Raw genomic sequence first — 576,716 nt, 5'->3', positions numbered from 1 at the left:
AGTCATACCTTACTGAAAGGGAGACAGCTTCTGACTCCGAGGTCAACATTGACCACGATTGGTGAAGGTGACGAAGTGGCTGGCCCATCTTCAGCACTGACAGGCAGCAACCACCCACCACCACCAGCAGCATCTTCTGCCATACAGGAAGCAAATCCAGAGGATGAGGACGGGGACCACAGCAGCAGTCCAACCATGCCTCTTGATACTTCACCTCAGCCTTCAGCAATACCATGCCGTGGGCGGCGCAGAAGGGTGCTTTCCACCACTGGCACAAGGAGGCAAGTTGACAGAGGGGTGTTGGACTATTTGTCCAGGGCTGCCCATGACAATGTGGAGGAAGTGTACTCACACAGTCTGGCACGTTACTTGCGTCCCCTTCCGCGTTCAGTGGGACTGCGGGCCAGAGGTGCCATACAAATCCTCATCGATGCATGCACACCCCCAAACAAGCCAACACCTGTGTTTCTGTTTCTGGAAAGGTGGCAAATGTCATAAAGCAACCTTCTGCCACTGCAAGATATTCCAGAAGAGCAGGCAGGAACAGTCGCTGCAGCACCTTCACCACGTATGGCATCCCAGACACAGGCCACCCAAACCCAACATCAACCCCAACCTGGACACATGTATGAGTATACAGCACCTGCCCAATATGGCCACTTGAGCAGACCCACTGTCGGAGGCTGGTCCCAACATGTGTCTTGTCAACATGGCCATATTGGGGGGGTATGACCAATTGGGTCACTCTCTTACTCAGGAGTTAATGCAGCCATACCCTCCACTCCACTATTATGGTCAGCCACAGGATCGAGCCTTGGTCCAGAATCCTGCCTACCCATCTGCCATACCACAGGTTGACAATCAGATTGGGCAACCACCTAGGCCTAGTTCAGCACATGCTGGCTTACTGCCATCACCACCCCCAACCTACCAGAACCTGTAATGGTTTTTTTTTGGCTGTCCTGTAAGATTTTTTTTTGTGGTTTTAGTATTTGCATTGTCCTTTAATACTTTATTATTGGCACTGGTTAGTAGGCCTCAACTGCCATATGATGTTAATATGGTGTATTTATTTTACCAAAAAAATATGTTTTGAGTAAAAACATTTAAAACAATATGAGTGTGATGCGTTGTTAGGACGACATACATTATGTGATTTGTATCAAAGTCTATACATAGGTTTTGGCAAAAAAACACACACTTCAAACAGTAACATTACTATATTTAATTTCTAACAAAGGGAAAAAACACTACATAGAAACAGCATTGTCTTGCCAGGGAGTAGATCCCTTTGGTGAAATAAAATAATTGGTTAGTATATCACGCACTTGTGGCGCCCCTGAGGGTTCAGTTGCCACAGAGGTACTGCACCTCCTCCTGAGGTGTGGTACCCCACCATCCAGGTAAGGTGGAGACACCTGACCACACTCCAACACCTGCACCCCACACCACAAAGTAGTGTAGCAAAGCACCTTCGGCGGCTCCCTGCTTGGAGTGTAGCATAGCACCCCTTGGTGGCTCCCTGCTTGGAACACGAAACGTACTGGGAGGTGGGTGGAGTTTAGTTGACATAAAAGAGCGGGAAAAGTTGAGTCAGTCAGTCATTCAGTCAGTGAGTGAGGATGTAGAAGAACAGAGAGTGAGACAGAGAAGATCCCCAGGAGAGGGATGGAAGAAGGAAGTGCTGCAGCAGGCCACAGTGATCTGGGTCTGCTGGCACAGGAAAGAGACAGAGAAAGGAAGCTTGATTCTCCATTGGGAAGAAGGATTAGCATGGAACGTAAGGAGAATAAGAGAACAACGAACAGGGTTAGAGGAGAACCCTTTTCAAGTTCTAAGCGCAAGGCCGGGGTCCGGTCCCCGAGGTTGTATGGATACTAATGGTCCTGCAGCAGACACCGGAGGAATAGAAGTAGTGACCCCTTTATTCCCACACAAGACTTGGGGGCACAACAGCAACATAAGAGAGAGTCGGGACTTAGTAGCAAGGAGTCCCCGAAGCAGGCTACAGCTGTCTGCCGTACAAGTAGAGTTCATAGGAACATCTGACAGGAGGAACTCCAGTGTAACTCAGTACTAGGAGTACTTCATTCAAAGGCGCTATAAGAGGAAACGTTCAGAAAAGGCACATATGTTGGCGGAGTGTTGGAAAGGAGTACTTCATCTTGCCTGGAAGTTGGCTGAGCTCCTGACCCGGAGGACACGGCACGGATGCGGGCACCTGTACCTGCAAAAAACTGTATGTAAAGCTTTGGAACTACATGCCCTGGTGTTCTCCACTTATTCCTGCGCCAACCTGCCCAGCACTGCTACATCCCTTGCGCCTGACACTACACAATCTACGTGTCACTTCACGTACACTGCCCTGGGACTCCAGCCCTGACTATGGAGGTCTGTAACGTCACTGCTGCACCACACCATCTGTCCCAGAGGATCTGTCTGCAGCGTCGGCTTACATCTTCATTGCCGAACACCACAGGTGGTGTCACGAATCACTTATAAACTTTCATCACCATAAGCACACTGCAACAACTCCATTTACAATGGGCGCCCAGGGCCATGGGCCAGGTCCCAGCTGCCGTGACATCTCCCATTGAAGCTCATCGGGCCCGGTACCGAGTACCCCACAGCCCTGGGAGGGCAACCCACACTTTTAGCCCAGAGGGCTGACAACGTGGTTGAAGGACATGTGTAGTAAACAAGTCAGTATTTGCAGACTCCACTTCATCTGGAATATTGTGTCCAGTTTTGGGCACCACATTTTAAAAAAGACATCAACAAACTGGAGCAAGTTCAGAAAAGAGCGACCAGAATGGTGACCGGTCTGCAAACCCTGTCTTATGAGGAAAGGTTGCAGGATTTGGGAATGTTTAGTTTGCAAAAGAGAAGACTGAGAGGAGACTTAATTGCTGTCTACAAATATCTAAAGGGCTGTCACATTGTAGAAGGATCAACTTTATTCTCATTTGCACAAGGAAAGACTAGAAGCAATGGGATGAAACTGAATAGGAGGAGACACAGATTAGATATTAGAAAAAACTTTTTGACAGTTAGAGTGATCAATGAGTGGAACAGGCTGCCACGAGAAGTGGTGAGTTCTCCTTCAATGGAAGTCTTCAAACAGAGGCTGGACAGACATCTGACTGGGATGATTTAGCGAATCCTGCTTTGAGCAGGGGGTTGGACCAGATGGCCCAGGAGGTCCCTTCCAACTCTACGATTCTATGATTCTATGATTCTATGATCACCAGCATTGGATGGACAGTCAGGGTATCTGGGGAAGTTGTGAAGTATCACACATGCTTTTAACACCACATTCACATTGCCTTCACCAAGTTAAATGGTGTACTGCAGGACCCGCCATTTGGCACAGAGAATGCTGAAGGCACACTCCACCAGACGTTGGGCACGGGAAAGACGAAAATTAAAGATCCTGCGCCGTGGTCTAGGCCTCTCCGTGGATAGGGCCTCAAGAGGTTGCGTGATAACTGAAAGGCCTCATCTGCAACCATCACGTAAGGCACTGCTTCAACAGTAGCCCCTGGTAGATGACGTGGGGGTGGGAGGTCCAACTCATTATTGCGCAGCCGTCGACCCATAATGGAAGAATTGAAGACTCTGGAGTCTCCAGTTCTTCCATAGGCCTCAATATCTACAATTACAAACCTGTAGGTACTGTCGACCAGGGCAAACAGCACTACAGAAAAATACTGTTTATAATTATAATATTGGGACACTGAGTTCGGCGGCTTACGCACACTGATGTGCTTCCCATCCAGGGCTCCAATACAGTGTGGAAACTGGCACATGTCCTGAAATCCACGGGCTATACGCAACCAGTCTGCATTTTTGGGCTCAGGCATGACCACTTGATGGAGTCGGGACCAGATTTCTGAGCACGTAGACCGTACAATACCTTAGATGGCTGATTTTCCGATTAAAAATTCTATATGCAGTGCCGCATATGAAAGCCCAGTGGAAAGGAGGCTAAAAGTAAACAGAAAAAGAAAAAAAATTAGAAGCCATGCCACCAAATACCAGTTTAATCATTGCTCAAAGTTATAGTCTATAACAAATAAGCCATGCATTAACAACATTAAATTGCATGCAATGGCTTTGGTCTTTTTTTATACAAGCATAAATTGTAAATGTATAAATGTGGTTTTTGATACATACAAAAAAATGAGCAAAATAAGTAAGGTATAAGGCCATGAAATAAACTAGGCTGTTTTAAACATCATCAACATAGAGGTTTAATATATACCGTAACGTAAGGATAAGCCGCTCCTCTGCAGAAAGACATTTGCGCATCCTGGTGTCCTTAAAGGTGATCCCAGGGCGCACAATCTCCAGCAAAATATCAAATGTGGCAAGGCTCATCCGACAATATTGAAAGAACTGATGGCTACGCAGAGATGCATAGAGACGGTGAAAATGGCCTTTAGTGAGCCGTCGCCTCAAAAGCGGGTGGACCCACATTCATCTCCACATCCTCGGATCCACAATCACTGGGTATGGCTCCCCAAAACATCAGGACAAAACCCAGTTGTAAAGCACCTGCTCAGTTGTGTTAAAAGTAGGGGGTACTTCACACATAGCGAGATCATTAGCAAGATTGCTGAAACGTCACAGGTTTCGTGACGCAAGAGTGACCTCGCCAGCGATCTCGCTACATGTGACACATAGCTGCGACTGGGCCCCCGCTGCGATATCGCTGATCATGCTCGAATGTCCTAGGCCATTTTTTGATCGTTGGTGTCCCGCTGGCCAGCATGCATCGCTGTGTTTGACACCGTAACAACGACGAGAGACCTCGTTGATGACTCAGATCTCACACCTATCGAGGTCTGAGTCATCAGAATAGCTGCTGTGTGACAAGGCCCCAATGACCGTTGAGGTCATTATACGGATCGCCGTATCGTTACTGCATCGTTGAGTAGATCTGCCTATTTGACAGCTTACTAGTGACCATGTAGCGACGTACCAGCGATCCTTACCAGGTCATATCGTTGCCGGGATCGCTGGAGCGTCGCTATGTGTAATGGGACTCTTAGGCTGGGTTCACACGTAGCGGAAATTACCGTGAGAATTCCAGAATTCCATTCCGCGGGAAAATCGCATTTTAAATTCTCGTGATTTTCCCGCGGAAAAACTAGCATTTTGCAAGCGTAATTAGCTTGCAGAATTGCTAGCGCTTTCCAAGCGATCTGGAGCATCACTTGGAGAACTGATTGACAGGTTGGTCACACTCGTCAAACAGTGTTTGACGAGTGTGACCAACTTTTTACTATTGAGGCTGCCTATGCAGCATCAGTAGTAAAAGATAGGATGTAAAAAATAATAATAAAAAAAATATATTGTTATTCTCACCTTTCAACGTCCCGCGCAGGCTTCCCGCCTCTCTCCACGCTCCCGGTCCCAGTAATCCTTTGCGACAATTACCGCGATGACGTCCGTTCTCACGGGATCGCGACGTCTCGCGGTCATTCGCGATGACGTCACGCGAATGACCGCGAGACTTCGCGATCCCGTGAGAATGGATGTCATCACTCGCAAAGGCTTACTGGGACCGGGAGCGTGGAGAGAGGCGGGAGGCTGCGCGGGACGTCGGAAGGTGAGCATAACAATATTTTTTTACAGGGATATGGTACCCAAAGCCCGGAGGACAGTCTCCTCTCCTCCGGACAGTGGGTACCATCCACAAATGTTCTGCTTACTTTTCGCATGGTGTGCACAGCCACATGCGGAAAGTAAGCAGAACAATGCATTCCTATGGGTGCGGGATCGCCGCGAATCCACGAAATTAATGAGCATGCTGCGTTTCTTACCGCGAAGCGATTCCGCCGCAGTAAAAAACGCAGCATTAGCACAGCATTGCGGAATCCCATAGGAATGCATGGGATGCATATTTTTCGCAGCAAAATTGTATGGTTAAAACCGCCGCGGAAACGCGAAAAAACCGCCACGTGTGAACTCAGCCTTAGTCTGTCTGACTTGTTTGTCACAAAGCAGAAATAACACAACACTAGCATGGCCAGAAAATGCAAAGATTGGAGGCTGCCACCTGTTGTAGAGCCAATAATTAGGGTTCTTGGTAATGATTTAAATTACTTTCACGCCTAAAAAACGTTATGTCCATTTTGCAAGCCGACGAGATAATCTCGCCATACGGATGTCACACGGATGCTTAGATGCGAGGAAATCACATCCTCACATTGCACACAGATGACATACGGATCACTGTTCATGAAACATTTGTGTGATTCTTGTCCGTGAAAAACGGACCGATTTTTTTATACGTCATGTGTGACTCCGGCCTTATGTTCATTTTATGGGACTATTTTGCTATGCTTTTTCAGGCAGATTTCTTGTGGAATCTGCCTGAAAAATATGTTGTGCACACATACCGATATTCAGGTAAAAGAAAATAAAAAGCAAATGAATAGAAAAGTGGATTTACAATAAAAATTAATGTATGAATTTTTATAAACTGGACTTTGGTGAGGATCCGTTTAAAAAATCTTCTAAAAAACGTGTTAATACCCCTAGTTTGTGATGTGTGATGCTGGTTCAGCATGAATCTCCCCTGCTTTCTGCTAAAGATACTTTTTTCTCAGTCACCTGTAAGGCTAGTTTCACATTAGCGTTTTTTTGCGCAGCGCATCGGGCGCATAAAAAACGCAAAGAAAAACGCAAAACAAACGCGCGTTTTTTTAACGTCATGCGCACGCTGATGTGTAAAAAAAACGCAGCGTTGTTTGCGTTTTACATGCGTTTTTTGCATGCGTTGGCGTTTTTTATGCGCATGCGTTTTTAAGTGTGACGTTTTTTCCATTGTCTAGAGAACATTCTAGACTTGTTTAACTCAAAAACGCATGCGCAAAAAAACGCAAGCGTGCGCAAGACCATGCGCACGCATGCGTTCCCATAGGCTCCAATGTGGTGTTTTTGCGCATTCCGTGGGCAAGCGTGCGCATGCGTTTTTTTGACGAGACAGGGCGGAACCAAAAATGCAACATGTTGCGTCTGGCGCACCTGGCGCAAAAGACAAAAAAACGCATGCGCACGAAAACGCAAGTATGCGCTAGACCATGCGCACGTCATGTTAAGTATAGGTGCGCAGTGCGCATGCGCACGGGTGCGCACGATGCGCTGCGCACAAAAGCGCTAATGTGAAACCAGCCTTAAGCAGAGTGAAGTGTCATGCCAGAGAAATACAACTGAGATTCCACACACTGAAGTTATAAACAGTCAGTATAAGGCTATGTTCACATGTTCAGTAATGATCCATTAGAACAGATTGAGCATCAATCCATTTGCAAAAAGGACGCAACTTTTTAGTATGTTTTAAAAAAAACTGATCTCTGTTGGATCTGTTTATGGATAATGCATCCATCGCAGAGAAGAACAGGTGAGCGTTACCATGAGTCCTGGGTCATGGCAACAATAAGGGTATGTGCACACGCTGTGGATCCGCAGCAGATCCACAAGCCATGTGCAGTACCATGTTAGCCAATAGGATTTCAAAACCACAGTGTACATGCTGCAGATTTTTCCGCACGGATTTGCTGCGGTTTTAACCCCTTTCCTACATTAGATGTACTATTCCGTCCTTGTGACCTGGAACCTAAGTCCCAAGGACGGAATAGTACGTCTAAAGCGATCAGCTGCGCTCACGGGGGGAGTGCAGCTGATCGCGGCCGGGTGTCAGCTGATTATCACAGCTGACACCCGGCACAATGTGTCAGGGGCGGTCACGGACCGCCCCCGACACGTTAAACCCCTGGCACACCACAATCAAACCTGATCGCGGTGTACCGGGGGTTAAAGGGGGCTCCCTCAGTGCTTCCCTGCGACCCCCACAGCAGCGCGATGTACAGCGCCACTGCGGGGGTCGCCTTCCCTGCAGGTCCCCGGATCCAATATGGCAATGGGGCCCTTCGGGGGCCTGCAGGGAGCTGGCTTCCTCACTGCCCGCAGAGCGCAGGCATGAGGAAGCCTGCAGCAGTGCTTGTGACAGATCGCTGAACTGTCACAGCGATCTGTGATGTGACAGATCAGAGACATGGGACATTATAATAAAGTAAAAAAAAAAAATAGTGTAAAAATAATTTAAAAAAAATCGCTAAATAAATTGAAAAAATAAAATAAAATATTCCCTAATAAATTCATTTTTTGAAAATAAAAAAACAAAAAAACAATAAAAGTACACATATTTGGTATCGCCACGTCCGTAATGACCCACCCTATAAAACTGTCCCATTAGTTAACCCCTTTAGCGAACCCCTTAAAAAATAATAAAAAACGAAGCAAAAAATAATGATTTATTATCATACCGCCGAACAAAAAGTGCAATAACGCGCAATCAAAAAGACGCATATAAATATCCATGGTACCGCAGAAAATGTCATCTTGTCCCGCAAAAAATGAGCCACCACACAGCATCATCAGCAAAAAATAAAAAAGTTATAGCTCGCAGAATAAAGCGATGCAAAAATAATTATTTTTTATATAAAATTGTTTTCATTGCATAAAGCCGCCAAAACATAAAAAAAGACATAAATGAGGTATGCCTGTAACTGTACTGACCTGAAGAATAAAACCGCCTTATCAATTTTACCGCACGCAGAACGGTGTAAACACACCCCCCCGTTATCACCCCCTTAGTTAGGGAAAAATAATAAAATAAATTTTTTTTTATTTATTTCCATTTTCCCATTAGTGTTAGGGATAGGGTCAGAGCTAGGGTTAGGGCTAGGGTTAGGGTTGGAGTTAGAATTGCGGGGTTTCAACTGTTTTGGTACATCAGGGGCTTTCCAAACGCGGCATGGCGTCCGATCTCAATTCCAGCCAAAAAAGTTAAATGTCGCTGCTTCCCTTCTGAGCTCTGCCATGTGCCCAAATAGTGGTTTACCCCCATATATGGGGTATCAGCGTACTCAGGACAAATTTCACAATAACTTTTGGGGTCTTGTTACTCTTGGAAAATAAAAATTGGGGGTGAAAAGATCATTTTTGTGGAAAAAATATGATTTTTTTAATTGTACGGCTGTACGTTATAAACTTCTGTGAAGCCCTTGGTGGTTCAAAGTGCTCACCACATATCTAGATAAGTTCCTTGGGGGGGTCTAGTTTCCAAAATGGGGTCACTTGTGGGGGGGTTCCACTGTTTAGGTACATCAGGGGCTCTCCAAACGTGGCATGGCGTCCAATCTGAATTCCAGCCAATTTTGCAGTGAAAAAGTAAAACGGCGCTCCTTCCCTTCCGAGCTCTGCCATGCGCCCAAACAGTGGTTCCCCCCCACATATCAAGAATCAGCGTACTCAGGACAAATTGCACAATAACTTTTGCAGTCCAATTTCTCCTGATACCCTTGGTAAAATAAAAAAATTGAACCTGAAGTAATTTTTTTGTGAAAAAAAGTTAAATGTTCATTTTTTTTTAAACATTCAAAAAATTCCTGTGAAGCACCTAAAGGGTTAATAAACTTCTTGATTGTGGTTTTGAGCACCTTGAGGGGTGCAGTTTTTAGAATGGTGTCACTTTTGGGTATTTTCTATCATATAGATCCCTCAAAGTGGCTTCAAATGTGATGTGGTCCGTAAAAATAAAATGGTGTTGTAAAAATGAGAAATCGCTGGTCAACTTTTAACCCTTATAACTTCCTAACAAAAAAAAATGTTGGTTCCCATATTGTGCTGATGTAAAGTAAACATGTGGGAAATGTTATTTATTAAGTTTTTTGAGTGCCATATCTCTGTGATTTAAGGGCATAAAAATTCAAAGTTGGAAAATTGCGAAATTTTCTAAATTTTCGCCAAATTTCCATTTTTTTCACAAATAAGCGCAAGTTATATGAATGAAATTTTACCACTAACATGAAGTACAATATGTCACGAGAAAACAATGTCAGAATCACCAGGATCCATGGAAGCGTTCCAGAGTTATTACCTCATAAAGGCACAGTGGTCAGAATTGTGAAAATTGGCCCGGGTATTAACATGCAAACCACCCTTGGGAGTAAAGGGGTTAAATCCGCAGCATGTCAATTATTTCTGTGGATTCCGCAGCGGTTTGACACCTGTTCCATTGTCCAGGTGTCAAACCGCAGGGGAAAACCGCTGGCAAATCCGCATGTCACTCTACCTGTGGTTTTACCTGCAAATCCGCGCGGAAAAATCAGCAGGTGAATCCGCACTGTGTGCACTCACCCTAAAGTATCTTGAGAAAATTCATGTGTGAGGTTGCTTTTTATCCAAGAGAATGTACACCCTCACAATTCTGCCAAATACCCCTGTGATGAATATAAACTGGTTTCTAAATATCCCCAAGAGAAACCACTAATGATCCAGGAGGAATTTGGTATTGAACATTGCTTTTTTCCAGAATAATGGAACATCATGTCACAAGGTTAAAGTGATAAGTAAGTGCCTTAGTGAACATAACATTGACATTTTGGATCCATGGAGAGGAAACTCCCCAGATCTCAATCCCATTGAGAACCTGTTGTCAATGTTCAAAAAGCGGGCGGACAAACAAGAACACAGAAATTGTGATAAACTCCAAGCACTGATTAGGTAAGAATAGGTAGAAAAAGTAACACAAACAACCCAGAACTAATAAGCACACCAATTAATACAAGAGGATTAGTATAAATTGTATTATGTAAAAACCCCCTCAACTCTCCTGACATTGAAATAAATTACTGGAAAAATTGTGCGTGTAGAAAAAAATAATGTACATACAAACAAATGGGACATGGAAAACATAAAAAGAACAGTATCTGGTCATTGGCCAATGAGAAAACAAAACAATAACAAACATAATATTTTGCAAGAAGTAAGTAGCTGCATACAATGTTTTACATATTAGCCAACTTTAGTGTTTAAACAGCTAAAAGCTGAAATAGTCACCAAATATAACCATGCAAACTGTGGAGCAAGTTGTTATTATAGCGTTAGTGCTGTAAATATCTGAATCCGCATTCAAAGAGTTTAAAAAACCCTGGAAGTGATGAAAGGGTGTTTTGCAGAGAGGTGTTTCCATAATAATTACTGGCACCTAATGAAGACATAGATGGAAATGGACTCTCACATTGTTAGTCATTTCCAGATTTAGTCCCTTCATTGAAACTCTGTGCTTGTTGACTCAAAGTGTGAATATGGCTTTATAGAAAACACCCTTTCATCACTTCCAGGGTTGTTTAAACTCATTGAATGCTGATTTCAGCTATTTACAGCGCTCACTCTATAATAACAACTTGCTCCCTTTGCCGTCACAGTTTGCGTGATTGCCGTACATTTGATGTATAGTTAGCTAGCATTTAGCGGTTTAAACCCTAAAGTCGACTGTTTGTAAATTTCTATTGGCAGCTATTTACTACTTGCAAAACATTATATTTTTGCTACTGTTTCTTTTCTCATTGGCCATTGACCAGCTAATGTTTTTTTAATGTGTTTCATGTTCCATTTGTTTGCATGCACATATTATTTATACATGCACGATGTTTTCAGTAATACATTTAATGTTTGGAGAGTTGAGATTTGTTATATTATAAACTTTATACTAATTAATTGATCATTTATCCTCTTAAATCTATTGCTGTGTATATTAGTTCTCAACTAATATGTTTACTAGAAAAGCACCCAAATAATTCACTATTTTAGATAATTTGGAGTATTGAAATTTCCTTAGGTGTGGCCTAATATATATATATATATATATATATATATTTTATTTTTCCTTAGGTGAGAATGAGTTGCAATCAGTCAGGATTTGGCGCAGAAGCTGTTTTGCAGCATGCCTGTGCGAAATACATAAGTCTCGAGAAAAGAGTCCACACTGTGAGGCCAGAGTCCCATTAGCGCATGGCATCCGATGCGATATGGTAATGACTCTCGGCTTCTGCTCTGCTGTGAGCGGGATCCGAGTGTCAGTGCTCCACTCGCATCAGAGAATCGCAGCACATCTCCTCTGCTGCCGAATCGCACTGCACTCAGATAGACTTGCATGCGATCGGATTCTCGGGTGCAATCGCAGCATGCTGTGAATGTTTTCAAATGACAAACTCCCCATTGTACTCGTCCGAATGCATCGCAAGTGGGAATGAGCCCTGAGGCTACGTTCCTACGCTGAGCTTTTGATGTGTTTTGTCGCTGCGTGTTTATGCTGCAGGAAAAATGTAGCGTCTTACAGTTCTAGGAAAGTGGATGGGATTTATAGATATGTCATGCCCACTGTGCTTTTTAACGCTGTGTAAACTCAGCTGTGGTGCTCGTTTCACATCCGCAGCATGACAATTTCTCTTGCAGATATGCTGAGTTTTCTGTGTGGATATTTCCCATAGGCCACATGCACACATTCAGTATTTGGTGAATTTTTTACCCCAGTATTTGTAAGCCCAAACCAGGAGTGGAACGGTCAGAGGAAAAGTATAAGGGCTCATACTCACTTGCCCCGAAAATTTTGCCAGTATGGGGTCCTGAAATTCCTAGAGGCAGCCCTGAGTATATTTCTTTGAAATCACAAATCAATACATGTGTGAATGTATCTGCAATACACTCTAATATAGTCCAGACTCTATATTACAAAAATGTGCAAAGGTGAATATAAAATGCATTGAATATATCAGATACTGTATATTATAGTCACATTTGCACATTTTGGGTTTTGTTTTTAATCATGGGGTATTGATTTTGAATACATTTTATATGCATAGGTGTGCTCATTTCTACTGTATTGCTATACCTTTCCTTTCTTTAACTTTATGTCCAAACACAGACATGTCATGAGTGGGTGTCAGTTCCTCGAGTCTACCATGATGTGCTATGCCCGTTATGCATTTAAGTTGTCACTGCACTCAGAGGGCTGTGATTGGTCAGTCAATCTGACTGACCAATCACAGCAGAATCGTGCAGGAGTTGCTCAAATATCAACATCTCTCGCTGGATCAGAGCAGGAGCTCAGCACTGCTAATGGCTGAGCTTATGCAGTGAGAGCTTGGGCGGTGCTGGAACAGCTAGGGACAGTGCTAAGCACCACCCCTGGCTGACTAACCCTCCAGATGCTGCGATCGCGACATTGGGAGGTAGTGAAGACATGTAGGGACCAAAGACAGTGTCCCTGCAAATCTGATAGCTGTGATTGGATAGTAAATGTAACTATCCAATCACAGCAATGTATTCAATTAGTGGAAACAGCAGCACAGCTCTACTTTAGCACTCTGTATGTGGCTATGTTCACAAATTGTGTTTTATGCAAATTTTAAGCTGAGTTTTATGTACCAACAAAAGCTATGAGATTTCAGAAATCTCATGCACACAGATTGTTTTTTATTTGACTTACTGATTTGGAAAACTGCAGCATTTTTGCAAACTGCACCTCATCACTTCTTTCAGCGTTTTTTCACCGATAGAAAGCAATGAGTAAGTAAGTAAAAAAATGCGGGTATCAGGTTTTGCTGCGTTTTTGGTGTAAAAACTTTAAGGAAGTTACATTATGATTTTTTGGGGAGCACTAAACTAATCAGCATGCACAAGACACAGCAAAAACGCAGCAAATACACAGGAAAAAACGCAGCAAAACCTGCTTTAGGCTAGATGCTTTTTTACTGCCAAGAGAGCAGGTTTTGCCTGCAGAAAAAAATGCAGCAAAAACGCAACGTATGAACATAGCCATAAAGATCGGAGCTGTGCTGCTTTTAGAAAGTATAAAACAATAATCAACTACATCTTCCATTCCCAGTGTTACCCCTCTAACTAATACCCGGCACCTAACTGAAGCCATCAGATGACAGATTGATGGACAGACAAAATTATATATATATATATATATATATATATATATATATACTTTTTTCGTCTGTCTGTCCATCGATCTGTCATTTGATAGCTTAGTTAGGTGCCGGGTATTAGTTAGGGGGCAAGTAGTTTAGAAATAGTTAGGGTCCCGTTTCACATAGCAAAGCTCCAGCGATCCCGACAAAGATACGACCTGGTAAGGATCGCCGGAGCGTCGCTACATGGTCGCTAGTAAGCTGTCAAATAGGCAGATCTATTCAACGACGCAGCAACGATATGGCAATCCGTATAACGACCTCGGCGGTCGTTGGTACCTTGTCACACAGCAGCTATTCTGACGACTCACGCCTGCGTCTGAGTTCTGCGTCGCCAACGAGGTCGCTCGTCGGCGTCAAACAGTGATGCCCGCTGGCCAGCGGGACACCAACAATCAAAAAATAGCCTAGGACATTCGAGCATGATCAGCGATATCCAGCGGGGGGCGATCGCCACTATGTGTCACACGTAGCGAGATCACTGGTGAGGTCGCTGTTGTGTCACAAAACCTGTGACGTTTCAGCGATCTCGCTTACAATCTCATTATGTGAGACGGGGCCTTTAGTTAGGGCAAATGTTAGCATTAGGTACAGGGAATTAGCGATAGGTACAGGTATATACAGTGCCTTGCAAAAGTATTTAAAATAACCAATAAATTTCGTTCAACTTCACAATTGTGTCCCACTTGTTGCTGATTCTTCACCAAAAATTTACATTTGATAACTTTATGTTTGAAGCATGATACGTGGGTAAAGTTTGAAAAGTTCCAAGGGGCCAAATACTTTCCCAAGGCACTGTATACTGAAATGGCTGCACGTATGTATACTGTATACGGCAGATGAATCTTACGCCATAATCTGTTCAGATACAAATGTGGCACCCCCAGGAGTATGGTCGCCACAGAGGCATTACCTTCCTCCTAGGGAGTGTGATGTCATGCTTGGAAGCAATAAAGGATCTCTCTATCAGATAAATACAACACACAGCACAGTTCCCACTCCAGGCCAGCAGAGGGAGCTCTGAACCAAAACTGGGGGAAGAGCTTCTCTCTGGGGGCCAGGAGGGGGAAGTTTAGTTAGTTCGTGTGAGGAGGGCGAAGAGCTGGAGGATTGAGCAGAGTTCAGGCTCACTTCTAGCGTGGCGCATGGTTCAGGGGTCCGGTCCCCGAGGCTGTTTGTGAAACTGATGTTCCTGCAGCAGAAACCGGAGGAAAAGGAAGCTATAAATGCTCTGTTCCCACATAAGACTCGGAGGCACAACAGCAACGTGTGAGCTAGAAGAAGGAGGCTACAGCTGTCTGCCATGCGAGGGGGTTCTAAAAGAGAGCAAGCAAGAGGAACTTCAGTGTAACTCAGTACTGCATGTACCTCAGATAAGCGTTAGAAAGGAGACTACGCAACCGGACTGCATAGAGAGATTCCCGAGTTGCTTTCAGGCTGGCCAACTCCTGTTCCATCTGTAATCTGGATCCTGGACTGCACTTGCAAAGCAAAGTAAAGGTAGAGGAAACTGCACCCTGTTGTGTCATTGCCTTCTTCCTGCAACCCCTTCAGCACTGCTACATCTCTGTGCCCAACACTGCACCCTCTTCCTCAACACCTATTCTCACTGCCCTGGGACTACAGCTCTACCTGTGGGGAGCTATTACATCTTGCTGCCTTATACCATCTCTCCCAGAGGATCTGCCTGCAGCGTCGGCTTAACCCCTTCATTGCCGAGCACCACAGGTGGCATCACGTATCATCCACTTATAAACTTAAACCAGCCACGCCAAGGGCCACAGACCAGGTCACCCCTACTGTGACACTTCCCTCTGAGATACCAGCCCGGTACCGAGTACCCCACTGCCCTGGCGGGCGATCCATTTTGGCATCATGAACAGGATTTAAGAAGCCCGGTGTCCCCGGGTCCTGTGTGCCAGAGACTATGTTGTGTGCCTTGGACTTATTGTGCATTTGCCGCCATTGCCCGCTGCTTGGCACGCGCGGGAAGCCAAAGGAGCAGAGCCTGCAGGAGAGCGCGAAAAGTGTGGTGCTGCGCAGGAAGAGACCAGCGCGCAGGATGTGAGAAGCAGAGACCTGCAGTCCTGGCCTTCCCCCGATCATCCAGCCTGTGGAGCGGCAACCAGTAAGCCAGCGCAACCCAGGGCCTGGCCAATGTTAACTAGGGGGGAGGAGAATGTCTAAGGCAAGAGAAGATGCAGCGGTGAATGCCACCACACCCCCCACAGCGCCACAAGATGCAGGGGCCAGCACAGCTGCGGCCCCAATGGCACCGCAGAATCCAGCGGCCAGCGCCGCTTCCAGAGCGCAGCAGGAACAAGTGCCCATCACAGCAGTCCCCATAATGCCGCTGTCCATGCCCTATATACCGGGAGCCGCCTGGTTACCGCAGTACTCAGGGGAGTCACATACCCTGAGTGAATTTAAAGAGAGACTGTGCAGATTGTTTGAGGTTTTTCCAGAAGCCAGAAAGTGAACATCCATATTGGGCAGCTAACTGGTGCAGCGCAAAGGGAAGAAAAAGCCTGGCAGGACACAGATAAAGAGACTGTTAAAAAGATCCTGGCTAACCTAAGAAGCACCTTTGACACGCGCACTGCAGCTGAAATAAAAATGAGATTCTTTGGGTCTAAGCAGAGCGTGCAGGACAGTATATGGGACTATGCTCTTAACCTGTAGGAGGCGCTGCCATTGAAAATTGGTGCCGGGAGTGTGGACAATGTAACCTGCGCAGGAAGGACCGTAACAGCCAGCGAGCTCCTTTGCAGCCAATAATAACCAAACAACCACTTGAGTTGGTCGCCCTGGACCATGTGAAGCTGGTCCCAAGTTGTTCAGGCTACATTTATGCTCTTACCATCGTTGACCACTACTAGAGATTCCTGGTAGTCGTGCCTGTCAAGGATCAAACAGCCAGGACAGCAGCCAGAGCATTCCAACAGCACTTTTGTCGACCACACGGATATCCCGAGCGAGTGCTTACAGATCAAGGTCCAGCCTTTGAGGCGGAAGTGTTCCAGGAATTCTGTAACTTGTACGGTTGCAAGAAGATCAGGACAATACCGTGCCATCCACAGACCAATGGCATGTGTGAAAAGGTTAATCAGGTGGTGATCGATCTACTGAAGACCTTGCCTTTAGAAGAGAGGAATCTGTGGCCAGAGAAGTTGCCAGATCTGGTAGACCTCTACAATCACATTCCTGTGAATTCCACCAACTGCACTCCAGCCTACCTAATGAGAGCGAAGCCTGGCAAGCTGCCTATTGATTTGGATATGGGAGTCCTGACACCTGAGGTAACATCACCAGATGCTGACTGGGATATGGAGAGGCAGCAACAATACCAAAGAGTACAAAAGTGTGTAGAAAAGAGTCTAGCTCAGGCGAGACAAAAACAGGAGGACTACAATCAACATGCACCTGCAGTCCCCTTGTCACCAGGAGAACAAGTCCTAAAGAGGAAAAGGAGGATGCATAAACTGGATGACCAATGGGAAGCTGAACCCTACACCATCTTACCATCAAACTTTGACAACACTAAAGTGTGCCTGATCAGTAAGGATGGAAGAGAAACCTCATCAGCAGTATCGAGGGATCATCTGAAACTGTGCCCTGACCAGCTAAAGGAAAGGATGGGAGAACAAAACAACCTTCAACCCATAGAAGAGGAAGAAAAGGTCAGCACTGTACTCGGAGAATTTCCTGCAAACTGGACAAGAATGGATCAAGTCATCGTAGTTCCTGTCCTAATCTTTCCCCAGCCTACTGCAACTGAAGTAGCAGAGACTCAAGACAACTCTGAAAATCAGGAAGTTCAGGCAGCGGATGCCACACCAGCAGTGGAACCAGAGAATCCTCGCCCTGCCAGTGGTGAATCTGTCATGCCCACAGTGAGTCTAAGAGTTCGTAGACGGCTACTACCCAGTTTACCAATAGCAGTAACAGGCCCACTAAACCTAAATAGGCCATTAGAAGTACCCATGCTACGCAGATCTACCCATAGTACAAAAGGTGAGATCCCAGTTAGATATAGAGCGTAAAGTGCAAATAGAAAATGTAAACTGTACATGTAAATATGCAACTTTTCAAGTTTATGTGCCTACAGAGACTCTGTAAGAACTTTTGAACAATCTCAGTTTGTTTTGATGGACAATTGGGCCACAGGACTATGTGTGGTCAAAACTCTACTTGTACATAGTTTGCCAACTGCTCAAGAATGGACCATGGACATTGACGCATGGACTAATCGTCAAAAGGACTATTTTTGAGCTTTGGTTTTTGTAATTTTTCATTTTTGAAATCCTGTTACATTTACAGTTGTTCAATTGCTTAATATGTTTTGCATGTTTTCTCAGTCAGGGAGTACTAAATTGCACCAGGGGGGGATGTGGTGCCCCCAGGAGTATGGTCACCACAGTGGCATTACCTTCCTCCTAGGGAGTGTGATGTCATGCTTGGAAGCAATAAAGGATCTCTCTATCAGGTAAATACATCACAAAACAAGAGTCTCAAACACGGGACTAGCCAGATCTTCCTGCACGGAAGGACCCAGCCAAGGAGTGGCTCCTTTCGGAAACCACCATTACCACCATATTAAGTGGCCCTTTAAGTCAATATCCTGCTTTTACGAGTTTACAGATATGACAAGGGAAATACCAAAGCCAGGTATCCATCCACAGACAGCTGTTTCGGGATGTTGCCCCTCATCAGTGTGTGTAGACCAACATCACAAAACAATCACTTCTAGCGTGGCGCATGGCTCCGGGGTCCGGTCTCCGAGGCTGTTTGTGAAACTGATGTTCCTGCAGCAGAAACCGGAGGAATAGGAAGCTGTAAATGCTCTGTTCCCACATAAGACTCAGAGGCACAACAGCAACGTGTGAGCTAGAAGAAGGAGGCTACAGCTGTCTGCCACACGAGGGGGTTCTAAAAGAGAGCAAGCAAGAGGAACTTCAGTGTAACTCAGTACTGCATGTATCTCAGATAAGCGCTAGAAAGGGGACTACACAACCCAACTGCATAGAGAGATTCCCGAGTTGCTTCCATGCTGGCCAACTCCTATTCCATCTGTAATCTGGATCCTGGACTGCACTTGCAAAGTAAAGGTAAATGTCAAGAATATAAACGGATCCGTCTGAACACATTTTATAGCAGATCTCCCTGCATGTGGTTTTGGGTGGGGGCTGAAAGGTCTGTTTTTCAGACACACCCAGATACTCAGATATGCAGGATTTTGCACTCTGAGGAATTAAACAAAACCCATAAACCAAATAAATGTTACACAAAAAGTTTCGCACAAAAACAATTAAAAAATATATATATAAAAATATTCCAAACTTTTCACACTAAATTTTTTTTTTTTTTTTTTTTCCTTTTTCTAAAAACACTATAAATTATATTATGTGTAAAATTTCTTTAAAATGTTATTCTTTGCCTCTATATGAAGCACTTAATAAGGATACAAATAGAAATTTACAAATTTTTGAAAACAACTTAATCGGGATGAAGACCAAAAAGATCCGCAGAGATTTTTTTGATCTAAAAAACCGGGCAAAAAAACATCCAGAGAGACCACAGTTGGGGTGGAGAGGAAATAAAAACAATGAAGTTTCCACAAAAACAAAAACCCCTGGTCAGGTTAACTCATTAGCAACCGCATCAGGGGTGGATAATAATAGGTTTTTGAAAAAACAAAATTAATTAGTTAATGGTTTACGTACCTTTTACAATTCCAAGGCTAATTTTGCTCTCACGGAGGGTTCATTTAAACCCCGAAGAACCTTTACTGCTTCAGAAGCAGGGGTTATTCCAAAAACGATTATTAAAAATAGCACGAATAAAAGCAAAAATTGGGAACCAGCCAAGCAGAAAACTAGTGTCATATCTTCCACTCCGGGTGTGATTCCTTTACCGATACATAACAAAGGAACCTATGGGGCAGCTAGTGAGGAGACTAGTCTATATAATTCTGAGGGGGATTTATCCATTAGGGAGGAAGAGGAATCCAACAATTCACTCTTCTCCTTTTTTTCCCCCAATCCAGTAGAATCTAATACAAAACTACAGGAAACAATACGATCTCAGAATCATATATCTGAACTGTGTCCTAGTATTTTTACAATACATGACACCACTGAATCACCTAATCTTTACACCACAGTAGTGCAAGCACCATCTCCTCCAGCAAATTCCAATATATCTTTTTTAGAGATTGTACCAAGAACAACACTACCACCCACGGAGGTAATTTTACCCAGTCTGGAGACCGACTCGTTGGTAGCATCCCCAATACAGGTACAAAAGAAGAATCTGATTACAAGGTATTTTCCCCCAACACTGTTGTCAGCCTCAAAAAGAAAAGGAGGACCAGAGGTTCTAGAGGAGGGAGAAAAGAAAAAAACTATGGTGTTTCCAAAAGAGGGAGGGATATAAAAAAAGAATATTACTGAACAGAATACAGGAAATAGCACAATAAAATTATTCAATTTATCAAAATATCAACTTTCTAAGGCTGAAGAAGCAATTTTATCTAAAGGTCTGGGTTTCTGTCCTACACAGGGAGCCAGGCCTTTTGATTTATTTCTAGATCTAAATAAATATGTCCGCAAATTAACCCTTATTAGACACTTTGCTATTATGGATCGAACAGCAGGGTGCAAAGACAAGGATGAAGTAAAAGTGGATACCATACAACTCAGCAAAAATATACATAAAAATGTTTGTCCCAAATCCACTTTTAACCCCACCCACCATCGAGGTAGCCATTTGGATACTTTTTATGCTTTAGTATCCGAGGAATTTCGGGAATTAAATAAAACTGGGGGTAAAACTATACAAAAAGGGAAAACAGAAACTACAAGCTTAATAAGAAAAGGACCCTTTCAAAAAACTAACATTTCAAAGGAAGAGAAAGAAGCCTTAAACAAATTAAAGGACAATGATAAAATTGTAATTAGAGAGGCAGATAAAGGAGGGGGTATTGTCATTCAGGACCGAGAAGACTATTTGGAGGAAGCATACAGTATACTATCGGATGCAAAATACTACACAAAATTAGATGCTGATCCTTCCAAGAAACATATTGAAGAATACCATAAGTTGATAGACACTTACTTTAACCAAAACATTCTAAATAAAAGGGAAAAACGTTTCCTGACTAACAAAAATCCGAATACAGCCCTCTTTTATCACCTGCCCAAGGTGCATAAAAATCCTGTGAAACCTCCCGGAAGACCGATCATTTCGGGTATCGGATCATTAACCAGCCAGCTGTCGCATTATATCGACTTGTACTTACAGGATCTAGTCAGAAAATTACCTTCTTTTCTCCTAGACTCCAGTCAATTAATAAAAGAATGCGAAAATTTTGTTTGGGAAGAAAAGTACATGTTTATAACTTTAGATGTACATGCCCTTTACTCCAATATTGATCATATATTGGGAATTAATTCAGTTTCACATTACTTGAATGGGATAGCAGATATGCCAGAACAACAGAGACAATTTTTAATAAGGGGTTTAAAATTCATATTAGAACATAACCTTTTTACCTTCCAGGGGCAATTGTATATACAGCGGCTTGGCACCGCAATGGGGACTCGGGAAGCGCCAAGTTTCGCAAATCTTTTCATGGGGTGCTTCGAGTCCTCATCGCCCCTGTGTCAGCAACCTTACTGTAACAACATAATATATTATCGTCGTTTTATTGATGATTTAATTGTATTTTGGAAAGGCACTGAAGTTGAAGCTCAAGAATTTATTGTGGCATTAAACAGGAATGACTGGGGTATTACTTTTTCTGCAGAGGTTAATAAGGAAAAAATACATTTTCTTGATCTAGAAATATACCATAAAAATAAAAAAATCTGCATGAAAACATATTTCAAGAAAACTGACACAAATGGTTACCTCGATTATCGAAGTGCACACCATCAAAAATGGAAGCAAAACATTCCTTATAGCCAATTCCGCAGAATTAGGAGAAACAATACCAATAAGGAAGATTATGTGGAACAATCGAAAATTCTCATTGATAGGTTTACGGATAAGAAATATCCAAAACGATTAATCATGGCAGCATACAGAACTAATCTAGAAAGAACTCAGCAGGAGTGTTTATCTAGAGAGAACAATAAAAACAAGGAAGTGAAAGAGGCGATAACTAAAGGAGGAGGAGAAAAACCTGAGCAGAGAATTAATGTAAACAAAAATAGGAATAAGGAAAGAAAAAAAGATGGGTGGCAGTACAATTTTATTACCGCTTTTAATCGTAGTAATACAGAGATAAGAAATATTTTAAACAAATATTGGTACTTGTTGAAAAAGGATACTTTTTTGAAAAAACTTTTACCAGATAGACCCAATATTACCTTTCGTAGGGGCCAAACGGTGAAGGGTATAATTGCCCCTAGTAATCTCAGAATGACCAAAGATAAGGAATGGGAATGTATAAAGAAAAAAGAAAAAATTAGGATAAATGAAACTGATGCTTTCAAACTGGGTATCTATCGATGTGGTTCCCGAAAATGTTGTACCTGTGAAATTATCAGTCATATGGCTCAATACATTACGTCGTACAGTACGGGTGAAACCATAGCAATCACGCAAAAATTAACGTGTGATAGTGATTTTGTTATATATGCTATCACCTGTGCCTGTGGGCTGCAATATGTGGGTCGGACCACTCAGTCTTTACGATCCCGTATGAATGGCCACAGACACAATACTAAAAATGGTTTTTTAAAACAGAGTTTATCCCGGCACTTATCTTTGAAGCATAATAAAACATTCAATATTTCCGTGACTCCGCTGGAGCAAATACCTGAGAATTGTACTAATAGGATACAAAAGCTAAACCGGAAAGAATCATATTGGATCTTCCGTCTGGGTACATTATACCCGGATGGATTAAATGATGTTATAGAGGGCATATGATACTTTTATTAGGAAGAGTTTTAAGGAAGAGTATTAAATTTTGCTATAATGTACATGTTTGTAGGATTTTATATTTTTGTAACAAATCACACCTCAGTATGTTTATTAACATTTTAAAGAAATTTTACACATAATATTATTTATAGTGTTTTTAGAAAAAGGAAAAAAAAAATTTAGTGTGAAAAGTTTGGAATATTTTTATATATATATTTTTTAATTGTTTTTTTATGTGAAAATTTTTTTGTGTGAAACTTTTTGTGTAACATTTATTTGGTTTATGGGTTTTGTTTAATTCCTCAGAGTGCAAAATCCTGCATATCTGAGTATCTGGGTGTGTCTGAAAAACAGACCTTTCAGCTCCCACCCAAAACCACATGCAGGGAGATCTGCTATAAAATGTGTTCAGACGGATCCGTGTATATTCTTGACATTATACCTGAGGAAGACTCTTAGCAGTCGAAACCGGTTGTATTCTATTTTTAATCGAAAATAAAAATCATCCTTGAACCTAAATATCAAGTTTCATCATCATCCTTCAGGAGCGCATATTGCTGGGAAAAACATTCACCAAGTGTTATAACTAGTGTTGAGCATTCCGATACCGCAAGTATCGGGTATCGGCCGATACTTGCTGTATCGGAATTCCGATACCGACTTCCGATATTTTTTCAATATCGGAATTCGGCATCGGAATCGGAAGTTCAGTTGATTGACGGCCTGACATCATCATGATGCGCGGTGTGTGCGCATCATGATGCGCCGTCATTTCGGGCCTTCCGGGGGTCTCTGCCGGCCTGCCGGGGGGCTGTGCCGGCCTGCCGGGGGGCTGTGTGGACTGCCCGGGGTCTGTACCGACCTGCCGGGGGGCTGTGCCGGCCTGCCGGTGGTCTGTGCACCCTGTGGGGGTCTGTACCGGCCTGCCGGGGGGCTGTGCCGGCCTGCCGGGGGGCTGTGCTGATGTCCGGGGGTCTGTGCAAGCATCGTCCGATGGGACTACAAGTCCCATCGGGCGATGCCTGCTACCATGACAGTGATTGACACATTAGCCAATGATGGGACAGTAGTAGTCCCATCATCCGGCTAATGTGTTAAATGTTAAAAAAAAAAAAAAAAAATACTACATACATACTACATGCATGCTACATACATGCTACATGCATGCTACATACATACTACATACATACTACATACATACTACATACATGCTACATACATACTGCATGCTACATACATACTACATACATACTACATGCATGCTACATGCATACTACATATATACTACATACATACTACATACATGCTACATACATACTACATGCATGCTACATACATACTACATATATACTACATGCATGCTACATACATACTACATGCTACATACATACTACATATATACTACATACATACTACATACATGCTACATACATACTGCATGCTACATACATACTACATATATACTACATACATACTACATACATGCTACATACATACTGCATGCTACATACATACTACATACATACTACATACATACTACATGCATGCTACATACATACTACATGCATGCTACATACATACTACATGCATGCTACATGCATGCTACATACATACTACATGCTACATACATACCACATATATACTACATACATACAATACATTCATACAATACATACATAGACATACAGTACATATAACATAGAGTAACATACTTACCAATACTTGTCACATTGTTCCCCGAAGCCATTGTCTTTTCCGGGATAAATATTAACATAACAAACCACAAAAATACTCACCCACGATCCGAAGCAGTCCACGAGTGTGTCCCACGACGATCTTGGGTAGAGAACTGCAGCATCAGATGATGCTGCCGTTCTCTACGGGCTGCAGGAATCCAATGACGGAAGGTAGGTATCCTTCCGCACTGTATTCCTCCGCCACTTAAAAAAAAAAAGTCCCTAGTCTCACTTTATGCCATTGCTGTGTGGGAATTTCCCACACAGCAATGGCATAAAGTGAGACTAGGGACTTTTTTTTTTTAAGTGGCGGAGGAATACAGTGCGGAAGGATACCTACCTTCCGTCATTGGATTCCTGCAGCCCGTAGAGAACGGCAGCATCATCTGATGCTGCAGTTCTCTACCCAAGATCGTCGTGGGACACACTCGTGGACTGCTTCGGATCGTGGGTGAGTATTTTTGTGGTTTGTTATGTTAATATTTATCCCGGAAAAGACAATGGCTTCGGGGAACAATGTGACAAGTATTGGTAAGTATGTTACTCTATGTTATATGTACTGTATGTCTATGTATGTATTGTATGAATGTATTGTATGTATGTAGTATATATGTGGTATGTATGTAGCATGTAGTATGTATGTAGCATGCATGTAGCATGCATGTAGTATGTATGTAGTATGTATGTAGTATGTATGTAGTATGTATGTAGTATGTATGTAGCATGCAGTATGTATGTAGCATGTATGTAGTATGTATGTAGTATATATGTAGTATGTATGTAGCATGTAGTATGTATGTAGCATGCATGTAGTATGTATGTAGTATGTATGTAGTATGTATGTAGCATGCAGTATGTATGTAGTATGTATGTAGTATGTATGTAGCATGCATGTAGTATGTATGTAGTATGTATGTAGTATGTATGTAGTATGTATGTAGCATGCAGTATGTATGCAGTATGTATGTAGCATGTATGTAGCATGCATGTAGTATGTATGTAGTATGTATGTGGTATGTATGTAGCATGTAGTATGTATGTAGCATGCATGTAGTATATATGTGTTATGTATGTAGCATGTAGTATGTATGTAGCATGCATGTAGTATGTATGTAGTATATATGTGGTATGTATGTAGCATGCAGTATGTATGTAGCATGCATGTAGTATATATGTAGTATGTATGTTGCATGTAGTATTTATGTAGTATGAATGTAGCATGTATGTAGTATGTAGTATGAATGTAGCATGTATGTAGTATGCATGTTGTATGTATGTAGCATGTAATTTTTTTTTTTTTTTTTTTTTTTTTTTTACATTTAACACATTAGCCGGATGATGGGACTACTACTGTCCCATCATTGGCTAATGTGTCAATCACTGTCATGGTAGCAGGCATCGCCCGATGGGACTTGTAGTCCCATCGGACGATGCCTGCACAGACCCCCGGAGCCTGCACAGCCCCCCGGCAGGCCGGCACAGCCCCCCGGCAGGCCGGCACAGCCCCCCGGCAGGCCGGCACAGCCCCCCGGAGCCTGCACAGCCCCCCGGCAGGCTGGCACAGCCCCCCGGCAGGCCGGCACAGCCCCCCGGAGCCTGCACAGCCCCCCGGCAGGCCGGCACAGCCCCCCGGCTGGCCGGCACAGCCCCCCGGAGCCTGCACAGACCACCGGCAGGCCGGCACAGACCACCGGAGCCTGCACAGACCCCCTGGCAGGCCGGCACAGCCCCCCGAAAGGCCCGTACAGACCCCAGAGAGGCTGTACAAGGGCAGGAAAGGGTTTTTCTTATTCCGATACCGGAAGTCCCATAGACTTGAATGGGACTTCCGGTATCGGAATCGGCGATACCGATACTTTTTTTAAAGATCGGCCGATACCATCCGATACGATACTTTGAAGTATCGGACGGTATCGCTCAACTCTAGTTATAACCTATGAAAGCACTGTCCAGTGCTCTCAATAGTTCCCAGATCTTTGTAGCAAACTGAATGGAAAGAGGAATGGAGTGATCCAGGGATTGGATCTACATGCAGTATCTCAAGACACCAAATAGGTGAGTGTATTCACACTGAGCATATACCTTTGACAATTAACTACTACACTTAGAAGCTTGCACTTCCCATTTTTCTCCCTATAATCCCCTCTTATTTCAAAGTAAAGGTAAAGGAAACTGCACCCTGTTGTGTCATTGCCTTCTTCCTGCAACCGCTTCAGCACTGCTACATCTCTGTGCCTAACACTGCACCCTCTTCCTCAACACCTATTCTCACTGCCCTGGGACTACAGCTCTACCTGCGGGGAGATATTACATCTTGCTGCCTTATACCATCTGTCCCAGAGGATCTGCCTGCAGTTTCTTCTCTAAAGGATTTTTAAATGTAATGGGTGAGCAATTCATTACTGGCTACTGTACATCCTGATACTCCAAAAGTAGTAACTGGAGACCTCTTGATGTGGCAGATATTTTAAAATTTTTCGGTCTGCTTCTAAACATGGGTCTTATTAAAAAAAAACAAAAAAACATCAGATCTTATTAGTCAACTGATGTCCTGTACGACACCCCTATGTACTGGCCCGGGTAATGGCCCGGTGATGATTTGAGAGCATTCTGCAATTCCTACACTTCGGACAAAATGCAAATGTTCCCCTCCCAATGACCCCATCCATGACTGACTTTTCAAAGTCAGGTCCCTAATAAATTATTTTAGGGATACATTTTCCCAGACAAATAACCCCGGAAAAAATATTTGTGTGGACAAGACTCTGGTCCTTTTCAAGGGCAGGCTGCATTTCAAGCAGTACAATAGGTCCCAATTCAGACTGAAAATCTATAAATTGTGTGAAAGTGACTCTGGCTACACACAGAAAATCCTGGTGTATGAGGGGAAAGACACCCAGATTGTTCCTCCTGATTGTCCCCCACTCCCAGAAGATAGCTGAGAAAAATTATGTGAGACCTGGTGCATCCTCTTCTAGATAAGGGGTACAACTTGTACATAGATAATTATTATAAAACTGTACCCTGGTCAGGTGCCTGTCGGCCAAAAAAGTGTGGCCTCTAGAATCATATGCTGGAGTCAAAGAGCGTTGCCCAAGACTTTTGCCACCCAAAAATTACAGGCAGGTGAAATGAGTCTTTGTAATTTGGACACTCTGCTTGTCAAATTTCATAACAAAAATAGATGTCCTCTTGTTAATGTCAATCTATGCAGACAAAAGCAGACAAATTTTTGTACATGGGTCAAATTCTACTGTCTGGAAGCTTGAGTACAGGATTACAATAAATTTGTGGGCGGCGTGGACCTTGCAGACCAGATGCTGCAGCCCTACAACACTGTTCGCAAGTCTTGCGTATGGTATAAAGAACTTGCAGTACACTAAATCCAAGTGGCCCTATATAATTCCTTTGTACTGTATCAAAAAACTGTGCACCAAGAATCTTACCTTTGCTCCAAGAAAAAGTAATAAAACATTTGATATTTGGAAACCAAGGGAGGGTGGGGGGTGAATCATCTAGTGAGGCCAGCAGAATTGTCCCCGGCCTCCATTTCCTCTCACAAGTGCCAACTACAATCAAAAAAGGCCAAACCCAAAAGAGATGCAGGGTGTGTTACAAAGATGGAGTTAGGAGGGAAAGCAGTTACCAGTGTGACAAGTGTCCTGATAAACCTGACCTCTGCATTAGGCTGGAGTCACACTAGAAGTATAAAATATTGGTCCGTTTTTCACAGACGAGAATCGCACAAATGTTTCATGAACAGTGATCCGTATGTCATCCGTGTGCAATACGAGGATGCAATTTCCTCGCATCAAAGTATCCATGTGACATCCATATGGCATTCGTACGGCGAGATTTTCTCGCCGGCTTGCAAAATGGACATATAATGGGCCCATAGCCTCAAATATTTGTGAAAACATATATACAGTCATATATATATATGTCAGTAAGACACATATACATATATTTATATTTCATACAGAGGTAAATAGCAGAATAGGTGAAAAATCAATTGTCGGCTTCTGTAAAATCATTACAGAACCCGACAGGATATGAGACATGGTTTACATACAGTAAACCATTGCATATCCGTTATTTTTTCTATGTACCTCACTAATAATGTTAGTAGTGTATGTGGGTAAAATTTTGGACCTGTAGGTGTTAAATTAAAGGATTAATTCAAAGAAAAGCAACAGTCAAGTCCCACGCCGCAATCCATCTCAAGGGGCTAAATAGGTTACAACCGGGACAGGTGCTAATGCAACCAGCCCGGCTGTAAGCCATGCCTGCGCAGCTTCCCTGCCTGACCGGAGATTAACTGATTAGCGTGGGAAAGTTTCTGAAATTTTCCCACGCTGTCAGTTCACTGCGAGTCCCTCACTAATCATTATTAGTGAGGGACATATAAAAAAATAACGGATATACAATGGTTTACTGTATGTAAACCATGTCTCACATCCTGTCGGGTTCTGGAATGATTTTACAGATGCCGACAATTGATTCTTCACCTATTCTGCTATCTATATCTCTATGAAATATAAATATATATATATATATACTGTGTATATATATATATATATATATATATATATATATATGTGTGTGTGTGTCAATGATATATATACACTGCTCAAAAAAATAAAAGGAACACTCAAGTAACACATCCTAGATCTGAATGAATGAAATATTCTCATTTAATACTTTGTTATGTACAAAGTTGAATGTGCTAACAACAAAATCACACAAAAATCATCAATGGAAATCAAATTTATTACAAAATGGATGCATGGATTTGGAGTCAGACACGAAGTTAAAGTTGAGTGTAATGTCCTTAAAGCAAAATGATGCTCAGTATTGTGTATGGCCTCCACGTGCCTGTGTGACCTCCCTACAACACCTGGGCATGCTCCTGATGAGGCGGCGGATGGTCTCCTGGGGGATCTCCTCCCAGACCTGAACTAAAGCATCCGCCAACTCCTGGACAGTCTGTGGTGCAACGTGACATTGGTGGATAGAGCGAGACATGATGCCCTAGATGTGCTCAATCAGATTCAGGTCTGGGAAATGGGCGGGCCAGTCCATAGCTTCAATGCCTTCATCTTGCAGGAACTGCTGACACACACTCCAGCCACATGAGGTCTGGCATTGTCCTGCATTAGGAGGAACCCAGGGCCAACCGCACCAGCATATGGTCTCACAAGGGGTTGAGGATCTCATCTCGGAACCTAATGGCAGTCAGGCTACCTCTGGTGAGGACATGGAGGGCTGTGCGGCCCTCCAAAGGAATGCCGCCCCACACCATTACTGACCCACTGCCAAACCGGTCATGCTGAAGGATGTTGCAGGCAGCAGATCGCTTTCTACGGCACCTCCAGTCTCTGTCATGTCTGTCACATGTGCTCAGAGTGAACCTGCTTTCATCTGTGAAGAGCACAGGGCGCCAGTGGCGAATTTGCTAATCCTGGTGTTCTGCGGCAAATGCCAAGCATCCTGCATGGTGTTGGGCTGTGAGCACAACCCCCATCTGTTGTAGAGTCCGTCTCATTCTACCACGAGTATGAAAGCACAACCAACATTCAAAAGTGACCAAAACATCAGCCAGATAGCATTGGTACTGAGATGTGGTCTGTGTCCCCACCTGCAGAACCACTCCTTTATTGAGTGTGTCTTGATAATTCCCAATAATTTCCATCTGTTGTCTATTCCATTTGCACATCAGCATGTGAAATTGATTGTCAATCAGTGCTGCTTTCTAAGTGGACAGTTTGATTTCACAGAACTTTGATTTACTTGGAGTTAAATTCTGTTGTTTAAGTGTTCCCTTTATTTTTTTGAGCAGTGTATATGTAGGAGGAAGGGCCCCCGCCGCATGTCTGGGCCGGAACCAAGGGGACCATCACCAAGGTTCCTAAGGGATCTGTTTCCGGGGGACAGAATTAGGGGACGGACGGCAGAGACTTCCAGAATGGTTGGGGGAGGAGCTTATATAAACGGGACGGAGGACGCTAGCGGGAGTGAGTCAGCAGATCGGGAGAGGAGGAGCAGGAGACCTCGAGGGAGCCAGGGAGCGAGAGACTCCAGCAGCAACCAGAGAGGAGGACAGCGACAAAAGAGGTGAGGGAGAGACTCACTGTGGACCGCAGGGAGACGGCTCCAAGCCGACCGATGGAGCATCACCGCCTCATTCCAGCCCGCGGCTGCTGCCTGCCCGTTGTCGTCCGTGGCCGGTGCCGCTTCACCTCAGCCCGCGGCTGCGGCCTGTCCGCTGTCGCCCGCGGCCGTCGCCGCTTGACTCCAGCCCCCGGCTGCGACCTGCCCGTTGCCACCTGCAGCCGTTGCCGCTTCACTCCAGCCCGCGACTGCGGCCTGTCCGCTGCCGCCCGCGGCCGTTGCCGCTCCACTACAGCCAGCGACCTGGCCTGTCAGTTGCCCCCTGCAGCCGCCACCGCCCCGCTGCAGTCAGCGGTTGGGGCTCGCCAGTCGCCATCCGCAGGTCTCCAGCACAGCCGCAGGCTGCGCCAGTGGCCTACCAGCCGCCACTCAGTATCACTGCTGCCCGTCCCTGCCCAGGGGCTGTGGCCGCCATCCTCCCACTAACAGGCGGTATCCCGCTGCCTCCGCAGGGAGCCATTCCACCAAAGGACTCTCCTAGGGCCTGTTGTGCCCCCGCCTCGCCTGGGCGTAGGAACACCAGAAGCCTTCGCCAGATCCTCGGTGGCTGGGCTCAGCGGCTGCGACACCGAAGCACCGTTGGACAGCACACCGTCGGACGTCAGGACGGCTAAGGGACACATAGAAACTAAGGACCCGTAGTTGGCCATACCACGGCCCTATAGTGACCGGCCTTTGCCGGGTTAGTCGTGTTCGCATTATCCGTGTTTCTTTGTGTTTGGTCCCTGCGAGGACAAGTCTTATTACCTTATTTGGTTGCTCAGGATAGCCCTATCAGCATCTATATATATAAAAGTAACCACTATAAGTTAAATCCGTCTTGTGTCTCATCACTGCATCCCTCGTGCCTGCCGTACCTGCCATACCTACATACACATGTATTCTATCTATTCTAGTTTAACATGTCAGTGTGATTTTACAGTATAGCGCACTAAATTGCCGACTTTTCTAAAGGACACCGGTGCATATTTCTTGCAAGTCATACGCATGGTCCGTGTGTAATCCGTTTTTTTCTCGCACCCATAGACTTGCATTGGTGAGTCTCGGGCGTAATACTGTGCAAATCGCAGCATGCTGCGATTTCACCCACATGTATAATATGGGTGAGAAAAAAACGGATGATAGGAGCTGCCCCATAGGTTAACATTGGTCTGAGCGCTATGCGATTTTTTTCTCGTATAGCACTCATCCGTATTTCTCTCAAGTGTGACTCCAGCCTTAGGGAATGTTTCTGTCGCTACCATACATCCCAAAAATAACTGGATTTATTTTTTATCCTTGCCACCTGTTGCCATTTTCACTCTATTCACTTTTTATTTCTTCATCTCCCATTTATAAATTGGAATACAAAAAGAAAGCAAAATGAATAAGTTAATAAACACTATACCCCTAGATGAATGCTGTAATTTGATGAAAAAGCATACTATTATTCAGCGCCGGCTCCAGGTTTTCGTGGGCCCCCAGTGAAAGAGTCTCAGTGGGCCCCTTAAAAACATAGCATGATTCATGATGATGCACAGATATGAAATATAGATATAGTACAATGCCAAAGATTTTAATTACCGTTTTCAGCACATTTTTTGTGCTGAAAACGCCCCTCTCGGCTTATACACGAGTCATTGTCGGCGGCAAGGGGGGGGAGCAGAAGACAATATAATATACAACATGCAATATACTGGACCCCATATATTGCTCGATACAGTATATAATGCGCTCCTTTATAGTGCTCCATACATTATGTAATGGCCCCATATGTTGCTCCATGCAGTATATAATTGGCCCCATATAATGCTCCATACAGAATAATGGGCCCCATATAATGCGCCATACAGTATACAATGAACCCCATATAATGCTTCATACAATATAATTGCCCCATACAGAATAATCACCCCATATATTGTTTATTGCTCCATACAGTATATAATAGTCCCATATATTGCTCCAGGCAGTATATAATGGCCCCATATATTGCTTCATACAGTATATAATGGGGCCCCATATATTGCACCATACAGTATATAATGGGTCCCATATAGTGCTCCATACAGTATGTAATGCCCCCCTATATTGCTCCTTACAGTATATAATGGGCGTTATATATTTCTCTACACAGTATACAATAAGCCCCATATATTGATACATACAATATATAATGCCCCCATATGTTGCAACATGCAGTATACTGTATAATTGGCCCCAGATAATGCTTCATACAATATAATGGGCCCCATATATTGCTCCATCCAGTATAACGGATCCAATATATTGCTCCATAGAGTATATAATGGCCCCATATATTGCTCCATCTAATATATAAAGCTCAATGTGTGTGTGTATGTATGTGTGTATGTCCGGGATTGGCATCTGCACCATCGCAGCTCCAGCCACAAAATTTTGCACAGTCACACTTCTGTACCCCGAGAGCGTCATAGGCTATGTTGTGAGGCGAAATTTTAACCCCGTGCGTTCCAATTCACCAAACAATTTTGCCTATTATTCTTATCATTTCTATTGTGCTATCGTCCTTCTGTAATGCTGGAAATAACACAATTTATTACCGTGCCAACACAGACCACCCTCTGACACAGACTGCAGGGGGAGCCCAGTATCACACAGGATAGGATTAGATACACGGCTCAGCAGTCAGTATCACACAGGATAGGATTAGATACACAGCTCAGCAGTCAGTATCACACAGGAGAGGATTAGACACATGGCTCAGCAGACAGTATCACACAAAATAGGATTAGATACACGGCTCAGCAGTCAGTATCACACAGGATAGGATTAGATACACGGCTCAGCAGTCAATATCACACAGGATAGGATTAGATACACGGCTCAGCAGTCAGTATCACACAGGATAGGAATAGATACACGGCTCAGCAAACAGTATCACACAGGATAGGACTAGATACACGGCTCAGCAGACAGTATCGCACAGAATAGGATTAGAAATACTGGACTCTGAAAACTAGCAGCGTGGCTGTTTCAAGATGCAAGATAAGGAGGCACTTGAAGAAAAATGGGCTGCATGGTCGAGTAGCCAGAAGAAAGCTATTATTGCACAAATGACACAATGTATCTCGCCTACAGTACAATATGCAAAACAGCACAGAGACAAACCTCAACACTTCTGGAACAAGGTAATTTGGTGTGATTAGACCAAAAAATTGAACTTTTTGGCCACAACCATAAACATTAAATTTGGAGAGAGGTCAACAAGGCCTATGATGAAAGGAACACCATTCCTACTGTAAAGCACAGAGGTGGATCGCTGATGTTTTGGGGATGTGTGAGCTACAAAGGCACAGGAAACATGGTCAAAGTTGAAGGAAAGATGAATGCAGCACGTTATCAGCAAATACTGGAGGCAAATTTGCAATCATCAGTCCGAAAGCTGCGCATGGGACATACTTGGACATTCCAACATGACAACGATCCAAAACACAAGGCCAAGTCGACCTGTCATTGGCTGCAACAGAACAGAGTGAAGGTTGTGGAGTGGCCATCTCAGTCTCCTGACCTCAATATCATTGAGCCATTCTGGGCAGGTCTCAAGCACGCAGGTCATGCTAGACAGCCCAGGAATTACAGGAACTGGAGGTTTTTTGCCAAGAAGAATGGACAGCTTTACCATCTGAGAAAATAAAGAACCTCATCCACAACTACCACAAAAGACTTCAAGCTGTCATTGATGTTAGAGGGGGCCATACATGATATTAAGAAATGGATTATATAAACTTTTGATCAGGGTCATTTTGTTTTTTTGGGTTGTCATTATGATTTAAAAAGAGAAAATACAGTAGTTTGATAATAAATGGCTTGACCCAACCACTAACCATGAGTGGAGAGAAAGTTTTGATGTTATCATTCATATTCTCTGAAAAAAGGCCAAGAAAGCAAAAAATCTGCCAGAGTATGTAAACGTTTGACCACAACTGTATATATTCCTCATAACAGTATAATGGGCCCCATATATTGCTCCACACAGTATAATGGGCCCAATATATTGCTCCATATAGTATAATGGGCCCCATATAATGCTCCATGCAGTATATAATGGGCGCCATATTGTGATAATTAAAAGGGATAATTCAGGAGACTTTTTGCGTGGAACAAGACAACTACAGGACACAGTTTATAAGTGGTAAAGTCTTATATTATCACTCGGTAATTCAAACAGATGCAGAGAAAAACTCAAGTCCACAACACTTGGTGTAAATATTAAGTGCAGCTTAACAGTCTGTAGGAAACTTCAGAGAGAAATGCAATCAAGCAGAAAGTCTATGATGCACAGTTGTACTTGAGGATACTTGACACGAGTAAGTCCTTGTTTAGTCCATACACAGATAGATATACTTATAAGCTAGTTCAAATAATGTCTTCATCTCATCCAGGCAGACCTGAGTATGAATCTCAGGTATTTGCAGAGCAGCAAATGCTTACATGTCCAACAAATGCAGATGGAAGCAAATACAAGCAGCAAGATACAGGAAGAATACATACCTCCCAACTTTTGAAGAAGGGAAAGAGGGACAAAGACTGCGGCGTGAAAATTTTAGGCCACGCACCCAACCACACCCATTTCACACCCATGTCCACATCCAACTGCACCCATTTATCACTGCTGATGACACTGACTGGTACTGAGGGCACATCATTGGCTGGCATTATGGGAACAGTGGCTGGTACTGTGGGCACACTGACTGGTACTGAGGAAAAGAAAGAGAAAAAAACAGAGAGAAAAAGAAAGAAAGGAGAGTGAGAATGAAAGAGCAGAGAGAGAGAAGGAAGAAAGAACAGAGAGAGAGAAAGAAAGAAAGAGGGGAAATAAAGAACAGAGAGAACAGAGAGAGAAAGTAAGAAAGAACAAAGAGAGAGAAAGAAGAAAGAACAGAGAGAGAAAGAAAGGGGGGAAAGAAAGATCACAGAGAGAGAACAGACAGAAAGAAAAAACAGAGAAAGAAAGAACAGAGAGAGAAAGAAAGAGGGGACAGATTAAAAGGAGAGAGAAAGAAAGAACAGAGAGATAAAGAGGGGAAAGAAAGAACAGAGAGCGAAAGAAGGAACAAAGAGAGAAAGAAAGGGGAAAGAAAGAATAGAGAAAAAGAAAGAAAGAACAGGGAGAGAAAGAAAGAGGGGGCAGAAAAAAGAACAGAGAGAGAAAGAAAGAACACAGAGAGAGCAAGAAAGAGGGGAAAGAAAGAACAGAGAGAGAACAGATAGAAAGAACAGAGAAAGAAAGAACAGAGAGAGAAACAGGAAGAACAGAGAGAGAAAGAACGAGGGGAAAGAAAGAGAGCGAAAGAAAGAACAGAAAGAGAGAAAGAAAGGGGTAAGAAAGAACAGAGAGAAAGAAAGAGGGGAAAGAAAAAAAGGAAGAAGAGAGAGAGAAAGAAAGAACAGAGAGAGAGAAAGAGGGGAAAGAAAGAACAGAGAGAAATAAAGAGGGGACAGAAAAAAAGAACAGAGGGAGAGCAAAAGAAAGAAAGAGGGGAAGGGGAAAAAAAGAACAGAGAGAGAGAAAGAAAGAGAAAAAAGAAAGAACAGAGCGAGAAAGAGGGGAAGAAAGAAAGAACAGAGACAGAAAAAAGTAAAGAAATAAAGAAAGAGAAAGAACAGAGAGAGAGAAAGAAGTAAAGAAAGAAAGAGAAAGAGGGGAAAGAAAGAAAGAAAGAGAAAGAGGGGAAAGAAATGACAGAGAGCGAGAAAGAAAGAACAGAGAGAGAAAGAAAAAAAGAAAGATGAGAGGAAAAGAAAAAACAGAGAAAGAAACAGAGAAAGAAAGGACAGAGAAAGATTCTATAAAAATACTATAGGAGCCCGACTCCCATTGTAATGCCCACCTGAGCCCCCCGGTGCAGGCCATATCATAATCCGCTCACATGGCCGGCATCCCCAATTCCAAGGTGATCCTGCTGTCCGTGCTGTCGGAGGAGGACATGATGATGGATCTGAAGCATTCCCTGAAATGCCTCCATGGTTCCGTCATAATCTCCTCATGAAATTACCTAATTTCAGGTCAGCTTCCAGCACATCACTCAGTGGACCGTCATGTGCGAGTTTTAAAGTGCTCCTCAGGGCTCAGCCGTGTACTCCTATGCCTGTGGGAAAAGAAAGCTCCTGACCAGGACAGCGGGGCAGACTCTCAAAATCGGGACTGTCCCTCTGGATCCGGGACGGTTGGGAGGTATGAATACTCCCCACCATACACTTTGTACATGCACGGCTCCGCACACCTCATACACACACGGTTCCACTTTGTATGCCTCATACACACTTGGCTCCATTCCGTACATCCCGTACACACGGCTCCGCTCCGTACACTCCGTATACATACAGCTCCGCACACCCCATACACACATGACTCCGCTCCGCACACCTCGTACACACATGGCTCTGCTCCATACACCTCATACACACGGCTCCACTCCGTACACCTTATACACATGCAGCTCTGCTCCGTACACCTTGTACACAAACGCTCCGCTGCATACACCTTGTACACACACTGCTCCGCTCTGTACACCTCGTACACACATGGCTCCACTCCGTACACCTCGTACACACACGGCTCCACTCCATACACCTCGTACACACACGGCGCCGCTCCGTACACTTTGTACACACACAGTTCCGCTTCATACACCTCATACACACTCGGCTCCACTCCGTACACCTCATACACATGGCTCCGCTCCGTACACCTTATACACACGCAGCTCTGCTCTGTACACCTTGTACAAACACGGCTCCGTTCCGCACACCTTGTACACACACAGCTCCGCTCCATACACCTTGTACACACAAGGCTCTGCTCCGTACTCCTCGTACACACACGGCTCTGCTCCGTACACCTCGTACACACACGGCTCCGCTCCGTACACCTTGTACACACATGGCTCCGCTCCGTACACCTTGTACACACACAGCTCCGCTCCATACACCTTGTACACACGGTTCCGCTCCGTACACCTTGTACACATGCGGCTCCGCACACCTCCTACACACATGGCTCCGCTCTGTACACCTTATACACACGCGGCTCCACTCCGTACACTTCGTACACACACGGCTCCCCTCCGCATACCCCATACACACATGGCTCTGCTCCGTACACCTCGTACACACACAGCTCTGCTCTGCACACCTTGTACACACGCAGCTCTGCTCCCTACACGTTGTACACACAGGGCTCCGCTTCGTACACCTTGTACACACACAGCTCCACTCCGTACACCTCATACACACAAGGCTCTGCTACATTCACCCTGTAAACCCCTCCTGACCCCACACAGAAACTTCACCTCATCCAGCACCATGACAACCAGCACAGCAGAGTCCTGCATGCACGGAGGCCAATGATCATGTGACCCCTGACTCCTCCCCTTCTGTGACCTCATCACAGGTCCTGTGCACATAGAACAGCCCAGCCACATCATTGCAGGCTGTGAGGTGCTGTGGTGGCTCTCTGGGAGGGCGAGGATGGGGTCGGTGCATGGGGGGACGTGGCGGCTCAGTGCAGAGCAGAAAAAATAGAGTCCCGGGCGGGACGCGGGTGGGGGGCTCAAAAACGGGACTATCCCTCGAGAATCGAGACAGTTGGGAGCTATGGGAATTCTGGAAACCGGTGTATGCAGAAGAAACTCAGAGAGTGAAGTAGCAGGATATCCACACATGTTCACAGGAGCAGGTACAAAGCCAGGGAGTCACCGGGGTCAGGAGCTGAACACAGGGCAGAATACTCCAGCACGGACTAAAGGCTGGGATGGAGTTATAAAACAGGAAGACACACGGCAAATGGTAATCAAAAAATGTTCAGAGTCCTGACATTAATCCCTCCTTAAAAGTGGCCTCAGGACAATCCTGGACCAGGCTTCTCAAGGGAATCACTGATGAAAACGAGAACTCTTCTGTTGGGCATTGATATTTTCCATAGGTTCCCAAGAGTCTTCCTCAGTGGGATACCCCTGCCATCTTATCAGATATTGGAGCTGAATCAATAATTTCTTCCACCACAAATTGTTCTTGCCCATTAATCACCACAGTCTGGGGAGGTCGCACAACACGTCCATGGAAGGTGTTAGGAGATACAGACTTTAGTAAGGAAACATGGAAAACTGGGTGTACCTTCATAGTCCTAGGCAGCCTGTTAAGACCGCAGGCCTCACAATACCGTTCATCTTGAAAGGGCCGATGAATTTTTGTCAAAGTTTCTGTGAAGGAATGTTCAGTTTTATATGTTTAGTGGATAACCGCACAGAATCTCCTACCTTGAATATGGGTGCCGGTTTACGGAATCTATCAGCCGATCTCTTGTAACGTTCACGAGCTGTGGTCAAAAATTCCTTCAGAACCTCCAGATTTTGCCTCATCATAGTCAGCCTTTCCTCTACTGCTGGAACCAGAGCATAAATCAGAGACCTAAGTAAGAAACTCGGATGGTAACTCAGATTGGCAAAGTGTGAACTTAGTGGAGGCACTCTGAGATTTATTATATGAGAATTCAGCAAACGGGAGTAACTCTAACCAATCATCCTGGAGATGGCTGATGTAGCATCGTAGATACTGTTCCAAAATCTGGTTGGTATGCTCGGTTTGACCATTCGTCTGGGGGTGAAAAGCGGAAGAAAGACAGACCTTAATATTGAGTGCAGAACAAAACCCCTTCCAGAATCTTGAGATGAACTGCACTCCACAGTCAGAGATGATCTTATCCAGGACCCCATGCAGCCAAAAACATTCTGTATCACTAAGTTCACTATATCCTTGGCTGAGGGGAGGCCGGTTCATGGAGCAACATGAGCGGCCTTAGTCAAGCAATCAACCACCACTTGGATCTTGAACAGGTAATGGCTGCAGAAGACCCGTAGGTGATACACAAGGAGTCTTGTAACAAACACATACCTCGCAAGAAAGAACATAGTCCTTAGTATCTTTCAGGAAAGTTGGCCACCAGAAAAATTGGCTTAGGAAGTCTTGTGTCTTCTGTGACCAGCCAACTTGGAGTCATGGACCAATTTGAGGATTTGCAGACGAACGGCCTCGGAGATGTAGATACGTCGATCTCTAAGCCACATGCCGCTCCTAAGGACAAGATTGATATCAACAGGTGGATTGGCCAGAAATACATCACCGTTATAGGCCTCCTTGAACTCCTTCCACAAGTCCTGATCGTGGATATCTCCGATGAAGTTGGCATTAGATCGAATGGTCTTAGACGAGGCTCAAGGTATGGAATCCGCCGCATGAATTCGGGCTAACGCATCAGCCTTCCCATTGCGAGAGCCTGGACAGTATGAGATGACAAAATTAAATTGATTTAAAAATAAACTCCAACGATCCTGACGAGGAGAAAGACATCTAGCGAATCTAAGGAACTCCAACTTGCGATGATCAGTCAGCACTATGATCTGTTGGCTCCTTGCAGACGATGCTTCCATTCCTTGAAAGCTGCAATAATAGCCAGCAGTTCCTTGTCTCCCACATCGTAGTTCTTCTCTGCTGAGGTAAAGCCCCCGTCACACGCAGCGATCTTGCTAGCGAGATCGCTGCTGAGTCACAAGTTTTGTGAGGCAACAGCAATCTCACCAGCGAGATCGCTGTGTGTGACACTTACCAGCGACCGGCCCCCCTGCCAGGTATTGCTGATCGTCCTGGAATGGCCAGGACATTTTTTTGAACGATGGACTCCCGCTGGCCAGCACGCATCGCTGCGTGTAGCAGGCGGGAGACCAGCAATCAACAAGCTGGCACTGGTAGATAATGTAGACATTGGGTTTCTAAGTGCCGCGCGGCGCTTAGAAACCCTCTGTGTACCTTAGTTACCAGCGTGCTAGTGCAGGGAGCTGGTAACCAAGGTACACATCGGGTTTCTAAGTGCCGCGCGGCGCTTAGAAACCCGATGTGTACCTTGTGTCATGATCTGACAGATTTAAATTGCACTGGGTGAACTTTTTTTACTTTGGAAAGTTCCAAGGTGTCTTGACTGTCCCCGGTGGTGGTTAGTGGTATCGCACTTTAGGTTTTTGTGCACGTAATTATGGATCAGGTGTGACACCCTATAAAGGTGTGCTAGGGGTGTGCAATCATGGCCTGTGATAATGTCATGGTCACGTGTGTCTGGACGCAGATGTTTCCGTAAGGCGAACCCATAACACACGTGACCCTGGAAACACCGCCTCCAGTGGGGCGCATTTAAATAATAAAACATGCAGGTGGATACGCCGCCTCCACCTGGCGAATTTAGGTATTACACGTTATACAATAATTCTGGAAACCCCGCCTCCAGTAGGGCGAATTTAAATAATAAGGGGGAACCTGGGACACATTTACAATGGTGGGCCCTGCGATAGGGAATAGGGAAATGGAGACCACCTGAGCTCCCCTGAGCCAGTGTCCCTGCACTCCTAACATTCCCTATACAGGCTCCGCGCCTGTCGCCGCACGCGAACCTTAACCCCTTGCTCGCCCTGACCCTAAACCCTCACTAGGGAATGGGTCGGTGCGGAGACTAATCCCACCACTGCACTAATAACACACGAGGAAAGAGACAATACAGGGGGAACACCACTTAGCTTTGCTCTGTTGCGTGCGCTCCTAGCAACAGAGCCCACCACCTGCGTGCATCTTCTCCTCCACCTGGATCCATCACCATAACAGGATCCTTCACCTTAGTGCAGCCTTGGAGCAGAGTCCACCACCAGTTGCTGCTGCTTAGTAACAGAGTCCCCAAGATGAGTCCAGCTTCTGCCACGAAGTCGAGCATGCTTGAGTCCAGCTCAGCAGCCAAGTCCCACATGGTGAGTGCCACTCTCCATAGTCGCCACTCCACCAGTCCATGCAGACACTTCCCGCCGACACCATCACTGCGACCCCACCACGCCATGCCAGCCCTTCGTCCAGACACCATAGCTGAAACACGTCCCCCCTGGTTAAGCTGAGCAGGACTCCTCTCCAGCTCCATCCTTCTTCCACCAGGCTCTCAGGGGTGTGCAATCACTGCCTGTGAGATTGTGTTCACTCTGAGTTTGAGAGCCTGGTGGTCTCCATTTCCCTATTCCCTATCGCAGGGCCCACCATTGTAAATGTGTCCCAGGTTCCCCCTTATTATTTAAATTCGCCCTACTGGAGGCGGGGTTTCCAGAATTATTGTATAACGTGTAATACCTAAATTCGCCAGGTGGAGGCGGCGTATCCACCTGCACGTTTTATTATTTAAATGCGCCCCACTGGAGGCGGTGTTTCCAGGGTCATGTGTGTTATGGGTTCGCCTTACGAAACATCTGCGTCCAGACACACGTGACCATGACACCTTGGTTACCAGCACGCTGGTAACTAAGGTACACAGTGGGTAACTAAGCGACGTGCATCGCTTGTTACCCGCATGTCGCTGGTGCTGATCGCTGGTGAAGCTGCCTGCTTGGCAGCTCACCAGCGATCATGTAGCGACACACCAGCGATCCTGACAAGGTCATATCATTGTCGGGATCGCTGGTGCGTCGCTATGTGTGACGGGGCCCTAAGTCTACGGGAAAAGAAAGCACAAGGATGTAGCAGACCTTTTTCTTCAGTTCTTTGGGATAGAATAGCCCCCAAAGCATTATCAGAGTGTCATGGCACTGGATGGGATTTCTCTCACTGTCCACCTAGGGTTAATTTTGCATGGCCTCCCTTTGGTTTGGGGAGGCTTTTATTTACCCGCCCCTGTGCTGGACTCGTCGTCAGTGATACTTCCGTTCTCGGCTGAGCAGCTGACTCTATACCTGTGTATACTGCCTGTTCTTGTATGCTTGTACCATGTATGACCCGTCCTGATCCTCGTTTTGTATCTACGCTTAGACTCTATACCTTCTGTTTTATCTCTGGTTTTGACCTTGGCTAAAGCACCCTAACTATTCTCTCGTTTGCGCCCTTGGTGACTGCGTTACCCTCTATGGCTTCTGACCCTGGCTTGCATTATACCACGCTGTCCGTCTCCTTCTTTGGTTACCGTGTTTCCCTCTGTTCTGACCTCGGATTGCTTGACTCTTCTCTCAGCTCTGCTGGCTCCCATCGCCATTCTCGGGGGTACAGGGCTTTGCCCAGCCACTCCCCCGGTTATCACGTTTTGTAGGTCCTGTTAATCTGCGGCGGACTCACGGCCACACGTTACAACAGGAGTCCTCCGGCTTCCTCCGCACTTCCCCGGGCACACATTCTGACTCTGGTGCTGTGTCCATTACAAAGGGGTGTCCACCTCCACAATGAAAGACTGTGCTGGGTCCTGGTGAATCAGCAGCGATGCAGAGGTGAAACAGGTCTTAAGCCGATCAAAAGCTTCTTGAGCCTGTGATCACCATTTAAAGGGTTTTTCGTTCTTTGTCAGGAAGTAATGGGATGGACAATGTCAGAAAAATTTTGAATAAAACGTCTATAGAAAGTCGCAAAACCGATAAAACGTTGGACCTGTTTAACGTTCTTGGGTACCGGCCAGTCAAGGATAGCCTGAATCTTACCAGATTCCAAATTCAGCCCCTGGGGAGAGATGACATAACTTAAAACTGTATCTCAGAACGATGGAATTCGCACTTCTCCAGCTTGATATACAGATGGTTCTCTTTCAGACGTTTTAAAACAGCTTTGACATGTTCTTCATGTTCCTGTAGAGAGTTAGAAAAAATTAGAATATCATCCAAATAGATCACCACAAACTGGTCCAATAAATCTCTGAAGATGTCATTAGCAAGATGTTGAAACGTCACAGGGGCGTTACAAAGCACAAAGGGCATCACGAGATATTCAAAGTGACCATACTGGCATCAGAATGCTGTCTTCCATTCATCCCCAGAACGAATACGCACCAAATAATAAGCACCACGAAGATCCAGTTTAGAGAACACCTTAGCATGGTGGACTCTTTCCAATAATTTGGGAATCAAAGGCAAAGGCAAAGGATAACGATTCCGTATGGTTATCTTATTAAGCTCTCGATTGTCCACACAGGGTCTCAGGGTCCCATCCTTCTTTTTTACAAAAAATATAGGTACCCCTGCTGGTGAGGAAGGACATATGAAGCCTTTGGCCAGACTTTCATCAATATACTCCTTTAAGGCTTGAAGCTCAGGCGCCACTAAAGGGTATATGTTACCAAGAGGAATAGCTGCCCCAGGAAGCAGCTCAATTGGACAGTCATAATGCCTATGTGGAGGAAGCTGATCTGCTCTCTTCTTGTCACAGATGTCTGAGAACTCTTTATATGCTGAAGGTAAATACCTGTACAGGTGGTTCCATAGCGGTGGACTCACTGACAGCTTCAGTTAATGCTGAGTTGCTCCTTGTGGGGATGTAATCTCCTTGGTCTCCCAGTTGATAGTCGGGTTCTGAGAACACAACCAAGGGATGCCTAAAATCACAGGGAAAAGAGATGAAATTAGCAAGAAAGAGAGTTGCTCCTGATGATTCGGCTCCAACAAAATCTCAAGGGGTACGGTCTTCTGATCCACAGGCCCGGAGATTAAAGGTGACCCATCCACTGTTTCCATGGTAATCGGAGTGGCTCTTTGCTGAATTTTATTACCATGTTCCTTGGCAAATGCGATATCCATAAAATTGCCCCCTGCACCAGAGTCAATCATAGCTGCCCTGGAAATCCACTGTCTTGAAGACAGGATCTTACTAGGGAGAGAACAGTGAGAGTTCTTTTCCTTCAGCTCCTAGGGGGGTAAAGTCATAGAAAGTGAATGGAATACAGTGTTTAAAGGCAAGCTACATTCAGAGATCTCAGATTCATCATCACAGTTGTCATACTCCCTTACCGCTGCTAGCACCTTGCCGCTGGGACAGTTGATTAAAAAGTGGTCAGACTGGCCGCAGTAGAAACATAGACTTTCGCAAAGGCGATGCTCCCGGCGCTGATTATTCTCACGCCTCTGAACTGAATCAATTTGCACGGGTACCTCCTCTGCCTCCCGAGATGTTTTACCTGCAGGCTCTTTGGAAGGAAGGGAAAAGTAAGTGATACGGTTAAAGGCAGCCAACTTCTCCTGCCTACGCTCTCTCTCAGGCGAATGTCAATGTGCACACAATACTGTATAAATGTTTCTAGCTATTGTGGTGACTCAGAGCGAGCTTATTCATCCTTTACAATGCTAGACAGACCTCTCTTAAAAAAAAAAGGCAATTGTGCATAACTGTCCTAATTAGTATCTACTGCTAATCTCCTAAATTCAGTAGCAAACTCAAAAGCAGAGCGTTTACCCTGGCGTAAAGATAGTAAAGCAGATTCAGCGGTTGCGCGGAGATTAGGGTCATCAAACAGTAATGCCATAGCGGCCAAGAAATCGTCCATATTATTAAACCGTGGGTCACGAGACTCGATCATCGGATTCGCTCAGGCGAGCTCTTGTGAGGTCAGCAGCATTATTACACATACTTTGGATCTATCATTAGGGAAGTGGTCAGCATGCACATCAAAATAGAGCATACATTGATTCACAAAAAATTTGTCACAATCGCCATTAAATCTGAATGGGGGCAACTTAGGTGGGCTAGCTGGTGGCAGTTGCCCAGAGGGTAAAGTCGCTTGTGCCACTATTTGCATGCTTATGTCCTGAAAAGCCCATCCGTACTGGGCCGCCATTCAGGTGCTTAGGTCCTGCAAAAGTTATCTAAACACTTGTTCATTGCGTTCATCTTGTTGTTCACCTTTCTGCAGAGATCTAATTATGGCGAACACCTGCTCTAATTTGCTTTCTGCAGTCATTGTCCAGCAGTCTCCTCTTTTGGCTAGAGAATCCTGTAATAATTCCAAGGGATAACTCAGGAGACTTTTTGCGTGGAACAAGACAACTACAGGACACAGTTTATAAGTGGTAAAGTCTTATATTATCACATGGTGATTCAAACAGGCGCAGAGAAAAACTCAAGTCCACAACACTTGGTGTAAATATTAAATGCAGCTTAACAGTCTGTAGGAAACTTCAGAGAGAAATGCAATCAAGCAGAAAGTCTATGATACACAGTTGTAATTGAGGATACTTGACACAAGTAAGTCCTTGTTTAGTCGATATACAGATAGATATACTTATAAGCCAGTTCAAATAATGTCTTTAACTCATCCAGTGTTAGGGATGGCGGAACGCATTAATAAATAAATAATAATAAGTGCGTTCGCCGCCCGGGGTCCACCGTGCAGTAGGTGTTACACCGCTGCTAGATAGTGGCAGACGCACAATATGGTGGTATATCGCACATGGGTTGAACGTCACCCGGTATGCACAGAGCGTACTCTTTTATCTCCACAGAGACGCTTGGAGCATAAACGTAAGTACTGAGCCTGTTGGACTCACAGGTCTCAGAGAACTGCACGCACGGTATATGGTCACAAGAGCTGAACTGTGACCATATACCGCGAGGTGACTGACTCAGCCGCTATACAACAGTGCCCAGAGGAGGCGCACTGTCGGACACTAGTTAGGTGAAGATATGCACTGTGGCCTGTATCATGCCACTGACTGGCGCTGACTCAGATACTAAGTCCCTATCCACACACATAATATCAGAGGGAGGGGAGTCTTAATGAGTCATTCGCAGGCACATGCATCCGTCATCATTCACACAGGTAGCAAGTAGAGTCTATACTAGCGCATGGCCGAGCAGCCATGGGGGTCTTTTATAGCCGTGTGCTTCTGGGACCTTCCAGATCTCTGAGATGGACCAATCAGATCAGGAGAAGGACCTGAGCACGTGACTCCCGATCTCCACTGGGAGATCGTCTCGTGAGCATGCCCAGTAGTGCAGCGAGAGGACTTAGCCTCTGAAGTGGCTTGCTGCAGAGCAGGCTGCTCTACTATTGCTGGTCCAGAGGTAGCAGCAACAACCAGACCCAGAGAAATGGTCTGAGCAGGGAGTCTGGATCGCAGAGATTGCTATGCAGGTCCTGAGAAGTCGGAGGGGAATAGGTAACCGCTGGCTGCATGGCTCTGGATTCCTGCTGTGCAGCTGCAGGAATCTGACACCAAACATCCAGAGAGGCCTGGGTACAAATCTGAGGTATTTACAGAGCAGAAACAGCTTACATGTCCAACAAATGAAGATGGAATCAAACACAAGCAGCAAGGTACAGGAGGAATACTGGAAACCGGTGAATGCAGCAGAAACTCAGAGAGCAAAGTAGAAGGATCTCCACACAGGTTCACAGGAGCAGGTTCAAAGCCAGGGAGTCACTAGGGTCAGGAGCTGGACACAGGGCAGAATACTCTAGCACAGACTAAAGGCTGGGGTGGAGTTATTAAGCAGGACGACATGGGGCACATGAGACAAAAGACATGATCTTGAAAGAGCGCAGTAATGCGCAAAAGGTAATCAAAAAATGTTCAGAGTCCTGACACATATATTGCTCCATACAATATCTAATGAGTCCCATATATTGCACCATACAGTAGATAATGGGTCCCATATAATGCCCCATACAGTATATAATGGGCCAATATATTGCTCCGTATAGTACAGTATAATGGATCCATGGCCTCATATATTTGTGAAAACATATATACAGTCTATAGATATATATATATACTGCTCAAAGAAATAAAGGGAACACAAACAGCCTGTTGCAAATGGAATAGTGTTCCCTTTATTTTTTTGAGCAATATATATATATATATGTCAGTGAGACAAATATATATACATATTTATATTTCATACAGAAGTAGATAGCAGAATAGCCGATAATTGAATTGTCGACTTCTGTAAAATCATTACAAAATTCGACAGGATATGAGACATGGCTCACATACAGTAAACCATTGCATATCTGTTAGATTTATATAGTGTATGTCCCTCACTAATAATGTAAGTAGTGTGTGTGTGTGTGTGTGTAAAATTTTGGAGCTTTAGGTGTTAAATTAATGGATTAATTCACGGAAAAAACTTGCGTTGGCTCCTGCGCAATTTTATCCGCCAGAGAGGGCAAGCCAGTGACTGAGGGCAGAAATTAATAGCCTAGAGAGGGACCATTGTTTTTGCCCCCCACGGCTAAAAAAAAACCTGCCCCCAGCCACCCCATAGAGATGCGCCAATTCTGGCACTTATCCTCTCTCTTCCCATTGCCCTGAAGCGGGTGGCATATGGGATAATAAGGGGTTAATGTAAGGTGACATTAAGCCTGGTTAATAATGAAGAGGTGTCAATAAGACAACTGTCCATTATTAATCCGCTAGTCTGAAATGGTTAAAAAAAACACACACATTTAGAATAAAGACTTTTAATGAAATAAACATATATTTCCATCTTTATTTCACTCCCAATACAACTGAAGGCATCGTTCTCCTGTAAAAAAATCCAAAATAAAGAAGCAACAATATCCCATACCTGTCCGCCATATAGTCATGTCCCACGCTGCAATCCATCTCAAGGGGTTAAATAGTTTACAACTGGGAGCTGTCCTAATGCGACCGGCCCGGCTGTAAGCCACAGAGGAACGAAAGTAATGCTGCCTGCGCAGCCTCCCTGACCAGAGATGAACTCATTAGCATGGGAAAGTTCCTGAACATTTTCCCACTCTGTCAGTTCACCACGGGTCAGGCTGGGAATCAGCGCAGCCTAAGTGGCATCAGCTGTATATATATATATATATATATATATATATACACTCACTGGCCACTTTATTAGGTACACCTGTCCAACTGTGTGTTAAGACTTAATTTCTAATCAGCCAATCACATGGCGGCAACTCAGTGCATTTAGGCATGTAGACATGGTCAAGACAATCTCCTGCAGTTCAAACCGAGCATCAGTATGGGGAAGAAAGGTGATTTGAGTGCCTTTGAACGTGGCATGATTGTTGGTGCCAGAAGGGCTGGTCTGAGAATTTCAGAAACTGCTGATCTACTGGGATTTTCACGCACAACCATCTCTAGGGTTTACAGAGAATGGTCCGAAAAAGAAAAAAAATCCAGGGAGCGGCAGTTCTGTGGCCGGAAATGCCATGTTGATGCCAGAGGTCAGAGGAGAATGGGCAGACTGGTTCGAGCTGATAGAAAGGCAACAGTGACTCAAATTGCCACCCGTTACAACCAAGGTAGGCAGAAGAGCATCTCTGAATGCACAGTGCGTCGAACTTTGAGGCAGATGGGCTACAGCAGCAGAAGACCACACTGGGTACCACTCCTCTCAGCTAAGAACAGGAAACTGAGGCTACAATTTGCACAAGCTCATCGAAATTGGACAGTAGAAGATTGGAAAAACGTTGTCTGGTCTGATGAGTCTCGATTTCTGCTGCGACATTCGGATGGTAGGGTCAGAATTTGGCGTAAACAACATGAAAGCATGGATCCATCCTGCCTTGTATCAACGGTTCAGGCTGGTGGTGGTGGTGTCATGGTGTGGGGAATTTTTTCTGGGCACTCTTTGGGCCCCTTGGTACCAATTGAGCATCGTTGCAACGCCACAGCCTACCTGAGTATTGTTGCTGACCATGTCCATCCCTTTATGACCACAATGTACCCAACATCTGATGGCTACTTTCAGCAGGATAATGCGCCATGTCATAAAGCTCGAATCATCTCAGATTGGTTTCTTGAACATGACAATGAGTTCACTGTACTCAAATGGCCTCCTCAGTCACCAGATCTCAATCCAATAGAGCATCTTTGGGATGTGGTGGAACGGGAGATTCGCATCAGGGATGTGCAGCCGACAAATCTGCGCCAACTGTGTGATGCCATCATGTCAATATGGTCCAAAATCTCTGAGGAATGCTTCCAGCACCTTGTTGAATCTCTGCCACGAAGAATTGAGGCAGTTCTGAAGGCAAAAGGGGGTCCAACCCCTTACTAGCATGGTGTACCTAATAAAGTGGCCAGTGAGTGTATATACCTATACTATGTGTATACATGTATTCTATCTATTCTATTTTAACCTGTCAGTGTTATTTTACAGTATAGCGCACTGAATTGCCGGCTTTTCTAAAGGACACCGGTGCGCATTTCTCGCAAGTCACACTTGTGGTCCGTGTGTAATCCGTTTTTTTCTCGCACCCATAGACTTGCATTGGCGAGTCTTTTGCGTAATACGGTGCAAATCGTAGCATGCTGCGATTTCACCCACACATATAACATGGGTGAGAAAAAAACGGATGATGGGAGCAGCCCCATAGGTTAACATTGGTCTGAGTGCTATGCGATTTTTTTGCGCATAGCACTCGTCTGTATTTCTCTCTAGTGTGACTCCGGCCTTAAAGTGTATCTACAATAAAAATTTCAAAAGTCTCCATTCTTTGTAGGTGGGAAAACTTGAAAAATCTGTAGTGTATCAAAGACTAATTTACCCCATTGTATGAATTTATGACCTGAAAGGACACAGGGTGCACATCCCTTTTGGGAGTGATCGTTCAATCAAACTGTACTAATGTGGTTATATTTGAGCACAGGAAGAATAGCTGTATAAATGTTGGGGTTCATTTCCTCACCTCTCACTACTATGTGTTAGCTAACTATGTGTTATGAGTCCACTGAGGACTCTCAATTCTAAATATTCCTCATCAACCACTGAGGACTCTCAATTCTAAATATTCTTCATCAACCACTGAGGACTCTCAATTCTAAATATTCTTCATCAACCACTGAGGACTCTCAATTCTAAATATTCTTTCACTATGTGTTAAAACTTTGTCCTAAAACTGACACTTTTGTTAAAAAAAAGTAAATTTTACTTTTTCACGCTCATTTTTAACTAAATCCTTTAATAAAATGTGGGCTCAATAGACTCATTACACCCATAAATTAATTCTTAAGGGGTTGCAGTTGATAAAATGGGATAAATTACGAAGTTTCTGCTGTTTTGGCATTTCAAGAGCTCTATTTCAACCAAATTTGTGTTCCAAAATTCAAATAGTACGTCTTCCATTCTGCCGTTTGTCTAAACAGTGTTTTTTGACCACATGTGGGGTATCGCCTCGTTGAGAATAAAGTGGGTAACAAACTGAGTGGTTCATTTTATCATGTTACTTCTTGCAAAAGTGAAAAAAATTGGGGCTAAAACAACATTTTAGTGAAAAATTGAAATAAAAGATTTGTAAGATGTTGATGTGTGGAAAAAACAACTATAAGGAAAAACAGCTGCTTGAGAAAACAAAAATGGCTTCTGCAGGTTGCTGTTAACAAATGGAAATAAGTACAGCCTGTGAACACTGAGGCTACATTCCAACAGTATGTGTATTTTATTCATTGCATTTTTAGTCCATTTTTGCATCTTTTTAGTCTGTCATGTTTTAAATAAAGCTGCTTTTTTGTGATATTTCCTGGTATTTGGCTTTGACAAAGCTAAACTTCATATGCGGATTACATGCCTTTTTAGTGTATTTCTGCAGCGGAGACACACTAAGGGTATGTGCACACGCTGCGGATTCTGCTGCGTTGTACAGTACCTTTATTTCCTATGGGGAAAAAAATGCTGTGCACATGCTGCGGATTTTTCCACACGGATTTGCTGCGGGTTACAATCCGCATCATGTCAATTCTTTGTGCGGTTTCCGACCTTATCCTTATGAGGTGTGAAACCGCAGGGCAAAACCGCTGGCTCATCCGCAGGATTTACCTGCGGATTTTTCAACAAAATCCGCACAACCTAAAAACTACGTGGGCACATAGCCTAAAAGGTACACGAGTTTTTCACCTGCAGGTTTTTCTGCATCTAATGAAAAGTCTATGGGGAAAATCCGCACAGAAAACTCAACGTACCACAAGAGAAACCGACATGCACCGCAGGCCATATTACGCTGCGGAAAAAAAAAATCATGAAATCTCTATAAATTCCATCCACTTTGCTGGAACTGTAAGGCTATGTTCACACGTTGCGTTTTTGCAGCTTTTTTATGCAAATATTAAGCTGCGTTTAAGCTGCTTACAAAAAATCAGGTTTTGCTTAGTTTTTGGTGCCCTTTTTCCTGCATTTTTGTCAGGGTACATTTGTCTCCTGCGCATGCTGATAAAGTTTAGTCCATAAAAAGTAATCTGATTCTACTTCATCAGGTTTTGGCAGCAAAAAGTGATACCTTCATTTTATTTTTGCACCACTCACTGCTTTCAATGGGTTAAAAACGCTGCCAAAACGCTGAAAGGGACATGCTGCACTTTGCAAAAAAAACAAAGTATTTGAAGAAACAGGAAAAAAAAAGCAGTGTGCATAAGATTGCTGAAATCTCAGGCTTTACCATTACCCTGAAATGAAGCTGAAAATCTGCATAAAAACAAACACTGCAAACCACCTAGTGTGAACATCGCCCAAGACGCTGCGTTTTTATATCAGTGTGGGAACACTGCCTAAAGCCGGCACTACTCTAGTCCATGAAATGTCCAAACTGAGGAAGGGGACAAGCCTTGACCCCCAGCAGATAAGTAGCGCCCTCTGACAATACAAAGCACGATATGAACACAGCCTAAATTGCATTATCCTGAAAGACTTGTCCCCTTTGGCAGGATGGCTGCCATATATGAAGGAAGGCAGGTTTAGCCTCAGTAATGAACGCTCCTCTACTGCATTTTCTGTCAGAACTGTGACAAGTCATTTCGAAAGCTGACACGCGCGCAGCAGGAAAAAAAAAAGGCGGGCTTTCCAGCCCGGGGCTCCCTCATACGTCACACCACGTTACACATCAATCATTGATGAGCAATGTTAGCCTGTGTTTCCTTCGGTTGCTTAGTGACTCCGGGGGGGGCGTGGTTAACTCTTTAAAGGGCTCCCCGAGCTGCTGCGCTGGTCGCAGACTCATCTGAACTGAACGGTTTATATAGTGCTGCTAAATTTAGGCTCCACTGAAAGCTCAGCCTCCTCATCCTGAACAAGCTTCCTCCGCTCCTTGCAATTGGTTTGGTGCATGCCCCCCGTGCCTTTATTTAGAATCTAGGCCCCCTCTCAGTGCAAGGAAAGTTTAGGTTTCGCTACGGCACAGACGGACCTCTCTTCTGAGGGGTGGAACACTGTAACTTAGTTCAACTTTGATTTGATTTCTTTTTTTACGCCGGTGCTGGCAATCTGACCCGGATTTAAGGAACACAGAGATGGCTCTAGTGGAGACCATCCTCCCTTCTTTCTCCACGTTTGCAAACCCGAGAGAGAAGTGCTTCCAGGAAGTAAGTATGGGTGGGCGAGTAGACACACGTGTGGGCAGGTGAAGACAGGTGCGGTGCTCCTCAGATCTACATCAGTCATCCGATCTGGGGAGACCCGGCTCTAGATGGGACTCCTGGATCGGGGGGAATCTGCATGATCTGATCTGGGGACACCTGCATCTCTGGGGATCTGCATAGGTGATCTCTATGAATGATCCGATGTGTGGTGATCTGCATGAATGACCTGATCTGGGGATCTGCATAGGTGATCTCTATGAATGATCCGATGTATAGTGATCTGCATGAATGACCTGACCTGGGGACACCTGCATCTGTGGAGATCTGCATAGGTGATCTCTATGAATGATCCGATGTATAGTGATCTGCATGAATGACCTGATCTGGGGACACCTGCATCTGTGGAGATCTGCATAGGTGATCTCTATGAATGATCCGATGTATAGTGATCTGCATGAATGACCTGATCTGGGGACACCTGCATCTGTGGAGATCTGCATAGGTGATCTCTATGAATGATCCGATGTATAGTGATCTGCATGAATGACCTGATCTGGGGACACCTGCATCTGTGGAGATCTGCATAGGTGATCTCTATGAATGATCCGATGTATAGTGATCTGCATGAATGATCTGATCTGGGGACACCTGCATCTGTGAAGATCTGCATAGGTGGTCTCTACGAATGATCCGATGTGCAGTGATCTGCATGAATGATCTGGTCTGGGGAGTTGTGCATCAGTGATCTAATCTGTGGGGACCTGCATCTGTGGAGACCTACATACAGTAGGTGCTCTAATCTGGGGAGACCTGGCTTTAGATGGCATTCCTGGATCTGGGGGAAATCTGCATAAATGATCTGATCTGGGGACACCTGCATCTGTGGCGATCTGCATAGGTGCATATAAATGATCCGATTTGTGGTGGTCTGCATGAATGATCTGTTGTGCATCAGTGATCTAATCTGGGGGGACCTGCATCTGTGGAGACCTACATAGGTGCTCTGATCCTGGGAGACCTGGCTCTAAGATGGGACTCCTAGATCTGGAGAAGGGGTGCCTGAATCTGTGATCTGCATAAATGATCTGACCTGGGGATCTAAGTTTCACTCCAATCAGTTTTAACGTTGACAGTTTGTGGCTGCTTGACTTGTGCTGCAGGTGTATAACATTAAATCATGTGTAGCTAAACATTGTGTGATCACTGCACTCCTTCATGCACTGTTTAGCCTAACCAGATTTTGTTTCTTTTTCGCAGAAATGGAAGAGTGTTTATGAATCCAAGTCTTTACATACCATCCTTAATGTCCATGATGTGATGAACAACGCAGATCACTTTGATGCCAAGAAAGATGATGAAGATTTGCATGATGTCCTAGAGTTCGTGTTGTCCATGGGTGATGGCAAGAATGACCAGATCTGTGGAGATTATTCCCTGTCTACTGCTGAAGTGTGCTCTTATTACCAAACAACCCTTTCTGCAGGGGGCTACGACACAGATCACAGCCCACCACCTTACAGTTCATCTAGCCTTGTGACTGAGTTTATGCGACCTGCCATGGACACCTACTGTCAAGCAAACATAATTCCAGGGAGGGTTTTTGAGAGTCAAAGCTTTGATTTTCCAGACACCATTAAAACCGAACCACCAATGGACTCATATGGACCTATAATGGGCTTGGTACCTCAGTCCTGTCCCAAAATTAAGCAGGAAGGCAGTGCTGCTTGCATGATGGCATATGACCAGCCAAGATTGGCAAACTCTCCACAGATGGGAGGCAGTGACATACCACCACAGACCCCAGATGACTTGCTGATGAATAACTGTCCAACACAATTGATGTGCCATCCAGCAATGCCATACAGCCACGGTTATCATAATGCAGCAGTTTTCCATCATCCACCTTCCAACCAGTATCAAGGCGCTTCACAATTTGGCATGTTTGAGGACAATTTGCCTATGCAGTTGTCTGCTGCTGGAGGGGTCACAACTCCTCCATGTTCTCCTTTGGAAATTCTGGATTCCAAACCAAAGAGGGGACGAAGATCATGGCCCAGAAAGAGAACAGCTACACATACCTGCTCATATGCTGGCTGTGGAAAGACTTACACCAAAAGCTCTCATCTCAAGGCTCATCTAAGGACCCATACTGGTAGGTAGAAATTTCTATTGCCACTAATGTTGTTGTCCTGTCCTAGATTCACTAGGCCAAGGAGAATATTGATTGTTTTTTAAAGATAATGATTTCAAAATTAATGTAGTGTACTGGGGCTGTTTAGTTTGGGAATCCCATAGAAATCTTTACTAATCAGGCCAGATATGTATGTCCATTAATGTCTGATTAGCTGCTTGATTGATGGTTGGAGTAAGGAAACCAATCTTTCCTTTTTTTTTTTTCCCTCCAGGTGAAAAACCTTATCACTGCAACTGGGAAGGATGTGGATGGAAGTTTGCCAGATCTGATGAGCTTACACGCCACTTCCGGAAGCATACTGGTCATCGGCCCTTCCAGTGTCACCTGTGTGATCGTGCATTTTCCCGCTCAGACCACTTGGCCCTGCACATGAAGAGGCATATGTAACTTTTGGACTAAAGCAATTCAGTGTGGCACATGTACTGTTCCTGTGAACTGACTTGGGGCATACTACAGCTGGTACTGCACGGGTGCATAGACGTCCCTCTGGATCTCTAGCGGACCTTGCAAGGAAAAACTTGACTTCTTGACAATGAAGGCTGGACCTAGTATAACTTGAACTTGCACATTAACTGGAACACCTCCATAGATGGGGTTATTTAGACACATCTCTAGATAGAGCTGAAATAGTTGATTGTTAACCCTTTGCTGGCTTTAATAGCAGCAAACAGCATTTCACAGGGCATTGATTGTTAAACATGGAGAAAATGAGTGTAGTTATTGCATTGTGTGATGCAGTATAGCGCTATGTATTTGACATCTTCTGAATCTTTTTAATCCTTTTGATCCCAGGTCCAAGCACTACAGTATGCATTTCTGTCCTCATGGGATCGGATGTTAATCACTGTAATGTTTAGGGACCAGGGTAAGGTCTTTCAGAAGAAAATCACATTGGGAATTAACATACAATGCAGTGAATGTATCTTCTGACATTCCATAGTTTAACTTGATTGTAACTGCCTACTACAAGACAATGTTTGTATGAAACTGCCATATCTTGACTCTTCTTGACAGGATAAACACTCGCATATTCGATAGTGTTCTGTTAAAAATTCCTAATGCAATCCATATTTTTTTTTTCTTCCCATGGAAAATTTTATATAAAGATTATTTGCAATGTTACACTATAAAAAACTGCAGGGCTAGAGGTCCTGCCTGAAAAAATATCCTTTTTTTTATATAAAATATTTATGTAATTATGCAAACTTGTAAATACAGTTGTACAGTGTACATATGGTGACAAATGGCTTTTTGCTATTTTTTGTTTAAAATGTTGGAACAATTTTCCATTGGTGTGCATTTTTTTTTTTTTTTTTTTAAATAAAAGTTGGATAAAAAGAACCAGTTGTGTGTTTTTAAATCTGTGTGAATGGGGGCACGGGTGGGTGGTGTGACTTCATTAGCTAAAGGTTACGATTTCTAATACACTTTAACAATTTTTAACATTGTTCTTTTCTTTCAATAGGCTGTAAACTACAGATTTTACACAATAGGAATTGGCTGTCAATTCATGTTTCACTTACACTAAAGAGCGGAATCCCAAATGTGTGATTGGTGAAGTGTTACTACTTCTCAAATCTTCCTAATACCAATGTCTAAATCACGCCACCTGCTGCTTATGTTGGGGTACTGCATGCAGAGCAGATTATTCGTCATGCGTTTTTTTTTTTTTTTTTCATAACAAAGTACCTTTTTACTATAATTTTAATGAAATGACTCATTCAAAGCTACCAAGCTGAGTCACTAACACAATTACTTTTGGTTTTTCTAGAGCTGTGTTCCCCAACTCCGTTCCTCAAGAGCCACAAACAGGTCATGTTTTCAGGATTTCCTTAGTATTGCACAGGTGATAATTGCATCACCTGCACATGCAGGAATTCCACCACCTGTGAAATACTAAGGAAATCCTGAAAAGAAGACCTGTTGGTGGCTCTTGAGGACTGGAGTTGGGGGAACACTGTTCTAGAGCAATGTTTGATACACTGCCTATGCCAAACTGCATGGGTATGAAATCGATCACAATTCCTGAATTAACCTAAAGGTAAACTGTGGTGACAATATTTGTGGAAAAACCACTGACTATGCCATTTACTTTATTGTTAGGTCACATTCACACTGTCAGTATTTTACTGGAGTGCAGTCTTTATAAGCCAAAACCAAGAGTGGGTGAAAAATACACAAGTGGTGTAAGTGTTTCTACTTTTTCACCCACTCTTGGTTTTGGCTTACAAATACTGCAGTAGCAAAGTTTGTGGTGAGGGTTTGTGCCACATAACGCCCAATACATTCCCTGACCTGGATGTGTCCCATTAACACACCTGTTTTGTGTGTTTTTTGGATATAGCGTATATCCATTGGTTTATGGGCTTGTTTTACATATGTACTTTGTTTTTGCTAAATAGTTTCCAGTCCCACAGACGGACATTTTTTGTTCAGTTTATTGATCACACTTGCCCACTTTAAGTGAATTTGTCTGTTTTTTTCTTTTTCACCAAATTCCAAATGGTGCATAGTTCTTCAATTTTGTTTTCAAAGTGGAAAATTTACTTAAATTCTCATTTCTTTGAGTCCTCAGGCACCACACAAGGGTTAATGACCCTTCATCTGCATTGATTGAAGACATTTTGCCAATTATCCAAGCCCACCCCTTTACAAATATACTAACAAAGTGAGGGTGTGAGTGAGGTATGGTGTGTTACAGTGACTAAGAACATGGATGGGATGTTGTTGCCTGAGGATTCAAAGAAATTAAAATTTCTACTTCCTCATCACACACTAAAGGGACTTGGCAAGCAGTAAAAAAAAATAAAAAATCACATAACAAGCATGAGCATGCGGCTTACCTCTGCAACGGCCATCTTGGGCCACTCAGCAGGCCAGGCTTGCCTCTACAGCGATCATTTTGGATCATGGAGTGATGCAATGCTGCTATCCTGTCACATTCATGAACAACATTAGAACCAGGATGTAGTAGTGTCTAAGGGATAACTCCCGTTATACTGCCCACTTGGTGACATTATAGTGGCTGGGGGACTGAGCAAACTCTGTGTATGACCTCTGTAGTCAGGGTGCCGTCAGATGGCTGTATATACAGACGACAATTCCATTACAGTGCACGGACTGGCCGGTGGCTCTCCTGACCCGCACGTGATAGCTGCATAGAAATGCATGGTGTCATGCGCAGGTCAGGAGAGCTGCCAGCCAGTCTATGTACTGCAATGTCATTATCATCCATGTTATATGGCTGTCTGACTGCACTCTTAGGGACAGTAGAAACCCCGTATACAGAGGTCTAGTGTTCAATACGTCTCAGCCTCGCTTTGGTAGTGGGGTATGATTGGATAATTGGCTCAATTCTTATGAATTGCTAATTTATATCTGCTATTCAGACAGGCGAAGTATCATTAATCCTTTCATGCGCTGCATGTTAATGGTGCAAAGATTTACATAAAAGGCATATATAAAAACTCTCCAGGGGTGGAGACTGGAGTACATTTGTGTCAAATTTTGTGACTTTCTAAAACTTACAATTGATTATTTAGTTGAAAATATCTGGAAACCCCATTGACCATCCACAATGATGAACATAAGAAAATCAGGCAAATAAAAAGAAATCTAACAAAAAAAAACTTTTCCTAGCTCTTTCTAGCACAAAAAGTCAGAGTATTTTTGAAGATAAAAATTAAATATTTTATTTAATCAAAAATTAAAATGCATAATAAGACAGAGCAACTCACTAAGCAGGCATGTAACACGGGGTTAAATCATATTGGAATGGCTCAGATCACAGTATAGATATTAACTACTAACAAGTAATAATACCATTATATCAATGCCCTACAAAAAACACGCCATGTAAACTCATTTTGTGATCCAATACTGGCTGTTAAGCTGAGTGGGCTCCTTAGAAAGAAAATAGCTAAAGTGCTTCCAATGCAAGTTAGACTTAAACGTCTGTAAGTTATACTGTGCGCTGTACTTATATCTAGCCGTTTGTATTAAAAGTCCCCCTGGTCTGCCGCCTCAACGCGCGTTTCACCGCTTCTTCGTCAGCGAAGTGGCTCAGGTAGTGCAGCTCATCCAGGATGGCACATCAGTGCGAGCTGTGGCAAGAAGGTTTGCTGTGTCTGTCAGCATAGTGTCCAGAGGCTGGAGGCGCTACCAGGAGACTGGCCAGTACACTAGGAGATGTGGATGGGGCCGTAGGAGGGCAACAACCCAGCAGCAGAACCACTACCTCAGCCTTTGTGCAAGGAGGAACAGGAGGAGCACTGCTAGAGCCCTGCAAAATTACCTCCCGCAGGCCACAAATGTGCATTTGTCTGCACAAACGGTTAGAAATTGACTCCATGAGGATGGTCTGAGGGCCCAACGTCCACAGATGGGGGTTGTGCTCACAGCCCAACACCATGCAGGACGCTTGGCATTTGCACAGAACACCAGGATTGGCAAATTCGCCACTGGCACCCTGTGCTCTTCACACATGAAAGCAGGTTCACACTGAGCACATGTGACAGAGTCTGGAGATGCCATGGAGAGCGATCTTCTGCCTGCAACATCCTTCAGCATGACCGGTTTAGCAGTGGGTCAGTAATGGTGTGGGGTGGCATTTATTTACTATTTATTTCCATTTTCCCATTAGGGTTAGGGTTGGGGCGAAGCTTAGGGTTTGGGGCTAAAGTTAGGGCTAGCGTTGGGGATAAAGTTAGGGTTAGGGTTGGGATTAGTGTTGGGATTGGGGTAAGGATTAGGGTTAGGGTTGGGAATAGGGTTAGGGTTGGGATTAGGGTTAGGGGTGTGTTAGGGTTAGGGCTTGTTAGGCTGACTGAACGCACCAAATAATAAAATAATAATGAGGTGCGTTCGCAGCCTGGGATCCACCATGCAGAGATGGAATACTGCTGCTAAGTAATGGCAGACACTATATGGTGGTATAATAAGTGAACACACGTGGGTTATCATCACCCGGTGTGTACGAGGCGGACTCTGTTGCCTCACAGAACTACATCACCGCCAAATACAAATGCTGAAGCCTGTTAAGCTCACAGAGCTCAGCCATGTGAGCGCTGGAGTAAAACCACAGAACTCTGCCCCACGACACAGGGTTGGAGACCCTCTATACTCATCAGCACTCGGCGCCGCAGTACATGCGGTAGTTATGTGCCAAGCTGGATGGCACGATATGGCACTCAGAGAGGTGCTGTGAACTGGGAGCACTGTGGCACTAGACTCAGCCACTACAAGGTGCTGACACTAACTCTAAAAACCCTAAACCATACGTATCAAAGGGAGGGAAGTCTTAATGAGTCAGTCACCAGATACATGCATCCATCATCACTCACACACAACACCATAAGAGTCTATACTAGCGCATGGCCGTGCGGCCATGCAGCTCTTTTACAGCAGCGTCCTTCCGTGACCTTCCCAGTAGTGGACCAATCAGAGCAGGAATGGGACCTGCGCATGTGACCCCCAACCTCCAATGAGAGGTCGTCCCACAGGCATGCTCAGTAGGCAAAATACAGGACTTAGTCCCTGGAGCCAGTGGCGTAGGAAGGGGGGTGCGGGGGGGCGGGCCGCCCCAGACGGCACGTGTGTGGGGGCGGCGCAGCACGGCAGGAGCAGAAATTCCTCCTCTCTGTGCTGTGAGAGAGAAGCATGGAGGCGGCCGAGGCACAGTGACAGGAGAAGACTGTGTGTATAGCAGGAGATTTTGGCAGCGGCTAGCGCAGGTGGGTCACTCACCATTTGGGAGGAGGACGTTCTGCCTCTCCCCAGCCTCCCTCCATGCTCAGTCAGCTGCTGAGCTCTCCCTGCGGGCGGCTTCCTTCGTCAGTGTCACACAGTCACACACACACAGCAGGCAGCCGCAGGCAGCCTGTGTGAGTGTAACTTATACTGCAGCCAGGGGCAGAGGAAGCGGAGCGGAGCCTGCACATTACTGTCTGTGCTGCCTGGGAGCACTGTCGCAGGCAGTGTGTCAGAATGTCTGTGTGATTAATCATTAACATCCCTAACCAGTAACCGCCCAGGCTGGTACCGCCTCCCAAGCGCGGCCATTTTATTCCTTTCCAGACCCCGCATCCGAGCAGGCCATTCCCTGCCCGGGGGGGCGCCAAATTCAGGAACAGCCCCGGGCGGCAAAAGCTCTAGCTACGCCTCTGCCTGGAGCGTCTGTTTTTCTGCTGACTCAAGCAAGGTGTTACAGCGGAGCCTGAGGACGTCTTTGCTGAGCAGAAATCTCAGTGGCCGCAGAGGAACGGGAGACCGCAGAGGACATGGCTTGAGATTCCTCCTGTGCAGTGGGGGAAACTCGACGCTTAACAGGACTGGAGTTAGAATTGGGGGTTTTCATTGTTTAGGTACATCAGGGGCTCTCCAAATGCGACATGCGTCTGATCTCAATTCCAGCCAATTCTGCGTTGAAAAAGTCAAACAGTGCTCCTTCCCTTCCGAGCTCTGCCATGTGCCTAAACAGTGGTTTACCCCCACATATGGGGTATCAGTATACTCAGGACAAATTGCATAACAGCTTTTGAGGTCTAATTTCTCCTGTTACCCTTGGGAAAATAAAAAATTGGGGCGAAAAGATCATTTTTGTGAAAAAAATAAGATTTTTTATTTTTACGGCTTTGCATTATACACTTGGGGGCTCAAAGTGCTCACCACACATTTAGATAAGTTTCTTAGGCGTTCTCCTTTCCAAAATGGTGTCATTTGTGGGCTGTTTCCACTGTTTAGACACATCAGGGGCTCTCCAGACGCAACATGGTGTCCGATTTCAATTCCAGCCAATTTTGCATTGAAAAGTCAAACGGCGCTCCTTCCCTTCCGAGCTCTGCCATGCACCCAAACAGTGGTTTACCTGCATATATGGGGTATCAGTGTACTCAGAACAAATTGTATAACAACTTTTGGGGTCCAATTTCTCCTGTTACCCTTGGTAAAATAAATCAAATTGGATCTAAAGTAATTTTTTTGTGAAAAAAAGTTAAATGTTCATTTTTTTTTTTTTTAAATCATTCTAAAAATTCCTGTAAAGCACCTGAAGGGTTAATAAACTTCTTGAATGTAGTTTTGAGCACCTTCAGGGGTGCAGTTTTTAGAATGGTGTCACTTTTGGGTATTTTCTATCATATAGACCCCTCAAAGTGACTTCAAATGTGATGTGGTCCTTAAAAAAAAATGGTGTTGTAAAAATAAGAAATCACTGGTCAACTTTTAACCCTTATAACTTCCTAAAAAAAAATTGGTTCCAAAATTGTGCTGATTTAAAGTAGACATGTGGGAAATGTTATTTATTAACTATTTTGTGTAACATATTTCTCTGTTTTAACGGCATGAAAATTCAAAGTTGGAAAATTGCAAAATCTTCAAAATTTTCTGCTTTTTTCACAAATAAACTTAAGTCATATCAAATAAATTTTACCACTATCATGAAGTACAATATATCACGAGAAAACATTGTCAGAATCACCGGGATCCATGGAAGCGTTCCAGAGTTATTACCTCATAAAGGGACAGTGGGTCAGAATTGTAAAAATTGGCCTGGTCAATAACAGGCAAACCACGCTTGGGGGTAAAGGGGCTAAAGGGGTAGCACGCGCATATGCTAAATGCTCTCAGCTTGTTGCTGAAGGCATTTAGTATAATGTAGTGCACCTGCAAGTTTTCTCCCAGCCAATAGCTGGGAAGCGTCTTGTATAAAAGATTCCATCTCCCCTAGAGAGTCGCTAAGCAACATGTAAAGTTGTACCTCTAGTAAGCTGTAAGGTCCCCTGGACCCCGTGCAGACAGTTCTGTATTCATAGTCCCCTGTGTTTCGGAGTGACCAGTGCCTGAATATTGTCTCCTGGTCCCAGGGCAGCCTGAGCCTGAACCTTGTCCCCTGGTACCGGAGCGACCAGTGCCTGAACTTTGTTCCCCTGGTCCTGGAGCAGCCAGTGCCTGAACCTCATCCCCTGGTCCCTGAGCGGCCTGAACTTGAACCTTGTACCCTGGCCCTGGAGCGGCCTTTTCCTGAACCTTGTCCCCTGGTCCCGGAGCGACCATTGCTTGAACCTCGTACCCTTGTCCTGCAGTGGCCAGAGCCTGAACCTCGCTCCCTGGTCTTGGTGTGGTCAGTGCCTGAACCTCATTCCCTCAGAAAAAAATTGACATGGGGTCCCCCTATAAATTCAAACCAGCAAAGGCTAGGCAGATAGCTGCGGGCTGATATTAATAGCCTAGGAAGGGGCCATGTATATTGGCAAATCCCAAGGCTAAAAACATCAGCTCTCAGCCGCCCCAGAAATGGCGCCTCTTATAGATGCGCCAATTCTGGCACATAGCCTCACTCTTCCCACTTGCCCTGTAGCGTTGGCAAGTGGGGTTCGTATTTGTGGGGTTGATATCACCTTTGTATTGTCAGGTGACATCAAGCCCAAAGGTTAGTAATGGAGAGGCATCTATAAGACACCTATCCATTACTAACCACAGGAAACAACAAATAATTCCAGCGGATTCTTCCTACTCGACAATTAAAATCCATTTTATTGTATAATTTTTTTAAAAATATTCCATTTAGCAGAAATCCTTATTATACACAAGGGGATATCCCCTGTGTATAATAAGGATTTCTGCTAAATGGATTATTTTTTAAAAGATAATACAATAAAATGGATTTTAATTGCCGAGTAGGTAGAATCTGCTGGAATTATTTGTTGTTTCCTGTGGCTATTGCATCATAGGTGTGCCTCTTCCATTTCAACTCGGTGCAGCTTCCTAGCAGTAAGTGGATCTCCTAAAGACGACAAACTGGGTGAGCTGGCTATAACTTTTACTGTTTGGATATCCATTACATTACTAATCCTATAGTTATATGGTAAATAAACACACAGCCAGACTAAAGCCCTTTCTTTGAAATAATCACACAGACTCCTTTATTGAATCTAAATTAACCATACTTACTGAACACCTAATCCCCGATGCCCTCATCTCCTGCAAACAATCAAAAAAATTAACCAACATATAATAACCGAGTGTCCAACAGCGATCTCACAAGTAGAACAGTTACATCGGGAGAAGTGACTGCACTACCCAGCCTCCGGCGATACACTGACAGGAGATAATCACTGCCACAGTGTAACACTGCACTGCAGTGAGAGTTCACTGGAGTTCATCAGCTCTCAAGGCACTACCACAACTTTCTCATGCAGTGGTGCCGTGAGAGCACTGGAGTTGATCAGCTGATGTACTCCGGTGAACTCTAACGGCGGCTCAGTGATACAGTGTGGGAGCGATTACCTCCTGTCAGTGTATCGCTGGTGGTCGGGTGACATTGACGTGGGACACTCGGTATTAAATGGACTATGATGGACAGGGAGTATATGTTGGTTTATTATTTTTGATTGCTTGCAGGAGATGCGGGCGTCGGGGATTAGGTGTTCGGTGAGTATGTATATTGTATGTGATTATGTCAATGTTTTGATGTTTTTTTTTTTTTTTTACAATTGAACTCAGGCGCCAGATGGTGAGACTATTCTCCCATCATCAGCTCATGCTGTCTCTATGTATGTGACAGCAGACATAGCCGGATGGGAGTAGTAGTCCCATCAGACGACGCCTAAGTACAATCACTATGGGCTGTTTGTCGCATGGGTACACACACGCAGACACCTGCAGACAGACGCAGACACCCGCAGACAGACACACACACACTCGCAGACACAGACACGTACATTTTCACTGCTCACACACATATTCTCCGCCCACACACTCTTCCTCCTTTTGACATCATTTCCTTTGACAATGCCACAACATTTTGGCAGCAAATATGCAAACCTTTTTACACATGTGTTTTTGCTGCAGATTTGACTCACTCAATTGAAGTCAATGTGTCACAAATGCTGTAGAAACGCAAAAAGAATTGACATGCTGCAGAAAATAAAATGCTGCAAATACGGACGGAAATTTATGAATTATGTGCACAACACTTCAGGATTGTCATTGAATTACCTTGCTTTAGTATTCCATTGCATTTTTAGAGCATTTCCGTGCGTAAAAAAAACACTGCGAAAACGCATCAAAAACTCATCATGTGCACATAGCCTAAACGTGTACATAACATTGCAGGTTTCTCATTCACTTCGCTGGCATCAGGAGTGCTTCAGGTTTTGCTAGCAAATCTGCATGGCAAAACGCACCAAAACCGCACCAAATCTGCGACATGTGCACCCGCTTTCGATCGCGCCAGCGCTCTGAGTGAGCCCGCACGATCGTCACGCTGTATATCTACTTCAGATGTCGTGAAAGGGTTCTCTAGTGAAAATAAGTATTATGACCCATCCATGGATTTATCAATCTGTGGGAGTCAGATTTATCCTAACGTGGATAACAGTGCTTCTTTGGGTATAAAAAAAGCCCCTATTCTGCCGATTGGACCTCCAATTGCCCCTTACGTGTGATGTCATTTTTCTTTTTTTTTGTCACTACAATGTACTACTAATTATTTGAGCCTCTCTGGCACCAAGTGTGTTAATGTGCTGTAACCACATCATTTTACTATCTTCTAAAATAGCTCCTTTCGAGAGATGCATAGTAGCGCTGGTCACTGAAATGGAAGAACGCACCTCTCATTTCACTTTTATGAAGGTTCATATGTTCAGCAATAACAGAAGACAAAGTATTGCTAGATTCCAATGTACGATAGGTGAGCACTTTTGATGTCCAAGTATATCCTTATTTATTTTTAATATTTTCAAACTGGGGTAAAAAATAGCCAAATGTATGACTAGAGCCCTTTTTTTCATTTTCTATTTAAATTGCATTTTCTAGAATGCCTCCTTCAGATGTCAGTGATGCTTCTCATACCTAAAAGCACGGACTGCTACGCATCAGGGTTTGGTCATTTTTCACCATCAGCAATTTTTCACTGATGAAAAAAAAACAAACTTCAAAACTTCTCCAATTAATTGCAATGTTAATCATGGACAACACACTGGCTGATGCCGTTTGTGTGTGGTTTGTGAATTTCACTGACCCATAGACCTCTATGGACAATTTTGATCTGTGACGTTGATCAAAAATGGATGTCTCCGTCATTTTTTAAAGAAAACACAGACACCTCCTAAACTATAATGAGTACATGTTCTATCTGTGAAAAACATGAATAGAACACATAATGAGAAATGGGCTTGTGAATGAGGCCTAAGGGTATTTGCTCACAGAGTTCTTTTGAGTAGACGAAAAAAAAACCCCAACAAGTTTTCAAGTAGAAACCACTTCAGGAAATGCTTTTTTGGAAAAAGACGCAGTGTGAGCATACCCCAAGAACAAGTTTAGGCAGCTGTCATTTCACAGCCTGCATATAACTCGGAGAGCTGGGTCTCCTGACCGGAGCTTACAGCTTCATATGTGCCTATGAGGTTCCAAGGTCGAGTCAGGAGACCAACGGTTAGCTCAAGCACTGCGGCCCATACTCGAACCATAAAATACACTTGTCTGAACCTGGCAGAACAGTGAAACACAGAGTCTTTGAATGTGATTATCCATTTCAATTGCTTTTGATGCACACCTCATTGTTGTTTCACAGCAACTAAAGCCAAGCTGCCCGTTCCTTAAGGGTTTGTTCACAATTCAAGGACTTTAGATAAGGTTTTAGGGTATGTGCACACGTTGCGGCTTCGTGTGCAGATTCTTCTGCGCGGAATCCGCAGGTGAAAAAACCCGCATTTTTAGTGCGGATTTCCAGTGGATTTTGTGCAGATTTCACCTGCGTTTTTACACCTGCGGATTCCTATAATGGAATGGGTGTAAAAATGCTGCGGAATCCTCACAAAGTATTGACATGCTGCTGAAAATAAACCACTGCGTTTCTGCGCGGATTTTTCCGCAGCATGTGCACAGCGTTTTTTTTTTTCTCCATATGATAATATAGTACTGTACATCACTAGTGAATCTGCAGCGGATCCGCAGGGCCGAATCTGCAACGTTTGCACATACTCTAACAATCCAAAGCGAAGAGTGTCTTCATAAAAAGCAGAAGTTTGCATCTTTTCTTTACAGGTGTCTTCCACTTACAGTATGAGCTATTCCTGGCTTTGGCCTCAAAAGATGCAGTAAAAAACCTGAAGATGGAAACATCCTAACTCACATGTGATAACATGCAGATATTAAATAAAGATGAATTTGAACTATGCCAAATCTCTATACTTAGTGTTCTGCTTTTATTATTAACATTCTGCATGTTATAAATGCACTAAATCTCATCTGACATTACAGTTCTCTAGGACCTTTATTACACATGAAAATGAAAAGGTGGATTCGATATCTGGTCAGCAAATGTACTACAATTTCCAGGACCATACCGCCCCCTTGTGGTGCAGCCATTTCCCATTGTACAGGACAGTACTCATTCTGTGATGTATTGTTTTCTGCAGCTGATTTTGACAATATTTGCTATGCATTTTATCTTGTAAAATATTAAATAATCATCAATGTACAGAGTTTAATGTAATTTTGGGTGTCGTTTGTTAAAGTATGATCCTATAATTCCAGATATTTTCACTGGATCTGCAATTGCTACAGGTGCTTCTCACAAAATTAGAATGTCATCAAAAAGTTAATTTATTTCAGTTCTTCAATACAAAAAGTGAAACTCATATATTATAAAGAGTCATTACAAACAGAGTGATCTATTTCATGTGTTTATTTCTGTTAATGTTGATTATGGCTTACAGCCAATGAAAACTCAAATGTCATTATCTCAGTAAATTAAAATACTTTATAACACCAGCTTTTAAAAATTATTTTAAAATCCAAAATGTTGGCCTGGTGTAACGTATATTCAGTAAATGCACACAATACATGGTCGGGGCTCCTTTGGCATCAATTACTGCATCAATGTGGCGTGGCATGAAGGCGATCAGCCTGTGGCACTGCTGAGGTGTTATGGAAGCCCAGGTTGCTTTGATAGCAGCACTCAGATCATTTGCATTGTGGGATCTGGTGTCTCTCATCTTCCTCTTTACAATACACCATAGATTCTCTATAGATTCTGACCTTAAGGTCAGGTGAGTTTGCTGGCCAATCAAGCACAGTGATACTGTTGTTTTTAAACCAGGTATTGGTAGTTTTGGCAGTGTGCACAGGTGCCAAGTCCTGCTGGAGAATGAAATTTCAATCTACAAAAAGCTTGTCAGGAGAGGGAAACATGAAGTGCTCTAAAATTTCCTGTTAGGTGACTGCGCTGACTTTGGTCTTGATAAAACACGGTGGACCTACACCAGCAGTTGACATTTCTCCTGAAATCATCACTGATTGTGGAAAATTCACACTAGACCTCAAGAATCTAAAGGGGGTTTTACACATAGCGATATCGCTAGCAATATCGCTAAAGCGTCACCAATTTTGTGACGCAGCAGCGATATTGTTAGCGATCTCGCTACATGTGATACTTACCTCCGACCGGCTCCCCGCTGGCTATCGCTGATCGCGCAAGAACATCCTGGGCCGTTTCTTATCGGCGGCTTCCTGCTGGCGCCGACAAGCGACACGTGGACTCGGGCGGAGGACGTCATCATCGCTGCGTCTGACAGGTAAGTAACGACTGCTGCTGCGTCGCTGCATTGCTGCTGAGATCTTTCTGTGTGACACCTCACTAGCGACCATTTAGCGATGCACCAACGATCCTGACCGGGTCATATCGTGGTCGGGATCGCTGGTGCATTGCTAAATGTAACGGGGCCCTTAGATTGTCTGTCTCTTCACTCTCCCTGCAGACTCTGGGACCTTGATTTCCAAGGTCTAGTGTGAAGTATCCACAATCAGTGATGGTTTGGGGAGCCATGTCATCTGCTGGTGTAGGTCCACTGTGTTTTATCAAGACCAAAGTCAGTGCAGCCGTCTACCAGTAAATTTTAGAGCACTTCATGCTTCCCTCTGTTGAAAAGCTTTTTGGAGATGAAAATTTCATTCTCCAGCAGGACTTGGCACCTATCCACCCTGCCAGCAAACTCGCCTGACCTTGACCCCATAGAGAATCTACGGGGTATTGCAAAGAGGAGAATGAGAGACACCAGACCCAACAATACAGAGGAGCTGAAGGCTGTTATGAAAGCAACCTGGGCTTCCATAACACCTCAGCAGTGCCACAGGCCGATCGCCTCCATGCCACGCCGCCGTATTGATACAGTAATTGATGCAAAAGGAGCCCCGTCCAAGCATTGAGTGCATTTACTGAACATACATTTCAGTAGGCGACCATTTCAGATTTTAAAATCAGTTTTCAAGCTGATGTTATAAAGTATTCTAATTTACTGAGATAATGACTTTTGGGTTTTCATTGGTTGTAAGCCATAATCATCAACATTAACAGAAATAAACACTTGAAATAGATCACTATAATATGATCTGTATAATATATGAGTTTCACTTTTTTGTATTGAAGACCTGAAATTAATTCACTTTTTATGATATTCTAATTTTGTGAGAAACACCTGTATTTACTTTCATAAAACAACCACCTTAAAAAAATAAATTAGTTCCACTACAGCTGAGATGAAAAGGGTTATCCATTGATATTATACTTGAATTAAGAACGGTGCCATGATGTGTAGAAATTAACACCAATTCCAGGCCCTGACAGCTCCAATTCCAGCTTAGCTCTTTGTCAGTGCTGTGTGTGAAGGAATCTAGAGGACTGACTCAATTCAGTCGCTAAGGCATGCCCCTTCCCTGACTATTCATTAAACTTAAAAGAGAAGGTGCTGTGATTTTAATTTTTGTATTAATAATTATTGATTATATAATCAATTATTTTTAATACAAAATTAAATTAACTACTTTAATAGTTTTTTTTATTAGCTTTTATGTTTGCCACTGGGAGCTGCCATTTTGATTAGTGTGGGCGTGTCTGGCAAGACACTTGCACTCCTCACTTATGGCAGCTGTGGGCATAAGAGGCTGCAGTCGGACTGACCGAATCTCTTACATTGAGGTCGCTCCTCCAGCCTCTTAGCTGTGACCTGGGCACGCCCCTGGGAGGAGATCGCGGCCATTTTTTTGTAGCCCGCAGCATAAGCTGTGGGCTTTGTTTTCCCGAGCATCGCACAGACAGTTCTGTGCGTGTGATGACAGCAGCTGCCGGAGAAAAGCTACCGGGAAGCGAGAATCCAGGGTAAGTGTTTGCAGCAGAGAGCAGTGATCACAGCCTGTAATTAGTATTACAGTGTAAGAAGATGAGCCAAGACACAGTCAGCGGTTTTCGGTGCCCTCTAAGGCCAGGACTATCGGGACTGTCACCACTGTTGCCGGGGGAGGGTTCTTCTGGGAGGGGAGGACCTTCACGCTGGACAGCAGGGTCACGGGGAAAATAAGGACTGAGCACGGGAACGGGTCAGGCTTGATGAGAAAGCGACAGGAGAAGGTTGACTCCCTCTCTGCTGCTCCGATTGCTCACTCCACGCCATTCATCCCCCCAGCAAACTTACTCTAAAATTGACTGTGTCACGACTGAGCTATCTTCTGACCCTGCCTTTCTGGATAGCTCTTTCCCGCCTGCAGTTGCAGATAAGCTGACTTGCACCATTCTCAGAGACTACTCCAGAGGACCACCTACTGCCGCAGTCTGAGAGCGTGCCCACGGTTCTTATTCGGCGCCGTCCCTAAGGAATGTACACAAAGGATTGTTTCTACGTTCCAGCACACTCAAGCCAAGCGGAACCGGATACATCAGCACCATCGGGAGATAGTGCTTCTCGTTCCTCCGTAACAGAGCCAGAGACATTATCCACGATTTGCAATGCCGTCAGGACATTTTCCAGCCTTTCCCCTGCAAGAACTGCAAGCGATAAGTTACCTTGGTTTTTGTATATCTTTCTCTCGAGCTTTGTTTTTGTGTGCAATTCCTGTCGTTGCCGTTACTAGTCTTCCCTCCCTGCGTGGAGTATTCCTTGTTTAATTACCTGCTCAGTAAATCCTGTTAATCCCTTCTCTGCCTCCGGCTCTTCACTGCATCCAACGACCATCTCTCGTTTACAACAGTACAGGCTGCGATCATTGCTCACTGCTGACCTGTTCAGAGCACAGCATGGAGATCGTCACACTGCTGAGCCCTGAACAGGATGCAGCACTTTCTGGGAGAGTGAGGGGTTAAAACAGGGGTAGGGAGCATGCGGCCCATGGGTAGGTCCCTGGAGTCCGCAGTGTTCGGGTGGCAGCCGTATCTTGCCAGCTGCCGGTCCTTTAACCCCCAAGTGCATGGTATGCAGTGTTCATGAATGATGACGTCATTGGGGTGTTGGGGTGGGTGGGGTTAGCGCCAAATACGCTCCTGTCCCGAAAGAGCTGCTGCCAGACGGTCCAGAGCGATGCCGGCAGCTCTGTGCCTGTCTGCTGGTGATCTGTGCCCCCAGCTATTTGCCCCAATATGATCTCTGTGCCCCCCAACTATATGCACCCCTGTGATCTCTGTGCCTCCCAGCTATGTGCCCCCATGTGGTCTCTGTGCTCCCCCCCCGTGATCTCTGCTGCCCCAGCTATGTGCTCCCCTATGATCTCTGTGCCCCACAGCTGTGTGCCCCCATGTGGTCTCTGTGCCCCCCCCTGTTGTGTACCATGTGCTATTTGTGCTCCCATGTGATCTCTGTGTCCCCCCGGCAATCCCCCTTCCTCAGTGCTGTATATTCGCCCAGGGTTGTATGTGCCCCTCAAGTGATATGTATATTCCCCAGTCCTGGATTTACCCCAGAAGTGCTGTATGTACCCTGGGTACTGTATATCCCACCCCAGTGCTGTATATCCCCCCACCAGTGATGTATATAGCTCTCAGCGATGTATGTGACCCCACCACTGATGTATATTCCCTCCCTGTGACATATACAGCTCTGGCAAAAATTAAGAGGCCGCTTTCAAATGTTCTGTTTGATTTTTCTCTTGATAGGTATATTTTTGAGTAAAATGTAAATTATTCTTTTGGTCTACAAACTTCTGACAACATGTCTCCGAATTTCCAAGCAATAAATTTTGTATTTTTTTCTGACAAAGAAAAATGGTCAAAATAAAAAAATCCCAGTGCGTTCATACCTAAAATAATGCAAAGGAACAACTCGCCTGCCCTTTAGCACATTCTGTGCACTCTCTGCATATCCACCCCTCCTTTTTCCCCTCTCCCATGTATAACTCTGAGGCTCTATTGACATTTCTTACCCACACCAAACCATCCAAAACCACCATGCAGCACTCAAAACGTTCATACAAATCATCCCACCACCTGCTTTTTCTGTTTTTTCTCCTTTTAATAGTTGCAGGTGACATCTCCCCCAACCCTGGGCCTCCCTCCACCAGCATACGTTACTCTCCTCCAGCTGCATATAGCAACCCTGCTAATCTTATTAACATTCAGTGCATGCCTTCTCCTCTCACTTTCCAATGTGCTCTCTGGAATGCACGGTCTGTGTGTAACAAACTGACTTACATTCACGATCTTTTTCTCTCTAATTCCCTTAACCTTCTGGCTATTACAGAAACCTGGATCCAGCATTCAGACACCACCGCTGCTGCCGCTCTCTCGTTTGGTGGGCTGAAATTTTCACATACCCCCAGACCTGAGAACAGACAGGGTGGAGGTGTTGGTTTGCTCCTTTCATCACAATGTGCTTTCCAGGTCATCCCCCCCGGTTCCCTCACTTACATTTCCTTCCTTTGAAGTCCACGCGGTCAGACTCTTTAAGCCCTTCTCCGTACGAGTGGCGGTTGTTTATCGCCCTCCAGGCTCCTCCCGCCAGTTTCTAGACCACTTCACCACCTGGCTTACTCACTTTCTATCCTGTGACATCCCCACCCTCATCATGGGAGACTTTAACATCCCCATCAATGATCCGCTCTCCCAGTCTGCCTCTCATCTTCTTTCTCTAACTTCTTCATTCGGCCTCTCACAGTTTACTAATTCTCCTACACATGAGGACGGGAATACTCTGGACCTGGTTTTCTCCCGTCCCGGCTCGCTGCACGACTTTACTAACTCACCTCTCCCGCTCTCGGACCACAACCTTCTTTCCTTCTCTGTCAAGAATTGTCTCCTCACCCGGGACACCCCCACTTACCACACTTATCGGAATACACGTACCATTAATACCCAACAGCTTAGGGACAATCTCCACACATCTTTAGCCCCCATCTCCACCCTCTCCTGTCCAGACATGGCATTGTCACACTTCAATAATACACTGAAGAATGCCTTAGATGAAGCAGCACCTTCTATACGCAGAAAGACCCGACACAGACAACGGCAGCCCTGGCACACAACGCAAACACGCTTTCTTCAGCGCTGCTCGAGGTGTGCAGAGCGGCAGTAGAGAAAATCTCTCTTAGCAGAAGACTTCATCCACTATAAGTTCATGCTCAAAACCTATAACTCTGCCCTTCATCTGGCCAAACAATCCTACTTCACCACCCTCATCACCTCACTATCCAACAACCCAAGATGACTTTTTGAAACCTTAAACTCACACCTGAAACCTAAAGTACAGGCCCCCATCACCAACCTCAGCGGTGAGGATCTGGCCACTTATTTCCTAGAAAAAATCAACCACATCCATCAGGATATCTCAGCCCTATCTCCTCAGTGCCTGGATCCCCTTCCCTGCCGCACCTCAAGCTCACTAGACATCTTTGAGCCTGTTTCAGAAGAAGTTTCCAAGCTCCTCGCTTCTGCTCGGCCTACAACCTGCAACAGTGACCCTAGTCCTTCACAGCTCCTGCAGTCTCTCTCACCAGTGGTCACCACTCACCTGACTAAAATATTTAACCTCTCTCTTTCTTCAAGTATATTTCCCTCCTCATTTAAACATGCCATCATAACCCCTTTTCTTAAAAAGCCATCCCTGGACCAGAACTGCACTGCTAACTACAGACCTGTCTCTAACCTTCCCTTCATCTCTAAACTCCTGGAACGCCTGGTCCACTCCCGTCTAATCCGCTATCTCTCGGATAACTCTCTTCTCGACCCCTTACAATCTGGTTTCCGCTCTTTACACTCTACTGAAACTGCCCTCACTAAAGTCTCTAATGATTTAATAACAGCTAAATCGAAAGGTCATTGCTCCCTGCTGATTCTCCTGGATCTCTCTGCCGCATTTGACACTGTGGATCACCAGCTCCTCCTCACTATGCTCCGCTCTATAGGCCTCAAGGACACAGCCCTCTCCTGGTTCTCCTCCTACCTCTCTGACCGCTCCTTCACTGTATCTTTTTCCGGCTCCTCTTCCTCTTCTCGTCCCCTTACTATCGGGGTCCCGCAGGGCTCAGTCCTAGGCCCCCTCCTCTTCTCTTTATACACTGCCCCTATTGGACAAACAATCAGCAGATTTGGGTTCCAGTATCATCTCTATGCTGATGACACCCAATTATATACTTCTTCCCCTGACATCACCCCTACCCTAATTCAAAATACCAAGGATTGTCTGTCTGCTGTCTCTAGCATCATGTCCTCCCTCTATCTGAAACTAAATCTCTCTAAAACTGAACTTCTTGTGTTTCTCCCCTCTACTAACCTCACTCTACCTAACATCGAAATAACCCTGGAGGGTTCAACCATAACTCCCAAGCAGCATGCCCGCTGTCTTGGGGTCATATTCGACACTGAACTTTCCTTTACTCCGTACATCCGATCACTCAGTCGCTCTTGTCACCTGCATCTTAAAAACATCTCCAGAATCCGACCTTTTCTCACCTTTGAAACTGCTAAGACTCTTACTGTCGCTCTTATTCATTCTCGTCTGGACTACTGCAACTCTCTTCTGATCGGTCTCCCTCTTACCAAACTTTCTCCTCTCCAATCCATCTTGAATGCGGCAGCCAGGGTCATATTTCTGTCCAGCCGCTTCACCGATGCCTCCATCTTGTGCCAGTCATTACACTGGCTACCTATTCGCTACAGGGTCCAGTATAAACTCATCTCTCTCACCCACAAAGCTCTCCACTGTTCTGCACCGCCTTATATCTCCTCTCTCATCTCTGTCTATCGCCCTACACGTGCCCTCCGTTCTACAAATGACCTAAGACTAACATCCCCCATAATCCGAACCTCGCACCTCCGTCTCCAAGACTTCTCTCGTGCTGCTCCAGCTCTCTGGAATGCACTTCCCCAGACGATCAGACTGATACCTAGCCCTGACCTATTCAAGCACGCTTTGAAAACCCATCTCTTCAAACAAGCCTACCACATCAACTACTCAGCAAGCTAACTTTGCCCTGTTCCCTCCTTCCAAATATTATTCTGAATCTGCACCCTACTATTCATCTGTCTCCACACCCTTCATGCACATGATAACTGCACTTGATACTTGTCTATTGCACTTAAACACACGGGCTGATGACCGGATCATGCAGCTTTATATGAAAATCCCTATTATAATTGCCAGACCTGAATTAACAAGCATTTCTCACCTACTGTGTCCCCCCATTTCCTTGTAGATTGTAAGCTTGCGAGCAGGGACCTCACTCCTAATGTCACTGTTTGAATTGTCTTAACTTGTATTGAATTTATTGTCTGTACATGTCCCCGCTTAATTGTAAAGTGCTGCGGAATATGTTGGCGCTATATAAATAAAAATTATTATTATTATTATTATTATTATTATTAAAGGAAACAAGTTCATAATAAATTAGGAACAACAACACTAATGTTTTAACTCAGGAAGAGTTCTGAAATCAATATTTTGTGGAATAACCATGATTTTTAATCACAGCTTTCATGCATCTTGGCATGCTTTCCACCAGTCTTTCATACTGCTTCTGGCGCAAATATTTAAGTAGTTCTTCTTTGTTTGATGGCTTGTGACTATCCATCATTCTCTTCATTACATTCCAGAGGTTTTCAATGTGGTTCAGATCTGGACACTGGGCTGGCCATGACAGGGTTTTGATGTGGTGGTCTCTTAATTTTTGCCAGAGCTGTATACCCCCATTGCTGTCTGTGCTTCCTAGTGATGTATATAGTCCCTCAGTGATGTCTATTCCCCCTAGCCTCCCCAGTGATGAATATGTCCCAGCATCTCCTGTGATGTCTATGTCCCCCCAGCCCCTCCTGTAATTTTATGCCCCTTTTCTGGGGCGGATGACAGCTGATGTTTTTAGCCTGGGGGGGCAATATCCATGGCCTTTTCCTAGGCTGTTAATATCAGCACGCAGCTGTCTGTCTAGCCTTTGCTGGTCATTTTTTGGGGATCCCACATTTTAATAGCCAGTAAATGCTATCTATACAGCTGTGAGCTGATATTAATAGCCTGGGCAGCTCCATTGGTATTGCCCCCTTCCCAGGCTATAAACATCTGCCCCCAGTCGTCGGCTTTCCCTCTGCTGGTTATTAAAATTACGCAGAAGCACACGCAATTTTTTTCCATTTTTTTTCTTTAAAATTAACAGTTGCTGTCTGGTTACAGCCTATGTACGTTCGTTCTGTTAACGCTCCTACATAGGCTGGTGACAATGTGTGCATAGGTTTGTGTGTGTCTGTGTTTACTTATCGGCTTAGTAATGATGGTGTGTGAGCGTATGTGTGTGAGGGTGAGTGTCAGTGTGAGTGTCAGAGCGTGATTGTGAGCGACACATGAGTGTGAGCGACAGCATTTCAGTGTGAGCATTAGCAAGGGAGTGTGAGCGTTAGCGTGTGAGCATCAGCGTGAGTGTCAGCGTGTGTGTGAGCACACTTCCCATAGATCAGCACACTTATCTCCTGAAATACTGTGCTGCTGTCACCCTGCTCCCTCCCCATATATCTCCCTCTGTGACCCCCATAGACCAGCACACTGCTCTCCTGAAATACTCTGTGCTGCTGTCACCCTGCTCCTTCCCCAATATATCTCCCTCTGTGACCAGCGTGTGAGCATGATACAGCGAGCAGCACCAACTAACAGAATCATTGCTGCCTGCCATCCTCTGTGACCGTCTACTTGTTAGTATAACTTTGCCAACAAAATGGCTCCCCACTGTGTTCCTAAATGTCATCTTTTCCCTTAGCAAACACCCAGAAGGGGAGGAGAGGAGTGACATCATAGAGATTCAGACCATATTTACTGCAATGCAGTAATGTGAGCTAGTTGTACACTAGGTTTTTGTGTCAAATTTCAGTAGCTGCTTCCCCTAGTGTTTAACTCCTTAGTGACAGAGCCAAATTTTAAAAATCTGACCAGTGTCACTTTCTGTGGTAATAACTCTGGGATGCTTCAACAAATTCCAGTTATTTTGAGGTTGTTTTTTTTGGTGACACATTATACTTTATGATAATGGTAGATTTAGCTTGATATATTTTGTGCTTATTTATAAAAAAATATCAGAAATTTGACAAAAATGTAAAAAAAATAGCAATTTTCAAACTTTGAATGATTATCCCTTTAATTCAGATAGTCATACCATAGCAAAAAATTAATAACTAATAATTCACACATGTCTGCTCTACATCAGCACCATTTGTAAAATTGTACTTTATTTTGTTAGCATTTTAGGAGGTTTAAAAATGTAGCAGCAATTTTTCATTTTTTCAAGGAAATTTACAAAATTATTTTTTTTTAGGGACCTATCCAGGTTTAAAGTGACTTTAGGGGTCCTATATATTGGGAACCCCCCCAAAGTTATACCATTTTAAAAACAACACCTTGTGACATACTGAAAACTGCTATCAGACAGTTTAGTAACCCTTCAGGTGCTTTTCAGAAATTAATACAAAGTGGCATGATAGGAATGAAAAAGTTGATTTTCACCACCTAATTGTCACTGACTTTTGAACATGTTACTATAGCCAGGAGACGCTAAGGCCACTATTTGCTAGTGAATTGCCATGGCAAACATCAGGACCACACAATCATGATCTCAGTGTGCCAATAGGGATAAAGAGGGAGAAGCTATACTCTTTAAACATTTATATGAAGTAGTCAGTATTGGCAGCATCTAAGGGGTTAAACAGATATGGACGGTGACAACACTGATCGTGGCTGATGCAGCAAGTTGTCAGCTATAGTGTACAGCCAACAGCTGCTGGATTGTTACTTGTATGGGGATGCTAGTCTCTTATATCTCAGGTCAGGTAAAAGACGTATTGACGGTCATTTATGGGCTAAAAGTGGAAATAAACTTTTAAAAGTATTTTTCTAAATTATAAACTAATGATAATGTTTTTTAAGAAAATTTTAACATTAATTCTTTACATTTTTTCAATTGCTGAAAATAAAAATTTTTTGATGGCACCTTTCCTTTAACAGGGCTGGCTTAGCTATGGAAATGAACTAGTCAGCCAGCCAACTTCACACACAGCACTTTTCACGTCAGGTCCAATGCTGATATTTCGAGATTAGATAAAACTGGGGAAAGAAAGAGCGCAATAGGGTCTTATCTGGGTAACAGATGAAATAAATTCAAAGGAATCTACTCACCTTTTCCAAGCTAGATTAAAGCATGTAAGTCAATGTCAGCCTGCTGCACGCCCGAGGTTCACGTCCGTGACCACAGATAAAGATCCTTTTGGATAGAATATTTAGGCTTACTGTGCGCTGCTGAGACCAGGATAAAGTCACCACATGAGAAACTTTTTAACTCTTTATTCCCAACGCGTTTCAAAGTGGATAAACACTTCTTCTTCAGGGGATGACATAGAGTGAATAGATACAGCCTTCACTGATTAAATACATCCAACATTTGAATTTGTTAATTCAAATTCAAATGTTGGATGTATTTAATCAGTGAAGGCTGTATCTATTCACTCTATGTCATCCCCTGAAGAAGTGATTTTCCACTTTGAAACGCGTTGGGAATAAAGAGTTAAAAAGTTTCTCATGTGGTGACTTTATCCTGGTCTCAGCAGCGCACAGTAAGCCTAAATATTCTATCCAAAAGGATCGATATTTCGAGATTGGGACTCAACTTCCATTCAAATGCATCTACAGATACTTTTTTAATTTTGAGAAGTTCTTTAACCCCTTAACAACTGCCGAAATGCATACTGGAGTTTTATTCCCTCATCGCCGTTATAAAACAGCAATCAGGAATAACGTAATAGCGCCCCCCAGTGTTAAAATATCTGGAATTTTTCCTATTGGTTCCTGACTCTTGATCACTGTGATCGACCCCATCAAAGTGACCAAAAGCTCAATAATTGGCACTTGGGCTGTGCCTTGCTGTGCACCCCCCTTGATCATCTCTTAGATTAAATTATTTTATCATTTTTTATTTTTCTTTCATTTTTTGCTTAGGGGTAGGCTTTATTCAAAAGGATATGACATTCAATATGATGACCTAATGTTATCAAAGTCGGTGTAGCAAGTCCTCAGTTTACCCCTGGATACTCTGCTGTTTGGGCACCTTAGAGGCCCTGCAAATGGGACATGTCACCTGCAATCCGCCCTGCCGCTTGCCCAAACAGAACTTTTTGACTACATGTGGGACATCGCTGTGCTCATAAGAAAGTGAGTAATAAACTGTGGGGTCCACGTTTTGGTGTTACCTCACGCAAAAGTAAACAAATTGGTTTCTATAGCAACATTTCAGAAGTAAAGCTTATTTTTTTTTTCATTCCACTTTGCATTAATTCCTGTATAGCACTTGATGGGTTAAAAAAAATTCTGTACAGTAGTACTGAAGTATTTGAGGGAAGCGGTTTTTAAAACTATCACTTTTGGGGAGTTTCCAATATATAGGCCTCATATTTAAATATGAATAGGTCCCTAACAAAAAAACAAGTTTTGTAAATTTGTTTAACCCCTTTACTCCCAAGGGTGGTTTGCACGTTCATGACTGGGCCAATTTTTACAATTCTGACCACTGTCCCTTTATGAGGTCATAACTCTGGAACGCTTCCATGGATCCCGGTGATTCTGACATTGCTTTCTCGTGACATTGTACTTCATGTTAGTGGTAACATTTCATTGATATAACTTGCATTTTTGAAAAAAACAGAAATTTGGTGAAATTTTGAAAATTTTGCAATTCTCCAATTAATTTTTATGCCCTTAAATCACAGAGATATGGCACACAAAAACTTAATAAATAACATTTCACATATGTTTACTTTACATCAGCACAATTTTGGAACCAAAACTTTTTTTGTTAGGAAGTTATAAGGGTTAAAAGTTGACCAACGATTTCTCCTTTTTACAACACCATTTTATTTTTAGAGACCACATCACATTTGAACTCATTTTGAGGGGTCTATATGATAGAAAATACCCAAAAGTGACAACATTCTAAAAACTGCACCCCTTAAGGTGCTCAAAACCACATTCAAGAAGTTTATTAACCCTTCAGGTGCTTCACAGGAATTTTTTCAATGTTTAAAAAAAAAATGAACATTTAACTTTTTTTCACAAAAAAAAATACTTCAGGTCCAATTTTTTTTATTTAACCAAGGGTAACAGGAGAAATTGGACTGCAAAAGTTATTGTGCAATTTGTCATGAATATGCTGATACCTGATATGTGGGGGGGGGAACACTGTTTCGGTGCATGGCAGAGCTCAGAAGGGAACGAGTGCCGTTTGACTTTTTCAACGCAAAATTGGCTGGAATTGAGATCGGGCACCATGTCACGTTTGGAGAGCCCCTGATGTGCCTAAACAGTGGCAACCCCCCCACAAGTGACCCCATTTTGGAAACTAGACCCCCCCAAGGAACTTATCTAGATGTGTGGTGAGAACTTTGAACCCCCAAGGGCTTCACAGAAGTTTATAACGTACAGCCGTACAATTAAAAAATCATATTTTTTCCACAAAAATTATCTTTTCACCCCCAATTTTTATTTTTCCAACGGAAACAGGACCCCAAAAGTTATTGTGCAATTTGTCCTGAGTACGCTGATACCCCATATGTGGGGGTAAACCACTATTTGGGCGCATGGCAGAGCTCGGAAGGGAAGCAGCGCCATTTGACTTTTTTGGCTGGAATTGAGATCAAACGCCATGTTGCATTTGGAGAGCCCCTGATGTGCCCAAACAGTGGAATCCCCCAATTCTAACTCCAACCCTAACCCCAACACACCCCTAACCCTAATCTCAGCCCTAGACCTAACCCTAATGGGAAAATGGAAATAAATACTTTTTTTTATTTTATTATTTTTCCCTAACTAAGGGGGTGATAAAGGGGGGTTTGATTTCTATTTATGGTGGGCTTTTATGTTTGGCAGCTGTCAAACGCTAAAAGACGCTTTTTATTGAAGAAATAGTTTTTGCATCACCACATTTTGAGAGCTATAATTTTTCCATATTTTGAACCACAGAGTCAAGTGAGGTCTTATTTTTTGCGGGACGAGTTGACGTTTTTATTGGTACTATTTTTGGGCATGTGACTTTTTTGATTGCTTTTTATTCCGATTTTTGGGATGCAGCATTTCATGAATTTCTATTGGGAGGTGCGTTTACACCGTTCCGTGTGTGGTAAAATTGATAAAGGGGTTTTATTCTTCGAGTCAGTACAATTACAGCGATACCTCATTTATGTCTTTTTTTACGTTTTGTCGCTTTTATGCAACAAAAACAATTTTATATAAAAAATAATTTTTTTGCATCGCTTTATTCTGCGAGTTATAACTTTTTTATTTTTTCGATGATGATGCTGTATATTGGCTCGCTTTTTGCGCGACAAGATGACGTTTTCAGTGGTACCATGTTTATTCATATCCGTCTTTTTGATCGCGCGTTATTGCACTTTTTGTTTGGCAGTATGATAATAAAGCATTGTTTTTTGCTTTGTTTTTTTTTTAACCCCTTCACCCCCAAGGGTGGTTTGCACGTTCATGACCGGGCCAATTTTTACAATTCTGACCACTATACCTTTATGAGGTCATAACTCTGGAACGCTTCTATGGATCCCGGTGATTCTGACATTGTTTTCTCGTGACATATTGTACTTCATGATAGTGGTAAAATTTCATTCAAATAACTTGCGTTTATTTGTGAAAAAAACGGAAATTTGGAAAATATTTGGAAAATTTCGCAATTTTCCAACTTTGAATTTTTATGCCCTTAAATCACAGAGATACGGCACACAAAAAACTTGATAACTAACATTTCCCACATGTTTACTTTACATCAGCACAATTTTGGAACCAAAATTTTTTTTTGTTAGGAAGTTATAAGGGTTAAAAGTTGACCAGCGATTTCTCATTTTTACAACACCATTTTATTTTTAGGACCACATCACATTTGAAGCCACTTTGAGGGGTCTATATGATAGAAAATACCCAAAAGTGACACCATTCTAAAAACTGCACCCATTAAGGTGCTCAAAACCACATTCAAGAAGTTTATTAACCCTTTAGGTGCGTCACAGGAATTTTTTTGAATATTTAAAAAAAAAATGAACATCTAACTTTTTTTCACAAAAAAAATACTTCAGGTTCAATTTTTTTTATTTTACCAAGGGTAACAGGAGAAATTGGACTGCAAAAGTTATTGTGCAATTTGTCCTGAGTACGCTGATACCTGATTTGTGGGGGGAACGACTGTTTCGGCGCATGGCAGAGCTCAGAATGGAAGGAGCGCCGTTTGACTTTTTCAATGCAAAATTGGCTGGAATTCAGATCGGACGCCATGTCACATTTGGAGAGTCCCTGATGTACCTAAACAGTGGAAACCCCCTACAAGTGACCCCATTTTGGAAACTAGACCCCCCCAAGGAACTTATCTAGATATGTGGTGAGAACTTTGAACCCACAAGGGCTTTACAGAAGTTTATAACGTACAGCGGTACAATTAAAAAATCATATTTTTTCCACAAAAATGATCTTTTCACCCCAATTTTTATTTTCCCAAGGGTAACAGGACCCTAAAAGTTATTGTGCAATTTGTCCTGAGTACGCTGATACCCCACATGTGGGGGTAAACCACTATTTGGGCGCATGGCAGAGCTCGGAAGGGAAGCAGCGCCATTTGACATTTTTGGCTGGAATTGAGATCGGACACCATGTCGCGATTGGAAAACCCCTGATGTACCAAAACAGTGGAAACCCCCCACAAATGACACCATTTTGGAAACTAGACCCCCTAAGGAACTTATCTAGATGTGTGGTGAGAACCTTGAACCCCCAAGGGCTTCACAGAAGTTTATAACATAAAGCCGTACAATTAAAAAATCATATTTTTTCCACAAAAATGATCTTTTCACCCTCAATTCTTATTTTTCCAAGGGTAACAGCACCCTAAAAGTTATTGTGCAATTTGTCCTGAGTACGCTGATACCCCACATGTGGGGGTAAACCACTATTTGGGCGCATGGCAGAGCTCGGAAAGGAAGCAGCGCCATTTGACATTTTTGGCTGGAATTGAGATCGGACACCATGTCGCGATTGGAAAACCCCTGATGTACCTAAACAGTGGAAACCCCCCACAAATGACACCATTTTGGAAACTAGACCCCCTAAGGAACTTATCTAGATGTGTGGTGAGAACTTTGAACCCCCAAGGGCTTCACAGAAGTTTATAACATAAAGCCGTACAATTAAAAAATCATATTTTTTCCACAAAAATGATCTTTTCACCCTCAATTATTATTTTCCCAAGGGAAACAGCACCCTAAAGGTTATTGTGCAATTTGTCCTGAGTACGCTGATACCCCACAATTCTTATTTTTCCAAGGGTAACAGCACCCTAAAAGTTATTGTGCAATTTGTCCTGAGTACGCTGATACCCCACATGTGGGGGTAAACCACTATTTGGGCGCATGGCAGAGCTCGGAAGGGAAGCAGCGCCATTTGACGTTTTTGGCTGGAATTGAGATCGGACACCATGTCGCGATTGGAAAACCCCTGATGTACCTAAACAGTGGAATCCCCCAATTCTAACTCCAACCCTAACCCCAACACACCCCTAACCCTAATCTCAGCCCTAGACCTAACCCTAATGGGAAAATGGAAATAAATACTTTTTTTTATTTTATTATTTTTCCCTAACTAAGGGGGTGATAAAGGGGGGTTTGATTTCTATTTATGGTGGGCTTTTATGTTTGGCAGCTGTCAAACGCTAAAAGACGCTTTTTATTGAAGAAATAGTTTTTGCATCACCACATTTTGAGAGCTATAATTTTTCCATATTTTGAACCACAGAGTCAAGTGAGGTCTTATTTTTTGCGGGACGAGTTGACGTTTTTATTGGTACTATTTTTGGGCATGTGACTTTTTTGATTGCTTTTTATTCCGATTTTTGGGATGCAGCATTTCATGAATTTCTATTGGGAGGTGCGTTTACACCGTTCCGTGTGTGGTAAAATTGATAAAGGGGTTTTATTCTTCGAATCAGTACAATTACAGCGATACCTCATTTATGTCTTTTTTTACGTTTTGTCGCTTTTATGCAACAAAAACAATTTTATATAAAAAATAATTTTTTTGCATCGCTTTATTCTGCGAGTTATAACTTTTTTATTTTTTCGATGATGATGCTGTATGTTGGCTCGCTTTTTGCGCGACAAGATGACGTTTTCAGTGGTACCATGTTTATTCATATCCGTCTTTTTGATCACGCGTTATTGCACTTTTTGTTTGGCAGTATGATAATAAAGCATTGTTTTTTGCTTTGTGTTTTTTTTAACCCCTTCACCCCCAAGGGTGGTTTGCACGTTCATGACCGGGCCAATTTTTACAATTCTGACAACTATACCTTTATGAGGTCATAACTCTGGAATGCTTCTATGGATCCCGGTGATTCTGACATTGTTTTCTCGTGACATATTGTACTTCATGATAGTGGTAAAATTTCATTCAAATAACTTGCGTTTATTTGTGAAAAAAACGGAAATTTGGAAAAAATTTGGAAAATTTCGCAATTTTCCAACTTTGAATTTTTATGCCCTTAAATCACAGAGATACGGCACACAAAAAACTTGATAACTAACATTTCCCACATGTTTACTTTACATCAGCACAATTTTGGAACCAAAATTTTTTTTTGTTAGGAAGTTATAAGGGTTAAAAGTTGACCAGCGATTTCTCATTTTTACAACACCATTTTATTTTTAGGACCACATCACATTTGAAGCCACTTTGAGGGGTCTATATGATAGAAAATACCCAAAAGTGACACCATTCTAAAAACTGCACCCCTTAAGGTGCTCAAAACCATATTCAAGAAGTTTATTAACCCTTTAGGTGCGTCACAGGAATTTTTTTGAATATTTAAAAAAAAAATGAACATCTAACTTTTTTTCACAAAAAAAATACTTCAGGTTCAATTTTTTTTATTTTACCAAGGGTAACAGGAGAAATTGGACTGCAAAAGTTATTGTTCAATTTGTCCTGAGTACGCTGATACCTGATTTGTGGGGGGAACGACTGTTTCGGCGCATGGCAGAGCTCAGAATGGAAGGAGCGCCGTTTGACTTTTTCAATGCAAAATTGGCTGGAATTCAGATCGGACGCCATGTCACGTTTGGAGAGTCCCTGATGTACCTAAACAGTGGAAACCCCCTACAAGTGACCCCATTTTGGAAACTAGACCCCCCCAAGGAACTTATCTAGATATGTGGTGAGAACTTTGAACCCACAAGGGCTTTACAGAAGTTTATAACGTACAGCGGTACAATTAAAAAATCATATTTTTTCCACAAAAATGATCTTTTCACCCCAATTTTTATTTTCCCAAGGGTAACAGGACCCTAAAAGTTATTGTGCAATTTGTCCTGAGTATGCTGATACCCCACATGTGGGGGTAAACCACTATTTGGGCGCATGGCAGAGCTCGGAAGGGAAGCAGCGCCATTTGACGTTTTTGGCTGGAATTGAGATCGGACATCATGTCGTGATTGGAAAACCCCTGATGTACCAAGACAGTGGAAACCCCCCACAAATGACACCATTTTGGAAACTAGACCCCCTAAGGAACTTATCTAGATGTGTGGTGAGAACTTTGAACCCCCAAGGGCTTCACAGAAGTTTATAACATAAAGCCGTACAATTAAAAAATCATATTTTTTCCACAAAAATGATCTTTTCACCCTCAATTCTTATTTTTCCAAGGGTAACAGCACCCTAAAGGTTATTGTGCAATTTGTCCTGAGTACGCTGATACCCCACATGTGGGGGTAAACCACTATTTGGGGCATGGCAGAGCTCGGAAGGGAAGTAGCGCCATTTGACGTTTTTGGCTGGAATTGAGATTGGACACCATGTCGCGATTGGAAAACCCCTGATGTACCTAAACAGTGGAAACCCCCCACAAATGACACCATTTTGGAAACTAGACCCCCTAAGGAACTTATCTAGATGTGTGGTGAGAACTTTAAACCCCCAAGGGCTTCACAGAAGTTTATAACATAAAGCCGTACAATTAAAAAATCATATTTTTTCCACAAAAATGATCTTTTCACCCTCAATTCTTATTTTTCCAAGGGTAACAGCACCCTAAAAGTTATTGTGCAATTTGTCCTGAGTACGCTGATACCCCACATGTGGGGGTAAACCACTATTTGGGCGCATGGCAGAGCTCGGAAGGGAAGCAGCGCCATTTGACGTTTTTGGCTGGAATTGAGATCGGACACCATGTCGCGATTGGAAAACCCCTGATGTACCTAAACAGTGGAAACCCCCCACAAATGACACCATTTTGTAAACTAGACCCCCCAAGGAACTTATTTAGATGTGTGGTGAGCACTTTGAACCCCCCAGTGCTTCACAGAAGTTTATAACGCCCGGGCGTGAAAATAAAAAATTCGTATTTTTTCAACAAACATGATCTTTTAGTCACCATTTTTTTTATTTTCCCAAGGGTAACAGGAGAAATTGGCCCCCAAAAGCAGTTGTACAATTTGTCCTGAGTAAGCTGACACCCCATATGTGGGAGAAAACTACTGTATGGACACACGTCAGGGAACGGAAGGGAAGTAGTAACGTTTTGGAATGCAGACATTGATGGAATGGTCTGCGGGTGTCATGTTGCCTTTGGAGAGAGCCCCTAATGTACCTAAACAGTGGAAACCCCCCACAAATGACCCCATTTTGAAAACTAGACCCCCTAAGGAACTTATCTAGATGTGAGGTGAGCACTTTGAACCCCCAAGGGCTTCACAGAAGTTTATAATGCCAGGGCATGAAAATAAAAAAATCGTATTTTTTTCACAAACATGATCAATTAGTCCCCAATTTTTTTATTTTCCCAAGGGTAACAGGAGAAATTGGACCCCAAAAGTTGTTGTCCAATTTGTCCTGAGTACGCTGACACCCCATATGTGGGAGAAAACTACTGTATGGACACACGTCAGGGCTCGGAAGGGAAGTAGTGACGTTTTGGAATGCAGACTTTGATGGAATGGTCTGCGGGTGTCATGTTGCCTTTGGAGAGCCCCTAATATACCTAAACAGTGGAAACACCCACAAATGACCCCATTTTGGAAACGGGAACCCCTAAGGAACTTATCTAGATGTGTGGTGAGCACTTTGAACCCCCAAGGGCTTCACAGAAGTTTATAATGCCCGGGCATGAAAATAAAAAAATCGTATTTTTTCCACAAACATGATCAATTAGTCCCCAATTTTTTCATTTTCCCAAGGGTAACAGGAGAAATTGGACCGCAAAAGTTGATGTCCAATTTGTCATGAGTACGCTGACACCCCATATGTGGGAGAAAACTACTGTATGGACACACGTCGGGGCTCGGAAGGGAAGCAGTGACATTTTGGAATGCAGACTTTGATGGAATGGTCTGCGGGTGTCATGTGCGTTTGGAGAGCCCCTGATGTACCTAAACTATTGAAACTCCCAACAAGTGACCCCATTTTGGACACTAGACTCCCCCACGGAACTTATCTAGATGTGTGGTGAGCACTTTGAACCCCCAAGTGCTTCACAGAAGTTTATAACGCTTGGACGTGAAAATAAAAAAATCATTTTTTTCCACAAAAATGATATTTTTGCCCCCAATTTTTTATTTTCCTAAGGGTAACAGGAGAAATTGGACCCCAAAAATTGTTTTGCAATTTGTCCTGAGTAGGCTGATACCCTACATGTGGGGGTAAAACACTGTTTGGGCGCATGGCAGAGCTTGGAAGGGAAGGAGCACCATATGACTTTTTCAACTCAGAATTGGCTGGAATTGAGATCAGACGCAATGTTGCATTTGGAGAGCCCCTGATGTGCCCAAACAGTGGAAACCCCCAATTCTAACTCCAACCCGAACCCCAACACACCCCTAACCCTAATCTCAGCCCTAACCCTAGCCCTAACCCAAGCCCTAACCCTAACCCTAGCCCTAACGGAAAAATGGAAATAAATACATTTTTTTAATTTTATTATTTTTCCCTAACTAAGGGGGTGATAACGGGGGGTTTGATTTACTATTTATGGCGGTTTTTATTTTTGGCAGCTGTCGCACGCTAAAAGACGCTTTTTATTGTAAAAATAGTTTTTGCATCACCATATATTGAGAGCTATAATTTTTCCGTATTTTGACCCACCGAGTCATGTGAGGTCTTATTTTTTGCGGGACGAGTTGACGTTTTTATTGGTACCATTTTCGGGCACGTGACATTTTTTGATCGCTTTTTATTCAGATTTTTGGGACGCAGAATGAACAAAAACCAGCGTTTCATGAATTTCTTTTGGGGGAGTGCGTTTACACCGTTCCGCGTGCGGTAAAATTGATAAAGCGGTTTTATTCTTCGGGTCAGTACGGTTACAGCGATACCTCATTTAGGTCGTTTTTTTATGTTTTGTCGGTTTTATGCAATGAAAACTATTTTATATAAAAAATAATTATTTTTGCATCGCTTTATTCTGCGAGCTATAACTTATTTTTTCGCTGATGATGCTGTATTGTGGCTCGTTTTTTGCGGGACAAGATGACGTTTTCAGCGGTACCATGGATATTTATATGCGTCTTTTTGATCGCGCGTTATTACACTTTTTGTTTGGCGGTATGATAATAAATCATTATTTTTTGCTTCGTTTATTTTTATTTTTTAAGGGGTTCGCTAAAGGGGTTAGCTAATGGGACAGTTTTATAGGGCGGGTCGTTACGGACGCGGCGATACCTAATATGTCTACTTTTATTGTTTTGTTTTTTTTTTATTTTCAAAAAATGAATTTATTGGGGAATATTTTTTTTTTTTTACTAATTTATTTGGCGATTTTTTTAAAATTATTTTTACACTTTTTTTTAAAATTTTTTTTTACTTTATTACATAGTCCCAGGTGGGACATCACTGTCCTGTGACAGATCGCTGATCTGTCACATCACAGATCACTGTGACAGATCAGCAATCTGTCACAGGCATTGAAGAAGACTTCCTCTTGCCTGCGCTTTGCAGGCAGTGAGGAAGTCAGCTTCCTCCAGGCCCCCGAAGGCCCCCGTCGCCATCTTGGATTCGGGGGCCTGGAGGAAAGGAGCCCTCCGCAGCAGCGCTGCACATTGCGCTGCCGTGGGGGGTTCAGGGAAGCACGGAGGGAGCCCCCTCCCTGCCGATGCTTCCCTTTAACTCCCGGTACACCGCGATCATGTTTGATCGCAGTGTGCAAGGGGTTAACGTGTCGGGTGTCAGCTGTGATAATCAGCTGACACCCGGCCGCGATCAGCGGCGCTCACCACGTGGGCGCCGCTGATCGCGGTAGACGTACTATCCCGTCCATGGGCATAGGGGCCCGGGTCCCATGGACGGTCGTACGTCGGATGTCAGGAAGGGGTTAAAGGGGTTCAGCTGACACCCGGCCGCGATCAGCTGCGCTCCCCCCGTGAGCGCCGCTGATCGCGTGTGACGTAATATTCCATCCTTGGGACTTAGGTCCCAGGTCACATGGACGGAATATTACGTCCAATGTAGGAAAGGGGTTAAAAAAAAATTAGAACTTGCTACTAACCTTTAACCCTTCTAACATCCTAACAAAATAAAATGATGTTTGAAAAATGATACAGATGGAAAGTAGACATATGGGAAATGTTATTTTGTACAACATGACTAACTGGTTTAAACCCTTCTTGACCGGAGCTTTTTTTTGGTTTTGCGTTTTCATTTTTCGCTCCCCTTCTTCTCAGAGCAATAACTTTTTTATTTTTCTGTCAATAGAGCCGTGTGAGGGCTTGCACAGTTGTTTTAACATACTAGAAAACGGGAAAAAAATTCCAAGTGCGATGAAATTGCAAAAAAGTGCAATCCCATACTATTTTTTTGCCTGGATTTTTGTACTAGGTTCACTAAATGCTAAAACTGACCTGCCATTATGATTCTCCAGGTCATTACGAGTTCATAGACACCAAACATGTCGCCTCCCGAAGAAGCAGTGCGAAACGTGCGTTGGGGCAGAGAGACGTCCGGGGAATTCCATTCACCAGACCTCTGGTATGTTTTCATGTCCTTTCAAACATGTAAATACGAAATGTCCACTTGGATCATTGTGGTATCTTGGCTTTAGTATTTGTCTTTGGTAGCAGCATATCCTGTATATCTGTATGCCATTTTGGCACCTATTTACATTAGGGTAAAATGCAGGCTTACTATTAAATAACTTATTGGGGTTTAGTAGGGTATGTGAAAACAGGTACACATTAGGTCGGTATTAATTTCTAAGTGGTTTCCTATAGTTGTAAAGTCCGTCATTCATCATTCCTGTACCTTATTTTGTTTTTAAAATGTTTTCAATAAAGAATATTTTTATATCCTATGCCATTTAGTGGTAATCTGTTTTTTCACACTACGGTTTCCACAATAGTGATCAGCTATCTTTATGGCATAGTTTCCTCTCTCTCTCTCTCTCTATATATATATACTGTATATGAAGGATATTTGTATCGTGTGGGGCATTTTTTTGTGATTTAATTGTAAAGAAAACATGTGGAAAATGTAATTTATTAACTATTTTGTGTGACAAATCTCATTTAACCTCGTAAGGACTACGGGTATTTCCATTTTTGCGGTTCCATTTTTTTGCTCTTCTTCCCAGACCCATAACTTTGATATTTTTCAGTCAAAATGGCCATGTGAGAGCTTGTTTTTTTCCAGGATGAGCTGCACTTTTGAACAGCACCATTGTTTTTACCATATTGTGTACTGTAAACAGGAACCAAATTCAAAGTGCGGTGAAATTGCAAAACAAGTGCAATTCCACAATAGCTTTTTTTTTTAACCATGTTCACTAAATGCTTAAATTGACCTGCCAATATGATTCTCCAGGGCATTACTAGCTTGTAGATACAAAATATGTACCGTATTTTTTGGACGATAAGATGCACTGGATCATAAGATGCACCCCAAATTTTCAGAAGGGGGAAAAAAATTGATGCGTCAAATGGGGGGTCCGTCTTACTGTCCTGAATTCAGCTTACCCTGGGGGGGATCAGCAGCGCTGGTGGAGTGGAGTCACAGGGGGTGTTTGGTGGTCCGGTGATATTACTCAGACTGGTGCGGTAGGTTCGGTGGAGGTCTCAGTCTGCGCATGCGCCGCCTCCGGCAGCCATTTTCCCGGAGACCACAGCATTGAGGCAATGGAAGTGCGGGGGCTCCAAGCTTTCACAAAATTTCGCTGGTGCCACCACACTGCCGGACCTGCCGTGCCGGGATGGATCATCGCCCTGCAGCGTTGGACCACAGGAAGAATCACCCAACTCCTGCTGCCACCTCACTAATTGTAAGTACGGTATATTCCGACTAGAAGATGCACTCCTGTAGTCCCACAAATTTGTTTTTTTGGGGGGGAAGTGCGTATCATAGTCCGAAAAATACGATACATGTTCTGTTTAATTTAAGTAGTGAAAAAAAATTCAAAGTTTGTAAAAAAAACTTTCCATGACCCGTAGCGTCTCCATTTTTTGAGATCTGGGTCTGGGTGAGAGCTTATTTTTTACACACTGATCTGATGTTTTTGTTGATACCATTTTGGTGTATATACAATATTGATAGATTGGACGACTCTGAAAGGGGTGATGACAAAGGTGTATTTTTTACATTTTTTAATCCTGTATTTTTGCCCAGGAGCTGTGGTATGAACAGACCATGTTCCTGCACAGTAAGACACAGTTAGTACCCAACAGAGGCACATTTCTAAGAATATCTCAGCACAGGAACATTTGTTTTTAAACCCTTATTGTGGAACTTATTTTCATTCCAAAATCCAGAGAATAAAATGAATTTGGAAAACTGCTTTAAGGCAAACATGTCAATTTACAATATTTTCTTCAGCACTTAATCACTAGTTCACGTATGTTTGAGTAGCCCTATTGCAAGATAGATTATGATCGATATCGATAATTATATGCAAGGCTGTGTGCAGTATTTTCAGACTGCAGAGACCTGTGTGTCATAAGCAGTGCCATCCCGCCTCCCACCAATCCCGTAATAACAAAACACCGACAAGCATGGATGGGTTGAACAGGTCGGTCACAGTTTATTAATAAGCAGAGTGAGGCAAGTACAATTCGCAACAGACTCACAGCTGTAGGCCCGCGACCGCTGGGCACGTCGGCTGATGAGAGGTTACGAACCTTGCCCCCCTCTACACTACCGCTGTGACATAGTAACCAGATAACATGAATAATATATGTGCCCAACCAATTATGTAAAAATATATATACATTGTGTGGTTTTTTTTTTTTGTTTTTTTTTGTTGAAATTATAGATTTTAATACAAAACCACCGCATATCTTCTAATCTATAAGGGAGGGAGGGTGGGACCAAAGCTTCTAGGTATCAGCCGGGGAGGAAGGAGAGAGACCCCTACCCAGCATCTGAATTTAACCCCTGGGGGTATGGCCGGACGCCCCTTCCATTCACTTTCCATTGGTCCGTGGGGCGTCCTAATCACCTGGGGAGGGGGATTAGTGTGAGAGGAGGAGGCACTGCACAGAGTTTACTTATCATCAAATCCATGGGGGCTCTACAGTCAGAGGCACCATCCTTATTCAGTACGGTGCCTGCCAGACTGCAGAGACCTGTGTGTCGTAAGCAGTGCCATCCCGCCTCCCACCAATCCCGTAATAACAAAATACCGACAAGCATGGATGGGTTGAACTGGTCGGTCACAGTTTATTAATAAGCAGAGTGAGGCAAGTACAATTCGCAACAGACTCACAGCTGTAGGTCCGCGACCGCTGGGCACGTCGGCTGATGAGAGGTTACGAACCTTGCCCCCCTCTACACTACCGCCACGGAGGATCATGTGTATGACCTACACAGGACTCCGACCCCCACACAACATCATTAAGGCCTGTTCAACCCCGTCCTGCAAGTTTAATAAGAACATATATAGCCCGATATCTGTTAGATGAACGCCGTCCGGTCTCAGGAGGGGTGAGATGTTTTCTTCCAGATTGTGGTGGTGAACCACGATGCCGAAGTTCTCTTTGACAAACTTTGCCATTTTCGAGTTTATCTTTCTCCTTGACTTGTCAATGGCTTTAGGGTCTTTAGCTCCGTGCCAGACTGTTCGTGATATTATATCAGACCACACCACCACCATATCTGGTATAAGACAAACAGCCCGCTTTATGTCGGTTTTCATTGTCGTGAAGAGCTCTGCTCCTGTTGTCTTGCACAAATCATTTCCACCAGCATGTAACACCAATATCAGCGGCCCTTTAGCCGATTTAGAAATTTTAACCAACTCCGGGAAAATCTGCTCCCACTGGAGCCCTCGGATGCCTCTCCAGTTGACCTCTAGTTGTGGGAAGTAAAAATTCTTTCCACCGGGGCGTATCTCGGCTCTTTTGCACGCCCAATAAATAAAAGAATGTCCCAACACCCAAACAGCGGGCTTATAATCTCCTGTAAGAAACAAGATGTGTTATAGCAGGTCTGGTCTTATGTATCTTGCAAAGCATGCGGATTTCCAACGACCCAATCTCTGTACTTCAGCTTCAGCTGCACCGGCCCTAGCTGCTTCAGTGGCTGCTCCGATTCTAAAAGAATGTGTTCCGTATTCTTTGGGGTCTACACCGACAGCTTGTAGACATTTTTTAAAAATTGTGTGAAATTGATATTTAGTAAGTGGGGACCCGTCGGTGTGTGAGATGAAAAAAACGACTTTCGTGTCTTATAACCGCGTAGTGTCTTACTATTTTAACAGGGCATATGGGGCCTTCTAGAGCCTTGACCAGGACCCACGACCCTCTACCGGTGGGATCGCATTTGGATTTCCGCACTCTAATGCGCAGAGCGTCGCTGCATATTACGAGATCCTCATTAATTAACCCGCCTATTAGTGCTGTTTTAGAATGCGGCACCAGTTCACTAATCCGCAGCGCCCCGAAGAATGCGATTGCAAACGCTGTAGATATTAGGGCAGATTCGTATTGAGACTTGCACACCGTTTCAGATTTTGTTATAATATCGTGCAACAGACTTAAAGAAATGGGGCGACGACATTCCTGACTGGGTTGGAGCCTTCTCCAGCCTTTAACGGCTTGCTTTATGAAAAAATATTTAGTTACGTCGGCCCATCCAATTAGCTGAAAGAAAAAGGCTATTCCCGTTAAATTACGCTGCGCTAATGTACCCGACGCACCTCTACTCTTGAGCAGATTCAGGAGTTCTACCACCACGTCGCATCTCGCCCGAACACACGTATCAACTGGCCTCCCTTTTACTAGCGAGCACCACTCTTCCCATGCCTTACCATAAACCTGCCAGGTAGCCGGTGTCACTGAGGCTCGAATCAAGGGCATCAGTGATTGGCCACTGTGTCCCAGAGGGAGGGAGGACACAATAGGCCTGTTAGTTCTGCGCTGGGAAGGAAGAGTTTGAAGGCCTGCCAATCGGAAGACAACAGAGAGTTAACCATTTTATCATCCACAGTAGGCGTCACTCTGGCTCGGCACCAGATGTTGTGTCTAAGGCATAATAGTGCAAGGCGGCGCAACAGCGCAAGAATCGGTGGTGATGAGGAAGACATACTGTTCAAGCATTTGGCGGTTCCCGGATTTTTGATTAGAAATCTGAGATTTACATTTTTTAGTTTGTCACCCCATAGTTCGACAGATGTAACTATAGCAAATATCTCCCACAAGACGGGGTTGCAGCCCCAGTTGGCAGAGGTCCATATGTCCGGCCATCTGCTTTTGCACCATTGGTTGCGATAGATTGCAACAAAACCATTTGTGAGATCTCCGCCCACCAGTAGACCTAGGGCGCTGTTTAGCGTTTCCTGAGACATGACACATGTATGCCCATTGTAGTTTTCCAAGAATGCATTCCACACGGACAAATCCGCTCTCATTGACCGATTAATTCTGATTCTGTGGCCCGGCTGGGCGATGCCCTTTGTAGCTAATGATAACCTGCGTGAGAAAGCTCTGCCAACTGGCATTACCCGGCAAGCAAAGTTGAGTAAACCTAGTAAGGACTGCATCTGCTGGAGGGTGAATTTCTTTACCACGAGGAAACTTTTAACCATTTGGAGTGTTTTTTCGATTTTATCCGCCGGTAAACGAAAAATCATCTCGTTTGTGTCTATTTCAATACCAAGGAAAGGGAGAACATTACACGGACCGAGCGTTTTCTCCGGCGATAGTGGGACACCGAAAAGCCTAGAAATAAATTTAAACTTTTGAAGCAGAAAAGAACAGAGTTTAGATTCCTTGGGACCCACAAACAAAAAATCATCGAGGTAGTGGATTGTGGAATTGCTGCCTGTTTCGTGACGCATTACCCAGTCTAAGAAGGTGCTGAAAAGTTCGAAATAGTGACAGGAAATGGAGCAGCCCATGGGCAGGCACATGTCGAAATAAAAAAGCTGGTCCACCTTACAACCCAACAAATGAAAGCATTCGGGGTGCACGGGTAATAGACGGAAAGCTGACTCTATATCGGTCTTTGCCAACAGGGCACCAGGCCCCGCTGCTCGCACAAGCTCAATTGCTCTGTCGAACGACGCCTAAGTTACCGACGAGTCTTCGGGGGGAATTGCGTCGTTGACCGAATCGCCTTTAGGGTAAGATAGATGGTGAATTAGCCGATATTTACCGGGTTCTTTTTTGGGCACAATACCTAAGGGCGAAATCCTGAAATTTTTAAATGGTAATGATTGAAATGGGCCCGCCATCCTGCCGAGTTCGACCTCTTTCATGATTTTTTGTTGTAAGACCTCCGGGAACTCCCGAGCTGATTTTAGATTCTTAGCTGATGTTGGTGCTAGGTTAAATTTAAAGGGGATGAAAAAACCGGACCTAAAACCGTCAGATAATTGCTGAGCAGCTTCTTTATTGGGGTAAAGGCTTAGCCAGGGGCCCATGGCGGCTACGCTCACCGGGGTTTTGCCTCGTAGAATTTGCGTTTGCGAAGCGTGTACACCTTGATGCAGGGTGTCCCCACCGCAGGTTGCGCAATGATGTCTATATCTGCATGCCGCCTGAAAGCGACAGTTTCCTTCCTTGTATAACAAGCAGGCCCCTGGTCTCCGTACGACCACTGAGTTCTGGCCTGCGGCTGCTGACAAACTAGTGGCCGATGATGAAAAGGGGGGGTGTTTTTGTGTAAGCATTAATCGTAGCCAGACATCTGTGGCTTTTACTCCCCATCCTAGATCTGGTTGCAGGGCCAGCCGCCTGCGGAACTCCTCATCATAGCGCCTCCAAGCAACACCGCCATGAGACTTATAGGAGTTATATATTAAATCCTGGTATATAAATAACTCAGAGCAACGTTCTGGGTGTTTTTGACCCATAATACATCCTAGGACTGCGAAGGCCTGCAGCCAGTTGTTCATGGTATGCGCTATTTTACCTCTATTTCTATCGTATGACCATTCGCCAGTCCTCCTTTCCTTATCTACTGACTGCTGGTCTGCTGATAACAGAGACCATATGTCAACGTAATCATTATTCCAAATTTTTTCTTTTGTATCTTGGTCTGTGTGTGTACCTAGTGGACTAATTCCACAGAAAAAAGCATCTTTGTGTAAACTAGCTAATTGAGGTATATTCCTAGTAACGGTTTGACCTCCCGGCTGGTGTAAGTGGTCAACTAACGCCCTGATAGCAGATACCAGGCTGTTTTCCACAGCATCATGTGTATTATTAGATGCGTTGATTACGCCAAACTCACCGCTGTTCCTCGCTGATCGAGTGTCTCCAGGAGATGGAGGTACCCCGACTCCGGTGGTGGTGATGTCCTGCCCATGACTGGTGACCTTTGATGACTCTGCGCTCCCAAGACCCGTTGAATGTTGCTGGACTTCCATCTCAGAAACGGAACCTGAAATGGGTTGAAGTGATAGCTCTTCCCGGCTTGTGGGCAATGGTGGAGCATGTGGCAGCCGATGCATGCTGTCTGCCCGTGGTGGATATGATGGTGGAGCATGTGGCAGCCGATGACTGCTGTCTGCCCGTGGTGGGTATGACGGTGGAGCATGTGGCAGCCGATGACTGCTGTCTGCCCGTGGTGGATATGATGGTGGAGCATGTGGCAGCCGATGACTGCTGTCTGCCCGTGGTGGATATGATGGTGGAGCATGTGGCAGCTGATGACTGCTGTCTGCCTGTGGTGGATATGCTGTCGATGATAGCTGCGCACTGGTTCCGACCACGATCTGACCGGAGGTCCCAATTGGTGTTGAGGAGGCCCTCCGTCTGGCTGACTGGGATGGAGATCTCGTACGCCGTCTTCTGGATGCCCCCGACCGCCTGCTGCGACAACTCTCGGGTGCGTCGGACTGTTCAGAAGTAGAAGGTGACCGCCACCTGGATGACCGTGATCTGTGACGGCTTCTATTGGAGCTTCGCTTTTGACTGAAACGGGAACAGCGACAGACAGAGGGACAGCGAGAATGGTGATGGGAATCCCCTGAGGAGGGGGATAAAGACCTGTGGTGTATGGAATTTCGACTACCAAGGTTAGAGCTTATATGCTGACTTGGTGCATGCCTAAGGGTAGTTTCTGGTACCAGTTGAAGAGGAATATTCAGAGGGCTCTGGGCGATTGTTGTCTGTGTGGCGTTTAGCAGGGAGGATGGCGTAATATCCGCCAATAATGTGGGGTGTGCAGAACGGGATTGGCTCATTGGAGGGGTCGGCGGTGTATAGTGTGATGTGCTTGCTATACATGTTTCACCTTGTTGTTGGAGCAGAGCGCGCTGAACGGTCGGATTGGTCCGGACAGCGCGCTCGGCCGCAGCATTGTTTCTTCTGCATCCCACGTTGTCCCGCACAGGCGGCAGAGCTGCGCCCGCAGGGATGATGTTGCAGACCGGGTGTACCTGAGATGGCTGGCTATTGTAGTGGCTGCACGGCCTCCTCTGTAGAGGCTGCTCTACAGGACTTGCCATTGCTGCAGACATAGAGGAAGTAGAGATGGGACGCTGTTTGGGTGGATCTAGGGACCGGCTCAGATGCCTGGCCCTAAACAAAGGATTAGGGGTGGGACTGGAGATGGGCGGGCCTATGCGGTGACGCTGGGCTGAAGTGGGTGGAGCTACAGGCCGGCTATGACGCCCAGGTCCCAGCAAAAGTGAAGGGGTGGGTGTGTGAGTGGGAGGACGATTGTGGGAGGAAGTGGGCGGAGCCACTGTCTGATGCACCCGCCCAGGACCGAGCAGAGAAGAACTGGTGGGCGTAACGCTGGGGGAAGAAGTGGGCGGAGCCACTGTCCGACTCACTCCACTAGAAGAACACAGTAATGGCGTCCGGTTCTGCGGCCTACATGCGACGCCCCGGGCTGATACAAGTGGGGAAGAATCGTGGATCTGAGCAGCAGCCCGGGCGCGACGCCGAACAGCAGAAATCTCGCCCACATGCAGACGCTCAGGCTGGCGCTTAGTTCTGAATGAGCGTCTGCTGGAGCGCGGCCTCTGAGAGGAGGTGGTGGGAGCAGCGTGTGCCCGACTAACTTGAGATGGCAGGGGAGAGGACAGTATAAGAACTGGGTGGCAGGTGGACGGGCCAGGGGAGGACGGGACATGCAAGGAAAGAGGGGAAGCATTCGGAGGCAGAGCAGGCGTGGTGGGTAACTCAGGGGCGGCTTGTACAAAGGGCAGCGCCGGGGCCGACAAAGGAGCCGGAGGCGACGCAGTGGACGGGCCAGCAGAGGACGGCGCATGTGAGACTACAAGGGAGGCATGCAGAGGCAGGGCAGAAGGAGTGGGAGACACAGGGGCTGCGTGTGCTGCAGGCATCACCGGAGCAGGGGGAGACAAAGGACCCTGTGGCCTTGGAGTGGATTGAGCCTCGGGGGATAAAGGAGAGGCCAGCGGTGACGGGGGATTAAGAGAGGGCACAGGTGGGTGATAATCTAATTCAGATAAAAGGGCTAAAATACATGGATCACCCACCTGTGCTGCTCTCTGCCGCAGGGCCGCAATCACTGCCTCAGACATGGCTCCAGGGTCCTCAGGAAAACAAAAGCTTCTAGGTATCAGCCGGGGAGGAAAGAGAGAGACCCCCACCCAGCATCTGAATTTAACCCCTGGGGGTATGGCCGGACGCCCCTTCCATTCACTTTCCATTGGTCCGTGGGGCGTCCTAATCACCTGGGGAGGGGGATTAGTGTGAGAGGAGGAGGCACTGCACGGAGTTTACTTATCATCAAATCCATGGGGGCTCTACAGTCAGAGGCACCATCCTTATTCAGTACGGTGCCTGCCAGACTCTCTAGCGTGTGTCCCAAACAGAAAAAGTAGAAGCAAAGTATCTGTGACATTTAATAAGCATGCAGTGAAATATTAGGAAACATTTTTTTCCTGACCTGTATGGATAAGAAAAATAATATCAAACAGCAAAGAACTCAAAAAAAAGACCACCAGAGGGACAATTTCCAAAAAGTAATTTTTCATTTATTATATTAAAACAATAACATTTCTCTTATATTAAACAATAGACACACAACGGATTAATAGTTCATATATTATCCCTTCCTTTGCCCTAACAGCTATTTTGATTTCTAGTTTTCTGGTATAATTGGGGGTATTGTGAATAGGATGAGAGGGAGCATTTGACAAACTTGGCATGTGATGCTATAGATCATCGTGCAAGGGCATTTCTCAACCAAAGACATAAACGTGCAGTGATGCATAAAAGCCTGTGTAGAGAGAAGCACGACTTGCACATGGCTTACAAATGTCAATTACTAAACAGTGTTAAAAAAAAAAGCTAGAGTTTGGAAAGGGGAATACATGGGCTGAAGTAGCAGAGGGCTGCTGACCGATGACTACCCTGCCTGCAAAGAAGTTACCCAAGTACAAATTTTCTGCATGTTGCCATGAGTTTGCTTGAATGCGTTGCCTATCAAGTACATGTGCATTTGAAGTCATTATGAAGGCTGATAGGAGATCTCCACTTGAACTGTTAGTGCTAAGGTTATATTCTTCATATGTCAGCCTAATATAGTGATATGTTGTAATAGTTGCACGTAATAAAGTGCCTTAGTCTCTCCACTCCACTGATAAACACAATATGCACAGCTTGGTAAATCCAGCCATATGTCAACATGCGCTAGAAGAATGAAATCTAGAAATTATGAAATAAGTGCTTTGTTATTGCATTTGATTCAAATGCAAGGCAAGATCATATTCAGAAGGGATGTGCATATCACATTAAGGCTGTTTTTCTACCCATAATAACTCGTCCTACCCGAAAGTAGAGCGAAGATGTACTGTAGACTAAAAGAAAATACCCACAAAAGTTATATGTAGGTGTGAGGTTTGCATGTGACTTTTAAGCAAATATCTCTTGACCACAGCAATAAAACCACAAGAGGAATATAAGGGTACATATAAGGGTACCGGTTAACTGTTTGTTGAACAGTTAACGCTTAAAAATCTGCATAATTTTTTTCACAGCTTTTAAACAAGAGCTAAGAACAGGCGTATTAAAAGTCCAGCAACCAAAACCCTCAAAAAACAACCCTGGGTTTGAGTAATAACAAACATTGAAGCAAACGCGTTACAGTTGAATTACTGGTATGTATCTCACCTGGACATAGCATGTTTTCATGCCTCATTTTGTGAACACCTTTATTACCTGCTGTATTTTAGGGCTAGCGTACCCACATTACTAATGAGACAGTGTATAGTAAATTTGCACAGCAAGTTATTTAGAAAAACTTCTAAGTTGTCTGACAGATCACATTCGATAGTTTACTAGCTGGCAGCTTTCGGTATGTTCCCACGGTCAGTAAACGCTGTGGGAGCCATTACAGGACGGGAGAAGAGGACGTCATCGCATGAAGATGAGAGGCGCCGGACCGGACCGCAACACCCATCGGACCGGACCGCCCACCTCGGTGAGTATAATATAACGGTGTTTTTCTTCTCTTTCAGGTTACATCGGGGGCTTGTCTAAAGCATTACAGAATGCTGTAGATAAGCCCCCGATGTCTATGCCGGCAGCTGCAAGGCCGAAAAAAGGGTGACAGATTCCCTGTAATACGCATGTGACTAGGAAGATAATGTGGTTTTACCGCATCTAATGATAGTGAATGGATAATTCATGTTGCTACATAAATTGACATACTGCGGTCTGGAAAGATGCCGGTGAGCCGTGGGCATCGGTGCACGAATAGTGGGCATGGGATTTCTTGAAATCCCATCCACTATGCTGTAATAGCTGGATGCTGTAGGTTGGACACTGCGGAAGTACTCAGCATCCAACCTGCAGCGTTTACTGACCGTGGGAACATACCCCAATATATCTGCAAACAGGAAATCACTTTTTTTCTTCACAGAAGCCAACTTTCAATTAGCTTTATTTCAAGTGACAAAAAAAATGGATGCAATGAAAAAACGCATAAAAAATGCATGTAAAAAATGCATGAAAAACGCAGGTGACCTGGCAGTGACCTCAGATGCACATTTGGTGCAGATTTCACCTGCATCAAATCCTGAGCAAATACTGAATCATTCCTGATCATGTGCACATACCCTTAGGGTATGTTCCCACTGTCAGTAAACACTGCGGGCTAGACGCTGTGTACATCTGCAGCGTCCAACCTGCAGCGGCCAGATGTTACAGCATAGTGGATGTGATTTCATGAAATCCCATCTCCACTATGCGTACACAGACGTCTCCGGCTTCCCAGCGTAGATGCACTTGCGGTGCGTCTTTTCCGACCGCAGCATGTCTACTTATCTTACGGAGACGCTCAGTCTGTGCAAGATAAAGTCACTCGTCCAAGATAATGGACGTGGTGATTCCGCACGGTTCAATGAACACATATCACCTGCGTTCAAAAGCTGGCAGTGCTTTGGACGGAGTGGACATGTGCCGCGTCCAAAGCGCTGCCGGTTACTGACCGTGGGCACATACCCTTACATCTAAAACCAACACATCCCATAAAATATTAGTGGTGGCAATGCTTGTAACGGAATCCTGGGCTTAAAACTTAACTATGTCCTTATTTATTACAGGGAAAGAACATAATAAACTTTGCTTGGTCCCACAGAGTAGAAGCCAGTATTAAAATGTACAGGCAACATTTTAAAGAATTAAAAAAAAAAAATTAATTTAATAATACTCTTAAAAAGGTAGTGTCACGCCAATACCTTGTACCACGGCTTTTAAAGACAATTCTGCATCTATATCATCCATTTAAATGGAGTGATGCTGTATGGGATTGTGGAATCCTAAGAAAACACATGGATAATTGCAGATCAAGAGATTATGTCATGTTTCAACATCCTAAAACCACAGTGAAACAAAGCACCCAAATAAAATACAGAACATATAGTAATGAGAGAGTCCATAGGGCCAACATATTATAGTTATACCTTAGAGGAAATATAAAGAATAGGTTGCGTTTCTAAACCTTGCACCAGTGCAACACTTTTACTTTTATTTCTCATTGTTCAAATTTCTTAGCAGAAAAGCTGCCACTTTCACTGTACTCCTGAAATAGCTGCCCTTATGCCCTAAAGATTCCTAAAGTGACCCAAATTAATATCGGACCATTAAAATATAATATTCGACTTCCATGGTATGGTATTATGGATCTGTTGGTGGAAAGATGTTAAATGGAAAATTTAACAAACAAAAAAATGTAACAAATACATACTTTCACATACATCACAAATAAAATAAACAGACATAAATTGAGATGCATAAACAGTTTCCCAAGTGGAGATATTTCCAGAGAAATATTTCCATCAATAGACGGTGCATGAGTGATGTCACTGCTTCCCAGTGAATAGCTAGTTTACAAATTAAAGATGTTGATAAAGATGGTGGATTCAGCATTCAACTCCCTCTCTTGTTTTTTGTTTTCTGAGAGTAAAGTTGTAATATAGTTGGCATACTGTCACATTTACACAGGAAGTATGGATGCAGAAGGGTGTAGTTCTCAAGAGCTGGGCATTTCTGCTTTGCTGAGAGCAATAGCTAACTCCAGATCCTCTTGTTCCTGGCGCTTTAATCGGTCTAGTCTTTCCTTCTCTGCCCGTTGGCTTTCTCGTTTGGCCCATGCTAGCTGCTGCTCCTCGTTCCCAAACTGTGGGATATGAAAATGAAAAAAAATAAAAATAAAAAAATCAGCCATTCTGCCCTTCAACTCCTGAGCATATTACACAACAATAATAATAATCATCCGGAAAGCCTATTCTCCAACCTCTTAAAATTGAGACCATTTGTCACCATATCAGTCTCATGTTCAGAATTTGATATACTGCAATTTAAAGGATGATACCCAAATGCAAACAAAACATAAGGGCAATCTACACACATGGATAAAATATAAAAACTAATAAAACTAACAGGCCCTTTCATCAAGTACAATTTGATTATAAACTTCATGGTATGACAGAATGGTCTAGAACCAAGGGTGACATACCATTGGTGCAACCTAAGCAGCTGCACAGGGGCTCAAGAGGTAAGATAGCCTAGTTCTACCTCCAATCAGCTTTTGTGAAAGACACAACTACTGGACTGCAAAGGGCCCATATATTATTCTTGCACAGAGGCCCTTTTGTGTCTGTGTCTGTCAATGGTTAGAACTACATCCCATCAGAAAGGATTTTAATACTGGGAAGCAATTGTAGTTACAGCTATTCCTGGATATTCAGTACTCAGTGGCAGATTGCAGCAAAAATAAAAGTGTGAGTGATGATCTCCCTTATATGCGTCACATTTCCTAAACGTATACTGGAATTAATGTCTTGACCAAAAATTTCTCCAAGGGGTTAAATATATTTCAACAAAGAAAACACACCAGACTGAGAAAATGCTGCACACTGCATGAATAGGTAGATGTTTGATTTGTAACATGTTCCCATCTTAGTATAGACGGGTTGCAGAAAATTTTTGAAATCCCCAAAATATTGGTTAGTGGACAAAAGCATACACAGGCTATATAACTAGAGTGAATATAGAAAACCTGGCACTCCTTTAGTTAGATACAGAATTGTGTAGTTTATTGTGAAGGCAATCCACGTGTAATCATATGACATTTCCGTCTTTATATCGGACCTTCATCTAGAGTAGAACCGAAGGAAAGAAATCATGTAGAGCAGTACTCGGTAAACTGCAAATTTTCGATTTTGTGCAATCCGTTTCTGATAAAGATTTGATATTAGGAACGAAACGTCATATGATTACACGTAGATTGCTTCACAATAAAACAGAAATTTGCATCAAACTAAAAGAGTACCAAGCTCCCTAGAGAACTCTATTTTGGGACTGAACCCTATTTGTCACCCACATCAAAGGAGTGCTGCACATCTCTTACCTATGCGATTAGACCTGTCATGAGACTATCCTGTGACTGGTTGATCCTTTTCATTACCTAGGGAAACTGACAGGTGTATATATAAAAAATTACCTTCTGAACTGCTTATCTCAAGTCTTGTAAGTAGTGTTGAGCATTCCGATACCGCAAGTATCGGGTATCGGCCGATACTTGCTGTATCGGAATTCCGATACCGACTTCCGATATTTTTTCAATATCGGAATTCGGCATCGGAATCGGAAGTTCAAAGTTGATTGACAGACTGACGTCATCATGATGCGCGGTGTGTGCGCATCATGATGCGCCGTCATTTCGGGCCTTCCGGGGGTCTCTGCCGGCCTGCCGGGGGGCTGTGCCGGCCTGCCGGGGGGGCTGTGTGGACTGCCCGGGGTCTGTACCGGCCTGCCGGGGGGCTGTGCCGGCCTGCCGGTGGTCTGTGCACCCTGTGGGGGTCTGTGCCGGCCTGCCGGGGGGCTGTGCCGGCCTGCCGGGGGGCTGTGCAGGCTCCGGGGGGCTGTGCCGGCCTGCCGGGGGGCTGTGCCGGCCTGCCGGTGGTCTGTGCAGGCTCCGGGGGGCTGTGCCGGCCTGCCGGGGGGCTGTGCCGGCCTGCCGGTGGTCTGTGCAGGCTTCGGGGGTCTGTGCAGGCATCGTCCGATGGGACTACAAGTCCCATCGGGCGATGCCTGCTACCATGACAGTGATTGACACATTAGCCAATGATGGGACAGTAGTAGTCCCATCATCCGGCTAATGTGTTAAATGTTAAAAAAAAAATAAAAAAAAAAAAAAAATACTACATACATACTACATGCATGCTACATACATACTACATGCTACATACATACTACATATATACTACATACATACTACATACATGCTACATACATACTGCATGCTACATACATACTACATACATACTACATGCATGCTACATACATACTACATGCATGCTACATGCATACTACATGCATGCTACATGCATGCTACATACATACTACATGCATGCTACATGCATACTACATGCATGCTACATGCATGCTACATACATACTACATGCTACATACATACCACATACATACTACATACTACATATATACTACATGCATGCTACATACATACTACATGCATGCTACATACATACTACATGCATGCTACATACATACTACATGCTACATACATACCACATACATACTACATACATACTACATATATACTACATGCATGCTACATACATACTACATGCATGCTACATACATACTACATGCATGCTACATACATACTACATGCTACATACATACCACATACATACTACATACATACTACATACATACTACATACATACTACATATATACTACATGCATGCTACATACATACTACATGCTACATACATACCACATACATACTACATACATGCTACATACATACTACATATATACTACATGCATGCTACATACATACTACATACATACTACATGCATGCTACATACATACTACATGCATGCTACATACATACCACATACATACTACATACATACTACATATATACTACATGCATGCTACATACATACTACATGCTACATACATACCACATACATACTACATACATGCTACATACATACTACATATATACTACATGCATGCTACATACATACTACATGCATGCTACATACATACTGCATGCTACATACATACTACATACATACTACATGCTACATACATACCACATATATACTACATACATACAATACATTCATACAATACATACATAGACATACAGTACATATAACATAGAGTAACATACTTACCAATACTTGTCACATTGTTCCCCCAAGCCATTGTCTTTTCCGGAATAAATATTAACATAACAAACCACAAAAATACTCACCCACGATCCGAAGCAGTCCACGAGTGTGTCCCACGACGATCTTGGGTAGAGAACTGCAGCATCAGATGATGCTGCCGTTCTCTACGGGCTGCAGGAATCCAATGACGGAAGGTAGGTATCCTTCCGCACTGTATTCCTCCGCCACTTAAAAAAAAAAAAAGTCCCTAGTCTCACTTTATGCCATTGCTGCGTGGGAAATTCCCACACAGCAATGGCATAAAGTGAGACTAGGGACTTTTTTTTTTTAAGTGGCGGAGGAATACAGTGCGGAAGGATACCTACCTTCCGTCATTGGATTCCTGCAGCCCGTAGAGAACGGCAGCATCATCTGATGCTGCAGTTCTCTACCCAAGATCGTCGTGGGACACACTCGTGGACTGCTTCGGATCGTGGGTGAGTATTTTTGTGGTTTGTTATGTTAATATTTATTCCGGAAAAGACAATGGCTTCGGGGAACAATGTGACAAGTATTGGTAAGTATGTTACTCTATGTTATATGTACTGTATGTCTATGTATGTATTGTATGAATGTATTGTATGTATGTAGTATATATGTGGTATGTATGTAGTATGTATGTAGTATGTATGTAGCATGCAGTATGTATGTAGCATGCATGTAGTATATATGTAGTATGTATGTAGCATGTAGCATGCATGTAGTATGTATGTGGTATGTATGTAGCATGTAGTATGTATGTAGCATGCATGTAGTATGTATGTAGCATGCATGTAGTATATATGTAGTATGTATGTAGCATGTAGCATGCATGTAGTATGTATGTGGTATGTATGTAGCATGTAGTATGTATGTAGCATGCATGTAGTATATATGTAGTATGTATGTAGCATGTAGTATGTATGTAGCATGCATGTAGTATATATGTAGTATGTATGTAGCATGTAGTATGTATGTAGCATGCATGTAGTATATATGTAGTATGTATGTAGCATGTAGTATGTATGTAGCATGCATGTAGTATATATGTAGTATGTATGTAGCATGCAGTATGTATGTAGCATGCATGTAGTATATATGTAGTATGTATGTAGCATGCAGTATGTATGTGGCATGCATGTAGTATGTATGTAGTATGTATGTAGCATGTAGTATGTATGTAGCATGCATGTAGTATGTATGTAGTATGTAGCATGTAGTATGTATGTAGCATGCATGTAGTATATATGTAGTATGTATGTAGTATATATGTAGTATGTATGTTGCATGTAGTATTTATGTAGTATGAATGTAGCATGTATGTAGTATGTAGTATGAATGTAGCATGTATGTAGTATGTATGTTGTATGTATGTAGCATGTAATTTTTTTTTTTTTTACATTTAACACATTAGCCGGATGATGGGACTACTACTGTCCCATCATTGGCTAATGTGTCAATCACTGTCATGGTAGCAGGCATCGCCCGATGGGACTTGTAGTCCCATCGGACGATGCCTGCACAGACCCCCGAAGCCTGCACAGACCACCGGCAGGCCGGCACAGCCCCCCGGCAGGCCGGCACAGCCCCCCGGAGCCTGCACAGACCACCGGCAGGCCGGCACAGCCCCCCGGCAGGCCGGCACAGCCCCCCGGAGCCTGCACAGCCCCCCGGCAGGCCGGCACAGCCCCCCGGCAGGCCGGCACAGCCCACCGGAGCCTGCACAGACCACCGGCAGGCCGGCACAGCCCCCCGGCAGGCCGGCACAGACCACCGGAGCCTGCACAGACCCCCTGGCAGGCCGGCACAGCCCCCCGAAAGGCCCGTACAGACCCCAGAGAGGCTGTACAAGGGCAGGAAAGGGTTTTTCTTATTCCGATACCGGAAGTCCCATAGACTTGAATGGGACTTCCGGTATCGGAATCGGCGATACCGATACTTTTTTTAAAGATCGGCCGATACCATCCGATACGATACTTTGAAGTATCGGACAGTATCGCTCAACTCTACTTGTAAGGCCCTTATTCACAACACATACATGTTAGTTCTATGTTTTAGGTTGTAGTAACCAGTCTTTACAGTGACTTTAAGGACAAAAAGTTATAAATAATTCAGCTATTTTTACCTTATGTAGTTGTCCCTTTCTATCTGAAAATTCATGGTATACTTCTCTTCATTTAGGTCATGTGACCAAATGGCGATTCCCATGGGAATTACACGCCTTCATGTTCTCTTAAGGGGGGGTCACCATTTCAGAAACCCGAAGCGCTTGTATGATGCAATTGCATGGAATGTACCACACACTTTCTCCACAGGGAGGAAAGGAAACACGTATCACAGCTAATGATGAATATTACACAGCTAGTGTTGCAGTTATAATGGAGAGGGTCACAGATCACACTTCTCACTGTATACTGATAATCTATTGACTTACTTAGAATATAAAGGAGAAATTAAGCACACAGTTACCACAGCAGATAGACATGTTACTCGCTCTAGATACCAACAAGATGCTGTTGTCAAGAGACGGTGTGACTGCACTGGGGCCTGGAGGTGGAGGGGGCCCCTGCAGGATGGCTAACACTGAGGGCGATCTGGCCCGATGGGCCCCTGGCCAGAGTGCCCTCATGTGCGGTGGGCAAGGAGTGATCCCTGCAGCCCCATTGACTACAGGCGAAAATGGCAGCAGAGTGGATCTTCAGGAATCCATCCTGCTCGCGCTTCCTGTCTGATACAGCAGCGCAGCTGGATGACGTTAGCATTCAGCGCACGGCTGTGCCAGAGAGAAAGCTGCCGGAGACGAAGATGCTGCGGAGAGGTAGGTGGTGCTGTGTGTGTGTGGCTGCGGTGGAACGTGCAGAGAGGTGAGTGGTGTGTGTGTATGGAGAAGGCAGGGAACGTGCAGAGAGGTGAGTGGTGCTGTGTGTGTGGAGAGGGCAATGATGGGGTGGTGGGGGAGGAGGCAATGATGGTGATGGTGGGGGATGAAGCAATGATGGAGGTGGTGGAAAGGGCAATGATGGGGATGGTGGGGGAGAAGGCAATGAAGGAAGTGGTGGAAAGGGCAATGATGGTGGTAGTTGAAAAGACAAGATGGTGGTGGTGGAAAGGGCAATGTTGGGGGAGAAAGCAATGATGGTTGTGGTGGAAAGGGCAATGATGGAAAAAGTGGGGGAGAAAGCAATAAAAGAGGTGGTGGAAAGGGCAATGATGGGGTGGTGGGATAAAAGGCAAAGACATAGGTGGTGGAAAGGGCACTGATGGGGGTGGTGGGGGAGAAGGCAATAATTGAGGTGGTGGAAAGGGCAATGATGGGGGTGGTGGAGAAGGCAATGAGGGTGGAAAAGGCAATGAGGGTGGAAAGGGCAATGATGCAGGTGGTGAGGGAGAAGGCAATGATGGAGGTAGTGGAAAGGGCAATGATAGGGGTGATGAGGGAGATGGCAATGATGGAGGTGGTGGAAAGGGCAATGATGGGGGTTGTGGGGGAGGGCAATGATTGGGGTGGTGGAGAAGGCAATGATGGAGGGGGCAATAATGGGGATGGTGGAGAAGGCAATGATGGAGGTGGGGGAGAGGAATATGATGGGATGCAGAGGGAGGACAATGAGGGGTGTGGGGTATTTCGATGGGAGGAAGGGGGACTTATAATGGACTTACGAAAAAGGGGGAGGTGGAGGAAGATGTTAGGTGTAACATTAATTGGCTGGTGGAGGAGGGTGCTAAGCCCCTGATAGTGAACTCTACATCTCACAATTCAATGTGATGCTATCGGGGACTTAAAATTTATTGGGGAGAGGAGTCAATAAGGGGGCATAGGACACTTTATAATGAACTGAAAGGTGGGAGAAGACTGTCAGAAACTTGTAATGAATTGGGAGGTGGTGGAGGATGCTCAGTACCTGATAACATCGTCTTCCACTTCCAAATTCATTATGATGTTTTCAAGTACTTATAATGAATGATGGGGACAAAAGACAGGGACTAAGGCTATGTGCACAAGTTCAGGATTTGCAGGAGAAGATTATTCTGCATGTCATAATGTGCTGGCAGGAAGAAATGTGTGTAAAGTACATTTATTTTTTTCCACATTTTTGCCATGCTTTTGTTACGTATTTTCCCCCATTAGTATGGGTGAATTACACTGCAAGAATTGACATTATGCAGATTTTAATCTGCTGCAAATCTGCAAGGAAAAATAAGCAGCGTGTGCATGGGACTTCAGGGATCTCAATCACTTTGCGTATTGCTGTAAACCTTGCATATTTTCTGCGGGGACATAACCTTACATATAATTGGCGAGAGTCAGAGACTGAATAATTTATATTATTGGGCGGCAGTGAATATAGGTAAAGTGGGACACAGTGCTGCTTATCATATTATATTTTTAATGGTGCATGGCTAATAGTATATTAATGATGGGGTACATATCTGTATTCAGGGAGAGACATACATGTAAACAATGTATGTGACCTTGTTATTTTCAGGGCTGCGATGATCATCATGACAAGATGAGTTGTGGCTGGGAGATGTCAACAAGAAGGTCTGACCAGATGGAGGAGAAATAGGAGAAAGCGACTCTAATCAGAAGAGACGTCACCGGTAAGCGCCTGGATGTAGTTATTATTCTGTATCTGTTCTGTGTGATTTGGAGTGATAACGTTATCTGTAAAATCCCTTATTCTACATTCTCACATTGGTGTGAAATATCCGTGTGCTTCCAGGTTCTTTTATCGGATGGCACACGGATAGGTCCATTCACACATACATGAAAATTACGGAACTGAGAATGAGATCTGTGAGGGTCAGAGAATGTTCTCTTCTGGTCCGATTTTGAGGATCAGAATAGGACATGGTCAATGAGTCTGGAAAAGTGTGCAGAATACCAACACGGCACACAGATACAGGGATGTAGCCTTACTATGTATACCACAGTCCCTTAGTATATAGTACACTCACTTATTATGTATAGCACAGTCCCTTAGTATATAGTGTACTCACTTATTATGTATAGTACAGAACCTTAGTATATAGTGCACTCACTTATGTACTGCACTGTCCCTTAGTATATAGTGTACTCACTTATTATGTATAACACTGTCCTTAGTTAGTTTCTTCTTTTATTATGTATCACACCATCCCTTTTTTACGTACCATCCTCTCTAGTTATACATGGTGCCATCCCTTATTATACAGCTTCCTCTGCTGTTAAGTACAGTGCTGTCTCTTACATAAGTGTATTCTTGTTATTTTTGTTATTCACAGCCAGGGCCGGACTGGCAATCTGGCAATTCTGGCAAATGCCAGAAGGGCCTGTCCGGTTGTGGGCTGCCTTGTCTGCTAAATTGTTAACTGAATTGGTGTTCTCAAGATACCCATACTGTTAACAGTTGTGACGGAGCACAAAGTCCCTGACTCCGTCACTTACCCCAGCAGGCCACAGGTAGCATTGGAAATATTGGTCTTGTAGCAAATCTTTCTTTCCTCCATCCAGGGTAATATTAGTAATATATCCCATGTGGTGCTTGGGTGCTTGGAAACGGGTACAACATGGGCCTGTATGATTGCAAATGCCAGGGATGGATTTCAGGCTCAGTCCGTAGCTGTTCACAGCGCCCTCAAATATTGCATAGTCCCCTATCTTTTTGTATATAAAATGACTGCTCATGGAGCAGTCGGTGACCAGACGACCAGTCCATCAGCTCCTCCATTAGAAACGAAGTTTTCCCATGCTCCATCAGCCGTCATTGCATTATACATCTAACAAGACAGGACGGTCTATATAATCCGATATGTAAGGGACAGTGCTGTACACAAGAAGAGGGGGTACTGTGTAATAAGGGACTGTAATACACATAATGAAGCAGACTGCATAATATATATACATGTATTTGTGTGTGTGTATATATACTGTAAATATATATATACACATACATACACACACAGCGAGAGAGCTTGGTTTCCATAAAAGCGGGGGGGTTGGCAGACATATTTCTTGCCCAGGGACCCCAAGCTGTCAGTGTACGCCCCTGGCTGTGCTGATGCAACAGCAGAGCATAGAGGGGAAGGAAGAACAGTGAAATTCAATATTGAGTCTGAAGAAAAGAAAACAAGGATTTGAAATGCAGGAACTAAGTACATTATATTTAGGAAAAATGTAGACGGTCATAATCAAGCAGGAGGGGCAGAGAAGCAAAAAAAAAAAAATCTGGAGTGTGGCGGTTTTTTTAGTCATGAAAATAAACACTTTCTTTGACCGCATTATATCTAGAGTACATTAAAAAGTAGAACTTTTCCAACATCCTAGGGAAAGAATATGGTGAGACTTTCACATTAAAGTGCATCCAATATGGCAGGCTGATCCTGCATTCGAGATTTGTTATCGCCTCGACAGGACAACTGGTTCATGTGTAAACTGGTAATCCTATTATCACGATTTAAATTTTCATTTTTTAAACTGCATTGACACTTGCAATATCATGTACTGTAATACAATTTGCTAATACAGCAACTCAAGTAAGGAATGTGATGAAATCCAAATATCTGAGGTCTTGTAGCTTGCGTTTGTCTTGTCACCTGCCTTTCTCCTTTCTAAATGAGGACCAAAGGAAGACAAAATTTCAATTGTCTTCGGAGGAAATTGGGTTCAAGGTAGGAAACTGGGATCTTGAAGGAAACAGCTGCAAATACGCAGAGCAAAAAATAATGAATATTTTGGAATGTCTAAGATTTAACTGCTTACTTTCCACTAAAGATCATGTTTTTATTTCTATCAGCTAAAAAAATAGTAAACTCAGTTGTTGTTTTTCCCCTTCCTTTGCTCAAATGATACCTCTCTAACACTCCTCTGGCCATTTGTGAAATGCTGCAGTGATGTTTTAATGACTATAATGCAGGTCAACGCTGCTGCCAGTCAGTGGTTTCAGCAGCTTGTGCCATCTACATTAGCATCACCACTGAGCTCAGTGATTGGCTGCAGTGGTCACATGTACAGGTGCTGCGATGTTACTGCTGCAGTCTGTAACTAAAGACTTGAGCACTAGCGGAGAGACAGTGCTGGTCCTGAGTAGGGGGAATAACAGCAGAGTTTATTACTTTCATCCATCTGCAGCCAATAAAAATAAATGATTGCAAGAAAACCACTTTAACGAGTGATAATTACTGTACTGTCTTCTCAATTGAGAAATCTTTGTACTACTTTAATGAATAAGAAACAAAAGCATAACATGCTCAAACATCAAGTCGGAGCAAATCAATTTCTTACCTTGCATGTATTTCGGCTTTCAGAAGCGTTGCAAACACCATATGTGCTATGGAAAATTTGCCCCAGTAATTTTGTACATTTGGGGCAAAACTATAACTACCTCAATTTTATATATATATATATATATATATATATATATATATATATATATATATACACACATATATAGATTATTGTCAGGACTGTGCAGCTCTTCACCTCAGTGTGCATTCAATTCTGCATGCCATCATTTGAAAAGAAAAGTAGGGTCAATGTTCAGATGTCTGCTGGCTGAACTGTGCTACACTGCAGAGGACACTAAGAGCATTTGGCTTTAAATTGGCAAGACATGCCTAAGGCTGTGTGCCCATGTAAGCGTTTTTTTTCTCGCGTTTTTTTCCCGACAAAATGCTTAAAAAACACATACATTAAGCATCCCATTCTTATAATGCATTCCGCAATTTTTGTGCACATGATGCATGTTTTTCTGCAAAAAAAAAAAACGCATCGCGGAAAAAAAACGCAGCATGTTCATTCATTTTGCAGGAAAAAAACTCATTTCCAACTATAGTCTATGAGAATGTGGATGCTCCAGAAAAAAACGCAAAAAAAATGCATTTTTCCTGGGAAGGAGTCCGGTTTTTAGTCAGGAATGTTCTGCATACGTGGGCACACAGCCTAAATGTCCTACTTACAGTTTCTGACAGGTCTCTATATCGTATCAAAAATATGTGAACGTGCAATTGTTTAAACAACCTTTTTCTAAAATACCAACCAGGGAGCTGAAAAAAGGAATTCTGGTTCTGTGGATCACATATTTAGTGCTTCAGGAGGAGTTTAACGTGAAATACCATGTGATCAGGACCTTATTTCTTTTTAGCCCCATTTGGGACTTTTAGGGCATGTTTCATGAGTCTAATTGTTCCCATCAATATAATTAAAGTATTGCAAAGAAGTTCTTATTTAAAGAGGTCTGTCATAATGACCGGTTAAATAAGTCTTAATGCAACCACATCACAGCATTTAGTAAGGTGGAAAATGAGCCGCATTTTCATCACACAAGCTGTAATATGTACTACCTTACTTTTGAGCACATCTAAATATCGAGACTTTGGTTTTGCTCTTCCTTTTTAACAAATTAAATTTCTATTAAACGGTTTTCTGTCTGGAGTCTCTCTTAGGCTACACGAAACAGTAGAAACATTAAGCGACCCACAGAGGAATACACAAAAGGGAGGGGAATGCTGAAGACTTTATCCATTTATTGAAAAAACACACACAAATTCTTATTGTATACATAAATACAACATAGCAAAGCAGACATGCAAGAAACAGTGAGTCTGAGCAGCAAAAGATGCAAATTGCAAGGTGGTTAAAACTGCAACCCAGGAAAGAAATAGTATGATTTAGCATGTGATAAATAGTGGTCTGGACCCCCACTCACTTCTTAACCCCTGCCCGGTCTAGCAGTATAATTATTGCTGAGTTTCCCACCAGGATTGGCATGGCTTTTCTTCATACATATTATTAAAAGGGTAAATGCATTGCTAGAACAGGAACAGGCAAGTACATTGAACTAAAACATTCTGAGTCATATGAATGGCATTTTCCATACAAAATAATCATATATACGCTTATGCAGTAAAAATCCTTTATTCCAGTATAAATGGGACCTGACCAGTGTAAGATTTTCCAATATTACTTACAGGCAAGCAGACATCAGATACAAAAGAAAAACAATCTATGGCTAGAGAGTTATAAAGAAATGAAATAAGCATTATAAATGCACAAGCGCTGCTCAATCTTATAGTGCCAGTCATGCAAGTCTAAAGACTGTTGTATTTTAATGACATAAACTCACTATATTCATTAAAGCACATACCTATATGTATATAGGTATGTGTATGTGCGTGTGTATATGCAAAGGTATTCACTCCCTTGGCTTTTTACCTATTTTGTTATATTGAAACTCAGGTTGTAATGCTTCTCTAATCAGATTTGTGTCAGCACTAAATAGTCTAAGTTAGTGAAGTGAGAAAAATATAGGTATAAACTAAATTTATGGGATCAAATAACTAAAAATTGCCATGTGCATATGTATTCACCCCTGCTATCCTTTCCCTAAAAATCTCTGGTGGAAGCAAATACCTTCATAAGTCACACGGTTAGTGAAAGGGCGTCTGTGTGCAATCTCAGTGTCATATGGTTTGTCAGTATATATACACCACTACTGAAAGCTCACAGAGGCTGCAACACCATTAAACAAGAGGCACCCCTAACCATGAAGACCAAGGAGATCTCCAAACAAGTCAGGGACAAAGATGTTGAAGTACAAGTCAGGGTTAAGTCCTGAAAAAAAAAATCCCAATCGCTGATGATCCCCCAGAGCACCATCAAATCCATTATCAAACGGAGAGAGCATAGCAGCACAACAAACCTACAAAGAGAGGGCTGCTCACCAAAACTCTCAGCCCGGGCAAAGAGGGCATTAATCAGAGAGGCAGCACAGAGACCAAACATAAGCCTGAAGGAGCTTCAGAGTTCCCAAGCAGAGACTGTCCAAATGACCACAATAAGCCGTACACTCCATAGAGGTGGCCTTTATGGAAGAATGGGCAGAAAAAACCTTTACCTACACAAAATTGTAAGGTTTGTTTTGAGTTTGCCAAAAGACATGTGGGAGACTGCCAAATGTATGGAGGAAGAAGCTGTGGTCAGATGAACTTTTTGGACACCAAGGTAAACGCTGTCTGGCTCCAAACGAACACAGCTCATCATCCCCACAGTGAAACATGGTGATGGCAGCATTATGCTGGGGGGTTGATTTTCCGCAGCAGGGACAGAGAAAATGGTTTTAGCTGATGGGAAGATGGATGGTACGAAATACAGGGATAATGCTTGAGCAAAACCTGTTTCAGTTTGTCAGTGATCTGGGACTAGGAAGGAGGTTCACCTTGCAACAATACAGTGACCCAAAGTACAAGTATACTGCTAAATCAACACTAAAGTGGGGAATGTGTAAATGTTTTGCAGTGGCCAAGCCAAAGCCCAGACCTAAATCCAATTGAGAATCTATGGTCCGACTTGAAGATAGCTCTTCACCAGAGGAAACCATCTTACTTGAAGGAGGTGGAGCAGTTTTGCCTTGAGGAATGGCAAAAATCCAAGTGGCAAGATGTGGAAAGCTCAAAGAGACTTATCTAAAGTGGCTTGCAGCTGTAATTGACGCATAAGACGACTCTAGAACGTACTGACTTTAGGGGGGTGAATAGATACGCACACTGAAATGTTCAGTTATTTCGTACTATTTGTTGTGTGCTTCACAATAAAAAGAAAACTAATTGTTCACACTTGTAGTCATGTTCAAAAAATGCCAAGGGGGTGAGTACATATGTGTGTTGGTGGTATTTTTCAGACTATAAAATGCACTAGACCGTAAGACGCACACCAAATTTTTAGAAGAAAAACGGGAAAAATGAATGCGTTAAATGGGGTTTCCGTCTTACAGTCCAAATTCAGCTTACGGGGGAAGGGGGTGGAATTGGGTGCTCTGTGGTACAGGGGCTCCACCGATATCTTATGAAAGCTTAGAGCCCCCCGCACATTCATTGCTGCAATGCGGTGGCTTCCGGGAAAATGGCCGCCTGAAGCGACACATGTGCAGATTATCTTGTCACAAGCTCTCGTTGCCGACATCTCAATCTGCACATGCACCGCCTACAGCGGCCATTTTCCCAGAGGCCAGCACATTGCACCAATGGATGTGTGAGGGCTGCGGACTTTCACAAGATGTTGGGTGAGCCCTTGTACCATGGAGCACCGCCAAACCTGCCACACCAGCCTGGGATGAGAGTCAGATCATCACGCAGCAGTGTAGAACAACCAAACACCCCCTCTTCCCAGCCCAGGGCCGGCAGAATCGCCCAACTCCTGTTGTTGCCACAATCCTGGTAAGTACATTCCCACTATAAGATGCACCCTCATTTTCCCCTCAAATTTTTTGCGCCTTAAAGTCCGAAAAATATGGTATATGTATATATACACACACATATATATATATATATATATACACACACATATATATATATATGTATATAGCATTTCTGAAAAACAGCAGTTTACCCTATGTCAAAAGATATTTAGCATATGAAAAATTTAACAATTCAAGTTTGTTCCCTAAAGATGCAATGTATTATATATATATATATATATATATATATATATATATATATATATACACACACATACACACACACAAACTCACATACAATATACACCCATACATAAGCTCTTGAAGGCAAAAAAAAGGAAAAATAAAAAGGACAGAGGTAGAAAGTACACTTTCAAGCTAGTTTTAAGGACATGATTACCAGAGCATTAGAGCATTAATTAAAGTATGACCCTGCTGTCGAATTACCAGCGTCATGGGCTGTGTAGATAGCTGTACAATTAACCAGACATTACATACCCAGTGTGCACTCCCTTAGATAATGCATACAGTACACAGCTAAAGCAATGATCCACAGACTTTGTATGGGTCTTACATAGGATCATTGCACAATATGTAGGGATAAAAATGGAGTTCCAACCAGTACTGGCCTACTCTATACTGCTGCCTTTTTTTTTTTATTAAAGATAAGCCTACCCTACACGAGGCCCAATGATGAAAAACACACTAAAAGCAATAATGTAAACATAACACTTGTTGATCCAGAGACTTTACATAAAATGTATTCTTTTTCCAGACCATCAGTAACATCAATAAAACAGAACACATCAACACTAATACATTAGGTATAAATAAAAGCGGTTTGACAACAGGTTGATAATACAGAGCAAGCCATGTAAGAATTATTGGTTTAGCTTTTTACAGTTGCATCTTTCCCAATACAAAAGAGCGATGAGCAGCATTATACTGGGCTACAGATTAATTAATGGGAACCAAGGCTTCTTTATACGAGGGGAGAGGAGATTCAACTTACAGAGCCAAAGTTTGCAAACCCGGCAGATGTTCCCTTAGAATGCTTCCCTGGTTGTGAGGTAGCAAAAGGGTCTTTCCCACTGAATGGGTCCGTAAAAGCCTTTCTGCTTTGAAAAGGATCTCCTGGTTCTGTCCCAAATGGCTGAAAGGGATCACTGGACTTCTGAAAATGCGTTGAACTTAGATGAGTGACTGGAGTATTCTTACCTAGAGACAGAAAACAAATAAATACTCTCTTTCAATCGGATTAGATTTATTGTCCCTGCTGTTATTTATATTTACGTATACTAAGGCTACGTGCACACACTGCAGATTCGTCTGCGGATTCATATCTGCGGAACCGCAGGTAAAATGACCTGCGGATTGGCCTGCGGTTTTGCCCTACGGTTTGCCACCTGGACAATGGAATAGGTGGCAAACCGCAGCAGAATCCACAGAAACAATTGACATGCTGTGGAAAAAAACCCGCAGCTTTTCCGCAGGTAAAAATCCGCAGCATGTGCACAGCAGAATGTTAATCCCATAGGATAACATGCTACTGTACACTGTCTGCAGAACTGCTGCGGTCAAAACTGCAGCAGAACCGCAGCAAAAACCGCAGCGTGTGCACATGGCCTTAATATGATTTCACTTTATATAATATTGCATTGTACATCCCTAAATATTACAGAGTTTGGCCTACTTCTTTATTCTATTATTTTATTCAAAGGGATATTTTGGCCAAAGTGTTTGTGCAATATAATTGATTACCATTTAAAAACAGTTGTGTGAAAAAGTGTTTTCCCCCCTTCTTGATTTCCTATTCTTTTGCATGTTTCCGTCATACACAAATGTTTCAGATCACCAAATAAATTTAAATATTAAATAAACATAAAACAAAATGCAGTTTTTAAATGAAGGTCTTTATTATTAAGGGGAAAAGAAAACCAAACCTACAGGGCCCTGTGTGAAAAAGTGATTTCCCCTACACCTATTAACTGGTTGAGCCAACCTTAGCAGCAACAACTGAAACCAAGCGTTTGCAAAAACTGGCAAGGAGTCATTTACAATGCTCTGGAAGAATTTTGGCCCAAACATCTTTTTCAGAATTGTTGTAATTCAGCCACATTGGAGGGTTTCCGAGCATGAACTACCTTTTTAAGGTCATGCAACAGCATCTCAATCGAATTAAGGTCAGGACTTTGACTAGTCAACTCTAAAGTCCTAATTTTGTTTTTCTTAAGCCAGGGTGTATCGGACTGGGTGGTGGAACAACTGTGCGGTGACCCATGGAAAGACTGGAGGGGTGTGACTTGGTGCCTCACCAAGTTTGACCTCAGTTGCATGGCGACTGACGATACCGTGATCTGAGTAGAAATGAGGGAGGCGGGACCAGGTGCTACACCAGGACTGTCCTCGGGTAGATTGCAGCTAACCCCCAAGGGACAGGAGGCAGCAAAGGCCAGAGATGGTAGACTTGTCAAGCACAGGTGGAGACAGCTGATAGGCAGGCACGGCTGATAGACAGGTAAACAGGAATACGAGCACTGGAACCTGAGAACTAACAACAGTGTTAAGAACAAACTTACAACACTGCACAGGCACCTCCCACATGGTGGAGGTGCCTTAAATAATAAGTATTCCGCAGTCATTGGCTGGGGACACTTTAGGACGGCGTGCACTATCCCTTTAACAAGTAGGGAACCGCGCATGCACCCTAAGCACAGTGCCCAGGGATCTGTGAGCCATGCGCAAACCCCGGGCAGCTGCATGATTCCAGTGACATAGCAGGGACAGGAGGAGGAGGAGAGGGAGGTGTGGGACCGCAGCGGTGAGAGCGTTGGCGTGTCTGCCAGGGAAGTGGGTGCAGAGATGCCGGCATTACACAGAGGTGGACCTGCTGGTATGTTTTGGATCATTGTCCTACTCCATAATCCAAGTGCGTTTCAGCTTGTGGTCACGAACAAATGGCCGGATATTCTCCTTCAGGATTTTTTGATCGACAGCAGAATTCATAGTTCCATTTACCACAGTAAATCCCTCCAGGTCCTGAAGCAGCAAAACAGGCACAGACCATAACACTACCACCACCATATTTTACTGTTGGTGTGATGTTCCTTTTCTAAAACGCTGTGTTACTTCTATGACAGATGTAAGGGGACATACACCTTACAAAAAGTTCAACTTTTCTATTGCCAGTCCTCAGAGTATTCTCCCAAAATTCTTGGGGATCATCAAGATGTTTAATGGCAGAACTGAGACAAGTGTCTATCTTCTTATTGCTCATCAGTGGTTTTCGTGCTGGAACTCTGCCATGCAGGCCATTTTTGCCCAGTCTCTTTTTGATATGGTGGGGTCATGAAAACTGACCTTAACTTAGGGAAGTAAGGCCTGCAGTTCTTTGGATCTTGTTGTGGGATCTCTTGTAACCTACTGGATGAGTTGTCGCTTTTCTATGTTTTTGCCATTTGTGGATATTGGATCTCACTGTGGTTCACTGAGTCACAAAGCCAGAGAAATGGCTTTATAAGCTGTCATTACTTGGACAGTCCATGTCACATGCTCTATAGGTTTACTGATGTAGATGGCAGAAGATTAAATCATTCAGGCAGAGTATTGTACAGGATCAGACAGTTTGCAGAATAATAAGCTAGAATACACCCTATGACAGAGGTGGAGGTAGTATGCTGGCAGGAAACTAACTGAAAGAGACAGTATTGCATATAATAAACCAGGAGCATTGAACTATAGCAGGATGGTTCCAGTGGCAACTGGAGAGTAAATGGAACTTGGGGGGGTAGCCTTTGGAGAGCGATATGTGCAAAATGAGGCAGATATAAAAATGGATTATATTGAACACCACATTTATTCATGTGAGCGATTATAATAGGACGACATTTTGATTTTAGGAATAACCTTTTAACCCCTTCACGACCCTTGACGTACCCATGTGTCATGGTCAGATAGGGATTCCTGACCTCTGTCGTACGTGTACATCATGGTGATCGTGCAGGGTACAGGAGCTGTGCCCTCGTGATCGCTGCCAGGGAGTTCGGCTTCACAGCCAGAAGCGGTGCCATTTAACCCCCTAGATGCCAGGATTGATATAGATCACATTTTAAATCAGGGCTGTGGAGTCGGAGTCGTGGAGTCGGTGCTCATTTTGGTGGAGTCGGAGTTGGAGTCGGTATAAAATGGACCGACTCCTAAAATATATAATAAATTGGGTACAGTAGTTCAATGCAGAATATGCTGAATATTTTTTCATAGGAATTTGGGAAAGTTATGAAATGTCCTATAAATGACTGTTCTATTCCTGATCTAAGGCTACATTCACACACAGCGTTTTTCCCGCGTTTTTTGAGGATACGTTTTTGAGTTGCAAAAGCAGATCAGCTTTTTAAAAAACCGCATCACCTGAAAGGTTTTTGAGCTCATAGATAATGTTTTCAATAGCAAAAGCAGATTAGAAATCTGCTATATCTATATATCCATTTATCCATATCTGTCTATCCATATCATATCTGTACCAAAAAGAATGAAAGCCGGATAGCACACAGACTAACACTCCTTTTTTTAGCACCAGTCAGGTACACCTCATAGCTGCCCAAAAGGACGCCCAGGACAGGCATTGCTCCTCTTCAGTAACAACATCAACTGATAGTTGGAATAAATAGACTGCATTCATTACCACATCTTCTTAAGGTGCAGGCTTTATTTTCAAGCGTAGGGGTGTGAAGTATGAGGTTCTGCAGCAGCTGAGGTGTGCAGTATGAAATTCTGCGGAACAGTATGAGATTCTGACCCCCCCCCAGGTTTGATCCTGGCTACGCCCATAGTGTGAATGTAGCCTGAGGATCTAGGCTTTAACTTAGCCGAGATAAGTCATAGTGTGTGTGTGTGTGTATGTGTGTATATATATATATATATATATATATATATATATATATAAAGCTCAAAGTGTGTATGTATGTGTGTATGTATGTATGTGTGTGTGTGTGTGTATGTCCGGGATAGGCATCCGCCCGTCGCAGCTACAGCCACAAAATTTGGCACAGTCACACGTCTGGACCCCGAGAGCGTCCTAAGCTATGTTGTGAGGCGAAATTTTAACCCCGCACGTTCCAATTCACCAAACAATTTTGCCCCTATCTACATACTGGGGGGAAAAGTGTGTGCGCGTCAAACCCCGCCCCTCATTATGTCACAATGCCCCTATTTGCATACTGGGGAAGCAATGTGTGCGTGTCAAGTCCCGCCCCTCATTATGATGTCACAATGGTTGCCATGGCGACGCTGATGTCATCAAAGGTTGCAAGCCCCGCCGCCGCTCATTATGATGTCATAATGGTTGACTATGGATTGGAGGATGTGTGTGAGTATATGGGAACGGGACTATGGGATGGAGGATGTGTGATGGGTATATTTTTGCACTGGACTATGGGTTGGAGGATATGTATGACAGGTATATGGGCACGGGACTATGGGATGGCAGATATGTATATGGGCACGGGACTATGGGATGGAGGATGTGTGATGGGTATATGGGCATTGGACTATGGGATGGAGGATATGTTTGATGGGTATATGGGCACGGGACTATGGGATGGCGGATATGTATATGGTCATGGGACTATGGGATGGAGGATGTGTGATGGGTATATGGTCACTGGACTATAGGATGGAGGATATGTATGACGGGTATATGGGCACGGGACTATGGGATGGCGGATATGTATGATGGGTATATGGGCACAGGACTATGGGATGGAGGATATGTATGATGGGTATATGGGCATGGGACTATGGGATGGAGGATATGTATGATGGGTATATAGGCACAGGACTATGGGATGGAGGATATGTATGATGGGTATATGGGCATGGGACTATGAGATGAAGAATATCTATGATGGGTATATGGGCATGGGACTATGGGATGGAGGATATGTATGATGGGTATATGGGCATGGGACTATGGGATGGAGGATATGTATGATGGGTATATGGGCATGGGCCTACTGGATGGTGGATATGTATGATGGGTATATGGGCATGGGACTATGGGATGGAGGATAATTATAATTTGTTATAACTAACCACAGTTAGTTACTATGTCCGGGCAGCGCCGGGCTCTTCAGCTAGTATATATATATATATATATATATATATATATATAGACACATATATACACAGTACAGACCAAAAGTTTGGACACACCTTCTCAATCAAAGCATTTTCTTTATTTTCATGACTATGAAAATTGTAGATTCACTCTGAAGGCATCAAAACTATGAATTAACACATGTGGAATTATATAATTAACAAAAAAGTGTGAAACAACTGAAAATACTGTATGTCTTATATTCTAGGTTCTTCAAAGTAGCCACCTTTTGCTTTGATTTCTGCTTTGCACACTCTTGGCATTCTCTTGATGGAGCTTCAAGAGGTAGTCACCGGAAATGGCTTTCACTTCACAGGTGTGCCCTGTCAGGTTTAATAAGTGGGATTTCTTGCCTTATACATGAGGTTGGGACCATCAGTTGTGTTGTGCAGAAGTCTGGTGGATACACAGGTGATAGTCCTACTGAATAGACTGTTAGAATTTGTATTATGGCAAGAAAAAAGCAGCTGAGTAAAGAAAAACGAGTGGCCATCATTACTTTAAGAAATGAAGGTTAGTCAGTCCGAAAAATTGGGAAAACTTTGAAAGTGTCCCCAAGTGCATTGGCAAAAACCATCAAGCGCTACAAAGAAACTGGCTCACATGAGGACCGCCCCAGGAAAGGAAGACCAAGAGTCACCTCTGCTGCAGAGGATAAGTTCATCCTAGTCACCAGCCTCAGAAATCGCAGGTTAACAGCAGCTCAGAATAGAGACCAGGTCAATGCCACACAGAGTTCTAGCAGCAGACACATCTCTACAACAACTAAGACTAGAGGAGACTTTGTGCAGCAGGCCTTCATGGTAAAATAGCTGCTAGGAAACCACTGCTAAGGACAGGCCACAAGCAGAAGAGAATACAAGGAATGGACATTAGACCAGTGGAAATCTGTGCTTTGGTCTGATGAGTCCAAATTTGAGATCTTTGGTTCCAACCACCATGTCTTTGTGCGACGCAGAAAAGGTGAACGGATGGACTCTACATGCCTGGTACCCACTGTGAAGCATGGAGGAAGAGGTGTGATGGTGTGGGGGTGCTTTGCTGGTGACACTGTTGGGGATTTATTCAAAATTGAAGGCATACTGAACCAGCATGGCTACCACAGCATCTTGCAGCGGCATGCTATTCCATCCGGTTTGTGTTTAGTTGGACCATCATTTATTTTTTAACAGGACAATGGCCTCAAACACAACTCCAGGCTGTGTAAGGGCTATTTGACCAAGAAGGAGAGTGATGGGGTACTACGCCAGATGACCTGGCCTCCACAGTCACCAGACCTGAACCCAATCGAGATGGTTTGAGGTGAGCTGGACCGCAGAGTGAAGGCAAAAGGGCCAACAAGTGCTAAGCATCTCTGGGAACTCCTTCAAGACTGTTGGAAGACCATTTCTGGTGACTACCACTTGAAGCTCATCAACAGAATGCCAAGAGTGTGCAAAGCAGTAATCAAAGCAAAAGGTGACTACTTTGAAGAATCTAGAATATAAGACATATTTTCAGTTTTCACACTTTAATTATATAATTCCACATGTGTTAATTCATTGTTTTGATGCCTTCAGAATGAATCTACAATTTTCATAGTCATGAAAATAAAGAAAACTCTTTGAATGAGAAGGTGTGTCCAAACTTTGGTCTGTGCCGTATACATGTACATGTATACAGTGTATTACATATTTACAATTTATTACAGTTTTTTGTGTTCTAAAGTTGTATTCCAATAAATAGATATTATGTTCTATCTAAATATCTTGATTATTGGATCATAGAAATGATTAAATGTCTGATGTTCACATTGTACTACAATAAATTTTTCACTTAAAAATAAGCAATATATGTGGGAGTCGGAGTTGGAGTCTGTGTAAGGGAAATTGAGGAGTCGGAGTCGCAGGTTTGGCTTACCGACTCCACAGCCCTGTTTTAAATGCTGGGAGACACAGGGAGCGCTGCCTTTGTGACATGGAACCCTCAAATCATTCTAGCAAAATTTCATCTACAATATGGTGCTTATTTTATTCTGAGCTTTGTACTGTGCCTCATAAGTGGTTTTCGACCACATATGGGGCATTGGTGTACTCAGGAGAAATTCCACGACAAATTGTATGGTTTGTTTTCTCCTGTTACCCCTTTGGAAAATTAAAAATTTGGGGCCAAAGCAACATTATTTTGGAAAAAATGGCAATTTTCCATTGACTTGACCAAATCTTATATCATTCTGTAAATCGCCTGAAGAATAAAAATGCTCACTACACCCCTAGATGAATTCCCCAAGAGGACATTTCACCTACCAAGTGCCCCCAACTGTTCATAAAGACAACCCAAAAGAGACAACATGTATGACTCAAAAATGGCATAATGAGTCATCATTAGAACCAAAATTCTGCATCACTACAAGGTCCTTGTCAGTGTGGAGAATAAGAGCAGCTGGGTCAGGAGTTGAAGAAAGGGATGACTCATGTAGGGAAAAACAGACTACCGTTTTCTACATAGAGCTTAGAAGGTATTCAGCTAGACTGTTTTTAATCATGTGATGTCTTGTGATGCCATAGAACTAATGGAAAAAAGAAGAATTAACTGGGTAGAAAGGCAAAATGAGCACTTGTAAGTGCACAGTGCGATTATATGATGAATGTAATAAGTGCTAAATAATATGTGAAATATGATTGCAATTAAGGATATAAAAACTTTGATGGAGACTACATTGGATCACAACTGTTATAGGGAGTTCAAATAATGTATGTATATAGCTATACACATAGATGTAGATATATACATACTCCAATTTCCCACATATATATCTATTTTATACATACACATGTACAAGTGGCATCTCGCCTGGTGTTGGCTGGCTGAATGGTTTATTACCCCCACAGCTTTTATGAAAATCACACCTTCTGCAAAAATGCATCTGAATTCCCAGCACAGCTTAAATGAACCACAGCAATACGTTTGGAAACAAAAAGCATCTGCAGAAAACCACAGCTCTAGTCACATTGTTTTCTTTTTGACAGAATTCATAATTTTTGCTAAAAAGGCATGAGGATGCTTTTGTGACACTGCAAGTCCCTTGACAAGACCTAGTAGTTTAGCAATTGAATTAAAATGGGCTGTCCATATTGGGTCATTTTTTTTTTTGCTTAAGCTCATGCAGTGGCACTAAAAGTATTTTTGCATTCGGATTTCATTTAAAAATTTGCGGTTTTGCCTTTTATGGCCTCTGTATAACAGTCTAATCCTGGTTGCAGAATGAACTGAGAATCTGTCAGTCTGTCAACTATGAAAATTTGATAGGGAGTTTGTAACTCTCACTTGTCTTTTTCTGAGATCTTCGTAGCAAATTTATAATTACAGACCAGATCAAAGTTTCAAAATTCTATGTGCAGAGAAGCAAGGAGCCTGTAAATGATGCAAAAATTGTAACAAAATAAAATCGCAAAAGTGGTTTTTAGCCCTTTAATAAATGCATTTAAAGGGAACCTGTCACCCTCCCCCCCGGACGTTTTTACCTAAAAGAGCCACCTTCAGCAGCACTAAGGCTGCATTCTGTGAAGGTGGCTCTTCCGTTTCTGACCCCCAGTAACGCCGAAATATTAACTTTTATAAGTAGGTCCTCATACCTGTAATGCGTTCGATAGGTATGGTGTGTCCCCCTGAAGCAGATGCCTCCCCGCCGTCAATCATGTCTCTTTAGTGTCTGGGTCCCGCCTCCCATAGCCGTCCATCATGCCCCTGTGCTGTGGTCTGGGACCCACCTCCCATAACCGTCAATCATGCCCCTGTGCTGCCGTCTGGGCCCCGCCTCCCATAGCCGTCCATCATGCCCCTGTGCTACCGTCTGGGCCCCGCCTCCCACAGCTGTCAGTCATGCCCCTGTGCTGCCATTTGGGCCCCGCCTCCCATAGCCATTCATCATGCCCCTGTGCTACCGTCTGGGCCCCGCCTCCTATAGCCGTCCATCATGCCCCTGTGCTGCCGTCTGGGCCCCGCCTCCCACAGCCGTCCATAATGCCCCTGCTCTGCCATCTGTGCCCCACCTCCTTCTGTCTCCTATGCTGGGCCTGCTCTGTTAAAACAGTTCTCGGGCATGCGCAGTGCACATTGCCCGTGAACTGACATCAGGCGAGTTGTGGAGGTCCCAGATCCTGCCCCGCAGTGTGTGTGTTATCATGTATTCACACTGCGGGGCTGGGAATCTGGGGCCTCCACAACACACAGGCGTGATCGCTTGATGTCAGTTTCACAGAGCAGGGGCAATTTTGAGACAAATTTGGCACATCTTCTCAGTGTCATGCACCTGTTTGTGCCTCGCCAGAAATTATACTGGAGTAACTTTTCTGACGTAAAAAACATTGCCACCATTAATTAACTTGTAGGGCAGGTGTAGCCACACCCTGTCTCCTCCCACGCTCCACCCATTTTAGCAGAGCTGCCGAAACTGCTGTAAAGATGACAAAAAATGCTAATTTGTTGTGCAACTCTGTGTTGCACAAACATTTTGCGACTTTTTGACATTGATGAATTGGGCCAAAGGCTCATGTCCTGAAGGGGTTGAATAATTTTGAGATTACAGTAGTCATTAAAGTGTCATTATGTGTTGGACCTGGAGAAACCATTTGATTTGATATTAGAGGGACTGAGGTATTTAACTCCTTAGTGACCAAGCCAATTTTCACCTTAATGGCCAAGCCAATTTTTACCACTCTGACCACTGTCACTTTATCAGGTTATATAGCTCTGTAATGCTTCAGCGAATCCCACTGTTTCTGAGACTGTTTTTTTCGTGACATATTGTACTTCATTTTAGTGGTAAAAATTCTTCAATATGACTGGCGTTTATTTATGGAAAAAAAAATGGAAATTTGTCAAAAATTTTGAAAAGTTAGCAATTTTCAAACTTCTAATTTTTATCCCCTTAAATGAGAGAGTGATGTCACACAAAATAGTTAATAAGTAACATTTCCCACATGTCAACTTTACATCAGCACAATTTTGGAAATATAATTTTTTTGTTTGTTAGGATGTTATAAGGGTTAAAATTTGACCAGTGAGTTCTCATTTTTCCAGCAAAATTTACAAAACCCTTTTTTTAGGGACCACATCACATTTGAAGTAACTTTGAGGGGTCAATATCAAATAAAATACCCAAAAGTGACACCATTCTAAAAACTGCACACCTCAAGGTGCTCAAAACCACATTCAAAAGTTTATTAACCCTAATGATGCTTCATGAAAACTATAGCAATGTGGAAGGAAAATTTTTTTACCTACTTTAGAACCAAACTTTTTTTTTTTTTTTATTTCCACAAGAGTATCAGGAGAAAATGGACCCCAAAATTTGTTGTGCAATTTCTTCTAAGTACACCGATACCCCATACGTGGGGGAAATCCTCTGTTTGGGTGCATGGAGGGCTCAGAATGGAGGGAACACCGTTTGACTTTTTGAACGTAAACTTGGCTGGAATCGATGGTGGGCACCATGTCGCGTTTGGAGAGCCCCTGATGTGCTTAAACAGCAGAAACCCCCAATTCTAACGCCAACACAGCACTAACCCCAACACACTCCTAACCCTAATCTAAACCAGAAACCTAACCCCAACACAACACTAACCCTAATGCAACTCTAGCCCCAACACAACCATAACCCCAACACAACCAAAACCCCAACACAACCAAAACCTCAAGCCTAACCCCTACACAACCCTAACCCCAAGACATCCCCAACACTAACCCTAACGCAACCCTATCCACAGCTATAACCCCAACTGCAAAGAATGGAAAAAAAATATATATATTTTTTATTTTATCATTTTTATTTAACTAAGGTGGTGACAAAGGGGGTTTGATTTACTATTTTTTTATTTTGATCACTGTGATAGGGTCTATCACAGTGATCAAAATGAACCAATAGGAAAAATCTCCTATTGTTGCCGAGTACCATCAGCCAGATCTCGGCAGGCACGCTGCAAATGCGCATAGCGGAGGTACTGGGGGGATCCCATTTCTCTCTCCTCTGATATGCTAGATCATAACGGAGAGAGAAATGAATTGAAAATCAGACTTTTTTGTGATTACGTGACAAGGAACCGTAAAAACTGGCCCTGATCATGTTCTCCAGGGTTTCTGCTGGGGGAGCACTTCAGGAAAAAAAAAACCTGCAAACAAACATACCAACAAATAAAGTAACACTATGTAGCGCTATAGTATGCAAACATGAAATATATGAAATCTGAATTGCATTACTGCAATAGAAAATTTGAAAAATTGACAATAAATTGGCCAACTCATGTGTACCCGCCAGCTGCAGAGAACTACTTTATTTGTTGGTTATACATGGAGATGACTACTCTTAGTAAGCACCTGATTTCTGTTTGGAAGTGACAGTCAGTTTTTTTATATTTGCATACATAGGCTCTCTGACTGATCACTCCACCCCTCAGCTCAGGCATTTTTAATTACAGCATGATCCTACCTTTGCATATAAATGTAGGCTTTAGCCTAAGAGAGGATTCACATTAGGCAGGTTCCCAGCAAAGAGAATCGCTTTATCGTGGCTGCCGGGTACACATGAATTGACCAATTTATGCGCTAAGTATTCACAATTTTTCATATTTTCTGGAGCAGTAATGCAATTCAGATTTCATATACTTCATGTTTGCATGCTATATCATTACAGAGCGCTACTGTATTTGTTACTTATATATGGCGATGGCTACCCTAACTCTACTTGGAGATGTGCATAGGAAAGGAGAGCGTTTTGCAGGCTCCACACAGAACAAGTAGTTTTAGGGTATGTTTCCATGGGCAGAAACCGGCAGCGTTTTGGACACAGAACATGTCCACTCCATCTAAATCGCTGCCGACTTTTTTACGCCGGTGATTCCTCATGTGTTCATTGAATCATGTGGAATCACCGTGTCCTATGCATTGGACGGTGATATTTATCTTGCGGAGACTGAGTGTCCTCTTTTTGTGCTATTTCAGTGTTAGAATTTAGTGTTAGGACCCGTAAACGTGGGGACCTTTGGCACAGGTTATGGGCTCACGTATTTTGGCTAAAATATCAGATAATACCTCACATTTTTTATGTGTTTTTTTGCACAGGTCTGACAACCCTTGCCCTACTTTTCCATGTCATGGAATGTTTAATGATCTAGTGATCTTCAACCAAGAATATTGGTCCACCTGACCTAATAACCTTACTTTATTCTGTAAGTGATGAAGGTCTGATGTAAGACCGAAACGTTTTGCTTACTACTAGTGCGGACAATATTAAATTATCTGATTACTTAAGTTGAGTGCCGAGTCTCTTAATATATGTTAATGGTGTGGGAACCTACTCTGGCACCTACTAAAGCTGTGCACACGCTTATCTATTCATCTGCAAGATAAATAGATATGCTGCGGTCTAGAAAGACGCACCGCATGTGCATCTCCACAGAGAAGACGGAGGCGTAGTGGAGATGAGATTTCATGAAATTCCATCCACTATGCTGTAGCCACTGCGGGTTGAACGCTGCGGTTGTATGCAGCATCCAACCCGCAGTGATTACTGACTGTGGGAACATACTCTTAGCTTGTGCCCTTCCTCAGAGGAGTTGATATAGGGCATTCCACAGTGCTAGGTTACATTGTAATAAATGACTACATTATATGATTCATTATTCCCCTGGTAGCCTGTGTCAGCACATGTGGCATTACTGACGGCAGGAGACAGTGTCAGTCACCATATAGTAGGTGAAATGGGAGGAATCTTAGGCATATGCTCAGGATGTAAACAAGGATGGCTGCAAGGGGCTGAAGAGAATCTAGAAAATTTAAAATAAAGGTAAAAGTAAAGTTTGGGGAAGCATTGCAGGGATAGCCATATCCTATTTTTTCTGCCCAGAAAACCAGTTTACCGGTTATCATTATTCACAGCAGATGCAATTCGCTTTGCAGCAATCCTGTTTTTAAGATTTACTGCTTTCTGTATATCTCTTTACTGCTGTTTATTTTTCATAGTACATACTATGAAAGTATTGCACTTCGGACTGCCCTAAAATATAATGAACACAGCTAATCTGTCCCTAATGAGCCTTAAGCTGGAGTGACACATAGCGACTTACCAGCGATACAGACACCGATATCAAGGTGTCAGGATCGCTGGTAAGTCGCTATGTGATCGCTGGTGAGCTGTCACACAGACAGCTTCACCAGCGATCAGCACAGCGACGCCGAGCGCCCGGCATCGCTTGCCATCCCTGTAAAAAATAGAATTAAAATAAAAAATATTGTTATTCTCACCTTTCGACGTCCCGCGCAGCCATCCTACCTCTCTCCACACTCCGGTCCCAGTAATCCTTTGCGAGAATGACCACGAGACGTCACGGTCTCGCGGGAGCGCGAAGTCTCGCGGTCATTCGTGCAAAGGATCACTGGGACCGGAGTGTGGAGAGAGGAAGGCTGCGCGGGACGTCGGAAGATGAGAATAACAATATTTTTTATTTCAATTCTATTTTTTACAGCTGATCACTGGTCTCCCGCCTGTCACACGTAGCGATGTGTGCTGGCCAGCGGGAGACCAGCGACCAAAAAAAGTCCAGAGGTTTCTTACAGCGATCAGCGATACCGGCAGGGGGGGGCGGTCGCTGATCGCTGTCACACACAGTGATCTCGCTGGTGAGATCGCTGCTACGTCACAAAAGTTGCGACTCAGCAGCGATATCGCTATCGAGATTGCTGTGTGTGACTCCCGCTTTAGTAATCATTTAACAAATATCCTGTTTAAAGGCCTCTACAGTAAAGCGGGAGTCACACACCGCAATCTTGCTAGCGATATCGCTGCTGAGTCACAACTTTTGTGACGTAACAGCGATCTCACAGCGAGATCCCTGTGTGTGACAGCGATCAGCGACCGGCCCCCCGCCGGTATCGCTGATCGCTGTAAGAAACCTCTGGACATTTTTTTGGTCGCTGGTCTCCCGCTTGCCAGCACACATCGCTACGTGTGACAGGCGGGAGACCAGTGATCAGCTGTAAAAAATAGAATTAAAATAAAAAAATATTGTTATTCTCATCTTCCGACGTCCCGCGCAGCCTTCCTCTCTCCACGCTCCGGTCCCAGTGATCCTTTGCACGAATGACCGCAAGACTTCACGCTCCCGCGAGACCGTGACGTCTCGTGGTCATTCTCGCAAAGGATTACTGGGACCGGAGCGTGGAGAGAGGCAAGATGGCTGCGCGGGACGTCGGAAGGTGAGAACAACAATATTTTTTATTTTAATTCTATTTTTTACAGGGATGGCAAGCGATGCCGGGCGCTCGGCGTCGCTGTGCTGATCACTGGTGAAGCTGTCTGTGTGACAGCTCACCAGCGATCACATAGCGACTTACCAGCGATCCTGACACCTTGCTATCGGTATCGCTGGAAAGTCGCTATGTGTGACTCCAGCTTAAAGGGAGGCAATCACAGGTGAGCCCCTTGTCATTCTTCTCACTAGCCGACAAAGCTGTAACACCTAAAAATTATTAAAAAAATAACTACAAAGACTCCCTTTAAATTAAACATATTCCACTGCATTCATTTGGTAACATATAGGGCACATAAAATGTAGATTAATGCAGTTTTGTGTTAAAAAATGACCTTGTCACCACTAAATGTGCTACTGACTAAATAAGATCGCATTATCATATGTTCATCTGCTATTTGGCCAAAGATAAACCCCAGTGGGTGGTGACTGTGGCATATTGTTATTACCATCAGTTATGCATGACAGAAGAGAAAAAAAAACAAAAAAAAACGTGAGAACGGAACTTAAACACTTATTTTTAAGGGAGAGGTGTTAACCACTGAACCATCTTGATGGCACTCTGACACTCTGCTCTTGTGTTAGTAGGGCACTGACATAGGCCGCTGACTTGTTCACACGTATTCTTTGTTGCTCACATACTAAACTGACATAACACATTTTATTTTTAATTTCACCATTTTTACTTTGGGGTTCTTCACAAATTATTGTCATACCAGTTGATTTCTAAAGATTGCAATATTTTGTACAGAACACCTGGGATAACAACACATTAGGCTAGTTTCACACTATGGCCATGCACAGCATCCAGGTTAACAGCCTAGTAGTGTCACCCTTCTATTAGATCAGGCGGGCTGGCCCAGCGCCATCAAAATGCATGCCATGTGAACAGACATCGCAGTTTACAAGACCAAATGGGCCCAACTGCACCCTGAATAAAAAGTGCAAAAAACACATAAAAAATTAGAGGTATTAGCTGATATTTTGGCCACCTGTGCTCCCAACCAGCCTTAGCTATTATATAGCTACAATGAATTTGAAGTAACAAAATGATTAAGCTTTTAAAGGAAAAGGGAATGGGTCACATTTGCTATATTTTTATCAATCATAATATAAACAGTTAATTTAAAAATATATATAACTACGTAAACATTTATTTTTGAATTATTTTTTTTCTTCAGCCACTGGAAGCTGACATTTTTATTTACTGGCAAATAAGTGTCTGAGCACAACACTTACACACTGCAAATACGGCAGTCACACAGCATAGATAAGTAGGGCCAGTGTCCGTCCCCAGCTCCTGTGCTTGTGGCTTCCTTAGATGTGAACCGTGCATACCCAAGGCAGCCCAGTTTACAGTTACATCTTATTGTAGCTCAGCTCGTTCCACTTAAAAAAACAAAACGCTGCCTATTTTCCCAGAGTCAAAAACACAGCGTCTTAAAGTGCCAGCAAAGTGGATGGAATTTATAGAAATCTCACACCCACTGTGCTTCTTATTTACTCACTGTAAACTCACATGTGGAGCCCTTTTCTAATCCGCAGCATGTCAATTTCTCTTGCTGGTTACGCTGAGCATTCTGTGCAGATTTTCACACTGTCGCATTCCCTACACCCGGCTCTTGCTTAACACAAATGCCCTTGACAAAGACCAATTTCGGTTAAAGTGTTAGACCATATCTGTTTTGACTCCTTGCCAGATCAAACTAAATTACACTTTCAGCAAGCCCTTTAGTTTCTTATCCGTTTTCTGTGCTGCTGAGATTTCCACTATGATTAATTTTGGCCAAGGTCCTTTCCTCAAGCACACTATACTAAAGCCCCCGTTACACATAGCAAGATCGCTGGCAATATCGCTGTAACGTCACCGATTTTGTGACGCAGCAGTGATATTGCTAGTGATATTGCTATGTCTGATACTTACCTCCGACGGGCTCCCCCGCTGCTCATTGCTGGTTGCGCGAGAAGGTCCTGGATCATTTCTCGTCGGGCGCTTCCTGCTGGGCTTCCTGTGGAGAGACGAGCGTGGAGCCAGGCGCGAGGACGCAGGATTGCCGCGTCTGACAGGTAAGTAACGACCCCAGCGATGTCGCTGGTGAGATCTGCCTGTGTGGCAGATCACTAGCGACCACTTAGCGATGCACCAGTGATCCATATTGTTGTCGGGATCGCTGGTGCATCGCTAAGTGTAATGGTACCCTTAAAGACAGTGTTTCCGGTCTTTCTCCTTCTATCAATTGCTTCATTAGTTGCTTGTGATAAAATACATCAAATAAATGGCCCTGCTTGGGAATTTAATTTTTATATCAGATTTTCATTGTTTTTTATCATTTGCTGAAAAAAATCCTGAATGGCTGAGTTTGATCAATAGTATGATTAGTATGGACGCTATTATTGTATGGGGGAATAAATGGTGGACGTTATGGCTGCCACTGAGGAGGGTACATTATTATTGTATTTGGCACAGATACTGTATGGGCACACACAGGGAAATTTTACTTATTGTATGACAACCAAAGAGGACAGATGCATTACTACTGTATGGGGGCAACAGATGGTAAGGCACATACTTAATGCTGAAAGTCTTTATGCACAAACTCAAAGATACAAAACTGAATTGAATTCTCAAGAAAAGATGGTTCAAATATGTTAAAAAAATATATAACTAAGCCACAGAAGTTTTGGAATCCTGTCCTATGGTGAGATCAATTAAAACTGGGACTTTTTCCCATCACACATGACAGTATCCATGAGAAAGGATTCTACCTGTCACAGGGTAGAAAGCCTCCAACTCCCTATGACTGAGACGCCTGGAGCATATGGCTTTAACAGCTATGCATCATGGAACATTGTTAGGGTGTTCTAAAGTAACCCCGAGTGGGGACTGTGGTAAGTATATTGGCCCAGTTGGGCCCCAGGCTGGTAACACTGGCTTGAAGCAGTCTGAATATCTTGCCTCCAGCACTTTTTGCCCCACATTTGGTATTCGGCCTGCTGCCTCATGGCTTGAGGTTCTTTGGTTTGTCTTCTTCGGTGTCATGTTTGGATCTGTCAGGTCCCCCCGTACCATCAGCACTTGTTTCTACATATCTAAATTCCCTGCCTAACAGACCCTTTATTACATTACACACACACAAAAAGCTTTAGAAAAAGTGTTTCTAAATTCCAATTATGATCTGTAAATGAAGTCTTTGACTAGTCGTTGGGGCGCTGGTGTCCCCAGACTAGACTAGTCGGCCTACTTAACATGTTATCACGCCCCAGTGGGTGTGATAACATGACTTACAAGCACTGGCAATGACACCTGCACTAGTAAGTCATGTTATCAAGCCCACAGGGGCGGGATAACATGGAAAGTGGGACGACTAGTGTGGGGACACTAAAGCCCCTTCAACTAGTCAAAGGCTTCATTTACATATCACAAATGGACTTTAGAAACACTTTTTCTAAAGCTCTGTTTATGTGTGTAATGTAACAACATACTGTTAGGCAGGGAATTTAGATATGTAGAAACAAATGCTGGTGGTGTACTTGTAAAGCTTTGAAGGCAGATTCTTGGGTAGATGTGTATCAGGCCCATAGATCTTAATGGCTCATTTGCATATTAAGTAAAATAGGTATTATTGTGTAATAAGACATCAGATCGTCAATATCAAGGTATCATTTTATACAACTTTCTATGACCTACACGCCCATGTAAACAGCTTAGGAAGATTGATCCTACTGAAAGTTGCCCTTTAATCCCTTTATGACCTTGGACATATAGGTACGTCCAAGATCATCTCCCTGCATTTGATTCGGGCTCTGGTGCTAAGCCTGCATCTTTCCCTACACATGACAGCTGATATATAGAGCTGTCATGTGCCTTTAACAGCCACATTTGGATCTGCGATTTACCCATGAGTGTTAATATGTTAAATGCCATTGTTAATCTCTGACAGCGGCATTTAACTTGTTTGAGCCAGAAGCACATCACAAGACACACCCATCAGCACCCCTGTCACATTATTAAGGGGAGCTGATGGGTTGTCATAACAGACGGGGGTCTGCAGAAGACAACCCATCATCATCAACTCATCAACTTTTCATCTCCAATGTACGCCGTACTGAGGCTGGCATTCATAGGAGATCAATCATGATTTAGGCTCCTAAGGAGACTATTGGCGAAAGTAAAAAAAAAAATATTTTAAAAAATAGTTACAATGTAAAAAACAAAAGTTCAAATCACCCCCCTTTCACCACATTCAAAATAAAACAAAAATAAATTAGGTATGTGTTCAAAAACGTCCGATCAGAATATAAATTAATCAGATTGGCAAAGGGTGCAACGAAAAAAAAATCAAACTGCCAGAATTACGTTTTTTGTAGTCGCAGCAACATGGGAATAACAGGCGATCAAAACATCTCATGTACCCCAAAATAGTATCAATAAAAATGTCAGCTCGGCACCCAAAAAATAAGCCCTAACCCAAACCAAGACCATGAAAAATGGATTTTTTCTTCACCACTTAACCCCTTTACCCCCAAGGGTGGTTTGCATGCTCATGATCGGGCCAATTTTTACAATTTTGACCACTGTCGCTTTATGAGGTAATAACTCTGGAACGCTTCCATGGATCCTGGTGATTCTGACATTGTTTTTCTCGTGGCATATTGTACTTTATGTTAGTGGTTAAATTTTATTCATATAACTTGCTTTTATTTGTGAAAAAAGCTGAAACTTGGTGAAAATTTCGCAATTTTTCAATTTTGAATTTTTATGCCCTTAAATCACAAAGATATGGCACACACAAAACTTACCATAATAAGTAACATTTCCAACATGTTTACTTTACATCAGCATAATTTTAGAACCAAAATTTTTTTTTGCTAGGAACTTATAAGGGTTAAAAGTTGACCAGCGATTTCTCATTTTTACAACACCATTTGTTTTTAGGGACAACAACACATTTGAAGTCGCTTTGAGGGGTCTATATGATAGAAAATACCCCAAAGTGACACAATTCTAAAACCTGCACCCCTCAAGGTGCTCAAAACCACATTCAAAAAGTTTATTAATCCTTTAGGTGCTTCACAGGAATTTTTTGAATGTTTAAAAAAAAAAATCAACATTTAATTTTTTTTCACAAAAAAATTACTTCAGGTCCAATTTTTTTTTTTTAATTTTACCAAGGGTAACAGGAGAAATTGGACTGCAAAAGTTATTGTGCAATTTGTCCTGAGTACGCTGATACCTGATATGTGAGGGGGACCACTGTTTCGGCGCACGGCAGAGCTCGGAAGGGAACGAGCGCCGTTTGACTTTTTCAACGCAAAATTGGCTGGAATTGAAATCAGGCACCATGTCACGTTTGGAGAGCCCTTGATATGCCTAAACAGTGGAAACCCCCCACAAGTGACCCCATTTTAGAAACTAGACCCCAAGGAACTTATCTAGATGTGTAGTGAGCACTTTGAACCCTTAAGAGCTTCACAGAAGTTTATAACGTACAGCTGTACAATTAAAAAATCATTTCTTTCCCAAAAAAATGATCTTTTCATCCAAAAGTTATTGTGCAATTTGTCCTGAGTACGCTGATACCCCATATGTGGGGGTAAACCACTATTTGGGTGCATGGCAAAGCTCGGAAGGGAAGCATCGCCGTTTGACTTTTTTGGCTGGAATTGAGACCGGACGCCATGTTGCATTTGGAGAGCCCCTGATGTGCCCAAACAGTGGAAACCTTCGAAATGACACCATTTTGGAAACTAGACCTGCCAAGGGGGGAACCTATCTACATGTGTGGTGAGCACTTTGAACCCCCAAGTGCTTCACAGAAGTTTACAACTTATATTTTTTCCACAAACATGATATGTTAGTCCCCATTTTTTTTTATAATCCCAAGGGTAACAGGAGAAATTGGACCCCAAAAGTTGTTGTACAATTAGCCCTGAGTATGCTAATACCCCATATGAGAGAGAAAACTACTGTATGGGCCCACGTCGGGGCTAGGAAGGGAAGTAGTGACGTTTTGGAATGCAGACTTTGATGGAATGGTCTGCGGGTGTCATGTCGCATTTGGAGAGCCCCTGATGGGCCTAAACTGTGGAAACCCCCCACAAGTGACCGCATTTTGGAAACTAGACCCCCCCAAGGAACTTATCTAGATGTGTGGTGAGCACATTGAACCCCCAAGTGCTTCACAGAAATGTACAACATAGAGCCATAAAAATAATTATATTTTTTTTCCAAAAAATAATATTTTTGCCCCTAATTTTTTATTTTCCCAAGCACTTTGAACCCCCAAGGGCTTCACAGAAGTTTATAATGCCCGGGCGTGAAAATAAAAAAATCGTATTTTTTTCCACAAACATGATCATTTAGTCCCCAATTTTTTTATTTTCCCAAGGGTACCAGGAGAAAATGGGCCCCAAAAGTTGTTGTTCAATTTGTTCTGAGTACACCGGTACCCCATATGTGGGAGAAAACTACTGTATGGGCACATGTCGGGGCTCGAAAGGGAATTAGTGACGTTTTGGAATGCAGACTTTGATGGAATGGTCTGCGGGTGTCATGTTGTCTTTGGAGAGCCCCTGATGTACCTAAACAGTGGAAACCTCCCACAAATGACACCATTTTGGAAACTAGACCCCCTATGGAACTTATCTAGATGTGTGGTGAGCACTTTGAACCCCCAAGGTCGTCACAGAAGTTTATAATGCCCAAGCGTGAAAAAAAATCATATTTTTTCCACAAACATGATCATTTAATCCCCAATTTTTTTATTTTCCCAAGGGTAACAGGAGAAATTGAACCCCAAAAGTTGTTGTACAATTTGTCCTGAGTAGGTTGATACCCCATATGTGGGGGTAAACCACTGTTTGGGCGCATGGCAGAGCTTGGAAGGGAAGGAGCACTGTTTGACTTTTTCAATGCAGAATTGGCTGGAATTGAGATCAGACGGCATGTTGCATTTGGAGAGCCCCTGATGTGCCCAAACAGTGGAAATCCAACCAATTCTAACTCTAACCCTATCCCCAACACACCCTTAACCCTAGCCCTAACCCTAATGGGAAAATGGAAATAAATACTTTTCATTTTATTATTTTTCCCTAACTAAAGGGGTGATAACAGGGGGTTTGATTTACTATTTATGGCGGGTTTTTTATGTTTGGCAGCTGCAATACGCTAAAAGACGCTTTTTTTTTGTAAAAATAGTTTTTGCATCACCACATTTTGAGAGCTATAATTTTTCCATATTTTGACCCACAGAGTCATGTAAGGTCTTATTTTTTGCAGGACGAACTGAAGTTTTTATTGGTACCATTTTCGGGCACGTGACTTTTTTTGATAGCCTTTTACTCCGATTTTTGGGACGCAGAATGAACAAAAACCAGCATTTCATGAATTTCTTTTGAGGGGGGCGTTTACACCGTTCCGCATGTGGTAAAATTGATAAAGGGGTTTTATTCTTCGGGTCAGTATGATTACAGCAATACCTCATTTATATCATTTTTTTATGTTTTGGCACTTTTATACAATAAAAACAATTTTATATAATAATTATTTTTGCATCGCTTTATTCTGCGAGCTATAACTTTTTTATTTTTTCGCTGATGACGCTGTGTAGTGGCTCGTTTTTGCGGGACAAGATGACGTTTTCAGCGGTACTATGTTTATTCATATCCGTCTTTTTGCGCGTTATTGCACTTTTTGTTCGGCGGTATGATGATAAAGCATTGTTTTTTGTTTATTTGTTTTTTTTGTTTTTTTGAGGGAGTTCACTAGTGGGACAGTTTTATAGGGCGGGTCGTTACGGAAGCGGCGATACTAAATCTGTGTATTTTTATTGTTTTCATTATTTACAAAAAAAAAAAAAAAATATATATATATATATATATATATATATATATATTTTAGGGAATATATATATTTTTTTAAATTTATTTAGGGATTTTTTATAAATTATTTTTGCACTTTTTTTCTCACTTTATTATATTGTACCAATGTGGGACATTACTATAAAGTGTCAGATTGCTGATCTGACAGTTTGCACAGCACTCTGTCAGATCAGCGATCTGACAGGCGCAGCACAGGCTTTCTAAGTGCCTTCTCTGCAGGCCCCCGAGGCCATATTGGATCCGGGGACTTGCAGGGAGGAGACCCTCAGAGCAGCGCAGCACATCGTGCTGCTCTGAGGGACTCAGGGAAGCACGCAGGGAGCCCTCTCCCTGCGCGATTCTTCCCTAATCAAGCGGTACATTGCGATCATGTTTGATCGCAGTGCCAGGGGTTAATGTGCAGGGGGCGGTCCGTGACCACACCTGAAACATAGTGCCAGGTGTCAGCTGTGATAATCAGCTGACACCCGGTCGCAATCAGCGGCGCTCCCCCCCGGGGGCGCCGCTGATTACGTTGCCGTACTATCCCGTCCCCAGTCATACGGGCCCGGGTACCGTGGACGGGATAGTATGTCAGATGGCAGAAAGGGGTTAAATAAAAAAGAACCTATTAGCGATGAGAGAATGTGCTTGGATAAAGTCTAACAAACAGGCAATCCCCGCATGTGTTGAGGCTGTCTAACAGCTGCAAATCACACAGCCGCAGGGACAGAACATAATATACAAGCACAAGATACTCGGATAAAACCCAAGCATGCTCGGATAAGACCCAAGATCCTATACATATTTGAAGGGCTGTGGAATCAGAGTTGTGGAATCTGTGTTCATTTTGGTGGAGTCGAAATAAAATAGACCAACTCAGACTCCTAAAATATATAATAAATTGGGTGCAGTAGTACATTGAAGTATGTGATGTAAATGTCTCTAAGAATTTGGGAAATTTATGAAATATCCTGTAAATGTCTATACTGTTCCTGATCTAAGGATCTGGGCTTTTAGTTTAAATGAATCTGTTCTGCACTTTATGCACATTCTCAGTAGTGAGACAGTGCTGTGGAGTCCATGTCTGTATAAAATGGTCCTAAAGTATATAATAAATAGGGTACAGTAGTACACTGCAGTATGTGCTGTAAATGTTCTCATAATAATTTGGGAAAGTTATGAAATGTCCTACAAATATCTGTTCTGTTCCTGATCTAAGCTTTTAGGTGAGATGAATCTGTGCTGCACTTCATGTACAGGCTCAGTAGTGAGGCAGTGCTGTGGGGAAATTGAGAAGTAGCAGGTTAGGCTTACTGACTCCACAGCCATGCATGTTTGGTATCTACATACTAGTACAAAAATGGAGAATCATATTGGCATTTCAGTTTTAGCATTTAGTGAACATGGTAAATAAATAAAAAAAAAAATATTTGAGGAATTGCACATTTTTTTTTGCAATTGGATTTTTTTCCCTGTTTTCCAGTACACTATACACTCACTGGCCACTTTATTAGGTACACCTGTCCAACTGTGTGTTAAGACTTAATTTCTAATCAGCCAATCACATGGCGGCAACTCAGTGCATTTAGGCATGTAGACATGGTCAAGACAATCTCCTGCAGTTCAAACCGAGCATCAGTATGGGGAAGAAAGGTGATTTGAGTGCCTTTGAACGTGGCATGATAGTTGGTGCCAGAAGGGCTGGTCTGAGTATTTCAGAAACTGCTGATCTACTGGGATTTTCACGCACAACCACCTCTAGGGTTTACAGAGAATGGTCCGAAAAAGAAAAAAAATCCAGTGAGCGGCAGTTCTGTGGCCGGAAATGCCTTGTTGATGCCAGAGGTCAGAGGAGAATGGGCAGACTGGTTCGAGCTGATAGAAAGGCAACAGTGACTCAAATTGCCACCCGTTACAACCAAGGTAGGCAGAAGAGCATCTCTGAACGCACAGTGCGTCGAACTTTGAGGCAGATGGGCTACAGCAGCAGAAGACCACACCGGGTACCACTCCTCTCAGCTAAGAACAGGAAACTGAGGCTACAATTTGCACAAGCTCATCGAAATTGGACAGTAGAAGATTGGAAAAACGTTGCCTGGTCTGATGAGTCTCGATTTCTGCTGCGACATTCGGATGGTAGGGTCAGAATTTGGCGTAAACAACATGAAAGCATGGATCCATCCTGCCTTGTATCAACGGTTCAGGCTGGTGGTGGTGGTGTCATGGTGTGGGGAATTTTTTCTTGGCACTCTTTGGGCCCCTTGGTACCAATTGAGCATCGTTGCAACGCCACAGCCTACCTGAGTATTGTTGCTGACCATGTCCATCCCTTTATGACCACAATGTACCCAACATCTGATGGCTACTTTCAGCAGGATAATGCGCCATGTCATAAAGCTCGAATCATCTCAGATTGGTTTCTTGAACATGACAATGAGTTCACTGTACTCAAATGGCCTCCTCAGTCACCAGATCTCAATCCAATAGAGCATCTTTGGGATGTGGTGGAACGGGAGATTCGCATCAGGGATGTGCAGCCGACAAATCTGCGCCAACTGTGTGATGCCATCATGTCAATATGGTCCAAAATCTCTGAGGAATGCTTCCAGCACCTTGTTGAATCTCTGCCACGAAGAATTGAGGCAGTTCTGAAGGCAAAAGGGGGTCCAACCCGTTACTAGCATGGTGTACCTAATAAAGTGGCCAGTGAGTGTATATGGTAAAATCAATTGTGTCATTCAAAAGTACAACTCGTCCTGCAAAAAATCAAGCCCTTATAGGGCTATATTGACAGAAAAATAAAAAGTTATAGAAAGCAAAAAACGAAAACGCAAAAACGGAAAATTGCAAGGTGGTGAAGGGGTTAAGAAAGGGCTCCAGAACCCTGAAACATGTGGACCTTTGGACCTAATGAATATACAACGTATATACTCGTGTATAAGCCAGCACTTTTTTTTTGCGCTGAAACCCCCCCCCCCCCGGCTTATACACTAGTCAATTGTACCAGAAAGCCGGCGGGGCAGTGGGAACGACGGGTGACAGAGGCAGGGGCCGGCAGCTATGGCTCTAACTGTGCCCTGCTGCTAGAGAGAAATGAATATTAATTTCTCTTACAGCGCACACAGTGACAGCTGCAGCCGCCGGCTTCCAGAAGACATCATACTCACCCCTTCAGCGTGCCTTGCATCTCGTTGGTCCCAGCGCCCTCGCAGCATCTCGTTGGTGCCGGCTTCCGTCAGCATTTCCTGTGCTGAGCGCTCACGTGGCACCGCTCATTAAGGTAATGAATATGTACGCGTCTCCTCTCCCAAAGGCGTGGAGTGCATATTCATTACCTTAATAAGCGGTGCCACGTGATCGCTCAGCACAGGAAGAGCTACTGAAAGCTGGAACGAGGTGCTGCGAGGACACGCTGGAAGGTGAATAGGATGTTTGTTTGTTTTTTTTGGAATAGGAAGCATGCATACCAAGACAGGATGGGGGAGGGGTCATACATATGAGGACAGGAGGGGGGGAGCCACCCATACCAGGACAGGAGGGGGGGAGCCACCCATACCAGGACAGGATGGGGGAAGCCACGCATACCAGGACAGCGGCAGGGGCAGCCACACATACCAGGACAGCAACTGGAGGAGCCACACATACCAGGACAGGACGGGGGGAGCCATGCAAACAGGACATCCATTTTTTTTTGCCAAAACAGATCTCCTTTCCAGTACTGACTATAGACGGACCTGCTGATTACATCTTTGCTATTCTCTTCCTTGGTTAAAGGGGTATCCCCATCTCCAAGATCCAATCCCAATATGTAGTAGGTGTAATTATAATGATATTAGCAAATACTTTCAATTTCAATTGTACTATAGTTTTTTTGATTCACTATGTCACTTTGATCATGTGCAGGCATTGCAGGATCTTAGGTATCCATAGTTATATCCACTGACGAAGGGACAGATAGTGACTAGTGGTCATAACCATGGATGCCTAAGGTCCTGCAATGCCTGCTCATGAGGAAAGTGACTTAGCGAAGCAGAAAAAACTATACTACATTTCTAATTGGAAGTATTTGCTAATATTATTATTACACCTACTACAAATTGGGATAGGATCTTGGAGATGGGAATACCCCATTTAAGTCCAGGAACTCCTACTTCAATGTTTGGTTGCATACATTCCCCTACAGCAGTGTTGTGCCTATATTTAGCAAAATACACTAAGGTGAGCCTCCACTATGTACACCACCTCTTTAGTACTACTGTATATACTAGTGTATAAGCTGAGATTTTCAGCCCATTTTTTTGGGCTGAAAGTCAGTCCCCCCCCCCCAGCTTATACACGAGTCATATACCTGGCATATTCTATGGGGCAGCATATGGGGGCATATTCTATGGGGCAGCATATGGGGGCATAGTCTATGGGGCAGCATATGGGGGCATAATCTATGCAGCAGCATATGGGGGCATAATCTATGCAGCATATTATGGGGGCATATTCTATGGGGCAGCATATGGAGGCATAGTCTATGGGGCAGCATATGGGAGCCTATTCTATGGGGCAGCATATCGGGCATATTCTGTGCAGCATCATATGGGGGCATATTCTATGGAGAAGCATATGAAGGCATAGTCTATGGGGCAGCATATGGGGGCATATTCTATGGGGCAGCATATGGGGGCATATTCTATGGAGCAGCATATGAGGGCATAAACTATGGAGCATCTTATTGGGGCATAATCTATGGAGCATTTTATGGGGCCATAACCTTTATGGAGCAGCATATGGGGCATATTATTCTAGGGAGCATCTTATGGGGGCATTATTAACCTTTGTGCAGCATTATATGGGGTGTATTTTGTATGGAGCATCTTATGGGGCCCATCATGAACTGTATGGAGCATTATATGGGGCTCCTGATTCAATATGGATATTCAAAAACATTTAACCTACTGATGTCTCAATTAATTTTACTTTTATTGGTATCTATTTTTATTTTTGAAATTTACCAGTAGCTGCTGCATTTTCCACCCTAGGCTTATACACGAGTCAATAAGTTTTCCCAGTTCTGTGTGTCAAAATTAGGGGGGTCGGCTTATACACGAGTATATATGTTTTTTTTTTTTTTTTTCCTGATATATTAACACTAAGTGTCTATGTCTGGATTTTTCTTTTACACCACCTTGCTGCTAATTCTCTACACTATCCACACACGCTTACCCCAGAGATGACTTACATGTGTCTAATTTTTCACCAAGGGGTTAATTTTATTTTCTTCACCAATTTAGCCCCATTAATGAAGTGTTTACCCCCTTAACAACCGCCAATACGCCTTTTAACGGTGGCAGTTGAGTAATTATGCCTCAGCGACGCTTTTTAATGGCGCTGAGAATAAGTGTATAGCGCCCCCCAGAGTCAGAATTTCTCCGGGGTCTCAGCTACCGAGGGGTAGCTAAGACCCCAGAGAACATGATTCGGGTTGGTTTTTACCGATCGCAGAGTTGCGATTCTGTGATTCAATAAAGGTGATCGGCAAGGAACAAAAGTCTGATTTCCCATTTAATTTCTCTCTGCTCTGATGTGGTCACACATCAGAGGAGAGAGAAATGGGGCCCCCTATTTCCCCCCCGGTACCCGATACCTGCCGGCAGGCAGTAATGCGAAATTTGTCCTATTGGTTCATTTTGATCACTGTGATAGACCCTATCACAGAGATCAAAATAAAATAAAAAAAAAAACAGTAAATCAAACCCCCTTTTATCTCCCCCTTAGTTAGGTAAAAATAATAAAATTAAAAAAACTTTAAGTTACATATCGGTAACGGTATTTTTTGGAAGCCCGTGACAGCACCACGAGAGGGGATCTGCCCTTCAGGAACAGGAAACCTACAGATACAAAAAGGGCGGCACCTCTCCCACGCATCAGTTGGATTACAGAGCTTGAGAGGACCTCCAAGGTTAATGGCACATAATATATACAAAACCTGAACAATCTCACACACGTGGAAACTTATAAGCGGAAGAAGTGCGCACCCACACGTGAAGGGAGGGAACTAAGGGTGCTGTCATGGGCTTCCGAAAAATACATTTACCAGTAAGTAACTTAATGCTTTATTCGGACTCCCATGACAGCACCACGAGAGAATTACAGAGATGTAAACACTATCTTACGGAGGGACTACAGCCTGCAGCACCCTTAACCCGAAGGTGAGATCTGAGGAAGCACCCATATCAAGCCTATAATAATTAAAAAAAGGTGGAAGGGGATGACCACGTAGCCGCCTTACATTTCGGGTCAATGGAAACTACAGTTCTTTCTGCCCAAGAGGATGCCACAGCTCGAGTTGAATGCGCCCTTAGATTCTGTGGAGCCGGACCACCACCTGCTGTATAAACTAGAGAGATAGCCTCCCTAATCCATCTTGCTAACGTACACTTTGAAACTCTAAGACCCTTCCTAGAGCCCTGGAAGGATATAAATAAGGCATTGTCCTTTTTCCAGGGATTAGTGACAGAGAGAAACTCAAGCAGACATCTTCTAACGTCTAAAGTGCAAAGCTTTTCCTCCTTCTGGTTAGTAGGTAAAGGCCTCATCACACAGCGATATCGCCAGCGAGATCTTGTGACGCCACATCGATCTCGCCAGCGACATCGCTTTGTGTGACGGGGATCAGCGACCGGCCCCCCTGCCAGGTATCGCTGATCGCACTTGATCGTCCTGGGCCATTTTTTGATTGTTGGTCTCCCACTGGCCAGCACGCATCGCTGCGTGTGGCAGCGAGAGACCAGCGATCAGCGACGCTGGACACTGGTTTCCAATGTAAACAGCGGGTATCCAAGAGCCACGTGGCTCTTAGATACCCGCTGTTAACTTTGGAAACCAGCTTGCTAGCTGGAGGGGCTGTCTATGTGACAACTCACCAGCAATCAGCCTAACGACGTCCTAGCGATCCTATCCATGTCGGATCGTTGGTGGGATTGCTGGGACATCGTAATGTGTAACGGGGCCTTTAGGGAGGAAGGAGGGGAGAACTATCTCTTGTGACCAGTGGAAGTCTGAAGCAACCTTGAGCAAGTAAGCAGGGTCTGGCCTAAACACTACCCTGTCATCTAACATTTGCGTGTAAGGAGGAATTCTAGAGAGTGCCTGGATATCGCTTATTCTGTGTGCTGATGTAATAGCTACCAAAGAGACTACTTTGAGGGATAGGACCTTAATTGAGGAAGATACCATGGGTTCAAACGGAGCCTCCGTCATCGCAGTAAGGACCAAGTTCAAGTCCCATGGTACACACCTTACCTTGTGTAGGGGCCTAAACCTGCCAGCTGCTTTAATAAATCTGGAGATCCAGTAATTATTAGCAATATCACAGCTAAACAAGGCACCAAGGGCCGGAATCTGCACTTTCAGGGTACTAGTGGCAAGGCCTAATTCCAGACCCCTCTAAAGAAATTCCAGAATCTGCCTTATAGATACCCCCTGTTCGGCTTTAAGGTCAGAAGTGGCTGGGAATTGTCTCCAGGTTCTAGCATAGATTTTGGTTGTAATTAACTTCCTACTCTTTAGAAGGGTGGTTATTAAATTCGGGGAGAATCCTCAATCCCTCAATAATGCCTTTTCAAACTCCACGCTATCAGGTGGAACCCCGCTACTCATGAATGGTTGACTGGGCAATGGGAGAGGAGATCCAGAAGATCTGGAAGCACCCAGGGATCACAGAATGACATAGTCCTTAGCCATGAGAACCAAGCCCTTCTGGGCCAGAAGGGGGCAATTAGTATAATCCTTGCCCTGTCCTCTCTGATCTTTCTCACTACCAGAGCTAACAGGGATAACGGAGGGAATGCGTAGGCCAGGTTGAAGTCCCACTTCCTCAGGAAGGCGTCCACCATAAGAGGTTCTTCCCACGGGTTCAGAGAACAGAACTGTTTTACTTTTCTGTTTTTCCTGGTGGCAAAGAGGTCTATATCCGGTTGACACCACCAGCGGACAACCTGGTTGAAGATGGCTCCATTTAGAGACCATTCGCTATGCCTTAGTGTGTTGCGGCTTAGAAAGTCTGCTGTGGCATTGTCTTTTCCTCTTATGTGTAGCTCTGTCAAAGATAGAAAATTCCTTTCCGCTATCTGGAAAAGGTGCTCTCCTACTTCCATCAGGGCCTTGGATCGGGTCCCACCTTGGTGGTTGATGAGGCCACCACCACCTGGTTGTCCGAGAGAATTCTGACATGGTGACCCTGTAGGTACACAAGGAGTTTTTTAACTGCCAGTTCTACCGCCAATAGTTCCTTCAGGTTAGATTAGCTTTCTACCTGGGGATCCCATTGGCCCTAAACAACAATATCCACCATATGGGCCCCCCACCCCGAGGGACTGGCGTCCGTAGTTATTATACGGGATATGCAATTCTCCCAGGGAACTCCTGAGGCCAAGTTATCCATGCTAAGCCACCATCCTAGGGAACTTAAGGCTGATGGACCCAATGTCACTTTTCCCTGTAGGGTCCCCCCTAGGGTTCTATCACTAAGCAAAATATCTCTATGAAGGGCCCTCATGTGAAACTGAGCCCATCTAATGGCCGGGATACAGGATGTTACGGAACCCAATAGGGACATGGTCTGCCTGAGGGTCATGGAAGGCCTATTAAGGCTATGTGCCCACGTATGCAGAAATTTCCTGAGAAAAACCAGACTCCTTCCCAGGAAATCCACAATTTTTTATTCGCTTTTTTTTGCGTTTTTTTCCGGAGCATCCTAATACAATGAAATCCGCAGATTTTCTGCAAAATTAATGAACATGTTGCGTTTTTTCCGCAGAGTTTTTTTTTTTGGAGGAAAAAAAAACGCATCATGGGCACAAAAATTGCAGATTTCATTCTAATAATAGGATGCTTAATGTATGTGTTTTTTAAGCATTTTTGCAGCGTAAAAAAACAGCAAAAACTCAAAAAATCCTCAACATGTGCACACAGCCTTACTGCCCGCAAAACCAGGTGACGAAGGTGAATAATTTTGTCAGGTGGCAAACCACATTCCTGATTTTCTAAATCTAAAATGAGACCGAGGAATTGCTGAACCTTTCAGAGTTTATCAGCCAACCAAAGTGTTCTAGAATGGACTTAGAGCTTTCTACCTGCGAAAGACAATGATCAGCCAAACTGCCTATAATTAAGAAGTTTGTGAAAACTCGCAGAGCGACTGAAAGGCCAAAGTGGAGGGCTCTGAACTGGAAATGACTTCTAATGCCACCTATGGATATCGCCACTCTTAGGAAATGTTGATTATCTGCATGAATAGGCACATGATAATACGCGTCCTTTAAATCTAAAACCGCCATGAAACACTTTCGAAACATCGTTTTTATTGCTGAGCAAATTTAAATTTTAAAGGGGCGAGTAATCAGAAACTTATTGCGGGACTGAAGATTAATGATGGTTCTGTAAGAGTTATCCGGTTTCTGAGCCAAGAACAGGGCAGAGTAAAAACCTCTACCCTCTTTGGATTCCGGAACCTCCACCAGGACTTTTTTTATAGCACAGTTTGACGATCTCTGCCTCCAGGGCAGACTGTTCTATGTGAGAGGAGCGGTAGGGAGTTATCTTGAATTTATCACCCGGAACCAAAAAGAATTCAAGTTTTGGTCCTGAAGATATCATGCCCTGTACCCACACACTGTTGGTGATTCGTTGCCAAGCTGGATAAAAGGCCGACAGTCTATCCCCTACGGGCACCGCTAGTCATTGGGATGTTTTTTTGCGTTCCCCTGAAGGACGCCTAAACATGAAGCCTGTACCAATCTTCTTTTCATCCCACTTGGAATGGTCCCTTGTAGATCTTCCCTGACCAAACTTCCTCCTGCTGAAGGGACGTCGGTAAGAAGAGGATGATAGGTTTTGGGAATCTTTTTTTCTCGTCCCCCACCTTATACAGCAGCTCGTCCAACACCGAACCAAAAAGGTATTCCTCCTTACATGGAATAGCACAGAGCTTAGATGTTGCCTGGATATCCCCTGACCAGCGTTTTAACCACAGAGCCCTGTAGGCCGCATTGGAAAGACCCGCTGCTCTTGCCGCCATCCTGACCGAATCCACTGATGCATCCGACAGGAAAGCCGCAGCCCTTTGAACTACTGGAAGGGTTCCCAGAAACGTTTCCCCGAGGTGCTCCCCCCTTTAGCTGAGACTCGAGTTGGTCCAACCAGACCATTGTTGATCTGGCAGCGAAAGTGGATGCCACTGCTGGTCTCAGGGATCCGGCTGCCATATCCCAAGTCTCTTTAAGAAAGATGTCCGCCTTTCTATCAAGGGGATCTTTTAGGGTCCCCATGTCCTCAAGGGGTAGGGAAAATCTTTTTGATGCTTTGGTTACCGCTGCATCTAACATAGGGGCTTTATCCCAAGTGTTAACAGCCAGGTCATCAAAGAAGTATCTCCGCTTGAGGGTCGTAGGTAAGGAGCCCCTCTTTTCCGGCCTCTTTCACTCCCGGAGAATCAGACCTTGAATCTTTTCATTCAGGGGAATGGATCTACGTTTCCTTTGATCCAATCCCTTAAACATGACGTCCTGCATGGATAGTTCCGGCCTGGGCTCCACTATCTCAATTGTTCCTCTAACCACCTTTACAAGTTTATCCACGCGGTCTAAGGGCAGGCAGAAGCGACTCACGTCTTCCTCTGATGAAGAAGCTGAAAAGGATGAATCATAGGAATCCTCATTTCTCCTACAACCAGCTGACAAATCTGATTCCGGAAGGTCCTTCCGTCTAGAACTCTCTCGAGTCAGGAATTTTATGGACTCCTTCACTTCTGTCCTGATGATGTCCTTCAAACTCGTGGTGAAGTTGGGAGTCTCTTCTGCCACCTGAGGGGGGAAAGTAAGTGGCAATATAGTCTACCTAGAAGCTAATGCCGCTCCCCATCCCCCTTCCTGAGACCTCACCGTCTGCTGGATAAAGGGGGGCATAACTTTTTCGGACAAGAGTTCGGTAGGGGGCATCCACAGAGGGCGCATTCTCTGTGCTTTGCCTTAGCTGTGCAATTCTGCATCACTGAGTGAACATTCGAGGGGAACATTTGGCAGCCGATGCTACTGACTCCCGTCTGGAAGAGCTCCTGCGGCTGGATCAGTCACTCAACTGGTCACGACCTGTACCATCTCGGGTTTTCTGTCAGGCCCGAGGCTTCTGTGTAGCCTGCTGGCTTGCAGCCTCCTCCTGTTGCAGTAGCTGCTGTTGCTCACCTTCCATTGCAAAAAATGGTCCAGAAGCATGATCCTTCCTGCATGCCGGCCATATATACATCTCCCTAGTATCTGGGTCAGCATCCTCCCTGCAGGTGCCGAGGTCCCAGCATGGTGGAACCTGAAATCAGGGCTCCAGCCTCCACGGATGTCGGCTGCTATGTTCCCGGCGCCAGAAGACCCCGCTCATGCGCAGAAAGGGCACGACGGCGACCCGGAAGCACCCGCTGGTCCCGCCCCCCGATGAGGCAGAACGTGTCAGAGGCTGCTCCGGAACGTCCGGGAGAGAGCTGCCACGCGCCACTGCATCCAACACCGCCGGACCCCAAAAAAACGAACACGGAGCCCCTATACCTGCACCGCAGGAGCCGCAGAGACTTAGGGAGCATACTTACCTTGGCGCCGGCTACTTCCGGAGACGGCGATCCTCCTGACCCAGCTCCCAGCTGCTTGCTCAATGACGTGCCATCCATCGAGGACCACCGTGGTGCTTCCAGGAGCCCCGTACCGGTCGAGGTAGGAGACCCCCCCTACCTGAGCCGACCGTCCGGGCCTGGGATTCGATGTCCTGTAGGCATCTGTAGGAACCAGTCCCATCAGGAACAGGAAACCAACTGATGCATGGGAGAGGTGCTGCCCTTTTTATATCTGTAGGTTTCTTGTTCCTGAAGGGCGGATCCCCTCTCTCATGGTGCTGTCATGGGAGTCTGAAAAAAATGTATTTATTTCCATTATTCGATTGGGGTTAGGGTTGGGCTAAAGTTAGGGTTAGAGTTAGGGTTGAGGCTAAAGTTAGGGTTGGGCTAGGATTGTGATGAAGGCAAGAGTTAGGGGTGTGTTGGGGTTAGCGGTGGAGTTAAAATTGGGGAGTTCCACTGTTTAGGTACATCAGGGAGTCTTCAAACGCGACATGCTGTCACCATTGATTCCAGCCAATTTTGCGTTCAAAAAGTCAAACGGTGCTCCCTTCTGAGCCCTGCCATGCACCCAAACAGCGGCTTTCCCCAACATACGGTGTATTGGCATACTCAAGAGAAATTGATCAAATTTTGTGGTCCATTTTCTCCTGATACCCTTGAGAAAATAAAAAAAAATTGGTTCCAAAGTAAATTTTTTGTGAAAAAAAGTGAAATCTTCATTTTTTCCTTCCACATTGCTTTAGTTCTATTGAAGCACCTAAAGTGGTTAATAAACTTGAATGTGGATTTGTGCACCTTGTGTCACTTTTGGGTATTTTCTGTCATATTGAGCCCCAAACTCACTTCAAATGTGAGGTGGTCCCTAAAAGAAAATGGTTTTGTAAATTTTGTTGTAAAAATGAGATATCGATGTTCAACTTTTAACCCTTATAACGTCCTAACAAAAAAAATTATGTTTCCAAAATTTTGCTGATGTAAAGTTGACATGTGGGAAATGTTATTTATTGACTATTTTGTGTGACACCACTCTCTGATTTAAGGGTACATTTTCAACATTTTTGCAAATTTCCATTTTTTTCCATAAATAAACAAGTTATATCGAAGAAATTTTACCACTAACACGAAGAACAATATGTCACAAAAAACAATTTCAGAATCAGAGGGATACTTTGAAGCGTTCTAGAGCTATAACCTCATAAATTGACAATGGTCAGAAATGTAAAAATTGGCTTGGTCATTAAGTACCAAATTGGCTATGTCACTAAGGGGTTAAATTGTTCTTGTTTGATTTATTTATTGCAAACAGCAGTAAATTTGTGCACTTTTGAGTAAATTATAAATTTTGACTGCAACTAGTGATATGCGAACGTGCCCAGCCGGATAAGGTGTTACCAGAGCATGCTTGGGTGCTAACAGAGTGACTTCGGCATGCTTGAAAAATATGTCTGAGTCCCTGCTCCTGCTGCTGTTCGACAGCCGCAATACATGCAGGTATTGCCTAACAAACTGTGCATGCGTTGCGACTGTTTAACAACCTCAAGACATGCACGCGTGGGGACCCAAACATGTTTTTCGAGCACGCCAAAGTCACTCTGTTAGCAGCTGATCAAGCTTGGATAACTCCTTATCCGGGCACGTTCGCTCATCACTAATTGCAACTTTATATCATAGAATCCTAGAATGTTAGAGCTGGAAGAGACCTCTAGGGTCATCGTGTCCAGGGTCAGACTGGCGCACCAGAGAACCGGAGAATTCTTTTGTGGGCCCAGGTACTGACACTTGTTGGCATGCAGGGCCAGCAGCTGCCTAGGGCCCCCCGCTGCTCCAGGGGCCCCCAGCCAGTGGCATGTCGCTAATAGCGGCACACCACGAAGCTGCTATGGGGGCCCCCAATGCCAGCGGATCAGCAGCAGAAGCCGGCTGCTGCGGCTAAAACATGTCCCTACTACTAAAGAGAAATAAATATTGACTCTTCCCCAAGCCCCCATGGGCGTGGAGAGGATCTGAATATTCAATTCAATGTAATAGCGGGCAGTGTTAGCTGCAGGCTGCGGCTAACACTGCCCGCTATCAGTGCCGGCAGACCAGGGCCCCCAGCTCCCCCAGGGACCACCAGCCCATGCTGCCACTATGGAGCAGTAAGTTGGGGGGGGGGGGGCTGCCGCCAACCAGTGCGCGCTGCATTCAACTGTATTGGCATCCTCAGATGGCGATCCCTCTCCCATCATTCCCCTCAGCCTCTGACACAGCTGAGTAACTGCTGTGTACAGGGCAGACGGTAGCACAGCTCCTGACATCTGAGCAGAACTGGAGTCAGCATGGGAGCGAGGATGAGAGGTGAGTATTGTGTGTGTGTGTGTATATATATATATATATATATATATATATATATATATACACACACACAAACACACACATCAGTGTGTCCTGGTTGCATTATACCCTATGAGGGGGGCAGCATTATTCCTATGAGGGGCAGCATTATAACCCTATGAGGGGGGCAGCAATATATCCTCTGAGGTGGGCAGCATTATACCCTATGAGGGGCAGCATTATAACCTATGAGGGGGGTGCATTAAACCCTGTGAGAGGGCAGCATTATACCCTATAAGGAGCAGCATTATACCCAATGAGGGGCAGCATTATACCCTATGAGGGGGTGCATTATACCCTATAAGGGGAGAGCATTATATCATATGAGGGACAGCATTATACCCTATGAGGGGGCATCATTATACCATATGAGGGGGTGCATTATACCCTATAAGGGGCAGCATTAAACCCTATGAAGCGGGTGCATTATACCCTATGATGGAGCAGAGTTCTACCCTATGAGAAGCAGCATTATATGCTATGAGGTGCAGCATTATACCCTATAAGGGGGCATCATTATACCCTATGAGGGGTCTACATTATATTCTAAGGGGGAGAATTATACCCTATGAGGGGCAGCATTAAACCCTATGAGGGGGGTGCATTATATCCTATGATGGGGCAGAGTTATACCCTATGAGAAGCAGCATTATATGCTATGAGGTGCAGCATTATACCCTATGAGGGGGGTGCATTATACCCTATGAGGGGTCTACATTATATTCTAAGGGGGAGCTGCATTATACCGTATGAGAAGATGCATTATACCCTATGAGGGGATGCATTAAACCCTATGAGGGGGTGCATTATACTCTATGAGGAGCAGCATTATACCCTATGAGGGGTGCATTATACCTATGAGGGGATGCATTATACCCCATGAGGAGGAGCATTATACCCTATGAAGGGCAGCATCATACCCTATGAGGGGGTGCATTATACTCTATGAGGGGCAGCATTATACCCTATGAGGGGGTGCATTATACCCTATGAGGAGGAGCATTATACCCTATGAGGGGCAGCATTAAACCCTATGAGGGGGATGCATTATACCCTATGAGGGGTCTACATTATATACTAAGGTGGAGCTGCATTATACCCTATGAGGGGGTGCATTATATCCTATGAGGGGCAGCATTAAACCCTATGAGGGGGTTGCATTATACCCTATGATGGGGCAGAGTGATACCCTATGAGAAGCAGCATTATATGCACTGAGGTGCAGCATTATACCCTATAAGGGGAGAACATTATATCATATGAGGGGCAGCATTACACCCTATGAGGGGGTGCATTATACCCTATGAGGGGGCTACATTATATTCTAAGGGGGAGCTGCATTATACCCTATGAGGGGCAGCATTAAACCCAATGAGGGGGGTGCATTATACCCTATGATGGGGCAGAGTTATACCCTATGAGAAGCAGCATTATACCCTATGAGGGGGCATCATTATATCCTATGAGGGGGGTGCATTATACCCTATGAGGGGGTGCATTATACCCAATGAGGAGGAGCATTATACCCTATGAGGGGCAACATTAAACCCTATGAGGGGGGTGCATTATACCCTATGATGGGGCAGAGTTATACCAGATGAGAAGCAGCATTATACCCTATGAGGGGGCATCATTATACCCTATGAGGGGGGTACATTATACCCAATGAGGAGGAGCATTATACCTTATAACCTATGAGGGGCAACATTAAACCCTATGAGGGGGGTGCATTATACCCTATGATGGGGCAGAGTTATACCATATGAGAAGCAGCATTATACCCTATGAGGGGGCATCATTATACCCTATGAGGGGGGTGCATTATACCCAATGAGGAGCATTATACCTTATACCCTATGAGGGGCAACATGAAACCCTATGAGGGGGGTGCATTATACCCTATGATGGGGCAGAGTTATACCATATGAGTAGCAGCAGTATATGCTCCTAGCTGAAGAGCCCGGCGTTGCCCGGGCATAGTACCTAACTGTGGGTCCCGCTGTCTTCCTTTACATCCCCGCTCTCCACCCGCCGTCCCGTTCTGTCCCTCCGCAGCCGCACTCTACATCCATGTCCCGGTGTCCCTCCACAGCCCCGCTCTCTTCGTCCATAGCCCTGCTCTCCCGCTCTCTCCCTCCACAGCCCTGCTCTCCCCGTCCACAGCCCCGTTCTCTTCCTTCACAGCCCTGCTCTCCCCATCCACAGCCCCGCTCTCCCCCTTCACAGCCCTGCTCTCTCCGTCCACAGCCCCGTTCTCTTCCCTCACCGCCCTGCTCTCCCACTCTCTCCCTCTACAGCCCCGCTGTCTTCCTTCCTCCACAGCCCCGCTGTCCATGCACCACACGTGGTGACGCCGGGACCAGGAGAGAGAGAGGTGCGCAGCTTGTTCGTTCTGCCGGAGTGTGCGGAGCTGCAGCGCACGTGATTGGGCGGCCTGTGAGGGCGTGGCCTAGTGCCGAAGGCTGTAGTGGGCGGAGCTTGTCTGAGTGGGCAGAGCTATAGTGGAGCTGCAGCGCGTGTGATTGGGCGGCCTGCGGGAGGCGTGGCCTAGCGCTGTGGTAGGCCGCAGTAGAAGCCGGGGACTAAATTTAGGCTGAGAAGCTGCAGGGGAGAGGGGGGATAGTGCAGTTGGCGACGGGGAGCGCCGACTGAGCCGGGACAGGGCTGGGAGGGTGCCGGCACTATTCGGCCCCTGTCCTGAAGACTGTCTTCCTCACAGCCCCGCTCTCCATGCACTGTCCTGCTGTATCCGTCCTCAGCCCTGATCTCCAACCGCGTCCCAGTCTGCTGCTTCGTGATTGGTTGGTGTCCCACTCTGCTGCTTCGTGATTGGTTGGTGATACACACACACACATTCAGATTTATATATGGAGAAGACGAGGTGCAGCATTATACCCTATGAGGGGGTGCATTATACCCCATAAAGGGAGCATTACTGTATATCATATGAGGGGCAGCATTACACCCTATGAGGGGGCATCATTATACCCTATGAGGGGGTGCATTATACCCTATGAGGGGGCTACATTATATTCTAAGGGGGAGCTGCATTATACCCTATGAGGGGGCTACATTATATTCTAAGGGGGAGCTGCATTATACCCTATGAGAGGCAGCATTATAACCTATGAGGGGGCTACATTATACGCTATGGGGGGCTGCATTATACCCTATGAGGGGGCTGCATTATACCCTATGAGGGGGCTGCATTATACCCTATGAGGGGCTACATTATATTCTGTGGGAGGCTGCATTATACTGTATCAGGCTGGCTGCATTATACCCTATGAGGAGGCTGCATTATATTCTATGGGGGGGCTACATTATATTCTATTAGGGGGGCTACATTATATTATATAAAGGGGATGCATTATACAATATAAGGGCTACATTATATTCTATAGGGGACTATTTTATATTCTATGAGGGGGCTACATTATATTCTATAAGGGTGCTACATTATATTCTATGAGCAGGCTACATTATATTCTATAAGGGTGCTACATTATATTCTATGAGGAGGCTACATTATATTTTATGAGGGGGCTGCATTATACTATATGAGGGGGCTACAGTATATTCTATGAGGGGCTTCATTATATTCTATGAGGCTACATTATATTCTATGAGAGGACTACATTAAACTATATGAGAGGGCTGCATTATATTCTATGAGGGGCCTACATTAAACTATATGAGAGGGCTACATTATATTCTATGAGGGGACTACATTATACTATATGAGGGGGCTACATTATATTCTATGAGGAGGGCTACTCCAACTCCTGCTAAGTAATTAAGACATATAGTATCTTACATTATACCCGGATATTAGAATGTTAAATTGGTGGTCTTGTATTTATTTATATGTACAGTGGGTACGGAAAGTATTCAGAACCCCTTTACATTTTTCACTCTTTCACTGCAGTCATTTCATAAATTCAAATAAGTTCATTTTTTTCTAATTAAAGAACACTCTGCATCCTATCTTGACTGAAAAAAAATGTAGAAATTTTTATGGACATAAGTATTCAGACCCTTTGCTTAGACACTCATTGTTCTGTCTCCGACATTTAATTCATAATCCCTGATTATCTGCTTGTTAAATGTTTACAGTGTTTTCTGGCTCCATCTAGTGACCAGTCATAACCGCAGTATTATTGTGTGTTTTACTTTCACTTTGCTATTTCCCTCCGTTTGCAGTGCATTCTGGTAAGGTTGCAATGCATCCTGGTAGCCTTTTGCAAAGAATTATGGTTAGTTCAGCTCCCATTTTCCCTCCAGACCAAAATTTTACATCTGCCTGCATTCAGGAAGCATTTCATTTCTCTTCTCCCCTTGTGACAGCATCGCTGGTATGTATTTACATTTCCTGTATCCAATTTCTGTCTCATACTAGCCTGCTTAGTTAGCTCTCCCCTGGTTAGCTATTAGTGCAGATGTTGATTGACATTGTATTATGTATATATGAATCCCTGATGAACCCAGTATTGATTGTATGCATATGTTTTTGTTTGTAGTTTCACTGCGCCAATATACCATCAAGTTCAATAAAGCACAGATTCAACCTACAGTCTCCTTATTGGACCCCGGTATAGCGGTTTAGCTGCCTGTATAAGCTACATGAATTCTGCTTCATTTAGTGAGGACAGAACAGTGAAACAGCGGCTATCCAGCTAGTGGGAAGTCAGAGAAAGATGAGTCTTCCATCCTGCAGGGGACAGTAAAACAGCGACCATCCAGCTAGTGGAATTCAGGGAAAAGACAGCCCTTCATCCAGCTTGCAGGAACAGTCACCGGCTACACAGAGGCTAATACAGGTACAGCAATCTCTGCACAGCCAAGCATTCCCCCAAGACACCATGTCCCACACATCACACAGGACAAAATCTGTTACATCTGTCTCCTCAAAGACTATATCCATCAGCAGCGCGGTCGCCAATGCACGCGCAAATGCTGAAGCCGCCAAAATGCGAGCAAGCTATGCTGAAGAAGAGATGCAACTTAAATTACAGAAGGCACGCCTAGAAGACCAAGAGAGAAGATCACGCATAGAGAGAGAGGATCAAGAGAGAAGGTTACACTTGGAAAGAGATGAGCAAGAGAGAAAGACGCAGTTAGAAATGGCATGTGTGGATGCCGCCTTAGAGAGCCTAGCAGTAAAAAGAGAAGCTGCCGCAGCACTAGCTGAAGCAGAATCACTAGAAGCCGCGCACAACCCTGAGCTGCATAGCCGAAGCAGTAAGTCAAGTCTGAAGTTGCCACTGCAAGATTCGTCACAACGCACATCTCAGTATGTTAATGAACTTCCTTATCCAAACTATAACAAAGAACACGACACATCCAGTGAAGCGAGTGAGAGTCATCATGAGGCTCAGCTCCAAGAAAACATGGAGCAAAACAACTCTGCTGTTATGATTGGGTCACCGAGGAGGAAAACAAGACCAAGCTAAGTCACAGAAAAACCAGAGAGGTTGGTAACTACGCGGATTGCAGACCCCTGATCCTAACTACACAACAGTAGCTGTGGAGCGTAGCTATGATGATTCTAGACGCCTCGTCACAGCCGGAGGACTAAATAAGCCTAAAGCAAGAAAAAGGGAAATCTAAACTGCCCCAGAGCAGACCCCAAAGGAATAAACAGCCCCCACGCATGTATTGACGGTGAGACAAGATGAAAGCACAAACACAGGTAGGAAAATAGGCTGAGCAAACTATGGGGCCCACACTAACAAGAAAGGAAAGGAAAGGAAAAGATACTGTCTGCAATCACGCCAAAAAAACCTGCAAAAATGTCCAACACTTCTGATAGCAAAAAAAACCCTGATGTCACTAGACTTCTCCCACTATATCAGCACTCTGACATATTCTGAGAACAGAGCAAAAAGAGGCAAATCTAATATGGGACAAAAAGCAAACAACTGGCACATACAGTGACATAAGAATGGAAATTCAGCACAGCCCCAGCCGGGGCTGGCTGACCACACAAAAAACTGAATAGACCAAACCAAATCAAATGTGAACATTAGAAGAACACTTAGCTTGAGAAGGCAGGAACTGAACTGGAAACTAAGACCTCAGGAGGCAGGAAAAAATCACCAGCATGGGAATAGGGAGTCTGAGACTCCAGATGTCCAATCCTCATCCTCATTATCAGGTGGCAGGTCTCTGTTAATTAGATCAGCTTCATTACCTCCTGCCACCAGCAGAGGGAGCCCGGAAAGAGAACTCACAACTCCTCTGTCAGCACAACCAGCTCCCTCACCAGAAACCAGAGGCAGACCAGAAAATGAGTTCACAACACTTGCCCCTTGCCAGGTAGCCAACGTGAATTACCTTGCTGACACACCACATGGCAGACCGAAGTAATACGACAGTGGCTGGCGCCACCCTGAGGATACTAACAGGTATGAACGCACCTCACATCACTATCAGGGTGACCCATCACCAGTATACTCTGCTGACAACCGGTTCACAACAGAATTTGCTAAGTTCTTCACACGATGTGATCTGGTTGCCAAGGGACTCATGAAATTCACTGACCACGCTGAAGGTTACAGAGCTTGGAAAGCTTCCTTCCAAAATGTCACTAGAGACTTGGGGCTACAACACAGGGAAGAGATAGATCTCTTAGTCAAATACCTGGGAGAAGAGTCAGTCAAACACGCAGTAAGGATCAGAGACTTTAATATAAACCACCCTCAAATTGGTCTTAAACATCTGGAAGAGGCTGGATGAGTGTTACGGCTCAGCAGAGGTAATAGAGAGAGCCATGTTCAAAAGAATCAATGATTTTCCTAAAATATCTAACAAAGGTCTCCAGAAACTTAGAGAACTAAGTGACCTGCTAAAGGAAGTCCTAGTAGCCAAATGTGAAGGTGACCTACAAGGACTTGCATTCCTTGACACAGCCAAAGGTGTTAATCCTATAGTCCAAAAGTTGCCCTACACTCTACAGGAGAGGTGGCTCACACGTGGTTTCATGTACAAATACAAACACAGAGCTCCATTCCCTCCCTTCTCCCTTTTTGTAGACTTTATACACAAACAAGCGACAATCAGAAATGATCCCAGCTTTGATTTTGCAATGTCATATGCCAAGGGCCGGACTGGGACTAAAATTCAGCCCTGGCATTTGAAGTTACACAGGCCCACTAGTCACATGGTGACTATATAATATGTTTGTACACTTGTAGGTTACAATAAGTGAGAGGAGATTAACACGACTATATAACATGCAGTCAGAGCTGCGCCCAGTATTTCAGCTCAGTCCTATTTATTGCTTTAAGGTACAGTACTCCTCCCAAAGCTCTGTCCCCTTTTGTACGCATGGTGACAGAATTCCTGGCAGAACTGCTATCCATTGGGCAACCAGACCCCCTGGTCATAGCTGCCCCTATCATACCTCCCAACTTTTGAGGAAGGGAGAGGGACAAAGACTGCGGCGCACGCAGCTGCAAATTTTAGGCCACGCCCGGTCACACCCATTCCGCAACTAGTCACACCCATGTCCATGCCTAATTGCACCCATTTAGCACTGCTGATCACACTGACTTGTACGGAGGGCACAGTGGCTGGCATTATGGGCACACTGACTGGCAATAAGGAAGAGAGAAAATAGAGAGAGAGAGAGAAAAAAGAAAAAAGAGAAAGAAAGAAAGAGGGGAAGAAAGAAAGAAAGAAAGAAAGAAAAGAGACAGAGAAAGAACAGAGAGAAAGAAAGAGGGGAAAGAAAGAAAGAACAGAGAGAGACAGAGAAAGAATAGAGAGAGAAAGAAAGAAGTAAAGAAAGAACAGAGAGAAAGAAAGAGGAAAGAAAAAGAAAGAGGGGAAAGAAAGAACAGAGAGAGAGAAAGAAAAAAGAAAGATTAGAGAGAGAAAGAACAGAGAGAGAGAAAGAAAATGAGGGAAAGACAGAACAGAGAATGAGAAAGAAAGAACAGAGAAAGAAAAAGAGAGAAAGAAATAAAGAAAGATTCTATAAAGATACTATAGCAGCCTTGCTCCCATTGTAGTGCCCACCTGAGCCTCCCGATGCAGTACATATCATGATCCGCTCACATGGCCGGCATCCCTGATTCCAAGGCGATCCTGCTGTCTGCGCTGTCGGAGGACACGGTGATGGATCTGAAGCATTCCTGGTTCTGTTACAATCTCAAGAAATTATCTCATTTCTGGTCAGCTTCAAGCACATCACTTCAGGTGGAACGTCATGTGTGTGTTTTAAAATGCTCCTCCAGGCTCCGCCGTGTACTCCTGTGTCCGTGGGAAAAGCACGCTTTGTATGCTTTATACACACTTGGCTCCGCTCCGTACATCCCGCACACATGTCTACACGCCGCGCACACACGGCTCCGCTGCGTATACCCCATACACACTCGCGGCTCCGCTCCGTACACCTCGTACACGCGCGGCTCCGCTCCGTACACCTCGTACACACGCGGCTCCGCTCCGTACACCTCGTACACACGCGGCTCCGCTCCGTACACCTCGTACACACGCGGCTCCGCTCCGTACACCTCGTACACACGCGGCTCCGCTCCGTACACCTCGTACACACGCGGCTCCGCTCCGTACACCTCGTACACACGCGGCTCCGCTCCGTACACCTCGTACACACGCGGCTCCGCTCCGTACACCTCGTACACACGCGGCTCCGCTCCGTACACCTCGTACACACGCGGCTCCGCTCCGTACACCTCGTACACACGCGGCTCCGCTCCGTACACACGCGGCTCCGCTCCGTACACACGCGGCTCCGCTCCGTACACCTCGTACACACGCGGCTCCGCTCCGTACACCTCGTACACACGCGGCTCCGCTCCGTACACCTCGTACACGCGGCTCCGTTCCGTACACGCGGCTCTGTTCCGTACACCTCGTATACACACGGCTCCGCTCCGTACACCTCGTACACACACGGCTCCGCTCCGTACACCTCGTACACGCGGCTTCGTTCCGTACACCTCGTACACACACGGCTCCGCTCCGTACACCTCGTACACGCGGCTCCGTTCCGTACACCTCGTACACGCGGCTCCGTTCCGTACACCTCGTACACGCGGCTCCGTTCCGTACACCTCGTACACGCGGCTCCGCTCCGTACACCTCGTACACACGCGGCTCTGCTCCGTACACCTCGTACACACGCGGCTCCGCTCCGTACACGCGGCTCTGTTCCGTACACCTCGTACACACACGGCTCCGCTCCGTACACCTCGTACACACACGGCTCCGCTCCGTACACCTCGTACACACACGGCTCCGCTCCGTACACCTCGTACACACACGGCTCCGCTCCGTACACCTCGTACACACACGGCTCCGCTCCGTACACCTCGTACACACACGGCTCCGCTCCGTACACCTCGTACACGCGGCTCCGTTCCGTACACCTCGTACACGCGGCTCCGTTCCGTACACCTCGTACACGCGGCTCCGTTCCGTACACCTCGTACACGCGGCTCCGTTCCGTACACCTCGTACACGCGGCTCCGTTCCGTACACCTCGTACACGCGGCTCCGTTCCGTACACCTCATAACACACGGCTCCTCTCCGTACACCTCATAACACACGGCTCCTCTCCGTACACCTCGCACACACGCGGCTCCGCTCCGTACACCTCGCACACACGCGGCTCCGCTTCGTACACACGCGGCTCCGCTCCGTACACCTCGTACACACGCGGCTCCGCTCCGTACACCTCGTACACACGCGGCTCCGCTCCGTACACCTCGTACACACGCGGCTCCGCTCCGTACACCTCGTACACACGCGGCTCCGCTCCGTACACCTCGTACACACGCGGCTCCGCTCCGTACACCTCGTACACACGCGGCTCCGCTCCGTACACCTCGTACACACGCGGCTCCGCTCCGTACACCTCGTACACACGCGGCTCCGCTCCGTACACCTCGTACACACGCGGCTCCGCTCCGTACACCTCGTACACACGCGGCTCCGCTCCGTACACCCCATACACATACAGCTCTGCTACATCTACCCTGTAAACCCCTCCTGACTCCACACATACTTATCTCATCCAGCACCATGACAACAGCACCGCAGACACCAAGAGGCAAGGCTGAGCGCACAGGACCTGTGATGAGGTCACAGGAGGGGCGGAGTCAGGGGTCACATGATCAGGGGTCTGGACAAAGGCTCCTGATCATGTGACCCCTGACTCGTGACCTCATCACAGGTCCTGCGAACAGAGAAGGCAAGCGGACACTGTGAGTGGCTGCGGGGGGGGGGGTGTCTCATGCTACGGTGAGGATGGGGTGCGTGGTAGCTTATCTCCCTGCAGTGCGGGAGGAACTTGGAAACTATCACCGTCGTGCCGCAGAGGGCCGGCGGCAGGAGCAACAGTGGCCGCAGCAGCTGGCAAGCGGCCAGATGATCGGGCGCTGCCACCCGCGGCCCACATGACAGCAGCCCAGCGGGAAAATGCCCGGTTGGTTATATTGCCAATCTGGGCCTGCATATGCCGCACCGTCACCAGCTGCAAATCCACGCAGAAAATCTGTGGTAGTGTACAAGACTTATGTTTCTACTCCAAGTTCCAATTACAGGTCTGCTGGCCGCTCTGAATCAGAGACAAAGGTAGAAGAACTTGACAAGCAGTGCCCGCTCCATCAGAAGCCTCATCCTCTCCTGAAATGCAGAGCCTTCAAGGTAAAATCTATGCCAGATCGCAGAAGCTTCCTGAAAGAGAACAGTATCTGCTACAAGTGCTGCTCATCCACCACTCATCTCGCCAAGGATTGCAAGGTCAGTGTAAAATGCGCAAAATGTGGCACCATAGATCATAACACTGCTCTACACCCTGGCCCAGCTCCATGGAGTGCACAAAACACGCCAACTGACAGTGAGCACAGACCACATCTACCGAACAACAGAAATCAAGCATTAAAACGTTTCTCTTCTCTCAAACACAATCTGCAAAGGAAACCGGAGATGAAAGATCACTTTTTCTCCTTCATGTCAAAGATTTTTGAAAACTGCCATGCAGAGCTAGCTCCCACTCTCAAAAGACTCTGAAGAATGCTGGTTCCTACCCATGTTTGGAGTATACCACTCTAAGAAACCAGGCCAGATTAGAGTGGTGTTTGACTCCAGTGCTAAGTTTGATGATGTCTCCCTGAATGATGTTCTACTGACAGGACCAGACCTCAATAACAAGCTGCTGGGAATACTTATGCGTTTCCGTAAGGATTCCATTGCCTTCATCGCTGACATCCAACAAATGTTCCATTGTTTCCTTGTGAGAGAGACAGGAACTTCTTAAGATTCTTCTGGTACAGAGACAATGATCCTACTAAAGAGGCCACAGAGTATCGCATGAGAGTGCACATCTTTGGCAATAGTCATTCACCTGCAGTCACCATTTATGGACTCAAAAGGTCAGCTCATGAACGAGAAACAGAATACTGATCAGAAGTCAGACAAATCATAGAAAAGGACTTTTATGTTGATGGCTGTCTGAAAGCCATGCCTTCAAATGAGACTGTCATCAGTCTTCTCAGGAGAGCCCAAGAGATGCTTGCTTGCTCTAACCTCAGGCTTCACAAAATAAAAGAACTCATGAAAGCAATCCCTTCACAAGACTTGTGTAACGGTCTCAGAGACCTGGACCTGGGGTTAGACCCCACACCATTGCAAAGCAGCCTCGGGCTTCTCTGGAATCTACAGTCAGACACTTTCACCTTTCAGGTCAGCCAGGAAGAAAAGCTTTTCACACGCAGAGGTGTCCTGTCTACCATCAACAGTCTGTACGATCCCCTGGTTTTGCAGTTCCTGTTACTATACAAGGCAAAGCCTCACTAAGAGACTTAACTAAGGAGACATCTGACTGGGATGCACCTCTGCCACCTGATAAGAGAATCCAGTGGGAGGTGTGGAAGAACTCTTTAGCAGCCCTCTCCAACCTGAATGTTCCAAGACCATACACCCCTGTCCCGTCTACAGAAATACAAAGCCAAAGACTGTATGTATTTGCAGATGCTTCTGTGAAAGCAATTGCTGCTGTTGCCTATCTCAAAACTGTAGACTCCAAATGTCAGAGCCACACTGGATTCGTTATGGGGAAGGCCAAACTTGCTCCACAGCCAGAGCACACTATACCAAGGTTAGAGCTTTGTGCTGCAGCCCTAGCCATTCAGATAGCAGAGTTCATCACATCCGAGATAGATATCGACCTGACACAAGTCAAGTTCTACTCAGACAGCAAAGTAGTCCTTGGATACATCCACAATGAAACTAGACTATTCTATGTTTATGTCAGCAACAGAGTGCTACAAATTAGGAGATCAGTTCATCCAAAACAGTGGCATTTCATTCCCACGGACCAAAATCCTGCAGATCATGCAACTAGAGCAGTTGATGCAAGTCGACTATGGAGCACAACATGGCTCTCAGGACCAAAACAATTGTACACTGAGGAACGTTTTCCAGACACATTTGAACTAGAGAGAGAGGACTCAGATGCTGGAATCCGCCCTCAGGGGTCAACACTTCATACAATGACTCCAGCTACTCTTCTCACCCAGAAAACAGGACTATCCAGTGCCCCTCCAGGAGGATTCAACATTAAGGACCTCTACAAGCGCCAATGGAGACAGGTACAAAGTCTTGCAAACACATTCTGGGACAGGTGGAGCAAACAGTATTGGTCTACCTTGCAGCCACGGACGAAGTGGCAATCTACCAGACCTAATCTGAGGATTGGTGACCTCATCCTTGTGAAAGACTGTCAAGCCCATCGGAACCAGTGGCCACTTGATCTAGTGACCGCAACATTCCCGAGTATGGATGGCAACGTCCGCAAAGTCGAAATGAGGATGGCCAAAGGGAATGAACGTAAGACATTCTCCAGACCAGTAACTGAGCTGGTCCTATTGTTGTCTGCGGAGAAAAAGAATAGTGACATCCGTTTGATACCAGACGGGGAGTGTTCTGTCTCCGACATTTAATTCATAATCCCTGATTATCTGCTTGTTAAATGTTTACAGTGTTTTCTGGCTCCATCTAGTGACCAGTCATAACCGCAGCATTATTGTGTGTTTTACTTTCACTTTGCTATTTCCCTCCATTTGCAGTGCATTCCGGTAAGGTTGCAATGCATCCTGGTAGCCTTTTGCAAAGGATTATGGTTAGTTCAGCCCCCATTTTCCCTCCAGTCCACCCTTTTCCTTCTGCCTGCATTCAGGAAGCATCTCATTTCTCTTCTCCCTGTTGTGAGTTCATTTTCCCCTTCACCATTGAGGTCTGATGAACTCCCTCTTCTGGTGAAGGAAGGTAGTGAGGCTGATTACCAAGCATCTGGGCAGGATGATGATGACTGGGTGACGGGAATTGCTGACTGGATATAAGGCAGCCGACGCCCTTCTGCCTTGCTGGTGATCTCTCTGAGGGATTCTAGGAGACCAGTCTGATTCCTGCTCCTCAAAAGCTAAGTTTTCTGCTCTGCCTTTTGCATTTGTGTTTTGGTTTTGTTTTTCCTTGCTTTTCTGGATTTCTGCCATTCCCTGCTGGGGTGTGCTGAATTCCTTTTTGCTCTGTCTTCAGAAGATACCTGAGTGCTGATATAGTCTTTTTGATAGCTCTTGGCTCTTGTTTTGATAGGGTTTTGGCGGATTACAGACAGCAGCTTTTCTATCCTGTCCTATGTAGTTAGCTTGGGCCCCATCTTTTGCTCAGCCTATCTTTCTATCTGTGTGAGTGTTTTTTCATCTTGCTTCACCGTCATTATATGTTGGGGGCTGCCTATTGCTTTGGGGTCTGCTCTGGGGCAGTTTAGATTTCCCTTTCTGTCTTTAGGCCTATGTAGTTCTCCGGCTGTGATCGAGGGGTCTAGGGCACCGTAGGAACCCCCCACAGCTACTGCTAGTTGTTGTTGATAGGTTCAGGGGGTCTGTAATCCGATAGCTGCCAACTTCTCTGGTTTTCTGGACTTAGCTAGTATTTCTGTTTTTGCCTCCTACGGTGACTCATTCATAACATCTCCCCTTGTGACAACATCGCTGGTATGCATTTGTTTCCTGTATCCAATTCCTGTCTCATACTAGCCTGCTTAGTTAGCTGTCCCCTGGTTAGCTATTAGTGCAGATGTTGATTTACATTGTATTATGTATATATGAATCCCTGATGAACCCAATATTGATTGTACGCATATGTTTTTGTTTGTAGTTTCACCGCACCAATATACCATCACGTTCAATAAAGCACAGATTCAACTTACAGTCCCCTTATTGGACCCCGGTATAGCGGTTTAGCTGCCTGTATAAGCTACATGAATTTTGCTTCATTTAGTGAGGACAGAACACTCATATTTAAGTTACACGCTTTCCATGTCCGCTGTGTTCCTCCTTGAGATGGTTCTACTCCTCCACTGGAGTCCAGCTGTATTTAATTAAACTGATAGGACTTGACTTGGAAAGGCACACACCTGTCTATATAAGGACTCACAGCTCACAGTGCATGTCAGACCAAATGAGAATCAAGAGCTCAAAGGAACTGGCCAAGGAGCTTAGAGACAGAATTGTGGCAAGGCACAGATCTGGCCAAGGTTACAAAAGAATTTCTGCAGTACTCAAGGCTCCTAAGAGCACAGTGGCCTCCATAATCCTTAAGTGGAAGAAGTTTGGGACCACTAGAAGTCTTCCTAGAGCTGGGCGTCCAGCCAAACTGAGCAGTCGTGGGAGAAGAGCCTTGGTGAGAGAGGTAAAGAAGAACCCCAAGATCACTGTGGCTGAGCTCCACAGATGCAGTAGGGAGATGAGAGAAAGTTCCACAAAGTCAACTTTCACTGCAGCCCTCCATCAGTCGGGCCTTTATGGTAAAGTGGCCCGACGGAAGTCTCTCCTCAGTGCAAGACATATAAAAGCCCACATAGTTTGCTAAAAAAAAAAAAAAACAACAACACATGAAGGACTCCCAGACTATGACAAATAAGATTCTCTGGTCTGAAGAGACGAAGATAGAACTCTTTGGTGATAATTCTCAGCGGTATGTGTGAAGAAAACCGGGTACTGCTCATCACCTGCCCAATACAATCGCAACAGTGAAACATGATGGTGGCAACATCATGCTATGGAGGTGTTTTTCAGCTGCAGGGACAGGATGACTGGTTGCCATTGAAGGAAACATGAATGCGGACATGTACAGAGATAACCTGGATGAAAACATCTTCCAGAGTGCTCTGAACCTCAGACTTGGCCAAAGGTCCATCTTTCAACAAGACAATGACCCTAAGCACACAGCTCAAATAACTAAGGAGTGGCTTTTGAACAACTCTGTGACCATTCTTGACTGGCCCAGGCAGAGCCCTGACCTAAACCCAATTGAGCATCTCTGGAAAGACCTGAAAATGGCTGTCCACCAACGTTCACCATCCAACCTGACGGAACTGGAGAGGATCTGCAAGGAAGAATAGCAGAGGATACCCAAATCCAGGTGTGAAAAACTTGTTGCATCATTCCAAGACGACTCATGGCTGTACTAGCTCAAAAGGGTGCTTCTACTCAATACTGAGCAAAGGGTATGAATACTTATGACCTTGTGATATTTCAGTTTTTCTTTTTTAATAAATTTGCAAAAATTTCTACATTTCTGTTTTTTTCAGTCAAGATGGGGTGCAGAGTGTACATTAAAGGAATCTGTCACCCCTTTTTTCGAATATGAGCTGCTGGCACCGACATCAGGGGCTTATCTACAGCACTCTGTAATGCTGTAGATAACCACCCGATGTAACCTGAAAGATAAGAAAAAAAGAGTTAGATTATACTCACCCCGTTGTCCGGTCCAACGGGTGTTACCGTCCGGTGCCTCCCATCTTCATACGATGCCGTCTTCTTTCCTTCCTGTCGTGGCTCCGGCGTACTGCTCTGCCCTGTTGCAGGCAGAGCAACGTCCTGCAGTGCGCAGGCGCCAAGAGAGGTCCGGTGCCTGCGCACTGCAATATTTTCTGCTCTGCCCTCAACAGGGCAGAGCAATGCGCCTGTGTCGGAGCCACGACAGGAAGGAAAGAAGAGGACGGCATTGTATGAAGATGGGAGGCGCGGGACCGCAACACCCATCAGACCAAGACTAGACTGTTCCCCCCTGGTGAGTATAATATAACTCCTTTTTCTTCTCTTTCAGGTTACATCAGGTGCTTATCTACAGCATTACAGAATGCTGTAGATAAGCCCCTGATGGCGGTGCCAACAGCTGATATTCGAAAAAAGAGGTGACAGATTCCCTTTAATGAAAAAAAATGAACTTTTTTGAATTTACCAAATGGCTGCAATGAAATAAAGAGTGAAAAATTTAAAGGGGTCTAAATACTTTCCATACCCAATGTAGCTACATAGTGGGCCCCGAGAATGATTTTCTCTGGTGGGCCTTAGGTGCTCCAGTCTGATGCTGATCGGGTCCAACCCCCTGCTCAATGCAGGATTCACTAAATTATCTCAGGCAGATGTCAGTCAAGCCTCTGTTTGAGGACTTCCATTGAAAGAAAGCTCTAGTAGCAGCCTGTCCCACTGTAAAAAGAAATAAAATATAAAAATAGAGTTCTGATCTAAGATTTTGATGACAAATTAAACAGTACTGTACAGACCACTCTAGTGATCAAAAGAAAAAAAAAAAAAAAACACAAAAAGAGTATTATAAAATGTTGTTTTAATCTAGGGTTAAAAGTTTACCTGCTTTGTTAGCAATGGAGGGCAAGATAAAAAGGTCACAGGTTCGAGAATGAGGCTGCATCGTGTCAAGTTCATTAGTAATACAGTAAGTAATACGCATCTACATTTGCACTGCAGAAGACTATTACAGGAAAAAAAACATATTAGAAAAAAAATACAAAATGGGAAGTGGTCACGGGTGGGGCACTGCAAACTCCATCTGCAACCAAAGCAGGGAGACCACGAACATAGTAATCACAACCCACATGCAGGCTTCCGGAGAGCAAAGAAAAAAAAAAATCAGTTCGCTCTAATCAACAACTTTTACCTAGAAAAGAAGCAATCGTAGCTCTCACCAATTTTCAATAACACGATGTAATAAAACTATCACCATATCAAAACAGGGACATTTTCAAAAGTAAGAACAGAATCTAGCATTGAGCAAAATGATTAGAAGTTACAGGAATAAATTTCAGTTATTTAAAATAGAGTTTAAAGTCCTGCCAGCCCACAAAATACAAAAAGTGAATAAATTTGCCTAATTGTGCAGGAATTTGTTATCCCATAATCCTTCAGCTTCAAACAAAAATCGAGGCTGGATGACTCGTTGAAGAATCCAGGGTTGTAATAGTCTTGGATAATGCTATGAAGAAGAAAATCTGGTAGTGCCAATCTTAGGATCATTTAACCCCTTAGTGACAGAGCTAATCTGGTACTTAATGATCAAGCCAATTTTTACAATTCTGACCACTGTCACTTTATGAAGATGTAGCTCTGGAACTCTTCAACATATCCCGCTGATTCTGAGATTGTTTTTTTCGTGACATATTGTACTCCATGTTAGTGGTAAAATTTCTTTGATATAACTTGTGTTTATTTATAAAAAAAAAAATGGAAACTTGGCAATTTTGAAAATTTTACAAGTAAACTTAATTTTTGTACCCTTAAATCAGAGAGTCATATCACACAAAATAGTTAATAAATAACATTTCCCACATGTCAACTTTATATCAGCACAATTTTGGAATTTTTTTGTTTTTGTTAGGACCTTGTAAGGGTTAAAAGTTGACCAGCTATTTCTAATTTTCCCAACAAAATTTACAAAACCATTTTTTTTAGGGACCACCTCACATTTGAAGTGAGATTGAGTTTGGGGGCTCAATATAACAGAAAATACCCAAATACCCAAAAAGTGACTCCATTCTAAAAACTGCACCTCTCAAGTTGTGCAAAACCACATTCAAGAAGTTTATTAACCCTTCAGGTGCTTCACTAGAACTAAAGCAATGTGGAAGGAAAACATTAACATTTTACTTTTTCACAAAAAAATTACCTTGGAACCAATTTTTTTTATTTTCACAAGGGGATGAGTTGAAAATGGACCACAAAATATGTTGTGCAATTTCTCCTGAGTACGTTGATACTCTGTATGTGGGGTAAAATCACTGTTTAGGCGCATTGCAGGGCTCAGAAGGAAAGGAGCACCGTTTGACTTTTTCAATGCAAAATTGGCTGGAATCAATGTCATGCCGTGTTGCATTCGGAGACCCCCAGATGTACCTAAACAGTGGAACCCCCCCCAATTCTCACTCCACACCTAACCCTAATCCCAACCCTAACCACAACTCTAACCCTAACACACCCCTAACCCTAATCCCAATCCTATCCATAATCCCAACCCTAAACACAACCATAACCCTAACCCCAACCCTAGCTTTAGACCCAACCCTAACCTTAACCCTAGACCTAGCCCTACCCTAACCCAACCCCAGCTCTAGCCCAACCCTAACCCTAGCCCAACCCTAACGGAAAAATTAAAATACATTTTTTTATTTAATTATTTTTACCTAACTAAGGGGGTGATAAAGGAGGGATGTACTATCTTTTTTTATTTTGATTACTGTGATAGGGTTTATCACAGTGATTAAAATTAACCAATAGGAAAAAATTTCCTATAGTTGCCGGTCGGCAGATCTCAGCGGGTGCACTGCACAAGCACCCACCATTTTCTTCCCGGAAGATGCCGACGGCCAGGGACAAGACGGGGTGATGCAGGAGGGTCCAGGGACACCGGAGGGGGCTTGCGGGACCCCATTTCTCTCTTCTCTGATGTGCTAGATCATATCAGAGGAGAGAGAAATTAAATGAAAAATCTGACTTTTTTTCTTGTGGTCACCGTTATTCCATGAGTAACGGTGTTCGCAAGACTAGGGTTGGTATAAATCAACCTGAATTTATCTTCTCTGGAGTCTCACCTACCCCCGGGGGTCCTATAACCTTATTTCTCAGTGCTGTTAAATATCGGCGCTGAGGCATAAGTACTCTTAAACTGCCACCGTTAAAAGGTGTATCGGCGGTTGTTAAGGGGTTAAATAAAGTATATTTTTGTACACAGTATGGACACAATTTATAAGTGCAAAGCATACAGTTGGCCAGTGGGCTCAATGGTATTCTGACATGCCAGCATCTGCATGTGATAGTCCTTGTGGATTTCCTTTCAGTGGTCTAATCTTCTCACACAATCCAATAGCCATATTGGTAGCTTGAATGGCTTCCTATAACGTTTACTTGGGTGTGCTAAGGATGTGTTGGTTGGTAGAGGCGAAATGAGGTAGAAAACAAAGCAAATAATCAGGCTAAATAAAACAACATTAATTATAGGGGACCTGTCACTAATCTTCACGTCTAAAGATGAGCTATGCAATTTATGCTGCCCTAGTCCAGTGTTGAATCTGGTCAGCCATGGCAACTAAGTTTCAAGTGTAAGTCCAGCATTACAGATGCCCATGACGCTTATTAAGACCTGCAATGTCAAAATGTTACAGTGACAAGTAAGTGCCAAAGGCACCAAGGATACTGGGAGCAGAAGTGATAACCACCTGCCATGGAAGACCTGACACCAGACTAGGACAATACAAATCGAGTTGCTCATCTCTAGATTTTCATTTTAGTAAAAATTTTAAACATTTGCATTTCCCATGAAAAAACAATTCTATAACATCTTATCCCATGACTCTACACTGTGTGCACAATTATTAGGCAAGTGAATATATGACTATCATTTTTATGCAGATTTTCGAACTCCATGTTATATAAAAAATGACCCAATTTGTAAATCTAGTTTTTATAGTAAACATGTCAGTCAAAAACTATTGGTGTTATTTTTCTAATTAGTGATACCATTATCTATCTTATAAAAAAAATCTTGAAACTTTGCTGTTCTCACATTTACCATTTATCCTCACTGTATGCTGACAGTTCCTCTCATTATCACAGATAAACACCTCTATAATAAAGCTGGATGCATATAATATACACTGCTCCATTAGCAAACCATGATGAATACAGATGACCTCCTTCTCCCCCTTGTACCATAAGAATGAATCACCTACAAAGTATATATCTGAGAAAAAGTGTAACACATAGATGAGTCTTAGCCTAGGAATTGTGGTTTTAGGTGGAATATTAGTATACAACCCATACCAGGAGATACAGTAGGTCGTTGTCAAAAGTGCAGTTTTATTCTGGACCATAATTTAGTGATTTACTAATCATAATATTTGAGCAGTGTATGGAATGAATTTAGCATTTAGATATTAATGACTTTATCTGTCAAAGCATTCTCACCTACAACCACTATCGAAATTAAGTAAATCACTTGCCACCATGATCTGATCAAAATGAGTTCGAAAAACCAGTACACCAGCCAACACCAGTCTTCATTCACTAGCTTGTCAGTGTTAACGGTTGTCCTAACCGTAATTAGAGATACTAATTTGTCACCCTTTTCAAAGGTGACTCCGCACCTGTAGGTTTTGTGACAGCACGCTTAGCCACAGAAAAACAAGAAATCAAATAATTTTGTATTTTAACTGCTGTAACACGCCTTTTCCACTCTGTAACTGAACTTTCAGTTCTACTCATTCCTCTGCTTTTTGAGGGAAACCACAGATTACCTTCTATATTATATCTGCGAGAAGCAAAGTAAGCAGTTATCACTTGTCCATCTCATAAAGCAATAGGTACAGTATTAACCCCTTAAGCCCCAAGGGTGGTTTGCACGTTCATAACCGGGCCAATTTTTACAATTCTGACCACTGTCCCTTTATGAGGTAATAACTCTGAAACGCTTACATGGATCCCGGTGATTCTGACATTGTTTTCTCGTGACATATTGTACTTCGTGTTAGTGGTAAAATTTGATTCATATAACTTGCGTTTATTTGTGAAAAAAATGGAAATTTGCCGAAAATTTTGCAATTTTCCAAATTTGAATTTTTATGCCCAGAGATACGGCACACAAAAAACTTAATAAATAACATTTCTCACATGTTTACTTTACATCAGCACAATTTTGGAACCAACATATTTTTTTTGTTAGGAAGTTATAAGGGTTAAAAATTGACCAGCGATTTCTCATTTTTGCAACACCATTTTATTTTTACGGACCACATCACATTTGAAGCCACTTTGAGGGGTCTATATGATAGAAAATACCCAAAAGTGACACCATTCTAAAAACTGCACCCCTCAAGGTGCTCAAAACCACATTCAAGAAGTTTATTAACCCTTTAGGTGCGTCACAGGAATTTTTTGAATATTTAAAAAAAAAAAATGAACATTTAACTTTTTTTCACAAAAAAAATACTTCAGGTTCAATTTTTTTTTATTTTACCAAGGGTAACAGGAGAAAATGGACTGCAAAAGTTATTGTGCAATTTGTCCTGAGTACGCTGATACCTGATATGTGGGGGGGAACCACTGTTTCGGCGCATGGCAGACCTCAGAAGGGAAGGAGCGCCGTTTGACTTTTTCAATGCAAAATTGGCTGGAATTCAGATCGGACGCCATGTCGCGTTTGGAGAGCCCCTGATGTACCTAAACAGTGCAAACCCCCCACAAGTGACCCCATTTTGGAAACTAGACCCCCCCCAAGGAACTTATCTACATATGTTGTGAGAACTTTGAACCCACAAGGGCTTCACAGAAGTTTATAACGTACAGCGTTGCAATTAAAAAATCATATTTTTTCCACAAAAATGATCTTTTCACCCTCAATTCTTATTTTTCCAAGGGTAACAGGACCCTAAAAGTTATTGTGCAATTTGTCCTGAGTATGCTGATACCCCATATGTGGGTGTAAATGACTATTTGGGCGCATGGTAGAGCTCGGAAGGGAAGCAGCGCCATTTGACGTTTTTGGCTGGAATTGAGATCGGACACCATGTCGCGATTGGAAAACCCCTGATGTACCAAAACAGTGGAAACCCCCCACAAATGACACCATTTTGGAAACTAGACCCCTCAAGAACTTATCTAGATGTGTGGTGAGCACTTTGAACCCCCCAGTGCTTCACAGAAGTTTATAACGCCAGGGCGTGAAAATAAAAAAATAGTATTTTTTCCACAAACATGATCTTTTAGTCACCAATTTTTTTCTTTTCCCAAGGGTACCAGGAGAAATTGGACCCCAAAAGTTGTTGTCCAATTTGTCCTGAGTACGCTGATACCTCATATGTGGGAGAAAACTACTGTATGGGCACACGTCGGGGCTCGGAAGGGAAGTAGTGACGTTTTGGAATGCAGACTTTGATGGAATGGTCTGCGGGTGTCATGTTGCTTTTGGAGAGCCCCTGATGTACCTAAACAGTGGAAACCCCCCACAAATGACACCATTTTGGAAACTAGATCCCCTCAAGAACTTATCTAGATGTGTGGTGAGCACTTTGAACCCCCCAGTGCTTCACAGAAGTTTATAACGACCGGGCGTGAAAATAAAAATATCGTATTTTTTCAACAAACATCATCTTTTAGTCCCCATTTTTTTTATTTTCCCAAGGGTAACAGGAGAAATTGGACCCCAAAAGTTGTTGTCCAATTTGTCCTGAGTACGCTGACACCCCATATGTGGGAGAAAACTACTGTATGGGCACACGTCGGGGCTCGAAAGGGAAGTAGTGACGTTTTGGAATGCAGACTTTGATGGAATGGTCTGCAGGTGTCATGTTGCCTTTGGAGAGCCCCTAATGTATCTAAACAGTGGAAACCCCCCACAAATGACCCCATTTTGGAAACTAGACCCCCTAAGGAACTTATCTAGATGTGTGGTGAGCACTTTGAACCCCCAAGGGCTTCACAGAAGTTTATAATGCCCAGGCATGAAAATAAAAAAATCGTATTTTTTCCACAAACATGATCAATTAGTCTCCAATTTTTTTATTTTCCCAAGGGTAACAAGAGAAATTGGACCCCAAAAGTTGTTGTCCAATTTGTCCTGAGTACCCTGACACCTCATATGTGGGAGAAAACTACTGTATGGGCACACGTCGGGGCTCGGAAGGGAAGTAGTGACGTTTTGGAATGCAGACTTTGATGGATTGGTCTGCGGGTGTCATGTGCGTTTGGAGAGCCTCTGATGTACCTAAACTATTGAAACTCCCCACAAGTGACCCCATTTTGGAAACTAGACCCCCCCACGGAACTTATCTAGATGTGTGGTGACAACTTTGAACCCCCAAGTGCTTCACAGAAATTTATAATGTCTGGGCGTGAAAATAAAAAAATCATTTTTTTCCACAAAAATGATATTTTTGCCCCCAATTTTTTATTTTCCTAAGGGTAACAGGAGAAATTGGACCCCAAAAGTTGTTTTGCAATTTGTTCTGAGTATGCACATACCCTATATGTGGGGGTAAAACACTGTTTGGGCGCATGGCAGAGCTTGGAAGGGAAGGAGCACCATTTGACTTTTTCAACGCAGAATTGGCTGGAATTGAGATCAGACGCCATGTTGCATTTGGAGAGCCCCTGATGTGCCCAAACAGTGGAAACCCCCCAGTTATAACTCCAACCCTAACCCCAACACACCCCTAACCCTAATCTCAGCCCTAACCCTAGCCCTAACCCAAACCCTAAAATGGAAATAAACACCTTTTTTTATTTTATTATTTTTCCCTAACTAAGGGGGTGATAACGGGGGGTTTGATTTACTATTTATGGCGGTTTTTATGTTTGGCAGCTGTCACACGCTAAAAGACCCTTTTTATTGTAAAAATAGTTTTTGCATCACCACATATTGAGCGCTATAATTTTTCCGTATTTTGACCCACCGAGTCATGTGAGGTCTTATTCTTTGCGGGACGAGTTGACGTTTTTATTGGTACCATTTTCGGGCACGTGACATTTTTTGATCGCTTTTTATTCCGATTTTTGGGACACAGAATGAACAAAAACCAGCGTTTCATGAATTTCTTTTGGGGGGGGGTGCGCTTACACAGTTCCGCGTGCAGTAAAATTGATAAAGCGGTTTTATTCTTCGGGTCAGTACGGTTACAGCGATACCTCATTTAGGTCGTTTTTTTTATGTTTTGGCGCTTTATGCAATGAAAACTATTTTATATAAAAAATAATTATTTTTGCATCGCTTTATTCTGCGAGCTATAACTTTTTTATTTTTTTGTGGATGACGCTGTATGGCGGCTCGTTTTTTGCGGGACAAACTGACGTTTTCAGCAGTACCATGGATATTTATATGCGTGTTTTTGATCGCGCGTTATTGCACTTTTTGTTCGGTGGTATGATAAATCATTATTTTTTGCTTCGTTTTTTATTTTTATTTTTTAAGGGGTTCGCTAAAGGGGTTAACTAATGGGACAGTTTTATAGGGCGGGTCGTTACGGACGCGGCGATACCAAATATGTGTACTTTTATTGTGTTTTTTTATTTTCAAAAAATGAATTTATTGGGGAATATTTTTTTTTTTTTACTAATTTATTTAGCGATTTTTTTTAAATTATTTTTACACTGGTTTTTTTTTAAACTTTATTACATTGTCCCAGGTGGGACATCACTGTCCTGTAACAGATCGCTGATCTGTCACATCACAGATCAGCTATCTGTCACAGGCACTGCACAGGCTTTCCTCATGCCTGCGCTTTGCAGGCAGTGAGGAAGTCAGCTCCCTACAGGCCCCCGAAGGTCCCCGTCGCCATCTTGTATCCGGAGGCCTGTAGGGAAAGAGCCCCCCGCAGCAGCGCTGCACATTGCGCTGCCGTGGTGGGATCAGGGAAGCACGGAGGGAGCCCCCTCCCTGCCGATGCGTCCCTTTAACCCCCGGTACACCGCGATCGTGTTTGATCGCGGTGTACAAGGGGTTAAACGTGTCGGGGGCGGTCGGTGACTGCCCCTGACACATTGTGCCGGGTGTCAGCTGTGATAATCAGCTGACACCCGGCCGCGATTAGCGGCGCTCACCACGTGAGCGCCGCTGATCGCTATGACGTACTATCCCGTCCCTGGGAATTAAGTCCCAGGGCACATGGACGGGATAGTACGTCTAATGGCAGAAAGGGGTTAAAATAACCCTGCAACTAGCACACAATACGGTCCGCATTGTCGGCGCTTTGGGCGGAGCGGGGTTTCCGCCCCCTTCTGTACAAGCGGTGATTCCGGATGTGCTCATTGAATCGCCGCATCGTATACATAGAGTAGGCTATTTACCTTGCGGAGACTGAGCATCTCCGCAAGGTAAACAGACGTGCCGCATGTCTGGATACGGCCCTGCACGCATAGTGGAGACGGGATTTCATAAAATCCCCTCCACTATGCTGTAACATCCAGACGCTGCGGATTGAATACTGCAGCTGTAAGCAGCGTTCAACCCGCAGCTAATCCAGATGTAATCCGGCAAGTGAAAACATACTCTTAATATATCTGTGTTGCTCCTATCTCTGGAGCTTGTGTAAGGGGTACTTCACACATAGCGAGATCGTTAGCGAGATCGCTGAAACGTCACAGGTTTTGTGACGCAATAGCGACCTCGCCAGTGATCTCGCTACGTGTGACAGCAGCAACCGGGCCCCCGCTGCGATATCGCTGATCATGCTCTAATGTCCTAGGCCATTTTTTGATCGTTGGTGTCCCGCTGGCCAGCATGTATTGCTGTGTTTGACGCCATAACGACGAGCAACCTCATTGTTGACTCAGAACTCACGCCTATCGAGGTCTAAGTCGTCAGAATAGCTGCTGTGTGACAAGGTCCCAACGACCGCCGAGGTCGTTATACGGATCGCCATATCGTTGCTGCGTCGTGGAGTAGATCTGCCTGTTTGACAGCTTACTAGCAACCATGTAGCGACGTACCAGCGATCCTTACCAGGTCGTATCGTTGTCGGGATTGCTGGAATGTCGCTATGTGTAACAGGACCCTTACTTACACTGAGCAGAGCATGATTTGGGCTATCTGAGAGGACATTGGATACAGCAAGATAAGATTATTCTCAAATGCACTGTCGGGCTAAGGTGACAATGGTCCACCAATAAGTTACACTGTTCAACTACATGCAAATATTTAATTAAGATAATTCACAAATTCACCTATGCTTCTATATGAAAATAACCTGGGGAGTCTGTTAAACGAGATGCTGCCTTTTCTGTACATACTACAACCTGTGCATTCTCCCAACTACTGCTCATAATAAGGGTCAGGATCCCAGGGGGTTTCGCCTGCTCCCCTTTGGGTCAGTCGGAGGCTACTCAAAGGAACCTTCCTCAACATAATCAAAATAACTGTGAAGCTATGTGAGAAGAGATAAAAATTCTGTACCCATAACTATAGCTACTTCCTCAGGCAAATGACATTTATGGAATATCCATGTGATATGAAAACTAATTTGAGAGTCGGACAAGTGGGAGATTCAAGGCCAGCATAGTCTCCATGCAGTTGCTTGACTCCTTCTATAAGGCACATACAATTCAGCTTTACACTGCGTTCCCTTTCACGCGGCAGACTTTTTTCGTTTTTTACGTTTATTTTTTGCTCCCTGTCTTCCCAGAGCCATAACTTTTTTTCTTTTTCCATCAATATGGCCATGTGAGGGCTTGATTTTTGTGGGACAAATTGTACTTTTGAACACCACCATTGCTTTTACCATATCATCTACTGGAAAAAGGGAAAAAAAATTCCAAGTGCGGTGAAATTGCAAAAAAGTGCAATTCCACAACTGTTTGATTTTTTTTTTTTTTTTTTACCATGTTCTCCAAATACTAAAACTGACCTGCCATTATGATTGTCCAGGTCATTACGAGTTTGTAGATACCAAACATGTCTATGTTCTTTTTTATTTATATGGTGAAAAAAGTCCAAAGTTTGTTAAAAAAAAAAAAAATGTCATTTTTCGAGACCCGTAGCGTCTCCATTTTTATGATCTGGGGCTGGGTGAGGGCTTATTTCTTGCGAGCTGAGCTGACATTTTTTAATGATACCATTTTGGTGCGGACACAATCTTTTGATCGTCTGTTATTGCATTTTAATGCAACGTTGCGGCAAGCAAAAAACTTAATTCTGGCGTTGTTGACTTTTTTTTGCTACGTCATTTAACGATTGGATTAATTCTTTTTATATCTTGATAGATCGGGAGATGCTGCACGCAGTGATATCAAATATGTGTATCTTATATATTTTTTTAAATTGTTTTATTTTGAATGTGGTGAATAGGGGGTGATTTGACAAAGGGCGCTTGTCGTTCGAAATGCGTCAAAAGATGCCTGTACTCTTTTGTGAACACATAATTTTAACCTCTTCATGACTGGAGCTTCTTCTTTTCCAAAGCCAAAACTTTTTCATTTTTCCATCAATATGGCCATGTGAGGGCTTATTTGGTTTTACCATGTCGTGTACTTGAAAACAGGAAAAAAATTCCAAGTGCAGTGAAATTGCAAAAACAGTGCAATCCCACACTTTTTTTTTTTTGCTAGGTTCATTAAATGCTAAAATTGACCTACCTTTATGATTCTCCAGGTCATTATGAGTTCATAGACACCAAACATGTCTAGGTCCTCGTTTATCTAAGTGGTGAAAAAAAAATTCCAAACTTTACAAAAAAAATTGCGCAATTTTCTGAGACCCGAAGCATCTCCAATTTTCGTGTTCTCGGGTTGGGTGGGGGCTTATTTTTTGCGTGCCAAGCTGACGTTTTTAATTATACCACTTTTGTGCAGATACGTTCTTTTGATTTTAATGCAATGTCGCGGCGATCAAAAAAATGTAATTCTGGTGTTTTGATTTTTTTATCGCTATGCTTTTTAGTGATCAGGTTAATAGAAATTTTACTATTATGATAAAGTACAATATGAGAAAATAAAATCAGAATCACCGAGATCGGTTGAAGCATTCCACAGTAATTACCACATAAAGTGAAACTGGTCAAATCTAAAAAATTTGGCCTGGTCATAAAGGTTCAAATTGGCTCAGTCACTAAGGAGTTAAAACAGTCTCGTTTATGTATGAGTGCTGTGCAACCCTAGATGGTCCAGATGAATGGCGTATCGGATGGTTGGTGGGTGCCCACAATGTTCCAAAAATGCTGCAACGTCAACAAGAAAGGGCAGAGTCATGTTTTTGGCCAGAATCATGGCCAGAGATCTGCTATGCCCCCTTTAGGGTCCCTGAAAATGTGAAAATGTACTCGGAAAAGAATATGACTGACCACTTTCTTCCGTGGTACAAAAAGAAGACCAGTGACATCCATAGCAAAATCATCTTCATCCATGAAAATGCACCACCTGATACTGCAATGAATACCTCTGAGTCATTGGCTTCTATGGGCATAAAATTAGAGAAACTCATGGAGTGGCCACCATCCTCCCCTGAACTGATCCTTATTGAGAACCTTTGGAGTATTATCAAGCAAAGATCGAAAAGGCCAGCAAACAGTTCACATCAAAACAGCAGTTCTGGGAGGCAATTCTGACATCCTGCAACGAAATTCAAGAAGGAACTATCGAAAACCTCACAAGGTCAATGGATGCAAGAATTGTGAAGGCGATACCATAGAAGGGGTCCTATGTTAACATGTTGATTGACCCGTTAGGTGATGTGCACAAGTATAATATTTGGTGCGTTTTTTTTTACCTCAGCACTTTTTAAACCAAAACCAGGAGTGAATCAGTCAGAGGAAAAGTATAATAGAACCACGTCACCACTTCCGTATTTATCACCCACTCCATGTTTTGGCTTACAGATACTGAGGTAAAAAACTAACCAAGTACTCAAGGTGCGCACGTGGCCTTGAGATGTTTTGTTTTGAAAAAGCTTTTGATTTCAGTAAATGTGACCTCTTAATGCTGACAATTCAACAAATGACAATTTTCAATTCTTTACAACCTTTAACCCCTTAACCCCCGAGGGTGGTTTGCATGTTAATGGTCGGGCCACTTTTTACAATTCTGACCAATGTCCTTTTATGAGGTAATAACTCTGGAACGCTTCAATCGATGCCGGTGATTAGAGTGTTTTTTTGTGACATATTGTACTTCATGATAGTGGTAAAATTTCTTTGATATGACTTGCGCTCATGTCTCACGGTGGTAGCGGGGATCTCACCGCATAACCAACCTTGCTGAAGCTGACAGCTGAGGGTTGCAGCCCTCAGCTGTGAGTTTTGCCTGGCTGGTTATAGAAAATACAGGGGAACCCACGCTGTTTTTTAAATTTATTTATAGCGCAGGTGGCGGCTGATGAATATCCCCATCAGCCGCTCCTGCTGTCATTGTTATTAGCAGCAGCAGGTGTAAGCTGATGGGAGTAATAGTCCCATCAGCCACAGCCTGCTGTCTCTTTTATCACTTAAATATAACTCTCATCATTCTCCCCTGCTCACACTGATAGCCAGCAGAGCAGGGGAGAATGATAACCGTATTCAGCACACGGCGCTGGGGAACAGGGCTTACTGCAACGCTTCTTCTCTGGCGCTCATCCGTGTGGTACTGATGCAGCACACACATGCCACACCTGTGCCGCAAGTATTACACACATGGACACTGACATCTCCAGTACCGCATATATCAGGACGTGTGAATGAGGCCTTATAGCGGGTTTTTATGTTTGGATGCTGACACAAGCTAAAAGACGCTTTTTATTGCAAAAAAAATCGTTTTTGCATCACCACATTTTGAGAGCTATAATTCTTCCATATTTTGGCCCACAGAGTCATGTGAGGTCTTGTTTTTTGTGGGACGAGTTGATGTTTTTATTGGTACAATTTTCGCGCACATTACATTTTTTCATTGCTTTCTATTCCGATTTTTGGGAAGTAGAATCAACAAGAACCAGCAATTCATGAATTTCTTTTGGGGAGGTTTATGCCATTCTGTGTGTGGTAAAATAATTTTTTGCAGGCTGATCGCTTCTATGACATATAGATGAAGTAGCATTGCCATGCCATAGAAGCTGTCAGCTCTGCACTGACAGAGAGACTTGCTGATTATGCACGGTGCATGATCAGCAAGTTTCATAGTTCTGGTGACCCAGATGTCGTCTTGATGACTTCGGGTCACCATGACAACGATCGGGACCCCACGTCACGCCACGGAGTCCCCAATCCAAAGGCGGAGGGGCTGTCAGCCCTCTGCCGGCTTCCAAAATGCTGCAATCATATTCAATCTCAGCATTTTGGGCATTAAAGTGCCAGGAGGGGTCTGTGACCGCTCCTGGCATCTAGTGCCGAGTGTCAGCTGTCAGAATCAGCTGGCACCCAACGGTGATCGCCTGTACACCCCTCCATGGTCAAATTGGCCCAGCTCACATGGACGAATCATTACATCCCATGTCAGAAAGGAATTAAAATGTTCAGAAACTCTGTTGTACATAATAGTATGGAGCAATGCATTTTGCTAAAAAAAAAATTTTAGGGGAGACCTAGAACAGTCCTATAATGTTTAGGAGCAAGCAATAACACTTTATTTCTGAATGCACACTGCAACTGAGGGCGAGAAAAAATAGATAAAATAATAAAATTCATAAAGTCTTTTCTGATGCTGCGCTGTCCTCCATTCCCTATTTCCTCCTGCAATGATGACATCCCATCACTCTTGTCTCTAGCAAGTCACCGTTGTGACTAACACTGAAAAGGGAGATGGAAGTTAACAGTAATGCTAATAAGAATTCTTTTATTATTTTAAGACAAGTTAGCAGTTTTCCAAATTTTTGTAATTTGCTGGACAAACTTTTTAACTTAAGTTCAATAAGTAAAATCAGACCCAGAGCAGTAGTAATGCACATACATGCTTCAAAGGAAATGTATCTTTGTATCTGTGTGTTTTTTAACTAAATGAAAACAGATACTGATAAGTACTTACTGATTTTTTTTTCTATTTTCCACAAATAGAGTAGGTTAACAATTTTTGTTGCTGTGTAATATGAGAGTATATTGATACAATCAGTTTTCTCTTTTGCATATCTAGCAGTGCTTACCTCTGTATGATTCCACCCACATAACTGGCAACTTTCTGTGTACACTGTAAATTTAATTGGCAACTTTTTGTGTACACTGTAAATTTACAAAAACGGCTAATTAGTGGTGGGGGAATTGTATCACTGAGCAGATGACTAGGAGGCATCTTACTACTCTCGGATTATATGACAAGACCAGCTGACAGATTCCTTTCAACCTTACCGAATGATGTGATGTACAGTTGCGTGATATGCTGGTTCCCGGACAGCTGTGATATTTAGCCATCATCTGCCTCTAACAGCTGCAGGTGGACTGGAGCTCCACCTGCAGCTGTAAATGCCACTGCCCATCTTACATTGCCTTTACTACACACCGGCAGTGGGGGGTGCCATTCTATGAGCCCACTGGCACCTGTGTGATGCAACTCGCAGAGTAGGAGAGATCAACATGAGTCAGCTATTTTATAGCTGACACGCCTGCAGAAACGCCCACGATCGGTGCTAACTCCGATAACGGGCGTTTAACCCCTCTGATGCTGCTGTCAATAGTGACAGATACATCGATAGGCATAGCAGAGAGAGGGAGCTTCCTCTCTGCTTCCAATAGGCACAATAATGCATAAAACAAAAATGATAAGATAAAAATAAAGTTTTTATAAATCGCAAAAATATTTTAAATAAAATCACAAAAAAAGAACAGAAAAATAAAAAAATATTATACTAATAAATAAGTGTAAAAAAACTGCTATTTCATCATACCACAGAACAAAAAGGTGAAATAATACATTGTTCAAAAAGTTGAATATAAATAAAAATGGCATTGCTAAATATTACATGTTGTCCCGCATAAAACAAGCCACCATACAACTTTATCAAAGGAAAAATAAAAAGCTAAAGCTCTGAGAATAAAACTATGTAAAAACATTTTTTTTTATAGAAAATTGTTTTATTGTGTAAAAGCAGGAAACTATAAAAACAAGACATAAGTGTAGTATCGTTATAATCACACCGGCGCGAATAACAAAGCCAACTAATGACTTAAACTTCATGAGGAACGGCGTAAAAATAAATAAAACCAATCCATGACCTGCTGTTCATTTGTTTATTCTACTTCCAAAGACAGCAGTAATGCACGGCTCACATTTATCCTGCGCTATACGCTGAGAGCTTACACAGGGGTTTCTGCGTAAATCTCTAAATTCAGTCGGAACCACCAATAGAAGATTGCCTATAATGAGGCAGATGGGTACACTGTGGATACTGTGTGGCCTATGATCCAGCAGTGTCCGTTTTTTTAAGCATGCATAAAAGCACAGCCGCTACAGTTTTGTGCACCTCTGATAAGAAGGATAGTGCTGAAGTGATGCTAGATGGAGTCCAGAGTAACTCTGCTGCCTCATTATAGTGAGTGGCTCCCTCACGGGTTTCATCTGAATCATGTCATTCAGAGATTTAGATGGAAACCCCAATATAATCGAAGCGTAGAGCGCAGGATAAATGTGATCAAAACATTACGTAAAATTTTCCAGGTAAAAGATTCAACTCAATCCACAAAAAAACTCCCCACTCAAGTCAGTCATCTGCTAACGGAAATATTACTGGCAACAGAAAGGCTCTGGAAAGCACTATGGCTCCATGACCCCGAAAAGATAATCTGTAAATCCTACACTCCCAAATCCCTCTTCTCCTTTCTGAGCACCACAGTGTGCCTAAACCAGATTTAGTGTAGGGAAGGTGACCTGACGGATGGACAGACGTGTCAGAATAGAGAAAGGAAGGTTTGCACAGTTTAGACAGGTGTCAGTTACTACAGTGGGGAAACAGCTGAGAAAGTGTAGTGGACGTGCAGTACCTTGGGTTGACCATTAGAGGGCAGGGAGGAGTGTGAGCAAAGGACTTGACATCAGCTAAGGCCTGTTTCACACATCCGTTTTTTGGCATCCGCCTGCATCCGTCAAAGTGTGAAAAAACGGATCAGTTTCCGTTTTGCAGCAAACGGATACAAACAGATCCGTTTGTTTGACGGATCCACGTTAGCCACTAATGGAAGTCTATGGGACAAAAAACGGATCCTCAAAAAAAATGGAGGATCCGTTTTTTAACGGAAAACGACGGATTTAGACGGATTTTAAAAAACGGAAGTGTGATCCAGGCCTTAGGGCTTAGGAAACCGTTGGTCATGAGGGGCGGAGTTACAGGGAACCGGGAATGATATAAATTTGACAGGAGGGTTCCAGAAAGTTCCAGTCCCCAGAGGGAGCTCCAGTGACCGGAGGACTACGACAGTTTGTGCACTGTGAGGAAAACCGAACCAGGGGGACTGAGGAGAGAGAAAGTCAGGGGGGGTGGTCCTGACATCAGAGTACCCCAGCATAGATGAGGCACTGAGGTAAAGCATACCGTATAGAGAGAGGGAGACGACTGATCAGTAAAAGTGCTGTTGGTTTACGGGCCTAAGGCTGCCACAGTGACGGATCTGACAGAAGCGTCGAAGAGTGAAGAGGGGACGGTGCGTAAATGTACGTCCCCGGTGTAAAGTACGGTGTGCGGGAAGCGGCCCTGGAAACGGGGGCCGATAAGTGAAGTGAAGCAAAGTGAATTGAAGTGCGGTGTACTTCGGAGGCCGTCAGGTGGACGGCAAGAGAATAAACTTGGACCTTTTGTACCCGAAACTTGCCTCATCGTGTGTCTGTACGTTACTGCGCGGTATATCGAGGGACCACCCCCCCAGTCCGGCCTACCAGCCCTACATTAGCATTCACACGTTTGGCATTTCTATAGCGATGAGAGCCTGCTTAATTTAAGGGGGCTTGTCTCCAGAAACATAAGCTGGGGGCACAATGTACTGGGCCCTACAATTATGGGAATTGCAATGACAGATTTGCAATTTTCACTCAGCAACAAATACCGCTTGGTCTCTGGAAAACACTCATGGCGTCAAAATCGTCACTACACATGTAAATCCCCAGAGGAGTGTAATTTCCAAAAAGTGGTCCCTTGTAAAGGTATTCTGCTCTTTTTGCACATAGGGGCTCTGTATATCGAGTCTGCAAACTATTCTAAGAAAATCTGTGCTCCTAGAGTCAAATAACGGCCCTTCCCTCCAGAGTCTCACTGTGCGGCCAAACAGTACTGTAGAGCCACATATGGAGTATTGCCACATTCAGCAGAAATTGTGTAACACATTTTTCCATTTTTATTGAATTCCCCATGTGAAAATGTAAAATCTGGGACTGATCCAAACTTTTTGTGGAAATAATGTAATTACCGTATTTTACGCATTATAACACGCACTTTTTTCTCCCAAATTTGGGGGGGAAATGGGGGTACGTCTTATAATGCATATATACCTTACCAGTGCCGTTGCTGCAGGCTGGGATGAGGGGGTGTCTGGCAGTGCTGCACGTGACCGGCAGTGCGGCGCGTGACCGGCAGTGCTGCGCGTGACCACGGTGGTGCCCGGCACAGCTGTTGGGGTCTCTGGCTGTGGTGCCGAGGTGTCCAGCACTGCTGCCCGGGTCTTCAGTGCTGCGGGGGGCTTTGCCGACATTTCGTGAAACACCAGAGCCCCCCGCAGTTAATTGGTTTCCTGTGCAGTGGAGTCCAGGAAAAAGGCCGCCGGGGGCGACGCATATGCAGATGGAGATCTCGGGAGAGGAGATTTCAGAACCACCGCCAGGGACACTTTTGCGTATTTTCTGTCACATAGGCTCCTTAAGGTCACTCCAAATGGAATGTGGTCCCTAAAAAAGTGGTTTTGTAACTTTTGTTCGAAAAAAATGAGAAACTGCTGATATATTTTTAACCTAACAAAAAAAAATGTTTTAAAATGATGCTGATGTAGACAGGTGGGAAATGTTATTCATTAGCTATATTGTGTAACTATCTGCTGTAAGGGTATGAAAATTCAAAGTTTAAAAATTGAAAAATTTTCACAAAATTTCCAACAGTTTCACAAATAAACGCAAAAAAATATTGACCTAAATTTCCAACTACCATAAAAGTACAACAACTCACAAAAAATAAACTCAGAATCACTGGGATACATTGAAGCATACATTTAAAAGTTATAACATGAAAAAGTAACACTGGTCAGAATTGTAAAATGTGGCCTGGTCCTGAAGGTGAAAACAGGCTTTGAGGCGAAGGGGTTAAAAAGAAAAAGATGTTCAACATAAAATCTTGACAAGTTTTTTTTTTTTCTTTTCCTTCAATTAATTCTCACTTTATATAATACCAAAAGATATATTACTTTACGTTTATTTATCCTTGCTTTTTCCTTTTCAAGAACTGAATCACAACAGTGAAATCTTAACATGATTTCAAAATAGGCCACAGATGTTTATACTGTACATTTGATTTAAAGATTATTTACATGCGTTGTACTGTTTTAGTATATTTTATTCTCACTTCTGCTTTGTTGCTTATAAGATCTTTTGAAAAATGAACTCATTAAAATAACACTTGACAACTTATGCATCATGACACAAAATTACCTACCAACTAAACTGGAGGAGACTTCAAAAATTTCAATGAATTTTTAGAAAAAGTTCTGCCTAGCATTTTTAGCGCCATGTTTGTTTTTTACATTTTGTAACATCTGAAAATCATTTATTTTCTGGCATTTTTCAAGCTCTATTAATTCAGAAAAATTAGACCATATAAATACGGTAGATAGCTATTCACCCTTGTTTAGTATATAGGTAAATAAAGTGAAGTACAAAAAACAGAAAAAAACATGATTTTATTGAAACATAATTAAAAAAAAAAAAAAAAAGGAAAGGTGCTAGGACAAGAAGAAGAGGGAACTAATCCCACCTTTGTGCAACAACAGCAGCAGCAGTATGGTAGCTGAAAAACTCCTATATTCAGATTCAGCAAGAGAGACGTCTCTACATAACACCACCAACCACAAAGTGCTTAAAGGTCAAATGTACCAACACAAACTGAATAGACAGATCAGCAAAACAAAAGCCTGACAGGAATTAAGCAATCCAAATTAGATAATAGATCTGAAGCAATCCCTATTGCTGACACCCATAACGCTGTGACTATCATATGGAAGGGTGTGGGATGAACAATCTATATATTATAAAATAATGCGTTCAATACCTGTTTTGGCAATGCTGCGGTGTCGCACAAGGGGTGTCCCTCTGCTCCGACACGTGTTTCGCTTTCGCTTCTTTGGGAGGGTTGATTTGAACTTTTATATTTTTTAAAGTTTTTTATCTTTTTAATCTTTTCACCATATTTATTAGTCCCCTTAATGGATCTGAACCTGCAATTGTCTGATTAATTGTACCATCATTTCCATAGTATTGCTGCACGTAGTGAAAATCAGTCTTCTTTAACCCCTTCCAGACATGCGCTGTACATATACTGATTTGCGGGAGCTGTGTTCCCGCAAAGAGAAGTATATGTACGGCGCCACAATCGTGCGGCCTCACGCTGAGCGCCTCGGTGATCGGGTGCGGGTGTCAGCTCTATGTAACAGGGCAGAGAAAGTACGCCTGCGCCGGAGCCGCGGCACAAGTAAGAAGGAGGACGGCATCGTATGAAGATGGGAAGCGCCGGACCGGACCGCGACATACACTGCCCCCGCCCCCCGGGGTGAGTATAATCTAAGTTGTTTTTCTTATCTTTCAGGTTACATCGGGGGCTTAGCTACAGCAGTACAGAATGCTGTAGATAAGACCCTGATGGCGGTGCCGGCAGATGATCGGGCTAAAATGGGGTGACAGATTCCCTTTAATGACCAAGCCAATTTTAAAAATTCTGACCAATGTCACTTTATGTGGTTACAACTCTGGAACACTTCAATGGATCTCACTGATTCTGAGATTATTTAGTCGTGACATATTGTACTTCATGCTAGCGGTAAAATTTCTTCAATATGACTTGCGTTTATTTATGAAAAAAACAGAAATATTGCGAAAATTTTGAAATTTTCAAACTTTGAATTTTTATGCCCTTAAATCAGGGAGCTATGTCACACAAAATACTTAATAAATACCATTTTTCACGTCTACTTTACATCAGCACAATTCTGGAAACAAATTTTTTTTTTGTTAGGAAGTTATAAGGGTTAAAAGTTGACCAGTGATTTTTCACTTTTACAACAAAATTTACAAAACCATTTTTTTTAGGGACCACATCATATTTAAGGGGTGTACATGACAGAAAATACCCAAAAGTGACACCATTATAAAAACTGCACCCCTCAATGTGCTCAAAACCACATTCAAGAAGTTTATTAACCCTTTATGTGCTTCACAGGAAATGAAACAATATGGAAGGAAAAAATTAACATTTAACTTTTTTCACAAACATTTTACTTCAGAACCAATTTTTTTTTTATTTTCACAAGTGTAAAAAGAGAAAATGAACAACAAAAGTTGTGCAATTTCTCCTGAATACGCCAATACCCCGTGTGGGAGTAAACCACTGTTTGGGCACACGTCAGAGCTCAGAAGGGAAGGAGCGTCGTTTGACTTTTTCAATGCAGAACTTGCTGGAATTGAGATCGGACGCCATGTCGCATTTGGAGAGCCCCTGATGTGCCTAAACAGTGAAATCCCCCCACAAGTGACATTTTGGAAAATAGACCCCCCAAAAGGAACTTATCTAGATGTGTGGTGGCACTTCGAACCCCTAAGTGCTTCACAGAAGTTTATAACGTAGAGCCATGAAAGTAAAAAAATCATACTTTTTCCACAAAAATGATATTTTCGCCCCAAAATTTTTGTTTTCCCCAAGGGTAACAAGAAACAAGAGAAATTAGACCCTCAAAGTTGTTGTGCAATTTGTCCTGAGTATGCTGATACCACATATGTGGGGGTAAACCACTGTTTGTGTGCATGGCAGGGCTCAAAAGGGAGGGAGCACTTTTTGAACGCAAAAGTGGTTGGAATCAATGGTGGCGCCATGTCACGTTTGGAGACCTACTCATTTACCTAAACAGTGGAAACCCCCCAATTCTAATTCCAACCCAACCCCAACACACCCCTAACTAGAACCCTAAACCCAACCCTAACCCACCCCTATCCCTAATCCCAACCCTAACCGTAATCCCAACTGTTGTGAATTCTCTGGCTTGGAGTTCTGAGCCGAAGCTCCCTCTGGTGGTTGCTGAGAGTAGTGGAGCTGGTCAGGTGGATGGAAGTTCCCCACCTGACGACGATAATTGGAAAACTGGGATTACTGGCTGGGAGCATATAATTGAGCTGGCTGCTCTTGGAGGTTGCTGGTGATTCCCTCAGTGTGCATTTGGAGCTCTTTTGTCCCCTGCCTGATCTGCATGGTTCAGCTAAGTGATTCTTTTGCTAATCCTTTGCATCTAATCTGGATGTGTCTTTTTTTTGCTTTCTGTTTTGCTGCTAGGGTTCAGCATGCTCCCGGCTGGAGGCAGCGCTGGGCCCTGCTTCATATGTTGCAGCTTGTTCAGTTCCCTGTTATGTTAGTATCTTTTTGCTTTGCTGCCAGTTTATACCAGAGTGCTGGTCTAGCGGGGGTGAGATCGTGTGATCTCAGGTGTTTTTGTATATCAGTAGTGATGGACTTTTTCAGGGTTTTGTGCGTGATTACAGACAGTATGTTTTCTGTCCTGTCTAGACAGCTTGGGCCCCACCATTTGCTCAGTCTGTTCTCTGCCTGTGTTTGTGTCTCATCTTGTCTCGCCGACAATATATGTTTGGGGGCTGTCTATTCCTTTGGGAATCTGCTCCGGGGCAGTTTAGATTTCATCTTTCTGTCTTTAGGCTTAGTTAGTCCTCCGGCTCTGATGAAGAGTCTAGGGCATCATAGTAATGCTCCACGGCTACTGCTAGTTGTGTGGATAGGATCAGGGGTCTGAAATCCGCTTAGTTACCAACCTCTCTGGTCATCTGGTGGCTTAGCCTGTTCCTGCCATCTTCCTCGGTGACCCATTCATAACACCTAACCCTAGCCCTAACTTTAGCCCAACTCATTTTAGACCAACTCTAACCCTAATGTAAAAATGCAAATAAACATTTTTTTTTAATTTTATTATTTTTTTCATAACTAAGGGGATGATAAACGGTGGTTCTATTTACAATTTTTTATATTTTGATCACTGTGATGGGGTCTATAACAGTGATAAAAATGAACCAATAGGAAAAATTTCCTATTGTTGCCGGGTGGCGGCAAATCTCGGCGGGCGCACTGCGCATACGCCCACCATTTTCTCCCGGAAGATGATGCCGGTGGTCCGGGGGTCTTCATGGGGGGAATTCCTGGACATCAACTCTGGGGGGCGCTATACACTTAAACCTAAGCACTGTTAAAAAGCGGCGCTGTGGTTTAAGTACCCTTATCTGCTGCCGTTAAAAAGCGTATCGGCGGTTGTTAAGGGGTTAATCCAATAAACATTTATCTAAAACAAATAGATAAACAAAAAGAGTACACGTATTTGGTATCGCAGCATCCAGAACGAACTGCTTTATGAAACTGACCCACTAATTAACCAATTCAGTGAACACTGTAAAAAATCAAAAACGAGGCAAAAAGTGCAATAAAACGTGATCAAAAGGACAAATGTAAACAAAAATTGTACTGCTGAAAAAGTCACTATCTCTCACAAAACACAAGCTGCCATAAAGCTCGGTCAGAGAAAAATAAAAAAGTTATAGCTCTCACAATAAAGCGATGCAAAAAATATTTTTCTATAAAATAGTTTTTATTGTGTAAAAGCGCCCAAAAAAATTGATATAAATGTGGTATCGCTGTAATCATTTTGACCTGAAGAATAAAGCTGCCTTATCAATTTTGCCACATGTGGAACAGTATAAAAAAAAAATTACTGAATTGCTGGTTTTTGTTAATTCTACCTCCCAAAAATCGGAATAGAAAGCAAACAAAAAATGTCAAGTGTACAAAAAGGTACCAATAAAAACGTCAACTCGTTCCGCAAAAAACAAGTCATCACATGACTCTGTTGGCTGAAATATGCAGAAACTATAGCTATCTAAATATGGAGAGGCAAAAAACTATTTAGTCTTTTAGTGTATGACCGCAGCCAAACATAAAAACAAGATCTAAATCGGTTGTCGCTGTAAACGCCCCGACCCGAATAATAAAGTCATCTATTCACTTATACCGCACGAGGAACAGCGTAAAAAATAAATTCTTCACCTGCTGTTGATTTTTTTCATTCTGCCTCCCAAAGATCGTAGTAAGGCTTGGCGCACATTTATCTTGCGCTCTGCACTGATCGCTTACACTTGGGTTGCCATGTTAATCTCTGAAATACATGATTCAAACGAAACCCCTGGCGGAAGGCATGGAGGCACTGTGGATACCCACCTGTGATCCGGCGGTGTCAGTCTTTTTAGGCGAGTATAAAAGCGCGGTCTGCCAAAGTTTTATGCACTTCTGAAAAGAAGAACACCGCTGAAGAGAGGCCAGACAGAGTCCAGAGTAACTCTGCTGCCTGATTATAGTGAATGGATCCCTTGAGGGTTTCTTCTGTCACATCACTTGTAGATTTTAGGTGGAAACTCAAAGTAAGTGCTCAGCATAGAGTGCCAGCTAAATGTGATCCCAAATGTTAAGTAAAATATTTTTAACAAAAGATTCAACTCAATTCACAAAAAAACAAGTACCCACTTAGGTTCGTCATCTGTTAATAGAAATATAGGGGTGTTCCACGTTACTGGTAGCACAAAGGCTCTGGAAAAGCGAAATGGCCTTCACCCTTCTAAAGAAATTCAGTTAATTCTGCTCTCCCAAAGCTAAATGCCCCTTCTCTTCTGAGCCCCAGAGTGACTAATCCATATATAGTGCCCACATGTTTGGCATTTCTGTAGCGATGAGTGCCCACCTAATTTATAGTTGTGTGTCTCCAGAAGCATGAGCTGTGCACAACAGACTGGTCACATCAACATACTGGTCACTACAATGGCAGTTTGCAATTTTCACTCAGCAACATCCACTGCTGCTTGTTTCTGGAGAATACCCATTGAGCCAAAATTGTCACTACACCTGTAGATAAATTCCCAAAGGGGTATAATCTCCAAAATGGTGTCACTTTAGGGGAGATTTTGCTTTTCTAGCACTTAGGGACTCTCTGTATATGGAGTCCGCAAACTATTCAAGAAAAATCTGTGGCTCCAGGAGGCAAATAGCGCTCTGTCCCTCCAGAGTCTCGCTGTGCAGCTAAACAGCACTGTACAGCCACATCTAGGGTATTTCTACATTCCGCAGAAATTGTGCGACAAGTTGTGGTGCCATTTTTAACCATATTTCAGTAAAAAATTTCAAATTTGGGGATAACATACAATCTTGGTGGTAAAAATGCAAATTATTTTTTCTTCACTGCCCAGTGCTATAAAATTCTGTTGTGTCAAAATGATTACTGCACCCCTAGATGAATTCATTGAGAGGTTTAGTTTTTAAAATGGGGTTACTTATGGGGGGTTCTGCTGTTCTAGCACCTCAGGGGCTCTGCCAAAGTGACATGACACTCTCAAACTAACTAGTGCAGCAAAATCTGCACTGCAATATGGCGCTCCTTCCCTTAGTTTTCGACCACATATGGCGTATCGGTGAACTCAGGAGAAATTGCACAACAAATTTTGGGGTCCATTTTGTCCTGTTATCCTTGTGAAAACACAAAATTTGTGTGGATTCAAAGTGCTTAATACACATTTAGATAAAGTTCCCTCGTGGTCTAGTTTGCAGTTATTCACTAATTATTCCAGTAAATTTTACATTCAAAAAGTGAAATGGCGCGCCTTCCTTTCCAAGCCTTGCTGTGCACCCAAACAGTAGTTTTACTCCACATATTGGTACCTGCATACTCAGGAGAAACTGCACAACAAACTGCATGGTGCAAGCTCTCCTGTTACCCTTATGAAAATGCAAACTTTGGAGCTAAAAAAGATTTTTGTGGGAAAACTTTGATTTTTTTTTATTTTCACGACTCAACGTTATAAACCTCTGTGAATCAAAGTGATCAATACACATCTAGATAAGTTATCTGAGGGGTCTAGTTTCCAAAATTGTGTCACTTGTGGTGGATTTTCACTGTTTAGGCACATCAAAAGCTCTCCAAACACGACACGGCATCCGCTAATTATGCCAGCAAATTTTACATTCAAAAAGTGAAAAGGCGCTCCTTCCCTTCCGAGCTCTGCTGTGTGCACAAACAGTGGTTTTCCCCAACATATGGGGCATTGGTGTGCTCAGGAGAAATTGCACAACAAATTGTATAGTCAATTTTCTCCTGTTACCCTTGCAAAAGTTAAAAAAATATTAGGTCTAAAGGAAATTTTTTTGTGAAAAAAAGTTAAATGCTTATTTTTGTCTTTCACATTCCATTAATTCCTGTGAAACACCTGAATGGTGTCAGGACTCTCATGTCAGGACCCTGTCAGCGTCGGCAAACTGCCACGCAGAGCCGGGTGACTTCCCCACACTATGGGAGAACGCGGGGTCCAACACTGTAGTGATGGTTCAAGCAGACAGGACCTGCGGCACTGAAAATAGTAAGGAGTCCCAGGACCTACGATCATGTGACTGCAAGGGCGGGGCTTAGCGTCCTATAGCTGCAGATGATGTAATGTACCTGCTGCAGGGCAACTGTTGTAGAGGAGAGGAAAACGCAGGTGAGACAAGCGAGGGTCGTACACGGAGAGGGCGGCGCGGTACCAGAGGGACGAGCAGAGAATAGTCAAGTCACAGGCAGAGGGTCATACACAGAGAGGGTAGTGCAGTACAAGGGGGACTGGCAGAACTCGTAACAGGGACAGAACCGGATCAAAACCAAACAAGCAACAAGTTATCAGGCACAAGGCACACGTACGCACGAGGTCAACTAACTCAGCCGAGGGCAGGAGTATAACTGACACCGGACCTAGGTCAAGTGAGCATTAAATAGCCGCCCTCTGCCAGAGAGAGGCAGAAACAATTAACCCCTGTCTGACCAGGACGGGCCAAAGACAAACCCCATCCTGGATCATGACAGTACCCTCCTCTCAACGAGGGGCCACCGGACCCCCGGGTCTCTCAGGATACTTGGCGTGAAAGGCCCGGACCAACCGATCCGCATGAACCGATCGAACAGGAAGCCACGACCGGTCTTCAGGACCGTAGCCTTTCCAATGTACAAGATATTGAAGGGCATAACGGACCAATCTAGAGTCAACAATTTGTTCCACCTCGTACTCAGACTGCCCGTCTACCAAAACCGGTGGCGGGGAAGACGATGATCCCTCCCCACAGGACCCCACAGGTTTCAAAAGGGCCCTACGGAAAACACTGGGGATCCGCAGAGATGGCGGAAGACGCAACCGAAAAGCCACCGGGTTAACCGCTTCGATAATTTCATAGGGACCAAGAAATTTAGGACCAAGCTTCGCAGAGGGGACCTTGAGCCTTATATTCTTGGTAGATAACCATACCTTATCCCCAACCTGGAGCACCGGCCCCACGGACTGTTTTTTGTCTGCAAAAAACTTATATTTATCCTGGGCCTTCGTAATGTTACTCTGGACCTCCCGCCATACCTTCCCCAACCGCTGGATAGTCTCATCCGCCCCAGGACACGCAGAGTCCAAATGGGAAAACTCTCCAAAATGTGGATGAAACCCATAGTTGCAGAAAAAGGGAGATGTACCCGTAGACTGGTTAATGCGGTTGTTAAACGCAAACTCGGCCAAAGGTAACGCATTACACCAATCATCCTGTTGGGCTGAGGTTAAGCAACGCAGAATTTGCTCCAGAGACTGATTGGTCCGCTCAGTCTGCCCATTAGTCTCTGGATGGTAAGCGGATGAAAAGGACAGACCAATACCCAACCTCTTACAAAATGCCCTCCAAAATCTGGAAACAAATTGTACTCCCCTATCAGACACCACATTCAAGGGTACCCCATGCAACCGCACCACATGCTCAACAAACAATCTGGACAACGTTTCCGCATTAAGTAGAGCCGCTAGGGGTACAAAATGTGCCTGCTTAACTAAACCTGTCCACCGGACCTAGGTCAAGTGAGCATTAAATAGCCACCCTCTGCCAGAGAGAGGCAGAAACAATTAACCCCTGTCTGACCAGGACGGGCCAAAGACAAACCACATCCTGGAACATGACAAAGGGTTAATAAACTTCTTGAATGTGGTTTTAAGCACCCTGAGGGGTGCAGTTTTCATAATGGTGTCACTTTTGGGAATTTTCTGTCAGATAGTCACTTCTAAATTTTGGACAAATGAGAATCGTTGGTCAACTTTTAACCCTTATAACTTCCTAACAAAAAAAACATGTTTCAAAAATTGTGCTGATGTAAGAAATGCGGGACTCTCTGATTTAAGGACATTAAAAATATGTTTGAAAATTGCTAAATTTTTGCCAAATTTCCTTTTTTTTTCACAAATAAATGCAAAAGTCATATTGAAGAAATTTTACCACTCCCACAAAGTACAATATGTCCTGAAATTTTTTTTTTAGAATCACCAGAGAGATATATCATACAAAATAGTTTAATATATAAAATTTCGCACATGTCTACTCTACATGAGCACAATTTTTTAAACATAATTGTCTTTTGTTTGGAAGTTAGAAGAGTTAAAAGCTGACCAACAATTTCTCATTTTTCAAACAAAATTTACAAAACCAAGTGACATTGAGAGGCCTATATGAAAAAAACATACCCAAAAGTGACACCATTCTAAAAACTGCACCCCCTCAAGGTGCTCAAAACCACAATCAAGAACTTTATTAACCTCTCAGGTGCTTAACAGGAATGTTTGCAATGTGGAAGTAAAAAAATGAACAGTTAACTTTTTTCCACAAAAATTTTACTTTAGACCCAAATTTCTTCATTTTCCCAAGGGTAACAAAAGAAATCGGACCCCAAAATTTGTTGTGCAATTTCTCCTGAGAACGCCAATATCCCATATGTGGAGAAGTACTGTTTGGGCGCACTACAAGGCTTTGAAGAGAAGCACCATTTGACTTTTTGAATGCAAAATGTTGCATTTGGAGAGCCCTTGATGTGCCTAAACAGTGGAAATATTCCACAAATCGGTGCTATTTTTTAAACTAGATTTCTCAAGAAAGGTTTCTAGATATGTGGTGAGCACCTTGAACCCACATGTGCTTCACAAACGTTTATCTCTGAAAAATAATATCTATATATCTATAGATATATCTATATCTACAGTATATCTATATAGATACAGTATATCTATATATAAATATTTCACATTTTTCCCACAATAATGTTATTCAAGCCCCATTTCTTTGTTTTCACAAGCATAAAAGGAAAAAATTGCACCATAAAATTTGTTGTGCAATCTCTCCTGAGTACGCAGATGCCCCAAATGTGGGGGAACTACCTTGTGGGAGCACACCAGAGTTCAGAAAGGAAGTAGTGACGTTTTGAAACGCAGACATTCGCATTTGCAGAGCTCCTGATGTGCCTAGAGAGTTGAAGCCTCCACAAGTGACTCCAATTTGGAAACTAGACCCCTCAAAGAATTTATTTACATGTATGGTGACCACCTCGAATCCCCAGGTGCTTCACAGAATTTTACAACGCTGATCTGTAAAAATGAAAACTAAAGAAAAATTCCCCCACAAAACTGTTGTTTTAGCCCCAAATGTTTTCATTTTCAGAAAGATAGAAGAAAACGGACCCTCAATTTTTTTTCTGCAATTTCCACTGAGTACACCCCCCCAAATGTGGTCGAAAACTACTTCTGAGACACAGTGCAAAACTCAGAAGAGAAGAAGCGCCATACTGGCGTTGAGATTTTACTGGAATGATTCGAGTGTGCCATGTCATATTGGCAGAGCCCCTGAGGTGCCAGAACAGGAGAAATTCCCCACATATGACCTCATTTTACAAACTACACCACCCAGTGAATGTATCTAGAGATGCAGTGATCATATTTACACCACATGTGCCTCATAGAATTTTATACTATTGGGTGGTGAAGAAAAAATAATTAAATTTTTCCACTAAAATGTTGTTTTAGCCCCAAATTTTTAATTTTTTTTTTAAGGGCTATTAGGAAAAAATTGACTTCAGTTTGTTGTAAAAATTTCTCCTGATTATGCAATACCCTACAGGTAATAGGTAAATACTTTTCAGCCACAATGCAAAGCTCAAAAGGGAAGAAGCGCCATATTACAGTGCAGATTTTACTGTTATGGTTTGCGGGTGTCATGATCATCTAATAGAGTCCCTGAGGTGCCAAAACAGCATAAACCCTCATCAGTGACTCCATTTTACAAATTACATGTATTGCTGAATTAATCTAGGGGTGCAGTGATCATATTAACATCACAGGCGTGTAACAGAGTTTTCTCCCATTGGGCAGTGAAGAAAAAATAATTAAATTTTTACCACCAAAATTTTGTTTTACCCCAGATTTTACATTTTCACAAGTGGAAATGGGTAGAAATGGCACTAAAATTGTCCCCACAATTACCACAAATACCCCAGATGTGGCTGTACAGTGCTGCTTAGCCACATAGAGAGACTTTGGAGGGACGGAGCGCTATTTGCCTCCTGGAGCCACAGATTTTCCTAGAATAGTTTGCGGACTCCATAAACAGAGTCCCTAAGTGCTAGAAAATCAGAATCTCCCCTCAAGTTACCTCATTATGGAAATTATGCCCCTTTGGAAATGTATCTACAGGTGCAGTGATGATTTTGAATCCATGGGTGTTTTCCAGAAACAAGCAGGGATGGATGTTACTGAGTGAAAACTGCAAACTGCCATTGTAGTGACCATTACACTGTAGTGCTTAGCTCATGCTTCTGGAGACACGCACCAGAAAATTAGGCGGGCTCTCATAGCTACAGAAATGCCAAACATGTGGACGGTAAATGTGGATTAGTACACTGGGGTTCAGAAGGGAGGGGGTATTTGGATTTGGGAGCCCAGAATTTGCTGAATTTTTTTTTGGGGGGGTGACGAGCCATTTCGCTTTTCCAGAGCCTTTATACTACCAGCAATGTGGAAGCCCTCTATATTTCCATTGACAGATGACGGACCTGAATGGGGACTTTTATGTGGATTTTTTTTTTTTTACATAATATTTGGGATCACATTTATCCGGAGCTCTACTTTGAGCACTTACACTGGGGTTTCCATCTAAATCTCCGAGTTACAAGATTCAGACCAAACCCCTATGAATCCATTCACTATAATAATGAAGCAGCAGAGTTACTCTGCACTCCGTCTAGCCTCTGTTTACAGTTGTCCTTCTTTTCAGAAGTGCACCAAACTGTAGAGACGGCACATTTATGCATGTCTAAAAGATGGATACCGCCAGATCATAGGTCAGACAGCGTGCAAAATGCCTCCATTTGCCTCATAATAGGAAATCTTCCGCCAGGGGTTCTGTCAGAATCACGTAATTCAAAGATTAGCATGGAAACCTTGCGGTAAGCGCTCAGCACATTGTGCAGGATAAATGTGAGCTGACCCTTACTGCGATCTTTGGGAGGCAGAATGAAAACAAACAGCAGATGAACACTTTTTTATTTTTTACACCATTCCTTGTGCGGTATAAGTGATCAGATGACTTTATTCTTCCGATTTACAGTTTTTATACGTTTGACTGCTGTCATACACTAAAAGACACCTTTTTTGGAAAGCAGAATTAACAAACAGCAATTCAGGAGGTTTTTTTTATGCCATGCCACGTGTGGTAAAATTGATAAGGTAGCTTTATTCTTCGGATCAGTACGATTACAGCAATCCCACATTTATAGAATTTATTTTGTGTTTTGGTACTATTACACAATAAAAACTATTTTACCGAAAAAATTTTAAATTGCATCACTTTATTCTGAGAGCTATAACTTTTTTACTTTTTGGCTGATTGAGCAGCTTGTATTTTGTGGGACACGATGATGTTTTCAGCGATACCATTTTTATTTATATTCGTGTTTTTGACAGTGTTTTATTGCACTTCTTGTTCGATGGTATGATGATAAAGCATTTTTTACCTCGCTTTTTACCCCTTTTAGGTGTTTACTGAAGGGGTTAACTAGTGTGACATTTTCATATGGTGGGTCTTTCCGGATGCGGCAATACTAAATATTTTTTTTTTTTTTTTTTTTTTTTAGGGGTTTATTGTTCATAAAAATATTTATTTATGGGTCCAATATATCTATTTTTTTGTAATTTTTATTTATTTTGCACATTTTTTTTTTTTTTTTTTTTTACTTAGTTCCACTATGGGACTTCAACAGTCTGAACACAGCTATAAAGCACAGCAATGAGGGAGCTGTACCTTGTTCCAGAAGTTTTGAGGCATGTCTCTGCGCTGTTTTGCGTATTGTAGGAGAGATACTTTGTGGCATTTGCGCAGTAATAGCTTTCTTCTAGGCACTCGACCATGTAGCCCATTTTTCTTCAAGTGCCTCCTTATTGTTAATCCTGAAACAGCGACACTGCTAGTTTTCAGACAGTCCGGTAATTCAGCTGATGTTATTCGTGGGTTTTTCTTTGCATCCCGAACAATTTTCCTGGCAGTTGTGGACGAAATTTTTGTTGGTCTACCTGACTGTAGTTTTGTTTTTACAGAGCTGATTTTCATTTTCATTAACCAGTTAAGTGTGAGACCAATAAATGTTGTCATATCATAATGCCGAAAGGTTCCATGTGAAATATTGTTTCTTACCTTGTAGACAATTTTTTTTTAGCCCTCTTGACTCTTGGGCTTCAAAACTTAAGGACACACACTAAAATGAGGCTTTCCTTTCCAAAAAGGAAACAGATAGCTAACAGATCATTTTAAAAATACAGTACTTCCAAAAATAAATGTGATAGGTACACATAACTTTCCAAACTTACCACTTGGAGGCTTTGGCCGTGGAGGGACACTTCTTTTGGGGGGCAGGGCTGGCATATCAAGCTTGCTTTTAAATGGGTCCTCAGAAAATCCTGTGCTTGGAAAAGTGGCAGCAAAGGGATCTGGAGTTTGGTGCTAAAATTGGAGATGTTTCAGGAAAAAATATTAAAATCAAAGGCAAAATAGGTCAAACTTAATAAAACATTTCTTCATAAAACACAGGATTTTAATTTCAATTAGATATAATTTGGTAATCCAGCTCTGCTTACTTTTTTGAGCTAAATAAAGATATATGAAAAAAAAATTTGCCATGTAATTTCTTGGTTCAACATCTTTTACGTTCTGATGCAGCAGCATCAGGGTAATAGGAATAGGGCTTGATGTCACCAGCTTTTGCTGACAACAAGCCCTAGGTTTAGTAATGAAGAGGTGTCAGACAGACACACAGTCACCAGCCTATGTAGGAAAGTTAATAGAATGAACCTACATAGGCTGGAACCAAAATAGCAACTGTTAGTTTTTACAAAAAATAATAATTGTGTGGGCTCCCGCGTAACTTTCGTAACCAACGGATGAAAAGCCGACGGATGAGGACTAAAGTTAATATTTTGGGAAGGAGCCAAGATAAAGGTTCCCAGGCTATTAATATCAGCTCACAGCTGCTTGCTTAACCATTACTGGCTAGTTAAAAGAAAACTGATGTAGGGTCCCCGCTGTGCGGGATGATATTAATAACTTAGGAAGGGGCCATGGATTTTTGCCCCCTGCCAGAATAAAAACATCAGCTTTCAGCCACCCCAGAAATGGCACATCTATAAGATGGCACTTAGCATCCCTCTTCCCATTTGCCCTGGTGCAGTGGCAAGTGGGGTGGAAATTTTGGTGTGCTGATGTCACCTTTGTATTGTCAAGTGACATCAAGCCCAGAGGTTAGTAATGGAGAGGCATCTATAAGACACCCTCATTACTAACCCCATAGTGATATTATGAAAAAACACACAGAAGAAAGTCCTTTATTTGAAATATTGACACAGACTCCTTCATTGAATCTAAATAAAACCTTAGGCTATGTCCACAAGATGCAGAATTGTTGCATTTTCGCAGCATTTTTTCCCGCACAGAAATGCTCCAAAAACGCAACGAAATACTAAAGCAATGTTAGTCAATGACAATCCTAAAGTTTTGTGCACATGATCTGGAAATTTCCATCCTTATTTGCAGCGTTTTATTTTCCGCAGCATGTCAATTCTTTTTGCGGATCTGCAGCGTTTTTCACTCATTGACTTCCATTGAGTCAGTCAAATCAGTAGCAAAATCGTAGGTGTATAAAGGTTTGCGGATTTGCTGCCAAAAGCTTTGAGAAACTGTCAAAGGATATGACGTCAGAAGGCGGAAGTGTGTGTTGGTGGAGAATATGTGTGAGTGGAGAATGTGTGTGAGGGAAGAGTCTGTGTGAGCGGAGAATATGTCTGAGCGAAGAGTCTGTGTGAGCGGAGAATATGTGTGAGGGAAGAGTATGTGTGAGTGGAGAATATGTGCATATGTCTGCGGGTGTCTGTGTCTATGTCTGTCTGCGTGCGTGTATGTACCCATGCGACAAACAGCCCATAGCGATTGTACTTAGGCGTCTGATGGGACTACTACTCCCATCCAGCTACGTCTTTTGTCACAAAGACTGCATGAGCTGATGATGGGAGAACAGTCTCATAGATTGTAAGCTTGCGAGCAGGGCCCTCATTCCTCTTGGTACCTGTTTTGATCTATATGTTTAATGGTATGCTGTAATGTCTATTGTCTGTACAAGTCCCATCTATAATGTAAAGTGCTGTGAAATATGTTGGCGCTATAGAAATAAATTATTATCATCCAATGCCTGAGTTCAATTGTAAAAAAAATCAAAATATTGACAATCAAATACAAAATACATACTCACCGAACACCTAATCCCCGATGCCCGTGTCTCCTGCAATCAATCAAAAATAATAAAACATATACTTCCTGTCCACCGTAGTCCATTTAATATCAAGTGTCCCACGTCGATGTAACCTGGCCGCCGGAGGTACACTAACAGGAGGTAATGAGAGTTCATGAGAGTTCACCGGAGTACATCAGCTGATCAGCTCCAGTGCTCTCACTTAGGGCACCGCTGCGTGAGAAAGTTCTCACACAGCGGTAGCGCCGTGAGAGCACCTGAGCTGATGAATGCCGGTGAGCTTTCACCGCAGCGCTGTGATACACTGTGGGAGTGATGGCCTCCTGTCAGTGTATCGCCGGAGGTCGGAAACAGTGGTCACATCTCCCAATGTGACTGTTCTACACGTGAGATCGCCGTGTGACACTCAGTATTAAATGGACTACGTCGGACAGGATAGTGTTATACGTTGGTTTATTATTTTATTTTTGTTGCAGGAGACGAGGGCATCGGGGATTAGGTGTTCAGTAATTATGGTTAGTTTAGATTCAATAAAGGAGTCTGTGTGATTATTTCAAATAAAGGACTTTATTCAGGCTGTGTGTTTATTTACCATATACATAACTATAGGATTAGCAATTGATAGGTGTCTTATAGACGCCTCTCCATTACTAATCTGTAGACTTGATGTCACCTGACAATACAAAGGTGACATCAACCCCACAAATATGAACCCCACTTGCCACCACTATAGGGCAAGTGGGAAGAGCGAGACTAAGTGTCAGAATTGGTACATCTATAAAATGTGTTATTTCTGGGGTGGCTGAGAGCTGATATTTTTAGCCTGGGTGGTGCCAATATCCATGGCCCCTTTCCCAGGCTATTAATATCAGCCCGCAGCGGTCTGCCTAGCCTTTGCTAGTTCAAATTTATAGGGGGACCGCATGTCAATATTTTTCTGGGGTTCCCCTGTAAACTAGCAAGTAAAGGCTAAGCAAACATCTGTGAGCTGATATTAATAGCCTGGGAACTTTTATGGCTATTGGCTGCTTCACAGAAATATAACATCAGTCCTCAGCCGCCGACTTTCCCTCTGCTGGTTATGAAAATTATGTGGGAGCCCATGCAATTTTATTTTATTTTTGGAAAAACATACAGAAATATTTCAGATTTCTGACAGTTGCTGTTTTGCTACAGCATACGTAAGTTAATTATGTTAATGCTCCTACATAGGCTGGTGAGTGTGTGTGCTTGTGTGTCTTTAACTCTTTATGTACCGTTTTATTAATGAGGGTATCTGGCTGACACCTGTTCATTACTAAACCTAAGGGTACCGTTACACTTAGCGATGCACCAGCGATCCCGACAACGATATGGATCGCTGGTGCATCGCTAAGTGGTCGCTAGTGAGCTACCACACAGGCATCGCTGGGGTCAGGGGTCGCTACTTACCTGTCAGACGCGGCGATCCTGACGTCCTCCCGCCCGAGTCCACGCGTCGCTCGTCGGCGCGACAGGAAGCGCCCGACGAGAAATGATCCAGGACCTTCTCGCGCGACCAGCGATAATCAGCGGGGGAGCCGGTCGGAGGTAAGAATAACATGTAGCGATATCGCTAGCAATATCGCTGCTACGTCACAAAATCGGTGACTTTACAGCGATATTGCTAGCAATATCGCAGTGTGTAACGGGGGCTTAAGGCTTGGTAATATAAAATTATATAAAATTAAGAGACCACTGCAAAATTTTCAGTTTGTCTGATTTTTCTCTTTAAAGGTATATTTTTGAGTAAAATGTAAATTGCTCTTTTATTCTATAAACTACTGACGACAACATGTCTCCGAATTTCCAAGCACTAAATTTTGTATTTATTTTCAGAAAATGAGACATGGTCAAAATAACAAAAAAATGCAGTGCTTGCAGACCTCAAATAATGCTAAGAAAACAAGTTCATAATCATTTAGAAACAACACTAATGTTTTAACTCAGGAAGAGTTCAGAAATCAATATTTTTTGGAACAAACATGATTTTTAATCACAACTTTCATGCGTCTTGGCAAGCTTTCCACCAGTCTTTCACACTGTTTTTGGGTGACCTTAGGCCACAACTGGTGCAAAAAATTAAGCAGTTCTTCTTTGTTTGATGACTTTTGACTATCCATCTTCCTCTTGATTACATTCCAGAGGTTTTCAATGGGGTTCAGGTCTGGAGATTGGGCTGGCCATGACAGGGATTTGATGTGGTGGTCCTTCATCCACACATTGATTGACCTAGCTGTGTGGCAAGGGCATAGTCCTGCTGGAAATACCAGTCCTCAGAGTTGGGGAACATTGCCGGAGCAGAAGGAATCAACTGTTTTTCCAGGATAACCTTGTATGCGGCTTGTATGCGATTCATACGTCCTTCACAAAGATTAACCTGCCCAATTCCAGCCTTGCTGAAGCATCCCCAGATCATCACCAATCCTCCACCAAATTTCACAGTGGGTGCAAGACACTGTGGGGGCTTGTGACATTTGAATAAGATGACGGTCATCCCGGTCAGTAGAGAGTCGTTTTCGCCCTCTGCCAGTCTGTAACTTTGTTGTCCCAAAAGTCTGCTGCTTCACTTTGTTGTAATGGACTGTCTTAGAAATTTTAAGGATGGAGGCAACATGACGCTCACTGTATCCCTCTGATAGTAAAGCCAGAATTGAGTCCTTCTTTTCCTCACTCAAGACTTTTCTTTTCAGCACCTTTGACATGGTTAAAAGTTATTTTGACATTCCTATTACTTTTGGGATATTACTAGCACTTGTTTGCCATCCAGCTTGACCTATTGCAAGAGGATTGTGAACACCACAGCAGGGTTTTCTATACTTTTGTTCAATAAATAAGATTAGGTTCAGATGATCACCTAATCAGAAGCACATTAAGTAGAATGAGGTGTACTCTGGTTGGAATTCAACTGACACTGGAATGGAAAACTGTGCAGTGGTCTCTTAATTTTTTCCAGAGCTGTGTGTGTGCTTGTGTATCTACTAATTCTGCCTGTCTGTAACGGAAATCCCACGTCGCTGATTGGTCGCGACCGGGCGGGGGCGACCAATCAGCGACAGGCGCAGTCCGGCCGCGAATTGGCGCGGCAATCGAACGACACACACCACCGCTACCGTCGGGAGATCTGCGGCGCTAGCCGCTGATCTCCCGACGGTTAGCGCAGGTCATCTCCTGCCGCACGGAGGTCAGCGGCGACGCAGCCGGAAGATGACCGGCGCAGCGCTCAATGTGCAGATGGTACCCAGGGTCCAGAGGAGAAGAGACTCTCTTAGGGTATGTGCACACGCTGCGGATTCCGCTGCGTTTCCGCAGCGGTTTTGGCCGCTGCGGACCCGCAGCAGTTTTAGCTGCGGTGTACAGTACCATTAAATGAATGGCAAAAAAAAACCGCTGTGTAGACGTTGCGGAAAAATCCGCACGGATTTGCTGCGGTTTTGGAACCGCAGAAAGAATTGACATGTCAATTCTTTCTGCGGAAACCGCTGCGGGTTCCTATCTCCACCATTGTGGAGATGGTGAATCCGCAGGACCAAACCGCAGGCAAAACCGCAGATAATCCGCAGGTCTTTTGACCTGCGGTTTATATGCGGTTTTTGCAAAATCCGTGCGGATTAATCCGCAGCGGATTCCGCAGCGTCTGCACACACCCTAACAGGCCCTGGGAACCATAAACCTGTAAAAAATAGAAATAAAATAAAAAATACTGATATACTCACCTTCCTACAGCCCCTGGACTCTCTCCCTCCTCTCACCACGCGCCCGGCATCTTCCGGTCCCAGTAATGCTTTGCGCGAAAGACCGCTGATGACGTTGCGCTCTCGCGAGAGTGACATCATCTCCAGGCCTTCGCACTAAGCATTACTGGGACCGGAAGATGCCGAGAGCGTGGAGTGGAGATCGGGGGCCGTCGGAAGGTGAGTATGCGATAGCATCGGGCCTCCATCTAGCATACAGTTTATAGATATATATATATATATATATATACATATATATATATATATATATATATATATATATATATATATATATATATATATATATATATATATATATTCAAACAATGTAAAAAACATATAGCCAGCTCACCATAAAGGAGTTCCTCTTAATGCAATAGTCGGTGTTCACCTTATATTCTGCACGGATCCAGGCAGGGAGTGTGCCCCAACAAATAGGAATATAAGAGAATTAGGATCCAGCAAAAAGATGAAAGTTCACCAGAATTATAAAATCTTCTTCTTTATTTATCCATCAATTCATATAAAAAATAGATGAGGAACTCCAAACAATCGGTAACATTCCAGCAAGGGAATGTTACCAATTGTTTGGAGTTCCTCATCTAATTTTTATATGAATTGATGGATAAATAAAGAAGAAGATTTTATAATTCTGGTGAACTTTCATCTTTTTGCTGTTGGATCCTAATTCTCTTATATTCCTATATATATATATATATACATACATACATACACATACACACACTTACCGTATATTTGTTTTGTGTGTGTAAACATAATAAATTTGAACATGGTATGTAATGACCCCATGGTCTTCAATGGAGAATGAAAAAGAGGTTGAACAAGGAAATTACATCACAGTTCTTTTTTTTTAATAATATATTTATTTAGCTCTATAGATTTATAAAACTGAATGAAAAACAGCATGAATAATGCAACAAAAATATTCATAAAACACTCATAAAAACCACGTGTTTTTTCCACTGCATTTTTCTGCCAAGAGATGCAGAAACCTTGCAGAAATTTCTACAAGCAAATCTGCAAGGTGCGCACATAGGCTTAAGAAAACCTCCAATGTGCTTTTATTTTTGAAGCGGACTACTGGATGGTAGTGGGTCTGTCTGCTTCCATCCCAGCCAGGTATTCCATGTGGCCTAAAGGTACTGTCACACTTAGCGATGCACCAGCGATCTCGACCAGCGATATGACGCGGTCAGGATCGCTGGTGCATCGCTAAGTGGTCGCTAGTGAGCTGCCACACAGGCAGATCTCATCAGCGACATCATAGCGGTCGGGGGTCGCTACTTACCTGTCACATTAGGCGATCCTGACGTCCTCCGCCCGGCTCCACGCTCGTCTCTCCACAGGAAGCGCCGCAGGAAGCGGACGACGAGAAACAGTCCTGGACGTTCTCGCGCGATCAGCGATAACCAGCGAGGGAGCGGGTCGTAGGTAAGTATCACACACAGCGATATCGCTAGCAATATCACTATAACGTCACAAGTTATAGCGATATTGCTAGCGATATCGCTAAGTGTGAAGGCCACAGGTTCCTTGAAAAAACCCTGCAGCAGAGGGTTGGGTGAGTCAGTCTTGGTTTGCAACTTGGCAGAGCAGGAGGCTCTGCAAACCTTCAGCCTGTGTGAGGCAACACGGAGACAAGCTGTTATGCGAGGCTTAGGTCGAAGGAGGCTGACAAAACCCGGGCCCCTGCGGAGTCCCTCAAACTAGGGAAAACCCTGTCTGACCCTCAACCCAGGGTTTTTGCTAAAGGTGCAAATGCCTGAGCCTCCAGCCTCTCCTTATCTCCTGCTCAGCCCTAAGCTGAACCCTCCACCCTCCACCCAGTGAGTTGTCAAACCACCAAAACCCACACAGTAATGACAGACAGGGAGAACTCAAACCACACCGCGCCGCAACCACACAGGACAATACTATAATGTGAACAGGGCAAAACAAAGCACAAATATAGGAAGACGAAAAGGTAACAACGGATCATACGACACCAGCTATGAATTTCTCTCTCCAACACCTCCACTCCAGACCGGAACCACTTGGCACAAAACACAAGCTATAATCGGCGACGCCCACAGGCCAGCACGACTATTTAAAGACCGTGGGCGTGACCAAACATCCCACCTGACTTCCAGCTAGATTAACCCCAGATAACCTGAGTAAAATCAAGCCGGCGCCACTGAGGCTATAGTGGACGGAGATGGAACTACCGCTGCCTGCCGGACGCTGTGGTGTGAACAGCGTCCGACATGACAGTACCCCGTCTTCTACGAGGGACCCCAGGGCCCTCAAGACTCCTAGGACCCGGCTTGTCCGGATGACGGCAGTGAAAGGAACTGACCAGCCGATCCGCATGTATGTCTGAGGCTGGAACCCAAGACCTCTCCTCCGGACCATACCCCCGCCAGTGCACCAAATACTGAAGAGTACGGCGCAGTACTCGAGAGTCCACCACTTTGGAGACTTCAAACTCTAAATCGCCATCCACCATGACTGGAGGTGGCATCGGCGTCGTGTCCACAGAGCCTACCACCTTTTTCAATAAAGACCTGTGAAACACGTTGTGTATCTTGTATACCGCAGGAAGCTCCAACCGAAAAGCAACCGGGTTTATGATGGCAGCAATCTTAAAAGGGCCAATAAACCTTGGACCAAATTTCAATGATGGAATTTTGAGTTTTATGTTTTTAGTAGCTAACCACACCCAATCACCCACACACAGGTCCGGACCTGGCACGCGTCTAGAGTCAGCCACACGTTTGTATCTTGCACTCATGCTCAGCAATCGCTGTTTCACACTCCTCCAGACCGATGATAGTTGAACTCCTAACCGGTCCTCCTCTGGGACGCCCCCAGAGCCCCCCTGGTGCAAGGTACAAAATTGAGGATGGTGCCCATAAACACAAAAGAACGGAGACTCTCCCGATGATTCTTGGCGGTGATTATTTAATGCGAACTCGGCCAAGGGAAGGAACGTCGACCACTCCTCTTGGTTGTCAGACACAAAACATCGCAAATACTGCTCCAGATTTTGGTTCATGCGCTCAGTTTGACCATTTGACTGCGGATGAAACGCCGACGAATGAGACAACTTGATCCCCAATCGTGAGCAAAAAGCTTTCCAAAACTTCGCCACAAACTGGGTACCCCTATCAGACACTATGTCCGACGGAACTCCGTGCAGTCTGACCACCTCCTGCACAAAGACCTGAGCCAACGTCTTCGCGTTGGGCAAGGAAGGCAACGACACAAAATGCGCCATCTTCGAAAATCGATCAACCACCACCAGGATGACCGTGTTCCCCGCCGAGGCAGGCAAGTCTGTGATAAAGTCCATGGAGATTTCTGTCCATGGCCTACTAGGTATCCCCAGAGGCTGTAGAGTGCCAGCAGGACGGGTTCTGGGCGACTTGGCCCTGGCACACGTGATGCAAGCTGTCACATAGGAAACCACATCCTGCCGGATTTTTGGCCACCAGAAGCGGCGCGATACCAGTTCCAAGGTGCCCCTAACCCCTGGATGACCGGCCAGGACCGAGTCGTGGTGTTCCCCCAACACTTTAAGACGAAGATGAAGGGGTACGAACGACTTATTAGCGGGAAGTCCTGGTGGTACCTCCTCCTGGGCCTCGGCAATCTCCGCCTCTACCTCAGTCGTGAGAGCCGAAACCACTACACCTTCCTGGAGGATGGGTACCGGCTCTTCCCGAGGTTCTCCCCCCAGAAAACACCTGGACAAGGCATCCGCCTTGGTGTTTTTCGCCCCAGGACGGTAAGTCACCAGAAAGTTAAAACGTGTAAAAAACAATGCCCAGCGAGCCTGCCTGGGAGACAGACGCTTGGCCGACTCCAGATAGAGCAGGTTTTTATGGTCGGTGATGACTGTGACCTGGTGGGCCGCCCCCTCCAAGAAGTGTCGCCATTCCTCAAAAGCCAATTTGATGGCCAACAACTCCCTGTTGCCGATGTCGTAATTCCGTTCGGCCGGCGACAGCTTCTTGGAGAAGTAGGCGCATGGACGCAAATTGCTCAAGGACGAGCCCTGTGACAGTACTGCCCCCACTCCCACCTCAGACGCATCGACCTCCACCGTAAAAGGTTTAGATACGTCCGGTTGCACCAGAATGGGGGCTGAAGCAAAACGATTCTTCAGAAGCTCAAATGCACGCACCGCATCCTCAGACCAGATAGCGAGATTGGTACCTTTTTTCGTCATGTCCGTGAGCGGTTTGGCTATAGTAGAGAAATTCTTAATAAACTTCCTATAATAGTTGGCAAACCCAAGGAACCGCTGGAGAGCCTTTAGATTACCCAGGCCGTTCCCATCGCAGCACCGCTTGCACCTTCGCGGCATCCATTTTAAACCCTGCGGCGGACACAATATATCCCAAAAAAGGCAACTCTTGAACAAAAAACACGCATTTTTCAAGCTTAGCATAGAGCTTATTCTCACGGAGCAGCTGTAACACCTGCCTGACATGCTCTAAATGAGTGTCCTGGTCGCTCGAATAAATAAGGATATCATCCAGGTAAACAATCACAAATTTCCCCAGCACATGAGCAAATACATCATTTATGAAATGTTGGAACACAGCAGGCGCGGTTGTCAACCCAAATGGCATAACTAGGCTTTCAAAATGACCCTCAGGGGTATTGAATGCCGTCTTCCACTCATCCCCCTGACGGACCCTTATGAGGTTATATGCCCCCCTGAGGTCAAGTTTGGAAAACGACTTCGCACCAGCCACCTGGTTGAACAAATCAGGGATCAGAGGCATCGGGTAGGGATCACGGACCGTAATCTGGTTTAACTCCCGGAAATCCAGACACGGGCGTAACCCCCCATCTTTCTTCTTAATAAAGAAAAACCCCGCTGCTACAGGTGAGGATGAAGGCCGGATGTGCCCTTTACTTAAACTCTCTGCAATGTAGTCCTTAAGAGCTTGTCTCTCCGGACCAGAAATACTAAACATCCTCGCCTTTGGCAATTTAGCCCCGGGTTTTAACCTAATTTGACAGTCATAGGCTCGATGTGGAGGTAGTTCTGAGCAACCCCTCTCAGAGAATATGTCCGCAAAATCCAGCAATGCCTCCGGAAGGCTGGACTTCACGGCGGACACACATGTGGCCAAGCAATTTTCCTGGCAGAAACTGCTCCACTGGACTATGTCCTGGGTTCTCCAGTCAATCACCGGGTTGTGCTTAGACAACCATGGGAAACCCAGGACTATTTGTGCTGGGAGATTATTGAGTACCTTACATGTAACCCACTCAGAATGTAGGACCCCAATGTGGAGTTTAACCTCAGCTACAAACTCAGTAATCTCCCCCTGTGGGAGGGGAGCGGCATTAATGGTAACCACGCGAATAGGATGAGGGAGTTTTTCGATCTTGAAACCTGCCATGCGTGCAAACTCCTCATCCATGAGATTGGTGGCTGAACCGCTATCCACAAACACTGATATTGGTAGCTCTCTGCCCGCAATAATAACCCTGGCAGGGAGCATACATTGAGATACCATCATGGAGGATATGCATACGCTCAGTTGGGCCTCCTCCATACCCTCTGAGCTTACCAGTTTTCCGCCGGTGCGACTTTCTTTGGTAGCACAGGACAAGCATTTACATAATGATCTCTTTTACCACAGTAAAAACATGCTCCATGCTTCCTGAACCCAGGAACGCGACGCTGCACATGTGATACCCCAGCGATTTGCATAGGTTCCGTGGGCTCATCTGCAGCAACCACACTGGCACCCCTGCTTTCCCCCAGAGGCAGCGTCTCCTGCGCCCCTTGACGCAAACGGCGATCAATACGGATAACCAAACTCATGGCAGATTCTAACGATGCAGGAGTCTCATACATCAGGAGGGCCTGTTTAACTCTTTCTGAGACCCCATGAATAAACTGACTCCGCAGCGCTGGGTCGTTCCACTGTGTGTCTACTGCCCAACGGCGAAATTCTGAACAATAGTCTTCCGCCATACGTTCCCCCTGACGGAGGGCGCGGATCTTAGATTCTGCTAAAGTCAATCTGTCGGGGTCATCATAAATGAGCCCGAGTGCTGAAAAAACATTCTCAACCGAATGAAATGTAGCAGAGTCGGCTGGTAAGGAAAACGCCCATGCTTGGGGGTCCCCACTCAGTAATGATAACACCAGACCCACCCGCTGAGCCTCATTACCTGAGGAGACCGGGCGCATGCGAAAGTATAACTTGCAGGCCTCCCGAAAGATGACAAATTTGCTGCGTTCCCCAGAAAATCGTTCAGGCAGCGGAATCTTAGGCTCTGCACCTGCAGAAGCCGCTTGTACATTAGCTACAACCAGGCCCTGCTGCTGAACTGCCCCCTTCAACTCAGTGACCTGTAAGGACAGCGCCGCCAAATGGCGGTTTATGGAAGTCATGGAATCCATGGAAAAATGTTGGGCCGATTATAATGTTATGCGAGGCTTAGGTCGAAGGAGGCTGACAAAACCCGGGCCCCTGCGGAGTCCCTCAAACTAGGGAAAACCCTGTCTGACTCTCAACCCAGGGTTTTTGCTAAAGGTGCAAATGCCTGAGCCTCCAGCCTCTCCTTATCTCCTGCTCAGCCCTAAGCTGAACCCTCCACCCTCCACCCAGTGAGTTGTCAAACCACCAAAACCCACACAGTAATGACAGACAGGGAGAACTCAAACCACACCGCGCCGCAACCACACAGGACAATACTATAATGTGAACAGGGCAAAACAAAGCACAAATATAGGAAGACGAAAAGGTAACAACGGATCATACGACACCAGCTATGAATTTCTCTCTCCAACACCTCCACTCCAGACCGGAACCACTTGGCACAAAACACAAGCTATAATCGGCGACGCCCACAGGCCAGCACGACTATTTAAAGACCGTGGGCGTGACCAAACATCCCACCTGATTTCCAGCTAGATTAACCCCAGATAACCTGAGTAAAATCAAGCCGGCGCCACTGAGGCTATAGTGGACGGAGATGGAACTACCGCTGCCTGCTGGACGCTGTGGTGTGAACAGCGTCCGACATGACACAAGCGGAGCCAAAAGGCCTGGCACACCTTAGCGTACAAGGCGGTGCAGACACCCACGGCAACCGGCCTTGGTTACTGACTATCTTGTTTCCCGGCTGCGATCCGGAGGATACCCTTTTGTTTTCTATTTTGTGAGTACGTTGAACAGTAAAGAGACTTTGTTTTTGAACTTTCCTGTGGTCACTGCCTGTCTGTCACACTGCACCAACCCCATTTCACTACACCAGAAGTTTACATACACTATATAAAAAGACACATATGCATGCTTTTCTTAATATCTGACATGAAATCAGAATAAACCTTTCCCGTTTTATGCCAATTAGGATTACCATAATTATTAAAATTTGCCAAATTCCAGAATAACGAGAGAGATTGTTTAAGGCATTTTTATTATTTACTGCGAAGTCAAAAGTTTACATACACTAAGATTACTATGCCTTTAAACAATTCTGAACTGCCCATATGGTGATGTCATGTGTTTGGTAGCTTCTGTTTTTGGCAACATCTGAGTTAATTTGAGACACATCTGTGGATGTACTTTAAAGCAAACCTGAAACACACCGCTTCTTTGTGGAAAGTCTAAAGAAATCAGCCAAGATATCTGGAAGAGAATTGTGTACTTGGATGCAATTTCAAGATACCTGAAGGTGCCTTGTTCATCTGTACAAACAATTATACACAAGTACAAATAAGATGGGAAAGTCCAGCCATCATACCGCTCAGGAAGGGTTCTGTGTCCCAGAGATGAACGTGTTTTAGTCCAACATGTGCATATCAACCCAAGGACAAAAGCAAAAGACCTTGTGAAGATAAGGGCGGAAGCTGGTAAGATTATGTCAATATCCACAGTGAAAGGAGTACTGTATCAACATGGGCTGAAAAGCCACTCTGCCAGGAAGAAGCCAATATTCCAAAAAACACATAAAAAAGGCAGATTAATGTTTGCAATTGCACACAGGAACACAGACCTTAATTTTTGGAGACATGTTCTGTGGTCTGATGAAACTAAAATTGAACTTTTAGGGCAGGGGTGGGGAATCTTTTTTCTACCAAGGGCCATTTGGATATTTATACCATCCTTCGGGGGCCGTACAAACTCCACCCACAAAATACATCCTGACTCTGGCACTGCTGTCAGGATGTAATCTTTCTTTGCATGCCCTTCAGTGTTCATTGTGAACACTGCGTGTGTATGCTCGCAGAGCAAGAAGAAATTAATGAGTTTGTAGCAATCAAAATACAGCTCTGCCCAAGAATGCGGTCCCTGAGAATCTGCCCGGGGGGCTGATAAAAGGTCATCGAGGGCCATAAATGGCCCTGGGGCCTGAGGTTCCCCATCCCTGTTTTAAGGCATAATGACCATCGTTACGTTTGGAGGAAAAAGGTAGAAGATTGGAACACCATCCCAACTGTGAAACACGAGGGTGACAGCATTATGTTGTGGGGTTGTTTTGCTGCAGGAGGGACTGGTTCACTTCACAAAATAGATGGCATCATGAGAAAAGAAGTTTATGTGGCAATACTGAAGCAACATCTCAAGACATCAACCAGGAAGTTAAAGCTTGGGTGGAAATGGGTCTTACAGATGGATAATGACCCAAAACATACTGCCAAAATGGTAAAGTGGCTTAAGGATAACAAAGTCAATGTTTTGGAGTGGCCATCACAAAGTCCTGATCTCAATTCTATTGAAAATTTATGGGCAAAGCAGAAGATGCGAGCAAGAGGACTTACAAACCTGGATCAGTTACACCTGTTTTGTCAGAATTAATGGGTCCAAATTCCAACTAACTATTGTGAGAAGCTTCTGGAAGGATATCCCAAACGTTTGACCCAAGTCATTCAGTTTAAGGGCAATGGTACCAAATACTAAAGAAATGTATGCAAACTTTTGACTTTGCAGTAAGTAATAAAAATGCCTTAAAACATTCTCTCTCACTCAATATTCTGGCATTTGGCAAATATTAATACTTAGGGTAATACTAATTGACCTAAAACGGAAAGGTTTATTTTGATTTCATGTCAGATATTGAGAAAACCATGAATGTGTGTCTTTTTATATAGTTTTTGTAAACTTATTGTTTCAACAGTAGCTGAACATTAGATTTACTCAAATCTAACTTATTACGCTAATTTCACATGACTATGTACAGAAGAGACTCAGAGCATCTCCTATTTTGATCAGTTTTGCAAATCAGACCTGGCCATTTAACTGCTCATTAACTGCTGGCAGTATTCACTGCACTCAGCAGTCTTCGGCTTTTTCCGGCAGTGTTTGTGCGGTGAGGACATGTCACTGGATGGAAGAACGCGCCGCTGGACAGGTAACTATAATTAGAATGGCCCATATCTATAAAGTTCAAGTTCGGGGTCAAACGCAAGTTCGCATCATCTCCGGCCCCCGAACTTTACAAAAAACTCATCGTAACCCAAGGTCCTGAAATGCCTGCAGATGAGGAAAGACCTAACGAATCAGAAAAACTATACCACATTTCTAATATTTGCAAATATTACTATTATTACACCTACTACGTATTGGGATAGGATCTTGGAGCTGGGAATACCTCTTTTAGTCTTCCACCTGTGTTTCATTTGTTTTTTGAATTCAAAGATTCAATGGATAAAAAAGCCCAAGTGGAACAGAAGCAATACGGATGGAGAGGAAAAAAAAAACGGCTCGCTTCTCACAGACGTACAAATTTACAAGAATCTGTGGATGTCGTCTAAAGCTGCACAGAAAACGTCAAAGAAACAAATATACTATATGTAAAAAAAGTCTTGAGACACATCCTTGAGAGGAACAGAGGCCGCTATCTGCAGAGCGGATATAACTTCAACAGAAATTAGCTGTCTTCCAGGTGCAAAAATTAAAGATGTGTCTGACAGGATATCAGGACTCTTCAGACCTGCAGATGACTACCCATTCCTGCTAATACATGTGGGGACAAATGACACAGCAAGAAACGACCTGGAAACCATCTGCAGTGACTTTGAAAACTTAGGCAAGAAAGTGAAAGAACTGGGAGCGCAGGTGGTCTTCTCTTCCATCCTCCCAGTGGATGGCCATGGAACAAGGAGGTGGAATAAGATTCTGCAGGTGAACAACTGGCTACGTCGATGGTGCCGTCAGCAAGGATTTGGATTTCTGGATCACGGAGTGAATTACCTATACGATGGACTACTTGCTAGAGATGGGGTGCACCTTACGAAGACTGGAAAACATGTATTTGAAAGTCACCTTGCTACACTCATCAGGAGAGATTTACCCCCTTTCTGACATCAGACGTACTATCCCGTCCATGGGACCCGGGTCCCTATGCCCATGGACGGGATAGTACGTCTAGCGCGATCAGCGGCGCTCACGTGATGAGCGCCGCTGATCGCAGCCGGGTGTCAGCTGATTATCACAGCCGACACCCGGCATAATATGTCAGGGGCGGTCACGGACCACCCCCGACACGTTAACCCCTTGCACATCGCGATAAAACACGATCGCGGTGCACCGGGGGTTAAAGGGAAGCATGAGCAGGGAGGGGGCTCCCTCCGTGCTTCCCTGAGCCCCCCACAGCAGCGCAATGTGCAGTGCTGCTGCGGGGGTCTCCATCCCTGCAGGTCCCCGAATCCAAGATGGCGACGGGGACCTTCGGGGGCCAGCAGGGAGCTGGCTTCCTCAGTGCCTGGAAAGCGCAGGCACGAGGAAGCCAAGTGCAGTGCCTGTGACAGATCACTGATCTGTCACAGTGATCTGTGATGTGACAGATCAGCGATCTGTCACAGGACAGTGATGTCCCACCTGGGACAATGTAATAAGGTAAAAAAAAAAAAGTGTAAAAATAACAAAAAGTGCAATAACGCACGATCAAAAAGACGCATATAAATATCCATGGTACCGCTGAAAACGTCATCTTGTCTCGCAAAAAACTAGCCACCACACAGCATTAGCAGAGAAAAAATAAAAAAGCTATAGCTCGCAGAATAAAGCAAAAATAATTATTTTTTATATAAAATTGTTTTCATTGCATAAAAGCGCCAAAACATAAAAGACATAAATGAGGTATCGCTGTAACCGTACTAACCCGAAGAATAGAACTGCTTTGTCAATTTTACCGCAGGAAGAACGGTGTAAATGCACCCCCCAAAAGAAATTCATGAAACGCTGGTTTTTGTTCATTCTGCGTCCCAAAAATCGGAATAAAAAGCGATCAAAAAATGTCACGTGCCCGAAAAAACGTCAACTCGTCCCGCAAAAAATAAGACCGCACATGACTCGGTGGGTCAAAATAAGGAAAAATTATAGCTCTCAATATGTGGTGATGCAAAAACTATTTTTACAATAAAAAGCGTCTTTTAGCGTGTGACAGATGCCAAATATAAAAACCCACCATAAATAGTAGATCAAACCCCCGTTATCACCCCCTTAGTTAGGAAAAAATAATAAAATTAAAAGAAAATGTATTTATTTCCATTTTCCCATTAGGGATAGGGTTAGGGCTAGGGTTAGGGCTGAGATTAGGGTTAGGGGTGTGTTGGGGTTAGGGTTGGAGTTAGAATTGGGGGGTTTCCACTGTTTGGGCACATCAGGTGCTCTCCAAATGCAACATGGTGTCTGATCTCCATTCCAGCCAATTCTGCGTTGAAAAAGTCAAATGGTGCTCCTTCCGTTCCAAGCTCTGCCATGCGCCCAAACAGTGTTTTACCCCCACATATAGGGTATCATCCTACTCAGGACAAATTGCAAAACAACTTTTGGGGTCCAATTTCTCCTGTTACCCTTAGGAAAATAAAAAATTGGGGGCAAAAATATCATTTTTTGTGGAAAAAAATAATTTTATTATTTTCAAGCCCGGGCGTTATAAACCTCTGTGAAGCACTTGGGGGTTCAAAGTGCTCACCACACATCTAGATAAGTTACGTGGGGGGGTCTAGGGTCCAAAATGGGGTCACTTGTGGGGAGTTTTAATAGTTTAGGTGCATCAGGGGCTCTCCAAATGCACATGACAACCGCAGACCATTCTATCAAAGTCTGCATTCCAAAACGTCACTACTTCCCTTCCGAGCCCCGACGTGTGCCCATACAGTAGTTTTCTCCCACATATGAGGTATCAGCGTACTCATGACAATTTGGACAACAACTTTTGGGGTCCAATTTCTACCGTTACTATTGGGAAAATAAAAAAATTGGTGACTAAATGATCATGTTTGTGGAAAAAATACGATTTTTTTATTTTCACGCCCGGGCGTTATAAACTTCTGTGAAGCACTGGGGGGTTCAAAGTGCTCACCACACATCTAGATAAGTTTTTTAGGGGGTCTAGTTTCCAAAATGGGGTCACTTGTGGGAGGTTTCCACTGTTTAGGAACATCAGGGGCTCTCCAAAAGCAAAATAATCTTTATTTTTATAATCTTTATTTTTATATAGCGCTAACATATTCTGCAGCGCTTTACAGTTTGCACACATTACCATCACTGTCCCTGATGGGGCTCACAATCTAAATTCCCTATCAGTATGTCTTTAGAATGTGGAAGGAAACCGGAGTACCCGGAGGAAACCCACGCAAACACGGGGAGAACATACAAACTCCTTGCAGATGTTGTCCTTGGTGGGATTCAAACCCAGGACCCCAGTTAACCACTGAGCCACCGTGCCGCCCAACATGACACCCGCAGACCATTACATCAAAGTCTGCATTCCAAAACGTCACTACTTCCCTTCCGAGCCCCGACGTGTGCCCATACAGTAGTTTTCTCCCACATATGGGGTATCAGTGTACTCAGGACAAATTGGAAAATAACTTTTGGGGTCCAATTTCTCCTGTTACCCTTGGGAAAATAAAAAAATTGGTGACTAAAAGATCATGTTTGTGGAAAAAATACGATTTTTTTATTTTCACGCCCGGGAGTTATGAACTTCTGTGAAGCACTGGGGGGTTCAAAGTACTCACCACACATCTAGATAAAGATAAGTTCCTTGGGGAGTCTAGTTTCCAAAATGGTGTCATTTGTGGGGGGTTTCCACTGTTTTGGTACATCAGGGGCTTTCCAAACGCGACATGGTGTCCGATCTCAATTCCAGCCAAAAACGTGAAATGGCGCTGCTTCCCTTCCGAGCTCTACCACGCGCCCAAATAGTGGTTTACCCCCACATGTGGGGTATCATCGTACTCAGGACAAATTGCACAATAACTTTTAGGGTCCTGTAACTCTTGGAAAAATAAGAATTGAGGGTGAAAAGATCATTTTTGTGGAAAAAATATGATTTTTTAATTGTACCGCTGTACGTTATAAACTTCTGTGAAGCCCTTGTGGGTTCAAAGTTCTCACCACATAACTAGATAAGTTCCTTGTGGGGTCTAGTTTCCAAAATGGGGTCACTTGTGGGGGGTTTCTACTGTTTAGGTACATCAGGGGCTCTCCAAACGTGACATGGCGTCCGATCTGAATTTCAGCCTATTTTGCATTGAAAAAGTCAAACGGCGCTCCTTTCCTTCTGAGCTCTGCCATGCGCCGAAACAGTGGTTCCCCCCCACATATCAGGTATCAGCGTACTCAGGACAAATTGCACAATAACTTTTGCAGTCCAATTTCTCCTGTTACCCTTGGTAAAATAAAAAAAAATTGAACCTGAAATATTTTTTTTGTGAAAAAAAGTTAAATGTTCATTTTTATTTTAAATATTCAAAACATTCCTGTGACGCACCTGAAGGGTTAATAAACTTCTTGAATGTGGTTTTGAGCACCTTAAGGGGTGCAGTTTTTAGAATGGTGTCACTTTTAGGTATTTTCTATCAGATAGACCCCTCAAAGTGGCTTCAAATGTCATGTGGTCTGTAAAAATAAAATGGTGTTGCAAAAATGACAAATCGCTGGTCAACTTTTAACCCTTATAACTTCCTAACAAAAAAAATTTTGGTTCCAAAATTGTGCTGATGTAAAGTAAACATGTGGGAAATGTTACTTATTAAGTTTTTTGTGTGCCATATCTCTGTGATTTAAGGGCATAAAAATTCAAAGTTGGAAAATTGCAAAATTTTCGCCAAATTTCCGTTTTTTTTTTTCACAAATAAACGCAAGTTATTTGAATGAAATTTTACCACTAACATGAAGTACAATATGTCACGAGAAAACAATGTCAGAATCACCGGGATCAATGGAAACGTTTCAGAGTTATGACCTCATAAAGGGACAGTGGTCAGAATTGTAAAAATTGGCCCGGTCATGAATGTGCAAACCACCCTTGGGGGTGAAGGAGTTAAACTAGAACAATGTGGGAAGGGAAGCAAAAGGCCAGACAAAGCCATACACCTGACAAATGCTATTGAGAACTCTGCTATTAGAAATGGGAGGAAAGAACAAAGACAAAAAAAATCTAAATAATAAAAATATTGCAGAAAGAGAAACCAATCACAAACTAAAATGTTTCTATACTAATGCACAAAGCATGGGTAACAAACAAGGAGAATTGGAACTACTAACACAGGAAAAGAAATATGATGTCATTGGAATCACTGAAACTTGGTGGGACGATACACATGATTGGAATACAAGGCTAGAAGGATACAACTTATTTGCAAGAAACAGACTTGATAAACGAGGAGGAGGTGTCGCATTGTATGTTAGAAACGCATATATCTGCACAGAGATTGAAACTTCAGAGACTGGGAGTTCTGTGGAAACTGTTTGGGTAAGGATACAAGGACAGAACAATGGAAAGGACACTATTGTAGGCATTTACTACAGGCCGCCTGTGCAAGCTGAAGATATGGATGAACTCTTTATGCATCAAATGGCAAAGTTCTCCAAAAAATATTACATAGTTGTCATGGGAGATTTCAACTATCCAGACATTTGTTGGGAATCTCTCTAAGGCAAAACTAACAGGTCAAGGAAATTTTTATCCTCTCTTGCTGACAACTTTATCTTCCAAAAGGTAGGGGAGAAAACAAGGGGATCTGCTACCTTGGATCTAATCCTTATAAACAGGGAGGAAATGGTTGAGGAGGTAAAAGTGGCTGGGACCCTAGGAGGTAGCGACCATGCTATTTTAGAATTTTGGATAAACTAGAGGAGGGAGACCTGTAAAGACTCAGATGTCAAGGTTAGATTTCAGAAAGGCAAATTTTAAGGGATTCAGAAAGATAATTGGAGGGATCCAATGGCTGGATATCCTTAAGGACAAAAATGTCCAGGAAGGATGGGAAATCTTGAAAAATGAAATTCTCAAAGCACAATTGTTAACAATTCCGAAAAGAGGGAAGACTAGGAAGCATTTAAGGAAACCAGGATGGATGAACACAGAACTTAAGCACATGCTAAAAAGGAAGAAAGAAATGTTTATAAAAAGGAAAGAGGGAGGCATATCTAAAAAAGAATATAATGCTGTCTGCAGAACCTGCAGGGCACAAATCAGATTATCTAAAGCTGACAATGAATTGAGGCTTGCAAGACACGTCAAAAGCAATAATAAAGGATTTTGGGGATATGTCAAAAGTAAAAGAAAAGTCAAAGATGCTATAGGATTTTTACAGGATGAAAATGATGAAATGGTAAGACAGGATGTTGAGAAGGCGAACTTTTAAATTCCTATTTTGCATCTTTTTTCTCTCAGAAAGGAAATGTAACATCAACTGTTCTTCACTATCCTATTAAGGGAATAGAAGAATCCAGGATATCTATAAACAGAAAGATAGTGAGGAAACACTTAACTAACCTAAATGAATTCAAGTCTCCAGGTCCAGATGAATTACACCCCAGAGTACTGAAGGAGATAGCAGAAGAAATTTTTGAACACCTCTCCATAATCTTTGAAAATTCTTGGAGAACAGAAGTTCCAGAAGACTGCAGAAGAGCAAATGTTGTTCCTATCTTCAAAAAGGGGAAGAAGGTAGACCCAGGCAACTATAGGCCCGTGAGTCTGACTTCTATACCAGGAAAGATCTTTGAGCAAATTATTAAACAACATGTATGTGTCACGTGGACCCGTCCTGTGTGACACGACCCGTAGGCCGGTAACTCAGACAACAAGACAAGGCACGTGTAACTGAAACAGCAAAACACGGGGAAGGGGACAACAGTTACAATGGTGGGCCCTGCGATAGGGAAAGGGGACGTGGAGACCTCCTGCACTCCCCTGAGTCAGTGTCCCTCCACTCCTAACGATCCCTAGGCCGGTTCCGAACTGGTCACCAATCAGGATACCTGTCACCCTAGCACACCCTACACCTATCCCTTGCTAGGGAGCTGGGTGGTGCAGGCACTGGCCCCACCCCTGTACTAATACACACCAGGGAAAAATACAAACAGGGGAAACACAAAAAGACTTATCTTTCTCTGCTGCAGCACCAGGCAGCAGAGTGCATCACCGGATTAACTTTTCGCAGTGGCTCAACACCTCAGAGCCAGCTGCCCCCTTCACCATCTCACTCTGCTGCGGACACCGGGCAGCCAGAGTTCAACACCTGTTTCCGCAGTGGCTCCAACCTTCAAGCCAGCTGCTAACTTCACCAGGTGTCTGCAGAGGCTTCACCTCAGCCAGCTGCTTCATTCACCGTGGTTGGAATCCCAAAAAGACGCTATCACCAACCCTGCTCATATAGACCATGTGACCCTATATAGGAAAAGGGAATGGTCAAATGATCAGGGGCTAAAGGCTGCTATAATCCCAGTGACCACCGGGGGCAAAAGGCAAAGCAAAGAAAACATCAAGTGCAATGACCCCAACGGCCACCAGGGGCAAAATTAGAACTGAAATCACCACAGTGCAAGAAAAAAAAAGGTTACTAGTGCATTTTATCTGTCATAATCCAGCATGGATCATGACAGTACCCTCCCCGTAATGAGGGGCCTCTGGACCCTCAAGACCGCTCCACATCAGGGAACCACCTACAGCGGGGACGCCCAGGTCCAGAGTTCACCCCAGCAACTACCTGCACTTCAGGTTTATGACAAACGAGCACCGCTGGTATTGGCATTGTATGTTACGGAGGCACCACCCATCTCCAACGCGCCGATCTGGGGAATGAGAGGTGTATGGGCAAGTATGTGGGTAACTCCAACTGGTAAGTCTCCGGGCCCTGGATAGCCGACACCAGATACGGCCCAATCACCTGAGAATTCCAGATCCCCGCAACACACCTAAACTGGATGTTTTTGGTGGCCACCCATACAAGCTCGTTCACACACAGGTCCGGACCTGAACATTTATTGCCACACATTCGTTTGTCACAACACGGTGAACTCTCTCTGGAACTGACAACAGAGGCGTCCCCCAGTGTCACCACACTCACACCCCTGCAATTCACCAAGGGAAACACCAGCCTCCAACCCCTCCTACTACGAGGTCTGTGCCTCTCAGGGTTGGCTAATGGCGAGGGTTGAGCCTTGCCCTTACTCTCCTGAAGCACCTCAGCTACTACCACTGGAGAGGAAGGGGACGTTTGTAGAGAGACGGCAGAGACAGTAGCCCCTAGGCAGCAGCCCTCACACGACTGCTCCCAGCTGAGTACTTCCCTAGTCCACCAATCTAAGACCAGGTTGTGTCTTTTAGACCAAGGGTGGCCCACAACGATAGGTGCTAGATTTCCCTCCCAGATGTAGTATGGCTGAGACACATTCTGATGTCCGCTATGCAGCTCAATGTCTTCTACGACTTGGTTTAAACCCCTCCCGGCTCAGTGGGACACAGTTAATGGCCTGGACGCTTATGGGTTTGTCCAGCGTCTTACACCTCAGACTATGAGTGTGGGCAACCTGAGCATCCACCAGACTGACTACTGCTCCACTGTTCACAAGCACTGGTATGCCCTCAGGTACCTCGTCAACCATCACCTCTGTTGTCATAGTACCTTCTGAGGGCGAGGAGGAAATATACACTCCCAGGTCGTCTTGCTCCACATGACCAGGGGAACACGGCTTCTCTGACAGTACAGAAGTTTCAGCGTCAGTGCCAAGGACTAAATCATTAGTCTGCTCACTACAGGGACGTACCCCTTCACCTTGGGGAACACCAGGCAGCACCAAGGGGACACCGACTCCACCCACCTGCCTGGGTACGTCCGCCTGTATAAGCAAGTCCTGCTCCCCATCAGGGACTCCACGGCACATCCTCGCCAAAGCCGTATATGGACCCTCTAGTTGACGCAGAGGATAGGCCTCAGACCCATAATTCTGCTGCAGGTGCTGCTGAAACACATCATTCAGCTCCTCACTAACCTCAGTGAGGGCCAGCAGCAACTGCTCACCGGTCTGCACTTGGCCCATGGCTCAACAGAGAAAAATGTTAGGTTGGTGATAATGTCACGTGGACCCGTCCTGTGTGACACGACCCGTAGGCCGGTAACTCAGACAACAAGACAAGGCACGTGTATCTGAAACAGCAAAACACGGGGAAGGTGGAAGTTACAACAGTGGGCCCTGCGATAGGGAACGGGGACGTGGAGACCTCCTGCACTCCCGAGTCAGTGTCCCTCCACTCCTAACGATCCCTAGGCCGGTTCCGCACTGGGCACCAATCAAGATACCTGTCACCCTAGCACACCCTACACCTATCCCTTGCTAGGGAGCTGGGTGGTGCAGGCACTGGCCCCACCCCTGTACTAATACACACCAGGGAAAAATACAAACAGGGGAAACACAAAAAGACTTATCTTGCTCTGCTGCAGCACCAGGCAGCAGAGTGCATCACCGGATTAACTTTTCGCAGTGGCTCGAGACCTCAGAGCCAGCTGTCACCTTCACCATCTCACTCTGCTGTAGACACCGGGCAGCCAGAGTTCAACACCAGTTTCAGCAGTGGCTCCAACCTTCAAGCCAGCTGCTAACTTCACCAGGTTTCTGCAGTGGCTTCACACCTCAGCCAGCTGCTCCCTTCACCATGGTTGGAATCCCAAAAAGACGCTATCACCAACCCTGCTCATAGACCATGTGACTCTATATAGGAAAAGGAAATGGTCAAATGATCAGGGGCTAAGGCTGCTATAATCCCAGTGACCACCGGGGGCAAAAGGCAAAGCAAAGAAAACATCAAGTGCAATGACCCTAACGGCCACCAGGGGCAAAATTAGAACTGAAATCACCACAGTGCAAGAAAAAAAAAGGTTACTAGTGCATTTTATCTGTCATAATCCAGCATGGATCATTACAGTATGTCAGTACCTGGATAAGAATGAAGTGATGAAACAGAGTCAGCATAGGTTTGTAATTAATAAGTCATGTCAGACTAACTTAATTTCCTTCTATGACGGAATCACTGATTGGGTGGATCAGGGAAATGCTGTAGATATAGTATATCTTGACTTCAGCAAAGCATCTGACAAAGTATCTCACACAATCCTTGTTGAAAAAATGACTAGGTATGGAATGGACAAGGAAACTGTTAGGTGTATTCATAACTGGCTTAGTGATCGGACCCAAAGAGTGGTCATAAATGGCTGTACATCCAGTTGGAAGAATGTCTCAAGTGGAGTACCACAGGGCTCTGTCCTGGGCCCTGTATTGTTCAACATCTTTATCAACGATTTAGAGGAAGGAATTGATGGTAAACTGATTAAATTTGCTGATGACACAAAGCTTGGAGGGATAGCTAATACTAGAGAAGAGTGAGAGAGGATTCAAAAAGATATAAATAAACTGGAGCAGTGGGCAGCAACTAACAGAATGGTCTTTAACAGGGAAAAATGCAAAATAATACATCTGGGCAATAAAAATGAAAAAAGCATATACAGAATGGGAGGAATAGGGCTAAGCAACAGCACATGTGAAAAAGACTTGGGTATACTAATAGAGCACAGACTGAATACGAGTCAACAGTGTGATGCAGCAGCAAAAAAGGCAAATGCAATTCTAGGATGTATTAACAGAAGCATACAGTCTAGATCACGTGAAGTCATTATTGCCCTCTACTCCTCTTTGGTCAGACCTCATCTGAAATACTGTGTCCAGTTTTGGACACCACATTTTAAAAAAGACATCAACAAACTGGAGCAAGTTCAGAAAAGAGCGGCCAGAATGGTGACCGGTCTGCAAACCCTGTCTTATGAGGAAAGGTTGCAGGATTTGGGAATGTTTAGCTTGCAAAAGAGAAGACTGAGAGGAGACTTAATAGCTGTCTACAAATATCTCAAGGGCTGTCACATTGTAGAAGGATCATCTTTATTCTCATTTGCACAAGGAAAGACTAGAAGCAATGGGATGAAACTGAATGGGAGGAGACACAGATTAGATATTAGAAAAAACTTTTTGACAGAGTGATCAATGAGTGGAACAGGCTGCCACGAGAAGTGGTGAGTTCTCCTTCAATGAAAATCTTCAAACAGAGGCTGGACAGACATCTGTCTGGGATGATTTAGCGAATCTTGCTTGAGCAGGGGGCCCAGGAGGTCCTTTCCAACTCGACGATTCCATGATTCTCTTAAATCATTGAAATGCTTTCTCATTTAGTCCCATGGCAACATGTGTGTAATAACTCAGCCCCTACCCATGAAGTCTGTCTTACAGACATTTGTGAAAAAATGGGCTATTCTAAAGAACTGACTGAGTTAGAACATGGTGCTATACTAGGATACCTCTATTGTAAGGGTATGTGCACACGGTGAGGATTCTGCTGCGGATCCGCAGCGTTTCTGCAGCTGCGGGTCCGCAGCAGATTTAGGTGCGTTGTACAGTACCATTGTTTTCAATGGTAAACTGGATAACGCAGTGCACATGCTGCAGATTTTTCCGCGCGGTTTTGCTGCGGTTTACAATCCGCAGCATGTCGATTCTTTTGTGCAGAAACGCTGCGGTTTCACACCTCATCCATTATGAGGTGTAAAACCGCAGGCAAAATCGCAGGACTTTAGTCCTGCGGATTTATCTGCGGCTTTCACTACAAAATCCGCAGAGGCAAAAAACTCCGTGTGCACATAGCCTTACAAGTAAGCACACAAAATGTCTCCTCCAACATGTTCCATGACCAACAATGAACGGCGATATTGAGAACTGGGAGCATTTAGGAACCACTGTATCTCAGCCACAAAGTGGCAGACAAGAAGTTATAGGACGGGGTCACAGAGTGCTAAGGTGCACGGTGCATAAATGTCACCAACGCTCTGCTGAGTCAATAATTACAGAGCTCCAAGTATCCCTTCATATTAACATTAGAACAAATACTGTGCACCAGGAGCTCCATGACATGAATTTCCATGGCACAGCAGCTGCATTCAATCTTTAGATCACCAAGCACAATGGCAATGAGGTGTTGTAAAGCACGCCACTACTGTACTCTGGAGCAACAGAAATATGTTTTGTGGAGTGACAAATCACAATTCTCTATCTAGCAATCCATGGATGAGCCTGGGATTGGTGAATGCGAGGAGAACCTTCTGTGTGACAGATTGTGCCAAATGTGAAGTTTGCTGAAGGAAAGAAAATGTTATGGGGTTGTTCTTCAAGGGATGGGCTAAGCCCCTTAGTTTAAGTAAATGGAAATTTTAATTCTTCAGCATACCAAAGACATTTTGGAAAACCGTTTAATTCTAACATTGTGAGAACAGCTTGGGTAAGGCCCTTTTGTGCTCCAGCATTACTGTTTTCAAATGCACAAATCACGGTCTTTAAAGGTATGGTTGGGGAAGTTTGGTGTGGAAGAACTTGACTGGTCCACACAGAGCTCTGCTTTCAACCACATCAAACACTATTGGTATGAATTAAAATGGAGATTGTCTGCCAGGCTGTCTTGTACAAAATTTATGTCTGACCTCTCAAATGTCCTCCTGGATGAATGGGGAAGATAAAGCTCAGACAATTCCAAAATATTGTATAAAACCTCCCTAGAACTGTGGAAGCTAGAAAGAATCAATTTGATATTAATGCCTATAAATTTATAATGATGTATCATCAAAGCTCCTACTTTTGTCTATATAGTGTATACCTACTGAATTGTCATGAGACTTAGGCTTGTGTCACAATGCGTTATAGCAGTCCGTTTAACGGACTGCGTGACACCGCGGTATAACGCAGTCCATTAGCGCTGCCATTGACCCCTATTATGTGGAGCATCGCGACACATGCCGTAAAGTGGCACGTGTTCGCGATGTGCCGTCATTCACTGACGGAGCCTCGGACGTGGGCTGCAGCGTCTGAGGCTCCGTCACCGCTAGCGCTGATGAATCATCAGCGCTAGCGGTATAGCATAACGCATATAGCGTTATGCTATAGCGTTAACACAGCCCGTCAATGCTATACGACGCAGCCCGTCAACGCAACCAATCAGTGACAGGCACAGTCCGGCCGCGAATTGGCGCGGCATTCGAACGACGCACGCCACCGCTACAGTCGGGAGATCTGCGGCGCTAGCCGCTGATCTCCCGATGGTTGCCGCAGGTCATCTCCTGCCGCACGGAGGTCAGCGGCGACGCAGCCGGGAGATGACCGTCGCAGCGCTCAATGTGTGGATGGTACCCAGGGTTTGGTGGAGAGGAGACTCACCTCCAGGCCCTGGGTATCATAAACCTGTAAAAAATAGAATTAAAATAAAAAATAGTGATATACTCATCTTCCGACAGCCCCCGGACTCTTTCCCTCCTCTCACCACGCGCCCGGCATCTTCCGGTCCCAGTAATGCTTTATGCGAAAGACCGCTGATGAAGTCTCGCTCTCGTGAGTGACGTCATCTCCGGTCCTTCGCGCTAAGCATTACTGGGACCGGAAGATAGCGGGGGCCGTCGGAAGCTGAGAACAACCTTTTTTTAAATTTGTTTACATTCTTTTACTACTGATGCTGCATAGGCAGCATCAATAGTAAAAAGTTGATCACAATTGTCAAACACTATGCTTGACAAGTGTGACCAACCTGTCAATCACATTCCAAGCGATGCTTCAAATCGCTTGGAATGCGCTTGAATTCCGCACACAAAAATCATGTGAAAAACTCATGTTTTCCGTGGGAAAACGCATGCGAATTCGCATGCGTTTTTCCCGCGGAGGGAGTTGCAGAAATGCTACGGAAATTTCAGCAGCATTTCTGCAACGTGGGTACTTAGCCTCAGTGTGACACGCAGCAGCGACCAGGCCCCCGCTGTTAGATCGCCGATCGTGGTGGATCGTCCTGGACCATCTTTTGAACGTCAGTCTCCCGCTGGCCATATTGTAGAATACCCGATGCGTTAGAATCGCGACACCATCTAGTATATATATATATATATATATATATATATATATTATATATATAACCCAACGCTGACTTGCACTTCTCAACAACTTTGTCCCTGACTTGTTTGGACATCTCCTTTGTCTTCATGGTGTTGATTTATTAGTGGTGCCTCTTGTTTAACGGTGGCATTTAAGGGAACTTATTCCTCAGCACCACCTTTTAACAATGCTGAGAAGGTTAAAGCGCTCCCCAGCGTCAGAACATGATTCGGGTCAGTTTTTACCGTCCCCAGTGTTGCGATGACCGTTATTCTCCGAATAACGGCGACGCAAAAAAAAAGGCATATTTCCCATTCATTTTTCTCTCCTCTGATATGATCTAGCATACCAAAGGAAAGAAAAGGGGTACCCCGAGGACCCCCCACCCCCCGGTACCTCCGGTGTCCCTGTACTCTTCGCCTCTGTCCCCTGGCCATCTGCGTCTTCTTCCGGGGAGAAAATGGCGGACGTATGCGCAGTGCACCCGCCCAGATCTGCCGGCCGGCACTCGGCAACAATAGGAGGTTTTTCCTATCGGTTTATTTTGATCACTGTGATCAAAAAAAAAAAAAAAGTAAATCAAACCCCTCTTTGTCACCCCCTTAGTTAGGTAAAAACAATAAAATTAAGAAATGTATTTATTTCCATTTTTCCATTAGGGTTAGGGTTGTGTTGGGGTTAGGGTTGTGTTGGGGTTAGGGTTGTGTTGGGGTTAGGGTTGTGTTGGGGTTAGGGTTGTGCTGGGGTTAGGGTTGTGCTGGGGTTAGGGTTGTGCTGGGGTTAGGGTTGTGCTGGGGTTAGGGTTGTGTTGGGGTTAGGGTTGTGTTGGGGTTAGGGTTGTGTTGGGGTTAGGGTTGTGTTGGGGTTAGGGTTGTGTTGGGGTTAGGGTTGTGTTGGGGTTAGGGTTGTGTTGGGGTTAGGGTTGTGTTGGGGTTAGGGTTGTGTTGGGGTTAGGGTTGTGTTGGGGTTACGGCTGTGTTGGGGTTAGTGTTGTGTGGTGGGGGTTAGGGTTGTGGTGTGGAGGAATAGGGTTGTGTTGGGGTTAGGGTTGTGTTGGGGTTAGGGTTGTGTTGGGATTAGGGTTGTGCTGGGGTTAGGGTTGTGCTGGGGTTAGGGTTGTGCTGGGGTTAGGGTTGTGCTGGGGTTAGGGTTGTGCTGGGGTTAGGGTTGTGCTGGGGTTAGGGTTGTGCTGTGGTTAGGGTTGTGCTGGGGTTAGGGTTGTGCTGGGGTTAGGGTTGTGCTGGGGTTAGGGTTGTGCTGGGGTTAGGGTTGTGCTGGGGTTAGGGTTGTGCTGGGGTTAGGGTTGTGCTTGGGTTAGGGTTGTGTTGGGGTTAGGGTTGTGTTGGGGTTAGGGTTGTGTTGGGGTTAGGGCTGTGTTGGGGTTAGGGCTGTGTTGGGGTTAGTGTTGTGTGGTGGGGGTTAGGGTTGTGGTGTGGAGGAATAGGGTTGTGTTGGGGTTAGGGTTGTGTTGGGGTTAGGGTTGTGCTGGGGTTAGGGTTGTGTTGGGGTTAGGGTTGTGTTGGGGTTAGGGTTGTGTTGGGGTTAGGGTTGTGTTGGGGTTAGGGTTGTGTTGGGGTTAGGGTTGTGTTGGGGTTAGGGTTGTGTTGGGGTTAGGGTTGTGTTGGGGTTAGGGTTGTGTTGGGGTTAGGGTGGTGTTGTGGTTAGGGTTGTGTTGGGGTTAGGGTTGTGTTGGGGTTAGGGTTGTGTTGGGATTAGGGTTGTGTTGGGGTTAGGGTTGTGTTGGGGTTACGGCTGTGTTGGGGTTAGTGTTGTGTGGTGGGGGTTAGGGTTGTGGTGTGGAGGAATAGGGTTGTGTTGGGGTTAGGGTTGTGTTGGGGTTAGGGTTGTGTTGGGATTAGGGTTGTGCTGGGGTTAGGGTTGTGCTGGGGTTAGGGTTGTGCTGGGGTTAGGGTTGTGCTGGGGTTAGGGTTGTGCTGGGGTTAGGGTTGTGCTGGGGTTAGGGTTGTGCTGGGGTTAGGGTTGTGCTGTGGTTAGGGTTGTGCTGGGGTTAGGGTTGTGCTGGGGTTAGGGTTGTGCTGGGGTTAGGGTTGTGCTGGGGTTAGGGTTGTGCTGGGGTTAGGGTTGTGCTTGGGTTAGGGTTGTGTTGGGGTTAGGGTTGTGTTGGGGTTAGGGTTGTGTTGGGGTTAGGGCTGTGTTGGGGTTAGGGCTGTGTTGGGGTTAGTGTTGTGTGGTGGGGGTTAGGGTTGTGGTGTGGAGGAATAGGGTTGTGTTGGGGTTAGGGTTGTGTTGGGGTTAGGGTTGTGTTGGGGTTAGGGTTGTGTTGGGGTTAGGGTTGTGTTGGGGTTAGGGTTGTGTTGGGGTTAGGGTTGTGTTGGGGTTAGGGTTGTGTTGGGGTTAGGGTTGTGTTGGGGTTAGGGTTGTGTTGTGGTTAGGGTTGTGTTGGGGTTAGGGCTGTGTTGGGGTTAGGGCTGTGTTGGGGCTAGGGCTGTTTTGGGGTTAGGGCTGTTTTGGGGTTAGGGCTGTGTTGGGGTTGAAGTTAGAATTGGGGGGATTGCACTGTTTAGGTACATCAGGGGGTGTCCAAATGCGACATGGCATGACTAATTCCAGCCAATTTTGCGTTCAAAAAGTCAAACGATTCTCCCTCCCTTCTGAGTCCTGCCATGCGCCCAAACAGTGGCTTTCCCCCACATACGGGGTATCGCTGTACTCAAGAGAAATTGCACAACACATTTTGTTGTCTATTTTCTCTTGTTATCCTTGTAAAAGTAAAAAAGTTTGTGTCTAAAGTAAATTTTTTGTGAAAAAAGTAAAATGTTCATTTTTTCCTTCCACATTGCTTTAGTTCTCATAAATCACCTGAAGGGTTAATAAACTTCTTGAATGTGGTTTTGAGCATCTTGAGGGGTGCAGTTTTTAGAAAGGTGTCACTTTTGGGTATTTTCTGTTATATTGATCCCCAAACGCACTTAAAATGTGAGGTGGTCCCTAAAAAAATGGTTTTGCAAATTTTGTAAGAAAAATGAGAAATCGCTGGTCAACTTTTAACCCTTATAACGTCCTAACAAAAAAAATAGATTTCCAAAATTGTGCTGATGTAAAGTAGACATGTGGTAAATGTTATTTATTAACTATTTTGTGTGATATGACTCTCTGATTTAAGGGCACAAAAATCAAAAGTTTGAAAATAGCAAAATATTCAAAATTTTTGCCAAAATTCCTTTTTTTTTTCATAAATAAACGCAAGTCATATTGAAGAAATTTTACCACTAACATGAAGAACAATAGGTCATGAAAAAAACAATCTCAGAATCAGTGGGATCCGCTGAAGCATTCCAGAGCTACAGTGGCATGTACAAGTTTGGGCACCCCTGGTCAAAATGACTGTTATTGTGACCAGTTAAGCAAGTTGAAGATGGAATGATCTCTAAAAGGGCTAAAGTTAAAGATGACACATTTTCTCTGTATGTTAGGCCAAAAAAATTATATATTGTCATTTTAAAAATGACAATAAGGAAAATAGGCCAATGCAAAAGTTTGGGCACCCTGCATAGTTATTACCTAGTAGCACTCCCTTTTAAAAAATATCACAGCTTGTAAACGCTTTTAGTAGCCAGCCAAGAGTCTTTCAATTCTTGTTTGATGGATTTTCATCCATTCTTTCTTGGAAAATTCTTCCATTTCTGTGAGATTCCTGGGTCGTCTTGCATGCACTGCTATTTTGAGGGCTAGCCACAGATTTTCAATGATGATCGAATCGGGGGACTGTGAGGGCCATTGAAAAACCTTTAGCTATCGCCTTTTGAGGTAGTCTATTGTGGATTTTGATGTGTGTGATCATTATCCATTTGTAGAAGCCATCCTGTTTTCAAATTCAGCTTTTTTACACATGGTGTTATGTTTGCATCAAGAATTTGTTGAAATTTCATTGAATCCATTCTTCCCTCTACCTGTGAAATGTTCCCTGTGCCATTGTCTGCAACACAACTCCAAAGCATGATTGCTTAATGGTTGGAGAGATGTTCTTTTCCTGAAATTCTATGCAATTTTTTCTCTGCACATGCCTTTGATCATTGCGACCAAAGAGTTTTATTTTAACTTCAACGATTCACAGGACATGTTTCTAAAATGCATTGGGCTTGTTTAGATGTTCTTTTGCATACCTCTGATGCTGAATTTTATGGTGAGGGTGCAGGAGAGGTTTTCTTCTGATGACTCTTCCATGAAGGCCATATTTGATAAGGTGTCTCTGAACAGTAAAACCAATTACCACAACTCCAGAATCTGCTAAATCTTTCTGAAGGTCTTTTGCAGTCAAGTGGGGGTTCTGATATGCCTTTCTAGCAATCCTACAAGCAGCTCTCTCTGAAATTTTGCTTGGTCTTCCAGACCTTATCTTGACCTCCACTGTACCTGTAAACTGCTATTTCTGAATTACATATTGAACTGAGGAAAGGACAACTTGAAAATGCTTTGCTATCTTCTTATAGCCTTCTCCTGCTTTGTGGGCCTCCACCATTTTCATTTTCAGAGTGCTAGGCAGCTGCTTAAAAGAACCCACGGTGGCTATTTTTTCGCACAAGGTTAGAGGAGGCTATGTGTTTCTAAATCTGTGGAATCTGCAACAGCTGGCCTTTCCTAACATTGAGAGTGAACAAGCCATAGCCCTTACAGGCTAATTAAGGTCTGAAACCTTGGTCAAAGTTATCTGAGCACACAAATCTCCAAAGGTGCCCAAACTTTAGCATCGGACCATTTTTCTTTTTGTAATTTTTAAAATGTGAAAAAATTAATGTTTATTACTTTTTAGAATAAAATACAAAACAAATGTGTCATCTTTAACGTTAGGCCTTTTAGAGATCATTTTATCTTCAACTTGCTTAACTGTTCACAATAACAGTAATTTTGACCAGGGGTGCCTAAACTTTTGCATGCCAATGTATAACCTCATAAAGTGACAGAGGAAATTGGCTTGGTCATTAAGCACCAAATTGGCTCTGTCACTAAGGGGTTAACAGTGTTGCAACTTCTGTAGCTTTTCAGAAAAGGCGTGTATATAGTAATCGACCATGTGACACTTAGGGTATGCGCACACGTTGCGGATTTAGCTGCAGATTTTTCCATGCAGATTTTACTAAATCTGCAGGTAAAAGGACCTGCGTATTTAGTGCAGGTTTCCTGCGGATTTTCTGCAGCTTTTGTGCAGATTTCACCTGCGTTTTTACACATGAGGATTTCTATAATGGAAGAGGTGTAAAAACGCAGCGGAATCCGCACAAAGAATTGACATGCTGCGGAAAATAAACCGCAGCAAATCTGCGAGGAATTTTCCGCAGCATGTGCACAGCAGATTTGGTTTTCCATAGGGTTACATGGCACTGTACACCGCATGGAAAACTGCTGCGGATCAGCATGGCCTAATCCACAACGTGTGCACTTACCCTTAGATTGCACACAGGTAGGTTTCCTTTCACTAAGCATGTGACTTATGAAGGTGACTGTTTGTACCAAAATGTTTTAGGGGCTTCATAGCAAAAGAAGTGAATGCATATTTTTCTTGCCAATTCTCAGTCAGATGATCCCATAAATTTAATTTATGTCTATATTTCTCTCACTTCACCAACTTAAGACTATTTAGTGCTGATGCATCACACACAAATCGGAATACACAAATATTTAAAAACAGGTTCTAATGTCACAAAATAGGTAAGAAGCCAAGGGGGTGAATACTTTTGCATGCCACTGAAGACACAGTCCTCCTGTTCCTAATCAAAATCCAACAGCCGTTGATTAGTTGAAAGGTCAGAGGGTTTTGAAAAGAATGTTGTTTCCGCTAAGCACCTTCACTCTAGAAAGTTTAACAGGAATGAGTGGGAGGATGTAAATTATACATGTTCCCTTTGTCAAGGTATTCTTCTAAGAATAAACCTAAGAAAGAGCAGAAAGAATACCTTGCATTTAAAGAGAACACCATCACTAGATTCATGCTGCCCAAACTACAATCAGCATGATTGCAGATAGGTATGCTTTTGTTTTGAAACTTTCCAGCATTTTAAATAAAATATAGTTAGAAGATCTTATCGAGGACTATAATCAGAGATTAAACTAGTTTAGCGCTACTCCTGGCCAGCTTTTCTCAGTGGTGCTCAAGGTGATGGTCAGGCTTAATAGCGAGAGACCTATCAGTTAACTAGAGCAGTGAGGGGAGAAGCCTTCAGAGCAGTGTTTTGACAATTTATCACCGTTTTTCGCCAGTTTATTGTGCTGGTGTTGCAAATTGAAGACTGAGTAGGTAACTAAATTATAAATTTGATATTATACTTAAAGGTATTTGTCCACTACTAGGACAATCTCTTCCTAAACTAAATGTTAGGCCCCGATAAAATAAATAAACCTATACTCACTTCCTGTACCTGCTATGTTCCTGCGGTGTCGGCACTCGCGGTCTCAGGGCTGTGAAATGACCTGTGATATCCGGCACCCAATCAGTACTGGTGTCACTGTCCCCACTTCCTGGAAATGAGCATGAAGAGGAAGTCCAAGATCAGCTATAGCCCGGACTTCCTCTTCATTTTCAGTTTGACCAAAGGCGGAGACTGTGATGCTAGCGTTGACTGGGCATTGGGAATCATAGGTCATTTTACCACATCACAGTCATGAGATTGCGAGTTCCTACAGCGCGGGAAAGGAGCCAGCACTGGAGGCTATTATATGTTTACTTATTTTAGCGGAGATGATTATTTAGTTTAGTAGTGGACCACCCTTTAAAGCAGGACCTGTCACCTCTCCTGACATATTTGCTTTAGTAGGTAAGTGCTACAAAATCATGTCCCCAACACATTTGATAACAAAGATAAAGTGAAATGGGAATTTGTCAGCAAGTTTAACCCCCTTAAACCTTTTGTATGCCCATGTAGAACAATGAAAGATAAATACATGGGTACCTTTTTGTTTGTTGCCCATTGTGTTATTCTAGAAAAATTCATGATTTTGTCAATACATAAATAAGCTGTAAGGTGCTTTGTTCCACCCAGAGCACCTAATGAAAGTCTGCCTCCCCAGGTACTCTACATCCTTTGTGTCTGCCTACTTTTATTAATCGATTGCTGATGTCATGCAGGAAAATTTCAGACATAATCATATCGTACCAGTCCTCACACCTGTCCTGTAAGGTGGCCTTCTGTGGTCGCAGCTTTCAGTATGCTGTTGTGCATGCGCCCCCACAGCTCAAGGAAACATAAGGAGATGCAAAATTTTCCTGCCCTGCATCTGACATCAACTATCAATCAACATAGGGAGGCATGCATGCGTTAAGGATGTAAATTACATTGAACGGCAGTCTTTCATTAGGTGCTCTAGTAGGACAACGCATTTAATGCTCCAAACTTATCAAGTCATGGATTTCTTCAGAATAAGACAACAGACAGCAAATAGAAAGCTAAAATAGTTACATTTGCCGACATATTCCCTTTAAATGGTACATATTTAAAAGTGTTTAGCTCCATACAGGGTGGTGTATGGACCCACAGACTTACTATGGCACATATACACTGCTCTGTGGGAGCTGTGTAATGCAGAACAGTGTTTTGACCAATTACTGGGTGTCGGTAGAACCGCACTGATCACCAGCATGTAGCAGCTGGTACAAAATATAAATCTTATAGTTTATAAGCTTGCCAGCAAGGCCCTCACTTCTGTCACTGGTGAACTATGTGTTATGGCTCTGTCACACATCCTTATATTTCCGGTACTGCAAAAATGTGTCCGTGTGTTAAAAACAAGTGGCATACGTGTTCCGCATCAATATCACACATACCAAGGCCTGGAAAGCAGCAGTAGTGTTTGCGCGGTTCCCCGACGCTGGGTGTTGAAGACAGCTTACATAATTGTCCCTTGTGATTAACACTAGCAGGGGGCAATGTTGAGAGTTGTATTCAACTGATAACTGTGATAGCAGGTGGCAGCAGATGAATACTCCCCATCAGTCGCCTGCTCTTGCTGTTGTTATCAGTTGAATATAACTTCTCAACATTATCCCCTGCAAGCACTGATCGCTGTGCAAGCAGGAGACAGTGATTTGAGCGATCTTCAACACAGGCTTCAGGGAACAGCACGAACAGTACCTCTGATTCCTAGGCGCCATAACATGTCACACTGATGACACATGGGGGATGTGTGGGATGTTTTGCGGCCCGTGCTGCTGTTAAAAAACATGTCAGCGTATTTTGCCCACAGACACACTGACATGTGCACAGGTCCATTAACTTGAATGGGTCTGTGTGTGTAAGTGTTTCCGGTATGTGTGAAAACTGTCACCACACGTACCGGAAACAATGATGTCTGAAAGAGCCCTTATTCTGTAATGTCTTTATTGTCTGTGCATATACCCTACTTAATTGTAACGCGTTGCGCAATATGTTACGCTTAGTTATAATTATAATTAGTTTCCCAGCTTGTCCATTTTATGCTAACCTCTCCTTCACCCACCAAGACTGTTTTCACCTTCATGACCAGTCTAAATTTTAAAATTACTGCCTCAGGATATGTGCACACGTTGCGGAATTGCCGAGGAAATTTCTGCGGGAATTCCGCAACTCCCTGCCGCGGGAAATACGCTAAAATTCCACATGTGTAATTCCCGCGCATTTCCCATGATAAACTAGTGTTTTGAAAGCGTAATTAGCTTGCAGAATGCTAGCGTTTTCCAAAAGATCTGTAGAAATGCTTGGAAAACTAATTGACAGGTTTGGTCACACTCGTCAAACATAGTGTTTGACAAGTGTGACCAACTTTTTTACTATTGAGGCTGCCTATGCAGCATCAGTAGTAAAAAGATATAATGTTAAAAATAGTAAAAAAAAAAAAAAATGGTGATATTCTCACCTTCCGGCGTCCCGCGCAGCGTCCCCGGTCCTCGCGATGCTCCCGGCAAGTCTCGTTCCCAGCGATGCCTTGCGACAATGACCTTTGATGACGTAGCGGTCTCATGAGACTGGAACGGTATCGCGACTTCATCAAAGGTCATTGTCGCAAGGCATCACTGGGAACTGGAGTTAAAGGGAGCATCGCTGAGGCCTGGGGACGCTGCGCAGGACGCCGGAAGGTGAGAAGAACACCATTTTTATTTTAATTCTATTTTTTACAGGGATTTGGTACTCGGGGCTTGGAGGAGAATCCCTCTTCTTCAGACCTTGGGTACCATCCGCACATTTTCCGCTTACTTTGCGCATGGTAGCCATATCCACATGCGGAAAGTAAGCGGAACAATGCTTTCCTAAGTGTGCGTAATTCCCGCGATTCCGCACAAAGAATGAGCATGATGCGCATTTTTCCGCGATTCGATTTTGCTGCGGAAAAATATGCAGCATTAGAACAGCACGTGCAGAATGCCATAGGATTGCATGGGATGCTTTTTTTACGTTTTCGTGGCAAAATCGCGCGTTAAAAAACACAGCAAAAATGCACACAAAAAAAACGCTACGTGTGCACACAGCCTCAAAGTGACTGGTCAGAAATCTGGAACATTTCAACAGATCTCACTGATTCTGAGACTGTTTTCTCATGGCAGATGGCGCTTTATGGCAGCGGTAAAATTTGTTCGAAATGACTTGCGTTTATTTGTGAAAATTTCGTAAATTTGGGTAAAATTTTGAAAATTATGCAATTTTCAAACTTCTAATTCTTATGCTCTTAAAAAAGACAGTTATGTCACACAAGATAGTTAATAAATAACATTTACCACATGTCTATTTTACATTTGCATCATTTTTTATACATAATTTGGTTTTTGTTAACAAGTTAGATTTGAAAGTTGACCACTTTCCCAACAAAATTTACATAATCATATTTTTTTAGGGACCACATTACATTATAACTGACTTTGGAGGGCCTATATGACAGAAAACACCCATAAAGTGACACTATTTTAAAAACTGCACCCCTCAAAACCACACTCAAGAAGTTTAATAACCCTTCAAGTGCTTCACAGGAATTAATGGAATGTGGACCGAAAAAATGAACATTTAACTTTTTTTCACAAAAATTTTACTTTAGTCCCAAACTTATTATTTTCACAAGGGTAACAAGAGAAAATACACTGTGCAATTTCTCCAGAGTACACAGATACCCCATATGTTGATGAAAACTACTGTTTGGGGCGCATTGTCGGGTTCGTAAGTGAAGGAGCAAGGTTTGATTTTTTTAACGCAAAATTTACCGGAATCACTAGTGGATGCCATGTCGCATTTGGAAAGCCCCTGATGTGCCAGAACTGTGGAAACTCCCCTTAAGTAACCCCGTTTTGGAAACTAAACCCCTTAAGGAATTTATTAAGATGTGTGGTGAGCATTGAACTCCCAAGGTGCTTCACAAACGTTTAGAACATTAAACTGTGAAAACGGAAAAAAAAAAAAATGTTCCAGCGAAAATGTTGATTTTGTTCCAAATTTTTCATTTTAACAAGGGTATCAGAAGCAAAATGGACCATACAATTTGTTGTGCAATTTTTCACGCGTTTGCCAATACTCCATATGTGGGGGAAAACTACTACTGAGAAAAGGAGAGCCATATTATACTGCATATTTTACTGTTATGGTTTGCAAATGTCATGACTCACTGGGAGCGCCCTTGAGGTGCCAGAACAGCAGAACTTCCCCATAGGCTACCCCATTTTACAAGCTACACTTCTCAATGAATTCATCTAGGGGTGCAGTGATCATATTGACACCATGGGTGTGTCACAGAATTTTATACCATTGGGCAGTGAAAAAAAATAATTACATTTATGTTTTAACCCCAAAAAATAATTATTTTTCCATCGTTTTATTCTGAGAACTATAACTTCCCAACCTGGACGTATGGATATGTCTAAGGTTGTGAAGGGGTTAGAACACTGCTCCAGAGGTTTTTCTTTTATTACACCACTGAAATGGTGTGACTAATGTAAGCTCCCTGCTCCTAGTAATATACTTATCAGTCACAGTCTTCTTCCGTTATTGGCGTCACTCCAGTCGTCTTCTGCAAGTTATGACCTGCCGAATTGCACGGTGTTTGTTGGATGAGCGGAGTTCACTTCTCAACGTCTCTCATAGACTTGCATTGAGAGAAGGCGACCATTACCTCTGACTTCCGGTCAGTCAGAAAATTACAGTCACAAGATGGCAGATAGGGACAGGAGCAGAGGCACAAAGAGGTGAAGACGGCAGCTGGTAAGTATAATACTAGGGTCGGGGAACTTATACTAGTAGCATCACGCCATCGGGGAAACAAAAAAAAAACCTTGGAGTGGTGCTATAACAAACGTATTAGGAACATAATTCTCTGCCACTTACCGTATATACTTGTGTATAAGCCGACCCGAGTATAAGCCGACCCCCCTAATTTTGTTACAAAAAACTGGGAAACATGGATTTTTGTGAGTACTCACCGTAAAATCCTTTTCTCCAAGACGCTCATTGGGGGACACAGGTACTGTGGGGTGTATGCTACTGCCGTCTGGAGGCTGACACTAAGTGTACAAAAAAAGTTAGCTCTTCCTCCGCCGCATACACCCTTGCCCCGATTGCGGGCGGAAAACAGTTTAGAGCAACAACAGTAGGAGAACACAGAACAAATTAGCCTTACGCAGAATACCATATGTCTGAAAAAGGACCACCCTACTCTTAAAAAGGAATTATACTAATTAAATAAACAAGAGCCAACTGGCTCATAGGGTGGGTGCTGTGTCCCCCAATGAGCGTCTCGGAGAAAAGGATTTTATGGTGAGTACTCACAAAAATCCATCTTTCTCCTTCGTCTCATTGGGGGACACAGGTACTGTGCGACATCCTAAAGCAGTCCCTGGGTGGGAAGCCAACTCACCGATCTAAGCCGCATGCCCTCCTGTCTAAAGGTGCGCCACTGCTGCTTGGAGAATTTTTCTACCCAGGCTCGCATCTGACGAAGCCTGAGTATGCACATTGTAATGCTTAGAAAAAGTATGCAGGCTGGACCAGGTTGCCGCCTTGCATACCTGCTCTGCCGAAGCCTGGTGCCGAAGCGCCCAAGAGGCGCCCACTGCCCGAGTAGAGTGCGCACCTATCCCTGTTGGCATCGGTGTGCCTCTAATACGGTAAGCCTCTTGAATAGTTAGACGAATCCATCTGGCTATGGCCGACCTTGAGGCTGCGAGCCCCTTCCTGCGCCCTTCGGGGATCACAAACAGCGAGTCTGTCTGGCGAAAAGGTGCCATCCTCGACACATACCTCATGAGCGCTCTCACTAGGTCCAACGTGTGGAGCGCCATTTCCACTCTATGCACTGGCGCCTGACAAAATGAAGGCAGAACAATGTCCTCATTAATGTGGAAAGAGGACACGACCTTCAGCAGAAAGGGAGGAGCTGGTCTAAGGACTACCTTATCCTTGTAAAAAGTCAGGAACGGTGCTCTACAAGATAGGGCTGACAACTCCGAGACCCACCTAATGGAAGTTATGGCTACCAAGAATACGACCTTCCTGGAAAGATATGATAATGAAATTTCTTGCAACGGTTCAAATTGAGCCTCCTGCAGGACACTCAGGACCAGGTTAAGGTCCCAGGCGTCTATGGGTGCTCTAAAGAGGGGCACCAAATGAGAGATTCCCTGAACGAATGTGTTGACCTGCATATTAGTAGCGATCCTTCGCTGGAAGAGGACAGACAAGGCTGATATCTGCCTCCTAAGTGAACTCGGGGCCAATCCTGCGTCTAGGCCTGACTGAAGAAAAGCCAGGATGTTGGGAACCGAGAAGGACAGTGGCGCAACCCCGTGCTCTCGACATCAACGAAAGAAAACCTTCCAAGTGTTATGGTAAATTCTCGCCGAGGTAGGCTTCCGGGCGCTAACCATTGTAGCAACGACTTCACGCCCAAACTCCGCCTGGGTCAGAATCCAAGATTCAACGGCCATGCCATCAAACACAGGGCCCCTGAGTTCGGGTGGCAGATCGGCCCATAAGACAGCAAGTCTGGTCGTTCCGGCAGACGTCAAGGAACGTCTGCGAGGAGCTGCACGAGATTCGCGTACCATGCCCGCCGGGGCCAGTCTGGGGCCAGCAGAATTGCCGGAGCCCCCTCTGTCTTGATTTTTCTGATGACCCTCGGAAGTAGCGGTAGCTGGGGAAACAGGTATGGGAGCCGAAACTGGTTCCATGGTAGGACCAACGCATCCACTGCGATTGCTCGCGGGTCTTGAGACCAAGCGACAAACACTGCCACATTGGCATTTTCCCTGGAGGCCATCAGATCCACGTCCGGAGTCCCCCACCATTGGCAAATCTGCTGGAAGACCTCGGGGTGCAGGGACCATTCCCCGGCCACGACACCCTGCCGGCTTAGGAAATCTGCTGCCCAATTTTCCACGCCTGGTATGTGGACTGCTGAGATTACCGAGTGGTTCCCCTCGTTCCAGCGTAGCACATGCTCTATCTCACGCATGGTTGCCCTGCTGCGCGTGCCTCCCTGGTGATTCACATACGCCACCGTCGTGGCGTTGTCCGATTGAACCCGGACCGGACGCCCTGCTAGAAAGTACTGGAAATGTTGCAGTGCCAACCACACCGCTCGAATCTCCAACAAGTTGATCAGGAGGCGTACCTCCTGATGCGACCATTGCCCCTGAGCCGTGTGATGGCGGAAAACTGCTCCCCAACCAAGAAGACTCGCATCGGTTGTGATCACCAACCATTGATCTGGGGGAAAGGGCTTCCCCTGAAGAGAAGAGTCGCACGTCCAACACTGAAGTGACCGTCTGACTCAAGAGGACAACCTGCACTGATGATCGAGCGTGAATGGACTCTTGTCCCAAGATGTCAAGAGAGCATGCTGCAGGGGACGAAGATGAAATTGGGCAAACGGAATCGCTTCCATTGCCGCTACCATCCTCCCTAGAACCCTCATCCCGAAGCGAATGGTGTGAGGGCCTGGTTGTTGAAGATTCCAAACTCCCTGCCGGAGCGCTCGAACCTTGTCCTGAGGGAGAATTACCAACCCTCGGGAGGTGTCGAAAATCATACCTAGGAATGAAATCCTCTGAGCTGGGACAAGGGACGACTTCTTCCCTTTGACCAACCATCCTAGGCGAGATAGGGTATCCAGCGTAATGCTGACATTTTCCCCGCATGCCCGAAAGGACGGACCCTTCACTAAGAGGTTGTCTAAATACGGTAAAACCACTATGCCCCGAGAATGTAGAATGGCCATGACGACCGCCATTACCTTCGTGAACACTCTGGGGGCGGTGGCCAACCCGAAAGGCAGAGCCACAAATTGGAAATGCCGACCATCGATTGCAAAATGTAGGAATCTTTGATGCGGGGGAAAAATAGGGACGTGCAGGTAAGCATCCTGGACATCGATCGAGGCCAAGCACTCTCCCTGCTCCATGGTCGATATGACTGAACGGAGAGATTCCATTCGAAAGTACCTGATTCTGATGAACCTTTAGGTCCAAAACCGGCCTTACTGACCTGTCCCTCTTGGGGACCGCGAACAAGTTGGAATAAAAACCTTGAGTTCTTTCGCACTCTGGTACAGGGACAATGACCCCGCTGCGCTGCAGTACCTTGATGGCCCCTAGCAATGCCTCTGCCCGGTACTCTGCTTTGGGAAGCCGGGAAAGAAAAAGTCGTATTGGAGGATCTCTGACAAACTATTTTGTACCCCGACGACACCAATTCCGCCACCCAAGCGTCGCGTGCCACCGCGACCCAGAAGTGGCAGAACCTGAGTAGACATCTGCCCACTCTGCCGTCTTCGGGTACCGGATGCCCCGAGTCATTTCGCTGAGGGCCTCTGGGACCTGGCCCCCCTTGACCTGGGCGGGCGGCCTCGCATCCTGCCCAGCGGGTTGGCTCTAAACGTGACCTGATGCTCCTTGTCCTGGTTGTAGCGAGCTGGGGCGGAAGAACTGGCCGCTGCCATCCACCCGGGGCTGCGAAATGCTCGAAAGCGTGCCCGAGACTGACGAAATGGCAGTTTACTTTTCTGCTGTGGAAGACAGCTGCTTTTTCCCCCCGTAGCATCTGAGATCAGTTTGTCTAATTTTTCCCCAAATAGGCGGCTACCCTGATAAGGCAGGGAAGTCAAGGATTTCTTGGAAATTGAATCAGCCTGCCACAGCCTTAACCACAGGGCTCTCCTAATGGCGATTGCATTCGCCGCTGCTAGTGCTGCGCAATTAGCCGCATCCGAGGACGCATTGATTAAATAGTCACCTGCCATCGCGATCTGACCTGCTATCTCAGACACCTCCGTCGGCAGGTCTCTATCCTGTAGGACCTTATTTAAAGAATCTGACCATGACATCATGGCCTTGGCTACCCATGTTGCCGCAAATGAAGGAGAGAGTGCTGATCCTGATGCCTCATACACCGAGCGGGCTAAACTCTCTATGAGCCGATCCGTGGGATCTTTAATGGAAGAAACACTAGGCACCGACAACAAAGTTCTTGAGGCCAGGCGTGACACTGGGGGATCCACAACCAGAGATTCCGCCCATCCCTTACAGAGCTCTGGTGCAAATGGATATCTCGTTTCTAGCGTTTTTTGTCCCGAAAAGCGCTTGTCTGGACGTTCCCTGTGCCGCTGCACTATGTCCTCGAACTCTGGATGAGTGCTAAACACTCTATGCTGTCGTCTGGCCTTCTTAAAGGATACATTATGACCTGCGGTTAGGGAGACATCCTCCTCAATACCCAAAGTTTGATTGACAGCCTCAATGAGACTTGTCTACCGTCTCCCGACACCCCGGAGTATCCAGGTCCAAGGATTCCTTCACGTCATAACCTGAACTTTGCTCGCTCCCGGAAAATGGTGACGGTGAGCGAGACGCCGCACTCACGGATGCCGTAGCACCGGAGGGGCCCGGAGACGCAGTGTGGGTTCTCTTCCTATGCATCTGTCTAGAGAGAGTGCGGCCCCTGCAGGCCGGAGGCTCTTGTGAGGTGGATGAACCCTCCCAAACAGGCGAGCCGTCGTCTCTACCCCTATCCAGGGCCTGGAGGGTCTCAATCGCCTTCGTAAGCGAAACCATGGACCGAGAGAATGATAATACCCATTCCGGGGTATCCAGACCCCTGGGCTCTGTGGCAGGGGAGGGCACCTGGGCGCGTTCGGACTCACAGGCCTCACATAATTTATTAGTCTGCACTCGTGGGAACATAACCCCACAGGATACGCATGCGGCATAAAGGAACGCGCCCGTTTTTCCTTTCCCAGACATATTGCTGATTAGGCCAAATTTATGAAAGTTTGAGGGGAAAGGAGGAGGATAACCTTTTAATGCACGTAGTGTGGTTCCGGGACGGGGTCGTACTTACCCTGCTCCTGTGTGTCCCCCCGCGCTCCTGGGTCTGCCTCCAATGCGCTCCTTCACCTCTGGGTAGGCTGTGAATGCTCTCCAGATCGCGGCCTACCCTACACTGAAGCCGGGGCCTCAATTTTATCCGGCGCCCGCCCTAGTCACGGGGGATGGTGCCGGATATGATGTCATGCCGGGTGGCGGAACTTCCGCCCGTGCCCTAGGCCGAAGCCGCGGGCTAAATTAGACACCGTCCGCCCGCACGTGCGCTGGCGACCCCGCTACCCCGGCGATCCGGTCCTTCATGCCGCTCTCCTCCTCCGCTGGTGGTGCAGGTCTGCGGCCCTGCTGAGCCTCCTGCCGGACACAGCCACGGGCAGGTACCAGGAGGGAGGAGGGGAGGCGAAGAGGCGAGGAGGAGAGGAGGGAGAGAGGTGAGGGAGAGAGGCAGGGGGGGAGTAATGGCGCTTGCAGATCGCAGCCCTAGCCCCATTATACACAGTGGAAAACCCTCAGGGGACTTCATGGTGTGAACTCCAAAAAACGCTGCCCAGGGCCCTCCCCAGCTCCACACTTGCCACTGGTAGCAGCACCTGGGGTATTTCATTTTAGGACGGTGCAGGCACCCTAACTCCATCCGCCTAACAGGGGCGAGGAGAGGGACCATCTGCCGCCATGCAGCACCGCCATCTTGCGTTGGTGGAGCAGAGGGGGCCGCACAGACTAGTCTTGTGCCTCTGTGCAAGCCCATGGTTTCAATACCTAGGGGTGGACAGGGCTAAGTCTGGCATAATGTCCCACGTCGCGGGAAAGGATACGCGGAGGCGATACTCAACGCGTGCTCGCCCGTTAATGGTTTGGGGAGATCGGACCCTTTCAATAGGATCCGTCGCCCCTGTCTCCTCTTCATAGACTATGCCCCCATATGCTGATCCATAGACTATGCTCCCATATGCTGCTCCTTAGATTATGCCCCCATATGCTGCCCCATAGAATATGCCCCCATATACTCACCTCTCCTGCTCCGGACACGGCACCTGAGATATTCACCTGTCCGTGTCCATCGCAGCTCACCACTGTCTGCCGCTTCCTGTGTCAGTGACTGTTCATCCGGCAGAGGGCGCACCGCGCCCTCTGCTGCCTAAACGTCACTGACACAGGACGCAGCAGACAGCGGTGAGCAGCGATGGACACAGGACAGGTGAATATTGGATATATTTACCCCATTCCTGGCGCGGTCTCGGCAGCCCCGCTTCTCCCACGGTCTCCCTTCCTGCCTTCAGAGGTTACGTGGTACCGCTCATTAAACTCATGAATATGTGTATATTATCTCTGACACCCCCGCTCCCCCTCCCCCGCCGACCCCCAGGTATATGACTTGTGTGTAAGCCGAGAGAGGGACTTTCAGCCCAAAAAAATGGGCAGAAAATCTCGGCTTATACATGAGTATATACAGTACCTAGTAAAACAAACATGTCAATGGAGGTGACAGGTCCTATTTAACTATAATATCATATTTAGAAATCTTATCTGCTCAATCTTCAAATCGCAACAGCAGCACAATTAACTAGCCAAAAACAGTGAGAGATACCCAGTGATGTCTAGTTCTAACAAAACAATCTGCAATCTGTTTTGTACTTGCACTCGTTATAAATTCAGCAATAAGGAACTGAAGTTAGAACTTTAAAAAAAAAAAAAAAAACATTACCTGGAAAATTGTACTGTGTAAACATGTAATAATTGCAATGTGTTTTACATCACTGAAATAGTTTTTCATTTAAAAGCTTTCTGCAAAGATCAGAACTTGGGTGCAGCTTGAAAAGAAAATCTCAAGCAAAACTTCACAGAAATCGAGATCAAAACATGTCCTGTTTAGCTTATCTCTGCCATCAGCGGAGCAATACGTGTGTGGTTAACAGTGCCAATGATGGGAAAGTTCTCAGCAAGAATAATTGTACATTACTTCTGTTTTAGCACACCCTGTCTGGACATGACAGCTTCAACAACTTTTATCCTCTACAAAATGTTAAACATATGTTAATACAACTTTCCATGTTACAGTCTTGAGATCTTATGTGCTATGGACAGACTTCGGTTAGATACTAACTTGATTTTAACACTACAAAAAGCTTATGCTGTAATACTGCATTATAATGTTTTTCATCTGATAGTATTCCCTACATTCAGTGTCAACCTCCCAGTTGTGCATTGACAGGGCAGCATTGTCCCCAAATTCCCAATGGCAGCAGTAAACCTTAACCCCTCTACCCCCAAAGGTGGTTTGCACATTAATGACCGGGCCAATTTTTACACTTCTGACCACTGTCACTTAATGAGATAATAATTCTAGAACTCTTCAATGGATCCCGGTGATTCTGAGATTGTTTTTTTCATGACATATTGTACTTCATGATGGTAAAATTTCTTCGGCATGACTTCTAGGGGTGCAGTGATCATACTGACACATGTGCCTTCCAGAATTTTATACCATTGAGTGATGAAGAAAGAATAAATTACATTTTTACCACTAAAATATTGTTTTAGGGGGCGTGGCTTAGACATGGAGCTGTGAGGCCGCATCTCTTCTGAGCTCCGGCGTGCCTGAGGCCCCTGCAGCGATTAAATAGCTATCTTTAGCTCCATTCACCCGCCGATATGAAGGGCAAGGTCGGACTCCGCTCCCAGACGCCCAGGGAGCTCACTGCGGGCCCCGGGGGTGCCGGAATCACCAAATACATGTCGGCCTCTGGAAGCGCGGGAAGGAGGCGCCTCCACTATACAGCCGCACGTACATGGGCGCTCATCGCCTGGGATCACGGGCGCACAGAGGAATGTGGCTACAGCGGAGAAGGCACTAGATGGAGGACGGGTGACTGCTGCACCAGGGACTGGCCGTTCACCGCAGAAGCCGGCAGGAGGGAGCCAAGCACAGATCATGGGAGAGGTGAGAGCTGCACCCTGCCCCTCACCCCCCGGCCAGACCACACCACAGACTGAGTCGGCTGAGGACATATCTCCTCCTGTACTGCGTCCTTCCCAGATTCAGGACAGGAGCGGATCTTTCACTACTACTAGAGAGGCATGAGGGAGAGGCTTCTCCCTGCCTAGTGCCCCAGGACAGTGTCCCCGCCACTACTGCATCTCATGGCCCCCCTGCACAGGCTCCTTTTGGATCTGTGGGCTCTGATGACCCTATAATTGCCTCAGAGCTGAGAGCACAACTGAGTGCCATCCCCACCAAGGCTGATATGGAGGGCTATATACAGCGCCTGGAGGTGGTCTGCAGGGGTGAAATGGGGTCCCTTAAGGAGGACTTGTCCCATCTGACCACCAACGTCTCTATATTGGAGGCTAGGGTGGAATCGCTTTCCCCACAATTGCAGAGTCAGCAACAACTTCTGGACCTCCACTCGGAGTCTTTCAATGTGGTCCTAGTTATGTTGGAGGACTCTGAGAACAGGAATCGGATGAATAACATTAGGCTCCGTGGAATCCCTGAGTCCGTGGCCCCATGTGACCTCTCCTCGGCCCTCCATGGCATCTTCAATTCGCTCATGGGGAGATCATCTACTGAACACATTGAAATTGATAGAGCCGACCGCTCGCCAGGTCCCAGGAACCCCGATACATCTAAACAGAGATACGTCATTTGCAGGATTCACTACTTCCAAACTAAAGATGACATTACGCGTAAGGCGAGGGATCACAATGTTATAGACTTTAATGGATCCGATATTCTTCTCCTAGCTGATCTCTCACGCTTTACTCTGGCCAAACGGAGGGCTTTACGTCCCCTCTTGGAGGTGTTGCGGGAAAACAGGATCCCTTCCAGCTGGGGCTACCCATTTCAATTGCAAGTACACAGTGACAAGGGATTGATAACTTTGAGATCCCGGTTGGATCTTCAGAACTTCACTGCTGCACTCAGCTTACCCATGGTCACATTGGGTGACTGGCCTCGCCTCACTGCGTCTGATTTGTGGGGACTGCACCGCGATGAAGGACCTCCTGCTGGGTTTATGAGAAAGAGGAAACGGGGCTCCCGCCGTCGGCATAGCTCCGCCACCCAGGCTGACGACACCTGATCATCTATTCCAGACCATGTGTCCCATATTGCCTCTTTTCTTTATTTTGCTGCCTGCATTGTCCGTACGGGTTGCCGGACTTCCATGAGGAGCCTGATCGTAACTTTGCTTAAGTTTGACTGTTACAGGGCGACTGGAGTCATATGTCAAGTAGCGATGTCATTCCTATTTGACTCTATCTGGGACTCTTGAGTGGAACTCCCGGCAAAGTTTATTTTGCACTGTTTATGCATGTTTTCCTACTTCGATGGGCGCCCCATGAGATGTGCTTAACTGTTGTATTACTATATGATATCGCTAATACTATCTTAGGTTGACTAACGCTACTTTCTCTCCTAAATTTAGCTTTAGGTGATGCCCCTCCGGAGGCTCGTTCTGACTGTGTCCACCTTTGCAAATGTATCTGGAACATAACCCGTCTTGTTATGTTTGTTAATAATGTTTATGTTGACAGGTTTATGGACCTATAGGGTAGAGTTTGGATTTTCTCTTTTTCTTTTTTGCTGCGGGGGTTTGGCTGCTTGCTCTCGTTTTCTCTTTGGTTGGAACCGTCTTCCGGCTGAACTACTCTCTCTCTTTAGTGCTTTACTTTCTCTTTTTCTTTTTCTGTTTCTATCTTTTCCCGCTCTCCGCCCCCTCTACTCCTCTTTGACCCGATTGTACCTCCCGTAGGCCCGACAGTTAATATGGTATCCATACAACTCTGCTCACGTAATGTTAGGGGGTTTAATGTCCCCGAAAAGCGATCAAAGGTTTTATATGGTATGCATAAGCAACGGGTTGATATACTCTTGCTGCAGGAGACGCATTTCCGATCAGACAGAATCCCTATGCTTAACCATAAATATTACACACAGTGGTTCCATGGAAGTAATCCTGGCTCCAAGTCTAAAGGAGTCAGCATTGCATTGCATAAGTCTCTACAGGCTCAGGTGGTCGCCTCTAAGACAGATCCTGATGATCCTATGTGTTTTTGAAGCTTAAAATTGCCCATGATCTGATCACCATAGCTACCATTTATCTCCCCAATCAAGACCAGGTCCGGACGTGCAGAAAGTACATACGGGACCTTTCGGCCTTTGCGGAGGGCTATGTGATTATGGGAGGGGACTTCAATATGGTGCTGGACTGCGCTGTGGATTCTTCTTCGGGCAGGTCAGCGGTGCCCCCCTCGCAGCTGGAGAGCCTGCGTAGGGTCCTGACGGATTCAAGGTTGGTAGATGTCTGGAGGTTACTACACCCCACTGCCCGGGATTATACCTACTTTTCTACAGTACATAATTCCTATAGTAGACTGGATTATTTTTTGATTAGCCATGGGCTCCTGTCTTTTAACCCAAAATCCGACATCGACACGATGTTGTGGTCGGATCATGCTCCGGTTTTGCTCTCCCAGCGGCTACCGAGTCTCGCTCCAAGAGAATGGACCTGGTCTTTAAACCCTGGTCTCCTTGGAGATTTAACGTGTCGGGGGGCCGTGCGGACAGCAGTCTCGGACTTTCTAGATTTTCACAAACACGACCCCACGGCTATTCCGTTTCAATGGGAAGCTTTGAAAGGAGTCATACGAGGAGTTTTTATACAACAGGGGGCCCGACTGAAAAGAGAGAGGGAGACTAATATAGTGGGTTTGTTGTCTCGTGTCCAGGCTCTGGAGTTGGATCATAAACGGACTAGAGACGCCGGGGTGCTGACTGATCTTATTCGGGCACGATGTGAATTGAGTAACATGTTGGACCCGACACTAGCACGACAGAGGGATTGCTTCCACAAATTTCTGTACAAGTATTCTGACAAACCTGGGAGAGCCCTGGCGAGGTTTTTACATCCCCGTGTACCCACTACTTATATTCCTGCCATGAGGTCTGCTGCGGGTGAACTGGTCCATTTTCCTCGGGAGATTGTGGACTCATTCAGAGCATATTACGACTCTCTCTATAATTTAAGCAGCCCATTGTCTGATATGTCTCCTTCCGAGTTTCAGGCACGGGTGGACGATTACATTCGAGATACTGAGAACCCGCCCATGTCGGCGGAGGAGTCTGAGGCCATGGAGAACCCTCTTTCGGAACAGGAGATTTTAGGCACAATAAAATCCTTAGCTAATGGTAAATGCCCTGACCCGGACGGATTCTCTGCCGCCTTTTATAAGTTGTATGCGGATTCCCTGGTACCCTTTATGACCAAACTGTTTAATTCCATCTCAGCTAGCTGTCCCTTTGCCCCCCGAACGCTGATGGCTACAATCACTGTGATTCCTAAACCGTGGAAAGACCCCCTGTTATGTGCAAGCTATAGGCCCATATCCCTTATTAATGTGGATATGAAGGTGTTCGTGAAAGTGTTAGCTGGTAGACTGAACCCTGTTCTCCCTGGGTCCATCCATAGTGATCAAGCGGGCTTTGTACCACACAGGGAGGCCAGAGATAACATGGTGAAGACGTTGCTTCTGACTTCGTACATGCGCACGGGAAAGCATGCTTATTATCTATCGATGCTGAGAAGGCATTCGATCGCCTAGGCTGGCCCTTCCTACGTGCGTCCCTGAAGTAACTGGGAGTGGGTCCTAACATGCTGGAAAGGATTTTGGCTCTATACCATAAACCTGCGGCCCGTCTCAGAGTGAATGGCACCCTCTACTCACCCATTAACATAAGGAACGGGACCCAGCAGGGTTGCCCCCTCTCCCCCTTACTTTATATTCTTGCAATGGAACATCTGGCAGTGGCATTGCGGAAGACAGCTGATATCGAGGGTCTGCGGATTGGCCAACATGAGTTTAAGATATCCCTATATGCGAATGACTTACTGTTATACATTACCAACCCGATTGTGGCCTTTCCTGTACTTCTCCGAGAATTCCGTAGGTTCGGGGAGGTTTGAAATTTTAAAGTCAACTACTCCAAGACGGAGGCCCTTAGTGTCTCCTTACCTGACGATCTGGTTTCCCAGCTTCAGGTGTCCTTTTCTTTTAAGTGGAAGACTGCCGCCTTAAAATATTTATGAGTCTTAATACCTGCTGACATTAACGCAACATATGCTCTCAACTATGTCCCGCTCCTGCGGAGAACTATCTCAGACCTTAAACAATATAGCAGACCTCAAGTGTCTTGGTTTGGACGAGTGGGAGTGATCAAGATGGAAATTTTACCCCGATTTCTTTATCTTTTCCAGACTGCTCCAGTGCAGGTTCCGGACTGTTTTTTCAGACGCCTGCAATCGGCTATCAATAGCTTTATATGGGGAACTAGGAAACCGCGGACTCGGTTCTCGATATTAGTGAGACCCAAGACTAAAGGGGGGGTGGGCCTTCCTGATTTTAAACGTTATTATCAGGCGGTTCTGCTCTCTAGGATTGTTGACTGGAGGTTCGGGGATGCTCATAAACAGTGGGTGCTCTTGGAGAAACTTTTATCACCCTCTTCTCTGTACTGGCTGCCTTGGCTGGGGGGGGATCGGACGCCCACCTATGTCGAGTTTTGCACCACTCACACAGATTGTTCTGAGGTTTTGGGACAGATCCTATGTGAAATTACGCCTGACCCCCCGAATGAGCAGATTGAGTCCCCTTTTTGACAATCCGGCCTTTCCCCCAGCAATGAATAGATCTATGTATTTGTGCTGGTCACGACTTGACGAGGTGGGGCTGGGTCAGGTGAGGGATAGGCTTGTGAGGCTCTCTGACGTGCGGGGGCTGCGAGGCCCTGGTCATGCGGCGCCGCTGTCCTGGCTAGAGTTCCTGCAATTGCGGAGCTTCCTTCTCGGTGCACCATTGGGGGCACTGACGCCATTTGAGTCCATGATGCTCCCTACCGAAGGTCCCTCACTTGTGGTTTCGGTGCTCTATGGCCTGGTCTTGAATTCACTTCCCTCTACTTCATTTGGATTTATGGAGGCTTGGGAGAGGGACCTGGGGATCACCTTTTCTGAGGCGGATAGTTTAAAAATTTCACTCTTACACATAAGATGACAATGTCCTGTCAGGCACGGGAGAGGAATTATAAATTACTGACGCACTGGTATAGGTGTCCCACACTTCTCCATAGGATTAATCCGGAGACCCTGGACGCCTGCTGGAGATGTGGATCCGCCGCGGGCTCTATGCTTCATGTTTGGTGGTCCTGTGGTTCCCTACAACCCTTCTGGAGTTCAGTTTTTGATGCCTTTCATCTGATGACAGGGGTTCGCCATGAGCCCTCCCCCCAAATGGCCCTATTGTCCCTGATTCCCAGTTCGATAGCTTCCGTTACAAAAGGGATCCTAAGATTTTGTCTAATGGATGCCAGAGCGGTTATTCCTCGGCATTGGAGGTCCACTGAGGTCCCTCCACGGAGGAATGGATTGCTGAAGTGGAGAGACTACACCGTCTGGAGTCACTGGCGGCGGATGACAGTGACGCTACATATGAACAGGGACGCATCTGGTTCCTCTGGCAATCCTTTAAGGAGAGCACGGGGTTCCTGACTTGGCTACGTACATATTCATAATCTTCAATACGTGGGTATCTACACTGCTGGGTCTCTTCAAACCCCTCCTCCCCTCTCCCTCCTTACTTCCCTTTTCGTTATTTCTCCCCTCTTCCCCTTCCTTTATCTTCTATTTCTATAATTGTTTTTCGTATAGGTTAGTTACTCTATAGATAAGGCTCTTGTCCTGAAGCGATCATCGAGATAGTTAGCATGTATCCTGTATGTGCCAGTGTCTTTGCTAGGCTATATGCGTGCTGCTTTTACACAGATGTAATGTATAGCTCTGGACACTGGACAATGTAATGGTTCTTCCTACTGTTTCTTACTATTGAAATTCCAATAAATATATTTACTGAAAAAAAATATTGTTTTAGCACCAAGTTTTTAATTTTTCTAAGGGCTAATAGGAATTTTTTTTTACAACAAACTAAGGTCCATTTTTTCCTAAGTGCACCAATACCCTACATGTAATCAGGAAATATTTTTCAGGCACAGTGCAAAAGTCAGAAGGCAAGGATTTTACTGTTATGGTTTGCAGGTGCCATAACCCACTGGGAGAGCCCATGAGGTGCCAGAACAGCAGAACCCCCATAAGTGACCCCACATCTTACAAACTACACTTCTCAAATTCATCTAGGAGTGCAGTGATCATATTGACACCAGATGTACCTCACAGAATTTTATACCATGTTGCAGTGAAGAAAAAATACAGCGGGGAAAAAAAGTATTTAGTCAGCCACCAATTGAGCAAGTTCTCCCATTTAAAAAGATGAGAGGGGGCTGTAGTTGACATCATAGGCAGAACACAACTATGGCCTGTTTCACACATCAGTTTTTCACAATCAGTCAAGATCCGCCGTTTTGTGAAAAAAAACGGATCCGCCAATTTTCCTTGCGGATCCGTTTTTTTCCACACTGACTTTCATTATCGGCGGATTTTGACTGATGACTGTCCGTTGCATCCGTATTTCTGCGGATCCGTCAAAATTTTGGCGTTCGCAGAGATCACCGAACGGACCATGCAACGTTTTTTTGCAGTCCGGATCCGCATTTTTGCCTTTTAACCCTGAATCAAGTGTCGCTGCTGGTTGAAAATTCTCTCTCTCTCTCCTTACCCGCGATCTCCAGCCTCTCATCGCGCGATCTCCAGCCTCCCATCGCGCGATCTCCAGCCTCCCATCGCGCGATCTCCAGCCTCCCATCGTGCGATCTCCAGTCTCCCATCGCGCGATCTCCAGCCTCACATCGCGCGATCTCCAGCCTCACATCACGCGAGATGACCGGTATTAATTTAATTTTTTTTTTATTTTTTCCTGCCGCAGTTCCTTTAAATTTTTACCATCAGCGGATCCGTACATCCGCCGATCCGCTGTCCCCCGTTTCTGTCAGTCCGCCTGCGGATCCGTTTTCCACTATTTTGGCGGATTTAGACTGACAGAAAAAACTGAAGTGTGAAACAGGCCTATGAGAGTCAAAACGAGAAAACAACTCCAGAAAACCACCTTGTCTGATTTGGCAAGATTTATTTTCCAAATTATGGTGGAATATAAGTATTTGGTCACCTAAAAACATGCAAGATTTCTGGCTCTCACAGACCTGTAACATCTTCTTTAAGAGGCTCCTCTGTCCTCCACTCATAACCTGTAGTAATGGCACCTGTTTGAACTTGTTATCAGTATAAAAGACACCTGTCCACAACCTCAAACAGTCTGACTCCAAACTCCACTATGGTGAAGACAAAAAAGCTGTTGAAGGACACCAGAAACAAAATTTTAGCCCTGCACCAGGCTGGTTAGACTAATTGGCGACTAAATACTACTTGCCTCCAGGAACATATCAAAATGTCCAGGATATATAGATACCACCTCAAAGAATAATTGCCTGCTGCATAGCTGCATATAAAACGCTAGCCACCCTATTGAAAACAGCACAATCTAATATTCAATGCTAGAAATCACTGCTGAAAAAATGGTACCTAATGCCACAATGTGTGATCATCCACTTGCTGCATATGAAAACGCTAGCCACCTATATCTTATTCATTTGCTGCATATAAAAAACGCTAGCCACCTATAAGGCATTACAGTGTCCTGAACTTACATGTATTCAAGGTCCTGGTCTGGTCCCCCACAGCCACCCCGATAGCGCCGTTTCGCCTCACAGGCTTCCTCAAACAGGGGCATCAATGCACCAGGCAATTATTGGCACTTTTTTGCATGAGGCACTTTTTTCATTGCAATTTGCACAGAATTAAATTATTGCATTAAGAGCTTTATTTGATACCATTTATGGAGTAATTTTGATCATATGAGTCTTATGGTGCTCTCCTTTTGGATTTTTGATATGGTCTCTGGTTTTTGTCATGCTCACTGCATTTTTGTGTATATCCCTTGTTTATTTCATGTATTTAATGAGTAATAAATGTTGAATAATTTTAATCACTATACTTTTGCCTCTTCTTCGGCAATGAAATGATGGTGGGTATGGTTTATGAATTGCCTCCTGGAGCGCAGATGTTCCCAGAACAGTTTGCAGACTCCATACACAGAGCCCTCAATTGCTAGAAGAGCAGAATCCCCCCTCAAGTGACCCCATTTTGGGAAAACTATACCCCTTGCCGAATTTTTATGTACAGGTGTAGTAAAGATTTTGAGTCCTCGGATATTTTGCAGAAACAAGCAGCAATGAATGTAGCCAAGTGAAAATTGCAAACTGCCATTGTAGTGACCAGTACGTTGCAGTCAAGCCCGTGAGGAATGCACCCGTAAGTTAGGCAGGCTCTCATCGCTTTAGAAATGCCAAACGTGGTTTAGATACACCATGGGGCTCAGAAGGGAGGGGGCATTTGGATTTGGTAGCAGAGAATTTGCTGAATTTCTTTTGGCGGTTGAGGAGCCATTTTGCTTTTCCAGAGCTTTTGTGCTACAAGTAACGTGGAAGTCCCCTATAATTCTGTTTACAGATGACAGACCTGAGTGGGGACTTGCTTTTTTGTGGATTAAGTTGAAGCTTTTAATGGGAACATTTTACATAAAGTTTGGGGTCAATTTATCTGGCGCTCTACACTGAGCACTTATTTTGGGGTTTCCATCTAAATCTCTGAGTTACGCGATTCAGATAAAATCCCCAATGGATCCATTCACTATAATGAGGCAGCAAAGTTACTCTGGCCTCTGTTCAGCGGTATCCTTCTTTTCAGAACTACACAAAACTGTGGCCGACTATACTTTTATGCAATTCTAAATTAACATCATCAGATCAAAGGTCAGACACAGTACCGCCATCTCCCTCAATATAGGGAATCTTCCGCCAGAGGTCCCGTCTGAATCACTTATTTCAGAGATGTACACGGAAACCCCGATGCAAGCGCTCAGCGCAGAGCACAGGATAAATGTGTGCCAAGCCTTACTGTGGTCTTTCGGAGACAGAATGGAAAAAATCAACAGCAGGTGAAGAATTAGTTTTATTTATTTTTTACGCCATTCCTCGTGTGGTATAAGTTATTAGGCGACTGTATTCTTTGGGTTGGTGCAATAACAGCGATACCAGATTTATATAGGGTTTTATGTTTCTTGCAAAAAAAATAGTATTTGCGTCAACATATCTTGAGAGCTATAATTTTTTTCATATTTTGGCCCAAAGAGTCATGTGAGGGCATGTTTTTTGCGGGACAAGTTGACGTTTTTATTGGTACCACTGTCGGGCACATGACATTTTTTGATCGCTTTCTATTCCAATTTTTGGGATGTAGAATATACAAAAAACAGCAATTCAGGATTTTTTTTTGGGGGGGGGGGTGAGGTTATGCTGTTCCATGTATGGTAAAATTGATAAGGTAGTTTTATTGTTTGGGTCAGTATGATTACAGCGTTACCACATTTATTTTTTTCTATGTTTCGGCGCTTTTACACAACAACAACTATTTTAAAGAAAAAATGTTTGCATCCCTTTACACTGAGAGCTATAACTTTTTTATTTTTCTGCTGATGGAGCTGTATGGCGGCTTGTTTTTTATGTGACAAGATGACGTTTTCAGCAGTACTATATTTATATGTCTTTTTGATCACATTTTATTCCACTTTTTGTTCGGCGGTATGATGATAAAAGCATTGTTTTTTTGCCTTTTTACTTTTTTATGGTGTTCACTGAAGGAGTTAACTAGTGGGACAGTGTTCGAAGTCAGGTCGCTTACCAGAGTACACCTCATTCTACTTAATGTGCTTCTGATTAGGTGATCACCTGAACCAAAATCTTATTTAACAAAGGAAGATATAAAAAACCCTACTGTGGTGTTCACAATCCACATGCTGGATGGCAAAACAATGCTAGTAATATCACAAAAGTAATATGAATGAAAAAATAACTTTTAACCATGCCAAAGGAGTTGAAAAGAAAAGTCTTGAGTGAGGAAAACAAGGGCTCAATTCTGGCTTTACTAGCAGAGGGTTACAGTGAGCGTCATGTTGCCTCCATCCTTAAAATATCTAAGACGGTAGTCCATTACAACAAGGTCAAGCAGCAGACATTGGGGACAACAAAGCTACAGACTGGCAGAGGGGGCGAAAATGACACTCCACTGACCGGAATGAAGGTCATCTTATTCGAAAGGTTGACATCAAGTGATCTACAAAAGGGATGGCAAATGGCAGCTGGGGTGAAGTCTACAGCAAGAACAGTTCGTAACAGGCTCCTAAAGGCAGGGCTCAAGTCATGTAAAGCTAGAAAAAAGCCTTTCATCAATGAAAAGCAAAGGAGAGCCAGGCTGAAGTTTGCCAAATACCATAAGGATTGGACCATAGAGGACTGGAGTAAGGTAATCTTCTCTGATGAGTCTAATTTTCAGCTTTGCCCAACACCTGGTCGTCTAATGGTTAGACGGCGACCTGGAGAGGCGCACAAGCCACAGTGTCTTGAACCCACTGTGAAATTTGGTGGAGTATCGGTGATAATCAAGGGATGCTTCAGCAAGGCTTGAATTGGGTAGGTTAATCTTTGTGAAGGAAGTATGAATCAAGCCGCATACAATGTTATCCTGGAAAAACAGTTGATTCCTTCTGCCCAGGCAATGTTCTCCAACTCTGAGGACTGGTTTTTCCAGCAGGACAGTGTGCCACGCCACACAGCTAGGTCAATCAATGTGTGGATGAAGGACCACCACATCAAATCCCTGTCATGGCCAGCCCAGTCTCCAGACCTGAACCCCATTGAAAACTTCTGGAATGTAATCAAGGGGAAGATGGATAATCACAAGCCATCAAAGAAAGAACTGCTTACATTTTTGTACCAGGAGTGGCATACGGTCACCCAAAGGCAGTGTGAAAGACTGGTGGAAAGCATGCAAAGACGCATGAAAGCTGTGATTACAAATCATGGTTATTTCACAAAATATTGATTTCTGAACTCTTCCTGAGTTAAAACATTAGTATTGTTGCTTTTAAATGATTATGAACTTGGTTTCTTAGCATTATTTGAGGTCTGCAAGCACTGCATTTTTTGTTATTTCGACCATTTCTCATTTAGTGAAAATAAATACAAAACTTAGTGCTTGGAAATTCGAAGTCATGTTGTCAGTAGTTTATAGAATAAAAGAGCAATTTACATTTTACTCAAAAATATACATATATATATACACATACACTGCGTTCCAAATTATTATGCAAATTGGATTTAAGTGTCATAAAGATGTAATTTTTTGTTTTTCAAATAAACTCATAGATGGTATTGTGTATCAGGGCTCTTTGGATCACTGAAATCAATCTCAAATTCCTGTGATAATTAGTTTACCAGGTGAGCCCAATTAAAGGAAAACAACTTAAGAATGATGTTCCACATTATTAAGCAGGGCACAGGTTTCAAGGAATTAAGGAAAGAAAAAGGACCTCTCTGCTGCTGAAAAGCATCAAATAGTGCAATGCCTTGGTCAAGAGATGAAAGCATTAGATATTTCCCAAAAATTTAAACGTGATCATCGTACTGTTAAGAGATTTTTCGCTGATTCTGAGCACAGACATATTTGTGCTGATAAAGGCAGAATGAGGAAGGTTTCTGCCAGGCAAGTTCATCGAATTAAGAGAGTGGCTGCTAAAAAGCCATTACAAACCAGCAAACAGATATTTAAAGCTGCTGGTGCCTCTGGAGTCCCTCGAGCCTCAAGGTGTAGGATCCTTCAAAGGCTTGCTGTGGTGCATAAATCTACTATTCGGCCACCCCTAAAAAGTGTTCACAAGCAGAAATTTTAGCAGTGGGTCCAGACATACATGAAGACTATTTTTCATACAGTCTTGTTTACTGATGAGTGTCGAGCAACCCTGGATGGTCCAGATAGATGGTTGGTGGATGGCCACTATGTCCCAACAAGGCTGCGACTTCAGCAAGGAGGAGGAGGAGTCATGTTTTGGACCGGAATCATGGGGAAACAGCTGGTAGGGCTCTTTAAGGTTCCTGAAGGTGTGAAAATGACCTCTGCAAAGTACTGTATATAGAGTTTCTGACTGACAGCTGTCTTCCCTGGTATAAAAAGCAGAAATGTGCCTTCAGGAGCAAAATACTCTTCATGCATGACAATGTCCCATCTCATGCTGCAAAGAATACCTCTGAGTCATTGGCTGCTATAGGCATAAAAGGAGATAAACTCATGGTGTGGCCACCATCTTCCCCTGACCTCAACCCTGTAGAGAACCTTTGGAGTATCATCAAGCAAAAGATCTATGAGGGAGGCAGTTCACATCAAAACAGCAGCTCTGGGAGGCTATTCCGACTTCATGCAAAGAAATCCAAGCAGAAACTCTCCAAAACCTCCCAAGTTCAATGGATGCAAGAATTGTGAAGGTGATGTCACAGAAGGGTTCCTATGATAGCATGGAACTTGGCCTGTTAGGATGTTTTGGAGTTAAATAGCTTTTTTGTTCAGTGAATGTGACCTCCTAATGCTGCAAATTCCACAAATGAACATTTTCAGTTCTTTAAAACAGATCAAATGTTTAGAAATTCTACTGTGCCTAATAATTTGGAACAGTGCAATTTGAATTTTTATTCATTTTGGAGATTATACTGTTATCATTGGGAAGTTTCTTCAATAAAATTTGATGTATACTCTAACGGGTGATGACTTTTATTAGACTGACTGTCATTTGTACTGACTATTAAGGAAAATCATAGAAAAATATCATTTGCATAATAATTTGGAACACAGTGTACATACATACATATATATATATATATATATATATATATATATATATATATATATACACACACACACAGTACATACACATATATATATATATATATACACACTTTTTTATTATTATTACTTTTGTTCCACTATGAGACTAATCATTTTTTGCAGGCTGATGGCTTGTACAGCATGGGTATGCAGCAGCATCCTATGCTGTGCAAACAGTCAGCTCTACACTGACAGGGAAAGTTGCTGATTATGCATTGCGCATGATCAGCAACTTTCCTAGCTCTGGCCATGATGACATTGGGTCACCATGGCAACGATCGGGACCCCCCGTCATGCCACGGGGTCTCCGATCCAAAGGCAGAGGGGCTGTCGTCCCTCTGCCGGCTCACATTTGATCGCAGCATTTAGGGGGGGGTTAAAGTGACGGGAGCAATGTGTGACCACTCCTGGCATTTTGTGCTGGGTGTTAGCTGTCAGAATCAGCTGACACCCGGCGGCGATCGCACGCACACAGCCCGTATGCGAAGGCGATCGCGATGACGTAATAATCCGTCCCTGGTCAGATAGGCCCATGGCACAGGTACATATTATTACGACATATGTCAGAAAGGGGATAAAGATGCTTTCTCATCTGACACATTTTCAGACAATATAAATTTAAGAATGTCTGGCATCATTCTTTTAAATTTGTGGCGGTAGTTTATTAAAGCATATAGCTTCTCAAAGCAGGACAAGTTTCAGGTTTCCCAAGTCTTTGTCAACAGCCAGAACAGGCCAAAATGCATTCTGCTGTACATACAGCATTAATAATCAAGCCCTGTAAATTCAAAATAAAAGTGCTTGTAAATTTTGGATTCATACTAGTGAGCAGAGCACCACGCCCCGAGGATCAAAGGGCCGGCCATCAGGACTATGTATATTGTTTGACCTAGAAACCATTGCATGGCTCTAGACAGAGACCCTAATAATGTCAGCCACAAAATGTCTCTCATTAGACATGTCAGTCAAACAGTCAATGATTGCATAAAGACATAGCTCTCACAAGACAGCAGCATCTCTCAGCTTTGCCTGTGATGGTTGGCACCCAGACATATTGGCATCGCAGGCCACATATGCCCCCTGGTCACAGGTTGTGCACTTCCATCCAATAGCCTACCTGCATCATGGATGATCCCACGCACTGAATATCTGACAATGAACCCAGCTGATAACATTGACAGTTGGGCAGAATGAGACCATCAGAACGTACAGAAGAACTGAGTGAAGACCACATGGAAGCATGTTAAATACTATTTTATTGCTTATTAGTTTATAGGTATTTGGTAAGTGAAATTCTTCTGAAAGCACAGTACTCAAAATGGGTAAATAGTGTAAACCAGCTAAAGAAAAAAATATTACACATGCTATATATACACATGGTAGCTACAGCCCAGCCTATCTTGAGAATCAGAATTACTTACACAGTAGCCTAAAACTTACTCCTAATCTTGGCAAACCATGCACAATTTAAAATTTGCAACTAAATTTTGTTAATATCGGTAAGGCTGGTTTCACACTTGCGTTTTTTTGCGCAAAAAAGCATGCTTTTTTTTCCTATACTTTACATGGGTGCACATACACATGCGTTTGTATGCGCATGCGTTTTTTGTAGTGTGCGCTCGGGCGCACAAAATGCATCCTGTTGCATTTTTTTTGTGCGTCCGACTTGTCCCCAAAAAACGCATGCGCACGCAAGGCGCACAAAATTCACCCAAACACCCATTATAGTCTATGGGTGCGCTGACGTGCGCATGGTAATGCGCAAGTCAGCACAAAAAAACGCATGCGGCTTTTTTTTTAAAAAAAACCATGCGCAAAACCGCAAAAAACGCACACAAACGCATGATGCGTTTTTTATGTGCATTTGCACTGCGCACAGTGTGCAGCGCAAAAAACACAAGCGTGAAAGTAGCCTAACATTTGTCTTTTCAAACAAAATATGGCACAGTAAAGATGTAAATTGTGCAGAAACGGTGCACAAAACGAGTGTAAAACAATATTTAAACTGTCAAATTATTGCAAATGTACTAGATTTATTACAAAGCATTGTTCTAATTTATTAAAGCACCAGTAGGTAAGGAGCTGCGGACAGGATTTAAGACGTATAGCCCAGTGTAGTAAAATAAGATAATCGTTTATTTCGACCTGTTTTGAAGTACAAAATTACTTCTTCAGGAAAAAACATGTGTTTTTTTCCTGAAGAAGTAACTTTGTGCATCGAAATAAACCATCATCTTGTTTTACTACACTGGGCTATACGTCTTAAATCCTGTCGGCAGCGCGGAGACTTCTGATGGTCACTGGCTGACCCGTGGATCTGCTGCAGCTGATTTTACACTATGTTGTTTTTACAGATTAAACAGGTGAGTTTAATCTGAGCGTAAAGCTCACTATATTTCTTGAATAAGACCCTATTTGGTGCTGATCTCTCCTACAGCTTCCTTGGATAATTTATTAACCCCTTCACCCCCAAGGGTGGTTTGCACGTTCATGACTGGGCCAATTTTTACAATTCTGACCACTGTCCCTTTATGAGGTCATAACTCTGGAACGCTTCCATGAATCCCGGTGATTCCGACATTCTTTTCTCGTGACATATTGTACTTCATGTTAGTGGTAAAATTTCATTCAAATAACTTGCGTTTATTTGTGAAAAAAACGGAAATTTGGCGAAAATTTCAAAAATTTCGCAATTTTCCAACTTTGAATTTTTATGCCCTTAAATCACAGAGATATGGCACTCAAAAAACTTAATAAGTAACATTTCCCACATGTTTACTTTACATCAGCACAATTTTGGAACCAAAATTTTTTTTTTGTTAGGAAGTTATAAGGGTTAAAAGTTGACCAGCGATTTCTCATTTTTGCAACACCATTTTATTTTTACGGACCACATCACATTTGAAGCCACTTTGAGGGGTCTATATGATAGAAAATACCCAAAAGTGACACCATTCTAAAAACTGCACCCCTCAAGGTGCTCAAAACCACATTCAAGAAGTTTATTAACCCTTCAGGTGCTTCACAGGAATTTTTTGAATATTTAAAAAAAATGAACATTTAACTTTTTTTCACAAAAAAAAATACTTCAGGTTCAATTTTTTTTATTTTACCAAGGGTAACAGGAGAAATTGGACTGCAAAAGTTATTGTGCAGTTTGTCCTGAGTACGCTAATACCTGATATGTGGGGGGGAACCACTGTTTTGGCGCATGGCAGAGCTCAGAAGGGAAGGAGCGCCGTTTGACTTTTTCAATGCAAAATTGGCTGGAATTCAGATGGGACGCCATGTCACGTTTGGAGAGCCCCTGATGTACCTAAACAGTGGAAACCCCCACACAAGTGACCCCATTTTGGAAACTAGACCCCACAAGGAACTTATCTAGTTTTGTGGTGAGAACTTTGAACCAACAAGGGCTTCACAGAAGTTTATAACGTACAGCGGTACAATTAAAAAATCATATTTTTCCAATAAAAGGTTTTTTCACCCCCATTTTTTATTTTCCCAAGGGTAACAGGACCCTAAAAGTTATTGTGCAATTTGTCCTGAGTACGCAGATACCCCATATGTTGGTTTAAACGATTATTTTTTTGGCGCATGGTAGAGCTCAGAAGGGAAGCAGCGCCATTTGACTTCTTTGGCTGGAAATGAGATCGGACACCATGTCGCGATTGGAAAACCCCTGATGTACCAAAACAGTGTAAACCCCCCACAAATGACACCATTTTGGAAACTAGACCCCCCAAAGAACTTAACTAGATGTGTGGTGAGCACTTTGAACCCCCAAGGGCTTCACAGAAGTTTATAATGTACAGCCGTACAATTAAAAAATCATTATTTTCCACAAAAATGATTTTTTCACCCTCAATTATTATTTTTACAAGGGTAACAGGACACTAAAAGTTATTGTGCAAATTGTCCTGAGTACGCTGATATCCCCACATGGGGGTAAACCACTATTTGGGTGCATGGCAGAGCTCGGAAGGGAAGCAGCGCCATTTCACGTTTTTGGCTGGAATTGAGATCGGACATCGCGTTTGGAAAGCCCCTGATGTACCAAAAGAGTGAAAACCCCCCACAAATGACAACATTTTGGAAACTAGACCCCCCTAAGGAACTTATCTAGATGTGTGGTGAGCACTTTGAACTCCCAAGGGCTTCACAGAATTTTATAATGCCCGGGCATGAAAATAAAAAAATCGTATTTTTTCCACAAACATGATCATTTAGTCACCAATTTTTGTATTTTCCCAAGGGTATCAGGAGAAAATGGACCCCAAAAGTTGTTGTCCAATTTGTCCTGAGTACGCTGATACCTCATATGTGGGAGAAAACTACTGTATGGGCACACGTCGGGGCTCGGAAGGGAAGGAGTGACGTTTTGGAATGCAGACTTTGATGGAATGGTCTGCGGGTGTCATGTGCGTTTGGAGAGCCCCTGATGTACCGAAACTATTGAAACTCCCCACAAGTGACCCCATTTTGGAAACTAGACCCCCTAAGGAACTTATCTAGATGTGTGGTGAGCACTTTGAGCCCCCAAGTGCTTCACAGAAGTTTATAACGCCCGGGCATGAAAATAAAAAAATCATTTTTTTCCACAAAAATTATATTTTTGCCCCCAATTTTTTATTTTCCTATGGGTAACAGGAGAAATTGGACCCCAAAAGTTGTTTTGCAATTTGTCCTGAGTAGGCTGATACCCCATATGTGGGGGTAAAACACTGTTTGGGCGCATGGCAGAGCTTGGAAGGGAAGGAGCACCATTTGACTTTTTCAACGCAGAATTGGCCGGAATTGAGATCCGACGCCATGTTGCATTTGGAGAGCACCTGATGTGCCCAAACAGTGGAAACCCCCCAATTCTAACTCCAACCCTAACCCCAACACACCCCTAACCCTAATCTCATCCCTAACTCTAGCCCTAACCCTAGCCCTAATGGGAAAATGGAAATAAATACATTTTCTTTTAATTTTATTATTTTTCCCTAACTAAGGGGGTGATAACGGGGGGGTTTGATTTACTATTTATGGCGGTTTTTATGTTTGGCAGCTGTCACACGCTAAAAGACGCTTTTTATTGTAAAAATAGTTTTCGCATCACCACATATTGAGAGCTATAATTTTTCCATATTTTGACTCACCGAGTCATGTGAGGTCTTATTTTTTGCGGGACGAGTTGACGTTTTTATTGGTATCATTTTCGGGCACGTGACATCTTTTGATCGCTTTTTATTCCGATTTTTGGGACGCAGAATGAACAAAAACCAGCGTTTCATGAATTTCTTTTGGGGGGTGAGTTAACACCATTCCGCGTGCGGTGAAATTGATAAGACGGCTTTATTCTTCGGGTTGGTATGGTTACAGCGATACCTCATTTAGGTCGTTTTTTTATGTTTTGGCGCTTTTATGCAATGAAAACAATTTTATATAAAAAATAATTATTTTTGCATCGCTTTTTTCTGCGAGCTGTAACTTTTTTATTTTTTTGCTGATGATGCTGAATGGCGGCTCGTTTTTTGCGGGACGAGATCACGTTTTCAGCGGTACCATGGATATTTACATGCGTCTTTTTGATCGCGCGTTATTGCACTTTTTGTTCGGCGGTATGATAATAAATCATTTGTTGCTTCGTTTTTTATTTTTATTTTTTAAGAGGTTCGCTAAAGGGGTTAACTAATGGGACAGTTTTATAGGGCGGGTTGTTACGGACGCGGCGATACCAAATATGTGTACTTTTATTGTTTTTTTTGTTTTTTTATTTCCAAAAAATGAATTTAATAAGGGAATATTTGTTTTTTTTATTTAGCGATTTTTTTAAAATTATTTTTACACTTTTTTTTACCTTTATTACATTGTCCCAGGGGGGACATAACTGTCATGTGACAGATCGCTTATCTGTCACATCACAGATCACTGTGACAGATCAGCGTTCTGTCACATCACAGATCACTGTGACAGATCAGCGTTCTTTTTTTTTTTTACCTTATTACATTGTCCCAGGTGGGACATCACTGTCCTGTGACAGATCGCTGATCTGTCACATCACAGATCACTGTGACAGATCAGTGATCTGTCACAGGCACTGCACTTGGCTTCCTCGTGCCTGCGCTTTGCAGGCACTGAGAAAGCCAGCTCCCTGCAGGCCCCTGTCGCCATCTTGGATTCGGGGACCTGCAGGGATGGAGCCCCCCGCAGCAGCGCTGCACATTGCGCTGCTGTGGGGGGCTCAGGGAAGCACGGGGCCCCCTCCCTGCCGATGCTTCCCTTTAACCCCCGGTACACTGCGATCGTGTTTGATCGCGGTGTGCAAGGGGTTAACGTGTCGGGGGCGGTCCGTGACCGCCCCTGACACATTGTGCCGGGTGTCAGCTGTGATCACCACGTGAGCGCCGCTAATCGCGCTAGACGTACTATCCCGTCCATGGGCATAGGGGCACGGGTCCCATGGACGGGATAGTACGTCTGATGTCAGAAAGGGGTTAAAGCAGTTATCTGACTCCACTCACTTCCTCATTAAGAAGTAGTATCTACACTTATTTGCCAATCGTGCAAAAACCCCGGCATGGGTAGACGTGAGGTCTCCAATGAGAATGTGCGCAGTGTTGGACAACCCTGTCTGTTTTTTTTGGTAAAAAATATTATACAGGGTGGGCCATTTATTTGGATAAACCTAAATTAAATGGGAATGGATGATGATATCAACTTCCTGTTTGTGGCACATTAGTATATGGGAGGGGGAAAACTTTTCAAGATGGATGGTGACCATGGTTACCATTTTGAAGTCGGCCATTTTGGATTGCAACTTTATACGTGGCTCACCCAGGTGTATCCATATAAATGTCCCACCCTGTATTATTTATGTCTAAACTCCCACACGCTATAGAAATTGCAAAAAAAAAGTGCAATCCCACACTTGTTTTTTGCTTGGCTTTTTTGCTAGGTTCACTAAATGCTAAAACTGACCTGCCATTATGATTCTTCAGGTCATTACGAGTTCATAGACACCAAACATGTCTAGGTTCTTTTTTTATCTGTGGTGAAAAAAATTCCAAAGTTTGTTAAAAAAAAAAAAGAAAAATGCCATTTTCCGAGACCCGTAGCGTTTCCATTTTTCGTGATCTGGGGTTGGGTGGGGGCTTATTTTTTACATGCTGAGCTGGTATTTTTAATGATACCGATTTTAAGCAGATATGTTTTTTTGATCGCCCATTATTGCATTTTAATGCAATGTCACAGCGACCAAAAAAACGTAATTCTGGGTTTTTGATTTTTTTTCTCACTACGCCATTTAGCGATTGGGTTAATCCTTTTTTTTATTGATAGATCGGGTGACTCTGAAAGCGGCGATACCTAATATGTGTATGTGTGATTTTTTTTTTAAATTGTTTTATTTTGAATGGGGCGAAAGGGGGGGTGATTTGAACTTTTATTTTTTTTTTTCATATTTTTTAAAACTTTTTTTTTTTTTTTAACTTTGTCATGCTTCAATAGCCTATATGGGAGGCTAGAAGCATGCCATACTTGATTGCCTCTGCTATATATAGGCGATGAGCAGATCACCTATATGTAACAGAATTACTGCATTCCTATGATACAGGAAAGATATACAGTATATCTTTGTACCGTGTTAGCCAGTAGATAGAAAAATATTCAGAATTGAGTCCTCAGTGGTTGATACCTTTTAATGGCTAACTGAAAAGATGGTAACACATTGCAAGCTTTCGAGGCTACTCAGGTCTCTTCATCAGGCATTGACTAATACAACATCTGAAGAGTCACATATTTATACACAAGATAGCACAGAAATAACGCAATAGCTAAGACAAGTGATGTGAAGCAGAATTGTCATTATGGGAGAGGGATAAACATAAATATTGGAACAGTTCATAGATAAGGAGTGTGAAAGTTTTATTGCCCTCTGATTGGGGTCTGGTTCTGTGTTGTGACGACCCCAGAAGGTCTGAATAGCAAATTCCTTAATTGATGTAAAAGGACCACTGGATGGCACTCAAAGCAATGCGACATCAACAACCATAGAGGTTCTCCAGGAGACCTCTGGTTGTTATGCCAACGCATCGCTGGAAGCGCCGGTTAAATGAAGCTGTCAGCGTTTGACAGCGGCGTTTAACGGGTTAATAGGCGCAGGTGGATCGCGATTCCACCTGCGCCTATTGCGGGCACGTCAGCTATTCATCAAAGCAGGGGAGATGTCCAATGACGGACTGTGTCCATCACTGGACATTAAGGGGTAAATGTGCTCACACTGAAGTTTTTGTCTTATTTACTTGCAAAAACCAGGAGTGACTTCTATATCCAGAAAAAAAATGTCCCCCCCCCCTATTTTTTTATTTAAAAATATGGAATCTAAACTCCAATGTGTATATAATGTCAGCAAATAACCATAACTACTTAGAAGGAATCTCTCAGGCCCTTTATGATTCCATCTTTGAGAGTAATATAAGATAGCGACAGACAAGTTGATTTTGGCGATATGTCATTACATGTATTTGGGAAATCATTAAAAAAAAAACAAAAAACTAAATGTTTAACTTTGCAGCATGTGGTAAGATGCTTACTACGTGTCTACATATTGCTTTTACATGCTTTTTATGGCATCTCCTGGCGTTCTCTTTATCACGACACACAATGTCCGTCTCAAGTAAAGAGTACAGGGGAAAAGAAGCCGATTTCAGTAAACTGATTCTTATTCGCTGGCTGACACAATCACAGAAATCACGGTAGACACTATGCTCCTGAATATATGTGACCACCAGCACTGCACACCGTAGCAAAATCTAGATATACGATTTATTATGAAAAATCAACATGTTTTGTATGATGTAGCTTAGAAAAGTTAAAGTTATGCCAAATTGTGGGTCAATCACTTTTAATCATCGGGATGGAACCAAATGATTGACCCAATTGGTAGAGCCTTTTTATGCATTGAATGGGCTGCTGTAACGCAGTATGAACCTGGCCTAAGCAAAAATGGTGGCAACTAAGATCTATTGATTTTATGTAATGGCTGCAAGCCTTTCTGTGGTGCATGTTGAACCAGAAAAGAGGTGCAATTTCACAACCACCCTTTGTTATTCTACAGCTTTGCCAGAAGCACCTTTGATGTGCATGATAAAGGAACAAGAGACATTTCCTTTACACAGGAGTGTTTGCACAGTGTTTTTCACCCTTTTTTGACAGTGTTGTAATTAACAGACACAATTTTCATATGACTACAGACAATATGTACAGGCAACTAATTCAGGCATCTTTTTCCCCATGAGTACAGTCAATGTAAAGAAAGTTTTGGTATTCAGTAGAACAAAAACAGCAACAAAAATAGAAAGTTTAGCTCTATGCTTGGAAGTTCAGTTTAATTAAAATTATAAAGGTTGTTGACTAGTATCAATAAGAAAAAGTCAGTTCCAATTAGATGCAGGCGTTCATGCTGCCTGGGAGAAAATGCCCTTTATGCCTCAACATGTCACAGGTTTGCAACAGTAAATTCTATTAGTTATACATTTAATATGGGAGACCTAAGGTCTAACCGCAAAGATCTGGAATTTCCCCACTAATATATTTGACATGCACATTTAACACAATTTACAACTCACCATTGCTCCATCAAAGAATACTGAGAGATTTAAGTGCTGATGCCAAATAATTCTAAAAGCTCAATATGTAACCTTGCAAACAATGAAGCTTTTCTTTTTTGCATTTTTTTTAAAGTGCACTTAGTGCCTCCATGTAAACTACTGCTTACCTATAACAAGTGCTTATGCTGCCCTCTTGGCAGTTTGTGATAAATATTACAGTTATTAAGGGTATCTCATATCAACTATATATTCTTATAAGATCTTTAACATCCCTGACTGGACAAAAAGAGTTAAATATCATCTGCCACAGCATAGCTCAATGCAGTCATCACAGGGAGTAGGCAGAAAACTGTCAGAGTTTGAAGACGATTCAGTCCACAAGGGATATTTTATCTAGTTTGTTATTGCTCAAACCTATATTATAGATACAGTGATGTACAAAGATTAGCCTATGGAAAAAGAAATAAGCAGAAATTGCTCCAAGATGCACACTTGTATTTCTATCACTACAGCCCAAATCCATTTCATGCAACTAAAAGATAAAGCACTTGATAAAAAATATACTATACCATTGCTCATTTACGAGGGTGCACAGATCTTAAAAGTTTGGAAAATGCTAATTTATTATCATAAACAGAAAGGCTAAATAATTCTGTGAAAAACAAGTTTCAACTTTAGAGGCAAAACCACACTTGCCTTGTTTATTACACCTAACACTGGCAGCATTTGAAGTGGTGAGAGATACTAGAGAGCTTCAGGTTTCGGTAAGAGCTCATTGCAGGAGATTGGCATGCTAATTCTGACACCTAGTGGTGAACAAGGCCAAAAACTGATACAACAAAGGGGCCATGGCTATATGTTATTTATCCAACCACCTAAAATAAAAAAAAAGCTGTCATGAATGTCGAAGGAGATGACACACTTACCTTAGACATGTGGCTAAAATCTGCAAAACTTTCATTGCTGCTGAAAGCGCTACTTCCAAAAGGATCCAGTGTGCCAAAAGGGTCTGAAAGAAGCAGTAAAAGGAATTTAAACCACAATTTTAAAGAAAATGATATTTGAATCTGAGAAAAAAAACATAGGATTATATTATTGCCAGTGAATCAACTGGTTGTGCGTCACCTGAGGCCACGTTCACACATTCAGTATTTGGTCACTATTGTACCTCAGCATCTGTAAAGGGCCTGTCACAGTCACACTAAGTGATATAGCTAGTAATATCGCTATAACGTCACTGGCTTTTTGTGACGTAGCAGCGATATTGCTAGCGATATCGCTATGTGTGATACTTACCTCCGACCGGCTCCCCCGCTGGTTATCGCTGATCGCGCGAGAACGTCCTGGACCGTTTCTTGTCGGCGCCACAGGAAGCCCAGCAGGAAGCGGCCGACGAGAAACGGTCCGGGACGTTCTCGCGCGATCAGCGTGGAGCCGGGCGAGGAGGACGCCAGGATCGCCTCGTCTGACAGGTAAGTAGTGACCCCCGACCCCTGCGATGTCGCTGGTGAGATCTGCCTGTTTGGCAGCTCACTAGCAACCACTTAGCGATGCACCAGCGATCCTGACCGCGTCATATTGCTGGTCGGGATCGTTGGTGCATCGCTAAGTGTGACAGTACCTTAAGCCAAAACCAGGAGTTGGAAAAAAAATATGTAAGTGGTGACATGTTTCTATTATACTTTCCTCTGATTGTTCCACTCTTGGTTTTGGATTTCAAATCCTGATGGAAAATACTGACCAAATACTGAACGTGTGCACATGACCCAAGTCTTTGACATTAGGAAACATTCATACACTGTACATTAGTAGCAACCATCAGGGGATGGCGAGCAGGGCCTGCGCTATATTCAAACTAGACATTTTCTGACCATGGTGGGCGCTATAACTTTATTCCCGATCGCCATTTTAAACGGCAATGAGGGCTGGCGTTAGAGGCAAACTAGACATTTGCCGGGAAACAACTAATCCCTTATCGACCACCGACACACATTAAAACGGCGGCCATTAAGGGGCCTTATTCCCTTATTGCCATCTAAAACGGCAATCGGGAACAAAGTTATAGCGCCCACCATTGTCCGAAAATCTCTGGGGTTTGAGCTACTAGCTGAGACCATGGTGAATACGAGCAGGGCCGTTTTTTTCCGTTCTATGATCATGTGATTGCTGTTATTCACTGAATATCAGTGATCCCATAAAAAAATTTTAAAAAGTGTGCCCGTTACTATTCGGACATGATTTACATGTCAGAGGAGAGAGAAATGAAGTCCCCAAGCCACACCCCCCGGTACCTCTGCCATTCCCGAGCCCTCCGACTCCTCCTTCTGATAAAAAAAAAAAAAGATTGGCACAGGTGCAGTGAGCCCACTGAATCTGCCAGCCGGCACCCAGCAACAGCAGGGATTTTTCCTATTGGTTCATTTTGAACACTATCGCAGTGATCAAAAGCCAATAATTAGTATGTATTTCCCATGTCATCAGCTTAGTCAGATTATATTTTTTATTTTATAATTTGTGTTTCTTTCATTCTTTGCCATTAGGGTTGGGCTAGGGTTTGGGTTTTTTCAATAGTTGAAGGAAAAAAAAGTACCATATGACGACGAGTGTTGAGCGCAAGTGCTCATTACTTGAGTTTGCATCGATGTCGCTTTTGTACCTGCGATATTTGGTGCATACCAGAGAACCACGATGCAAACTGGAGTAGCAAGCACTTGCGGTTAACATTAATAAGGACATATTCAATATGACGACCTAATATGATCAAATTCTGTGTAGTACTTTTGAGTTAAAAACCCACACTATACCCCTGGATAAAATCCTTGAGGGGTGTAGTCTCCAAAATGGGGCCACTTTCACTATTTAGGCACATAGGAGACTCTCCAAACACGACATGGCATCCGCTATCGATTCCAGCTATTTGTGCTGCTTCCATTCCGAGCCCTGCCGTGTGTGCTCACATATGGGGTTTCAGCGCACTCAGGAGAAATTGAACAACAAATTTTGGGGTCCATTTTCTCCTGTTATCCTTGTGAAAGTAAAAAAAAATGGGTCTAAAGCAAAAGTTTTGTGAAAAATTCATTTTTTCCTTACACATTCCATTAATCCATGAGAAGCACCTGATGGGTTAATAAACTTACTGAATGTGGTTTTGAGCACCTTGAGGGGTGCAGTTTTTACAATGGTGTCACTTTTGGGTATTTCCTGTCATACAGACCACTCAAAGTCACATCAAATATGATGTGGTCCGTTAAAAAAACGGCTGTGTAAATTTTGTTGGAAAATTGAGAAGTCGCTGGTCAACTTTTACCCTTATAACTTACTAACAAACAAAACAATTAAGTTTCAAAAATTGTGCTGATGTGGGAAATATTATTTATTATTTTGTGTGATATAACTATCTGATTTAAGGGCATCAAAATTAAAAGTTTGAAAATAGAAACATTTTCAATTTTTTTTTTCAAATTTTCATAAATATACACAAATCATATTGACCAAAATTTACCACTAACATGAAGTAAAATATGTCACGACAAAATCTCCGAATCAGTGGGATAAGTTGAAGTGTTCTGGAGCTATAACTTCATAAAGTGACCAGTGGCCAGATTTCAAAAATTTGGCCTGGTCATTAAGGTCAAAATTAGCTCCGGCAATAAGTGGTAAATAATGTCGATCACGCTCGTTTAAAGGGAATCTGTCACCCCTTTTTTTGGAGTATGAGCTGCCGGCATTGACATCAGGGGCTTATCTACAGCATTCTGTAATGCTGTAGATAAGCCCTGATGTAACCTGAAAGATAAGAAAAAAGAGTTAGGGCCCCATCACACATAGCGACTCACCAGCGATCCCGACAACGATATCAACTTGTCAGGATCGCTGGTGAGTCGCTACATGATCGCTGGTGAGCTATCAAAGAGACAGCTTCACCAGCGATCAGCACCAGCGACACTGAGCGTGCGGCATCGCTGTGTACTTTAGTTACCAGCGCGCTGATGCAGGGAGCTGGTAACTAAGGTACACATCGGGTTTCTAAGGGGCGTGCGTCACTTAGAAACCCGATGTGTACCTTGGTTACCAGCTCCCTGCATCAGCGCGCTGGTAACTAAGGTACACATCGGGCTTCTAAGCACCGCTCAGTGCTTAGAAACCCTGCGTTTACCTTAGTTACCAGCACGCTGATTGCTGGTCTCCCGCCTGTCACACGCAGCGATGCGTGCTGGCCAGCGGGAGACCAGGGATCAAAAAAATGTCCTGGCTATTCCAGGATGATCAGCGATAACCGGCAGGGGGGCCGATCGCTGGTCAGTGTCACACACCGCGATCTCGCAGTTGAGATTGCTGTTGCGTCACAAAAGTTGTGACTCGGCAGCGATCTCGCTAGCGAGATCGCTATGTGTGACGGGGGCTTTAAATTATACTCACCTGAGGGGGCAGTCCGGTCCGATGGGTGTCGCAGTCCGGTGCCTCCCATCTTCATATGATACCGTCCTCTTCTTCCCTTCCTGTCGTAGCTTCAGCACAGACGCACTGCTCTGCCCTGTTGAGGGTAGAGCAGAGTCCTGCAGTGCGCAGGCATCGGGAGAGGTCTGGCGCCTGCGCATTGCAGTATTCTGCTCTGCCCTCAACAGGGTAGAGCATTGCGCCTGAGCCACGACAGGAAGGGAAGAAGAGGACGGCATCGTGTGAAGATGGGAGGCGCCGGACCGGACCGCGACACCCATCGGACCGGACCGCCCCCTCCGTTGAGTATAATCTCTTTTTTCTTATCTTTCAGGTTACATCGGGGGCTTATCTACAGCATTACAGAATGCTGTAGATAAGCTCCTGATGTCAATGCCGGCAGCTCACACTCCAAAAAAGGGTGACAGATTCCCTTTAACGGTCTGAACTCAGCGCATGTAAATATAACCAAAACGTTTTTGTGTGATGGTGCAATATGTTAGCATTTGGGACCCCACTTTTGCCCAAGATCCCATTTTGTTTAAAACCCCGACCCTGACATTAACGAGCGACTGTACACTGTAAAGATATTCAGCTGTGAGCACACATCCAGTCCGTGTGCCAAGATGACAGAAATTAAATTCACATGGCATTATACAAAACACAGACAAGGCGGTACAAATTTTTCTTTTATAGCTTTTTCCTCTGTGCATTTTAAATTTCTACTTTTGGCCTACAAACACTAACATGGAACTGAAGTATTAGGATATGCACACACAACATTTGTTTGTTGCTTTTTTTAAAGGGGCGAACGCACTGAGATTTTAAAGATGAATATGCTAAAAATTCCCTCTGCTTGCTGTCTTCTGCAACATATTCAAATGGTACAACTTCCCACCTCTGATTGCTGTCTCATCTGCTGCAATAGACTCTAATGGTAAAAATTCCCTCTGCTTGCTGTCTGCTATGTCATCTGCTGCTTTACCATCTAGAAACATATTTTAATGTGTCTGCTAATTCATTGTTATAAATCATTTGGTGCATTGTACTTAAAACTCACTGTTGCATTTCCATGACTGGGATCAGTGTAGATCTTATCTGGTGGAGGTGTTAAAATAGATGTTGCCAGGCTGAATGTCTTTGATCATCCAAAAAAAAAAAAAAAAAAACCCTGGTGTGCTGACCCCAGCTGCCAAGTTATCCTCAACCAGTTCCCACAATCCATCTCTTCTGACCCTGCAGTCTGGACTATAAATTTAGAACCATCCATAGGGGTGCACGCATCACAGAAGCAAAGCGTCACGAAGATAAGCGTCGGGATACAGCAGTTATTACATGGCAGTTAGTCTGGGCAGGAGTCAGGTAACCCACACTCTGCTGTCCCTTTTATCCATGTGCTTTATTCCTATCCTCCTATGTTCTATTGCAATCCACTTTCACCGACCAATCCCCCCTCCATCACAAGTCATATACATCAGCTCCTCTCTCTTTCCTTCTCCCATGTACAGCTCCCATGCACTTCTCACCTTCTTAAAAAACCTCAGCCCATCTTGCCCAAACACACTGCACAAAAAATCTTCATACAATTCCAAAAATTACTTGCTCTTTATCTTCCTGCTCCTACTGATTTCAGGGGACATCTCCCCCAACCCCGGTCCACCATCCCCCAACCTCAACCCCTACCCTACCTCACATCGAAACCTTAATAATCTTACTAATATTATTTGCACTCCTTCATCTCCTTCTTTCAATTGTGCCCTTTGGAATCCACGGTCTGTATGCAACAAGCTTCCTTTCCTACACAATTACTTTCTGAAAAACTCTCTGAATCTGTTGGCCCTCACGGAAACCTGGATTCAGGATTCTGACACTGTCTCTCCTGCTGCCATTTCCCATGGTGGCTTACAATTCTCCCATTCCCCGAGACCGACAAACAGACCTGGTGGTGGAGTCGGCATACTCCTGTCCCCACAATGCACTTTCCAGGTCATCCCCCCAGTTCCATCACTCTCATTCCCTTCTTTTGAAGTCCACACCATCAGGCTCTTTCGTCCCCTCTCCCTCAGAGTAGCGGTCATATACCGGCCCCCAGGCTCACCCACCCACTTCCTTGACCACTTTTCAGCCTGGCTGCCGCACTTCATGTCCTCAGAACCTCCAACCCTTATTCTGGGAGACTTCAACATCCCCATTAACGTCCCTACTTCCACATCTGCATCCCAGCTTCTATCACTAACCACTTCTCTAGGCCTCTCTCAGCTCTCAACCTCTGAAACACACAAAGACGGTAACACCCTGGACCTGGTTTTCGCCCGGCTCTGCTCAATCTCCTACCTAGATAACTCACCGCTTCCCCTCTCTGACCACAACATTCTCTCCTTTACACTCACAAATCCTCGCTCACCCCAGCACCCTCCTACCTACCATTCAGTCAGAAATCTACAAGCCATTAACCCTCATACACTTTCAGACTCCCTACACTCATCATTGTCCCCAATCTCTTCTTTGTCCTGTCCTGATCTGGCTGTACATCACTTCAATGACACTCTTAGAAGCACCCTTGACCAAGTAGCTCCCCTCACCCTCAGAACCTCCAAACACAGAGTGAAACAGCCCTGGCTCACATCGCAAACCCGATTTCTCCAGCAATGCTCTAGGTGTGCTGAAAGCTTATGGAGGAAAACACGCACACCAGAAGACTTCATACACTTCAAATTTATGTTAAGGACATATAACTCTGCCCTTCACCTCGCCAAACAGACCTACTTCACCACCCTGATCTCCTCACTATCCAACAACCCCAAGAAACTTTTTGACACCTTTCACTCCCTCCTCAGGCCAAAAGCACAAGCCCCTATCACAGACATTTGCGCTGATGACCTTGCCTCCCACTTTATAGAGAAAATAGACAATATCCGTCAGGAAATCCGCTCCCAATCACCAAATTCAGTGACTCCCATCCCTCCCTGCATTTCCCCTGGCTCACTCTCCACATTCGATCCCATCACAGAAGAAGAAGTCTCCAGGCTCCTCTCCTCTTCTCGTCCGACTACATGCACAACCGACCCCATTCCCTCACATCTCCTCCAGTCTCTCTCTCCAGTCGTCACAACTCACCTAACTACAATCTTTAATCTCTCCCTCTCCTCTGGCATCTTCCCCTCCTCCTTCAAACACTCTATCATTACTCCATTACTAAAGAAACCCACCCTCGACCCATCCTGCACAAACAACTACAGACCAGTCTCCAATCTCCCCTTCATCTCTAAACTCTTGGAGCGCCTGATATACTCCCGCCTTACCCGTTACCTCCTAGACCCTTCACAGTCCGGTTTCCGCCCCCTTCATTCGACAGAAACTGCACTCATCAAAGTGAACAATGACCTTCTGACAGCAAAACATAATGGTGACCACTCTCTGCTCATTCTTTTCGACCTTTCTGCAGCTTTCGACACTGTTGACCATCCTCTCTGGGCTCCAGTCACTAGGCATTAAGGACACTGCTCTTTCCTGGTTCTCCTCCTATCTTTCCGACCACTCCTTCAGTGTTCTGTTTTCTGGCTCCACTTCATCTCCTCTTCCTCTCGCTGTTGGGGTACCTCAGGGCTCAGTCCTTGGCCCCCTTCTCTTCTCTCTCTACACGGCCCCAATTGGACAGACCATCAGCAGATTTGGCTTTCAGTACCATCTTTATGCTGATGACACACAACTGTACACATCATCCCCTGACCTTACCTCCGCTGTACTACAGAACGCCACTGACTGTCTGTCTGCAGTCTCCAACATCATGTCTGCTCTCTATCTGAAACTCAACCTCTCCAAAACTGAACTTCTTCTGCTCCCACCACCTACCAACCTCCCTAAATCTGACATTTCCCTCTCTGTGGGTGGCACCATAATAACACCCCGACAGCAGGCGCGCTGTCTGGGTGTTATGTTTGACTCCGATCTCTCCTTCACCTCCCATATACAATCTCTTGCCCGCTCGTGCCGCTTACACCTAAAGAACATCTCTAGAATCCGCCCTTTTCTCACCATGGAAACAAAAACTCTCACTGTCGCCCTGATCCACTCCCGCCTGGACTACTGTAATGCTCTATTAATTGGCCTCCCTCTCACTCGACTCTCCCCTCTCCAGTCTATCCTTAATGCAGCAGCCAGGGTTGTCCATCTGGCTAATCGTTACTCAGACGCGTCCGCTCTTCGCCAGTCGTTACACTGGCTGCCAATTCATTACAGGGTACAATTCAAAGTACTTGTTCTCACCCACAAAGCTCTCCACAGTGCGGCACCCCCTTACATCTCCTCCCTCATTTCTGTCTATCGGCCTAACCGACCGCTGCGCTCTGCAAATGACTTTCGACTAACCTCTGCCCTAATCCGCACCTCCCACTCCCGACTCCAAGACTTCTCCCGTGCTGCGCCAATTCTCTGGAATGCTCTACCCCAAGATATTAGGACCATCCACAATTTGCATAGTTTTAGGCGCTCGCTCAAAACACATTTGTTCAGAGCGGCCTATCACATTCAGTAATCAAAGTCATGTTATGTTTGTGTGTGTGTGTGTGTGTAGCCCATTCACTATCTCCATCTAACCCCCACCCCCTGAAGTTGGCTGGACCATCATTGTAAATACATCATTGTAAATACAAACCTGTGCTTTGTATCTCCCCCACCTCATTGTAGATTGTAAGCTCCCATGAGCAGGGTCGTCTTATTTCGCTTTAATTATTGTATTGTTAACGTTGTTACTTATGACTGTTGTGTTTTAAACTGTTCAACTGTAAAGCGCTGCGGAATATGTTGGCGCTATATAAATAAAGATTATTATTATTTATTATTAAGAAACACCAGCATTATTTTTTTCCTTAAGCATCTTTTCTATGGATATTTTTGAGGGGAGACTCTCATGAGCAATATAAAATATTTCCGCCACCAGAGGGTTTTTTGAGTGTTTTTTACAGCACTTTTGTGGCGTCCTTTTAACAGGTCTTTTCTGGGTTTTTATTTTCATTCAAAAGCCAAGAAACCACCAGTGGGTTTTCAAACAAAGACACTGACAAAACTCTCAAAAAGTCTGTTGCTGGCCAAAAACACCTTCCCATTGACTTGTAAATACGAAGAATCTTCACAGGAAAAAATGCCTGTAGTAACAGGAGGTCACTTCTTTTCACCACTTGGAGTCTTTGAAAACCTAAAGCAGTTAAAAGAGAGTCAAAGGGTATGTGCACACGTTGCGGATCCGCTGCAGATTTCTAGTGATTTACAGTGCAATGTAAATCTATGGAAAAAGAAAAAAAACCGCTGTGCACATGCTGCGGAAAAATCTGAGCGGAAACGCAGCAGTTTATTTTCCGCAGCATGTCAATTCTTTTTGAGGATTCTGCAGCGTTTTTACATCCATTCCATTATAGGAATTCGGCGGTGTAAAAACACATGCCAAATCCGCACAAAATCCGCAGGAAAAACGCATGCAATTTGACCTGCAGATTCTGCCAAAAATAGCAGATTCCGCACGGAAAATTCCGCACACGAATCCGCAACGTGTGCACATACCCTAAAGCCTGTTCATTCTCTTCAGCATTTGTGAGCGCTTTCTTAGGCAGGTTTCAGAGAGGACCTAACTGAAAAAGACATGGTGTGCACATACAGTGCCTTGCAAAAGTATTCAGCCACCCTGGAACTTTTCAACCTTTTCCCACATATCTTGCTTCAAACATAAAGATATCAAATGTAAATTTTTGGCGAAGAAACAACAAAAAGTGGAACACAATTGTGAAGTTGAGCGAAATGTATTGGTTATTTTAAATTTTCGTGGAAATTCAAAAACTGAAAAGTGGGGCGTGCAATATTATTCAACCCCTTTACTTTCAGGGCAGCAAACTCACTCCAGAAGTTTATTGTAGATCTCTGAATGATCCAATATTGTCCTAAATGACTAATGATGATAAATATAATCCACCAGTGTGTAATCAAGTCTCCGTATGAATGCACCTGCTCTGTGATAGTCTCAGGGTTCTGTTTGATGCACAGAGAGCATCATGAAGACCAAGGAACACAATAGGCAGGTCCGTGAAACTGTTGTGGAGAAGTTTAAAGCTGGATTTGGATACAAAATGATTTCCAAAACTTTAAACATCCCAAGGAGCACTGTGCAAGCGATCATATTGAAATGGAAGGAGTATCATACCACTGTAAATCTAAATCTACCAAGACCCGGCCATCCCTCTAAACTTTCATCTCAAACAAGGAGAAGACAGATCAGAGATGCAGCCAAGAGGCCCATAATCACTCTGGATGAACTGACGATATCTACAGCTGAGGTGGGACTGTCTGTCCATAGGACAACAATCAGTCATACACTGCACAAATCTGGCCGTTATGGAAGAGTGGCAAGTAGAAAGCCAATTCTCAAAGATATCCATAAAAAGTGTAGTTTAAAGTTTGCAACAAGCCACCTGGGAGACACACCAAACATGTGGAAAAAGGTGCTCTGGTCAGATGAAACCAAAATTGAACTTTTTGGCAACAATGCCAAACGATACGTTTGACATAAAGGCAACACAGCTCATCACCCGGAACACACCATCCCCACTCTCAAACATGGTGGTGGCAGCATCATGGTTTGGCCTGCTTTTCTCCATCAGGGACAGAGAAGATGATTAAAATTGATGAGAAGATGGATGGAGCCAAATACAGGACCATTCTTGAAGGAAACCTGTTGGAGGTCTGCAAAAGACCTGAGACTGGGACGGAGATTTGTCTTCCAACAAGACAATGACCCCAAACATAAAGGAAAATCTACAATGGAATAGTTCACAAATAAACGTATCCAGGTGTTAGAATGGCCAAGTCAAAGTCCAAACCTGAATCTGTAACTTGCTGTAACTGGGGAACAACTTGATTCATTAGAATTTCAAGATACTTATCTCCTGTGACTGTTACATCAAAAAAAAAAAAAAATGGTCCAAAAACACCGAAACTTGAAATACCACTCCAAACATTGACACCAGGCTCATTTAGTTGTTGCTTAGTTTAGTTGTCGTTTAGTTGTTGTTGATGTTAAATGCATGTTCTCAATATACCAGTAAATACAATTATGTCTGTTAATATAGCCAGATAATTTGAAAGAAGCTTCATCACTCCACATAATGTTATCTAAAATTACTGGATTTTCTTCAATTTCGTTAAGCATAATCTCACTAAATTGTAACCGCCTGTCTGGATCATCCTCCAATAAACCATGAATTAGACGTGGACAAAAAGCTTTCCACCTAATAAATTTCAGGATTTGCATGATGGAAGCTCGTGAAATTCCCAATTCTAAAGAGACTCTTCTAGTGGACTTTTTAGGACTATGAACAAATGTTTCAGCAACAAGTTGTTTATTATTTTCTGTACAGGCCGTTTTGGGTCGGCCAGTTTTTGGAGCATTAAGGATTGAGCCAGTGGCATCGAATTTGTCACAAATGCGGTAAATGGTTTGGCTCTTTGGGGCTTGAGTACCAAATGTTTCAACCCAATTTGCTCTGTTTCAGCATTTTGAGATTTCCAATTCGCTTTTAAAATCCATTTTCTTTGATCTGTATTTAAATTATTTGCCATTATCGGTTATCTGAAAAGAAAACAGATTTGTGGGAGATTTATCTGTGAAAACCGGATCTGTGAAACTGACTCAGTTGCCCTTAGCAACCAATCAGATTCCACCTTTCATATTCCAAAGAGTTTGCGAATAATGAAAAGTGGAATCTGATTGGTTGCTATGGGTAACTGAGTCAGTTTCACTTTAAGCCATGTTTGAGAAATCTCCCCCTTCATAACCCTATTACACATACTGTCCACCTACTTTTGGACCACCATGTATGTATGTATGTATGTGTATATATATATACAGTGTCTACAAGTAGTATTCAACCCCCTGCAGATTTAGCAGGTTTGATAAGATGCAAATAAGTTAGAGCCTTCAAACTTCACACAAGAGCAGGATTTATTAACAGATGCATAAATCTTACAAACCAAAAAGTTATGTTGCTCAGTTAAATTTTAATAAATTTTAAACATAAAAGTGTGGGTCAATTATTATTCAACTCCTAGGTTTAATATTTTGTGGAATAACCCTTGTTCGCAATTACAGCTAATAATCGTCTTTTATAAGACCTGATCAGGCCGGCACAGGTCTCTGGAGTTATCTTGGCCCACTCCTCCATGCAGATCTTCTCCAAGTTATCTAGGTTCTTTGGGTGTCTCATGTGGACTTTAATCTTGAGCTCCTTCCACAAGTTTTCAATTGGGTTTAGGTCAGGAGACTGACTAGGCCACTCCAACACCTTGATTTTTTCCCTCTTGAACCAGGCCTTGGTTTTCTTGGCTGTGTGCTTTGGGTCGTTGTCTTGTTGGAAGATGAAATGACGACCCATCTTAAGATCCTTGATGGAGGAGCGGAGGTTCTTGGCCAAAATCTCCAGGTAGGCCGTGCTATCCATCTTCCCATGGATGCGGACCAGATGGCCAGGCCCCTTGGCTGAGAACCAGCCCCACAGCATGATGCTGCCACCACCATGCTTGACTGTAGGGATGGTATTCTTGGGGTCGTATGCAGTGCCATCCAGTCTCCAAACGTCACGTGTGTGGTTGGCACCAAAGATCTCGATCTTGGTCTCATCAGACCAGAGAACCTTGAACCAGTCTGTCTCAGAGTCCTCCAAGTGATCATGAGCAAACTGTAGACGAGCCTTGACATGACGCTTTGAAAGTAAAGGTACCTTACGGGCTCGTCTGGAACGGAGAGCATTGCGGTGGAGTACGTTACTTATGGTATTGACTGAAACCAATGTACCCACTGCCATGAGATCTTCCCGGAGCTCCTTCCTTGTTGTCCTTGGGTTAGCCTTGACTCTTCGGACAAGCCTGGCCTCGGCACGGGAGGAAACTTTCAAAGGCTGTCCAGGCCGTGGAAGGCTAACAGTAGTTCCATAAGCCTTCCACTTCCGGATGATGCTCCCAACAGTGGAGACAGGTAGGCCCAACTCCTTGGAAAGGGTTTTGTACCCCTTGCCAGCCTTGTGACCCTCCACGATCTTGTCTCTGATGGCCTTGGAATGCTCCTTTGTCTTTCCCATGTTGACCATGTATGAGTGCTGTTCACAAGTTTGGGGAGGGTCTTAAATAGTCAGAAAAGGCTGGAAAAAGAGATAATTGATCCAAACATGTGAAGCTCATTGTTCTTTGTGCCTGAAATACTTCTTAATACTTTAGGGGAACCAAACAGAATTCTAGTGGTTTGAGGGGTTGAATAATAAATGACCCTCTGAATAAACTTTTCACAATTGAAAAAAAAATTAAACAAAGAAATAACATTCTTTTTTGCTGCAGTGCATTTCACACTTCCAGGCTGATCTACAGTCCAAATGTCACAATGCCAAGTTAATTCCGAATGTGTAAACCTGCTAAATCTGCAGGGGGTTGAATACTACTTGTAGGCACTGTATATATATATATATATATATATATATATATATATATATACACACACACACACAGTACAGACCAAAAGTTTGGACACACCTTCTCATTCAAAGAGTTTTCTTTATTTTCATGACTATGAAAATTGTAGATTCACTCTGAAGGCATCAAAACTATGAATTAACACATGTGGAATTATATAACAAACAAGTGTGAAACAACTGAAAATATGTCTTAGTCTAGGTTCTTCAAAGTAGCCACCTTTTGCTTTGATTACTGCTTTGCACACTCTTGGCAAAACTAGGATTGGGTGCATTATATGACCAGGCGACAAAACTTTTGTCTTGCCAAAATCTGACCATTCTGTGTCCTTTAAATGATCAATATTTCTACATTAATGCCAATTTATTTTCTTAACCGAAACCACATTTCGGAGGGTTTCAGCTTTCAAAAGAATAATTTAGACAACCAATGGATGATTTTAACGTCAGGTTATAAGCTTTTATTTACATAACATGGATAAGCAACATAACTTCTGTCAGGGAGTGTAGTTATGTTCATTTTGCACAATTCTTTCTAGGATTTTATTTATATTTATGCTGAACTGTTTATTTTCCATGTATTTACTCTGGCACAATATATATTTATTTTTATATCTCCTGATTGTTTTCCTTTGCATACATTCTATATATGTGCCGTGATTTGCTTGCTCAAATTTGCTTCCTTAGAAAAGAGCAGTGTGTATACCAAGCAAGTAAGGGCCAAGTAATGTTACAAAATTGACAAGATTTATTGACATATTTATAGCATCATCTTTTTTGCAATAGCATTTTTTCACAAGATGTTTTGGTAATTTTTTTATAATTGTAATTTTTATTGAAAACTTTTTCATTTTTTTAACAAAAAAATTAAACATCAAAGAACTGTAATTGTATAATTCCAATGACAAAACATTAACAATGTCTTCTGAAATAATTGTGTCTTAGGCACTATAATAACCAAATTAATGTGATTTTTTTTTACCATGATTGTAAAAAAAACAAACAAACCTGAATGTTACCAACCTGTAAAAAAATGCTTAAAAAAAGACACAGTATGAAAAAGTTGGAACATTTTTGGTAACAATGCCTTCAGTCCTATATGAAGCATTTCTATTTTAACTCTTTAACGATATCCGCCATGCATATATGGCGTAAGTTAAGGCTATGTGCCCACGTAGCGTTTTATTCCGGACACTAAAAACCGGACTCCTTCCCAGAAATCACGCGTTTTTTTCCCCCGCAATTTCACCGCGATTTTACCTCGATTATGATCGCGATTTTGCTGCGATTTTCGCGTGCGATATTCAAGCACTTTCCAAGCTATTTGAAGCATCGCTTGGAAAGTGATAGACAGGTTGGTCACACTCGTCAAACATAGTGTTTGACAAGTGTGAGCAGCTTTTTACTATTGAGGCCGCCTATGCGGCCTCAATAGTAAAAGATAGAATGTTAAAATGCTAAAAAAAAAAATAAAAAAATTGAGGTATATTTACCTTCCGACGTCCCGTGCTGCCATCCCGGGCCTCAGCGTTCCCAGTAATGCCTTGCGAGACCTGTGATAACGTTGGTCTCGCGTTGCTATAGCGATCTCGCGAGACCGCTAGAGTCACGCGAGACTACGTCATTACAGGACCTTGCCGCAAGGCATTACTGGGAACACTGAGGCCCGGGATGGCAGCGCGGGACGTCGGAAGGTAAATATACCCCGATTTTTTATTTTTTATTCTTTTTTTTACAGGGGTATGGTACCCAGGGCCTGGAGGACAGTCTCCTTTCCTCCACACCGTGGGTACCATCCGCACATGAGACGCTTAACTTCCCGCATGGTGGGCATAGCCACATGCGGGAAGTAAGCGATTCTCATGCATTCCTATGGGTACGGAATCGCAGCAATTCTTTGCGATTCCGCACAAAAGAATGACCATGCTGCGATTTTTTCCGCGATGCGATTCCGCCATGGAAAAAAGCGCAGCATTAGCACAGCATGTGCGGAATGCCATAGGAATGCATGGGGGGCGTTCTGTACACGATTTCTAAACATTTTCGCACCGAAAATCGCTGCAAAAACGCTTAAAAATCGCTACGTGGGCACATAGCCTTAGAGTCGGTTTATGGAGAGGGCTCTCTAGTTATACCCGGCGGACAATGGCTCCACATGTGACTGTTAACCTGTTGAATGCCACTGTCAATCTCTGACAGCAGCATGTCATTCTGTGTCTATTGGCTGCCCCACTATGTCATGTCATATCAAAGGGTGCCTTCTCCTCTGCCGCAGGTGTTGGGCATTCCCCAATTGCAACAACACTCCTTATGGCACAATCACACAACACTGGTCCCAACAGATCCCAGTTATATTAAAGAGTAATAGTCCATTACAGGGGAAAACACTCCTCTACCTGGGACTACCACAGCTTAAGGATGGCTTGTTTCACCTGCATGGAGATCTCCTTTGACTGCATGTTTCCTTCACAGCAAAACCTTCCAAATGCAAGCACCTCACCTCAAATCAACTCCAGACCTTTTATCTGCTTATTTGAGAATGACATAACGAAGGGATTGCCCACACCTGTCCATGAAATAGCCTTGGAGTCAATTGTCCAATTACTTTTGGTCCCTTTAAAAACAGGGTGGCACATGTTAAGGAGCTGAAACTCCTAAACCCTTCATCCAATTTTAATGTGGGTACCATCAAATGAAAGCAGAAAGTCTGAACTTCAACTGCATCTGATTTGTTTTGTTTAAAATTCATTGTGGTAATTACTAGAACCAAAATTAGAAAAATGTTGCCTCTGTCCAAATATATTTGGACCTAACTGTATGCATGATAACATACCTGCATCCTTGGCTTACTTGCATTTACTTCTGCAGTTAATACCTACCAAAAATGAAATCTCAGCTCTAACAAACCAAGTAGTGGCAGAAAGCAAACAAGAATTTGCCCAATTTCAGTCTGATCTCTTCACGCTCACCAGCAGAGTAGATCTATTTTCCCAAACACAAAGGAATAATACCTCTGCTCTGCAATCTCTACAAGACACTGTGAGGTGTCATTCAACACAAGTTTACTTACTCCAATAAAATCTAGAAGATCTAGAGAACAGAAACAAGAGAAACAAACTCCTAATTTGCAGGCATCCAGAGACAATAACTAAATCCGATTTCTCCTTTGTTCTACCAACCATATTTCAAAGGTCTTCTTGGTCACCCACTAGGCTCACCAGTAGAAATTCAAAGAGCACACAAAGCTCTTCGCCCTCCTGACCCAGATGATCCCCGCCCCCAGAGAAGTATTTTGCCACGTCCACTTCTTTGGTATTAAGAAGTCTATCTTACATGCAGCATTTTGCAAAATCTTACATATAATAACAAGTCAATCCAGACTATGCTGGACCTCTACTGCTTTACCTTGGCACAAAAGTCTGCACTTCAACCTTTACTGACCAAACTGTGAAATAAAGGAATCGCTTTTCGCTGGGGTTTCCCTTTCTGTTTAATAGTTTGCAAAAGAACAAAATCACTTGTATTACGGTCTCCGAAGGACTTGCCCTTTTTTTTTGTCCGGCCTGGATATACCAAATGTCTCACCCCTCAACTGGCCGTTTTTGACTCTCAACCCATTGGGCCTCGAGAATCAGTTGGGGGTCTCCCCTACTCCCTTTATGCCTGCCAATCGTAAGGTTCTCCTTCCAAGAGATGGACGACAGGGAGGCAAAAGAAGATTCCACCCCAGATCACAAGCTCCTCATATGAAATTGTACTTTTCTAGTTTTCTCTTTAGAGGCTGTCCCTATTCTTTTGCTTTTTACTATTTTTGTCTGGTTTGTTCTCCTATTAATTCCCTTTCCTTCATTTTTTCCTTGACCATAGGAATCTAGTAGCTTGGCTACATTCCAGTTCAATTTCCTCTGAAGAATTCCTGTTGAAGTATAAATGGCAAATCTATAAATTGCTTCCTTTAATCTGACAAGACTCAATACCCCTGAAAAATGTAAGTAGATTCTCCAACACTTTGATCGCCGTAGGGTACACATTATTTGTTTTCAAGAAACACTCTTCAAATCAAATTACTCACCATTAAACACTATATAAATTAGCACTCTGCCCTCAATCCCTAAAGGGGTGGCAATTGCTATCCATAAGTCATTAAGACATCAAATTATTGTTTGCACTGTAGATATAGGGGCTAGATGGACTGTCATATATACAGTGGCTTGCAAACTAATCATATGCAAAATAGTTGCAAGTCAAATTTATTTAAGAGATAAGGGCCTGTCACACCAAGAGATATCGCTAGAAATATCGCTATAACTTGTGACGCTATAGCAATATTGCTAGCGATATCGCTATGTCTGATACTTACCTCCGACGGCTCCCCCGCTGGTTATCACTGATCGCGCGAGAACATCCTGGACTGTTTCTCGTCGTCGGCTTCCTGCGGCGCTTCCTGCTGTGACGACGAGCGAAGCGTGGAGCCGGGCGGGAGGACGCAGGATCGCCTGGTGTGACAGGTAAGTAGCGACCCCCGTCCCAAGCGATGTCGCTGGTGAGATCTGCCTGTGTGGCAGCTCCCTAGCGACCACTTAGCGATGTACCAGCGATCCTGACAGTGTCATATCGCTGGTCGGGATCGCTGGTACATCGCTAAGTGTGACAGTACCTATAGCCAAGATGATTGTCTATAAAATGATGGTAATCTCATGTTCAAAGCAGTAATAGATAGCGAGAAGTGGAGCCTGAAAGACAAAAGTTAAAAATATTGTTACCCTTTTGCTTGTCACTGTATGTATTCAACCATTTTCCCGTGAAGCCCCTAAAAATTTGTGGTGCAAGCAATTATCTTCATAAGTCACATGTTTAGCAAAAGGAAATCCACCTGTGAGCAACTTAAGTGTCACATGGTCTTCAGTATATACACACCTTTTCTGAAAGGCCACAGAGGCTGCAATACAGGCCAAACAAAACCATGAAGACCAAAGAGGTTTCCAAACAAATCATGGACAAAGTTGTTGAGAAGTACAAATCAGGGTCGGGTTATAAACAATATCCCAAGCTCTGATGAAGCAACGCGTGAAACGTGCGTTGGGAGTGTGGGGTGGCGGTGCCAGCACATTCAGCATGAACTCCGGTTAGTATCGCTTGTTCATTGTGATTTAAGGGCATACCTATATTTTATATCAGACTTTGCACTGTTCACTTTTTCTATTAGTTGCGCCTATTATGGGATTGAGATGCTCTACTAATCATATCCTTTGCGAACATTTCTGGGATAACAGAGTGGCAGAATTATTATGATTAATTAGATATATGCACTGCATCTTATACTGATTCTTGCTATACTTGATTTGCCTCTCTACATTCCCGGTATTTTGCCCTGCATGACTTAAAAGAATACAGGATTACCATATTTATTATGCTGTGTGTGCAGGCCTGTCCCCCTTGGTTTTATTTTTTTTTTTTATCATGTCTTATCTTGCTTTTGATTTTAAGTTTTGTGTCCTTATTTGGTGTCTATATTTAATAAAGCTTATTTATTGAGTGATATTTATTTGTGATCATTCTTCAAGTAGTTTTTGTTTAAAATTTTGTGATGTCTACCGTATATACTCGAGTATAAGTCGACCCGAGTATAAGTCGACCCCCCTAATTTTGCCACAAAAAACTGGGAAAACTTATTGACTCGTGTATAAGTCGAGGGTGCACAGTGAGTGGCCTCAGTTATCTGCATAGTATGTGGCCCCAGTTATGATGCACAGTGAGTGGCCCCAGTTATCTGCACAGTATGTGGCCCCAGTTATGATGCACAGTATGTGGCCCCAGTTATGATGCACAGTGAGTGGCCTCAGTTATGATGCACAGTATGTGGCCCCAGTTATGATGCACAGTGTGTGGCCCCACCATGTTGCTGCTGCCGCTGCCTCTCTTACAGAAAAACCCAAGAAACTGTATACTCCCCTCAGTCGCTGCCCCCTGCTCATCGGCGTTGCGCTCTGCAGTGACTGTGCAGGCAGAGAGCGATAGCGCTCTCTGACCTGAATGTCACTGCAGAGGACGCAAGACAGCAGAGCGCAGGGACAGGTGAATATGCCTCCCAACCCCCCCTTTATACTCACCGGGTCCTGGCGCTTGTCTCTGCAGCACCTCTGATTGTTCCATGTTGTCGGCGCTGCTCTCTTCCTGGTTCAGCGGTCACGTGGTACCCGCTCATTAAATATGCGCATATTTAATGAGCGGGTTCCATTTGACAGCTGAAGCAGGAAGAGAGCAGCGCCGACAACATGGAACAAGCAGTGGAGCTGCAGAGAAGGGTGAGTATGATCTGATACCCCAGCTTCCCCTCCCCCGCCGATCCCCCCCGGTATATGACTCGTGTATAAGTCGAGAGGGGGACTTTCAGCCCAAAAAAATGGGCTGAAAATCTCGACTTATACACGAGTATATACGGTACTTGAAATCTATATAATATTGCTATTTACTCGGGGTATTTATACTTTTTTGCTCTAAATTTTTTGGATTAAAATTTTGTCCTATTTCTCTGCTTCACAATAAAAATAAAAACAAATATTCAAAGTTTCAGGCATTTTCTTTACATGAACTAATGCAATCCCTCAGAGAAAAACAAACACGAAAAATGCCAAAAGCGCAAATACTTTTGCAAGCTGCTGATGCTGTCCATCAGTGGCCAATTAATCACAATTATTAATGTTTACAATGAAATGAATTTATTGGGGAATTTTTTTTTTTTTACTAGCGATTTTTTTAAAATTATTTTTACACTTTTTTTTTCTTTTTTTTTTTTTTTTTTTTAACTTTATTAGGTTGTCCCAGGGGGTCACATCACAGATCACTGTGACAGATCAGCAATCTGTCACAGGCATAGACGCAGACTTCTTCATGCCTGCGCTTTGCAGGCACTGAGGAAGTCAGCTCCCTACAGGCCCCCGAAGGTCCCCGTCGCCATCTTGGATCCGGGAACCTGTAGGGAAAGATACCCCCGCAGCAGCGCTGTACATTGCGCTGCTGTGGTGGGGCTCAGGGAAGCACGGAGGGAGCCCCCTCCCTGCCGATGCTTCCCTTTAACCCCGGTACACCGCAATCGTGTTTGATCGCGGTGTGCAAGGGGTTAACGTGTCGGGGGCGGTCCGTGACCACCCCTGGCACATTGTGCCGGGTGTCAGCTGTGATAATTAGCTGACACCCGGCCGCGATCAGCAGCGCTCACCATGTGGGAGCCGCTGATCGCTGTGACGTACTATCCCATCCCAGGGCACATGGACGGGATAGTACGTCACATGGGATTAAGGGGTTAATCTTTATTTTCAGTTTTGAGTTAACCCCTTCCTGACATCCGACGTACTATCCCGTCCACGGTACCCGGGCCCGTATGACCGTGGACGGGATAGTACGTCTACCGCGATCAGCGGCGCCCACGTGGTGAGCGCCGCTGATCGCGGCCGGGTGTCAGCTGATTGTCACAGCTGACACCCGGCACAATGTGTCAGGGGCGGTCACGGACCGCCCCCGACACGTTAACCCCTTGCACACCGCGATCAAACACGATCGCGGTGTACCGGGGGTTAAAGGGAAGCATCGGCAGGGAGGGGGCTCCCTCCGTGCTTCCCTGAGCCCCCCACGGCAGCGCAATGTGCAGCGCTGCTGCGGGGGGCTCCTTTCCTCCAGGCCCCCGAATCCAAGATGGCGACGGGGGCCTTCGGGGGCCTGAGGAAGCTGGCTTCCTCAGTGCCTGCAAAGCGCAGGCATGAGGAAGCCTTCTGCAGTGCCTGTGTCAGATCGCTGATCTGTCACAGTGATCTGTGATGTGACAGATCAGCGATCTGTCACAGGACAGTGATGTCCCACCTGGGACTATTTAATAAAGTAAAAACAAAAAAAAAAAAAGTGTAAAAATAATTTTAAAAAAAATCGCCAAATATATTAGAAAAAAAAAAAAATATTCCCCCAATAAATCCATTTTTTGGAAATAATAAAAAAAAAAACAATAACAGTACACATATTAGGTATCGCCGCGTCCGTAACGACCCGCCCTATAAAACTGTCCCATTAGTTAACCCCTTTAGCGAACCCCTTAAAAAATAAAAATAAAAAACGAAGCAAAAAATAATGATTTATTATCATACCGCCAAACAAAAAGTGTAATAACGCGCGATCAAAAAGACGCATATAAATATCCATGGTACCGCTGAAAACGTCATCTTGTCCCGCAAAAAAAGAGCCGCCAAACAGCATCATCAGCGAAAAAATAAAAAAGTTATAGCTCGCTGAATAAAGCGATGCAAAAATAATTATTTTTCATATAAAATAGTTTTCATTGCATAAAACCGACAAAAACATAAAAAAACAACCTAAATGAGGTATCGCTGTAACCGTACTGATGTGAAGAATAAAACCTCTTTATCAATTTTACCGCACGCGAAACGGTGTAAACGCACCCCCCCAAAAGAAATTCATGAAACGCTGGTTTTTGTTCATTCTGCGTCCCAAAAATCGGAATAAAAAGCGATCAAAAAATTCCACGTGCCCGAAAATGGTACCAATAAAAACGTCAACTCGTCCCGCAAAAAATAAGACCTCACATGACTCGGTGGGTCAAAATATGGAAAAATTATAGCTCTCAATATGTGGTGATGCAAAAACTATTTTTACAATAAAAAGCGTCTTTTAGCGTGCGACAGCTGCCAAACATAAAAACCGCCATAAATAGTAAATCAAACCCCCCGTTATCACCCCCTTAGTTAGGGAAAAATAATAAAATAAAAAAAATGTATTTATTTCCATTTTTCCGTTAGGGTTAGGGCTAGGGGTGTGTTGGGGTAGGGTTAGGGCTAGGGTTAGGGTTAGGGTTAGGGCTAGGGCTAGGGTTAGGGGCGTGTTGGGGTTCGGGTTGGAGTTAGAATTGGGGGTTTCCACTGTTTGGGCACATTCCAGCCAATTCTGAGTTGAAAAGTCAAATGGTGTTCCTTCCCTTCCAAGCTCTGCTATGCGCCCAAACAGTGTTTTACCCCCACATGTAGGGTATCAGCCTACTCAGGACAAATTGCAAAACAATTTTTGGGGTCCAATTTCTCCTGTTACCCTTAGGAAAATAAAAAATTGGGGGCAAAAATATCATTTTTGTGGAAAAAAATGATTTTTTTATTTTCACGTCCGAGTGTTATAAACTTCTGTGAAGCACTTGGGGGTTCAAAGTGCTCACCACACATCTAGATAAGTTCCGTGGGGGGTCTAGTGTCCAAAATGGGGTCACTTGTGGGGAGTTTCAATAGTTTAGGTACATCAGGGGCTCTCCAAACGCACATGACACCCGCAGACCATTCCATCAAAGTCTGCATTCCAAAACGTCACTGCTTCCCATCCGATCCCCGACGTGTGTCCATACAGTAGTTTTCTCCCACATATGGGGTGTCAGCGTACTCAGGACAAATTGGACAACAACTTTTGGGGGTCCAGTTTCTCCTGTTACCCTTGGGAAAATTAAAAAATTGGGGACTAATTGATCATGTTTGTGGAAAAAAATACGATTTTTTTATTTTCATGCCCGGGCATTATAAACTTCTGTGAAGCCCTTGGGGGTTCAAAGCGCTCACCACACATCTAGATAAGTTCCTTAGGGGGTCTAGTTTCCAAAATGGGGTCACTTGTGGGGGTTTCCACTGTTTAGGTACATTAGGGGCTCTCCAAAGACAACATGACACCCGCAGACCATTCCATCAAAGTCTGCATTCCAAAACGTCACTACTTCCCTTCCGAGCCCTGACGTGTGTCCATACAGTAGTTTTATCCCACATATGGGGTGTCAGCGTACTCAGGACAAATTGGACAACAACTTTTGGGGTTCAATTTCTCCTGTTACCCTTGGGAAAATAAAAAAATTGGGGACTAATTGATCATGTTTGTGGAAAAAATACGATTTTTTTATTTTCATGCCCTGGCATTATAAACTTCTGTGAAGCCCTTGGGGGTTCAAAGTGCTCACCACACATCTAGATAAGTTCCTTGGGGGGTCTAGTTTACAAAATGGTGTCATTTGTGGGGGGTTTCCACTGTTTAGGTACATTAGGGGCTCTCCAAAGGCAACATGACACCCGCAGACCATTCCATCAAAGTCTGCATTCCAAAACGTCACTACTTCCCTTCCGAGCCCCGACGTGTGCCCATACAGTAGTTTTCTCCCACGTATGGGGTATCAGCATACTCAGGACAAATTGGACAACAACTTTTGGGGTCCAATTTCTCCTGGTACCCTTGGGAAAATAAAAAAATGGTGACTAAAAGATCATGTTTGTGGAAAAAATACAAATTTTTTATTTTCACGCCCGGGGGTTGTAAACTTCTGTGAAGCACTGGGGGGGTCAAAGTGCTCACCACACATCTAGATAAGTTCCTTAGGGGGTCTAGTTTCCAAAATGGTGTCATTTGTGGGGGGTTTCCACTGTTTTGGTACATCAGGGGTTTTCCAAACGCGACATGATGTCCGATCTCAATTCCAGCCAAAAACGTCAAATGGCGCTGCTTCCCTTCCGAGCTCTGCCATGCGCCCAAATAGTGGTTTACCCCCACATGTGGGGTATCAGCGTACTCAGGACAAATTGCACAATAACTTTTAGGGTCCTGTTACCCTTGGGAAAATAAAAATTGGGGTGAAAAGATCATTTTTGTGGAAAAAATATGATTTTTTAATTGTACCGCTGTACGTTATAAACTTCTGTAAAGCCCTTGTGGGTTCAAAGTTCTCACCACATATCTAGATAAGTTCCTTGGGGGGTCTAGTTTCCAAAATGGGGTCACTTGTAGGGGGTTTCCACTGTTTAGGTACATCAGGGACTCTCCAAACGTGACATGGCGTCCAATCTGAATTCCAGCCAATTTTGCATTGAAAAAGTCAAACGGCGCTCCTTCCATTCTGAGCTCTGCCATGCGCCGAAACAGTCGTTCCCCCCCACATATCAGGTATCTGCGTACTCAGGACAAATTGCACAATAACTTTTGCAGTTCAATTTCTCCTGTTACCCTTGGTAAAATAAAAAAAATTGAACCTGAAGTATTTTTTTTATGAAAAAAAGTTAGATGTTCATTTTTTTTTAAATATTCAAAAAAATTCCTGTGACGCACCTAAAGGGTTAATAAACTTCTTGAATGTGGTTTTGAGCACCTTAAGGGGTGCAGTTTTTAGAATGGTGTCATTTTTGGGTATTTTCTATCATATAGACCCCTCAAAGTGGCTTCAAATGTGATGTGGTCCTAAAAATAAAATGGTGTTGTAAAAATGAGAAATCGCTGGTCAACTTTTAACCCTTATAACTTCCTAACAAAAAAAAATTTTGGTTCCAAAATTGTGCTGATGTAAAGTAAACATGTGGGAAATGTTAGTTATCAAGTTTTTTGTGTGCCGTATCTCTGTGATTTAAGGGCAAAAAAATTCAAAGTTGGAAAATTGCAAAATTTTCAAAATTTTCGCCAAATTTCCGTTTTTCTCACAAATAAACGCAAGTTATTTGAATGAAATTTTACCACTAACATGAAGTACAATATTTCACGAGAAAACAATGTCAGAATCACCGGGATCCATGGAAGCGTTCCAGAGTTATGACCTCATAAAGGTACAGTGGTCAGAATTGTAAAAATTGGCCCGGTCATGAACGTGCAAACCACCCTTGGGGGTGAAGGGGTTAAAGGGAAGGTGCCATCGAAAAAAAAATTTTTCAGCAATTGAAAAAATGTAAAGAATTAATGTTTACATTTTTTTAAAAAATATTATCATTTGTTTTTAATTTTGCAAAATATGAAAAATAATTTAAAAAATTTTGGCATTTCCACTTGTTAACACTAGGGTTAGCAGCTACTGAAATTTGGCACAAAAACCTAGTGTACAGCTAGCTCACATTCCTGTCCTGCAGTAATTATGGGCGGAATCTGCTGACATGGGTGTGATGTCACTCCTCTCCTCCCCTTCTGGGTGTTTGCTAAGGGAAAAGAGAGGATGACATCTAGGAACACAGTGAGCAGCCATTTTGATGGGGCCTGCAAAGTTACGGACTGTCTTTGCATGTAAAGTCTGGGTCAGAACAGGCCATCAACCAGAAGAAATGTTTCCTGGATTTCTGTGGAGCAGACAAGCAGACGGTCCATCCATGTGTATAAAACACAGCGCTCTATGTACAATCCCTGGCACCGAACAGGGTGAACCCCATAGACCAGCACACTGCTCTCCTGAAATACTCTGTGCTGCTGTCACCCTGCTCCTTCCACCATATATCAGGCCCCTGTCACCTCGCTTTTACACATCGCCAGGACAGGATCTGAGGAGAGGAATGGGGTCTTCGGTCACTGAGGACGGCAGCCAGGAAGGATTCTGGGAGCAGGGTGACAGCAGCACAGAGTATTTCAGGAGAGAAGTGTGCTGGTCTATGGTGGGCACAGAGGCAGATATATGGGGGGGGAGGGTGACAGCAGCATAGAGTATTTCAGGAGAGCAGTGTGCTGGTCTATGGGGGGCACAGAGGGAGATATATGGGGGAGGAGCAGGGTGACAGCACCACAGAGTATTTCAGGAGAGCAGTGTGCTGGTCTATGGGGGGCACAGAGGGAGATATATGGGGGAGGAGCAGGGTGACAGCAGCACAGAAATCCAGGAAAATTTCTGCTGATTGATGGCCTGTTCTGATCCAGAGTTTGCATGCAAAGACCCCATTCCCCTCCTCAGATCCTGTCCTGGCGATGTGTGAAAGCGAGGCGACAGGCACAGTTCGGGGTGACGCTGGGAAGCAGGCTGGGGGAAATGTAGCCATACAGTAACGATAAAAATGAGACCCCTCTCTTCAGCTGCCTCACCAGCCCTCCCCTGACTGCACCTAACTATTACCCCTGACCCGTGTGCAGGTGCTCAGCCAGAACCACCCTAGAATGGGTCCCCTTTTAGCAGATAATACTGCCATAGTGTTCTCACATAATACCGCCATATACTTCACACATAATACCGGCATATAGATCATACACAATACCACCATGTAGATCACACATATAAAACCAGCAGGGTGACAGCAGCAGAGTATTTCAGGAGAGCAGTATCTCACGGGATAGGATTAGATACACGGCTCAGCAGACTGTATCACACAAGAGAGGATTAGATACACAGCTCTGCAGACAGTATCACACGGGATAGGATTAGATACACAGCTCTTCAGTCAGTATCACACAAGAGAGCATTAGATACACAGCTCAGCAGACAGTATCACACGGGATAGGATTAGATACATGGCTCAGCAGACAGTATCACATGGGATAGGATTAGATACACAGCTCAGCAGACAGTATAACACGAGAGGATTAGAGACACGGCTCAGCAGACAGTATCACACAAGAGAGGATTAGATACACAGCTCAGCAGACAGTATCACACGGAATAGGATTATATACACGGCTCAGTAGACAGTATCACACGGGATAGGATTAGATACACGGCTCAGCAGACTATCACACAAGAGAGGATTAGATACACAGCTCTGCAGACAGTATCACACGGGATAGGATTAGATACACAGCTCTTCAGTCAGTATCACACAAGAGAGCATTAGATACACAGCTCAGCAGACAGTATCACACGGGATAGGATTAGATACATGGCTCAGCAGACAGTATCACATGGGATAGGATTAGATACACAGCTCAGCAGACAGTATCACACAAGAGAGGATTAGATACACGGCTCAGCAGACAGTATCACACAAGAGAGGATTAGATACACAGCTCAGCAGACAGTATCACACGGAATAGGATTATATACACGGCTCAGTAGACAGTATCACACGGGATAGGATTAGATACACGGCTCAGCAGACTATCACACAAGAGAGGATTAGATACACAGCTCTGCAGACAGTATCACATGGGATAAGATTAGATACACGGCTCAGCACAGTATCACACGGGATAGGATTAGATACACAGCTCATCAGTCAGTATCACACAAGATAGGATTAGATACACAGCTCAGCAGACAGTATCACACGAGATAGGATTAGATTCATGGCTCAGCAGTCAGAATCACACAGGAGAAGATTAGATACACGGCTCAGCTGTCAGTATCACACAGGATAGGATTAGATACACAGCTCAGCAGACAGTATCACACGGGATAGGATTAGATACACGGCTCAGCAGACTGTATCACACAGGATAGGATTAGATACACAGCTCAGCAGACAGTATCTCACAAGAGAGGATTAGATACACAGCTCAGCAGTCAGAATCACACAGGAGAAGATTAGATACACGGCTCAGCTGTCAGTATCACACAGGATAGGATTAGATACATGGATGAGCAGACTATCACAGAGGATAGGATTAGATACACGGCTCAGCAGACAGTATCACACAGGATAGGATTAGATACAAGGCTCAGCAGACAGTATCACACAGGATAGGATTAGATACACGGATCAGCAGACTGTATCACACAGGATAGGATTAGATACACGGATCAGCAGACTGTATCACACAGGATAGGATTAGATACACAGCTCAGCAGTCAGTATCACACAGGAGAGGATTAGATACACGGCTCAGCAGACAGTATCACACAGAATAGGATTAGATACACGGCTCAGCAGACAGTATCACACAGGATAGGATTAGATACACGGCTCAGCAGACAGTATCACACAGGATAGGATTAGATACACGGCTCAGAACACAGTATCACACAGGAGAGGATTAGATACACAGCTCAGCAGTCAGTATCACACAGGAGAGGATTAGATACACGGCTCAGTAGACAGTATCACACGGGATAGGATTAGATACACGGCTCAGCAGTCAGTATCACACAGGATAGGATTAGATACACGGCTCAGCAGTCAGTATCACACAGGATAGGATTAGATACACAGCTCAGCAGACAGTATCACACAAGAGAGGATTAGATACACAGCTCAGCAGTCAGAATCACACAGGATAGGATTAGGTACAAGGCTCAGCAGTCAGTATCACACAGGAGAGGATTAGATACACGGCTCAGCTGTCAGTATCACACAGGATAGGATTAGATACACGGATGAGCAGACTATCACAGAGGATAGGATTAGATACACGGATCAGCAGACAGTATCACACAGGATAGGATTAGATACAAGGATCAGCAGACAGTATCAAACAGAATAGGATTAGATACACTGCTCAGCAGTCAGTATCACACAGGATAGGATTAGATACACTACTCAGCAGACTGTATCACATAGGATAGGATTAGATACAAGGCTCAGCAGACTGTATCACACAGGATAGGATTAGATACACGGACCAGCAGACTGTATCACACAGGATAGGATTAGATACACGGCTCAGCAGTCAGTATCACACAGGAGAGGATTAGATACATGGCTCAGCAGACAGTATCACACAGAATAGGATTAGATACACGGCTCAGCAGACAGTATCACACAGGATAGGATTAGATACACGGATCAGCAGACAGTATCACACAGGATAGGATTAGATACACGGCTCAGAACACAGTATCACACAGGAGAGGATTAGATACACAGCTCAGCAGTCAGTATCACACAGGAGAGGATTAGACACACGGCTCAGCAGTCAGTATCACACAGGATAGGATTAGATACACGGATCAGCAGACTGTATCACACAGGATAGGATTAGATACACGGATCAGCAGACTGTATCACACAGGATAGGATTAGATACACAGCTCAGCAGTCAGTATCACACAGGAGAGGATTAGATACACGCTCAGCAGACAGTATCACACAGGAGAGGATTAGATGTCCAGAAGATTGCCAAGTGTTTTGAAACAGCAGGGAGCAGCTCCTCCTATGTTTTGCAAGAGCAGGGGCAGCAGCTGGTCGGGTGTTTTGGAAAGAGCAGCTCGGTCTCCAAGAGCTCCTCCTGGTTCCTCTCCTGCAGGTTGTATGTGCAGAGTGAACATCCAAGCCCTGTTATGCTGGAACAGTACAGCATCAGTGATAACAGGGCTTGCAATAGAGTGTAAATGGAGCTAAAAGGAAAGCACTGGGCTCTAATAAAATGGTGCCTGGCCACACCTACAGCTGTGAATTGAGCTGTCCACAGGGGCGTGCCCAGTTGACAGCTGATGCTGCTGCAATGATACAGCTAGGGTTGGGAGCCGACTCTTGTCTCTTTTGCCCAGGGACTGCCATAAATGAGCATGGAAAGTGTCGTTCAGCAGCCAGAAAGGTAAGATGGCAGCCCCCAGTGGCTGCATTACTACAGAAAAAAAAGCAAACCATACACACCACTGAGTCAAGCTTAGGGGACAATATCTCTTTATACTATTTTCTTTTTTTACATTAAATTATGAAAAAACACGGCACCTTCCCTTTAAGGATATGCTTGTGCTCCGGGGCGGCAAGTGGGCATAGGGGGCCTTCATGTGGTGCTCGGCTTAGGTATTCATGTGTAATGGCTTCTGACAGGTCACTGATCACTCAGTGACCTATCCACTAGTTTACATAATGAATATAATAAATATCTTGGGGGGGGGGAATCCCCTTCTGCAGGCAAGCGCTAGCACTGGCACCTGCGCTGCTGCCTGATCGCATATGTACTGTGTTTATAATTAATATCTGTGCTGTTCCCCTGATATTCCTAAAAAAAAAAAGTTGGAAAATGGTGCAGGCGGCGCAATCTTGCTAGAGAAAAAAAAAAATCCTCCTTCAAGATGGCACCTCCGGTGTATGCGCAGTAGCATTTCTCAGAGGAGGAGGAATTTTTTTTTTCTCTCTAGCAAGATGGCGCCACTAGCGCCTGCGCAGTAGCAGATATCGGAAAAATGAAAATAAAGATTAAACAGCAAACATAAGATTTCATCAACCCAGGTATCATTTTAATCACTATAACTGCACAATCATGTTAACAGGTTCCATTTAAGGAGGATGTTCATTAAACATGGAACACGGGAGGGATACAGCTCAAGTTATAAAAACAGCTCTCCAAAATGTCACTAAACTAGAGCTGATTCATAAACCAGCACTTTCCACTGCAACCCTTGGGAATCTCCTTAAAGTCAGACTGGAAGCCAAACCGTTATTAGATGTTTTTCACACAGACGTTTACTAAAGATTGGTCAAAGCAAATTCTATGAATATGGGAATAAGCAAGGTAGGATGCTAGCAAATGCCCTGAGGGCTAAAATAATCCCAAACCATATCCACCATATCCCTTGCATTAAAAATTCACAAGATACTATGGTTAACGCAACTCCGGAGATCGTTGATGTATTCTAGTCCTATTACTCAAATTTATACAATCTCCCCTAGACAACCTTAGGTACAGAGGATCCCTCAACCATACCCTCCCCTTTCAAAAAATTAAAGGATGAAGTAGTAAGGGACTTGATAGATCCATGCACGCCTCACAAACTCTTAAAAATAATCGGTGATCTTTCGGGAAACAAAAGCTTGGGTCCTGATGGCCTTACAACCAAATTTTACAAATCCTTCTCCGAACAGTTGACCCCATTTATGCTACTAGCTTTTAACTCAATCTCTGATTTGGCTTTATTTACCTATCTGTGCCACGTGGCCAGGCTTACCAAGGAGGGGCATAGCTAAGCAACTACCTGACGTTCACTAGAGTTCCTGATGGTGGAGTCAGGCTTGAGCTGCAGATAGCCGCCAAGTATCTCTCCTAGGCACTCCCCAGTACTGCAGCTGCTGACCCCAGGGGTCAGGTACGCAGACACGGACTGGACTCAGGCTCCGTTTAGACTACCCTTCGGCCTGGACTGATTCTGGCACGGAGTAACAGACAGGGTTGGATTCAGATACTGGTATAACAGTTCGGACAACTCTGAGTACTAGGAAAGATACACATTCAGACACACGGGTCGCAGAATCAGGTTCCGAATTCGGATACCAATGGATGCAGTTTTAGAACTCAGATCTAGCCACACACAGACCAGAGAAGCAGGATTGGGTGTGACCACACATGGATCAGGGAAGTGGGTATGGGCATTGGCCACAAACGAACCAGGAGTTTGGATAGAGGACCTGGCCACACAAGGACCAGGGCACTCAATAGTTCCAAACTAATGAATCAATGTTACTTAGGTATCTCCCTATTGGAGAGGGTACCTTTTATACAAGATGCCTCCCATCTATTGAAAGGGGGAATTTTAGCAGGTGTTTGTGATGCTTCTTTAAAAACAGGGCAGCGCGTGCAGTCAGGAAGTGCACAAATAGAGGCAGGAAGAAGGGAGCCACGACGGGGACCAAGCTGCACAGCCGGGGCGGTGAGTATGTTGACGTCCCAGCATGGAGGGGGAAGTGGAACCATGCATAAGCGCCAGCATTAGAGTTACACGCAAATGTTATAGTTCTTCCTAAACCAGAAAAATATCCTCATTGCTGTACTAGTTATCTCCCTCCTAAATGTTGATCTGAAAATATATGCAAAATTACTGGCAAATAAATTAAATCCCCACCTCTCGCATCTAATCCATCGAAACCAGGTAGGCTTTGTTCCAGGCATGGAAGCATGTGACAACACTCTTAAAACACTAGACATTATTAACTACGCACATACACAAAAAATTCCTCCTTATTATCCTGTCACTCAATGCCCAAAAAGGTCGTTGAAAGAATCTCAAAGCATTCACTCTCCCAAACCTTAACCAATATTGGCTTGGGCCAACATTTATATCTATGATAATTGCCCTCTACCAATCCCCCTCAGCCAGATTAAAAATAAATGTAACGTTTTCTAACCCTTTTACCATAAATAACAGCACTTTTAAAGGGTGTCCTTTATCCCCCTTGTTATTTATACTAATTATGGAACATCTTATGGAAGCCATTCGTACCAACTCTGACGTGTGGAATCAAAATTGCAGGATAGGAATACAAATGTTTTGCATTTTCTGATGATCTCTTGATCTGTATTACAAATCCACATATATCTCTCCCCTCCCTAATCTCTAAATTGTCGAGATCTGAAAAATGGTCTAACTTTAAAATAAATATTGACTAATCTGAACCACTAAATATCGCTCACACAAAACACAACAATTTGTGAATATCGTAAAATCTAATTTACCCTAAAAATAGCCCTCAAATAAATATATTAATTACTTTGGTACTCGCATTCCCTCTGACCTTTCCAAATTATTCCCACTCAACTTCCAGCCATTTTTATCCAGATTAGAGGAAGATCTAAGCACTTGTAATTGTAGAGAATTCTCCTGGTTCGGCAGTGTCAATATTCTTGAAATGACAGTTCTACTCAGGCTGCTATATCTGCTGCAAACTATTCCTGTGTAGACACTGCTCAAAACAAATAAAGGGAACTCTTAAACAACACAATGTAACTCCAAGCGAATCACACTTCTGTGAAGTCAACATGTCCAGTTATGAAGCAACACTGCTAGTAATCAATTTCTCCTGCTGTTGTGCAAATGGAGCAGACAATTACAAATGCTAGGCATTTATCAAGAAAACCCCTATAAAAGGAGTGGGTCTGCAGGGGGTGACCACAAACCATTTCTCTGTTCTCATCCATTCTGACTGTTATTTTTGTCACTTTTGAATCTTGCCATTGCTTTAACCCAAGAGGTATAGTAGCAGGAGTCGGTGTCTACAGTATAACATGCAGAAGTTGCTCAGCCAGTGCAGCTCATCCAGGATAGCACATCAATGCGAGCTGTGGAAAGCACAGTGTCCAGAGTAAGGAGCAGTTACCAGGACACAGGCCATAGGAGGACAACAACCCAGCATCAGGACCGCTACCTCCTTCTTTGTGCATGGAGGATCAGTGCCAGAGCCCTGCAAAATTACCTCCAACAGGCCACTAACATCCATGTGTCTGCTTAAACTGTCAGAAACAGATTCCATGAGTGTGGTATGAGGGACCACAACCTACACAAGTGGGTGTTGTGCTTACAGCCCAAGACTGTGCTGGGTGATAGGCATTTGCCAGAGAACACCAAGATTGGCAGATTCAACATTTGCACCCTGTGCTCTTCGTGGATGAGAGCAGGTTCACATTGAGCACGTGACAGACGTGACAGATTCTGGAGACGCCGTGGAGAATGTTCTGTGCCTGCAACATCCTCCGCTTTGGCTGTGGGTCAGTAATGGTGGGGGGAGGCATTTCTTTGGGGGGGGCCGCATAGTCCTCCATGTGCTAGACAGAGGTACCCTGTCCACCATTAGGTACCAAGATGAGATTCTGAGACCCATTGTGAGACCATATTCAGGTGTACTTGGCCCTGGGTTCCTTCTGATGTATGACATGCTAGGCCTCATGTGTCTGAGGTGTGCAGCAGTCCCTGCATAATGAAAGTAAAATCATTTATAAAAAGCAAAACATGTATAGTGGACTCAAGGGGGTTTCTTACCGGGCTGCTCAACTTCAGCATTTATTACTTGGTATGTGTTACTATGTTCCATCTACTTTGTGCAAAATTACCATATGTTGTGTAATGGAATATGTATCTTTGAAAAATCTGATAAAATTAATCAACTTATGTTCTCATCAGATTTTGTACTCTACCAGGGCTTATATTGCCCCTCTTTTATTATATATAAGTACAATTGGTATTTTACCATTTGTATAGGGCACATGTGTTTTTTAGCACACTTCTATTGGTTACTGTGGCTTAATGTAATCATGTAACCTCATATTTTGCACTTTAGGTGGATGTCAGCCCTGCTTTGCCTATGTTTTTTTAATGTTTATTCATATTTTAATACATATTTTTAATAAAGTTTGTTGTATTCTAAGCACTATAAACACCTTGTGTTTTTCCTCCTGTATCTATGATGAAGACATTGATGCCGTGGACTGGCCTGAATCCAATCGAGCACATCTGGGACATCATGTCTTGTTCCATCCACCAACGCCACGTTGCACTACAGACTGTCCAGGAGTTGACTGATGCTATAATCCAAGTCTGAGAGGAGACCCCTCAAGAGAACATCCGCCGCCTCATCAGGAGCATGCCCAGGCATTGTAGGGAGGTCATATACAGGCACATGGAGGTCATACACACTTATTGAGCATAATTTCCTTGTCTTGAGGCAATTCCACTGAAGTTGGATCGGCATTTAATTTGATTTTCCACTTTGATTTTGAGTATCATTCCAAATACAGATCTCCATGGGATATTAATTTTGATTTCTCTCGCGCATCACCCCTACTCTGGAACTCTCTACCACAACATATCAGACTCTCACCTACCATCGAAACCTTCAAAAAGAGCCTGAAGACCCACCTCTTCCGACAAGCCTATAACCTGCAGTAACCACCGATCGACCAAACCGCTGCACGACCAGCTCTACCCTCGCCTACTGTATTATCACCCATCCCTTGAAGATTGTGAGCCCTCGCGGGCAGGGTCCTCTCTCCTCCTGTACCAGTTACGACTTGTATTGTTTAAGATTATTGTACTTGTTTTTATGTATACCCCTCCTCACATGTAAAGCGCCATGGAATAAATGGCGCTATAACAATAAATAATAATAATAATAATAATAATTTAGACTGATTATTTTTATGTTTTATTGTTCTCAACACATTCCACTATGTAATGAATAAAGATTTGCAACTGAAATATTTCATTCAGTGATATCTAGGATGCGGTATTTTAGTGTTCCCTTTATTTTTTTGAGCAGTGTATATACCTTCCTCTTTCTCGTTCAAAAATCCTATGTAACTTTGCATGCTTTGTCTGATTGACAGGAGGAACATGGATTCGGGGTAACATATTGTCCAGTCCAAAAGAGGCAGAGGGTGTCAGTCTCCATGATTGTCCGTTGCTCCAATTCAAAATTTTGGGTTCGCCTTACAAAAGATATTTGCTCAGTATCCTTTACCACTTTGCCCAGGACCTGGTCCACTCTCTCTCCTAATATCCCCATATCATCAAGTATGTGGCAAACATTGAAAACATACATATACCAAGTGAAAAGAGTGGTTTGGATGATCCACAGGGACCACTAGCAACCATAATAAATAATTCAGGGTTTTCATCTGGTGCCTCCTCACATTCCTTCCTAAGCAGTTCCAAAAAAACCTCCTTGACTACATCATGTAGCGCCAGAAGGTATACTTCTACCTCTCTCCAACATATTAAATGGTAGCTCTTTATCCTCTTTTGAAAAGATGTGTATAACAACCCCCTCAAGCCCTTCACCTGCTATCTAAAACGTTTAGAAACTACACAAACATGGACCTGGAACTTCTCTCTCCTTTTTGCAAGGCTTGGGAGAATGAACTCCAACATTCTTTTACCAGGGTAAAGTGGGATAAATGCTTTTATGTGTCCCACAAATCCATAATTGCTACCAAGTCACAAGAAACATGCTACAAAATAGTTTCAAGATGGTATCGAATTCTTTCCACCTTGCACAAATGGTTTCCTGAAGATTCAGAACTATGTTGGTGTTGTGGGACTAGTGAGGGAATAATGACACCTATCTAGTGGTCATGCCTGGTTTTGGGAAAGGGTTCTTTTTAGGGATTGTCCAGTCAAAACCAGTAAGTCAGCAGTCACTCTGCACTGTGGGGATTCACCGGTTTCAGACCAAGGAATGGAGGGTATGTATAATATACATACCCCCCAGCCAGTGGGCACAGCCTTGACGCAATACTTTTTGGTATCAACTCCACTTGCCGGGTTTGAAGGAAGAAGAAGAATGAGACAACCCCAAGAACACCGTCACAACCATGAAGTATGGTGGTGGAAACATCATACATCAGGTGTGCTTTCCAGCAAATGGGACAGGTGACTGCATTGTATTGAACAGAGGATGGATGGGGTCGTGTATGAAAATATTTTCGCCAACAAACTACTTCAATCAGTAAGGGCACTGAAGATGGGTCGTGGCTGGGTCTTCCAGCATATGACAATGACCCAAAACACACAGATAGGGCAAATGAGTGGTTGCGTAAGACGCATTTCAAGGTGCTGGTATGGCCTAGCCAGTCTCCAGACCTGATCCCAGTAGAAAAACTTTAGGGAGCAGAAACTCAATGCTGCCAAGCGACAGCCTCGAAACCTGAAAGATCTGGAGAAGATTTGTATGGAGGAGTGGGCCAAAATCCCTGCAGCAGTGTGTGCAAATATGGCCAAGAACTACAGGAAAAGTCTGACCTCTGTAAATGCAAACAAAGGTTTCTGTACCAAATATTAAGTTCTGTTTTTCTATTGCATCAAATACTTATTTCATGCAATTAAACGAAAATCAACCACCATCTATACTCGAGTATAAGCCGACCTGAGTATAAGCTGACCCGCGTATAAGCCGAGGCACCTAATTATGCCACAGAAAACTGGGTAAGCTTATTGACTCGTTGTATAAGCTGGGTATGAATTGCCCCCTCATCCCTGTCCCGGTATTCATGGCTTTCCCCATCACTGTCCTGCCATGCGTGGCTTCCCTCATCGCTGTCCTGGTATGCGTGGCTTCCCCCGACGCTGTCCTGCTATGTGTGGCTCCCCTAATCGCTGTTCTGGTATGCGTGGCTCCCCCCGTCGCTGTCCTGGTATGCGTGGCTTCCCCATCCTGCTATGCGTGACTCCCCTCATAGCTGTCCTGCTATGCGTGGCTCCTCCCGTCCCATCGTTGTATGCATGGGTTTCCCTCGTCCAGTCGTTGTATGCATGGCTCCCCCGGTCCTGTCATTGTATGCATGGCTCCCCCAGTCCCATCCTGGTATGCATGCTTGCTATTACAAAAAAAACAAACATCCAACTCACCCTCCTTCAGCATGCCCTCGGATGCATCTCGCTGGTGCCGGCTTCCAGCAGCTATTCCTTGTAATATGAGACGTGGCACCGCTCATTAAGGTAATGAATATTCACTCCATGCCTAAGGGGGTGGAGACGCGTGCATATTCATTATCATAATGAGCGATGCCACATGATCACTCAGTACAAGAAGAGCTGCCAGCTCCGGGACCAACAGAGATGCAGCAACAGCGCGGAGAGGGGAGAGTATGATGTCTTCTGGAAGCCGGTGGCTGCAGCTGTCACTGTGCGGGCTATTTAGCAGCGTCACAGGCTTTAGCCACAGCTGTCAGCTCCTGACGCTGCTCCCCCTCTCCCGCTGGCTTTCTGGACAATGACTTGTGTATAAGCCAAGGGGGGTGGGGGGGGGGTGGAAAAAAAATGTGCTGAAAAATTCGGCTTATACACAAGTATATATGGTATGTAAAAATCACACAATGTGAATTTTCTACAAGATTGTAGTCAGCTCACCCTTCTGTGAAGTCTTCATTAGACAGCTGGCACTCAGCACGGTTCCATAAAGCAAACGTATTTGAAAAAAAAAAAAAAAAAAAACAGCGAGAAGGTCGCAGTCTAAAAGATAACCTTTAATCCATTAGGTTAAAGCATGAATGGCACAGGATAGCCAGGCATAGGAAAAAACACTTCAAAAACAGATGACGCATTTCAACTTAGCAAGATCCCAAGATCTTGATGAAGACTGCTAAGTCGAAACGTGTCATCTGTTTTTTAAGTGTTTTTTCCTATGCCCGGGCCATTCTGTGCCATTCATGTTTTAACCTAATGGATTAAAGGTTATCTTTTAGACTGCTACCTTCTCGCTGGGTTTTTTTTTTTCTTTTCTCTTCAAATGTGAATTTTCTGGATTTTTTTTTTAAGATTCTGTCTCTCACAGCTGAAGTGTACCTACTATAAAAATTACAGACGTCTCCATTATTTGTAGGTGGGAAAACTTGCAAAATAAGCAATGTATGAAAAACTTATTTTCCTCACTGTAGATATACACTTCAAGCACAATGCAGGAAAGCCCATTATAAGCCTCTTGGCTGCACTTAGTTGAATAAGAATACTGATAAATAATAGTTGGGCAGAATGCAAATAATGTAAATATGAGACAAAAAATAGCAAGGTCTGGTGACCAAGTAATTAGAAAGAAAAGATTCTTCTTGCAAGAGTATATTATATAGAAATACAAGAATGTACCCAGCTCAAAAAATAGGCAACTGGCTAGCAATAACAATCATGTGCAAAAAATATACTATCAATGCACAGCATCAATCCATAAAGCTGTCACCTTGCAGAGTTGTGCCACAGTAAAGAATGTAGAAAGGTCATGCTGGCAGGAAAATGGTGTGGAGGACGGGTAGAAAAAAAAAAACAGCAAAAAAGGAAATTAGCCGTGTTAGGAGAGTTAAAGTCTGCTCACCTGGTTCTTTCTTGGGCAGCGTTGAGGAGGAGAAAGGATCTCTGCTCTCAAAAGGATCGGACTGTTGTAGGAGAAAGATAAACCAACATTATATAAAATACAAACAATATATCTGGCCATACACACACAATTTGGCTAGGTTGCTCCAAGAGTTGATGTACATGGGGAAGACCAATTGTGTTGAAGCATACCGACAGATTCTGCAGAGTCATGTTTACATTTTTAAGGTGTATTGGTGGCAGGAGGTAATTAATATATGGCCAGTGTAATTTGCTTGTACACTTGTATGAATATCCCACTCACCGAAGCACCACAATAATGATAATTCTAGGATTAGGAGATATAATAACTATTGTGCAGGCACATCGTTCTCCACACCATGAATGGCCAACAACAAAATGGCCAAAATATACACTGCTCAAAAAAATAAAGGGAACACTTAAACAACACAATGTAACGCCAAGTAAGTCACACTTCAGAGAAATCAACCTGTCCAGTTATGGAGCAACACCAATTGTGAATCAGTTTCTCCTACTGTTGTGCAAATGGAGCAGACAATAGGTAGAAATGATAGGCAATTAGCAAGACAACCCCTATAAAGGAGTAGTTCTGCAAGGGTGACCACAGCCAATTTCTCTGTTCTCATCCTTTTTGGCTGTTTTGGTCACTTTGGATTTTGTCATTGCTCTCACCCACAGAAGTGCAGTAGAATGAGGCATGGAAAGAGCCGTAGGAGGGCAGCAACCCAGCATCAGGACCCTTACGGCGCTACCTCCTCCTTTTTGCAAGAAGGAACAGGAGGAGCAGTGCCAGAGCCCTGCAAAATGACCTCTAGCAGGCCACTAACATCCATCTGTCTGCGCAAACTGTCAGAAACAGATTTCATGAGGGTGGTATGAGGACTAGACGTCCACAAGTACGTGTTGAGCTTACAGCCCAACACTGTGCAAGGCGATCAGCATTTGTCTGAGAACACCAAGATTGGCAGATTTGACATTGGCACCCTGTGCTTTTCACAAATGAGAACACGCTCACACTGAGCAAGTGACAGACGTGAGAGCTGCCTGCAACATCCTCCATGACCGGTTTGGCAGTGGATCAGTAATGGTTTAGGGAGGCATTTCTACGGAGGGCCGCATAGCCCTCCATGCTCTAGCCAGAGGTACCCTGCTTGCCATTAGGTACCAAGATGAGATCCTCAGACCTATTGTGAGACCATATGCAGGTGCACTGCGTTTCTTCTGATGAATGATAATGCTAGGCCTCAAGTAGCTGAAGTGTGTCAGCAGTTCCTGCATGATGAAGGCATTGATGATATGGACTTGCCTGCACGTTCCCCAGATCTAAATCAAATCAAGAACATCCGAGACATCATGTTTCGTTAGAGGTATTTTTATCGAAGTTGAATCAGCCTGTAATTTGATTTTCCACTTTGATTTTGAGCATCATTCCAAATACAGACCTCCATGGGATATTAATTTTTACTTACATTGATCATTTCTATGTTTTATTGTTCTCAAGAATTCCACAATGTAATAAATAAAAAATTTGCAAATTGAATATTTTATTCAGCGATATCTAGGATGTGATATTTTAGTGTTACCTTCATTTTTTTTGAGCAGTGTATATAGTATATGCAATGATAAACTGGTGTCGGGAGAGTCATGTCTAATAATACATAAGCAACACCAGGCAGGGAATCTCCTGGAAAAGTGTGTCTTCAAACCTTTAAAATAAGATCTGGGGACTGAAGTGTTTAGCCAAGCAGACCATATTTTAGTAGATTTAATTGGGCATTTCCCTGTCATTTCATCCCTTCACTATCTTTGACTTACATGTGCGTTAAAGGTAGTGTCCCTGCCTTTAATGTGGGGGTCTGTTGATGACCCCTGTGATTGTCATTACGATATTCCTGTGAACAACGGGATATGTATAGCAAAAGCGTTCTTGATGTTTCCTAAGAGGAATTTTTTTTTTTTTTTAAATAAACTTTTTAAAAATATGGAGTGAAAAAACACCCCAAAAAGTTCAAACCACCCCAATCACCCCATTAAAATAAAATAATAATATAATAATAAAAAAAAAAATGAACATATATGCTATTACTGAGTTCAGAAATGTCCGATCTATAAAAATACAAAATAAATTCCCGTATATGGTCGTGCATAAGCCGAGATTTTCAGCCCCCCCCTCTCTCGGCTTACACACGAGTCATATACCTGGGAGTCGGCGGGGGAGGGGGAGCGGGGGTGTCACAGATCATACTTACCCCCCCCCCCCAGCGCAGTCTCTGCAGCCCCCCCGCATCTCCGCGGTCTCCCTTCCTGTCTTCAGCGGTCACGTGATACCGCTCATTACACTCATGAATATGCGCATATTCATGAGTTTAATGAGCAGTACCATGTGACCGCTGAAGACAGGAAGGGAGACCGTGGAGAAACGGGGCTGCAGAGACCACACCAGAAGGGGGTAAGTAGGGCGATATTCACCTGTCCCCCGGTCCATCGCTGCTCACTGTTCTCTGCTGCGTCCTGTGTCATTGACGTTTAGGCAGCAGAGAGCACGGTGACATGGTTAGTGCGCGCTGCGCCCTCTGCTGCCTGAACGTCACTGACAGACGAAGTGGCAGACAGCGGTGAGCAGCGATGGACTGGGTGAAAGGTGAATATCTCAGATGTCGGGTCCTGAGCAGGAGAGGTGAGTATGGCATTATTTTTTGCAGCAGCAGCATATGGGGGCATAATATATGGAGTATCTTATGGGGGCAGCATATGGAGGCATATTCTATGGAGAAGCATATGGGGGCATATTCTATGGGGCAGCATATGGGGGTATATTCTATGGAGCAGCATATGGGTATATTCTATGGAGCAGCATACGGGGGCATATTCTATGGAGCAGCATATGGGGGCATATTCTATGGGGCAGCATATGGGGGCATATTCTATGGAGCAGCATATGGGGGCATATTCTATGGGGCAGCATATGGGGGCATAGTCTATGGAGCAGCAAATGGGTCATATTCTATGGGATAGCATATGGGGGCACATTCTATGGGGCAGCATATGAGGGCATAATCTATGGAGCATCTTATTGGGGCAAAATCTATGGAGCATTTTATGGGGCATAATCGATGGAGCATCTTATGGGGGAATAATCTATGGAACATCTTATGGGGCCATAACCTTTATGGAGCATATAATTCTATGGAGCATCTTATGGGGACATTATTAACCTTTGTGCAGCATTATATGGGTGTATTTTGTATGGAGCATCTTATGGGGCCCATCATGAACTGTATGGAGCATTATATGGGGCTCCTGATTCAATATGGATATTCAAAAAACATTTAACCTACTGATGTCTCAATTAATTTTACTTTTATTGATATCAATTTTTATTTTTGAAATTTACCAGTAGCTGCTACATTTTCCACCCTAGGCTTATATGCGAGTCAATAATTTTCCCATTTTTTTGTGCCAAAATTGGGGGGGGGGGGGTTTTGGCTTATACACGGATCAGCTTATACACGAATATATACGGTAATTAGATCGGTAAATGGCACAATGAGAGAAAGAAAAAAAATTTAAAAAAAAACACCAAAATTACATTTTTTGGCTGCTGTAACATTGCAATAAAATGCAATAAGAGGCAAACAAAACATCATATCTACCCCAAAATTGTATAAGATATACAGCAGCTCAGCACGCAAAAAATAAGCCTTTACGCTAAGCCGTAGTTCCCGAAAAATAAAAAAAATTAAAAAAAATTATTTTTACAAAATTTCTGATTTTGTTTTCACCACCTAAATAAAAAAAAACAAATAAAACAAAAACTATATGTTTGATATCTGTGTTCTCATACTTGACCTGAAAAATCATAATGCCAGGTCAATTTTACCATATACTGAACATGATATATAAAAAAACAAAAAAACTATTGTGGAACTGCACTTTTTGCAATTTCGACACTTGTACACATAACATGACAAAATGAATGGTGTCATTCAAAAGTACAACTCATCGCACAAAATACAAGCCCTCATATGGCTGGAAAAAGCAAAAAAATTACGGCTGTAGGAAAATCGGCGGGTACTAAAGAGGTAATATGGAATGTGGGAATTCACTAATTTGAACAACTGAACTAGGATATGACATTCAGTGGATTATCTCCATGTAATATTCACTACTTTAGAGGCAGAAAATAAATACATTAAGCTGGTTGCCATGTCTCACCTTTAAAGGCAGTGTCATCGAATGGACATTATTCTTAGTGAAGGGGTCAGTAGAAAAAGGGTCACCTTTACTTGGCTTATGGAAAGGGTCATCTGAAGGAGGAGCATGAAATGGGTCGCTTTCTTTAAATGGATCATCACCAAATGGATCTGAAAAACATTTTAAGATACCAGTACCTTCACTTTCCACAATCTATTCGCCTTGTGTTGCTAGGAAAAGAACCTAAGAAGACGAACTGCACTCACTGCTCTTAAATGGGTCAGCGCCTTTAAATGGGTCAGAAGTGAAGGGATCCTCAGTTTGGAATGGATCAGAATAAATGTCCTGACTGTGGCTGCTATTGAACAGAAGAGCTTTGTTCTTGAATGGATCATCCTATGAAACAGATACATATTTCATGATTAGCATGAAGCGCAACAAAATATGTAAGGCATGTGAAAAAGCACAATGAGAATGATGGCTGTTTGTGAACAAATCATTCCAGCGTTTCCAGTTTTTCAAACTGCTTACAGGGACTGGAAACAAAACCAAGACAATCAACTATCAACCCCTAATAGTGCCCCAGACATAAAGTGAAAAATACAAGCGCGCGATCGCAGCGTTCGGGGGGGAGGCAGATGGTATGGGGCTCCCTCTGTCTTAGATCGGCGTCCCCGCGATGTAATCGTGGGGCCCGATCTCTGCCATGATGACCCAAGGGTTGTCATGACAACCTCCAGGTCATTCAGATATGGAAAGCTAAGACCATGCTCACAGCATGGTGTAAGCAGCTTTCTCCATAGGAGCATTGCAATGTATTATACCTGAAAGTGAAAGTCCCATAAAGGGGCAAGGTTAAAAAAAAAAAAAAAAAAATTAAATTTGTAAAAAAATATTAAAAATAAAAAAATTCCCTAAAAATTCCCCTAAAAATACAGATTTTTATGTAAAAAAATAAAACAAAAAAATACACGTTTTGTATCGCTGCGTCCGTAAAAATCCCATCTATAAAAGTGTCACCCTAGTTAACCCCTTCAGTGAACGCCGTAAAAAATAAAACACAATAAAGTAGCAAATTATACTTTTTCCAAGCGGTATCATCATACCGCTTGGAAAAAGTGCAATAACACGCGATCAAAAAGGCGGATATAAATAAACATGGCATCATCTTGTCCCGCAAAAAACAAGCTGCCATACAGCTCCATCAGCGGAAAAATGAAAAAGTTCTAGCTCGCAGAATAAAGTAATGCAAAAATAATAAAAGTGTTTTTGTGTAAAAAAAACCAAAACATAAAAAAAGATATAATTGAGGTATCGTTGAAATTGTAGTGACCCGAAGAATAAAGCTGCCATACTAATTTTACCACACGCGGAACGGAGAAGAAAAAAAACAAAAAACAATTCCTGAATTGCTAGTTATTGTTCATTCTGCCTCCACGAAATTCGGAATAGAAAGCGATCAAAAAAGTCCTGTGCCTGAAAATGGTACCAATAAAAACGTCAGCTCGACCCGCAAAAAACAAGCCCTCACATAACTCTGTTGGCCGAAATATGGAAAAATTATAGCTCTCAAAATACAGCGATGCAAAAATTTCTTACAAAAAAATTGTCCAAAAAAAACGTCTTTTAGTGTGTGACATGAAAAAAGGATATAAATCTGGTATCGCTGTAATCGCACCAACCCGAAGAATAAAGTCGTCTAATCACTAATACCGCACGAGGAACGGCATAAAAAATAAAACCAATTCTTCACCCTTTGTGGATTTGTGCATTCTGCCTCCCAAGGATAGCAGTAAGGCGATCACAGTGGTTTACCCCCACATATGGGGTATCAGCGTACTCAAGACAAATTTCACAACTTTGGGGGGTCTAATTTCTCCTGTTACCCTTGGGAAAACAAAAAATTTGGGGGCAAAAAGATCATTTTTGTGGAAAAAAAATATGATGTTTTTATTTTCACTGCTTTACGTTATAAACTTCTGTGAAGCACTTAGGGTTTTGAAAGTGCTCACCACACATCTAGATAAGCTCCTTGGGGGGTCTAGTTTCCAAAATGGTGTCACTTGTGAGGGGTTTTAACTGTTTAGGTACATTAGGGGCTCTGTAAACACAACATGACCCCCCCCCACAGACCATTCCATCAAAGTCTGCATTCCAAAACGGCGCTCCTTGCCTTTTGAGCTCTGCCATACGCCCAAACAGTGGTTCCACCCCACATATGGGGTATCAGCGTACTCAGGACAAATTGCACAACAACTTTTGGGGTCCTTTTACCCTTGGGAAAATAAAAATTTGGGATGAAAAGATCATTTTTGTGGAAAAAAATATGTTTTTTTAATTTTACGGCTCTACGTTATAAACTTCTGTGAAGCCCTTGAAGGTTCAGAGGTCTCACCACACATCTAGATAAGTTCCTTGGGGGGGTCAAGTTTCCAAAATGGGGTCATTTTTGGGGGGTTTCCACTGTTTAGGCACATCAGGGGCTCTCCAAACGTGACATGGCGTCCGATCTCAATTCCAGCTCAAAAAGTCAAATGGCGCTGCTTCCCTTCCAAGCTCTGCCATGCGCCCAAATAGTGGTTTACCCCCACATATGGGGTATCAGCGTACTCAGGACAAATTGCTCAATAACTTTTGGGGTCCTGTAACTCTTGGAAAAATAAGAAAATAAAAATTGGGGGTGAAAAAGTCATTTTTTTGGAAAAAAAATATGATTTTTTAATTTTATGGCTCTAAGTTATAAACTTCTTTGAAGCCCTTGGGGATTGAAAGTTCTCACCACACATTTAGATAAGGGTTCCTTTGGGGTCTAGTTTCCAAAATGGGGTCACTTATGGGGGGTTTCCACTGTTTAGGTACATCAGGGGCTCTCCAAACGCGACATGGCCTCCGCTCTCAATTCCAGCCAATTTGACATTCAAAATCTCAAATGATGCTCCTTCCCTTCTGAGCACTACCGTGCGCCTAAAGATTGATCTTCCTCCACAGATGGGGTATCGTTGTACTCAGGAGAAATTGCACAACAAATATTGTGGTTCATTTTCTCCTGAAACGCTTGACAAAATAAAAAAAATTGTGTCCAAAGAAAAATTTTTGGGGAAAAAAGTTAAATGTTCATTTTTTCCTTCCACATTGCTTCAATTCTTGTGAAGTACCTAAAGAGTTAATAAACTTCTTGAATGTGGTTTTGAACACCTTGAGGGGTGCAGTTTTTAGAATGGTGTCACTTTTGGGTATTTTCTGTCATATTGACCCCTCAAAGTGACTTCAAATATGAGGTGGTCCCTAAAAAAATGGTTTTGTAAATTTTGTTGGAAACATGAGAAATCACTGGTCAACTTTTAACCCTTAACTACCTAACAAAAAAAAATTTTAGTTCCAAAAATGTGTCCTGGTGTAACATGTGGGAAATGTTATTTATTAAGTATTTTTTGTGACATACCTCTCTAATTTAAGGGCACAAAAAATAAAAGTTTGAAAATTGCAAAATTTTCGTCATATTTCCATGTTTTCATAAATAAACGCAAGTCATATCTCGAAGAACTTTTACCGCTAACATGAAGTACAATATGTCACGAAAAAACTCTCAGAATCAGCAGGATCATGGAAGCATTCCAGAGTTATAAGCACATAAAGTGACAGTGGTCCGATTTTAAAATTAAGGCCTGGTCTTTAACCTACAAAATGGCTTGGTCATTAAAGGGGTTAAAGCAGTGGTTCCCAAACTCCAGTCCTCGCGGACCCCAACAGGTCATGTTTTCAGGATTTCCTTAGTATTTCACAGGTGATGGAAGTATCATCAAGGCATCAGGAATTCTCTCATATTTGTAACACTATGGAAATCCTGAAAACATGACCTGTTGGGGTCCGCGAGGACTGGAGTTTGGGAACCACTGGGTTAAAGGATACATAGTATAAATCTTTGGAATACATCTTTTTGCTTTGTACTGTGTACACCTCTAAAACTGCAGCATGTCACTTTCAGCATTTTTGCAGCGTTGTTTCACAAAGCAATGGGTAAGTTCAAAAACACATTTAGGCTAAGTGCAGACGTACTTTTTAGCCCTGCGGATTTTTCCTCACAGAATTGAAGAAATCCGCAGGTCAAATGACCTGCATTTTTCCTGCGGATTTCTTCCTGTTTTTTTGCGGTTTTTGTGCGGTTTTCCCCTGCAGATTTGGAGAATGGAGCAGGTGGAAAACCGCACAAAAGAAGTGACATGCTGCGGATTTTGTACCGCAGGAAAACCGCGGAGAAAAATCTGCAGCGTCTGCACAGCGTTTTTTTTTCTATTGATTAACATGCTACTGTACATCACAATGCGGATATGCAGTGTTTCTGCGTGGTAAAATCTGCATCGTGTGCACATGGCCTAAAAAAACACATATATTAGGTTTTGCTGCGTTCTTGGAGCAAAAACCTAAGGAATTGGCTACTAGATTTTTTGGATATACTAAACATGCACAAGAGACTACAAAAACACAGCCAAAAAAACACAGAAAAAAACGCAGCAAAACCTGCTTTTTTTAAGTTGCTTCTTTACTGCCAAGAGAGCAGGTTTTGCCTGCAGAAATAAAACGCGGAAAAAAAAAAAGGCAACATGTGAACACAGCCTAAAACAGTCACACGTTCAGTATTTGGTCAGTATTGTCAATTAGTATGTGTAAGCCGAAACCAGGAGAGGAACAATCAGAGAAGTATAATAGAAACACGTCACCACTTCTATATTTATCGCCTACTCCTGGTTTTGGCTTACAGATACTGAGGTAAAATACTGCCCAAATACTGAACGTGTGCATGTGGCCTAAAACTTAATTTAGGATACAAACGCTCTCCACCACCCACTTCACAAACTCTGCTGTAACATTATATCTTCCTTATTTTCAGTTCCTCTTCAGCTCGCTAGTGCCATTCTTGCGGTCTGTAATTGTGTACATTCTGATCTCTCGCTCTATGTCTATACTACAATTCCCAAGAGGTAGAGCAGTCTGGCATCTCTGCCAGAACGGTTGTATGTCCCATAGCTGCCACAATATACCGTATTTTTCGCTTTATAAGACGCACCCCAAATTTTGAGGAGAAAAATAGGAAAAAATGTTTTTTTAATAAAATGGTGGTGCTTCTTATAATCCAGGCGTCTTATTGCTTACCGGTCTGTCCCCGGGGTGCTGTCGCCCACTCTGTCCCCGGGGTGCTGTCGCCCACTCTGTACCTGGTGCTGCCGCCACCGCGCTGGGTCCTCCGGATGCTGCCGCCGCCGCACTGGGTCCATTTCAGCACTGAAATCTCATCTCCTGAGATTTCAATGCGAGATCTCCATCTGCGCTTGCGCGGCGGCCATTTTCCAGGAAGCAAGCCACCGCACAGGCATTGATGGAACGGCAGAGCCCCCCACGCAGCACGGGACAGAACCCGACGGTGGCGGCAGGCACCGGGGGACCCAGCGCGGCGGCGGCAGCACCCGGAGGGACCCAGCGCGGTGGCGGCAAGTATCGGACACCCGCAGCGGCAGCACAAAAAAAGTATGTTTGCATTGTAAGTCGCACCCCTATTTTACCCCCCAAATTTGGGGAAAAAAGTGCGTCTTACAAAGCGAAAAATACGGTAATTTCTGCCTTTTTTTTTTTTTTTTTTTTTAAATGTGAACAGTCCTGGTTGGGTGTCCATCTGCTGCATTGGGTGTAGTGGAAGACCTCTCTATTATACTATTTATACTGTGGTGAAATTGATGCCCTTTTGGTGGTGTCTGTCAGTAATTTTTGGAAATGTCAACAGTCCTGCTTGGGTGTCCATCTGCTGCATTGGGTGTAGTGGAAGACCTCTCTATTATACTATTTCTACTGTGTGAAATTGATGCCCTTTTGGTGGTGTCTGTCAGTAATTTTTGGAAATGTCAATAGTCCTGGTTGGATGTCCATCTGCTGGATTGGGTGTAGTGAAAGATCTGTCAGTCCCTAAGATACTATTTCTACTTTGGTGAAATTGACGCCACTTTGGTACCGTCTGCCCCTAATTATTTTACATTTGAAGACTCCTGGTTGGGTCTCCATCTCATGGGTTGCCTGTAGTGGAAGAGATGTCTCTCCCCATTATGTGTCTCTCGCTTTCCCCAAGCAGTGTCGGGTTAGAAGTTGCGAGTGAGGGACAAAGGCCGTCTCCCAGCACAGCAGAGTTCAGACACCCGGGACAGGAAGCTGCCTGCAGTTCTGTCTGTGGCCCACTCCTCCTCCTCATGACTGATCCTAAATGACTGCCCTGGGACCTGCACAAGTGAAGCAGCAGGACCTGGTAAGTATATATATTTATATGTGTAAACATGCAGTATACAGTGTGTTTGTCTGTATATAGTAAGTGTCTACATGTCATGTATACAGTATATAGTATGAATAGTGTGACATGGTCCCAGGCAATGTACGGGAGGGGAAATATGCATCACGAAGATTGCAATCTTCTGTGGTGTGAAAACCCAAATATTTCTCTCCAGCATGTAGTCTGCTGATGGGATAATCAGCCAAGACAGGGTTGGGCTTTTTTGTGAGTGGCTGGAAGAAATGGGTGGGATGACCACTCACCATATCTCCACCCCAAGGGTGTGGTGAGACAGATTATATTTCCAGCCACTGAGTTTTTTTCTCTGTCTGTGGATCTGGAAGCAGGAAAGTGCCAGAGAAGTGTTTATGTGCAACTGTGCTGGACTCTGTTGATTATACCCTGAAGCCTAAGGACTGTTCTATATCTTATCTTTTTTTTGTTTCACGGATTTGCCAGAAAGACCAGGTTTTTCTGTTGAACCCTGCACTGGTTTATACCGTGATTTAAATAAATCAGCAGAGGTAATGTCCCGTGTCTATGATCTGTGAGCAGCTAAGTCACATTACCACAGTATATATACAGCTCTGGCAAAAATTAAGAGACCACTGCAGAATTTTCAGTTTGTCTGATTTTTCTCTTTATAGGTATATTTTTGAGTAAAATGTAAATTGCTCTTTTATTCTAAAAGCTACTCACAACATATATTCCAATTTCCAAGCACTAAATTTTGTATTTATTTTCAGAAAATGAGAAATGGTCAAACTAAGAAAAAAATACAGTGCTTGCAGACCTCAAATAATGCTAAGAAAACAAGTTCATAATCATTTAGAAACAATAGTACTAATGTTTTAACTCAGGAAGAGTTCAGAAATTAAAAATCATGGTTATTCCACAAAATATTGGTCACAGCTTTCACGTGTCTTGGCATGCTTTCCACCAGTCTTCCACACTGCTTTTGGGTGACCTTATGCCACTCCAGGTACAAAATTTAAGCAGTTCTTCTTTTTTGATGGCTTGTGACTATCCATCTTCCTCTTGACTACATTCCAGAGGTTTTCAATGGGGTTCACGTCTGGAGATTGGGCTGGCCATGACAGGGATTTGATGTGGTGGTCCTTCATCCACACATTGATTGACCTAGCTGTGTCTCATGGCGCATTGTCCTAATGGAAAAACCAGTTCTCAGAGTTGGGGAACATTGCCTGAGCAGAAGGAATCACCTGTTTTTCCAGGATAACCTTGTGTGTGTGTGTGTGTGTATGTGTGCAATATATTGTGGATATGTATGTATGGATGTATTTTAAATCACACCTGAAACACACTGCCTCTTTGCGCAGCTTCATGGGAAAGTCAAAAGAAATCAGCCAAGCTATCAGGAAGAGAATTGTGGATTTGCACAAGTCTGACTCATCCTTGGGTACAATTTCAAGATACCTGAAGGTGCCTCGGTCATCTGTACAAACAATTATATGCAAGTACAAACAAGATGGGAATGTCCAGCAGAGCCCCTGAATGCACTGCAGAAGCGCAGTGTGAACAGGGCTTAATATACTATTGTAAGGAATAGTGCCGTCTACTATACTATTCCAAACTATTCCTGTACGCTAGCCAGACACAGACCAGAAGACACTTTTTTTTATAAATCTGTTGCATGTAAAGTCTTTCAGCATTTTTGCAATATTTTTTTCCGTATTCAAATGAATGGGAAACAAAATTGCAAGTGAAAAGGCTGCAAAAACGCATTACTTTACGTGCCAATACTCTGCCTTTTTATGCAGAACAATCCACAGCAAAAACAATGCATGTGAACCCCTGCTGGGGTTTTGTGAGAATGTAAAAATAATTAGCATGAAAAGATAAATCCAAGCCAGATGTGTGATCTCAGGTTGCAGATGAGTTGTCATGACAGCTGGGGGTGTGCAGAAGACCCTCGTGCCTGTCATTGTGAACCTCCTGTGAATGCTGTCTAGGATTCAAAGGAGATTGTGATTTTTCTCTATACATAGCACCAGCAATCGGATAATCGCAGCTTCAAGTCTCCTAAGGAGGCTATTGAAGTCAGTGAAAAGTGGGGAAAAAAAGATTTAAAAAATATGAGAAAAAAAAAAATAAAAAAGTTCAAATCACTCCCCCTTTTGCCCCACTGAAATTGAAACAATTAAAATAAAAAAATACACATATTTGGTATCGCTGCATCCTGGCTGGCCATCACAACAATGCAATAAAATGCAATAGGAAATCAAAACATTGTATCTATCCCAAAATGGTATTAATAAAAATGTCAGCTTAGGGCACAAAGAATAAGCCCTTACCCAGCCCCAGATCCCAAAAAATGAAAACGCTACAGGTCTCGGAAAATGGCAACATAAGCAAAAAAAAAAAAAAAAATATATATATATATATATATATATATATATATATATTTATTTATTTATTTATTTTTTAACAAATTTCAGAATTTTTTTTCACCACTTAAAAAAAAAACTGGAGAGTCATATTGACAGGTCAGCTGTAGCATATAGAAAATTATAACAAAATAATTGCAGAATTACACTTTCTTTGCAAATTCACCGCACTGGGATTTTTTCCCCGCTTTCCAGTACACTATATGATAAAATCAATGATGTCAGTGAAAAAAAAAAGTCCTCACATGGTCATATTGTCTCAAAAATAAAATAAGAAATTGCTCTGGGAAAAAGGTGAGCAAAAAACGAAAATGCACAAAATGAAAAATCCCAAGGTCATAAAGGGGTTAAAGCACAGACAGGATGTCTCTATATTCTGTGCCCTGAATGGACTATACCAGAAATCAAGGAGCTGGAAGTCACATGACCCCATGTGATCGCTGCGTAACAGCGCAATTTTAACCGGAAGTAGATTATGAAGGTTCTTCATTTCTCATAGGCATTATATTTTTTGTAATAATCTGTATGCCAGCTTTAAGCTGTTTGAAATGTAAAAGAAAAAAGGCAAGATTTGCGTAACCAGATTATCTCAAATGAGGATCTGTTAGCATCTAAAATAAATAGTCTATTACTGGGTTTAAAAACAGAAAAGAATGGGGGCGTGGCTTAGGTGCAGGTGATGTAGGTCACAAACGTGCGAGCTCCTGAGGTAACCCTCTAACTCGATGTATACCGCAACTTTTTTGCAAATTTTTTATTTCCATTTATATTTGATAATTGATTGCAGAAGTTTTTATGAACATTTTGAGACATTTCCCGTCTTAATCGGATATTCCTAGGATTAATTATCCTGTTTTGAAGATGACAGACTGTTAAAATGGCGTCTGTTATGAGCTCATTTTTTCCTTCATCTTTGATTTCCGATGAACTCCCTCTGCTGGTGAAAGGAGGTAGTGAAATTGATTTGGATGGGAAAAACCTGTCATCTGAACAGGTGGAGTATGATTGGACATCCGGAATCTCTGAGTGGATATAAGGCCGCCGACGCCCTGCTGGGTTGCTGGTGATCCTTTCTGCTCTGAGCTCTGGCCTCCAGTTTAGTCCTGTCTACTAAAGCTAAGTTTTTGCTCTGCTATTGTTCCATGAGATTTTGTCTGGTTTACTTAGTGTTTGTGTTCAGCCAGCCCTGGTTGGGACTGGCTGAACTCCATTTTTGTCTCTGATGAATTGATCTCTTTGCTCTGTTTTCAGAATATACTTGAGTGCTGATGTAGTGATTTTTAAGTCTAGTGACTTCAGGGCCTTTTCTATCAGACGTGTTGGACATTATTTTTGGCAGGGTTTTTGCGTGATTGCAGACAGTTGCTTTTCTTTCCTGTCCTATCTAGTTAGTGAGGGCCCCATCGTTTGCTCAGCCTGTCTTTCTGTCTGTGTTTGTGTTTTTATCTGTTTTCACCGTCAATACATGTTGGGGGCTGTCTATTGCTTTGGGGTCTACTCTGGGGCAGTTTAGATTTCCCCTTTCTTTCTTTAGGTTTATTTAGTTATCCCGCTGTGAACGAGGTGTCTAGGACTACAGTAGGAACACCCCACAGCTACTGTTAGTTGTTGTGAAAAGGATCAGGGGTCTGCAATCCGCTAGCTACCAACCTCTCCAGTTTTCTGGACTTAGGCCATGTGCACACGCTGCGGTTTTGCTGCGGTTCTGCTGCGGTTTTGGCCCTGCAGAACTGCAGCAGTTCCGCAGACATGGTACTTCACCATGTTAGCCTATGGGTTTTCAAAACCGCAGTGCTCACGCTGCGGTTTTTTACTTGCGGAAAAGCTGCGGTTTTTTTTCAGCAGCATGTCAATTATTTCTGCGGATTCTGCTGCGGTTTCACACCTTTAACATAGTAGAGGTGTGAAACCGCAAGGCAAAACCGCAGGCCAAACCGCAGCAAAACCGCAGGTCACTTTACCTGCGTTTCCGCGGGAAAAAACCCACAGGTGAATCCGCAGCGTGTGCACATACCCTTAGCTTGTATTTTTGTTTTTTCCTCCTCCGGTGACTCATTCTTAACAGGCGTCATCCAACGGCCGGTCCCTGTGAGAAACTGATTCTCTGAGGTAAAATAAACTCCATGAATACAGTTTTTCTTTTCAGAACTTTTTTTTATTATTAAATACATTTGTGTGACTTTCTGAAATCTTTAAGTCAATTTTTGCTATTTGCGTTTTTTTGTGATTACCTATTTTACCTTACAACTGTGAGGAAATTATATCTGTGTCAATAAACTGTACAGCTTTTCTGGGAGCATTTTCATTTTTATTTTTAAAATCCCTGTTAATGTGAGAGACCTTTCCATCTGTTTTTTTTTCTTGCTGCCTGGAATTTTCCTCTCACCTGAGGACATGACCGCATAGGACTTGCAGCTGGACGTTGTTGCCATAGCGACGCAGCTGCTACCTGCAAATAATGAGTTCATCCATTGCTTGGTTTTTTCCTTTGAACACCATCACAGACCCTCTTTGGTGTTGCCCCTTGCCAACCAGGGGGGTTTTCACCCTCTTCTGATGACACTAATACCGGGCACACCAGCTGTGAAGTTCCTGTTGCAGCCCGCAGCCCTCCAGCTTCATCTTTCCTCCTCCCAGTGACGTCACCGCTGACCGCGGCCATTCTGTGAGTGGTGTGGAGAAATACCGCTGAGCATCTACGTGGACCTTCCTGGGGGTTGCCCCTTGCTAGACGGGAGGTATTGCTGCTCCTTTGCCTTCGTTTGCACCGTGCACACCGGCGGTGAAGATCCTGATACGGCCCGCTGCCCACGTCATCTTCCCTCCCTCCGGTAACGTCACCGCTGATATCGGACATCTTGGGGGCGGTACAGACTTCACCGTGGTTCTTCATTGCAGTTGCCCTTAGCTGACCGGGGGGCTTTGGACCTCGTCTGGCTGCGCAAACACCGGGCACGTCATCGGTAAGGACTCTGTCATAGACTGATGAGTGCGCCGGCTCTCTGGCATCTTTCTTCCTCCCTCCAGGTGACGTCACCGCTGACTACGGCCATCTTGTGAGCGGTGCAGGAAAATACCACTTGTCTTCAGCTATACTGCTACTTTGTATTGCTTTGTTTGCCACATACTATCATTAAGAGAGTTGAGAGGGAATGTTTCTAATTGTCTCAAAGGTAACTGCTGGAGGGCATTGGGGGCTCTTTGCTTATTAATAGAAGAAAAGTTGTGCATATTATATTTCTTATTGCTTGCCTTCTCCTTGCATTTGGTTGATCCCTTTTTGGCTCATACAATAGGGCAGGGGGGAGTATAGGAGTTTGCTGTGCTGACTATAAATGGGGAATAACAAACAATAAAATAACAATTAATAATATAAATAATATATCTATAGAAGGCACAAAAGAGGAAGGTGAGCTGTTTGGATTTAAAGGAGTCTATACTTTTCACCACAAATTCTTACGGTTCTGTACCTTATTGTTTACTGATTCCTGGGACCGGGATTTGGTTTTCCATAGTCATTATTCTTGACTAAATTTAAGGTCCAAGTTCGGACATAGTGTATTTTGGAGAGACCCTTTTTACATACAGTATTTACAGCTCTCTACATAGAGAGTACCTAGTTCTGTCATTTTTGTTCTTCTCAGTTTTCTTAGAACAATATTTGACAGCATTTGTCATCTTAATTCAAAACTGCCTGGTACCAAATCTTCAGGCTCTTCTAAAATTCCAAAGCACAATGGGGACCTCAAGGGACTCGGCTGATTTAATGAGTTCGGTCAAGTCTCAGCATCCTATTGAGAGAGATCGCTCGTAGTCTTCTACCAAGACCCTGTCCCCTTCTTTGTTTACACATAAAGCTTGCTTGGTAGAGCTAAGTGGGGACCATCCTTCCTCATTCACTCATACAGAATCCATGGACCTCTCTTCCTCTTCAAAGAGTAAGGGTCACTCAGGTTGGGAAGGAACTCAGTCCTCCACTAACAATTCTTTGGAAAAGGACTTTAATAATTACTTCCCCAATCCCAATCAAAAAAATCCAGACCGAGGACTGAGGAACCAACTGTGTCTTTCCCGTCTTCTTGTGCCTGTCATGACGCAAATTCACTTCAGGCGTGTATGAATAGTCTCGTTGATAAAATTAGTACCAAGTTGTGTCTCGATACGGACAACCAGACAAAAAATTTTCAGGAGACTTTTGAAATTTTCACTTCTCGGTTGGACAACCATGAAGTCAGGATAGGAGAATTAGAAAAAACAAATGCATTGTCCCTGAAGGCACAGACTGACTCCAAGGCAGAGATACGAAGCTTAAGTTGGCAGATTTAGAAGATAGATCTCGTCGTAACAACATTAAAATCAGAGGTATAGCTAAGTATATTTCGCCCCTTAAGCTCCCCGATTTTATTAAAGGGATTTTTAGGAGGATGATCCCAAATCTTTCAGATACTGATCTCATTATAGATCGGATTCATCGTCTTCCTAAGCCTTCATCTGTCCCTAAAGACCTCCCTAGGGATGTTATAACGAAAATACACTTTTACCATGTTAAAGAGAGAATACAAAATTTGATCAAACTTAAAAGAGGATTCCCGGAACTCTATAAACATCTTAAATTGTTTGCTGACTTGTCTAAGGCGACCATAGAGGGTCGAAAACAATTTAAACCACTCACTTCCATTCTGAGAGAAAAGGACCTTCCTTATAAGTGGGGTTTCCCTCTAAAGCTCATTTTCAATTTCAGGGGTAAAACTACAATTTTTCTTAGACCTGAAGAAGGTCTCCTTCTTTTGAAATCCAACGGTGTTGTTTCTTCTGCTCATGCCTCTACTTCCACAGGTCCAGGTCATGTCACTTGAGTTCAAAATGTCGTTTCATAAATTGAATACCTGGGTTTATTATTCTATTAAGTATTAATATTGTATGATATTGTACTTCTGTTGTTCATTTGTTTATAGAGTTAGACATTTGTTATTGGTACTAAAGAGGGTCTCCTTAGTTTTGCGCTTCACGGACTTTACCCCGCTGCAAGTAGGAGAGCCATTTTATTGGTTTCCCTCTAGTGTTCTAGTGCTTTAAAGTTCAAAGTTTTCTTTGTATTACTATTTTTGGTAGTGGTCTATTTTTCTTGTTCATTTCCAGCCAATTATAGCCAGCTAATACCAATTTTTTCCTTTCTTTTTTTTTTCTTTCTAATGGTAATTAATTTGTTTACCTACAATGTGAGGGGTCTTAATAACCCACATAGACGCTTCTCCTTTCAGAGAGAAATTAATAAATCTGTTGCAGATGTGGTGTGCCTGCAAGAGACTAAATTTAAGCTGAATAATCACCATGCTTTTGCCCTGAAAAAATACCCACATAGTTTTGAAGCCTCCGGCCCCTCTAAAAAAGCAGGGGTTATGACCTTGATCAGAGATTCCTTGTCGTTTAAACTGTTGGAGGAGTTGGTTGATATAAATGGTCATTTTCATGTCCTTGTTTGCAAGCTAAATTTACACAATTGTAAATGTTTACGTTCTCAATAAGGGTCAGGTTACATTTTTAGATAAATTAATGAAAAAAATTGAATGACTTAGAAAAGGCATTCTTTTACTTCTAGGTGATTTCAATATGGTCCCCGATAATTTGCTTGATTCCTCTTGCACAAATAGATTTAAATTCCCCTCATTAAATAATTGGATCTTTAAGCACAAACTTTTGACATCTTTAGATGTTTACACTCTACTTCGGAGTACACATTTTTCTGATGCTCATTTGTCAGCTTCTCGAATTGATTTGACGTTGTCAGATGTTTTCTCCTTACCTAGATTTTCCTCCACATCTATAGGTAACAAATCTATTTCGGACCATGCCCCTGTAGTTGCCAAATTGATAGAAGGTCATTGTATAGTCAATCGCTGTGAAAATGTAATGCCTCTAATTTTCAAAACCCTAAATACCATGAAGAAATCTCCCGAACTCTTAACCTTTATTTTTCTGACAATGTGTATGACCCTTCAAAACCATTCCTCCAATGGAATGCACACAAGGCAGTTCTTTGTGGAACTCTGATTCAAATTTCCTCACGGATTAAAAATTTTAACAAACAAAAGATTAAGCCTTTGCAAGCCTTGATCAAGGAGAAGGAGACGTACTTGGCATTAGCCAATAGCCTTACCCCTTGTGCCAAAACTTTAGCTGACTTATCTTAGGAATGAATTGAGGGCCACGATTTTTTCATTTTATGACTCTGCGGTCAAACAGTCGAAATTCAATCACTATATGTCCCTTAACAAGCCCACTCGCTTTATGTTTAATAGGATTAAAAAGGCTAGAATATGTAATAGAATTGACAAGATTAATACTCCTAAGGGAATTTCTGACCCACCCGCAAGACATTGCTAATGAATTCACAAAATATTTTAATAAGTTTTATAACTTGCGCTCTGATCCCTTTCTGCCCGTTCCAGATGTGAAATCTATTCATGACTTAATGTCTTCTATCAATCTTCCAAAAATTGACTCCACAGATGCAGACTTTCTGGCTGCCCCTTTTACTGCGGATGAGATTAGTGGGACAATAAAACAATTGAAATCACATAAGGCCCCTGGGTCCTGATGGGTATAACAATAATTATTATAAGTCATTTAGTGAAATTCTAGTCCCCCATTTGACTCAAATTTTCAATGCCGCTGCGTCCGTTGGTTCTTTCCCTAGGGAGAATTTAGAGGCTACGATTATTCTTATTCCCAAGCCTAACACAAATCCTGACCAAATACTTAATTACCGACACATTTCCCTGATTAATACCGATCTCAAAATATATTTCAAAGCCTTAGCTAATCGACTTAACCTTATTTTACCCATACTGATTTCCACGGACCAGATTGGATTCATTTAAGATCGGCAATCCATTGAAGGTACCAGGAGGCTGCTAAATATTGTTAAATTAATTCCCAAAAACTCAACTCCACTTTAATTTCCTTAGATGCAGAAAAAGCTTTTGATTGTTTGAATTGAACTTTCCTCAAATGTTCCCTTCAAAAATTCGGTTTTGATTTGGATATTATGACTAAAATTATGACCCTATATTCCCACCCTCAGGCCAAGATTTTTATTAATAACCATTTTTCTTCTCCATTTAGTATTTCTAATGGTACCCGACAGGGTTGCCCTCTTTCCCCATTACTTTTTGTCCTTGCCATAGAACCCTTAGCTCAACTCATTCGAGATAATCCCTCCATAGAGAAAATTAGAACGGACTGTAAAGAATTTAAAATTAGTTTATATGCCAATGATATCCTCCTGTCCCTTACTAATCCTTATCGTTCTATTCAACATGTACAAACTCTTCTTTGTGAATTTTCATCTTTTTCATATTTTAAAATAAATGAATCCAAATCAAAAAATTTTCATTTTAACCTCACTGATTCTCAAATCCAAAGTATAAAGGATGTTTCTCCTTGGGGATGGGTGGAGAGGGACAGTGTGTATTTAGGCCTAAAATTTTCTAGAAACTTTAGTTCCCTGATTCCCAGAAATTTGGATTCCCTTATTGCTTCTATTTCTAAAGAACTTACATTTTATGTTGATAGTTATCTTGGTGGGGAAAATCCCTTATTGTAAAATCAATTATTCTTCCCAAGATCCTCTATGTCTTTAGGCCCCTTCCCTTACTTATCTCTACTTCCTATTTAACCAGTTTGCAGGCACCCCTCAATCTTTTTGTTTGGGGCAGCAAGAGAGCTCAAATAGCTTCTAATCAACTGTATAAACATAAATTACATGGTGGTATGGGCGCCTCCCCAATATATCGGCCTATTATTTTTCTAACTTAATTAAACAGTCTGTACTGGTGGTCTACTGATCATACGCATTCATGGTTGGAATTGGAATCATATTTTAATAGAAACTCTCCGCCTTGTAATATTATTCTGAATTTATTCAGGAATAAGTCTGATTCGGTATGACCATCCAATCTTTATGGATGTTCTTGGCAAAAACTCCTAAAAATTAAAAGTGGTTTCACCAAGTCGGAGCTCCTACTGAGACTTTCCCTTTCCTTTGTAGCCACTGTTTTCACATTTGATCTGGATTCAAACTGGGCTGATTGGGGAATCTCCAAAATACATTACATTTTTGATGGTAATAATTTTTTTCATTTGCTCACCTTAATGATAGATTCAGTATTCCCCCATCGGCTTTCATGCCATTTATTATTTTGAAAGATTTTTTGAGGCCATTGGTTCACGGCAACCCTCCACTCTCGGAACCTGCACTTAAGGGAATCTGTCACCCCTTTTTTGAGATATCATATAATGATATCATTCAATTGTGTGTCACATAAGGATTCTCTTAGTACTCTTGCTTCCCCCTGACCCCGCACCTTTCGTGCATAAATACCGTTTTTATATTGGTTCAGATGTATGTAAACTGCCGCTGTCCGGTCCGCTGGGCTGGGCTTATTCAAATCCTCGCCCCCTCCCTGTCCTGCTCTATGCATTTCTTCTTGTGTAGAGCAAGACGGGGGGGGAGCAGTTGAACAAGCCCCGCCCAGCGGACCGGACAGCGGCAAGTTTACATACATCTGAACCGATATAATAAAGGTATTTATGCATGAAAGGTGCGGGGTCAGGGGGAAGCAAAAGTACTAAGAGAATCCTTATGTGACACACAATTGAATGGTATCATTATATGATATCTCAAAAAAGGGGTGACAGATTCCCTTTAAAGGGGATCTGTCACCCCATTTTTCGCCTATCAGCTGGGGCCACCACCATCAGGGGCTTATCTACAGCATTCTGTAATCCTGTAGATAAGCCCCCGATGTAACTTGAAAGATAAGAAAAGCACGTTAGATTATACTCACTCGGGGCTTCGGTCCGATAGGTGTCGACGTCCCATCCGGCGCCTCCCATCTTCATACGATGATGTCCTCCTCCTTACTTCTCCCTTGGCTCCTGCGCAGGCATACTTTCTCTGCCCTATTGAGGGCACAGCAGAGTACTGCAGTCCGCAGGCGCCGGAGCGCTCTGACCTTTCCCGGCGCCTGCGCACTGCAGTAATTTACTCTGCCCTCAACAGGGCACAGAAAGTATGCCTGCGCAGGAGCCGAGGGAGAAGCAAGAAAGAGGACATCATCGTATGAAGATGGGAGGTGCCGGACTGGACCACGACACCCACCACACCTGACCCCGCCCCCCGGTGAGTATAATCTAACGTGTTTTTCTTATCTTTCAGGTTTCATTGGGGGCTTATCTACAGCATTACAGAATGCTGTAGATAAGCCCCTGATGGCGGTGGCCGCAGCGGATAGGCTGAAAATTAGGTGACAGATTCCCTTTAATATTCTATGTAACTTAGGCCATAGCATATTTTGGACCATTCAGTATGTATACCAGTGGTTTAATAAAAATTTTAAAATTTCTAAAATCCCCATACATGAGCAAATGGGAATCTAATTTGAATCTTTCTATAGATTTGGATAATTGGGAGCTGGCCATATCCTTAACTTTTTCTTCCACCATATCCATGGCTCTTCAGGAGTCTTATTTTAAAATCATTTCTCGATGGTATTACTCCCTGTCTCGGTTGGCATTTATAAAACCTTCCAATTCCCTCCTTTGCTGGAGAGATTGTGGGCAATGCGGCAGTCTTTTACTTTTGTTTTGGTTTTGCCCACGTATTAGACCTTTTTGAGATGAGATCTCTTCTCTCCTTGCAGTTCTATTAAGAGATTCAGATTTTTCTTTATCTCCCCAGTTGGCCCTTCTCTCTTTGAGTGCAGATCAATTGAATCCACCTTTAAGGAAAACTGTTTTGCATTTGCTCTTAGTTTCCAAAAATATTATTGCTCTATTTTGGAAATCTACTAAAGTGCCCTCCGCACAAGAAGTTATCGATAAATTGTCTCTTAATCATTCTTAAGAACGTAAATTAGCGTTTATAAATAATTGTTTTCCTGCATTTTCGAAAAAATGGTCTCACTGGCTGGAAATATTTCCGTAAGATTGTATTTTTAGTTTTGTTTTGTTGTTTTTGCTTCCATGCATTCTGACTGCTTCATGTCATTGCGTCCATGTTACACTTGTTATCACAATGTCTTGTTTCATCTTTTCTCCTTGAAAATGTTAATAAAATTATTTGGAAATAAAAACAGAAAAGAAAATGTGCACTACTGAAAATAGTAAACCAATGATGCAACCATTGTGCTAAAAAAACAAAGCGCCACCCAAAAAAAGGCAGATTAATACGTATAGCAAAATAGCCTTATTAGTTCAGCAAAAAAAATCATTTATAAACCTTTAAGGCACCACTCCTTGCATTGTTAACGTTCACCACCGGAGTGGTATGATGAATCCAAGTATGCTGTCCTAGTAATAGCTGCAATCTTCTGCTCTTCCCAGTGCTGCTCCGGTCCTGTGCTGATCAGAAGTAAGAGGTAACCTCGTTCGGGCTCTCATAGACTTACTTACACTGAACAGTAACTTATGGCTTTAGAGGCAAACGCTGTAGCAATCCGGCAAAGTTATAACCTACAGAAGAGGATCAAAGCAGCAAAGATAACAGAAGACCACCGCTACTACTATAATACTAGGGGCAGGGAACTCATATTTGTGACACCACTCCAGCTTTGAAACAAGAAAAAATGCTTGCATGGTGCTTTATAGCCACAGGGGGAACAAACAGGTCACATCAAAAATAAATCACTGACTACCTGTAATTATCTTGCTATGATATAGAAGATCAAAATAAACTGGGTGAGAACTATTAAAATATTGAAATACTAAACCACCTTTCCTTTTGCTTGTCACTCAATCATACGCTATTTTAACCAACATCCAAAAAAAATTACTCAAATATCAAACCCTACTGTGTGCAAAGATCTAAACATATAAAAAGTCCAAGCTGCAAAAACAAAGTTTACAGAAAAGTCTTTAAATCAGTAATATAAATGTGTCAATGCCACTGTATAGCCCCTCAGTCATAAAAAAAGTAACAGAAACATATCTTGCCAAACTTACACAGTAAAAAGCTATATTTGAATTGTGAAGTCTGATAAAGTATTGTGAATGTGTGCTGAACAGACTAGATCAAAACAATATTCAATTAATGTGACAACAGAGAAAGGATCATACATAGTGTAATGTCATTAGTGTAGCAATGCAATTATGAATAAAATGGAGATATAGACAACTCTATGCATACTGCAGACATTACATGGCCCCCCGATATTGGGCCTACAACAGACCAAAGAGAACAGAAACGGAGCCATTAGTCAATGGGAAAATCATTTAAAATGTTGGTTACCACAAACCAGTTCCATAGCTCCTGAACCAGTGCTGCTTCTTACCGCTGCTGTGGAAAGCTCCAACCTCTCTCTGGAGGAATAGGCCTCAACATCAGATAAGTTATTCATACTTCCTCCATGGTCTCCGTTTAGTGCATTGTTGTATTGCTCAATAGTTTTGTTCATTTCCTGCTGACTCTCCTGAAGCTGTGACAATTTACTTCGAGCCTGGAAAAGGAATTTAAAAACACATTTATTGACCAATACGTTGTAGAGAACACGCCATGAATGCCATTTGGTGCCCCCCAACATCAAGACCAAGAGATGCCATTGACCACTCAAACTAAGCAGCTTCTTTCTAAAGCAGTGAAGGTTGTGCCATCATTACCTAGGCATTGACATTAAAGGGAATCTGTCAGCAGGTTTTTGCTACAACATCTGAGAGCAGCATAATATAGGAAAACAGACATTGATCCCAGTAATGTAGTGAATGCTTTACTGGGTAAAGCAGTTGTGACACAATCAGTGCTTTTATATGTAGCAGAGCAGAGAACGCTAACTTCACTCACACCACAGCTTTCTGTATCATTGTATATGGACAGTGATTTCAAAGGAGGGAGTGGTCAGATCACTTGGCACAATTAGGAAGTCTGGGCAGTGATAATCTCCTGGTGATAAAACAATCATTGTATGGAAACAAAAGCAGACAGAACACAGTTTAACCCCTTTCTGTCTTGTGACCTACTATACCGTCCATGTGCCCTGGGACTTAATTCCCAGGGACGGGATAGTACGTCACAGCGATAAGCGGCGCCCACGTAGTGAGCGCCGCTGATAGCGGCCGGGTGTCAGCTGATTATCACAGCTGACACCCGGCACAATGTGTCAGGGGCGGTCACGGACCGCCCCCAACACGTTAACCCCTTGCACACCACGATCAAACACGATCACGGTGTACCGGGGGTTAAAGGGAAGCATCGGCAGGGAGTTGGCTCCCTCCGTGCTTCCCTGAGCCCCCCACAGCAGCGCAATGAACAATAAAAGTACACATATTTGGTATCGCCGCATCCGTAACGACCCGCCCTATAAAACTGTCCCACTAGTTAACCCCTTTAGCGAACCCCTTAAAAAATAAAAAAGCAAAAAATAATGATTTATTATCATACCGCTAAACAAAAAGTGCAATAACGCGCGATCAAAAAGACGCATATAAATATCCATGGTACCGCTGAAAACGTCATCTTGTCCCGCAAAAAAGAGAGCCGCCATACAGCATCATCAGCAAAAAAATAAAAAAGTTATAGCTCGCAGAATAAAGCGATGCAAAAATAATTATTTTTTATATAAAATTGTTTTCATTGCATGAAAGTACCAAAACATAAAAAAAGACCTAAATGAGGTATCGCTGTAACCATACCGACCCGAAGAATAAAAGGGCTTTATCAATTTTACCGCAGTCGGAACGGTGTAAACGCACTCCCCCAAAAGAAATTCATGAAACGCTGGTTTTTGTTCACTCTGCGTCCCAAAAATCGGAATAAAAAGCGATCAAAAGATGTCACGCGCCCGAAAATGATACCAATAAAAACGTCAACTCGTCCCGCAAAAATAAGACCTCACATGACTCGGTGGGTCAAAATATGGAAAAATAATAGCTCTCAATATGTGGTGATGCAAAAACTATTTTTACAATAAAAAGCGTCTTTTAGCGTGTGACAGCTGCCAAAAATAAAAACCCGCTATAAATAGTAAATCAAACCCCTCGTTATCACCCTTAGTTAGGGAAAAATAATAAAATTAAAAGAAAATGTATTTATTTCCATTTTCCCATTAGGGTTAGGGCTAGGGTTAGGGCTGAGATTAGGGTTAGGGGTGTGTTGGGGTTAGGGTTGGATTTAGAATTGGGGGTTTCCACTGTTTGGGCACATCAGGTGCTCTCCAAATGCAACATGGCGTCTGATCTCAATTCCAGCCAATTCTGCGTTGAAAAAGTCAAATTATGCTCCTTCCCTTCCAAGCTCTGCCATGCGCCCAAACAGTGTTTTACCCCCACATATGGGGTATCAGCCTACTCAGGACAAACTGCAAAACAACTTTTGGGGTCCAATTTCTACTGTTACCATTAGGAAAATAAAAAATTGGGGGCAAAAATATTTTTGTGGAAAAAAATGATTTTTTTATTTTCACGCCCGGGCGTTATAAACTTCTGTGAAGCACTTGGGGGTTCAAAGTGCTCAACACACATCTAAATAAGTTCCGTGGGGGGTCTAGTTTCCAAAATGGGGTCACTTGTGGGGAGTTTCAATAGTTTAGGTACATCAGAGGCTCTCCAAACGCACATGACACCCGCAGACCATTCCATCAAAGTCTGCATTCCAAAACGTCACTACTTCCCTTCCGAGCCCCGACGTGTGCCCATACATTAGTTTTCTCCCACATATGAGGTATCAGCGTACTCAGGACAAATTGGACAACAACTTTTGGGGTCCAATTTCTCCTGGTACCCTTGGGAAAATAAAAAAAATTGGGGACTAAATGATCATGTTTGTGGAAAAAATACGATTTTTTTATTTTCAAGCCCAGGCGTTATAAACTTCTGTGAAGCCCTTGGGGGTTCAAAGTGCTCACCACACATCTAGATAAGTTTCTTAGGGGGTCTAGATTCCAAAATGGTGTCATTTGTGGGGGGTTTCCACTGTTTAGGCACATTAGGGACTCTCCAAATGCAACATGACACCCGCAGAGCATTCCATCAAAGTCTGCATTCCAAAACGTCACTACTTCCCTTTCGATCCCCAACGTGTGCCCATACAGTAGTTTTCTCCCACATATGGGGTATCAGGACAAATTGGACAACAACTTTTGGGGCCCAATTTGTCCAGTTACCCTTGGGAAAATAAAAAAAATGGGGACTAAAAGATCACGTTTGTTGAAAAAATACGATTTTATTTTCACGCCCGGTCTTTATAAACTTCTGTGAAGCACTGGGGGGTTCAAAATGCTCACCACACATCTAGATAAGTTCCTTAGGGGGTCTAGTTTCCAAAATGGGGTCACTTGTGAGGGGTTTCCACTGTTTAGGTACATCAGAGGCTCTCCAAAAGCAACATGGCACCCGCAGACCATTCCATCAAAGTCTGCATTCCAAAACGTCAGTACTTCCCTTCCGAGCCCTGACGTGTGCCCGTACAGTAGTTTTCTCCCACATATGGGGTATCAGCATACTCAGGACAAATTGGACAACAACTTTTGGGGTCCAATTTCTCCTGGTACCCTTGGGAAAATAAAAAAAATTGGGGACTAAAAGATCATGTTTGTGGAAAAAATACGATTTTTTTATTTTCACGCCCGGGCGTTATAAACTTCTGTGAAGCATGGGGGGGGTTCATAGTGCTCACTACACATCTAGATAAGTTCCTTGGGGAGTCTAGTTTCCAAAATGGTGTCATTTGTTGGGGGTTTCCACTGTTTAGGTACATCAGGGGCTTTCAAACGCGACATGGTGTCCGATCTCAATTCCAGCCAAAAAAGTCAAATGGCGCTGCTTCCCTTCCAAGCTCTGCCATGCGCCCAAATAGTCGTTTACACCCACATATGGGGTATCAGCGTACTCAGGACAAATTGCACAATAAGTTTTAGGGTCCTGTTACCCTTGGAAAAATAAAAATTGGGGGTGAAAAGATCATTTTTGTGGAAAAAATATTTTTTTTTAATTGTACCGCTGTACGTTATAAACTTCTGTGAAGCCCTTGTGGGTTCAAAGTTCTCACCACATATCTAGATAAGTTCCTTGGGGGGGTCTAGTTTCTAAAATGGGGTCACTTGTGGGGGGTTTCCACTGTTTAGGTACATCAGAGGCTCTCCAAACGTGACATGGCGTCCGATATGAATTCCAGCCAATTTTGCATTAAAAAAGTCAAACGGCGCTCCTTCCCTTCTGAGCTCTGCCATGCGCCGAAACAGTGTTCCCCCCCCCCACATATGAGGTTTCAGCGTACTCAGGACAAACTGCACAATAACTTTTGCAGTCCAATTTCTCCTGTTACCCTTGGTAAAATAAAAAAAATTGAACCTGAAATATTTTTTTGTGAAAAAAAAATAAATGTTCATTTTTTTTTTTTTTTAAATATTCAAAAAATTCCTGTGACGCACCTAAAGGGTTAATAAACTTCTTGAATGTGGTTTTGTGCACCTTAAGGGGTGCAGTTTTTAGAATGGTGTCCGCAGTGGAGACACGTGTATCTACACTGGAGGATACTGTTTATGATGACCAGACAACAATATCTAGACTATCTAAAGAAAATCTGATTTTGAGAGATAAAATTGATGATCTGGAAAACAGATCCAGACGGAGCAATATCCGGATCATAGGAATCTCTGAAAAATTCCCCATAAAGGACTTAAGAAATCTGTGTGAAAATATGATCCCCGAGGCATTGGGGATCGAGGCGGGGAAGATAATAGAGCGAGTACACCGCATTGGTCCCCAAAAGAACTCGTCCGAAGTGGGTAACCAGATAAGACCTAGGCAAATCATTACCAAATACCTGAACTTTTCAGACAAAAATGATGTCATTCAGTCCTATAAAAGACTTAGACGACCCCTTGAAATTAGGGGGGAAAAGGTGCTCTTATTCGAAGACTTTTCTGCAGAAGTGACCAGGCAACGCAGAGCTTTCAGTGTGATCTGCACAGAATTACATAAAAACAATGTGCGATTCCAATTGAGATACCCGGCAACCCTCTACATCAGACATCAAGATGGCTCTTCACATTCATTTTACAATCCCAAAGAGGCAGAGAAATATCTCAAGACCCTGGGAGTCGACCACACAGAGGATGCAAGATCGCAGGGAAGCGCAAACAGTCCCAGAGATCATCTAAAGAGCTGGCCGACATACACTGAGGATAGAAGCCCGAATCTAGCATCGGATCTACCGAAGGCCCAGAGAACGTCCAAACAGTCCGGGAAGGTTTGAAGAGCGGTGTACGGGTTGCTACTGAGGACAGAATGGGGTCCTGATGTTTAGCTGTTTTTTCTTTTTTTTTTTTTTCTCTCTCTTTCTGGGGTCTGATCACCTCTCGGACTGCCTGAGGTATCTGTTTTTTATATGTCTGACTGTAACTGATTACGCAATAATGGGAGAGAGGAAAGGGGGGAGGGGAGCAAGGGAAGGAAAATGTGCGGGGAAGAAGTGAAGTCAAGAATGGTATGCCAATCTGGACAAGGGTCCTGGAGACGTTCTTCAGGTCCCTTAGGGGATAAGGGGGCAGGGAAAATGTTAATTTTGGTTCAATTGGTTTGCTGGGGGTATAACAGTAATTTTGATTTTTTTGATTTTCTTGTTAAGATACTTGCAAATGGCGCTCGTAGGCTATTAAGGCGACAGAAAACTGGCTCATATAGACAAAGCAGGATAGGCAGCTCCCATGTTCGTGCCCCTGTATTAGATGTCATTAGGACACCTATAGTTGGCCCACCTAAAAAAAACAAATATTTATGAGGATAGTTACTTGGAATGTAAAGGGCCTGAGGTCCCCACAGAAGAGGCTAATGATTCTTAGACATCTTAAACGTATTAAGCCAGATATAGCCCTATTACAAGAGACACATTTGGAGTTGTCGGACTTCATGAGGATGGAAAAATTGTGGGTGGGCAAAACGTATGGGTCTCCAGCTATTAGTAACAAGGCAGGAGTACTAATTTTAATAGATAAAAATTTCCAACACCAGATGGTGAACACTACAACGGATCATGAGAGGAGGCTACACTCGATCACCATAACGGCATCTGGTAACACATACAAAATAATGAACGTTTATGCCCCCAACGAAAACAACAAAAAATACTATCATTATCTAGAACAAGAAATATTGAAAGATCCCACACAGAATCTGATAATCGGGGGGGATTTTAACTCGGTGGTGAATATCTTAGAGGATAGAAAAAACGAATCACGGGGGACACCGGGACTGAGAGGCCAAGATAAAGTAATTCCCCCATTGCTAAAAAACACGGGCCTGACTGACACTTGGAGATATCTGCACCCACAGGATAGGGAGTTCACTTTCTATTCACCCGCCAGGGATGCGTGGTCGAGGATAGATCATTTCTTTGTCTCCCCGCCTATCCTTAACAAATTGCTGTCGGCTACAATACACGATCTGGTGATATCGGATCATGCGCCCGTGATAATAGAACTGGCAGATACGTTCCCTAGAGGAACAGATTATCTATGGAGATTTCCTAATTACTTATACGACAACGAGGATTTCGAATTAAAACTGAGGGAGTGGTGGGGAGAGATAAGAGAAGACAATAGGGCACGCTAACTCACCCCTACTATGGGAAACAATTAAAGTAGTCATGAGGGGAAAAATAATTTCATACACGTCCGCTTTAAAAAAAAAAAACACAGGAAAAGTACACAGCACTCACGAACAGGCTCAGACAGACTTATACCCTATTTCAAAGCCACCCCAACAAACTAAATAAAGATAACTGGTTAATGGAACAAAGAGAATTTAATACTTGGATGGCAAAGAGGGAACAATTATTTAAATCATCTAGCGAGGCCAAATTCCATAGATATGGAAATAAAGCAGGAAAACTGATGGCCTCTATGGTCAGGAATAGATTCTTTGCGCAAGGCCCTTTTCATTTAAAAGATCAAAATGGCAACATACAGAATAACCCAAAAGAAATAGCCAGTATTCTGGGAAAATATTATAAGAACCTTTATATGGATAAGGCGGATCGGGGAATACCGACGACTACATTACTCGACCGACCAGATATCCCGAAGTTATCAGATGAACAAAAACAATTCCTAAATACATCCATCACACAAGAAGAAATTAAACAGACAATTAGGAACTTGGGGAATGGGAAAGCCCCGGGCCCTGATGGCTATTCGGGAGAATTTTTTAAGATTTTACAGGACGAAGCATCCCCTGTTTTAGAAAAATTATTTAACGGGATACTAGAAGGGAAACCTATGACGAGGCCCAGCAAATTAGCATATATCAAAGTTCTACCAAAACCAGGAAAGGATCCCCTGTCGCCGGGATCATATCGTCCCATTTCCTTAATAAATGTAGATAACAAAATAATGTCTAAAATACTGGCCGATAGATTGGCGGGACATATTACCACACCTAATTTCAGAATCACAGGCGGGCTTTGTTAAGGGTAGGTCGGCAACGAGCAACATGCGAAAAGTCATGTTGGTTTTGGACAGGGTAAACCTCAATCCCACTCCAAGTGAAAAGCCAGCACTACTAACAATCGATGCCGAAAAAGCATTTGATAATGTCAGGTGGGAATGGCTTTTCAAGGTATTGGCAAGAATGGGTTTTGGCGGCTCCTTCCTGACTTACATCACAGAGATATATTCAAAGCCGGAGGCCCAGATCTACATTCCGGGTTTCCTCTCGGACAGATTCCCACTGTCCAAGGGAACAAGGCAGGGGTGTCCTTTGTCGCCTCTGCTATTCAATATAGCTCTGGAACCTTTGGTGAGAGAGCTGTCTGACCCGCAGCGGTTTCCTGGCATTCACATCGGTGGGGAGGCAGTGCGCGCTACTTTCTTTGCCGATGATATTTTGCTTTTCCTAAGGGATCCCTTTGTGCAGGTGGAATCGGCTATAGAAACGATCAATACATATGGGGACTATGCGGGTTTTAAAATTAACAAGATTAAATCCGAACTGCTTCCCCTGGGAAGGTGGGACGTGGCGATTAGACAGAAATTAAACAGAGCTCAATTGGGGGTGGGCATGGCGAAATATTATATTAAATATCTAGGCATTAAAATAGGGGGGGAGCCATCATCTATATACAAATTAAACTACCCTCCATTAATAGCAAATATAGTAAATGATCTAGTAAAGTGGAAGGACCTGCCATTAAATTTGACAGGGAGAAAACAGCTTATTAAAATGATGAGTACTTCGAAACTAATGTACCACCTTCAAACGATCCCACTCCTGCTGAAACACAATGATGTAAAATCCTTGAACTCTGCGTTCTCCAAATTTATTTGGAGAAACAAAAAACCACGCATAAGTCTCGGGAAGTTGATGACTCCAAAGATGGAAGGGGGCTTAAACTTATCGAGTGTTAGAAACTATAATATAGCGTGCCTGACAAGGTATTTTTTAAACTGGTTGCATGGAGAGAGTAAATATTCGGCCTATGCCATAGAGAGGGATTATGCCCAACCTTGGGATCTCAGGTCCTTGTTGCACGCAAGACTAAAGATGCTTCCAGCCAAAATCAAAAATTCTTTGATATTCCGGGATACTATTGCCACTTGGAAGACGGTGAGAAAAAAATACAAACTTCCGTTCCGAATTTCTAAATACCTCCCATTGTGGAATAACATAGAGTTTTTACCGGGAGTAGAGAATAAATTGTTTAAGGAATGGAGAGACAGGGGTATACAGGAGATAGCTCATCTGACTCATCCTACAGAGAATAGATGGCTAAAACAAAACGAAATAATAGAAAAATTTGATCTCCAAAAATTTCAAACGGTACAATTTGAACAGATTAGGTATCATATCATGTCCCACTTAATTGACACGCAGGCGGAGTTCACATGCAACGAGTTCGATAGAATGGTGGATGCAGCAAAAAACTTCTCGTCTATTTCAATGCTGTACAGCACGTTGAGAGGGGTGCTTTTAGATAGTCATCCAGATACCTTCTATAAAAAATGGGAATCGCAACTGGAGGACAGGGCTATTGGAGACAAAATAAGGAAGGGGTGGACTAAAGCTCGCCAGTCCCTTATTAATGAAAGCTGGAGAGAAACTCAATTCAAAATAATACATAGGGCAATATACGCCTTCCAATTTCCAAGGAGCACTGATAAGCCAGAAAGACTCACGAAATGTCCCAAATGTAATACCCCATATACTGACTTACTTCATGGCCTGCTGATTTGCAAGCAGGTGGCGGACATGTGGGGTGCAGTTAGAAAATATATAAAGAACATTTGGGATTGGGGCGATGAAATCCCGAGAGATTTGGTTTTATTTCACCACTGGGAAAGGTCCCCCGATGCTCATGTAGGGGGGGGGGGGCCCTGCAGGTCGTCCACATAATCATAATGCTCATGAAAAAACTACTATTAAAATACTGGCTACAGAAGGACATGCCCACCATAAAAGAACTCTCGGGACGTCTGAAGCATGTAATGCTAATGGAGAGGTTAGAGGCAGAGAAGAGGAAGTCTTGCGAAACATCTAGATTTTTTACAAAATGGAGGCATTATATTGTGGAGCACTGTAATAAGGAGGAAATACAACGCATAGTTGGTCCTTTCAGAGACACAACGTGGTACCACAGGGAATCCTTGGGGGGAACACTGGGAATATTAAGCCTGAATTGAAGCGAATGATTTCTGTGAGCCAAAGAAAGTCAAAGACGGAAGGTCTTAGGGTCTGTGAGCGAGTAGGTTTTTTTTTTTTTTCTTTTCTATAAAGCAAGGGAGGAAAAGGTTTTAGGGTTTTTGGGGGGCGGGAGAGATTGTTGGGAAGGCATAGGGGTAATAAGGTCAAGGTTGATCTAATATGTAATCATAGGGAGGAAGTGAGACGTTAATGATTATTAGACAGACTGCTACGAGGGGTACATGTTTACAATTATAGCTGAGAGGATGTGTTTCTCCAAATTATGCAATTATGTACCTTGACTTGTATCTGTGGTTTCTTTTTCTTTTTTGTTTGGTAACAAAAAATTTGTAATAAAAATAGAGTTTAGAAAAATAAAATGGTGTTGCAAAAATGAGAAATCTCTGGTGAACTTTTAACCCTTATAACTTCATAACAAAAAAAAAATTTGGTTCCAAAATTGTGCTGATGTAAAGTAAACATGTGGGAAATGTTATTTATTAAGTATTTTGTGTGCCGTATCTCTGTGATTTAGGGGCAAAAAAATTCAAAGTTGGAAAATTGCAAAATTTTACGAATTTTCGCCAAATTTCCGTTTTTTTCACAAATAAATGCAAGTTATTGGAATGAAATTATACCACTAACATGAAGTATAATATGTCACAAGAAAACAGTGTCAGAATCACCAAGATCCATGGAAGCATTTCAGAGTTATTACCTCATAAAGGGACAGTGGTCAGAATTGTAAAAATTGGCCCAGTCATGAACGTGCAAACCACCCTTGGGGGTTAAGGGGTTAATAAGTGACATCCCTGAAATCTGTGTGTAAGCCACTACCTAATGCTGCCCTCGGATTACATAGCAAAAACCTGCTGACAGATTCCCTTTAATGAAGCCCCACATTGCCAGCACTATTCGAGTCACTGTGCGGCCAGCACTGTGTGGATGTCTGAATGCTACTAAGGCAAAAGACAATGTAGGAAAAATGAATACTTTCAAAAGGAATCTGTTGAGTTTGTGTCAACATTTTCCGACAACTATAACATCTTTGTTTTTTCGTCAATTTAGCTGGTTGAGAGCTTGGGGTTTGTTTGTTTTGTTTTTACAGACATGCTGATGGGTTTTATCTACACTATTTTTGGCTACATACGACATTTTGATCTGTCTTTATTGGATTTTTTGCGCAGGACTGGTGACCAAAAAGACATTTCTGGAATTTTGATTATTTTTCTCGTTACAGCATTTACTGAACAGTCACAGCACATACATGGAGAGCCTGTGTGTTGGGCTCTCCATGCTTGTGCTGTGACTGTGACACAGCCGCGACACATGCAGCTGTGGCGCCGATCAGCTGGCGCTAACCCTATATCCGGGTTCCCACTGTAGCTTATTCGGTAAGCGCTATAGCTTGATGAACAAGCAGGGACCCGAACAAATTCTCTCAACTCTAGTCATAACTCTGAAACGCTTCAGCGGATCCCAGAGACTTTGAGAATGTTTTCTTGTGACATATTGTTCTTCATGATAGTGTTAAAAGTTCTTCGATAGGACTTCCATTTAATAAATAACATTTACCACATGTCTACATCAGAACAATTTTTTTTTCTTTTTTTTTTTATGTTAGGAAGTTATTAGGGTTAAAAGTTGGCATGCGATTTCTCATTTTTTTTCAACAAGATTTATAAAAAAAAAAAAAAAAAATTTTTAGGGACCATATTACATTAGAATGACTTTGGGGGGTCAATATCACAGAAAATACCCAAAAGTGATACCATTCTAAAACTGCACCCCTCAAGGTTCTCAAAATCACATTCAAGAAGTTTATTAACCCTTCAGGTGCTTCACAGGAGTTTGTAAAATATGCAAGGAAAAAATGAACATTTAACTTTTTCACAAAAATTTTATTTTACACCCAAATTATTTTTATCTTCATAAGGGTAACAGGAAAAAATGGAAAACAAAATTTGTTATGCAATTTCTTCTGAACATGTCAATAACATGTAAGGGAAATCACTGTTTGGGCGTATGGGAGGGCTCGAAAGGGAAGGAGCGCCATTTGACGTTTTGAATGCAAAATTTGCAGAAATAATTAGCAGAAGCCATGTTGCGTTTTGAGAGCCCCTAATGTGCCTAAACAGTGGAAACCCTCCATACATGACACCATTTTGCAAACAAGACCCCTCAGGGAACTTATATAGATGGGGTTCAAGGTGCTCAACACAGAAGTGTTTCACAGAACTTTATAGCATTGTGACTTGAAAATAAAAAAAACATCAAATTTTTCCCACAAAAATGTTTTTAGCCCCAAATTTTGCACTTAAAGGGAATCTGACACCTGTTTTGGCCGATATAAGATACGGCCACCGCCTTTCAGGGCTTATCTACAGCATTCTATAGATAAGCCCCCGGTCCGACCTGAAAGATAAGAAAAATAACTTTTATTATACTTACCCGAGAGGCAGTCGGGTCCAATGGGTGTCGCAGGTGCGGCGCCTCCATCTTCTTGCGACATCGCCCTCCTGCTTGCTTCATCACTCCTCGGCATCACGCTCCTGTGCTGGCGTACTTATCTGCCCTGTTGAGGGCAGAGCAAAGTACTGCAGTGCGCAGGCACTGGGCCTCTCCAGCACCTGCGCATAGCAGTACTTTGCTCTGACCTCAACAGGGCAGATAAGTACGCCTGTGCATTAGCGCGATGCCGGGGAGCGATGAAGCAACAGGAGGGCAGCGTCACAAGAAGATGGGAGGCACCGGACCCAAACCTGCGACACCCATCGGACCGGAACTAAGCCCCCCCCCCTCCCCCCGGTGAGTAAAACAAAACTTATTTTTCTTATCTTTCAGGTCGGACCGGAGGCTTAACTACAGCATTATAGAATGTTGTAGATAAGCCCTGAAAGGCAGTGGCCATATCTTAAAGCAACCAAAACAGGTGACAGGTTCCCTTCAAGAGAAGACATTGCACAATACAATTTATTGTGGTATTTCTCCCAAGTATGCCAATACCCAATATATGGAGAAAAACTAATGTTTGGACACACAGCAGGGCTTGGAAGGGAAGGAGAACCATTTGACTTTGGAAGCAAAATTTGCTGGAATAATTAGCGGACGTCATGCAGCGTTTGGAGAGCCCATGATGTGCCTTAACAGTGGAAACCCCCCATAATACTAGACCTGTCAAGGAATCTATCTAGAAGGGTCATGAGCACCTTGAACCCACAGGTGTTTCACAGAATTTTACAGCGCTGATCTTTGGAAATGAAAATAAAATATTTTTCACCCCAAAATGTTGTTTTAGCTCCACATTTTTTCATTTCCACAAGGATAGCATGAGAAAATGGACCCTCAAATGTGTCCAATTTATCCAGAGTATACAGATGTCCCATATATGGTCGAAAAATACTTTTAAGGTACAGTGCACAGCTCAGAAGGGAAGAAGCACCATACTGGAGTTCAGATTTTGTTAGTCTGGTCTGAGGGTGCCATATCACATTGGCAGAGCCACCAAGGTGCCAATACAGCAGAACCCCAATAAGTAACCCCATTTTACAAACTATACCTCTCAATGAATTAATCTACGGGTGCAGTGATCATATTGACACCACAGGTGGGTCACAGAATTTTATGCCATTTGGCTGTGAAGAAAAAAATAATTAAATTTTTACCACCAAAATGTTGTCTTTGCCCCAGATTTTATATTTTCACACTGGGAAATGGATAAAAATGGCTCCAAAATCTATCCCACACTTTCTGCTGAACGTGGAAACACTCCATATATGTGACTGTACAGTACCGCTTAACTATATGGAGAGACTCGGGTGGGATGAAGCGCTATTTGTCTCTTGGAATGCAGATTTTCCTATAATAGATTGTGGACTCCATGTAAAGAGCCCCTAAGTGCCAGAAGAGCAGAATTCCTCTCCAAACGACCCCATTTTGGAAATTATACCCCTTTGGGAATTTACCTACAGGTGTAGTAACGATTTTGACTACATGGATGTTTTTCAGAAACAAGCAGCAGTAGATGTTGCAGAGTTGGAAACTGCCATTGTAGTGACCTATGAGTTGTAATGACCAGTACATTATGACCAGTTCTTGCTTCTGAAGACATGCACCCGTAAATTAGGCAGGATGTCATCGCTACAGAAATGTCAAACATGTGGACGCTAAATGTGGTTTATACACACTGGAGCTCAGAAGGGAGGGGAGACTTCGATTTGAAAGAGCAGAATTTGCTGGTTTTCTTTGGTGTGCGAGAAGCCATTTTGCTTTTCCAAAACCTTTGTACTATCAGTAATGTGAAAGACAGATGACGGACCTGAGTAGGAACTTGCTTTTTTTGTGTATTGAGTTGAAGCTTTTTTGGGGAACATTTTGCGTACAATATCTATCCTGCTCTCTACGCTGAGCACTTACTTTGGGGTTTCCATCTAAAGGTACTGTCAAACTTAGCGATGCACCAGCGATCCCGGCCAGCGATATGACAAGGTCAGGATCGCTAATCAGCTGCCAAACAGGCAGATCTCACCAGTGACATAGCAGTGGTCGGGGTCGTTACTTACCCGTCAGACGAGGCGATCCCGACGTCCTCCCGCCCGCGTCCACGCGTCGCTCGTCGGCACCACAGGAAGCCAAGCAGGAAGCTGACGACGAGAAACGGTCCAGGATGTTCTCACGCGAACAGCGATAATCAGCGGGGGAGCGGGTCAGAGGTAAGTATCACACACAGCGATATCGCTGCTACGTCACAAAAAACCAGTGACGTTATAGCGATATTGCTAGCGATATCGCTTAGTGTGACAGGCCCTTAAGGCTATGTGTACACGCTGCGGTTTTGGCTGCAGCGGATCTGCCGCAGTTCTGCAGACAGTGTACAGTAGCATGTAAATCTATATAATTTACAATCTACTCTGCACACGCTGCAGATTTTTAACTGCAGAAAAGCTGCGCTTTTGAATCCGCAGAAAGAAATGACATGTCACTTCTTTTCTGCGGATTCTGTTGCGGTTCACCATCTCCTCCATTGTAGAGGTGATAAACCGCAGGGCAAAACAGCAGGCCAATCCGCAGGTCATTTTACCAGCGGTTCCGCAGATAAAAATCCGCAGACCAATCCGCAGCGTGTGCACTTAGCCTTAATCTCTGAGTGAAGAGATTCAGATGAAACCCCCGGAGGATTCCTTCACTATAATGAGGCAGTAGAGTTAAGCCCCCGTTAGACACTGCGATATCGCTAGCAATATCGCTGTAAAGTCACCGATTTTGTGACGTTACAGCGATATTACTAGCGATATCGCTGCATGTGATACTTACCTACAACCCGCTCCCCCGCTGGTTATCGCTGATCGCGCGAGAAGCTGCTGGACCATTCCTCGTCGGTCACTTCCTGCGGCGCTTCCTGCTGTGACGACGAGCGACGCGTGGAGACGGGCGGGAGGACGCAGGATCGCCGCGTCTGACAGGTAAGTAGCGATCCCCGTCCCCTGCGATGTCGCTGGTGAGATCTGCCTGAGTGGCAGCTCACTAGCGACCACCCAACGATTCACCAGCGATCCTGACCGCATCATATCGCTGGTCGGGATCGCTGGTGAGTCGCTAGGTGTAACGGTACCCTTAGGGTACCGTTACACCTAGCGATGCACCAGCGATCCCAACAAAGATATGGATCACTGGTGCATTGCTAAGTGGTCGCTAGTGAGCTGCCACACAGGCAGATCTCACCAGCGACATCGCTGGGGTCGGGGGTCGCTACTTACCTGTCAGACGCGGCGATCCTGACGTCCTGCCGCCTGCGTCCACGTGTCGCTCGTCGGCGCCACAGGAAGCGCCTGACGAGAAAAGATCCAGGACCTTCTCGCGAGATCAGCGATAATCAGCGGGGGAGCCGGTCGGAGGTAAGTATCACATGTAGCAATATCGCTAGCAATATTGCTGCTACGTCACAAAATCGGTGACTTTACAGCGATATTGCTAGCGATATCGCAGTGTCTAACGGGGGCTTAACTCTGGACTTCATCTGATCTTTGTTCACCAATGTCCTCCTTTACAGAAGTGCACAAAACTGTGGCCAACGGCACTTTTATGATTAAAGAATATTTTTTTTTGTGGGAGGAATGCAATTCCGCATGTGATAAAATTGATAAGGCGCCCTCGTCAAAGGACAAGGCAAAATGGGTGTTGGGCACACGCAGTGAGCATCTGGGTCAGTATGACTCACAGTCCTCTTCTCCTTTTCATTACTCCTCTTACAGTCATATGTTAAAGTTTGGGCACCCCTATTAATGTTAACCTTTTTTCTTTATAACAATTTTGGTTTTTGCAACAGCTATTTCAGTTTCATATATCTAATAACTGATGAACTCAGTTATATTTCTGGATTCAAATGAGGTTTATTGTACTAACAGAAAATGTGCAATCTGCATTTAAACAAAATTTGACCAGTGCAAAAGTATGGGCACCCTTATTTTCTTGATTTGAACACTCCTAACTACTTTTTACTGACTTCCTGAAGCACTAAACTGGTTTTGTAACCTCATTAAGCTTTGAACTTCATAGCCAGGTGTATCAAATCATGAGAAAAGGTATTTAAGGTGGCCACTTGCAAGTATTTCTCCTATTTGATTCTCCTATGAAGAGTGGCATCATGGGCTCCTCAAAACAACTCTCAAATGATCTGAAAACAAAGATTATTCAACATAGCTTTTCAGGGGAAGAATACAAAAAGTTGCCTCAGAGATTTAACCTGTCAGTTTCCACTGTGAGGAACATAGTAAGGAAATGGAAGAACACAGGTACAGTTCTTGTTAAGCCCAGAAGTGGCAGGCCAAGAAAAATATCAGAAAGGCAGAGAAGAATGGTGAGAACAGTCAAGGACAATCCACAGACCACCTCCAAAGACCTGCAGCATCATCTTGCTGCAGATGGTGTCACTGTGCATCGGTCAACAATACAGCGCACTTTGCACAAGGAGAAGCTGTATGGGAGAGTGATGCGAAAGAAGCCGTTTCTGCAAGCACGCCACAAACAGAGTCGCCTGAGGTATGCAAAAGCACATTTGGACAAGCCAGTTACATTTTGGAAGAAGGTCCTGTGGACTGATGAAACAAAGATTGAGTTGTTTGGTCATACAAAAAGGCGTTATGCATGGTGGCTAAAAAACACAGCATTCCAAGAAAAACACTTGCTACCCACAGTAAAATTTGGTGGAGGTTCCATCATGCTTTTGGGGCTGTGTGGCCAATGCCGGCACCGGGAATGTTGTTAAAGTTGAGGGTCGCATGGATTCAACTCAGTATCAGCAGATTCTTGACAATAATGTGCAAGAATCAGTGACGAAGTTGAAGTTACGCAGGGGATGGATATTTCAGCAAGACAATGATCCAAAACACCGCTCCAAATCTATTCAGGCATTCATGCAGAGGAACAATTACAATGTTCTGGAATGGCCATCCCAGTCCCCAGACCTGAATATCATTGAACATATGTGGGATAATTTGAAGCGGGCTGTCCATGCTCAGCGACCATCAAACTTAACTGAACTGGAATTGTTTTGTAAACAGGAATGGTCACAAATACCTTCATCCAGGATCCAGGAACTCATTAATAGCTACAGGAAGCGACTAGAGGCTGTTATTTTTGCAAAAGGAGGATCTACGAAATATTAATGTCACTTTTGTTGAGGTGCCCATACTTTTGCACCTGTCAAATTTTGTTTAAATGCAGATTGCACATTTTCTGTTAGTACAATAAACCTCATTTGAATCCAGAAATATAACTGAGTCCATCAGTTATTAGATATATGAAACTGAAATAGCTGTTGCAAAAACCAAAATTGTTATAAAGAAAAAAGGTTAACATTAATAGGGGTGCCCAAACTTTAACATATGACTGTATGTATCAATGATCAAACGCCCTTTACATGTACTATTGGTTATTTGCAATAGGTAGAAACGTGTCACTTTAAATACAATCTTATATTTTTTCTTTATCATGTTTACCTACCCATGCTTTGATCACTAACCTCCATATATCTGATATTTTGTAAGCACTTAGCACTTTATAATTATTACTATGATTTTTATATTAAATTTGTATTTGATAGGTTTTTTCCTTGATTATGATACTGTAATTATTTTGGATAAGCTGACTCATTGAGTGTTATTTTAGATCAGCTTATGTGAGTCTGGACTGTACCACCACAGGTTTTATCAAGTGATATAAACATTCTCTTTTTTATTTTACTCACCTGTTGCTGGACAATACGATATTATATATTTTTTCACATTTACTATTTTTGACCCAACTCCTGTGCATTTTTTATCCATATTTTTATGTTTTGTCTTTTAAAATAATAATCTTTCTTTTTAAATAGCGCTAACATATTCTACAGCGCTTTACAGTTTGCACAGAATATTTTTGGGGGGTTGCCATTCCTTTTTTTTCCAGCCTTTTATTCATGATGTAAAGATTAGAGATATCATTAATAAAACTTGAATTCTTTATATTATATATGTTGTGTGTGATATTATAGGTTTTCATTCATATTTATTTTTATGTTTTGCTGCTTTTACACAATAAAAACTATTTTATAGAAAAAATAATCATCGCTTTACTCTGAGAGCTGTAACTTTATTTTTCTGCTGATGGAGCTGCATGGCGGCTTGTTTTTTGCGGGACAAGATGACATTTTCAGCGATAACTGTCAGCCCTGCAGACACGTTATTTAGATCATGCACTGCCACATGATCTAACTAACTTGCTAGTGCCTGGTGACCCAGATGTCCTCATGATGACATCGGGTCACCATGGCAACGATCAGGACCCCACGATAACTGCGTGGGGTCTCCAATCCAAGGGCAGAGGGACTTTGTTCCCTCTGCCTGCTTCCCTCAGCTGACACCCAGAGGCGAGCGCACAGCCCCTGTACCCATTTGTCCAAGGTCTGCAGGTACCAGGTGACCTGGACATATGGCTACGTCCAAGGTCGTGAAGGGATTAAATGGCTATAAAAGCTCTGTAATTATACAATCTTAAAAATGGAATCCTTCAAAGTACTTAAAACTGTTGTCAGAAAGTTTGTTAATTAGTGTGAAGCATCTGGCGGGTTAACACAAAGTGGAATGAAAGACTAAAAAAGGACATTTTTTTACTAAAATTTTCTTTGCACAAAATATTTACCGTTCATAAGGGGTAATAGGAGAAAGTGAACGCCACAATTTTCTAGGCAATTTCTCCCAAAAAGGACAATAGAAAAAATTGAAGTCCGGCTCAACAGGACTGGATTTTCTTTTTCTTTTTTGAAAATATAGTGCATACAAAAGAAAATTTTCATGGTTGACACGACCCAGTCTACACGTTTCGACTGCAATAAGCGAGGCCAGTGTCTGAGACCCAGGTGGATGAGCATAGAGCAACTGGGTAAGCTGAAATCAAGTTTTTGTAATTTCTCCCAAACTCAGAAATTTTCCATACGTGATTAGAATCTATTGTTTGGGCACATCATGGAGCTCAGAAAGGAAAGAGCGCTGTTGGAATTTTGGAGCATACATTTAACTGTAATAGATTGTAGTTATCACGTCTTATTAGCAAAGACCCTGAAGTCCTAAAACAGAAACCAACAAGTGACCACTTTTTATGAACTTTGTCAATGAAGGAATTAATCTAGAGGTGTGGTGAATTCACAGATGCGTAAGAGAAAATGATCAGATTAGGTCTTGAAAATAGAAAATGATGTTCATTTTCCACTAAAATGTTGCTTTAGTCCCACGTTTTTCTTTTTCACAAAGCTTAACTGGAGAAACTTGCCCCATAATTTGTTTTGGAAATCTTCCTAAATGTAGCAACACCCCGTATTTAGTAGGAAACTATTTGGGTGCATAGCATAATGTGGAAGGGAAGGTGTGCCACTTTTGGAGTGCAGATTTTTCTGGAAGTTTCAGAATGCAATATGCAGAGAAATTACAAGTAATGTTTATTGCACTTGTTTACTATATGATATGCTTCTGTTACATACTGTTAAACACTGTAAACTCAGGTTGCACTTTTTTATATGTACAGCACTTTGGAATTAAGTGCACTATAAATAATAAGAAGAATAAAAATAAAAGTTGAGAATCCCGGTAATATTGTGACTGTTTCATAACATTTGTTCAGACACTAAAATCCAAAAGTTAAAGTTATTATATTAATAAACTTTTTACACTGTTAAAAAATGTATCTTAATAATTCTATTACTGTAATTGAGTAATGTTAACTGAAAACAACAGGGCTTATCTTTACTATCAGTGAAAAGCATTGGGCTAAAAACGTGTAATAAGGTATCAAAAATAGGCTGAGGAGGATGAAAACCAGACAAACCACATCCTTAAAGAAGCAATGCTTGAAAGGTTAAAAACAGCAGAAGCTTCTTGAGTGTACTGAAATAAAAAGCGTAAGCAACTGTTATGGCATCCCGGTCAGACTCTGCAAATTTGGAAGTCGTCAGAGGGACCTAATAATTATAATACCTTTCTATCCCTCAGATTAGGTAACATGCTTCAGGAGTCATAAGGTTGTCTCATCACAAACCGAACATATGGGGAAAAAATAGGTATTAGTTTTGAGAACAAGTTGGTGAATCAAATCAGGGACCTCCAGAACCTAATATGTTTATACAGTTGTATGAAAATGTTTGCCCCCTTCCTGATATCCTATTCTTTCGCATGTTTGTCACACTTAAATGTTTCAGATCACCAAACAAATTTAAATGTTAGACAAAGATTACACAAGTAAACAACAAATGCAGTTTTTAAATGAACGTCTTTATTATTAAGGGAAAAAACTCCAAACCTAAAGGGCCCTGTGTGAGAAAGTGCTATGGAGGAATCTTGGCCCACTCATCTTTGTAAAATTATTGTAATTCAGCCACATTGGGAGGGTTTCCGAGCATGAACCACCTTTTAAAGGCCATGCCACAGCATCTCAATCGGATTAAGGTCAGGACTTTGACTAGTCCACTCTAAAGTCCTAATTTTGTTTTCTTAAGCCAGTCAGAGGTGGACTCCACAAGAGTGGGGTGAAATAGTTAAATGGGAATTTTTTTAAAACAATAGACTACCACCAAAAATTGAAATGCCAAACACACAAATATGTAATATAAAAGTAATTAAATCTTTATTGTGCACAGTATAAAAACATTAGATAAAAAACAGATAAAGGGGAGAATTTCAACAAAGACAAGAGTAGTAATCAATCTATTATGCAAAAATATAAATAGATATACTAATACATAAATTAATCATACACCATAATATTAACAGCACTTGCATACTATATCACGTAATTCATCTGTTGCGATTAAATAATTAAATATAAGTACTGTGGTTCCATCTAGTAGTTGTGTACAGAAATGCAAAACTTGAGGTAGATTAAGAGCTGCTGTTATATATATATATATATATATATATATACAGTACAGACCAAAAGTTTGGACACACCTTCTCATTCAAAGAGTTTTCTTTATTTTCATGACTATGAAAATTGTAGATTCACTCTGAAGGCATCAAAACTATGAATTATATAATTCCACATGTGTTAATTAACAAAAAAGTGTGAAACAACTGAAAATATGTCTTATATTCTAGGTTCTTCAAAGTAGCCACCTTTTGCTTTGATTACTGCTTTGCACACTCTTGGCATTCTCTTGATGAGCTTCAAGAGGTAGTCACAGGAAATGGTCTTCCAACAGTCTTGAGGAGTTCCCAGAGATGCTTAGCACTTGTTGGCCCTTTTGCCTTCACTCTGCGGTCCAGCTCACCCCAAACTATCTCGATTGAGTTCAGGTCTGGTGACTGTGGAGACCAGGTCATCTGGCGTAGCACCCCCATCACTCTCCTTCATGGTCAAACAGACCTTACACAGCCTGGAGGTGTGTTTGGGGTCATTATCCTGTTGAAAAATAAATGATAGTTCAACTAAACGCAAACCGGATGGAATAGCATGCCGCTGCAAGATGCTGTGGTAGCCATGCTGGTTCAGTATGCCTGGAGCATTACACGGCGAATAAGTCTCCTTACCTTGACAAGCCAGAGCTGGCATGTCACTCTCCACAAGGAGAAACCTTACCCCTCAGACCTCAGTCTAGAGCCTCTCATCTAGCCAAATCAGTTCTCATACTTTGCACTGACGAGAGCCAATAGTTCGAAACACCGTGTCTGCAAATTGAGATTCTGATTTGGCTTTTATCCTAAGTCATATTACAAGACTCGTTAAAGGGTTGATTGAGACTTGTAGGATCGCTACTACCAACAGGTGGCGCTATAGAGTTCAAGTCCTCTTTTTCTCTGAAGAGGCAATTTGCACATTCAATTTTGAATAAATCCCCAACAGTGTCACCAGCAAAGCACCCCCAAACCATCACACCTCGTCCTCCATGCTTCACGGTGGGAACCAGGCATGTAGAGTCCATCCGTTCACCTTTTCTGCGTCGCACAAAGACACGGTGGTTGGAACCAAAGATCTCAAATTTGGACTCATCAGACCAAAGCACAGATTTCCACTGGTCTAATGTCCATTCCTTGTGTTCTTTAGCCCAAACAAGTCTATTCTGCTTGTTGCCTGCCCTTAGCAGTGGTTTCCTAGCAGCTATTTTACCATGAAGGCCTGCTGCAAAAAGTCTCCTCCTAACAGTTGTTGTAGAGATGTGTCTGCTGCTATAACTCTGTGTGGCATTGACCTGGTCTCTAATCTGAGCTGCTGTTAACCTGCGATTTCTGAGGCTGGTGACTCGGATGAACTTATCCTCCGCAGCAGAGGTGACTCTTGGTCTTCCTTTCCTGGGCCGATCCTCATGTGAACCAGTTTCTTTGTAGGGATTCATGCACTTGGGGACACTTTCAAAGTTTTCCCAATTTTTCGGACTGACTGACCTTCATTTCTTCAAGTAATGATGGACACTCGTTTTTCTTTCCTTAGCTGCTTTTTTCTTGCCATAATACAAATTCTAACAGACTATTCAGTAGTACTATCAGCTGTGTATCCACCAGACTTCTGCACAACACAACTGATGGTCCCAACCCCATTTATAAGGCAGGAAATCCCACTTAGTAATCCTGACAGGGCACACCTGTGAAGTGAAAACCATTTCCAGTGACTACCTCTTGAAGCTCATCAAGACAATGCCCAGAGTGTGCAAAGCAGTAATCAAAGCAAAAAGGTGGCTACTTTGAAGAACCTAGAATATAAGATATACAGTATTTTCAGTTGTTTCACACTTTTTTGTTAATTATATAATTCCACATGTGTTAATTCATAGTTTTTATGCCTCTAGAGTGAATCTACAATTTTCATAGTCATGAAAATAAAGAAAACTCTTTGAATGAGGTGTGTCCAAACTTTTGGTCTGTACTGTATATACATATATATATATATATATATATATATATATATACACACACACAAATCTTGGATTGATATGGCATAGCATTAGCATATACTTGTTCTTGCCTGATTGTCTTTTCATTTCATCTTTTGGTTACTTGCTCTGTGTCCCCACATCTCTAACTGGTGTGCTACATTTGCTGGCTTTCTCTAACCTCTTGAGGAATTTTGAGTCATAATTTATACTTATATAACTACTGTGTACATACTTTTTCACAAATGAGCAAATGTGACACACTAATGTTAATATATATATATATATATATATATATATATATATATATATATATATATATATATATGTTTTTTGGGGACAGCAATTCTTACTCTTATCTACCTCAAGTTTTGCATTTCAGCACACAACCGCTAGATGGAACCACAGTACTTATATTTAATGTAAACGGATGTAACATAGTATGCAAGCGCTGTTAATATTATGGTGTACGATTAATTTATGTATTAGTAAATCTATTTGTTTACATTTTCATAAAATAGGTTGATTACCACTCTTGTCTTTGTTGAAATTCTCCCCTTCTTTATCTGTTTTTTTAATCTAATGTTTTTATGCTGTGCACAATAAAGATTTAATTACTATTATATTTCGTACTAGCTGAAGAGCCCGGCGTTGCCTGCGCATAGTAACCAACTGTGGTTAGTTATAACAAATTATAATGATTATATTGCACATAAAAACATTTCACATCATATATTCAACACTACAGATTTGCAACACAAATTAAACGATTACCCAAGTATTGATAGTATTTTATTTTCAACTCATTCAAGAGCCTTTTGATAAACATGTGTATCTAACCCTATCCTGTGTGATAATGTCTGCTGAGCTGTGTACCTTATGCTCTCCTGTGTGATACTTATTGCTGAGCTGTGTATCTAATCCTATCATGTGTTACCGACTGCTCAGTCGTGTATCTAATCCTATTGTGTGTGATACTGACTGCTGAGCAGTGTATCTAATCCTATCCTGTGTGATACCGTCTGCTGAGCTGTGTATCTAACCCTATCCTGTGTGATACTGACTGCTGAGCCGCGTACCTAATCCTATCATGTGTTACTGACTGCTCAGCTGTGTATCTAATCCTATCCCGTATGATACTGACTGCTGAGCCGTATATCTAATCCTCTCCTGTGTGATACTGACTGCAGAGCCGTGTACCTAGTCCTATTCTGTGTGATACTGTGTGCTGAGCTGTGTATCTAATCCTATCCTGTGTGATACTGTCTGCTGAGCCGCGTACCTAATCCTATCATGTGTTACTGACTGCTCAGCTGTGTATCTAATCCTATCCCGTATGATACTGACTGCTGAGCCGTATATCTAATCCTCTCCTGTGTGATACTGACTGCAGAGCCGTGTACCTAGTCCTATTCTGTGTGATACTGTGTGCTGAGCTGTGTATCTAATCCTATCCTGTGTGATACTGTCTGCTGAGCCGTGTATCTATTCCTATCCTGTGTGATACTGACTGCTGAGCTGTGTATCTAATCCTATTCTGTGTGATACTGACTGCTGAGCTGTGTATCTAATCGTCTCCTGTGTGATACTGACTGCTGAGCTGTGTATCTAATCCTATCCTGTGTGATACTGACTGCTGAGCCGTGTATCTATTCCTATCCTGTGTGATACTGACTGCTGAGCTGTGTATCTAATCCTATTCTGTGTGATACTGACTGCTGAGCTGTGTATCTAATCGTCTCCTGTGTGATACTGTCTGCTGAGCCGTGTATCTATTCCTATCCTGTGTGATACTGACTGCTGAGCTGTGTATCTAATCCTATTCTGTGTGATACTGACTGCTGAGCTGTGTATCTAATCGTCTCCTGTGTGATACTGACTGCTGAGCTGTGTATCTAATCCTATCCTGTGTGATACTGACTGCTGAGCCATGTATCTATTCCTATCCTGTGTGATACTGACTGCTGAGCTGTGTATCTAATCCTATTCTGTGTGATACTGACTGCTGAGCTGTGTATCTAATCGTCTCCTGTGCCGTGTATCTATTCCTATCCTGTGTGATACTGACTGCTGAGCTGTGTATCTAATCCTATTCTGTGTGATACTGACTGCTGAGCTGTGTATCTAATCGTCTCCTGTGTGATACTGACTGCTGAGCCGTGTATCTATTCCTATCCTGTGTGATACTGGGCTCCCCTGCAGTCTGTGTCAGAGGGTGGTCTGTGTTGGCACGGTAATAAATTGTGTTATTTCCAGCTTTACAGAAGGATGATAACACCATAGAAATGATAAGAATAATAGGCAAAATTGTTTGGTGAAATGGAAAGCGTGGGGTTAAAATTTCGCCTCACAACATAGCCTATGACGCTCTTGGGGTCCAGACGTGTGACTGTGCAAAATTTTGTGGCTGTAGCTGCGACGGTGCAGATGCCAATCCCGGACATACACACATACATACATACACACACTTTTTCCCCATTATGTACATAGGGGCAAAATTGTTGGAGGACCCGTTGAAGCGCAAGTCCGTGAAATGGCCATTGCCCACTCTCTGTACGTTCCTCCCGTGCCAATGCCTTTTAATTAATAAATTATTTTCACGACAGAACGGTGAGTGCCATCACTTTTTTTTCTCTTTTGTATAAAATCACATACATACATAAATAGTAAGAAGCTAAAAAATTATAGTGTTGGCCCCCTTAAAAATAGTCTGGGTAAAATGGTGGATGAGGATGAGGGGAAAAAGCCATTATGCTAAATTACTTTTTTTCGACAGTATTTACACAAGAAAATCCCATGACGGATAACATGATCAGGGATAAAAATTCTCAATTAAATGTCACCTGCTTAACCCAGCAGGAAGTACGGCAGTGTCTAAAAATCCCTAAAATTTACAAATCCCCGGGCCCGGATGGGATACACCCCCGAGTACTGCAGGAATTAAGCACAGTCATAGATAGACCATTATTTTTAATCTTTAAAGATTCCATAATAACAGGGTCTGTACCACAGGACTGGCGAATAGCAAATGTGGTGCCAATATTCAAAAAAGGGGACAAAAACTGAACTTGTAAATTATAGGCCAGTAAGTTTAACCTCAACTGTGGGTAAAATCCTGGAGGGTTTTCTAAGAGATACTATACTGGAGTATCTGGAGAAGAATAACCTCATGACCCAATATCAACATGGGTTTACAAGGGACCGTTCCTGTCTAATCTGATAAGCTTTTATGAAGAGCTAAGTTCAGGACTGGACCAAGGGAATGCAGTGGACATGGTGTACCTGGACTTTTCAAAAGCTTTTGATACGGTGCCACACAAAAGGTTGATACATAAAATGAGAACAATGGGGATAGGGGAAAATATGTGTAGGTGGATTAAGAGCTGACTCAGGGATAGGAAACAAAGGGTGGTTATTAATGGAGCACACTCGTACTGGGTCACGGTTAGCAGTGGGGTACCACAGGGGTCAGGTTCGGGCCCGCTTCTTTTTAACATATTTATTAATTACCTTGTAGGGGGCATAGAGAGTAGAATTTCAATATTAGCAGATGACACTAAACTCTGCAGGGTAATCAATACAGAGGAGGACAATTTTATATTACAGGAGGATATGTAAACTAGAAGCTTGGGCCGATAAATGGCAAATGAGCTTTAATGGGGATAAATGTAAGATCATGCACTTGGGTGGAACAAACAAGATGTATAATTATGTGCTTAATTGTAAAACACTGGGCAAAACTGTCACTGAAAAAGACCTGGGTGTATGGGTGCAACGACAAACTCACTTTTAGTGGCCAGTATCAGGCAGCTGCTGCAAAGCCAAATAAAATAATGGGATGCATTAAAAGAGGCATAGATGCTCATGAGAACATAATTTTACCTCTATATAAGTCACTAGTGCGACCACACTTAGAATACTGTGTACAGTTCTGGTCTCCAGTGTATAAGAAAGACATAGCTGAACTGGAGCCGGTGCAGAGAAGAGCGACCAAGGTTATTAGGGAACTGGGGGGTCTGCAATACCAAGACAGGTTATTACACTTGGGGTTATTTAGTTTGGAAAATCGAAGGCTTAGGGGTGATCTTATTACAATGTATAAATATATGCGGAGACAATACAAAGACCTTTCTAATGATCTTTTTACTCTTAGACCTGTGACGGGGACAATGGGGCATCCTCTACGTCTGGGGGAAAGAAGGTTTAAGCATACTCACAGACGCGGATAGTTTACTGTAAGACCAGTGAGACTATGGAACTTTCTGCCATATGATGTTGTAATGAGTGATTCCCTACTAAAATTTAAGAAGGGACTGGATGCCTTTCTTGAAAAGGATAATATTACAGGGTATAAAACACTAGTTTCCTTAATATTGCATTGATCCAGGGAGCTAGTCTGATTGCCGTATGTGGAGTTAGGAAGGAATTTTTTTCCCCAATGTGAAGCTTACTGTTTGTCACATGGGTTTTTTTTGCCTTCCTCTGGATCAAGATGTTAGGGCAAGTTGGGATAGGATATGGGTTTAACTAGATGGACTTAAAGTCTTCCTTAAGCCTTAATAACTATGTTACTATGTTACATACACTTTTTCCCCCATTTTGTACATGGGGCAAAATTGTTTGGTGAATTGGAACGCGCGGGGGTTAAAATTTCGCCTCACAACATAGCCTATGACGCTCTCGGGGACAAACGTGTGACTGTGCAAAATTTTGTGGCTGTAGCTGCGACGGTGCAGATGCCAATCCCGGACATACACACATACACACACACATTGAGCTTTATATATTAGATTAGTGTGCTTGGGCATTTCAATTTTTGGTGGTATTCCAGTCAGAGGTGGACTTGGTGGTGTGTTTGGATCATTGTCCTGTTGAATAACCCAAGTGCACTTCAGCTTGAGGTCACGAACAGATGTCCAGACATTCTCCTTCAGGATATTTTGGTAGACAGCAGAATTCATGGTTCCATTTACTCCAGCAAGTCTTCAAGGTCCTGAAGCAGGAAAACAGCCCCAGACCTTTACACTACCACCACCATATTTTACTGTTTATTTTACTGTTGGTATGTAATGGTAATGTTCCTTTTCTGAAATGCTATGTTATTTGTGCATATAAGGGTGTGACCGCCCTGTTTCTGAGTTGGAAAATCCATCCTGTCTGGCCTATACTATTACTGGTGGTTCAGTCCCTCTGTCCTTGTTCACATTTACGTCATTTGACAAGTGGAAAGGTTTTAAATACAAGAGTTGGGACTGTCCCACAAGGGTTGCCGTGACGTGGCGGGATGGCTTCTACATTAATTTGATCAAAATTATGTTAACTAAATACCCTTATTATTACTATTATTACTACCTCCATGCAATTTTTGCAATATATTTTTTCACTTTTTTATTCCAGGATATTTGTTTTGTGTTTTGCTTTTGGTTTTCTCTGTGTAAAGGTCATGTGTTCATATGCAATTACATTTTGCATGCACATTAATTTACTTTTTCTGCTCAGACCCAGTTTCTCATATGTTATTTCTATGCCAGATGCAATGGGACAGACACCTTCCAAACAGTTCAACTTTTGTCTCGTCAGTCCACAGAGTATTCTCCAAAGTCTTGGTGATTATCAAGATATTTTATGGCAATACTGAGACTACCCTTTATGTTCTTATTGATCAGCAGTGGTTTTCGTCTTGGAACTCTGCCATGCGGACGATTTTTGCCCAGTCTCTTGGCATCATGAACGCTGGCCTTAACTGAGGCAAGTGAGGCCTACAGTTCTTTGGATGTTGTTGTGGGGACTTTTGAGACCTTTTGGATGAGCCACTGCTGCACTCTTGGAGTCATTTTGGTTGGCAGGCCACTCCTGTAAAGCTTCACCACTGTTACATATTTTCGCCATTTGTAGATAACGGCTCCTATTGTGATTCGCTGGAGCCCCAAAGCTTTAGAAGTCGCTGTATAACTGTTTCCAGACTGATAGATCTCAATTACTTTGCATCTCATTTGCTCTAGAATATCTTTGTATCACAGCATGATGCCTAGCTTTTGAGGATCTACTTCACTTTGCCAGGAAGGTTCTATTTAAGTGATTTCTTGATTGAGAATACGTGTGGCAGCAGACAGACACGGGTGTGGCTAGGGAATTTGAACTCAGCTCCCAAAGATGTGATAAACCACAGTTAATTTAGCTTTTTTTTTTTTATTTGGGGGGGGGGGGGGGGGGAGACAATCACTTTTTTACACAGGGCCCTGTAGGTTTGGATTTTTTTTTCCTTAATAATAAAGACCTTCACTTAAATAGTGCATTTTGTGTTTACTTGTGTTATCTTTGTCTAATATTTAAATTTGTTTTGTGATCTGAAACATTTAAGTGTGACAAACATGCAAAAGAGTAGGAAATCAGGAAGGGGGGGCCAACACTTTTTCACACAACAGTATCTATGATTGTATAAGACAATAATAATATGAAGGTACATGAGGTGGCTTCTGAGAGATAAGTTGTGTCCAAAGTGATATCCAAAAGAAAAGATGAAATTAAAAGATTTTTCTCAAATATATTTCAATAGCAAATCAAATCATTTCTTTCAGCATTACAAGGTCGCACGTTTAGCTTTCATTTTATTAAGTACCAGTAGCGTGCAGAATACAACGGCAGAATCCGTTTAACTATTATATCTCATAAATTCACCTAAATGGGTTAACAAATATAATGAATTATTTCACCAATGCATCACACTGTGCAGTGTATCAATGAAATGAAAAGCAGGTGAAAATTATCTCAAGCTGCTATTTATCAATGTATTATATTCACTGTGTATCTTTGCATTCAAAAATGGATTTCTTCTTGCCACACTTCCATAAAGGCCAGATTTGTGGAGTATACGAGTAAGGCCAGGGTCACACGTTCAGTATTTGGTCAGTATTTCACATCAGTAAAACCAGGAGGTGGGTCAAAAATTCAGAAGTTGTGCATGCTTTTTTATTATACTTTTCCTCTGATTGCTCCACTCCTGGTTTTCGCTTACAAATACTGATAGGTCACGTTCACACTAATAGCTGTCCTGTGGACAGATTCTCCCACTTGAGCGGTGGATCTCTGCGGGTCCTCCAGAGTGACCATGGACCTCTTGGCTGCTTCTCTCCTTGCTTTAACCAGTTATGTTGCGGCTAATTACCTTTTTTTTTTACTACCCTTCTTCCCAGATCCATACCTCTTATTTTTCTGTTCTCTAAGACATGTGGGGGTTGTTTTTGTGAGATGATTGGTACGCTTGAATGACACTTCATTTTACCACACAGCGTACTGGAAAATGGGGAAAAAAATCCAAGAGCAGTTAAATTGTGAAAAAATGCCATTCTGACATTGTTTTTTGGGAATTGTTTCTACAGTGTACACTTTGTGGTAAAAATGACCAGCAACAGCATCGCTGCATACAGCAGAAATCACAGTATCCTTTGAAACCCGGCCACAGACAGGGTTTCAAAGGAGCTCCATAATGACAGGCACAGGGTTCATCAAGCTGACCCTGGCTGTCGTGACAAACTATCGGCGACCCGAGATCGTGTCACGAGCGAGCTGATGGGTGGAGAAAATGATGCACGCATGGGGGCGAGTGTTAAATGCTGCTGTCAGAGATTGACAGCAGCATTTAACAAGTTAACAACTGAGGGCGGAGCACTGCTCCACCCGTGATTGTTAGCAGTAAGGTTTTGGCTGCAATATAAAGCCATCACCTGCACTGTATGGGGTGAGCGAGGGGCGGGAGCCCCCTCCACATAACTGCTTCCAACATGCACCATACATATATGGCAGAAGTCATAAAAGGGTTAAGATGTCAGTTAAGTTGGAAGGCAATCTGTGTTCTTTGGCTTTCATGATAGACCAGGCACAGAAGCTGTCTAGGCACCTGCAGCTTATGCTTACTTTCTTTAATCCTTTAACGACCAAGCCATTTTGTAGGTTAAAGACCAGGCCTTAAATTTGAAATCAGACCACTGTCACTTTATGTGCTTATAACTCTGGAACACTTCAATGGATCCTGCTGATTCTGAGACTGTTTTTTCGTGACATTTCGTACTTCATATTAGTGGTAAAAAATATTCGATATAACTTGCGTTTATTTATGAAAAAAATGGAAATATGGTGAAAATTTTTACAATTTTGCAATTTTCAAACTTTTAATTTTTATGCCCTTAATTCACAAAAAGTAGTTAATAAATAATATTTCCCACGTCTACTTTACATCAGCAAAATTTTGGAACCAACATTTCTTTTTGTTAGAAAGTTATAAGGGTTAAAAGTTGACCAGCGATTACTCATTTTTATAACAAAATTTACAAAACCATTTTTTAGGAACCACCTCACATTTGAAGTCACTTTGAGGGGTCAATATTGACAGAAAATACTCAAAAGTGACCCCATTCTAAAAACTGCACCCCTCAAGGTGTTCAAAACCACATTCAAGAAGTTTATTAACCCTTTAGGTACTTCACAATAATTGAAGCAATGTGGAAGGAAAAAATGAACATTTAACTTTTTTTCCCCCAAAATTATCTTTGGACACAATTTTTTTTACTTTGTCAAGGGTTTCAGGAGAAAATGAACCACAATATTTGTTGTGCAATTTCTCCTCAGTACACTGACACCCCATGTGTGCAGGAAGACCAATCTTTAGGCTCACGGCAGTACTCAGAAGGGAAGGAGCATCATTTGAGATTTTGAATGTCAAATTGGCTGGAATCGAGAACGGAAGCCATGTCACGTTTGGAGAGCCCCTGAAGTGCCTAAACAGTGGAAACCTCCCACAAGTGACCCCAGTTTGGAAAATAGACCCCCCAAGGAGCTTATCTAGATGTGTGGTGAGCACTTTGAACCCCCATGCGCTTGACAGAAGTTTATAACGTAGAGCCGTGAAACATGGATTTTTGTGATAACTCACCGTAAAATCTTTTTCTCTGAGACGCTCATTGGGGGACACAGATACTGTGGGTGTATGCTTCTGCCGCTAGGAAGCTGACACTAAGTGAAAAAAAGAGGTTAGCTCCTCCTCCGTCGTATACACCCTCGCCCCAATTGCGGGCGGAACTCAGTTTGGTGCCAAAGCAGTAGGAGGACAACAAAATCAGCCTTAATACAGGTACAACATGTCCAGAAAAGGACCACCCTTATATCACATAAATAAAAGCATATTAACTAAACAGAAACAGGGTGGGTGCTGTGTCCCCCAATGAGCGTCTCGGAGAAAAGGATTTTACGGTGAGTTATCACAAAAATCCATGTTTCTCCTTCGCCTCATTGGGGGACACAGATACTGTGGGACGTCCTAAATCAGTCCCTGGGTGGGAGATTGACTCACCGATCCAAGCTACATGCACCTCTTGTTTAAAAGGTACGCCACCGTTGCTTGGAGAATCCTTCTACCCAGGCTTGCATCCGCCGAGGCCTGAGCATGGATATTATAATGTTTGGCAAATGTGTGCAGGCTGGACCAGGTTGCTGCATTGCAAACCTGTTCCGTCGAAGCCTGGTGCCGAAGCGCACAAAAGGCGCCCACTGTCCGGGTAGAGTGCGCTCTGATCCCTGCTGGAATCGGCGTGCCTCTAATGCGGTAGGACTCCCGAATCATCAAACGAATCCATATGGCTATGGTCGATTTTGAGGCAGCGAGTCCCTTCCGGCGCACTTCGGGGAGCACGAACAGCGTGTCCGTCTGACGAAAGGGTGCCGTCCGCGACACGTACCTCCGGAGGGCTCTTACCAGGTCTAACGTGTGAAGAGCCTTTTCCACATGACGCATCGGTGCTGGACAAAATGAAGGCAAAACAACATCTTCATTAATGTGAAAAGAGGACACGACTTTCAGCAGAAAAGGAGGGGCTGGTCTGAGGACACCTTATCCTTGTGGAAAGTGAGGAACGGAGCTCGCCAGCTCTGAAGCCCGCCTGATGGAAGTGATGGCCACTAGGAATGCCACTTTCCAGGAAAGGTACCTCAAAGAGATATCCTGAAGCGGTTCAAATGGAGCTTCCTGCAGAACACTTAGGTCCATGTTAAGGTCCCAGGCGTCCATAGGCGCCTTATAGGGAGGTACCAAGTGGGAGACTCCCTGAATGAAAAGTCTTCACCTGCAAATTGGTAGCAATTCTGCGCTGGAACAGGACGGATAAGGCCGATATTTGTCTCCTGAGGGAACCTGGGGCAAAGCCCAAGTCTAATGCCCTACCGACTGAGCTATCCTGGCTCTCTAAGCCCGACTGGAGAAAAGCCAAGAAGTTGGGGATCGAGAATCTTAGCGGGGAAACACCGTGGCGTCGACACCAAGCAAAGAACACCTTCCAGGTGTGGTGGTAAATTCGTGCTGAAGCAGGCTTCCGGATGCTAATCATTGTAGCGACCACCTTGCTCCCGAACCCTGCCTGGGTTAGAATCCAAGATTCAACGGCCATGCCGTCAAACACAAGGCCCCTGAGATCGGGTGGCAAATCGGCCCTTGAGAATGTAGATCTGAGCGCTCTGGCAGGCGCCAAGGAACGTCAGCGAGTAGCTGCATTAGATCTGCGAACAACGCTCGACGTTTCCTTAAACTTACTATTTTTTTTTTTTTACCTGCGAACGAATAAGTTCAAAACATCTGAAGATTTCTGCTCAACTAAATAATAGGCGATTTTAAGAGGGTAGTTTACTGTTTTTTTTATCAGAGGTTGGTATACAGTGGTAATATTAATCAATATTAATCATGATGAATGACATTGGAAAGCTATTGTGGGGAAACATAACTCACAAATAGACAAGATTGCACAACTTTTGTAATAGTAATAGTTTCACGACAATCTTCTCTTGAATGTGATCAAGCTGGATCTGACAGGTGAAATAGAGACTTTTGAAAACTAAATCAACAATGCAGCTGGAATTGGGTCTTCAATTAGATTAGGCAAAGGCAATATCTTTTGTAATCATGGCTAGGTTTGGTGTATTTCCTAACCTGTTGAGGACATGTCTTTTATTTCTGCAAAAGGGCTCATTAAGTACAGGATGTTAGGTTGCCTGTGGTATGTGAAGCCTCCTCATGATGAGGGGACCCTGGCAGTTGGTTATTAATGTGTGTAAAAGAGGAGGTGGTTACAATGCATGTCCTCATAGGGATACCTACGATGTACTTTGGTTACTGTTTTATTTGTAACCTCCAGCAAGATTCCCTTATTTAGCAGCCCCAGTGCTACAGACTATGCACAATGTTATCAATATTACATTGGGATGGACGTCACTCATCCTGGAAAGCTTCTACCTACAATGTATGTACCATGCAGGTTAATATAAACATATGGCTATTATGGGTATCAATTTGGACTATATCACAATATCAGGCTGCGTTGCTGCAAGCAAGAATGCTTAGGACCAAGATGAGTTGAACGGTTTTTATTTCCATAACATGTTTCAACATTTGAAAGCCATTAGCTGGTTACCACAAAAAGATTGCAACGATAGGCATGAGGGTCATCAGCAGACACCAGCTGTCATGGCAGCCCATTGCTGTCATGGCAGCCCATTGCTGCCCTGCGATCACGTGAGAGGCACGCCTATGGGAGAGTAGAATGATATGCCCCCTTGCTGATGCATTAAAGGAAATCTGTCAGCAGGTTTTTGCACCTCATCTGAGAGCAGCATAATGCAGACAAAGAGAAGCTGAATCCAACAATATATCACTTAGAGTACCGTTACACTAAGCGACGCACCAGCGATCCCGATAACGATACGACCTGGTAAGGATCGCTGGTGCGTCGCTACATGGCCGTCAAACAGGCAGATCTACTCAACAACGCAGCAACGATCCAGCGATCCGTATAACGACCTCGGCGGTCGTTGGGACCTTGTCACACAGCAGCGATTCTGACGACTCCCGCCTGCGTCCATTATTTCTGAGTCGCTAACGAGGTCGCTCGTCACTGTCAAACACAGCGATGTGTGCTGGCCAGCGAGGCACCAGCGGTCAAAAAATGGCCCAGGACATTCAAGCACGATCAGCGACATCGCAGCGGGGGCCTGGTCGCCGCTACATGTCACACGTAGTGAGATCACTGGCGAGGTCGCTGTTGCTTCACAAAATCGGTGACGCTTCAGCGATCTTGCTAGCGATCTCGCTATGTGATACGGGGCCTTTAGTTTATTGGGTGCAGCAGGTCTGACACAATCTTTTCACATTTATAATGAAGCAGAGCTGATCCCATCCACACCGGACTCTCCATGTACAAAGTCCATAGACAGTGAGCTGCTTATCACAGTGAAAAAGTGCTTTACCAGACTAATCTAGTCCAACAATGTTAATCTCTTGGTGATAAATCCTTCACAGTTAGTAAACACCAGCACACACTCTGACAAGAGACACATCCCTGAATTCTGTGTTTCAGCCTCTTATCTCCTGCTGTCTTCAGATTGCAGTGAAAAACCTGTTGACAGATTCCCTATAAATGCAGCTGTCAAGAGTTTGACAGCAAGATTTTTACAGGTGAAGAGCTGCAGATGGAGCAGAGCTGTTAAAGGCACGTGATGGATGATTAAATCAGACATGATTTGCTGGGAAACATGTGGGCTCGGCATGTGCGCATCAAAGGCAGGGACACAACATACAACGCACAGGTATGTCATATGTCATGAAGAGGTTAAAAAACTGTTTATCTCTACACTAATTGGATGACTGTGACTATTGTGTCTGAGGAGTAAAGCGAATTCGACCTCAGTTCTTACATAATTAATGTATTAAACTGATATGTGATCTATGTATTACTGTTTTTAAAGCAACATGTGTAATTGAGGCCTGCAAAAAATAAAGGAAGGCTTGAAAGTCAAGATCAGAAAATTTTGTCAGTTTTGATATTACACTGGAAGTTTCTGATAATGTGACTACAGTATGAAAAAAATCCCTAAAGCATTTTATATGTCACTCTGCTGATTTGCGCAAACACAAATTTTTATGCATTGTTACTATTGTGATGCAAGACGATAACTTGCCCATACAAAAGCCAATTGCCAATTTTATCAAGTCTTTAACAATTACACTTGCATTAATGGGTTTTGTTTTTTTCTTTTGTATCTGCAATCGTTCATGATGATTACTGGTCATTCTTCATCTCATTCGGATATATTAACCCCTTCAAGACTGGGACAATTCCCATTTTTGATATTTGTTTTTTTCTCACCTTTTCCCAGAGCCATAACTATTTTATTTTTCTGTCCACACAAATGTATGAGGGCTTGCAAGTTGTACTTACAACCAGATCCCTGTACAGGAGCAGATGTTCGGCTAACAAATAATCATTTTATGCAAGCACAGGCCATGCACTTAATGTGAATGCTGCAAATTGACATTTGTTCCTCAATTAATGCAATTTCACATTGTAGTACATGACCATAAGTATGCAAATCGCATACACGCGGTCACATAACTGCCTGCTTGCATCAGCAATACGGGGAATTGGGACAGTGTGTGCATTGCTCACTATCACAATTCAGCAGTCTGCAGTCACTCTATATTTTATTTTTATACTTAAACCTGGACAACCTTTTTAGTGATATTTTTGGGGTTAAAGGGGCTTTCCAGGTGGGGGTGAGGCTACAGGAACACCTAACAAATCACATGACAGAAGATGTAGCAGGGAAATGGAAACAGCACAGTTCCATACATTGTGTAGTGGTCTCACGGGCTGTCAATTTCATGATATTTTAAATTATAATAAAGTAGTGTTTCATTATTAAATTAGACTTACCTGATTAATTTCTTCCTGCGTTGATTTCAATGACTTTATAATGGTCTCCAGTTGAATCTTTCCTGCTTGGATACTCTGTTCCAGCTGGTTCTCTTCCTGTTGTAATCTGTTTAGCTCTGATTTGGCCCTATTAAGTTCATCTTCCTGTGCCTGTACATCTGATTCTTGGGACTGAATTTGTACTTTTAGTGAGGAAATCTATGAGAAAACAAAACAGGACACAATAGGTACTATGTTGTTTTTATCACACAGCACAGTTTTGTTTAATTTTGTTTCAATCAAGACCAAGAGGAAAAAAAAAAAAGACTTCAGACACGGTAGCATACTGTGGAATATGCCTCTAAGGCTATGTGCACACGGTGCGTATTCTGCATTGGAATTTTCTGCGCAGATTTCACTAAATCCGCAGGTCAAATGACCTGCATTTTCCTGTGGATTTACCGTATATACTTGTGTATAAACCGACCCGTGTATAAGCCGACCCCCTAATTTTACCACAAAAAACTAGGAAAACTTATTGACTCGTGTATAAGTCGAGGGTGGAATCCACAGACTATGCCCCCATATGCCGCTCCATAGACTATGCCCCCATATGCTGCCCCATAGACTATGCCCCCATATGCTGCTCCATAGATTATGCCCCCATATGCTTCTCCATAGATTATGCCCCCATATGCTGCTCTATAGAATATGCCCCCATATGCTGCTCCACAGAATATGCCCCCATGTGCTTCTCCATAGATTATACCCCCATATGCTTCTCCATAGATTATGCCCCATATGCTTCTCCATAGTTTATGCCCCCATATGCTGCCCCATAGACTATGCCCCCATATGCTGCTCCAAAGATTATGCCCCCATATTCTGCTCCAAAGATTATGCCCCCATATGCTGCTCCATAGAATATGCCCTCATATGCTGCCCCATAGAATATGCCCCCATATGCTGCCCCATAGACTATGCCCCCATATGCTGCCCCATAAACTATGCCCCCATATGCTGCCCCATAGACTATGCCCCCATATGCTGCTCCATAGATTATGCCCCCATATGCTTCTCCATAGAATATGCCCCCATATGCTGCTCCACAGAATATGCCCCCATATGCTTCTCCATAGTTTATGCCCCCATATGCTGCTCCAGTTTATGCCCCCCATATGCTGCCCCATAGACTATGCCCCCATATGCTGCTCCAAAGATTATGCCCCCATATGCTGCCCCACAGACTATGCCCCCATATGCTGCTCCATAGAATATGCTGCCCCATAGAATATGCCCCCATATGCTGCTCCATAGATTATGCCCCCATATGCTTCTCCATAGTTTATGCCCTTCATATGCTGCCCCATAGACTATGCCCCCATATGCTGCCCCATAGAATATGCCCCCATATGCTGCCCCACAGAATATGCCCCATATGTTTCTCCATAGTTTATGCCCCGAATATGCTGCTCCATAAAATATGCCCCCATATGCTGCAAAAAAAAAAAAAAAAGCCATATTCATCTCTCCTGGGTTCATTGCCGCTGTCTTCCGCTTCTTGTGTCAGTGACTGTTCAGCCAGCAGAGGGGCGGCGCGCACTAATCACGTCACCGTGCCCCCTGCTGCCTAAACATCACTGACACAGGATGCAGCAGAGACAGCGGTGAGCAGCGATGGACCGTGGGATAGGTGAATATCGCTATACTTACCTGTCATGCCGCGGTCTCTGCAGCCTCGCTTCTCCACTGTCTCCCTTCCTGTCTTCAGCGGTCACGTGGTACTGCTCATTACACTCATGAATATGCACATATTCATGAGTGTAATGAGCGGTACCACATGACCGCTGAAGACAGGAAGGGAGACAGTGGAGAAGCGAGGCTGCAGAGACCGCGGCATGACAGGTAAGTATGATCTCTGACAACTCCTCCCTCTCCGACCCCCAGGTATATGATCCGTGTATAAGCCGAAAAGGGGACTTTCAGCTCAAAAAAATTGGCTGAAAAATCTCGGCTTATACACGAGAATATACGGTAGTGCATTTTTAGTGCGGTTTTACTGCATGTTTTGTGCGGTTTTCCATCTGAGGATTTCTAGAATGGAGCAGGTGGAAAACTGCAGCAAAATCGCACAAAAGAAGTGATATGCTGCATTTTTCAATCCGCAGCAAATTTGAGCAGAAAAAAACGCTGCATGTGCACTGTGGATTTTGTTTTACATAGCCTATAATGCTACTGTACATCACATGCAGTTCTGCTGTGGACCCGCAGGCCAGAAACGCTACGGATCCGCAGCAGAATCCGCACCGTGTGCACATAGCCTTAATCTAGACAGCGTAGACAGGAATTCTGCTTCCAACGTGTGTAAATGGTTTATTCTATTTTTTTTGTACAAGTTATATGATTCTGGGGGAAGTGGAGAATAATGAATGTGCCACCAATTTTCAATTGCACAATGTTGTTATACATGCAGATTCCACACTAAAGTCAGGGATTGTATGAAAATTGATGGAAGAACACACAACAGCAAATGTCCCAATACAAGACCCAATCTTCCTGTCCTTTCCAACCCAACTGTGCAATGGGATCTCCTTACATTATCGGCTTTAGATTGATCCAAAATAAATCCGCACTGGTCTGGGTGAATAATTTGGTGAAATTATTTAGCCTATTCGGGCAGTATGCATCTTCAGGTGTAACCAATGATATTATATTAGTATAACAAACAAATGATAGCCTCACCGTGTCCTATATTATGATTCAGTTCGTCTTGCAATGTAGTAGGTCTCCAGCTAATAGTCGTGACTTGCGGCTTATCATAGGAAAGAAATTTTGGCGAGTCCCAAAAATAGATAAAATCCTCAAATTTATTTTTTATCTATTATATTAGTATAGTGTTTGCTTACAGCTTCATTGCAGATAGATGCTCCTATACAGCTGCTGAAGTAACCAGTGGTATTTTCTTAGTAGAGTATTTGTTCATCATTTAGTGAACAAACACTATACTAAGGGTACCGTTACACCTAGCGACTCACCAGCGATCCCGACCAGCGATATGACGCTGTCAGGATCGCTGGTGAATCGCTGGGTGGTCGCTAGTGAGCTGCCACTCAGGCAGATCTCACCAGCGACATCGCTGGGGACGGGGATCGCTACTTACCTGTCAGACGCGGCGATCCTGCGTCCTCCCGCCCAGCTCCACGCGTCGCTCGTCGTCACAGCAGGAAGCGCCGCAGGAAGTGACCGACGAGGAATGGTCCAGGAGCTTCTCGCGCGATCAGCGATAATCAGCGGGGGAGCCGGTCGGAGGTAAGTATCACATGCAGCGATATCGCTAGTAATATCGCTGCAACGTCACAAAATCGGTGACTTTACAGCGATATTGCTAGCGATATCGCAGTGTGTAACGGGGGCTTAAGAGAATATCATTGGTTACTCCAGGAGATGTATTACCATCATCTATCTGCAAATAAAGGTTTCACAAGACCGATAGATTTAGATGGGGAAACACATAGATAACGTTATTCTTAAATACATAATGTTAGGCTCACTGCTAATCAGAGGTGTTTACTATGTTATTACACTTGGCCTGCTCTCTTGAGCCCTGTGGGGATCTGGCACATGCAGACCAATACATTTGTGTAATATTCTATGTTTTCCTCTAGGCAATCAATAACATCGGACTACTGAGACTGCAGCAATAACTAACACAAAACACAAAAATGGTAGTATGGGGTAATATGCTGTTGCTTTGTTCTAGGCTTCTTTCACTTTACGTTTGTGACTCCTTTGTGATCGGTCAGGGACTTTCATCTACAGATCAGAAAATAAGGATTCAGACATAATCCTGATGGACCTATTGAGTAAAAAGAAACTTTGGAATGTGTATGACATTTTTCCAATGGTATCCATTTTTAACCCCTTCACGCCGCAGCCCTTTTTCATTTTTGTGTTTCTGTTTTTCGCTCCCCTTCTTCCCAGAGCCATAACTTTTTTACTTTTCCGTCAATATGGCCATGTCGCTGCTTGTTTTTTGCGGGACGAGTTGTACCTTTGAATGACAGCTTTGGTTTTACCATATCGCATACTCAAAAACAGGCAAAAAATTCCAAGTGAGGTGAAATTGCAAAAAAAAAAAAAGTGCAATTCCACAACGTTTTTTTGGATTTGCTCTTTACCATGTTCACCAAATGGTAAAACTGACCTGCCATTATGATTCACCAGGTCATTACAAGTTCACAGACACCAAACATGTATGGGTTATTTTTTTTTTTAAGTGGTGAAAAAAAATCCAAAGATTGTTTAAAAAAAAAAAAAAAAATTTGCGCCATTTTCCAAGACCAGCAGCATCTCCATTTTTCGTGATCTCATTTTGGGTGAGGGCTTATTTATTGCATGCCAAGCTGATGTTTTTATTGATACCATTTTGGTGTTGATACAATCTTTTGATTGCCCATTATTGGATTTTATATGAAATGTTGTAGCGACAAAAAAAAGTAATTGTGGCATTTTTGACATTTTTTCTCGTTACGCTGTTTAGTGATCAGGTTAATCCTTTCTGTATATTGATAGATCGGGCGATTCAAAACGCGGTGATACCAAATATGTCTATGTTTGATTTTTTATTTTCCTAGTAGTTTTAATGGGGCGAAAGGGGGGCGATTTAAACATTTCTTTAATGTTTAAAAACCTTTTTTTTGGCATGCTTCAATAGTCTACATGGAAGACTAGAAGCTCCCATAACCCGATCGGTTCTGCTACATCCAGAAGATGATCAAATCACCTGTATGTAGCAGAATAACTCATTTGCTATGAGCACCGTCCACCAGGCGGGGTTCATAGCAATCCGGCATTGCCAACCATAGAGGTCTCCAAGAGACCTCTGGTTGTCATGCCAACCCATCAGTGACCCGCAATCACGTGACGGGGGTCACCGATGGGCGGATTTCCAGCGAAATGGCCGGAAGAGCATGTTAAATGCTGCTGTCAGAGTTTGACAGTGGCATTTAACGGGATCACGATTCCACCCGCAGCTGTTCCGGGCACATGTCAGCTGTTTTGAACAGCTGACATGTGTCGGGAAAGGTATGGCCTCACCACAGTAGCCCACATCAAAGGGGGGAGACACAACACGCGCAGCACTAGTACGGCGCATGTCGTGAAGGGGCTAAAGCTGGACACAATAGTGTAGTCTGCTGAGCTATCACAATCAGGATAAAATACGGACACATCCACTCTATAACAAAGGCTGCAACTAGGGCAACATTTAGTGAACTCCCTTATACTACAGCAACATTAAAACACATCACTGCAAAGCGAGGACCCACTCCACCCGCCAAATGACAGTGGGCGGCCAATAAGGTTGCACATAACTTAGCTGTACTAAATATCGCTTAAAATATAGATTTTATCTCAAACGTCAGTGTAATAGATACAAATAAATCCATAAATATAGTACACTAATGCTCACCATTTGACCTTCCTCCTGGCACTTTTGCCTTACATCATTCAGCATGTCTTTTAATTTAGCTTTTTGCTGGTCCATTTCTTCCAGTCGGTCCTGTGCATCCTGCTTTTGTGCTTCTAGTTCCTGTAGTGTTGATGTCTCACGGTCTAAATCATTTTGTAGTTCCTAAAAAGACACACATTAAGTAGATATTTGCACTCATTCTATGCGGTATCATTTGATTTACATCTTTACTTGGGTGATGTTCAAGCTGTGCATGAAAGGTAATGAGGTGTCACTTTATTTGGAATATTAATACTAACTTTTTTTTGCTTGGAAAGCCCCCTTTAAATCTTATGCACTAAAACTGTTTAATTTTGTTGCTCTGCTTTGTCACGGGAGGATAAGAAAAAAATTAATGAAGCATGGTAAACGTTGGACACAAGTGGTGCTCAACAGATCACATGGGGACTGGCTCTGTGTTGGAGGTTTTGAAATTAGTCTATAGTGCAGATGTGAAATAAAAAAAATAATTTTTGAAATATTGTTTCATTTAAAATTCCAAATACGTTCCTCTATAGTTCAAAATATAGAACTCACCAGGAAGTTTCACACTAAAATTTTCACTAACATCATTTTGAGAATCTGACAAATGTTGAAAAATTACTACTTAGCATTTAACAAACTCTTCATGCAAAGATTACATTAACACAGGCCTGACTTTTGTAGGAAAGAATATGGTAAAGTCCTGGTTGGGAGGTATGTGTCACCAAAGTGGCTAACCTCGGTGATGGAAGTCCTAGAGAGAGGTTCCAGCAACAGTAGGTTGGTAAGGATAGTTTCACACTAGTGTTACCGGGCGCAGCGCAGGGCCGCCGCTAAGCCCCACCCCCTCCGGTCAGCTCCACCTCTGATCGCATGACGATGCATGCGATCAGCGTACCCTATATTTAGCGTTGGGTACGCTGGCACGAATTTGCCGGCGCTTGCGCCCTTTTGGCGCTGCGCCGAGTGCACAAAGACGCACTCTGTTGCGATCAGAGGAGGAGGTGACCAGAGGAGGCGCGGCCGGGGGCGGGGCTTAGCAGCGGCCCTGCGCCTCAGTACGCTAGTGTGAAACTAGCCTAAGATGTTTTTAATGGGATTGGATTTTGGGTCCAAGGTTTAGGAGCAACGAAAAGAGCTTATGTGGGAATTGTCACTCAGATATCTCCAGTCGACGCTTTCCAGGTGATTTATAAAGGCAGCTGAGCAGACTCAGAGCTGTCAGTGTGTGGGAGTAAAAAAGGACCTTGTTTTACTAGTCAATCTCTACCAGCGGGAGAAAGAGTGAAATTTATTCTAAACGGGTGAGCCCGTATTGGCTTGTCTGTGCTGTGTTCTTTATTCTGTCACACCTTTGTGCAGAGAAAAGGCTATTTTGATTTGTGAACGGTGATTGTTTATGGACTTTAAATAAACTGCTCACTGTTTGGACATACAGTGACATCTAAATGTTTGAGCCAAATTTCAATATTACGGCTATTGTGAACAGTTAAGCAAGGTGAAGAAGAAATGATCTCTATAAAGGCTTAAAGATAAAGATGATACATTTTCCTTTGTATTTTAGGTAAAAAAAAGAAATCTATAGTCATTTTTTACACTATAAAAATTACAAACAGGAAAATGGGCCGATGCAAAAGTTGGGAAGCTCTTGGAGATTTGTGTGCTCTTATAACTTTGACCAAGGTTTCAGACCTTAATAAGCCTGTTAGGGTTATGACTTGTTCACAATAACCGTTAGGAAAGGCTAGGTGATGCAAATTTCCCAGCTTTATAAAAACCCAGCCTCCTTTAACCTTGTGCCAAAAAACAGGAGCCACGGGTTCTTCTAAGCAGCTGCCTAGCACTCTGAAAATTGTGGAGGTCCACAAAGCAGGAGAAGGCTATAAGAAGATTGCAAAGTGTTTCCAATTTGCCATTTCCTCAGTTCGAAATGCAATTAAGAAATGGCAGTTAACAGAAAAAGTGGAGGTCAAAATAAAGTCTGGAAAACCAAGCAAAATTTCAGTGAGTGCTGCTCGTAGGATTTCTAAAGAGGCAAATCAGATGATAATAATAATGGTTCCTGTATTGAGGCATTGCTTAACTATTACGATATAAAACTAAACCTTTAATATAAGCCTTGATTAAAGACAAAAACAAACACACAAACAACCGTGTCACCTACTAACAAACACAAACAACCGTGTCACCTACTATAACCCTATAATGGGGTCCCGATATCAAACTGCCTAACAGCGGAGGTTGGCACCCTAAATATAATCGAGATTGGCGCCCCCGCTCAATGACGGCTGTACCTTATAGCTCCTATATAACTGTAACATCAGCGGTCGTGGCCACTCCTGCGTCTTCTGCGGCGGCACCCGCGGCTGCCTCTCCTTACCGGCATTCCCTCCGCAGCGCACACCCTCACGCAGCCTCCAGCTCTGCGGCGTCCCTGCGCTCCTTCCTTAGGCCGCGGGCGCGCGCCAGCGCTTACTCTTCTGCCGGCGGTGGGCGTCGCTGAGGGCGGTGCTCGCTTACCCACTTCCTGACCCTAAGGTATTTCAGGCGTCCGCTCTGTAGAGAGGACGCCTGATGATTGTGTGCTAATCCACGCATTGTTCTGGCCGCCATAGTGTAGCTATAGTTTCTCTGTTTGTGTTTCTCTCGTTTTCTCCCTGTTAGCCCCCGTCTTGTCCTGCCTCTTTCCTCTCCTCTATCTCCTGGTTCTCTGGTGCACTTCTCTCCTGCCTATCCGTTCCCATATCTTCTCCTGGGTGCTCCACGTTTGCATTCCCTTTGCTCCTGGGGCTACTCCTGCTGCCCCTTCTAGTTGCTGCTAACCTGGTTTCCTCCTCATCCTATAAACTGGCTCAGGTACACCGATCTCTGTCCAGTGTCCCAGGCCCTCCTCTGCTCCACCTGGTCCTTGAGCCGTCCCTCTTGGTACCGGCTGTCGCGGTTCTGTCCTCTGCGGTTTTGCCCCTAACGATCCCTGTATAAGGGTCGGTCATCACCTGGCGCGCTCGACCCAGGGGCTCCAGATCCGCGACCCAGAGGGTCCACTCTCGGACGTTGTCCATTCCCTGAACGTCACAATAACTCTGGATTGGTGCAGCATGCGGTCACTCAAATAACCAGGAAAGGAGTGTATAGAGGTTGCCAATGAGGTAGTGGGGTAGACAAGAATAGAAAATGTGCAAAACAGTGCAAATGACTCAGACATAAAGTCATTAGACATGTACAAAACAAATGAGCACCTGACTAACTGTTCACTGTGACTGTACACCTTCCTGTGAGCAGAGGTTGGCACCCTACTGGTCAGCGGAATGGCGCCCCCGCTCCACGGCAGCTCACCCTCAAAAATCCCTGTGTACACGTGTACTCTACTGGCCAAAGAGCATGAATCCCTACACTTTGTACAGCAGCCTGTCATGAGCATGAGGGGACACTGCATTACAGGGTCTGACAAAGCACTTGGTTTTGTATTCAGATTTATGCCCATTGCCGATGGAATAAATATATGGCAACATTTCTGATCGGAAACATACCTGCACCTCTGTGCTTTTCTGTCTGATGGCCTCTTCTTTCTCTCTGATGTCCTGTTCTAATGCATATTTTTCTCTAGAAGGTAAAGTCAAATACATGTATTAAATTTAAGCATTACAGACATCTGTGAAAGTATCCATATACTTTAACCCATTAAGGATTTTGCCTAGTTCTCTAATCTCTCTCATATTTTTTTCATCTTCACATTGGTAACACCATAATTTAGTATTTGTCAATGTAGATACAGTGGGTACGGAAAGTATTCAGACCCCTTTAAATTTTTCACTCTGTTTCATTACAGCCATTTGGTAAATTCAAAAAAGTTCATTTTTTTCTCAATGTACCCTCAGCACCCCATCTTGACTGAAAAAAAAACAAATGTAGAAATTTTTGCAAATTTATTAATAAAGAAAAACTGAAATATTACATGGTCATAAGTATTCAGACCCTTTGCTCAGTATTGAGCAGAAGCACCCTTTTGAGCTAGTACAGCCATGAGTCTTCTTGGGAATGATGCAACAAGTTATTCACACCTGGATTTTGGGATCCTCTGCCATTCTTCCTTGCAGATCCTCTCCAGTACAGTCAGGCTGGATGGTGAACCTTGGTGGACAGCCATTTTCAGGTCTCTCCAGAGATGCTCAATTGGGTTTACGTCAGGGCTCTGACTGGGCCAGTCAAGAATGGTCACAGAGTTGTTCTGAAGCCACTCCATTATTATTTTATTGACCCTGTGTGCTTAGGGTCATTGTCTTGTTGGAATGTGAATCTTCGGCCAAGTCAGTGGTCCAGAGCACTCTGGAAGAGGTTTTCATCCAGGATATCTCTGTACTTGGCCGCATTCATGTTTCCTTCAATTGCAACCAGTTGTCCTGTCCCTGCAGCTGAAAAACACCCCCATAGCATGATGCTGCCACCACCATGTTTCACTGTTGGGATTGTATTGGGGAAGTGATGAGCAGTGCCTGGTTTTCTCCACACATACCACTTAGAATTATCACCAAAAAGTTTTAATTTTGTCTCATCAGACAAGAAAATCTTATTTCTAAGTCTGGGAGTCCTTCATGTGTTTTTTTTTAGCAAACTCTATGCGGGCTTTCATATGTCTGGTACTAAGGAGAGGCTTTCGTCTGGCCACTCTGCCATAAAGGCCCGACTGGTGGAGGGCTGCAGTGATAGTTGACTTTGTGGAACTTTCTCCCATCTCCCTACTGCATCTGTGGAGCTCAGCCACAGTGATCTTGGGGTTCTTCTTTACCTCTCTCACCAAGGCTCTTCTCCCACGACTGCTCAGTTTGGCTGGACGCCCAGGTCTAGGAAGACTTCTGGTGGACCCAAACTTCTTCCATTTAAGGATTATGGAGGCCACTGTGCTCTTAGGAACAATGAGTACTGCAAAACTTCTTTTGTAACCTTGGCCAGATCTGTGCCTTGCCACAATTCTGTCTTTGAGCTCCTTGGCCAGTTCTTTTGACCTCATGATTCTCATTTGGTCTGTCATGCACTGTCAGCTGTGAGGTCTTATATAGACAGGTGTGTGCCTTTACAAATCAAGTCCTATCAGTTTAATTAAACACAGCTGGACTCCAATGAAGGAGTAGAACCATCTTTAGTAGGATCACAAGGAAATGGACAGCATGTGACTTAAAACAGGATTTTGGTTGCTTACTGCAAAATCTGTTTCTCAGAGGCTTCATTGGGGGACACAGAAACCGTGGGTGTGTGCTGCTGCCCCTAGGAGGTTGACACTATGCCATGAAAAAAATGTTAACTCCGCCTCCGCAGTATACACCCCTCCGACAGGCTGTAGGACAATCAGTAAGTGAAAAAGCAGTAGGAGACATTGTCATGTAAGCTAATCATATAATCACTGTAAGTAACAATCATGGGAGGGCACTGTGTCCCCCCAATGAAGACTCTGAGAAACAGATTTTACGGTAAGCAACCAAAATCCTGTTTCCTATTTCGTCTCATGGGGGGACACAGAAACCGTGGGACAGCCAAAAGCAGTCCCTGGGGAGGGAGAAGACAGAAACATCCTTCAGGTCGGAGAAATCACCACTGCCGCCTGAAAAATACTTCTGCCTAGGCTGGCGTCCACTAAGTATAGGTATGGACCTTATAGAACCTTGAAAAGGTATGAACGGACGACAAAGTAACTGCCTTGCACAATTGCATGGCTGATGCCCTATGGTGTGCTGCCCAGGAGGCACCCACCAACCTGGTTGAGTGAGCCTTGACCCCAGGAGGGGACACCCTGTTCTTCACCCGGTAGGCTTCCAGAATTGCCATTCTGATCCAGCGGGCGATTGTCGCCTTAGAGGCCAGCAGGCCTCTTCTCATCCCGTTAGGAATGACAAAGAGCGAGTCTGTTTCCCTGAAAGGAGCAGTCCTAGCCAGGCAGACCCTTATTGCCCTGACCAGGTCCAGCTTATTGCAATAACGCTCCAGAGGATGAGTTGGGGCGGTCCAAAATGCCAGAAAGATGATATCCACGCTTAGGTGGAAGGCAGATACAACCTTCGGAAGGATGGAAGGGGGGGGGGGGGCACAAAACAACCTTGTCTTAGTGCATAATCAAAAAAGGAAGGCGACAGGACAGGGCCGCCAACTCCGAAATCCGCCTAATAAAGGTGATAGCTACAAGAAATACCACCTTCCAGGACAAAAAGGATATGGGAGCTTCCCGGAGGGGCTCCAAGGGTGAATCTGTCAAGGCTTCCAAGACCAGGTTAAGATCCCATGGATCTGCTAGGGATCTGTAAGGAGGAGCTGTATGTGACACCCTTTGAAGAAATATCTTAACCTGCAAGCGAGAGGCCAAATTCCGTTGGAAAAGAATAGAGAGAGCAGATACTTTGCCTTTTAGGGAACTTAGGGCAAGACCGGCATCTAATCCTGCCTGGAGGAAGGTTAGGACAGATGGTAGGGAACAGGTTATATGTGAGATGTGATTAGACTCACACCAGCCAAAATAAGCCTTCCAGGCTCTATAAAAGACCCTGAAGAGGATGGCTTCCTAGCCTGGATCATTGTATTGATCGGTCTGAAAAAACCCCGCTGCTCTCAGTATTGTGGTTTCAAAGGCCAAGCCGTCAAATTGAGCAACCGAGAATTCGGGTGATAGAACAGGCCCTGAGCCAGGAGCGCTGGTCTGTCGGGGGGTCTCCAGGGGTGCTTGCGAGAAGATTGATAATTTCTGCGAACCAGGCCCTCCTGGACCAGTACGGGGGGGATCAATATGACCGGCCTGATCCTCAGGGGGGATCAATATGAGCGGCCTGATCCTCTTTAGCAACCTGGGTAGGAGAGGAAGGGGAGGGAACAGGTTAGTGAGTCTGAACTGTGACCAGGGAATAACCAGCGAGTTGACCCCTATTGCCAGAGGATAGCAGCACCTGGAAACAAACTATTGGACACTTCTGTTCTGTCGAGATGCCAGAAGGTCCACATCCGGAGCTCCCCATACTCGGTAGATTTGATGGAACACGTCCTGATATAAGTACTATTGTCCTGCTGCGAGCCGCTCCCGACTGACGAAGTCGGCAGCCGTGTTGTCTGTGCCGGGGACGTAAACTGCCGATATTGCTGGAATCGCGGCTTCCGCCTGGCTGAAGATTCTGGATACCTCGGCCGATGCCCGGGGACTCCTGGTTCCCCCCTGGTGATTGATGTATGCCACCACTGTGGCACTGACAGTCTGAATCTGGACTGGCTGATCCTTGAGGCATCCTTCCCAATGTGGAAGTGCTGGAAAGACCACCCTTGGTTCTAGAATGTTGATCGACAGTGAGGATTCTCGCCTCGACCATCGCCCCTGGACCGCTAGGTGACGGAATACCACACCCCAGCCCAGGAGGCTGGCATCCGTAGTTATCGCCTGCCAGTAGAAAAGGGGAAAGGACCGTCCCAGATAAACAAGGGGGAGGTTAGTCACCACTTGAGGGACTGACTGGCCTGACTGGAAGGGAGGAAGGGGCGATCCAGTGAAGAGATGGCCCTGTACCAATGAAGGAGGGTGTCCTTCTGAAGTATCCTGGAACGGAACTGGGCAAAGGGAATTGTCTGAAGCTGCCACCATCCTCCCCAGAACCCTCATGGCAGCGCGAAAATATAGGAGTCGGGATTCTAGCAGAGAGCACATTCCCTGCCGGAGAGTAATCCATTTCCTTTCAAGAAGAAAGACCCTCGAGCGGCCGGTGTCGATTAGCATCCCTAAGAACTCTAGACGTTATGTTGGCGTAAGGCGGGATTTTTTCCCTGTTGATGAGCCAACCAAACCAGGACGGCGTGATTAGAACCGCAGATAGGTTTTCCTGAGCCTGATCAAAGGAGGTGCTTGGACGAGAATATCGTCGAGATATGGGGCCAATACTATACCTCAGACCCTTAATATAGCTACCATTGATGCCATAATCTTTGTAGAAATTCTGGGGTCTGTTGCCAGCCCAAATGGTAGGGCCGCAAACTGGGAAATGGGAATGCTGCTGCTGGACAGCGAAGTGCAAAAATCTTTGATGTCCCTGAAAAATGGGGTCGTGCAGGTAGGCGTCACGAATGTCTATGGGGCATAGGAATTCCTGATCCTCCATAGAGGCAATCATCGGCCGGATTGACTCCCTCCTGAAATGGCGTAAGCGGACCCATTTGTTTGACCACTTGAAGCCTAGTATGGGACGAACCGAGCCATCCTTTTTGGGTATTACAAACAGGTTTGAGTAAAAGCTTGTAAAATGCTCCTGCTCGGGAACAGGGATGATTACTCGATTGCTGCACCAAAACCTGAGGCCATGGCAGCATCTCTTGGTGGTTGGGATAGAAAAAAAATGGTTCATGGAAGCACGTTGAAGTCTATCTTGCATCCTGTGGATACCACCTCTGTTACCCAGGTATCCTTTACTGAACTCCGCCAGACATCTCTGCAGAAGAGAAGGCGGCCTCCTAGTCTGGGATAGGCACTGGGAAGGGAGCTGTAATCCCTGCAGGCGTCACGCTGAAGAGGATCTGCCTGGCCCCAACCTGGTAGCTCTGCTGTGGGAACTGTGAAGACGCCATGACGGGAGGCCTGAAAGGACACCTTCTTCCTGTCCTTAGGCGCCTGCGACCTCTGTGGGCCCTGAGCATAAGCGTCTGCTGCTGGGGCACGACGAAAGGGACGAAAGGATTGGGCCTTTCGTTTGAAAACCTATTGACGAGACCTGGCCTGAGGGATAAGGAAGCTTATCCCCCAGTTGCATCTTTAATGATATGATCTAACATTGGACCAAAGAGTCGCGAATCTTGAAAAGGCAGATTGGTCAGGGATCTCTTTGAGGACAAATCAGCCTGCCAGGCCTTTAGCCAGACCATTCGCCGGACGGCTACCCTGTTGCTGGATGCTTGGGCTGCGCAGGATTCGGCGTCCAAGGCTGCTGATACCATAATACTTCCCGACCAGAGAGATTTGGTCTGCGAACTCCGTTAGTTCTGCTGGTGGGGCCCCGGCCAATATGCCCTGTCTAAGCTGTTTGACCCATTCTGAAACAGACTTAGCTACCCGAGCTGAGGCGGAAGCCGGACACAATATAGCGGCTGCTGCCTCCAAAGGTGGATCTTGCCAGGGATTCTACCCTTCAATAATTGGGATACTCCAGGGGTGCCCCACTGGCGAGTGGAAGGACTGTTTTGGTAGACAGTCTGGACACTGGTGGATCCACCAAAGGGGAGGAGGTCCAGTTGGCAGTGAAATCTGGATATGAGATCCCAAAATGGCTTCCCCTCTGAAACCGCCTGGTTGGTTTTCCCTTTCCCTGGCCAACACCTCCTTAAAATCCCTGTGGGAGGCGAAGACCCTGGAGGGGGCCTATGCCGCTTAAATGAGAGAGCCTGTTCATCAGGCTTCGATGTGGCTTCCTTAATGTTAAGGTCTCATTGACTGCAGCATTGAGGTCCTGGACCATATCCTCAACGCCCTGGGACTGTTCTGGCCCGTACTCAGAACCCTCCTCCGAGCGTGTCATTAAAAATGCCTCCTGATCCTGGGGAGGACCAGGAGGAGACAGACGGCCAGAGAAACTCTGGCGGTGAGATGGAGTAAGAAGGGGACCTGGGTTGGTGGTCCTGTCACAACCTTTTACGGCCTCTAGAAGGTCCAAAAAGGGACTCCTTCGATGTACCTGTGTCCACTGGAATCTGAAGTGGCAATCTGTCAAGCACCGTTACCAGGTTCTGGGATACCTTAGTAAGGTTAGCCACGGATTTAGATAAGGAAGAGGCCCATCCCGGACACTCACTGTCTACCGCGGCAACAGCGGACTCCTGGGCGGCAGGCAGGACGGCCTCATCCAGCTCCTGGGATAATGCGGAAGCTCTGAAAGGAAAGGCGGCGGAGGGCTGCACCTGCTTTCTAGCATAGGTAATACAGTGGGTCTGCTGCGCTCTGAGCAGAGTGGGGAGGACTGACCCGAAGGAAGCTTGTTATTACATGAGGTACATAGAAAATATTTAACGATGGGGCTGACCATTGAGGGTAAAGAGCTGCCGCCCGAAGGCAGAGGAGAGAGAGAAAGAGAGAGAGAGGTGAACAGCCCTGCCGCTGCCTAGAAGCTTATGAAAACCCCGCCCGGAACAGGAGGGCGAGCCCAGCCCCGAACTCCCTGGAGCACCAAGATGGCGCCGATCCCAAAAGGGGACCCTGGAGGGCTGGGCCTACCCCGGAAACCGTGATCTGACATCGGACGCGCGCGTGCTGGATTCTGAACCTGGTGGGGAGCCGCTGGAGCCCAGGAGCATAACGCCGCCGCGGGAGGAAGGATTGGAGGCCACGCCGCAATCTGCATTCCTGCAGTGCTTGGAAGCACGTACTGGCTCTTGAGATAAGTTAGAGCCACGGGCTGTATGCATGGAAAAGAGAGGAAAAGAGCTTCTCTTTTTTTTTTTTCTCCAATAAACAATGCTGCAGCCTCTTACCTCCAGCGCCCCCATGACAGGGAGCAGTTACCTGATGAAAAGATTGCTGTCCAAATCTTTTCTGCATCTCACTCGATCATCAGGCTCTGGAGGGCGAGTGATGGGAGACGAAGGTCAGGACCAAATACGATCCCCTGAACACGAGCCCGTGTTAGGGGCTAGGGTCCTGCCAATGAGATCTATGAGGATACGGGGTGGCAGTACACACCGTACTTATAATCCTGGTGTGGGAATACGGATGCAGCCGATCTACTCTGTATCACTCCATGGTTACCTGAAAAGGAACGACGCACATTGAGGTAGGCATGGGTCTTGTAAGAGACCTCTGTCCACCTCCTATCTGACACTAAGCAAAACTGATTGTCCTACAGCCTGTCGGAGGGGTGTATACTGCGGAGGCGGAGTTAACATTTTTTTCATGGCATAGTGTCAACCTCCTAGAGGCAGCAGCACACACCCACGGTTTCTGTGTCCCCCAATGAGACGAAAGAGAAATATAAGTGTTGGAGCAAAGGGTCTGAATACTTATGACCATGTCATATTTCAGTTGGTTTTTTTTAATAAATTTGCAAAAATGTATACATTTGGGTTTTTTTTCCGTCAAGATAGGGTGCAGAGTGTACATAAATGAGAGAAAAAATGAACTTTTTTGAATTTAACAAATGGCTGCAATGAAACAAAGAGTTAAAAATTTAAAGAGGTCTGACTACTTTCTGTACCCACTTTATATGAGACTTGTTATTTTGTGGGATAAGTTGTATTTAGCAGCGGCACTATTTTTTAATACCGTATTTTCCGCTTTGTAAGACACACTTTTTTTCCCCCAAACTTGGGGGGGAAATGGGGGTGCGTCTTACAAAGAGGATATACCTTATCGCGTGTAGGCCGCAGGGGTGTCCGGGCGTCTCCGGGTGTCCGTCGGCGCTGTGGGTGTCTCCGGTTCCCATCCCGGGGCTCTGCCGACATTTTGCGACAGGCCAGAGCCCCGGTGCTCCCTCTCGGTTCCCTCTGTATTGGCTGGCTCCGGCAATATGGCGGCCGCCGCCGGGGACGGCGCATGCGCTGATGGTGATCTCGGGACTGAGATCTCGAGGGATGAGATTTGAGCGCTGAAATCTCATCCCTCAAGATCTCAGTCCCGGGATCACCATCAGCGCATGCGCCGTCCCCGGCGGTGGCCGCCATGTCGCCAGAGCCAGCCAATACAGAGGGAACCGAGAGGGAGCCCCGGGGCTCTGGCCTGTCGCAAAATGTCGTCAGAGCCCCAGGATGGGAACCGGAGACACCGCTGGGCACGTGGAGACACGGCTGGGCACCCGGTGACACCCACAGCGTCGACGGACACCCGGAGACGCCCGGACACCCCTACGGCCTACACCCGGTAAATGTCAGCAGAGCCCCGGGCTGCTGCACAGACCCCCCTGGCAGCAGCACAAGCCCCCCTGATAGCAGCAGACCCCTGGCAGCAGGACAAGACCCCCTGATAGCAGCACGAGCCCCCATGGTAGCAGCACAGACCCCTGGCAGCAGCATAAGCCCCCCCTGATAGCAGCACGAGCCCCCCTGGTAGCAGCACAGACCCCTGGTAGCAGCACAAGCCCCCCTGGTAGCAGCACAAGCCCCCCTGGTAGCAGCACAAGCCCCCTTGGTAGCAGCACGAGCCCCCATGGTAGCAGCACGAGCCCCCATGGTAGCAGCACAAGCCCCCCTGGTAGCAGCACAGACCCCTGGCAGCAGCACATGCCCCCCTGGTAGCAGCACAAGCCCCCCTGGCAGCAGCACAAGCCCCCCTGGCAGCAGCACAAGCCCCCCTGGCAGCAGCACAAGCTCCCCTGGCAGCAGCACAAGCTCCCCTGGCAGCAGCACAAGCTCCCCTGGCAGCAGCACAAGCTCCCCTGGCAGCAGCACAAGCCCCCCTGGTAGCAGCACAAGCCCCCCTGGTAGCAACACGAGCCCCCCTGGTAGCAACACGAGCCCCCCTGGTAGCAACACGAGCCCCCCTGGTAGCAGCACAGACCCCTGGCAGCAGCACAAGCTCCCCTGGTAGCAGCACAAGCCCCCCTGGTAGCAGCAGAAGCCCCCCTGGTAGCAGCAGAAGCCCCCCTGGTAGCAGCACGAGCCCCCCTGGTAGCAGCACGAGCCCCCCTGGTAGCAGCACAAGCCCCCATGGTAGCAGCACGAGCCCCCATGGTAGCAGCACGAGCCCCCATGGTAGCAGCACGAGCCCCCATGGTAGCAGCACGAGCCCCCATAGTAGCAGCACGAGCCCCCCGGGTTGCAGCACGAGTCCCCCTGGTAGCAGCACGAGTCCCCCTGGTACCAACATGAGCCCCACTGGTAGCAGCACGAGCCCCCCTGGTAGCATCACGAGCCCCCCTGGCATCATGAGCACCCTCTCATCCCTTCCTGCGGCCTGCAGTATCACCCCACTCCTGCCTCAAGCAGCGACCCTGGGACCCCGCTTCACTGCAGCCACCACCCCCGGTAAGCAATAAGACACCTGGATTATAAGAGACACCACCATTTTATTAAAAAAGTTTTTTCCTATTTTTCTCCTCAAAATTTGTGGTGCGTCTTATAATCCGGAGCGTCTTATAAAGCAAAAACATGGATTTTTGTGAGTACTCACCGTAAAATCCTTTTCTCCGAGACGCTCATTGGGGGACACAGAGACTGTGGGTGTGTGCTTCTGCCGTCTGGAGGCTGACACTAAGTATACAAAAAAAGAGTTAGCTCCTCCTCCGCCGCATACACCCTCGCCCCCAGACCGGGCGTAACTCAGTTTAGTGCATAAGCAGTAGGAGAACGCGCCTTAAATTCAGGCAAGAAATTATACATCTGGAAAAGGGACCACCCTGATCCTTACATAAGGATTTGTATAACTTAAAATAAGCAAAAGCCAACTGGCTAGTAGGGTGGGTGCTGTGTCCCCCAATGAGCGTCTCGGAGAAAAGGATTTTACGGTGAGTACTCACAAAAATCCATGTTTCTCCTTCGTCTCATTGGGGGACACAGAGACTGTGGGACGTTCTAAAGCAGTCCCTGGGCGGGATCTTAGCTCACCCAATCCATGCTATTTTGCGCCCCTGATTAGAGGTGCGCAACTGCTGCCTGGAGAATCTTTCTTCCCAGGCTTGCATCCGAGGATGCCTGGGTATGTACGTTATAATGTTTGACAAACGTATGCAAACTGGACCAGGTAGCTGCTTTGCACACCTGTTCCGCTGAAGCTTGGTGTCGCAGTGCACATGAGGCACCCACTGCTCGAGCCGAGTGTGCCTTGATCCCTGCCGGAACCAGCGTGCCACTGATTTCATAAGATTCTTGGATCGTCAGGCGAACCCATCTGGCCAAAGTCGCTTTGGACGCAGCAAGCCCCTTCCGCCGCCCTTCTGGGATCACGAATAGAGAGTCTGTCCGGCGGAAAGGTGCTGTCCTTGTCACATACCTCCTAAGAGCTCTTACCAGATCCAGGGTGTGCAAAGCCTTTTCTACCCTGTGCACCGGTGCCGGGCAAAACGAGGGTAAGACAATGTCTTCGTTGATATGGAATGCAGAGACAACCTTCGGCAAGAAGGGAGGAGCTGGCCTTAAAACTACCTTATCCTTATAAAAAGTCAGGAACGGCGGTTTACAAGATAAAGCCGCCAATTCCGAAACCCGCCTAATAGACGTAATAGCTACCAGAAAAACGACCTTCCTGGACAGGTAAGGTAAGGAGACTTCTTGTAACGGTTCGAAGGGAGGCTCCTGAAGGGCCCTGAGCACCAAGTTCAGGTCCCATGATTCCGTCGGCGCCTTATAGGGGGGTACTAAATGTGCGACCCCCTGCATAAACGTCTTAACCTGCCAGACCGAAGCGACCTTTCGTTGAAAAAGGACCGACAGGGCCGAGATTTGCGTTCTGAGCGAACTCGGAGCCAATCCTGCGTCCAGCCCTGCCTGCAAAAAAGCCAGTACGTTGGGGATTGAAAAAACCAGAGGAGCCACTCCGCGATCCCTACACCAACGGAAAAAAACTTCCCAAGTCCGATGATATACTTTCGCCGAGGAAGGCTTTCGGGCACTCACCATCGTGGCCACCACATCGCGCCTGAATCCTGCCTGTGTTAACAGCCAAGATTCAATGGCCACGCCGTCAAACACAGGGTCCCTAAGTTCGGATGGTAGATCGGCCCCTGGGACAGGAAGTCCGGCCGATCTGGTAGACGCCAGGGTACGTCCACCACTAGCTGAACCAGATCTGCATACCAGGCCCTCCGAGGCCAGTCTGGGGCTAGCAGAATTGCTGGAACCTTCTCTCTCCTTAACTTTCTGATGACTCTTGGAAGCAGAGGTAGCGGGGGGAACAAGTACGGGAGACGAAACTGGCTCCATGGAAGCACCAGAGCGTCTGCTGCGATCGCCTGCGGGTCGAGGGATCGAGCGACGAACCTTTGTACTTTGGCGCTCTCTCTGGATGCCATAAGGTCCACGTCTGGTGTCCCCCACCGTTGGCAGATCTGTTGAAAAACCTCGGGGTGCAGGGACCATTCCCCTGCCGCGACCCCCTGTCGGCTGAGAAAATCTGCCGCCCAGTTTTCGACTCCCGGAATGTGCACCGCTGAAATTACCACGTGGTTCTTTTCGGCCCAACGCAGTACCAGCCCAACCTCGCGCATGGCTGCTTGGCTGCGCGTGCCCCCTTGATGGTTGACATATGCTACTGCTGTAGCATTGTCCGACTGAATGCGCACCGGCCGGTGTCTCAGGAAACACTGAAAATGTTGCAGGGCCAATCGTATTGCCCGTATCTCCAGAATGTTGATCGGGAGAATTATCTCCTGAATGGACCACCGCCCCTGGGCTGTGTGACTCTGGAAAACTGCTCCCCAACCATGCAGGCTTGCATCGGTCGTCACCACCAACCACTGTTCCGGGGGAAAGGGTTTCCCCTGGCCCAGAGACGAGTCGCGAGTCCACCATCGGAGTGATCGTCGGACCAGCGGAGACAAATTGCACCGATGACTGAGGGATAGCAGCCTTCGGTCCCATGCTGACAAGAGCGCATGCTGAAGCGGACGGAGATGGAACTGGGCAAACGGGATTGCCTCCATCGCCGCCACCATTCTGCCCAACACACTCATGCCGTACCGGATGGATCTGGAGCCTGGCTGTAGAAGGTTCCGTACCCCCTGTTTGATCTTTCGCGCCTTGTCCTGAGGGAGGATCACCAGCCCCCGGGAGGTGTTGAAAACCATGCCTAGGAATACGATTCTCTGGGCTGGAACCAAGGACGACTTGTTCCGATTGATCAACCAGCCTAGACGGGCCAGGGTATCCAGCGTGATACTGACATTCTCCTGGCACGCCTGAAACGACGGCCCCTTTACCAAAAGGTCGTCCAGGTAAGGTAGTACCGTTATGCCCCGAGCATGCAGGATGGCCATAACCACCGCCATTATCTTCGTAAAGACTCTGGGAGCAGTGGCCAGACCGAAGGGCAGAGCAACAAATTGAAAATGTCGCCCTCCGATCGCAAAACGCAGGAACCTCTGGTGTGGAGGAAAAATCGGAATGTGCAGATATGCATCCTGCACATCGATCGAGGCCAGGAACTCCCCTGGATCCATGGCTGCAATGACCGAACGGAGGGATTCCATCCGGAACCGCCTGACTCTGATGAATTTGTTCAGGATTTTTAGATCTAATACTGGCCTTACTGTCCCGTCTTTTTTGGGGACCGAAAACAGGTTGGAGTAAAAACCTTGTGTCTCTTCGCTTTTCGGCACTGGGACAATGACCCCGTTGCGCTGTAGCGTCATTATGGCCTGTAACAAACCCTCCGCCTGCGATTCTGTTCCGGAAAGCCGGGAACGGAAGAATCGCCGTGGCGGGAGTCCGAGAAACTCTATCTTGTACCCGGACGATATCAATTCTGCCACCCAAGCGTCGCTTGCCACTGCGACCCAAACGTGGCTGAACCTTAGTAGGCGTCCGCCCACTCTGTCGTCCGTAGGTACGAAGCGCCTCGAGTCATTTTGCTGGAGGCTTTTGGGATCTGGCCCCCCTTGTTCTGGGCAAACGGCCTCGGCCTCTACCCAGCGGATTGGCTCTGTAAGAGGTTTGCCTTTCCCTAATCTGACCGTCATTTGCGGAGGTGGATGCTCTGGCCGAAGTCCCCCTCCAGGGGTTACGAAAGGGCCGAAAACGCCTCTGTGTCTGCCTGAATGCTGGCCAAGTCCTCTGCTGCGGGAGGAAACTACTCCTCCCCCCTGTGGCTTCTGAGATAAGCTTATCAAGCTTCTCACCGAACAACCGATTGCCCTGAAAAGGCAATGAGGTCAAGGATTTTTTGGAGATAGAATCCGCTTTCCACAATCTCAGCCATAATGCTCGCCTAACGGCGATCGCATTTGCTGCTGCCACAGCAGAACACTCGGCCGCGTCCAGAGAGGCGCTGACGAGAAAATCACTTGCCCCTAAGATCTGATTTGTCACCTCCAAGACCTCCGCAGGCAGATCTCTGTTTTGGAGGGCATTCTGCAGAGCGTCCGCCCATGAAACCATGGCCTTAGCCACCCAAGTAGCCGACGGGGAACGAGCTCTCTTGCTATGAGCTTGTCTGGTGCTGGAGCGGCCTCTAACGGTCGGAGGGTCCTGAGACGTGGACGAGCTGTCTTCCGCTGGCAGACCACCATCCTTGTCCCTGCCTGGGCCTTGGAGAGACTCAATTGCCCTTGTAAGTCACATCATAGAGTGTGATAAAGACACCGCCCATTCTGGAGGGTCCTGACCTCTGGGCTCTGCAACAATGGGGGGCTCCTGGGCTCGCTCCGACTCGCAGGCTTCACAAAATTTACCCGGCTGCGCTTTAGGCAGCCTGACCCCACAGGAAACGCAAACAGCGTATAGGAAAGAGTGAGCTTTCCCTTTGCCAGACATATTGCAAGGTAGGGTAGGAGGAGGAGGATAACCCCTTCCTTGACTACTAGTGCGGCACTCGAAACGGGGTTGCACTCACCCACCGGTAATGTCCCAACTTGCGTCTCTTCCACGGGGCGTGCGGCGTTACTCGCCGGGGCACTCGCACTCCGGGAGATAGGCGGCGGCTTCCGGCCCCACTTCGGCGAGGAAATGCAAGGAGGGGGGCGGGAGGTCCCCGGTAACTGTGCGCACCCGCCGCTCTCCGCCCCCGGAAATTAGTGGGCGGGGCTTCAGCTACCCCCGGAAGTCGGCGGGCGGGCGCGCGGAACTCCGGACCTCCCCATACAGCGGGGACCGCGGCCGCCCGTGGGGCTCTGGCCGCACTCCACGTGCGGCGTTCGAGGGAGGGGGCGGGAGCTCCCCGGTAACTGTGCGCGCCCGCCGCTCTCCGCCCCCGGAAGTTAGTGGGCGGGGCTTCCGGCTACCCCCGGAAGTCGGCGGGCGGGGCCTCGCGCGGCACTCACGGATCTCCCCATACAGCGGGGGCCGCGGCCGCCCGCGGGGCTCTGGCCGCACTCCGCGTGCGGCGTTACCCGCCGGGGGCAGCGCCGGGTGAGAGGCGGACTACCTGGTCCCGGTCTTCCTATTAACAAAGGTGAGCCGGGCCGCCGAGGGGGCTCTCTTGAGGTGCTTCTCAACCCCATCCCTGGGCAGGGAGGGGGAGGCTACTGCACCGCTCTCCGCCCCCGCTTCAATCCCTTGGCTCACCTGCGCCTCCAACTCCACCCGTGGTCTCACTACCTAGGGGTGGTAGGGGCATTAAAGCATTCCCACGTTGCAGGAGAGAACAACGTGGAGGATCACTCACACGTGCTCGCCCGTTGGGGTCGATGGGGAAACCGAATCCTCTTATCAGGATGCGTTGCCGCCTCTTTACAAAATAAAAAAGAAAAATGGTTGTCTGGGGAAAAGTCCCAGATGTGTCCCTCGGTGCGGCAGAGAAACACGTGGAGGGTTACTCACACGTGGTCGCCCGTTGATGATTTGGGGAGATCGGACCCTCTCTATAGGATCCGTCGCCCCTGTCTTATCTTCATAGAAAAGAAGAAAAAAGAAAAAAAAAAAAAAAATCTAGTCTGGAGCTCCAGACTGTGTGTGCCTCCATCAGACACTAAGCAAAAAACTGAGTTACGCCCGGTCTGGGGGCGAGGGTGTATGCGGCGGAGGAGGAGCTAACTCTTTTTTTGTATACTTAGTGTCAGCCTCCAGACGGCAGAAGCACACACCCACAGTCTCTGTGTCCCCCAATGAGACGAAGGAGAAAATACGGTAACTCTTTGTGGGAAGAAACAGGAAAAAAACAGCAATTCTACAGGTTAATTGTTTTACATTTTAAATATTCCACTATTCACGTGGTGCTCACATAAGGTGTTATCTTTATTAGTTGGGTCAGTGCGATCATGGTGATAACAAATTTATATAGCTTCATTTATGTTTTATCAGGTTTGTGCATTAAAGTAGCATTCCTCCATTAAAGTCTACATCCTCTTGCAATCATCATATTATACAGCACTGTGTAATTACAATTGCTCATTTTGCCTTTCTACCCAGCTAATTTTTCTGTTTTCCATTAGGTTTACGACATCAGTGATTAAAAACTGACTAGCTGCGCCCCCTGAGACCTATGTAGAAACAGGAGGTCAATTTTCCCTATATGACTCATCAGTCACTGCAAAAGTCCCTAGCAGGGGGAGGGAGCAGCTGGGTGAGGAGTTGGAGAGGGGAATGATAAATGCAGAGACAAGAGACTTCCTGTTTCTACATAGAGCAGAGAAAAGAGAATAAAATACTAATGAACAACTAGTCACATACCTATTTACACATGCATCAAAAAAGGAGAGGTATCCAGTAACAGATCCATTGGTAAATAATTTATAAAATAAAATCTTTAATGTATAACATGGTTAAAATTATGGTATAAAACCATAAGTTTAGAAAAAAGGCAAGTAATCCGGGAAACTCGTGGCCTTACGCGTTTCAAACCGACTGGTTCTCAATCACAGTTCAGTACACTCTGAACTGTGATTAAGAACCAGTCGGTTTGAAACACGTAAGGCCATGAGTTTCCCGGATTACTTGCCTTTTTTCTAAACTTATGGTTTTATACCATAATTTTAACCATGTTATACATTAAAGATTTTAGTTTTTAAATTATTAACAGATGGATCTGTTGCTGGTTACCTTTCCTCCTTTGATACTGCTCGTTTGCTGCTAATACAAACTTCTTTCCGTGCACGTCCAATGGATTCTACTGCGGTGAGCTGGATTTTTTCTACAAACTTTTTGTTTATACTATTTATACAACAACCTTATACTAGCCTTGTGTGCATTTATAATATGGTACTAGGCAGTCAACCGTCTCATATAAGATGTGTGAGCAGTTGATCATCAGTATTTTGCACGTGCTAACATCACCTTTTATTATGTGGGCCTGCTGCATCCTGCAGTGTATTGGTGTTGTGACCAGGTATTGATAAGTAAGTACACTATTGGGAGGAACAACTTTCAAAACACTATCGCACTGGCAGAAACTGATGGGATTCGGTCCATGAAGACCAGGAGAACATGATTATGGCTTGGTTGCCACAGCAATCCATAGGTATCCAGGAATCGCACTGTGGGGAGAGAATCAATGGACTGGCAGAGAGATCAATCTCTCTCTGTCAGTCTCCTCAAATGCCGCAGTTACTATTGACTGAGCAGTATGAGGAGTTCAGCTGCTCGGATTGGAGGTAGCTCTGGTTCCAGAAATTGCTGTGGGAGCTCCAGCACCTACTATGGTTGGAACATAGATCCTTAGGACCTATATACGAGTCCTGACACAGGAAACTCCACATCAAGATGTTACATAAATGTCTTTTTGCTCACCTTTGTAGTTGGGCTATCTCCTGGCTAATATCATCTAGTTCTTTCACACCAGTGAAGTCTCCAGAACCAACAGAGCTGGAACTGTCCTAAGAAAGAGAAATAAACATTTCAAAAAGCTATGAACTACATTAAAGGGGTTGTCGGCTACAAGACAACCCCAGTTTACATGCTAGTGTCCATAGCTAAAAAAAAAAAAAAAAACACAACAACAACAAAAAACCTACATACAAATCTCCCTCCCACCCGGGGCCATTCCCATGATGTCAGTGTTACGATACCTGGTGGTCACATGATGATGTTACATCATGTGGATGCAGCGGTCAAGTGACAGCCGGATATCACAAGGCACACATCGCTGGAAAGGAGCCAGTACAGGAGGTGCTATGTTTCTTTAATATTACTATTGGACATTTTAGTATTTAAGCAGTGATTGTCTAGTAGTGTACAAAACCGTTTAAAACAATAATCTGAGTAAATAACAAGATCTTTTTAAATTGTTTAAAAGATAATATTATTTAATAGTTGGCTTTCCAGATATATATACATCAATAATGTCCTTTTTAATCACTAAATGCAATAGATAATTAGACAAATAATATTAAAGAGGTGGCTGTCTTTCAACAAACTTGTGACTGACAATCTCTGCTTGGCAGCAGCAATGACATCAAATTGACAGCGCTGAAGCCAATTACAGAGCTTTGCAGCACAAGCCATCTACATCAGCAGAGCTAAGTGACTTACTGCAGGTCAATCAAGTTTCAAGTTGATAGCGCTGCAGCCAAACAACAGAAACCAGAGTATCAAAGAGTGCCGAACGCGAGAAGGGTTAATAGAGCCCAATTTGCTTTTTTACTTGGGTTTGCAAGAAGAAGCTTGATGAAAGAGAACAACCCCTTCAATATAAACTTAAAGAGGCTTTCCACTACTTTTTATACTGATGACTAATCCTTATGATAGGTCTGCAATAGAATATTGATGAGGGTGTATAGCTCAGCCTAGGTCCTTACAATGTTTAGCAGCTGCTGATAGGTACTGTAGATCAGCTCCTATTCTCAACAGGAGATGATACGCAGTACCTGGCAGGGTCAATATACAGTGTACTGAGTTATGCTGTTCCACCCTGTACACTGTTTACATATAGCTGCCGCAGGAGGTAATAACTGACGGGTGGGGGTGCCAGGTGTATAGATATAAAACCCCCATTAAAAGTAAGGAGCAATCCTATGGATATGATATAACACACACACTTCATCATAAATTTTAGGGTATGCTTCCACGTGGCGAATTCCGAGCGCTTTGGAAGCAGCAAATACCCGGCTCCGCCCAAAGCGTTGCCCCCTTTTTTTACGTGTGGTGATTCCGCCTGTGTTCATTGAACACAGGCTGGATCACTGCATCCTATACATAGAACAGTGCTATTCATCTTGTGGAGACTGTGCGTCTCCGCAAGATAAATAGACATGCTGCGGTCTAGAAAGATGTGCCACCTACGGCCCTGCACGCATAGTGGAGACGGGATTTCATAAAATCCCCTCCACTATGCTGTAACATCTGGACGCTGTGGATTGGACGCTGCGGCTGTACACAGCATCCAATCCGCAGCAAATATGCCACGTGGAAACATACCCTTATATTTCAAAATCTTACTTAACACAAAAACAAATTTCCAAAGTTCTGACTTGAGTTTAATAAAATACTTTTATCCCACAACATGAAAATAAGGTAAGAAAGTATGGTTAGCTTATTACAGAATGTCCAGTTTCACTCAAATAATTTGATGCAAAAATGAATACACCCCACATCAAAAACTACTATGTCTAGTATTTTTTATGATCCACTTGATTTTTAAGGGCAGCACCAAGTGTTCTAGGCATGGAATGAGCAAGTTATCAACATGTTGCATCACCTGTGTGCTATGGATCATTGTTGTGTTGGAAAAGTGCACGGAGTAGCAGCTTCTCTTTCAATATAGAACAGTATTGTCAGTGAATTCATGATACTATCAGGCTATGTGCCCACGTAAGCAGATTTTTCCTGAGAAAAAACGGACTCCTTCTCAGGAAATCCGCAGTTTTTTTCGCAGTGTATTCGCGTTTTTATCGCGTTTTTTTTTTCCGGAGCATTCCAATACAATGAACATAGTGGCAAGTCCGTAGATTTTCTGCAAAATTAATGAACATGCTGCATTTTTTTCCGCGATGCGTTTTTTTTGTGGAAAAAAACGCATCATGAGCACAAAAATTGCGGAATGCATTCTAATGATAGGATGCTTAATGTATGCATTTTTTAAGCGTTTTTGCATGGGAAAAAAGCTAAAAAAAAAAAAACCGCGAAAAATCCTGAACGTGTGCACACAGCTTCAATGATATGGCGCTACCTAACACCAGGAGCACTTATGCAGCCCTATACAAGGACACTGCCACCATGTTTCACGGTAGGCACTGTAAGGCAGTGGTAGCACTGTACACAGTAAAGACACAGTGACCCACAAAACTCAAACACAAAATTCTCTTTAATGTGTTTCCTCACAGCATTAAAGCACAGCATTTTCCACACAAGTGCATAGAACTTCAGTGCATATAATTAGTATCCATTTCACCATTTGCAGAATATTATACGGCATCCTTCATTTTACAGACACTAAACACGTCAGTCTTCCTCTGACTAGTTCCCGTGGGTGTCTATGCGCCGTATCCAAGACTCTATTGACACAGCATTACCTGTTGCAGGCACGACACAAGCTAGTCCACCTCTGACTAGTTCTCGTGGCTGCCCTGCACCGCTGTATCCCAGTCTCTGTTCACACAGCATTTCATGTTGCAGACACTACACATGCCAGTCTTCCTCTGACTAGTTCCTGTGGGTGTCTTGCACCACTGCATCACAGTCTCTTTACTCACACAGCCGTACACAGTCCAGGATATCATACGGATGGCAGCCGGGCACCATATCCACCTGTTTTGCAATTGTTACACATGCCAGTCTTCTTTCGGGCACAGGACATCCACCTCTGGTTCACCTCCGGGCACAGGACTGTCCACATCCGAGACCAGTTACCGTGGATGACTTGCATCGCTGTGAACGCTGCGGGTGCCAGGCTATACAGCTGCCCTGGCTGCTGGCTTCACTGGCCTGGGATGCTTCACACACATAGCCAGCGCTCTGAAGGCATCTACTCTGCACATCAGCACACACCAGACTGACACGGATTCTCTACCTGATACCCCCATACCTCTTACTACAGGGATTTTAACTCAGAATCTGTAGCCTTCAGACACATTGAAAACCCGGACCGGAAATGAAACGGACCACACCACTGACATACTGCAATCAGTTTCAAACCACCTATTCCAGAGCAGGTTTTCCCCTCGTCTGTCTTGGACAATAGCCTGTCCATGACTACACTTGTTTTTTTATTGTTAAACTGCATTCCAGTCACCACTACGCCCGTGACTGCCATGCACACCTATGGACTTCATACGTGTCCATGCACAACCTGGGGAGAGCACACAGCGACCCCTACCTGTGACATCGGTCACTGATTCATCATTGCAATCCCAGCTACGCATGTGACCCCAGTGCATTCCCATAGCCTCAATAGGCCTCCAAGTGTATCCTGGGAAGACTAAACAGCGTCCCCTAGCTGTAACAGGGGTCACTGCCTCACAGAACCATGCATTTAAAAAAATGCATGGAGCCCACATTGAAGTTGAGGACAGTGTCCTTATCTGGGGCTACACGAGTGTGTCTCGCGTTGGGAACCAGTACCATGATTCACTGTAGGCACCATGCATTTTTCTTTGAACGCTAATCAGTTCAAAAAACATCTATCTTAGTCTTATTACTCCAAAGTATAGAGTTCTAGTAGTCTTTATATTTTTCAATACGGTCCCTGGCAAATTATAGGCGGGTTGTTTTGTGCTTGTGCTTTAGGAGAGCCTGCCTTCATGGACGACACCCATACATGCCATTCCTCTGCAGTGTATGCCATATTATGTCATTTGAAACACTCACCCCTGTTTTGCTTTCTACTTTAGGCAACAGCTCATTTGCATATAAGGAAACATGGATTATTCTGGAATAAGACATTGGATCACAGATATCAAGGTATCACGTTATTGAGCTTCCTATGACATACATGCCAATATAAACGGCTTGATACTACTGACATCCCTTTAATCTAAAGAGTTTCTCAGCAGAAATGCAAATCACGTTAAGTCATGTTACTCACATAGTCCTCAACTTTCTGCTTTTATTTTACTCCGCTGATGCTGGATTAGTGTGTATATAATTAGATACTAAGATTCATTCTCTACAGCCTTCTCGTCTACTTGGGCTGCATACTAGGTAGGACAATCTTATTACAAGCCTGATTGAAGCCTGAAATGCTGAAGTGTTTAACTAGGATTTGTTACAATGTCAAAGTGACCAGTTTTTGCTCTTATTTAATTACCGCTGGTCCCTTGAGTATTCCATTCTTTGTTTTTCGTTGCTATTTATTTAAATCTGCCATACAGTGGCAGAAATATTACATTTTATTTACTTAGTGCTAGTTTTTTTGCCCTTTACAAAGGGACATGATTCCAAGTATAAAAATGCAGAGCAGGCTAAAAACGCCACCAGAGAATCCTGTGAGCTGTGTCCTCTTGGTGAATAGCATAACAATTTACACTAAATAATACCATATCTCTGGAGTCATATGGTGGATTAAAAAAAACAAAGAATGGAATACCTGGAAGCAAAGGGAATAAAATAGGAGCAAAATGTGAAATCTTATTTCTTTTTAATAACAAAGCCTGCTTATATTTTATGCTGTCCATGGTGACTGTAGCAAAATTACCAGTATTTTAAAAAGTTATCTTTAACATACTTCTGCATGATAACCTACTCAAAATTATGAACAGACCAAAAAAGTACAGTTAGATGAAGACTTAAAAATATTTTTATTTAATTACACAATAAAAGGGAAACCAAACAAATAGACATAGTACAATGCCATAATTAATCATAGTAAGGAGATAACATAATTAGCACATGGGCCATAAGTAACTGTGATCATAAAAAATCTATGAACAATATAAAGTGCATATAGTGGACAGACTTAAAGTCTGTATACCCAAATAAAGTGCATAGAAAATGTAATAGGATCATAAATACCCTTGATAAGTGGCTCAATGTGTCTCCAGCTCCCTCCAAGGTACGTTTCGCCTACCGTGGCTTCCTCAAGGAGTGGATGAGTTAAAACATAACCAGCAAGCTACTATACTAAGATACACACAAACACAAAGATGTAGACAAACTAAACACTAAGGAAAACTAAATCATGTTCATATTTTTGAGTGACTTTTTCTGAGCTAAAACAAAACATTTATTCAGATAAATTTGAAAGGAATCTGTCACCAGGTTTTTGCTACCCCAGCGATGCTGAACACTGTCATTTTGATAGTCCTGTAGTGATATTGTCCAGCTGATAAAATAGTGATTTTATAAAAACTATAGCAAGCAGCCCAGAAACTGACACATCATTGGAATCGGGGTCTATATGTCTACATTATGATGTTCTCAGATTAAGTGGAAAAAACATAGTGACAGATTCACTTTAAATGAAAAGTAATTATATCTCCATAGGTCATACAGTTGTGTGAAAAAGTGTTTGTCCACTTCCAGATTTCCTATTCTTTTGCATGTTTGCCACAAAATTTCACACAAAATCATCAAACAAATTTAAATATTAGACAAAGGATAACGCAAGTAAACACAAAAAGCAGTTTTTAATGAAGATCTTTATTATTTAGGGAAAAAGAAATCCAAACCTACAGCGCCCTATGTGAGAAAGTGATTGCCCCCTAAACCTAATAACTGGTTGGGCCACCCTTAGCAGCAACAACTGCAGTCAAGCATTTGCAATAACTGGCAATGAGCCTTTTATAACGCTCTGGAGGAATTTTGGCCCACTCATCTTTGCAGAACTGTAATTCAGCCACATTTGGAGGGTTTCCGAGCATGAATTGCCTTTTTAAGGTCATGCTGCAGCATCTCAATCGGATTAAGGTCAAGCCTTTGACGAGGCCACTCCAAAGTCTTAATTTTGTTTTTCTTAAGACACTCAGAGGTGGACTTGCTGGTGTGTTTGGATCAATGTCCTGTTGCATAACTCAAGTACGCCTCAGCTTGAGATCACAAACAGATGGCCGGACATTCTTGATCTCCAGGATTTTTTGGAAGATTTTTTTGAACAGCTGTGTTACTTCTACGCCAGATGTAATGGCACATACACTTTCCAAAATGTTCAACTTCTGTCTTGTCAGTCCACAGAGTATGCTTCCAAAAGTCTTGGGAGACATCAAGATGTTTTCTGACAAAACTGAGACAAGCCTTTATGTTACTATTGCTCAGAAGTGGTTTTCGTCTAGGATATTTGCCATGCAGGTCATTTTTGCCCAGTCTCTTTCATATGGTGGAGTTAAGAACAATGACCTTAACTGAAGCAAGTAAGACCTTCAGTTCTTTGGATGTTCTTGTGGGGTCTTTTGTGACCTCTTGGATGAGTCGTCACTGTGCTCTTGGACTAATTTTGGTCAGAAGGCCACTCCTGGGAAGGTGTTCGCTATTTGTGGATACTGACTCTCACTGTGGTTTGCTGGAATCCCAAAGGTTTAGAAAATAGTTTTATAACATTTTCCAGACTGATAGCTCTCAATTACTTTGTTTCTAAATTTGTTCCAGAAGTTCTTTGGATTGCAGCATGATGTCTAGCTTTTGAGACTCTCTTAGTCTACATCACTTTGTCAGGCAGGTACTATATAAGTTATTTTTTGATTGAGAAGGGTGTGACAGTTATCAGACTTGGGTGTGGCTAGGGAATTTGAACTCAGCTTCCAAAATATGTAATAAATCTCAGTTAATTTGTTTTAAAAGGGGCAGTCACCTTTCACACAGGGCCCTGTAGGTTTGGATTTCTTTTTCCCTTAATAATAATTTGTTTGCTGATCTGAAACATTTAAGTGTGACAAACATGCAACAGAATAAGAAATAAGGAAGGGGGCAAACACTTTTTCACACAACTGTAATTGACCTATAAAGCAAATAACGTGAAGGCAAGGTCACAGAATCATAGCAAAGAATATCTAAAAATCCAGTGAAAAATAAGGTATTACTCTGTTCTTAATTGAAAAACTTAAGTGTTTGGTTATTGATGTATCAGATTTAGACTAGGAATCTTCCAACAATGTTTTTTAGCTAAAACTGAGTTTAGGGATCTTTATGTCAGCTAGGGATGCTTTATTGTATAAGCTGCTTTAAAGGGAATCTACTATTAGAAAGGGACCTATCATTTACATCAGGTTTTTTGTTTAACTTTTGTTTTATTTATAACATTGACAATGTTTTGGTGTTTTTTTGTCATATCTCTATTCTTATTAACCCCTTTCTGACACTGGACATAATGATCCGTCCATGTGACCTGGGCCTATTTGACCAGGTATTGATCATTACGTAATCGTGATTGCCCGCGCACATGGGTGGTGTGCGGGCGATCGCCGTCGGGCGTCAGCTGATTCTGACAGCTGACAAACGGTACTGGGTGCTAGGAGCGGTCACAGAACGCTCCCGGCACACACTTTAACTTCCGAAATGCTGCGATCGAACACAATCGCATCATTCCGGAAGCCAGCAGAGGGCTGACAGCCCCTCTGCCTTTGGATCGGAGACTCCGCGGTGTGACACGAGGTCCTGATCGCTGCTATGGTGACCCGATGTCATCATGACGACATCCGGGTCACGTGAGCTAAAAAAAAGACTCTGTCAGTGCAGGGCTGACAGTTTCTATAGCATTATATCTCCAAAAATGTGCAAAAAGAATAAGTAATGGCACTTTAAAATTACATACAACCAAATATGGACTTAAGTTATGAACAGCCGTTGAAAAGAACCATACAACAATAAAAATAAAATCTACAAAATTTTATTATACCAAAAATTATTTAAAAACGGCACAAAAATCAATACAACAAAGTGTCCAGTAGGGGGGACCCTTAGCCAATCCCTAAATAGTATATGTCACTTTAAGGATATACCCTAAAAATATTCTGAATCTATATACATGGTACCAGCAAGATTGTTGGTAACCGTAACAGGAGGGAGTATCTCATGATGCATAAAAAACAGTATGACAATACACAGTTATGCCCTCCTAGCTGTATAATATAGTAAATAGACAAAGTATTAAACATATATGTCAGACTAAAGATTAGGACCTGAGAGCAGAAAAAAATATATGAACCTTCAAGTAACCTGAATAAATAACACACCACTCAAAACATATGTGCTTTTTTTTTTTATAAGACCCTGTGCGATCAAGTCCCAATAATGACATGACACAAAGACAAATTACCTCAATGTCTTGCACAAACCATGTAATAGGGAAGTCTATGATTAGTCCATTCTCAGAGGACAGAGTTACACACGGGTGTACACCACCAACAAATCATGATTATAGTATAGAAAAAGAGAAAAGATATGTGTAACTAAAATTTAATCTTTATTCCAATATTTTAAAAAATTATTAATAAAAAGTTTTTGTACATACATCCAATGTAGATGTACCGTATATTGGGTTACAGATAATTTGTGAAGTGACCCACTGATTCTAATCGGTAGATATATGTGGGCAGTGTGTTATTATGGAATTTTGGCTGTTGTCCCAATAAATTATCAGTCAAAAAAATTCCCTATATTTATTCAGAATACTAGAAAGAAGAGAGAGCAGTTAAAAGTGCTGGTAGATAATTTGTACCAGCACTGTACGGTTCCTATCATTTGATTCATAGATGCACAGCCGTATCTAAAGAATTGCAGTAAGAAATAAATTCTGTAGGTCGCTTGGCATTTGCCACAGAACACCGGGATTGGCAAATTCACTACTGGCGCCCTGTGTTCTTCACAGATGAAAGCAGGTTCACACTGAGCACATGTGACAGACGTGACAGAGTCTAGAGATGCCGTGGAGAGCGATCTGCTGCCTGCAACATCCTTCAGCATGACCGCTTTGGCAGTGGGTCAGTAATGGTGTGGGGTGCCATTTCTTTGGAGGGCCACACGGTGTTGGGGTGTGAGCGCAACACCCATCTGTGGACATCGGGCACTCAGACCATCCTCATGGAGTCGGTTTCTAACAGTTTGTGCAGATACATGCACATTTGTGGCCAGCTGGAGGTCATTTCTCAGGGCTCTGGCAGTGCTCCTTTTCTTCCTCCTTGCACAAAGGTGGAGATAGCGGTCCTGCTGCTGGGTTGTTGCCCTCCTACGTCCCCCTTCATGTCTCCTGGTGTACTGGCCTGTCTCCTGGAAGCGCCACCAGCCTCTGAACACTACACTGACAGACACAGCAAACCTTCTTGCCACAGCTCGCATAGATGTGCCATCCTGGGTGAACTGCACTACCTGAGCCACTTGTGTGGGTTGTAGAGTCCGTCTCATGCTACCACGAGTGTGAAAGCACAACCAACATTCAAAAGTGACCAAAACATCAACCAGAAAGCATTGGCACTGAGATGTGGCCTGTGGTCCCCACCTGCAGAACCACTCCTTTATTGAGGGTGTCCTGAAAATTGGCAATAATTTCCATTTGTTGTCTATTCCATTTGCTCAACAGCATGTGAAATTGATTGTCAATCAGTGTTGCTTCCTAAGTGGACAGTTTGATTTCAGAGAAGCTTGATTTACTTGGAGTTATATTCTGTTGTTTAAGTGTTCCCTTTATTTTTTTGAGCAGTGTAGTACTGCTTTTCTGTAAAGGGGTATTTCCATCTCCAAGATCCTACACCAGTATGTAGTAGATGTAATAATAATAATAATATTAACAAATACCTCCAATGAGAAATGTATCATAGTTCTTCTGATTTGCTATGTCTCTTACCTCATGTGCATGGTATAGCATTAGCTTAGGTATACATAGTTACGAGCACTAACAACCAAATTTCACTAAAGGAGTGGTCAAAACCATTAATATCTAACCTACTGTAATAACCTGCACATGGAGCAAGCAACATAGAAAATCAGAAGAACTATACTACATTTCTAATTGGAGCCATTAGTAAATAATATTATTATTACTACACCTACTAAATACTTGGACAATCTTGGAGATGGGAAAACTCTTTGCTTCGATTTTTCATTCCACAACAGAACAATTAACCATATCAAACTGATGACAATATAATATCTGGAAGTAGCAGTAACGTATGTGTACATTTTCATTGTAGGTGGATTTAGATATTATGGAAACTGTAGTTACACCTGGAGCACATTATCATTTTGAAAATCTATTTCTCTTTCACCTGACCTGCCAGTAAAACAAGTCACTATAATTTTAAAAGGTAATGAGTCATCAAAAAATGACTATTGTTTAAGTCTGGTCTTTGTGATATTTTTTATTTTTTTTTAAATCGATATACACAGCTGATGACCCAGGAAGTACCATTCGTAACAGAAGTTGTCACAGCTCCCTTCACAATTACCTTTCCTTTCATTATTTATTTATTATGCTTTGCCTATATAGCGCTATTATATTCCACAGCACTTTACAGACATTATCATCACTGTTCCCATTGGGGCTCACAATCTAATTTCCCTATCAGTACGTCTTTGGAGAATGGAAGGGAACAGGAGAACCCAGGGGAAACCCAGACAAAAACTAGGAGAACATACAAACTCCTTGCGGATGTTGACCTTGGTGGGATTTCAACCCAGGACCCCTGCGCTGCAAAGTAACAGAGCAAACCACTGAGGCAGCGTGCTGCCTTATTACATGCTTCAATACAAAAGCTATAATCTAATTCTGTTCATTGCTAATGTACATGTGGACTTCCTGAAAAAAATACCCAGTAAGTGTGAATGTAGAATGGTCCCAGTGACCAATATGAATACGGCAAGATGGGTTTTTTTTCCAAATACTTATCGCGATATAAAAAAAACTGCCAAAACTTAAAAAATACATTTAACATAAAAACCTGATTTAAGCAATAAGCCTTTTTTTTACATATTTCCTTTAAGTTAAATCATCATTGTTTCCACTTTGCATTTCCATAATAAAAGGATAAGCCTTTTTTATTCACAAGTAATTACCGTAAGTGGTTCATTTAATTATGTACTTATTATGTTTACAGCGCTTTATAGATTTGGTTCACAGTGACATATCTTCAGCACAAACAGCAATGGAATTAAGAGTGCAAAAACTCACACCATGCCATATTATATTTAGTCTCCACATACTGCCCTACACTACAACCACTGCTCCCATTATAATACCTGTGTAACTGCATTGACAACTGTATTGCCCCGAAGGAATGCAATATTGATATACATTATCATGCTTGACAAACTTAAAAATCTGCATAAAGATTCTTCAGAATAGGGATAAAATGGTGATCATGCAAAAACACATGGCATGCCAGTAAGGGAGTACCAAGTGAGGGTGTACTCACACGTCGGATTTCTGTTAAGTTTGCCATGTCATTTCCTATGGGGGTCATGTAACCAGACAGGGTCTGGAGAAAAGGGCAGGGAAAAACCACAGATGGAACAAAAAGATTACACACAACATTTGATTACTTAAAGGGTTATCCCTGGTTTTAGCAATTTTTGTATAACAAAGATCATACAATTTCCAAATATTCTTTCTGCTTCTGTTTCTTACAGCTTTCAAGAGTTTTGCTTGTACTTGTACAATAGAAATCTTCATTTATTCACTTCCAAGGGTGCACATCTCTCCATGGCTATGTGATGGGTACACAGGAGTAGAGATGGGCCAACCCAGACAGTAAAGTTGGGCTGGGTGGGGGAGGTGGAATATCCACTGCCCCTTACCAGCCTGAAAATATCAGGCTCCAGCTGTCTGCTTTAGCTAGGCTTGTTGTCAAAAATGTAAATACATTTCAAAAAACAGCGTGGGGACCCCTCTATTCTTGATGACCAGCCTTGCTAAAGCTGACAGCTGATAGCTGAGGGTTGCAGCCTACATTTGACAGTTTTGCCAGGCTGGTTATCAAAAATAAGGGAACCCATGCCATTTAAAATCAAAAATGTATTTATAGCGCAGGAGCTGGCTGATGAATACACCCATCAGTGGCGCCTGCTGATGGGTGCTGTAGTCCCATCAGCCAACACCTGTGATCGGAAATAAACTTTTTACCTCCGGTCACAGCTGCGAGCTCATGCTGTCATCTGACAGCGTGGGAACCGCAGTTCTTTGAATGGCGGTATTTCTCTTACTGCCGGCCAGAGGCAGTATTTGACGAGCTGCCACGCACATGACATCGAGGCAAGCACTGAATATTTGGGCCCCCATTCATGTGAATGGGGTCTGGATTCAGGTTCAAGTACTGTTCTGGCACCCGAACAGAACTTTTTTTTTTTTTTTTTTAAATGAGCCCGTCAGGCCCAAACATCCAGGGGGTTCGCCCATCACTACATAAGAGTACACTATGTTACAGGGGAGAACTCTGATACACAGAACTGATTTGTATCTACTAGAAGTAATTACAGTGCCTTGTGAAAGTATTCGGCCCCCTGGAACTTTTCAACCTTTTCCCACATATCATGCTTCAAACATAAAGATACCAAATGTAAATTTTTGGTGAAGAATCAACAACAAGTTGGACACAATTGTAAAGTTGAACGAAATTTATTGGTTATTTTACATTTTTGTGGAAATTCAAAAACTGAAAAGTCGGACGTGCAATATTATTCGTCCCCTTTACTTTCAGTGCAGCAAACTCACTCCAGAAGTTCATTGTGGATCTCTGAATGATCCAATGTTGTCCTAAATGACTAATGATGATAAATATAACCCACCTGTGTGTAATCAAGACTCCGTATAAATGCACCTGCTCTGTGATAGTCTCAGGGTTCTGTTTGATGCACGGAGAGCATCATGAAGACCAAGGAACACAACAGGCAGGTCTGTGATGCTGTTGTGGAGAAGTTTAAAGTCGGATTTGGATACAAAATGATTTCCAAAACTTTAAACATCCCAAGGACCACTGTGCAAGCGATCATATTGAAATAGGAGTATCATACCACTGCAAATCTACTAAGACCCGGCCGTCCCTCTAAACTTTCATCTCAAACAAGGAGAAGACTGCTCACAGATGCAGCCAAGAGGCCCATGATCACTCTGGATGAACTGCAGAGATCTACAGCTGAGGTGGGACAGTCTGTCCATAGGACAACAATCAGTTGTACACTGCACAAATCTGGCCTTTATGGAAGAGTGGCAAGAAGAAAGCAATTTCTCAAAAATATCCATAAAAAGTGTTGTTTAAAGTTTGCAACAAGCCACCTGGGAGACACACCAAACATGTGGAAGAACGTGCTCTGGTCAAATGAAACCAAAATCGAACTTTTTGGCAACAATGCCAAATGATTTGTTTGGCATAAAGGCAACATAGCTCATCACCCTGAAACCCTGAACACACCATCCCCACTGTCAAACATGGTGGTGGCAGCATCATGGTTTGGGCCTGCTTTTCTTCAGCAGGGACAGGGAAATGGTTAAAATTGATGGGAAGATGGATGGAGCCAAATACAAGACCATTCTTGAAGAAAACTTGTTGGGAGTCTGCAAAAGACCTGAGACTGGGACAGAGATTTGTCTTCCAACAAGACAATGGTAAAGTCAAAGTCCAGACCTGAATCCAATTGAGAATCTGTGAAAAGAGCTGAAAACTGCTGTTCTGTTCTCAAACGATCTCCATCAAACCGCACTGAGCTTGAGCTGTTTGCCAAGGAAGAATGGGCAAGAATTTCAGTCTCTCGATGTACAAAACTGATAGAGACATACCCCAAGCGACTTGCAGATGTAATCGCAACAAAAGGTGGCGCAACAAGGTATTAAGTTAAAGGGGCCGAATAATATTACTCGCCCCACTTTTCAGCTTTTGAATTTCCACAAAAATTTAAAATAACCAATAAATTTCATTCAACTTCAAAACTGTGCTCCACTTGTTGATTCTTCACCAAAAATTTACATTTGGTATCTTTATGTTTGAAGCATGGTATGTGTGAAAAGGTTGAAAAGTTCCAGGGGACCGAATACTTTCTCAAGGCACTGTAATAAAGCACCTACTGAATGACAGCAAGCAGAGATCCTGAAACTGACAAAGTTACAGAACGAACATTGGAAACTGCATAACTTTTTATTAAACAAAAATATCATTTATTCCTTGAGACCAGAATACCCCTTTAACCTTGTGAATGAGAAAATAACACTTGCAGATAATGACCATTTTTTACATTTCTCTATGTAGGTGAAAATTATACAGTCTCTGCTGTATAATCTAAACATCTAATAAAATATTGTACTTACTCTTAAATGGAAAACACAAGCTGCTTTCACTGCATACTTTAAACAAAATTAAAACAATTATCAAGTAACATACAATTTTAGTCGCCTAACACTAGTTATCTACTTAAAAGGGGCTAATAAAGAAAAAAAACACTACAAAAGTTAACACAGTACTGTCCATAACATATGCCCTGAATATTCATGTAGAAAAAAGCCAAGAGCTGAACACTGGGCTTTACAATATGCTGGCAATGCCTGTCCCTTTTCAGCTTGCCATCAGGAGTAGTTCTTTTAAATATCAGAGTGCAAGATTATAATACAAGGTAACGTTTTTTTTATATTCTTCTTGCTTCTTTCCCAATTAATTCTGCACGTCATAAAGCCAATTTACATAAATGAGTATACAGGCTTTGAGTGTACCTGTCAGCTGATTCATGCTGCTTGAACTCTCCGCTAAGCTAGACTGACAGGTCCCTCCCTTTATAAGTATTTAGGGATAGACCTGCAAATCTAGGTGAGAAGGGCGGAGAGAAGCTCGTGGGGACATATCTCTGTAACTAGTCATCCATGTCAATTCATCCATGGTCAATGTTTTGTGTTAGTGTTTCCCAACTCCAATGCTCAAGGTCATCGAACTGATAACGGTTTCAGAAGTTCCTTAATATAATCTCATCACCGGTACAAGTCTAAGGAAATTCTGAAATCATGATCTCTTGAGTCTTGAGGACTAGAGTTGGGGAACATTGTGCTTTAGCGTTTCTGAAAAACCATATTGTAAAACATTGACCGTGGATTAATTGACATGGATGGCTAGTCACAGAAATATGCCGTCGAGATCTTCTCTCCGCCCTGCTCACCTAGATTTAGGCTGTGTGCACACGTTGTGTTTTTGCAGTGTTTTTCTGCTGCGGAATCGCCGCAAAAACGCATCTCATGCAATCCTATGGGATTCTGCAATGGTGTGCTAATGCTGCGGATTTTTCAGCTGCGGAATCACATACCGGAAAAATACGCAGCACGCTCATACTTTTTGCGGAATCGCGGCTATTCCGCACCCATAGTATCGCAGTGAAACGGTCACTTTATGCATGTGACTATGCCCACCATACGTAAAGTGAGCACTCAATGTGCGGATGGTACCCCGGGTCTGGAGGAGAGGAGACTCTCCTCCAGGCCCTGGGTACCATAATCCTGTAAATAATAGAATAAAAATAAAAAAAGATATAATCACCATCCGGCGGCCCCCGAAGTCCTTCCCGCCTCTCACCACGCTCCCGGCATCTTCCGGTCCCAGTAATGCTTTGCGCGAATCACCGATGATGACGTCGCGCTCTCGCGAGCCTGACGTCATATCAGGTCCTTTGCGCAAAGCATTACTGGGACCAGAAGATGCCGGGAGTGCCGCAGAGCAGATCGGGGGCCATCGGATGGTGAAAATAACAACAAAAAAATTTATATTATTTTTAACATCCGATCTTTTACTATTGATGCTGCATAGGCAGCATCAATAGTAAAAAGCTGATAACTCTTGTCAAGCGCTATGCTTGACAAGTGTAACCAACCTGTCAATCACTTTTCCAAGCGATGCTTGAAATCACCTGGAATACGCAAGCATTCTGCAAGCGAAAAACGCTTGCAAAATGCTTGATTTTCGCGGGAAAAACACATGCGAATTCGCATGCGTTCTACTCACGGCGGGAGTTGCGGAAATGCTGCGGACATTTCCGCAGCATTTCTGCACGTGTGCACATAGCCTTACAGGTCTCTCCCTAAGTACTTGAAAAAGGAGAGACCTGTCAGTCTAGCTTAGCGGTGAGGGAAGAAGTCAACAGGGACATTACCTCTGTGACTAGTCATCCAAGACTTCTCATCTCTGGCTGCAGTTTTAAAAAATTCATATCTGCAAGAGTGGAGCAAGTGTCTGATTCATGATGCCTGTGGTTCAGGCAACATTAATCAGCTGTAAGATTCCCTTTACACTTTGTTAACGTCTGTACAGTGTCTGTCATTTTATCTTGCAAATAATGTTGCTATATGCTATGCTAAGTCTTCTGGTTGAACACGAGACATGGCGGGCAGAGTTTCCCTGCATGAATTTTGTATTTCTGCTCCTTTTCCTAACGCAGTTATGAACATTGTTTTAGTTTCCTTATGCCGAGGTACCTACTGTAAAGCCAATCTCTGGGATTCCTGTTTACACTCGAGATTAGCATTTTAGGCAGGATTGCTGCCAAAGTAAAACATGTAAAAATAACAAAAATAAATAAGTACAACAGGTTAGAAAAAATACTTATTTTAATATAGATTTTGGATTAGTAAAAAAAAATAAATAAGGCACTATGTTTTGTTGTAACAGGGTATATCCAATTATATATTTACAAAATAATTCTTACATTATATAAGTTGTATAAATATAATTGTCTATTGCAACTAATATAGTATAAATCTTAATAATTCTACTACTTAATAATTCAATTGCATCCAAATTTATTAAAAGCCAAAAGCAACTTTACGTAACGTGAAAGAGTATATCATTTATCACTAACAATAAAGGACTCCTTAGCTCCCACTGCTGAAATCATGTCTAAAGGAAGTAACTCATGCCTTTATTTTATAAGGGCATATTAAAACATATAGACTTTTGGCAAAAGCTTATGCCACAGGACATAATAAAACTGTGTGGAATTAATAATTTGAGCCAATAAATAAAAAAAATAAACGGTATCAACAAAGCTATATGGTACTCAAAGTATGCTTACCTGCATCACCGTGTTCCTTTCTGCTGGTGGGATCATATCAGGAGTCAAAACTTGTGGCGGATCAATTCCTTTGCTGACTTTCTGTTGAATGAAGTACATTGCGAGGGCAAACTGATCCTTATTTAGCTTCCCCATCTGCCTGGTGTCTGCAAGTGCCCTGTAAAGTATGGCCTGTTAGCTGTTATTCACTAATAAATGACTTGAATAAAAAAGTATTGAGGTATCTATGTAAAATGTTTCAAGTAATAGCACATAAATATTTAGGTATCATATAACATGTATTTTATCATTAAGGAGGATATCCGAGACATTAGAAAAAAAGGCATGTCATTGCTAACAGAGGCAACTACCTGTCTGTTGTAACCGACACTGGTAATTGACCACTCCTGCCAGAGATTCAGCTACTCCCTTGTCAACAAAGTTACAGTTGCTCTTCATGTTGACAGGAGAGGACTACTGGTGTCACGCTAATTTTCAATCAGCATGACGCCAGTAGACTGCCCTGTTAATAGGAAGAGAAACTGCTGAGTAAGTGTGGAAGAAATGCGCGTCGGGGCTGAGGGATGAAGGACAGATCCTTCATCATTATTCTAAGGCCTCTTTCACACTTCAGTCTATTGAAGTCAGTCGAAAACCGCCCTTTTTTGAAAAAAAAAAAACGGATCTTTTTTTTTTTTTTTAGCGGAATCCGATTTTTTCTCATAGACTTGCATTAGGGACGGATTGCAACGGATGGCCGTCCGTTCCTACTGTTATTTGACGGATCCGTCAGAAATTTCAGCGGCCGTCGTCTGGATACAATGGACATAGTAAAGTTTTTAGTCTGCGTTGAAAAGACAGATGGTAACGGATCGGTCGCCATCCATTGTCTGCTATAAAGGACGCCGGATCCGTTGCCGTCCGTCACATGATGGAATCCAGTGACGGATTCAGCTTTTTTTTAAACTGAGCATGCCCGGAAGAATTTCCATTCATTTAATTTAACCCCAAAAGCCGTTCCGGCACAGAAAATTCTCTGTCTCTCTCGCTCACTCACTCTCTCCCCCTCCCCACAGGATCCATTTTTTCACACTTTGATGGATTTTGACTGACGCCAAAAGACTGAAGTGTGAAAGAGGCCTAAGTTGCACAGAACGGACAATTTTGTTTATACTTACCCTGTTTCCATGTAGAGTTTTACTACATTTCATTATTGTATCAGTCCTTATGCTCCTAGCACTGCTATAGCATAGGTTCATCTAGGACAGGTTTCTATACAGTCGATGAACTTGAAATTAGTAATTTGATTTACCCCCAAAAGAATTTTCATCTGATGTTTTATTTACTGAAATATGTTTCTACTAAATGAACTTAACCCCTCATGCACTGGCACTTTACAATATCCTATGATTGTTATAGGGGAAGAATTTAACATCCATATTTGGGGATACATTTGTGTCTGTTAATAGTTTATCTGGCTGACTAATACAATTGCATATATTCTTTACAACTGCAAATATTCTTTACTTAGTTTTTTGGACTTTGAGCACTTTATAAATCTATTAAACTGCATGTACAATTACAACTTATTACAATAATTGTTATTTAATAGGGTGTGAACCATAAAGTGTTCCTCACACAAGAGGCACCTGTTTTTATTATTAAGTATTGAATTTGTCTACTATGATTAAATAAAGGATATATTTTTCAGGAATATTTGTGTGGTCACATTTGGCTACTCTTTGTCTTTAATATTGAAAGGGGGTATAGCGGGCACAGCCTGGTTTAAATTGTTTTAGTGATACAATATCGTGACATGGATCACATTTTTTTTTTAAATATGTTAACCGCCCCCTGAGCAAGCAGTTTCACCGCGAAATGCGCATTGGGGTTTTCCATGATGGGTACGATATAATCTTCAATACTTTCTATTGGGCAAGTGTGCACTAATTTTCAGATGGTCTCGCTTTTTGCACCATGGAGAACTTTTTAACATGATTATGCTACTATATGTCAGAGAGATCCTCTTGTTCCCCTTTACCTTTTTTGCCTCTTGCATTGGTATACACTACTAGTTATTCATTTACTTACTGGAGCCTTTGACAGTGCTGCACAGGATTTTCATCCCATTTTGTATCCGGCTATCTTCTGACACTGGTTTTGTATTTTAACTTCCTTACCTATAGTTCTGCTCCTTTTTTATTGCCTTTCAATAAAGATGTTTATTTGCATGTAGTTATGGACTCAGGTTTCTCCTTTTTTCTCAGTTTTTGTTGAGTCGTCCTACTTTCTATATTTTGGGGTCTATATGTGCACTTGCACAGTATGAAATAATATGTTTTCTGAAGGTATTTATTTTTCCTTTGTTAACAGGGTGTAGCTGAATATGTTAGCAACTACATGCCTTTTTTTAAAGTCCCGGATATCCCCTTTAACCCCTTCATGACCAAGCCTATTTTGACCTTAATGACCAGGCCATTTTTTGAAATTCTGACCAGTGTCTCTTTATGAGGTAATAACTCAGGAACGCTTCAACGGATCCTAGCGATTCTGAGATTTTTTTTTGTGACATATTGGGCTTCATGTTAGTGGTAAATTTAGGTCGATAATTTTTGCGTTTATTTGTGAAAAAATCAGAAATTTGGCGAAAATTTCGCAATTTTCAAATTTTGAATTTTTATTCTGTTAAGCCAGAGAGTTATGTGACACAAAATAGTTACTAAATAACATTTCCCACATGTCTACTTTACAAAAGGCACAATTTTGGAAACATCATTTTTTGTTAGGAAGTTATAATGGTTAAAAGTTGACCAGCGATTTCTCATTTTTATAACAAAATTTCCAAAACCATTTTTTTTTTTTAGGGAATCACATTTGAAGTCACTTTGAGGGGTCTATATGGCAGAAAATACCCAAAAGTGACACCATTCTAAAAACTGCACCCCTCAAGCTACTCAAAACTACATTCAAGAAGATTATTAACCCTTCAGGTGCTTCACAGGAACTAAAGCAACGTGGAAAGAAAAAATGGACCTTTTAATTTTTCCAACAAAAATTTTCATTTAGCATCAATTTTTTCATTTTCACATGGGCAACAGGATAAAATGGATCCTAAAATTTGTTGGGCAATTTCTCCTGAGTACACCAATACCTCATATGTGGTCATAAACCACTGTTTGGGCGCACGGCAGGGCTCAGAAGGGAAGGAGTGCCATTTGACTTTTTGAATGGAAAATATGCTGGAATATTTAGCGGTTGCCATGTCGCGTTTGGAGAGCCCCTGTGTGCCTAAACATTAGAGCTCCCCCACAAGTGACCCCATTTTGGAAACTAGACTCCCCAAGGAACTTAGGCTAGTTTCACATTAGCGTTTACGGCCGCAGCGTCGGGCTGCGCACGGCCGTCGCTAAGCCCCGCCCCTGCCGCGCCTCCGCCGGTAGCTCCGCCTACAGACGCATGACGCTGCATGCGTCCTGCGTCCCCTCTCTTTAGCACTGGGGACGCAGGCCGTGTGCAGGTATGCGTTTGGCGGCGCATGCGTCCTTTTGAAAGCTGCGCCGACCAGCGCCAAATTCAACAGGTTGCAATTTGGTGCGCTCGGCGCAGCGTCAAAAGGACGCATGCGCCGCCAAACGCATACCTACGCACGGCCTGCGTCCCCAGTGCTAAAGATAGGGGACACAGGCAGCGTTATGCGTCCGTAGGCGGAGCTACCGGCAGAGGCGCGGCAGGGGCGGGGCTTAGCGGCGGCAGGGGGCAGCCCGACGCTGCGGCCGTAAACGCTAATGTGAAACTAGCCTTATCTAGATGCATAATGATCACTTTGAACCCCCAGGTGCTTCACAAATTGATCTGTAAAAAAAAAAAAAAAAAACTTTTTTTTCACAAAAATTTTCTTTTAGCCTCAGTTTTTTCATTTTCACATGGGCAAGAAGATAAAATGGATCCTAAAATTTGTTGAGCAATTTCTCCTGAGTACACCGATACCTCATATGTGATCATAAACCACTGTTTGGGCGTACGGCAGGGTCCGGAAGGGAAGGAGCACCATTTGACTTTTTGAATGGAAAATAAGCTCCAATCGTTATCGGACACCATGTCGCGCTTGGAGAGCCCCTGTGCACCTAAACATTGGAGCTCCCCACAAGTGACCCCATTTTGGAAACTAGACCCCTTATGGAACTTATCTAGATGTGTGGTGAGCACTTTGAACCCCAAAGTGCTTCATAAAAGTTTATAACACAGAGCAGTGAAAATAAAAAATAATTTTTTTTCCTCAAAAATGATTTTTTAGCACGCTATTTTTAATTTTCACAAGGCTAACAGGAGAAATTGGACCACAAAAGTTGATGTCCAGTTTTTCCTGAGTACGCTGGTACCCCATATGTGGGGGGAACCACTGTTTGGGCGCATGGCAGGGCTCAGAAGGGAAGGAGCGCCATTTGACTTTTTGAAATGCAAATTACTTCTAATCGTTAGCGCATACCATGTCGTGTTTGGATAGCCCCTGTGTACCTAAACATCGGAGCTCCCCCACAAATGACCCCATTTTGGAAACTAGACCCCCTAAGGAACTTATCTTGATGCAGAGTGAGCACTTTGAACCCCCAAGTGCTTCACAAAAGTTTATAACGCAGAGCCGTGAAAATAAAACACGGATTTTTGTGAGGACTCACCGTACAATCCTTTTCTCCGAGACGCTCATTGGGGGACACAGATACTGTGGGTGTATGCTTCTGCCACATGGAGGCTGACACTAAGTGAAAAAAAGAGATTAGCTCCTCCTCCGTAGTATACACCCTCGCCCCTATTGCGGGCGGAAATCAGTTTGGTGCCAAAACAGTAGAAGGACAACAAATCAGTCTTAATACAGGTACAACATGTCAAAAAACACCACCCTTATCTCAAACTAGTAAATGTACCTAAATTTTAACAAAATAAGAGCCAACTAGCTATTAGGGTGGGTGCTGTGTCCCCCAATGAGCGTCTCAGAGAAAAGGATTTTATGGTGAGTACTCACAAAAATCCATGTTTCTCCTTCGCCTCATTGGGGGACACAGATACTGTGGGACATCCTAAAGCAGTCCCTTGGTGGGAGATTGACTCACCGGTCCAAGCTACATGCCTCTTTTGTTTAAAGGTGCGCCACCGGTGCTTAGAGAATCCTTCTACCTAGGCTAGCATCCGCCGAAGCCTGAGTATGACTATTAAAATGTCTGGCAAATGTGTGCAGGCTGGACCAGGTTGCTGCTTGCAAGCCTGTTCTGTCGAAGCCTGATGACGAAGCGCCCAAGAGGCACCCACTGCCCAAGTACAGTGCGCTCTGATCCCTGCCGGAATCGACGTGCCTCTAATGCGGTAGGACTCTAAAAAGTCAAACAAAAACCATCTGGCTATGGTCGAATTTGAGGCAGCGAGTCCCCTTCCTGAGCCCTTCGGCAAGCACGAACAGCGTGTTCGTCTGACGAAAGGGAGCCGTCCTCGACCCGTACCCCCGGAGGGCTCTTACCAGGTCTACCGTGTGACGAGCCTCTTCCACACGGTGCACCGGTGCTGGACAAAATGAAGGCAAAATGTGAAAAGAGGACACGACCTTCGGCAGAAAAGGAGGGATTGGTTTGAGCACCCCTTATCCTTATGGAATGCGAGGAATGGAGGTCGGCCGGATAGTGCCGTCAGCTCTGAAAAACCCGCCTGACAAAAGTGATGGCCACTAGGAACGCCACTTTCCAGGAAGGGAACCTCAAAGAAACCTTCTGAAGCGGTCCCAAAAGGAGCTTCCTGCAGAACCCTTAGGACCAGGTCAAGGTCCCAGGCATCCATAGGTGCCTTATAGGGAGGTACCAAGTGGGAGAGAACCTGTACGAAAGTCTTCACCTGCAACCTGGTAGCCATTCCGAACTGAAACAGGACGGATAAAAGCTGATATTTGTCTCCTGCGGGAACTTGGGCCAGGCCCAAGTCTAGGCCCAACTGGAGAAAAAACAAAATGTTGGGGATCGAGAATCTCAGTGGAGAAACACTGCGTCCTCGACGCCAAGCGAAGAACACCCTCCAGGTGTGGTGGTAAATTCATGCTGAGGTCGACTTCCAGGCGCTAACTATTGTAGCGACCACCTTGCTCCCAAACCCTGCCTGGGTTAGAATCGAAGATTAACTGGTCATGCCGTCAAACACAGGGCCACTGAGCTCGAGTGGCAAATCGGCCCTTGAAAAAGTAGCTCTGGGCGTTCAGGAAGTCGCCAAGGAACGTTGGCGAGCAGGAGCATTAGAACTGCATACCACGCTCAATAGGACCAGTCTGGGGCCAGCCGAATCGCCGGAGCCCCTTTCCTCTTGATCCTTTTGATGACTCTCGGCAGTAGCAACAGCGGGGGAAATAGATATGGGCGGCGACACTGATTCCATAACAGAACCAACGCGTCTACCGATTGCCTGCGGATCCCAGGCGCGAGCGACGCATGTGGGCACCTTGGCATGCACTCTGGAAGCCCACAGATCCACATCTGGTGTTCCCCGCAGCTAAAAAATCTGCTGAAGACTTCGGGATGTAGAGATCTGTCTGTCTTCAGTCTGCCGCCCAATTTTCCACGCCCGGGATGAGAGCTGCCGAGATCACCGAGTGGTTTGTTTGACCCACTGAAGAACGTGCCCCATCCCGCGCATGGTTGCTCTGCTGCGGGTGCACCCTTGATGATCTATATCAGGGGTCCCCAACCGCCGGTCCGCGGCCCAGCACCGGGCCGCTGCAGTGCCCTTGCCGGTCCGCGGGCACAAGGGGAGCCAGGGGCGGTCAGTGGCGTAGCGGGGGCTGGGGCGGCGTGTGTAGCGGCAGCAGGGAGCGATCCAAGCAGCTCCGCTGCCTGCAGGAGGGAATAGCAGGAGCGGAGCTGCAAGGACCCGTCCAGCTTCCTGCCCGCCGCCCGCGCTTCCTGTCTCTGACACAGAGAGGAGCGCGGCCGCTGCTGTGTCAGAGCGAGGAAGCGCGGGCGGCAGGCAGGTGAGAGGAGAGAGGTGGTGTCTGTGTGTGTGTACGTATAATGTGTATGTGTGTGTGTGTGTGTGTGTGTGTGTGTTGGTCTGTGTTTGTGTAGCCTGGCCCTGGAGGAGATGGGGACATGAGAAGGCCATGAGGGGAGTGATGGGGAGAGGGGAGTGATGGGGTGAAGGCAATGATGGGGAGAAGGGAGTGATGGGCTGAAGGCAATGATGGGGAGAAGGGAGTGATGGGGTGAAGGCAATGATGGGGAGAAGGGAGTGATGGGGTGAAGGCAATGATGGGGAGAGGGGAGTGATGGGCTGAAGGCAATGATGGGGAGAAGGGAGTGATGGGCTGAAGGCAATGATGGGGAGAGGGGAGTGATGGGCTGAAGGCAATGATGGGGAGAAGGGGGTGATGGGGTGAAGGCAATGATGGGGAGAGGGGAGTGATGGGGTGAAGGCAATGATGGGAGATGGCAGTGATGGGGTGAAGGCAATGATGGAGAGACGGCAGTGATGGGGTGAAGGCAATGATGGGGAGACGGCAGTGATGGGGTGAAGGCAATGATGGGGAGAGGGGAGTGATGGCAATGATGGGGAGAGGGGAGTGATGGGGTGAAGGCAATGATGGGGAGACGGCAGTGATGGGGTGAAGGCAATGATGGAGAGACGGCAGTGATGGGGTGAAGGCAATGATGGGGAGAGGGGAGTGATGGGGTGAAGGCAATGATGGGGAGAAGGGAGTGATGGGGAGAAGGGAGTGATGGGGAGAAGGCAATGATGGGGAGAAGGGAGTGATGGGGTGAAGGCAATGATGGGGTGAAGGCAATGATGGGGAGAGGGGAGTGATGGGGTGAAGGCAATGATGGGGAGAGGGGGGTGATGGAGCACTTATTCAAAACCTATGGCGAGTTGAGTCACATTATAAATGTTATTTAATTATAAGTATGCACTGCTACACTACAACCGTGTCCATAGCCCCGCCCCCTTATGACCAAAGCCCCGCCCATGCCACACCTCCATCCCCGCCCTGCCGGGCCATGGAAGAATGGTCTTGCTTGAAACCGGTCCCTGGTGCAAAAAAGGTTGGGGACCACTGATCTATATAGACCACTGCTGTAGCTTTGTCAGATTGAATTTGGACAAGGCGGCCTGCAGCAAGTGATGAAACTGTTGCAGAGCCAGCCAAATTGCCCGTATCTCCACTAGCTCGGTCGGGAGGAAAGCTTCCTGCGGGGACCACCACCCTTGGGTCTTGTGGTCGCGAAAACCCTGCTCCCCAGTCGAGGAGACTGGCTTTGGTTGTCATTACCAACCAATGGTCTGGCAAAAAGGGCTTCCCCTGGGACAGAGAGGGACTGGTTATCCACCATTCGAGCGACTCCCTGACTTGCCAGGATCGCCGGCCCCACTGAACGAACATGAATGGAATTCTTGTCCCAGGCTGACAAGAAGGCGCGCTGCAGGGGGCGAAGAAGGAACTAGCGAACGGTAACGCTTCTATTGCCGCCATCATTTCTCTTAGAATCCTCATCCCGAACAAGCTGGAATGAGGGACTGGATGGCGAAGTGTCCAGACTCCCTCCGAAGAGTAAGCGCCTCTTCCTGAGGAGAATTACCAGCCCTCGGCAAGTGTTGAGGATCCTTCCTAAGAAGGAAAAACTTCTGAGCTGGCACAAGAGATGACTACCTCGCGCTGACCAACCACCCTAAGCGGCCAAGAGTATCCAGCGTGATGTTGACATTTTCCTTGCATGCCCGTGCTGAAGGGCCCTTAACTAAGAGGTTGTCCAAGTAAGGCAAAAATGACTATGCCTCAAGAATGTAGCATGACCATGACAACTGTCATAACCTTTGTCATAACCCTTGGCTAGCCTGAAGGGTAGTGTTATGAACTGAAGAATGTCGACCATTGATGTCGAAGCGCAGAAACCTCTAATGAGCAGGAAAAAATGGGCTCGCCACCTGATGAATGCACTCATGCTCAGCCTAGAATGGCCGGTGGCCATGTGCAGATATGCGTTCTGGATATATACTGAGGCCAAGAATTCTCCCCGCGCTCCATGGCCGATATAACTGACGGGAGAGACTCCATCCGAAAATGTCTGATGCTGACAAACCTGTTCAGAAGCCACAGGTCCAAGACAGGTCTGACAGACACGTTCCCTTTTTGTGAACCGCAAACAGCCTGGAATCGCAACCCTGAGCTCTTTCGTGTTCTGGCACGGAAACGATGACTCAGTTGTACAGGAGCAATTCGATGGCCCCTAATTGAGCCCTTGCCTAGGTATCCACCCTGGGAAGACGAGAAAAGGAAAAAACCGTCTTGGAGGGCATCTGACAAAATGTATTTTGTAAACCTGAGGCCACCAACTCCCCTACCCACGTGTCGCGTGCAACACTAAACCAGACGTGGCGGAATCAGAGTAGACGGCCGCCCACCTTGCCGGTGTTGTCTGGCAAACGCCTCGAGTCATTTAACCGACTATCTTTGGGATCTGGATCCCCTTGAGCTGGGCTGCTGAGTTCGCACTCTCCCCAATGGGTTGGATCTATATGAGATCTGCCGCACCCTATCCTGGTTGGGGCGGCCTGAAGCGGCGGAATTGGCCGCTGTGGTCCACCTGGGGTTGCGAAAAAGATTGAAAACGTGCCTGAAAAGGGTGCGAAAAAGGTGGTTTGAAAACGCTCTTTCCTCCTGTGGAGTCAGAGATAGGCTTATCCAACCTCTCTCCAATAAACGGCTGCACTGATCATAAGGCAGAGAAGTCAAGGACTTCTTGAAAGCAGAATCGGCCCGCCATCCATAGAGCTCTTCTGGTAGAAATTGTGTTAGCGGCAGCAAGTGCCGAGCAATTAGCCGCATGCAAAGACGCATTGATTACATAGTCCCAGGTCCATCACCATCTGCCTCGCAATCTCCGATATCTCGGCAGGTAGCTCTGCTTCTGTGCGACCCTGTTTAACGATTCTGACCATGAATTCATGGCCTTGGCTGCCCAAGTCGCTGCGAGCGAGGGAAAGAGCGCTTATCCTGACACCTCACTTACTGAGCAAGAAGCTCTTTATGAGGCGATCTGTGGAATCCTTAACAGAGGAACCACTAGAAACGAAACAGGGTTTCAGTGGCTAGACGCGACACCGGTGGAACCACCATCGGAGATTTCATCCATTTCTTACGGATGTCCGGCAAATGGATACCTTACTTCGAGTGCCTTTTGACATGAGAAACCCCCCTCTGGTCGTTCCCTGAGTCGCTGCAATATGTCCTCAAACTCAGGATAAGAGGAACCAATTCTGTGCGGCCGCTTCACTCGCTTAAAGCCCACCTTATGGCCTAAAAGCCGCGGTGGAACCATCCTCACTCCTCAATGTCTGACTGACGGCTTCTACAGTTGTGGCCAAAAGTATTGACACCCCTGCAATTCTGTCAGATAATACTCAGTTTCTTCCTGAAAATGATTGCAAACACAAATTCTTTGGTATTATCTTCATTTAATTTGTCTTAAATGAAAAAACACATAAGAGAATGAAGCAAAGAGCAAAACATTGATCATTTCACACAAAACTCCAAAAATGGGCCAGACAAAAGTATTGGCTCCCTCAGCCTAATACTTGGTTGCACAACCTTTAGCCAAAATAACTGCGACCAACTGCTTCCGGTAACCATCAATGAGTTTCTTACAATGCTCTGCTGGAATTTTAGACCATTCTTCTTTGGCAAACTGCTCCAGGTCCCTGATATTTGAAGGGTGCCTGCTCCAAACTGCCATTTTTAGATCTCTCCACAGGTGTTCTATGGGATTCAGGTCTGGACTCATTGCTGGCCACCTTATAAGTCTCCAGTGCTTTCTCTCAAACCATTTTCTAGATTTTCTAGTGCTTTCTGAAGTGTGTTTTGGGTCATTGTCCTGCTGGAAGACCCATGACCTCTGAGGGAGACCCAGCTTTCTCACACTGGGCCCTACATTATGCTGCAAAATTTGTTGGTAGTCTTCAGACTTCATAATGCCATGCACACAGTCAAGCAGTCCAGTTCCAGAGGCAGCAAAACAACCCCAAAACATCAGGGAACTTCCTCCATGTTTGACTGTAGGGACCGTGTTCTTTTCTTTGAATGCCTCTTTTTTTCTCCTGTAAACTCTATGTTGATGCCTTTGACCAAAAAGCTCTACTTTTGTCTCATCTGACCAGAGAACATTCTTCCAAAACGTTTTAGGCTTTTTCAGGTAAGTTTTGGCAAACTCCAGCCTGGCTTTTTTATGTCTCGGGGTAAGAAGTGGGGTCTTCCTGGGTCTCCTACCATACAGTCCCTTTTCATTCAGACGCCAACGGATAGTATGGGTTGACACTGTTGTACCCTCGGACTGCAGGGCAGCTTGAACTTGTTTGGATGTTAGTCGAGGTTCTTTATCCAACATCCGCACAATCTTGCGTTGAAATCTCTTGTCAATTTTTCTTTTCCGTCCACATCTAGGGAGGTTAGCCACAGTGCCATGGGCTTTAAACTTCTTGATGACACTGCGCATGGAAGACACAGGAACATTCAGGTCTTTGGAGATGGACTTGTAGCCTTGAGATTGCTCATGCTTCCTCACAAATTTGGTTTCTCAAGTCCTCAGACAGTTCTTTGGTCTTCTTTCTTTTCTCCATGCTCAATGTCGTACACACAAGGACACAGGACAGAGGTTGAGTCAACTTTAATCCATGTCAACTGGCTGCAAGTGTGATTTAGTTATTGCCAAACCTGTTAGGTGCCACAGGTAAGTTACGGGTGCTGTTAATTACACAAATAAGAGAAGCATCAGATGAATTTTCGAACAGTGCCAATACTTTTGTCCATCCTCTTTTTTCTGTTTGGTGTGGAATTATATCCAATTTGGCTTTAGGACAATTCTTTTTGTGTTTTTTCATTTAAGACAAATTAAATGAAAATAATAATACCAAAGAATTTGTGTTTGAAATCATTTTCAGGAAGAAACTGAGTATTATCTGACAGAATTGCAGGGGTGTCAATACTTTAGGCCACAACTGTATGAGCCTGTCCACTATTTTACATGACCCCAGAGCATCCAGGTCAAGGTGTCTGTCTGAGTCAACCTAAGGTCTGCTCGCAATCAACCCTGGTGACAGGGAGCGAGAAGTAGGACTTACGGATGCCACAGCACAGGATGGACTGGGCAACACAACGAGGATTCCTTCCACCGGGTCTGCCTGAAGTAAGAGCGGCCCCTGCAGGCTGAAGGCTTTAGTGAGGTGGAGGTCCCCCTAAGGCCGACCAGCCAATATCCCTGCCCCTATCTGACGGAACTCGATTGCCCTCATACTGTGACAGTGATAGGGCCCACTCCGGGGGGCTTGCACATTGGTCGCCTCACAGGGGAGGGCTCCTGGCCCGATCGGGCTCGCAGGCTTCACATAATTTTTGGCTCTGGCATGTGGCAAAAAATTAACCCCTCCAGAAATGCATGCGGCATAAGGGAACGCGATTTACTTTTCCCAATCATATTGCAGCCAGGTCTAATTCATATGAGGGTTGAAGGGAAGGCAGGAGGGGAAAAAAACGCCATCTTTAATCGCAGCGAGCCTCCAAGATCGGAGTCACACTTACCGCGTCCTGTGATCCACGTGCTCCTGTCGCTGCCTCTGCGCTGCCCCGCGCTCCTGTCCTCCGGGTAGGGCAGGCCGTTCCTCTCCCTCTCCCTACCTGCCATGAAGCCAGGGGCTCAATTTGATCGGCGTCCGCCCTAGCCAGGGGGTGGCGCCGGGAATGACGTCACGCCGGAGGCGGGGCTTCCGCCCACAGCCCAGTCACGGCCGAAGCCGCGGACTAAATTTTGCCTGCACGCCCACCCGCCGCGGGGGGGGGGAACGGACCAGCGGCCCGCAGGCCGAAGGCTCCAGTCCCTGCCGCCGAAACCCGGCGCCCACGTCTGGCTGAAGGAGGGAGGAAGAAGGAGAGAGGAGAGGGAAGGAGGATTGCTCTACACTTCCTAAGATGCCTGGAGCTTCCCGGAACACTGCTGCAGGCCCTCCCCAGCCCTTCATACCTGACTCCTGCTCTAACCTGTTGCCACCAGGTAGAGGGGATGGGGTTAGTTTCTGGATGGTGCAGGCACCCTAGCTCCATCTAACCCCTTCAGGGGGTGAGGAGAGGGACCGTCCGCCGCCTTGCAGCACCGCCGTCTAGCGTTGGTGGAGCAGTGGGGGCCGCACAGACTAGTCTTGTGCCTCTGTGCAAGCCCATGGTTTCAATACCTAGGGGTGGACAGGGCTAAATCTGGCATCGTGTCCCACGTCGCGGGAGAGGATACGTGGAGGGACACTCGCACGTGCTCGCCCGTTGTTGGTTTGGGGAAATCGGACCCTTTCAATAGGATCCATTGCCCCTGTCTCTTCTTCATAAAATAACAAACAAAAATAGATGTCTGGGGAAAAAAACACAGATATGTCCCTCGGTGCGGGAAAGGATACGTGGAGACGATACTCAACACGTGCTCACCCGTTGGTGGTTTGGGGAGATCGGACCCTTTCAATAGGATCCGTCGCCCCTGTCTTATCTTCATGGAAAAAAAGAGAGAAAAAAAAAAAAGTCTGGAGAAAACCAGACACGTGTGCCTCCAAAGACACTAAGCAAAAAACTGATTTCCGCCCGCAATAGGGGTGAGGGTGTATACTATGGAGGAGGAGCTAACCTCTTTTTTTCACTTAGTGTCAGCCTCCAAGTGGCAGAAGCATACACCCACAGTATCTGTGTCCCCCAATGAGGCGAAGGAGAAAAATATTTTTTTTCCTCAAAAAAATTTTTAGTGCACAAATTTTTATTTTCACAAGGGTACCAGGATAAATTGGACCCCAAAAGTTGTTGTCCAGTTTGTCCTGAGTACGCTGGTACCCCATATGTGGGGGGGAACCACTGTTTGGGCACACGTCGGGGCTCGGAAGGGAAGTAGTGACATTTTGAAATGCTGACTTTGATGGAATGGTCTGCGGGCATCATGTTACATTTGCAGAGCCCCTGATGTACCTAAACTGTGGAACCCCCCCACAAATGACCCCATTTCGGAAACTAGACCCCCCGAAGGAACTTATGTGTGGTGAGCACCTTGAACCCCCAAGTGCTTCACAGAAGTTTATAACGCAGAGCCGTGAAAACAAAAAATAAATTTTTTTTCCTCAAAAAAATGATTTTTAGCCAGCAATTTTTTTTTTCACAAGGGTACCAGGATAAGTTGTTGTGCAATTTTTCCTGAGTACGCTGATACCCCATATGTTGGGGTAAACCACTGTTTGGGCACATGTCGGGGCTTGGAAGGGAGGGAGCACCGTTTGACTTTTTGAGCGCAAAATTGGCTGGAATCAATGGTTGCACCATGTCACGTTTGGAGAACCCCTGATGTGCCTAAACTGTGGAAACCCATCAATTCTAACTCCAACCCTAACCCCAACACACCCGTAACCACAGCCCTAACCCCAACACATCCCTAACCCTAATCCCAACCCTAACCATAACCCCAACAACACCCCTAACCCTAATTCCAACCCTAACCCTAATTCCAACCCTAACCCTAATTCTAATTCCAACCCTAACCCTAATTCCAACCCTAACCCTATGTCCAACCCTAACCCTCTTTCCAACCCTAACCCTCTTTCCAACCCTAACCCTAATGGAAAAATAAAAATAATTTCTTTATTTTATTAGTTGTTCCTGCCTATGGGGGTGATAAACGGGGGATTTATTTACTTTTCATTCTATTTTGATCACTGTGAGAGTTTATCACAGTGATCAAAATGAATGAAAGGAAATTGCAGCCGGCGGACGCACTGCGCATGCGCCCACCATTTTTCAATATGGCGGCGCCCATGGTCCGGGACCGCGGGACACCGGGGGGTGGGAGGGGGGGAGATCGGAAGGCGGGGGAGCGGAGGGAAGGCAGGTGGGGGGCAGATGATGACAACGGCGGCACATCGCCACTGTCATTCAGTGGCGGGGGCAGATCACCTAGGGTGACCTTTCAGTGACCTAGGGGGGACTTTAAAGTCATGACGCCACATAGTCAGATTGGTACCAGTTTTCATGACGCCTATGTGGCGCCATTGGTCGTGAAGAGGTTAAAAATCAGATGCTACAGATAGTTGCAAACATCAGCTTCTCCTATTCTTTATTCACTCAGCTTTGTCTTTAACAACACCTCTCATCAATAAGTCTCAGTGGCGACTTTATGAGAAACACTGCATATTGTATTGAGTCAGATGGTGACCATACTTTCAAGAATTTTTCAGAATAAGGCCTCTTTCACACTTCAGTTTTTTACAATCAGTCACAATCCGCCAGGTTTTGAAAAAAACGGATCCTCAATTTTCTTTTGAGGATCCGTTTTTTTTCTCCATTGACTTTCATTAATGGCGGATTGTGACGGATTGCTGTCCGTTGCATCCGTTTTTTTTGAGGATCCGCCAAAAGTTGCTGTCCGTCACCATCCTCAAAGATTTCAAAACGGATCTTGCAACGTTTTTTTTTTCTGGCGGATCCTCCAGACACTCATTTAACCCGAAATTCTTTTCTCTCTCTCTCTCTCTCCTTTTCCAGGCTGCGATTCCTTTAAAATTCTTCATTTTGCGGATCCATCAAAAAAACGGATGGGTGGCATCCGTTGTCATCAGTTCTAAAACGGATCCAGCATCCGTCCTTTTGGCGGATTTTGACTGATGCAAAAAACTGAAGTGTGAAAGAGGCCTAAGCTGTCATGTGTCAAGATGGGCAACAACACTAGTTCTAGCCATTACAGGACTCAACGCCCATCTCTTAATTTGCAATTGACTCTAAGCTCATGGGGAGGAAGCTATCTGCTATGATGTCTGCCATACAGAGCACAGCATACAGAGAGGAATTCCTGCTGTTCATCCGTTATATAGCATGCAGACAGAAGCATGGAGGAAATTATATAGCAGCAGTGAGAAGTCTAGTTGTGAATCAAGCTTTGGGGGTGAAAAAAAAGAATTGTAAGAGCTCAAACCTATGTTAATTTACATTCTTTGAAATCTTCTCTCCTCATTCACTCCTCTTTATAACAGTTTGCTGTCTACCCCATTCCTCATATTACGCCTACTGTATCTCCTCTAACCCTTTCGCGCCAGATCCTGCTTTTGCCTTCGTGACCAGGCCAATTTTTTAAATTCTGTCACTTTATGAGGTCATAACTCTAGAACGCTTCAAAGGATCCTGGTGATTCTGCCATTGTTTTCTCGTGACATATTATACTTCATGATAGTGGTAACATTTTGTTGATATGACTTGCATTTAATTGTTAAAAAATGGAAATTTGGCAAAAAATTTAAAAATTTCGCAATTTTCAAACTTTTAATTTTTATGCCCTTAAATCAGAGAGTCATATCACACAAAATAGTTAATAAATAACATTTCTCACATGTCTACTTTACATCAGCACAATTTTGGAAACAAAATTTATTTTTGTTAGGAAGTTATAGGGGTTAAAAGTTGACCAGCAATTTCTCATTTTTAGAACAAAATTTACAAAATCATTTAATTTAGGGACCACATCACATTTGAAGTGAGTTTGGGGGCTCAACATAACAGAAAATACCCAAAAGTGACACCATTCTAAAATCTGCACCCCTGAAGGTACTCAAAACCACATTCAAGAAGTTTATTAACCCTTCGGGTGCTTGACAAGAAAGAATGAAATATGGAAGGAAAAAATAAACATTTAACTTTTTTTCACAAACATTTTATTTCAGAACCAATTTTTTTCACTTTCACAAGTGTAAAAAGAGAAAATGAACGATAAAATTTTTTGTACAATTTCTCCTGAATACGCCGATAACCTGTAAGTGGGGGTAAAACCACTGTTTGGGTGCACACAGCAGAGCTCGGAAGGGAAGGAGCGCCGTTTGACATTTTCAATGCAGAATTGGCTGGAATTGAGATCGGACGCCATGTCACGTTTGGAGAGCACCTGATGTGCCTAAACAGTGAAAAAAAACCACAATTGACACCATTTTGGAAACTAGACGATTCAAGGAACTTATCTAGATGTGTGGTGAGCACTTTGAACCCCCAAGTGCCTCACAGAAGTTTATAATGTAGAGCCATGAAAATAAAAAATCATATTTTTTCCACAAAAATAATGTTTTCGCCCGAAAATTTTTATTTTCCCAAGGCTAACAGAAGAAATTAGAACCTCAATGTTGTTGTGCAATTTGTCCTGAGTACGCCGATACCCCATATGTGGGGGTAAACCACTGTTTGGGCACACAGTGGGGCTCAGAAGGGAAGTAGTGACGTTCTGGAATTGCATACTTTGATGGAATGGGTCTGCGGGAGTCATGTTGCGTTTGCAGAGCCCCTGATGTGCCTAAACAGTAGAAACCTCCCACAAGTGACCCCATTTTGTAAACTAGACCACCCAAGGAACTTATCTAGATGTGCGGTGAGCACTTTGAAACCCCAAGTGTTTCACTAAAGTTTATAATGTAGAGCCGTGAAAATAAAAAAAATCCTTTTTTTTTTTCCACAAAAATGATCTTTTAGCCCCCAATTTTTTATTTTAACAAGGGTAACAGGAGAAATTGGACCCCAAAAGATGTTGTCCAATTTGTCCTGAGTACGCTGGTACCCCATATGTAGGAGAAAACTACTGTTTGGGCACACAGTGGGGCTCAGAAGGGAAGTAGTGACATTCTGGAATTGCAGACTTTGATGGAATGGGTCTGCAGGAGTCATGCTGCGTTTGCAGAGCCCCTGATGTGCCTAAACAGTAGAAACCTCCCACAAGTGACCCCATTTTGGAAACTAGACCACCCAAGGAACATCTAGATGTGTGGTGAGAACTTTGAACCCACAAGTGCTCAACACACATCTAAAATTTATAATGTAGAGCAGGGTATATAAAAAAATCATTTTTTTTCCACAAAAATGATCTTTTAGACCCCAATTTATTATTTTCATAAGGGTAACAGGAGAAATAAGACCCCAAAAGTTGTTGTCCAATTTGTCCTGAGTATGCTGGTACCCCATGTGTGGGGGGAACCACTGTTTGGGCAAACGGTGGGGCAAGGAAAGGAAGTATGATGGAATAGTCTGCGGGCGTCATGTTGCAGGCCCCTGATGTGCCTTAACAGTGGAAACCCCCCCAATTCTAATTCCAACCCTAACCCACCTCTAACCCTAATCCCAACCCTAACCATAACCCTATCCACAACACCAACACACCCCTAACCCTAATACCAACTATAACCCTAACCACAGCCCTAACCCCAACACACCCCTAACCCTAATCCTGACCCTAACCCTAGCCCCAACTCTAACCCTAACCCCAGCTCTAACCCTAATTTTAGCCTCAATCCTAACCCAAGCTTTAGCCCCAACCCAGCGCTAACTTTAGCCTAACACTAGCCCTAACTTTAGCCTAACCCTAACTTTAGCATAACCCTATCTTTACCCTAACCCTAACTTTACCCTAATCATAACCCAAACTTTAGCCTAACCCTAACCTTAGCCTAACCCTAACTTTAGCCTAACAATAACCCTAACAGTAACTCTAACCCTAACAGTAACCCTAACTTTAGCCTAACAGTAACCCTAACAGTAACCCTAACTTTAGCCTAACAGTAAAACTAACCCCAACTAACAGTAACCCTAACTTTAGCCTAATAGTAACCCTAACTATAGCACTAACCCTAACAGTAACCCTAACTATAGCACTAACCTCAACTATAGTATTAAACCTAACGGTAACCCTAACCATATCACTAGCCCTAACCTGCCGTATCTGTTTTTTTTACTTTGTGACAAGATCACTGACTGGCACAGCTGCTGCCAGCAGTGCTTGTCACACTGTTTCTCCTCTCATCTCTCACTGACAGGAGATCAGAGGAGAAACAGCGTTACTATGAGGCAGATCACCGGAAAAGTTTGTTGCTACAACAAACTTTCCCAGTGAGCTCTCTCATTGGATGCTGTGACGCTGATGTCATCAGGACCTGAACCATCCGGTCGGGGGTCACAGGAAGCATTGTGCGCAGGGATCCCCACGTTATAAGGTACGTGGGGGTCCCAGGGGACACAAAAAAGCCAACCGTAGACAAACGTCAGCGCTGCAAAAGCCCAGCAAGAGCCAACATTTATCTACCATCGGCGGTAACAAAGCGGTTAATAATCTCGCCCCATTCCAGCCCCTTTAATTATCTTGGACTCTCCAGAATGCATCACTATCACTGAAAGTATCAAACAGTCTACTCCTATGTAGTATGTATTTGTTGTTTATCTGGTGACCTTGATTGTTGTATGTGCAATGTTATCACTATGTATTTGGGTCACTGTTTTTTTGTATCTTGTTTTACTGCCTGTTACATAAAGAATTAAAAAAAAAAACTTGTAAGAGCACAGCCTGATCTTTCAGTGGCTCACACTGCTCTACTAGTTTTCTCACTCTGCTCCTCACTGTATAGCATAATAGGAGGTGTTGGCTGACACTTCACTGTGCTAGCAGTTACTCTTATCTGGAGATGGGGGTTTTTTTTTGCAAAAAGGATAAGTCAGGAGGGAGAAGTGTGTCAGAAGTGGAGAAAGCAGCAGACTTCTCTGACAATACTGTATATCTTACAATGTTTCTTCTATTCGCTTGTATGATTACTTTATGCAAAGTTTTTTAAACCAGAGTTCAAATGTAAACATTACATATAATATTCTGCCTTTATCTCACCAAATGTGTGCCAAGTTATTCTGAGGGAGTCCAGATTGCATGAATATGTCTTTAACTTCAAGTCCGCTCACATAACCATCCATGTCCAAGTCAGTCTGAAGAAAGATGTCATCATAACGTAACTTGTCTGTCAGAGGAACAACCCAATTTACCGCTGGCTAATGAATGAAAAAATAAAACCATGCTGTCACAGCAATAATTTATATTGCAACTACATAAGAAAATATTATCCTTTGTACCTGAGTTGGTTTTGATGAATGCTTGGGTGACAAACTGCCTGCACTGTTTAAACTGCTCATGCTGCCATGAGATGGAGTGGAACGAAGACTATCCTTTGGAGGAGGGCTGGCAGGAAGGACAGGGACGGCACCAGGAAATGTTGGCGTTTTCTTCCTTTTAGTAGGGGGAATTAACGACTGTGGTAAAACCGTTGGGACTGGCTCCTTCTCTAAAGCTCTATATACCAGATGCATTGCCTGCAAAAGGGAGAAATACATTTTTACATGCTAATCAGCTTGCAAACACAAGTATATGAGAAGAACACCTGACAACTTTTCTTCTACTGTTTCAAGGCAAACGAGACAATTACAGGTGGGCATATGCTCTATACAGCCAACGCTATACACGTACACGTGATATCTGGCATAAAAATACAGTGAATGATGGGAAGTGGACAAAGGGCACTACTTAATACCTCATTGTGAATGAAACTTAAAATACTGGATAAAAAAATGGAATTAAGAACTTACCCATCCATAAAATCTCTGGCATACTTGGTATACTTAAAAAGAAAAAGATGCAATAATACATTTCACCTGCCCATTGAGGAGCATAAAGCTCAGGGCATATAGAGGGTGATAAATGTATTCAATTATCCTGATTTCCAATGTAAGCTTCAATATGATCTTAGGGTCAGAATCTGAGATCAGCCTAGTGACTGCAATGTTCATGCTGTGCAGAAGTGATGCCACCAATGCAGTCGGTCAGCACTATGGGGAGAAGCCGAGAGCAATAATGGAACAGCAGAGGCTTCAACAGATAAACACTACTTATTTTAATGCCAAACTGTTGTCCAATTTAATTCACAAATTGCGCTAACATATTAACCCCTTGGAGATGCAGAAGTTCCTTCTTCCTTGCCTTTCAAGTGCCATAATTTAATTATTTTCTATCAATATTCCCGACATACGGGCATATTTTTTGCAAGGCAAGTTTTAGTTTTGAATGTCACAAATTATTTTATCATATAATTTACTGTAAAATGAGTAAAATACACGAAAAGGGTCACGGCTAATTTGCATACAAGTGGCACAATAAGGCCGGAGTCTAAAACATATACAGTAGTGTTCAAAATAATAGTAGTGTGTTCAAAAATGAGTTACTCACAAAATCTTTATACTAGTTTTTATTTCCATGCATTGAGAACATTGCATAGAAGAAACTGATTCAGCTCACCCCTTGAATGTCTTTAAATCTTCAAGCAAGGATCACGTTCCTGTCAAGACGTACACAGCATGAATTCTTATGAAGAAAGATCCAGCTCAGAAGATGATAAAATGCAAAGCTTTATTCAAAATCCAGATAAAATTGAACATACCCGACCGGGAGACCCGGAGGAAAGGTTGCTGAGGGAGGACTGGACGCGTTTCGAACAAATGAAATTTTTCTTAGACTCAGTACGTCCCCCATGTGCAAGTAACTAGTATAAAAGGTCAATACACAGGTGCTGATCATAATTAACAGATCCACAGGACAACGTTACAAACAAAAAACAAGAAATGTGATATTTAAACAGAAATAAGATGCATAATAGACAGAAATTAATAAAAACAATTAATAATATAGCATGAACTCTTTTTTAAGGTTTAACCCCATAGGAACTGGAGAATCCAGTATGAGAATGCATAGGGCTTCCCTATCTCGCAAGAACCTTTCCCTATTTCCTCCCCGTGGATGTTTAGCCACATGTTCAATTGAAAAAGTGTTGAAATAGGAAGTATCCCTATTATGAGATATAATAAAATGTTGAAAACATTTGAGATATTCCGTGTGGTGGGGTGAATATCATAAATATGTTCCCGTATACGTTCCTTTAATCTTCTAATAGTGGAACCCACATATTTTAACTTGCATTGTCGACACTCAATAATGTATACAACATATTCTGAGTTGCAATTCAAAAATTCGGAATATTACAAATTTTATTGGTAATAGTATTAGAAAAATTAATAGTTTTAGTTGAGTGTGAACACGTTTTACATGGAAATTGTCCACGTTTGAAATATCCCCTGGTGGACAACCAATGACTTTGAAAGAAAAAGTAGCATTGAATAACCTTAAATCAAATTCTGACAATTTTTCCTGTGAATGTAAATCTATTATTGATGAGGGTATGGTTTTAGGGTTTTTTTCTGTCAAACAGTCAGAATTCCTTTTTGTTAATAACCCCCTTGGGACCAATTATGCATGCATTTCCTAAAATACATAAAAAGGTGTTTCCCCCTCCCATGCGTCCCATTGTCTCGGGAATTGGTTCTTTCAGTGAACACCTGGGACAATGGTTGGACTCCATTCTATAGCCTCTTGTACGTCGTATACCTGTTTTTTTTTAAGGTTTCCAGGGATGTTTTAAAAACTTTTTTTAGGCTGTGTGCCCACGTAGCAATTTTAAAGCGTTTTTGCCGCGATTTTCGGCATTCCTATGGCATTCCGCACATGCTGTGCTAATGCTGCGCTTTTTTCCACGGCGGAATCGCATCGCGGATAAAAATCGCAGCATGCTCATTCTTTTGTGCGGAATCGCAAAGAATTGCCGCGATTCCACACCCATAGGAATGCATGAGAATCGCTTATTTTCCGCATGTGGCTATGCCCACCATGCGGGAAGTTAAGCGTCTCATGTGCGGTTTGTACCCACGGTGTGGAGGAGAGGTGACTGTCCTCCAGGCCCTGGGTACCATACCCCTGTAAAAAAAAAATAAATAAAAAATAAAAAATCGGGGTATATTTACCTTCCGGCGTCCCGCGCTGCATTCCCGGTCCAAGGTCCTGTGATGACGTGGTCTCGCGAGATCGCTATAGCAACGCGAGACTACGTCATCACAGGTCTCGCAAGGCATTATGGGAACGCTGAGCCCCGGGATGGCAGCGCGGGACGCCGGAAGGTACATATACCCCGATTTTTTTATTTTTTTTTAGCATTTTAACATTCTATCTTTTACTATTGATGCCGCATAGGCGGCCTCAATAGTGAAAACCTGGTCACACTTGTCAAACACTATGTTTGACGAGTGTGACCAACCTGTCAATCACTTTCCAAGCGATGTGCAGCAAAATCGCGATCATAATCGCGGTAAAATCGAGGTGAAATCGCGCGGAAAAAAACGCGCGATTTCTGGGAAGGAGTCCGGTTTTTAGTGTCCGGAATAAAATGCTACATGGGCACATAGCCTTAATGTCTCTTGGGATCCTTCGTGGTCTTGGTTATGTTGTGATGTCATTGCATTATATACTAGCATACCTCATAGTGTGGCAATCACCGCGGTGTTGTTTCATTTAAACAAGTATGGTCATTTCAGTACGGAATTTCAAGATATTGCTGTGGTTCTCCGCTTTTTATTAACACACAATTATTTTTTGTTCAACAAACAATTTTTTTTACAACAGACAGTCGTTTCAATGGGAGCTAAATTCTCCCCAATTGTCGCAAACTTAGTCATGGTGTGGTGGGAGGAGCTGTACATTTTTAACGTTGAGAATCCGTTTTTAAGTAATATTCAATATTCTAGATTCACTGATGATCTACTGTTGGTTTGGAACGGAGAACAGGCAGATATTTCTTCCTTCAATGATTATTTTAATTCTAATGGATTGAATCTTAAATTCACCTATAATTGTGACGGAGACGGAGACTCTTGGAGCAAGGCCTGGTCTCAAGGAGGGAAGCAAAAAAGCCACTTCTCTCCAGGAAAAACATCATGGACAGACTGATATTCTGCAAGAGGTACAGGGAGTGGACTGCTGAGGACTGGGGTAAAAGTCATTTTCTCTGATGAATCCCCTTTTCGATTGTTTGGGACATCTGGAAAACGGCTTATTCGGAGAAGACCAGGTGAGCGCTACCACCAGTCTTGTCTCATGCCAACTGTCAAGCATCCTGAAACCATTCATGTGTGTGAATAAAGAATGGTGCCAGAATGTCCTCCAAGAGCAACTTCTCCCAACCGTCCAAGAGCAGTTTGGCGATCAACAATGCCTTTTTCAACATGATGGAGCACCTTGCCATAAAGCAAAGGTGATAACTAAATGGCTCAGGGAACAAAACATAGAGATTTTGGGACCATGGCCTGGAAACTCCCCAGATCTTAATCCCATTGAGAACTTGTGGTCAATCATCAAGAGACGGGTGGACAAACAAAAACCTTCAAATTCAGACAAAATAAAAGCATTGATTTTGCAAGAATGGACTGCTATCAGTCAGGATTTGATCCAGAAGTTGATTGAGAGCATGCCAGGGAGAATTGCTGAGGTCCTGAAGAAGAAGGGTCAACACTGCAAATATTGACTTGCTGCATTAACTCATGCTAACTGTCAATATAACCTTTTGATACTCATAATATGATTGCAATTATATTTCTGTATGTGATAAAAACATCTGACAAACACACATAAAAACCAGAGGCCAGCAGATCATGTGAAAATATAATATTTGTGTCATTCTCAAAACTTTTGGCCATGACTGTATACAACGTAATTTGAATATCCTCAGAAACGACCATATAATGGATAATATCCTAGAACATGGTGTCAGGATTGTATCGAGACGGGCTCCTACTCTTGGTAGATTTCTTTCCCCCAGTTTCCTATTGTCAGCAATATAAATGGGGTAAAAGTCATTGGTTGTCCATCAGAGGATATTTCAAATGTGGACAATTTCCATGTAAAACGTGTTCACACTCAACTAAAACTATTAATTTTTCTAACACTATTACCAATAAAATTTTTAATATTAATGAATTTTTGAATTGCAACTCAGAATATGTTGTATACATTATTGAGTCTCGACAATGCAAATTAAAATGTGGGTTCCACTATTAGAAGATTAAAAGAACGTATACGGGAACATATTTATGATATTCACCCCACCACACGGAATATCTCAAATGTTTTCAAACATTTTATTATATCTCATAATAGGGATACTTCCTATTTCAACACTTTTGCAATTGAACATGTGGCTAAACATCCACGGGGAGGAAATAGGGAAAGGTTCTTGCGAGATAGGGAAGCCCTATGCATTCTCTTACTGGACTCTCGAGTTCCTATGGGGTTAAACCTTAAAAAAAGAGTTCATGTTATATTAATTGTTTTTATTAATTTCTGTCTATTATGCATCTTATTTCTGTTTAAATATCACATTTCTTGTTTTTTGTATGTAACATTGTCCTTTGGATCTGTTAATTATGATCAGCACCTGTGTATTGACCTTTTATACTAGTTACTTGCACATGGGGGACGTACTGAGTCTAAGAGCAATTTCAGTTGTTCGAAACGCGTCCAGTCCTCCCTCAGCAACCTTTCCTCCGGGTCTCCCGGTCGGGTATGTTCAATTTTATCTGGATTTTGAATAAAGCTTTGCATTTTATCATCTTCTGAGCTGGATCTTTCTTCATAAGAATTCATTGGGAACATTGCACCCGGTTTTCTAATTCAAAACATGAAGAGAAATGTATATAAATTTTAACTACTTTACAAAAAATAACAAAAAATGAACATTGGGCCGTTCTAAAAAAAAATTGCAATGTCTGCATTTGTGAATCACTAACCCAATATTTAGTTGTATATCCACAGTTTTTTTTTTTAGAACTGCTTCACATCTATGTTGCATAGAGTCAACCTACTTCTGGGCACCTGTTATTTCAGCCCAGGATGCTTGGAGTACATCCCACAATTTTTTGGCATTTGTTGACTTTTCCTCAGAAGCAGTGGTAATCAAATAAAATTACTCAAGCACAGAGAATCATTTTGGATTTATACCTTAGATACGTTGGAACCTAGGGGCTTAAATAGAGAGATAGACTGGCACATTTAATGATGTTTCATTAATCTTATTTTCTTATTTTTCAAATGCGCTAATTTTTCAAATGCATAGGTGAGTTTCACTTCATTTTTTATTTTTCTCATTTTTATTTTCACTTTCCATTATTTTTATCTCATTTTCATTATCATTATCATTTTGATTCCTATTTTCCTTATTATTTTTTCCTTAATTTTCATTTCACTTATTTATATATTTTTATTTTTTATCCATCATTAATTTTTATTTATTTTTTTATCCACAATTTTTTTCCCCTTTTTTTCTCATTTTTCTTATATTTTTCATTCTTTATTTTTTATTTTATCTTTATTTTTGTTTCCATATTTTTATTTTCCTATTTTCATTTTTTCCTCTCTCTTTATATATGCCAATTAAATTATATTGATGTTCTGCCTAGTAAACAATAGTTTACCTACTTACAACCTTCCTCTCAATGGCCCTAGTGTCACTCTACTTTATCTCCTGCCTCAACAAAGACGCCCTTTGTAACTTCTCCACCCTTCCCCTCATAATGGACTCCCTGGTGACCAGCAAGCAAGCCCTGACTAATGTTGTTTAGTTTCCATAACAACGGCTTCCATCTGATGTCATGTACGTGCGCAGTTGCCCCACAGTCACCTCACCTTGGACCCAAAAAGAACAATTATTTTCATCAGTCCACAAAATTTTTCTCCATAGGCCCGTTGATGTGTTCTTTGACAAATTGTATCTGCTTCAGTAGGTTTTTTTTCTTCTTTTTTTAAACAGTGGGACTTCGTGGCTATTTCTTGCCAAGACCTTTTTCACATTTCCGTTTTTTGATGTCAGTGTAAATCCGCCAGAATGTGAAAAAGCGGATCCATTTCCGTTGTGGCACAAACGGAGGCCACCGGATCCGTTTTTTGACGGATCCGCATTATCAGCTAGTGGTGGAAATTAAAGAAACATGAGCCTGGAAAAAGGAGAGAGAGAGAGAGAAAGGAGAGAAAGCGAGAGAGAGAATTTCGCCACCTCCAGAACGGTATTTCAGGGTTAAAATGTTTCCCGGAGCAAATCTCCCGGACATGCGCAATTAAAAATAGTGGACCATCAATTCAAAACAACGTTTCAGGGTCCGTCTGGTCCGCCTGGGAACCACTAAATTTTTCACGGATCCATCAAAAAACGGATGCAACGGACGACCGTCAATCAAAATCCGCCGGTAATGCAAGTCAATGGGAAAAAAACAGATCCGCCAAAAAAAATGGCAGATCCGTTTTTTTTGTAAAACGGCGGATTTTGACTGATGGCAACAAACAGAAATGTGATACAGGCCTAAGAGATTAGCTTCACTTAGGAGTCTTCTAACTGTCACAGTACTCACAGGTAACTTGAGACTGTCTTTGATCATTGTCCAAGCCTTTACTATTCTGGCTACTCTTCCATCCATTTGAATGGTAGTCTTCCATTCTCTTCTACGTCTCTCTGGTTTGGCTTTCCATTTTAGAGCATTAGAGATCATTTTAGCTGAACAGCTTATCACTGTTTGCACTTCTTTTTAAGTTTTACCCTCTCCAATGAACTTTTTAGGCCAGGGTCACACTTGCGAGAAACTCGCACCTCAATAAGGGGCACAGCCACCGGCACTCGGGACCGGAATGTGCGGCAGCATGTATTTCTATGCAGCTGAGTGCTCCAGTCAGAGTGCTAGCAGCAGTGCTGGGTATTGAGGTGCGAGACTCGTGCGAGTTTCTCGCAAGTGTGACCCCGACCTTAATCAGAGTACGCTGTTCTTCTGAACAATGTCTCGAATGACCCATATTTCTCAGTCTTTCAAGGAAAAATGCATGTACATGTCCTGACTTCACCCTTAAATAAGGACCACCTGATTCACACCGGTTTCTTCACAGAATGATTGACCTCACTAACTGAACTCCACACTGCTATTTTAAACACCCCCTTTCAATTAATTATTCTAATACACAGACTCAAACAAATGCAGATCATGAATGCGGAGTCTGTTGGTTTCTTAGAATCTACTGCACCAAATAGTAAATTGTTTGACAAGTGGTAATATAATTTATACCAAAAACAGTGATTAATCTGGGTAGTCATATTGGACTATTATTTTGAACACTACTGTAGATAGATAAAGCATCGGATAGCAGTCAGACCAACATTAGACGATGGGGCAGCTCAGACCAGAGATTATTTTCTCATGCCGATTCGGCATGAGAGAACAATAGCAGCATGCTGTGATTTGCAGTGAGACTCGACTCATTCGCACCCATACAAGTCTATGGGTGCGTGTGAAACATCGGACTGCACTCAGATGCTATCCCAGTGCTGTCCTATATATGCACAGTCAGACCATGGAGGAGATGGAGAAATTACTTTCTGTCTCCTCCGCAGCTGTGCTGGGATTCTGACATACTAGAGGATGGGAGCAAAGAACACTGACTCGCAGCAGAGCAGGAGCCAAAGGTCATTAGCATCTCGCATCTGATGCCATACGCTAGTCTGTTTCCAACATAAAAGTGAATTCAGCACACATAATATTGTCCAGTATTAGCTAGGGCCTGTTTCACACTTCCGTTTTTGTGTCCGCCAAACGGATCCGTTTCCGTTTTTTTGACGGAAACGGATGCAAACGGATCCGTTTTTAAAAAAACGGATCCGTTTTTTTTTTACGGATCCGCGGTAACCGTAATGGAAGTCTATGGGACAAAAAAAACGGATCCTGCAAAAAATGGCGGATCCGTTTTTTAACGGAAAACAACGGATTTTGACGGATTTGAAAAAACAGAAGTGTGAAACAGGCCTAAGCCTGTTAAGATTTTTTTTGAGATTAAGGACTTTACTACAATAGAAGAATAGGGTTTTTACACAAGATGCCCACAATTCAGGAGCTGTGGGAGGTTCTCTTTAAAACAAATATCTGGCAGAGAAGTACTGACTTTGTAATAAATGAAGCAATTGTGAACAAACAAGTTTAGTAATTATTCCATCTAATCAAGACACCCCTAGAATTTTATGATATAACTATATAAATGTCGGAAAAAGAATATTTGGATCTATGCATCATAACAGGTGAACATCAATCTTTACACAGCAGTATTGAGAAATAAATGTAGTATTTTCGTCTCCAAAAAATATATAATGTATAAAAAAAAAAAAAAAAAGACCTAAAAAATGATACTCTATTCATTCTGAATTTTGCATTTTTTTCTGTTCAGTACCTGTACCTGTGAAGGAACTTTGGTGGATTATATTAAGATAGGTAGTAATATGGTACTTACCACTGCAAACTCATCCCTGTCCAAGTGTCCATCCTTATCGATGTCACTCAGTTCCCACACCTGAGGATAACCATCATTTACACATAACTAAAAATGTACATTCTAAACACTCAACATGTAAAGTGGTTGTCCACTATTTTTTTCAACGTCTAATTAATGTTTAATCGGCAGGGGTCCAACATCTGGCATAGATCAGCTGTTATTGGTGTCAGCAGCAGCTGAAGTACGGTAATCACTTGCAGAGCTGGCCATCTTCTGGTAATGACCACTGCAGGGTACTACACCACCTGCCTCCTATTGATTTTGAATAGGAGTAGTATGTGCAGTACCCTGCAACCCTCAGAAGACTGAGCAGCTCCGCAAGTGAGTATATCTGGCCAGTTGCAGCCGCCGCTAACACCGATAACAGCTGATCGGCGGGGGGAGTCATCAATGAAATAGTGGACATATACTTTAAATATTAACACATTAAAATTGTAAATTTATGATCTGCTTGTTCAAACTAAAAAGAACAAATGTTATATTATCAAGTTAAACAAGTGAGTCTAGGGATTAAGACAGCGACTTCAATTCAGTGTCTCAAGGAATGTATTTGTAACGCATGAAATAAACAACATTAATTAGAAACAATCAGCTGAAAGAGCAACTGTGACCAGTTCAAAAGTAGACAGTTTTTGCTCTTCTTTTATTCCCAGTGCTCCATCGAGAATGTTTTTGTTTTTAAATCCGCAATTTGATTCCAGATATATGGGCCTTCTTATATACTACTAATTTTTGTGGTCATTACAAGGGGGTATGGCTCATAAGTTTTCAAGGGGGCAAGGAATACGGAAAGGATCAACACAAAGAAAATAGAAAAAAATAGCCTCTTTGACCTGATGATGGGTCATTTTTAACATATACTGTAAAATTTGTAATATTGTATGGGTTCTTCTATCGCTTTATGTTTACAGTTTCTATCCAGACTTGTGGGTCTCCATGGTTACAGACTACAAACTCAGTGTAGCCTGATCCTGTAGTCACCTTCCCTCCCTTTCATGTTTCCCATACTTTTTGGTAGAACACAATAATTACATTGGTTACAAAAATATATATTATATATACAGTGCCTTGACAAAATATACATATCCCAAGTAGTTTTCTACATTTTTTCACATTACACCCACAAACTTAAATATATTTAATTGGGATTGTATGTGATATTATGAAACAAACTTAGCAAGTATTCGTAAAGTGTAAACACCATACAAGGTTTTCAGATTATTTTAACAGTATAAAACAAAAATTTGTGATGTGCAGAGTAAATATTCTGTAAGACCGCCTTTCGCTGCAACTACTGCTGCAGGTCTTTTGTGGTATGTCTATCTCTATCAGCTTTGCACAGGCAGGTAGAAATGTTAGCCCTTCTTCTTTGCAAACTAGATCTAGGTCACTGAGATTGGATGGAGAGCATCTTTGAACAGCAATTTTCATGTCTTGCTACAGATTCTCAATGGAATTTAGGCCCGGACTCTGACTGGGCCATTCACACACATGAATATGCTTTGATCAAAACCACTCCACTGTAAGCTCTGGCAGTGTGGTGGAGATGGTACTTTCAGAGTGATGAGTACTGTTAGTTTTCCACCACACATAGCGTTTTGCATTTAGCTTCATAAATCCTAGTTTGGTCTCATATGACCAGAGCAACTTCTTCCACATACCAGCTATTCCCCCTACATGGCATGTGAAAGAAGGTGCTTTGGTCAGATTTGGGTTATATGCAGTAAGCTATATGTTGCGGAAAAACTAACGCTGCACCTCACCCTGAAAACACCATCCCCATCGGCAACCATGGTGATGAAAGCATCATGCTGTGGGGATGATTTTCTTCATTAGGGTCAGGGATGGATGAAGCTAAATACAAGACAATCCTGGAAGAAAACGTGTCAGAGGCTACAAAAGACTTGAGGCTGTGGCAAAGGTTAATGATAATGACCCTAAACTTACTGCCAGAGCTATAACAGAATTATTTAACCCCTTTCTGACATCTGGCATAATATTCCGTCCATGTGACCTCAGCCAATTTGACCATAGACAAAATATTACATCATTACGATCAGCAGCACACACGGGGGTGCACGGGCGATAGCCGTCAGGTGTCAGCTGATTCTGACAGCAGACATCCGGTACTTTAAGCCCCGAAATGCTTCGATCGAACACGATCGCATCTTTCCGGAAGCCGGTACAGGGTCGACAACTCCTCTGCCTTTGGATAGGAGACCACGCGGCGTAATGCGGGGTCCCCGATCGTTGCCATGGTGTCTCAATGCCATCAGGATGACATCCGGGTCACCAGACCTAGCAAACTTGCTAATCATGCTCAGTGCATGATCAGCAAGTCTCTCTTTTCAGTACAGCAATGACAGTGACAGCTTCTATGGCATGCAGATGCTGCTTCATCTGCATGCTATAGAAGCGATTAGCCTGCAAAAATTGATTGTCCCATAGTGGGACTAAGTAAAAAAAAAAAGTTATAAAACGTAAAAAAAAAGTTAAATACTTGTAAAAATATACAAAAATAATAATTATAAAAAAATCAATATATTCTATCACTAAATAAATGTTTGAATGAAAAAAAATTGAGACAATAGAAGTGCACATATTTGGTATCACCGCATCCACAATGACCCGACCTTTAAAACTGTCCCACTAGTTAAACCCTTTAGTGAACACCATAAAAAAAAATAAAAAAGACAATGCTTTATATTCATACCGCTGAACAAGAAGTGGAATAACACGAGATGAAAACGGCGGATATAAATAAACATTGTACCTCTGAAAACGTCATCTAGTCCCGCAAGAAACGAGCCACCATACAGCTCCATCAGCGGAAAAATAAAAAATTTATAGCTCTCAGAATAAAGTGACACAAAAATCATTATTTTTTCTATAAAATAGCTTTTATTGTATAAAAGCGCCAAAACATAAAAAAAAATATAAATGAGGTATCGCGGTCATCGTACTGAATCGAAGAATAAAACTGCTTTATCAAAACTGCTAATAAAACTGTTTTACCACACAAGGAACGGTATAAAGGCCCCCCAAAAAAGAAATTCATGAATTGCTAGTTTTTGTTCAGTCTGTCTCCCAAAAATCAGAATAGAAAGCGATCAAAAAATGTCATGTGCCCGAAAATGGTACCAATAAAAACGTCAACTAGTCCCGCAAAAAACAAGATCTCAAATGACTCTATGGGCCAAAATATGGAAAAATTATAGCTCTCAAAATGTGGTAACGCAAAAATTATTTTTTTGCAATAAAAAGCGTCTTTTAGTCTGTGACAGCTGGCAAACATAAAAACTCGCTATAAGGACTCTTTCACACGTCCTGATATTTCCGGTACCGGAGGTGTCAGTGTCCGTGTGTGTAATACGTGTGTCAACCGTGTGCCACATCAGTACCACAAGGATGGTGTCAAGGAAGAAGCGTTGCAGTAAGCGCTGTTCCTCGGGTGCTGAACATGGCTCTTATCATTCTCCCCTGCTCAGCCCGGCTGGGAACGGAGCCTCAGTGACTGGAGGTAACCTCTATGATGTCACCCCCGGTCACTGACGCTCCATTTCCAGAAGCTCATTCACAAGTGGTTCTCAGTCTGGTCGGTCGCATCTTTGCACCAGCCAGGTTGAAAACTAATTATCCCCCAGACATGGATTACGGCGTGGGACAGTACGATAGATATGTATGGTATATTATTGTTTTTTTATTTTACTTTTATTACAGGAGTACGAGGGCTTCAGAGGAATTAGGCGAGGTTGTAAGTATGGTTTAATTAAGATTATTAAAGTAATCTGTGTCATTTTGTCAATTAAAGGACCTTATTATTTACGATACAACTATAGGATTAGTAATGGATAGTTGTCTTATAGACAATACAAAGGTGACATCAACCCCAGAAATATGAACCCCACTTGCCACCACAACAAGGGAAGTGGGAAGAGCCAGGCAAAGCACCAGACTTGGTGCATCTAATAGATGTGGCTTTTCTGGGAAGCTGCAGGCTGCTATTTTTAGGCTGGGGGGTCAATATCCATAGCCCCTTACCAGCCTGAGAATACCAGCCCCCAGCTGTGAGCTTTAGCAAGGTTAGTTGTCAAAAATGGGGGGGACCTCACACTGACCCCTCTATTCTTGATAACCAGCCTGATGACAGCTGAGGGTTGCAGCTCCCAGCTGTGACTTTTGCCTGGCTGGTTATAGAAAATTACAGGGGAACCCATGCCGATTTTATCATTTATTTATTTATAGCGCAGGCGGCAGCTGAAGAATACCCCCATCAGCGACTCCTGCTGTCACTGTTATTAGCAGCAGCAGGTGTAAGTTGATAGGAGTAATAGTTCCATCAGCCGCCTCCTGCTGTCTCTTTTATCACTTAAATGCAACTCTCAACATTCTCCTCTGCTCGCGCCGATCGCCGGCAGAGCAGGGGAGAATGATGAGAACCGTGTTCAGCACCTGGCGCCGGGTAACAGCACTTACTGTAACGCTTCTTCCCCGGCGCCAATGCGTGTCACATGGATGACATCCATGTGTGTTATGCGCATGCACGTGTGCAGGACATTTTGTGGCCCGTGCGGACATTAAAAAATGGACATGTCAAGTGTTTTGCCCATGGACACACGGTCCATGGAAACGCACTGACATGTTCACAGACCCATTCACTTGAATAGGCAAATAGCACTCCGCTCGTCCTGAGTCTCTCCGTATGGCTAAGTTGTACTGTACAGTCACATATGGGGTATTGCCACGTTCAGTAGAAATTGTGGGACAAATTTTGTTGCCATTTTTACCCACTTCTTATGTGAAAATGTAAAATCTTTGGTGGTAAAAATGTAGTTATCTTGTCTTCACTGCCAAATGATATAAAATTCTGTGACACACCCATGGTGTCAATATGATCACTGCACACCTAGATGAATTCATTGAGAGGTGTAGTTTGTAAAATGGGGTCACTTATGGGGGGGTTCTTCTGTTCTGGCACCTCATGGGCTCTCCCAGTGGGTTATGGCACCTGCAAACCATAACAGTAAAATCTGGCGGTCCTTCCCTTCTGAGCCCTGCTGTGCGCCCAAACAGTGGATTACCCTCAGGTCAGAGTACTCAGGACAAATTTCACAACTCTTGGGATCCAATTTGTCCCATTACCCTTGGTAAAATTGGATCTGACGTAAATTTTTGGTGAAAATAAGTTAAATGTTCATTTTGTTTAAACATTTCAAAAATTCCTGTGAAGCACCTGAAGGGTTAACCTCTTCACTACCAAGGGTGGTTTGCACGTTAACTACCGGGCCAATTTTTACAATTCTGACCACTGTCCCTTTATGAGGTCATAACTCTGAAACGCTTCCGTTGATCCCGGTGATTCTGACACTGTTTTCTCGTGACATATTGTACTTCATGTTTGTGGTAAAATTTCATTCATATAACTTGCGCTTATTTATGAAAAAAACGGAAATTTGGCGAAAATTGTGAAAATTCCGCAATTTTCCAACTTTGAATTTTTATGCCCTTAAATCACAGAGATATGGCACACAAAAAAGTTAATAAGTAACATTTGCCACATGTTTACTTTACATCAGCACAATTTTGGGACAAAAATTTTTATTTGTTAGTAAGATATAAGGGTTAAAAGTTGACCAGCGATCTCTCATTTTTGCAACACCATTTTATTTTTACGGACCACATCACATTTGAAGCCACTTTGAGGGGTCTATATGATAGAAAATACCCAAAAGTGACACCATTCTAAAAACTGCACCCCTTAAGGTGCTTAAAACCACATTCAAGGAGTTTATTAACCCTTCAGGTGTGTCACAGGAATTTTTTGAATATTTAAAAAAAATTAACATTTAACTTTTTTTCACAAAAAAAATTACTTAAGGTTCAATTTTTTTTATTTTACCAAGTGTAACAGGAGAAATTGGACTGCAGAAATTATTGTGCAATTTGTCCTGAGCACGCTGATACCTGATATGTGGGGGGGAACCACTGTTTCGGCGCATGGCAGAGCTCAGAAGGGAAGGAGCGCCGTTTGACTTTTTCAATGCAAAATTGGCTGGAATTCTGATCGGACGCCATGTCGCGTTTGGAGAGCCCCTGATGTACCTAAACAGTGGAAACCCCCCACAAGTGACCCCATTTTTTAAACTAGACCCCCTAAGGAACTTAGCTAGATATGTGGTAAGAACTTTGAACCCACAAGGGCTACACAGAAGTTTATAATGTACAGCGGTACAATTAAAAAAACATATTTTTTCCACAAAATGATCTTTTCACCCCCAATTTTTATTTTCCCAAGGGTAACAGGACCCTAAAAGTTATTGTGCAATTTGTCCTGAGTACGCTGATACCCCATATGTGGGTGTAAATGACTATTTGGGCACATGGCAGAGCTCGGAAGGCAAGCAGCGCCATTTGACTTTTTTGGCTGGAATTGAGATCAGACACCATGTCGCGTTTGGAAAGCCCCTGATGTACCAAAACAGTGGAAACCCCCCACAAATGACCCCATTTTGGAAACCAGACCCCCCAAGGAACTTATCTAGATGTGTGGTGAGAACTTTGAACCCCCAAGTGCTTCACAGAAGTTTATAACGCCCAGGCGTGAAAATAACAAAAAAAATTTTTCCCACAAAAATGATATTTTTGCCCCAAAATTTTTATTTTCCTAAGGGCAACAGGAGAAATAGGACCCCAAAAGTTGTTTTGCAAATTGTCCTGAGTAGGCTGATACCCCACATGAGGGGGTAAAACACTGTTTGTGTGCATGGCAGAGCTTGGAAGGGAAGGAGCACCATTTGACTTTTTCAACGCAGAATTGGCTGGAATTGAGATCAGATGCCATGTTGCGTTTGGAGAGCACCTGATGTGCCCAAACAGTGGAAACCCCCAATTCTAACCCTAACCCTAGCCCTAGCCCTAGCCCTAGCCCTAACGGGAAAATGGAAATAAATACATTTTTTTAATTTTATTATTTTTCCCTAACTAAGGGGGTGATAACGGGGGGTTTGATTTACCATTTATGGCGGTTTTTATGTTTGGCAGCTGTCGCACGCTAAAAGATGCTTTTTATTGTAAAAATAGTTTTTGCATCACCACATATTGAGAGCTATAATTTTTCCATATTTTGACCCACCGAGTCATGTGAGGTTTTATTTTTTGCGGGACGAGTTGACGCTTTTATTGGTATCATGTTCGGGCATGTGACATTTTTTGATCGCTTTTTATTTCGTTTTTTGGGACGCAGAATTTACAAAAACCAGCGTTTCATGAATTTCTTTTGGGTGGTGCGTTTACGCCGTTCTGGGTGCGGTAAAATTTATAAGGCGGTTTTATTCTTCGGGTCAGTACGGTTACAGCGATACCTCATTTAGGTCGTTTTTTTATGTTTTGTCGGTTTTATGCAATGAAAACAATTTTATATAAAAAAATAATTATTTTTGCATCACTTTATTCTGCGAGCTATAACTTTTTTATTTTTTCGCTGATGATGCTGTATGGTGGCTCGTTTTTTGCGGGACAAGATGACGTTTTCAGCGGTACCATGTATATGCGTCTTTTTGATCGCGCGTTATTGCACTTTTTGTTCGACGGTATGATAATAAATCATTATTTTTTGCTTCGTTTTTTATTTTTTAAGGGGTTCGCTTAAGGGGTTAACTATTGGGACAGTTTTATAGGGCGGGTCGTTACTGACGCGGCGATACCAAATATGTGTACTTTTATTGTTTTGGTTTTTTTTATTTCCAAAAAATGAATTTATTGGGGAATATTTTTTTTTTTTTTTTTAATTTATTTGGCGATTTTTTTTTAATTATTTTTACACTTTTTTTTTATTTTTTTTTTACTTTATTACAATGTCCCAGGGGGGACATCACTGTCCTGTGACAGATCGCTGATCTGTCACATCACAGATCACTGTGACAGATCAGCGATCTGTCACAGGCACTGCACAGGCTTCCTCATGCCTGCGCTTTGCAGGCACTGAGGAAGCCAGCTTCCTGCAGGCCCCCGGAGGTCCCCGTCGCCATATTGGATCCGGGGGCCTGCAGGAAAGGAGCCCCCCGCAGCAGCGCTGCATATTGCGCTGCCGTGGGGGGCTCAGGGAAGCAAGGAGGGAGCCCCCTCCCTGCCGATGCTTCCCTTTAACCCCCGGTACACCGCGATCGTGTTTGATCGCGGTGTGCAAGGGGTTAACGTGTCGGGGGCAGTCCGTGACCGCCCCTGACACATTGTGCCGGGTGTCAGCTATGATAATTAGCTGACACTCGGCCGCGATCAGCGGCGCTCACCACGTGGGCGCCGCTGATCGCGATGACGTATTATTCCGTCCATGGTAATTAGGTCCATGGTCACATGGACGGAATATTACGTCATTTGTAGGTAAGGGGTTAATAAAATCTTGAATGTGGTTTTGAGCACCTTCAGGGGTGCAGTTTTTACAATGGTGTCACTTTGGGGTATTTTCTATCATATAGACCCCCTCAAAAGTGATTTTAAATGTGTTGTGGCCCCTAAAAATAAATGGTGTTGGAAAAATTAGAAATCGCTTCCTAACTTCCTAACAAAAATAATTTTGGTTCCAAAATTGTGCTGATGTAAAGTAGACATGTGGGAAATGTTACCTATTAAGTATTTTGTGTGACATATCACTGTGATTTAAAGGCATGAAATTTCAAAGTTGGAAAATTGTGAAATGTTCAAAATTTTTGCGAAAGTTCCTTTTTTTTGTTTGTTTTGTTTTACAAATAAACGCAAGTTATATCAAAGAAATTTTATCAGTATCATGAAGAACAATATCAGTCGGATCCGTTGAAGCATTCCAGAGTTATTACCTCATAAAGGGACAGTGGTCAGAATTGTAAAAATTGGCCTGGTCATTAACGTGCAAACCACCCTCTGGGTTGAATCAAAGCATGTGTGTGAATGGCAGTTCACAGAGTTCAGAGGCAGATGGTTATCTTGCATCCAGTGCCCTCTGCCATTGCCTCTGTCCTCAAACTCTGGGTGAGTCTACAGACTGACCCATTAGCCTGACACCATATGACCTGCGGTCAAGGTGGACTCCTCGCCAATACTCAGGGCTTGGTTGATGGCCTCACTAAGCCTGTCAACTGATTCCTGGTAAACAGGTGCATCCAAATTGAGGGGCCCCCCGGAATCGTAATTCGAGTTTTGCTCGCTGTCACCCCCTGGAACAGGGGAGCGAGAAACAGAGCTCATAGATGCTGAGGAACTAGTCGGGCTGGGCTACGCTGTGTGGGTTCATTTCCCCCTTCGCATCTGCCTAGAGTGAGGGCGGCCACTGCAGGCCGGAGGCTCCCGTAAGGTTGAGGATTTCTCCAAGAGAGGCGAGCCACTGTCCCTGCCCCTATCTGGGGCCTGAAAGGACTTGATTGTGCCATGATCTGCGACAAAGATAGAGCCCATTTCGGGGCTGGTCGCAGTGGAGGGCTCCTGGGTGCGTTAGGGAACACAGGCCTCGCATACTGATAGCTCTGTGCCTGCGGAAAAGAACGGACCAACCGGAGGTGCGTACGGCAATTGCACTGTATGAGCTTGAACCTCAGTTTCATGGCCAGTGAGCTTTTATCGGCCGCCATCTGATAAGAGCATTCATACTCAGCCTAGAGTGGCCGGTGGCGACATGCTGAGCCTGCTGGCTAACATAGCCTGCGGCAGTGACACCATTAGTATAGGTGCATGGCTGGAGGGGGGGGGGGGTAGCACTAACCCACAGTCCTGCACCTCTGAGCATCCTGAAGTGCAGCAGGAGGCTCTGGGCTGCTCCTAACTTCAAAAATTTCGCCTCGCGACTGGGCGGGCCCGTCGGAAGTAGGCGTGCCTGTCGGAAGTAGGCGTGCCTGGGGGCATGACGTCTGACTGTGGCCTAGCACAGGCCAAAGCCAGGGGCTAAATTTACAGTTCCGGCCTGGCTGCCGAATATGGACGCTTCAGTGGGCGGGACTCCCTCCCGTGGCCTAGGGCAAACTAGGAGCTGGGGAGAAAAGTTCCGGCATTGGCCGCGATGAAGAAGCGGCGCCGCACTGCAATGTTATAAAAACCACACTGCACCAGGAAAGCGGCGGGCCATCCACAAGAGCCCTCCCAGCCCACCCTTGATCCATACCCCCTGTCCTGATTGCTTCAGCTGCCAGCCTGTCAGGGGTGTGTGGGGGGAGAGGGGAGCTGTGTACAGGACGTTGCAGGCACCCTGGCTCCATCGTTCCTTACCCGGGATGAGGAGAGGGACCGTCCGCCGCCTTGCAGCACCGCAGTCTAGCATTGGTGGTGCAGTGGGGGCAGCACGGACTGTGCTTGAGCCTCTGTACAGCATGGGGTTTCAATACCTTAGGGTGGTCAGGGCTGAGTCCGGCATCATGTCCTACGTTGCGGGAGAGGATACGTGTAGGCATGCTCGCCCGTTGATGGTTTGGGGAAATCGGACCCTTTCAATATTTATGAGTTTAATGAGCGGTACCACGTGACCGCTGAAGGCAGGGAGACCGTGGGAGAAGCGGGGGGGCTGCAGAGACCGCGCCAGGGGGGGTCAGTATGATCTCTGAAACCCCCCCTGCTCCCCCGCCGACCCCCAGGTATATGACTCGTGTATAAGTCGAGGGGGGGACTTTAATACCCCAAAAAATGGGCTGAAAATTTTGGCTTATACACGAGTATATACGGTACATAGTTATTTAAATCTTTCTTTAACCCTCACCACCTGCCCATTTTTCATTTTTTCCTACCCTTCCAAGAGGCATATCTAAATTTTTCCATAAATATAGCTGCATAAGGGCTTGTTTTTTTCGGGACAAGTTGTACTTTTAAATGTCACCATTCATTTTACCATATAGTGTACTGAAAAACGAGGGGGAAAAAATTCAAGTGCAGTAAATTAAAAAAAAAAAAAAAAAAAAAGTGCAATCCCACATTAGTTTTTTTATTTACCATGTCCACTATATGGTAAAACTGACCTGGCAATAGGATTCTCCAGGTCAGTACGAGTACGCAGAAACATGTATAGCTTTTTTTATTTTTTTTATTTAAGCGGTGGGGAAAAAAAAAATTGTATGGAAAAAAAAAAGAAATTTCCAAGACCCGTAGTGTTGTCATTTTTTGGGATATAGGGTTGTGTGAGGGTTCATTTTTGCACCCCTGGGCTGATGTTTTTACAGCTACTATTTTGGGGCAGATATAATGTTTAGATCACATCTTACTGCACTTTGTTGCAATGTTGCAGAGACCAAAAAATGTAATTGCTGTGTTTTGAATTTTTTCTTTGTTACACTGTTTACAAATCGGATTCATTTATTTTATATTTTGATAGATCAGACATTTCTGAATGCAGCAATACCAAATGTGTATTTTCTTTCTTCAATTGCTTTGTTTTCAAAGGGGAAAAATTAGGGTGGTTTGAACCTTTGCTTTTTGTTTTTTCAGATTTTTAAAAACTTTTCTTTTTTTTTACTTTTTATTGTACGTAATAGTCCTCCTGGGGAATTGAAGCTGCCATTGTCCGATAGCCTGTGCTATACATAGGACCGACGGTCACAGGAGAATCGTAATGACAGCAAACCCAGGCTTTCATGACAACCCATGAGCGCCCCGCGATCACGTCAGGGGTTCGCTGATGGGAACATGGCATGAGGCATACCCCTGTCGGCGCGTGTTAAATGCCGCTGTCAGAGATTGACAGCGGGATTTTACAGGTTAACAGCTGCGAGTGGATCTCAGCCGTCATGTGCAAGGAAAGATGCAGATTCAGCGTGCATCAAAGGTAGAGATACGACAAATGACGTAAATATACGTTATGTCATGAAGGGGTTAAAGATCCAATGGAAGGAAAAAAAAATATAGGTTACAAAAGTGGACCCCTTAAATAAGTAACGATACATATAAATGTACTCTTACCCTTCCTAAAATATCCAGAGGTAGTTTAGAGTTCATAAGTACCGGTTTCACCTTGTCCCCAGACAGTAAGCCATTTACAGGTAATAAACTATCAAATATTCCATCGAACTTGGATTTTTCTTCTATCTGGAAATCAAAATAAACTGGTCATTTCAAACAGTGTAAGCAGATGTACTGCTATAACAAGTTTAATGTATGCCACTGTCAACCGTACGGTTATGGCCAAAAGTTTTGAGACTGACACTAATTTTTATTTTCCAAAATTTGCTGCACCCCACATGAATGGTCTCAGAATACGTTACTGTTGGCATGACACAGGATTCACGGTAGAGTTCACCTTTTCTTCTCCAATCAATAATTCTTCAAGGTTTCCCAAAAAGTTTGAATGGGCTAGATCAGACCTGGACAAGGTGCGGCCCGCGGGCCACGTCGGGCCCTCTAGCTGTCTCAGTCCGGCCCATGGACCAAGACAGGCGTGGGGCAGGAAATCAGAGGTCCTCGGGCCGCATGGTCCCCGCCCGCTTACTGTTTCCATGTGAGGCTCTGAGCTGCGCCGCTGACTCATTTGGTGGAGGAGGGGCTTTCGGCCACTTCCTCCACCAATCAGCATGTGAAACAGCTGACACGATGACATCATTTCATAGTGTCAGCAGTGTACTCTGGAGAGTTCGCGCATGGAAGGCAGAGAAAGAAGCAGAGCACCGGGGAATGGGACCGAGGTGAGTATGTGGTGTTATTTTTTCTTCTCATGTGTATGGACTGTTTGGGTGGGCATGGGGAGGCTATGGGGGTGTGACATGGTGCTGCACATGGGGGGGCAACATGGTGCTGCACATGGGGGGGTGACATGGTGCTGGACATAGGGGGGGTGACATGGTGCACATGGTGCTGCATATGGGGGCGACATGCTGCACATAGTGCTGCATATGGGGGCGACATGCTGCTGCATATGGGGGCGACATGCGGCACATGGTGCTGCATATGGAGGAGACATGCTGCACATAGGGAGGCTATGGGGGCGACATGCAGTGTTTATAGGGAGGGCTGTGTGGGGCTCATGAAGTGTATATAGTGAGGCTGTGTGAGTCGCATTCAATGTACATAGGGTGGCTGTGTGGGGATCATGCAGTGTATATAGGGAGGCTGTGAGGGGCGCATTCAATGTATATAGGGAGGCTGTGTGGGGCTCATGCAGTATATATAAGGAGGCTGTGTGGGGCTCATGCATTATATGGGGAGGCTGTGTGGGGCTCATGCAGTATATGGGGAGGCTGTGTGGGGCTCATGCAGTGTGTATAGGGAGGCTGTGTGGGGCTCATGCAGTATATGGGGAGGCTGTGTGGGGCTCATGCAGTGTGTATAGGGAGGCTGTGTGGGGCTCATGCTGCATATGGGGGAGGCTGTGTGGGGGGGCTCATGCCGCATATAAGGGGCTATTGGGGTGCTCATACGAGATACAGAAGGGGAAAACGATATATAGGGGGATGTCAGCATATTTAATTCTGCTCAATAGTAAGTGATACAATTAATATTAAAAGTATCAATATAATAAACAATATAATAATTCTAATATATCAATAATAATATTGAGCAAAATTAATTTCGGCCTATTGGTTCGTCCCTCCACAACACTCACGGTCTCACATGTGGCACCTCGGGAATATTAATTGCTCACCCCTGGGCTAGATAAATACCAACGAAAAGCACGTATGGAGAAGATACCTGCTTGTGGGAGCTATGGGGTAATAGCTCAGTCAGTGTACATACTATTATTTATTATTTTGAATAAGTAAGCAGTGAAAAAAAACAAATATACAGTGATAACAGAATAGTAAAATAGGTTTTCTTTTCTTGTAACTAAAAATTGCAACTATTCATAACTGTCAGGCATCCAAATAGGAAACAAACTTTATAACGGGCTGAATTTAAGAGCAAATTGTGTCCAAATAGCTAATTAACATCTTTATTTTGTAGCCACTGCACTTATCTTTTATTTTTGCAAAAGGTGAAATTAGAAATTAAACTGTCTTTCTATTGAAACAAAACTTACCCGAACTGACCAATGACCTTCAACAGGAGGAGGAGTGATCAAAAGAGGACTGCTGGTATCACTCTTTGAAGAAATAAAAAAAAACAACAATACATAGAGATCTGTTTAGCAGTATATATTTTCCATGTAAATTAATATGTTGCAATAGTGCACAAGCGTTGTTATTTACAAAAATTACATGAATATATACCGTAGATGTCAACATGTGTAGTAGTTGTATAAACCTAATGTCATGATACCTTTGCTGGGTTACAGGCACTTCTGGGGTTAATGTTCTGATCTCAGTGCAGACTCTCACCTGCACACCTGGGATCTATTATGGTGGCCTCTCATTGGTTCTGGAGAGGCTTCTTATAGCCTCAGGAAGCTCCCATCCCCCGTCAGTTATACTTTCGCCATTGGTATTGTGTGGTGACCCCTGGGTGTGTTTGTGCTGTGTTCTGGTTACTTGATTCTCTGTGTATGACTCGGTCTGCTCTCTGGATATCGCTTTGGATTCTGCCTGGTACCTCCTATGTCTGTTTGGTTTTGATCTCTGCTTGGCCCTGATTATCCGTTCTGTCTCCTCCCTGGTACTGTACTGATTTCTTGTGTATGACCTTTGGCTTTGTCTGACCTCCCGTCTGTTTATCCCTCCTGTACCTCGCTGGTCTGTACTGTGCATGACCTCTGTTTTGCCTGACTCTAAGTTCTCTAGCTTCTCTGAAAGCAGGACGCTAAGCCCCACCCCCTTGCAGTCACATGACCATAGGTCCTATGTCGGCTTTCTGAACTTCAGCATCCACAGGTCCTGTGCATCGGTACTTTCTGGCTGTACCTGACCCCGGTACCCCTACATTGCGGGTGAGTCCCTGCTCAGCGGAGGCTGCACGCCGGCGCTGACAGGATCCTGACACTCAGGACATGCGCACTGGCTCAGTGAGCAAGTACAGTGCGGTGTTCTTGACACCTAACAAGAAACGTGAACACCCAAAAATATTCAATAAATAGATTTTTATTATGACATAAGAATAAAACAGTCAAAGATAGGATAAAAGACATATAGAGGGGATGCAATCCTACATAGGGAAATCACAATAAAACATATAGGAAGTGGGTATATGGTTATTATTTATCAATCCACTTAGACCTACTATTGAATACATACTTGTATATGGACTGATGATCTTGTTATGTGATGCAGGTTATACCCACTTTTTCTGTGACCTCCCTGTATAGGATTGCATCCCCTCTATGTGCCTTTTATCCGGTCTGTGACAGACCGTTTTATTCTTATGTTAGAATAAAAATCTTTTTATTGAATATTTTTTGGTGTTAATTCACGTTTCTTAGTATGTTTATTCAATTGTTCACTGAATATTCACACAGCTTTTCTTTTGGAGTTGTTGATGATGTGTAGCAGTTGTCTCAAAAGTAAGAAAATACTTCTAAAGCTTCCAATACGTCTAAAAATATAGCTGTGAAGAAACATTAAAGGCTGTAGTTACCTCTGCAGTACATCATTTTATGATACATAATTTCTTTTCCCTACAACATATTGAGTTAGATACAGGGCTGTGGAGTCAGTAGGACAAACCACCGACTCAGACTCTGACTTCCTCAATTTCCTGGAATTCTGACTCCAACTCCGACCCCACAGCACTGCCTCACTACTGAGCATGTACTGTACATAAAGTGCAGCACAGATTCATCTCACCTAAGAGCCCAGATCATTAGATCAGGAACAGAACAGACATTTATAGGTCATTTCCCTGACTCCTGACCCCACAGCACTGCTTCACTACTGAGCATGTACATAAAGTGCAGCACAGATTCATCTCACCTAAAAGCACAGATCATTAGATCAGGAACAGAACAGACATTTATAGGACATTTCCCTGATTCCTGACCCCACAGCACTGCCTCACTACTGAGCATGTACATAAAGTGCAGCACAGATTCATCTCACCTAAAAGCCCAGATCATTAGATCAGGAACAGAACAGACATTTATAGGTCATTTCCCTGACTCCTGACCCCACAGCACTGCTTCACTACTGAGCATGTACATAAATTGCAGCACAGATTCATCTCACCTAAAAGCACAGATCATTAGATCAGGAACAGAACAGACATTTATAGGACATTTCCCTGATTCCTGACCCCACAGCACTGCCTCACTACTGAGCCTGTACATAAAGTGCAGCACAGATTCATCTCAACCAAAAGCCCAGATCATTAGATCAGGAACAGGACAGACATTAAAGGGAACCTGCCACCCCACCTAGGGCGTTTTTAAGTTAAAGAGCCACCTTCAGCAGCACTAAGGCTGCATTCTGTGGCTCTTCTGTTTCTGACCCCTTTTAACGCTGAAATATCGACTTTTATAAATAGCTCCTCATACCTGTAACGTGAATACATCATAACACAATGCAGGGCGGGATCTGGGGCCTCCACAACACGCAGGCGCAATAGCCTGATGTTGGTTCTTGGGCAGCGCTCACTGCGCATGCCCGAGAACTCGTCACAGCGGAGGCGCCGGCACTCAAAACAAGAGGAGTCAGCGACGCACAGGGGCATCATGATGGACGGATGGTGGGCGGCGCCCAGACACAGGACAGACGCATGATGGACAGATGGTAGACGGCTGATACAGGGGGACCCACTATACCTATAGGACACATTATAGGTATGAGGAGCTATTTATAAAAGTCGATATTTCAGCGTTACTAGGGGTCAGAAACAGAAGAGCCACCTTCACAGAATGCAGCCTTAGTGATGCTGAAGGTTGCTCTTTAACTTAAAAACGCCCTGGGGGGGTGACAGGTTCCCTTTAATAGGACATATCATAATTTTCCCAAATTCCTATGAAAACATCTACAGTACACACTGCATTGTACTACTGTAACCAATTTATTATATATTTTAGGTGTCGGAGTCAGCACATTTCATACAGACTTCAACTCCGACTCCAGCAAAATGGACAAAGAGTCAGACTTCGACTCCACAGCCCTGGTTAGAAGAAATTAGTGATGAGTGAATGTGCTCGGAAAAGGTCTTATTAGAGCATGCTCGGGTGTTAACCAAGTGTCTTCGCCGTGCTCGAATAATATGTTCGAGTCCCCGCACAGCTGCATGTCTCGTGGCTGATAGCTGCAATACATGCAGGTACTGCCTGTTTGTTAGACAATCCCTGCATGTGTTGCTGCTGTCTAACAGCTGCGGAGATGCAAACATATTTTTTGAGCATGATCAAGACACTTGGTTAGCACACAAGCATGCTCGGATAAAACTTCATCCAAGCATGTTTGCTCATCACTATTAGAAATCTCTACTTCTGCTCCCTCAAAGCTTCTTGTCACCACTTTAGGCTGCAGCATAATGTTTTGGATTACTTTAAACTAGCACTGCTGATGGGACATGAAATTGCAGGAGGGGAACGTTTTCTGTTTTTCTGGTGAGACAATGTAATTAAGAAAAAAAGGACAAGGACCTTGGAAGTGATGATATGGCCCCAAAAGAAGTGTAATGTACTAGTTTTCCAGGATGTTTTGCAAAACCCCTCTGCTGAGTTTCTTTAAAAACTATGTACAGGTTACAGGTGTAAGAATTGATGCTGTTTTGGAGGCACAGAGCAGTCACTCCAAATAGTGGTGTGATTTAGATTTCTCTTTTGTGTATTCTCTTTGCATTTTGTGATATATTAAAAAAACAAGTAACACTTCTATTTCTTTCTATACAGCATTATTTCCATAGCTGCCTATAATGTTTGCACAGTACTATATACCTATATAAAATAAGTATGTAGTTTATTCACGATTGGTACAAAATTAGTTAAACGGCATGAAAATAAGCAAGTTTGCAATTAACTTGCTTTTTCTATCTGCTGTCATTCTTCAACAATGAGCTTGGCCTTAGTGCCTGCCCAAACCATAGGTCAAATTTGCACATTAGCTACATTCCAGAAGAGAAGTTAAGGCAAAGATCCCAGCCACTTCTCCCCAGCCCATTGATATCTTTAAAGCAGTTAGCTGCATCAACCTACCCCTTCCTCTCAGCTCCTGACAATCCATCCTTCTAAAAACCACTCAGCATCACAGCTCACTGTCCCAGCTCTGTGCTTGTTCTGTTATCTTTAAATACAGTGATAATAGTATAGACTCCAGAACAAACAACTGAGAGCTGAATGTGGAATAGCAGATCTTATGCTGAGCTTTATAGTTTTACTCCAGGGCAGACATATCATTGGCACCAGGAAGTGAAAGAGACTGCAGAGCGGAGAGCTGCTCAAGAAACGACGAGAGAATTTCCCGGTATAACCCCTGAAGTATATCTTCTTTAATGTATGCAAGTGATGACACGAGGGATTTTGGGAAAAAAGTATTTATTATAATTCGAATAAATACAGACTCAAACTTTGACAAAGAACCCGTTGGTTTGATGGTGTAATGCTCTAAAGAACTGTTACACTTTATTTGTTTGTGTTTGTTTACGCTACTATTGAAAGTATGCTTTCATATCTACTATGGATGGTGATTACATGACTGATCCGCATTCTATACTGTAATGTTATATGTTTGTTGTGGAATCTTTCAATAAAAAGAGTTTAAAAAAAAAAAGAAACAACGAGAGAATAACCCTTTAAAATATATAAGTAAGAGACAACGAGAGAATAACCCTTTAAAATATATACGGTAAGTAAGAGACAACAAGAGAATAACCCTTTAAAATATATACGGCAAGTAAATACAAAAGATAAGTATTGAGTTACTTACAAATTTGGGCTGTGGCACGGGCATATTTAAACTGGCCAGGGTAACTTCATGACCACTTTGTGCACAAGCAACTAGTCGCAAAGCAACATAGAAACCCTAAGAGAATAAGATAATACAGGATTACTGATACAGTCAGCTGCTCAAAGTACAGCTTTGCCTCAAATATAAAAAAAAAAAAAAAAAAATCAGTCTCACCTGTTTATCCAAGTAACCTTTCCCATCAGGATCAGCCAAGTCCCAAATCTAAAAGTTTAAAACAAAATTATACACATACACATGGCATCAATTACTAAGAACAGGTAGATCTAAAAAGCACTTGCCGTATTTTGAGGATTATAAGACGCACCCAAAATTTTGAGGACAAAAAAAGGAAAAATAAACTTTGCTTATCAAGGCTGGTGGCTGCGGTGAAGCAGGGTCCCAAGGTCACTGCTGGAGGAGGCAAGAGTGTAGTGTTGCTCCAAACCGCAGGCTGGAGTGAGGGGGTTTCGGATGTGCAGCCCACCTCTGCAGGGGTCCAGTGCTGCGGGTGTCTCCGGCGCAGCAGATGTCTCCTATTGCTGTGGTGGCTCTGCTGGCATTTTGTGAAAGCCAGACCCCCGCAGTTCCATGGCTTCCTATGAGGTGGACTCCGGGAAAATGGCTGCCGGTGGCGGCGCATGCAGAGATGGAGATCTCATCTCCCGAGATTTTGTTGGCCGAGAACTCCATCTGCGCATGCGCCGCCCCCGGCAGCCATTTTCCCGGAGTCAATGGCATAGGAAACCATGGAACTTCGGGGGCTCTGGCCATTCACAAAATGTCGGCACAGTCGCAGCACCAGAGACACCCGCAGCATCAGCGTGCCGCACATCCTTCATCCCAGCCTGCAGCAACACTCCACTATTTCCTCCTCCAGCAGCTACCCTGGGACCATGCTCCACCGTGGCTGGTAAGGTATATCCACATTATAAGACACACCCCCATTTTCCCAAAAAAATTTTTGGGGAAAAAGTGCATCTTATAATTCGAAAAATACGATACTTACTGATTTTGTAAGGCTGACGTTTTCCATGTGAGAAATAAAGCTGCACGTTTTTATAGTTCAGAGGTGAAGTACTGGACTATGTTTTTTAACACTGCCAACAAAATAGTGTTACTTAGCCACTTTGAGGGAGTGTCCAGCTTTATGTCAGTGATAATTGATCTTTTGGATAAGGCAACAAAATCACCCAACACCCATTCCAATCAGTTGCTGTCAACCCCTGTGCCAGACAGATGTAAAATGATGCAAGCCATTACACTGTGTTCCAAATTATTATGCAAAAAATATTTCCTCATATTTTCTCTAAATTACCTATATGAAGTGCAGTCATTGTTATTTTCCAGTCAGCTAATATTCTAGTATAAATGCAATGTTTTTGAACAAACTGCCTATGAAAACAGTATATTTTTAAAAATAAGAAACACTCAAAATGCATGTTCCAAATTATTATGCACAGCAGAGTTTTCAACCTTTCTATTTTTATTTTGAACAAAAAAATGGTCAATTGTGAAATTATAAGCATTATCAGCTTACTACAAAATGAAATCAAACAGTTTTCAAGTCAAAACTTTATTCTAGGTGATGTTACATTTGCACATAGGACCCCTTGTTCGAACGAAGCTTCTGAACTCTATCGTCCATTGAATTTGTCAGTTTTTGGATGGTTTGTGCTTCAGTTGTTTTGCATGTGGACAGAATACCCTCCCAGAGCTGTTGCTTAGATGTGAACTGCCTCCCGCCATCATAGACACTCCTTTTGATGATGCTCCAGAGGTTCTCAATGGGGTTGAGGTCAGGGGAAGATGGTGGCCACACCATAAGTTTGTCCTCTTTTATGCCCATAGCAGCCAAAGATGCAGATGTGTTATTTGCAGCATGAGACGGTGCATTATCATGCATGAAAATGATCTTGCTACGGAAAGCACGGTTCTTGCTCTTGAACCATGGCAGGAAGTGCTGTTTTAGAAACTCCACATAGATTATGGAGTTCATCTTTACCCCTTCAGGGATCCTAAAGGGGCCGACAATCTCTCTCCCCATGATTCCAGCCCAAAACATTACTTCACCTCCTCCTTGTTGGCGCCTTAGCCGTGTTTTCATGGGGTGTCCATCAACCAGCCATCCTCCACTCCATCCATCTGGACCATCGAGCGTTGCACGGCACTCATCGGTAAACGAAACAGTTTGGAAGTCAGTCTTCATGTATCGTTTGGCCCACTGGAGCCGTTTCTACTTGTGTGCAGTGGACAGAGGTGGTCGACAGGATGGCTTACGCAAAGCTGCAAACCTCTGAAGGACCCTGCATCTTGTTGTTCGGGGGACGCTGGAGGCACCAGCAGCTTCAAAAACTTGTCTGCTGCTATGACAAGGCATTTTGGCAGCTGCTTTTTTAACCTGACGCAAATGCCTGTTGGAAAGAGTCCTCAATTTTTCCTTATCAGCACGCACACGTGTGTGCTGGGAATCAGCTACATACTTCTTGATTGTGCGATGATCACGATGAAGTGTCTTGGCAATGTTGATTGTAGTCATGCCTTGACCTAAATACTCCACAATTTGTTGCTTCTCAGCAGCCGACATCCTTTTTCTTTCCCATTTTGGCAAAAAATGTAGGCTGCTTAATAATGTGGAACAGCCTTCTTAAGTAGTCTTGCCTTTATTTGGACACACCTGCCAAACTAATTTGCACAGGTATCTGCAATTGCTTTCAGTGATATAAAGAGCCCTGACACACATCACCATCAATGAGTTTAAATGACTTAACAAAAAAATTCTAACCTTATCACTCCTAAACTCTTTTTGCATAATAATTTGGAACACAGTTTATTAGCTGAAAGAGCAATTGTGTTACAATGACAGCAGAAATACAATACACCCTCAGAATACTATTTCCACACTGCATAGGTGACAACAGTGGTAGCCTGAAATATTCCCCCTAAGATCTACAGCACCTAATACTACACATCCGGTGTATAAAAAAAAAAGTAAATTTAATTTGATATGTTTTTGCATATATCTATAAAAATATCAGAAATTTGACAAAAAAAATCTAAAAATTTTCAATTTTCAAATTTTGAACAAGTACCGTATTACTTTGATTCAGTGGTCATGCCACACAAAATAGTTTATTAACAATGTGTACATAATGTCGGCTTTACATCATCATGTGTAAAATCTTCTTTTGTTTTGCTAGGATGTTAAAAGCTTTACAACATTCATGTTTTTAAGGAAATTTAAAAAACATTCTAGGGACCTATTCAGTCTTGAAGTGACTTAGGGAGTCCCACATATTGGAAAACACCCAAAAGTTATACCCTTTTAACCCCTTAACGACCAGAGGTATTTTTGGATTTGCATTTTCGTTTTTTGCTTCCAGTCTTCCCAGAGCCATAATTTTTTTTTATTTTTCAGTCAAAATGAACATGTGAGGGCTTGTTTTCTGCGGGACAAGTTGTACTTTTGGACGACACCATTGGTTTTAACATATCGTGTACTGGAAAATGGGGAAGAAAAAATCCAAGTGTGGTGAAATTGCAAAAAAAAAGTGCAATCCCATACTTGTTTTTTGTTTGGCTTTTTTGCTAGGTTCACTAAATGCTAAAACTGACATGCCATTATGATTCTCCAGGTCATTACGAGTTCATAGACGCCAAACATGTCTAGGTTCTTTATTATATAAGTGGTGAAAAAAAATTCAAAAGTTCGTTAAAAAAAAGAAAAATTGCCCTATTTTCCAGAACCCATATCTTCTCCACTTTTCGTGATCTTTCGTTGGGTGAGGGATTTTTTGTGCGCCGAGCTGACGCTTTATTGATACCATTTTGGTGCAGATACAATCTTTTGATCGCTCGTTATTGCATTTTAACGCAATGTTGTGGTAACAAAAAAAAAAAACATAATTCTGTTTTGAATTTTTTCTCGTTACGCCGTTTAACGATCAGGTTAATCCTTTTTTTTATTGATAGATCGGGCGATTCTGAACGTGGAGATACCAAATATGTGTATATTTGATATTGTTGATTGATTTATTTTGAATGGGGCGAAAGGGGGGTGATTTGAACTTTTATATTTTTTAAATTTTTAAATATTTTTAAAAACCCTTTTTCTTTTACTTTTTGCATGCTTCAATATTCTCCATGGGAGACTAGAAGCTGCAGTTGTCTGTTCGCCTCTGCTACACATAGGCGATGATCAGACGGGCGGCGCTTACAGAAATCCGGCAAGGACAACCATAGTGGTCTGCTGGAGACCTCTGGTTGTCATTCCGACCCATCAGTGACCCGCGATCATGTGACGGGGTAACCGATAGGCGATCCTGACGTCCTCCCGCCCGCGTCCACGCGTCGCTCGTCGCCACAGCAGGAAGCTGACGACGAGAAAACGGCCCAGGACGTTCTCGCGCGATCAGCGATAACCAGCGGGGGAGCGGTCGGAGGTAAGCATCAGACATAGCGATATCGCTAGCAATATCGCTATAACGTCACAAAAACCAGTGATGTTATAGCGATATTGCTAGCGATATCGCTTAGTGTGACAGGCCCTTTAGCTTCAAGATGTAAAACTTCTCTATTTATTCCAAGCATGTAGAAAATGCTGATAGACATGAAAGTGCTTGAAAGAATGTGACAATTGTACATTAAACGTTTCGACCCTACCTGGGTCTTGTTCACACTGTTGCTTGTTCGATGTGTGGTAGGACGGCTCCTTCACGTTCTTCCACAACCCTTAGGCTGTGTGCACACGCTGCGGATTTTGCTGCGGTTCCGCAGCGGTTTTGGCCGCTGCGGACCCGCAGCAGTTTCTGCTGCGGTGTACAGTACCATGATTCCCTATGGGAATCAAAAACCGCAGTGCAGACGGTGCGGAATTTTCTGCGCGGATTATCTGCGGTTTTCAATCCGCAGAAAGAATTGACATGTCAATTCTTTCTGCGGATTCTCCTGCGGTTTGCCATCTCCTCCATTGAGGAGATGAAAAACCGCAGAGCAATCCGCAGGTAAAACCGCAGGTCTTTTGACCTGCGGATTGTACAAAATCCGCGCGGATGAATCCGCACCTTTTCCGCAGCGTGTGCACACAGCCTTAGGCCGGGTTCATACTGCGTTCAGGCAGTCCGTTTAACGGATTACGTTACACCGCGGCATAACGCGGTGTAACGTAATCCGTTAACACTGCAATTAACCCCTATTATCGGGCGCATAGCCAACGCATGCCATAATCGGCATGCGCTAGAGATGTGCCGTCATTCGGTGATGGACCCTCGGACGCGGACTGCAGCATCCGAGGGTCCGTCACCACTAGCGCAGAAGAAGCATCTGCACTAGCGGTATAGTATAACATTATGCTATAGCGTTAACGCAACCCGTCAATGCTGTACTTTGAACGGGCTGCTTTAACGCAGAATGAACCTGGCCTAACTTTCCCCGTTTCCACAACTCACACTATCCTACTAGTCATCCCATCATATGTAGCACTGTACTATCCATCCCTCAAATCGGACACCGCTACGTCCTTACAATAAGCCAGTTAAAACCCCGCATGCACGAGAATGTTACATGCTCTTCCCCACACATTGGGGGCAACTGCCACTATGTCGACCTTCTTATGCGGTCATGACAACCGGAGAATGTCTTTTTTTACGTCATCACCCACGCGACACGGCAAATGCGATGACGCACTTTCGTGGCTGCGTGCATGCAGGCACTACGCTCTATAAATACCCGCCACATGCACCATTATACCTGCCAAAAGCGCAAGAGTACTCCAACCACACATCAGAGGAAGGTAATTACCTGCAACACTCCATGGTATTTCTGTGCCTCCTCCAGCTGCCTTCTTATGCTTAGTGCTGTTACTTCCACGGACGTACCAAAAGTGATGTCATGCCTCTTCTACTCTTTATACTGGGAACTACTACCCCACACATTGTGTCTATAGTATCACATTCTGCCATACTCCTCCGTACATAAAGCATGGCGCTGAAGCCAGCCTCAATATGATGTCTTACCTAGCGCTTCTCATACACCCAGTCTCCATAAACGGCTCCGGCATATAGGTGGCCACACTTTCATGGGCCATGTGTCCTCAGAAGCCAAGTGCCATTATATACAATTGATATTGCATGTTACATCCTGTATACTCTAATGATCTAATAAACAATGTGTATACCCTAATGAGCTAGTAATGTATATACTGTATATCATACTCTCTTCATTCATGGCCTATTGGTCACTAGCAGCGTAAATACCAGTATACACTGGTGATATTACAGCTAATGAGCTAGTAAATAATATATATACTGTGTATCCATATATTCTCCATTCATGGCATATTGGTCACTAGCAGCCCAAGTGCCAGTATACACTGGTGATATTACAGCTATGTCCTGTATACCCTAATGAGCTAGTAAATTGTATATCCATATATTCTCCATTCATGGCCTATTAGTCACTATCAGCCCAAGAGCCAGTATACACTAGTGATATTACGGCTATGTCCTGTATACCCTAATGAGCTAATAAATAATATTTATCCATATACTCTCCATTCATGGCCTATTGGTCACTAGCAGTCTAAGTCCTAGTATATACTGGTGATATTACTGCTATGACCTATATACCCTAATGAACTTGTAAATATTGTATATCCAAATGTCTTCCACTGTTTTTGATAAACACCTTGCATACACAACACTTGTTTTCTTTTTCCTCAGTTACAGTGTGAACAAGACCCAGGAAGGGTCGAAATATTTTATGTACAGATGTCGCTTTCATGTCTATCAAAATATCTATACGTTTGTAATAAATAAAGCAGTTTTACATCTTGAAGCGAAGAGTGTGCAATGAGGTTTTTTTTCTGCATATACTATGGGATTCCACATCTTGCACACCAGCATCTCATACCATAGACTCTGCTGCGCGCTAATCCTCCTAAGGCTAGTTTCACACTAGCGTTTTGGGCCGCAAGGCACGGCCGCCGCTAAGCCCCGCCCCCTCCGGTCATCTCCGCCTAGTATCGCACACGGCTGCATGCGATCTGCACACCCTATCTTTAGCATAGGGTGCGCAGACCGTGCGCTAGTAGAATTTTGCGTGCGCTGCACCCTTTTGACGGTGTTCCGAGCGCACCAAAATGCAACATGGTGCGTTGGGCGCGCACCGTCAAAAGGGCGCAGCGCATGCAAAATTCTATTAGCGCGCGGTCAGCGCACGGTCTGCGCACCCTATGCTAAAGATAAGGTGTGCAGATCGCATGCAGCCATGTGCGATACTAGGCGGAGATGACCGGAGGGGGTGTGCAGGGGGCGGGGCTTAGCGGCGGCTGTACGCTGTGGCCCAAAACGCTAGTGTGAAGCTAGCTTTAGCTACGTGGTCTGAACATGCCACATCTTCTGGGCAGGGGAGGAAGCAACACAGTATACAGATCGGACAGCTCGGGATTGAAGCTTTTTCTTTCTGTGAGGACAAACATTTCCTGCCTGCTTAAAAACAAGTTTAACCTCACAGAAAGAATTATGCTGTCCTGTCTGGCCCAGCAGCTGGGAGGAAATTACCCTTATTACACTCGGTGGCCCCTGGCTATCAGTCATAAAGGCACAACTTCAGTTACCGTTAAGTTCATAGTGAGGAGCAACTGTAACCACGTCCTAACAATGACTGACAGCCAGCTCAGCACCGATGCACTGCTGAGCCAGCTGTCAGTCAGGTGCTGGGGCACGTTTACAACTGCAGCTCACTATGTACTTGGCAATAACTGAAGCCTCCATGACTGACTGCCGGAAGCTGCTAGGAGGAATAAAATTAATTCACCTCCTGGTAGCCGGGCTTTCACTGCAGTTGCACAGCTTTAGAATGCTATTAACCTGCAGATTACCCCCATATCTGCAGGTTATTACCATTTGGGGACAGGAGCTTAAATATGATTGGCCAATTCTGAACACAACCACATGTCAAATTATAGGAGGATGTTCACACTTATGCAACCACTCTGTTTTAGGTTGTTTTTATTTTCTCCTTCAAAATGATTTCAGTTTGTTTCTCAATGGATTTGTACAGATTATGGATGACAAGGTGGAAAAAGTTGTGAAATGATTACGATGTATTTTTTTGATATTTAATAAACTTTTCACAGTGGATTTTTCTTATTCAACATTTAATCAGAAGTTCATTGATTCTTGGAGTATTTTTCACCTATACAGCTACTGTTTGGCAACTTGTTTTTGCCCCATGGCCTCTTCTGGTATATATGTGGCAATACACATTCAGACTACTGTGATAATGATTCTTCTTGGTATGATTAATTTTTATATGACAACCCTGGCATTTTAACATTGATGAGTAGTCTTTATATGTTAACCGTATAAATAAAAAATTAATATGTAGCATAAGAAAGGGGTCACTGACTGTATAAAATATTCATAGCGTTAATACATTTTAATAAAAGGTATATACAGTATGTAAAGCTCAGTTCTCAAAATAATTCCCAGCAGTATATATAACCTGCCTATGCAGACCTACATGAACGGTCACAGGATATATTGAAAGAATTGCCACCAGATGTTGGGTTGGAGGATTAATTTTTAACATGTTTTGTCCTCGGCATCTTGTGCTGCTTATGTGTATACAATTAAACAAAATTGCCTACTATGCTGGTCACAAATTACAATACAGTATAATAGAGAGCTGCCAGTCCAATGTATAATATACTGGCAGGCACAATGCCCTGCTGACACTGTAACACAAACCAACACATAGGCTTATATTTGGCTCATTGTCAGCATGTAAATAATACCCTAATGACAAGTACAAATAAGCTGCGCAATTGCTCCTGCTCTGTGATCCTATATGTATGATTTGTCAGTAAGTGTGGGGTAGATGCCCAAGCAATTCACTGTCTTACACAGTGAGTGCTCTGGCATTTCTCTTAGCAGGAGTGTAAAGTGCAGCTCCTAATATGTGGGGAAAGCAGAGTGCCTTACAATATTGTTGATTGATATGCGCTCTTGCTTTCATACAAAGTGATAACAGGTCCACCAAACACCAGTAGACATGGGCAGTTCTTTACTTGGAACTCAGCAAGGTAATTAAAGGAAACCTGACGGCTGATACATGCTGCATGATCCACAGGCATAATTGTTATGTCCTGGAGAATACAAGTATTTTGTAAAACAAAAAAAAAAAATCCAGCGGCAGGTTCTGTTTAGAGATGACCTTTCATCTCTTTTGACTTGTCTAATTAAACTGATTAACTTCTCCAACTGGTGCTGTTCCTCAGATTCCGAAACTGTTTTTCTTATTCTTATGTGTCCCTCTACTCCAAAATGTAAAGCACAGAACTTCTCTGTAGGCAAAGAAAGGGCTGTGGAATTGGTAAGCCAAACCTCCGACTACTCAATTTCTCTGACTCTTCATCCCACAGCACTGGTCACTACTGAGGATGTGTATAAACTAAAGTGGAGCACAAATTCATCTCACCTAAAAGCCCAGATCATTAGATCAGGAACAGACATTTATAGGACATTTCCCTGTCTCCAGATCCCACAGCACTGCCTCACTACTGAGCATGTACATAAAGTGCAGCACAGATTCATCTCACCTAAAAGCCCAGATCATTAGATCAGGAACAGAACAGACATTTATAGGACATTTCCCTGACTCCTGATCCCACAGCACTGCCTCACTACTGAGCCTGTACATAAAGTGCAGCACAGATTCATCTCATCTACATCTCCACAGCACTGCCTCACTACTGAGCCTGTACATAAAGTGCAGCACAGATTCATCTCACCTAAAGCCCAGATCATTAGATCAGGAACAGAACAGACATTTATAGGACATTTCCCTGACTCCTGACCCCACAGCACTGCCTCACTACTGAGCATGTACATAAAGTGCAGCACAGATTCATCTCACCTAAAAGCCAAGATTCTGAAACTGTTTTTCTTATTCTTATGTGTCCCTCTATTCCAAAATGTAAAGCACAGAACTTCTCTGTAGGCAAAGAAAGGGCTGTGGAATTGGTAAGCCAAACCTCCGACTCCTCAATTTCTCTGACTCTTCATCCCACAGCACTGGTCACTACTGAGGATGTGTATAAACTAAAGTGGAGCACAAATTCATCTCACCTAAAAGTCCAGATCATTAGATCAGGAACAGAACAGACATTTATAGGACATTTCCCTGACTCCTGATCCCACAGCACTGCTTCACTACTGAGCATGTACATAAAGTGCAGCACAGATTCATCTCACCTAAAAGCCCAGATCATTAGATCAGGAAGAGGACAGACATTTATAGGACATTTCCCTGACTCCTGATCCCACAGCACTGATCACTACTGAGCATGTACATAAAGTGCAGCACAGATTCATCTCACCTAAAAGCCCAGATCATTAGATCAGGAACAGAACAGACATTTATAGGACATTTCCCTGACTCCTGATCCCACAGCACTGCCTCACTACTGAGCATGTACATAAAGTGCAGCACAGATTCATCTCACCTAAAAGCCCAGATCATTAGATCAGGAACAGAACAGACATTTATAGGACATTTCCCTGACTCCTGATCCCACAGCACTGCTTCACTACTGAGCATGTACATAAAGTGCAGCACAGATTCATCTCACCTAAAAGCCCAGATCATTAGATCAGGAAGAGGACAGACATTTATAGGACATTTCCCTGACTCCTGATCCCACAGCACTGATCACTACTGAGCCTGTACATAAAGTGCAGCACAGATTCATCTCACCTAAAAGCCCAGATCATTAGATCAGGAAGAGGACAGACATTGAGGCTGTGTGCACACGCTGCGGATTTTGCTGCGGTTCCGCAGCGGTTTTGGCCGCTGCGGACCCGCAGCAGTTTCTGCTGCGGTGTACAGTACCATGATTCCCTATGGGAATCAAAAACCGCAGTGCAGACGGTGCGGAATTTTCCGCGCGGATTATCTGCGGTTTTCAATCCGCAGAAAGAATTGACATGTCAATTCTTTCTGCGGATTCTCCTGCGGTTTGCCATCTCCTCCATTGAGGAGATGAAAAACCGCAGGGCAAAACCGCAGAGCAATCCGCAGGTAAAACCGCAGGTCTTCTGACCTGCGGTTTCACCTGCGGATTGTACAAAATCCGCGCGGATGAATCCGCACCTTTTCCGCAGCGTGTGCACACAGCCTTATAGGACATTTCCCTGACTCCTGATCCCACAGCACTGATCACTACTGAGCCTGTACATAAAGTGCAGCACAGATTCATCTCACCTAAAAGCCCAGATCATTAGATCAGGAACAGGACAGACATATATAGGACATTTCCCTTACTCCTGATCCCACAGCACTGGTCACTACTGAGCATGTACATAAAGTGCAGCACAGATTCATCTCACCTAAAAGCCCAGATCATTAGATCAGGAACAGAACAGACATTTATAGGACATTTCCCTGACTCCTGACCCCACAGCACTGCCTCACTACTGAGCATGTACATAAAGTGCAGCACAGATTCATCTCACCTAAAAGCCAAAATTCTTAGATCAGGAACAGGACAGACATTTATAATAATAATAATCTTTATTTATATAACGCCAACATATTCTGCAGCGCTTTACAGTTTAACAGTTTCAAAACACAAGTCATAAGTAACAACGTTAACAATACAATAATTAAAGCAAATTAAGACGAAATAAGACGACCCTGCTCGTGAGAGCTTACAATCTACAATGAGGTGAGGGAGATACAAAGTACAGGTGTGTATTTACAATGATGTATTTACAATGAAGGTCCAGCCATCTTGAGGGAGTGAAGGATGGATGGATGGAGATAGAGAATGGGCTACACAAGCACACTTACACATAGAATGACTTTGATTAGTGAACGTGATAAGCCGCTCTGAACAAATGTGTTTTGAGGGAGCGCCTAAAACTATACAAATTGTGGTTAGTCCTAATTTCTTGGGGTAGAGCATTCCAGAGGATAGGAGCAGCACGGGAGAAGTCTTGGAGTCGGGAGTGGGAGGTACGGATTAGTGCAGAGGATAGTCGAAAGTCGTTTGCAGAGTGCAGCGATCGGCTAGGCCGATAGACAGAAATGAGGGAGGAGATGTAGAGGGGGGGCCATACCGTGGAGAGCTTTGTGGATGAGAACAAGTACTTTGAATTGGATCCTATAATGAATGGGCAGCCAGTGTAATGACTGACGAAGAGCGGACACGTCCGAGTACCGATTAGCCAGATGGATGACCCTGGCTATTGCATTAAGTATGGACTAGAGAGGGGATAGTCGAGTGACGGTTAGGCCAATTAATAGAGCGTTGCAGTAATCCAGGCGGGAGTGGATCAATGCTACAGTAAGGGTTTTTGTTGTTTCCATGGTGAGAAAAGGGCGGATTCTAGAAATGTTCTTTAGGTGTAAGCGGCAAGAGAGGGCAAGAGATTGTATATGGGATGTGAAGGAGAGATTGGTGTCAAACATAACACCCAGACAGCGCGCCTGCTGCCGAGGTGTTATTTGGTACCAGCCACGGAGAGGGAAATGTCAGATTTAGGGAGGTTAGTAGACGGCGGGAGCAGAAGTAGTTCAGTTTTGGAGAGGTTGAGTTTCAGATAGAGAGTGGACATGATATTGGAGACTGCGGACAGACAGTCACTGGCGTTCTGTAGTACAGAGGGGGTAAGGTCGGGGGAAGACGTATATAGTTGTGTGTCATCAGCATAAAGATGGTACCGAAAGCAAATCTGCTGATGGTCTGTCCAATTGAGGCTGTGTAGAGAGAGAAGAGAAGGGGGCCAAGGACTGAGCCCTGAGGTACACAGACAGCAAGAGGAAGAGGAGATGAAGTGGAGCCAGAGAACAAAAACACTGAAGGAGCAGTCAGAGAGATAGGAAGAGAACCAGGAGAGAGCAGTGTCCTTAATGCCTAGTGACTGGAGAATAGAGAGTAGGAGATGGTGGTCAATAGTATCGAAAGCTGCAGATAGGTCAAGAAGAATGAGCAGAAAGTGGTCACCGTTATGTTTTGCTGTCAGAAGGTCATTGGTCACTTTGATGAGTGCAGTTTCAGTCGAATGTAGGGGGGCGGAAGCCGGACTGTGAAGGGTCTAGAAGGGAGTGAGTGGAGAGGTAACGGGTAAGACGGGTGTAAACTAGGCGCTCCAAAAGTTTAGAGATGAAGGGGAGATTGGAGACTAGTCTGTAGTTGTTTGTGCAGGATGGGTCGAAAGCGGGTTTCTTTAGTAATGGAGTAATGATGGCATGTTAGAAGGAGGATGGGAAAATGACCGAGGAGAGGGAGAGATTAAAGATTGTAGTTAGGTGGGTTGTGACGACCGGAGAGAGAGACTGGAGATGTGAGGGAATGGGGTCGGTAGTGCATGTAGTCGGACGAGAAGAAGAGAGGAGTCTGGAGACTACTTCTTCTGTGATAGGATCAAATGTGGAAAGTGAACTAGGGGAGATGCAGGAAGGGATGGGAGTCACAGCACTTGGTGGTTGGGAGCAGATATCCTGACGGATATTATCTATTTTTTCTGTAAAGCGGGAGGCCAGGTCATCAGCACAAATGTCTGTGATAGGGGCTTGTGCTTTCGGCCTGAGGAGGGAGTGGAAAGTGTCAAAAAGTTTCTTGGGGTTGTTGGCTAGTGAGGAGATCAGGGTGGTGAAGTAGGTCTGTTTGGCGAGGTGAAGGGCAGCGTTATAGGTTCTTAACATAAATTTGAAGTGGATGAAGTCTTCTGGTGTGCGGGTTTTTCTCCATAGGCGTTCAGCACTCCTAGAGCATCCCTGGAGAAGTTGAGTTTGCGATGTGAGCCAGGGCTGTTTTACTCTGTACTTGGAGGTTCTGAGGGTGAGGGGAGCTACTTGGTCAAGGGTGCTTCTAAGAGTGTCATTGTAGTGATGAACAGCCAGGAAAAAGAGGAGATTGGGACAGTGATGACTGTAGGGAGTCTGAAAGTGTCTGAGGGCTAATAGCTTGTAGATTTCTGACTGTGTGGTAGGTAGGAGTGAGCTGGGGTGGGCGAGGATTTGTGAGCGTGAAGGAGAGAATGTTGTGGTCAGAGAGTGGAAGCGGTGAGTTATTTAGGTGGGAGACTGAACAGAGCCGGACGAAGACCAGATCAAGGGTGTTACCGTCCTTGTGTGTCTCAGAGGTTGAAAGCTGCGAGAGGTCTAGAGAGGTGGTTAGTGATAGAAGCTGGGATGCCGATGTGGAAGTAGGGACGTTAATGGGGATGTTGAAGTCTCCCAGAATAAGGGTTGGAGGTTCTGAGGACATGAAGTGCGGCAGCCAGGCTGAAAAGTGATCAAGGAAGTGGGTGGGTGAGCCTGGGGGCCGGTATATGACCGCTACTCTGAGGGAGAGGGGACAGAAGAGCCTGATGGTGTGGACCTCAAAAGAAGGGAATAAGAGTGATGGAACTGGGGGGGATGACCTGGAAAGTGCATTGTGGGGACAGGAGTAGGCCGACTCCACCACTATGTCTGTTTGTGGGTCTTGGGGAGTGAGAGAATTGTAAGCCACCATAGGAAATGGCAGCAGGAGAGACAGTGTCAGAATCCTGAATCCAGGTTTCAGTGAGGGCCAACAGATTAAGAGAGTTGTTCAGAAAGTAGTTGTGTAGGAAAGGAAGCTTGTTACAAGCAGACCATGGATTCCAGAGAGCACAATTAAAAGATGGAGATGAGGGAGTGCAAGTAATATTAATAAGATTATTATGGTTTCGATATGAGGAAAGGTAGGGGTTGAGGTTGGGGGATGGTGGACCAGGGTTGGGGGAGATGTCCCCTGAAATCAGTAGGAGTAGGAAGATAAAGAGCAAATAGTTGTTGGAATTGTAAGTAGGTTTTTTCTGTGATGTGTTTGGGAAGATGGGCTGAGGTTTCTCAGGAAGGTGAGGACTGCATGGGAGCTGTACATGGGAAAGGGAAGTATAGAGGGGCTTATGTGAATGAGTCGTGATGGATGGGGGGATAGGGTGGTGAATGTGGATGGCAAGGGAACACAGGAGGATAAAAATAAAGCACATGGTTAAAGGGGAGAGCAAAGTGTGGGTTACCTGACTCCTGCCCTGATTAACTGCCATGTATAACTGCCGTTTTCCTGAGGCTTAGCTTCTGTAATGCTTTCCTTAGGCCTGTTTCACACTTCCGTTTTTGACCATCAATCAAAATCCGCCGGTTTTTGAAAAAAACGGATCCGCTATTTTTTTTGGCGGATCCGTTTTTTTCCCCATTGAGTTGCATTACCGGCGGATCTTGACGGATGGCCATCCGTTGGATCCGGTTTTTTGCGGATCCGCCAAATTTTTTGCGTCCGCCGACATGCCTGGACGGACCCTGCAACTTTTTTTTGCTGCAGGATCCGCATTTTACAGTGCGCATGCCCGGAGAAAGGAAGTCAGCCGGAAATTTAACCCTGAAATCCTTTCTGGCGGATGAAAAAAATCTCTCTCTCTCCTTCCCGGGCATCGGCTCCTTTAAAATTCTTCATTCGGCGGATCCGTCAAAAACGGTCCGGTGGCATCCGTTCACATCAGTTAGCAACGGATCCGCTTTCCGCCATTTTGGCGGATTTTAACTGACCCAAAAAAACGGAAGTGTGAAACAGGCCTTATGGGATGCTTGTGTGCTGCACCCCACACTGCGTGCTTCCCCTTAGGAACTACTACATATATAGGCCACACTACAACGTGAGGAGAGAGGGATTGTTGGAGCTGGTTGGGTATAATTTGACAGCTGAGGCCAGCACACCAGGGGATGGTTAGATGATCAAAGGCACTAGACCATGCTGTGTCAATATGCTATATCGCCTTCCACCTGATAAGATCTAGGGAGGCCCCAGTCACAGATCTAAAGCAGTAAGTATTACATACAGTGCAACAAATGAATTTTACCAAACCTTTAGCAAGCACATTAAAATATGCAGCAAAATGGTAAAGCAGCAGAAGTAAGGAGTTGTACCATTTGGATTTATTGCAACAGAAAATAGAGGCAGCAGAGGTGGGAAGCTGTACCATTCAGGCTGCTTGCTGGCAGTGAATGGAGTAAATACATGCAGGGTGGCTCAGTTGATTACCTGTGTGAAAAGAGATTTATAGGACATTCCCAAATTATTTTGAAAATATTTACAGCACAGTCTACATTGTACTACTGCACCCAATTTATTATATATTTTAGGAGTCAGTCAATTTTATACCGACTCCACAGCCTTGGGGCGAAGCAGTGTTTTGATTGCTTTTTCTCCTCTGATGCTGACCAAACGCCCATAGAGAAGTTCTGTTGTGTACTCCCAGTTGTTTGAAGGGAAATTTTGCACCAAACTGTTCCAAAAATTAGTAGTGCACCATCAAGTGGAGGTAGAACTCAGTTTAAATTAAAAAAAATCCACTGAAAGGTGCACTGTTTCTTTTCTAAATGAAGTGTGGGGTAACAGTCTCATGGACTAAATGGTTTCGAAAATATGGATGAGTATCAGAAATTCAGAGGGAGAGATGTATAAAAAGAAGTCAAGAAAAAGTAGAGTTGATGCCCATGACAATCTTATGGGTTGCTGTATTATTTCCCTAAAGGTTAACAAACCTTTTTCCCCCCACATACCTTTCCAAGAATAACATCTGACAAGGCAGACTTTTTGAGGAAGAGTGCTGCTTCTGCTGGTCCCACCCTACCAGTATAAGATGGGTCCACCTGTAATACATAGAAAATAATTCATACCTGGCTTTCACAATAAAGTCTCCTTACACTTTAGATAGCTGGTACCATATTGTTCGCCATTCGTTTGTCTGACTCCCCCAGCTATCAAACACAGGAGCGCTGCAGTGTTCCCTGTGAAAGACGCTGGCTCTAGTGGTGCTTTACCTCATTTGGAGAACAGAAGGATCGGGAGACAGAAATCGAACAAGTAGAATTCTTCTGTTCCCCAACATCATTTATTAGGGATGCCCCATGTATATCAGACTGTCGGTCGAACTCATAGATATCAGTGGGTTCGGCGAGCATTAGCCTAGTGTGTATGGGGGCTTTTAGTCACACCCGTGAGTAAAATGTAAGCATGACAAATCCATTATGACTATAGCCTCTTATCTATTACACATCACCTATCAAAGCTAAGCATATATTTAGGTTCATGCTATTAACAAATCGTATAGTTAAAGAATATTTAAATATTGAGGACTCAATCATTTTTATTCCCTCTCTGACCATCAATCTACAGTTGGGGCCAAAAGTTTTGAGACTGACACAAATTTTGGTATTCACAAAGTTTGCATCAGTTGGAAAACTTTTGGCCATGGCAGTAATATGCTTGAAGTACTAGAGGTCACCAGGGCTGTGGAGTCGATAAGCCAAACCTCCAACTCCTCAATTTCCCTGACTCCTGATCCCACAGCACTGGTCACTGCTGAGCATGTACAAAAAGTGCAGCACAGATTCATCTCATCTAAAAGCCCAGATCACTAGAACTAGGAACAGAACAGACATTTATAGGACATTTCCCTGACTCCTGACCCCATAGCCCTGCCTCACTACTGAGCATGTATATAAAGTGCAGCACAGATTCATCTCACCTAAAAGCACAGATCCTTAGATCAGGAACAGAACAGACATTTATAGGACATTTCCCTGACTCCTGATCCCACAGCCCTGCCTCACTACTGAGCCTGTACATAAAGTGCAGCACAGATTCATCTCACCTAAAAGCCCAGATCATTAGATCAGAACAGGACAGACATTTATAGGACATTTCCCTGACTCCTGATCCCACAGCACTGTATCACTACTGAGCCTGTACATAAAGTGCAGCACAGATTCATCTCACCTAAAAGCGCAGATCCTTAGATCAGGAACAGGACAGACATTTATAGGACATTTCTCTGACTCCTAACCTCACAGCACGGCCTCACTACTGAGCATAGACACCGACCATCACGGCCCGCCGGTCACAGAGCAGCACAGCCCAGACGCGCGTTTAGGATAAAATCCTTCGTCAGGGGGTGGTCTCTGGTCTGAACCGGGCGCCTTAAATACATATGTGTTGAATTATGAACCGGGATCGGGCCTATTGCGGTTCATAATTCAACACATATGTATTTAAGGCGCCTGGTTCAGACCAGAGACCACCCCTGACGAAGGATTTTATCTGAAACGCGCTTCGGGGCTGTGCTGCTCTGTGACCGGCGGGCCGTGAAAGGTATATACCCCTATTGCTCCCTACCTCTCTGGCACTTTTTGTACTCTTAATTTCATATATTAACACGCCAGTATTATATTGTGCTATTGCACTTGCACCTTTTTTTTTTTTTTTTTTTTTAAAAGAGCCATATACATTGCTGATTGCCCTGAGGTTTATATTTATGCATCAATGTATTTTTATTTTTCAGCATTTTTTTTAGGAGGGGTGAGCTTCTGTATAGGTTATATACCAATATTATTTATATATATATTTGTGGATGAATTTTATTATATTGTAGGCCTTCTGTGTCTTGGATTTATCAATATATATGCATATTTGGTTTTAATTTTTTATACAGAGAGCACTTGCTTTTAGTGTTACCATTACTAAATAATGGTATATTTTTATATATAAACATATTTTGCGTATTATTATTTTATTACCTTTTATTTGGCCATAATTTCAAGCTCTTTTTGGTCAGTGTCTACTATTTCTTGAATGGTCTACCATTCTTTTTAGCTGCTAGATATATCACGGATAATAGAGAGAGAATATATTTGTTTTTATACATATATAATATACAGATTTTCTTGGGATTAAAACTGTGATATATATAGATACTAGCTGAAGAGCCCGGCGCTGCCCGGGCATAGTAACTAACTGTGGTTAGTTATAGCAAATTATAATTATCCTCCATCCCATAGTCCCGTGCCCATATACCCATCATACATATCCTCCATCCCATAGTCGAGTGCCCATATACCCATCACACATCCTCCATCCCATAGTCCCATGCCCATATACCCATCACACATCCTCCATCCCATAGTCCCATGCCCATATACCCATCATACATATTCGCCATCCCATAGTCGAGTGCCCATATACCCATCACACATCCTTCATCTCATAGTCCCATGCCCATATACCCATCATACATATCCTCCATCCCATAGTCCCGTGCCCATATACCCATCATACATATCCGCCATCCGATAGTCCCGTGCCCATATACCAGTCATACATAGCCTCCATCCCATAGTCCAGTGCCCATATACCCATCACACATCCTCCATCCCATAGTCCCGTGCCCATATACCCATCATACATATCCTCCATCCCATAGTCCAGTGCCCATATACCCATCACACATCCTCCATCCCATAGTCAACCATTATGACATCATAATGAGCGGCGGAGCTTGCAACCTATGATGACATCAGATACAAATTCCCCTATTCACAGGAAATAGCACAACTCAAAGAACATATAGCACAAAATACCCCACAATTTAATAAAGAAGAGGAGATCAGAGAGTTTTTAAAGCTAAAATCACATATTTTATTTAATCAAGAATATAATACAAAGTATATACACCTAAACGGCCAGGGGTATGCAAAGACAACATAGTCAGACTATCTATGTAAATAAATCATCATTGGTCAGCACTCTTATTAAGAAGCTGACATAAAAAGCCAATGCTTCCTGCTGCCATAGACTTGTGAATACGTGCATACAGATAGGAGCTCTAATTGAAAACGCCCGTCTGACTGAACAAAGTGCTTCACACTAATGCCCTAGTAAAGGAGGCATAAATGAGTATAACATCGTAGTCAAATTGCACTTACATGTTGTAAATACGACCGCTGCCCAGGCCTGCCGCCCCTACGCGCGTTACGCCGTGGCTTCCTCAGGAGGCGTGGCTAATTGTAATCTGAAGTTGGTATATATATCATAGGCAACCAATAGTAACGATCGTCAAATAAGATGACATCATAGTGCATGCGCTCTGTACTATTGAACGCTGGCCATAGCATGGAAAGTTGCTATATAACATAAAATGAACAGCGCATATATAGATGTATATAAATACAGAACCAATGCGCTAAATCGACCTTTGAAATTTAAATTAAATTGGTTGCCAATGATTAACAATTTTAATGGAGAACGTAGGTGGAATGAAAAAGCGGCGCTCCTAGTGACAGCCTCTGGTTTTAGAGCCGGGACACATCCACGCATGCGCTGCTTTCTCATCCCACCTACGTGGCGTTACGCCGTGGCTTCCTCAGGAGGCGTGGCTAATTGTAATCTGACGTTGGTATTTCCCTGACTCCTGACCCCACAGCACTGCCTCACTACTGAGCCTGTACATAAAGTGCAGCACAGATTCATCTCACCTAAAAGCCCAGATCATTAGATCAGGAACACGACAGACATTTATAGGACATTTCCCTGACTCCTGACCCCACAGCACTGCCTCACTACTGAGCATGTACATAAAGTGCAGCACAGATTCATCTCACCTAAAAGCCCAGATCATTAGATCAGGAACAGAACAGACATTCATAGGACATTTCCCTGACTCCTGACCCCACAGCACTGCCTCACTACTGAGCCTGTACATCAAGTGCAGCACAGATTCATCTCACCTAAAAGCCCAGATCATTAGATCAGGAACAGAACAGACATTTATAGGACATTTCCCTGACTCCTGACCACACAGCACTGCCTCACTACTGAGCATGTACAAAAGACTCATCTCAGCTAAAAGCCCAGATCCTTAGGGTCCCGTTTCACATAGTGACGGACCAGCGATTCCGACAACGATACGACCTGGTAGGAATCACTGGTGCGTCGTTACATGGTCGCTAGAAAGCTGCCAAACAGGCAGATCTCTTCCAACGACGCACCAGCGATCCCGACGATACGACCTGGTAAGGATCGCTATGAGTCGCATGTAGAGAGATCGCTGTTGCGTCACATAATCGGTGCTGCATCAGCGATCTCGCTATGTGAGACCAGGAACAGGACAGACATTCATAGGACATTTCAAAACTTTCCCAAATTCTTATGACAAACAGCACAAACTGCAGTGTACTACTGTACCCAATTTATTATATAGTTTAGGAGTCGGTCCATTTTATACCGACTCCACCAAAATGGACACAGACTCCAACTCCACAGCCCTGATGGACAATTGTGTCTATAACTTCAGTCAGACCTTTCCTGACACTGCACACAATAGATGAATCAAAATAGCAGAGGGCATCACGTAAACACCACCATCTAAAGCAGGTGCATTTATATGATAAAAAAAACAACCTCCAAATAACAAATTAGTTACATTTTGAATGAAATAAGGACAAATGCACAAGTTGCGTTTTTGCAGCATTTATTTTTCTATGCATTTTATGCAGAAAAGAAAACACAGCAAAACCGCAAGGTGTGCATATGCATTTTTCAGTACCGGCAAAGTGAAAGATATCTGGGATCACGTCCACATGTTACTTTATTTTTCCTTGCAAATTTGAAGCAGTTTCAAATCTTTCAGTGTTTTTCATCAATTTTGTCATCAGGATTTTGCTAAGTAAACTGCTCACACTCTCAGGTTGGCGCCGTTACACTAATTAAAATGATACCTGGGTGGGGGGCGTGGCTATGCCGTGAGAGAGAGAGAGGACGCTGGTGAGGAGAGCTCCGCATAATCCTGCCATATCCTGGTCCCTAGACCTTTTTCTGGCGGCTCACCTGCTGCTGGCTGGACCTCCCTCGGAGGCTGGGACCCCTTGGGCGCTTTGTGGCAGGTCGGGAGACGGATCCTGAGAGCGGGCGACGGGGGAGATAAGAGCGGGCGGCTGGTTCTCCCACGAGGCGGCGGCCATCTTGGGCGCGCAGCTCAACTGCTGAGAGCTGCAGCGCCGGCTTCCCACTGCTGCACTGCCGCCGGGGAGAGAGGAGATTTGATTGACAATCCGGGGGGAGCGCGAGGTGAGTGCCCTGGGAAACGGGCCCTTGCGTGGTATCCCTCTCTGCCCATCCACTCACTGCCGGCTGGCGCCATTATTAAGGGAGGCTTTGTGCACCCTCCCCCACTGCAGCTGCCTCTGTGGGACCCCATCCACCCTCCCTCCCCGGGCCATAAAGATCAACTGGACTGTACCTAGCTGCTGCCCTGGTAATCCCTCAAACGTCCCTCTGTAGTTTGATTCACAATTAACTGTTACCAGCCCGCTGTGATACCCATCTGTAGTGGGCAATACCTGGATTGCACACCTTAATTTGTTTTATCAGCCGCACTGCAGACAATCATGAGCCGACTTAAGGGGCCGGGAGCGGCGGAAAAATTAAAGGAGTTTGCTAGACCTGACCCCGCTGAAAGTGCGCGGCACAGTAGGAGCACATCCTCTCAAGTTCAGCGCAAAAATCGCCCTTCTGGGGGAGAGGAAGAGACGGATCAGGAAGAATTGACCCTTAAACAAGCGTCTGCGCAGTTGATGCAGGCTCTCTCATTGACCAGGACATCCCTGACAGAGAAAATTGAGGATGTTTATACGGAGGTGGGGAGACTCCGTCAGGATATGCAGGCCATGAAGGGACGCATTACGGAGGTGGAAACGAGGGTGTCCAGGGTGGAAGATACCATTACACCTATGGAGGCTAAATTAACGAAGGTGGCGGGCTCCATGAATGCCTGGAAGCAAAAGGCGGATGATTTAGAAAACAGAATGCGCAGGAATAATATACGTATTGTTGGGCTGCCTGAGCGCTCGGAAGGTCAGCATCCTGAGCAGTTTCTAGAGGATTGGCTTAAGACCTCCTTAGGGGACGAATTCTCCTCATTATTCGCCGTTGAAAGAGCTCACAGGGTCCCTACCAGACCCCTGCCTCCGGGGGCCCCACCTCGACCATTCCTGGCACGCCTGCTCAACTGCAAGGACAGAGACACCATCTTACGCCTGGCGCGCCTGAAATGTCCTATTAAATTCAATAATGTTGTCATTTCCATCTTTCCGGACTTCTCCGTGGAGCTGCAGAAACAGCGGGCGCAGTTCTTCGAGGTCAAGAAGCGGCTCAGAGACAGGAACATTGTATATTCTATGATATATCCAGCCCGGCTCCGAGTTGTCCATGAGGGTCCTTCTGTATTTTTTACGGATCCGGCGGAGGCGACTGAATGGCTGCGGTCCCTTGGGGGATCCCCGGCGGGGGGAGTCCTAATGCGGTGACTGTTATTTCAGATACTTTCAACCAAAGGTCTAATTGGAGCTCTCCCGGCGAGTTCCCAGATACCAGCTATACCGGACACTGTGTTCAGTGATGGTATCCCCTTATTCATTTTCTGTTGGGGGCGTAAGACTGTACGCCTATGTTACTAGGTTCCTGCATTGCTTTTGCTTTTTCTTTTTTAAAAGTTTTTTTTATGTTTGTCGTTGTTTAGATAGAGGCTGCAGCCTACGTCAAATTCTGCTATCTGTGTGGACTCTCTGCACCTGGCTCGGGCGCCATTATACACCATATTTGAATGGATGGTAATGGGTTCTGGGCTGATTTGTATGACCTGGAATGTGAGGGGCATAAAAACCCCTCCCAAGAAAATTAAGGTATTCTCACAGGTCAGACATTGCCGTCCTCACATATTGGCCCTAGTGGAGACGCACCTGACCAGGGATACAGTTCGGTGGGTGCAGAAGCCGTGGGTGCAATGGTTTATGCATTCTTTTCACACCAGCTACTCAAGGGGAGTTTCTCTGTTAATTCATAAGAATGTTCGGTGGGAGGTCAGGGAAGCCCGGAGAGACCCCCCGAGGGACGATTTGTGTTTGTCCATGCGCAGATTGACTCTCGGAAATATGTCATCCTTTGTATTTACAATCCCCCTCCGGCTAATATATCAATTCTCCAGAGGGCATTGAGCTTCGCTTTAAGTTACCCAGACGCACATGTCATCTGTATGGGAGATTTTAATCTGGTCATGCATAGCCATCTTGATAAATTGAGACTGGGCGATGGAATACAGGGTGGGGTCCCCCCCCGGGCTCATCCCAACTGTCACAATTCATGGCGGGTAGTGGGTGGCTAGATCTATGGAGAGTGCACCATCCAAAGACGAGGGAATACACTTGCCATTCCTCCACTAAACGCTCTCTGTCACGCATAGACTACATTTTTGGATCCAGCGGTTTGGCGGCGTGGGTGGAGAACATTAAACACGGGAGCAGGGGAGTTTCGGATCATAGTCCAGTCATTCTCAAACTTAAATATGGGCCATTGACTAACAGAATAGCATGGAAGCTGAACCCTTTTTGGCTGAAGTTGATAACACCCCCTGATAGAACGATAGATCAGCTACGTTGCTTCGTCTCGTCCCACCCCGAACCCCGAAATATTAATGTATTTTGGGATGCTCTTAAAGCCTATTTACGGGGTTGTTTATCCTCTACAATTTCTCACATTAAGCGAGTGACATCGGAGGAGGATGGCGAGATGGAGCGACGTCTGAAAGACTCGGAGGCAGCCTATATATCAGATCAATCTAACAGTAATAGGATAGAATGGCTGACCGCTCAAAGGTTATATGCTCAATACACGGACACTAAGACGAAACGTAAATTATTTTTTGCCCGGCAGTCTTATTTTGAGATGGGGAATCAGGCGAGTAAGTTTCTGGCCTGCTTAGTACGACAGCACAATGCAACCAACACAATTCTACAGATCCGTGATTCAGATGGTACGTTGGTCTCCTCAACTGAGGAGATACTAAAGTGCTTTTCTGACTATTATGGCTCATTGTACAATTCTAAGACAGATGTGGATGGCCCAGAGTGTTTGGACTATTTGTTAGATATAGAGTTTCCCACGCTAAGTCCTTCCCAACAGGCCTATATGGATGCTGAGTTTACTCTGGAGGAGGTAGAGGATGCCATACAAGGCATGGCCTCAGGGAAGGCCCCTGGGCCGGATGGATTCCCTGTGGAGTTATATAGAAAATATCAGGATATACTGGCGCCTCTTTTGTTGACAGTGTTTCGTGGGATTTGGGAGGGGGGATGCATGCCGGAGTCTTTTTATGAGGCCAATATAATAGTTCTAAAAAAGGAGGGGAAGGACCCTTTGGATTGTGGATCGTATAGGCCTATATCACTAGTAAATGTGGATTATAAAATTTTTACAAAAATTTTAGCCAAAAGAGTAAATACCGTTATATTGGATCTTGTACACCCTGATCAGACGGGTTTTATTCCGGGTAAGAGCACTTCCACGAATATCAGACGTGTCCAGTCAGTGGCCCAATATAGTTCTCTGGTACCGGATAATGAATGGGCATTGGCATCACTAGATGCGGCCAAGGCCTTTGACTCACTTGAATGGCCTTTTCTCCTTGCATGTTTGCAGAGATATGGATTTGGCGAAAGATTCCAAAACTGGATCAATGTCTTATACATGAAGCCCAAGGCCCGGGTCATTGTAAATAGCTCCATATCTGAATCATTTTCATTGCATAGGGGAACCCGTCAGGGGTGTCCTCTTTCCCCATCCCTTTTTGCTCTCGCTATTGAGGCGCTGGCAATTCGTATAAGACTATCCCCTGATATCGCTGGTATAGAGATAGCGGGTCGGACGGATACCATAGGCTTATACGCTGATGATATGGTGATATTTATGGACAAAGCAGAGGAAACCCTGACAAGAGTGATTACTACCATAAATAAATTTAGTAAATATTCTGGCCTTTACATAAATTGGGATAAATCTGCTTTGATGCCTCTTTCCCATGCTCCAATGCCACGACTTGAGACTCTGTCCCTGCTGCCCATCGTGACTAGTTTCAAATATTTGGGGGTTCATATCTCTAAAGGCAGTAAATTTGATCTACAACTCAATATACAACCACTGCTGGAGACGGTTAGGGGTAAATTTGCGATCTGGGGTAAGCTTCCATTGTCTGTAGCCTGACGTATTAATTTAATTAAATTGATATTACTCCCCAAGCTTAACTACTTTCTTCAACATAGTGCGGTGGTGGTGCCCAAATCCTTTTTTGCTCATTTAAATTCCCAAATCACATCCTTTATTTGGGGGAAAGCCAGGCCTAAACTAAAGTTGACCACTCTACAGAGACCTAAGAGGGGAGGGGGGGCAGCATTACCCAATTTCTTTTTATATTATCTAGCTGGACAGGCCAAGGCCTTAAGTACATGGATGCCTGGAGGCCACCTCCCGAATTCTGAGAGTCATCTTCTTCATGCTGCAGGGACTAGTTGCCCACTAGGTATTTTAGAAATGAGGAAAATACATGTCCCGAGACTGCTGCCTCTGCTCCGTCTGGCACGATCAATATGGAGACAGATTAAGGGGGTGGTTGGATTTGGCGATGTTATAGCTGAAATGCCCCTGTGGAATAATGACTACCTCCCGGTGCTGCGTGAACATCCGTCTGCCGAGTTCTGGGTTCAGTACGGTGTCTCTACGATGGGTGATCTATACGATCATGGTACTTTAATATCCTTTGAGCAATTACAAGTCAATCGCGGTGTCCCGAGATCCCAGTTTTTCCGTTATCTACAACTAAGGTCAGCTTTTCAATCGCATATGAGAAATTTAGATATGAGTGATGTCATTTCGTCTCTGCCCTTGATAGGGATCCTCAAGTCACAGGGCCCTCAAGGTCTCATCTCCTCTCTATATACATATTATGTTGTCAGTGGGGACAGAATGTGCCATAGACTCCGTTAAGAAGAAATGGGAGAGGCTCATTCCTGATACACGGGATGAGGAATGGGAAGAAATTCTGGAGTCACCAATCTGGGTGTCTCCGTCTTCCAACAACAGGATGATACAATTGTACATTATTAATCAATCATATTTGACCCCAATTCGACTCTTTAAGATGGGCCGATATCCGTCATCGGAATGTTTGAGATGTCAATGGATGCAGACTTTATTCATATGATCTGGTGCTGTCCTGTTGTTGTGCAATTCTGGAGAGGGGTGACGTCGTTATTAACATCCTTGGTACAAACGCCTGTTCCCCTCGAACCGCTGATATGTCTGTTTGGAGTGTGGGATGAGGAGACGTGGGGTCATTATGTTGGGATTTTTTTACGGGAAACACTGTTCATGGCACGAAAGATACTGGCACTACGATGGATGGGGAATTCACCTCCTTCTCTTGGGTCCTGGATCACTCTCGTAAATTCGATTATCCCACATGAAAGGACACTGTATCAGAATAGAGGGTGCCCAGGTAAATTTAAAAAGATTTGGGAGAGATGGAACTCCTCTCACTTTACCTTGCAGAGCGGAGATGTCGCACAATAAACTGCTTGCTATATAGAAGTAGGCTGCAGAATAGTTAATGTTTTAGTAGATGTCGGTAGAGTTTAGAAGCCAGGCAGGTTCTATTACTGGTACAATAACATAACACCATTGTGATTCAATTGATATTATGTCTGCTTTATTTACATACAGTTGATGCACATATTATGCCTCATGTCTTCATGCTAATTGTACATATCTATTTTGTACTAGGTTTAACATTTTGCACTGAATGTATGTAGTGTAAAACTGCTTATGGTTTAATAAACGAATTTAAAAAAAAAAATGATACCTGGGTGAAGAAATCCATCTTGTGGTGGTTGTTTACTCCTTTCTGACGTTGGGCGCAATAATATGCCCACCTTGGGCTCCCCCTGTTTAGGACACATGTCAGATGATCTATACAGCTGACATGTGCCCGCAACAGCCGCGGTTGGAATCGCGATCCACGTGCGGCTGTTAACTTGTTAAATGCCGCTGTTAATTTCTGACAGCGGCATTTAACTCACGCTTACCGGAAACGAGTCATAAATCCCGCCCACTGGTGACCTCGTTACATGATCACGGGACACCGATAGGTTGGCATGACAACCAGAGGTCTCCAGTAAACCTCAATGGCTGTTATTGCCAGATTGAAATGAGGCGTTCATAGCAAGTGAACATTTCTGCTACACACAGGCGATCAGACACCTGCAGCTTCTAGTCTCCCATGGAGACAATTGAAGCTTGCAAAAAGTAAATAAAAAAAAAGTAAAAAATATTAAATAAATTACAAAAAATAAAAGTTCAAATCACTCTCCTTTCACCCCATTCAAAATAAATCAATAAAAAAATCAAATATACACATATTTGGTATCGCCTCATTCAGGATCGTCCAATCTATTAATATAAAAAAGAAGAAACCCAATTTCTAAAAGACGTAATGAGAAAAAAAAGTCAGAACGCCAGAATTACGTTTTTTTGTCGCCAAAACACTGCATAAAAATGCAATAAAGGGTGAACAAAAGATTGTATCTACACCAAAATGGCATTAATGAAAACATCAACTCGATGAAAAAACGCTGCAGTTTCCAAAAACGCAGGAGTTTTAAAATCAGTCAGGGCAAAATAAACCAAGGTGTGTGCATGAGATTTCTGAAATCTCATAGACTTTGCTGGTATTGTAAAATGCAGCTTAAAATTTGCATTTAAAAAATGCTGCAAAAATGCAACTTGTGAACATAGCCTTAATGTATTCTTTAAGGCTGGTTTGTTTCTCCTTTGCACAAAGCTAAATAGGCTTAAAGGGAACCTGTCATCAGTTTTTTCATGTGAACAATGAAAGACTAGCACCATAATCAGCGCCTGTGCTGCATTCTATAAAGGGGTATATAACTTCTGACACCCTCTGTGTACCCCCCAAAAAAAAACTATTTAAACTTTCTTGTGCTCTTTACCTTTTGGGCAGTGTGCATGCTAAAGCCGATGATGACTCTGCACAAACACAAGATTTTGCCCTGCTATGTGGATGAGGCAAGAGTAGTCATCCATTTGAAACAGAGCAGGACAGCGATCAGAAGCCAGGAGGAGGGATAGATGCCTCAGCAAAGACGCCTATCGGATCAGCAGGATTTACATAAAGCAAGGGAGAGTTTCAAAAGGTTTTTGGGGGGTGTAAAGGGGAAGTCCGAGGTTATATACCCCTTTATGGAATGCAGCACAGGTGCTGATTAAGGTGCTAGTCTGAGGCTGTGTGCACACGCTGCGGATTTTGCTGCGGTTCCGCAGCGGTTTTGGCCGCTGCGGACCCGCAGCAGTTTTTGCTGCGGTGTACAGTACCATGATTCCCTATGGGAATCAAAAAACGCAGTGCGGACGGTGCGGAATTTTCCGCGCGGATTATCTGCGGTTTTCAATCCGCAGAAAGAATTGACATGTCAATTCTTTCTGCGGATTCTGCTGCGGTTTGTCATCTCCTCCATTGAGGAGATGAAAAACCGCAGGGCAAAACCGCAGAGCAATCCGCAGGTAAAACCGCAGGTATTTTGACCTGCGGTTTCACCTGCGGATTTTACAAAATCCGCACCTAATCCGCAGCGTGTGCACACAGCCTCACTTCACACACAAACATACTGGTGACCAATTCCCATTAAAAAGATTAGGTGAACCATGAACTGCAGCTGTGCTTTCATGCTTAGTAACTGAGGCTTGGGTCAGTGGTAGCTTCCCAGCTGTAGCAAAGGATTTCAAATGGTGTCGCAGCCTTGGATTGTACTTACTTGTTTGTAGTATGTTTCATATAACGGGTTGCCACTAGACAGCTGAAACAAGAGAAACAAAAAAACATTTCATCAATAACCTCATAGGAATTTGATTAAAAAGCAAGGCACATGTGAATCCAGTTGAAATTAATTTTTACAGCGAATATGACAAATGTGAGATATGTGAGGAACCTCTGTTCTGAAAGTTGAAGGGTATAAAAAAGCAAAAAAGAAAAACTTTTAATGAATAGGTATAAGCAAATGAGTTCGGTGAACCTTGGATATCACTCAAGTATCATGGTGGTCGGACGTATTTGTATTGGCTGATGCTCAATTTCAAACTCTAATCCCTGCCACGCATGTTTGGCGCCTGTTACACAGCCAATAAGCATGCAGGATTCCCTGTCACTGTAATGCACCGCCATCTTCATAGTGGTATTACTGTGAATGGATGGCCATCTGACATGATCAGGGGTTATAAAACGACAGGCATCACCAGGCTCGGCACACTGACACCATTGCACAGCTCTGTGACAGTTCTTGTTGGAGGGAGAGAGTGCTTGTTTAGGCCTGTGTGTGCACAGTATAACAAATCAGAGGTCTGTAATGTTAATACTGGTGCTGAAGCTGAGCCGTAATACTAACAGCCCTTCTAAAGGCTAATTTTATACTCTGCTCTTTGTATCAGATACATTATGAATTTATATAACAAATCCTTACTTATAATAAAGAGGAAAAAATGAAGAGGTCCATAAAATAATATTTATTTTAAATAAGCCTAGGAAGAAGCCTAGCGGTGAAACGCACGTCGGGGTATCAGGACGGGATTTACAGCTCTACATAAGGTGAATCGCTCTCCTACTCTAAGGTTTACTTTTTGTTAACACTCACTATTATTCTAAATTGGCATATATTTACCGCTCTAAACTTAGCACTATTGTGGCATTTGTACTTGGATCAACATGTTGATGAACCTGTGATTTTTTTTCAAACTTTTGTAACTATGTAAGAAAACATATATTCAATGAATTAGATCTTATTAGCCAAAGGGTGAGCTCAATGTTGCTGAGCAGGTTGTGCCATCAACATTGGGCAGAGCTGCTGAGCTCATTTATTGACTGCACTGCTGTTGATGTGAGGTCAACACGGCAGATAAGATACTAGGAGCAGCAGCAGAGGTTCTGCACTGGACCAGGCTGCAGTTGGGAGCAGGGTTGTTGCAAACATTCATACATTACAGTATTTTTTCCACACCTGCCCAAAACATTTGTATAGTACTGAATGTTTAGAATCAGAGGTATACTACTCTATTGCAATAATATTACATTAACAAACTGAAGTAACCGTTAAGGAAAAAATTGTATCTTCTGCCCATTCTTTCTGAATTAACAGTTTTGATTCCGTTTCTTCTATTATAACGTGACCTGCACTGACTCTCCATATCACACACGGTCTTCTGTAGGAATCAAGAGGCTGTTTCTTTGCGAAATTCTATGAAACTCATATCAAGGCTCTCAAGAAAGAATAATAGAACTGACTACTTGTCCGCATACAGGAACATGTATAAGTCTGAGAGAGTGCATCTCGTGATCTAACCAAAGGAAAGCATTGGTCAGAAATCTACTATGATGTACAACAGCAATGGGCAGAAAATCATTTATTTTTCTGGAATTGCTGTCTTAATATCATATGTGACTTGATCCTGAAACAGGTTCCACAGCTCTTAGTGTTTCTACATTACACAGATGTTGACGTGGATAATTTCACAAACTTTATCGCAGTCATCCATTTTCATCACAAGGGCAAGGCTACGATACCAAGGTGTGGTAAACAGTATAGAATACCGTAGTTACAGAGTGAACAAACATCATTGTAAAATTAATATTAGCTAACTAAATAAAATGGCATTTTTTAAAGTAGCATATCACCCCCAAAACCCAAATTAACCCCTTTACCCCCAAGGGTGGTTGTGCACATTAACTCCCAGGCCAATTTTTACAATTCTGACCACTGTCCCTTTATGAGGTAATAACTCTGGAACGCTTCCATGGATCCCGGTGATTCTGTCATTGTTTTCTCGTGACATATTGTGCTTCATGATAGTGGTAAAATTTATTTGATATAACTTACGTTTATTTGTGAAAAAAAAAATCTGGAGAAAACTTTGAAAATTTTGCAATTTTCCAACTTTGAATTTTCAAGCCTTTAAATCACAGAGATATGGTACACAAAATACTAAATAAGTAACATTTCCCACATGTTTACTTTACATCAGCACAATTTTGAAACCAAAACTTTTTTTTGTTAGGAAGTTATAAGGGTTAAAAGTTGACCAGCGATTTCACAAAATACAAAATGTTATCATAAGGACGTGGATTGCAATAGTTATATCCATATGAAGAGTTGTCATCTCCCTTCATGGCTCTTAAACATCCCTAAGAGCCAACTTATGCGCATTAGACGCAATTGCACTAGGGTTAGTGATTATGACATTGAGTCAAATATTTTGAAGGATCAGTTTGTGGAAAAAGGGTATAACTTATCCTCTCTTGAACAAGCAAAGCAATTGGCCAAATCTGCATCAAGGAGTGTGTTGATTCATGGAGAGAAACCAGCACATGAACCTTTAAATATAACGCAAGAGATTGGTAAATTGCCCTTTATCACCCAGTACCATAATAATCCTAGAGGTTTCACTAAAATTATCCAAAAATATTGGTCTATTTTAAAGAAAGACAAAATGGTGGGAGATTTACTACCTGTAAAACCTAGATTTGTCTATAGAAAAGCTAAGAATATTGGTAATATTCTAGCGCCCACTCAAAAAATGGGAATGGTTAAGGGTATCTGTATACCAAAGGATAATCATCAAATCATAAATGGTGGTTTTACTCCTTGTGGTAGTTGCTCATGTTGCTTACGTGTCAAAAGTAAAAAAAGTCACTCAGACAACTTTTTGGAATATGGATAAGACTGAGATGTTTTATATCAAGGATAAAATTACTTGCCATTCCATGGGGGTTATTTACATAGTGAGGTGTCCTTGTGACAGGTTGTATGTTGGCCGTACAAAAAGAAAACTCAAGGAGAGAATTAAAGAACATCTAGATAATATCTCTAAAGGGTTTTTGGGACATCCCCTGTCTCGCCATTTTGCTGAAAAACATGTTAAGTCTTGTGGGGGGACCTCATTTTTTGGAATCCAAAAAGTTCAAAAAAAAAACCCAGAGGTGGGGACTATATAAAAAGCAGGTCTAGAATCGAGTCCAAATGGATTTTCATGTTAGACAGTTTGGTGCCAAAGGGACTCAATTATGAAATTGAATTGTATGCCTTGTAAAGTATTCTAGTTTACATCATATTTTTGCCTTGTTTATTTGTCCTTTTTATCCATTGTCATTTTATTTATTTACATGTATAATGGATAATCATCATGGATATTAATGTTTTAAATAAATTAGATTTTTTATGGCTAATGACACAGAGATTTTTCATATGTTATATATATTTTATATATGTATTTCTGAGGGTGATTTGTTCAGTGTTTTTAACCATAGGTTATAACATATCTTAATAAAGTTTTTGTTTTTCATAAATACATTAATTTTTATATTTAAAAGGTTCTTATAAGCATGCAGTTTGTATTATATCATTTGATTAGGGTTCTTCCTGCCAGTAACAGGATTGCACACATATGTATTGTGTTTGCTGCATTAGCATAGAGAAGGCGGGGAGTTAAAAGGAGACAGCGGTAGTGCAGTGTCCATACCTTGAGGAAGGGGGACGGCCCCTGCACACATCCGTCAATTGCGGACCGGTGACGTCACCGCTTCACTACACGCCCCCCGCTAACCACGCCCCCCGCTTGCCACGCTACTGCACGGCAGCGCCATCGGCCGAGGCTGCCTGCCGCTCACTGTGGCGTGCTCTTCAGGGGGCTTTTTTCTATGCAAACGGGAGGACGCTCCCTGCAGACTAACCAGCCTTTTTATCCACTGGCCTCTATGGAGGAACGGACCAACATCAGCATATAGCACAAATACCAGTGAGTACCTTCATTTGACATTTTTTGGCTGATTTCAGGTCGCACAGTGTTGTCAGCACGGCAACTTTCCTTTCATCTTGGATTTCTCATTTTTACAACACCATTTTTTTAAGGGACCACATCACATTTGAAGTCACTTTGAGGGGTCTATATGATAGAAAATACCGAAAAGTGACACCATCATAAAAACTGCACAATTCAAGGTACTCAAAACCACATACAAGAAGTTTATTAACCCTTCAGGCGCTTCACAGGAATTTTTGGAATGTTTAAAAAAAAAATGAACGTTTAACTTTTTCTTAACAAAAAAGTTTCTTCAGATCCAATTTTTTTTATTTCACCAAGGGTAACAGGAGAAATTGGACCCCAAAAGTTTTACAATTTGTCCTGAGTACGCTGATATATGCAGCTAAACCACTGTCTGGGCGCATGGCAGAGATCGAAAGGGAAGGAGCGCCGTTTGACTTTTCAATGCAAAATTGGTTGGAATTGGAGTTGTGCTGAAGAGCCCCTGATGTGCCTAAACAGTGGAAACCCCCAAATCTAATTCAACCCTAACCGCAACATTCCAACCCCAACCCTAATCCCAACACTAACCATAATCCCAACCCTAACTTTAGCTCCAACCCTAACCCCAGCCTTAACCCCAATCCTAACCCTTATGAAAAAATGGAAATACATTTTTTTTATTTTAATATTTTTCCTTACTGAGGGGGTGATAAAGGGGGGTTTGATTTACTATTTATAACATTTTTTTTTGTTTGGCAGCTGTCACACACTAAAAGATGATTTTCATTGCAAAAAATAGTTTTTGCATCACCACATTTTGAGCGCTATAATTTTTGCATATTTTGGCCCACAGAGTCATGTGAGCTCTTGTTTTTTTGCGGGACGTGTCACCGTTTTTATTGGTACCAATTTCAGGCACATGACATTTTTTGATTGCTTTTTATTCCGATTTTTGGGAGGCAGAATGAATAAAAAACAGCATTTCATGAATTTCTTTGGGGGGGACGTTTACACCGTTCCGCATGTGGTAAAATTGATAAATCAGTTTTATTATTCTGGTCAGTACGATTACAGTGATACCTCATTTATATGATGTTCCACATTATTAAGCAGGGCACAGGTTTCAAGGAATTTAGGAAAGAAAAAGGATCTCTCTGCTGCTGAAAAGCATCAAATAGTATAATGCCTTGGTCAAGAGATGAAAACATTAGATATTTCCCAAAAATTTAAACGTGATCATCGTACTGTTAAGAGATTTGTGGTTGATTCTGAGCACAGACATGTTTGTGCTGATAAAGGCAGAATGAGGAAGGTTTCTGCCAGGCAAGTTCATCGGATAAAGAGAGCGGCTGCTAAAAAGCCATTACAAACCAGCAAACAGATATTTAACCCCTTACCTACAATTGATGTAATATTCCGTCCATGTGACCCTGGACCTAATTACCATGGACGGAATATTACGTCACCGCGATCAGCGGCGCCCAAGTGGTGAGCGCCGCTGATCGCGGCCGAGTGTCAGCTAATTATCATAGCTGACACCCGGCACAATGTGTCAGGGGCGGTCACGGACCGCCCCCGACACGTTAACCCCTTGCACACCGCGATCAAACACGATCGCGGTGTACCGGGGGTTAAAGGGAAGTATCGGCAGGGAGGGGGGCTCCCTCCTTGCTTCCCTGAGCCCCCCACGGCAGCGCAATGTGCAGCGCTGCTGCGGGGGACTCCTTTCCTGCAGGTCCCCGGATCCAATATGGCGACGGGGACCTCCGGGGGCCTGCAGGAAGCTGGCATCCTCAGTGCCTGCAAAGCGCAGGCATGAGGAAGCCTGTGCAGTGCCTGTGACAGATCGCTGATCTGTCACAGTGATCTGTGATGTGACAGATCAGCGATCTGTCACAGGACAGTTATGTCCCCCCTGGGACATTGTAAAAAAGTAAAAAAAAAAAAGTGTAAAAATAATTTTAAAAAAAAATCGCTAAATAAATTAAAAAAAAAAAAAATATTCCCCAATAAATTCATTTTTTGGAAATAAAAAAAAACCCACAATAAAAGTACACATATTTGGTATCGCCGCGTCCGTAACGACCCGCCCTATAAAACTGTCCTAATAGTTAACCCCTTAAGCAAACCCCTTAAAAAATAAAAATCAAAAACGAAGCAAAAAATAATGATTTATTATCATACCGCCAAACAAAAAGTGCAATAACGCGCGATCAAAAAGATGCATATAAATATCCATGGTACCGCTGAAAACGTCATCTTGTCCCGCAAAAAACGAGCCGCCATACAGCATCATGAGCGAAAAAATAAAAAAGTTATAGCTCGCAGAATAAAGTGATGCAAAAATTATTATTTTTTATATAAAATTGTTTTCATTGCATAAAAGTGCCAAAACATAAAAAAACTACCTAAATGAGGTATCGCTGTAACCGTACTGACCCAAAGAATAAAACCGCCTTATAAATTTTACCGCACCCGGATCGGTGTAAATGCACCACCCAAAAGAAATTCATGAAACGCTGGTTTTTGTAAATTCTGCGTCCCAAAAAACGAAATAAAAAGCGATCAAAAAATGTCACATGCCCGAACATGATACCAATAAAAGCGTCAACTCGTCCCGCAAAAAATAAGACCTCACATGACTCGGTGGGTCAAAATATGGAAAAATTATAGCTCTCAATATGTGGTGATGCAAAAACTATTTTTACAATAAAAAGCGTCTTTTAGCGTGCGACAGCCGCCAAACATAAAAACCGCCATAAATAGTAAATCAAACCCCCCCGTTATCACCCCCTTAGTTAGGGAAAAATAAAATTAAAAAAATGTATTTATTTCCATTTTCCCATTAGGGTTAGGGCTAGGGTTAGGGTTAGGGTTAGGGTTAGGGCTAGGGCTAGGGTTAGGGTTAGAATTGGGGGTTTCCACTATTTGCGCACATCAGGTGCTCTCCAAACGCAACATGGCGTCTGATCTCAATTCCAGCCAATTCTGCGTTGAAAAAGTCAAATGGTGCTCCTTCCCTTCCAAGCTCTGCCATGCACCCAAACAGTGTTTTACCCCCTCATGTGGGGTATCAGCCTACTCAGGACAATTTGCAAAACAACTTTTGGGGTCCTATTTCTCCTGTTGCCCTTTGGAAAATAAAAATTTGGGGGCAAAAATATCATTTTTGTGGAAAAAAAATATTTTTTTATTTTCAAGCCTGGGCGTTATAAACTTCTGTGAAGCACTTGGGGGTTCAAAGTTCTCACCACACATCTAGATAAGTTCCTTAGGGGGTCTAGTTTCCAAAATGGTGTCATTTGTGGGGGGGTTCCACTGTTTTGGTACATCAGGGGTTTTCCAATCGCGACATGATGTCCGATCTCAATTCCAGCCAAAAACGTCAAATGGTGCTGCTTCCCTTCCGAGCTCTGCCATGCGCCCAAATAGTGGTTTACCCCCACATGTGGGGTATCAGCGTACTCAGGACAAATTGCACAATAACTTTTAGGGTCCTGTTACCCTTGGGAAAATAAAAATTGGGGTGAAAAGATCATTTTTGTGGAAAAAATATGATTTTTTAATTGTACCGCTGTACGTTATAAACTTCTGTAAAGCCCTTGTGGGTTCAAAGTTCTCACCACATATCTAGATAAGTTCCTTGGGGGGTCTAGTTTCCAAAATGGGGTCACTTGTAGGGGGTTTCCACTGTTTACGTACATCAGGGACTCTCCAAACGTGACATGGCGTCCAATCTGAATTCCAGCCAATTTTGCATTGAAAAAGTCAAACGGCGCTCCTTCCATTCTGAGCTCTGCCATGGGCTGAAACAGTCGTCCCCCCCCCACATATCAGGTATCAGCGTACTCAGGACAAATTGCACAATAACTTTTGCAGTCCAATTTCTCCTGTTACCCTTGGTAAAATAAAAAAAATTGAACCTGAAGTATTTTTTTTGTGAATAGATGTTCATTTTTTTTTTTTCTAAATATTCAAAAAAATTCCTGTGACGCACCTAGAGGGTTAATAAGCTTCTTGAATGTGGTTTTGAGCACCTTAAGGGGTGCAGTTTTTAGAATGGTGTCACTTTTGGGTATTTTCTATCATATAGACCCCTCTAAGTGGCTTCAAATGTGATGTGGTCCTAAAAATAAAATGGTGTTGCAAAAATGAGAAATCGCTGGTCAACTTTTAACCTTTATAACTTCCTAACAAAAAAAAATTTTGGTTGCAAAATTGTGCTGATGTAAAGTAAACATGTGGGAAATGTTACTTATCAAGTTTTTTGTGTGCCGTATCTCTGTGATTTAAGGGCATAAAAATTCAAAGTTGGAAAATTGCGAAATTTTCAAAATTTTCGCCAAATTTCCGTTTTTCTCACAAATAAACGCAAGTTATTTGAATGAAATTTTACCACTAACATGAAGTACAATATGTCACGAGAAAACAGTGTCAGAATCACGGGGATCCATGGAAGCGTTTCAGAGTTATTACCTCATAAAGGGACAGTGGTCAGAATTGTAAAAATTGGCCCGGGAGTTAACGTGCAAACCACCCTTGGTAGTGAAGGGGTTAAAGCTGCTGGTGCCTCTGGAGTCCCTCGAACCTCAAGGTGTAGGATCCTTCAAAGGCTTGCTGTGGTGCATAAACCTACTATTCAGCCACCCCTAAACAGTGTTCACAAGCAGAAATGGTAGCAGTGGGCCCAGACATACATGAAGACTAATTTTCATACAGTCTTGTTTACTGATGAGTGTCGAGCAATCCTGGATGGTCCAGATGGATGGAGTAGTGGATGGTTGGTGGATGGCCACTATGTCCCAACAAGGCTGCGACATCAGCAAGGAGGTGGAGGAGTCATGTTTTGGGCCGGAATCATGGGAAACGGCTGGTAGGGCTCTTTAAGGTTCCTGAAGGTGTGAAAATGACCTCTGCAAAGTATATCGAGTTTCTGACTGACAGCTGTCTTCAATGGTATAAAAAGCAGAAATGTGCCTTCAGGAGCAAAATCATTTTCATGCATGACAATGCACCATGTCATGCTGCAAAGAATTCCTCTGAGTCATTGGCTGCTATGGGCATAAAAGGAGATAAACTCATGGTGTGGCCACCATCTTCCCCTGACCTCAACCCTATAGAGAACCTTTGGAGTATCATCAAGCAAAAGATCTATGAGGGTGGGAGGCAGTTCACATCAAAACAGCAGCTCTGGGAGGCTTTTCTGACTTCATGCAAAGAAATACAAGCAGAAACTCTCCAAAAAACTCACAAGTTCAATGGATGCAAGAATTGTGAAGGTGATATCAAAGAAGGGTTCCTATGTTAACATGTAACTTGGCCTGTTAGGATGTTTTGGAGTTACATAGCTTTTTTGTTCAGTGAATGTGACCTCCTAATGCTGCAAATTCCACAAATGAGCATTTTCAGTTCTTTAAAACATATCAAATGTTTAGAAATTCTACTGTGCATAATAATTTGGAACAGTGCATTTTGAGTTTTTATTCATTTTGGAGATTATACTGTTATCATTGGGAGGTTTCTTCAATAAAATTTGATGTATACTCTAACAGGTGATGACCTTTATTAGACTGACTGTCATTTCTACCGACTATTTAGGAAAATCATAGAAAAAAAAATATCATTTGCATAATAATTTGGAACACAGTGTATATGGTATTCATAAGTTGTTATATTTTTATTTATGGTATTTCTTTTATATATAGGTATTCTAAATTCCTTGATGGGTCTAGTTTCCAAAATGGGGTCACTTGTGGGGGGTTTAGGCACATCAGGGGCTCTCCAAACAACATGACACCCGCAGACCATTCCATAAAAGTCTGAGTTCCAAAATGTCACTCTTTTTCTGAGCCCCGCAGTGCACCCAAACAGTGGTTTACCCTCACATATGGGGTACCTGCGTACTCAGGAGAAATTGCACAACAAAATTTCCATTCCATTTCCATTTTCTCCTATTACCCTTGTGAAAATGCAAATTTTGGGGCTAAAAGAATATTCAATGTTGTAAACTTCTGTGAAGTACCTGAGATTCAAGGTGCTCACTACACATCTAGATAAGTTCACTGGGGAGTCTAGTTTCCAAAATAGTGTCACTTCTGAGCGGTTTCTATTGTGTAGGCACATCAGGGGCTCTTCAGACAAGACATGGTGTCCACTAATTCTTCCAGGAAATTTTGCATTCAAAAAGTCAAATGTCGCACCTTCCATTTCGAGCTCTGCCATGTGCCCAAACAGTGGCTTTCCACCACATATGGGGCATCAGAATGCTCAGGAGAAATTACACAATAAATTTTGGGGTCCAATTTTCCTGCTATCCTTGTGGAAATGAAAAAAACTTTGGGTCTAAAGTAAGAATTTTATGAAAAAAGTTAAATGTTCATTTTTTCGTTAAACATTCCATTAATTCATGTGAAGCATCTGAATTGTTAATAAACTTCTTGAATGTGGTTTTGAGCACGCAGTTCAGTTTTTAGAATAGTTTCACTTTTAGGTATTTTCTATCATCTAGGCCCCTCAAAGTCACTTCAAATGTGATATGGTCCCTAAAAAAACTGTTTTGTAAATTATGTTGGAAAAATGAGAAATCGCTGGTCAAATTTTAACTCTTATAACTTCGTAACAAAAAAAACTATGTTTCCAAAATTGTGCTGATATAAAGTAGACAGGTGGGAAATGTTATTAATTAACTAATTTGTTTGAGAGAACTCTGATTTAAGGGCACAAAAATTTCAAAAAAAGTTTGAAAATTGCAAAATTTTTAAAATGTTGCAAAATTTCTTTTTTTTTTTCACAAATAAACACAAGTCAACGCAAACAAATTTTACCACCATCATGAAGTACAATATATCATGAAAAAACAATCTCAGAATCACTATAGGATCCATTGAAGCATTCCAGAGTTGGCCTGGTCAGGAAGGTGAGAACAGGCTTGGGGGCTGAAGGGGATAATCTGAACAGTCATCTTGTGCTGACAAAGTCAGGGCTGTGGAGTTGGAGTCGGTGCTCATTTTGGTATCATTTCGGTATAAAATGGACCGACTCCTAAAATATATAATAACTTGAGTACAATAGTTCAACGTAGAATGTGCTGAATATTTTTTCATAGGAATTTGGGAAAGTTACGAAATCTCCTATTGTTCTATGGCTACATTCACACACAGCGTTTTTTTGAAGATACATTTTTCAGCTGCAAAAGCAGATCACCTTTTTAAAAAACCGCATCACCTGAAAGGTTTTTGAGCTCATAATGTTTTCAATAGCAAAAGCAGATTAGAAAAACGCCACACAAACTGACATGCTCATTCAGCCCAAAAACGGATCCTCACAAAACAATGTGTCATATCTTGAAATCCACTGACTTTGCTGGGATGCCCAGAGTCACTGCATTTTACTGCAAAAAACAGATCCGCAAAAACGCTGTGTGTGAATCATGGCCATAACCAGCGAGGGGCAGGGGGAGCAGCTGCCCCCCCTAGAAGCAGGTGCACGCACCTAACAAAACTCACTTGTATGCTGCAGTGCTCCCGTCCTGCACTGGCTCCAGACTGCAGGGGGCAATGTCCCCTCCTCTGTCCTGTCTTCTGCCATCTTCACCAGAGAGAGGAGGGGGAGGGGTGCCTGCCCTGCACGCGATCCGATTCTTGGGCCCCAAGCTGGAGAAAGTGAGAAAGTTGTGCACACGCTGCAGCTGGCAATAAGAGATAGTCTGCAAGAGGGACATGCTGGAAATCTGATTGGAAAAGTGAGGAAATTGGTTATTGCCCCCAGAACCCCTAAAATTGATTCCATCTTGAAGAGACGTGCTGGGAAAGGGGCAATTGTCGATCAAGCCACTAGGTGGGGCAGCACTTATTTAATGATTGAGCGATTGCTTGAACTTAAACCGTTCTTATAGATATGGCAAACCCTCAGGTAACCCTAAATGAAGGTCAATGGACACAGGTGGCTGAATTGAAGGAATTGCTTAATCACCCATTTACCATGACTAAAAAATTACAAGCTGAGGATTTAACTCCTGGCATTTTCATAAGGAAGTGGAAGAACTTGCTATTTTGCATGTCCCAAAGAGGACGTTTAATCGCAGATGGCATTTCGGCTTCAATGAAACAGAGAGAGACACAGCTATTGGAAAATAAAATTTTTCTGGCAGCTGTTTATGTGGACCCAAGTCATCTTATACTGCTTGATGATCAACAGCTTACTAAAGGAAAAGAAGCTCTGACTGAGGTAGCAGTTAGGATGAGTGGCCTACAGGAGGACTGCCAGGCGCAAGAGGACTTGGGTCCTGACAGTGCTACTGCTGCCATATCTTCATCCTCATCAGATGAGGAGTTTGACTTTGACAAGTATTTGGATGACATGGAGCAGACAAAGTGTTGCCGCAAGGAAAAAGATTTCACTCCATCTCCTATAGCAAGCAGATTGACCATATTTCAGCAAAATGTTTCACTTGCTCTCAAAGAAATAGAAAAATTCAACCGTTCATCAAAACTGACTGTGCATGAGGCAATTCCTTTATACCCGGAAATTGTTAGAGATGTTGCCCATGTGGTTACGGCTTTGCCTCCAACCCAAGTTAGTGTAGAGAGGTTGTTCTCTAGCCTTAAAATTATTAGGTGAGATTTGAGGTAATCTATGAAGGAGGATCTGATGGAGGCAATTCTATTTCTTAGAACAAATTCACAGACTGCACAAATGTTATTTAGCATGTTTTTGTTGAAAACTGTTTTTGCCACTTACATAGTTTATTACATAGTGTTATATATTGTATGTGTATATATTATTATATATATATATGTAATCAATATTACATAGTGCATTACATATTAACAATTTATTACAGTTTGTGTTCTAAAGTTGTATTCCAATAAATATATATTATGTTCTATCTAAATATCTTGATTATTGTATCATAAAATTGATTAAATGTCCGATGTTCACATTGTACTACAATAAATTTTACACTTAAATATATAAGCAATATATGTGGGAGTCAGAGTCGTGGAGTCGGAGTCGGTGTAAAGAAAATTGAAGAGTCGGAGTCGCAGGTTTGGCTTACCGACTTCACAGCCCTTTAACCCCTTCCTGACATCAGACGTACTATCCCGTCCATGGGACCTGGGCCCCTATGCCCATGGACGGGATAGTACGTCTACCGTAATCAGCGGCGCCCACGTGGTGAGCGCCGCTGATCGCGGCCGGGTGTCAGCTGATTATCACAGCTGACACCCGGCACTATGTGACGGACCGCCCCTGATAAGTTAACCCCTTGCACACCGCGATCAAACATGATCGCGGTGTACCGGGAGTTAAAGGGAAGCATAGGCAGGGAGGGGGCTCCCTCCGTGCTTCCCTGAGCCCCCCACGGCAGCGCAATGTGCAGCGCTGCTGCGGGGGTCTCTTTCCCTACAGGCCCCCGAATCCAAGATGGCGACGGGGGCCTTCGGGGGCCTGTAGGGAGCTGACTTCCTCAGTGCCTGCAAAGCGCAGGCATGAGGAGGTCTGCAGAACTGCCTGTGACAGATTGCTGATCTGTCACAGTGATCTGTGATGTGACAGATCAGCGATCTGTCACAGGACAGTGATGTCCCACCTGGGTCTATGTAATAAAGTTAAAAAAAAAAAAAGTGTTAAAATAATTTAAAAAAAATAGCCAAATAAATTAGAAAAAAAAAAAAATATTCCCCCAATAAATCCATTTTTTGGAAATAAAAAAAAAAAAACAATAAAAGTACACATATTAGGTATTGCCGCGTCCGTAACGACCTGCCCTATAAAACTATCCCATTAGTTAACATCTTTAGCGAACCCCTTAAAAAATAAAAATCAAAAAATAATGATTTATCATCATACCGCCAAACACAAAGTGCAATAACGCGCGATCAAAAAGACGCATATAAATATCCATGGTACCGCTGAAAACGTCATCTTGTCCCGCAAAAAACAAGCTGCAATACAGCATCGTCAGCGAAAAAATAAAAAAGTTATAGCTTGCAGAATAAAGCGATACAAAAATAATCATTTTTTATATAAAATAGTTTTCATTGCATAAAACCGACAAAACATACCGTATATACTCGAGTATAAGTCGACCCGAGTATAAGTCAACCCCCCTAATTTTGCCACAAAAAACTGGGAGAACTTATTGACTCGAGTATAAGTCTAGGGTGGAAAATGCTCCATAGATTATTCCCCCATATGGTGTCCTCAGAAGAAGCTCCATAGATTATTCCCCCATATGCTGCCCCCAGAAGAAGCTCCATAGATTGTTCCCCCATATGCTGCCCCCATAAGAAGCTCCATGGATTGTTCCCTCATATGCTGCCCCCATAAGAAGCTCCATAGATTGTTCCCCCATATGCTGACCCCAGAAGAAGCTCCATAGATTGTTCCCCCATATGCTGACCCCAGAAGAAGCTCCATAGATTGTTCCCCAATATGCTGACCCCAGAAGAAGCTCCATAGATTGTTCCCCCATATGCTGCCCCCATGCTGCTGCATGTAAAAATAAAAAAAAAGACATACTCACCTCTCCGTCGCTGGGTGTCAGATTCTCACCTGTCCTGCGTCCATGGCTGCTCACCGCTATCTGCCACGTCATCAGTCAGTGACGTTCAGACTGCAGGGGGCGCGGCGCGCACTAACCACATCACCGCACCCTCTGCTGTCTGAAGTCACTGACCGATGACAGACAGCAGCAAGCAGCCATGGACGCAGGACAGGTGAGTATCGCTATACTTACCCGTCCTGACGCTGTGTCTTGAGCCCCCAGCTTCTCCACGCTCTCTCTTCCTGCCTTCAGCGGTCATGTGGTACCGCTCATTAAAGCTCATGAATATGCGCATATTCATGAGTTTTAATGAGCAGCACCACGTGACCGCTGAAGGCAGGAAGAGAAAGCACGGGGAGAAGCTGGGGGCTCAAGACACAGCGTCAGGACGGGTAAGTATGACCTGACACATCCGCCCCCTCCGACCCCCTTTGTATATGACTCGAATATAAGACGAGAGAGGGACTTTCAGCCCAATTTTTTGGGCTGAAAATCTCGACTTATATTCGAGTATATACGGTAAAAAACCACCTAAATGAGGTATCGCTGTAACCGTACTGACCCGAAGAATAAAACCACTTTATCAATTTTACCGCACGCGGGACGGTGTAAACGCATCCCCCCAAAAGATATTCATGAAACGCTGGTCTTTGTTCATTCTGCGTCCCAAAAATCGGAATAAAAAGCGATCAAAAAATGTCACGTGCCCGAAAATGGTACCAATAAAAACGTCAACTTGTCCAGCAAAAAATAAGACCTCATATGACTCAGTGAGTCAAAATACGGAAAAATTATAGCTCTCAATATGTGGTGATGCAAAAACTATTTTTACAATAAAAAGCGTCTTTTAGCGTGCGACAGCTGCCAAAAATAAATACCGCCATAAATAGTAAATCAAAACCCCCGTTATCACCCCCTTAGTAAGGGAAAAATGATAAAATTAAAAGAAAATGTATTTATTTCCATTTTCCCATTAGGGTTAGGGCTAGGGCTAGGGTTAGGGCCACGGTTAGGGTTAGGGCTAGGGTTAGGGCTGAGATTAGGGTTAGGTGTGTGTGGCGTTAGGGTTGGAGTTAGAATTGGGGGTTTCCACTGTTAGGGCACATCAGGTGCTCTCCAAATGCAACATGGCGTCTGATCTCAATTCCAGCCAATTCTTCGTTGAAAAAGTCAAATGGTGCTCCTTCCCTTCCAAGCTCTGCCATGCGCCCAAACAGTGTTTTACCCCCACATGTAGGGTATCAGCCTACTCAGGACAAATTGCAAAACAACTTTTCGGGTCCAATTTCTCCTGTTACCATTAGGAAAATAAAAAATTGGGGGCAAAAATATCATTTTTGTGGAAAAAAATGATTTTTTTTATTTTCACGCCCGGGCGTTATAAACTTCTGTGAAGCACTTGGGGGTTCAAAGTGCTCACCACACATATAGATAAGTTCCGTGGGGGGTCTAGTGTCCAAAATGGGGTCACTTGTGGGGAGATTCAATAGGTTAGGTAGATTAGGGGCTCTCCAAACGCACATGACACCCGCAGACCATTCCATCAAAGTCTGCATTCCAAAACGTCACAACTTCCATTCCGAGCCCCGATGTGTGCCCATACAGTAGTTTTCTCCCACAAATGGGGTGTCAGCGTACTCAGGACAAATTGGACAACAACTTTTGGGGTTCAATTTCTCCTGTTACCCTTGGGAAAATAAAATAATTGGGGACTAATTGATCATGTTTGTGGAAAAAAATATGATTTTTTTATTTTCATGCCCGGGCATTATAAACTTCTGTGGGGCACTTGGGGGTTCAAAGTGCTCACCACACATCTAGATAAGTTCCGTAGGGGGTCTAGTGTCCAAAATGGGGTCACTTGTGGGAAGTTTCAATAGTTTAGGTAGATCAGGGGCTCTCCAAACGCACATGACACCCGCAGACCATTCCATCAAAGTCTGCATTCCAAAACGTCACTACTTCCCTTCCGATCCCCGATGTGTGCCCATACAGTAGTTTTCTCCCACAAATGGGGTGTCAGCGTACTCAGGACAAATTGGACAACAAGTTTTGGGGTCCAATTTCTCCTGGTACCCTTGGAAAAATAAAAAAAATTGGTGACTAAAAGATCATGTTTGTGGAAAAATACGAATTTTTTACTTTCACGCCCGGGCGTTATAAACTTCTATGAAGCCCTTGGGGGTTCAAAGTTCTCACCACACATCTAGGTAAGTTCCTTGGGGAGTCTAGTTTCCAAAATGGTGTCATTTGTGGGGGGTTTCCAATGTTTTGGTACATCAGGGGCTTTCCAAACGCGACATGGTGTCAGATCTCAATTCCAGCCAAAAACGTCAAATGGTGCTGCTTCCCTTCCGAGCTCTGCCATGCGCCCAAATAGTGGTTTACCCCCACATGTGGGGAATCAGCGTACTCAGGACAAATTGCACAATAACTTTTAGGGTCCTGTTACCCTTGGGAAAATAAAAATTGGGGGTGAAAAGATCATTTTTGTGGAAAAAATATGATTTTTTAATTGTACGGCTGAATGTTATAAACTTCTATGAAGCCCTTGGGGGTTCAAAGTTCTCACCACACATCTAGGTAAGTTCCTTGGGGGGTCTAGTTTCCAAAATGGGGTTACTTGTGGGGGGTTTCCACTGTTTAGGTACATCAGGGGCTCTCCAAACGTGACATGGCGTCCAATCTGAATTCCAGCCAATTTTGCATTGAAAAAGTCAAACGGCGCTCCTCCCTTCTGAGCTCTGCCATGCGCCGAAACAGTGGTTCCCCCCAACATATCAGGTATCAGCGTACTCAGGACAAATTGCACAATAACTTTTGCAGCCCAATTTGTCCTGTTACCCTTGGTAAAATAAAAAAAATTGAACCTGAAGTATTTTTTTTGTGAAAAAAAGTTAGATATTCATTTTTTTTTTTTTTTTTTTAAATATTCAAAAAATTCCTGTGACGCACCTAAAGGGTTGATAAACTTCTTGAATGTGGTTTTGAGCACCTTAAGGGGTGCAGTTTTTAGAATGTTGTCACTTTTGGGTATTTTCTATCATATAGACCCCTCAAAGTGGCTTCAAATGTGATGTGGTCCGTAAAAATAAAATGGTGTTGCAAAAATGAGAAATCGCTGGTCAATTTTTAACCCTTATAACTTCCTAACAAAAAAAATTTTGGTTCCAAAATTGTGCTAATGTAAAGTAAACATGTGGGAAATGTTACTTATCAAGTTTTTTGTGTGCCGTATCTCTGTGATTTAAGGGCATAAAAATTCAAAGTTGGAAAATTGCGAAGCTTTCAAAATTTTCGCCAAATTTCTGTTTTTTAAACAAAGAAACGCAAGTTATTTGAATGAAATTTTACCACTATCATGAAGTACAATATGTCACGAGAAAACAATGTCAGAATCACCGGGATCCATAGAAGCGTTCCAGAGTTATGACCTCATAAAGGGACAGTGGTCAGAATTGTAAAAATTGGCCCGGTCATGAACGTGCAAACCACCCTTGGGGGTGAAGGGGTTAAAGGGAAGCAGTCACATTGTATATACAGTCCGATCTGTGGCCAGCATGTTGTAGAGGAGCAGCTCAGAATGATATATAGGTTTGCTGGAAAAGATTCAGTACTACTTGTATATTATTCACTGAAATCCCTTGTATTTGTATGGGCAGTCCTACTAGTAATTGACAGGTCTGTCTACATGCACAGTCATATATTAGAGACTGTCAGTCACTGAATAGGACAGCCAACTGGACTCGCATGCATAAAAACACCAAGGATTGCAATAAAAAGATGCAGGTTTTACAGAAACATTTCCCACAAAAATGTCTATCAATCTGATCAGCTACTATAAACATCCCACATGAAAATCAGATACGATTTTCAACATGATCGGTTCCATTTAAGGCTTAAAACAAAGGGAGCAGGTCTAAGCTATATATTACATATAAATCATAGAATATAATCCAACAACGAAGTATAACACAATTCCAACATACATATTTAATGGATACGCATCACTTCTCATTAATATATAATAGACGGCTGCAAAATAAATGGCCAGGAAATAGACATAATGAGGCGTTATTAAGCAGCTGATATCCATGTACAGGAAGGAAAAACCATCTCTCTGTTTCCCTATAGCCATTCCTCACCTCTAACCCCAGCCTGACCAAATCACCCCAAGGGATTCTCCACTGCAAGCAAAACCAATAAAAGCAAAATACAAACAGCGCTAATAGGCCAATTCTGAGGGAAAATTAAGGTGCAGGACAGTATCAGAACATTACCAAGCTTATGAATGTCCTGCATTAGGCAGCTGATCATCACAAATGAATTGATTTTTTTTTTTAAACAGTCTGCCAGAGTAAAGTACATTGCATCTATATTTAATGACAGTCTCTGTGGACAATGGAAATCTATTATTATTATCATCAAATGGAAAGATACATGTAGAGTAACATCTGGAACAAACTATGCGCTTTTCCAGTCACAAATACTTTTCATGAAATGAAAGAGACAAAATGAATGGTGTAAAAGGAACTGAAACTATATTTACAGTAAAGGAACATTTGTCACTGCTGCATAACTGCCCCTACAGTTAAGACATCACTGCCATTAGTCAACAGTGACTAATGTCAACTAGGCGGCAAGGTGGATCAATGGTTAGCACTGCAGCCTTGCCGCACTGGAGTCCTGGGTTTGAATCCCAACAAGGACAACATCTGCAAGGAGTTTCTATGTTCTCCCCCGTGTTTGCATGGGTTTCCTCCCACGTTCCAAAGACATACTGATAGGGAATTTAGATTCTGAGCCCCATCGGGGACAGTGATGATGTGTGCAAACTGTAAAGCGCTGCGGAATATGTTAGCGCTATATAAAAAAATAAAGAAAAAAATAAAGGAACAGTAGAGATGAGCGATTATGTTCGGAAAACGATCGCCAAACAAATTCGGCACAAGTATGGTACATTCGGAATTTGTGATCGCTAACACGAGCATTTTTATTAAAATCGGAAAAAGTCTGTAACACTCGGTAAAATGTTTTTGAGGATGCGTTTTCATGCCAACAGATGCAGAAATGGTGCAGAAATTTCTGCAATCAAATACTCAACATGTGCACATGGCCTTATACGGTAGTTTGACTCCGGCCTAAAGGGTGAACACACCAAATACTGATTTGGTTTTGATTTCAAATTTCTTGACTCTTTGCAATTTGTAAATTGTTTAAAACCCTGCTGTTCTGTTTGGGTCCATATGACCCTAAATGCAGATTATTTATTATGCGGATCTGAAACTTGTGATTAATTGACTTTTCCTCATTTGAGGGGTTCTTACTATGAGTTTTTTTTGTTTGTTTTTTATTTATTTATTGCTACACGCTGATTGTTACACTTGCACTGTTCGGGTCAATATGACCTGATAACATTTTATACTGTTCAACAAGTCACTAATTATATCTGGCTGCAAAACTTGTTTTCATGTGTACTTCATCTTATTATTCAAAAGGGTGGAGGTTTCACTCAATTGACAAATATTGAGGGACATTGAGTTTATGGTGATAAATGGAACAAATTAGATGTGACAGCTCTAAATGCTTATATTGGTTTACCTCTTTTACCAGGAGTATACAAGTCTTATGGCGAATCAACGAAAAGTTTGTGGAACTCCGAAACCAGTCTTCACATATTTAGAGCTACAATGTCTCTTGAAAGGTTTCATGAGATTTCTAGAGTAGTGAGGTTTAATAATAAAACAGATCGAAATGAAAGAAGCGCTAAAGATAAAATAGCCCCTATTAGAAATGTTTGGAATAAATGGGTAGAGATTCTACCAAAATTATATAATATTGGTGAAGCTGTAACTGTTGATGAACAACTGGTAGCATTCCGAGGTCGGTGCCCGTTCAGACAATACATACCGAGTAAGCCAACAAAGTAGGGAATCAAGAAATGGACACTTTGTGACAGCAAAAGTTCATACGTTGTAAACGCTCACGTGTGTACAGGAAGAAACCCTGGACAAAGAGCTGAAAAAAAATCAGGGTAGGTATGTGAGTTGTTCTCGATTTGACTCGTGCACTAAAAGGACAAAATGTCACGTGACAAATTTTTCACATCCTACCAACTGGGCCAGATGTTGCGAAAGAGACAACATATCATGCTGGGTACTATAAAGAAAAGCAAGATACAACAGTTGTGTCTTACATTCCCCCAAAAAAAAAAAAAAAGGAATATGTAATTCTAATGAGCACAATGCACCATGACAATGCAATAAGTAATCGAAAAGACAGAAAGCCGGACATGATATTAGATAATGCCATAAAAGGGGCAGTTGATACACTAGATCAAGCAATATTAACATACACATGCAAATGCAAAACTAATTGTTGGACAATGATAATATTTTACAACATTCTGGATGTTTCGGCATACAACGCAATTGTTTTATGGAGAGAAATCGACCCTAGTTGGAACGTTAATGAGCTGCATAAAAGAAGAATTTTTATTGAATAAGGAAAATTCCTAGTTAGGCCTTATATCGAAGCCAAAGAAGAAAAACCAAATAGAAATGGGGGAAAGCCAACCCACAGAACCAAATGAATAATAAAAAATAATAAAAATTGTGTATAAAGAAATAAATATATAAATACTAAAATAAATAATATAAAGTGCAATAATTGACAAAAAATAGCCTTTATTACATAATGGCACACATAAACAAATACAAAAATCAATAAAAATGTGCTGATATAATTAAAAGGCACATAAACCGCAGTTTGTATATATAGAAAGGAGCACCATAAAAAGATATATATATCTCAATTAATACAATTAAAAAAACTATCAAAATTGTGGTGACCACTGGATTATAATAATCAGGCATTATTAATAAAACCAGATAATAGACCTCAAATAAATAATAAAATAAATATTGTAAACCAAGTGTAACATCAAACAGGTGTACAAATAAAGTACAAAGCGTGCTATATATAATAATGTGACCTGAGAAAAAGGTAAGGCGACTTGTGTTCCAAAATCATTAGGCAAATTACCTGGATGCCGATTAGAAAGCCGGTGTGCCAGAAAAAAAACACACCCAGACGCGCGTTTCGGAGTTAAATCTCCTTAGTCTCCAAAACGTGCGTCGGGGCGCGCTTTTTTCTGGCAAACTGCGGCTTTCTATTAGGCATCGATGTAATTTGCCTAATGATTTTTGAGCACAAGTCACCTTACCTTTTTCTCAGGTCACATTATTATATATAGCACGCCTTGCACTTTATTTGTATACCTGTTTGATGTTAGATGTGGTTTACAATATTCATTTTATTTCTTATTTATTGGAGGTCTATTACCTGGTTTTATTAATAATGCCTGATTATTATAATCCAGTGGTCACCACAATTTTGAAAGATTTTTAAATGCATTAATTGTGATGTATACATCTTTTTGTGGTGCTCCTTTCTATATATACAAACTGCGATATATGTGCCTTTTAATTATATCAGCACATTTTTATTTTTATTGATTTTTGTATTTGTTTATGTGTGCCATTACGTAATAAAGGCTATTTTTTTGCCAATTATTGCATTTTTATTATTTGTTTTATATTATATATTTAATTCTTTATACACAATTTTTATTATTCATTTGGTTCTGCTGGTGGGCTTTCCCCCATCTTTCTTTGGTTTTTCTTCATCTAACCGGATGGTTTGCCATCCAATTAAAGAAAGGAGGTAGAAATATATTTTGATTATATATTATGCAATATATATTTTTATATACTTTTATTAGTATTATATCTGATTATTTTATTTTAATTTTATATGGAAGCCAGAAAAGTAAACCCCAGAAGTGAAGGAGCAGCAGCCATTGTGAAGAGCGTCCAGCAGCATGCTCAAGAAAGAGACTCCACGGCCTCCACCAGCACAGCTACCAGCCAAACAAGGAAGAGATGTAGCTTCTGTCCACCTTCTTGTGACAATAAAACAAATCTGACATGTGCTGGGTGTGCAAAATATCTATGTAAAGGACGTGTTTTATTATTGTGTTCAATGTAAAAATGCATGAACCTGTTCAACGTTTTTAGAGATAAAAAAGAAAAACTGAAATTTTCATTATTTTTCATTTGTTGTTTTATAAAATATGTTAACACAAAGTTATATTTAGCTAGATTTCATGTTACTGTAATAGAAATCTAAAGCATGCTTGTTATTTGTGTGCAGAATGCTATAAAGCGAAAATAATTGCAAACAGCCCATGTAACCTTTTTCTGAAAAAAATAAATAAAAATTAAGTTTTAATTTCATTTTTAATTTGTTTATGATTAACCATTTCCTCAAACAGTTTAATAATGAAATAGGTATTCAAATAAAATACTTACAGTAGCTAAAATCAACATTTTAATAGGTCAGGTCATAATGACTCGAAACAGTGCAAGGGTATAGTAAATGCGATCACAACAGCAGGGTTAAAAAAAAAAATACCTTGTTTTTTAAGGCATTCTAACTTTTCAGCCTTATTTTCCCCAGCACTGTGTATTGTATAGGTATACTTTGTTTCATACAAGTTCAAATTCAGTTGATAACTTAAAACTGTCAACAGAATTTTGTTTCCTCTTAAGTCACAAATGAAACTGTTTAGTCAGGAAATGAAAAAAAAAAAAAAATTTGCAACATTCTCTGGTACTCTTGACGCAGCTATCAGCATTTACAATAAAAGTGTTGCTGTTACATTTACAGGTGCCTCTCACAAAATTCGAATATAATAAAAAAGTTCATTTATTTCAGTTCTTCAATACAAAAAGTGAAACTCATTATAGAGGGGAGACCTGGGCAAAGTGCAGCCCACGAGCCACATTCGGCCCTCTGGCTATCTCAGACCGGCCCGTGGACCGAGACAGTGGTAGGGCTGGAAACCAGAGGTCCAAGGTCCACACCGTGCCCGCCCACCAGCTCGCTCGCTGTCTCCGTTGTCAACCAGCTACGGAGACCACCGTCCAACTCGCGCGCGCGCGCGCACACACACACACACGGCTCAGCTCCGTCCACCTCGCACGCACACACACACACGGCTCAGCTCCGTCCACCTCGCGAGCGCGCACACACACACGGCTCAGCTCCGTCCACCACGCGCACGCACACACGGCTCAGCTCCGTCCACCACACGCGCGCACACACACACGGCTCAGCTCCGTCCACCGCGCGCACGCACACACACACACACGCACACACACGGCTCAGCTCCGTCCACCTCGCGCGCACACACACAGCTCAGCTCCGTCCACCTCGCGCGCACACACACGGCTCAGCTCCGTCCACCTCGCGCGCACACACACGGCTCAGCTCCGTCCACCTCGCTCGCGCACGCACGCACACACACACGGCTCAGCTCCGTCCACCTCGCGCGCGCACGCACACACGGCTCAGCTCCATCCACCGCGCGCGCACACACACGGCTCAGCTCCGTCCACCTCGCGCGCGCACACACACACACGGCTCAGCTCCGTACACCGCGCCCACACACGGCTCATCTCCGTCCACCGCGCGCACACACACGGCTCAGCTCCGTCCACCTCGCGCGCACACACACGGCTCAGCTCCGTCCACCTCGCGCGCACACACACGGCTCAGCTCCGTCCACCTCGCGCGCACACACACACACACGGCTCAGCTCCGTCCACCTCACGCACGCACACACACGGCTCAGCTCCGGACACCGCGCGCACACACACGGCTCAGCTCCGGACACCGCGCGCACACACACACACACACGGCTCAGGTCCGTACACCTCACGCGCGCACACACACACGGCTCAGCTCCGTCCACCGCATGCGTGCGCACACACACACGGCTCAGCTCCGTCCACCTCGCGCGCACACACGGCTCAGCTCCGTCCACCGCGCGCGCACACACACACACGGCTCAGCTCCGTCCACCGCGCGCGCACACACACACACACACACACAGCTCAGTCCACCTCGCGCGCACACACGACTCAGCTCCGTCCACCTCGCGCGCGCGCGCGCACACACACCCGACTCAGCTCCGTCCACCTCGCGCGCACACACGGCTCAGCTCCGTACACCTCACGCGCGCGCACACACGGCTCAGCTCCGTCCACCGCATGCGTGCGCGCACGCACACACAGCTCAGCTCCGTCCACCTCGCGCGCACACACGGCTCAGCTCCGTCCACCTCGCGCGCGCGCACACACACACGGCTCAACTCCGTCCACCTCGCGCGCGCGCACACACACACACACACACACACACACACACACACACACAGCTCAGCTCACCTCGCGCGCACACACGACTCAGCTCCGTCCACCTCGCGCGCGCACACACCCGACTCAGCTCCGTCCACCGCGCGCGCACACACGCGCACACACACACAGCTCCGTCCACCTCGCGTGCGCACGCACACACACACACACACACACACACACACGGCTCAGCTCCATCCACCTCGCGCGCACGCACACACACACACGGCTCAGCTCCGTACACCGCGCCCACACACGGCTCATCTCCGTCCACCTCGCGCGCGCGCGCACACACACACACACGGCTCAGCTCCGTCCACCGCGCGCGCACACACACGGCTCAGCTCCGTCCACCTCACACACGCATGCGCGCGCACACACACACGGCTCAGCTCCGTCCACCTCGCACACGCACGCACGCACACACACGGCTCAGCTCCATCCACCGCGCCCACACACACGGCTCAGCTCCGTCCACCGCGCACACACACGGCTCAGGTCCGTACACCTTACACGCGCACACACACACACGGCTCAGCTCCGTCCACCGCATGCGCGCGCGCGCGCACACACACACACACACAGCTCAGCTCCGTCCACCTCGCGCGCACACACACGGCTCAGCTCCGTCCACCTCGCGCGCGCGCACACACACACCTCAGCTCAGTCCACCTCGCGCACGCACACACACGGCTCAGCTCCGTCCACCTCGCGCGCGCGCACACACACGGCTCAGCTCCGTCCACCTCGCGCGCGCGCACACACACGGCTCAGCTCCGTCCACCTCGCGCGCGCGCGCACACACACGGCTCAGCTCCGTCCACCTCGCGCGCACACACGGCTCAGCTCCGTCCACCTCGCGCGCACACACGGCTCAGCTCCGTCCACCTCGCGCGCACACACGGCTCAGCTCCGTCCACCTCGCGCGCGCACGGCTCAGCTCCGTCCACCGCGCGCGCGCACGGCTCAGCTCCGTCCACCGCGCGCGCGCACGGCTCAGCTCCGTCCACCGCGCGCGCGCACGGCTCAGCTCCGTCCACCGCGCGCGCGCACGGCTCAGCTCCGTCCACCGCGCGCGCGCACGGCTCAGCTCCGTCCACCGCGCGCGCGCACGGCTCAGCTCCGTCCACCGCGCGCGCACGGCTCAGCTCCGTCCACCGCGCGCGCACGGCTCAGCTCCGTCCACCGCGCGCGCACGGCTCAGCTCCGTCCACCGCGCGCGCACGGCTCAGCTCCGTCCACCGCGCGCGCACGGCTCAGCTCCGTCCACCGCGCGCGCACGGCTCAGCTCCGTCCACCGCTTACCCTCATCCAGCACCATGGCAACCAGCACAGCAGAGTACTGCATACACTGAGGTCCCTGATCATGAGACCCCTGACTCCTCCTCTCCTGTGAACTCATCGCAGGTCCTGTGCGCACAGAATAGAACAGCCTAGCAGTGATTGCTGGCTGTGAGGGCGAGAATGGGGTCAGTGCATGGGGGGGCATGCGGCTTATCTCCCTTCAGCGCGGCAAAGTAAAATCCCGCGTGAGACAGCGGGTGGGGGGGTCCAAATCGGGACTGTCCTGTGAAATCTGGGACGGTTGGGAGCTATGAGAGGGATGTGCAGACACAGAGTTCTTCCTGATAGGACGCTGCAGCGCGTCATTTCGGGTCCTGTGCATTGTGGGGATGTATTGGGTGTACTGGTCGGCTCCAGAGCATGCGCACTGCACATTCTGAACCTGGTGAGTACACTTAATACTCCCCCACAATGCACAAAACCGGAAATGAAGCGGACGTAGCTCACACACAGAAGCCAGCTGCTTCTTTGATGGACTCAGTGGGTCCTTGAGCATCCGGGCCCCGTTGCAGCTGCGACCCCTACGACCTCAGTAATTCCACCCCTGCTGCCGCCCGCACGGGAGCGCAATATTCTGCGCTCCCGTGCGGGCAGCGGGCACGTCTAAACGCTGCATGCGGATGCATCCGCATACAACGCATGTCCCTGCATACCCAATGTTAATGATAGGTACGCAGGACGCATGCCGAAGTAGGCGGAGCGTTGTCGGAGCATAAGGGAGGAATACGCAGCCATCCGCAGACCTGCCATACGCAAGTGTGAACTTAGCCTTAGAGAAGCCGATGGGCAAATGAGCGTTTGAATGTACGCTACTTCTAAGTTATCAGGTAGTGTAAACATTCCGACAATCACCCAATGAATGAGCAAAACGCTCATTCATTGGGTTATTTGATTATTATGCTGACATAAATACTATTATTCTCAGCAGCACATTGCCCACTTATATGCGGGTAGAATGATCGTATTAGAGATTGTTCTGCCCCAATCATTTTTCATTTGAATGTGTAAAAAGACCAGTAAATGAGTGCTAAATGACAGGAATATAATCAAACAGGCTCAAGTTATTGTCCTGAAATCATCAGTGTAAGTTGATCATTAGTTTGAAGGAGGACAACATAGTAAGAAGCTAACTATAATTAAAAACAGGGATAAGGGTTGTTTCTGCAGAGTGCATGGAGTAGTAACCAAATTACAGAGGGTTAAGAAAGATATGAGCAATTAGGTACTAGTCAGACAGTTGTAGGCAAGTTTTAATACAAAGTTAGGTTGAAAAAAAGAGGTCGAATTAAGGAACAGATTTTTAAGTGTGGTACTATTTAGACCAGAAGTTTCAAACACGCGGCCACTGAGGCAAGTATCTGCGGCCCACGGTGCACCACATGTCTCACTCCCTGAGGCAGGTGGAAGGAGCGCGCAATGGCTGTTCTGTGTACACAGGAACTGGGATGAGGTCACAGGAGGGGGAGGAGTCAGGGGTCACATGATCAGGGGCCTCAGTGTATGCAGGATGCTGCTGTCTGTGCTGGTTGTACGGAGCGGAGCCGCGCGTGTGCGGGGCGTGCGGAGCCGCGCGTGTGCGGGGCGTATTAAGTTTGAAATGAATGCGGCCCGCCAACTCAAATTTTTTTTATGTGCGGCCCATTTACTCTGCCGAGTTTGAGACCCCTGATTAAGACACTGCAGAACAGGCAAATCTGGCACTTAGGCTACTTTCACACTTGCGTTTTTTTGCGCTGTGCTGCGTGCGCAGTGTAAACGTGCATAAAAACGCATCATGCATTTTCTTGATTTTTTTGCGCATGCGTTGTTTTTTTTTTTGCGCTGACGTGCGCATGACCATGTGCACGTCAGCGCTCCCATAGACTATAATGTGCTTTTGGGTGAATTTTGTGCGCATTGCGTGCACATGCGTTTTTTTTTTTTAGACAGGTAGGGCGCACAAAAAATGCAACAGGATGCATTTTGTGCGCCCGGGCGCACACTACAAAATAAAAGGATGGCGTACAAACGCATGACTATGCGCACCCATGTTAAGTATAGGGAAAAAAAATGCATGCGCATGTATGCGCAAAAACGCAGCGCAAAAAAACGCAAGTGTGAAACCAGCCTTAGCCTTGCATCAAAAACACAACATGTGAACATAGCCATACACATTCAGCTGTGTTCACACCAAAGTCATGATTCTACTGCCCCATGAAAATTAACAAGTGCACTCAGCCAAGCGAGCACCTTTATGATTGTTAGTTGGCAATATCAGACAAGTTATTCAAACATGCTCAACCCAGTGTTCCCCAGAAATAAACTTCTAGTAAACATCCCTACCCAAACAATCTGGGTATGGAGAGATTGTGAATGTCAGGTGTTAGCTATGTTCACTCTACAGTCAACTTAACACTAGATCCATATTTTGCGAATTTTATTTGGTTATTTCCACAGTATCTGATTTACACCTCCATATGTCATAATCCGAATACAGAATGTGATGCACAGACTGTCCGTGAGTGTCCTGACCCGTACTTGACAACTTCATATATGTCTATGACACTGTCAAAGTTGGGTCAGTCTACCCACAGTCCGTACTGACGCATCATTAAATGCTGATTTTATGGCAGATTTTTTCACCTATTCCATAGCAAAGAGTGAAACCCACACAAAGAATTGACATGCTGAAGATTTAGGGAAAAAAAAAAAAAAAAAAGATGCAGCATGAGACTGAAATTGAGTTAAAACTCATCCAATTTGCTAGTACTATAACTTGCTGCTGATTTTAGGTACAGAAAATCTGTGTGAACCTAACCAAAGGCCAGGGTAACACGGATTTATGTGCAACTTTAGTCTTGTCTTCTCCTTGATACATCGTTGCTAGTGATGAGCGAGTATACTCATTGTTTGGGTTTTCCCGAGCATTCTCGGGTGTCCTACGAGTATTTTGGCGTGCTCAGAGATTTAGTTATCCTTGTCGCAGCTGCATGATTTGTGACTGCTAGACAGGTTGAATACATGGGAATTCCCTAACAAACAGGCATTCCACAAACATGTATTCAGCCTGTCTCAAGACGTAAATCATGCAGCTGAGAGACGAAAACAATCTCCGAGCACGCCAAAATACTCGGAGGACACCAGCGCATGCTCGGGAAAACCAGAGCAACGAGTATACTCACTCATCACTAATCGTTGCACGTTACAAATCTATGTGTAGTCTATCTGGTTTACAATAGCTTATCTCATTGGGGTAGAAAAATGTGGAAGGCTCCCTTTAACCCCTTTCTGTCATGAGACGTACTATCCCGTCCATGTGCCCTGGGACTTAATTCCCAGGGACGGGATAGTAAGTCACAGCTATCAGCGGCGCCCACGTGGTCAGCGCCGCTAATCGCGGCCGTGTGTCAGCTGATCACAGCTGACACCCGGCACAATGTGTCAGGGGCGGTCACGGACCGCCCCCGACACGTTAACCCCTTGCACACCGCGATCAAACACGATCGCGGTGTACCGGGGGTTAAAGGGAAGCATCGGCAGGGAGGGGGCTCCCTCCGTGCTTCCCTGAGCCCCCCACGGCAGCGCAATGTGCAGCGCTGCTGCGGGGGGCTCTTTCCCTGCAGGTCCCCGGATCCAAGATGGCGACAGCGATCTGTCACAGGACAGTGATGTCCCACCTGGGACAATGTAATAAAGTTAAAAAAAAGTGTAAAAATAATCTTTAAAAAAAAAAAAAATCGCTAAAAAAATAAAAAAATAAAAAATATTCCCTAATAAATTCATTTTTTGTAAAGAAAAAAAAAAAAAAGAAAAAAGTACACATATTTGGTATCGCCGCGTCCGTAAAGACCTGCCCTATGAAACTGTCCCATTAGTTAACCCCTTTAGCGAACCCCTTAAAAAATAAAAATAACGAAGCAAAAAATGATTTATTATCATACCACCAAACAAAAAGTGCAATAACGCGCGATCAAAAAGACGCATATAAATATCCATGGTACCGCTGAAAACGTCATCTTGTCCCGCAAAAAACGAGCCGCCATACAGCGTTATCAGTGAAAAAATTAAAAAGTTATAGCTCGCAGAATAAAGCGATGCAAAAATAATTATTTTTTATATAAAATTGTTTTCATTGCATAAAAGCACCAAAACATAAAAAACTACCTAAATGAGGTATTGCTGTAACCGTACTGACCCGAAGAATAAAACCGCTTTATCAATTTTACCGCAGGCGGAACGGTGTAAACACACCCCCCAAAAGAAATTCATGAAACGCTGGTTTTTGTTCATTCTGCGTCCCAAAAATCGGAATAAAAAGCGATCAAAAGATGTCACGTGCCCGAACATGATACCAATAAAAGCGTCAACTCGTCTCGCAAAAAATAAGCCCTCACATGACTCAGTGGGTCAAAATATGGAAAAATTATAGCTCTCAATATGGGTGATGCAAAAACTATTTTTACAATAAAAAACGTCTATTAGCGTGTGACAGCTGCCAAACATAAAAACCGCCATAAATAGTAAAATCAAACCCCCCCTGTTATCACCCCCTTAGTTAGGGAAAAATAATAAAATAAAAAAAATGTATTTAAAAGTCAAATGGCGCTACTTCCCTTCTGAGCTCTGCCATGCGCCCAAATAGTCGTTTACACCCACATATGGGGTATCAGCGTACTCAGGACAAATTGCACAATATCTTTTAGGGTTCTGTTACCCTTGGGAAAATAAAAATTGGGGGTGAAAAGTTCATTTTTGTGGAAAAAATATGATTTTTTAATTGTACCGCTGTACGTTATAAGCTTCTGTGAAGCCCTTGTTGGTTCAAAGTTCTCACCACATATCTAGATAAGTTCCTTGGGGGGTCTAGTTTCCAAAATGGGGTCACTTGTGGGGGGTTTCCACTGTTTACGTACATCAGGGACTCTCCAAACGTGACATGGCGTCCGATCTGAATTCTAGCCAATTTTGCATTGAAAAAGTCAAACGGCGCTCCTTCCCTTCTGAGCTCAGCCATGCGCCCAAACAGTGGTTCCCCCCCCACATATCAGGTATCAACGTACTCAGGAAAAATTGCACAATAACCTTTGCAGTCCAACTTCTCCTGTTACCCTTGGTAAAATAAAAAAAATTGAACCTTAAGTATTTTTTTTGTGAAAAAAAGTTAAATGTTAATTTTTTATTTTTTTTTAAATATTCAAAAAATTCCTGTGAAGCACCTGAAGGGTTAATAAACTTCTTGAATGTGGTTTTGAGCACCTTAAGGGGTGCAGTTTTTAGAATGGTGTCACTTTTGGGTATTTTCCATCATATAGACCCCTCAAAGTGGCTTCAAATGTGATGTGGTCCGTAAAAATAAAATTGTGTTGCAAAAATGAGAAATCGCTGGTCAAATTTTACCCTTATATCTTCCTAAGAAAAAAAAATTTGGGTTCCAAAGTTGTGCTGATGTAAAGTAAACATGTGGGAAATGTTATTTATTAAGTTTTTTGTGTGCTGTATCTACCGTGTTTCCCCGAAAGTAAGACCCTGTCTTACATTAATTTTACCCCAAAAAGTCCCACCCTGTCTTACTTTCGGGGGAGGTCATTAGCCGAAAAAAAATGACAATTTCTTTTTAACCAATAAATTAACATTTATTAACATGTTGTTATACCCCATAACAGTGCCGTATCCCACTGCACACAGCCCCACACCCCATAACAGTGCCGTATCCCACTGCACACAGCCCCACACCCCATAACAGTGCCGTATCCCACTGCACACAGCCCCACACCCCATAACAGTGCCGTATCCCACTGCACACAGCCCCACACCCCATAACAGTGCCGTATCCCACTGCACACAGCCCCACACCCCATAACAGTGCCGTATCCCACTGCACACAGCCCCACACCCCATAACAGTGCCGTATCCCACTGCACACAGCCCCACACCCCATAACAGTGCCGTATCCCACTGCACACAGCCCCACACCCTATAACAGTGCCGTATCCCACTGCACACAGCCCCATACCCTATACAGTACATGTTTCCCTACTTGGTTTTTAAATGCTGGACGTTTTCCTCTGCGGTGCGGCTGTGGGTGCGGAAGGCCTGTGCTGCAGGGAACGCTGTGCCAATCAGCAGGGAAACAGCGGTGACGTGGGGCTGGGGCGGCCAATTACAGCCCGAGCTGCTGGACCAATCAGTGCTCGAGCCGGCGGTGACGTGGGGAACAGGGGCGGCCAATGAGCTGTTGAGCTGGGCGGATTGCGGGGTTAACACGGCGAGTTAACCCCATGAGCGCTGGACCCGCCCAGCTGCACCTGAGGACACCTCTGGAGCCTGGGGACCCAATGGGGGACAGCGGCGGCCCAAAGGTAAGGGCCTTACATTTCACAGCGGCCCCCAACCCTGCCTTGCATTCGGGGGAGGCCTTACATTGAAGGACCCCCCGTAACCCCCACCCTGTCTTACTTTCGGGGGGGTCCTACTTTCGGGGAAACACGGTATGTGATTTAAAGGAATAAAAATTCAAAGTTGGAAAATTGCGAAATTTTCAAAATTTTCGCCAAATTTCCATTTTTTTTTCACAAATAAACGCAAGTTATATGAATGAAATTTTACCACTAACATGAAGTACAATATGTCACGAGAAAATGTCAGAATCACCGGGATCCATGGAAGTGTTCCAGAGTTATTACCTCATAAAGGGACAGTGGTCAGAATTGTAAAAACTGGCCCGGTCATGAAAGTGTAAACCACCCTTGGGGGTTAAGGGGTTAAAGAGGACCTGTCACCCAAAAGGAAGACACTTTTTTTATTTTTATTCCTGCTGATCAAGAAAGTATTCTATTTTTTTTATAATCTGCTATACAATTCTAGAGATACAGGCCTTTTTATTAGTGGAAATATTTAAGGTCTTTACAAGGTGGCGTTGCTCACTGAGTAATAATGCAGATCAGCCTAAAGACACCCCCTCACCGAGAACCCTATGAACCATGCTCTCTTGTAAAGACTTAAAAACTAGCACTAGATAAAATCTCTCAAACGGTAAGGCAGACTTAAAGGGAAAATAAAAAGAATCGTTAGAAGAGCATTGGGAATAGAATAGGACCAAAAACTGGCTACTTTTCAGCTTGTGACAGGTGCTCTGAAAATATTATTTCGGAACAGTGACCTTGATCTGTCCAGATGACATCTGGAGCAAGGCATGAACAATCCGCTTCCATCACCCATCCCAGTAGCATTCAGTCACCATTGTAAGGCATGCCCACAGCACACGGAGATTATTCATCAGGATCACTGGCCAACCCTTTATCACAATCAGATCATCACACTTATCAATGCTTCCTCAGGATCTGAGAACTGGAGGACCTGACCAACGAGTTGTCATCCCAGGTAAACAATACAGGCTGCAGCTGATTACAGGGAACAATGGACAGAACTGCACTACTGGAAATAACACAGGATGGCAGTGCAGGGTACGATGGGCACAAGACCAGTGGTGCCAACACTACACTGATGTAATGGTGGGTCGCCAGCACACTTGGCTAGCAGGACCCCTGGGTGGGGATGCCAGTCGTGTCCCATAGGGTAGGGCTAACACTTCCTGTCCATAAGCAATGACTATAGGCAAACAGCACGCTGACAAATGCCCGTCTGAGGCGATGGGGTGAGCTGTGGTCGGGCAGCAGAGACTGGAATGGGACCGTCTCCTCCCCAGGCCTCAGCCTCCCGGACATAGAAGCTAAGTGCAGGGTGATGGGGCAAGGGAGCAGCAGGTACCCAACACCCTACCTATGCGCTGGGCCCCTTCTCCCACACTGCCCGCCAACCTGAGGGACAGCCCAGCCCCGCACTGTCACTCCGCAGACCGGCCTTACCTGTGTGAGGGAGATGTGCGCAGCCATCTTTGCAGCCACTCACGGGTACGCGCGAAGCGTCAGTCAGAGGTCGCGGGAGCGCTCGTGGGGCGGAGTCATGCAAATAAGCACCGTCCGGGCGCTGCCGGAGAAGAGGCGGGAGATAGGTGGGAAGGTTCGGCCCGGCCGACTACTGGACTAGACTGAGGGGCACAGAAAGCTGTGAGGTGGAAGTGCTGGGAACCCACCATTATTCCATTACACCTGTCATTGGGCTCACTATGTAGTGGAGTAGACCTCGATAATGGCGTATTGCAGGTGTAGTGTTCCAGTGTCATGGCTAGGGAAGTAGATATGACTTCTGGGTGGTTCCCGGGTATCCCAGTAGGCTCCCGTGAGAGAATCGGGGTGGTCATAGTGTGATCGGAGTCTGGCACGTGAGAGAATCGTAGTACAGGAGCAGAGACGATGGAGAACGAGGCGAGAGCAGTGATTCGCCAAGTCCGGTCCTCACGGATCCCACACATGGGAGTTTCAGGGTTACCTTAGTATTACCTGTTGATGGAATTATTAAGACATCAGAAACTGTACGGCTATGTGTGGGTCGCCCTCCCAGGGCCGTGGGGTACTCGGTGCAGGGCCAGTATCGGCGGGACGTGTCACAGCGGCGGCGTCCCAAACCGTGGCCCTGGGCGCCCAATTAAGGGGGGAGATGTTGTGGATGGTGGAATGTCGTTAGATGAATAGTTTGCGACGCCACCTGTGGTGCTCGGCAAGGGAGGTGTTAAGCCGACGCTACAGACAGATTCTCCGGGACTGATGGTGTGGTGCAGCAAGGATGGTATAGCCCTCCACAGGCAGGGCTGTTGTCCCAGGGCAGTGTAGATGTGGAGACACTTAGATGGTGTAGTGTCTGGCGCAGGGGATGTAGCAGTGCCAGGCGGACGGATGCAAGAAGGAATGGAGGACACCAGGGCATGTAGTTCCAAAGCTTTACTCACAGTCTGTAGTGCCCGCTTCTGTGCCGTGTCCTACGGGTCAGGGACTCAGTCAACCTCCAGGCAAGATGGAATGCTCCCTTCCACACTCCAACTTATGTGCCTTATCTGAACGTCTCCTCTATAGCGCCTTTAAGTGTGAAGATCTCCTAGTACTGAGTTACACTGGAGTTCCTCCTGACAGATGTTCCCAAGAACTCTACTTGCACGGCAGACAGCTGTAGCCTGCTTCGGGGACTCTCTACTCCTAAGTCCCGGCTCTCTATCCGTGTTGCTGTTGTGCCCATGGGAGTAGTGCATTTACAGCCAACTACTCCACCGGTGTCTACTGCAGAACCATTAGTGTCCATACAACCTCGGGGACCGGGCCCCGGCCTTGCGCTTAGAACTTCTAGGCAGGGTTCTTCCTCTAACCTACGTCCTCTGTGTTCACCCCTTTTACTGCTACGTTCCGTATTGTCTTTTCCCTTCTATGGAAGCTCAGGCTTCGGTTCAATGTCCTTCTTTCCTTTCCCATGCCAGCTGGCTCAGGTCACTGAGGCAGCTGCAGCACTCCTTCCTCCATCCCTCTTCCAGGGATCCCCACTCCTCCCGAGTGGCTTCCTCTCTCCTACTCTCCTGAACTGAACTGAACCACAATCCTGGAACCATCCCACTCTTTTATATGTATCCTAAACTCCACCCACCTCCCAGCACATCTAGTGTTCCAAGCAGGGAACCACCAAAGGTGCTCTGCTTCTCTCTAAGCAAGAAGCCGCAATGTGGTTTTGCTGAACTACTCTATTGTGTGGGGTGCGAGTGTTGGAGCGTGGTCAGGAGCCCCCAACTTACCTGGACGGTGGGGCACCACACCTTAGGAGAAGGTGCAGTACCTCTGTGGCGACTGAGCCTCAGGGGCGCCACATGTGCACACGTTGCCGATTGCTGTGGGGAATTTGCATCTTTTGGCAGACTCTGCAGGTCAAAATCCATGCGTTTTTTATGCGGATCTCTTGCAGATTTCACCCGCGTTTTTACACCTTAAGATTTCTATAATGGAATAGGAGTTAAAATGCTGCGGAATCCGCACAAAGAATAGACATGCTGTGGAAAATAAACCACTACGTTTCTGCGCTGATTTTTGCGCAGCATGTGCACAGCGGGGTTTCCCCATAGAATAACATAGTACTGTAAATCACTTGCGGATCTGCAGCAAATCCACAACGTGTGCACATACCCTCACGGTATGTGCACACGTTGCAAATTTGCCTGCAGAATTTTCTGCACAGAATCTGCACCTCTTGGCAGAAAACAAAGGTAAAAATCTGTGCAATTTTCATGTGGATTGTATGCGTTTTTGTAAGCTAAATAAAGATATGTTATTCAACAAACAAAAAAAGATTTGTGATGTCATTTCTGGTCCAACCCCTCTTTTACATTTGTCCAACCCACACTCCATTACACAGATAGATAGATAAGAGATAGATAATATCTATATATCTGTCTATCTCACTCCATCTATCTATCTCTTCCTTCTATTTAACTATTCTATCTATTATCTATCCATCTTGGTATCATCTATCTTGTCTATCCTATCTACCGTCCCACTCTTTTATATGTATCCTAAACTCCACCCACTTCCCAGCACGTCTAGTGTTCCAAGGCGGGAACTAGATAAATACATATATTTATAGATCTATCTATAATGTGATGCAATCACCCCTGTGACAGCTAGGGGGCGCTGTATGGACATGCATGCAGGCATTCCCTTTGTTATAATGGGAAAATGGTGAGCGGCAGGATTGTAAATGGCGGATATGTATTACAGGGGTAACTGCTGATGGTTTCTGTTGTACAATGGGGCGGCTTCCAGGTGACTTGGTGAGATGGGTGGGACCAGTCACCTACAAACCCACCCAGGGGCGTGTGTCTGAATGCCCAAAGTAAAGCCTGTATGTGTGTGGCTGTGTGTTAAAAGGACCTGCAATGAGGTCATGACCATGTGATCCATATCTCACCTGTGGGTGTGTTTACGGTCCAAATAATGCAGTCATGGCGAACCTTTCTGTGACCAAGTGCCAAAACTGCAACCTAAAACCCAATAATTTATGACAAAGTGCCAAAACGTGCCAAATGCCCCATCATGATCCCCTTCATGCAGGAATATGCCCCATCATGATCCCCTTCATGCAGGAATATGCCCCTCATTATCCCCTTCATGTAGAAATATGCCCCATCATGATCCCCTTCATGTAGAAATGCCCCATCATGTTCCCCTTCATGTAGAAATGCCCCATCATGATCCCCTTCATGCAGAAATATGCCCCATCATGATCCCCTTCATGCAGAAATATTCCCCATCATGATCCCCTTCTTGAAGAAATATGCCCCATCATGATCCCCATCATGCAGAAATATGCCCCATCCTGATCCCCTTCATGTAGAAATATGCCCCATCATGATCCCCTTCATGCAGAAATATGCCCCATCATGATCCCCTTCATGTAGAAATATGCCCCATCATGATCCCCTTCATGCAGGAATATGCCCCGTCATGATCCCCTTCATGCTGAAATATGCCGCATCATGATCCCCTTCATGTAGAAATGCCCCATCATGATCCCCTTCGTGCAGAAATATGCCCCATCATGATACCTTTCATGCTGGAATATGCCCAATCATGATCCCCTTCATGCAGAAATATGCCCCATCATGATCCCCTTCCTGTAGAAATATGCCCCATCATGATCCCCTTCATGTAGAAATATGCCCCATCATGATCCCCTTCATGTAGAGATGCCCCATCATGATCCTCATCATGCAGAAATATGCCCCATCATGATCCCCTTCATATAGAAATATGCCCCATCATGATTACCTTCACGCAGAAATATGCCCCATCATGATCCCTTGCATGCAGAAATATGCCCCATCATGATCCCCTTCATGTAGAAATATGCCCCATCATGATACCCTTCATGTAGAAATATGCCCCATCATGATCCCCATCATGCAGAAATATGCCCCATCCTGATCCCCTTCATGTAGAAATATGTCCCATCATGATCCCCTTCATGCTGGAATATGACCCATCATGATCCCCTTCATGTAGAAATATGCCCCATCATGATCCCCTTCATGTAGAAATATGCCCCATCATGATCCCCATCATGCAGAAATATGCCCCATCCTGATCCCCTTCATGCAGAAATATGCCCCATCATGATCCCCTTCATGCTGGAATATGACCCATCATGATCCCATTCATGTAGAAATATGCCCCATCATTATCCCCTTCATGCAGGAATATGCCCCATCATTATCCCCTTCATGCTAAAATATGCCCCATCATGATCCCCTTCATGCAGAGATATGCCCAATCATGATCCCCTTCATGCAGAAATATGCCCCATCATGATCCCCTTCATGTAGAAATATGCCCCATCATGATCCCCATCATGCAGAAATATGCCCCATCCTGATCCCCTTCATCTAGAAATATGCCCCATCATGATCCCCTTCATGTAGAAATTCCCCCATCATGATCCCCTTCATGTAGAAATATGCCCCATCATGATCCCCTTCAAGCAGAAATATGCCCCATCATGATCCCCTTGATGCAGAAATATGCCCCATCATGATCCCCTTCATGTAGAAATGCCCCATCATGATCCCCTTCATGCAGAGATATGCCCAATCATGATCCCCTTCATGCAGAAATATGCCCCATCATGATCCCCTTCATGTAGAAATATGCCCCATCATGATCCCCTTCATGTAGAAATATGCCCCATCATGATCCCCTTCATGTAGAAATATGCCCCATCATGATCCCCATCATGCAGAAATATGCCCCATTCTGATCCCCTTCATGTAGAAATATGCCCCATCATGATCCCCTTCATGTAGAAATATGCCCCATCATAATCCCCTTCATGTAGAAATATGCCCCATCATGATCCCCTTCATGTAGAAATTCCCCCATCATGATCCCCTTCATGTAGAAATATGCCCCATCATGATCCCCTTCAAGCAGAAATATGCCCCATCATGATCCCCTTCATGTAGAAATATGCCCCATCATGATCCCCTTCATGTAGAAATTCCCCCATCATGATCCCCTTCATGTAGAAATGCCCCATCATGATCCCCTTCATGTAGAAATGCCCCATCATGATCCCCTTCATGCAGAGATATGCCCAATCATGATCCCCTTCATGCAGAAATATGCCCCATCATGATCCCCTTCATGTAGAAATATGCCCCATCATGATCCCCTTCATGTAGAAATATGCCCCATCATGATCCCCATCATGCAGAAATATGCCCCATTCTGATCCCCTTCATGTAGAAATATGCCCCATCATGATCCCCTTCATGTAGAAATATGCCCCATCATAATCCCCTTCATGTAGAAATATGCCCCATCATGATCCCCTTCATGTAGAAATTCCCCCATCATGATCCCCTTCATGTAGAAATATGCCCCATCATGATCCCCTTCAAGCAGAAATATGCCCCATCATGATCCCCTTGATGCAGAAATATGCCCCATCATGATCCCCTTCATGTAGAAATGCCCCATCATGATCCCCTTCATGTAGAAATGCCCCATCATGATCCCCTTCATGCAGAGATATGCCCAATCATGATCCCTTTCATGCAGAAATATGCCCCATCATGATCCCCTTCATGTAGAAATATGCCCCATCATGATCTCCTTCATGCAGAGATATGCCCCATCATGATCCCCTTCATGCAGAAATATGCCCCATCATGATCCCCTTCATGTAGAAATATGCCCCATCATGATCACCATCATGCAGAAATATGCCCTATCCTGATCCCCTTCATGTAGAAATATGCCCCATCATGATCCCCTTCATGCATAAATATGCCCCTTCATGATCCTCTTCATGTAGAAATATGCCCCATCATGATCCCCTTCATGCAGGAATATGTCCCATCATGATCCCCTTCATGCTGGAATATGCCCCATCATGATCCCCTTCATGTAGAAATATGCCCCATCATGATCCCCTTTGTGCAGAAATATGCCCCATCATGATCCCCTTCATGCTGGAATATGTCCCATCATGATCCCCTTCATGTAGAAATATGCCCCATCATGATCCCCTTTGTGCAGAAATATGCCCCATCATGATCCCCTTCATGCAGGAATATGCCCCATCATGATCCCCTTCATGCTGGAATATGCCCCATCATGATCCCCTTCATGCAGAAATATGCCCCATCATGATCCCCTTCATGTAGAAATATGCCCCATCATGATCCCCTTCATGTAGAGATGCCCCATCATGATCCTCATCATGCAGAAATATGCCCCATCATGATCACCTTCATGCAGAAATATGCCCCATCATGATCCCATGCATGCAGAAATATGCCTCATCATGATCCCCTTCATGTAGAAATATGACCCATCATGATCCCCTTCATGTAGAAATATGCCCCATCACGATCCCCATCATGCAGAAATATGCCCCATCATGATCCCCTTCATGAAGAAATCTGCCCCATCATGATCCCCCTCATGTAGAAATATGCCCCATCATGATCCACTTCATGTAGAAATGCCCCATCATGATCCCCATTATGCAGAAATATGCCCCATCATGATCCCCTTCATGTAGAAATATGCCCCATCATGATCCCGTTCATGCAGAAATATGCCCCATCATGATCCCATGCATGCAGAAATATGCCCCATCATGATCCCCTTCATGTAGAAATATGCCCCATCACGATCTCCTTCATGCAGAAATATGCCCCATTATGATCTCCTTCATGCAGAAGTATGCCCCATCATGATCCCCTTCATGTAGAAATGCCCCATCATGATCCCCTTCATGTAGAAATATGCCTCATCCTGATCCCTTCATGTAGAAATATGCCCCATCATGATCCCCTTCTTGTAGAAATTGCCCATTCCACCACCTCCATCATTTCCTCTCCCCATCACTCCCATCATTGTCCCTCTCCCCATCACTGGCCCTCTCCCTATCACTCCCATCATTGTCCCTCTCCCCATCACCGCCATTACTGGCCCTCTCCCCATCACTCCCATCATTGTTCCTCTCCCCATCAGAGCCAGCACTGGCCCTGTCCACATCACTCCCATCATTGTCCCTCTCCCCATCACCGCCATCATTGGCCCTCTCCCCATCACTGGCCCTCTCCCCATCACTCCCATCATTGTCCCTCTCCCCATCACTCCGATCACTGTCCCTCTCCCCATCACTTCCATCATTGTCCCTCTCCCCATCACTCCCATTATTGTCCCTCTCCCCATCACTCCCATCATTGTCCCTCTCCCCGTCACCGCCATCATTGTCCCTCTCCCCATCACTGGCCCTGTTCCCATCACTCCCATCATTGTCCTTCTCCCCATCACTCCCATCATTGTCCCTCTCCCCATCACTGCCATCATTGTCCCTCTCCCCATCACCGGCCCTCTCCTCATCACTCCCATCATTGTCCCTCTCCCCATCACCGCCATCACTGGCCCTCTCCACACACACAGGGCCACACTCACGGCGCACACACACACACCAGCGGCCACACTCACACCAGCGGCCACACACACACACACCAGCGGCCAAACACACATACATACACACACACACCAGCGGCCACACTCACCTCTCCGCGCGCCGGCAGCGTCCTTCCTGTCACATTGAGAGGCGCGGCTGCGGCAGGATGACATCATCATTCAGCTCCGTGGCCGCGCCGCTCAATGTGTGTGAGGAAGCTGCAGCTCTGAACAGTGAGGCGAGGACTTGGCCGCGTGCCAGCTGAGAGGGCTCTGCGTGCCCTGTCTGGCACGCGTGCCATAGATTCGCCGTCTCTGATATAATGTGACCAGGGTGGGTCACATGGAGAGTGTGCATGGACCTGATTGGTTCATGTGGAAGGTCCTGGAAGGCCTGTGTGTTGGAAGGTGTGCTACCTCCCTGAAGAGCATATGGAGGCTTTGGACCTGGTGGCCTGTGTGTTGGACGGTTCCAAGTGGGGACAGACATCCTGAACAGCACACGGAGAGGCCGTGTTTCCAGATTCAGTGACTGCTCTGCATAGGGAAGCTACCACCCGGCTGAGGATCTGAAACTGTTAGGCGACCTAGTGAGCAAGGCGTTGTCGGGGATGGTGATCCCCGTTCGGCAGCTTCCCTGACAAACGTGAGTGATACTGACCGAGGACAGAAAGAGACTGAGCTCGGGCTTTAGAGCCTACATGCTGGACATGGCACAGCTCTACTATGGACATTAAGAATTCATCTGTCTGATGCAAGACTGTTTGCCTTGTGTTGCCTTATATGTTTTATGCTGTATAATAAACCACATAGACTGTTTAAACGGAAAGTGTTCCTGTGTGCTGTGAATCCGCTGCCAAGTGAGTGTCCCCAACACAAACAGGAGGCGCTACCTTACAATAGACAGAAAAAAATCTGTGTTATGCCGGCATCACACTTTACGAGAAACTCGCACGAGTCTCGCACCTCAATACCTAGCACTCAGACTAGAGCGTTCAGCTGCATAGAAATACATGCGCGAGAGATCGTCGTGGTACAATCGTTATTGTATGGACTACGTCAGACACAGGGAGTATATGGTTTGTTTATTTTCTACATTTATTTTTTTACAGGTGAGCGAGGGGTTTGAGGATTAGCATTATATGGTGAGTATTATTTGGACTATATATGTGTGGGGTTTTTTTTACATTCAACACATTATCCGGATGATGGGACCACTATTGTCCCATCATTGGCTAATGATGTCACTGTAGCAGGCTTAGCCGGATGGGACTAGTAGTCCCATCGGACGATGCCTGCATGCACACAGACTCACACACACACACAGATTCACGCAGACACCGACACACAGACACGCACATTGCTCCGCCCACACACTTCTCTCCTCCCGATCTGCAGCATTTCTAGAACCCACATCCACAGAAAATCTGCAGATCTTTTTTACACCTGCAGTTTTCCAGCGGATATGCCTAACTCAATGCAAGTCAATATGTGCAGAAACGCTGCAGATCCGCACAAAGAATTGACATGTTGCGGAAAATAAAACGCTGCAAATCCGCGCGTTTTTTCAGCAGCATGTGCCCAGGAAATCTCCATTTTCCATAGATTAACATTGGCTGTGCACTACACTGCGGATTTTATGTGAATCAGCGCGTACAAGAACGCTGCGGATCCACATCTAAATCTGCAACGTGTGCACATAGCTTTAGGCTGTGTGCCCACAGTCAGGAATAGCAGCATTTTGGATGTAGCAAAACACTGCGTTCTACATTAGAAACACAGTGGATGAGCTTTCTATAAATCCCATGCTCACTGTGCTATTTAATGCTGCGTAAACTCACCCGCGGTGCATGTTATCAAGCCACAGCATGTTAATCTCTGTAGCAGAGACGCTGTCATCAGATGAGGTAAATCCACACAGCAACCTAAAAACATGCGTTTATTGGAATGCAGTGTTTTGGACTCGGCTAAAAATACGCTGCTTCCAGAATGCTACTCCTGATCTTGGGCTCATAGCCTCACAGGTTCTCCTACCTGTGCCATAATAAGGAAATCCTGAACATGTGATGTGTTGAGGAGCCATGAGGACAGTAATGGCCGGAGCTGAGCCTCACCTCCCCTCAGAAAAGGCATCAGGCGGAGGCCAGCATGACGGGGGGTGTGGAGGGTGAAGGTGGGGGGAGTGGGCTTGGTGGAGGGGGCGTTGCTGATATATATGGGTGAGCAACAGGCCTCCCTCCTCACAGTTCCCTCTCTTTTCCCCAAAAAAGTTTGTGGACTCACCATGGCCGACTTGGAGCGGGCGCTGGAGTGCCAGAGGGCGGCTTCCATGACTCAGCCGCCAGGATGGCTGGAAGCGCAATTGGCGGCGATCACCTCGGGGACATAAGGGCAGCCGGCTCTGCCTGCAGCTAGGGAGCGGCGCGCACAGCGGGTGAGGCCTCCCGAACGGCTTTCACCGGATGCAGCACCTCGGGCCTCCCGTCAGCGCAGGAGCCCCTCCCGGTACCCTCCAGGCCGGGCGCCCCGCGCTGCTCGCTCAGGTGGCCCCCGGCTTGGGAGGAATCCTCAAGCCCAGCGAGGCCCTGCGGCGGTGTCCGGGCCTCTGTCTCGCTCCGTGCAGGGGGCGGGGCGGACACGCGCCGGGCGGCGCAGCACCCAGGACTCATCCGAGGGCCACGCTGGCGGCTCCAATACAGCGTGGTCTGCTCCCATCTCCAGGTTGCGGTTGGCAAGTACGGCGTTAGCGGCCTGCTTTACAGCAGGGTTGGGTTCCTCACCCTCCAGCGCGGGGGGGTCATCGGGTCCATCGGGGAGTCGCGGCAGGGGGGTGCCCGCAATGCGGCCTGCTTCCTGCTCCGGGCATACTGACAGGAGGCCATGCAGCAGGGACAGGACGGCCTGCTGCACTGCAGGGCACATGCCATCCACCCCCACATCTGGCAGCAGGGGGTATGCTCCGGTCCCACGGAGCTCTTCATCGGGGGATGCACACGCGTCATCACGGACGGATGGCGTGTCATCAAGGGCTTCGGTCGCGGCGACTCAGGCAGCACCGTCATTTGGGGATCTGCAAGCGGGATCCCCCCTGGGTTTCGGGCCCGGTATCCCGGTTCCCTCGGGGGGGAGTCCCGGACGACAGCGGCAGTCCAGTGTAGTCAGCATCAGGAGCCAATCGGGCGGGAACGCATCCGTGGATCCCGGCGGTCCGGCTGGAGGGCTCACAGCTCCCTCAGAGCCCGTGAGTATGCATCTGTGTCCCCTGTATGTCAGCCACTGGTGTCTCCATTGTCAGGGGGGGTGGGTCCCTCGACGGACGGTATGAGTAGTGGGGGGGTGTTAGGTCTATGCTGGCAGACATCCGCAATTTGCTTTCGCGTTTAGAGCGGGATATCGTTGCACCGTCTCCTTTGGTGGCCTCGGTGGGGTCTCAGGCTGGGGGACAGGTGGGGCAGAGCGGGCCAGAGCTGGCGGGGCGCACTAGTGAACCAGTGTCGGTTTCGGTGCAAACAGAAAAAGAGGAGTGTTGTTTGCACTTGGATGACAGGGCTCACGGTGAGGTCTATGTATGCTTTGAAGGCCCACTGGGTGCTCATTTAAAGAAGGAAGTTAAGGATCGCATATGGAAGGATGAATATGTGGAGATTTTCTCGTTGTTGCCTCTCGAGAAATTTAATTTGGATAAGAGCAGGAAGGAGGATAGCAAAAAGGAGGAAGAGGAGAAACGCAGGTGGCGCTTAATTCCTCAGACGTTTGTGAATTGGCAGCAAGCGTTTGCCATTTTGGCAAGCGTTATTGGGAAAAGGGCCCCGGACAATTGCTCGGCATTGTTTTGTTACCTGGATGCGATAGGCGAAGCTTACAGGGTTTACGGGGGTCAGGCGTGGCTGAGGTATGACGAACAATTTCGGCAGAGGAATGCTGTTCGCCCAGCCATTCATTGGGATCAGAAGGATATTGGGTTATGGATGCGCGCCATTGCTCAGAACAAGTTTGGGAGCTCCTTTCACTGGGGGGGGCTGGCAGCACCAGCCAGAGCAGCGGTAACTCCAGCGCCACGAGCGGAAGTGGTTCGGGGCAAGGGGGTAACCACAAGTTAGGGGTCTGTTGGCAGTTCAACGACGGGCAGTGTAAGTTCGGGGCGAATTGTAAATTCAAACACCTCTGTTCCACTTGTAACGGTGCTTCCCACAGAGCGTCCAAGTGTTCAAAAAAGGGAAGCCAGGAGCCGGGGGCGGTAATTCTAAAGGGGGAGACTCCAGTGAAACTGGAAAGGATGGTCCCTTATCTAAATAGATACGCGGACCGTGAAAAAGTGGCAGTGTTGTATGCAGGTTTTAGAGATGGTTTTGTGATTCCGCATCCCCCTTTTGACATTCCGCTCGTTTTAAAAAATTTGCGTTCGGCTCTGGTTCACGCTGCTGTGGTCTCAGAAAAAATTGGAAAGAAGTATCTTTGGGCCGCATGGCCGGCCCTTTCACGTCCCCGCCGTTTCCGGATCTGGTGGTCTCTCCCCTGGGTGTGGTTCCGAAGAAGGAGCCAAATAAGTTTTGGCTTATTCAGCACTTGTCTTTTCCACGGGGTAGGTCAGTTAACGACGGTATCGATCCGGAGATATGTTCGGTGGTTTACTCCTCGTTCGACGAGGCGGCGCGGTGAGTGCGGAGTTGCGGTGGGGGGCCCTTATGGCTAAGACTGACGTTGAAGCTGCCTTTCGTCTCTTACCGGTCCTTCCGGACAGCATGATGCTCCTGGGTTGTTTTTGGGACGGCAAGTTTTTCGTGGACAGGTGCTTAGCCATGGGTTGCTCATTGTCCTGTGCGTATTTTGAGGCCTTTAGCTCTTTTCTTGAGTGGGTGGTACGCGACGTTTCCGGTTTTCAATCAGTTATCCATTATTTGGATGATTTTTTGTGCATCGGCCCTGCGGAAACGATGCGCTGCCACAGACCATTGCAAGCCATCGAGTGGGTAGCTGAGCGTTTTGGCATTCTGCTGGCGCCTGGTAAAACCGAGGGCCCAAGTACGTGTTTGCGTTTCTTGGGGATTGTCATTGACACTGTCGAGTGGGAGTTTAGGCTGCCTGAGGACAAGTTGGCTGATCTGCGGGCCGAGGTGGTCCGAGCGCGCCGTTTGAAAAAAATATCGTTGCACGATCTCCAGTCGTTGTTGGAGAAGTTGAATTTTGCGTGTCGTGTGATGCCAATGGGGCGAGTTTTTTCACGTAGGCTGGCGAGCGCTACTTCAGGGATTCAAGCCCCCCATCATTTTGTCAGATTGTCGTCAGAGCTCAGGGCGGATTTGGCGGTTTGGGAGTCTTTTTTGGTTGGGTACAACGGCCGCTCTTTGGTGATGTCTGAGGTTGTTGGTAACGACGCGCTGCAGCTGTTTACGGATGCGGCCGGGGGTATTGGTTTTGGAGCTTATTTCAGAGGACAGTGGTGCGCGTCTCATTGGCCCGACGAGTGGATTGTGTCTCGTTTGGTGCGTAACATTACGTTGTGGGAGATTTTTCCGATCCTGGTGGCGGTGCATTTGTGGGGACAGGAGTTTCGGGACCGGCGTGTGCGGTTTAATTGCGACAACATGGGTGTCGTGTGCGCAATCAACGGGCTTACCGCCTCGTCGCCTCCAGTCATTCGTGTGTTGCAGCAATTGGTTCTGCTATGCTTGTCTTTGAATGCGCACGTGACCGCGTCACATGTTCCTGGAGTCAGGAACGAAATAGCTGACTCTCTCGTTCGCAGTGGGATCATTTTCGCTCTTTGGCGCCCGAAGCAGAGGTCGAGGGTTTGGCTTGCCTGGAGTAACTGTGGAGGTTGGCTTACAGGCCGCAGAGTCGCTGATCGAGTCCTCCTTGGCTCCAAAAACTTGGGAGGCCTACCGGGCAGTATGGCGGATGTGGGAGGAAGTTGTTGCAGCCGGCCCTGTCATTGGTTTCGGGCAGGATCAAGAGGGAATGCTGTTGGCCTGGTTGGGGCGCGGTTCAATTGAGGGCTGGTGTTGCGCAAAAGTGTCACGGGTTTTGGCTGGATTGTCCTTTGGCTTTCGCTTACGCAATAGTTGGGATCTGACAAAGACGTTTTTGGTCAGACAAGCGGCTAAGGGTTTTCGCCGCTGCAAAAGCGGGGGGGATTTGAGGGGCCGGTATCTTTTAATTTGTTGGAACAGTTGGGCCTTGTGCTGGAGTCGGTTTGTTCTTCGCATTATGAGCTTCTGTTATTTCGTTTAGCTTTCTCGTTCGCCTTTTTTGGAGCTTTACAGGCGGGTGAGCTTATTTCCCCCAACAAAGGATCGGTTGGTGGGTTATTGGCTAGGGATGTTGTATCGACATCGAATGGTGTGGAATTTTGGTTACGACGGTCCAAGACGGATCAGTCGGGAAAAGGCCACCGGGTGGTGTTGGGCAGTGTGCCCGGCTCTTCAATGTGCCCTGTTCAGTGCTTACAGAATTTTTGGGAGCTTCGACCCAGCTTGAGCGGATCATTGTTGTGTCATGTAGATGGCACTAGTTTGTCCCGTTATCAGTTTGGTGCTATTTTCAAAAAGGCTATTCGGTTGTTGGGCCTAGACGAATCCCGCTTCGCTCTTCACTTTTAGGATTGGGGCTGCCACGGAAGCAGCGGCAGGGGGTTTGGGTCCTGCGTCCATAATGCATATTGGTGGTTGGAAGTCTAATCGGTACCGAAGTTACGTTAGGCCTCAATTGTGAAGGGGGTGGGGGGTGGCTTGAGTGGAGGCTTGGTGGCGTAATGGGAGTTTACTTTTCTTTTATTGTGGTATGTTGTGATGTACTGCTTTGAGGGAATGGGGTTCCTGCCAGTCCATTACCGCTTGTAGTTTGGCAGGATCCATGGCCAGCCCCTGGGCCGAGATGATATAGCCCAGGAACGGCAAGGACTCCTGCTCAAACTGGCACTTCTCCAGCTTGGCAAATAGCGAGTTCGCCTGCAGACGGTCGAAGACCCTGCAGACGTCTCTCCGGTGGGTGGTCAAATCTGGCGAAAAGATGAGTATGTCATCCAGATAGACCACCACCGAGGTAGAGAGCATGTCGCGGAAGACGTCGTTGACAAAGTCTTGGAAGACAGCTGGCGCATTACAAAGGCCAAAGGGCATAACCAGGTATTCGTAATGGCCATCCCTGGTATTAAAAGCTGTCTTCCATTCGTCTCCTTCGCGAATGCGGATCAGGTTGTATGCACCCCGCAGATCTAATTTAGTAAAGATCCGGGCCCCCCGCAACCTGTCAAATAACTCCGAGATCAACGGTAGGGGGTATTTGTTTTTAACCGTGATAGCATTGAGACCTCGGTAGTCAATGCAGGGGCGTAACTCTCCGTTCTTCTTCTGTACGAAGAAGAACCCTGCACCAGCCGGTGACACAGATTTTCTGATGAAACCCCTAGCCAGGTTCTCCCGGATATATTGGGACATAGCCTCCATCTCAGGGAGTGATAAGGGGTAAACACAGCCTCGGGGAGGCTCTGTGCCTGGCAGGAGATCAATCGGGCAATCATAGGAACGGTGCGGCGGGAGCGTCTCCGCAGACTTCTTAGAGAAGACGTCCGCGTACTGGTGGTAGGGTTTGGGGAGCGCGGAGAGATCCGCAGGCACTTCAGTGGAAGCCACCTGAACGCTGCCCCTCAGGCACCTTCCCTCACAGTCCTTGCCCCAGCCCAGTATCTTCCCCGAAGCCCAGTCAATATGAGGGGAGTGGCAACGAAGCCAGGGAACTCCGAGGAGCACCTGATCGATACCATTGGGCATAATAAGCAGGGACAGAGTCTCCTGATGTGAGGGTGAAATAGAGAGTCCGAGTGGGGCTGTCTGATGGGTCACCTGAGACGGTAACGGTGCCCCATTTACCACCCTAATGGTCAGAGGTTGGGAGAGTAACACCAGAGGGATAGCGTGTCTCTGGGCAAAAGTCGATGACATAAAGTTCCCTCGGCCCCGGAATCCAGGGTGACCTCTGCCTCCCAGGTGGAGGACCCACTATCTAACGTACCCCGGAACACCGGTTTGGGTGAAAAGGGTCCCACCTTGGATTGACCACCACCTACGGCCACTGAACATGGTCGTCTTTTCGGCCGCTGAGGGCATGTGCCAGCCGAGTGGCCAAACTGTCGGCACTGATAACAGCGCACAGAGCTTCGCATCGGACGTGACTTAGTGCCGGTGCGAGACACCTCCATAGGCTCAGAGGAAGGGAGCTCCTGTGCGGGCTATATCAGCGGCTCGGTAAAGGTGGGAGCCAAATTAACCCTACATCTGGATTGCGCTCGTTCCAACCTGCGCTCCGTGAAGCGGAGATCAATGCGGGTGGAAACGGCGATCAACTCCTCCAGACTTGTGGGAATTTCCCTAGTAGCTAGAGCATCTTTTACGTGCTCAGCCAGGCCTCTCCAAAACACCGGGACCAACACTTTGTCCGGCCACTCTAACTCGGAAGCCAGTGTCCGAAACTGGACAGCATGATTGCTAACCGAAAGTGACCCTTGTGTTAAAGATAACAGTTGGAGAGCCGTATCGTGTGTGACCCGTGGTCCCAAGAAGACTTGCTTCAGAGCCATGAGGAACTGAGCAGCTCCCTGTACCACGGGATCATCACGTTCCCACAATGGCGTGGCCCACTGTAATGCCCGGCCAGACAACAGGGAGACAATAAATCCCACCTTAGCCCGCTCTGTAGGAAACCGTGCAGCCAGCAACTCCAGCTGAATGGAGCACTGACTAACGAATCCCCTACAGGAGGCACTATCACCCGAAAACTTATCGGGGAGCGGGAGGCGAGACATTGTCGGCAAGGGCAAAAGTGTGTTCGCACGTGAGACAGCCTCAGCGACTGTCTGAGCAGCAGCTAGCGCAGCATTCGCAGCTGAGTTGGTGCTCTCAATAGCCGCCAACCTGCTCTCCAGCTGCCGAATGTAGCGCTGCAGCTGCTGCACGTCTGCCATTGCCAGCCAGACCCTGGCGCTAGTGTAATGTTAAGGTCGGCGGAACGCACCAAATATAAATAATAGTAGGTGCGTTCGCCGCCCGGGGTCCACCGTGCGGTAGGTGACAAGACCGCTGCTGAACAATGGCAGATGCACCTAGTAGGTGCGGGACTGCGCTCGGGTTAACGTCACCCGAACGCTAAGGCAAAGGCACAGGCCCTGTTAGCGTCACAGAGGCCTGCGTGGGGCGTCGCAGCCGCGGACACCAATAGTTGCTGTTACTACAACGCAGCGGCAGAGAAAAGCCGCAAGCGTCGGCGCCGAGGACCGGGCACCGACGGACGCTAGTGTAGGTGTGGAGCAAGTGGCGTGTAGCTTACCACAACCCTGGAGCTGACTATTCACACTCGGTCACCACTCGTAATATCAGAGGGTAGGGGTTTCATAATGAGTCAGACACCAGTCCATACATCCATCACCATACACACACAGAATAATATGCTACACTAGCGCATGGCCGAGCCGCCATGTGGGCTTTTTATAGCCATGCGCTTCCGGGACCTTCCAGTACTTTGGGAAGGACCAATCAGATCCGACATAGGACCTGCACATGTGACCCCTGCTCTCCACTGAGAGGGCAAGTTGCGGGCATGCCCAGTAGCACGGCACGAGGACTTAGCCTCTGGAGCAGTTCCCTGCAAAGCAGGTTGCGCTACCATTGCTGCACCAGAGGTGGCAGCAACATCCAGGCTCACAGAACGAGTCTGAGGGAAATGCCTGGCTCGCCGTGATTGCTGAGCAGGAGTCTCAGCGGTCGGAGGAGAATGAGAGACCGCAGGATGTCTGGCTCTGGATTCCCGCTGTGCAGTGCCAGGAATCCGACGCCTAACAATGGTGGTTCGACAGGGGGGGGGGAGTCGTTTTGAAATTGGTTTTGGAGACTCACGGTATTGGGTCTCCTACGTTCATATGGTATGGTGGTGGTGATCTGGTGAAAAGTGGATGGGGAGTTTCCGTAAAGTGGGCGGATCCCCTAGTTGATTAGTGGACAATATGCCTCGGTGTGTTGGTGCTCCCGAGCCTGTGGGGTAACGGCTGGGAGTAATATGTTGGTTATGTCCACAACATTTTGGGGTAATTCACCTAGATCTTTGTGGCTTCAAGGACTCCTCAGTGTTCAAGTATTGTATTTTTGGTGTTCATAATACATTGTTTTTGTTGTTTGCTAATTTAATAAAAGGCTGCTGTGGCCATACAAATTCCAAAAGAAACTTTGGTCTCTGGTGTTTTTAAGCGGCGTATGGGTTAATACATGGGGGTGGTGTGGGGCTTGGGGATGGTCGTGTCTCCCATAAAAGAGAACAACTTGACAATCCCAACGTCAAGAGTTTGGATAAACAATTGCCTAGAGAAAGTTCTTCAGAAGGAACTTAGAAACTCTGAGAAAGAATGAATGAGCCAGAGACCTGATCCTTTCAGGAAGCAAGGGCCAGACCCTCACTGAGGCCTGAACGAAAAAAAAATAGTAGGTAGCTAGAAGACTGTTGGTGAGATATGTCCTTCTGGAAGAACAATGAAACCTATGCCCAAGAGTTATCTAGAACTTGTTTGAATCCTGATGAAAAGGAGGGGAAATCTGGAGAAGATTAACTTGTCAGGACTAGAGATGAGTGAATATTTCAATTTTCGGTTCAGATTACAATCGCCGAATTTGCTTTATTCGCCAATTAATTCATTGAATATTCGCCGAACATAACCGAACGCCATTCACTTCAATGTGAGGCAAAAACAAACGCATGCACAGCACCTTATAGCGGCCCCAAATGCTGCCAAAACACATCAAATTAGGGTCAGACACCAGGAAAGTGGCCTCAATTCACCCACAGTACAAATTGCAGCATGGAACTGCATAAATCAGCCATGCATGAGGTATTGTGGTCTGGGACAGGATTTACAGCTTTCAATTGAACGTCACAGTAAGACGAGGTGGGTGAGGGATCATTGAAGGCCTTCTCTGCTGGGAACCCTGATACCACCTGCAACATGTCTACCTGCTTTCATGCTGAGTCACACTCAGGTGGCAGAAATATCAGTTTTGTAGACTACCATTGTCAGAAAAATTTAAGGCAACACACATGAAGGAGACCCAGCGAGGCGTGTTCACTTTTCCAAAAATTACTGGAAGACACCACAAAAGTGGCAACAATTTCACCACAGTAGAAATAGTACAATAGGGACTGACAGGTCTTCCGCTACACCCAATCCAGCAGATCGACACCCAACCAGGACTGTTCACATTTAAACAAATGAGGGCCTTACCCCACAGAAGTGGCATCAATTTCACGAGAGTCGAAATAGTATAATAGGGACCGACAGGTCTTCCAGTACACCCAATCCAACAGACGGACACCCAACCAGGATTGTTCACATATCCAAAAATTACTGGCAGACACCACAAAAGTAACATAGTAACATAGTAACATAGTTATTAAGGTTGAAGGGAGACTTTAAGCCCATCTAGTTCAACCCATATCCTATCCTAACTTGCCCTAACATGTTGATCCAGAGGAAGGCAAAAAAAAACCATGCGGCAATAGTAAGCTTCACATTGGGGAAAAAAATTCCTTCCCGACTCCACTTACGGCAATCAGACTAGCTCCCTGGATCAACGCAATATTAAGGAGACTAGTGTATATACCCTGTAATATTATACTTTTCAAGAAAGGCATCCAGTCCCTTCTTAAATTTTAGTAGTGAATCACTCATTACAACATCATATGGCAGAGAGTTCCATAGTCTCACTGCTCTTACAGTAAAGAATCCGCGTCTGTGAGTATGCTTAAACCTTCTTTCCTCCAGACGTAGAGGATGCCCCCTTGTCCCCGTCACAGGTCTAAGAGTAAAAAGATCATTAGAAAGGTCTTGGTATTGTCCCCGCATATATTTATACATTGTAATAACATCACCCCTAAGCCTTCGATTCTCCAAACTAAATAACCCCAAGTGGAATAACCTGTCTTGGTATTGCAGACCCCCTAGTTCCCTAATAACCTTGGTCGCTCTTCTCTGCACCCGCTCCAGTTCAGCTATGTCTTTCTTATACACCGGAGACCAGAACTGTACACAGTATTCTAAGTGTGGTCGCACTAGTGACTTATATAGAGGTAAAATTATGTTCTCCTCCTGAGCATCTATGCCTCTTTTAATGCATCCCATTATTTTATTTGCCTTTGCAGCAGCTGCTTGACTCTGGCCACTAAATGTGAGTTTGTCGTCCACCCATACACCCAGGTCTTTTTCAGTGACTGTTTTGCCCAGTGTTTTACAATTAAGCACATAATTATACAACTTGTTCGTTCTACCCAAGTGCATGACCTTACATTTATCCCCATTAAAGCTCATTTGCCATTTATCAGCCCAAGCTTCTAATTTACATAAATCCTCCTGTAATATAAAATTGTCCTCCTCTGTATTAATTACCCTGCAGAGTTTAGTGTCATCTGCAAATATTGAAATTATACTCTCTATGCCCCCTACAAGGTCATTAATAAATATGTTAAAAAGAAGCGGGCCCAAAACTGACCCCTGTGGTACCCCACTGCTAACCGTGACCCAGTCCGAGTATGCTCCATTAATAACCACCCTTTGTTTCCTATCCCTGAGCCAGCTCTTAACCCACCTACACATATTTTCCCCTATCCCCATTGTTCTCATTTTATGTATCAACCTTTTGTGTGGCACCGTATCAAAAGCTTTTGAAAAGTCCATGTACACCACGTCCACTGCATTCCCTTGGTCCAGTCCGGAACTTACCTCTTCATAAAAGCTTATCAGATTAGTCTGACAGGACCGGTCTCTTGTAAACCCATGTTGATATTGGGTCATAAGGTTATTCTTCTCCAGATACTCCAGTATAGTATCTCTTAGAAAACCCTCCAGGATTTTACCCACAGTTGAGGTGGGTAACAATTTAGCCACAGTAGAAATAATATAATAGGGAATGACAGGTCTTTCACTACACCCAATCCAGCAGATTGACACCCAACCAGGAGTGTTCACTTTTAAACAAATGAGGGCCTTACACCACAGAAGTAGCATCAATTTCACAAGAGTAGAAAAAGTATAATAAGGACCGACAGGTCTTTCACTACACCCAATCCAGCAGATGGACACTCAACCAGGAGTGTTCACGTTTAAACAAATGAGGGCCTTACACCACATAAGTGTAATAACTGTCACGAGAAAAGAAACAGTATAATTGGGACTGAGATGTCTTCCACTACAGCTAACCCAGCAGATATAGATCAACCATGACTGTTCACATTTCCACAAATTTGTGTTAACAGCAGCAGCAGGCACAGAAGCCACACTAAAGATATCACAGAGTGCAGTTACGTGACATTAATGTATCACAGTGAAAAATGGAATATCACCTAGTCTGTACAGTCTGTGATTGGGGTGCAAAAGTCCTTGGAGATCCATGACTTGTTCATCTTGATAAAAGTTAGGTGGTCTACACTTTCAGGGGACAGTCAGCTGCGCTTATCCGTCAGGACACCACCAGCAGCGCTGAAGATACGTTCTGAGAGAACGCTGGCTGCTGGACACGATAAAACCTCCAAGGTGGGGTGTGTCCGGATGCTGGTGTAAGAGGACATGTGACTGCAGAGCTCCCGCCAGGCACCATACATTACTGGCTTAAGAGCCCTGCACCGGAACTCTATCCTGCCCACCGATGGGTCCGAGGAGGGGGAGAAACGCTGCACCCTCCAGGGCGGTTCACAACAGCACCGCAACAGCCCTGGATGCCTTTCTTCTCCGGGAGCGGGGAACCGCCGGAGCACGGGCGCCATCTTGCAATGAGGGGGAGGCGGCCAGTGAGCACGAAGAGGAAATGCTGCATGGAACCGGAGAGGAGGGAGAGCTGCATTTCATTCCGGTGGGTGCTGGGCCCCCAGGGGATAAGGTGACTACGGCAGATACCAGGGAGGCTCAGGAGACATTTTGCACTTTGGGATCCGTGAGGTCTCTTTCTCCACAAGATTTTCATGCCGCTGCTGCTAGTGATTACCATCAAATAGGAGTAGACCAACTGTGATTATAATCAGGCTGATGTATCTGCTCCCCAGCAAAATCAAATAGCAACCCTCACAGAAGGGTAGGTAAACCTGAGAAAAAAGGAGTTTTAAACTATAAAAAAGATCCTCCCAAGCTAACCCCTAGTATCTCCCTTGAAGATGATGAGAGTGACTATTTAGAGGGGTCTTCTGATGAGGAGGGGAACCACCTGGATGAGCACTTTCCCCCACAATAGCTGAGGTTTTTTGCATGTTTCCCCTCAAAAAATACTTTAAAGCAGTTGGGTCGCCCTCCCAGGGCCGTGGGGTACTCGGTACCGGGCCGGTGTGAGGGGGATGTGTCACAGCGACGGTGACCCGGTCCATGGCCCTGGGCGCCCAAGTAATGGGGGAATTTAATGTAGTTTATGTGGAATGGAATAGTTTGTGACGCCACCTGCGGTGTTCAGCAAGGGAGATGTTAGGCCGACGCTGCAGGCGGATCCTCTGGGGCTGGTGATGTGTTGCAGTATAGATGGTGTAGCTCCCCACAGGTGAAAGTAGCCCCAGGGCCGTGGAATTGTAATGGTTGAGGAGAGGCACAGATAGGGTAAAGGATGGTACCCAGGTGTAGCAATGCTGAGCGGGTTGGCGCAAGAATGAATGGAGGACACCGGGGCTTGTAGTTCCAAAGCTTTACTCACAGTCTGCGATACACAAGGGTGCCTGCCTCCGGGCCATGTCCTCCGGGTCAGAGACTCAGCCAACCCCCAGGCAAGATGGAAAGCTCCTCTCCAACACTCCGCCAACATGTACCTATCCTGAATGACTCCTCTATTGCGCCCTAAAGTGTGAAGATCTCCAGAACCGTGGTACACTGGAGTTCCTCTTTACAGATGTTCCCAAGAACTCTACTTGTACGGCAGACAGCTGTAGCCTGCTTCGGGGACTCCCTTCTCCTGAGTCCCGGCTCTCTATCCGATTGCTGTTGTGCTCCAAGTCTTAGATGGGAGTAATGCATTTACAGCCAACTACTCCACCGGTGTCTGCTGCAGAACCATAAGTGTCCATACAACCTCGGGGACCGGGCCCCGGCCTTGCGCTGAGAACCTATAGGCAGGGTTCCTCTTCCAACCCACATCCTCTCTGTCCTTCGTCTCGTACTTGTCTTTCTCTCTTATGGAAGCTTAGGTTTCAGTTCTACGTCTTTCTCCTTCTTTCCCTTTCCCGTGCCAGCTGGCTCAGATCACTGAGGCAGCTGAAGCACTCCTTCCTCCATCCCTTCTTCCAGGGATCCTCACTCCTGCCTGAGTGACTTCTTACCCGCCTGACCTTCTGCCAGACTGAACCTCACATCCTTCACTTTCCCACTCTTTTATGTATCTAAACTCCACCCACCTCCCAGCACATCCAGTGTTCCAAGCAGGGAACCACCAAAGGTGCTCTGCTACTCTCTAAGCACTGAGCTGCAATGTGGTTGTGCAGAACTACCCTGTGGTGTGGGGTGCGAGTGTTGGAGTGTGGAAAGGAGTTCCCACCCTACCTGGATGGTGGGGCACTACACCTTAGGAGAAGGTGCAGTACCTCTGTGGCGACCGAGCCTCAGGGGTGCCACACACTTATATCAGAGGTTAAAGACACATGCAGATCTGAAATTGCCTGCGTGCGAGAGGACTCAGCTTTTGTCAGGCAGAATTGTCTCCTTGTAGGGAGAACATGACACAACCCAATCCTATATGCCTGAGCTCCAACAGTCATCCAATAAGCAGCAGAAAATGCTTAATGATCTCCAAGTTCAAATGGAAGATTTAGACAACGGGCAGAAGATGTAACATTAGAGTGAGAGGAGTCCCAGAATCAAACGAGCAGTAAGATACTAAACTAATCTTAACAGGAAATCTTCTCCTCTATTTTGGATGACCCATGCCTTGCACCCCTTAAATTTGACCAGGCACATCAGGCCCACATCAGCCTAAAGGTTCAATCCCATTTTCAAGAGACATTATCTGCATGATTTTGAAATCAAGGAAAGAATAATGATGAAAGCCAGGCCCTTTAATGAGATTACATATCAGGACACTGCCATTATTCCCGGACCTATCTCGCATAACTCTACAAAAGAGGAGGCTGCTTAGACCTTTGCTGACAGTCATGAAGGACCTTAGGATCCCTTACAGATGGGAATTTCCCTTTGCCCTAACAGCCCGGAGAGAGGGTGTTTTGGCGACACTGCGCTCCTTCGAGGATCTTCCAACCTTCTGCGAGAAGTTAGAGCTCCAGGTCCCTAAAATCTGAGACTGGGATAGCCCCATCCTCATGGGTCCACTCCCATCTCTGGTTTGGACCCAGAAGAGAAGAAAAGAATGTCTGAGTGGCATGGGCGGAACGAGAGGAACAAAAGGCCTTCGCTGATACTATAGATTGCACTTACAACAAGGATCTCCATTATCTCTCTTTTGTATTCTGCAAGATTTAATCTCCTTAAAATTGTTTGAGTATGTTACTGAGTAATAGCCAGTGCAGGGTCACCTTTATAGTTTTTCATAGCTGTTGAAAAGCTGTTTTTCTCAGTGGGCGAGGAAACCTTGCCAAGTATTAAAATTATATGCCTGTGGGTGCCCTGGATTGTCTGGCAACGGAGGACAGTTTTACTGTAGCTGTTCTTCCTCAGTAAGGGCTGGACACTGGGTTTTGCCTCCCTGAGAATCTTCTCTGTGGCTAAGATTTTCCTTTTTTTTCCCCTTCATGGTGGGATTGACTTATTCCACAGGGGTAGCCACAGACCAGGATTACTATTCCTGGGAATTATAATGTTCCACTTTCTAAAGGTGTGGATCGCCCTCACCCAGGGCGGCGGGGTACTCGGAGCCGGGCCCGGTGGATTTCAATGGGAGATGTCACGGTAGCTGCGACCCGGTCCGTGGCCCTGGGTGTCCGTTGTAAAAGGGGGATAGAGTGGATGATGATGTTTAAAGTTTATAAGTGAATGACTCGTGACGCCACCTGTGGTGTTTGGCAATGAAGATGTTAAGCCGACGCTGCAGACAGACCCTCTGGGACAGATGGTGTGGTGCAGCAATGATGGTGTAGCCCTCCACAGGTAGGGCTGTAGTCCCAGGACAGAGTAGATGAAGATGATAGGTGTTAAGGGAGAGAGTGCAGTGTCCGGCACCAAGATGTAGCAGTGCTGAGTGTGTTGGCGCAGGAATAAGTGGAGGTCACCAGGGCATGTAGTTCCAAAGCTTTACTCACAGTTTGCTGTGCATACAGGTGCCTGCATCCGTGCCGTGTCCTCCAGGTCAGGGGCTCAGCCAACCTCCAGGGAAGATGAAGTACTCCGTTCCAACACTCTGCCAACATATGTGCCTTTTCTGAACGTCTCCCTATTGCGCCTATAGTGAAGTACTCTCAGTACTGAGTTACACTGGAGTTCCTCCTGTCAGATGTTCTTATGAACTCTACTTGTACGGCAGACAGCTGTAGCCTGCTTCGGGGACTCCTTGCTACCAAGTCCCGGATTACTATCTTTGCTGTTGTGCCCCCAAGTCTTGTGTGGGAATAAAGTGGTGACAACTTCTATTCCTCCGGTGTCTGCTGCAGGACCATTAGTAGACATACAGCCTCGGGGACCGGACCCCGGCCTTGCGCTGTGAACTTGGGAAGGGTTCTGCTCTAATGGGTCGCCCTCCCAGGGCTGTGGGGTACTCGGTATCGGGCCGGTCCTTCAGAGGAGGATGTCACAGCAGCGGTGACCCGGTCCGTGGCCCTGGGAGCCCATGTAAAGAGGGGATTGAGTGGTGAAATAAAGTTTATGAGTGATTCGTGACGCCAACTGTGGTGTTCGGCAATGAAGGTGTTAAGCCGACGCTGCAGACAGATCCTCTGGGACAGATGGTGTAGTGCAGCAAAGGTGTTGTAGCCCTCCACAGGCAGGGCTGTTGGTCCCAGGGCAGTGAAGATAGGTGTTAGGGAAGAGGGTGCAGTGTCTGGCACAGAGATGTAGCAGTGCTGAAGAAGTTGCAGGAAGAAGGCAAGGACACAGCGGAATGTAGTTTCTTTACCTTTACTTGTAAGTGCAGTCCAGGGTCCAGATTACAGATGGCACAGGAGATGATTAGCCTGGAAGCAACTTAGGAATCTCTCTGTCAGATGGGTTGTGTAGTCTCCTCTCAAGCGCTTACTTGAGGTACATGCAGTACAGTGTTACACTGAAGTTCCTCCTTCTTCTTCCCTTTTGGATCTATGGCAGACAGCTGTAGCCTTCTATCTCTCTTGGCTCACCCTTCGCTGTTGTGCCTCCGAGTCTTAGATGGGAATAGAACATTTACAGCTTCCTATTCCTCTGGTTTCTGTTGCAGGACCTTCAGTATCCTTACAACCATGGAGACCAGACTCCAGATCATGCGCTATCACTGGGAGGGAGCTCTCTATCCTCAGCTCAACCTCCAGCTTCTCTCCGCACATCTACACTCGTTGCCCTCCTCACACTAACTGACTAATTTCCCTTCCTGGCCCTCAGAGAGCACTCCTCCCCCAATTCTGGTTCAGAGCTCCCTCTGCTAGCCTGGAGTGGGAACTGTGTTGCATGTTATGGTTAACTGCCAGAGAGACCCTTCATCGCTTCCAAGCCTGACATCACCCTCCCTGGAGGAAGGCAATGCCAGTGTGGTGATCATACTTCTGGGGGCGCCACATTAACCCTAATCCTTAGTCTTCCTCTCCTCATGTTCCGTACTAATCCTTCCTTCTTATGGAGAGAGTCAGGCTTTCCATCAATGTCTCTTTCCTGTGCCAGCGGACCCAGGTCACTGAGGTCGGCTGCAGCACTTCCTTCATCCATCCCACTCAGGGGATCTTCACTCTTCCACTGACTCTGTCAGACTGACTAAATCCTAAACTCTTCCCGCTCTTTTGGTGCAAACTAACGTCACCCGCCTCCCAGCACGCTTCGTGTTCCAAGCAGGGAGCCACCAAAGGGTGCTTTGCTACACTACTATGTTGTGTGGGATGCAGGTGTTGGAGCGTGGTCAGGTGTCTCCACCTTACCTGAATGGTGGGGTACCACACCTCAGGAGGAGGTGCAGTACCTCTGTGGCGACTGAACCCTCAGGGGCGCCACAGGTGCATGTTTCTATTTTTTATGTTCTTTGTTGTCTTTGTCTTTCCTTTTCCCCAATTTTTCTCTCCTTTCCATTAATCCGGTTGCAACATTCAGAACATCTGACGCTGAATAGTCTAGAAGAGATGGACCTCTACTGTTTCGGGGAGAAAGGGGGGTCGGGGATACCTCTTGGGGGTCATATGAGAGGGAGTAAACGGAATAATACAAAATGATGGGCATAATATCTTTGAATGTCAGGGGACTTAACTCCCTTAGAACGAGGAGGCTTACCCTCCAGGAACTGAAGTCGCAATAGGCTGATACTGCCTTCTTTCAGGAGACACATTATGACAAGTCGCTGATTTCAGGTTTGCTCCTGTTCCTGTTCATTATATTTTTAATACTTTTTTTGATGGGATAAAGATTACCCTGAAAATTTTACCAGAAGCTGGAACATTTCCTCTTTTTCCTGTAATTTCAGGTTTGCCTTCAACTCCTTCCCTTTGTCCTATTCTACTTTTAATAATAATAAGATAGGGGGAGTGGCCATCTTAATATCATCAGGTTGCTCCTTACAAGTGAATAAAACACACATTGATTCTGGGGGTAGACACGTTATTTTGGAAGCTTCTTTGAAGGGTATCCCCATTATCCTATGCAATTTACAGTGGGTACGGAAAGTATTCAGACCCCTTTAAATTTTTCACTCTTTGATTCATTGCAGCCATTTGGTAAATTCAAAAAAGTTCATTTTTTCCTCATTAATGTACACTCTGCACCCCATCTTGACTGAAAAAAGAACAGAAATGTAGAAATTTTTGCAAATTTATTAAAAAGGAAAAACTGAAATATCATATGGTCATAAGTATTCAGACCCTTTCCTCAGACACTCATGTTTAAAGGGAACCTGTCACCTGTTTTGGCCGCTATAAGAAGCAGCTACCGTCTTTCAGGGCTTATCTACAGTATTCTATAATGCTATAGATAAGCCCCCGATCTGACCTGCCAGATAAGAAAAATAAGTTTTATTATACTCACCTGGGGGGGCAGTCCGGTCCGATGGGAGTCGCAAGTACGGGTCCGGCGGCTCCCATCTTCTTGCAATGCCATCCTCCTGCTTGCTTCATGGCTCCCCGGCATCGTGCTCTTGCGCAGGCGTACTTCTCTGCCCTGTTGTTTCATGGGTGCTGTGAGACACTAGATCATCTGCCCTGACGCTGCGTTGCTGCTGTGGTGGTGGTCGGCACGCAGATCCGCTCCATGTGGGTGATGGGGTCTCCTTTCATTTGGTGTTGGTGCTGTGTGGCGGCCATTGTTGCTGTGGTTTTTTGCTGGTGGAGCTGCGCAATCTGGTAATACCAGGCCATCTGCACTGGTGGTGCATTGCCGCTGTGGCGGTGGTCGGCGCATGGCTTCGCTCCCTTAGGGCGATAGGACCCTCTGCGAGGTTTACCGTGAAATGGCAGTGGGCTTCATACAGTCTGATCAGAATGTTAAAATAAGAACCTCATGTTCAGTTATACAATTTTGCTGAGAGGCATTAGATCATTGTATGATTTTTGGAGGTGCTGTCCTCTCTTTTTTTTTAGCATAATCCATGAACTGTCCTTTTTTTTTCTTTGGATGTGCACTACTCTCATTAATTAGCAGGTGTCAGGATCCATTTTGGATTTGTGGCAGTTCTGGCTCCACTAAGTTAAAACTTTTTTCCTTTCAGGCCATCGGGGGGTTAATGTCAGTTTTTCCCTGCTGGCAACCTGGTGTTACTGCAGTGCTGCTAGGTCAGCTGATGTGGGTGGTGACCACTCCCTACATCCTTTAAAAGGTCACCTGATGCATCAGCTGACTGTTGGTTATACAGGTCCATTCTGGAGAACAGACTAGCAGAAGCCGCTCTCTGGTTCCTGGCAAAGGCTAGTGCTCCTTGGCGGCCAGTGCATTAGCCAGGGCAGAGACAGGTGAGATTAGGGCAGGGCCGGCTCCAGGTTTTTGAGGGCCCCGGGTAAAAGAGTTTCAGTGGGTCCCCCTTTAACACATACCATGATTCATGCCGTGTGACATCCGTGGTGCCAGCCAAAAATGGACTTGTCTCCATGTGGATTACACGGACTCGCATGTGATCCACACGGACACTCGCTCTGTGGCAAAACACGTTCATGTGAAGGAGGCTATTGATTAGTAGTGTACGTATGAAAGAAAGAACAGAGAGAGAACAAAAAGAGAGAAAGAAAGAAAGAAAGAGGGGAAAGAAAGAACAGAGAAAGAAAGAACAGAGAGAAAGAAAGGAAGAACAGAGAGAAAGAAAGAACAGAGAAAGAAAAAAAATTATAGAAAGAGAAAGAAAAGAACAGAGAGAAAGAGAAAGAAAGAGGGGAAAGAAAGAAAGAAAGAACAGAGAGAGAAAGAAAGAAAGAGGGGAAAGAAAGAACAGAGAGAGAAAGAAAGAGGGTAAAGAAAGAAAAGAGAGAAAGAAAAAAGAAAGAAAAAAAGAAGAGAGAGAAAGAGTGGACAAAAAAAAAGAACAGAGAGAAAGAAAGAACGAGGGGAAAAAAAAACAGAGAGGGAGAGAGAAAGAAAGAGGGGAAAGAAAGAATGGAGAAAGAAAGAACAGAGAGAGAAAGAAAGAGTGGACAGAAAAAAGGAACAGGGAGAGAAAGAGAAAAAGAAGGAGGGGAAAGAAAGAAAGGACAGAGAGGTAGAGAGAAAAAGAAAGAGGGGAAAGAACAGAGAGAAAGAACAGAGAGAGAAAGAAAGAAAGAACAGAGAGGAAAGAAAGAACAGAGAAAGAAAGAAAGAGGGGAAAGAAAGGGAACAGAGAGAGAGAAAGAAAGAACAGAAAGAGATAAAGAAAGAGGGGAAAGAAAGAGAACAGAGAAAGAGAGAAAGAAAGAAAGAACAGAGAGAGAGAGAAAGAAAAAAAAGATGAGAGAGAAAGAAAGAACAGAGAGAGACAAAGAAACAGAGAGAGAAAGAAATATTCTATAACGATACCATAGCAGCCCGGCTCCCATTGTAGTGCCCACCTGAGCCTCCTGGTGCAGGACATATCATGATCCGCTCACATGGCCAGCATCCCCGATTCCATGCTCCCCACCATACACCTCATACACGCACGGCTCCGCTTTGCATGCCTCGTACACACGGCTCCGCTCCGTATACCTTGTACACATGCAGATTCACTCCGTACACCCCGTACACACCCGGCTCTGCTCCGCTCCATAAACACACGGCTCAGCTCCGTATACCTTGTACACACACGGCTCCGCTCCGTAACACCTCATACACATCCGGCTCCGCTCTGTACACCTCGTACACAAACGGCTCCGCTCCGTAGACTCGTGTCGTACACACACGGCTCCGCTCCGTACACTTCGTACACACACGGCTCTGCTCCGTACACACTCGGCTCTGGGCTCCGCTCTGCACACCTCGTACACACACGTGTTGTGAGTTCATTTTTCCCTTCACCGTTGAGGTCTGATGAACTCCCTCCTCTGGTGAAGGAAGGTAGTGAGGCTGATTACCAAACACCTGGGCAGCTAGATGATGACTGGGTGGCTGGAATTGAGGACTGGATATAAGGCAGCCGACGCCCTTCTGCCTTGCTGGTGATCCTGCTGGATTCTTGGAGACCAGTCTGATTCCTGCGTCTCAAAGCTAAGTTTTTCTGCTCTGCTTTGTACACTTCAGCTTTGTTTTTGTTTTGCCTTGTTTTTTGGGAGTTCTGCCATCCCCGGCCGGGGGTGAGCTGAATTCCAATTTTGTCTCTGATCTGTTGATCTTTTGCTCTGTCTTCAGAATATACCTGAGTGCTGATTTAGTCTTTTGAAGCCTAGCGACTTCAGGGCCTGTTTTTCCTATCTGTCGGTTGGCACATTTTGGATAGGGTTTTTGCGGATGGCAGACAGCAGCTTTCCTATCCTGTCCTATTTTAGTTAGCTTGGGCCCCATCATTTGCTCAACCTATCTTTCTATCTGTGTTAGTGTTTTCATCTTGCTTCACTGTCATTATATGTTGGGGGCTGCCTATTGCTTTGGGGTCTACTCTGGGGCAGTTTAGTTTTTCCCCTTTCTGTCTTTAGGCTATGTAGTTCTCCGGCTGTGATCGAGGGGTCTAGGGCACCGTAGGAACCCCCCACGGCTACTGCTAGTTGTTGTGGATAGGTTCAGGGGTCTGCAATCCGATAGCTGCCAACCTCTCTGGTTTTTATGGACTTAGCTAGTATTTTGTTTTTTCCTCCTTCAGTGACTCATCATAACAGAATCACCAGCCATACCGCAGATCCTAGGGTACTCAATAGCAGGAGAGAATTGTAAAAAAAAAAAAAAAAATGTGTCAGAATTTTTTTTTTGTGCATATTTTTTCCTCTATATCTCTGAGGCCGTAGGGGGAATTTTTCTCTCAATGGAGATGAAGCAATTGTCTGATCGTGTGGAGCAACTCGCTGCTGAAGTGCGGGGAATTTCCGCCTATCTTGCTCATTCACATGCTGCTGAACCAAAGATTCCTACTCCTGATGTGTTTTTTGGGGATCGGTCTAAATTCTTGAATTTCAAGAATAATTGTAAATTATTTTTTGCCTTGAAGCCTAACTCGTCGGGGAACTCCGCGCAGCAGGTTAAAATTGTCATCTCTTTGCTGCACGGCGATCCCCAGGATTGGGCGTTTTCTTTGAAACCTGATGATCCTATTCTGAATAATGTGAACGCATTTTTTCAAGCCTTGGGGTTGTTGTATGATGAACCTAATGCTATTGATCAGGCTAAAAAGACCCTGTTGGCATTAAGCCAGGGTCGGGATTCGGCAGAGTTGTACTGTCAAAAATTCCGAAAGTGGGCGGTCCTTACTACCTGGAATGATGGTTCCTTGGCAGCCCTCTTTCGGAAGGGTTTGTCAGAAACTGTAAAGGATACTATGGTGGGATTTCCTGTTCCCTCTGGTCTTGACGATTCTATGTCATTAGCCATTCAGGTGGATCGGCGTTTACGTGAACGCAAAACTACACGAGAGATGTTGCCACCTGTTGAACAAATGTCTGAACCTATGCAATGTGATAGAGTTTTGTCTAGGGCGCAACGTCAGGAGTTCAGAAGGCGTAATAAGCTGTGTTTTTTTTGTGGAGATGCCTCGCATATTATTTCTGTCTGCCATAAACGAGAGAAACGTTGTGCACACACGTTTTCTGTGGGTGGTGTTCAACCTAAGTTTCTTCTGGCAATTACTCTGATCTGCTCCCTGTCCACATTTTCCGCCAAGGTTTTTGTGGATTCGGGAGCAGCTCTGAACCTGATGGACTTGGATTTTGCTAAACGTTGTGGATTTCCTATGACACCTCTGCGGACGCCTATCCCTTTGAGGGGTATTGATGCTACTCCTTTGGCGAAGAATAAACCTCAGTTTTGGACCCAGGTGGTCATGCGGGTCGCCCCAGACCATCAAGAAAATTGCAGATTTTTGGTGTTGCATAATTTGCATGATACCATTGTTCTGGGGTTTCCCTGGTTGCAAATCCATAATCCAGTTCTGGATTGGAAATCTTTGTCTGTGGTGAGTTGGGGTTGTCGGTGTGCCCTTAGTGATGCTCCTGTTTTCTCCACCTCTCCCCAGTCGCATGATGTTCCTGACTATTTGGCTGACTTTCATGATGTATTTAGTGAGAATGAGTCTGCGTCTTTGCCTCCTCATAGGAGTTATGACTGTGCAATTGAGCTGAACCCGGGGTGTAAATTCCCCAAGGGTCGGCTTTTCAATTTATCTGTACCCGAGCACGAGGCTATGCGATCCTATATTAAGGAGTCGTTGGAGAAGGGTCATATTAGACCATCCTCTTCACCCTTAGGTACTGGGTTTTTTTGTGGCTAAAAAGGATGGTTCATTAAGGCCTTGTATTGACTATCGTGCCCTCAACACAATTACTGTTAAATATCAGTATCCGTTACCCCTGATTTCTGATCAGAGTTAAAGGTGTACTCCAGAGTTAAAGGTGCTTGCTGGTTTACCAAGCTTTGACCTCAGGGGGGCATATAATCTTATTCACATTAAGCATGGGGATGAATGGAAGACGGCGTTTAATACTCCGGAGGGACATTTTGATTACCTGGTGATGCCTTTTGGGCTCACTAATGCCCCTTCTGTCTTCCAGTGCTTCATGAACGATATATTCCGAGACTTTGTGGATACATTTTTGATTATCTATCTGGATGATATTTTGATCTTCTCCAAGAATTGGGACTCTCATGTGGAACATGTTCGGACTGTGTTCCGGATTTTGAGGGAGAATTCCCTGTATGTCAAGGGATCGAAATGCCTTTTTGGGGTACAGAGGATTTCATTTTTGGGATTTATTTTGTCTCCGTCAACTATTGAAATGGACCCGGCCAAGGTACAGGCCATTTATGATTGGGTTCAGCCCACTTCTTTGAAGGCCCTCCAGAAGTTTTTGGGCTTTGCTAATTTTTATCGGAAATTTATAGCTAATTTTCCTGGTATTGCCAAGCCATTGACTGATTTGACTAGGAAGGGTGCTGATGTGCTGAATTGGTCTCCGGAGGCTGTTTCTTCCTTTCAGGAGCTGAAGCGAAGATTCACTTCTGCTCCGGTTTTGCGGCAACCTGATGTCTCACTCCCGTTTCAGGTGGAGGTGGATGCTTCTGAGATTTGTGCAGAAGCGGTGTTGTCCCAAAAAGATCCTGTGACATCTAAAATGAATCCTTGTGCTTTCTTTTCCCGAAAGTTCTCCCCATCCGAACGTAACTATGATGTGGGGAATCGGGAACTGTTGGCCATGAAATGGACATTTGAGGAGTGGAGACATTGGTTGGAGGGAGCCAAACACCAAGTCGTGGTCCTTACTGACCACAAGAATTTGATTTACCTGGAGTCGGCCAAGCGCTTGAATCCTAGACAGGCTAGGTGGGCCTTGTTTTTCACACGTTTTGATTTTGTGGTCTCTTTTCTTCCGGGCACTAAGAATGTCAAGGCAGACGCCCTCTCTAGGAGTTTCCTTGCTGATTCTCCTGTTGTGACTAGCCTGCTACCATCTTAGGCAAGGGGGTAGTTCTTTCTGCCATCTCGCCCGATTTGAGACGTGCTCTGGAAGAGTTTCAGGAGGACAAACCTGAGTGTTGTCCCAGTGGAAAGTTGTATGTTCCTGACCAGTGGAGGAAGAGAGTGATGTCTGAAGTTCATTGCTCTGCATTGGCTGGTCATCCAGGTATTTTTGGTACTAGAGATCTGGTGAGTCGGTCTTTTTTGTGGCCCGCCTTGTCTCATGATGTCAGGAATTTTGTGCAGTCCTGTGGGACTTGCTCCCGGTCTAAACCTTGTTCTCGCTCTAGTGGCTTGTTGATGCCTTTGCCGGTGCCCAGGAGGCCATGGACCCATATTTCAATGGATTTTATCTCTGATATGCCTGTCTCTCAGAGAATGACTGTTATTTGGGTGATTTGTGATAGATTCTCTAAGATGTTCCATCTTGTACCACTCCCTAAGTTGCCATTTTCCTCTGAGTTGGTGCCCTTGTTTTTGCAACAGGTGGTTCGCTTGCACGGGATTCCTGAGAACATTGTACCTGACAGAGGAGTTCAGTTTGTGTCTAGATTTTGGAGGACTTTCTGTTCCAAGCTGGGAATTCAGTTGTCCTTCTCCTCTGCGTTTCACCCTCAGACCAATGGGCAGACGGAGAGAACAAACCAGACTTTGGAGTCGTGTTTGAGATGTTTTATTTCTGCCGATCAGGATGATTGGGTTTCATTTTTGCCCTTGGCCGAATTTGCTTTAAATAATAGAGCTAGTTCTGCCACTTTGATGTCACCTTTTTTTTGTAACTTTGGGTTTCACCCTCGATTTTCTTCAGGGCAGGTGGAGCCTTCTGCCTGCCCAGGTGTTGACACTGTGGTGGAGAGAATGCACCAGATCTGGGACCAAGTAGTGGATAAGTTGTCTCTCTCCCAGGAAAAGGCCCAGCGGTTTTCCAACCGGCATAGGACCGTTGGTCCCCAGTTTAAGGTGGGTGATATGGTTTGGTTGTCATCAAAAAATATCGCTATGAAGGTGGCTTCTCCTAAGTTTAAGCCTAGATTTAGTGGACCTTACAAGATTTTGGAGATTATTAATCCGGTCTCTTTTCGGTTGGCTCTTCCTGTCACATTTAAAATTCATAATGTGTTTCATAAGTCCTTGTTGAAGAGGTTTGTTGAACCAGTAGTTCCTGTGGTGGCACCTCCTGACCCTGTATTGGTTGAAGGTAACATGGAATATGAGGTAGAGAAGATACTGGATTCCCGTCTGGCTAGACGGAGACTCCAGTATTTGGTTAAGTGGAAGGGTTATGGTCAGGAGGATAATTCCTGGGTCTCTGCCTCTGATATTCATGCCGAAAGATTGGTGCGTGCCTTTCATCGGGCTCACCCGGATCGCCCTGGTGGCAAGGATGAGGGTTCGGTGACCCCTCCTCAAGGGGGAGGTACTGTTGTGAGTTCATTTTTACCTTCACCGTTGAGGTCTGATGAACTCCCTCCTCTGGTGAAGGAAGGTAGTGAGGCTGATTACCAAACACCTGGGCAGCTAGATGACGACTGGGTGGCTGGAATTGAGGACTGGATATAAGGCAGCCGACGCCCTTTTGCCTTGCTGGTGATCCTGCTGGATTCTTGGAGACCAGTCTGATTCCTGCGTCTCAAAGCTAAGTTTTTCTGCTCTGCTTTGTACACTTCAGTTTAGTTTTTTTTTGCCTTGTTTTTTGGGAGTTCTGCCATCCCCTGCCGAGGGTAAGCTGAATTCCATTTTTGTCTCTGATCTGTTGATCTTTTGCTCTGTCTTCAGAATATACCTGAGTGCTGATTTAGTCTTTTGAAGCCTAGCGACTTCAGGGCCTGTTTTTCCTATCAGTCGGTTGGCACATTTTGGATAGGGTTTTTGCGGATGGCAGACAGCAGCTTTCCTATCCTGTCCTATTTTAGTTAGCTTGGGTCCATCATTTGCTCAACCTATCTTTCTATCTGTGTTAGTGTTTTCATCTTGCTTCACTGTCATTATATGTTGGGGGCTGCCTATTGCTTTGGGGTCTGCTCTGGGGCAGTTTAGTTTTACCCCTTTCTGTCTTTAGGCTATGTAGTTCTCCGGCTGTGATCGAGGGGTCTAGGGCACCGTAGGAACCCCCCACGGCTACTGCTAGTTGTTGTGGATAGGTTCAGGGGTCTGCAATCGATAGCTGCCAACCTCTCTGGTTTTTCTGGACTTAGCTAGTATTTTGTTTTTTCCTCCTTCGGTGACTCATCATAACACACACGGCTACACTCCGGTACACCTCGTACACACACGGCTCCGCTCCATACACTTCGTACACACGGCTCCACTCTGTACACCTCGTACACACACGGCTACACTCCGGTACACTTCGTACACACGGCTCCGCTCTGCTCTGCTCCGTACACCTCGCACACACGCGGCTCCGGTACACCTTGTACACACACGGCTCCGCTCCGTACACCTCCTACACACAGCTCTGCTTCATCCACTCTGTAAACCCCTCCTGACCCCACACATAAACTTTACCTCATCCAGCACTATGTTGACGACCAGCACAGCAGAATCCTGCAGACCCAGAGGCCCCTGATCATGTGCCTCCTGACTCCTCTCCTCCTGTGACCTCATCACAGGTCCTGTGCCGCACACAAGAGAACAGCCAAAGTGATGACTCATTGCTGGCTGTGATGAGGGGCTGCGGGGATGGCGAGGATGAGGTCGATACATGGGGGGCGTGTCGGCGACAGTTGGGAGCTATGTATGGTATCCCAGACAGCGTGAGTGGGCCCCCCCATCTCGCCATGGCCCCGGCACTTGCCCGGGTGTGCCGGGTACTGACGCCGGCCCTGCAATAGGGATTAGGTTCCTGAAGGTGGCAGGGGGAAGGACCTACATAGCGTGTTAGGGGAGTACAGGGACAGGCTCAGGCTGAGCTCAGGTGGTGACCATCCCTCATTCCCTATCGCTAGGGCCTTCTTTTCGCTTTTTCCATTACGATGTGTGTGAGCTTCGCCATAAGTTGACCAACCACCCGTTGGGGTCTAGTCACACCGTGACAGCAGGAGACTGCAAAGTAATGGATCTAGCCCATTTCTGCTCTGACTGAAGAGCTTGATGGAGGTAAGTTTCTTTGCTCCTTACCTTTGGTGTGGTGCTGTGTGGCGGCCATTGTTGCTGTGGTTCTGTGCTGGTGAGGTGGCATGGTCTGGAGTCATGGGGACTCTGTCTTTCAGCATGGGTGCTGTGAGACACCAGGCTGTCTGCACTGCCGCTGTTGCGGTGATCGGCGCTTGGCTTCGCTCTGTGGAGAAGATGGGGACTCCTTTCATTTGGTGTTGGTGCTGTGTGGCGGCGATTGCTGCTGTGGTTTTGTGCTGGTGGAGCTGCGCGGTCTGGTGATATCGGACTGTCTGCTCTGGTGGTGCATTGCAGCTGTGGCGGTGGTCAGTGCACGCTACGCTCAGTTAGGGCAGTAGGACCCACTACGAGGTTTGCCATGACATGGCAGTGGGCTTCATACAGTCTGATCAGAATGTGAAACTAAGAACCTCATGTTCAGTTATACAATTTTGCTGAGAGGCATTAGATCATTTTATGATTTTTGGAGGTTCTATCCACTCCCTTTTTTCAGCATAACTATACAATGCGCTAATAGCTGATAGAAAAGGGTCCGAAAAGCTATAGACCTTCAATATCTCAAATAGAAAAGACCAATTAACACGATCAAACGCCTTTTCTGAGTCCAGGCTAAGGGTACCGTTACACTTAACGATGCACCAGCGATCCCGACAACTATATGGATCGCTGGTGCATCGCTAAGTGGTCGCTAGTGAGCTGCCACACAGGCAGATCTCACCAGCGACATAGCAGGGGTCGGGGGTCGCTACTTACCTGTCAGACGCGGCGATCCTGACGTCCTTCCGCCCACGTCCACGCGTCACTCGTCGGCGCCACAGGAAACCCAGCAGGAAGCGCCCGACGAGAAATGGTCCAGGACGTTCTCGCGTGACCAGCGATGAGAAGCGGGGGAGCCGGTCGGAGGTAAGTATCAGACATAGCGTTATCGCTAGCAATATCGCTGCTACGTCACAAAATCGGTGAAGTTACAGCGATATTGCTAGCGATATCGCTATGTGTAACGGGGGCTTAAGTAAGATAGACTGCATTTTACTTTTATTAGCCACAACTATTACGTCTATTGCCCTTCTTGTGTTATCTCCCCCCTGACAGCTAGGGACAAAAGCCACTTGATCCTTATTAATGAGTTGGGGAAGACAAGAGTTTAGTCTATTAGCCAGAATACATGTGAATATTTTTAAATCCGAGTTTAAAGCAAATCTGTCAACTATAATGCTGTAGATAATCCCCCGATCCGACCTGCAAGGTAAGAAAAACAAGTTTTATTATACTTACCCGAGGAGGACGGTCCAGTCCGATGGATGTCGCAGGTCCAGGTAGTCATGTTAAGGTTAATTTGGAACGACAAGCGTCACAGGATCTCGTCTCTCACAAGTCACAAGGGGCCCTATCGGGCACTGATATTATTAAGTACTATTGGGCAGCTCATCTACGTAGAATTCCCTCATGGACTTCGCTATGAGCATATAATAAATGGACAGAAGTTGAAAAACTATGGTTGGCACCAATTCATCCAATTTCATTACTATGGTCAAAGAGGAACATTAAAATTCAGGATGACATATTGGGCCCTATGCGATTCATGAGGAATATATGGCTTTCTTGTAGGAAGAGGTTTGGTCTGATTTCTTTTATATTTAAACCTCTATTGCCAAATAGTATGAATCATGCAATGTCACATCCGTGGTCCTCTGCAGGCTTGTTTAGGTTTGTGGACCTAATAGACAGGGACATGCTGGAGCTTCTCACATTTGATGTTATCAAGTCTAGGTATCCTATTAGTAATAAAGAGTTCTACCAATATCTGCAGATCAAACATTTTGCTTCCTCACTCTATGGATCTTCTGTTTTCTCCTTCCCTACTGATTTTGAGAGAATTTGCAGGAGAGGGTCGTCAACTAAAGGGTTAATTTCTAAAATATATAGCTTACTGCGTTCCCCTTTTTGGGTCAAAAGATAAAATATCCCTATATGTGCAAATAGGAATCTGTCTTGGGAAAAGGGTTATCACCCCGAAGTTGGAATACTATTTGGGAAATAGCGGCTAAGTCCTCTATTTGCACTCTCATAAGGAGAATCAGTATAAAATACTAATGTTTTTGTATCACACTTCCCATCTCCTTCATAGTTTGAATCCTTTAATTTCAGATAGGTGTTGGCGATGTAGCTCTGAGGTGGGAACACAGTATCATATTTTTTGGTCCTGCACTGGGATCACAGATTTTTGGGAGGGGGTGAAACAATTGATCAATCAACATGGGAAAAAGGGGAAAAGGGATTTTCACAGTGCTCACCAGAGTATCACAGCACCATGGGTGCCAGGTTCAATGTGGCTGGAGTCCACTTGTAAATGCAGGCAAAAAAGGAAAAACCAAATCACCTGGTGCTGGTTGCCTGAAACAATTGATCGCCAGGGTCCTTTATGTGGAAGTGGGTCTAGATCTGATTTTATATCTATTAAATATTACACCTAAAGGGATGGGGAAAAATTCAGCCAAAAATGCTACTACATATTCTTTCTGCAGCCAGGTGCCTGATTGCCCTTAATTGGAAGCAGACCTCTCCTCTGGACAATCAGCATCTATTACATAGAATCAATGATATTCGAAGGAAGGAATATATGACGGCTCTTCTGAATGCCAGTGTCAGGAACAACGCACTGCACTTCCTCACTGAGCCAGTGCACGTGTCCTGAGTACAAAGACTGTGCACAAAGATACAGTGGGGAAAAAAAGTATTTAGTCAGTCAGCAATAGTGCAAGTTCCACCACTTAAAAAGATGAGAGGCGTCTGTAATTTACATCATAGGTAGACCTCAACTATGGGAGACAAACTGAGAAAAAAAAATCCAGAAAATCACATTGTCTGTTTTTTTTTTATTTTATTTGCATATTATGGTGGAAAATAAGTATTTGGTCAGAAACAAGCAATCAAGATTTCTGGCTCTCACAGACCTGTAACTTCTTCTTTAAGAGTCTCCTCTTTCCTCCACTCATTACCTGTAGTAATGGCACCTGTTTAAACTTGTTATCAGTATAAAAAGACACCTGTGCACACCCTCAAACAGTCTGACTCCAAACTCCACTATGGTGAAGACGAAAGAGCTGTCAAAGGACACCAGAAACAAAATTGTAGCCCTGCACCAGGCTGGGAAGACTGAATCTGCAATAGCCAACCAGCTTGGAGTGAAGAAATCAACTGTGGGAGCAATAATTAGAAAATGGAAGACATACAAGACCACTGATAATCTCCCTCGATCTGGTGCTCCACGCAAAATCCCACCCCGTGGGGTCAGAATGATCACAAGAACGGTGAGCAAAAATCCCAGAACCACGCGGGGGGACCTAGTGAATGAACTGCAGAGAGCTGGGACCAATGTAACAAGGCCTACCATAAGTAACACACTACGCCACCATGGACTCAGATCCTGCAGTGCCAGACGTGTCCCACTGCTTAAGCCTGTACATGTCCGGGCCCGTCTGAAGTTTGCTAGAGAGCATTTGGATGATCCAGAGGAGTTTTGGGAGAATGTCCTATGGTCTGATGAAACCAAACTGGAACGGTTTGGTAGAAACACAACTTGTCGTGTTTGGAGGAAAAAGAATACTGAGTTGCATCCATCAAACACCATACCTACTGTAAAGCATGGTGGTGGAAACATCATGCTTTGGGGCTGTTTCTCTGCAAAGGGGCCAGGACGACTGATCCGGGTACATGAAAGAATGAATGGGGCCATGTATCGTGAGATTTTGAGTGCAAACCTCCTTCCATCAGCAAGGGCATTGAAGATGAAACGTGGCTGGGTCTTTCAACATGACAATGATCCAAAGCACACCACCAGGGCAACGAAGGAGTGGCTTCGTAAGAAGCATTTCAAGGTCCTGGAGTGGCCTAGCCAGTCTCCAGATCTCAACCCTATAGAAAACCTTTGGAGGGAGATGAAACTCCGTGTTGCCAAGCGAAAAGCCAAAAACATCACTGCTCTAGAGGAGATCTGCATGGAGGAATGGGCCAATATACCAACAACAGTGTGTGGCAACCTTGTGAAGACTTACAGAAAACGTTTGACCTCTGTCATTGCCAACAAAGGATATATCACAAAGTATTGAGATGAAATTTTGTTTCTGACCAAATACTTATTTTCCACCATAATATGCAAATAAAATGAAAAAAAAACAGACAATGTGATTTTCTGGATTTTTTTTTCTCAGTTTGTCTCCCATAGTTGAGGTCTACCTATGATGTAAATTACAGACGCCTCTCATCTTTTTAAGTGGTGGAACTTGCACTATTGCTGACTGACTAAATACTTTTTTTCCCCACTGTACCTGCGGAGCGGGGTCTCAGTGGTGATGATGCATGCTCCAAGCTCACAGGACCTGAAGCATGGGGGCGTGGCCTCAGCTCCACAGAGCCAGGAGCTGCAGGGAAACTCCTAGAAAGGTAACTACAGGGCAATGTTACCAAGGGGCATAGACAGACAGAAATCAGATCAAGCTGGGTCAAAGCACGTGATAGCAATACAGTACCAAAGGGTTAGAAAGAATGGATAGTCAGGACGTAGCAATAGATCAGAAAACCAGAATGGGCAATAGACGGTACAATAGGGACAAACTGTAACGGAGTAACGATAGCCAAGCCAGGAGGTCAGAACCAGAAAAGACAATAGTACCAAAACGAGAGACGGAGTACAGAGTGAGGGAACAGACCGGATCATACACGGGGAGCAAACAGGCAACGCAGAATACACGCACACCAGGGGTCAGACACACCAGAACAACAGTATAGCTGACAGAGAACTGTTATGATTGAGTCACCGAGGAGGAAAAAAACAAAAATGCAAGCTCAGCCCAGAAAATCAGAGAGGTAGGAAACTAGCGGATTGCAGACCCCTAATCCTATCACACAACTAGCAGTAGCCGTGGAGTGTTCCTACGGTGATCCTAGACACCTCGTCACAGCCGGAGATCTAAATAAGCCTAAAAAGAGAAAAGGGAAAAACTGACTGCCCCAGAGCAGACCCCAAAGCAATAGGCAGCCCCCAACATATAATGACGGTGAAGCAAGATGAAAACACTAACACAGATAGAAAGATAGGATGAGCAAACGATGGGGCCCAAGCTAACTAAAAAGGACAGGACAGAAAAGCTGCTGTCTGCAATATGAGAAAACCCTGCTAAAAATATTACCAACACAACTGATAAGCAAAAAGGACCCTGAGGTCACTAGACTTCAAACCCTATATCAGCACTCAGAATATTCTGAAAGCAGAGCAAAAGAGAACACTGATCAAGGAATAAGAATCCAGCACACCCCTAGCCGGGGATGGCTGAACTCCAAAACAAGGTAAACAAAACCAAAACTAATAAGTTCAATATCAGAGCAAAAACTTATCTTTGGGAAGCAGGAATCAGACTGGTCTCCAAGAATCCAGCAGAGAAATCACCAGCCACTCAGAAGTGCGTCGGCTGCCTTATATCCAGCCTGAAGTTCCTGTTACCCAGTCACAATCCACCTGATCAGGTGTTTGGTTTCTTTCATCTAAATCAGCCTCACTACCTTCCTTCACCAGAAGAGGGAGATCCTCGGACACAAAAGGTGAATGAACAGATGAGCTCACAACAGAGAACCCTGGAAAAGAGTGAGTATAAAAACTCCTCCCAGATCCAGAAAGAGGCCACGAACACTTAACCCTGTGAGTGCAGGGCAAGAACCCTATTCAAACCATGACAGTACCCCCCTCTTAACGGGGGGGGCCACTGGACCCCCAGGCTTGTCTGGGTATCTGGCGTGGAAAGCCCACACTAGACGATCGGCATGCACCGAACTGGCCGGAACCCATGACCGATCCTCCAGAGAGTACCCCTTCCAGTGTATCAGATACTGGAGTCTCCAGCGCACCCACCGGGAGTCGACAATGCGCCCTACTTTATACTCCAGCTGCCCCTCTACCAGCACTGGTGGAGCATTTGATGAGGGATCCTCTCTCACCATCCCCACAGGTTTTAACAGGGACCTGTGGAAGACATCAGAAATTTTAAAGGAGGTGGGCAGCTGCAGTCGGTAGGCTACTGGGTTAACAACCTCCACAACGTTGTATGGGCCAATAAACTTGGGGCCCAGCTTTATAAATGGTATCTTAAGCTTGATATTACGGGTGGAGAGCCACACCTTCTCCCCTACTGCAAATGCTGGACCTGACCCCCTCCTCCTGTCAGCAAACCGCTTATAGTTTTCCTGGGCCTTGGAAATATTCCTCTGAACCTCCCTCCAAAGAATTCTAAGACGTTGTGTCGCACTCTCAGCTCCAGGACAACCTGAATCCATGCGGGAAAACTCTCCAAAATGTGGGTTAAACCCATAGTTGATCTGAAAGGGAGACTTCCCAGTAGATTGACTCACACGACCATTGAATGCAAACTCTGCCATGGGCAATACTTCACACCAGTCCTCCTGCCTGGAAGAGGCCAAGCATCTCAGAATCTGCTCCAACGATTGGTTCGTGCGCTCCGTCTGTCCATTAGACTCTGGGTGGTCGACTCTGGGTGGTAGGCAGAGGAGAAGGACAATGAAATCCCCAGCTTTTTGCAAAAAGCCCTCCAGAACCTGGCTACAAACTGTAACCCTCTGTCTGACACCACATTCATAGGCACTCCATGCAACCAAATTATATGCTGCATAAATAAGCGGGCCAGGGTTTCAGCAGATGGTAACGTGGGGAGAGGTACAAAGTGGGCTTGTTTTGAAAACCTATCCACCACCACCCATATCACCGAGTTGCCCCTTGAAGGAGGAAGATTTGTGATAAAATCCATGGACAAATGTGTCCATGGTCTATCCGGAATTGGCAAAGGCACCAACTCCCTGGCTTGCCGGGCCTGAGAACTTTTAGAACGAGCGCACACCCCACATGCAGTCACAAACTTTTTAATATCTGTTACCATAGAGGGCCACCAGAAACCCCTCGCAATTGCCCCCCGGGTAGCTGCAATCCCAGGGTGAGCACTCAACATAGAATCGTGAAATTCCTGCATAAGTCCGAGACGGAAACGTTCCGGTACAAACAATTTACCCGGGGGTTTACCACCCGGAGCCCGAGCCTGGGCCTCCAAAATCTCTCTCTGTAACTCAGATGAGATTTCGGCCACCACTACTCCTGGCTGAAGAATGGAGGAGGGAGGTTCTGAAGGGGACACCGAATCAAAGCTTCGGGATAAGGCATCAGCCTTGATGTTTTTAGATCCCGGGCGGAATGTGATGGTAAACTGAAATCGAGGGAAAAAAAAGCGCCCACCGAGCCTGTCTGGGGGTCAATCTCTTGGCGGACTCGATATAGGCCAAATTTTTGTGATCAGCGATGACTGTAATGGGATGAATAGCTCCCTCCAGGAAATGCCTCCATTCTTCAAAAGCCAGCTTTACCGCCAACAGCTCTCTATTGCCGACTTCGTAATTTCGGCAGAGGAAAATATTTTAGAGAAGAAGGCGCAAGGCCTCAGATTAGTAAGGGTAGGAGGGCCTTGAGACAAAACTGTCCCCTCTCCTACTTCTGAGGCATCAACCTCCACGATAAAAGGTCTTGACGGGTCGGGTTATACCAATACAGGGGCTGAAGAAAAGCACTTTTTTAATGTCATGAAAGAATTTTTTGCAGCTACAAACCAATTTTTTACATCAGCTCATTTGAGAGTGAGGTCCGTTAGAGGCTTTACCACCTGCGAGAAGCCCTTAATAAATTTCCTATAAAAGTTAGCAAAGCCTAAAAATCGCTGCAACCCTTTCAAGTCATGAGGCTGCACCCAATCTGTAACAACCTGGACCTTCTTAGGATCCATGCGGAACCCCTCCCCTGACACAATAAACCCCAGAAAGGATACTTCTTGCATGAAAAATGAGCATTTTTCCAACTTGGCATACAAATGATTCTCCCTCAGTCTCAGGAGAAACATCCGCAAATGGTGCAAGTGAGATTGACTGTCCACCGAGTACACCAGAATGTCATCCAAATAGATGACCATAAAACGACCAATTAAATCAGAGAAAATTACATTAATAAAATTCTGAAAAACAGCAGGAGCGTTGGTGAGAAAAAAGGGCATAACCAAGTTTGCGAACAGCCCTTCAGTCGTCAGGAATGCTGTTTTCCATTCATCCCCTTCCCGGACTCTTATAAGGTTGTATGCCCAACGTAAATCCAGTTTAGAGAACCACTTGGCCCCGGTGAGTTGGTTACATAGATCAGGAATTAGGGGGAGAGGGTATTTTTCACAGTAATTTTGTTTAATTCCCGAAAGTCGAGGCACGGCCGCAAACCACCATCTTTTTTCTTAAAAAAGAAGCCCGCCGCCACAGGAGAAACAGAAGGCCTAATATGCCCTTTGCGGAGACTCTCGGTAATGTACTCCTTCATGGCTAGACGTTCGGGCCCGGACAAATTGAACAGGCGAGCCTTGGGTAACTTGGCTCCAGGGACTAGATTAATGGCACAATCAAAGGGTCTATGTGGTGGTAGCACCTCAGCCTCACTTTCAGAAAATACATCTTCAAAATCTTTCAGGTACTCCGGAATACCTTCCAGATCCATAGACGACACTGAAATAGATTTTACTGGGGTGACAAGAGTGGTCAAGTTACAACATAGACCGTTAGCCATACAACCCCACTGAATGATCTCCCCCATGACCCAGTCAATAGTAGGATTGTGACATTGAAGCCAAGGCATACCCAGTACCAGTCCAGCTGACAGATTATTTAGAACAAAGCACCTTAATTTTTCCACGTGAGTGGAACCCACTTTCAGCGAAAAGGTATCAGTCATGAAACAAATTCCCTCCTGGGTGATAGGAGAAGAATCAATTGCCACAATTTTAACAGGATCTTTTAACCTGACTGTCCCTATCTTATGAAAAGTCACAACTTTGGCATCGATCAGATTAATAGAAGAATCACAGTCAACAAAGGCGGTAGTCACAACCGGACCGCCTGTAAGTTCTAGTTCCACCGGAAGCAGAATTTTAGTAAGTGAGGAAAAGGGTACCTGGGAGTCTGGGCAACCTCCTCAATTGTTACCCAGACTCAGTCGTTTTCCTGACGGCTTCACTGAAGAAGGGCAAGAAGGACAGTTCCTTCTCCAATGTCCAGCGGATCCACAGTAAAAGCACAATTGGTTGTTTCTACGGCGTCTCCTCTCTTTTTCCTCCAATGACGAGGCACCAACCTCCATGGGCTCAGGACTAGATGCAGAGTCTCTCAGATTGGAGAATAAAGGGGTCTCCTGCAGCATGACCCCTCTTGCCCGCAGCCTACGGTCCATGCGGACAGCCTGGATCATAGCGTCCTCCAAAGAATCCGGTGGAGGATGAAGGGCTAGGGCATCTTTCAAACGTTCGGACAGGCCTCCACAGAACAAACCCCGGAGAGCAGCATCATCCCAGGAGACCTCCGCTGCCCAGCGTCTGAACTCAGAGCAGAACCATTCAGCAGAGTGCCTCCCCTGTGTCACACTCATCAACATATCCTCTGCCAGACGCACTCTATCAGGCTCATCATAAATGTGTCCCAGAGCCTCAAAGAACAAATTCACAGACATACGTTCAGGAGCAGAGGAAGAGAGAGAGAAAGCCCACGCCTGTGGAGCCCCCTGAAGTAGGGAAATGACGACCCCCACCCTCTGGAACTCATCCCTGGAGGAGCGGGGCTCAGAGAAAAAAAAAGCTTGCATCCTTCTCTGAACGACCTGAGCTCCCTTTTATCCCCTGAGAAAGGGTCTGGCAATTTGACTGGAGATTCAGGGAATGCCAATGACACATCTCTATCCCCAGCACTAGGAGCCTCTGCAGCGACAGCCCCCTGCACAGTATCCACCAACTGTTGCTGGGTATGGGCCATCGTGCACCGTTCCACATTAAGTTTGTGTAACATTTGGGTCAGGTGCTTGACCTGATCAGCAAAAGCTTGTATGGGATCCATGAGGATAACACACTTTTTTTTTTCCTCTTCAGAGGAAAAAAAAACTGAAATGGTCAGCTATAATGTCAGGAACACCGCACTGCACTTGCTTACTGAGCCAGTGCACGTGTCCTGAGTACAAAGTGTCATGATCCAGGACTGGCTTTCGCTTTGGCCCGTCCTGGTCAGACAGGGGGTTAATTGTTTCTGCCTCTCTCTGGCAGTGGGTGGCTATTTAATGCTCACTGGACCTAGGTCCGGTGTCAGTTATACTCCTGCCCTCGGCTGAGTTAGTTGACCTCTTGTGTACGTGTGCCTTGTGCCTGAGAACTTGTTGCTTGTTTGGTTTTGATCCGGTTCTGTCCCTGTTACGAGTTCTGCCTGTCCCTCTTGTACCGCACCGCCCTCTCATGTATGACTCTCTGCTTGTGACTTGACTATTCTCTGCTCATCCCTTTTGTACTGCACCGCCCTCTCGTGTATGACCTCTGCTTGTCTGACCAGCGTTTTCCTCTCCTCTACTACAGTATTCCTGCGGTAGGTACATTACATCATCTGCAGTAGTAGGACGCTAAGCCCCGCCCCCTGCAGTCACATGATCGTAGGTCCTGGTACTCCTTACTATTTTCCGTGCCTCTGGTCCTGTCTGCTTAAACCTTCACTACCATCATGGAGATGGGAACCATCGACTTCAAGGAGAAAGGAAAGAGACAACGGCGCTTGGGAAAGTGCTGCTTTTTCTGTGGGGATTCCGGACATTGGAAAAAGGATTGCCCTTCTTGTCCACCAACCTGCAAGCGACTGAGCCCGGGTGATTGTCGTGGAGGTCACCCAGGCTCTCAGGTACCCTTTTCTCCATTTTCTAAAATGTTGTTACAAGTGGAACTTTGTTGTGGGAGTGTCTCCACAATCACTTCTGCTTTCTTGGATTGTGGATCGTCGTTGAACTTTATTGACTCTGACTTGGTGTCCAGGTGTAAGTTAGGGACAGTTAGGTTGGAGACTCCTATTCATGTTGTTGCCATTGACAATACACCACTGGCTAAGAATGATGTCATATTTCGTACAGAAGAGTTTCTCCTTAAAGTGAGTTCCTTGCACCAGGAACATATTTCATGTTTTGTTATGGACAACTATTATGAATGGGTCACCGAGGAGGAAAAAACCTAATACAAGCTAAGCCCCAGAAAAAAACAGAGAAGTTGGTAACTATGCAGATTGCAGATCCCTGATCCTAATCACACAACTAGCAGCAGCTGTGGAGCGTACCTACGATGAACCTAGACGCCTCGTCACGGCTGGAGGACTAAATAAGCCTAAAGCAAGAAAAGGGGAAAACTAACTGCCCCAGAAAAGACCCCAAAGGAATAGACAGCCCCCACACATGTATTTACGGTGAAACAAGATGAAAACACAAACACAGGCAGGAAAATAGGCTGAGCAAACGATGGGGCCCAAACTAACTAGAAAGGAGAGGAAAGGAAAGACACTGTCTGCAATCTGCCCAAAACCCTAGAAAATAATGTCCAACACTTCTGATAACAAAATTAACCCTGAAGTCCCTAGACTTCTCCCACTATATCAGCACTCTGAAATATTCTGAGACAGAGCAAAAAGAGGCCAATCTAATAAGGGACAAAAAGCAAATTGGCAAATAC

At 44.2% G+C, this 576,716-nt stretch overlaps 2 protein-coding genes and 1 long non-coding RNA gene across 6 annotated transcripts in view; 2 read left to right on the top strand and 1 right to left on the bottom strand.

The window, feature by feature from the left end:
* Window positions 1-1,115, top strand: part of LOC141072584 (uncharacterized) — a 1,630-nt gene extending 515 nt beyond the window's left edge. Inside the window, exon 2 of the long non-coding RNA XR_012226706.1 lies at window positions 1-1,115. This exon is cut by the window's left edge and continues 5 nt beyond it. This is a non-coding gene — a long non-coding RNA (uncharacterized lncRNA).
* Window positions 1,116-52,387: 51,272 nt separating this feature from the next.
* On the top strand, window positions 52,388-56,323 carry KLF2 (KLF transcription factor 2). The gene is made up of 3 exons (XM_073559870.1): window positions 52,388-52,791; window positions 54,046-54,940; window positions 55,194-56,323. Exons 1-3 carry the CDS (start codon window positions 52,720-52,722, stop codon window positions 55,367-55,369), a joined length of 1,143 nt encoding a protein of 380 aa, XP_073415971.1. The 5' UTR covers window positions 52,388-52,719; the 3' UTR covers window positions 55,370-56,323.
* A 43,334-nt stretch (window positions 56,324-99,657) lies between these two features.
* EPS15L1 (epidermal growth factor receptor pathway substrate 15 like 1) lies at window positions 99,658-528,479 on the bottom strand. Of its 4 annotated transcripts, XM_073559865.1 has the most exons (25): window positions 528,338-528,479; window positions 494,309-494,350; window positions 481,382-481,471; window positions 464,963-465,010; window positions 464,768-464,863; window positions 460,015-460,077; window positions 457,965-458,090; window positions 446,016-446,075; window positions 436,901-437,137; window positions 436,662-436,819; window positions 416,977-417,133; window positions 414,239-414,274; window positions 411,357-411,419; window positions 399,874-399,959; window positions 383,094-383,166; window positions 379,543-379,704; window positions 374,094-374,291; window positions 337,616-337,780; window positions 317,831-317,960; window positions 317,586-317,734; window positions 313,351-313,411; window positions 275,132-275,214; window positions 203,641-203,773; window positions 118,606-118,811; window positions 99,658-103,326 (listed from the first exon to the last, which is right to left on the bottom strand). In XM_073559865.1, the coding sequence occupies exons 1-25, from the start codon at window positions 528,362-528,364 to the stop codon at window positions 103,180-103,182; spliced, it is 2,796 nt and encodes a 931-aa protein (XP_073415966.1). In that variant the 5' UTR covers window positions 528,365-528,479; the 3' UTR covers window positions 99,658-103,179. The 4 variants fall into 4 exon arrangements, with proteins under 4 accessions (XP_073415966.1, XP_073415967.1, XP_073415968.1 ...); XM_073559866.1 differs by lacking the exon at window positions 414,239-414,274; XM_073559867.1 differs by lacking the exon at window positions 411,357-411,419 and having other exon boundaries at window positions 528,338-528,478.
* Between the last annotated feature and the right edge of the window lie 48,237 nt (window positions 528,480-576,716).

This window comes from Dendrobates tinctorius, unplaced genomic scaffold, assembly GCF_039654945.1.
Source record: "Dendrobates tinctorius isolate UK_male_01 unplaced genomic scaffold, ASM3965494v1 ptg000276l, whole genome shotgun sequence".
Taxonomy (NCBI): Eukaryota; Metazoa; Chordata; class Amphibia; order Anura; family Dendrobatidae; genus Dendrobates; species Dendrobates tinctorius.
Note: the sequence above shows the minus strand (reverse complement) of the source record. Positions and strands in the feature narration are given on the sequence as shown.

Excerpts from the sequence above, each read along its gene's own strand:
- KLF2 (XM_073559870.1), top strand. The coding sequence starts at position 52,720 with ATGGCTCTAGTGGAGACCATCCTCCCTTCTTTCTCCACGTTTGCAAAC. Across the intron at positions 52,792-54,045 it reads GAGAGAAGTGCTTCCAGGAA|AAATGGAAGAGTGTTTATGA; the intron begins GTAAGTATGGGT and ends TCTTTTTCGCAG. Across the intron at positions 54,941-55,193 it reads TCATCTAAGGACCCATACTG|GTGAAAAACCTTATCACTGC; the intron begins GTAGGTAGAAAT and ends TTTTCCCTCCAG.
- EPS15L1 (XM_073559865.1), bottom strand. The coding sequence starts at position 528,364 with ATGGCTGCGCACATCTCCCTCACACAG. Across the intron at positions 275,215-313,350 it reads GCTGCCCAAGAAAGAACCAG|ACCCTTTTGGCACACTGGAT; the intron begins GTGAGCAGACTT and ends TGCTTCTTTCAG. Across the intron at positions 103,327-118,605 it reads GGTTTGCAAACTTTGGCTCT|TTTGGGAACGAGGAGCAGCA; the intron begins GTAAGTTGAATC and ends CATATCCCACAG.